This window comes from Saimiri boliviensis, chromosome 5 (genome assembly GCF_048565385.1).
Source record: "Saimiri boliviensis isolate mSaiBol1 chromosome 5, mSaiBol1.pri, whole genome shotgun sequence".
Classification (NCBI taxonomy): Eukaryota; Metazoa; Chordata; class Mammalia; order Primates; family Cebidae; genus Saimiri; species Saimiri boliviensis.
In genome coordinates this window covers 147,734,133-148,282,269 of record NC_133453.1, presented here as the reverse complement: position 1 = coordinate 148,282,269, position 548,137 = coordinate 147,734,133, and the positions used below count along the sequence as shown (strand labels likewise).

The following is a 548,137-nucleotide window of genomic DNA, read 5'->3' as shown; positions in this document are numbered from 1 at the left end:
TTGCTTTGCTGTTGTGGAATATATTGCAGGTGTACTCTTTAGGAATGCAAGATAAGCTTACTCAAAGATTTCTTATATTGGACGCTTATTTATATTCCAAATTTCACCTTTTGTCTGGACTCAAGAGTTACAAATGACCATCACCATAAGGACGCTTTCTGACTGAGCTCTGCTCTACTCTGAATAGGGTAGGGATCCTAATACTTAGTAATATAATCACCCCTGATCACCATGAAGAAGTTACAGAAGATGGATCTTCGTTCCTCTGCAGCCCTTAGGATTAACGGTTCTCTTGTAAAAGGGAGGAGGAAACATGTCAGAGACATTTGAACCAGAGTGACTTCCTCTTAATAAGGGATGGGAAAAATGAGGCTGGGACTTGCTGGGCTGCATTCCCAGATTAGGCATTTTTGCCTCAAGTTTTTTATGGTTAAGGGAACTGACTAATAATGTTTACTGAACAGACCTAGGACTTAACAGACCCAGGAATGTCCTGGTATACTGAGAACAAAAGCATCCTACTTTTAGAAGAAGTTTTGCTTTAAAGATAATACCAAATCTTACCAAATATAATAATTATGAAAATTAATCCTTTATCATAAACCCTTGTAGTAGAAGACATCTCATAATTTTTTTTTTTTTGAGATAGAGTCTTTCTCTGTCACTCAGGCTCATGTGCATGGAGTGCAGTGGTGCAACCTCAACTCACTGCAATCTCCGCCTCCCAGCTAATTTTTATGTATTTTTCAGTAGAGATGGAGTTTTGCCATGTTGGTCAGGCTGGTCTCAAACTCCTGGCCTCAAGTTATCCGTCCACCTTGGCCTCCAAAGTGCTAGAATTACTGCATGAGCCACCACACATGACCCTCCTCATGATTTATTTTTTTTTATATATCAACAAGTATTGTACCTAGGATGAGCCAGTTTCTCTTTTTACTACCAAGGAACACCATACTCTGTAAGACAGCTATTTTTTCACTCTTTTACTTTCTTAATAAACTTGCTCTCACTTTGCACTGTGGACTTGGCCCAAATTCTTTCTTGTGTGAGATTCAAGAACCCTCTCTTGGGGTCTGGATCTGGACCTCTTTCCGGTAACACTAATATCTAATTATGTGTCTTCTTAGAAGTTCCCGGAGTTAATAATGAGACAGAAAGACCAAGCCCAGTGACCCAGCACAAAATTCCAGAGAATATGTCAAGGTGTCTAGTCAATCTGGTCATTGTTAATATGATGCCAGTCAGTGCTCCAGGGAGAGTGAGGCCAAAGCAAGACACATAAACCTTGTATTTGATACAACTCCTGCATGCCTCCATACCAAGTCCCCCCTTTTTAAACCCTTGCCTTCTCCCAAGAAATTTGACGTGCTCACTTTGGACTGGAAATCTGGCCACTTGCCTGTTACTAGTTTTTGTTTGTAAAGTCACTTTCTTTTTTACCAGATCTCACTCTTGCTGGTTGAACTCTATAAATAGCAAGCAACTAGACTTGTGTTTGGTTACAACCTGTGGTCCATGTAGAAAATAGTGTGGGCTCTGGGGGCCTGAGTCTGTCAGTCTGGTTTCTATGAGGTAAAGCATAGTGTCACCTGTTTGTTAGAGCTGCTCATGGCTACTGATTTTTTGGCTAGAATGTTAGGGAGTTTCCCTGTAGTTGCTAAGACGTTGAGTCTTGGGGAGTCTCTCTTTCTCTTCCTGCTGTGGTAACTTTTGCCTTCAATGCTTCACTGATGCAAAGAGAATTATCTTTAGAGAAGCCAGAAAACATTCACACGTTGAAACTGAGTGAGAGAATCTGATTGCACCTGAACACTCTCTGTCTCTTTGGGGGTGTCATGGAGCTTTGCTCTACTTGGTGTTGAGTGCTAGTGACAACATTAAAAAACTTTATGCATTTCTTTTGTATTTGTGGCACCCCTGGGGCTTTGCTCAGTTCAGACTTAGTTCCCTTGGTGGGGGACATTTGAAACTAAGGGATTTGGGACTCTACCCAGCCCCTCAACTGGGGAAATGTTTGGGGAATGTGTCATTTGTTGGTATGTGCAAACGTGCAACCTTTATATGTGGGTCTTGGTTTCTTTGTGTCTCTCTCCTTCCTTCAACTTCATCCTCCTGATTTATCTCAGGAGCCAGCATACCTTTATCCTCTTAGCCAAAAGCATGCAAAAAAAGTGCCTGTAAACAGTTCATTTTGACAGGTGACTTGTGGAGGTGGGAAGGATTTGTCCCAAACTGTGAAGGTCTGGGGTGCTGAAACTCTCCCTGACAAAAAACGAATTAGAGGAGAGAGTATACCCACTCTGCACCATGCAGTGGCTGGACGGCTCATACGCTTCCCTTTCTTCCTTCCTCTTTCCTCTTCCCTTCTGTGAAATCTGACTCCATTTCTACCCTCCATTCTTTTCTCTTTCTTTTTCTTTTTTTAAAAAAATTTCCAAGGATCCACCTCTGAAGGGGAAACACAGTTTTCAACATCCTGGCCCCTAAGTTGGTCATCTTCTTTGGGACACAAACTGGTTACATATTACGGCAAGTTTGTGTACACATTTTAAACTGATAGGCAAATTACATATAAAAAATTAGAGCTTAAGAAGTTAACTGACAATAATACAGTTAAGTAGAGTCTTCCAATGCTCTCTATGTTCCTTACTTTTTCCTTCTGTATGCTTTAAATTTTCTGTTATTAAGCTGCTGGTGCTAAGATCGAACTCATTATTTACAGTCTAACCAGAATGTAAACATTGAGAATTCATTTGAAGTTAAAGAAAAGAAAGGATAAAATAGGTTTTTAAATCAAAGCGTTATTAAGACTGCTTTACCCTAATTTTGGTTCATAGCTTTCCTTGAACTACCTATTAGGGCAGACAAAATTTAGCCATGTGAACAGGTTTTATTTTGCCAAGAAAACCCCCAAAACTTGGATCCAGCTGCTTTATTTTAGGTCAGTGAGTTTGTGATTTTGTCTCATGACTAGAGGTCCAAGGCAAAAGCTATGGAACCTTTGTGTATTTATGTATAGACTTTTAGATATTTGTATGCAATACACAAGTATCATGTTCTGTTTTATGTCTAACATGCTACCAAACTGGCTTATAAGTAAATGAGCAGTAGTAAATAAAGTGCAAATGTTTTTTGAGTTCATATGAGTCTTTGGTAACTAAAGCTAGTTTAAAAATTATTTGTAAAAAAACACATTTGTGTCTGGGTAAATTTTATATTTCTCTCCACTAAATGTTGAAGGTGTCGAGAGTTTGGCACACAAGTTGTAAGACTATAAACTCAGCCAAAAATAGAGTAATCTTTGTGAGATTTTTTTGACAAATGAGACTAATTTAAGATTGTTGGTTCAATAAAAACAGCTAACTCTCCTGAATTACGGATAAAATACATTTTACATTAAGATTCTTACTTAGGTGCTCACCTAATGTTGAGACATTAAAAATCATGAACATAAATAACTTTAAATAATAACTAGCTTTGTATAATATCTGTTTTCAAAAATACTATACATAAAGCATTAACACTTAGAATAATAATATAAATGCCTCTAAGTATACTTTTTATATAATCTATAATATTTAAATTACTTTAATCAATATTCTTGGAATGTCTGGGTCATTTTCAATTTAAAAAAAGATTATGATATAAGAAAACATGTTTCTAAAACTGTAAAACGGTTTTGTCTATATAATGCTAACAGCAGACAAACAGTTTACAATTTCTTGCTTCCTACGGTTGCATGAAACTTAAAGTTACCGTGAATGGAAATTCTAATCAATGTACAATTCTGTAAATTTTATTCTTATTACAAAAACAATTTTATGTAATTTTGGAGGTTATTTTGAAGTCATTTATAAAAAAAGGCAAACAACGGAAACAGTGAGTCAGGGAAAGTGATGTGAACAAACTTACAGATATGAAGATGTATTTTTGGTAAGAAATGTTACAAAGAAAAAATTAATTTTACATAATAAAAAATATGGTAGTATTTCTTCCTAGAGTACAATAACTGATTTTTTAGCCTAGGGAAAAATTTAGGACAAGTCAGAAAGATTAAGAGTATTGCAGATGGTCTATGTAAGTCTTGATAAGGTTGTTTAAAAGGAGAATTTAAAAGTTACAGGGCTTTAACTTCTGGGTACACGTATTTAAAAAGGCACTGACTACTGCAAGTATCTAACACTAAAACGAATTTTGTATGTAATTAAGTTAGTGATAATCAAGAGAGTTGTTTATAATAGTCTTTCTAAGAATGATCCCCTCTGTTACAACAAAGTTTTCAGAAGGCACTGACTTGCTCTTAATTAAAGTATAAGTGTTAGGTTGTAAAGGGAAGGCAAGGGGTAAAGAAGGACATACATATACAGAAAGAGGGTGGCTTGACCGAAAATGCAGGATTTATGTCCAGCATAAAACCTACAGAAGTGGGAGACCAGCCTAATATCAGAGCCCCCACCACCAGGAGTCTGGGCCATATGGCTTTCTGCCGAGCGGGATATTCATAAGATGTTCCCATGATGAGGTAGTTCTGGCCCTTGTTCTGGTGGGATGTCATCGTGTTGTTCCTTGAACCTTTGCCCAGCAAGATATAATGGGGATGTTTCTTTAGTTGGGCCTTTGTCTGCCTTGTGGTCAGGTGGTTAGGCAGGATGTTTTTCATGGCCCAAAACCCTTTGAAATGTTTCACTCTGACCAAGATCTGCGAAATAGCAGTGAGCTTACAAAAGAGTGCAGTTTAGACTAATAACAAGCAATATTACTTCTAATTTTATAACCTGTTGCTTTTAAAAACGTCTCAAAATAGTATCTCAGAAATTCAACTATTATATTACATGTCATTGCTTTCACCTTTTTCTCTCCTTGTAAAGGCCCTGAATGATTATTCCCTCCTTCAGCTTTTTGATCAGCTCCTATAACTTTTTTCCTCCAGTTCTAACTATTATTGTGTTTCAATGCTAAATGGTTTCATCATAAAAGTCTAGAAAAGTCATGTTTTACTCCAGTAAAACCTAATTACATATGTTTGGTTTTTCTGGATATGTCTATCCTTTCAATTTAAACAGGAACTTCTCATGCACTTACTAAGAATTATGTATCCTGTTTTACTTATACCATTGAGCACACTATTTTTGGTCTGATTAAATTCAAGCACTTTTTCATGAGGTTTGACTTTCGGCTTATCTAAATGGGTTTCCCGTAACAAGAAACAGTCACACAGAAAGTTTTACTTTACCTTTCTGGTAACAGGCATCAGAAACTATTTTTTTTTTTGTTTTATCAAAAGTATTTCTTTACTGTTTTTAATATGTTTTTAATTGTTTAAAAAAAAAAACTAAGATCTAAAAGGGTTAAGAGTTTCATATCCATGTAAATGTCTTTATTGCCTTTAAAGTCTTTTGATTATCACTTTTGTTAAATGAGTAACCACTGCTTTACAATGACCTGTGATTTGGTTGTAATCAAATGTTTTGAAACTTTCAACATCTCTGCAACATCTCTAACAAATGTTTGCCAAGTAAAATACTAAAGTTATTCTCTAACTTATTGCTGTGGTTTTTCAAGGCTTTAAAAATTAATCATCAAGATTTTGGCACCAAGATGGCTGAGAGAAGGCAAAACTAGAATGCAGCTCCCAGTGAAGAAGATGCAGAGGGCAGCCGGGTGCGGTGGCTCATGCCTGTAATTCCAGCACTTTGGGAGCCTGAGGCAGGTGGATCACAAGGTCAAGAGATCGAGACCATCCTGGTCAACATGGTGAAACCCCGTCTCTCCTAAAAACACAAAAAATTAGCTGGGCATGGTGGCGCATGCCTGTAATCCCAGCTACGCAGGAGGCTGAGGCAGGAGAATTGCCTGAACCCAGGAGGCGGAGGTTGCAGTGAGCCAAGATCGCGCCATTGCACTCCAGCCTGGGTAACAAGAGCGAAACTCTGTCTCAAAAATAAATAAATAAATAAATAAATAAATAAAGAAGATTCAGAGGGCTAGAGGACTTCACAATTTCAAGCGAGGTGCTGGGTTCATTTCGATGGAACTGGTAGGACTCTGAAAATAGCCCCGGAAAGAAGCCAAAGCAGGGCAAGAGCCACCCAGGGAGGGCAAACCAAGACAGGGTGGGACACATCCTCACTTAGAATGTGTAGTCAGCTAGCAGGGTTGGAGACTTCAGCCCCTCTGTGTTCTAATTCGGATCCTGTGCTTACCTCATCCCTCCTGCAACCCACAGTTCACGAGAGCCCTGCCAGACTGAGGGGCACAGTGGGTTGTCAATGCAAATCTGAGCAACAGCTCCCATCTGGTACCACAAGTTGTTGGTACAGACCTGGGAGGACGTTTGGACTAATGCCAGTGGGACAGAACAACCCATCCCACAGAAAGAGGCAGAGTTGAAAACAGGGAAGTAGGCCATAAGGCCTGGCAGACCCTACCACAACAACACTCAAACTGAAGCCCGCACGCTACAGAGTTAATACTACCACACAGCCGCTTTGGCCTCTTCATACTTCTGATTCAACAGGCTAAGAAGGGAGTTGCAACACTGTTGTTGTAATTTATCCTAACTACCAGTGGGGAATTGTACTATATTCCACAATGGAGTTAAGAAAGATGATGTCTAGAATATAGGAAATCCCCTAGCATCTGTTTTGGTTGGTATATTTGTCTACTACCAAATCCATTTTAAAAATTAATCCTCAGTGTGGCAGTATAAAGAGGCAGAACTTTTAAGAGATGATTGGATCAATCAAGAATGCTCTGCCATTATACATGGATTCATCTCAGACAGATTAGGAATGGGATTCAGTTCCTGACCCCATGCCCCACTGTGGAACTCTACTGCAAACCGGTGGTGGGTGGCATGGCTTGTGGTGATCCTAACTAGCCCATACAGGCCTTGGACCATAAATATTGCTTAAGGTGCCATAATCACTGATTGTGGGACATTGAGAAAGCTAAAATATGCTGTTCTTACCATAAATATTACTAAATCTTAGTTTCTAGCAAAACCATCATTCATGGACTAAAAGAATGCCTATCAACTGTCATAGTATTGTGCACCACATTCCTTCTGATCAAGGAACTTACTTCAACTCAAAGAAATGTGGCAATGAGCTTATGCTCATAGATGTCACTGTTATTACTCTATTCCTCATAATCCTGACACAATTGGCTTCACTGACTGGTGGAATGACCCAGATAGGTCACAGTGCAGAACCAGGACAAGGTTCCACAGAAGGCTTTATATACTCTAAACTGTCATCCGATATATAATTCTGTTTTTCCCATAGCCAGATACACAGGTCCACAAAACAAAATTTGGATATGGGAATGATGCCACTCACCATTACCTTTTCTGACCTGCTAGCAAAATGTGTGACATCTGTTCTCATAACTTCAAGCTCTGTTGGCCTACAAGACTTAGTTCCAGAGGGAAGAACGTTGCCCCTAGGAGACACAACAATTATTCCATTAAACTGGATGTAAAGACTGCCTCCCAGCTACTGTGGGCTCCTCATGCTCCTGAATCAACAGGCTACGAAGTGAGTTAAGGTGCTGGCTAGAGTATTGGATCCATACTACTAATGGGAAATGGAACTAATGCACCACAATGGAGATAAGGAATACAGGTGACCATTTAGGGCATCTCTGAGTAGCAACATGTCCTGTGACTAAGATCAATGGAAGTTAGAGCAACCCAATCTGTGTACGACCATGAATGGCCTACACCCTTCAGAACTGAATGTTTACCTCACTTCACCTGAGGTGCCTGTGAAGGAAAAGTGACCACAGTATCAGAGTAGAAGGTAGCTATAAATACTGGCTACAATCATGTGACTGTTACAGAAATAAGGACTGTAACTGTCAGTGCTTCCTGATGATTTTGTTAAGAATACTTGTGTGTGTGTATACACACAAAACATATACATTTGTTTTTGTTTCTCTTTTGCTACTTTATCATATAAAATATATTGACTTTATATCAGTATTTAGGTATCATTAATTTCATGTAATACCACAGAGGTTATGAGATACAGGAGGAGAATATATGTTACCAAAGCACTTTACTTCCTCTTAAGGTAAATGAATCAGTGGGTTTCCAAATGTGTGCAGGAAAGTTGTATCATGTTAGGTGGAACTACTACCTTCTTATTGTCCTTATTTGGAGATTAAGTATGTATTAAGGATATACATGTGAGAGCCAAGTGATTAGGGGTAAATTTGTGATGGTTAATTTAGGTACTCAGTTGACTAAATTAAACATTACATAGAGAACTGGCAAAGCCACAATTCTGGGCATATTTATGAGAATGTTTCCAGAAGATATTGGCACATGAGTTAGTGGAATAAGTGGAAAAGATCCACTCTCTATGGGGACAGGCACCACCTAATCTCCTGGGGAATAAAATAGAATCAAAAGAAAAAAAAGGTTTTCCTCTCTAATTCCCCAGACCTTGACTTGGTGCCCACTTCTTCTAAGGAGGAAAAGGACTTTACCCAAGCAGAAGGGGGCCAAATAATTAAAGAGGGTTAGATCCGGCTGCCAGATGGAAAAGTAGTGATGCCATGGCTATTAGAGGTCGTGGTCATACAGGCCATACATGAAACCACTCATTTAGGCCAAGAGTCACTTGAGAATTTATTAGGCCAGTATTTCTACATGTCACACTTATCAGCCCTAACCAAAACTGTGGCACAGCGATGCACTATATGTCAGCAGCACGACGTGAAGCAAAGTCCAACTATTCCCTTGGCATTCAGGCTTATGGACCAGCTCTGTTTGAAGATCTCCAGGTAGATTTCACTGATACGCCCAAGTGTGGAGGACATAAGTATTTGTTGGTCCTGGTGCGCACATACCCTGGGTGGGTAGAGGCCTTTCTGACTAGGGCTGAAAAGGCCCATAAAGTAAACAGTGTGCTTCTTCAAGATCTCATCCACGGGTTTAGACTGCCGTTGTGCATCAGCTCAGACAAGAGACCAGCATTTTTGGCTCATTTGGTCCAAGAAACAGCAACGGCATTGGGTGTCACTTGGAAGCTGCACGCTGCCTACCAACTAGAGTTCTGAAAAGGTGGAGCAGATGAATCATACCATGAAAAGTAGCTTAGGGAAAAATGTGTCAGGAAACAGGATTAAAGTGGGTGCAGGCACTTCCTTTGGTGTTATTCAAAATTAGATGTACTCCCTGTAAGAAAACACGATATCCCCGCTATGAAGTCTCTCCCATACTGTGGGCACTCCTAGGAACTCCTTAGGAGTGAGGAAAAGATTGAGCTAGGACAACAGTTACAAGCTCTAGGAAAAATCACTCAGGGTATTTCAACCTGGGTAAATGAAAGATGCCCTGGAAGCTTCTTCTCCCCAGTTCACCCTTTCTCGCCAGGTGATCATGCGTGAATAAAGGACTGAAATGTAGTCTCTCTGAAGCCATGGTGGAAAGAACCCCAGACCGTGATTTTGACCACTTCCCACAGCCATAAAGGTAAAGGGAATCCCAGCTGGGATCCACCACAGCCACATAAAGCCTGCAGCAGCTGAAACTTGGGAAGCTAGACCAGACCCAGTGACTTCAGAATCAATTCGAGAAAAACAAGACTTGCTCCAGCCACATCCCAGAAGCTGGCTAGTACATGCATGGCCTAAGCATGAGGAAACTCTCTGTGGGACTTATTCTTCTTAAAATTTGAACTTATACAGTAAAGACATTAACTGATTTTGGAAAATGCTCTCAGCATGTGCACCAGGTTACTGAGGTAAGATGGAAAGTTACTGCCTGTCTTTTGCCCTACGGTTATTATAAATGTACAGGGACACAGAAGGGAACCTGCTTACATAATAACACACAGTATAAGGTATGTAACCCAGGGGATGGACAAACCAATGTCTGATACAATCCATCAGAACCCCCTATGCATACAACTTTTGAAATTAAACTCTTAACAGGGCGATGGAACAGCCCCACTAAGTTAATAGCTAAAACAGAGCAAAAGGAAAGCCCAAAACAGGTCACCCTAAGGTTTGATGCCTATGCAGCCATCAATGCCTATCATTCCGGTGAGGAGGGCTGTGGTTCTCTTGGAGATGGGAACAAAGTTATACCAAAAAGCATATCTACCAGAAAACCTACTGGTGCAGTGAAAGCACTTATTGGTCATGTGTCATCTGGGCCACTTGGAAAGATGATAAAAATAATCCTGTTTCGCTTTGTAAAAGGGAGGGACACCATTCCATGGGGTAATGTCCCCTGTGTCTTGGGACACTGTAACCCAGTAGAATTAATAATCACAAACCCCCAAGACCCCAAATGAGCAAAAGGTGAGAGTGTAATGTTAGGAATTAATGGGAAAGGACTTGATTCTAGAGTCAGTATCCAGATTCAGGGAAAAATCCAAAAGTGCCTGTCCCAGTCAGTGTACCAGACCTTCTATGATCTGTTAAAAGAGCCAGTGCTGGAGATTCTGAAAAAGGCAAAGAACTTGCTCCTCCAACTGCTGAAAAGGTAGCCCATTCCCTGAATGTCACTTCTTGCTATGTATGCGGAGGAACTACTATGGGTGATCGGTGGCCATGGGAAGCTCATGAGTTAGTACCCTCTGACCCTGGGCCTGACCCAACCTCAGTTCAAAGAATTCAAAACAACAGTTTTTGGGGTGTAAAGGTTTTAATTATTGGACAATATTGTTTGGACAGAGAAGGAAAAGACTTGATTGTTCCAGTAGGAAAGCTTAGCTGCTTAGAGCAACAATTGTATAATGGAAAAATGGACACTGTAACCTGGTGGAGTTCAAATCAAACAGAAAAAAAACCCTCCTAAAATTCCCAAAATTACAGGATGCTTGGATCCTGGGTATCAGAGACTGGACAGCCCCAGGTGGGTTGCACTAGGTATGCGGACATAGAGCCTATGTACAACTGCCTGAAAGATGGACAGGTAGCTGTGTCATAGGTACCATTAAGCCTTCTTTTTTCCTATTACCTGTTAAGACAGGTGAGCTGTTAGGATATACGGTCTACTCCACCTGGGAGAAAAGAAGTCTAAGATAGGCAAATAGAAAGATGATAGGTAGCAACCAGAGAGAATTACTGAGTATTATGGGCCAGCCACATGGGCAGAAGATGGCATATGGGGATATCAGACTTCTATTGACATGTTCAATCAGATCATCTGGTTGCAGACTGTCTTGGAAATACTAATGAAATGGGCAAAGCTCTGTCCATTTTGGCCCTACAAGACACTCAAATGAAAAATGCGATTTATCAGAACCAGTAGGCCTTCAATTATTTGCTAGCAGCTGAAGGAGCAGTCTGTGGTAAATTCAATCTAACCAACTGCTGCCTACACACAGACAACCAGGGTCAAGTAGTTGAGGATACTGCAAGAGACATGACCAAACTGGCACACGTGCCTGTGCAGGCATGGCACAAATTTAACCCTGAGTCTCCCTGTTTGGAGGTTGGTTCTCATCCTTGAGAGGATTCAAGACTCTCATTATAAATGTTGTAATAATCACAGGCGTTTGCTTGCTATTCCCTTGTTTGCTCCCCTTGTTCCTTCAGATGATGAGAGGATTTACCACTGATGCCGTTAACCAGAGAACCACATCGCAAGTATATTATATGAATCATTATCAATTAGTTTCTTTAGAGGATCAGGAAAATGAAAATGAGAGAGTGAGAACTCCCACTAATTATAGGTGAGGTTCTCAAAGGGGGCAGTGAGGAAGGAGATGAGATCCCTTCCTCTTAAGCTTCTAAGACCACTTCCCCTTATCTTTCTACATTGCATTTCAAAAGGATAAGTAAAAGTTGAAAATAGAAGGCACAAGGTCAGTGGAGGAGAGAAAACCAGTGCCACTAGCTGGATCTGGAGGTTAAAGATCAAACGCCCCACCCTAGTTCCTATTCTGTCTATAGATCACAGGCATGGTATGGAGGAATCTTCCCCAGAAGGTATTATTCTTGCTTAATCACGATTACACCTCCATCTAAGTCATGTACCCCTTACTTACCTCATCAATCATGACCCTCTCACATGTACCCTCTAATACTGTGAGCTTTTAAAAGAGGCCAAGATTTGCTAGTAGGGAGCTTGGTTCCTGAGATGTGAGTCTGCTGAGACTCCTTGCCAAATAAAAAGCCATTTCCTTCACAAACCTGGTGCCTGAGAGGTCTTGTCTGCGGTGTGTCCTGCTACAACAGGACTCTGTGCAGATAACCCCCAGTACCAGCCCAGAGCCCACTAGACTTGCTGGGTGGCAAGATCCAGAACAGAGATAACAATCACTACAGCTTGGCTCTCAGGAAGCCACTTCTCTAGGAGAAGCAGGAGAGCACTACAACAAGGGAACACCCCATGGGACAAAATAATCTTAACAGCCTTGAGTCTTAGTTCTTTCCTCTGATGGAATCTACCCAAACGAGACGGACCCACAAAACCAACTCTGGTAATATGACAAAACAAGGTTCTTTAACATCCTCTTAAAAAAAAATCACACTGCCGGGCGCGGTGGCTCAAGCCTGTAATCCCAGCACTTTGGGAGGCCGAGGCGGGTGGATCACGAGGTCAAGAGATCGAGACCATCCTGGTCAACACGGTGAAACCCCGTCTCTACTAAAAATACAAAAAAAAACTAGCTGGGCATGGTGGCGCGTGCCTGTAATCCCAGCCACTCAGGAGGCTGAGGCAGGAGAATTGCCTGAACCCAGGAGGCGGAGGTTGTGGTGAGCCGAGATCTCGCCATTGCACTCCAGCCTGGGTAACAAAGAGCGAAACTCCATCTCAAAAAAAAAAAAATCAAGCTAACTCTCCAGCAATGGATCCAAACCAAGAAGAAATCTCTGATCTACTTGAAAAAAGAATTCAGAAGATTATTTATTAAGCTAATCAGGGAAGCATCAGAAAAATGTGAAGCCCAATGAAAGGAAACAGTAATAATAATAAAAAAGATACAAGAAGTGAAGGGAGAAATATTCAATCAAATAGATAGTATAAATAAAAACAAAATCAAAACCAAGGGACACACATAAATGTGATACACCACATAAACATAATCAAAACCAAAAATCACACAATCATCTCAATAGATGTAGAAAAAGTATTTCACAAATTCCCGCATCCTTTGTGATTGAAACTCTCAGCAAAATTGGCATACAAGAGACATGCCTCAATGTAATAAAAGTGATCTACAACAAACCCACAGCCAACACAATACTGAATGAAAAAAGTTGAAAGCATTCCCTGTGAGAACGGGTGCAAGACAAGGTTTATGCCGACTGTCACCACTTCTCTTCAACATAGTACTGGAAGTCGCAGCCAGAGCAATCACCAAGAGAAATAAATAAAGGGCATGCAAATTGGAAAAGAGGAAGTCAAACTGTTTGCTGATGATATGATTGTTTATATAGAAAACCCTGAAGACTCCTCCAGAAAGCTCCTAGAACTGATAATTCAGTGAAGTTTCCAGACACAAAATTAATGTACACAAATCAGTAGCTCTTCTATACACCAACAGTGACAAAGCTGAGAATGAAATCAAGAACTCAACCCCTTTTACAATAGCTGAAAAAAATTAAAATACTTAGGAATATACCTAAGGAGGTGAAAGTCCTCTACAAGTACAACTACATAACGCTGCTGAAATAAATCATAGACAACACAAACAAATGGAAACACATCCCATTCTCACTGATAGGTAGAATCAACACTGTGAAAATGACCAAACTGCCAAAAGCAATCTACAAATTCATCACAATTCCCATAAAAATAGCATGATCATTCTTCATAGAATTAGAAAAAAACAATCCTAAAATTCATGTGGAACCAAATTAGAGCCTGCATAGCCAAAACAAGACTAAGCAAAAAGGACAAATGTGGAGGCATCACATTACCTGATTTCAAACTATACTATAAGGATATAGTTATTCAAAAAGAATGGCACTGGCATAAAAACAGGCATGTAGATCAATGGAACAGAATAGAGGACCCAGAAATAAACCTAATACTTAGAGCCAACTGACCTTGGACAAAGCAAACAAAAACATAAAGTGGAGAAAGGACACCTATTCAACAAATGGTGCTGGGATAATTGGCAAACCACATGTAGGAGAATTAAATTGGATCCTCATCTCTCACCTTATATAAAAATTAACTGAAGATGGGTCACGGACTTAAATCTAAGGCATGAAACTATAAAAATTCTAGACAATAACATTGGAAAAACCCTTCCAGACTTTGGCTTAGGCAAGGATTTCTTGACAAAGAACTCAAAAGCAAATGCAATAAAAACAAAGATAAATAGCTGTGCTTAATTATACTAAAGAGCTGTTGCATGGCAAAAGGAACAGTCAGCAGAGTAAACAGACAACCCACAGAGTGGGAGAATGTCTTCATAATCTATACCTCTAACAAAGGACTAATACCCAGAATCTACAACAAACTCAAACAAATTACCAGAAAAAAAATCCCATCAAAAAGTGGGCTAAGGACATGAATAGATAATTCTCAAAAGAAGATATATAAATGACCAACAAACATATTAAAAAATGCTCAATAGAGCTGGGCGCGGTGGCTCATGCCTGTAATCCCAGCACTTTGGGAGGCCGAGGCGGGTGGATCATGAGGTCAAGAGATGGAGACCATCCTGGTCGACATGGTGAAACCCCGTCTCTACTAAAAATACAAAACATTAGCTGGGCATGGTGGCGCGTGCCTGTAATCCCAGCTACTCAGGAGGCTGAGGCGGGAGAACTGCCTGAACCCAGGAGACGGAGGTTGCGGTGAGCCAAGATCGCACCATTGCACTCCACCCTGGGTAACAAGAGCGAAACTCCATCTCCAAAAAAAAAAAAAAAAAAAAAATGCTCAATATCACTAACGATCAGGGAGATACAAATCAAAACTGCAATGTGATACCATCTTAGTTTTGCAAGAATGCCCATAATCAAAATTAATTGATGCTGGCATGAATGCAGTGAATAGGGAAAACTTCTAAACTCCTGGTGGGAATGTAAACTAGCACAGCCATTATGGAAAACAGTGTGGAGGTTCCTTAAAGAACTAAAAGTAGAACCTCCATTTGATCCAGCAATGACACTACTGGGTAACTACCTAGAAGAAAAGAAATCATTATATAAAGATACTTGCACATGTATGTTTATAGCAGCACAATCTGCAATTGCAAAAATGAGGAACCTACCCAAATGCCCATCGGTTAAAAAGTGGATAAAGAAACTATGGTACATATAAATGATGGAATACTACTCAGCCAGAAAAAGGAATGAATTAATGGCACTTGCAGCAACCTGGATGAGTCTGGAGACTATTATTCTAAATGAAGTAAGCCAGGAATGGAAAACCAAACATCGTATGTTCTCACTCAAAAGTGGGAGTTAAGCTATGAGGATACAATAGCCTAAGAATGACACAATAAACTTTGGGGACTCAGGGCAAAAGAATGGGAAGGGGATTAGGTATAAAAGACTACAAACAGGATGCACTGTATACTGCTTGGTTGATGGGTGCACCAAAATCTCAAAAATCACCAATAAAGAACTTACTCATGTAACCAAACACCACCTGTTCCCCAATAATCCAAACAAATAATTTTAAAAATGAACAAAAAAATCCAGGTTCAGGAATCTTTCAACATAATGAATGAAAATTACATTCCTATATGATAGCAATAAACCTAAAAATAAAACAAAAAATCAAAATTTTATGAAAAGGAGTATGTTTAGAAGTAAATTTAACATAAATGAAAGATATTTACCATAAAACCCATAAAATATAGTAAAATAAATCCTGCAAATATAAAAATTATCTGCTTATTGATCAGAAGGCTTAATATGTTCAAAATGTCAATAATTTCCAAATGGATCTACAGAATCCATACAATTCCTATGAGCATCTTAGCTGACATCTTTTTGTTATTTTCTGCATTAATTGGCAAGCTGATGAAAAAATTCACATGGAAATGCCAATTCTTGAGATCAGCTAAAAAATATCTTAAAAATAAAAACAAATTTGGAGTACCAGACATAATTCTGGATTTCAAAACTTTCTATAAAGTGATAATAATCAAGATGTAGTGCTGGTATAAGGATAGATATATATGTAAATGGAATAGAGTTGAGTATCCAAAATTAATCCTTATAGTATGGCAAAGTGATTTTTACAAGCTTGTCAAGTTAATTCCAATGAGAACACACTTTTTGTTAATCTTCTGGGTCAGCTGGATATTTACATGCAAGTTGCCTGCTCCCTCAAACCAATCCAAAACTGACATAAATAAATCATAGACCTAAATGTAAAACTAAAATGACTAATCTCACTGAATAGAAATAGGCATATATTTTCATCACCTTGGGTGAAATAATTGTTTCTAACATATAACACTAATATAAGCAACGGGAAAAAATAATTAATCGAATTTAACCAGAATCAAATACTTCTGTGATTCAAAGTACATCATCATGATAACTGAAGAAATGAGAGAAATGGCAGCAAACTATATAGATGATGGAGTATACATTCCAGGCTATATAAAACATTCTTACAACTCAAAAATACAAAGGGACATTCCTTAAAGTGGATCTATTGTGTGAATAGACATTTCCAAAAAGAAGTTACGCAAATGTCAATAGCACTGAATATATCCTCAATACCTTTAGCCTTTAGTAACATGCAAATTTAAAGGACTAAGAGATAAATTTCTCCAATCTTAAAGTCACATTGTTAAGTGAAAGAAGCCAGGTTGAAAAGAGGACATACATGTGTAATTTCATCTACAGTACATTATAGAAAAGAGGAAATTAAGAGATAAGAAAAACATTACTTTGGGAGTCTGAGGCAGCTGGATTGTTTGAGTCCAGGAGTTCTAGACCGGCCTGGGTACCATGATGAGACTTCATCTCTATTAAAAATACAAAAATTAGCTGGGCATGGTGGTGTGAACCAGTAGTCCCAGCTACTCAAGAGGCTGAGGTGGGAGGATAAATTGAGCACAGGACGCAATGGTTGAGCTGAGCCAAGATTGTGCTACTGCACTCCAACCTGGGTGACAGAGTGAGATCCTATCTCTATTTTAAAAAAAGGAAGGTGGGGCAAGGTGGTTCATGCCTGTAATCCCAGCACTTTGGAAGGCTGAGGCAGGCAGATCACGAGGTCAAGAGATAGAGACCATCCTGGCCAACATGGTGAAACCCCATCTCTACTAAAAATGCAAAAATTAGCTGGGCCTGGTGGCCTGTGCCTGTAGTCCCACGGGCTTGGGAGGCTGAGGCAGGAGAATTGCTTGAACCGGGAGGCGGAGGTTGCAGTAAGCTGAGATTACATCACTACACTCCAGCTTGGTGCCTGGAGACAGAGCAAGATTCTGTCTCAAAAAAAAAAAAAAAAAAAAGAAAAACATAAATGGTCACTAAGGGCTTGATAGGGAAAGGTGGATTAGCTGAAGTTCAGGGAACTTTTTTAGAAACACGAAATTATTCAACAAGATACTGCAATTGTGGTTAAGTGATACTATTTTTCAATTGCTATGGGATATACTAACATAAAGAGGAACCTTAATTCATGCAAATTTAAGACATTATATAACAGATGGGGAAATCACAGAAAACAATGCAGAAAAAATAATGTAAATACGTAACAAATTTTGAAGAATCCTCAGGAAAGGGAGTTGAGAAAGGAGGCTGACCTAAGTGCCTTACCGCAGAGGGGAAGATTCTAAATTCTGAAGTAGTTGTCCATGGCTTTGTAGCTTACTTGGTACGGATATTTGGGAGATATGGGTTCCCAATGCTGAAACCAGTGTTCATGTAATTTAGGACCCACTGATTACATAAAGGAGGGGAACTGTCTCACTGTTAGACTGGGAGGTTACATTGCAGTAGTGTGAATGGGTGAAGAGATACATATTTACTAGATTAGATTCATGTGGTATTGTAGCCATGAGTAGGAAGTCATGCTAAACTTTACACAGATGTATATGGATAATATGGTTTGGCTGTGTCCTCACCCAACTCTCATCTTGAACTGTAGTTCCCATAATCCCTACATGTCATGGGAGGGACCCTGTGAGAGGTAACTGAATCATGGGGGCGGTTTCTCCATGCTGTTCTCATAATAATGAGTGAGTCTCATGAGATCTGATGGTTTTATAAGCATCTGGCATTTCTGCCTGTTGGCACTTCTTCTCTCTCCTGCCACCCTGTGAAGAGGTGCCTTCTGCCATGATTGTAAGTTTCCTGATGTTTCCCACCCATGACTCACAAGTTGAACTGTGAATCAATTAAACCTCCATCTGGAGTACCTTGTTGTGCCAGTGAGTAAAATAATGCTAAACACCACCACAAACCAACCATACAAAATCAGACAGCAACAGTGTGGGTATTTTAAAATGATGCTGTAACCAACTGAAATATCTTCCAGTGACCAACATGGAAATGAATTTAGAACAAAATAAACCAACAGAAGTACAGAGTAAAATAAACGCGTATGATATGACATAATAATCCATGTTATGAATAATTGATTAAACATACTATTTGATGGAGAAAGATAAATTGTCCATGGTAAATAAATAAAAAGTGTATTTCTATAAAATCTGCCTATAAGCAGGTAGAACATAATGCCCCACTTCTGAAGTATGTGCTGTGCATAGTGACTATTTTTCAAAAAGCACAACACAAAGGGGAAAATAAATAATTTTATGGAGAAACCCGACCTAAACTACCTCATCTGGGTGATTAAATTAAGAGTGATAAAGCATGCTGGTAATATACACCTTTGGTATATTATCATGGAAATATAACTTACTCTGGGGTCTTAATCCCCAAAGCCCACAATGCCAGCCTAATTATGACAAAAAATGTCAGAGATAGCCCAGGTGAGAGATCCCAATGTCACCAAAACAAATTAAGTATGAGAAACTGGCAAAAGAACCCTAAGGAGAAAGAACAGCTAAATATGATCTGGGAGCCTGGATGGGAACCCAGAACATAAAATGGACATTAAGTGAAAAAGAGGACCTTTGATTAATTATGGATATTGGTGAATGATAATGTGTAATATTGGTCCATTAATTGTGATAGTGTCCCAACCAATGTAATGGTTTGATCAGAGGGACATTGTGTGTTGAGTATATATTAACTCTCCGTGCTTCTAACTATTTTGTGAATCCAAAACCATTCTTTAAAAAAAAAGTTTACTTTTTAAAATTTGCTGTTGAACTTAATATGACAAATATTGTCAACACTGTTGATGCCCCATGTCTGAATCACTTTTTTACCCTGGTAAAGTTTATTATTATTTTCAATTTTCTTTTTGCTATTCCCAAATTTTTCCTTATTAGTGTTTTTCTATAAATTTGCATTTGTAAATATCTTATTCAGTGTTTCTTGCTTTCATACTTAGATAATTCTATGTTTATATCTATATGTCTCATCAAATTATAATAAACTTCCAGACAAATAAAGAATGTGATATATCCTACAAAATATGTTCCATGCTTTCTTCACAAAGGCCAAGGTCATGCAAAATGAGTGAAGCCTGGGAAAGTGTTGCAGATTGGACAGGACCTAATGTGACTGGTAGATTCCAAGATGGTGGGCAATGTTCCTCCCATCTTTGTGCACACATCTTATATTCTAGCCCTTTCTCTGTGTGAGTAGTCAGATACTCTGGTTGCTTTGATAGACTATTACAAGGTGATGGGATGTCATTTGAGGGATTATGCTGCATATAACTGTGATTTCTGTCTTGCTGCAAACTCTCTGCCTTAGTGGTTTTGATAAAGCCTTCTGCCACGAGGGAGACGCCAGCATGCGTAGAAATTGAGTGAAGTCTGAGTCTAACAGTGAGCAAGGAACTGAGGCCCTTCATCCAACTGCCTGGCCTAGACTTTGCAATTTACAATTACAACTAATCCAAGTCTCCTTTTAAATAACAGTATATCACGTTTGAGGTAATGTGACTACCTTATAATAACAAAATAATGATGATTATTTCCTCTTGCTTCTTGCATCTTTTCTGTCATTCATTCCACAAATACAGCACACATTACCCATATTCATGTATCTCCAACTTGCAAGCAACCTACCCTGGGACTTCTTAACCTCTGTAATCATGTGAGCCAATCCCCTAACAAGTCTTCTTTTCTCTCTATATATATTCTTCTCTATCCATCTATCTATATTGTATTCATTCTATCGCTCTAGAAAACCATGGTTAATATATTAATAAATGCTTCAGCTCACTGGTTGCTCATTCTGCTGCTCTCTTTGCCCCACCTGCTGGATGTGAATGTGTGTAGGACAGCTCTACACTTCTCAGTGGCTCGCTGAAGAATGCTGCTCTCTTCTTGCTGGGATCTGTGAATAATGAACTGCTTCTGTTATTTCATGAATTTTGTTGAGTTGCCTTCTCTGTGTCTTTCCTGACCAACATACCTGAACCTAACTTTCCCATTCAGAGTTATCCTAGAAGTGGTTCTCTTGGTAGGAATAAACTGGATATATGTCAGACAAAAGCCACAAGGGCATCTGGTAATAAAAAAAATATGTGAGAAGGAAACCTGGTCACAAGTCAAATACTGAGGCATTAGGCCATTGCCAGTACAGAGAAATACACCATGGAAAGAACTTTGTAAATATCCTGGGGAGAAATCCCTGAAGGTCCATTGGACAGGGCTGTTTTGTAATCGCTGGCAGAGAGGGATGTCAAAAGCATACAGTCAAGAGTCATATGAAAGTGTGCACTGGAGTGGTAGCTCTCTAAAGACACAGAAATCTGTTATCTTGATAATCCCTGCCCTAATGGTCCCTAGTGAATTCCATTCTCCTGCCTCAGCTTCCCAAGTAGTTGGGACTACAGGCACATACCACCATGTCCAGCTAATATTTGTATTTTTAGTAGAGACAGGTTTTCACCACGTTGGCCAGGATGGTCTTGATCTCCTGACCTTGTGATCCAGCCACATTGGCCTCCCAAAGTGCTGGGATTACAGGTGTAAGCCATTGTGCCTGGCCAATCCAGAACATTTTAATATTGCCTTTCCTTCTTAATCATTCTTCTTTTTAATCGTTTGGGTAATTACCATACAAATCACTTTATGATTAGTCACTGCAGATGGAGATGCATCTAGGTTTTATAAAATGTTTTGCTGGCCGGGCGCGGTGGCTCATGCTTGTAATCCCAGCACTTTGGGAGGCCGAGGCGGGTGGATCATGAGGTCAACAGATCGAGACCATCCTGGTCAACGTGGTGAAACCCTGTCTCTACTAAAAATACAAAAAATTAGCTGGGCATGGTGGTGTGTGCCTGTAATCCCAGCTGCTCAGGAGGCTGAGGCAGGAGAATTGCCTGAACCCAGGAGGCGGAGGTTGCGGTGAGCCGCGATCGCGCCATTGCACTCCAGCCTGGGTAACAAGAGCGAAACTCCGTCTCAAAAAAAAAAAAAAAAGTTTTGCTCTGCTCAGTTGTTTCTTTGGTCAAGTATATTTTGAAGTACTTGGAAGAAAAATTAATGGGCTTTGGTGTTCCCCAAAGAACACAGTGAATAAAGAAACTCATCTAATTTATAATTTGAAATGTTGAGAGGATTTCTACCCAGAATTTCAGATTCCAGGGACACTAACTTAAGGTAACAGTAAGTCTTTGCTTTGCCCTTTCCAGGTAGTAGCCTAGGCAGGCAGGCAGATAGATACAAGTCCTGATCTAAAGCATATGAGCAGTGTCTCCGCTGAACTCCATCCCATTTTCAGGATGCAGTGTGGAGATAGGGGAGTGAGTTCTTGCCTCATGATGTGGTCTAAGACTATGGGATGTTTGCTGTAAGTCTTTCAGAGCACTCTGGTGACCAGGCCAACCTGTCTAAAATCTCCTCATAGGTAGTTTAGGTAGTTTGCCAGGTTTTGGGAAATCTTATCTCCCATGCTATCAGAGAGTGTGCTTGGGGAAGCACTGCTCGGCACTGTGACTAATATCCTGTGACATCATGTCACACAGTTTTGAGTCTGTCACCTGCTACCTCTCAACCAGAGGACTCAGAGTTCACTGATCTTCAATTTGCACTATGAAAAAGGACCCTCCTTGTCTACATCCACTTCTGTCTCCAACATGGCCTGAAACTCTACCTCATTTCCCCTGAATATTTGGGTGAAGAATGCTATTTGTGAGTACATCATGATAACTACAATTTATGCATTGAAACGAAATGAAAAAAGGTTTAATAAGTAACTTAGCATATAATCACTCTTGTTATAATGAATTGATCTGAATAACCTGTTATTTTTAAATAACAAATTTATATTAGACCACCCTTTTTCATGGAGTACAATGTGATCTTCAAGGGATGAGTCTCTTGAATTACAAATGCCCAGAATAACAGCAACTAATTTCTGCTATCCTAATCTCAAAGATAAGAAATGTGGCCAGGTCAGTTGCATCTCTCACTCCAGGTCTCTAGGCTGCAGGAACTAGTTTCCTCATGGAAGCACTGAAGCCATGCATGTAAACAGAGGATATACCCCACCACTATGGACCATAAAAGCGAGAGTCTTAACTTTGTGGATGTCTATTGTATGCTTATAGGCTGGGTTGTTTATAGGCTGGGTTCCTATAAACAACCATGCTGTTAACTGGCAGAGTGCTGTGTCTTGTGCAGGGAGCTGGGTGGCATGTTAAGTGGACAGTCCTCTCTGTTGTGGGATTCCTTGTTTATCCAACATACACGGAGAGTCATCATTCAGCCTCTGTCCAATTTTCTTATCTTAGCAAGGTGGGTTATAGAGATGTTATATCATGTTGTTACTTTGCTGTTTTTAGCAGGTACTCTCTAGCTCTGTTCTTCACATTTCAAATCAAATATATGCCTTTACCTTTAAAAATCTGCTTACTAAAATTCCATTTCTAGGTCTGTGTAAGCAAGGGCTGGCCTAAATATATATGTTGATAAACTTTTTTTTTGTACCACACTAACCTGGTATCATGAAGGTAACTATTCTGTGGCTTTGGGGCTTAATAATTGATAATACAATTTCGAGGTAATTGTCCACAGAATATAAGGTACCAAAGAATTCATGATGGTGTCTGGGCAATGAGTATGACTTAGTTACCCGTGAGATTTTCAAAACCTTGAAGGAATGTATGTCTTTTCAAAATGTGGAAAGTGAAACTCTGTATGCTCTATACCATTCATAAGCTCTTGAAAAGCAAAAATATGATTTATATTTCCTGGCACTGACATCTGTCAATCTTGGCTGGTAATTTTCAGAAGGCATATACTCCAAAAAAGCTTTGTTGGGGTTATCAGAAACATTGCCAAATGGTATCAAATGGGGCTTTCTGAAACAGGTGAAGCAGAAATGGGCATAAGTTTAAAGGCATGGCTACTGACAGTGAATCTGGTGACTGGGTAATGGAGTGTGTGACGGGAAGAAGAGAATTCCTGGAGCTTGATCGTGCCCTCCTGAAGCAGGTGCTCCTGCACTGAAGTTGGGGACTATAAGGGAAGCTGCTTTGCCTTTCTCTCCCCACACATTCATTCATCCTTTGAAGTTAAGGTTTTAAAAAAATGTCTGTGTTGTTTTTATAATAGCAAGATAATGATGTTTTAAAATTACATTCAATTATTTTAGATGTATTGAAAGTGGCAAAGATAATTCATACCTGAAGTATAGGCTTGTTCAGATTTTACCAGGTTTCCACTAATGTCATTTATTCCATGACCTAATCCAGGATTTCACATGACACTTACTACTAGGTTTATTCCTTATTTCTTGCTAAACAACAAATTACTTCATAGCTTTGTAGCCAAAGCAATGCACACATTACTCACAGTCTCTCTGGATCAGGAACACAATGTAGATGATGCCTAAGGCAAAGGTCTTACTTACAGGGTCATCTGTGGCAGGACCCAGGTCCAGGCTCCTGTTGGTTACTGGATGTCCAGTTCAAGGTTTCTTCATTGGTAAGTTACTTCAGGCCTTTAAGAAATAATAACAATCCTTCATAAATCTCTTGTCCAAGATACTAAAAATGACAGAAGAGATCACTGCTCAATTTATTCCATCAGGCATTTTACTCAGATCCCATAACTAGACAAACACATTTTAGGAAAGAATTATAGACTATTGTGGCTTATGATTACGGAGGGGAAAATCCTCAATAAAATAATATGAAAACAAGTCAACAACATAAAACAGGACTACAGACTAGAACTGAGGACATTTATCTCAACATCAAAAGTTTGGTAAAACACATTAAAACAATGAGTAAAATATACTATATTAATGGAATAAAGAGCAAAAACACTCCAGCAGCATCACTTCCAAAGTTACAGAAAAAGCATTTGACCAGCCTCACTACTTCTTGCTTACTTCCCAATAAATTCCTTTCCTCTCTCAATCTGAAGAGAATTTGAACTTTAAAACCAATGGGTTTTTTTTTTTGCTCTCTTTTATTCTCAGGACAGGATGTGAACTCTGACTTTTCCCTCAGCCTCTTTTCCTGCCTCACATTCTCAAATCTTTGAAAAATCATCTCATGGACCCTGCTGCTTCTGCCTCCTCTGTGATACTTTTGTCATTCTATTATAGATGGTTTCATCCTCTTAAACTAAAAAGAAAATCTTGCTCAGCATGTTTCAGGCCTGTTAATATGGCTCCTTTGATAAAAATTTCCAAATATTTATTTACTGTACTCCATGGCTGCATAATATTCCTTTATAGGTTCACGTCCTTTATTTACTGTATTTCACACATTTTAAAATGTTTCAAGTTTTATCACAGTCATTGTAAACCATGAGAAAGTACAATATGGCTTTAACTGTCTACACATAGAGGCAACATATCTTGAAATCTGCTATCACATTCTGCTAAGATCATCTGAATCAAAATAGAATGGGTGTCAATAGGAAACGTGAAGATCACAGTCAATGGTGCAGCCTTTTATTAAATGCTCCATTGCATAAGTCTTCATGCAATAGAGTGATGTTAATGTATCTATGACTCTGGGTCAAAATCTAATTCAGGAAAATCAAACATAATATCAAGATATACATGAATCAGTCTATGAATTAATATTGATATTGTTTTCATTTTATGTAAATAAAACTTATGCTTTCAAAATCCCAAAAGGCTTTATAAGTATCAATAAGTTTATTATGTGTATAATAGTTAATTGACAGAGATATTACCCTTTCTTTAAAATCCTTCTTAAATCTTTGATTCATTGACATATAATGGATTCCCCACCACAAGACTTCTACAGACACTGTGCACTGGCCAATTGTGATCTTCCATTTAGTGACACCAAAAGAAAATTCATGTGTTTGTCTTTTTCTGTGTTAGACTAATTTTTTTTCTTATTCACCTTAATATTGTTAACTAGAACCATATGGACCCGAAACCGTAATGATTGAGCAATGGCAGGATAAGTGAAACAAGATGCTATCAAAAAAAACCTTGTATTGGATAGTATATTGGGATAAGACACTCAAACCATCCTTTTTATTTGCTCTTATATCACCACAGTAACAACCATCAATGCAAAAGGCTTCTGTGAATACTTGTGTGGGACTTCCTATCCACTTCCAAAAGAGCAACTAATTCTGCAGCTGATACCAACTAGATGTCCTCCAAATGAATTCCAGCACTACCTACCTGGATATAGTACATGATTCCACAGGTTGATAGGGCAGTCCATAAAACTGTCCCATGCCTTCAGACACCAGTCACAAGTCTGAGACTCATGAACTTCTGATCAACTGGCTTCAAGTTGGGGTTCCCATAACCTATTCTGTAGGTTTGATTAATTTTCTTGGGCAGCTCACAAAACTCAGAGAAACACTTATATTTAACAATTTATTATAAAGGATATAGCAAAAGATACAGATGAAGAGATTCATAGGGAATGGTAGGGGATAGCAAGCATGGAGCTCTTTGCTCCTTCTGTTTGCACCACCTTCCAGGAACCTCCATGTATTCGGTTCTCCAGAAGCTCCCTGAATCCAGTCCTCATGAATTTTTATGGAAGTTTCATGACATCAGCATTTATTACCTAGAGTAAGAGGTGGTACCACTCTGGAATGAGGGTCTTATGACTTATGAACAGAAAGGCAAGCTAAGACAAGAATTCTGCTTTGGAGAAGGTGAAAGGAATGCATGAGAAGGTCAGAGAGATTTTGTTTCCTGATGTCTGATTCTGAGCCCTAACACATCTAACATTATAATACAATGCTGTAACAAGGGCTATGGCATCAAAAGCCAGGAAATGTGAATGAAAATCAAAATATGACTTTATTTATTTATGTATATATATCACAGGTTATCACATGGAAAAACAAAAAAATGAAGAAGTATGAAACAATTGCTTCCAAGACAATGAACATGAAGCAATGAAGGACAGTGATACCTGAGAGATGTAAAACACTGATGTGAAGGTTACTATTGCCACAGGCTTTGCTTTGGGAGAGTTTCCAGGGTGTGGTGCAGTACAAATTTTGGAAGAGCCCTGAGTTGAGAAGATGGAACTGAGAGTCTAGAGAACAAGGTGGCTAAATTTCATGAAGCCATTCTCCACATTCAGTGATAAGAACAGAAAAGAATATTCTTGCCAACACTCATGCAGGCTGAGCAGTGTTGCTGTCATTACTCCACTGAGAGGTGGGTCACAGAAGTACAGGAACCATACAGAAACAATGGTATTACACAAAGAGAAGCCATTTGAATGAACTTGTTTTTCAATCCTTTCACTGTATTCCTGCCTGCAAAAAGAAGCCTTTACGTAACACAACCATCTTGTAATAAGCCCTAGGATGACAGGATATGCCAAATAATGAAGAGATGAAGTAAATGCCACGTATAAGTAAGTGTAGCTACCCTATGTGAATGGCAACCTGCTTTTCCTCAGTTATCTTGTCACTTGTATCTACTATATTATACAATAACGTAGGTAGATCTTTCTACTTATAAAAGTAGAACACAGTTATCAACACAAGAATGAGAAACCAATAAAGACATTCACCTCTATTTGCTTCCATAAACACCCTCAGTTCCTTTAAACTTGGCAAGTGATTTGTTTCTCCTCTTCTCTACATAAATGTCACAGTCTAAATAGTTGGCATGGAAGATAGGATTACTCTTTGCATGCAGAGAAATTAAGGTAAACAGTGCCAGGTTCTAATTCAGTAAATGAGAAGATTTTTTTAAACCTACAGTTGGCATTGACATTCTCTATGTACAGTACTAAAGACCAAAGACCCTGGCTCTAGCTATACCTGGCAAAACCAATGCTCACCTATTAATTTGACATAAGTAACCATAAATATAATGGTTTTGCACTGTGGTTGTATGAAAAAAAAATTTCGTGGGCCCCTTCAAGCTGGGAACTGCTCATGGCAAATATGCCTCCCATTCTATTCAGTCATTCCTGTGCTCAGAGATAGATGCATATTCCAATGGCCTCATTTGGAAAGATTTATGAGAAACTCAAAAGAATGCAAACATGTGTCTCTCACCAACCTGTGACCTAGAAGCCCCTGATGGGAGTGGGGTGGGGCTTGCTTTGCATTGTCCCCACCTTTCTGGATGGAACCAATGTACTTCTTACATATATTGATTGATGTCTCATGTCTCCCTAAAATGTATAAAATTAAGCTGTGCCCCAATCACCTTGGGCACATGTTGTCAGAACTTCTGAGGTTATGTCATGGGAGTGTCCTCAACCTTGACAAAATAAAGTTTCTAAATTAACTGAGACCTGTCTCAGATTTTCTGGGTTCACATTTTGGTATCCACAGAGCGATTCTGAGTGGAGATGCCATGATCTTTGACTAATCTCCTATCAGTGCTCAGTGATCACACTGTTGGGTTTTTTGGTCGTCGTTTGTTCCCATGTGAAGCTGTGTTTAAGGACCCTAATTCTAGTTTGGATATGCATTCTAAAGGGTCTTCTCTATTGCGTTTCCTCCCAAATTTAATCTTAGTTTGGGCTGTGTGCAATTTTGTGAAGAACTAAATTGTTGTTTTCAAATGTTAATGAGAGACTGAGTTTTCTCAGCTCCAAAGAAAAAGGGTATTTTTCCTCCTCCCAGCTGCAAGGTGCCCCTAGGTAAGTGAGGGCCTCATAGGAGTGTCTGGGGGGGGGTACCCCCTTTCACATGCTCTGAAGCTGCCCTGCAGGAAAATCCCCATCAAAACTTAATTTTAACAACAGCTTGTCCAGGAAACACATCTAATGGCTGATCATCCAGTGTTTTGGGCCCTCTCTGATGTCATAGACCTCAGGAGAGAGAAATTGAGACATGTAAAAGGCTAGGAACAACATCAGTGGTGACACACTGTGGAGTACTACCCACAAACAGCACATATTGATGCACCACATAAAAACCCTAGATCACAGCTGTTCCACCTTTTAAGAAAAAAAGAAGTGGGGAAAAATATAAGAGTGAGAAGAAAACAAAGAGAATGACCTCCCTTTGGGCACTCGGTAGGTTTTATGGCACCTCTACCTGCCAAAGTTTATGTAAAATGAAAATAATATGGTGTTTGTGCACATTTAGAATAAGGAAAAAGAGCCATAAGGCCAACTTGCAAACTAGAGTTCTGAAGTCTTCTTTTTCTCTATTTTTTAAAACTATAGAGTACCTAAGTCCCTAAGTCATCTTATTCTCTATTTTTTCTTTTCTGCCTGCTCTAACTTAGCTGTTATTTTTCTATTAAGAAAAAAACCACTGTTTCAATCCAACAAGTTCTTTTTACAAGCCAGTAAATTTGTATTTATCTCACGGCCAGTAGTTCTGAAGTAAAAGCTATAGGATTTGTGTGTTTGTGTGTGCATGTTTATGCATGTGTATGTATTTGAAAGACCTTTATAATTTCTACAATCCAAACTTTTTCTCTCCACAATGTATAACGTAAATCTTCCTATTTGACTTTCACCTGAGTTGCTTCCTTAAATATGAAAATTTAAGGCTATTTTGCTAACAACTGCCCATGATTGTAAAACAGCTTATCATGAATCTAAAATTCTAAGATAGGGAAAAAAAGGTTTTCATGAGGTCGAGTGCACTGGCTCACACCTGTAATCCCAGCACTTTGGGAGGCCAAGGTGGGTGGATCACGAGGTCAAGAGATGGAGACCATCATGGCCAACATGGTGAAACCCCGTCTATATCAAAAATACAAAAAATTAGCTGGGTGTGGTGGCATGTGCCTGTGGTTCCAGCTACTTAGGGGGCTGAGGCAGAAGAATCACTTGAACCTAGGAGGTGGAGATTGCAGTGAGCTGAGATTGCACCACTGCACTCCAGCCTGGTGACAGAGCAAGACTCCGTCTCAAAAAAAAAAAAAAAAGGTTTTATGAATTTATAAAATGTACTTCTATCAGCATGCCTAATACCTCCACATATTTATGTGTTACATACACAATGTTTCATTACTAGGAATATATATAAAAGAGTTGTAATTAATCAGCTTAAAAAATAAAAGCACTTAGATACTGAAAAATAAAATACTGGTCAAATGTTTTATCAAGTTTATGTAACTTAAGTAAAATCTTTAATAAATAAGCTAGCTTTAAAATTATTGGTAATTATTAGAAATATCTTAAGAATTTCCAGAATACATTTTTGTTTGCATTTATTAATCAAGCAATGTCATACTTATCACTGTCAAATACTATAAGGTGTCAACATTTGGCACAGGGTTACAAAACTATAAATTCAGTCCAAAAAGGATTGCTCTTTGCTTTTATCATTTTTAATAAATAAAGACATTGATATTGGTTTAATGAAAAGAGTTCCACCTTAAATTTAGTAAAATTACCATAACTTCTAATCTTGTGGCTCTAGACCCTCTAGTCCACAGGGAATAAGGAGGTTTGTTTTGGAAAAGGATTGCTGTTGTCTTTATTTCAAAGCTAAACTATAAACCAAGTTCCTCCCTAAGTTAGTATGGGATCTGTCCAGGAATGACAAGAACAGCTTCGAGGTTAAGAGCAAGATGGAGTCAATTAGCTCAAAACTTTTTTCACTGTCTCAGTTATAATTTTGCAATGGCAGTTTCATAACTTTAAATCATGACTATCACAGTTTTCATAAATAAACTAGGTAAACAATTAACATAATTGGGTAAATGTAATGGAATAAATACTTGTAGACAAACTGGTCATAATTTAGAATATAAAGTTATGTAAAATTAAATAATAGGTATTTCATTATTTGGGTATTTTCCAATAAATACATATTGGAGGAAAACATTACTGTTAAAAATAATGGGAGTGTCCTTGTTTTTCTTTTTTAAAAAAAGATGAACAAGTTTTGTCTAATTCAAAGCTTATTTAAAAGTTATGTATAAAACAAGGCAAAAGGAACTAGAAAATAAAAAGAGATGTAAAAAAAGTTATAAAAATAACGAGATATTTTATAGTGGTCAGAAAGCTTAAAGAGAAATAATTTTATATTAAAAAGATTCTGGTATGGAAAATTTAGTCTTAAAATAAAATGACTGGTTGTTCAAGAAGGATGATATTCAGGAAAAACCAGAAAGTTTAAGCGTTCATGAATGGTCAATGTAAGTCACAATAAGAGGATTTAAAAAAAACTTTAATATTATCAAGTTATCATATGATTACTAAGTTTTGGTTTGCTTAGAAAAAAACTAAGATAAGTATTTTTAAAATTAAGGTTATTACATCCATGTATCTTCCTATATGTGCTTTTAAAGTTCTTGTGACATTGAGTTAGAACAGCGCTTTGACTCTTGCATCTAAAATGGACAAGTCTTGTTAAATATTGGTTTAAAAATTGTTCAACACTGACAGCAATTAAAGCCTCATCCTTAGGCTCTGTAGAAGATGACAATCAAAATAACTGCATTACTGAGACACAGAGAGAGAAATGAAAGCTATTCAACTCCTCAAGGCCTAGGGACTATAGCGACTATAGCGGAAGGAGTGGGTACATACATTTAAGGGTCAATTTTGGAAAATAAAATAAGTTCAGTTTCTCTATAAATTAATCATTAATGTCAAAGGCACACTGATGCAAGACAATAATATAGGCTCCTGTGTGAGATGAATGAGGTTTTCTTGAAGCATTAATCAACATCTTATTAAAGATTATAAAAGGCTTACAGACACGATTAAAATTTTACAGATTGTTTATAAAATTTTGAAAGACAAATTTAATTGACTTCATGCTATTTTTATTAGGGCTTATTGTTTGGAAAATTAAGTCTTCTCTCTTGAATAATAAAAGTTTTCACCTTTCAAAAAAATCCTGGAGTAATCACTTTAGTTACATGAATGACTTACTTTGCAATAACCTGTAATCCTGTTTTGTGGTATCGAGTGTTTAAAACATTTGATATTTAGGCCAGGTGCGGTGGCTCAGGCCTGTAATTCCAGCACTCTGGGAGGCCGAGGCGGGTGGATCACGAGGTCAAGAGATCGAGACCATTCTGGTCAACATGGTGAAACTCTGTCTCTGCTAAAAATACAAAAATTAGCTGGGCATGGTGGCACACGCCTGTAGTCCCAGCTACTTGGGAGGCTGAGGCAGGAGACTTGCTTGAACCCAGGAGGCGGAGGTTGCGGTGAGCCGAGATCGTGCCATTGCACTCCAGCCTGGGTAACGAGAGCGAAATTCTGTCTCAAAAAAAAAAAAAAAATTGCTATTTGACAAAATTTCCAAAATCAAATATAAATCATGTGTTTTCCTGACCTCATTAATTCTTTAAGATAGTAGGTTCACTGAAGTTGAAAAAATAATGTAACTTGGCTTATTTGGTATAAAAATCATATAGGAAACACTGTCAAATATGAAATGATGTTGGGTTTTCATTAGGTTATATTTGTATCAATATGTTATTTGTATATGTTCCAAAATTATGGGAAGCTCCTATAATTCTGATATAACTTACTGTATATTATCAGCAATAATCATAAGTGTTATGTTAAAATGTTTGTGTGCCACAGAGGTAACAAATTTCCTTGTCAATCGTGTCTTTGACAATGGCTGCCCTAAAACTTTTTGTCATCCACAATTGTTTTTTGTTTTGGTCCTCTTTATAGGGGTGGTTTTATAATCAAATTACAGCTCATTATAAAACCACCCCTATAATTTTATAGCTGATTATAAAACAACCCCTATAAAGTTATCAGAAATGTAGGTTTCTGATAACTTTGGAGATTGATATCAGAAGAGAGGAAAAACATTCAGGACTCATGGAAAACTAAAATGTTCATTACTCTCAAGCAGAACAGGAAATAACTGCATGGACTGAACTAATCTTTTTGACTTTTTGCTTAAAATATTTGCTGATCCTCCATTTTATTTTTCAGAGTCTTAAAACTTTTCTTTTGACCTACTAACAGTTTTCAACAATTTAGTATACTCCTATAAACAAAATTTGGAGCATATTTGTTTCTCTCTATCTGATTTATCCAGAATTTGGAAACTTTGTATTTCTAACTTATGACAATACAGTTATTTGCATAAGTGCAATACAAACCTGCTTTCCTTTGCAATAGGACACAATTGCAGAAACTGGTTATTTTACCAAGGCTTTAACTGGAATGGAGCGCTTTCCTTTAGGGAATCAGACTTGACGTACGGAGCCAGTAAAGCTCTTGGAAAAACTGGCTTCATATTTTGTTTACACAGTCTATGTATAGGGTTTCTGACCTGCGGTAAGTAAAGATTGTCACTTTCTGACAGGTCCAGAAGCCCAAGTTTATCCTGGAACCTCAAAAGGAGACAAAATTCACCCAACTCATAGTATCTGATGGTAAAGCCTTGGCTGGGATCAGCTTTAAAAAGTCTTTTCTGACATTCCTCCTATGGAAAAAGTTCCATCAAAACCAATTCAAAAGCCTATGTAAGAAAACTATTCTTGCTGCACTGTATACAAATAATTAAGCCAAGTATAATAAGGCAAATCAGTCCTACCATGATTTGTCTTTAGTAAAAATGGGAAACTGGAGAGAAAAATATGTTTCAAACTATATTACATCTGTTGTTAGATTCTATGTTGCCTAATGCCTTTTTCAATTTTCATTATTTTTTACAGTTTGAAGCAAATTCCAATTTTTTGGCTACAAGTCTTCAAAATGATATTTCCTACTTTTTAAATTTGTTTCAGTTTTTCCTAACTTGGAGTCACTGAAAACTAAGCTGTGTATTCTTAAATCCTTGCGAACTAAAGCCAGGCAACTTAACATTTCACAAGAAAATAACAGCAATCTATTTAAATACATAAGCCACTTCCATACCTACCTACTAATATTTTGTCTTCAGAGTAATATAGATTTTTATATTATATATAAATATTTTATATATGATTTTAGATCCTATATAGATTTTTCCTGGATTGTTCTTTTTTTGTTTGTTTGTTTTTCTGCCTCTCTCCCCTCATTTTCTCTTCAAAGAACATGAAACTTTAAAACCTGTTAAATATGAGCTTTTGGAACATACCCATCTAGGAATAAACTGTTCTAACCATGAGAGATCAGATGAAATGTGAGAACAGAGACTCACTTTATCCTAAAATGCTTTCTCCAAAAGATTTTAAAAAAGAAAAGTAGGGAAATGTGAAAGGAAAATATCTTGGTTCCCTTCAAGCTGGGGACCACTCAGGGCAAATCTGCCTCCCATTCTATTCAAAGTCATTGCTCTGCTCAAAGAGATAGATGCATATTCTGATAGCCTCCTTTGGAAAGACTTACTGGAAACCCAAGAGAATATAGCCACTTTTCTCTCACCTACCTGTGACCTGGAAAACCTCAGAGTGGTGGGGACAGGGAGGGCTTTGCATTGTTCCTGCCTTTCTGGACATAACTAATGCACTTCTTACATATATTGATTTATGTCTCATGTCTCCCTAAAATACGTAAAACCAAACTGTGCCCGAACTACCTTGGGCACAAGTTGTCAGGACTTCCTAAGGCTGTGTCATGGGCACATCCTTAACCTTGGCAAAATAAACTTTCTAAATTATCTGAGACCTGTCTCAGAGTTTCTGGGTTCAGTTGCTCACATTTCATAAATACTGAACAGATTTCCCATATTCTTCCATAACAGTTATTAGACCATTCAACTGAAGACTTTCTTACATGTAAATATATGATATTAAGTCTCAGAGATACATCCTGTAGGAATGCTTCCTTCACAATGTAACATGTTTCTTTCAACACTTTCATTTGGCACATTGCAGGCCTGTTGTCAAAACAACCTTGTGTACATTTGCCAGGTGCAGTAAGACTAGATATCCATAATGAAGTTTCAATCAATCAATCAGTAGATAAATAAATTTAAATAAATCAATTAGTAAACAGCATTTATTGAAGGGCACCAAGTAAAGAGAGTCAGGCAGCTAATAATTAAGACCAAAACTACCAGATGGCTTACGCTAAGGGTTTTTAAGACTGAAAGGCAGAGAGTACACACAAATTTGTAAATCAATAAATGAATATATTGAGGTGCCATATTGGTTTTGGCCTAAGAGAATGGCATCACTTGCAGAAGGGACTTACAAGTCATGGAAGGATTCAAAGATTTTCTGATTTGTGATTAAGGAAGTGAAACTTTTTCTGAAAATTTGTGATCAATAGAAAATAATGCTCAATCTGGCTTGCAGATATAACCTCCTACAGACCCCTCAGGAAGAAACACAGAATAAAAAATGGTGGTCAGAGTCCATTCCATAGTTCTTCCTTACCTGAGGTCTATATGCCACTCAATTTGGTAGAAATCCTGGTTTCTGAGAAACAATTCAGGGTCGTATGTTAAGCTTTGATTTTTAGTTTCTATAAGGAACCCCATGTTTTCATGACTCAATTCCTTGCTATTCTTTTAACCTACTATTACCTTGCTGCTTATCAAGTTGTTCATTTACTTCTCATAGCTAGAGAGGTACCTGAAATTTCTGTGAAAGAATTCAATATTTTCCTTTATTTCCATGGTTGTGGTGGTCCACAGGCTCATATGAGGTGTCCCTGTACCATCTCAAACCCTAAATAAATCCTTGTCCGCTTGTGGGTCTCCTAAATTTTTTTTTCTATTTTTCTCTTGCTTTTGTGTCACTTGCTGCTTTCAGGTGCGAATATTCCTACTCAACCTTGGCTGATGAATCCCATTTTCACTGGCCAAGACATTCGGATTACTATTTATATATAAAACATGTCAGAGGTGCCAAAGGTTCAGTATAAAATAATACACATCAGTTGATCTGTTATTATTTAATAGGAAGGTGGGTAAATTACTATGTCAACAAAAACGAGTATCTAAAAGACTTGCTAAAAGAAAAGTCTTTAAAACATTAAGCTGAGTGAGAAAAGGATAAAAGATTTTAACATTTTCTCCAAGAAATTGTTAAAGATATATGTGTGGACTAAAGCAAAAGTATGTACACATTTTTAAATTGGATTTTTAAAAATTTATCACTGAGAACTGAAAACAATTTGAATGATTACTCCTCCAAGAATATAAAGAGCATACTTATCTATAGTATGGGTAATCTGTACAAAGAAATGTCATGTAGACATTTATGGATTGAGGTGGACAGAATAATGGTTTACAGCCAATGTTTGCAGCTACTGGGTAAAGGGAAAAATCAAACAATGTAATGAAGTTCACATGGAAACAGTAACAAAGTGGCTGGCTCTACATTCAGAGTAAGTGCTAGTGTTTTGCATACAGAAATTAATGATGTTTTGTGAACTTTTTGTGAATAGTGCAAACTTAGCCATAAAATACAAACTTTCATATCTCTTTCTAAGAATGACACTCAGCAAATTTTACCTTGCAGCTCCCAGAAGAATCTCTGTACTTCTTGTCCTATTGAACTAGTAGCATTTCAGGGAACATTCTAGAAAATGATAAAACAGAGAATATGTGACATCTGTCTTTTCTAATAAAAGTCAAATTCCCATTTGATTTAGGAAAAAGTGACCTGTAAAAAGATTTAAATAATTAAAATGTCTATTTGATATTATAAATTCATTTTGTAACAAAAAATCAAAGTCTTAATACACAATTCAAGAAATAGATTATACACTATGCTTATGTAATCAAAATCAAGAAATTTAACCAAGTGCTAAGGATATTTACACACCAAAACCAGAAACCAGTGAGAAATATTACAAGAAAATGACCTGGTGATGTGTCTTTTGGTCACAAATGATGGTGGAACAAACATATTCTTATATATAAGAAGGGAATTTCCAGCCCCACCAAAAGCAAAGCAGGGAGCTGCTTTCCTTGGGCATGTAGAATTCACCATGAGGCTCTGAGCTCACAGGCTCCCTTTGTGGCTCAGCTCTTGGTAGGGGTGGTCTAGAGGAGAGGCCTATGTCCACAGGGTCCTCTACAGCAGTGAAAAATACAACCAGGGCATTCCTCACAACTGCCTGTTGTTCAAGATATGGAATACATATAGTGGGGAATGGTGATAATGGGAATTATTTGAGATTGACACGGATATTGGAGACAACAGCAATATACTAGGGGTTCTCAATATTTAGCTTCTTTCAATGTGCAGCGAGGGATACTGGTGTAATTTCCATGTATAGTAGTCAGTACAGAACATGGAGTAGGCACCATTGGATGAATATCCTGGATTACTTTATTGCTGGCTCTCAGGTTTTGAACAAATTGATATTTGCTGAAGCATGGCTTCTTTACAAGCAGGAAAGGGGTATTGCATGGTTATCTTCAACGATGGATCAGTTCACTTTTCAGAAATTTCTGCAATACATGCTGTACTCTGTTTAAAGCTTCCTTTATTAATGGGTACTAGTTGTTTTCAGGTTTTTAAAATTTGTTCAGTTTTCTCTCCCCAGGCATGGTAGCTCCTTCTTTTATTTCTATATGCACTGCCTGTGCATTCTTTGCCTTTCCTGGGATCCCACCTGCCCATTCACAATTACTCATTCTCTCACAGATTTCTGGGAAAAAGAGAGCTTAATCTTACTTCTTAGGTGAAGTGAGTAACATCTGTAGTGGCATTGCTTGCTCTAGAAGGACCTCAAAACATAGCTGTTTCTCTCAGGAGAAAGTTACATCAGCATTTAATTTGCATAACAGGTCTTCTCCCAGCAAAGAGACTGGGCATTTTGGCTTAAGGAGAAACCTACACCCTAGTTCCAGATTTCCTGATTTGCATTCCAAAGGTTGTAGAAAAGCCTTTTGTTGCATTCCTCTTGCAACTCCTATCACAGGTAATATTATTTTGGTTCAACAATGCAATGAAGAAACTGTATCAACTAATGGGCAAAACAACCAGTCAGTAACAAATGGCAGGATCAAATTTACGCATAACAATATTAACATTAAATGTAAACAGCCTAAATGCTCCAATCAAAAGACACAGACTGGCAAATTGGATAAAAAGTCAAGACACACTGGTGTGCTATATTCAGGAGACCCATCTCACATGCAAAGACACACACAGACTCAAAGTAAAGGGATGGAAGATTTACCAAGCAAATGGAGGGGGGAAAAAAAAGCAGGGTTGCAATCCTAGTCTCTGATAAAACAGACTTAAAACCAACACAGATCAAAAGAGACAAAGAAGGGCATTACATAATGGTAAAAAGATCAATGCAACAAGAAGAGCTAACTATCCTAAATATATATGCATCCAATACAGGAGCACCCAGATACCCAGTAACAGGATTGCTGGGTTAAATGGAATTTCTATTTCTAGATCCTTGAGGAATTGCCATACTGTCTTCCACATGGTTGAAATAATTTACACTCCCACCAGCAATGTAAAAGCATTCCTATTTCTCCACATCCTCTCCAGCATCTGTTGTCTCCAGATTTTTAAATGATCGCCATTCTAACTGGCGTGAGATGATATCTCAATGTGGTTTTGATTTTCATCTCTCTAATCACCAGTGCTGATGAGAATTTGTTGGCCTCATAAATGTCTTCTTTAGAAAATTGCCTGTTCATGTCCTTCACCCCTTTATTTCTTTTTGTTGCCTAATTGCTCAGGCTAGAACTTCTAATACTGTATTGAATAAGAATGGTGAGAGAGGGCATCCATATCTAGTGCCACTTTTCAAAGGGAATGCTTCCGGTTTTTGCCCATTCGGTATGATATTGGCTGTGGGTTTGTCATAAATAGCTTGTATTATTTTGAGATATGTTTCACTGATACCTAGTTTATTGAGGGTTTTTAGCATGAAGAGCTGTTGAATTTTGTCGAAGGCCTTCTCTGCATCTATTGAGATAATCATGTGGTTTTTGTCTTTGGTTCTGTTTATGTGGTGGATTACATTCATAGATTTGTGTATGTTGAACCAGCCTTGCACCCCTGGGATGAACTCTAATAATGAGAAAAACATCAAAGAAATTCCAGATGTAGGCATAAGTATCGTGAAAAAAAAAAAACAAGGAAAATCTGAGAACTTGGCACAGTGGAAAAGCGCGCAAGGAGACATGATGTCTAAATATGATGTGGTGTCCTGGTTGGAATCCTGGAACAGAAAACTGACATTAAGGCAAAAATATACAATTAATGTGTACTTGTTACATGAATGAAAATGTGTAACAGTGGTGTGATAGTTGTGAAAAATATGCTACACAGTAATGTAAGAAGTTAATAATAAAGAAAACCCTGTGTTGGATGGACATACATACACTCTCTGTAGTGACTTCCAATAGACTAAGTAGATTAAAATAGAAAAGTTACATTTTTTTCTGAATCCACTGTCAAGATTAATAACTGAATATTATCTATATTGCCACATATGCACCACATATGTTCCATCCTCTCTTTTATCCTGGTGAACGTTACTATAATATTTAATTTGCTTTTTGTCATTCTCTCACTCTTCTTTATTTTCTATTTTTGTATTTCTAAATAATATACTTTTCAGTATTTTTCTTCAAAGTTAGATAAATATGTGTATAAGTTAATGTGTAATGTTAGTTAAATTATAAGAAAATATAACAAATCCATATTGTGTGATACAATCTAAAAAAATACCTGACAAGTTCTTTTCACAAGGGCCTAGATCAACAAAATAAGTAAAGACGGAGAAACTGATACAGATCAGACAGGACCCGATGTGGCAGGTAGGTTCTAAGATGCTTCCCAATGATCCACAACTCTCGATAATGCAAAACCCTACTCTAATACTCCCCCTCTGAGGATCAGACATGCTATACCACATGTATAAACAAACAAAAAAGGGGCAAAATACGTGGAACAATGGCTTGTAAGATAATGTCAAACAAGGACAGTGATATCTGAGACATACAAGACAGTGGCATGAGCCCTACCACTGCCTCAAGATACTGCTTGGAAAGTTTCCACCCTGAAGCGAGTCATGGGCTTTTGAAGATATTCTGAGTTTTGAAGTTAAGAAGATGGAACTGAGAGTTGAGAACAGATTGGCTGAATTTCATGAAGCCATTCTCCACATCCAGTGGTAAGAATGGAAGAGAGCACTCAAGCCAGCATCCAGGCTAGGCTATTATGCAGGCTAGACTATCTATTTATGCATAATAAATTATAACATATTAGATGGCTCAAAACCACACACACATTACAATTTCTCTGGATCATGAATCCAGATGTAGATCATGGCCAAGGATGAGGTCTGAAGTGATGGTTCATCTGGGGAACTAAGATGAAGCTCATGTGATTGTTGTTAGGAGTTGAGGCTCTGTGCTAGTTGAGATGACTTCATTGGCGAACTATTCAATCCTGAAAATAATTAATAACAATCTATTACAAATTCTTCAAGAAAACTTAAAAAACAATGACAAAATTGGAGAAGAGATCACTTTCCAATGTATACTTTTAGTAAGTTTTTATGATACTAAAACTAAAGTAAGACATTGCAAGGAAGAAAAATTAAGATCCATATGTTTTATAACTATTGAAACAATTATTCTCAAGGAAGTGTCAGCAAAAGAAGTCAGCAAATGTAAAAAGAATTATACACCATCACTAAGGGTATTTGGGTCAGAAATGCAAATTTGGTTCAACATACAAAATAATTAGTGTAATGTCCAAATACAAAAGCCATGATCATTTCAAAAGATGCAAAAAATTCACTTGAAAAATTCAAAATCCATTTATGATAACAATACAAAGCAAATTAAGCCTATAAGAAAACATTCTTTATTTTAAAGGGCATTCATGAAAACCTCAGATATCATCATAATTTATCTGAAAGTCTCTATTTTTTCCACAAGATTAGAAACAAGACAAAGATGTCTACTCTTGACACTTGTTTTCAACATTGTACAGGAGGATGTAAACAGGGTAAATAGTCAATAAAAAGTCAACAAGGCTAGGGATGGCCTGGTAATCCCAGCACTTTGGGAGGCTGAGGGGGGCGGATCACAAGGTCAGGAGTTCAAGATCAGACTAACCACTATGGTGAAACCCTGTCTCTACTAAAAATACAAAAATTAACCAGGCATGGTAGTGGGGGCCTGTAATCCCAGCTACTCAGGAGGCTGAGGTGGGAGAACTGCTTAAATCTGGGAGGAGGAGGTTGCAGTGTGCCAAGATCCCACCACTGCACTCCAGCTTGGGCAACAGAGTGAGACTCCATCTCAAAAAACAAACGAACCAACCACACACAAGATTTAATATTGCTACGTGGCAATATTTTTCAAATTCTATAATTTATAATTTACATCTATATGTAATGCAATCTCTTTAAAAATAGAAGGTGACTTTTTTTTTCCAACTTGGCAAGCTGATTCTAAAATTAATGGAAAATGCAGTACCACCAGAAAATTTTGAAATGAAAAGCAGAGTTCACAAAATAGACTCATGTGTTCCAATTTCAAAAGTTACTACAAAGAAATCATAATCAAGATTTGTGTTACTAGTATAAACATAGACTTACAGACAAAAAAAAATAGAACTGAATTTCAAAAATTAACCTTTTCTTTTGTGGTCAAATGATATTACAAGATTGCTAACTCAATTCAATATGGAAAACACGTTTCCATCAAATGTTGCTTAGGACAACTGAGTATCTACAATCAAGCTGAACTTCTCTCACATAGCATGTACACACTGGGATCAAAATGATCATATATCCAAATATAGGAGCTAAATAGAACAAACCCACAGAAGATAATATGTGAATACATATTTGTTGTCTAAAGTTAAGCAATAATTTCTATATTTCTAAGATATGACAGCTAAAGTCCAAGAATGATCAAGTAATAAACATGGGCTGGACATGGGGGCTCATGCCTGTAATCCCAGAACATTGGGAGGCCAAAGCAGGTGGATCACCTGAGGTCACAAGTTTTAGACCAGCCTGGCCAATGTGGTGAAACCCCGTCTCTACTAAAAATACAAAAATTAGCCAGGTGTCGTGGTGGGTGCCTGTAATCCCAGCAACTTATTAGGCTGAGGCAGGAGAATCACTTGAATCCAGGAGGCAAAGGTTGCAGTGAGCCAAAATCACAACACTGCACTCCATCCTGGGTGACAAAGTGAGACTGTCTCAAAACAAAGAAACAAACAAAAAAACATGAATATATTTAACTTCATAGAATTAAAATCTTTTGGAATTCAGAGTACTTCACTAAAAGTAAAAAGATAACAAAAAGTATAGAAGAAAACCTTTGCAGTCACAGCAGAAAAGGGTCTATTATCTACAAAATATAAAAGTATTTTACAGCTAAAAAATAGTAAGACAAATATCACAATCAAATTGGTAAATTATTTGAATAGATATTTCTCCAAAGATACTACTGTCATGTCTAATTACCATATGATGTAAGGCCTAAGTCTTTTCCATTAGGAAAATGCAAATCTAAACAGCCATGAGATAGATACACTTTACAAATCTAAAGGACATAATGAAAAAAAGAAAAGCAAAATACAAAAATGCGAAATACTGTGGGTAATTCTAGTTCTGTGACACTCTGGAAAGTGAAAAAGCATAGAGACAATAAAATGTTTGGCGTTTACCAGGGGCATGCAAGAGAGGCAGGTCAAATTGGTGAGGCACAGCAGATTTCCTCTGGGAAGTGAAATTACTGTAGTATCATGCTGTAATGATAAATATATGATTATATTTTACAAATCCTAAATAACTTTATAATACAAATAAACAAATTAAAAATCTTATACAGTAGGTAGGAGATAGCATGGGACTATGCACATAATATAACTGTGTAACACATCAGTGAAATAACCTCACTGAAGGAAGGGGGGTGGAAACCAGCTGACCCAAGTAACTTAGCAAATAAGTGGATTTTCTGAGTCTACAGTAAAGACTTATCCTTAAGTACTTTAGTTGGTCAAGTTGTTTTCTCAAGGGGGTATACATTTTCAATTCTGAAACCACTATAAATGTCTTTTGGATTATGTGATTAAATAACAGAACCATTTTATCACTGTTAGAGTGGTAGGCTACATACAAGTAAGCAAGAATAGATGCACTGATTCATGTGGTACTGGATTACATCATGCAGTGCTGGAGCATTATACAGGATTCATGTTTCACTTACTAAAGATACATACAGAAACATGGTAAAATATTTATACATATGTGTATATGTGTGTGCATATATATAAACATACATATGTGTGTGCATATACATATATACATACGTATATATATGAATCAGTATACACAGATTTATTTGCTCTGTCAGCAGGCAAGATCATGAATATAGATGCTACAGGAGCGATCCAGCCTCATGTCTCCATTTGTAACTCAACATTCCAATAAAAAGAACTAGTGTTCTGTGGAAAAAAAAAGAAAAAAAGTTAGTACTAGGCTTGTGGGGGAATCAGTACAATTAGCCTGAGCCCTAGTAATGCCAGAAAAAAATAAAATGCCAAACAATGATGCAAACAACTAAACAACCACATAGCAACATCAAAGCTTAATGATGGTGGTATGTCAAAATTGACAGAGCATCCAATAGCCAACACTGCAACAATTTAAACAATCAAATAAATGAAGTAATAGAAGTAAGGAGTAAAATAAATATCCATGTTTGGTTCTGACATAAAAATGACTGAATAAATACAACAATTATTAAAGGAGAACAGATACATGTTCATGGTGAAAGTTCCAAAAACTTTTGTAGAAATTCTACCCATAATGTTTTGTTTTTGGATTTTGTTTCAAGATGGAAGATTGGAGGCTTTGTAAGTGCACCTCCCTGCTCGGAACCAGAAAAATCATGTGTAGATTTACACTGTAAATTTGTATCTAACAAACACAGGAACTCAAAAGAAAAAGTGAAAGAAAGTTGGGATAATTTGAAAGGAGCAGCAGGCAGCAACTTGCACTGTGTGTCAGATGGGAAACTGAGTCTTCAGAGTGCAAAAGCAGGAGACTATCTCCTGACACACACTCCCACTGGGGAGCCAGGCGATTCAGGCCATGGGGAAGTGCCTTAACCCCACCCAGTGCTGGAGCTGACTTAGAGAGGTGGGGAGCATGAAAGAAGGAGTGGCACCTGGATGTGCTGTGTGTGTACTCCCAGACCCCAGCAGGGACAGAAGGACGGTATTTCTGACACTAATTCATAGGAGAACCTTGTAGAGGCAGTGATCACACACTGAAAGATGCTCCCAAGTGAGACATGAAATCCAATATGGAACAGGGATGAACCCTATGACCAGAACCAAAGAGCAAGCATCAAGTGTTCTTTTGCCAGGGTTATAGGAGCTGGGTACTCCCACTTCACATGCCAAATCAAGGGGTGTGCAGCCTCAGAGCTACTGTGTCAGTTTCAGTCTCCAGTGGTAAGTCTTGTGGTTTGTTTTCTGAGCCTGGACTGCCTGTACCTAGCTGGCTGTTGTGGCTTTTTGTCATCAAAGTCTGCATGTATGAGACCTGCTGTGTCAAGGTCGTGGGAACTGACCTGCCACTTGCTACCCATCCCTTCATGTACAGACTCTCATGAAGCAGAGGGTGATCTCCTCTGTGGAACGTTATCATAGACCAGTGGCCATGAAACTATAAACCGACCTCCACTGGGGCTGCTGCATGTGCCCACACTCGGGGAGCTAGAGTATGGACTTCCCTGACTTCCCTCCCAGCTTTCCCCCTCTACCTACCCTAGTAGCAGAACAGAAACAGGGACGTTTATGAGTTCCATGTCCCTGCTCATCATCACCTGAGTACTTCCCCTTGGTAACAAAGGCTAAGCATAAATCCCACCACTGTGAGTGCAGCTGGCTCTTTCCTGCAAGCACTGCATCCTGGCCCGAGGTCAAGAAACACAGTCCATTACAACATCTGCTGGCACACTAACATGGCACTGGTATAAACAGAGACATAGAGACAAATGGAACAGAATAGAGACCCCAGAAATGAAGCCAAATACTTAGAATCAACTGATATTCAACAGAGCAGACAAAAACATACACTGAGGAACAAACACCTATTCAATAAAAGGTTCTGGGAAAATAAGATAGCCACATGAAAAAGAATGAAATTGGATCCTTATCTCTCACCATATACAAAAAATTAACTCAAGATAGATTAAAGACTCAAATGTGAGACGTGAAACCAGAAAATCCTAGAACAAAAACTACAAAAAAAAATTGTCTGGACATTGGCATGGGCAAAGAATGTGTTTCACTATAACTCCAAAAGTAATTGCAACGTTAAGAAAATAAATAAATGGGACTTAATTAAACTGAAAGGTTACTTCATAGCAAAAGAAATAACAGAGTAAAAAGACAACCTACAGAATGGGAGAAAATATTTAAAAACTATACATCCAACAAAGGACTAATCAAGAATCTACAAAAAACACAAACAAATCAGCAAGAAAAAAATGAATAATCCCATTAAAAAGTGAGAAAATGACATGAACAGATAGTTTTCAAAGTATGTACAAATGGCCAAACAACACAGGAAGACAGTTCTACATGAATAAGCAACTAGGATGCAAATGAAAACCACAATGAGATCTCACCCTACCTACTCAGAATGGCCATTATTAAAAAGTCAATAAATGATAAGATATTGGTGTGGATAAGGTGAAAAGGGAATGCTTATACACCTTTAGGTGGGGAATGTAAATTAGTACAAGCTGTATGGAAAACAGTGTGGAGATTTCTCAATGAACTAAAAGCAGGTCAAACATTCAGTCCAGCAATCCCACTACTGGGTATTGACCCAAATGAAAAGAAGTCATTCAATCAAAAATACATCTGTACTTCTAGGTTTACAAATTGCAAAAATATGAAAAATTATGAAATAAGTTGGAGTGCCCATCAACTACTTAGTGGATAAAGAAAATGTGGTATTTATACCACAGAATACTACTCACTCATAGAAAAGAACAAAATAAGTCTTTTGTAGCAATTTTGTTGAAACTGGAGGTCATTATCGTAAGTGAAGTAACTCAGGAACAGAAAACCAAATAATGCATGTTCCCACTTATAAGTGGGAGGTAAGCAATGGCTATGCAGGGACATAACAAAGTACAATCAAGAACATTAAACATTCAGAAAGGAGGAAGACTGAAAGAGGGCAAGGGATGAAAAATTACCTGTGAGGTAAAATTTAGATTATTCATGTGATGGGTACACTAAAATCCCAAACTTCACCACTATGCCAATCATGCATGTAACCAAAAACCACTTCAAACTATAAAGCTATTGAAAATTTTAGTAATCTACCCAAAAAAAGCAGTGCAGCATGATTAACTACTTTTTAATTATGTGTTATATATGATGACTGTTTTGTCCCTATACATAAAACATGAAAAAAGGGAAAAATTATATTTAAAATTAAAGAAGAAATCTGTTAGAAACTACTTCATCCAGGTGATCAAATTAATATTGACACTGATAAAGTCTGTTGATAGACTGTGCCTTGGATATTATGGGATGAGAATGGCACTTTTCATCTGTGATATTCCTCCCCTAAACCCACAAATTCAGTCTCATCATGAGAGAAACACCAGAGAAATCCCAAATTAGAAATGTCAATGATATCAAAAACAAGGAAACTCTGAGAAACTTAAAGACATGATATCTAAATGTGATAGTGTGCCCTGGATGAAATTCTAAAACATAAACAATATTAAGTGAAAACTAAGAAACCTGAAGAAAGTGTATATAGTACTTAATGATAATACATGATATTTGTTGGTTAATTTTGACAAATGTCCTACATTAATGTACAACGTAAATAATAAGGGATGCTGTGAGTGGAGTATATGGAAACTCTTTACTATATTTGTAATTATTCTGCAAATGTAAAACTATTCTTTAAAAAAATGTGTTTATTTTTTAAGACAGGGTCTCACTCTGTCACACAGGCTGGAGTGTAGTGGCATGATCTTGGCTCACTGCAACTTCTCCCTCTTTTCAAGTTACTCTCTGCCTCAGCCTCCCAAGTATTTGGGACTACAGGAATGTACCACTATGGCCAGCTATTATTTGTATGTTTATTAGAGATGGGGTTTCACCATATTGGCCAGGCTGGTCTCTAACTCCTGACCTCAAGTGATCTGCCCACCTCAGCCTCCCAAAGTACCGGAATTACAGGCACGAGCCACCATGCCCAGCCTAAAAATGTCACTTGCAAGCTTAAGAAAACTGATGATTAGCAAAATTGTTGATACCTCCTTTGTGTATCTCCTTAACTTCATAGTTTCCCTTAACCACCAAACTTAACTATATTGTGAATTCTTTGCCATTCCATATTTTTAAAAATTATTTTTCTTCTTGAGTTTTTATTTATAAATATTACTTTTTAGGTCTTTTTTGGTCTTCAAATTTAGGTGACTGTGTTTAATTCATTGATATGCCTAGCATAAGCACATTCTATAAAACATCTGACCAGTACTTTTCAAAAGGGTTAAGGTCACAAAAAACAAGTGAGACAAAGAGAGTACCTGATTCATACAGGAGAATACCTGATGTGTCAAGCAGACATTAAGTTGGTGTCCAACTGTTATCCCCACCTTCTCCTATCTATTCTAATCTCACTCCAGTGAGTATAAGCAGGAAATGTCACTTGCTTTGAAACAATATAGTAATACAAAGATGTGGAAATGTCACTTAGATTCATACATTAAATACATTACATATGATTATGATATTCTTGCCAGGAATCTCTTTCCCTTGATGGATTTTATGAATCATTTTGCCATGTAAGAAAAGCCCACTTGGCAAGGCACTTTATTCACTCTATTGTCAGCAGTCAGGAAGGAAGGGTTGTTTGGTGCAGCAGACTGTCCTACAGTTGGAAATATTATATTTAAAATTCACCCAAGTCACTTTTCAAATACAATTATATTGCTTCACAGGTATTATGAAAATCTTATAACAGCAACATAATCTTAATTCTATTCTATTTTCCTTTATCTTATTGCTAGCATCTATTTCATACACACACACACACACACACACACACACACGAAAATGTGCATGTCTGTACATATATACATATAAATAAAAATAAGATATATAGACACATATAATCTAATAAGTTTTCCTATTTTTCCAAGAAATTATTTTCTCATAATAAATTAAGGATATAAAATATTGAACCAATAAAGTTAAAATCATACATAACTAATATAAAAAATGAAAAATAGAATAAGATAAAATGCTCAGTGAAAACCACAAAAGGCAGAAAATGAATGGAAGATGAAGCAGGATGAAATAACAAGGGCAACAAGTAGAAAACAGTCAAAAATATGGTAAATATTAATCCAACAATATCAATTATCACTTTGAATGCCCATGGTCTAACTGCACTAATTAAAGACACAGCTTGACAAAGTGAACTAAAAAAAGACACAAGATATGTTACCTATAAGAAACCCAACTTAGAGAGAAATAAAAGTAAATGAACAAAATATACGATGTTAACTCTAATCAAAGTAAATGAGGAGCTATATTAATTACAGGCAGAGCAGACTTCAAAGCAAGGAAAGCCATCAGGAATAAAGACGGGCATTACATAGAGATGAAGAGTCGCTCTTCCAACAAAATGTCGTAATTCTTTTTTTTTTTTTAAGGTATCAAATATCTTTATTGAAATTTAAGAATTCAACTCCATCAAAGCAATTGATTAGATCTGTCCTTGGTTCTGGTCTAAGTTCATAGCCTCATTAGAAGCTTAGCTGTTGTCTGGGACACACTGACAGGTGACACTGACAAACTGACATTTTTTTTGTTTTGTTTTGCACCAAAGCACACTTTAAACATTTTTTGTAAAAGCAACTAATGAGTGAGTAAATATATTGCTCATTAGCATCCAGTGATTAAATTTTCACACTACCATCTATTTCTTTTTTTTTTTTTATGTTCTCACTCATAGGTGGGTGTTGAACAATGAGAACACATGGACACAGGGAGGGGAGCACTACACACTGGGGTCCATTGTGGGGAAATGGGGGAGGGACGGGTGTGGGGAGGTGGGAAGAGACAGCATGGGGAGAAATGACAGATATAGGTGAGGGGGAGGAAGGCAGCAAATCACACTGCCATGTGTGTACCTATGCAACAATCTTGCATGTTCTTCACATGTACCCCAAAACCTAAAATGCAATTAAAAAAAAAAGTCATAATTCTTAAAGCCGAAGAGCCTGACAACAGAAGGTAAACTAAATGGGGCAGAAATCAACAGAACAACAAGGAAAAAGATGAATTCAGCAATTCAGCTTTATAGCTGGAAACATTAACACCCTTCATCAGATACAGAGAGGCAGGAGAGAAAAGCTGAACTCAACAGCACCAACAAGCAACTGGGCATAACTGATACCTACAATCTACTTATCTCAACTACTGCAGATGACACATTCTTTTTAAGCTCACATGGAATATTCAGCAAAACGTACCACATTCAGGGACATACATACCCTATCAATTTAAAAAAATGGAAATCATGCAATGTCAGCTCTCACACAACAGTGGATTTAACAGAAATCAAAGGATAACTGGAATAACTGAATATCCCAAAATGCATAGAAATTAAACAAGACAGCCCCAGAGAAATTTTTAAACATTTTTTCAACGAAATAAAAATAAAAACAATTTATCAAAATTTGTGGAATGAAAGGCTAACAGAACATATACGGAAACGTATAGCATTGGATGCATACATAGGAAATGATGAAAGATCAAAAATCTGTCAACTGTGATTCCACCTTTGGAATCTAGAAAAAGAATATATTAAATCAAAGTCAGTGAAAGAAAAGCTATAACCTTGTTAGAAGAGAAAACAAAGTAAAAGTTAGAGTAACTGGATTTTTCAAACATATTATCTTAATAGTTCTTAGAACACAGAAGCATACAAAATTAACAGGGCAAACGAAGCATCCCAAACACCCCCCTTGCTTAAGGGCATGCAGCAATGGCGCCCTCACAAATGGGAACCCTCCCGCCTTCAGAAATGATAAGTCTCGAGCTACTGAGGCCAGGCAGTTTCATTTGCTCTGATATCACGCTATACATTTTAGAATTGCTAAATAATAGATTTTTAATGTTGGTCTGCTGGTGAGCTGATGCATGTGTTAATTAGCTTGATTTGAATATTCCACAATGAATACAAGAACCAAAACATCACATTGTAATCCATAAATACACTCAGTGTCCATTAAAAATAAACGGGTTGGTACATTGAATTATTCACAAATAGAAAATTTAGGAAAAATGCTATGTACGTAATACAAAAGGGCACATGTGAGAGAGAGAAAAAGCATAAAAATTTACGTTACAGTCTGGAAAACACGGGAACATCCTGAGGCTTGTAGAATAAACACGGATGACGGCCCCGGAACCTGCGTGCGTTCGCGGAGAAGCGACCGTGAAACCAAACGCGGGCCCTGCAGACCGCCACGCTCACTCCCGGGCCGTCCCGCGCTCCGCCTGCGGCCCTCCGCCCCCGCGCGCGCGGCCCCCGCCCCTCGGCCCCGCTCGCGCAGCAGCCTTGGGTCCTCTCACTGCGCAGCTGCGACCCCCGCACCCGCACTTCCGGCCAGGCCGCTCCCAGCCTCCGAGATGCGGGAGCCGGGTGGAGAGGAGCCGGCAGCTGTGAGTTTGCTGGTCCGTGGGTCCCACCCACACCTGCAAAAGGACGGAGGGATCGAAAACCTATACTGGCGGGGAAGTGAGGGTCGCAGCCACGCTGTAAAGAAGGCGAACAAGGGCATCCAAGCTCCATGAGCTCTCCAGCCGTCCTCTCTGCCCTTCTCCACGCTCCTTTCTCCCAGACCCCATGCCCCACTGGTAGAGCCCAGGAGCCTCCCTGGAGGACAGGGCCCACTCACTCCTCATCCTCCCCACAGGCTGAGCTCAGGGGCTGGGGTAACATCTCAGGGAACCAGACCCAGACATTCAAATCCCTACTCACAGAATGCAGTCTTCAGGAAGCGACCCTCTCTGCCTCCCCTGCCCAGTCCCTCCATGCTCTGCCCTTCCTGCTCCATCTCCTCACCTATTACTCACCCCTGCAGTCCTTTCAACCCACTGCCCTCTTGTCATGCTCAACACATTCTTTCCTCTCCCCTTCTCTCGCCTGTCTGCTGGACTCACTGTCCCTCACTCTCCAGCACCTTCTCCATTGCTCCTCCTCCTGGAGGCTTCCCATATCTGTCTCATCCCAGGCCTGAAACCTGTCCTCTGAGTTCCCAAGGGGAGCTCTTCCACATTATAGTCTAATTTCTGTCAAGTTTTCTGAAACCGCACTGGGCATAAGCATCATAGAACATGGCAACTTCATGTTGCTCTTTGAGCTCCACACACATAGTAGACAAAAAGCAACTCTGAAGATTTTCTGGCAATCTAAAAAGGCACAAACATAAATCACTTTCAAAAGATTATCTGATAAAAGAAAATAAATGTAAGTTGCAACTTTTCTACAGACCAAAATCTGAAAATATTTGCTGTGTGAAGTTGTATGTGCAAATTTTTAAAGCAGCTTTCCTTTTTTTAACTGAAAAAGCAATTTTAGTATTTACTCATTAAAGAGTAAGAGAAGAATACATACTTATAACAAGCCATTAGTACAAGGAAATGCCATGCAGATGTTTACAAAAACTATGTAGAAGGAATCAGAGATTCAAGCCAATGTATATAAATTTCGGAAAGGAAAATATGCTGAAGTTTATTCATGCATATTAAAGAAATAACTGGACTTTGTGTCCTGGAAGGGAGTCTTGATGTTCCAGCTATTCAAATTAATGCTTTGTGAACTTTGCAAATTAGAACAAACTAAGCATATACAGAACTCCCCCCCCCCCTTTTTTTTTTGATACAGAGTTTTGCTCTTGTTACCCAGGCTGGAGTGCAATGGCGCGATCTCGGCTCACCGCAACCTCCGCCTCCTGGGTTCAGGCAGTTCTCCTGCCTCAGCCTCCTGAGTAGCTGGGATTACAGGCACGTGCCACCATGCCCAGCTAATTTTTTGTATTTTTAGTAGAGATGGGGTTTCACCATGTTGACCAGGATGGTCTCAATCTCTTGACCTCGTGATCCACCCGCCTCGGCCTCCCAAAGTGCTGGGATTACAGGCTTGAGCCACCGCGCCCGGCCTCAGAACCCTTTTTAAGTGTTAGTCTCTAGCAAATTTTGTCTTGTGGTTCCCAGCAAACTTTCTGCTCCTCTTTTCAACTAGAAATATCTCAGAGGAAATTTCTGGAAAACACTTTATAGAATATGGGTAACATTTCCATTTGGTTTAATAGTGATTCATTAAAATATATAAATAACTGAAGGATATTTTGAAAAAATGATTATGAATGATTAAATAAAGGCACTAATAATATAATAATTCAAATTTAATTCTTCATGTTTATGTGATGATAACAATGTTCATTTATAACACAAATGTCAAAAGCCTTTCCACACTAAAACAAACATGGAACAAATATTGCAAGACAAGGCATGATGTGGTTGTTTGTTTTTTGACAGCAAACAGAATAATTCTTTGATACACTTGAGATCTTTTTTTCTAGCAACATTTTGCATCACATTGTATGTATTTATTTTTATTAAAAATACTTTAAGTTCTGGGGTACATGTGCAGAATGTGCAGGTTTGTTACATAGCTAGGTATACACGTGCCATGGTGGTTTGCTGCACATATCAACCCATCATCTACATTAAGTATTTCTCCTAATGCTAAACCTCCCCTAGCCCCCTATCTCCTGACAGATCCTGGTGTGTGATGTTCCCCTCCTGGTGTCCATGTGTTTTCATTGTTCAACTCCCACTTATGAGTGAGAACATGTGGTATCTGGTTTTCCGTTCCTGTGTTAGCTTGCTAAGAATTATGGTTTCCATATTCATACATGTCCCCGCAAAGGACATAAACTCATCCTTTTAATGGCTGCACAGTATTCCATGGTATATATGTGCCATATTTTCTTTATCCAGTCTATCATTGATGGGCATTTGGGTTGGTTCCAAGTCTTTGCTACTGTGAACAGTACTCCAATAAACATACATGTGCATGTGTCTTTATAGTAGAATGATTTATAACCTTTTGGATGTATACCTAGTAATGGGATTGCTGAGTCAAATGGTATTTCTTGTTCTAGATCCTTGAGACACACTTGATCTTTCTAAGACATAACTGAATTCCCCAACCAGCACCAGAAATAGGGCAAGGAAATGCTGGTGTTTCCCAAGCAGACACCACAGAGATGGGCTCACCTCTCCTGTATCTGCTTATGCACTGCCTTTAATGGCTGTAGTCTGAAGGAGGTAAACATTGTGTGGTAGCAGCCTGTGTTTGTGCAGGAGGCACTCACCAATATCTGTACCGGGTCCTTCCCTTCTCCCTGTTGCTGCTGGCGTAGAAAGTTCCCCAGGCTGCAGAAAGCAAGAAAGAAAATGAGAAGGCATGAGACTGAAGCAAATTCACTGAGAATATACTAAATTAAAACAATAGAGAGTGGTGTGGGGCAACTGTCTGCCTCACCATATGCAAATAATTCATAAGAAAATATTTTTGGAGGATTTTCAAGAACTATTTCAGGATATTGAGTATCCATAAGAGGAAAACATATCTACCTATAAATACACATTACACACAAAAACAGTTCTACATATATCACAAACCTAAGTATAAAATATTCAACGCGAAATTTAAAACCTTAGGGAAGTGATGTCATGAACATGAGGTAGGGTAAGAATTCCTAAACTACACCAAGAAAGTATTTGTCCTATAAGATAAAGGTATTGTAGCAGAGTTGATGTGTGTGAAGACACTGGAGACAGACTGAATCAAGATGAAGGTTATTCTATTCCTTTTCTGTCGGGCTTTAGCTCAGATTCAGAACTAAACCATGGAAGAGGTAATAGTGCCCACTGCTTAAGTTGTGAGGATTGAATGAACTAAAAATACATAAAGTATTTAGACTAATAGTAGATATTTAACAAACACTGTCAGTATTTACTAATACAGCCTTCTCTAAGTAATGCAAGCAGTATTATTTGAAGCAACTGAAAAATGCCTCTTATTTTACGTCACTACGAAAGCAAATCTATTGAAAAACGATAACTTCCTATCACTTATTTTTATTTCATATTAAAATAATTGAAAACATTGAATTAAAAACATACTGATAATTATTAAAAATGTACAAATGTTGATATTTGTTTTATATTAGTCCTATGATTCATGTAGATTCTTGTTTTATATTACACATATGATTATAAGAGATGGGAAATACAAGCAATACACATTAACGTGAGTATCCTAAAATTTTTCTCAGTCAGACCAAACTCTTCTGAATCACTTCTCAATACATCTTAACCAGCATTTTTCTTACATTATCAACATCTCTGCTAATCAGAAGCTTTGTTGATGTGCATTTCTTAAAGAGTATCCTGTGCTACTCATGTCCGATTATTTTTCCAGCCTGCTCATGGCCCCTTTGCAAGTTTTCAGGCTGACAGTATCACTAGAATGTGACTATGGAAGGTTTTTACACTAAGTTCACGTGTGTGCCAAAAAGGGCAATCACAATTTGACTGCTGTCTGGCCAGCAGTGCTTTTGGAGTATCGAGTTCTTTATGCATTCTATTTGAAAGATGTGAAAATGTGGGCTCACACCTGTAATCCCAGCACTTTGGGAGGCCAAAGTGGGCAGATCACTTGAGGTCAGGAGTTAGAGACCAGCCTGGCCAATATGGCGAAACCCCATCTCTACCAAAAATGTAGAAATAAGCTGTATGTGAAGGCACATGCCTGTAAAAAAAGAAAACACAGTTGAAAAATAGACATATATATACATAATCAAATATTTTATAAGTCAGTGAAAGGGAATAGATGAATTTTTATAAAAATGTCTTAGAAAATAGAATATCCTTTTTTTTTTTTTTTTTTTGACACAGAGTTTCACTCTTGTTACCCAGGCTGGAGTGCAATGGCACGATCTTGGCTCACCGCAACCTCCGCCTCCTGGGTTCGGGCAATTCTTTTGCCTCAGCCTCCTAAGTAGCTGGGATTACAGGCACGCGCCACCATGCCCAGATAATTTTTTGTATTTTTCTAGTAGGGACGGGGTTTCACTATATTGACCAGGATGGTCTCAATCTCTTGACCTCGTGATCCACCCAGCTCGGCTTCCCAAAGTGCTGGAATTACAGGCGTGAGCCATCGCGCCTGGCAGAATATCCTTTTACGGAAATTGAAACCTGACATTTGGCATCACGTTACACATGAAGTTAATTCCAGGTGGATCATAGGTCAAAATCTAAAAATATTTAATGCAGTCTATAGAAAACAATTTAGGAAAATATCTTAGGGACCATAAAGCAGGGTAAGAGTCCTGCAACAAACCCTAGAAAGTATTTAACATGTAGGAAAATACACATTGGAACATGGCACATACGAGCTAGGCCTCTGGACAAAGACTGAGTCAAGCTCAGATTCCTCTACATCTGCCCTTCAGAGTGTTTGGATCAAATGCAGTGTTGGACTATGGGAATGGTAATAGCGCCTATTTCTTGAATGTTGGCCGGATTGTATGAACTAGTAACATTTTTGGCACATCGTGTAAGTTAACTAGTATGACAGCTTTTTCTAATTGTGAGATGTATCCCTGAATCAACTCAAAGATAAGATTGTCAGAGTGGGTGAAAAAGCAAGGCACAACTGTATGTTATCATAAGAAATCCACTTTAAATATTATCATACATATGATTTTAAAGTAAATGAATGCAATAAAATATATCCTGCTAACACTAATTATAAAAATAGCTGGGATAACAATATTAATATCAGACACAGTAGATTCTGAATCAAGGAAGGTTATCAGGGATAATAAGCTGCTGCCCAGTCCATGGTGGGAGTGGTTTAGAGGGGAAGGCCATGCTCACTGTGTTAACTGAGCTTATCGTGAGGCATGCAGGGATGTTTCTACAGGTTCTTTCCCTCAGGGACCGTTGAAGGTAGACTACAAAGTCCCTTTTGGGGGAATTCTTTGCTCCAGAAATCAAGAAAGAAAAGGAAGAGGCATGGCAGTGAGTGAAATTCCCTAAGAATAAGGTAAAAAAATACAGGAAGTGATATTGAGGGTATTGCCCAATATCTGAAAAAGAGGCTGACACAAGTAATTTAGGAAATAAGGAGAGATTCTAGCCTAAAGAGCAAGTGATTTGTATGAGCGTCTTACTCATTTGGTGTAGTAATTATCCGCTACCAATTCTGAAACTACTATGCAAGTATTTTGGAACTCAATGATTACACAAAGAAGACAAACTGTCTCACTATGAAATTAGGAATGAGAGCACACGCTACCCAAATCTTTGTTTCTCATACCATTCACCAAAACAAGCAACTAAGATTCCATGAAAAATGCTTAATACGTGGATTGGGCAAAAAACCAACACAATAAGCCTGGAACACCTTAAAATTCTAGCAAGTAAAATAATGTTAAAGAACAATAAAACCAAAGAAACAAACAAAATCAAACAGCATGATTTAATTTCAAACTTTACAGGAGCCAAGGGAAAGACTTCCAATGACCAATACTGAAACCATGAGCAACAAAATATATAAATTAGTATAGCATACAATAAATTATATAATTTTACATAATATCCTATATGATTCAAATGATTAAATAGATACGTAATGCATTATGGAGAACAGAAAAATTGCCCGTGGAAAATAAACATGCTTACTAGTACTGCCATAAAAAGTTGAAGTATAATTTCCACTTGTTAAGTATGTTTTATATTTAGTGACTTTAAAAAAAAAGTGCAACATGGTAAAGGGAAAACAGATTATTGTTATTATTATTTGAGAAGTAATCTTGCTCTGTCGCCCAGGCTCAAGTGCAGTGGCATGATCTAGGCTCACTGCAACCTCTGCCTTCCAGGTTCAAACAATTCTCTGCCTCAGCCTCCCAAGTAGCTGGGATTACAGGTGCCTGTCACCACGCCCTGCCAATTTTTGTGTTTTTAGTAGAGATGGGATTTCACTATCTTGGCCAGGCTGGTCTTGAACTCCTGACCTTGTGATCTGCCCACCTTGGCCTTCCAAAGTGCTGGGGTTACATGTGTGAGCCACCATACCTGACCAAAAAATAGATTAATTGTATATTGGGAAAAACACCTAAACTACCTCACACAGGTGATCAACCTAAAGTCACTAATTTCAAAGCATGTCAATACTACTTCCCCTTGGTGTGGAAATTACCATCTGTGGTCTTCCTTACCTAAACCTACATCAGTCTTATCATGAGAAAAACATAAATAATGAATCCCAAATGTGGATAAATATCACGAAAAACAAAAAGTCCTGAGAAACTGCCATAGTTAAAAGGAGCACAAAAAGGCATGATACCTAAATGTGATATAGTATCCTGGATACGATTCTGGAACAGAAAATGGATACTCAATTTAATGTTAAATCAGTGAACAATTAATGTACAGTTGTTAGTGAATGAAACTGCATAATATGGGTGTGATAATTGTGAAAAATATCCCACACTAATGCAAGAAGTGAACAAGAAGGAAAATCGTGTGTTGGATATGCGTGTGTATGTGTATATATAAACTCTCTGTACTGACTTCCAAGTGTTCTATAAACTTAAAATTATTCTAGAATGGAAAAATTATTTTCTGTTTTTCTTAATCTTCTCAGAAGATGAGGGATGTTCTCCATGCTGTTGATGAATCAATATGCCATGTAATACCTCCCCCGTTCCATTCTCTCCGTTACCCTGGTGAATGTTACTAAGATGTTGAATTCCCTTTTTCATCATGACGACATTCTTATCATTTTCTAAATGTGTATTGCTAAATAACATATTGTTTAGGGTTTTTTTCTTCAAAGTTAAATATGCATATATATCAATGAATAATGTCAGTCAAATTATGAAAAATAGAACAAATCCATATTGTGATACATTCTGCAAAATACCCAACAAGTTCTTTTCACAAGGGTCGAGGTCAGCAAAATAAGTAAAAACTGAGAAAATGATGCAGATTGGACAGAATCTGATACGGCAGTCAAGTCCTAAGATGCGTCCCAACAATCCCCATCTCTAGATATGCAAAACCCTATCCTAATACCCTCCCCCTGAGGACTAAATACGCCATACCACATGCATAAATAAATTTACAAAGGGGCAAAGTGTATAGAATAATGGTTTATAAGACAGATTTTATCAAACAATGTAGGACAATGATACCTGAGACACAGAGACAGTAACACGAACCCCAATTTGCCTGAAGACAGTGCTTTGGAAGAATTTCCAGGCTGTGGTGTGGCATGGACTTTGGAAGACACTCTGAGTTGAGAAGATGGAACTGAGAGATGAGAACAGATGGGCTAAATTTTTAAAGCCATTCTCCACATCCAGTGGTAAGAATGGGAGACAACATCCATGCCAGTATCCATACAGGCAGAACTGCTGTTGCCAACATTACTCACTGAAATATGGATCACAAAAGTACAGGAGCAATTCAGAAACAAAGGCGAAGCACAGAGAAAAGTCATTTGAATGAATATTTAATATTGCATGGAGACTGAGGCCTTTAAATCTTGCACCAAAACCAAGGCTAAGAAATAAGCATCAGAGGTGAAGCAAATAATGTGTATGAGGTGAATAAACAACCCGTGTTGACACAAAACTACCTTTCCTATATTATTTTCATACATGTGGCTGATAAACTCACTCTATTTTAAAAATATGAAAGTAGAGCTTTCAATTTAAAAGAGCAGAACAAAATTATCTTTAAAGTAAGAATTAAACAAAAATATTTTACCTCTATTTGTTTCCCTGTAAAACCTCCAGTTTCCTTTAAATTTGGCAAAAGTTTGTCTTTGTTCTTCACTATACTAATTCCACTGTTCACTTTGCATGGAGTATAGAGTTGGTCTTCATATACAGTGAAATGAAGTTAAATGGTGTCAAGCCGCAATATAATAGATGAAGAGTTGTTACTGTTGTTACCAAAATCTGTCATTGAAATTCTTTGTGTACAGCACTGAAGCCCAGAGACCCTGACTGCAGCCCTAACAGGCAAATCAAATGCCCATCTACTGATTTAGAGTACTTGTAATTGGTTGCTCACATCTCATAAATCTTTAACAAATGTCCCTCATGTCCCCCCCAAAATTTTAGATTCTAATAATTGTTACCTTACTTGTACAGTAGACACATGTTATTGAGTCTCAGCAACTTATACTGTATGAATGCTTCATTCACAAGAGGATGCGCTGTTCTCATCATGGTCATGTTGGCATTAAGGCACTCCTGACTGCAAGCTCTGAATAAATTCTAGTCTATTTGTTTGAGTCCTGCTAAATGATTATCTGGAAATGAGGCTTTCTGAGATATTTGAGGCATGAACACCTATCTTTCAAAAACTGGTTACTGATGTTAAACTGGTGACTGAAAAATCTGAAATATGATGAGGAAGATGAAAGAGACTGAGAGTCCCTGGGGACTTGAAGGAATCTTCCTGAAGCAGAAGGATTATACCTGTGTTCAAGTTGGTATATAGATATGCAAAGATGCGGCTGGGCACGGCGGCCCATACCTGTAATCCTGCACTGTGGGAGACCAAGGCGGGTGGATCACGAGGTCAGGAATTCAAAACCAGCTTGGCAAAGATGGTGAAACCCTGTCTCTATTAAAAATACAAAAATCAGCTGGCCATGGTGGTAGGCTCCTATAATCCCAGCTACTTGTGAGGCTGAGGCAGAGAACTGCTTGAACCTGGGAGGCAGAGGTTGCAGTGAGCCAAGATCGCGCCACTGCACTCCAGCCTGGGCAACAGAGTGAGGCTTCATCTAAAAAAAAAAAAAAAAAAAAAAAAGGCCGGGCATGGTGGCTCACGCCTGTAATCCCAGCACTTCGGGAGGCCGAGGCAGGTGGATCACGAGGTAAAGAGATCGAGACCATTCTGGTCAACATGGTGAAACCCTGTCTCTACAAAAAATACAAAAAAAAAATTAGCTGGCCATGGTGGCACATGCCTGTAGTCCCAGCTACTTGGGAGACGGAGGCAGTAGAATTGCTTGAACCCAGGAGGTGGAGGTTGCAGTGAGCTGAGATTGTGTCACTGCACTCCAGCGTGGGTAACAAGAGCGAAACTCCGTCTCAAAAAAAAAAAAAAAGAGAAAAGAAAGATGCTTTGCTTTGCTATTCTCTCTTTACATGCCCTTTCATCTTCTGAGCCAAAGGTATTCTGTTCATGTTTTAGAATTTTTTGGAATCAAAGTGATACTTTTGACCAGGTGTGGTGACTCATGCCTGTAATCCCAGCACTTTGGGATGGTGTGACGGGCAGATTATGAGGTCAGGAGACCAAGACCATCCTGGTCAACATGGTGAAACCCCGTTTCTACTAAAAATACCCAAAAAATTGGCTGGGCGTGGTGGTACGCACCTGTAGTCCCAGCTACTCGGGAAGCTGAGGCAGGAGAATCGCTTGAACCCAGGAGGTGATGGTTGCGATGAATCGAGACTGCACCATTGTACTCCACCCTGGGCAACAAGAGTGAAACTCCATCTAAAAAAAAAAAAGTGATACTTTTTTTAAGAATATTTTTCCATGAAATAGTTTCAAGTACACAAATAGATGCACACACAGTACAAAGAGTTCTGTATATCCTTGAATTACCAGCAGTGTAACATCTTATATAACCATGAATCTAGTAAAATATGGGAAAAAAAATCTATGCTTCAATAGTTTTGTACCAATTATTTCTATCAATATAAATATAAAAAGTCTATGCTTCAATAGTTTTCTACCATTTATTTATAAAATTATTTTTTATATATTTATAAAATTATTTTAAATAAATAATTTGTACAAAACTATTTATTGAAGCATAGACTTCTTCCATATTTGACTAGGCTTTGCAGTAATGTCATTTTTCTGTAGAGGATATACTGCATTTACTGTCAGGTATATTATTTATTGTTGTGTAATAAATTGTCACACACTAAGTGGCTCTAAACCACACACACATTACTCACAGTATCTCTGAATCATGAATCCAGATAGAGATGATGGCCAAGGATGAGATCTCAAGTGGAGGTTCAGCTGGGGAAGGATCCTCTTCCAACCTCATATGATTGTTGGTAGGGGTCAATGCCCTGTTTTAGTTGAGATGACTTCATTGGTGAATTATTCCCAACCTTTAAATAATTAATAACAATCGATCACAAATTCTTCATACAACTTAAACAACTACAAAATAAGTGGAGCGATCACTTCTTAATGTATACTCAATCAGTTTATAGTAATACTACAACTAAAGCAAGTCACTTCAAGGAAAAAAAAAAGACCAATATGTTTTGTAAATGTAAAAGCAAACATCCTCAAGAAAATGCTAGCAAAGCAAATTAGCAAATGTAAAAAGAATTATACACCATCACCAAACGTATTTGTCTCAGGAATGCAAATTTGGTTCAACATATAAAATAATTAGTGTCATGCCCTATATTAATAAACTAAAAAATGAAAGGCACATGATCATCTAAAAGATGCAGAAAAAGCACTTGACAAGTCAAAAATCTATTCACGACAACAATACAGAGCAAATATGCCAATAAGGAAACTTTCTTTAAAGTACATCCATGTCATCATATGTTATATACTCACATGTCATCATAATTTATCTAAAAGGCTCAATACTTTCTCCAAGGCTATAAACAAGACAAGGATGTTCACTCTTCACACTTGCTTTCAACATTGTAGTGGAGGATGTAGATAGGTTAATTAGCCTAGAAAAGTAAACACAAATTTAATATTACTAAGTGTCAATATTTTCCAAATTGACATACAGATATATTACCCTCCCTATTATAATGTGAGGTAACATTTTTTTCCTAACTGGCAAGCTGATTTTAAAATTCAGGTGTAATGCAATACAATATAATGCAAAGCAGCCAAAAGAAATTTCAAACGAAAAGCAGAGTTGACAATATAGATTCATATATCGTAATTTCAATAGGATATATGAATATCCGATTTGACTGCAAAGCAGTCAACATAAAGATCTGTGGTACTAGTATAAACACAGGCATACAGATTGATATGGTTTTGCTCTGTGTCCCCACCCAAATCTCATCTCAAACTGTAATACCTTTGTGTCAGGGGAGGGACTTGATGGGAGGTAACTGAATCATGGGAGTGAACTTCCCCCTTGCTGTTCTCATGACAGTGAGTTCTCACAAGATCTGATGGTTTAAAGTGTGTGGCAGTTCCTCACTAGCTTTTTCTCTTCTGCCACCATGTTAGATGTGCTTTGCTTCCCCTTCATCTTCTGCCATGATTTTAAGTTTCCTGAGGCCTGCCCAAGTATGTGGAACTGTGAGTCAAACAAATCTTTTTTTAAATTACCCAGTCTCAGGAAGTTATTGATAGCAGAGTGAAAACAAATTAATACACAAATCAAAGGAATACAATGGAACTGAATGTCCAAAAATTAACCTTTACCTTTATAATCAAAAATTTTACAAGGTCGCCAAGTCAATTCAACATGGAAAATATTTTCACACCAAATGTTGTTAGGGCAATTGATTATCCACAAGCAAGTTGAACTTCTCTCTCATAACATACACATAATTGGCTCAACATGATCATGTACCCAAATACAAGAGCTAAAGAGACCAAATCTAGAATATAGAAATACAGAAATACATGTTTGTGTTCTTAGGTTAAACAACAGAATATAGAAATATAGAATATAGAAATATGGAATATGTATAGAATATAGAAATACATATTTGTGTTCTTAGGTTAAACCATAATTTCTCTTATTTCTACAATATTACAGCTAAAGTAGAAGAAAATATTCACAATCATATAGCATAAAAGGGTCTATTATACACAAAATACACAAAAAAATTTACAACTCAAAGATAAAAAGGCAAATATCACAATCAACTTGGTAAATTATTTGAATAGACATTTCCCCAAAGATGCTATAGTCATGTCCACTAAGCACAGGATGCGAGGCCTAAAGTCTTGTCATAAGGAAATGAAAATCTTAACAACCATGAGATACATTTTACAAATCTAAAGGGTGGACATACTGCAGGAAAAAAAGCAAATTAAAAAAGGTAAAATACTGTGTATGATTATAGTTATGTGACACCCTGGAAAGTGAAAAAATATAGAGACAAATATTTGGTATTTACTGGGGGCTCAGAAGAGAGGCAGTTCAAACTGGTGAGGTACTGCAGATTTCCTCTGGGAAGTGAAATCCTACTGGTATCATACTGTAATGATAGACACATAACTATATCTTACAAACGTTAAATAACTTGATAATATAAATAAGCAAATTAAAAACCTTATACAGTAGGGAGGAGACAGCATGGGACAACGGACGTAATAAAACTGTACACTTCAGTGAAATAACCTCACAGAAGGGAGTGGGGAAATAGCAACTGACCCAAGTAACTTATCAAATAAGTGGATATTCTGAATCTAAAGAGTGAAGATTCATCCATAAGTACTTTAGTTGGTAGAGTTCTTTCTCAGGGCAGTGTACATTTCCAATTCTGAAACCACTATACATGTCTTTTGGATTCAGTGATTAAGTAACAGAACCATCTTTATCACTGGAAACGTGGTAGGTTACATACAAATAAGTGGTAACAGGTGCACTGATTCGGATAGTACTGGATTAGATCCAATGCTGGAGCTGCAGCATTATTAGGAATTCATGTTTAATAAAGATATGTACAGATACATGATAAATATTTATACATATATGTGTATCTGTGTGTATATACACACAAACACATACACACATATATGAATATGTATATCCCCATACATGGGGAGCAGGAGTGTGGACTTTACTCTGTCAGCAGACAAGTTCAGGACTCAATAGAGATGCCCCAGGAGCACTGAATACACCCAGGTCCAAGATCTCCATTTCTAATTAAATTTTCCAATAGAAATAACTAGGACTCTGAAAAAAACGGCTAATACTAGGCTTGCAAGGGAATTAACACAATTAGGCTGAGTACCTAGTAGTTCAGAAGACAATAAAATGCAAACAACTAACCACACACATAACAATATCAAAACTTGATGGTGGTGTTTCAAAATGACAGAGGATCCAAAGAAAAGACCTTCCCATAGCCAACAGTGGAAAAATTTGAACAATCAAATAAATGAAGTAGTAGATGTAAAGAGTAAAGTAAATATTCATGCTTGTGCACTGACATAAAAATGACTGCACAAAATAACTATAATTGGAGAAGAACAGGCACATGTTCAGGGTGACAGTTCCAAAAACTTTGGTAGACACTCCACTCATAAAGTGGAGCATGTTTTGTTTTTTTCCCCCAAGATGGCAGATTGGAGGCTTTGTGAGTGTGCCCCACATGCTTGGAAACAGCAAAATAGTATGTGGAGATTTACACTGTGAATTTTTACCCAACACAGGAAATCAACAGAAAAACTGAAAGGAGAGACAAGCTGCAATTTGCCCCAAGTATCAGATGGGGAATGGAGTCTTCAGAATGTGAAAGGGAGAGACTATCTTCACTCTACCCAACACTGGAGCTGACTCAGACAGGAGGGGAGCATGAAAGGAGTGCTACCTGGATGTGCTGTGTGTGCATTCCCAGACCCCAACAGGGAAACAAGGAAGATATTCTAAATCCTAATTCATAGGCGACCTTGCAGAAACCAGCCAGGCAATCTAGGCGGTGGTCACATGTTGGGAGAAGCTCCCAACTGAGAAATGCAATTTAATATTGAGTGGAGTATGAGTCCTCCGGTTCCAAAACCAAAGGACAAGCAGGAAGCATTCTCTTGCCAGGACCATAGGAGCTGGTTACTCTGCTCCACATGCCAAATCAAGAGGGGTGTGGCCTGAGAGCCACTATGTCATTTTCAGTCTCCACTTAAAAGACTTGTGACCTGGAGTGGGTCTGTGTTCTGAACATGGATTGTCTGGGACCTGGCTGACTATTGTGGCTTTTCATCAGGAGAAATCTGCACGGATGAAACCTGCTGTGTAAAGGCCATGGGGAGCTGGGCCAGTCTATCTGCCATCTATTGCCTGGCCCTGTCTCCCCATGGGGACTCTTTGGAAGCACAGGAGGTCCTGCTTCTCACTGGAACTATCCCAGTGGCCAGAGAATTGTCCACCAACCCCTATTGAAACTGCTGCTTGTACCCACACACGGGGAGCAGATGTATGGACTTTCTTGACCTAGCTTTGCCCCTCTACCTGCCCTGGTAGCAAAACAGGAACAGGGACTTTTAGGTGATAGGTCTCTGACCATCATCTGATTGCTTGCTCTGGGTAACAACGGCTCAGCACAAATCCCAGTACCGTGAATGCAGCTGGCTCTCTCCTGCATGTGCCATCTCCTAGCCTGAGATCAACCAACACAATTACAGTCATTACAAAATCTGTTGGCACAGTAGCACAGTGCTTGAGAAGGAGAAAACTTTTCATGACCTCAGCTAATACCATTGCTCACACAACCCTGGCTATAAGGGGACCTTGTACCTGCTCATGTACTCAGTAGATTACTACGACAGCTGACAGTTGAGAATCTTACAGTGTCTACACCAGTCCTCTGCCAACCCCATCAGAGCTGGTGCTTGCACCTGCCGCTAGAGACAAAAGGAAAGGTCAGCCTACTCCAGCTCTACCCAACATTACCTACTCTGGAGCTCAGAATGAAGCCTAAGCCACTGTACGTCCCATGGACCAGTCCATGCCCTAAGGCAGGCGTCCCCAAACTTTTTACACAGGGGGCCAGTTCACTGTCCCTCAGACCGTTGGAGGGCCGCCACATACTGTGCTGCTCTCACTGACCACCAATGAAAGAGGTGCCCCTTCCTGAAGGGCGGCGGGGGGCCGGATAATCGGCCTCAGGGGGCCGCATGCGGCCCACGGGCCGTAGTTTGGGGACGCCTGCCATAAGGCATTAGAGAGCTTCTCCAGATGCCCAACTAGAGATGTCACTCATCAATTCTCAGAATGAAAACCAACATTACAAATGAATAATCATAGATCAAATGTACTAGAGCCTATCACAAAGTTCCCTGGAGGAATCCATGACACAAAAAAAGAAAGAAATGAAAAGCTGGCAGAGATCACACCCTGAGAGAATGAGTCTTCTGTGGAAAGGGTAAGTGCTTTCAGCCTCTCCAGTCCTAGCAGCAGACTTTTCGTATCTGAACTCAAGGAGAGCTTCTTTGCCCTCGTGGGCCCAAATACTGGAGTGGGCTCCAGTTTGAGGGCTTTTCCAGGGTATTACACTGAGCTACCAGCTCACATAGGGTCCCTTCCTTTCTCCCCCGGAACTTAGCTGTAGTAGTGGACACCATACTGGGTACGCACTCACTGTGGGACTTTGTTCTGCTCAGGGACCTCCAACCCTTGTGTCTTTAACATCACTGGATCCCTTGCAGACATTCCTTGATATGGTGACATCACATCAAATATCTTCTCAGGCTACAGTGAAACAAAACTAGAAATTAATTCCAAGAAGAAGTCCCAAAAGGATACGAATACATGGAAATTAGGCAACCTGATGGAAATTTTATTTTTTCAATTAATTATTACAGTGACACAAAACATCTGGGATACAACAAAAGCAGTACTGAGAGGGAAGTTTATAGTGCTAAACGTCTACGTCAGAAGGTCATACAGGTCATAAAATGACATTAACATCACAAGTCAAAGAACTATAAAACAAGAACGAACCAAATCCAAAACTATCACAAGGAAAGTAATAACAAAGATCAGAGCAGAATTAATAAAATTGAAGCCCCCAAAATAATACCAAAGATCAATGAAATAAAAAGCTGGTGATTTGAAAAGATAAACAACTTTGACAGACCACTAGTTAGATTAACTGAGAAAAGACAGATGATTCAAATAAGCTCAATGAGAAATGAAAATGGAGACACTACAGTTGATACCACAGAAATACAAAATATCATCTGAGACTACTATTGATACCTCTATGCACACAAAGTAGAATATTTAGAAGAAATAAACAAATTCCTAAAAACATACAACCACCCTGCCAAGGTTAAATCAGAAGAAATCATATCCTGAAGAAACCACCAACCAGTAGTGATATGAAATCAATAATAAGTAATTCTCCAACAAAAAAGCCCGGGACCAGACAGAGACACAGACAAATGCTACCAGATGTTTAAGGAAGAACTGATATCAATTCTACCGAAAGTATCCTAAAAGATGAAGAGGGAGTGAATCATCTCCAGATCATTTTTTTTTTTTTTGAGACAGAGTCTTGCTCTGTTGCCAGGCTGGAGTGCAGTGGCACAATCTTGGCTCACTGCAACTTCCGCCTTCTGTGTTCAAGTGATCCTCCTGCCTCAGCCTCCCAAACAGCTAGGAAGGGCCCAGCTAATTTCTTGTATTTTCAGTAGAAATGGGGTTTCAGTATGTTGGCCACGATGATCTTGATCTCTTAACACCATGATTTACCTGCCTTGGCCTCCCAAAGTCCTGGGATTTCAGGCATGAGCCACTGCACCGAGCCCCAAATTATTCTTCATACAGAGTATCACCCTGATACCAAAGGCAGAAAAGAACAAAACAAAAAAAGAAAATTACAGGCCAATGCCTCTGATGACCACAGATGCTAAAATCCTTAACAAAATACCAGCAAACCAAATCCAACAGCACGTCTACAAGATAATTCATCACAATCAAGTGGGTTTCATCCAGGGATGCAAGGATGGTTCAGCATTTGTGTCAATAAATGCAATTAACCATATAAACAGAGCACTGATGCATTAGGTTTTCTCCTTGCCTTGGCTACTTGGAAGTCTTGGGCCCCCGATCTTCAAGACACATGATTTACCTGACCCTATCCCTGTTTACTATCACCTCACCCTACCTTCCCTGCCCACTGCTTTGTACTCAGTAAAAGTCAGTGTCCAGGTACTCGGGGCCACTGCAGGTCTCCACACTTTGGTTGGCAGTGGACCCCTGAGCCTAAACACTCTTTTCTCTGTCTCTGTCTGTGTCTTTTATTTCTACAGTTTCTCATCTTTGCACCAGCAGGGAGGGGCTCACAGAACCCTATAGGGCTGGGCCCTATAGCAGCCAAGATAATTTAGTATGGAAAATATTTTCTTTTTTTTTTCTTTTTTTTTTTTTGAGATGGAGCCTTGCTCTGTCACTAGGCTGGAGTGCAGTGCCACAATATCTACTCACTGCAATCTCCATCTGCCAGGTTCAAGAGATTCTCCTGCCTCAGCCTCCCAAATAGCTGGGATTACAGGCACCTGCTACCATGCCCAGCTATATTTTTGTATTTTTAGTACAGATGGGGTTTCACTATGTTGGCCAGGCTTGTCTTGAACTCCTGACCTCATGAGCCACCCGCCTTGGCCTCCCAAAGTGCTAAGATTACAGTCGTGAGCCACCACGCCCAGATGGGAAAATATTTTCTATAAAATTACTGGAACAAGTGGATACTGGCGTGAAAGTTCACTCCTCCCTTACACAATATATTTAACTGACTCAAAATAGACCATAGACTCATATGTATAAGCTGGAACTACAAATCCCATAGAACATAGAAATAAATCTTTGTGGCTTAGGTGAAACAATGGATTATAAGCTATGACATCAAAATACAAGTCAATAAGAAAAAAAGTAGATAAATTGAACTTCATTGGATTTTAAAACTTCTGTGATTCTAAGTTTGGGTCACAAGGATAACCCAAACGTAGGAGAAACGTTTGCAAATCATAGAGCTGATTGGGGTCTCCTGTTGAGAATATACAAAACATTCTTACAAAACAAAGAAGATAACTAAATGTGAGTAAATTGTATGAACAGACATTTCTCCAAAGAAGCTATACAAATGGCCAAAAAGCACATGAAAATATAATCAACCTTTCGTACTTATTAAAATTCAAATCTATGTTATCAAGAGATACATTTCACAAATCTGTTTTTTTTTTCTTGAGACGGAGTTTTGCTCTTGCTGCCCAGGCTGGAGTACAATGGCTCAATCTCAGTTCACTGCGACCTATGCCTCCCGGATTCAAGCAGCTCTCCTGCTTCAGCCTTCTGAGTAGCTGGGATGACAGACATGCGCCACCACACACAGTTAATTTTGTATTTTTAATAGAAACTGTGGTTTCTCCATGTTGGGCAGGCTGGGCTTGAACTACTGAACTTGGGTGATCTGCCCGCCCTCAGCCTCCCAAAATGCTGAGATTACAGCCGTGAGCCACTGTGCCTGGCCCACAAATCTTAAAAGCATATTCTTAAGTGAAAGAAGTCAGTTTGAAGAAAGTACATACTGTGTAATTAATTACACTTATATGTCATTTGGACAAGGTATAATTATAATGGTAGGAAAAAGGTAAGTGGTTAAAGGGGCTTGAGTTGGGTGCCATGGCTCACGCCTGTAATCCCAGCACTTTGGGAGGCTGAGGCAGGCGGATCACCTGAGGTCAGGAGATCAAGACCAGCCTGGTCAACATGGTGAAACCCCATCCCTACCAAAAATACAAAAATTATCGAAGCATGGTGGCGGGCACCTCTAATCCCAGCTACTCGGGAGGCTGAGGCAGGAGAATTGCTTGAACCCAGGAGGCAGGGGTTGAAGATCACGCCATTGCACTCCAGCCTGGGCAACAAGAGCAAAACTCTATCTCAGAAAAAGGGGGCTTGAGAGAGGAAGGCTAAATAGGTGAAATAGAAACCTTTTGTATGTGTGCAGTGAAATAATTTTCTGTGATACTGCAATGGTATCTTACTTTTGCTATTTTACAAACCCTGTAGAATTTTACATCACAAAGTGTCAACCTACATAGATGTGAATTTTGAATGTCATTAAATAGTTTGGGAGATCCCCTGGAGGAATGCAGTCAAAATAATATCACTGCATAAAAAGAAATGAAATAATCTCAGGAAGTGGGAGAAAGGTGACCTCCGCTTAAGAAATTTAGAAAAACAGAAGTTCTTAGGCTCAATGTCAAAGCATTTGGATATAAATACTCTATTGTAGTTGGAAATATTCTTTCCCGTGGGGGTATGAATTACCAATTCTACAACCACTCTGCATGTATTTTGGACTCACCGATTACATAAAGGGGCCCAACCATCCCACTGTTAACATGGGAGGTCACGTACACGTAGCGGGAATGGGGAGACTGATTCATGTGGTACTGAATTAGATCATGGGTGCTAGAAATATTAGGAAGAATTCATGCTTAACTTTACATAGATACATATGGGGAAAGTAGAAAAACACATATATATCTGAGTATGAGTAACATACACACATACTTTGTTAGATGACAGAGCACAAAAGTAATAGATCCCTAGTAGAAACGAGAACACCACTGCTCAGAGCTTTGTCTCTAATGCCACCCAGCAAAAGAAGAACTAGGGATTTTTGGAGAAATGGTTAATGGTAGGGTTGGGCAGGAAATCAACACTATTAAGTTTAAGCACCTTATAGTGCCAGAAAGTAAGAAAAAGTTAAAACAACACAACCAAACAACCAAGTACACAAACAAAATCAAACAGCAGTAATGTGGGTACTTCAAAGTGGTAAAGCAGTTGACTGAAAGACCTTCCAATGAACCATACGAGAGCAATCTGAGCAATATAAGAAACTAGTTTAATTATAGTGGAAATAAATATTTACTATTTGTGTAATATTCCATATATTCCAATGAAATAAATACAAAATACATGCTGGAGAATAGGTAAATTGCCTATAGTAACGAAACACAAATTATATTTGTAGATGTCCTACCCCAAAGGAGGTAGAGCATAATTCTCCACTTGTGACGTATGTGCTGTGCATAGTAACATCTTCTTCAAAATATATGGCATGGAAACGAGGGAGAAAAGAGTGGAGTGGAGAAAGTGACGTAAACTCCCTAATCTAGATGATTAAATTAGTATCAATAGTGATACAGCATTCTGATACAATGTCACCAGTATTACACTAATTCCAGTGGTCTTCCCCACCAAAACCCACAATTCCTGTCTGACTATAAGAAAAAATAATCATAGAAATCACAAATAGAGGATGTCAATGTCATCAAAAACAAGGAAATTCAGAGAAACGGACACAGACAAAGAAAGCCTAAGGAGACACGATATCAAAATGTGATATGCTGGCCGAGTCCAGTGGCTTGTACCTGCAATCCCAACACTTTGGGAGGCTGAGGTGGGCAGATCATGAGGTAAGGAGATCAAGACCATCCTGGCCAACATAGTGAAACCCCGTGTCAACTAAAATACAAAAAATTAGCCAGGTGTGTTAGCAGGTGCCTGTAGCTACTCAGGAGGCTGAGGCAGGAGAATCACTTGAACTCGGTGGGAAAGGTTGCCGTGAGCTGAGATCACACTCCAGCCTGGTGACAGGCAGAGACTCCATCTCAAAAAAAAAAAAAAAAAAAAAAAAAAAAAAAAAAAGAAAGAAAGAAAGAAAGAAAGAAAAAAAAGAAAAGAAAAGAAAAAAAATTAGTACGTTATTCTGGAAGAGTTCCTGGAACAGAAAATGGACGTTAAATAAAAAAAAAGAAAAAATAAATCTGGTAAATATGTGCATATCGCTGAATGAGAATGCGTATTACTGGTGTGTTAATTATGAAAAATGCCCCCTGCTAATTAAGAGGTTAACAATAATAGAAACTCTGTGTTAGCTATATATTAACTCTCTGGATTGACTATGCAACTGTTCTTTAAATCCAGAGCTAATGCAAAACAGAAAGGTTTTCTCTCTCTTTAAAAATTCTCTGCCAAGCTTGAAAAACAGAATATTATCAATATTCTTGAACCTCAAGTGTTCAGCTCCCCAATTCCACAGTCTTTTTTACCCCCATGAAGGTTACAATTATTTTCAATTTCCTTTCTGTCATTCCTCACTTTTTTCTATATTATTTTTATGGCTAAGTTTGTATTTCTAAATAATATATTGTTCCGTTTTTATTGTCTTCCAATTTAAATAAAGGTGTTCCAATTGATCTATAGTTCTCTTCAAATAATGAGAAGCCATCAGATGAATCCACATTGTTTTGCATCCTACAAAATATCTGACCAGTTCTTTTATGAAAAATAACTGAATACTGGGAAACTGTTGCACATCAGACAGGACCTGATAGTGCAGATACCCTAAGACAGTACCCAATGATCCCCACCTGTTGACTAACACGATCCTGTATTGTAATCATCTCCTTATGAGTTTGGGCACAAAATGTGATTTGCTTTGATACAGCAGAATAATACAAGGAGATGAGATATCACATGGGTGATGTTACATCAAAGTGTGATTTCTTTTTGCTAGCAAGCTCCCTGCCTTGATGGCTTTGATGTCTCATTCTGCCATGAGGCAGAAGCCAATATGGGAAGGAACTGAATGCAGCCTCTGCTCAACAGCAAGGAACTGAGGCTCTTGGACCAACAGCCTGCCCTAGAGTTTGCAATTTACACTTCAAAATAATGCAAGCCCCCTTTCAAATAACAGTCTATCACTTACCAGGTAGTGTGAACATCTTATAATAACAGAATAATCCTAATTATTTTCTCTTATCCCTTGTAGCATTGCAGTCATTCATTTCACTTACATGGTAGAATACACACACGTCTCTCTCTCTCTCTCTCTCTCTCTCTCTCTCTCTCTCTCTATATATATATATATATATATATATATATACATAATATTATTTATTTATTTATGACACATACTTAAGCATATTTGGATACATTGGTACCACTATTGTTTTTAACAGACTGTGCTTTGTTAGATCAATTAAGAATATGAAAAATAAAATTCTTTTGTCTAGGTTAACCACTAAAAATGTTTTTAAAAATGTATGGCTGAGATGCTAAGAAAGGAGAGAAGATAAATTCATATAAAAGGCTCATCTAAAACAACAAAAGGTAGAAAATGAGGGAAATACAAAAAAAATAGAAATAAGGAAAATAAACACCTAGAAGATAGTGAAAAACTTGGTAGATTTTTAATCCAATTATATCAATAATGACTTTGAATGTCAATGTTCTAAATGCACTAGTGAAAAGACTGAGTGAATCAAAGACCCAAATATATGTTGTCTATATGAAATCTGCTTTAAATATGAAGATCTATATGACCTAAAAGTGAGTGGGTACAATAAATATAATATGATTACAAAAAGCAAAGGTAGCATGTGTACCTATATTAGTTTCCAAAGTCAAATGTACATGGGTAATTTCATTTGTTTACTAAGAGAGCAAATCGTTTAGGTACAAATAATCTACCAGTAAAAAGCTTCCGCAGGAAACAATCAGTATAAATATAATTTAAAAGGGGACATATGATATAAAGAATGAATTTATGTAACATGTCACAATCTGAGAGACACAAAACTATCATGAGGAAATGCAGACACAGGCATGTGAGCATGTGTACGCCCAAGGAGAAAGGTCTCTCCTGGATCATTACCCCACCCTTCCACGGTCTGCCCCTCCTGCTCCTGCCTCCTCATGTATTACTCGTCCCAGCAGTCCTTCCAATTCACTGTCCTTTTCTTATGGCCTGGCCTGTGCCACGGACACACTTTCCTCTTCCCTTTCCCTCCCCTGTCTTCTGGACTCACTACTCCTCACTCTCCAAAATCACCTCCAATGTTCCTCCCCCTGGAGGCCTGCCTTGCCCACCCCATCCCAGGCCTGAAACTTGTCCTTTGGGCTCCCAGGGTCAGCCCTTTCACCCACAGTTTAGTTTTTGTTAAGTTTTCTCAATGCCCACTGAACCGAAATACTAGAGAAGAGGGAAACTTAGTCTATGTTGTTCTCCTATGAGCCCCACACATAAAATAGAGCAACACAAAGATTCTGCTTTATATTGAATTCCACAAATAAATTAAAAAATCTCTCTAATTCCTTGCCTATATTCTTGTCTACTTCCCAATACCTTTCAACTCTCTTTCCATGAAAAGAATTTGAACTTGAAGATAAAGCTGTTTTTTTTTTTTGTTGTTGTTGTGGTGGTGGTGGTTGTTATTTTTCTCCCTTCTGTTCTCAGGACAGAATCTGAATCCTAATTCCCCCTTATGCTCTTAGGCTCCCCTCAGCCTCCCCAACCTCAGTCCACTGCAGAGCCCTTCATGGACCAGGCTGCTTCTACCTCATCAGCTTGCTCCTCTGTCCTTTCGACAGTTGTGACCTCTTAGACCAAGAAAAATCTTGTTCACCAAGAGTTAGCTCTATCAATATGGGTCCTTTGATAAATATTTCCAAATTTTATTAATGACTACATTTCACCAATTCTTAACTTCTCGTTAATGTTACAAATGCCAGGTCCCCTGTCTGCGTTCCTCACTGTGCTGGACTCACATTTGTCATCACTCACCTTCACATGGGGAAGAATAATATATGAGGAATTCCAGGAAAAGTGAAACAACTAACAGAGATTAGACATGGCTTGCCAAATGTAAAATTAGCAAAAAGTGCTGGATGAATTACATCTGAAAATGAATTTCAGACATTGCAGCTCTATCAGTGAAGGGCAGTGAGAAATATGAAAAATGGTCTGAGCCCTACTATTAAGTTAGAATACTGCTTTAGGAGTTTCCAGGCTGTGCTGTAGCATAAATTTTAGAAAACACACTGAGTTGGGAAGGGGAACCTTAAGAGTCTGGAGAATAAAGTGGCTGAATTTTGTCAAGCCATTTTCCACATCTAATGGTAAAGTTGGGAGAGAGTCCAGCACTTTGGGAGGCCAAGATGGGCGGATTACCGGAGGACAGGAGTTTGAGACCAGCGTGGCCAATGTGGTGAAACAGTGCCTCTACTAAAAATACAAGAACACCCACCCCGAGTTAAGCAGGAATGATAGGAGGAGAGTGATGGTGAAAAAACTAATCCACCTGTTGAGTATTATGCTGATACCTTGGTGATGAAATCATTTGTACAACACACTCCAGTGACATGCAATTTCTTCAGGTAGCAAACTGCACATGTATTCCTGAAACTAAAATAAAAGCTAAAGAAAAAAAAGACTTAGAAAAGGCTTTATTTTGATAATTCCTGCCTTAATTTTAGAAATATGAGTAACGGTCTTTGTAAGCTTCATTCTAAACTCAGTTTCCCATCATATAATATTTATGTGTATCTCCATATCCTCATTTCTATTTATGTTTTAAATCATGAGGCTGATGAACTTACAAGTCACCTCATGATGAGCCACTGCACATATGGATGCATTGCGGTCCTCATAAAACATTTTGCTATGCTCCCTTGCCACTTTGTTGAACTCTACTTTTAGGTACTTGGATATAGGAATTGGTTTTCCCATTTCCTTTTGAACATATTGAGTAAAGAAGAAACACAGTTCATGATTCAGTATTATGACGAAAAATTCACCCATCGTTTTAGGCTCCAGGAAGAACTCTGACTTCTAATCAGGCTAGGGTGTGCAGTGTGTTGGGGACTTGCCTCACGATGAGACGTAAGAGTTTGGCTTGTTTGCAATTACATATTTTTGAAAACTGCTATGGCCAGGCCCATCTGTGTGAAATCTCGTGGTTTCGTATACTGTGGGAAATCACATCTTCCAAGCTTTTGGAGGTTTTTTGGGGGGACTTGGTGCACCACACTGTGTCATGTAGCATCATGTCAGTACAATTTTGTGTCTACTGGCTTTTTTTCTGTTAAGTCTGAGCTCTCAGACCTGATTGATTTTGATTTGCCAGTTTGAGGGGCCACTCCTTGTCCAGATGTCTTGTTCCTCATTTATGGCCTGCCACTCTGGTCTTTTCTTTGGTGATCCATAGTTTGGTAAGGTAGACTATTCCAGTATACATTCTGACAGATTTTTATAGGGATACCAAAGTGAAGAAAAAAGGAGATTTCCCAAGTCATTTAAGTATTAACATGTCTCCATTGAAAATAAGTAAAATCACTCTCCATGTGTTAAGATGTGGAAAACAAATGAGGCTCTTCATGTCTCAGAGAGAAGGTAGATGAGTGTGGAAAAGTTAAGGGTTCCCATATGGTCAAATAACAGCACCAAAATCACCGTTATTTTGATCTCAGACATGAGAAGCATGGCCCAGGTCAGCTGTATTTCTCACTCCAGACTCTAAGTGTAAACTAGTTTTCTCACGGAAGCTTTTGGTTCCATGTGGAGAAAATACCATATGATTGCAGACTTTAAAAGGAATCATGCTGATTTTGTGGAGCTCTATGGATTGCAGGATGCATTCACATGACTCTGTGGGCTTTTAAAGTATGTTTCCTGGACACTACCCTGGTGCTGTCCATCAGATTGCTGTGGTCTGTGAAGTGCCACCTGTTGGCGGCAGGTTGGGGACAGTCCTCCCTGCAGTGGGATTCTTTCTTTAGCCAACACATACGCACAATCCTCATTCAGCCCATGTCCATCTCTTAGATCATGGCATGGAGGGTTTAACATATGTTTTCTATGGCTTATCTTTCTGTTTTTTCTATCTAGTTTTCACCACCTGTAAACAACATATACGTATTAGTCTGTTTTCAAACTGCTATAAAGACGTATCTGAGACTAGGCAACTTAAAAGAGATTTAACAGACTCACAGTTCCACACGGCTGGGAAGGCCTCCAGAAACTTGCAATCATGGTGGAAGGGGAAACAGGCCCATCTTACATGGCAGCAGATGAGTGAGTGAGGGAAGGAGGGAAGGAGACACAGAGAGAGAGAGACAGAGTGGGTGGAGGCGGGGAGGGGAGGGAGTGAGAGAGCCCACAACCAAGATTGTGTCAGCAAAGGGAAAACTACCATTTATAAAACCATCAGATCTCTTGAGAATTCACTATCATGAGAACAGCATGGAGGAACTGTCCCCGTAATCCAATCACTTCCCACTGGGTCTCCACCTAAACACCTGAGGATTACCATTCAAGGTGAGACTTGGGTAAGGACACAAAGCCTAACCATATCAACATATTATTTCACCTGCCAAAAACCTTGTGTCTTTGTAAGCAGGGACTGGCCTCAATTAGCATATTTTGAAACTTTTTTTTTTTTTTTTGTAGCCAGTTCGCCTGCGACCATGATGATACTGACTTTGCATCTTTTGGGTTTGGCAAGGGACAATATAATCCTATGATATCAATGTCAACAGGCTACAGGGTTCAAAGTAATTCATGATTCACTCTGTAGAGTGAAAATAATAATTTTCACAGTTTTCTCAAAGACTTGAAGGTATATCTGCCTTTTGAGCATGTAAAACAAGAAATACTTGCATATAGAAAACACCCTCCTGAATGCAGAAATACAGTTTATATTTCCTGTCACTGACTTTTTACAAATTGTACTTTAGGTAAAAAGGATATCATCACTGATTCCACAGAAATACAAACTATCATCAGAGATTACTACAAACAGCTCTATGAATATAAACTAGTAAACCAGGAAGAAATGGCTAAATTCCTGGACATTGGTACTCTACCAAGACTAAACCAGGAGGAAGTTGAAACACTGAATAGACATTTCTTAATATTGGATTCTGATATCCTGCAGTCATGGCTTTCAGTAAGTTTTCAGTCGATCCTACAGATTCACTTCAAAATAGAGTCTGAAACTGTAGCTTTCTGGAATAGGAGGCACGAGCACCTATCTTTGAAGATGTGGTTACTAACACTCCAATTGGTGAGTGGGGAGTGTGCAGCCTGATGGCAATGATAAAAGATGACTAGAGACCCTGGAGCTCAGTGTTGTCTTCCTGAAGCAGGTGCACCAGTGTTCACAATGATGGGATGCTCTTTCCTCCTTACACATCCATTCATTTCCTGTACATGAGGTTATTGCCTATGGTTTGTTTTCTGTGTGCCAAAATAATGTCTACACATATTACTATTTAAACAACTTTAGATATACAGAAATATTCATAGATAATAGAGAGAGTTTTATACCTCTTTCAGATATCTGGAATGTTAACATCTAATATAACCATAGTATCATTAGGAAAACAAAGAAGTTGTACGTGGTGCAAAAATTTTAACTGAAGTACAGATTTCTAACATATTTACTAGGCTTTGCAGTAATGTCCTCCTTTGGTTCTAGGATCCAATCCAGGATGCCACATTACATTTACTATCTGGTGTACTACTTACTAGTTTCTGCATTACCACATACTTAGTGCCTCAAAAGCACACACATTACTCACAGTTTCTCTGGGCTGGGAATCCATATTAAATGATGGCCAGGGCTGGGCTCTCAAGTGAAGGTTCAGTTGGAAAAGGATCCCCTTCCAAGTTCATGTGTTTGTTGCTAGGATTCACTGGTGCATACATTCAAACCTTTTAAAAAATTAATACCAATGTATTACCAATAGTTCAAAAATTTAAAAATGACACAAAGTGGAGAAGACAGAACTTCCCAGTGCATGAGACAAATTTACCCTGATCTCAAATAGAAATTTAATAAGAGTATTTGAAGAACAGATTATAAATTGATGTGTATTACGAATATAGATATTAAATCTTTAAAAGACATGAGCAAAACAAATCAGTAACATGTAAAAAGAATTATATAGTATGACCAAGGGTATTTACATCAGTAACACAAATTTGGTTGAACATACAAAAGAAATTAGTATTCATGCACTATATTAATAAAATAAAGGACAAAATCCACATGATCATCTCAAAAATGAAGAATAAACACTTGCTTAATGCAACATCAACTTATCATAAAAATATATAGCAAGTTAGATGTAGACAGTAACTTTCTTGACCTTAAAGACAATCAAATAATTCACATATCATAACTTACTTGAAAGTTGTCCACTCTTGCCACTTTTATTTATTTATTTATTTATTTATTTATTTATTTTTATTTTTATTTTTTTTGAGACGGAGTTTTCGCTCTTGTTACCCAGGCTGGAGTGCAATGGCGTGATTTCGGCTCACCGCAAGCTCCGCCTCCTGGGTTCAGGCAATTCTCCTGCCTCAGCCTCCTGAGTAGCTGGGATTACAGGCATGCACCACCATGCCCAGCTAATTTTTTTTGTACTTTTAGTAGAGGCAGGGTTTCACCATGTTGACCAGGATGGTCTCGATCTCTCGACCTCGTGATCCACCCGCCTCGGCCTCCCAAAGTGCTGGGATTACAGGCTTGAGCCACCGTGCCCGGCCTGCCACTTTTATTTTTAACATTTTACTAGAGGGTGTAATTAGGAAAAATAGGCTACAAAAATAAATTTGAAGAATGTAAATTAGAAAGAAAGTCAACTATGCAAATTACATGGTCTTGGGTATGGATAATTCTAAGAGTTCCAACAAAATATAATTAGAAATAAAAAATGAGTTCATCAAGGTTGCAGTAAACATGGTCAGTATAGAGAAATCAATTTTATTTATACACATTAGCAATTGTTAGATATGTACATTGAAAACTATAAAACTCATTGAACAAACATAATTAAATTCTAAATAAATGAAAAGACATTTTATATTCACTGACTGAAAGGCTTAATATTGCCAAGATGGCACTATTTTCCAAATGGATCTACAGACTTAATGCAGTCCCCGTCAAAATTCTAGATGAATTTTTTGCCCAAATTTTCATGTTGATTCTAAAATTGATATATAAATGAAATAGATCCAGAAAAAATACATTAATCTTGACAAAGAACAACAAAGTCTGCATAGTAAATGCACACTTTATGATTGTAAAATAATTACAAGGCAACAGTAATAAAATGTTAGTGGTACTATCTGGGTGCAGTGGTTTATGCTTTTTAATCACAGCTACTTAGGAGGCTGAGGCGAGAGGATTGCTTGAGGTTAAGAGTTTGAGACCAGCCTGTGCAATACAGCGAGATCCTTTTCTACAGAAAAGTTTTTGGCGGGTGCAGTGGCTTACGCCTGTAATCCCAACACTTTGGGAGGCTCAGGAGGCCAGATAACTTGAGGTCAGGAGTTTGATACCAGCCCAACCAACATGGTGAAACACCATCTCTACTAAAAATACAAAATTAGCTGGATGTGGTGGTGCATGCCTGTAATCCCAGCTACTTGGGAGGCTGAGGCAGGAGAATCGCTTGAACCCAGCAGGTGGAGGTTGCAGTGAGCGGAGGTCACACCACTGCACTCCAGCCTGGGTGACAGAGTGAAACTGTCTGAAAAACCAAAAAGTTTTTAAAAAATGAGCCAGGTGGCTGGACACGGTGGTTCACACCCATAATCCCAGCACTTTGGGAGGCTGAGGTGGGCAGGTGGATCATGAAGTGAGGAGACTGAGATCATCCTGGCCAATATGGTGAAACCCCATCTCTACCAAAACTAGCTGAGTGTGGTGGAGCATGCCTGTAATCTCAACTACTTGGGAGACTGAGGCACAAGAATCACTTGAACCCAGGAGACAAAGGCACAGTGAGCTGAGATTGCACCAATGCACTTCAACCTGGCTACAGAGCGAGACAAAAATAAGTATTTTTTAACAAATGTTGCTGGGACAAGTAAATATCTATATGCAAGTTGGACTCCTCTCTCATACCATATACATGATTGACCCAAATTAATTATATATCTTAATGTAAGTTCTAGATGGGCCCAAACCATAGAAGATAACACAGAAACCTATTTTCATGACATTAGATTATTAAACAATGTTTTCTAACGTGTAACACATAATGTATAAGTGAAAGAATAAAAAATAGATAAATTGGTCTTCATCAGAATTAAAATCTTCTGTGATTCAAAGTATATCATCAAAAAGTAAAAAGACAAAGCAATGAACAGGAGAAAATATTTCCTCGCCACATAAGGGTCTATTATTCAGTATATATAAAAATAGGTTTTAACTCAATAATGTCAAATATCTAAATTAAAAATGGCTAATTACTGAAATGTACATTTCTCCAAAAATGCTATAATTATATCCAAGAAACACATGAAGATTAGCTCAAGTCCTTTGTTATTAGGGTAATGAATATTTAAACAATGATGGAGTTATATTTCGCCCATATAAAATGTGTATTGTTAAGTGAAAAAAGCAAGTTGGAAACGGCAAAATACTCTGTAATTCCATTTACAGAACACTCCGGAAAACACAAATGTATAAAGGTAGTAAAAAGATTGGTGGTTACAAGGGGCTTGGCAGAGAGGAAGGGTGAATATGAATTACAGGGGTTTTCTATGGGGCGGTGTAATTATTCTGTGTGACATTACAGCGATGGATACATAATGGGCAGATAAAATCTGAATACATTGTAACCCATAAATATTCACAATTATTATATGTGAATGAAAACAACTATGCAAATGTTTTATCAATAATCAGACAATACAAAATTTAGTTAATTGTAGATACAGGATGGAAAGAGGCAAATGTGACAGAAAGAATGATGTTAAAATATGTGTCACGGTCTTAGAAAATCATTAGGTTTGTATGAGAACATCAAAGAACATGGAGGAGGACATCCAGACAGAAATAGGTAAACATGCTCATGTCTACCAAGAAACGTCTGTAAAGGCAGCCCACCGCCCACCACTCACCTCCTCGTGCCAGAACCTCAGGCCTCTTATTGGCCTTCCCTGTGCATCTGGCCTCAGACTAGCTCTCTGAGCAGCTCTGAGAACCCCTCATCAGCACGTGTTGTGGGGCTGCTTTCTGCCTTCCATATTTGTGTGAGGCACATATGAAAACTTGAGCGTAAGTGAGCCACACTGAATATTCTGACCACCTATACCTGCAAAATGACTGAAGGGACAGAAACCTGTACTTGGGGTGAGGTGGGAGGTCTGCGCAATGGCGGCACAGAAGAGCATGAGGTTCCTGAGCAGGCCAGTCATCTGGCCTGGGGATCCTCTCTGTCACTCTCAATCATCCCTCCTCCTGAGACCCAATCCTCCTGCTAATACCCAAGGATCTCCCAGTGGGCAGGGGCCATCATCATTCATTCAGTCTTCCTAAGAAGCGTACTTCATGGACTGCGAAACATTTCTAAAAAGAAACGGAGGTATTCCATTCTTCCCCCAAGAAGCAGCTCTTCTACCTCCAGTTGAGAATTGCTAAATAACAGCAGTCCACAGGGAGCAGTCCTCCCTTCCTTGGACAGTCCCTCCATCGTTGGCCCTTCCTTCCTGTTCTTGCCTCCTCATGTAGGCAAGAACAGATACTTTACAAAAGAAGACATACAGGAGGCCAACAAACATATGAAAAATGCTCATCATCACTGGTCATCAGAGAAATGCAAGTCAAAACCACATTGAGATACCATCTCACACCAGTTAGAGTGGCGATCATTAAAAAATCGGGAAACAACAGATGCTGGAGAGGATGTGGAGAAATAGGAACACTTTTACACTGTTGGTGGGAATGTAAATTAATTCAACCATTGTGGAAGACAGTGTGGCGATTCCTCAAGGACCTAAAAATAGAAATCCCATTTGACCCAGCAATCCCATTACTGGGTATATATCCAAAGGATTATAAATCATTCTATTACAAGTACACGTGCACACGAATATTCATTGCAGCACTGTTTACAATAGCAAAGACCTGGAACCAACCCAAATGCCCAACGATGATAGACTGGATAGGAAAAATGTGGTACATATACACCATGGAATATTATGCAGCCATCAAAAACGATGAGTTCACGTCCTTTGTAGGGACATGGATGAACCTGGAAACCATCATTCTCAGCAAACTGACACAAGAGCAGAAAATCAAACACCGTATATTCTCGCTCATACGCGGGTGTTGAACAATGAGAACACATGGACACAGGGAGGGGAGCACTACACACTGGGGTCCGTTGGGGGGAAATGGGGGAGGGGCGGGGGGGTGGGGAGGTGGGAAGAGATAGCATGGGGAGAAATGACAGATACAGGTGAGAAGACGAAAGGCAGCAAAGCACACTGCCATGTGTGTACCTATGCAACAATCTTGCATGTTCGTCACATGTACCCCAAAACCTAAAATGCAATAAAAAAAAATGCATTGTTAAAAGTAGGATGAAAGGCACAATACAAAATACATAACACAAGAACATGTTTGGTTGTAGATGATGCCAAAAAAATAAATCTATACATAAATGTTAAAAGCCTTTGCATGTCAAAACAAAAAACAAGAAATTATAACAAGCAAGGTTTGTAGTCATTGTGTCATTGGTCAGCAAGCAGAATGACTGCTGAACTAACTCGATCTTTGTATAAAAGAACTGGATTCGGCCGGGCACGGTGGCTCAAGCTTGTAATCCCTGCACTTTGGGAGGCCGAGGCGGGCGGATCACGCGGTCGAGAGATCTAGACCATCCTGGTCAACATGGTGAAACCCCGTCTCTACTTAAAATACAAAACATTAGCTGGGCATGGTGGTGGGTGCCTGTAATACCAGCTACTCAGGAGGCTGAGGCAGGAGAATTGCCTGAACCCAGGAGGCGGAGGTTGCGGTGAGCCGAGATCACGCCATTGCACTCCAGCCTGGGTAACAAGAGCAAAACTCCGTCTCAAAAAAAAAAAAAAAAAAAAAAGAACTGGATTCTCCAATGGGCCCCAGAGGGAAGATTGGTAGCTGCTAGCCAGGCAGACCCAAAAAAGAGGCTCTGAACTCAGCAGTGCCTGCTGTGTTCCCAGGTTTGATGGGACAGTCTGGAGGAAGTGACCACAGTCACTGGGCAGTCTGTACTTGTGCAAGAGGCACACAGGGATGTCTATGCAGGCTCCTGATCTGCTCCCTGTTGCTGCGGGAGCACAAAGTTCCCGAGGCTTTGTAAAGCAAAGAAAGAAAATGAGGGGGCATGAGTAAACTCCAGATGACAAAATACAACATATGTGGAAAGGTAACTGTGTAGTAGACTATGGTTCAAAATGTCCATTGAGAAGGAAGATAGAGATGGCAAAGAGATATTTCAAGGTTTTAACTTGAGTGAAATTCCCTGAAGACAGAAACATCTGTATCTCAGAAATGTATACCCTAATCTTAGACGTATGAGAAATACAATCAGCCGCACTGCACATATAATTCTTCCATCCAGAACAATTATATATTTATATTTTCCTTCTTTTCCGGTTGTGTTTGTTTATTCTCACATTGCTATAAAAAATGCAAAAAAACATTGCCCAAAAAATTCATGATTGTGTCTGCAGAAGAAAAAGATTAATTAACGCAGGTGTTTCTCAAAGGCTTAAAGGTACATTATTCTTTTAAAACCTGACACAAGAACAGACAACCAAACACCGTATGTTATCACTCATAGGCGGGTGTTGAACAATTAGAACACGTGGACACAGGGAGGGGAGCATCACACACTGCCGTGAGCAGTGGGGGCCTAGGGGAGGGACAACTGGGTAGGGAGGGATAATGAGGGGAGAAATACCAGATATAGGTGATGGGGGCATGAAGACAGCAAACCACCTTGCCATGTATGTACCTATGCAAAAATCCTGCATGATCTGCACATGTACCCCAGAACCTAAATTACAATAATAATAAAAAAGGAATCCCTGTACCAAGAAGACACCCTTGAATGCAGAATTGTGATATACATTCCCAGTCACTTATACATCTCAATATTGTGACAGCTTCTCAAGTTTGAAAGCCATGTCTTTCAAAAAGTCTTCAGTGGATCCAACAGACACACTGCCAATGTCTGAAAATGGGGCTCTATGAGGCGTGGGAGGCACAGGCCACCATCTTTAAAGAAGTGGTTAGTGACACACAAAATGGTGACTTTGTAATGGGGAGTTTTACAGGAAGGGAGAAAATTGAGGGGAGTCCCTAGTGACTGTGGGAGTCTTCTTGAAGTAGGTGCATCTGGGTTTGGAACGGTGGATGGCAGACAAACTGCTTTGCCATTTTCTCCCGACATCTCTGTTAATCCTCTGTCAAAGGTTTTAGTTTTTGTTGTTTGTTTTGCATTGTACCTGTCTGTTTTTTGGCACAAACAAGTACTTTTAAAACATGTTTTTATTTTGAAATAATTTTAGATGTATAGAAAAATGCAGCCACGTAGAGTGGCTCACACTGTAATCCCAGCACTTTGGGAGGCCGAGGTGGGTGAATCACTTGAGGTCAGGAGTTCGAGACTATCCTGACCAACATGGTGTAACCCCATCTCTACTAAAGATACAAAATTAGCCAGATGTGGTGGCGCACATCTATAATCTCAGCTACACAGGAAGCTGAAACAGGAGAATTACTTGAACTTGGGAGGCACAGGTTGCAGTGAGCTGAGATTGTGCCATTCCACTCCAGCCTGGGCAAGAAGAGAGAAACTCTGTTGCAAAAAAAAAGAAATGCACTTTAAATAAAACACACATATAAATTAATAGATTCCCTATTTACCCTGACATGATTAATATATTGCATACCTGTATCAAAATATCTCATGTAACCAATAAATATATACACTATGTACCACAAAAATTAAACATTTAAAGTGTCAAAAGTAAATGCATAAAACAAAATATATAATGCTACCACTATTTGTAAGAATGCAGGAATAGCAATATTAACGTCAGAGACAACAGATTTTGAAGCAAGGAAGACTATCAATGATACCCAAGTGCTCCCCAGTTCTTGACATACCTTGTCTGGAGAAGGAAGGCCATGTCACTGCATCACCTGAGCTTGTGCAGAAGCCACCCAGGGATGTTTGTGAAGGTTCCCATCTCCATAAGCTGCGGACAGTGAAAAGAGTGAAAAATAAAGTCCCTAAGGCTCCAGAAAGCAAGAGAAGAAAAAGGACATACCAAATAATACTAAGAATGTACTAAAAAATGATGCCACAAGTGATGATGTGAATACTGACTTAAGACTCACCAAACAATGGAGACAGCAGTGCAATACCAATGTTCTAATGTTCTAAACATACCTGTTTATTCAAAGTTAAGCTGGGAGCTGGGCATGGTGACTCACACCTATAATTCTTAGCACTTTGGGAAGCCAAGATAGGAGAAGCACTTAAGCCCAAGAGCTCAAGATCAGCCTGGCCAACACAGTGAGACCTCATCTGTACAATATTTTTTTAAAAATTATCTGGGTGTGGTGCCACACACCTGTAGTCTGAGCTACCTGGAAGGTTGAGATGGGACAATCACTCGAGCCCACGAAGTCAAGGCTGCATTGAGCCACGATCGTGCCACTGCACTCCAACCTGTGCAAAACAAAACAAAAAGGTAAGCTGGGCATAACTGTTGTAGGTAGAAAGCATAAAGATTTTTAACTTCTCTCATGAATTATTACAGGATAGCCAAGTGGTTCAGAGAAAAGGCACTAGAATAAAACTTCTTGGGTTCAATGAAGTCTCTTACTAAGACAGTGTGGTGTTTGCACAAAGAGAAATGAATGAAGAAAGAAAAGAGAGCTCAAAACAAATGAACGCATATGTAAGTAAATCATTTATAAGAACGATCAATGGGGAAAGGACGGATTTTTCTGTAAATATTCTAAGAAATTGAATATACATTGCTACTGAATAAAAATCTGTTTTTTGAGCTCACATTAATATTACTCAAAATATCAATTCTAGGTGTATCACAGATAGAAATAAAAAAGTAATTCAATGTAATATTTAGAATCTAATTTAAGACAATACTTTCACAATATGGGGCAGGGTATTACTTCTGAAACTAGACTTAGAATACATCTTCCATGAAGGAGAAAAAACACATTCTAATATCTGGTGAGCAAGGACTCCAGAGACAGACTGAATCAAACCCAGGACCTTCTATTAATATTTCTTGGCCGGGCGTGGTGGCTCACGCCTGTAATCCCAGCACTTTGGGAGGCCGAGGTGGGTGGATCACGAGGTCAAGAGATCGAGACCATTCTGGTCAACATGGTGAAACCCCGTCTCTACTAAAAATAGAAAAAATGAGCTGGGCATGGTGGCGCATGCCTGTAATCCCAGCTACTCGCGAGGCCGAGGCAGGAGAATTGCCTGAACCCAGGAGGCGGAGGTTGCGGTGAGCCGAGATCGCGCCATTGCACTCCAGCCTGGGTAACAAGAGCAAACCTATGTCTCAAAAAAAAAAAAAAATTTCTTGGCTACCTGGGAGCTGTGGTTCACACCTGTAATCCCCACACTTTGGGAGGCCAAGGTGGGTGGATTATCTGAGGTCAGGAGTTCTCAACCCGTCTGGCCAACACAGTGAAACCTCGTCCCTACTTTAAAAAAAAAAAACAAACAAGGCCCGGGAGTGGTGGCTTACACCTGTAATCCCAGCACTTTCGGAGGCTGAGACATGCAGATCACGAAGTCAAGAGATCGACACCATCCTGGCCAACATGGTGAAACCCCGTCTCTACTAAAAATACAAAAATAAGGCAGACATGGTGGCATATGCCTGCAGTTGCACCTACCCAGGAGGCTGAGATGGAAGAACTGCTTGAACCCGGGAGGTGGAGGTTACAGTGAGCCGATTGCGCCACTGCACTTCAGCCTGGTGACAGAGCAAAACTCAGTCTCAAAAACAAACAAAAGAACCAACAAAGAAAAATTAGCCTGGCAAGGTGGTGGGCACTTGTAATCCCAGCTACTCAGGAGGCTGAGGCAGGAGAATCACTTAAACTCGGTGGGAAAGCTTGCCGTGAGCTGAGATCACACTGCAGCCTGGTGACAGGCAGAGACTCCATCTCAAAAAAAAAAAAAAAAAAAAAAAAAAAAAAAAGAGAAAGAAAGAAAGAAAGAAAGAAAAAAAAGAAAAGAAAAGAAAAAAAATTAGTACGTTATTCTGGAAGAGTTCCTGGAACAGAAAATGGACGTTAAATAAAAAAAAAGATAAAATAAATCTGGTAAATATGTGCATATCACTGAATGAGAATGCATATTACTGGTGTGTTAATTATGAAAAATGCCCCCTGCTAATTAAGAGGTTAACAATAATAGAAACTCTGTGTTAGCTATATATTAACTCTCTGGATTGACTATGCAACTGTTCTTTAAATCCAGAGCTAATGCAAAACAGAAAGGTTTTCTCTCTTTTTAAAAATTTTCTGCCAAGCTTGATCAACAGAATATTATCAATATTCTTGATACCTCAAGTGTTCAGCTCCCCAATTCCACAGTCTTTTTTACCCCCATGAAGGTTACAATTATTTTCAATTCCCTTTCTGTCATTCCTCACTTTTTTCTATATTATTTTTATGGCTAAGTTTGTATTTCTAAGTAATATATTGTTCCGTTTTTATTGTCTTCCAATTTAAATAAAGGTGTTCCAATTGATCTATAGTTCTCTTGAAATAATGAGAAGCCATCAGATGAATCCACATTTTTATGCATCCTACAAAATATCTGACCAGTTCTTTTATGAAAAATAACTGAATACTGGGAAACTGTTGCACATCAGACAGGACCTGATAGCACAAATACCCTAAGACAGTACCCAATGATCCCCACCTGTTGAGTAACACGATCCTGTATTGTAATCATCTCCTTGTGAGTTTGGGCACAAAATGTGATTTGCTTTGATATGGCAGAATAATACAAGGAGATGAGATATCACATGGGTGATGTTACATCAAAGTGTGACTTCTTTTTGCTAGCAAGCTCCCTGCCTTGATGGCTTTGATGTCTCATTCTGCCATGAGGCAGAAGCCAATATGGGAAGGAACTGAATGCAGCCTCTGCTCAACAGCAAGAAACTGAGGCACTTGGACCAACAGCCTGCCCTAGAGTTTGCAATTTACACTTCAAAATAATGCAAGCCCCCTTTCAAATACCAGTGTATCGCTTACCAGGTAGTGTGAACATCTTATAATAACAGAATAATCCTAATTATTTTCTCTTATCCCTTGTAGCATTGCAGTCATTCATTTCACTTACATGGTAGAATACACACACGTCTCTCTCTCTCTCTCTCTCTCTCTCTCTCTCTCTCTGTGTATATATATACACATAATATTATTTATTTATTTATGACACATACTTAAGCATATTTGGATACATTGGTACCACTATTGTTTTTAACTGACTGTGTTTTGTTAGATCAATTAAGAATATGAAAAATAAAATTTTTTTGTCTAGGTTAACCACTAAAATTGTTTTTAAAAATGTATGGCTGAGATGCTAAGAAAGGAGAGAAGATAAATTCATATAAAAGGCTCACCTAAAACAACAAAAGGTAGAAAATGAGTGAAATACAAAAAAAATAGGAATCAGGAAAATAAACAAATAGAAGATAGTGAAAAACTTGGTAGATTTTTAATCCAATTATATCAATAATGACTTTGAATGTCAATGTTCTAAATGCACTATTGAAAAGACTGAGTGAATCAAAGACCCAAATATATGTTGTCTATATGAAATCTGCTTAAAATATGAAGATCTATATGACCTAAAAGTGAGTGGGTACAATAAATATAATATGATTACAAAAACCAAAGGAAGCATGTGTACCTATATTAGTTTCCAAAGTCAAATGTACATGGGTAATTTCATTTGTTTACTAAGAAAGCAAATCGTTAAGGTACCAATAATCTACCAGTAAAAAGCTTCCGCAGGAAACAATCAGTATAAATATAATTTAAAAGGGGACATATGATATAAAGAATGAATTTATGTAACATGTCACAATCTGAGAGACACAAAACTATCATGAGGAAATGCAGACACAGGCATGTGAACATGTGTATGCCCAAGGAGAAAGGTCTCTCCTGGATCATTACCCCACCCTTCCACGGTCTGCCCTTCCTGCTCCTGCCTCCTCATGTATTACTCGTCCCAGCAGTCCTTCCAAGTCACTGTCCTTTTCTTATGGCCTGGCCTGTGCCACGGACACACTTTCCTCTTCCCTTTCCCTCCCCTGTCTTCTGGACTCACTACTCCTCACTCTCCAAAATCACCTCCAATGTTCCTCCCCCTGGAGGCCTGCCTTGCCCACCCCATCCCAGGCCTGAAACTTGTCCTTTGGGCTCCCAGGGTCAGCCCTTTCACCCACAGTTTAGTTTTTGTTAAGTTTTCTCAATGCCCACTGAACCGAAATACTAGAGAAGAGGGAAACTTAGTCTATGTTGTTCTCCTATGAGCCCCACACATAAAATAGGGCAACACAAAGATTCTGCTTTATATTGAATTCCACAAATAAATTAACAAATCTCTCTAATTCCTTGCCTATATTCTTGTCTATTTCCCAATACATTTCAACTCTCTTTCCATGAAAAGGATTTGAACTTGAAGATAAAGCTGGTTTTTTTGTTGTGGTGGTGGTGGTGGTGGTTGTTATTTTTCTCCCATCTGTTCTCAGGACAGAATCTGAATCCTAATTCCCCCTTATGCTCTTAGGCTCCCCTCAGACTCCCCAACCTCAATCCACTGCAGAGCCCTTCATGGACCAGGCTGCTTCTACCTCATCAGCTTGCTCCTCTGTCCTTTCGACAGTTGTGACCTCTTAGACCAAGAAAAATCTTGTTCACCAAGAGTTAGCTCTATCAATATGGGTCCTTTGATAAATATTTCCAAGTCTTTATTAATGACTACATTTCACCAATTCTTAACTTCTCTTTAATGTTACAAATGCCAGGTCCCCTGTCTGCGTTCCTCACTGTGCTGGACTCACATTTGTCATCACTCACCTTCACGTGGGGAAGTAGAACCACCTAACTGGGGAAGAATAATGTAGGAGTAATTCCAGGAAAAGGGAAACAACTAACAGAGATTAGACATGGCTTGCCACACGTAAAATTAGCAAAAAATGCTGGATGAATTACATCTGAAAATGAATTTCAGACGCTGCAGCTCTATCAGTGAAGGGCAGCGAGAAATATGAAAAATGGTCTCAGCCCTACTATTAAGTTAGAATACTGCTTTAGGAGTTTCCAGGCTGTGCTGTAGCATAAATTTTGGAAAACACACTGAGTTGGGAAGAGGAACCTTAAGAGTCTGGAGAATAAAGTGGCTGAATTTTGTCAAGCCATTTTCCACATCTAATGGTAAAGATGGGAGAGAGTCCAGCACTTTGGGAGGCCAAGATGGGTGGATTACCTGAGGTCAGGAGTTTGACACCAGCCTGGCCAATGTGGTGAAACACTGCCTATACTAAAAATACAAAAATTAGCCGGGCATTGTGGCACATGCCTGTAATCCCAGCTGCTTGGAAGGCTGGGGCAGGAGTATTGCTTGAGCCCAGGAGACAGGGGTTGCAGTGAGCCAAGATAGCCACTGCACTCCAGACTGGCCAACAGAGTGACATGCCATCTCAAAATAAAAAAAAAAAATGGTGGGAGAAAGCCAGCATCCACACGGACAGGGCTGTGATGTCGCTACTCCATAAAAACCTGGTGAATAGAACTACAGGAACAGCACAGAAACAAAAGGCAAAGGCACAACCAAGTAACTTGAATGAACTTGGCCTTGACCCTTTCATCTTATTCCTGAATGGAAAACAACATGTTGTTCTTGAGAGTGATCTTCCACCAAGCTTGAGGATGAAGCGATTGCCTGGTTTTAGAAATAAAGAAAATGATGTGTTTAAGTAGATGAGCTACCGCATGTGAACACTAACCTGCCTTTTCTATGTTATCCTGTTAGCTGTGGCTGATAAACTCATTACATTATGAAATAACTAAAGTAGAAGCAAGGTATGGTGGTCACATCTTGAACCCCAGGGCTTTGGGGGAGTACCACTTGCATCCAGGAGTTCAAGACCAGTATGGGAAACAAGGTAAGACCCCATCTCTACAAAACAACAAAAATTAGTTAGGTGTCATAGTGTGCAGCTGTAGTCCGAGCTACTCAGAAGCCTGAGGCAGCAGGACTGCTTGAGTACTGGGAGGTTGAGACTGCAGTGAACGGTGGTCATGCCACTGAACTCAGCCTGGGTAACAGAATGAGACCCTGTCTCAAAAAGAAAAAACAAAAAAGAAACAAAACCAGTAAACCTTTCTATGTAAAAGAGCAGAACTAAATTATCGCCAAAACAAGAAACCAGTGAAACTTTTTACCTCGATTTGTTTCCCTAGAAATTCTTGTTTTCTTTTTTTTTTTTTTTTGAGACGGAGTTTCGCTCTTGTTACCCAGGCTTGAGTGCAATGGTGCGATCTCGGCTCACCGCAACCTCCGCCTCCTGGGTTCAGGCAATTCTCCTGCCTCAGCCTCCTGAGTAGCTGAGATTACAGGCACGTGCCACCATGCCCAGCTAATTTTTTGTATTTTTTTAGTAGAGACGGGGTTTCACCATGTTGACCAGGATGGTCTCGATCTCTCGACCTCGTGATCCACCCGCCTCGGCCTCCCAAAGTGCTGGGATTACAGGCTTGAGCCACCGCGCCCGGCCTCTTGTTTTTTTATTTTTTATTTTCCTTTAAGTTCTGGGGTAGATGTGTAGATCTTGCAGAATTGTTACATAGTATACACGTGCCATGGTGGTTTGCTGCCTCCACTCCCCCATCACCTACATTAGGTATTTCTCCTAATGCTATCCTTGCCCAATCTCCCCACCCACTGCTATCCCTCCACTAGCCCCCATTTGAGAAACATTTCTCCTCTCTTCTTCACTACATAAATGCCACTATCTAGTTTGTGTGAAATATAGGGCTGTTCTTTATAAGAAGTGAAATTAAGTCAAATGATGACACACTATAATAAATAAGTACTTCTTTTTACAAAAATTGGTCACTGAAATTATCTGTGTAGACTGTTAAACTCAAAGACTGCTGTAATAGCTGAGAAAATAAATGTCCATCTACCAATTTGGAAGAAAAGTACCCATAAAATAGCATTCTTATTGCTTTGAGGGTTGCTCACATCTAGAATATCCTTATCAAATGATCCTAATCCTCCCACATACATATGAACTAAACTTTTCAAAAAGAGCTCAACTCTTTTCAACTTCTACACATGTGTATATTCGTCTGATATAATTCTTACGATTTCATGAGATGAAACATAGGTAAAATACAAGGGCAAGTATTTTTTTCTCCTAAACTTTCTCCCACTGAGGCAAACTCATCGTGCCAATAATTGACCCCATATCATCATCATCTGCCCAATCAAAAATACTGGTGATGCTGCATTTCCGATGGGATTCCTATGCTACTCTCTGTGAGGTTATCTTTCCAACCTCCTGACATCCCTTCTGCAGGTTTTGATGATGATGCTATCACCTGAAGATGTCCATGGGAGGTTTTTAGACCAAGTTTATGTCAGTGTACATGAGGACAACCTCATTAGGACTCTCTTGTGGCCAACAGGGTCAGATTCAAGATGCCTCTCTGAGAAAAGTCATGACTGTGTGCACTAGAGCATGAATGGAATACGCTAGTTTTCTCCGTGACTGCCCACTTCTCAGTATTGAATCATCATGGCTGTGTTCCTGCCTGTTTTAAGTGTAAAGAAGTTTTAAAAAATCCATTAAGGAGGAAGATACAATTATAAAGAGCTACTGGAAGCTTTCCTTGAAGTGTTAGATTTTAAAGACTTACTGAGTACACATGGTTCAAGGATGGGAACAACAGACACCCACCCCGAGTTGAGCAGGGATGATAGGAGGAGGGTGATGGTCAAAAAACTAATCTACCTGTTGAGTACTATGCTGATACCTTGGTGATGAAATCATTTGTACAACACACCCCAGTGACATGCAATTTCTTCAGGTAGCAAACTGCACATGTATTCCTGAAACTAAAATAAAAGCTAAAGAAAAAAAGAGACTTAGAAAAAGCTTTATATTGATAATTCCTGCCTTAATTTAGAAATATGAGTAACGGTCTTTGTAAGCTTCATTCTAAACTCAGTTTCCCATCATATAATATTTATATGTATCTCCATATCCTCATTTCTATTTATGTTTTAAATCATGAGGCTGAAGAACTTACAAGTCACCTAATGACGAGCCACTGCACATATGGATGCATTGCGGTCCTCATAAAACATTTTGCTATGCTCCCTTGCTACTTTGTTGAACTCTACTTTTAGGTACTTGGATGTAGGAATTGGTTTACCCATTTCCTTTTGAATATATTGAGTAAAGAAGAAACACAGTTCATGATTCAGAATTATGACGAAAAATTCACCCATCGTTTTAGGCTCCAGGAAGAACTCTGACTTCTAATCAGGCTAGGGTGTGCAGTGTGTTGGGGACTTGCCTCACGATGTGATGTAAGAGTTTGGCTTGTTTGCAATTACATATTTTTGAAAACTGCTATGGCCAGGCCCATCTGTGTGAAATCTCGTGGTTTCGTATACTGTGGGAAATCACATCTTCCATGCTTTTGGAGGTTTTTTTGGGGGACTTGGTGCACCACACTGTGTCATGTAGCATCATGTCAGTACAATTTTGTGTCTACTGGCTTTTTTCTGTTAAGTCTGAGCTCTCAGACCTGATTGATTTTGATTTGCCAGTTTGAGGGGCCACTCCTTGTCCAGATCTCTTGTTCCTCATTTATGGCCTGCCACTCTGGTCTTTTCTTTGGTGATCCATAGTTTGGTAAGGTAGACTATTCCAGTATACATCCTGACAGATTTTTATAGGCATACCAAAGGGAAGAAAAAAGGAGATTTCCCAAGTCATTTAAGTATTAACATGTCTCCATTTAAAATAAATAAAATCACTCTGCATGTGTTAAGATGTGGAACACAAATGAGGCTCTTCATGTCTCAGAGAGAAGGTAGATGAGTGTGGAAAAGTTAAGGGTTCCCATATGGTCCAATAACAGCAACAAAATCACCGTTATTTTGATCTCAGACATGAGAAGCATGGCCGAGGTCAGCTGTATTTCTCACTCCAGACTCTAAGTGTAAACTAGTTTTCTCACGGAAGCTTTTGGTTTCATGTGGAGAAAATACCATATGATTGCAGAATTTAAAAGGAATCATGCTGATTTTGTGGAGCTCTATGGATTGCAGGATGCATTCACATGACTCTGTGGGCTTTTAAAGTATGTTTCCTGGACACTACCCTGGTGCTGTCCATCAGATTGCTGTGGTCTGTGAAGTGCCACCTGTTGGTGGCAGGTTGGGGACAGTCCTCCCTGCAGTGGGATTCTTTCTTTAGCCAACACATATGCACAATCCTCATTCAGCCCATGTCCATCTCTTAGATCATGGCATGGAGGGTTTAACATATGTTTTCTATGGCTTATCTTTTTGTTTTTTCTATCTAGTTTTCACCACCTGTATACAACATATACGTATTAGTCTGTTTTCAAACTGCTATAAAGACGTATCTGAGACTAGGCAACTTAAAAGAGATTTAACGGACTCACAGTTCCACACGGCTGGGAAGGCCTCCAGAAACTTGCAATCATGGTGGAAGGGGAAACAGGCCCATCTTACATGGCAGCAGATGAGTGAGTGAGGGAAGGAGGGAAGGAGACAGAGAGAGAGAGACAGAGTGGGTGGAGGCGGGGAGGGGAGGGAGTGAGAGAGCCCACAACCAAGAGTGTGTCAGCAAAGAGAAAACTACCATTTATAAAACCATCAGATCTCTTGAGAATTCACTATCATGAGAACAGCATGGAGGAACTGTCCCCATAATCCAATCACTTCCCACTGGGTCTCCACCTAAACACCTGAGGATTACCATTCAAGGTGAGACTTGGGTAAGGACACAAAGCCTAACCATATCAACATATTATTTCACCTGCCAAAAACCTTGTGACTTTTTAAGCAGGGACTGGCCTCAATTAGCATATTTTGAAACCTTTTTTTTTTTTTTTTGTAGCCAGTTCACCTGCGACCATGATGATATTGACTTTTCAGCTTTTGGGTTTGGCAAGGGACAATATAATCCTATGATATCAATGTCAACAGGCTACAGGGTTCCAAGTAATTCATGATTCACTCTGTAGAGCGAAAATAATAATTTTCACAGTTTTCTCAAAGACTTGAAGGTATATCTGCCTTTTGAGCATGTAAAACAAGAAATAGTTGCATATAGAAAACACCCTCCTGAATGCAGAAATACAATTTATATTTCCTGTCACTGACTTTTTACAAATTGTACTTTAGGTAAAGGGGATATCATCACTGATTCTACAGAAATACAAACTATCATCAGAGATTACTACAAACAGCTCTATGAACATAAACCAGTAAACCAGGAAGAAATGGCTAAATTCCTGGACATTGGTACTCTACCAAGACTAAACCAGGAGGAAGTTGAAACACTGAATAGACATTTCTTAATATTGGATTCTGATATCCAGCAGTCATGGCTTTCAGTAAGTTTTTAGTCGATCCTACAGATTCACTTCAAAATAGAGTCTGAAACTGTGGCTTTCTGGAATATGAGGCACGAGCAGCTATCTTTGAAGATGTGGTTACTAACACTCCAATTGGTGAGTGGGGAGTGTGCAGCCTGATGGCAATGATAAAAGATGACTAGAGACCCTGGAGCTCAGTGTTGTCTTCCTGAAGCAGGTGCACCAGTGTTCACAATGATAGGATGCTCTTTCTTCCTTACACATCCATTCATTTCCTGTACATGAGGTTATTGCCTATGCTTTGTTTTTTCTTGTGCCAAAATAACGTCTACACATTTTATTATTTGAAACAACTTTAGATATACAGAAATATTCTTAGATAGGACAGAGAGTTTTCTACCTCTTTCAGATATCTGGAGTGTTAACTTCTAATATAACCATAGTATCATTAGGAAAACAAAGAAGTTGTATGTGGTGCAAAAATTTTAACTGAAGTACAGATTTCTATCATATTTACTAGGCTTTGCAGTAATGTCCTCCTTTGGTTCTGGGATCCAATCCAGGATGCCACATTACATTTACTATCTGGTGTACTACTTACTAGTTTCTGCATTACCACATACTTAGTGCCTCAAAAGCACACACATTACTCACAGTTTCTCTGGGCTGGGAATCCATATTAGATGATGGCCATGGCTGGGCCCTCAAGTGAAGGTTCAGTTGGAAAAGGATCCCCTTCCAAGTTCATGTGTTTGTTGCTAGGATTCACTGGTGCATACAATCAAACCTTTTAAAAAATTAATACCAATCTATTACCAATAGTTCAAAAAAAATTAAAAATGACACAAAGTGGAGACGACAGCACTTCCCAGTGCATGAGACAAATTTACCCTGATCTCAAATAGAAATTTAATAGGGATATTTGAAGAACAGATTATAAATTGATGTGTATTATGAATATAGATATTAAAATCTTTAAAAAACATGAACAAAACAAATCAGTAACATGTAAAAAGAATTATATAGTATGACCAAGGATATTTACATCAGTAACACAAATTTGGTTGAACATACAAAAGAAATTAGTATTCATGCAGTATATTAATAAAATAAAGGACAAAATCCACACAATCAACTCAAAAATGAAGAATAAGGACTTGCTTAATGCAAAATCAACTTATCATAAAAATATATAGCAAGTTAGATGTAGACAGTAACTTTCTTCACCTTAAAGACAATCAAGTAATTCACATATCATAACTTACTTGAAAGTTATCCACACTTGCTACTTTTATTTATTTATTTATTCATTTATTTATTTATTTATTTATTTTTATTATTATTATTTTTTCAGACGGAGTTTTCGCTCTTGTTACCGAGGCTGGAGAGCAATGGCGCGATCTCGGCTCACTGCAACCTCCGCCTCCTGGGTTCAGGCAATTCTCCTACCTCAGCCTCCTGAGTAGCTGGGATTACAGGCATGGAACACCATGCACAGCTAATTTTTTTTTTTACTTTTAATAGAGGCAGGGTTTCACCATGTTGACCAGGATGGTCTCGATCTCTCGACCTCGTGATCCACCCGCCTCGGCCTCCCAAAGTGCTGGGATTACAGGCTTGAGTCACCGTGCCCGGCCTGCCACTTTTATTTTTAACATTTTACTAGAGGGTGTAATTAGGAAAAATAGGCTAGAAAAATAAATTTGAAGAATCTGAATTAGAAAGAAAGTCAACTATGCAAATTACATGGTCTTGGGTATGGATAATTCTAAGAGTTCTAACAAAATATAGTTAGAAATAAAAAATGATTCATCAAGGTTGCAGTAAACATCGTCAGTACAGAGAAATCAATTTTATTTATACACATTAGCAATTGTTAGATATGTACATTGAAAACTATAAAACTCATTGAACAAACATAATTAAATTCTAAATAAATGAAAAGACATTTTATATTCACTGACTGAGAGGCTTAATATTGCCAAGATGGCACTATTTTCCAAATGGATCTACAGACTTAATGCAGTCCCCATCAAAATTCTAGATGAATTTTTTGCCAAAATTTGCATGTTGATTCTAAAATTGATATGTAAGTGAAAAAGATCCAGAAAAAACAAATTAATCTTGACAAAGAACAACAAAGTCTGCATTGTAAATGCACACTTTATGATTGTAAAATAATTACAAGGCAACAGTAATAACATGTTAGTGGTACTATCTGGGTGCAGTGGTTTGTGCTTTTAATCAGAGCTACTAAGGAGGCTGAGGCGAGAGGATTGATTGAGGTTAAGAGTTTGAGACCAGCCTGTGCAATACAGCGAGATCCTTCTCTACAGAAAAGTTTTTGGCGGGTGCAGTGGCTTACGCCTGTAATCCCAACACTTTGGGAGGCTCAGGAGGCCAGATAACTTGAGGTCAGGAGTTTGATACCAGCCCAACGAACATGGTGAAACACCATCTCTACTAAAAATACAAAATTAGGCTGGACGAGGTGGCTCAAGCCTGTAATCCCAGCACTTTGGGAGGCCGAGGCGGGTGGATCACGAGGTCGAGAGATCGAGACCATCCTGGTCAACATGGTGAAACCCCGTCTCTACTAAAAATACAAAAAATTAGCTGGGCATGGTGGCACGTGCCTGTAATCCCAGCTACTCAGGAGGCTGAGGCAGGAGAATTGCCTGAACCCGGGAGGCGGAGGTTGCGGTGAGCCGAGACGGCACCATTGCACTCCAGCCTGGGTAACAAGAGCGAAACTCCGTCTTAAAAAAAAAAAAAAAAATACAAAATTAGCTGGATGTGGTGGTGCATGCCTGTAATCCCAGCTACTTGGGAGGCTGAGGCATGAGAATCGCTTGAACCCAGCAGGTGGAGGTTGCAGTGGGCGGAGGTCTCACCGCTGCACTCCAGCCTGGGTGACAGAGTGAAACTGTCTCAAAAACCAAAAAGTTTTTAAAAAATGAGCCAGGTGGCTGGACACGGTGGTTCACACCCATCATCCCAGCACTTTGGGAGGCTGAGGTGGGCAGGTGGATCATGAAGTGAGGAGACTGAGATCATCCTGGCCAATATGGTGAAACCCCATCTCTACGAAAACTACCTGAGTGTGGTGGAGCATGCCTGTAATCCCAACTACTTGGAAGACTGGGGCACAAGAATCACTTGAACACAGGAGACAAAGGCACAGTGAGCTGAGATTGCACCAATGCACTTCAACCTGGCTACAGAGCGAGACCCTGTCTCAAAAAAGAAAAAAATTACCCAGGTTTGGTGGCACACACTTGTAGTTCCTCATACTCAGGAAGCTGATGTGGGAGGATCTCTTGAGTCCAGGAGTTGGAGGCTGCAGTGAGACATGATCATGCCACTGTACTCTTGCCTGGGTGAGAGAGTAAGACCTTCTTGCAAAACAAAAAGAAAAAAGGAAAAGAAAAAAATGAGGTTTGTGGCACTAGTATAAAGATAGACATATACATCAATACAATAAAATTGAGTGTCCAAAAATTAACACCTTCATGAGCAACTGATTTTCAAGTTTGCAAAGTCATTTCAATGAGACAAAAATAAGTATTTTTTAACAAATGTTGCTGGGACAAGTAAATATCTATATGCATGTTGGACTCCTCTCTCATACCATATATATGATTGACCCAAATTAATTGTATATCTTAATGTAAGTTCTAGATGGGCCCAAACCATAGAGAATAACATAGAAACCTATTTTCATGACATTAGATTATTAAACAATGTTTTCTAACGTGTGACACATAATGTATAAGTGACAGAATAAAAAATTGATGAATTGGTCATCAGAATTAAAATCTTCTGTGATTCAAAGTATATTATCAAAAATAGAAAAACAGCAATGTTCTGAAGATCTAAGCCCTTTCTTTATTGAGGGTACAACTTGGAATATTGTTGCAGGTGCAAGGCATTGAGACTTTTAATCCTGTCTTCATTACAAAAAAGCGCAGAAGTTAATGGAATGGGCACCAGAGGAGAAATTCTTGTGTTAAAGGAACACTCCTAATAACAAGACAGTGTGGTATTTGTAGAGAGATAGCGAGATGAACAAATGAAAAGAGAGCTGAAAACTGATCCACACACACACACAGACACACACGCACACACACACACACACACACACACACGTGCACATGCATGCACACATACATATATGGAAATAATTCATAAGGAAATATTTTTGGAGGATTTTCAAGAACTATTTCAGGATATTGAGTATCCATAAGAGGAAAAGATACCTATAAATACACATTACACACAAAAACAGTTCTACATAGATCACAAACCTAAGTATAAAATATTCAAGACGAAATTTAAAACCTTAGGGAAATGATGTCATGACCATGAGGTAGGGTAAGAATTCCTAAACTAACCAAGAAAGTATTTGTCCTATAAGATAAAGGTATTGTAGCAGAGTTGACATGTGTGAAGACTCTGAAGACAGACTGAATCAAGATGAAGGTTATTCTATTCCTTTTCTGTCGGGCTTTAGCTCAGATTCAGAACTAAACCATGGAAGAGGTAATAGTGCCCACTGCTTAAGTTGTGAGGATTGAATGAACTAATAATACATAAAGTATTAAGACTAATAGTAGGTCTTTAACAAACACTGTCAGTATTTACTAACACAGCTTTCTCTAAGTAATGCAAGCAGTATTATTTGAAGCAACTGAAAAATGCCTCTTATTTTACGTCACTACGAAAGCAAATCTATTGAAAAACGATAACTTCCTATCACTTATTTTTATTTCATATTAAAATAATTGAAAACATTGAATTAAAAACATACTGAAAATTATTACAAATTTATAAACGTTGATATTTGTTTTATATTAGTCCTATGATTAACGTAGATACTTGTTTTATATTACAGATATGATTATATGAGATGGGAAATACAAGCAAAACACATTAACTTGAGTACCCTAAAATTTTTCTCAGTCAAACCAAACTCTTCTGAATCACTTCTCAATACATCTTAACCAGCATTTTTCTTAACATTATCAACATCTCTGCTAATCAGAAGCTTTGTTGATGTGCATTTCTTAAAGAGTATCCTGTGCTACTCATGTCCGATTATTTTTCCAGCCTGCTCATGGCCCCTTTGCAAGTTTTCAGGCTGGCAGTATCACTAGAATGTGACTATGGAAGGTTTTTACACTAAGTTCACGTGTGTGCCAAAAAGGGCAATCACAATTTGACTGCTGTCTGGCCAGCAGTGCTTTTGGAGTATCAAGTTCTTTATGCATTCTATTTGAAAGATGTGAAAATGTGGGCTCACACCTGTAATCCCAGCACTTTGGGAGGCCAAAGTGGGCAGATCACTTGAGGTTAGGCATTAGAGAGCAACCTGGCCAATATGGCGAAACCGCATCTCTACCAAAAATGTAGAAATAAGCTGTATGTGACGGCACAGGCCTCTAAGAAAAGAAAACACAGTTGAAAAATAGACATATGTATACATAATCAAATATTTTATAAGTCAGTGAAAGGGAATAGATGAATTTTTATAAAAATGTCTTAGAAAATAGAATATCCTTTTTTTTTTTTTTTTTTTTTTTTTTAACACAGAGTTTCACTCTTGTTACCCAGGCTGGAATGCAATGGCGCGATCTCGGCTCACCGCAACCACCGCCTCCTGGGTTCAGGCAATTCTTCTGCCTCAGTCTCCTGAGTAGCTGGGATTACAGGCACGCGCCACCATGCCCAGCTAATTTTTTGTATTTTTCTAGTAGAGACGGGGTTTCACTATATTGACCAGGATGGTCTCAATCACTTGACCTCGTGATCCACCCAGCTCGGCCTCCCAAAGTGTTGGAATTACAGGCGTGAGCCACCGTGCCTGGCAGAATATCCTTTTAGGGAAATTAAAACCTGACATTTGGCCTCACGTTACACATGAAGTTAATTCCAGATGGATCATAGGCCAAAATATAAAAATATTTAATGCAGTCTATAGAAAACAATTTAGGAAAATATCTTCAGGACCATAAAGCAGGGTAAGAGTCCTGCAACTAACCCTAGAAAGTATTTAACATGTATGAGAATACACACTGGAACACGGCACATACGAGCTAGGCCTCTGGATAAAGACTGAGTCAAGGTCAGATTCCTCTACATCTGTCCTTCAGAGTGTTTGGAGCAAATGCAGTGTTGGACTATGGGAATGGTAATAGCGCCTACTTCTTGAATGTTGGCCGGACTGTATGAACTAGTAACATTTTTAGCACATCGTGTAAGTTAACTAGTATGACAGCTTTTTCTAACTGTAAGATGTATCACTGAATCAACTCAAAGACAAGATTGTCAGAGTGGGTGAAAAAGCAAGGCACAACTGTATGTTGTCATAAGAAATCCACTTTAAATATTATCATACATATGATTTTAAAGTAAATGAATGCAATAAAATATATCCTGCTAACACTAATTATAAAAATAGCTGGGATAACAGTATTAATATCAGACACAGTAGATTCTGAATCAAGGAAAGTTATTAGGGATAATAAGCTGCTGCCCAGTCGATGGTGGGAGTGGTTTAGAGGGGAAGGCCATGTTCACTGTGTTAACTGAGCTTATCGTGAGGCATGCAGGGATGTTTCTACAGGTTCTTTCCATCAGGGACCGTTGAAGGTAGACTACAAAGTCCCTTTTGGGGGAATTCATTGCTCCAGAAGTCAAGAAAGAAAAGGAAGAGGCATGGCAGTGCGTGAAATTCCCTAAGATTAAGGTAAAAAAATACAGGAAGTGATATTGAGGGTATTGCCCAATATCTGAAAAAGAGGCTGACCCAAGTAATTTAGGAAATAAGGAGAGATTCTAGCCTAAAGAACAACTGATCTGTATAAGCATCTTACTCAGTTGGTGTAGTCATTATCCGCTACGAATTCTGAAACTACTATGCAAGTAGTTTGGAACTCAAAGATTACACAAAGAAGACAAACTGTCTCACTATGAAATTAAGAATGAGAGCACACGCTACCCAAATCTTTGTTTCTCATACCATTCACCAAAACAAGCAACTAAGATTCCATGAAAAATGCTTAATACGTGGATTGGGCAAAAAACCGACACAATAAGCCTGGAACACCTTAAAATTCTAGCAAGTAAAATAATGTTAAAGAACAATAAAACCAAAGAAACAAACAAAATCAAACAGTATGATGTAATTTCAAATTTTACAGGAGCCAAGGGAAAGACCTTCCAATGACCAACACTGAAACCATGAGCAAAAAAATATATAAATTAGTATAGCATACAATAAATTATATAATTTTATATAATATCCTATATGATTCAAATGATTAAATAGATATGTAATGCATTATGGAGAACAGAAAAATTGCCCGTGGAAAATAAACATGCTTACTAGTACTGCCATAAAAAGTTGAAGTATAATTTCCATTTGTTAAGTATGTTTTATATTTAGTGACTTTAAAAAAAAGGGCAACATGGTAAAGGGAAAACAGATTATTGTTGTTATTATTTGAGAAGCAATCTTGCTCTGTCGCCCAGGCTCAAGTGCAGTGGCATGATCTAGGCTCACTGCAACCTCTGCCTTCCAGGTTCAAACAATTCTCTGCCTCAGCCTCCCAAGTAGCTGGGATTACAGGTGCCTGTCACCACGCCCTGCCAATTTTTGTGTTTTTAGTAGAGATGGGATTTCGCTATCTTGGCCAGGCTGGTCTTGAACTCCTGACCTTGTGATCTACCCACCTTGGCCTTCCAAAGTGCTGGGGTTACATGTGTGAGCCACCATACCTGACCAAAAAATAGATTAATTGTATATTGGGAGAAAGACCTAAACTACCTCACACAGGTGATCAACCTAAAGTCACTAACTTCAAAGCATGTCAATACTACTTCCCCTTGGTGTGGAACTTACCATCTGTGGTCTTCCTTACCTAAACCTACATCAGTCTTATCATGAGAAAAACATAAATAATGAATCCCAAATGTGGATAAATATCACGAAAAACAAAAAGTCCTGAGACACTGGCATAGTTAAAAAAAGGAGCACAAAAAGGCATGATACCTAAATGTGATATAGTATCCTGGATACGATTCTGGAACAGAAAATGGATACTCAATTAAATGTTAAATCAGTGAACAATTAATGTACAGTTGTTAGTGAATGAAACTGCATAATATTGGTGTGATAATTGTGAAAAATATCCCACACTAATGCAAGAAGTGAACAAGAAGGAAAATCGTGTGTTGGATATGCGTGTGTATGTGTATATATAAACTCTCTGTACTGACTTCCAAAGGTTCTATAAACTTAAAATTATTCTAGAATGGAAAAATTATTTCCTGTTTTTCTTAATCTTCTCAGAAGATGAGGGATGTTATCCATGCTGTTGATGAATCAATATGCCATGTAATACCTCCCCCGTTCCATTCTCTCCTTTACTCTGGTGAATGTTACTAAGATGTTGAATTCCCTTTTTCATCATGACGACATTCTTATCATTTTCTAAATGTGCATTGCTAAATAACATATTGTTTAGGGTTTTTTTCTTCAAAGTTAAATATGCATATATATCAATGAATAATGTGAGTCAAATAATGAAAAATTTAACAAATCCATATTGTGATACATTCTGCAAAATACCCAACAAGTTCTTTTCACAAGGGTCGAGGTCAGCAAAATAAGTAAAAACTAAGAAAATGATGCAGATTGGACAGAATCTGATACGGCTGTCAAGTCCTAAGATGCGTCCCAACAATCCCCATCTCTAGATATGCAAAACCCTATTCTAATACCCTCCCCCTGAGGACTAAATACGCCATACCACATGCATAAATAAATTTAAAAAGGGGCAAAGTTTATAGAATAATGGTTTATAAGACAGATTTTATCAAACAATGTAGGACAATGATACCTGAGACACAGAGACAGTAACACGAACCCCAATTTGCCTGAAGACAGTGCTTTGGAAGAATTTCCAGGCTGTGGTGTGGCATGGACTTTGGAAGACACTCTGAGTTGAGAAGATGGAACTGAGAGATGAGAACAGATGGGCTAAATTTTTAAAGCCATTCTCCACATCCAGTGGTAAGAATGGGAGACAACATCCATGCCAGTATCCATACAGGCAGAACTGCTGTTGCCAACATTACTCACTGAAATATGGATCACAAAAGTACAGGAGCAATTCAGAAACAAAGGCGAAGCACAGAGAAAAGTCATTTGAATGAATATTTAATATTGCATGGAGACTGAGGCCTTTAAATCTTGCACCAAAACCAAGGCTAAGAAATAAGCATCAGAGGTGAAGCAAATAATGTGTATGAGGTGAATAAACAACCCGTGTTGACACAAAACTACCTTTCCTATATTATTTTCATACATGTGGCTGATAAACTCACTCTATTTTAAAAATATGAAAGTAGAGCTTTCAATTTAAAAGAGCAGAACAAAATTATCTTTAAAGTAAGAATTAAACAAAAATATTTTACCTCTATTTGTTTCCCTGTAAAACCTCCAGTTTCCTTTAAATTTGGCAAAAGTTTGTCTTTGTTCTTCACTATACTAATTCCACTGTTCAGTTTGCATGGAGTATAGAGTTGGTCTTCATATACAGTGAAATGAAGTTAAATGGTGTCAAGCCGCAATATAATAGATGAAGAGTTGTTACTGTTGTTACCAAAATCTGTCATTGAAATTCTTTGTGTACAGCACTGAAGCCCAGAGACCCTGACTGCAGCCCTAACAGGCAAATCAAATGCCCATCTACTGATTTAGAGTACTTGTAATTGGTTGCTCACATCTCATAAATCTTTAACAAATGTCCCTCATGTCCCCCCAAAAATTTTAGATTCTAGTAATTGCTACCTTACTTGTACAGTAGACACATGTTATTGAGTCTCAGCAACTTATACTGTATGAATGCTTCATTCACAAGAGGATGCGCTGTTCTCATCATGGTCATGTTGGCATTAAGGCACTCCTGACTGCAAGCTCTGAATAAATTCTAGTCTATTTGTTTGAGTCCTGCTAAATGATTATCTGGAAATGAGGCTTTCTGAGATATTTGAGGCATGAACACCTATCTTTCAAAAACTGGTTACTGATGTTAAACTGGTGACTGAAAAATCTGAAATATGATGAGGAAGATGAAAGAGAATGAGAGTCCCTGGGGACTTGAAGGAATCTTCCTGAAGCAGAAGGATTATACCTGTGTTCAAGTTGGTATATAGATATGCAAAGATGCGGCTGGGCACGGCGGCCCATACCTGTAATCCTGCACTGTGGGAGACCAAGGCGGGTGGATCACGAGGTCAGGAATTCCAAACCAGCTTGGCAAAGATGGTGAAACCCTGTCTCTATTAAAAATACAAAAATCAGCTGGCCATGGTGGTAGGCTCCTATAATCCCAGCTACTTGTGAGGCTGAGGCAGAGAACTGCTTGAACCTGGGAGGCAGAGGTTGCAGTGAGCCAAGATCGCGCCACTGCACTCCAGCCTGGGCAACAGAGTGAGGCTTCATCTAAAAAAAAAAAAAAAAAAAAAAAAGGCCAGGCGTGGTGGCTCACGCCTGTAATCCCAGCACTTTGGGAGGCCGAGGCAGGTGGATCACGAGGTAAAGAGATCGAGACCATTCTGGTCAACATGGTGAAACCCTGTCTCTACATAAAATACAAAAAAAAAAATTAGCTGGCCATGGTGGCACATGCCTGTAGTCCCAGCTACTTGGGAGGCGGAGGCAGTAGAATTGCTGGAACCCAGGAGGTGGAGGTTGCAGTGAGCTGAGATTGTGTCACTGCACTCCAGCCTGGGTAACAAGAGCGAAACTCCGTCTCAAAAAAAAAAAAAGAGAGAAAAGAAAGATGCTTTGCTTTGCTATTCTCTCTTTACATGCCCTTTCATCTTCTGAGCCAAAGGTATTCTGTTCATGTTTTAGAATTTTTTGGAATCAAAGTGATACTTTTGGCCAGGTGTGGTGACTCATGCCTGTAATCCCAGCACTTTGGGATGGTGTGACGGGCAGATTATGAGGTCAGGAGACCAAGACCATCCTGGTCAACATGGTGAAACCCCGTTTCTACTAAAAATACACACAAAAAATTGGCTGGGCGTGGTGGTGCGCACCTGTAGTCCCAGCTACTCGGGAAGCTGAGGCAGGAGAATCGCTTGAACCCAGGAGGTGATGGTTGCGGTGAACCGAGACTGCACCATTGTACTCCAGCCTGGGCAACAAGAGCGAAACTCCATCTAAAAAAAAAAAGTGATACTTTTTTAAGAATATTTTTCCATGAAATAGTTTCAAGTACACAAATAGATGCACACACAGTACAAAGAGTTCTGTATATCCTTGAGTTACCAGCAGTGTAACATCTTATATAACCATGAATCTAGTAAAATATGGGAAAAAAATCTATGCTTCAATAGTTTTGTACCAATTATTTCTATAAATATAAATATAAAAAGTCTATGCTTCAATAGTTTGCTACCATTTATTTATAAAATTATTTTTTATATATTTATAAAATTATTTTAAATAAATAATTTGTACAAAACTATTTATTGAAGCATAGACTTCTTCCATATTTGACTAGGCTTTGCAGTAATGTCATTTTTCTGTAGAGCATATACTGCATTTACTGTCAGGTATATTATTTATTGTTGTTTAATAAATTATCACACACTAAGTGGCTCTAAACCACACACACATTACTCACAGTATCTCTGAATCATGAATCCAGATAGAGATGATGGCCAAGGATGAGATCTCAAGCGGAGGTTCAGCTGGGGAAGGATCCTCTTCCAACCTCATATGATTGTTGGTAGGGGTCAATGCCCTGTTTTAGTTGAGATGACTTCATTGGTGAATTATTCCCAACCTTTAAATAATTAATAACAATCGATCACAAATTCTTCATACAACTTAAACAACTACAAAATAAGTGGAGCGATCACTTCTTAATGTATACTCAATCAGTTTATAGTAATACTACAACTAAAGCAAGTCACTTCAAGGAAAAAAAAAAGACCAGTATGTTTTGTAAATGTAAAAGCAAACATCCTCAAGAAAATGCTAGCAAAACAAATTAGCAAATATAAAAAGAATTATACACCATCACCAAACGTATTTGTCTCAGGAATGCAAATTTGGTTCAACATATAAAATAATTAGTGTCATGCCCTATATTAATAAACTAAAAAATGAAAGGCACATGATCATCTAAAAGATGCAGAAAAAGCACTTGACAAGTCAAAAATCTATTCACGACAACAATACAGAGCAAATATGCCAATAAGGAAACTTTCTTTAAAGTACATCCATGTCATCATATGTTATATACTCACATGTCATCATAATTTATCTAAAAGGCTCAATACTTTCTCCAAGGCTATAAACAAGACAAGGATGTTCACTCTTCACACTTGCTTTCAACATTGTAGTGGAGGATGTAGATAGGTTAATTAGCCTAGAAAAGTAAACACAAATTTAATATTACTAAGTGTCAATATTTTCCAAATTGACATACAGATATATTACCCTCCCTATTATAATGTGAGGTAACATTTTTTTTCTAACTGGCAAGCTGATTTTAAAATTCAGGTGTAATGCAATACAATGTAATGCAAAGCAGCCAAAAGAAATTTCAAATGAAAAGCAGAGTTCACAATATAGATTCATATATCGTAATTTCCATAGGATATATGAATATCCGCTTTGACTACAAAGCAGTCAACATAAAGATCTGTGGTACTAGTATAAACACAGGCATACAGATTGATATGGTTTTGCTCTGTGTCCCTACCCAAATCTCATCTCAAACTATAATACCTTTGTGTCAGGGGAGGGACTTGATGGGAGGTAACTGAATCATGGGAGTGAACTTCCCCCTTGCTGTTCTCATGACAGTGAGTTCTCACAAGATCTGATGGTTTAAAGTGTGTGGCAGTTCCTCACTAGCTTTTTCTCTTCTGCCACCATGTAAGATGTGCTTTGCTTCCCCTTCATCTTCTGCCATGATTTTAAGTTTCCTGAGGCCTGCCCAAGTATGTGGAACTGTGAGTCAAACAAATCTTTTTTTAAATTACCTGGTCTCAGGTAGTTATTGATAGCAGAGTGAAAACAAATTAATACACAAATCAAAGGAATACAATGGAACTGAATGTCCAAAAATTAACCTTTACCTTTATAATCAAAAATTTCACAAGGTCGCCAAGTCAATTCAACATGGAAAATACTTTCACACCAAATGTTGTTAGGGCAATTGAATATCCACAAGCAAGTTGAACTTCTCTCTCATAACATACACATAATTGGCTAAAATGATCATGTACCCAAATACAAGAGCTAAAGAGACCAAATCTAGAATATAGAAATGCAGAAATACATGTTTGTGTTCTTAGGTTAAACAACAGAATATAGAAATATAGAATATAGAAATACAGAATATGTATAGAATATAGAAATACATATTTGTGTTCTTAGGTTAAACCATAATTTCTCTTATTTCTACAATATTACAGCTAAAGTAGAAGAAAATATTCACAATCATATAGCATAAAAGGGTCTATTATACACAAAATACACAAAAAAATTTACAACTCAAAGATAAAAAGGCAAATATCACAATCAACTTGGTAAATTATTTGAATAGACATTTCCCCAAAGATGCTACAGTCAGGTCCACTAAGCACAGGATGCGAGGCCTAAAGTTTTGTCATAAGGAAATGAAAATCTAAACAACCATGAGATACATTTTACAAATCTAAAGGGTGGACATACTGCAGGAAAAAAAGCAAATTAAAAAAGGTAAAATACTGTGTATGATTATAGTTATGTGACACCCTGGAAAGTGAAAAAATATAGAGACAAATATTTGGTATTTACTGGGGGCTCAGAAGAGAGGCAGTTCAAACTGGTGAGGTACTGCAGATTTCCTCTGGGAAGTGAAATCATACTGGTATCATACTGTAATGATAGACACATAATTATATCTTACAAACGTTAAATAACTTGATAATATAAATAAGCAAATTAAAAACCTTATACAGTAGGGAGGAGACAGCATGGGACAACGGATGTAATACAACTGTACACTTCAGTGAAATAACCTCACAGAAGGGAGTGGGGAAATAGCAACTGACCCAAGTAACTTATCAAATAAGTGGATATTCTGAATCTAAAGAGTGAAGATTCATCCATAAGTACTTTAGTTGGTAGAGTTCTTTCTCAAGGCAGTGTACATTTCCAATTCTGGAACCACTATACATGTCTTTTGGATTCAGTGATTAAGTAACAGAACCATCGTTATCACTGGAAACGTGGTAGGCTACATACAAATAAGTGGTAACAGGTGCACTGATTCGGATAGTACTGGATTAGATCCAATGCTGGAGCTGCAGCATTATTAGGAACTCATGTTTAATAAAGATATGTACAGATACATGATAAATATTTATACATATATGTGTATCTGTGTGTATATACACACAAACACATACACACATATATGAATATGTATATCCCCATCCATGGGGAGCAGGAGTGTGGACTTTACTCTGTCAGCAGACAAGTTCAGGACTCAGTAGAGATGCCCCAGGAGCACTGAATACACCCAGGTCCAAGATCTCCATTTCTAATTAAATTTTCCAATAGAAATAACTAGGACTCTAAAAAAAACGGCTAATACTAGGCTTGCAAGGGAATTAACACAACTAGGCTGAGTACCTAGTAGTTCAGAAGACAATAAAATGCAAACAACTAACCAAACACATAACAATATCAAAATTTAACGATGGTCGTGTTTCAAAATGACAGAGGATCCAAAGAAAAGACCTTCCCATAGCCAACAGTGGAAAAATTTGAACAATCAAATAAATGAAGTAGTAGATGTAAAGAGTAAAATAAACATTCATGCTTGTGCACTGACATAAAAATGACTGCACAAAATAACTATAATTGGAGAAGAACAGGCACATGTTCAGGGTGACAGTTCCAAAAACTTTGGTAGACACTCTACTCATAAAGTGGAGCATGTTTTGTTTTTTCCCCCCACGATGGCAGATTGGAGGCTTTGTGAGTGTGCCCCACATGCTTGGAAACAGCAAAATAGTATGTGGAGATTTACACTGTGAATTTTTACCCAACACAGGAACTCAACAGAAAAAATGAAAGGAGAGACAAGCTGCAATTTGCCCCAAGTATCAGATGGGGAATGGAGTCTTCAGAATGTGAAAGGGAGAGACTATCTTCACTCTACCCAACACTGGAGCTGACTCAGACAGGAGGGGAGCATGAAAGGAGTGCTACCTGGATGTGCTGTGTGTGCATTCCCAGACCCCAACAGGGAAACAAGGAAGATATTCTAAATCCTAATTCATAGGCGACCTTGCAGAAATCAGCCAGGCAATCTAGGCGGTGGTCACATGTTGGGAGAAGCTCCCAACTGAGAAATGCAATTTAATATTGAGTGGAGTATGAGTCCTCCGGTTCCAAAACCAAAGGACAAGCAGGAAGCATTCTCTTGCCAGGACCATAGGAGCTGGTTACTCTGCTCCACATGCCAAATCAAGAGGGGTGTGGCCTGAGAGCCACTATTTCATTTTCAGTCTCCACTTAAAAGACTTGTGACCTGGAGTGGGTCTGTGTTCTGAACATGGATTGTCTGGGACCTAGCTGACTATTGTGGCTTTTCATCAGGAGAAATCTGCACGGATGAAACCTGCTGTGTAAAGGCCATGGGGAGCTGGGCCAGTCTATCTGCCATTTATTGCCTGGCCCTGTCTCCCCATGGGGACTCTTTGGAAGCACAGGAGGTCCTGCTTCTCACTGGAACTATCCCAGTGGCCAGAGAATTGTCCACCAACCCCTATTGAAACTGCTGCTTGTACCCACACACGGGGAGCAGATGTATGGACTTTCTTGACCTAGCTTTGCCCCTCTACCTGCCCTGGTAGCAAAACAGGAACAGGGACTTTTAGGTGATAGGTCTCTGACCATCATCTGATTGCTTGCTCTGGGTAACAACGGCTCAGCACAAATCCCAGTACCGTGACTGCAGCTGGCTCTCTCCTGCATGTGCCATCTCCTAGCCGGAGATCAACCAACACAATTACAGCCATTACAAAATCTGTTGGCACAGTAGCACAGTGCTGGAGAAGGAGAAAACTTTTCATGACCTCAGCTAATACCATTGCTCACACAACCCTGGCTATAAGGGGACCTTGTACCTGCTCATGTACTCAGTAGATTACTACGACAGCTGACAGTTGAGAATCTTACAGTGTCTACGCCAGTCCTCTGCCAACCCCATCAGAGCTGGTGCTTGCACCTGCCGCTAGAGACAAAAGGAAAGGTCAGCCTACTCCAGCTCTACCCAACATTACCTACTCTGGAGCTCAGAATGAAACCTAAGCCACTGTACGTCCCATGGACCAGTCCATGCCCTAAGGCAGGCGTCCCCAAACTTTTTACACAGGGGGCCAGTTCACTGTCCCTCAGACCATTGGAGGGCCGCCACATACTGTGCTGCTCTCACTGACCACCAATGAAAGAGGTGCCCCTTCCTGAAGGGCGGCAGGGGGCCGGATAATCGGCCTCAGGGGGCCGCATGCGGCCCACGGGCCGTAGTTTGGGGACGCCTGCCCTAAGGCATTAGAGAGCTTCTCCAGATGCCCAACTAGAGATGTCACTCATCAATTCTCAGAATGAAAACCAACATTACAAATGAATAATCATAGATCAAATGTACTAGAGCCTATCACAAAGTTCCCTGGAGGAATCCATGACACAAAAAAAGAAAGAAATGAAAAGCTGGCAGAGATCACACCCTGAGAGAATGAGTCTTCTGTGGAAAGGGTAAGTGCTTTCAGCCTCTCCAGTCCTAGCAGCAGAATTTTGGTATCTGAACTCAAGGAGAGCTTCTTTGCCCTCGTGGGCCCAAATGCTGGAGTGGGCTGCAGTTTGAGGGCTTTTCCAGGGTATTACACTGAGCTACCAGCTCACATAGGGTCCCTTCCTTTCTCCCCCGGAACTTAGCTGTAGTAGTGGACACCATACTGGGTACGCACTCACTGTGGGACTTTGTTCTGCTCAGGGACCTCCAACCCTTGTGTCTTTAACATCACTGGATCCCTTGCAGACATTCCTTGATATGGTGACATCACATCAAATATCTTCTCAGGCTACAGTGAAACAAAACTAGAAATTAATTCCAAGAAGAACTCCCAAAAGGATACGAATACATGGAAATTAGGCAACCTGATGGAAATTTTATTTTTTCAATTAATTATTACAGTGACACAAAACATCTGGGATACAACAAAAGCAGTACTGAGAGGGAAGTTTATAGTGCTAAACGTCTACGTCAGAAGGTCATACAGGTCATAAAATGACATTAACATCACAAGTCAAAGAACTATAAAACAAGAACGAACCAAATCCAAAACTATCACAAGGAAAGTAATAACAAAGATCAGAGCAGAATTAATAAAATTGAAGCCCCCAAAATAATACCAAAGATCAATGAAATAAAAAGCTGGTGATTTGAAAAGATAAACAACTTTGACAGACCACTAGTTAGATTAACTGAGAAAAGACAGATGATTCAAATAAGCTCAATGAGAAATGAAAATGGAGACACTACAGTTGATACCACAGAAATACAAAATATCATCGGAGACTAGTATTGATACCTCTATGCACACAAAGTAGAATATTTAGAAGAAATAAACAAATTCCTAAAAACATACAACCACCCTGCCAAGGTTAAATCAGGAAGAAATCATATCCTGAAGAAACCACCAATCAGTAGTGATATGAAATCAATAATAAGTAATTGTCCAACAAAAAAGCCCGGGACCAGACAGAGACACAGACAAATGCTACCAGATGTTTAAGGAAGAACTGATATCAATTCTACCGAAAGTATCCTAAAAGATGAAGAGGGAGTGAATCATCTCCAGATCATTTTCTTTTTTTTTGAGACAGAGTCTTGCTCTGTTGCCAGGCTGGAGTGCAGTGGCACAATCTTGGCTCACTGCAACTTCCGCCTTCTGTGTTCAAGTGATCCTCCTGCCTCAGCCTCCCAAACAGCTAGGAAGGGCCCAGCTAATTTCTTGTATTTTCAGTAGAAATGTGGTTTCAGTATGTTGACCACCATGATCTTGATCTCTTAACACCATGATTTACCTGCCTTGGCCTCCCAAAGTTCTGGGATTTCAGGCATGAGCCACTGCACCGAGCCCCAAATTATTAATCATAGTGCGTATCACCCTGATACCAAAGGCAGAAAAGAACAAAACAAAAAAAGAAAATTACAGGCCAATGCCTCTGATGACCACAGATGCTAAAATCCTTAACAAAATAGCAGCAAACCAAATCCAACAGCACGTCTACCAGATAATTCATCACAATCAAGTGGGTTTCATCCAGGGATGCAAGGATGGTTCAGCATTTGTGTCAATAAATGCAATTAACCATATAAACAGAGCACTGATGCATTAGGTTTTCTCCTTGCCTTGGCTACTTGGAAGTCTTGGGCCCCCGATCTTCAAGACAGATGATTTACCTGACCCTATCCCTGTTTACTATCACCTCACCCTACCTTCCCTGCCCACTGCTTTGTACTCAGTAAAAGTCAGTGTCCAGGTACTCGGGGCCACTGCAGGTCTCCACACTTTGGTTGGCAGTGGACCCCTGAGCCTAAACTCTCTTTTCTCTGTCTCTGTCTGTGTCTTTTATTTCTACAGTTTCTCATCTTTGCACCAGCAGGGAGGGGCTCACAGAACCCTATAGGGCTGGGCCCTATAGCTGCCAAGATAATTTAGTATGGAAAATATTTTCTTTTTTTTTTTTTTTGAGATGGAGCCTTGCTCTGTCACTAGGCTGGAGTGCAGTGCCACAATCTCTACTCACTGCAATCTCCATCTGCCAGGTTCAAGAGATTCTCCTGCCTCAGCCTCCCAAATAGCTGGGATTACAGGCACCTGCTACCATGCCCAGCTATATTTTTGTATTTTTAGTAGAGATGGGGTTTCACTATGTTGGCCAGGCTTGTCTTGAACTCCTGACCTCATGAGACACCCGCCTTGGCCTCCCAAAGTGCTAAGATTACAGTCGTGAGCCACCACGCCCAGATGGGAAAATATTTTCTATAAAATTACTGGAACAAGTGGATACTGGCGTGAAAGTTCACTCCTCCCTTACACAATATATTTAACTGACTCAAAATAGACCATAGACTCATATGTATAAGCTGGAACTACAAATCCCATAGAACATAGAAATAAATCTTTCTGGCTTAGGTGAAACAATGGATTATAAGCTATGACATCAAAATACAAGTCAATAAGAAAAAAAGTAGATAAATTGAACTTCATTGGATTTTAAAACTTCTGTGATTCTAAGTTTGGGTCACAAGGATAACCCAAACGTAGGAGAAACGTTTGCAAATCATAGAGCTGATTGGGGTCTCTTGTGGAGAATATACAAAACATTCTTACAAAACAAAGAAGAAAACTAAATGTGAGTAAATTGTATGAACAGACATTTCTCCAAAAAAGCTATACAAATGGCCAAAAAGCACATGAAAATATAATCAACCTTTAGTACTTATTAAAATTCAAATCTATGTTATCAAGAGATACATTTCACAAATCTTTTTTTTTTTTTCTTGAGACGGAGTTTTGCTCTTGCTGCCCAGGCTGGAGTGCAATGGCTCAATCTCAGTTCACTGCGACCTATGCCTCCCGGATTCAAGCAGCTCTCCTGCTTCAGCCTTCTGAGTAGCTGGGATGACAGACATGCGCCACCACACACAGTTAATTTTGTATTTTTAATAGAAACTGTGGTTTCTCCATGTTGGGCAGGCTGGGCTTGAACTACTGAACTTGGGTGATCTGCCCACCCTCAGCCTCCCAAAATGCTGAGATTACAGCCGTGAGCCACTGTGCCTGGCCCACAAATCTTAAAAGCATATTCTTAAGTGAAAGAAGTCAGTTTGAAGAAAGTACATACTGTGTAATTAATTACACTTATATGTCATTGTGGACAAGGTATAATTATAATGGTAGGAAAAAGGTAAGTGGTTAAAGGGGCTTGAGTTGGGTGCCATGGCTAACGTCTGTAATCCCAGCACTTTGGGAGGCTGAGGCAGGTGGATCACCTGAGGTCAGGAGATCAAGACCAGCCTGGTCAACATGGTGAAACCCCATCCCTACCAAAAATACAAAAATTATCGAAGCATGGTGGCGGGCACCTCTAATCCCAGCTACTCGGGAGGCTGAGGCAGGAGAATTGCTTGAACCCAGGAGGCAGGTGTTGAAGATCACGCCATTGCACTCCAGCCTGGGCAACAAGAGTGAAACTCTATCTCAGAAAAAGGGGGCTTGAGAGAGGAAGGCTGAATAGGTGAAATAGAAACCTTTTGTATGTGTGCAGTGAAATAATTTTCTGTGATACTGCAATGGTATCTTACTTTTGCTATTTTACAAACCCTGTAGAATTTTACATCACAAAGTGTCAACCTACACAGATGTGAATTTTGAATGTCATTAAATAGTTTGGGAGATCCCCTGGAGGAATGCAGTCAAAATAATATCACTGCATAACAAAGAAATGAAATAATCTCGGGAAGTGGGAGAAAGGGGACCTCAGCTTAAGAAATTTAGAAAAACAGAAGTTCTTAGGCTCAATGTCAAAGCATTTGGATATAAATACTCTATTGTAGTTGGAAATATTCTTTCCCGTGGGGGTATGAATTACCAATTCTACAACCACTCTGCATGTATTTTGGACTCACCGATTACATAAAGGGGCCCAACCATCTCACTGTTAACATGGGAGGTCACGTACACGTAGCGGGAATGGGGAGACTGATTCATGTGGTACTGAATTAGATCATGGGTGCAGAAATATTAGGAAGAATTCATGCTTAACGTTACATAGATACATATGGGGAAAGTAGAAAAACACATATATATCTGAGTATGAGTAACATACACACATACTTTGTTAGATGACAGAGCACAAAAGTAATAGATCCCTAGTAGAAACGAGAACATCTAATGCCACTCAGCAAAAGAAGAACTAGGGATTTTAGGAGAAATGGTTAATGGTAGAGTTGGGCAGGAAATCAACACTATTAAATTTAAGCACCTTATAGTGCCAGAAAGTAAGAAAAAGTTAAAACAACACAACCAAACAACCAACTACACAAACAAAATCAAACAGCAGTAATGTGGGTACTTCAAAGTGGTAAAGCAGCTGACTGAAAGACCTTCCAATGAACAACACGAGAGCAATGTGAGCAATATAATAAACTAGTTTAATTATAGTGGAAATAAATATTTACTATTTGCATAATATTCCATATGTTCCAATGAAATAAATACAAAATAAATGCTGGAGAATAGGTAAATTGCCTATAGCAACGAAACACAAATTATATTTGTAGATGTCCTACCCCAAAGGAGGTAGAGCATAATTCTCCACTTGTGACATATGTGCTGTGCATAGTAACATCTTCTTCAAAATATATGGCATGGAAACGGGGTAAAAAGAGTGGAGTGGAGAAAGTGACGTAAACTCCCTAATCTAGATGATTAAATTAGTATCAATAGCGATACAGCATTCTGATACAATGTCACCAGTATTACACTAATTCCTGTGGTCTTCCCCTCCAAAACCCACAATTCCTGTCTGACTATAAGAAAAAATAATCATAGAAATCACAAATAGAGGATGTCAATGTCATCAAAAACAAGGAAATTCAGAGAAACGGACACAGACAAAGAAAGCCTAAGGAGACACGATATCAAAATGTGATATGCTGGCCGAGTCCAGTGGCTTCTACCTGCAATCCCAACACTTTGGGAGGCTGAGGTGGGCAGATCATGAGGTAAGGAGATCAAGACCATCCTGGCCAACATAGTGAAACCCCGCCTCAACTAAAATACAAAAAATTAGCCAGGTGTGTTAGCAGGTGCCTGTAGGTACTCAGGAGGCTGAGGCAGGAGAATCACTTGAACTCGGTGGGAAAGGTTGCCGTGAGCTGAGATCACACTGCAGCCTGGTGACAGGCAGAGACTCAATCTCAAAAAAAAAAAAAAAAAAAAAAAAAAAAAGAAAGAAAGAAAGAAAGAAAAGAAAAGAAAAGAAAAAAAATTAGTATGTTATTCTGGAAGAGTTCCTGGAACAGAAAATGGACGTTAAATTAAAAAAAAGACAAAAAAAATCTGGTAAACATGTGCATATCGCTGAATTAGAATGCGTATTACTGGTGTGTAAATTATGAAAAATGCCCCCTGCTAATTAAGAGGTTAACAATAATAGAAACTCTGTGTTAGCTATATATTAATTCTCTGGATTGACTATGCAACTGTTCTTTAAATCCAGAGCTAATGCAAGACAGAAAGGTTTTCTCTCTTTTTAAAAATTCTCTGCCAAGCTTGATCAACAGAATATTATCAATATTCTTGATACCTCAAGTGTTCAGCTCCCCAATTCCACAGTCTTTTTTACCCCCATGAAGGTTACAATTATTTTCAATTTCCTTTCTGTCATTCCTCACTTTGTTCTATATTATTTTTATGGCTAAGTTTGTATTTCTAAATAATATATTGTTCCGTTTTTATTGTCTTCCAATTTAAATAAAAGTGTTCCAATTGATCTATAGTTCTCTTCAAATAATGAGAAGCCATCAGATGAATCCACATTGTTATGCATCCTACAAAATATCTGACCAGTTCTTTTATGAAAAATAACTGAATACTGGGAAACTGTTGCACATCAGACAGGACCTGATAGCGCAGATACCCTAAGACAGTACCCAATGATCCCCACCTGTTGACTAACACGATCCTGTATTGTAATCATCTCCTTGTGAGTTTGGGCACAAAATGTGATTTGCTTTGATACAGCAGAATAATACAAGGAGATGAGATATCACATGGGTGATGTGACATCAAAGTGTGATTTCTTTTTGCTAGCAAGCTCCCTGCCTTGATGGCTTTGATGTCTCATTCTGCCATGAGGCAGAAGCCAATATGGGAAGGAACTGAATGCAGCCTCTGCTCAACAGCAAGGAACTGAGGCTCTTGGACAAACAGCCTGCCCTAGAGTTTGCAATTTACACTTCAAAATAATGCAAGCCACCTTTCAAATCCCAGTCTATCACTTACCAGGTAGTGTGAACATCTTATAATAACAGAATAATCCTAATTATTTTCTCTTATCCGTTGTAGCATTGCAGTCATTCATTTCACTTACATGGTAGAATACACACACGTCTCTCTCTCTCTCTCTCTCTCTCTCTTTATATATATATATATATATATATATATATATATATATATATATACACACACATATATATATCCATAATATTATTTAATTATTTATGACACATACTTAAGCATATTTGGATACATTGGTACCACTATTGTTTTTAACAGACTGTGTTTTGTTAGATCAATTAAGAATATGAAAAATAAAATTTTTTGGTCTAGGTTAACCACTAAAAATGTTTTTAAAAATGTATGGCTGAGATGCTAAGAAAGGAGAGAAGATAAATTCATATAAAAGGCTCATCTAAAACAACAAAAGGTAGAAAATGAGTGAAATACAAAAAAAATAGGAATCAGGAAAATAAACAACTAGAAGATAGTGAAAAACTTGGTAGATTTTTAATCCAATTATATCAATAATGACTTTGAATGTCAATGTTCTAAATGCCCTAGTGAAAAGAGTGAGTGAATCAAAGACCCAAATATATGTTGTCTATATGAAATCTGCTTTAAATATGAAGATCTATATGACCTAAAAGTGAGTGGGTACAATAAATATAATATGATGACAAAAACCAAAGGAAGCATGTGTACCTATATTAGTTTCCAAAGTCAAATGTACATGGGTAATTTCATTTGTTTACTAAGAGAGCGAATCGTTTAGGTACAAATAATCTACCAGTAAAAAGCTTCTGCAGGAAACAATCAGTATAAATATAATTTAAAAGGGGACATATGATATAAAGAATGAATTTATGTAACATGTCACAATCTGAGAGACACAAAACTATCATGAGGAAATGCAGACACAGGCATGTGAACATGTGTATGCCCAAGGAGAAAGGTCTCTCCTGGATCATTACCCCACCCTTCCACGGTCTGCCCCTCCTGCTCCTGCCTCCTCATGTATTACTCGTCCCAGCAGTCCTTCCAATTCACTGTCCTTTTCTTATGGCCTGGCCTGTGCCACGGACACACTTTCCTCTTCCCTTTCCCTCCCCTGTCTTCTGGACTCAGTACTCCTCACTCTCCAAAATCACCTCCAATGTTCCTCCCCCTGGAGGCCTGCCTTGCCCACCCCATCCCAGGCCTGAAACTTGTCCTTTGGGCTCCCAGGGTCAGCCCTTTCACCCACAGTTTAGTTTTTGTTAAGTTTTCTCAATGCCCACTGAACCGAAATACTAGAGAAGAGGGAAACTTAGTCTATGTTGTTCTCCTATGAGCCCCACACATAAAATAGAGCAACACAAAGATTCTGCTTTATATTGAATTCCACAAATAAATTTAAAAATCTCTCTAATTCCTTGCCTATATTCTTGTCTACTTCCCAATACATTTCAACTCTCTTTCCATGAAAAGGATTTGAACTTGAAGATAAAGCTGGTTTTTTTGTTGTGGTGGTGGTGGTGGTGGTTGTTATTTTTCTCCCTTCTGTTCTCAGGACAGAATCTGAATCCTAATTCCCCCTTATGCTCTTAGGCTCCCCTCAGCCTCCCCAACCTCAATCCACTGCAGAGCCCTTCATGGACCAGGCTGCTTCTACCTCATCAGCTTGCTCCTCTTCTGTCCTTTCCACACTTGTGCCGTCTTAGACCAAGAAAAATCTTGTTCACCAAGAGTTAGCTCTATTAATATGGGTCCTTTGATAAATATTTCCAAATCTTTATTAATGACTACATTTCACCAATTCTTAACTTCTCTTTAATGTTACAAATGCCAGGTCCCCTGTCTGCCTTCCTCACTGTGCTGGACTCACATTTGTCATCACTCACCTTCACGTGGGGAAGAATAATGTATGAGGAATTCCAGGAAAAGTGAAACAACTAACAGAGGTTAGACATGGCTTGCCACATGTAAAATTAGCAAAAAATGCTGGATGAATTACATCTGAAAATGAATTTCAGACACTGCACCTCTATCAGTGAAGGGCAGTGAGAAATATGGAAAATGGTCGGAGCCCTACTATTAAGTTATAATACCATATGATTGCAGACTTTAAAAGGAATCATGCTGATTTTGTGGAGCTCTATGGATTGCAGGATGCATTCACATGACTTTGTGGGCTTTTAAAGTATGTTTCCTGGACACTACCCTGGTGCTGTCCATCAGATTGCTGTGGTCTGTGAAGTGCCACCTGTTGGCGGCAGGTTGGGGATGGTCCTCCCTGCAGTGGGATTCTTTCTTTAGCCAACACATATGCACAATCCTCATTCAGCCCATGTCCATCTCTTAGATCATGGCATGGAGGGTTTAACATATGTTTTCTATGGCTTATCTTTTTGTTTTTTCTATCTAGTTTTCACCACCTGTATACAACATATATGTATTAGTCTGTTTTCAAACTGCTATAAAGACGTATCTGAGACTAGGCAACTTCAAAGAGATTTAACGGACTCACTGTTCCACACGGCTGGGAAGGCCTCCAGAAACTTGCAATCATGGTGGAAGGGGAAACAGGCCCATCTTACATGGCAGCAGATGAGTGAGTGAGGGAAGGAGGGAAGGAGACAGAGAGAGAGAGACAGAGTGGGTGGAGGCGGGGAGGGCAGGGCGTTGAGAGAGCTCACAACCAAGAGTGTGTCAGCAAAGGGAAAACTACCATTTATAAAACCATCAGATCTCTTGAGAATTCACTATCATGAGAACAGCATGGAGGAACTGTCCCCATAATCCAATCACTTCCCACTGGGTCTCCACCTAGACACCTGAGGATTACCATTCAAGGTGAGACTTGGGTAAGGACACAAAGCCTAAACATATCAACATATTATTTCACCTGCCAAAAACCTTGTGTCTTGGTAAGCAGGAACTGGCCTCATTTAGCATATTTTGAAACTTTTTCTTTTTTTTGTAGCCAGTTCACCTGCGACCATGATGATATTGACTTTGCAGCTTTTGGGTTTGGCAAGGGACAATATAATCCTATGATATCAATGTCAACAGGCTACAGGGTTCCAAGTAATTCATGATTCACTCTGTAGAGTGAAAACAATAATTTTCACCGTTTTCTCAAAGACTTGAAGGTATATCTGCCATTTGAGCATGTAAAACAAGAAATAGTTGCATATAGAAAACACCCTCCTGAATGCAGAAATAAAGTTTATATGTCCTGTCACTGACTTTTTACAAATTGTACTTTAGGTAAAGGGGATATCATCACTGATTCCACAGAAATACAAACTATCATCAGAGATTACTACAAACAGCTCTATGAACATAAACCAGTAAACCAGGAAGAAATGGCTAAATTCCTGGACATTGGTACTCTACCAAGACTAAACCAGGAGGAAGTTGAAACACTGAATAGACATTTCTTACTATTGGATTCTGATATCCTGCGGTCATGGCTTTCAGTAAGTTTTTAGTCGATCCTACAGATTCACTTCAAAATAGAGTCTGAAACTGTGGCTTTCTGGAATATGAGGCACGAGCACCTATCTTTAAAGATGTGGTTACTAACACTCCAATTGGTGAGTGGGGAGTGTGCAGCCTGATGGCAATGATAAAAGATGACTAGAGACCCTGGAGCTCAGTGTTGTCTTCCTGAAGCAGGTGCGCCTGTGTTCACAATGATGGGATGCTCTTTCCTCCTTACACATCCATTAATTTCCTGTACATGAGGCTATTGCCTATGCTTTGTTTTTTTTGTGCCAAAATAACATCTACACATTTTACTATTTGAAACAACTTCAGATATACAGAAATATTCATAGATAGTAGAGAGAGTTTTCTACCTCTTTCAGATATCTGGAATGTTAACATCTAATAGAACCATACTATCATTAGGAAAACAAAGAAGTTGTATGTGGTGCAAAAATTTTAACTGACGTACAGATTTCTAACACATTTTACTAGGCTTTGCAGTAATGTCCTCCTTTGGTTCTAGGATCCAATCCAGGATGCCACATTACATTTACTATCTGGTGTACTACTTACTAGTTTCTGCATTACCACATACTTAGTGCCTCAAAACCATACACATTACTCACAGTTTCTCTGGGCTGGGAATCCATATTAGATGATGGCCAGGGCTGGGCTCTCAAGTGAAGGTTCAGTTGGAAAAGGATCCCCTTCCAAGTTCATGTGTTTGTTGCTAGGATTCACTGGTGCATACAATCAAACCTTTTAAAAAATTAATACCAATCTATTACCAAGAGTTCAAAAAAATTAAAAATGACACAAAGTGGAGAAGACAGCACTTCCCAGTGCATGAGACAAATTTACCCTGATCTCAAATAGAAATTTAATAGGGATCTTTGAAGAACAGAATATTATAAATTGATGTGTATTATGAATACAGATATTAAAATCTTTAAAAAACATGAGCAAAACAAATCAGTAACATGTAAAAAGAATTATACAGTATGACCAAGGATGTTTACATCAGTAACACAAATTTGGTTGAACATACAAAAGAAATTAGTATTCATGCACTATATTAATAAAATAAAGGACGAAATCCACATGATCATCTCAAAAATGAAGAATAAACACTTCCTTAATGCAAAATCAACTTATCATAAAAATATATAGCAAGTTAGATGTAGACAGTAACTTTCTTCACCTTAAAGACAATCAAATAATTCACATATCATAACTTACTTGAAAGTTGTCCACTCTTGCCACTTTTATTTATTTATTTATTTATTTATTTATTTTTATTTTTATTTTTTTTGAGACGGAGTTTTCGCTCTTGTTACCCAGGCTGGAGTGCAATGGCGTGATTTCGGCTCACCGCAAGCTCCGCCTCCTGGGTTCAGGCAATTCTCCTGCCTCAGCCTCCTGAGTAGCTGGGATTACAGGCATGCACCACCATGCCCAGCTAATTTTTTTGGACTTTTAGTAGAGGCAGGGTTTCACCATGTTGACCAGGATGGTCTCGATCTCTCGACCTCGTGATCCACCCTCCTCGGCCTTCCAAAGTGCTGGGATTACAGGCTTGAGCCACCGTGCCCGGCCTGCCACTTTTATTTTTAACATTTTACTAGAGGGTGTTATTAGGAATAATAGGCTAGAAAAATAAATTTGAAGAATCTGAATTAGAAAGAAAGTCAACTATGCAAATTACATGGTCTTGGGTATGGGTAATTCTAAGAGTTCTAACAAAATATAGTTAGAAATAAAAAATGAGTTCATCAAGGTTGCAGTAAACATCGTCAGTATAGAGAAATCAATTTTATTTATACACATTAGCAATTGTTAGATATGTACATTGAAAACTATAAAACTCATTGAACTAACATAATTAAATTCTAAATAAATGAAAAGACATTTTATATTCACTGACTGAAAGGCTTAATATTGCCAAGATGGCACTATTTTCCAAATGGATCTACAGATTTAATGCAGTCCCCATCAAAATTCTAGATGAATTTTTTGCCTAAATTTGCATGTTGATTCTAAAATTGATATGTAAATGAAATAGATCCAGAAAAAATACATTAATCTTGACAAAGAACAACAAAGTCTGCATAGTAAATGCACACTTTATGATTGTAAAATAATTACAAGGCAACAGTAATAAAATGTTAGTGGTACTATCTGGGTGCAGTGGTTTGTGCTTTCAATCAGAGCTACTTAGGAGGCTGAGGCGAGAGGATTGCTTGAGGTTAAGAGTTTGAGACCGGCCTGTGCAATACAGCGAGATCCTTTTCTACAGAAAAGTTTTTGGCGCGTGCAGTGGCTTACGCCTGTAATCTCAACACTTTGGGAGGCTCAGGAGGCCAGATAACTTGAGGTAAGGAATTTGATACCAGCCAAACCAACATGGTGAAACACCATCTCTACTAAAAATACAAAATTAGGCCGGGCGCGGTGGCTCAAGCCTGTAATCCCAGCACTTTGGGAGGCCGAGGCGGGTGGATCACGAGGTCGAGAGATCGAGACCATCCTGGTCAACATGGTGAAACCCCGTATCTACTAAAAATACAAAAAAACTAGCTGGGTATGGTGGCGCGTGCCTGTAATCCCAGCTACTCAGGAGGCTGAGGCAGGAGAATTGCCTGAACCCGGGAGGCGGAGGTTGCGGTGAGCCGAGATCGCGCCATTGCACTCCAGCCTGGGTAACAAGAGCGAAACTCCGTCTTAAAAAAAAAAAAAAAAAAAAATTAGCTGGATGTGGTGGTGCATGCCTGTAATCCCAGCTACATGGGAGGCTGAGGCATGAGAATCGCTTGAACCCAGCAGGTGGAGGTTGCAGTGGGCGGAGGTCTCACCGCTGCACTCCAGCCTGGGTTACAGAGTGAAACTGTCTCAAAAACCAAAAAGTTTTTAAAAAATGAGCCAGGTGGCTGGACACGGTGCTTCACACCCATAATCCCAGCACTTTGGGAGGCTGAGGTGGGCAGGTGGATCATGAAGTGAGGAGACTGAGATCATCCTGGCCAATTTGGTGAAACCCCATCTCTACCAAAGCTAGCTGAGTGTGGTGGAGCACGCCTGTAATCCCAACTGCTTGGGAGACTGAGGCACAAGAATCACTTGAACCCAGGAGACAAAGGCACAGTGAGCCGAGATTGTACCAATGCACTTCAACCTGCCTACAGAGCGAGACCCTGTCTCAAAAAAGAAAAAATTACCCAGGCTTGGTGGCACACACTTGTAGTTCCTCATACTTAGGGAGCTGATGTGGGAGGATCTCTTGAGTCCAGGAGTTGGAGGCTGCGGTGAGGCATCATCATGCCACTGTACTCTTGCCTGGGTGAGAGAGTAAGACCTTCTTGCAAAACAAAAAGAAAAAAGGAAAAGAAAAAAATGAGGTTTGTGGCACTAGTATAAAGATAGACATATACATCAATACAATAAAATTGAGTGTCCAAAAATTAACACCTTCATGAGCAACTGATTTTCAAGTTTGGCAAGTCATTTCAATGAGACAAAAATAAGTATTTTTTAACAAATGTTGCTGGGACAAGTAAATATCTATATGCAAGTTGGACTCCTCTCTCATACCATATACATGATTGACCCAAATTAATTATATATCTTAATGTAAGTTCTAGATGGGCCCAAACCATTGACGATAACAAAGAAACCTATTTTCATGACATTAGATTATTAAACAAAGTTTTTTAACATGTGACACATAATGTATAAGTGACAGAATAAAAAATAGATAAATTGGTCTTCATCAGAATTAAAATCTTCTGTGATTCAAAGTATATCATCAAAAAGTAAAAAGACAAAGCAATGAACAGGAGAAAAACTTTCCTCGCCACATAAGGATCTATTATTCAGTATATATAAAAATAGGTTTTAACTCAATAATGTCAAATATCTAAATTAAAAATGGCTAATTACTTAAATGTACATTTCTTCAAAAATGCTATAATTATATCCAAGAAACACATGAAGATTAGCTCAACACCTTTGTTATTAGGGTAATGAATATTTAAAAAATGACGGAGTTATATTTCGCCCATATAAAATGTGTATTGTTAAGTGAAAAAAGCAAGTTGGAAACGGCAAAATACTGTGTAATTCCATTTACAGAACACTCCGGAAAACACTAATGTATAAAGGTAGTAAAAAGATTGGTGGTTACAAGGGGCTTGGCAGAGAGGAAGGGTGAATATGAATTACAGGGGTTTTCTATTGGGCGGTATAATTATTCTGTGTGACATTACAGCGATGGATACATAATGGGCAGATAAAATCTGAATACATTGTAAGCCATAAATATTCACAATTATTATATGTGAATTAAAACAACTATGCAAATGTTTTATCAATAATCTGACAATACAAAATTTAGTTAATTGTAGATACAGGATGGAAAGAGGCAAATGTGACAGAAAGAGTGACATTAAAATGTCTGTCACGGTCTTAGAAAATCATTAGGTTTGTATGAGAACATCAAAGAACATGGAGGAGGACATCCAGACAGAAATAGGTAAACATGCTCATGTCTACCAAGAAACGTCTGTAAAGGCAGCCCACCGCCCACCACTCACCTCCTCGTGCCAGAACCTCAGGCCTCTTATTGGCCTTCCCTGTGCATCTGGCCTCAGACTAGCTCTCTGAGCAGCTTTGAGAACCCCTCATCAGCACGTGCTGTGGGGCTGCTTTCTGCCTCCCATATTTGGGTGAGGCACATATGAAAACTTGAGCGTAAGTGAGCCACACTGAATATTCTGACCACCTATACCTGCAAAATGACTGAAGGGACAGAAACCTGTACTTGGGGTGAGGTGGGAGGTCTGCGCAATGGCGGCACAGAAGAGTATGAGGTCCCTGAGCAGGCCAGTCATCCGGCCTGGGGATCCTCTCTGTCCCTCTCAATCCTCCCTCCTCCTGAGACCCAATCCTCCTGCTAATACCCAAGGATCTCCCAGTGGGCAGGGACCATCATCATTCATTCAGTCTTCCTAAGAAGCGTACTTCATGGACTGCGAAACGTTTCTAAAAAGAAACGGAGGTATTCCATTCTTCCCCCAAGAAGCAGCTCTTCTACCTCCAGTTGAGAATTGCTAAATAACAGCAGTCCACAGGGAGCAGTCCTCCCTTCCTTGGACAGTCCCTCCATCGCTGGCCCTTCCTTCCTGTTCTTGCCTCCTCATGTAGTTTTCATCCCAGTGGTCCTTCCAATCCACCACTCTTCTCATGCCCTGGCCTGTGCCACGGACACACTGTTTCCTCTTCTCTTTCCCTCCCCTGCTTCCTGGACTCACTGCTTCTCACTCTCCAGCATCTCCTCACACGTTCCTCCTCCTGGAGGCCTCCCTCGTCCATGCCATTCTAGGCCCGATGCCTGTCCCCTGAGTTCCCAAGGGCAGCTCTTCTACCTACAGTTTAATTCTGGTTACCTTTTCTGAATCTCCTTTGAACCAAAGCATCAGAAAATATGAAGACTTGTCTGTGCTGTACTCCTGTGACCCCCATGCATATAGTGGTTTAAGAGTCATACAAAAGGTTCTGATCATCTAAAAGTCATATGTACAAAAAGCTTTTAAAAAATATTTATAGCGGATAAAATAAACATGTTTCAACTCCCTTTTTATCATACCATTTTTACTATATATTCTAATATATCTTATCCTCTATAAAATTATGTGTTGCCTAACATATATGTACAAATCTTGTGAGTGGTGTTTGAAAATTGAAAACTAAAGATGCTTTTAATATTCAGTTATGAAAGAATAGGAAAATAATACATACCTATATTATAAGCCATCTGTACAGAGATATGTCATAAATACTTTTAGAAGAACTTCTTGGAATGAATCAGAAAGTCCAGCCAATGTTTCTAACTTTGGGGTAAGAGAAAAACAAACATACATATTAACAAAATGCCTATCCAGAAAAATGGTCTCTCAATGTTGTGTCTATAAAAATTAATAATTTTTAACATTTCCAAACCAGAACAAACTAAATTATATAGTAGTAATACTCACATCTCTTTTTCTTCATATTTTCAGCATATTTTGTCTTGTGGTTCCCAGAAAAATCTCTGTTCTCTTCTTTTCAACTAGAGCTATTTTAGAGAACTTTTCTGGAAAATGATAAAATAGAGAATGTGTAACATCTGTCTTTCCCAATAAAAGTGAAATTCTCATTTAATTTAATAAAGAGTAACAAAGGAAAAGGTGAAAATAATTGAAAAGATACGCTGAAAAATGATTATAAATGCATTGTTAAAAGTAGGATGAAAGGCACAATAGAAAATACATAATACAAAAACATGTTTGGTTGTAGATGATGCCAAAAAAATAAATCTATACATAAATGTTAAAAGCCTTTGCATGTCAAAACAAAAAACAAGAAATTATAACAAGCAAGGTTTGTAGTCATTGTGTCATCGGTCAGCAAGCAGAATGACTGCTGAACTAACTCGAACTTTGTACAAAAGTACAGGATTCTCCAATGGGCCCCAGAGGGAAGATTGGTAGCTGCTAGCCAGGCAGACCCAAAAAAGAGTCTCTGAACTCAGCAGTGCCTGCTGTGTTCCCAGGTTTGATGGGACAGTCTGGAGGAAGTGACCACAGTCACTGGGCAGTCTGTACTTGTGCAAGAGGCACACAGGGATGTCTATGCAGGCTCCTGATCTGCTCCCTGTTGCTGCTGGAGCACAAAGTTCCCGAGGCTTTGTAAAGCAAAGAAAGAAAATGAGGGGGCATGAGTAAACTCCAGATAACAAAATACAACATATGTGGAAAGGTAACTGTGTAGTAGACTATGGTTGAAAATGTCCATTGAGAAGGAAGATAGAGATGGCAGAGTTATTTCAAGGTTTTCACTTGAGTGAAATTCCCTCAAGACAGAAACATCTGTATCTCAGAAATGTATACCCTAATCTTAGACGTATGAGCAATACAATCAGCCACACTGCACATATAATTCTTCCATCCAGAACAATTATATATTTATATTTTCCTTCTTTTCCGTTTGTGTTTGTTTATTCTCACATTGCTATAAAAAATGCTTGGGATCATGCAATTTATAAAGGAAAGAGGTGTAATTGGCTCATAATTCTGTAGGATGCACAGGAAGCATGATGCTGGTATCTCCTCAGCTGCTGGGTAGGCTTCAAAACACAATCACGATTGAAGGTGAAGGAGGAACAGGCACAACACACAGTCAGAGCAGGAGCAAGAGAGAGGCTGGGAACTGCCACACACCTTTAAACAACAAGACCTCATGTTGTTGTTATTAGGTATGTATTCTACTCACCTGTACCACAATGATACGTAATCTGTGGCTTTTGGACTTGGCAATGTTCAATATAAATCCGTAAGTTAAGTGTCAACATAGTGTACGGTCCCAAAAAATTCATGATTGTGTCTGCAGAAGAAAAAGATTAATTAACGCAGGTGTTTCTCAAAGGCTTAAAGGTACATTTTTCTTTTAAAACCTGACACAAGAACAGACAACCAAACACCGTATGTTATCACTCATAGGCGGGTGTTGAACAATTAGAACACGTGGACACAGGGAGGGGAGCATCACACACTGCCGTGAGTAGTGGGGGACTAGGGGAGGGACAACTGGGTAGGGAGGGATAATGAGGGAGAAATACCAGATATAGGTGATGGGGGCATGAAGACAGCAAACCACCTTGCCATGTATGTACCTAAGCAATAATCCTTCATGATCTGCACATGTACCCCAGAACCTAAATTACAATAATAATAAAAAAGGAATCCCTGTACCAAGAAGACACCTTGAATGCAGAATTGTGATATACATTCCCAGTCCCTTATACATCTCAATATTGTGACAGCTTCTCAAGTTTGAAAGCCAGGTCTTTCAAAAAGTCTTCAGTGGATCCAACAGACACACTGCCAATGTCTGAAAATGGGGATCTATGAGGCGTGGGAGGCACAGGCCACCATCTTTAAAGAAGTAGTTAGTGACACACAAAACGGTGACTGTGTAATGGGGAGTTTTACAGGAAGGGAGAAAATTGAGGGGAGTCCCTAGTGACTGTGGGAGTCTTCTTGAAGTAGGTGCATCTGGGTTTGGAACGGTGGATGGCAGACTAACTGCTTTGCCATTTTCTCCCGACATCTCCGTTCATTCTCTGTCAAAGGTTTTAGTTTTTGTTGTTTGTTTTGCATTGTACCTGTCTGTTTTTTGGCACAAACAAGTACTTTTAAAACATGTTTTTATTTTGAAATAATTTTAGATGTATAGAAAAATGCAGCCACGTAGAGTGGCTCACACTGTAATCCCAGCACTTTGGGAGGCCGAGGTGGGTGAATCACTTGAGGTCATGAGTTCGAGACTATCCTGACCAACACGGTGTAACCCCATCTCTACCAAAAATACAAAATTAGCCAGATGTGGTGGCGCACATCTATAATCTCAGCTACACAGGAAGCTGAAACAGGAGAATTACTTGAACTTGGGAGGCACAGGTTGTAGTGAGCTGAGATTGTGCCATTCCACTCCAGCCTGGGGAAGAATCGAGAAACTCCGTTGCAAAAAACAGAAATGCACTTTAAATAAAACACACATATAAATTAATAGATTCCCTATTTACCCTGACATGATTAATATATTGCATACCTGTATCAAAATATCTCATGTAACCAATAAATATATACACTATGTACCCACAAAAATTAAACATTTAAAGTGTCAAAAGTAAATGCATAAAACAAAATATATAATGCTACCACTATTTGTAAGAATGCAGGAATAGCAATATTAACGTCAGAGACAACAGATTTTGAAGCAAGGAAGACTATCAATGATACCCAAGTGCTCCCCATGTCTTGACATACCTTGTCTGGAGAAGGAAGACCATGTCACTGCATCACCTGAGCTTGTGCAGAATACACCCAGGGATGTTCGTGAAGGTTCCCATCTCCATAAGCTGCGGACAGTGAAAACAGTGAAAAATAAAGTCCCTAAGGCTCCAGAAAGCAAGAGAATAAAAAGGACATACCAAATAATACTAAGAATGTACTAAAAAATGATGCCACATGTGATGATGTGAATACTGACTTAAGACTCACAAAACAATGGAGACAGCAGTGCAATACCAATGTTCTAATGTTCTAAATATACCTGTTTATTCAAAGTTAAGCTGGGAGCTAGGCATGGTGGCTCATACCTATAATTCTTAGCACTTTGGGAAGCCAAGATAGGAGAAGCACTTAAGCCCAGGAGCTCAAGATCAGCCTGGCCAACACAGTGAGACCTCATCTGTACAATATATTTTTTTTTAAATTAGCTGGGTGTGGTGCAACACACCTGTAGTCTGAGCTACCTGGAAGGCTGAGATGGGACAATCACTTGAGCCCACGAAGTCAAGGCTGCATTGAGCCACGATCGTGCCACTGCACTCCAACCTGTGCAAAACAAAACAAAAAGTTAAGCTGGGCACAACTGTTGTAGGTAGAAAGCAAAAAGATTTTTAACTTCTCTCATGAATTATTACAGGATAGCCAAGTGGTTCAGAGAAAAGGCACTAGAATAAAACTTCTTGGGTTCAATGAAGTCTCTTACTAAGACAGTGTGGTGTTTGTACAAAGAGAAATGAATGAAGGAAGAAAAGAGAGCTCAAAACAAATGAACGCATATGTAAGTAAATAATTTATAAGAACGATCAATGGGGAAAGGATGGATTTTTCTGTAAATATTCTAAGAAATTGAATATACATTGCTGCTGAATAAAAATCTGTTTTTTCAGCTCACATTACTATTACTCAAAATATCAATTCCACGTGTATCACAGATAGAAATATAAAAGTAATTCAATATAATATTTAGAATCTAATTTAAGACAATACTTTCACAATATGGGGCAGGGTATTACTTCTGAAACTAGACTTAGAATGCATCTTCCATGAAGGAGAAAAAACACATTCTAATATCTGGTGAGCAAGGACTCCAGAGACAGACTGAATCAAACCCAGGACCTTCTATTAATATTTCTTGGCCGGGCGTGGTGGCTCACGCCTGTAATCCCAGCACTTTGGGAGGCCGAGGTGGGTGGATCACGAGGTCAAGAGATCGAGGCCATCCTGGTCAACATGGTGAAACCCCGTCTCTACTAAAAATACAAAAAATTAGCTGGGCATGGTGGCGCATGCCTGTAATCCCAGCTACTCAGGAGGCTGAGGCAGGAGAATTGCCTGAACCCAGGAGGCGGAGGTTGCGGTGAGCCGAGATCGCGCCGTTGCACTGCAGCCTGGTTAACAAGAGCAAACCTCTGTCTCAAAAAAAAAAAAAAAAAATTTCTTGGCTACCTGGGAGCTGTGGTTCACACCTGTAATCCCCACACTTTGGGAGGCCAAGGTGGGTGGATTATCTGAGGTCAGGAGTTCTCAACCCGTCTGGCCAACACAGTGAAACGTCGTCCCTACTTTAAAAAAAAAAAAACAAACACGGCCCGGGAGTGGTGGCTTACACCTGTAATCCCAGAACTTTCGGAGGCTGAGACATAGCGGATCACGAGGTCAAGAGATCGAGACCATCCTGGCCAACATGGTGAAACCCCGTCTCTACTAAAAATACAAAAATAAGGCAGGCATGGTGGCATATGCCTGCAGTTGCACCTACCCAGGAGGCTGAGATGGAAGAACTGCTTGAACCCAGGAGGTGGAGGTTACAGTGAGCCGATTGCGCCACTGCACTTCAGCCTGGTGACAGAGCAAAACTCAGTCTCAAAAACAAACAAACGAACCAACAAAGAAGAATTAGCCCGGCAAGGTGGTGGGCACTTGTAATCCCAGCTACTCAGGAGGCTGACGCAGGAGAATCACTTGAACTCGGTGGGAAAGGTTCCCGTGAGCTGAGATCACACTCCAGCCTGGTGACAGGCAGAGACTCCATCTCAAAAAAAAAAAAAAAAAAAAAAAAAAAAAAAAAAAAACAAAGAAAGAAAAGAAAAAAAATTAGTATGTCATTATGGAAGAGTTCCTGGAACAGAAAATGGACGTTAAAGAAAAAAAAAAGAAAAAATAAATCTGGTAAATATGTGCATATCGCTGAATGAGAATGCGTATTACTGGTGTGTTAATTATGAAAAATGCCCCCTGCTAATTAAGAGGTTAACAATAATAGAAACTCTCTGTTAGCTATATATTAACTCTCTGGATTGACTATGCAACTGTTCTTTAAATCCAGAGCTAATGCAAAACAGAAAGGTTTTCTCTCTTTTTAAAAATTCTCTGCCAAGCTTGATCAACAGAATATTATCAATATTCTTGATACCTCAAGTGTTCACCGCCCCAATTCCACAGTCTTTTTTACCCCCATGAAGGTTACAATTATTTTCAATTTCCTTTCTGTCATTCCTCACTTTTTTCTATATTATTTTTATGGCTAAGTTTGTATTTCTAAATAATATATTGTGCCGCTTTTATTGTCTTCCAATTTAAATAAAGGTGTTCCAATTGATCTATAGTTCTCTTCAAATAATGAGAAGCCATCAGATGAATCCCCATTGTTATGCATCCTACAAAATATCTGACCAGTTCTTTTATGAAAAATAACTGAATACTGGGAAACTGTGCACATCAGACAGGACCTGATAGCGCAGATACCCTAAGACAGTACCCAATGATCCCCACCTGTTGACTAACACGATCCTGGTATTGTAATCATCTCCTTGTGAGTTTCGGCACAAAATGTGATTCGCTTTGATACAGCAGAATAATACAAGGAGATGAGATATCACATGGGTGATGTCACATCAAAGTGTGATTTCTTTTTGCTAGCAAGCTCCCTGCCTTGATGGCTTTGATGTCTCATTCTGCCATGAGGCAGAAGCCAATATGGGAAGGAACTGAATGCAGCCTCTGCTCAACAGCAAGGAACTGAGGCTTTTGGACCAACAGCCTGCCCTAGAGATTGCAATTTACACTTCAAAATAATGCAAGCCCCCTTTCAAATAACAGTCTATCACTTACCAGGTAGTGTGAACATCTTATAATAACAGAAAAATCCTAATTAATTTCTGTTATCCCTTGTAGCATTGCAGTCATTCATTTCACTTACATGGTAGAATACACACTTGTGTCTCTGTCTCTCTCTCTCTCTCTCTCTCTCTCACTTTCTCTCTCTCTCTCTCTGTGTATATATATATATATACATATATATATATACATATTATTTATTAATTTATGACACATACTTAAGCATATTTGGATACATTGGTACCACCATTGTTTTTAACAGACTGTGTTTTGTTAGATCAATTAAGAATATGAAAAATAAAATTCTTTTGTTTAGGTTAACCACTAAAAATGTTTTTAAAAATGTATGGCTGAGATGCTAAGAAAGGAGAGAAGATAAATTCATATAAAAGGCTCATCTAAACCAAGGGTCAGCCCTTTCACCTACAGTTTAGTTTCTGTTAAGTTTTCTCAATGCCCACTGAACCGAAATACTAGAGAAGAGGGAAACTTAGTCTATGTTGTTCTCCTATGAGCCCCACACATAAAATAGAGCAACACAAAGATTCTGCTTTATATTGAATTCCAGAAATAAATTTAAAAATCTCTCTAATTCCTTGCCTATATTCTTGTCTACTTCCCAATACATTTCAACTCTCTTTCCATGAAAAGGATTTGAACTTGAAGATAAAGCTGGTTTTTTTGTTGTTGTGGTGGTGGTGGTTGTTATTTTTCTCCCTTCTGTTCTCAGGACAGAATCTGAATCCTAATTCCCCCTTATGCTCTTAGGCTCCCCTCAGCCTCCCCAACCTCAATCCACTGCAGAGCCCTTCATGGACCAGGCTGCTTCTACCTCATCAGCTTGCTCCTCTTCTGTCCTTTCCACACTTGTGCCGTCTTAGACCAAGAAAAATCTTGTTCACCAGGAGTTAGCTCTATTAATATGGGGCCTTTGATAAATATTTCCAAATCTTTATTAATGACTACATTTCACCAATTCTTAACTTCTCTTTAATGTTACAAATGCCAGGTCCCCTGTCTGCCTTCCTCACTGTGCTGGACTCACATTTGTCATCACTCAGCTTCACGTGGGGAAGTAGAACCACTTAACTGGGGAAGAATAATGTAGGAGGAATTCCAGGAAAAGGGAAACAACTAACAGAGATTAGACATGGCTTGCCACATGTAAAATTAGCAAAAAATGCTGGATGAATTACATCTGAAAATTAATTTCAGACACTGCACCTCTATCACTGAAGGGCAGTGAGAAATATGGAAAATGGTCTGAGCCCTACTATTAAGTTAGAATACTGCTTTAGGAGTTTCCACGCTGTGCTGTAGCATAAATTTTGGAAAACACACTGAGTTGGGAAGAGGAAACTTACGACTCTGGAGAATAAAGAGGCTGAATTTTGTCAAGCCATTTTCCACATCTAATGGTAAAGATGGGAGAGAGTCCAGCACTTTGGGAGGCCAAGATGGGTGGATTACCTGAGGTCAGGAATTTGAGACCAGCCTGGCCAATGTGGTGAAACACTGCCTATACTAAAAGTACAAAAACTAGCCGGGCATGGTGGCACATGCCTGTAATCCCAGCTGCTTGGGAGGCTGGGGCAGGAGAATTGCTTGAGCCCAGGAGACAGGGGTTGCAGTGAGCCAAGATAGCCACTGCACTCCAGACTGGCCAACAGAGTGACATGCCATCTCAAAAAAAAAAAAAAAAATGGTGGGAGAAAGCCAGCATCCACACGGACAGAGCTGTGATGTCACTACTCCATAAAAACCTGGTGAACAGAACTACAGGAACAGCACATAAACAAAAGGCAAAGGCACAACCAAGTAACTTGAATGAACTTGGCCTTGACCCTTTCATCTTATTTTGAATGGAAAACAACACGATGTTCATGAGAGTGATCTTCCACCAAGCTTGAGGATGAAGGGATGGCCTGCTTTTAGAAATGAAGAAAATGATGTGTTTAAGTAGATGACCTACTGCATGTGAACACTAACCTGCCTTTTCTATGTTATCCTGTTAGTTGTGGCTGATAAACTCATTACATTATGAAATAACTAAAGTAGAAGCAAGGTATGGTGGTCACATCTATAACCCCAGGACTTTTGGGGAGTACAACTTGCATCCAGGAGTTCAAGACCAGTATGGGAAACAAGGTAAGACCCCATCTCTACAAAACAACAAAAATTAGTTAGGTGTCATAGTGTGCAGCTGTAGTCCGAGCTACTCAGAAGCCTGAGGCAGCAGGACTGCTTGAGTACTGGGAGGTTGAGACTGCAGTGAACTGTGGTCATGCCACTGAACTCAGCCTGGGTAACAGAATGAGACCCTGTCTCAAAAAGAAAAAACAAAAAAGAAACAAAACCAGTAAACCTTTCTATGTAAAGGAGCAGAACAAAATTATCACCAAAACAAGAAACCAGTGAAACTTTTTACCTCGATTTGTTTCCCTAGAAATTCTTGTTTTTTTATTTTTTATTTTCCTTTAAATTCTGGGGTAGATGTGTAGATCTTGCAGAATTGTTACATAGTATACACGTGCCATGGTGGTTTGCTGCCTCCACTCCCCCATCACCTACATTAGGTATTTCTCCTAATGCTATCCTTCCCCAATCTCCCCACCCACTGCTATCCCTCCACTAGCCGCCATTTGAGAAACATTTCTCCTCTCTTCTTCACTACATAAATGCCACTATCTAGTTTGTGTGAAATATAGGGCTGTTCTTTATATGAAGTGAAATTAAGTCAAATGATGACACACTGTAATAAAGTAAAGAAGTACTTCTTTTTACAAAAACTGGTCACTGAAATTATCTGTGTAGACTGTTAAACTCAAAGACTGACTGCTATAATAGCTGAGAAAATAAATGTCCATATACCAATTTCGAAGAAAAGTACCCATAAAATAGCATTCTTCATGCTTTGAGGGTTGCTCACATCTAGAATATCCTTATCAAATGATCCTAATTCTCCCATATACATATAAACAGAACTTTTCAAAAAGAGCTCAACTCTTTTCAATTTCTACACATGTGTATTTGTCTGATATAATTCTTATGATTTCATGAGATGAAACATAGGTAAAATACAAGGGCAAATTTTTTTTTCCTAAAAGAGATTTAACGGATTCACAGTTCCACACGGCTTGGAAGGCCTTTAGAAACTTGCAATCATGGTGGAAGGGAAAACAGGCCCATCTTACGTGACAGCAGATGAGTGAGTGAGGGAAGGAGGGAAGGAGACAGAGAGAGAGAGACAGAGTGGGTGGAGGCGGGGAGGGGAGGGAGTGAGAGAGCCCACAACCAAGAGTGTGTCAGCAAAGGGAAAACTACCATTTATAAAACCATCAGATCTCTTGAGAATTCACTATCATGAGAACAGCATGGAGGAACTGTCCCCATAATCCAATCACTTCCCACTGGGTCTCCACCTAAACACCTGAGGATTACCATTCAAGGTGAGACTTGGGTAAGGACACAAAGCCTAACCATATCAACATATTATTTCACCTGCCAAAAACCTTGTGTCTTTGTAAGCAGGGACTGGCCTGAATTAACATATTTTGAAATTTTTTTTTTTTTGTAGCCAGTTCACCTGCGACCATGATGATATTGACTTTGCATCTTTTGGGTTTGGCAAGGGACAATATAATCCTATGATATCAATGTCAACAGGCTACAGGGTTCCAAGTAATTCATGATTTACTCTGTAGAGCGAAAATAATAATTTTCACAGTTTTCTCAAAGACTTGAAGGTATATCTGCCTTTTGAGCATGTAAAACAAGTTGCATATAGAAAACAAAATCCTGAATGCAGAAATACAGTTTATATTTCCTGTCACTGACTTTTTAAAATTTTACTTTAGGTAAAGGGGATATCATCACTGATTCCACAGAAATACAAACTATCATCAGACATTACTACAAACAGCTCTATGAACATAAATCAGTAAACCAGGAAGAAATGGCTAAATTCCTGGACATTGGTACTCTACCAAGACTAAACCAGGAGGAAGTTGAAACACTGAATAGACATTTCTTACTATTGGATTCTGATATCCTGCAGTCATGGTTTTCAGTAAGTTTTTAGTCGATCCTACAGATTCACTTCAAAATAGAGTCTGAAACTGTGGCTTTCTGGAATAGGAGTCCAGAGCACCTATCTTTCAAGATGTGGTTACTAACACTGAAATTGTTTAGTGGGGAGTGTGCAGCCTGATGGCAATGATAAAAGATGACTAGAGACCCTGGAGCTCAGTGTTGTCTTCCTGAAGCAGGTGCACCAGTGTTAACAATGATGGGATGCTCTTTCTTCCTTACACATCCATTCATTTCCTGTACATGAGGTTATTGCCTATGCTTTGTTTTTTCTTGTGCCAAAATAACGTCTACACATTTTACTATTTGAAACAACTTTAGATATACAGAAATATTCATAGATAGTAGAGAGAGTTTTATACCTCTTTCAGATATCTGGAATGTTAACATCTAATAGAACCATACTATCATTAGGAAAACAAAGAAGTTATATGCGGTGCAAAAATTTTAACTAAAGTACAGATTTCTAACACATTTTACTAGGCTTTGCAGTAATGTCCTCCTTTGGTTCTAGGATCCAATCCAGGATGCCACATTACATTTACTATCTGGTGTACTACTTACTAGTTTCTGCATTACCACATACTTAGTGCCTCAAAACCACACACATTACTCACAGTTTCTCTGGGTTGCGAATCCATATTAGATGATGGCCAGGGCTGGGCTCTCAAGTGAAGGTTCAGTTGGAAAAGGATCCCCTTTCAAGTTCATGTGTTTGTTGCTAGGATTCACTGGTGCATACAATCAAACCTTTTAAAAAATTAATACCAATCTATTACCAATAGTTCAAAAAAATTAAAAATGACACAAAGTGGAGAAGACAGCACTTCCCAGTGCATGAGACAAATTTACCCTGATATCAAATAGAAATTTAATAAGGATATTTGAAGAACAGATTATAAATTGATGTGAATTATGAATATAGATATTAGAATCTTTAAAAAACATGAACAAAACAAATCAGTAACATGTAAAAAGAATTATATAGTATGACCAGGGATATTTATATCAGTAACAAAAATTTGGTTGAACATACAAAAGAAATTAGTATTCATGCACTATATTAATAAAATAAAGGACAAAATCCACATGATCATCTCAAAAATGAAGAATAAACACTTCCGTAACGCAAAATCAACTTATCATCAAAATATATAGCAAGTTAGATGTAGATAGTAACTTTCTTGACCTTAAAGACAATCAAATAATTCACATATGATAACTTACTTGAAAGTTGTCCACTCTTGCCACTTTTATTTATTTATTTATTTATTTATTTATTTTTATTATTATTATTTTTTGAGACGGAGTTTTCGCTCTTGTTACTGAGGCTGGAGTGCAATGGCGCGATCTTGGCTCACCGCAACCTCCGCCTCCTGGGTTCAGGCAATTCTGCTGCCTCAGCCTCCTGAGTAGCTGGGATTACAGGCATGCACCACCATGCCCAGCTAATTTTTTTTTTGTACTTTTAGTGGAGGCAGGGTTTCACCATGCTGACCAGGATGGTCTCGATCTCTCGACCTCATGATCCACCCGCCTCGGCCTCCCAAAGTGCTGGGATTACAGGCTTGAGCCACCGCGCCCGTCCTGCCACTTTTATTTTTAACATTTTACTAGAGGGTGTAATTAGGAAAAATAGGCTAGAACAATAAATTTGAAGAATCTGAATTAGAAAGAAAGTCAACTATGCAAATTACATGGTCTTGGTTATGGCTAATTCTAAGAGTTCTAACAAAATATAGTTAGAAATAAAAAATGAGTTCATCAAGGTTGCAGTAAACATGGTCAGTATAGAGAAATCTATTTTATTTATACACATTAGCAATTGTTAGATATGTACATTGAAAACTATAAAACTCATTGAACAAACATAATTAAATTCTAAATAATGAAAAGACATTTTATATTCACTGACTGAAAGGCTTAATATTGCCAAGATGGCACTATTTTCCAAATGGATCTACAGACTTAATGCAGTCCCCATCAAAATTCAAGATGAATTTTTGCCTAAATTTGCAAGTTGATTCTAAAATTGATATGTAAATGAAAAAGATCCAGAAAAAACAAATTAATCTTGACAAAGAACAACAAAGTCTGCATAGTAAATGCACATTTTATGATTGTAAAATAATTACAAGGCAACAGTAATAACATGTTAGTGGCACTATCTGGGTGCAGTGGTTTGTGCTTTTACTCACAGCTACTAAGGAGGCTGAGGCAAGAGGATTGCTTGAGGTTAAGAGTTTGAGACCAGCCTGTGCAATACCGTGAGATCCTTTTCTACAGAAAAGATTTTGGCGGGTGCAGTGGCTTACGCCTGTAATCCCAACACTTTGGGAGGCTCAGGAGGCCAGATAACTTGAGGTCAGGAGTTTGATACCAGCCCAACCAACATGGTGAAACACCATCTCTACTAAAAATACAAAATTAGGCCGGGCGCGGTGGCTCAAGCCTGTAATCCCCGCACTTTGGGAGGCCGAGGCGGGTGGATCACGAGGTCGAGAGATTGAGACCATCCTGGTCAACATGGTGAAACCCCGTCTCTACTAAAAATACAAAAAAATTAGCTGGGCATGGTGGCAGGTGCCTGTAATCCCAGCTACTCAGGAGGCTGAGGCAGGAGAATTGCCTGAACCCGGGAGACGGAGGTTGCGGTGAGCCGAGATGGCGCCATTGCACTCCAGCCTGGGTAACAAAAGCGAAACTCCGTCTTAAAAAAAAAAAATACAAAATTAGCTGGATGTGGTGGTGCATGCCAGTAATCACAGCTACTAGGGAGGCTGAGGCATGAGAATCTCTTGAACCCAGCAGGTGGAGGTTGCAGTGAGCGGAGGTCACACCGCTGCACTCCAGCCTGGGTGACAGAGTGAAACTGTCTCAAAAACCAAAAAGTTTTTTAAAAATGAGCCAGGTGGCTGGACACGGTGGTTCACACCCACAATCCCAGCACTTTGGGAGGCTGAGGTGGGCAGGTGGATCATGAAGTGAGGAGACTTAAGATCATCCTGGCCAATATGGTGAAATCCCATCTCTACCAAAACTAGCTTAGTGTGGTGGAGCTTGCCTGTAATCCCAACTACTTGGGAGACTGGGGCACAAGAATCACTTGAACCCAGGAGACAAAGGCACAGTGAGCCGAGATTGTACCAATGCACTTCAACCTGGCTACAGAGCGAGACCCTGTCTCAAAAAAGAAAAAATTACCCAGGCTTGGTGGCACACACTTGTAGTTCCTCATACTCAGGAAGCTGATGTGGGAGGATCTCTTGAGTCTAGGAGCTGTAGGCTGCAGTGAGGCATGATCATGCCACTGTACTCTTGCCTGGGTGAGAGAGTAAGACCTTCTTGCAAAACAAAAAGAAAAAACTAAAAGAAAAAAATGAGGTTTGTGGCACTAGTATAAAGATAGACATATACATCAATTCAATAAAATTGAGTGTCCAAAAATTAACACCTTCATGAGTAACTGATTTTCAAGATTGCAAAGTCATTTCAATGAGACAGAAATCAGTATTTTTTAACAAATGTTGCTGGGACAAGTAAATATGTATATGCAAGTTGGACTCCTCTCTCATACCATATACATGATTGACCCAAATTAATTATATATCTTAATGTAAGTTCTAGATGGGCCGAAACCATAGAACATAACATAGAAACCTATTTTCATGACATTAGATTATTAAACAATGTTTTCTAACGTGTGACACGTAATGTATAAGTGACAGAATAAAAAATAGATAAATTGGTCTTCATCAGAATTAAAATCTTCTGTGATTCAAAGTATATCATGAATAACAGAAAAACAGCAATGTTCTAAAGATCTCAGCCCTTTCTTTATTGAGGGTACAACTTGGAATATTGGTGCAGGTGCAAGGCATTGAGGCTTTTAATCCTGTCTTCATTACAAAAAAGCACAGAAGTTAATGGAATGGGCACCAGAGGAGAAATTCTTGTGTTAAAGGAACACTCCTAATTAACAAGACAGTGTGGTATTTGTATAGAGATAGAGAGATGAACAAATGAAAAGAGAGCTGAAAATTGATACACACACACACACATATACACACACGTGCACATGCATGCACACATACATATATGCAAATAATTCATAAGAAAATATTTTTTGAGGATTTTCAAGAACTATTTCAGGATATTGAGTATCTATAAGAGGAAAAGATACCTATAAATACACATTACACACAAAAACAGTTCTACATAGATCACAAACCTAAGTATAAAATATTCAATGCGAAATTTAAAACCTTAGGGAAATGATGTCATGACCATGAGGTAGGGTAAGAATTCCTAAACTACACCAAGAAAGTATTTGTCCTATAAGATAAAGGTACTGTAGCAGAGTTGATGTGTGTGAAGACTCTGGAGACAGACTGAATCAAGATGAAGGTTATTCTATTCCTTTTCTGTCGGGCTTTAGCTCAGATTCAGAACTAAACCATGGAAGAGGTAATAGTGCCCACTGCTTAAGTTGTGAGGATTGAATGAACTAATAATACATAAAGTATTTAGACTAATAGTAGGTCTTTAACAAACACTGTCAGTATTTACTAATACAGCTTTCTCTAAGTAATGCAAGCAGTATTATTTGAAGCAACTGAAAAATGCCTCTTATTTTACGTCACTACGAAAGCAAATCTATTGAAAAACGATAACTTCCTATCACTTATTTTTATTTCATATTAACATAATTGAAAACATTGAATTAAAAACATACTGAAAATTATTACAAATGTATAAACGTTGATATTTGTTTTATATTAGCCCTATGATTAACGTAGATACTTGTTTTATATTACACATATGATTATATGAGATGGGAAATACAAGCAAAACCCATTAACTTGAGTACCCTAAAATTTTTCTCAGTCAGACGAAACTCTTCTGAATCACTTCTCAATACATCTTAACCAGCATTTTTCTTAACATTATCAACATCTCTGCTAATCAGAAGCTTTGTTGATGTGCATTTCTTAAAGAGTATCCTGTGCTACACATGTCCGATTATTTTTCCAGCCTGCTCATGGCCCCTTTGCAAGTTTTCAGGCTGACAGTATCACTAGAATGTGACTATGGAAGGTTTTATACTAAGTTCACGTGTGTGCCAAAAAGGGCAATCACAATTTGACTGCTGTCTGGCCAGCAGTGCTTTTGGAGTATCAAGTTCTTTATGCATTCTATTTGAAAGATGTGAAAATGTGGGCTCACACCTGTAATCCCAGCACTTTGGGAGGCCAAAGTGGGCAGATCACTTCAGTTCAGGAGTCAGAGAGCAGCCTGGCCAATATGGTGAAACCCCATATCTACCAAAAATGTAGAAATAAGCTGTATGTGACGGCACATGCCTGTAAAAAAAGAAAACACAGTTGAAAAATAGACATATGTATACATAATCAAATATTTTATAAGTCAGTGAAAGGGAATAGATGAATTTTTATAAAAATGTCTTAGAAAATAGAATATCCTTTTTTTTTTTTTTTTTAACACAGAGTTTCACTCTTGTTACCCAGGCTGGAGTGCAATGGCGCGATCTCGGCTCACCGCAACCTCCGCCTCCTGGGTTCAGGCAATTCTTCTGCCTCAGCCTCCCGAGTAGCTGGGATTACAGGCACGCGCCACCATGCCCACCTAATTTTTTGTATTTTTCTAGTAGAGACGGGGTTTCACTATATTGACCAGGATGGTCTCAATCTCTTGACCTCGTGATCCACCCAGCTCGGCCTCCCAAAGTGTTGGAATTACAGGCGTGAGCCACCACGCCTGGTAGAATATCCTTTTAGGGAAATTAAAACCTGACATTTGGCCTCACGTTACACATGAAGTTAATTCCAGATGGATCATAGGCCACAATATAAAAATATTTAATGCAGTATATAGAAAACAATTTAGGAAAATATCTTCAGGACCATAAAGCAGGGTAAGAGTCCTGCAACTAACCCTAGAAAGTATTTAACATGTATGAGAATACACATTGGAACACAGCACATACGAGCTATGCCTCTGGACAAAGACTGAGTCAAGCTCAGATTCCTCTACATCTGTCCTTCAGAGTGTTTGGAGCAAATGCAGTGTTGGACTATGGGAATGGTAATAGCGCCTACTTCTTGAATGTTGGCCGGACTGTATGAACTAGTAACATTTTTAGCACATCGTGTAAGTTAACTAGTATGACAGTTTTTCTAATTGTGAGATGTATCACTGAATCAACTCAAAGACAAGATTGTCAGAGTGGGTGAAAAAGCAAGGCACAACTGTATGTTGTCATAAGAAATCCACTTTAAATATTATCATACATATGATTTTAAAGTAAATGAATGCAATAAAATATATCCTGCTAACACTAATTATAAAAATAGCTGGGATAACAATATTAATATCAGACACAGTGGATTCTGAATCAAGGAAGGTTATCAGGGATAATAAGCTGCTGCCCAGTCCATGGTGGGAGTGGTTTAGAGGGGAGGCCATGCTCACTGTGTTAACTGAGCTTATGGTGAGGCATGCAGGAATGTTTCTACAGGTTCTTTCCATCAGGGACCGTTGAAGGTAGACTACAAAGTCCCTTTCGGGGGAATTCTTTGCTCCAGAAGTCAAGAAAGAAAAGGAAGAGGCATGGCAGTGAGTGAAATTCCCTAAGATTAAGGTAAAAACATACAGGAAGTGATATTGAGGGTATTGCCCAATATCTGAAAAAGAGGCTGACCCAAGTAATTTGGGAAATAAGGAGAGATTCTAGCCTAAAGAGCAAGTGATCTGTATGAGCATCTTACTCAGTTGGTGTAGTCATTATCCGCTACCAATTCTGAAACTACTATGCAAGTATTTTGGAACTCAATGATTACACAAAGAAGACAAACTGTCTCACTATGAAATTAAGAATGAGAGCACACGCTACCCAAATCTTTGTTTCTCATACCATTCACCAAAACAAGCAACTAAGATTCCATGAAAAATGCTTAATACGTGGATTGGGTAAAAAACCAACACAATAAGCCTGGAACACCTTAAAATTCTAGCAAGTAAAATAATGTTAAAGAACAATAAAACCAAAGAAACAAACAAAATCAAACAGCATGATGTAATTTCAAATTTTACAGGAGCCAAGGGAAAGACCTTCCAATGACCACCACTGAAACCATGAGCAAAAAAATATATAAATTAGTATAGCATACAATAAATTATAGAATTTTACATAATATCCTATATGATTCAAATGATTAAATAGATATGTAATGCATTATGGAGAACAGAAAAATTGCCCGTGGAAAATAAACATGCTTACTAGTACTGCCATAAAAAGTTGAAGTATAATTTCCACTTGTTAAGTATGTTTTATATTTAGTGACTTTAAAAAAAGGGCAACATGGTAAAGGGAAAACAGATTATTGTTGCTATTATTTGAAAAGCAATCTTGCTCTGTCGCCCAGGCTCAAGTGCAGTGGCATGATCTAGGCTCACTGCAACCTCTGCCTTCCAGGTTCAAACAATTCTCTGCCTCAGCCTCCCAAGTAGCTGGGATTACAGGTGCCTGTCACCATGCCCTGCCAATTTTTGTGTTTTTAGTAGAGATGGGATTTCGCTATCTTGGCCAGGCTGGTCTTGAACTCCTGACCTTGTGATCTACCCACCTTGGCCTTCCAAAGTGCTGGGGTTACATGTGTGAGCCACCATACCTGACCAAAAAATAGATTAATTGTATATTGGGAGAAAGACCTAAACTACCTCACACAGGTGATCAACCTAAAGTCACTAATTTCAAAGCATGTCAATAGTACTTCCCCTTGGTGTGGAACTTACCATCTGTGGTCTTCCTTACCTAAACCTACATCAGTCTTATCATGAGAAAAACATAAATAATGAATCCCCAATGTGGATAAATATCACGAAAAACAAAAAGTCCTGAGAAACTGGCATAGTTAAAAAAAGGAGCACAAAAAGGCATGATACCTAAATGTGATATAGTATCCTGGATACGATTCTGGAACAGAAAATGGATACTCAATTAAATGTTAAATCAGTGAACAATTAATGTACAGTTGTTAGTGAATGAAACTGCATAATATTGGTGTGTTAATTGTGAAAAATATCCCACACTAATGCAAGAAGTGAACAAGAAGGAAAATCGTGTGTTGGATATGCGTGTGTATGTGTATATATAAACTCTCTGTACTGACTTCCAAGTGTTCTATAAACTTAAAATTATTCTAGAATGGAACTTCTCAGAAGATGAGAGCTGTTATCCATACTGTTGATAAATCAATATGCCATGTAATACCTCCCCCGTTCCATTCTCTCCTTTACCCTGGTGAATGTTACTAAGATGTTGAATTCCCTTTTTCATCATGACGACATTCTTATCATTTTCTAAATGTGTATTGCTAAATAACATATTGTTTAGGGTTTTTTTTTCTTCAAAGTTAAATATGCATATATATCAATGAATAATGTCAGTCAAATTATGAAAAATAGAACAAATCCATATTGTGATACATTCTGCAAAATACCCAACAAGTTCTTTTCACAAGGGTCGAGGTCAGCAAAATAAGTAAAAACTGAGAAAATGATGCAGATTGGACAGAATCTGATACGGCAGTCAGGTCCTAAGATGCGTCCCAACAATCCCCATCTCTAGATATGCAAAACCCTATTCTAATACCCTCCCCCTGAGGACTAAATACGCCATACCACATGCATAAATAAATTTACAAAGGGGCAAAGTGTATAGAATAATGGTTTATAAGACAGATTTTTATCAAACAATGTAGGACAATGATACCTGAGACACAGAGACAGCAACATGAACCCCACTTTTGCCTGAAGACAGTGCTTTCGAAGAATTTCCAGGCTGTGGTGTGGCATGGACTTTGGAAGACACTCTGAGTTGAGAAGATGGAACTGAGAGATGAGAACAGATGGGCTAAAGTTTTAAAGCCATTCTCCACATCCAGTGGTAAGAATGGGAGACAACATCTATGCCAGTATCCATACAGGCAGAACTGCTGTTACCAACATTACTCACTGAAACATAAATCACAAAAATACAGGAGCAATTCAGAAACAAAGGTGAAGCACAGAGAAAAGTCATTTGAATGAATATTTCATATTGCATGGAGACTGAGGCCTTTAAATCTTGCACCAAAACCAAGGCTATGAAATAAGCATCAGAGGTGAAGCAAATAATGTGTATAAGGTGAATAAACAATCCGTGTTGACACAAAACTACCTTTCCTATATTATTTTCATACATGTGGCTGATAAACTCACTATATTATAAAATAATGAAAGTAGAGCTTTCAATTTAAAAGAGCAGAACAAAATTACCTTTAAAGTAAGAATTAAACAAAAATATTTTACCTCTATTTGTTTCCCTGTAAAACCTCCAGTTTCCTTTAAATTTGGAAAAAAGTTTGTCTTTGTTCTTCACTATACTAATTCCACTGTTCGGTTTGCATGGAGTATAGAGTTGGTCTTCATATGCAGTGAAATGAAGTTAACTGGTGTCAAGCCGCAATATAATAGATGAAGAGTTGTTACTGTTGTTACCAAAATCTGTCATTGAAATTCTTTGTGTACAGCACTGAAGCCCAGAGACCCTGACTGCAGCCCTAACAGGCAAATCAAATGCCCATCTACTGATTTAGAGTACTTGTAATTGGTTGCTCACATCGCATAAATCTTTAACAAATGTCCCTCATGTCCCCCCAAAATTTTAGATTCTAGTAATTGTTACCTTACTTGTACAGTAGACACATGTTATTGAGTCTCAGCAACTTATTCTGTATGAATGCTTCATTCACAAGAGGATGCGCTGTTCTCAGCATGGTCATGTTGGCATTAAGGCACTCCTGACTGCAAGCTCTGAATAAATTCTAGTCTATTTGTTTGAGTCCTGCTAAATGATTATCTGGAAATGAGGCTTTCTGAGATATTTGAGGCATGAACACCTATCTTTCAAAAACTGGTTACTGATGTTAAACTGGTGACTGAAAAATCTGAAATATGATGAGGAAGATGAAAGAGAATGAGAGTCCCTGGGAACTTGAAGGAATCTTCCTGAAGCAGAAGGATTATACCTGTGTTCAAGTTGGTATATAGATATGGAAAGATGCGGCTGGGCACGGCGGCCCATACCTGTAATCCTGCACTGTGGGAGACCAAGGCAGGTGGATCACGAGGTCAGGAATTCAAGACCAGCTTGGCAAAGATGGTGAAACCCTGTCTCTATTAAAAATACAAAAATCAGCTGGCCATGGTGGTAGGCTCCTATAATCCCAGCTACTTGTGAGGCTGAGGCAGAGAACTGCTTGAACATGGGAGGCAGAGGTTACAGTGAGCCAAGATCGCGCCACTGCACTCCAGCCTGGGCAACAGAGTGAGGCTTCATCTTAAAAAAAAAAGAAAAAAAAAAAGGCCGGGCGTGGTGGCTCACGCCTGTAATCCCAGCACTTTGGGAGGCCGAGGCGGGTGGATCACGAGGTCAAGAGATCGAGACCATTCTGGTCAACATGGTGAAACCCTGTCGCTACAAAAAATACAAAAAAAAAATTAGCTGGACCTGGTGGTGCACGCCTGTAGTCCCAGGTACTTGGGAGGCTGAGGCAGTAGAATTGCTTGAACCCAGGAGGTGGAGGTTGCAGTGAGCTGAGATTGTGTCACTGCACTCCAGCCTGGGTAACAAGAGCGAAACTCCGTCTCAAAAAAAAAAAAAAAAAAAAAAAAAAAAAGAGAAAAGAAAGATGCTTTGCTTTGCTATTCTCTCTTTACATGCCCTTTCATCTTCTGAGCCAAAGGTATTCTTTCACGTTTTGGAATATTTTGGATCAAATGATACTTCTGGCCAGGTGTGGTGACTCATGCCTGTAATCCCAGCACTTTAGGAGGCTGTGATGGGCAGATTATGAGGTCAGGAGACCAAGAACATCCTGGTCAACATGGTGAAACCCCGTTTCTACTAAAAATACACACAAAAAATTGGCTGGGCGTGGTGGTGCACACCTGTAGTCCCAGCTACTCGGGAAGCTGAGGCAGGAGAATCGCTTGAACCCAGGAGGTGATGGTTGCGGTGAACTGAGACGGCACCATTATACTCCAGCCTGGGCAACAAGAGTGAAACTCCATCTAAAAAAAAAAAAGTGATACTTTTCTTAAGAATATTTTTCCATGAAATAGTTTCAAGTATACAAATAGATGCACACACAGTACAAAGAGTTCTGTATATCCTTGAGTTACCAGCAGCGTAACATCTTATATAACCATGAATCTAGTAAAATATGGGAAAAAAATCTATGCTTCAATAGTTTTGTACCAATTATTTCTATCAATATAAATATAAAAAGTCTATGCTTCAATAGTTTGCTACCATTTATTTATAAAATTATTTTTTATATATTTATAAAATTATTTTAAATAAATAATTTGTACAAAACTATTTATTGAAGCATAGACTTCTTCCATATTTGACTAGGCTTTGCAGTAATGTCATTTTTCTGTAGAGGATATACTGCATTTACTGTCAGGTATATTATTTATTGTTGTGTAATAAATTATCACACACTAAGTGGCTCTAAACCACACACACATTACTCACAGTATCTCTGAATCATGAATCCAGATAGAGATGATGGCCAAGGATGAGATCTCAAGTGGAGGTTCAGCTGGGGAAGGATCCTCTTCCAACCTCATTTGATTGTTGGTAGGGGTCAATGCCCTGTTTTAGTTGAGATGACTTCATTGGTGAATTATTCCCAACCTTTAAATAATTAATAACAATCGATCACAAATTCTTCATACAACTTAAACAACTACAAAATAAGTGGAGCGATCACTTCTTAATGTATACTCAATCAGTTTATAGTAATACTACAACTAAAGCAAGTCACTTCAAGGAAAAAAAAAAAGACCAATATGTTTTGTAAATGTAAAAGCAAACATCCTCAAGAAAATGCTAGCAAAACAAATTAGCAAATGTAAAAAGAATTATACACCATCACCAAACGTATTTGTCTCAGGAATGCAAATTTTGTTCAACATATAAAATAATTATTGTCATGCCCTATATTAATAAATTCAAAAATGAATGGCACATGATCATCTAAAAGATGCAGAAAAAGCACTTGACAAGTCAAAAATCTATTCATGACAACAATACAGAGCAAATATGCAAATAAGGAATCTTTCTTTAGAGTACATCCATGTCATCATACGTTATATACTCACATGTCATCATAATTTATCTAAAAGGCTCAATACTTTCTCCAAGGCTATAAACAAGACAAGGATGTTCACTCTTCACACTTGCTTTCAACATTGTAGTGGAGGATGTAGATAGGTTAATTAGCCTAGAAAAGTAAACACAAATTTACTATTACAAAGTGTCAAAATTTTCCAAATTGACATACAGATATATTACCCTCCCTATTAAAATGTGAGGTAACATTTTTTTTTCTAACTGGCAAGCTGATTTTAAAATTCAGGTGTAATGCAATACAATATAATGCAAAGCAGCCAAAAGAAATTTCAAACGAAAAGCAGAGTTCACAATATAGATTCATATATCCTAATTTCAATAGAATATATGAATATCCGATTTGACTACAAAGCAGTCAAAATAAAGATCTGTGGTACTAGTATAAACACAGACATACAGATTGATATGATTTTGCTCTGTGTTCCTACCCAAATCTCATCTCAAACTGTAATACCTTTGTGTCAGGGGAGGGACTTGATGGGAGGTAACTGAATCATGGGAGTGAACTTCCCCCTTGCTGTTCTCATGACAGTGAGTTCTCACAAGATCTGATGGTTTAAAGTGTGTGGCTGTTCCTCACTAGCTTTTTCTCTTCTGCCACCATGTAAGATGTGCTTTGCTTCCCCTTCATCTTCTGCCATGATTTTAAGTTTCCTGAGGCCTGCCCAAGTATGTGGAACTGTGAGACAAAGAAATCTTTTTTTAAATTACCCAGTCTCAGGTAGTTATTGATAGCAGAGTGAAAACAAATTAATACACAAATCAAAGGAATACAATGGAACTGAATGTCCAAAAATTAACCTTTACCCTTATAATCAAAAATTTTACAAGGTTGCCAAGTCAATTCAACATGGAAAATATTTTCACACCAAATGTTGTTAGGGCAATTGAATATCCACAAGCAAGTTGAACTTCTCTCTCATAACATACACATAATTGGCTCAAAATGATCATGTACCCAAATACAAGAGCTAAAGAGACCAAATCTAGAATATAGAAATACAGAAATACATGTTTGTGTTCTTAGGTTAAACAATAGAATATAGAAATATAGAATATAGAAATACAGAATATGTATAGAATATAGAAATACATATTTGTGTTCTTAGGTTAAACCATAATTTCTCTTATTTCTACAATATTACAGCTAAAGTAGAAGAAAATATTCACAATCATATAGCATAAAAGGGTCTATTATTCACAAAATACACACAAAAAGTTTACAACTCAAAGATAAAAAGGCAAATATCACAATCAACTTGGTAACTTATTTGAATAGACATTTCCCCAAAGATGCTATAGTCAGGTCCACTAAGCACAGGATGCGAGGCCTAAAGTCTTGTCATAAGGAAATGAAAATCTAAACAACCATGAGATATATTATACAAATCTAAAGGGTGGACATACTGCAGGAAAAAAAGCAAATTAAAAAAGGTAAAATACTGTGTATGATTATAGTTATGTGACACCCTGGAAAGTGAAAAAATATAGAGACAAATATTTGGTATTTACTGGGGGCTCAGAAGAGAGGCAGTTCAAACTGGTGAGGTACTGCAGATTTCCTCTGGGAAGTGAAATCATACTGGTATCATACTGTAATGATAGACACATAATTATATCTTACAAATGTTAAATAACTTGATAATATAAATAAGCAAATTAAAAACCTTATACAGTAGGTAGGAGACACCGCATGTGACAACGGATGTAAGAAAACTGTACACTTCAGTGAAATAACCTCACAGAAGGGAGTGGGGAAATAGCAACTGACCCAAGTAACTTATCAAATAAGTGGATATTCTGAATCTAAAGAGTGAAGATTCATCCATAAGTACTTTAGTTGGTAGAGTTCTTTCTCAGGGCAGTGTACATTTCCAATTCTGAAACCACTATACATGTCTTTTGGATTCAGTGATTAAGTAACAGAACCATGTTTATCACTGGAAACGTGGTAGGCTACATACAAATAAGTGGTAACAGGTGCACTGATTCGTATAGTACTGGATTAGATCTAATGCGGGAGCTGCAGCATTATTAGGAATTCATGTTTAATAAAGATATGTACAGATACATGATAAATATTTATACATATATGTGTATCTGTGTGTATATACACACAAACACATATACACATATATGAATATGTATATCCCCATACATGGGGAGCAGGAGTGTGGACTTTACTCTGTCAGCAGACAAGTTCAGGACTCAATAGAGATGCCCCAGGAGCACTGAATACACCCAGGTCCAAGATCTCCATTTCTAATTAAATTTTCCAATAGAAATAACTAGGACTCTGAAAAAAACGGCTAATACTAGGCTTGCAAGGGAATTACCACAATTAGGCTGAGTACCTAGTAGTTCAGAAGACAATAAAATGCAAACAACTAACCAAACACATAACAATATCAAAACTTAATAATGGTGGTGTTTCAAAATGACAGAGGATCCAAAGAAAAGACCTTCCCATAGCCAACAGTGGAAAAATTTGAACAATCAAATAAATGAAGTAGTAGATGTAAAGAGTAAAATAAATATTCATGCTTGTGCACTGACATAAAAATGACTGCACAAAATAACTATAATTGGAGAAGAACAGGCACATGTTCAGGGTGACAGTTCCAAAAACTTTGGTAGACACTCTACTCATAAAGTGGAGCATGTTTTGTTTTTTCCCCCCAAGATGGCAGATTGGAGGCTTTGTGAGTGTGCCCCACATGCTTGGAAACAGCAAAATAGTATGTGGAGATTTACACTGTGAATTTTTACCCAACACAGGAACTCAACAGAAAAACTGAAAGGAGAGACAAGCTGCAATTTGCCCCAAGTATCAGATGGGGAATGGAGTCTTCAGAATGTGAAAGGGAGAGACTATCTTCACTCTACCCAACACTGGAGCTGACTCAGACAGGAGGGGAGCATGAAAGGAGTGGTACCTGGATGTGCTGTGTGTGCATTCCCAGACCCCAACAGGGAAACAAGGAAGATATTCTAAATCCTAATTCATAGGCGACCTTGCAGAAATCAGCCAGGCAATCTAGGCGGTGGTCACATGTTGAAAGAAGCTCCCAACTGAGAAATGCAATTTAATATTGAGTGGAGTATGAGTCCACCGGTTCCAAAACCAAAGGACAAGCAGGAAGCATTCTCTTGCCAGGACCATAGGAGCTGGTTACTCCTGCTCCACATGCCAAATCAAGAGGGGTGTGGCCTGAGAGCCACTATTTCATTTTCAGTCTCCACTTAAAAGTCTTGTGACCTGGAGTGGGTTTGTGTTCTGAACATGGATTGTCTGGGACCCAGCTGACTATTGTGGCTTTTCATCAGGAGAAATCTGCATGGATGAAACCTGCTGTGTAAAGGCCATGGGGAGCAGGGCCAGTCTATCTGCCATCTATTGCCTGGCCCTGTCTCCCCATGGGGACTCTTTGGAAGCACAGGCGGTCTTGCTTCTCACAGGAACTATCCCAGTGGCCAGAGAACTGTCCACCAACCCCTATTGAAACTGCTGCTTGTGCCCGCACATGGGGAGCAGATGTATAGACTTTCCTGACGTAGCTTTGCCCGTCTACCTGCCCTGGTAGCAAAACAGGAACAGGGACTTTTAGGTGATAGGTCTCTGACCATCACCTGATTGCTTGTTCTGGGTAACAACGGCTCAGCATAAATCCCAGTACCGTGACTGCAGCTGGCTCTCTCCTGCAAGTGCCATCTTCTAGCCGGAGATCGACCAACACAATTACAGCCATTACAAAATCTGTTGGCACAGTAGCACAGTGCTTGAGAAGGAGAAAACTTTTCATGACCTCAGCTAGTACCATTGCTCACACAACCCTGGCTATAAGGGGACCTTGTACCTACTCATGTACTCAGTAGATTACTACGACAGCTGACAGTTGAGAATCTTACAGGGTATACGCCAGTCCTCTGCCAACCCCATCAGAGCTGGCGCTTGCACCTGCCACTAGAGACAAAAGGAAAGGTCAGCCTACTCCAGCTCTACCCAACATTCCCTACTCTGGAGCTCAGAATGAAGCCTAAGCCACTGTACGTCCCATGAACCAGTCCATGCCCTAAGGCAGGCGTCCCCAAACTTTTTACACAGGAGGCCAGTTCACTGTCCCTCAGACCGTTGGAGGGCCGCCACATACTGCGCTCCTCTCACTGACCACCAGTGAAAGAGGTGCCCCTTCCTGAAGGGCGGCGGGGGGCCTGATAAACGGCCTCGGGGGACCGCATGCGGCCCACGGGCCGTAGTTTGGGGACGCCTGCCCTAAGGCATTAGAGAGCTTCTCCAGATGCCCAACTAGAGATGTCAGTCATCAATTCTCCTCAGAACGAAAACCAACATTACAAATGAATAATCATAGATCAAATGTACTAGAGCCCATCACAAAGTTCCATGGAGGAATCCATGACACAAAAAAAGAAAGAAATGAAAAGCTGGCAGAGATGACACCCTGAGAGAATGAGCCTTCTGTGGAAAGGGTAAGTGCTTTCAGCCTCTCCAGTCCTTGCAGCAAACTTTTGGTATCTGAACTCAAGGAGAGCTTCTTTGCCCTCGTGGGCCCAAATACTGGAGTGGGCTGCAGTTTGAGGGCTTTTCCAGGGTATTACACTGAGCTACCAGCTCACATAGGGTCCCTTCCTTTCTCCCCCGGAACTTAGCTGTAGTAGTGGACACCATACTGGGTACGCACCCACTGTGGGACTTTGTTCTGCTCAGGGACCTCCAACCCTTGTGTCTTTAACATCACTGGATCCCTTGCAGACATTCCTTGATATGGTGACATCACATCAAATATCTTCTCAGGCTACAGTGAAACAAAACTAGAAATTAATTCCGAGAAGAACTCCCAAAACTATACGAATACATGGAAATTAGGCAACCTGATGGAAATTTTATTTTTTCAATTAATTATTACAGTGACACAAAACATCTGGGATACAACAAACGCAGTACTGAGAGGGAAGTTTATAGTGCTAAATGTCTACGTCAGAAGGTCATACAGGTCATAAAATGACATTAACATCACAAGTCAAAGAACTATAAAACAAGAACGAACCAAATCCAAAACTATCACAAGGAAAGTAATAACAAAGATCAGAGCAGAAATAATAAAATTGAAGCCCCCAAAATAATACCAAAGATCAATGAAATAAAAAGCTGGTGATTTGAAAAGATAAACAACTTTGACAGACCACTAGTTAGATTAACTGAGAAAAGACAGATGATTCAAATAAGCTCAATGAGAAATGAAAATGGAGACATTACAGTTGATACCACAGAAATACAAAATATCATCGGAGACTAGTATTGATACCTCTATGCACACAAAGTAGAATATTTAGAAGAAATAAACAAATTCGTAAAAACATACAACCACCCTGCTAAGGTTAAATCAGGAAGAAATCATATCCTGAAGAAACCACCAATCAGTAGTGATATGAAATCAATAATAAGTAATCATCCAACAAAAAAGCCCAGGACCAGACAGAGACACAGACAAATGCTGCCAGATGTTTAAGGAAGAACTGATATCAATTCTACCGAAAGTATTCTAAAAGATGAAGAGGGAGTGAATCATCTCCAGATCTTTTTATTCTTTTTCTTTTTTTTTTTTTTTTAAGACAGAGTCTTGTTCTGTTGCCAGGCTGGAGTGCAGTGGCACAATCTTGGCTCACTGCAACTTCCGCCTTCCGGGTTCAAGTGATTCTCCTGCCTCAGCCTCCCAAATAGCTAGGAAGGGCCCAGCTAATTTCTTGTATTTTCAGTAGAAATGGGGTTTCAGTATGTTGGCCACGATGATCTTGATCTCTTAACCCCATGATTTACCTGCCTTGGCCTCCCAAAGTCCTGGGATTTCAGGCATGAGCCACTGCACCCAGCCCCAAATCATTCTTCATAGTGAGTATCACCCTGATACCAAAGGCAGAAAAGTACAAAACAAAAAAAGAAAATTACAGGCCAATGCCTCTGATGACCACAGATGCTAAAATCCTTAACAAAATACCAGCAAACCAAATCCCACAGCACGTCTACAAGATAATTCATCACAATCAAGTGGTTTTCATCCAGGGATGCAAGGATGGTTCAGCATTTGTGTCAATAAATGCAATTAACCATATAAACAGAGCACTGATGCATTAGGTTTTCTCCTTGCCTTGGCTACTTGAAAGTCTTGGGCCCCCGATCTTCAAGACACATGATTTACCTGTCCCTATCACTGTTTACTATCACCTCACCCTACCTTCCCTGTCCACTGCTTTGTACTCAGTAAAAGTCAGTGTCCAGGCACTCGGTGCCACTGCAGGTCTCCACACTTTGGTTGGCAGTGGACCCCTGAGCCTAAACTCTCTTTTCTCTGTCTCTGTCTGTGTCTTTAATTTCAACAGTTTCTCATCTTTGCACCCGCAGGGAGGGGCTCACAGAACCCAATAGGGCTGGGCCCTATAGGTGCCAAGATAATTTAGTATGGAAAATATTTTCTTTTTTTTATTTTTTGAGATGGAGCCTTGCTCTGTCACTAGGCTGGAGTGCAGTGCCACAATCTCTACTCACTGCAATCTCCATCTGCCAGGTTCAAGAGATTCTCCTGCCTCAGCCTCCTAAATAGCTGGGATTACAGGCACCTGCTACCATGCCCAACTATATTTTTGTATTTTTAGTAGAGATGGGGTTTCACTATGTTGGCCAGGCTTGTCTTGAACTCCTGACCTCATGAGCCACCCGCCTTGGCCTCCCAAAGTGCTAAGATTACAGTCGTGAGCCACCATGCCCAGATGGGAAAATATTTTCTATAAAATTACTGGAACAAGTGGATACTGGCGTGAAAGTTCACTCCTCCCTTACACAATATATTTAACTGACTCAAAATAGACCATAGACTCATATGTATAAGCTGGAACTACAAATCACATAGAACATAGAAATAAATCTTTGTGGCTTTGGTGAAACAATGGATTATAAGCTATGACACCAAAATACAAGTCACTAAAGAAAAAAAGTAGATAAATTGAACTTCATTGGATTTTAAAACTTCTGTGATTCTAAGTTTGGGTCACAAGGATAACCCAAACATAAGACAAACGTTTGCAAATCATAGAGCTGATTGGGGTCTCTTGTTGAGAATATACAAAACATTCTTACAAAACAAAGAAGATAACTAAATGTGAGTAAATTGTATGAACAGACATTTCTCCAAAGAAGCTATACAAATGTCCAAAAAGCACATGAAAATTTAATCAACCTTTAGTACTTATTAAAATTCAAATCTATGTTATCAAGAGATACATTTCACAAATCTGTTCTTTTTTTTTTTTTGAGACGGAGTTTTGCTCTTGCTGCCCAGGCTGGAGTGCAATGGCCCAATCTCAGTTCACCGCGACCTATGCCTCCCGGATTGTAGCAGCTCTCCTGCTTCAGCCTTCTGAGTAGCTGGGATGACAGACATGTGCCACCACACACAGTTAATTTTGTATTTTTAATAGAAACTGTGGTTTTTCCATGTTGGGCAGGCTGGGATTGAACTACTGAACTTGGGTGATCTGCCCGCCCTCAGCCTCCCAAAATGCTGAGATTACAGCCGTGAGCCACTGTGCCTGGCCCACAAATCTCAAATCGAAATTTAATAAGGATATTTGAAGAACAGAATATTATAAATTGATGTGTATTATGAATACAGATATTAAAATCTTTAAAAAACATGAGCAAAACAAATCAGTAACATGTAAAAAGAATTATACAGTATGACCAAGGATGTTTACAACAGTAACACAAATTTGGTTGAACATACAAAAGAAATTAGTATTCATGCACTATATTAATAAAATAAAGGACGAAATCCACATGATCATCTCAAAAATGAAGAATAAGCACTTGCTTAATGCAAAATCAACTTATGATAAAAAACATATAGCAAGTTAGATGTAGACAGTAACTTTCTTCACCTTAAAGACAATCAAATAATTTACATATCATAACTTACTTGAAAGTTGTCCACCCTTGCCACTTTTATTTTTAACATTTTACTAGAGGGTGTAATTAGAAAAAATAGGCTAGAAAAATAAATATGAAGAATCTGAATTGGAAAGAAAGTCAACTATGCAAATTACATGGTCTTGGGTATGGATAATTCTAAGAGTTCTAACAAAATATAGTTAGAAATAAAAAATGAGTTCATCAAGGTTGAAGTAAACATGGTCAGTATAGAGAAATCAATTTTATTTATACACATTAGCAATTGTTAGATATGTACATTGAAAACTATAAAACTCATTGAACAAACATAATTAAATTCTAAATAAATGAAAAGACATTTTATATTCACTGACTGAAAGGCTTAATATTGCCAAGATGGCACTATTTTCCAAATGGATCTACAGACTTAATGCAGTCCCCATCAAAATTCTAGATGAATTTTTGCCTAAATTTGCATGTTGATTATAAAATTAATATGTAAATGAAATAGATCCAGAAAAAATACATTAATCTTGACAAAGAACAACAAAGTCTGCATAGTGAATGCACACTTTATGATTGTAAAATAATTACAAGACAACAGTAATAACATGTTAGTGGTACTATCTGGGTGCAGTGGTTTGTGCTTTTTAATCACAGCTACTTAGGAGGCTGAGGCGAGAGGATTGCTTGAGGTTAAGAGTTTGAGACCAGCCTGTGCAATACAGCGAGATCATTTTCTACAGAAAAGTTTTTGGCGGGTGCAGTGGAATACGCCTGTAATCCCAACACGTTGGGAGGCTCAGGAGGCCATATAACTTGAGGTCAGGAGTTTGATACCAGCCCAACAAACATGGTGAAACACCATCTCTACTAAAAATACAAAATTAGGCTGGGCGCGGTGGCTCAAGCCTGTAATCCCAGCACTTTGGGAGGCCGAGGTGGGTGGATCACGAGGTCGAGAGATCGAGACCATCCCGGTCAACACGGTGAAACCCCGTCTCTACTAAAAATACAAAAAAACTAGCTGGGCATGGTGGCGCGTGCCTGTAATCCCAGCTACTACGGAGGCTGAGGCAGGAGAATTGCCTGAACCCGGGAGGCGGAGGTTGCGGTGAGCCGAGATAGCGCCATTGCACTCCAGCCTGGGTAACGAGAGCGAAACTCCGTCTTAAAAAAAAAAAAAATACAAAATTAGCTGGATGTGGTGGTGCATGCCTGTAATCCCAGCTACTTGGGAGGCTGAGGCATGAGAATCGCTTGAACCCAGCAAGTGGAGGTTGCAGTGAGCGGAGGTCACACCGCTGCACTCCAGCCTGGGTGACAGAGTGAAACTGTCTCCAAAACCAAAAAGTTTTTAAAAAATGAGCCAGGTGGCTGGACACGGTGGTTCACACCCACAATCCCAGCACTTTGGGAGGCTGAGGTGGGCAGGTGGATCATGAAGTGAGGAGACTGAGATCATCCTGGCCAATATGGTGAAACCCCATCTCTGCCAAAACTAGCTGAGTGTGGTGGAGCATGCCTGTAATCCCAACTACTTGGGAAACTGAGGCACAAGAATCACTTGAACCCAGGAGACAAAGGCACAGTGAGCCGAGATTGTACCAGTGCACTTCAACCTGGCTATAGAGCGAGACCCTGTCTCAAAAAAGAAAAAATTACCCAGGCTTGGTGACACACACTTGTAGTTCCTCATACTCAGGAAGCTGATGTGGGAAGATCTCTTGAGTCCAGGAGTTGGAGGCTGCAGTGAGGCATCATCATGCCACTGTACTCTTGCCTGGGTGAGAGAGTAAGACCTTCTTGCAAAACAAAAAGTAAAAAGGAAAAGAAAAAAATGAGGTTTGTGGCACTAGTATAAAGATAGACATATACATCAATACAATAAAATTGAGTGTCCAAAAATTAACACCTTCATGAGCAACTGATTTTCAAGTTTGCCAAGTCATTTCAATGAGACAAAAATCAGTATTTTTTAACAAATGTTGCTGGGACAAGTAAATATCTATATGCAAGTTGGACTCCTCTCTCATACCATATACATGATTGACCCAAATTAATTATATATCTTAATGTAAGTTCTAGATGGGCCCAAACCATAGAAGATAACACAGAAACCTATTTTCATGACATTAGATTACTAAACAATGTTTTCTAACATGTGACACATAATGTATAAGTGACAGAATAAAAAATAGATAAATTGGTCTTCATCAGAATTAAAATCTTCTGTGATTCCAAGTATATCATCAAAAAGTAAAAAGACAAAGCAACGAGCAGGAGAAAATCTTTCCTCGCCACATAAGGATCTATTATTCAGTATATAAAAAAAATAGGTTTTAACTCAATAATGTCAAATATCTAAATTAAAAATGGCTAATTACTTAAATGTACATTTCTTCAAAAATGCTATAATTATATCCAAGAAACACATGAAGATTAGCTCAACTCCTTTGTTATTAGGGTGATGAATATTTAAACAATGACGGAGTTATATTTCGCCCATATAAAATGTGTATTGTTAAGTGAAAAAAGCAAGTTGGAAACGGCAAAATACTGTGTAATTCCATTTACAGAACACTCCGGAAAACACAAATGTATAAAGGTAGTAAAAAGATTGGTGGTTACAAGGGGCTTGGCAGAGAGGAAGGTTGAATATGAATTAAAGGGGTTTTCTATGGGGCGGTGTAATTATTCTGTGTGACATTACAGCGATGGATACATAATGGGCAGATAAAATCTGAATACATTGTAACCCATAAATATTCACAATTATTATATGTGAATGAAAACACCTATGCAAAAGTTTTATCAATAATCTGACAATACAAAATTTAGTTAATTGTAGATACAGGATGGAAAGAGGCAAATGTGACAGAAAGAATGACGTTAAAATGTCTGTCACGGTCTTAGGAAAATCATTAGGTTTGTATGAGAACATCAAAGAACATGGAGGAGGACATCCAGACAGAAATAGGTAAACATGCTCATGTCTACCAAGAAACGTCTGTAAAGGCAGCCCACCGCCCACCACTCACCTCCTCGTGCCAGAACCTCAGGCCTCTTATTGGCCTTCCCTGTGCATCTGGCCTCAGACTAGCTCTCTGAGCAGCTCTGAGAACCCCTCATGCCACTCTGGTCTTTGGTTATGCATAGTTTGGTAAGGTAGACTATTCCAGTATACACCCTGACAGATTTTTATAGGCATACCAAAGGGAAGAAAAAAGGAGATTTCCCAAGTCATTTAAGTATTAACATGTCTCCATTTAAAATAAATAAAATCACTCTCCATGTGTTAAGATGTGGAACACAAATGAGGCTCTTCATGTCTCAGAGAGAAGGTAGATGAGTGTGGAAAAGTTAAGGGTTCCCATATGGTCAAATAACAGCACCAAAATCACCGTTATTTTGATCTCAGACATGAGAAGCATGGCCCAGGTGAGCTGTATCCCTCACTCCAGACTCTAAGTGTAAACTAGTTTTCTCACGGAAGCTTTTGGTTTCATGTGGAGAAAATACCATATGATTGCGGACTTTAAAAGGAATCATGCTGATTTTGTGGAGCTCTATGGATTGCAGTATGCATTCACATGACTGTGTGGGCTTTTAAAGTATGTTTCCTGGACACTACCCTGGTGCTGTCCATCAGATTGCTGTGGTCTATGAAGTGCCACCTGTTGGTGGCAGGTTGGGGACAGTCCTCCCTGCAGTGGGATTCTTTCTTTAGCCAACACACATGCACAATCCTCATTCAGCCCATGTCCATCTCTTAGATCATGGCATGGAGGGCTTAACATATGTTTTCTATGGTTTATCTTTTTGTTTGTTCTACCTAGTTTTCACCACCTGTATACAACATATACGTATTAGTCTGTTTTCAAACTGCTATAAAGACGTATCTGAGACTAGGCAACTTAAAAGAGATTTAACGGACTCACAGTTCCACACGGCTGGGAAGGCCTCCAGAAACTTGCAATCATGGTGGAAGGGGAAACAGGCCCATCTTACATGGCAGCAGATGAGTGAGTGAGGGAAGGAGGGAAGGAGACAGAGAGAGAGAGACAGAGTGGGTGGAGGCGGGGAGGGGAGTGAGTGAGAGAGCCCACAACCAAGATTGTGTCAGCAAAGAGAAAACTACCATTTATAAAACCATCAGATCTCTTGAGAATTCACTATCATGAGAACAGCATGGACGAACTGTCCCCATAATTCAATCACTTCCCACTGGGTCTCTACCTAAACACCTGAGGATTACCATTCAAGGCGAGACTTGGGTAAGGACACAAAGCCTAACCATATCAACATATTATTTCACTTGCCAAAAACCTGGTGTCTTTGTAAGCAGGGACTGGCCTCAATTAGCATATTTTGAAACTTTTTTTTTTTTTTTTTGTAGCCAGTTCACCTGCGACCATGATGATATTGACTTTGCAGCTTTTGGTTTTGGCAAGGGACAATATAATCCTATGATATCAATGTCAACAGGCTACAGGGTTCCAAGTAATTCATGATTCACTCTGTAGAGCGAAAATAATAATTTTCACAGTTTTCTCAAAGACTTGAAGGTATATCTGCCTTTTGAGCATGTAAAACAAGAAATAGTTGCATATAGAAAACACCCTCCTGAATGCAGAAATATAGTTTATATTTCCTGTCACTGACTTTTTACAAATTGTACTTTAGGTAAAGGGGATATCATAACTGATTCCACAGAAATACAAACTATCATCAGAGATTACTACAAACAGCTCTATGAACATAAACCAGTAAACCAGGAAGAAATGGCTAAATTCCTGGACATTGGTACTCTACCAAGACTAAACCAGGAGGAAGTTGAAACACTGAATATACATTTCTTAATATTGGATTCTGATATCCTGCAGTCATGGCTTTCAGTAAGTTTTTAGTCGATCCTACAGATTCACTTCAAAATAGAGTCTGAAACTGTGGCTTTCTGGAATAGGAGGTACAAGCACCTATCTTTGAAGATGTGGTTACTAACACTCCAATTGGTGAGTGGGGAGTGCGCAGCCTGATGGCAATGATAAAAGATGACTAGAGACCCTGGAGCTCAGTGTCGTCTTCTGAAGTAGGTGCATCAGTGTTCACAATGATGGGATGCTCTTTCTTCCTTACACAACCATTCATTTCCTGTACATGAGGTTATTGCCTATGGTTTGTTTTTTTTTCTGCCAAAATAACGTCTACACATTTTACTATTTGAAACAACTTTAGATATACAGAAATATTCATAGATAGTAGAGAGAGTTTTATACATCTGTCAGATATCTGGAATGTTAACATCTAATATAACCATACTATCATTAGGAAAACAAAGAAGTTGTATGTGGTGCAAAAATTTTAACTGAAGTACAGATTTCTAACATATTTACTAGGCTTTGCAGTAATGTCCTCCTTTGGTTCAAGGATCCAATCCAGGATGCCACATTACATTTACTACCTGGTGTACTACTTACTAGTTTCTGCATTACCACATACTTAGTGCCTCAAAAGCACACACATTACTCACAGTTTCTCTGGGCTGGGAATCCATATTAGATGATGGCCAGGGCTGGGCTCTCAAGTGAAGGTTCAGTTGGAAAAGGATCCCCTTCCAAGTTCATGTGTTTGTTGCTAGGATTCACTGGTGCATACAATCAAACCTTTTAAAAAATTAATACCAATGTATTACCAATAGTTCAAAAAAATTAAAAATGACACAAAGTGGAGAAGACAGCACTTCCTAGTGCATGAGACAAATTTACCCTGATCTCAAATAGAAATTGAATAGGGATATTTGAACAACAGATTATAAATTGATGTGTATTATGAATATAGATATTAAAATCTTTAAAAAACATGAACAAAACAAATCAGTAACATGTAAAAAGAATTATATAGTATGACCAAGGATATTTACATCAGTACCACAAATTTGGTTGAACATACAAAAGAAATTAGTATTCATGCACTCTATTAATAAAATAAAGGACTAAATACACATGATCATCTCAAAAATGACGAATAAACACTTGCGTAATGCAAAATCAACTTATCATAAAAATATATAGCAAGTTAGATGTAGAGAATAACTTTCTTCACCATAAAGATAATCAAATAATTCACATATCATAACTTACTTGAACGTTGTCCACTCCTGCCACTTTTATTTATTTATTTATTTATTTATTTATTTATTTATTTTTAATATTATTATTTTTTGAGACGGAGTTTTCGCTCTTGTTACCCAGGCTGGAGTGCAATGGCGCGATCTCGGCTGACCGCAATCTCCGCCTCCTGGGTTCAGGCAATTCTCCTGCCTCAGCCTCCTGAGTAGCTGGGATTACAGGCATGCACCACCATGCCCAGCTAATTTTCTTTTGTACTTTTAGTAGAGGCAGGGTTTCACCATGTTGACCAGGATGGTCTCGATCTCTCGACCTCGTGATCCACCCGCCTTGGCCTACCAAAGTGCTGGGATTACAGGCTTGAGCCACTGTGCCTGGCCTGCGACTTTTATTTTTAACATTTTACTAGAGGGTGTAATTAGGAAAAATAGGCTAGAAAAATAAATTTGAAGAATCTGAATTAGAAAGAGAGTCAACTATGCAAATTACATGGTCTTGGGTATGGATAATTCTAAGAGTTCTAACAAAATATAGTTAGAAATAAAAAATGAGTTCATCAAGGTTGCAGTAAACATGGTCAATATAGAGAAATCAATTTTATTTATACACATTAGCAATTGTTAGATATGTACATTGAAAACTATAAAACTCATTGAACAAACATAATTAAATTCTAAATAAATGAAAAGACATTTTATATTCACTGACTGATAGGCTTAATATTGCCAAGATGGCACTATTTTCCAAATGGATCTACAGACTTAATGCAGTCCCCATCAAAATTCTAGATGAATTTTTTGCCTAAATTTGCATGTTGATTCTAAAATTGATATGTAAATGAAAAAGATCCAGAAAAAAGAAATTAATCTTGACAAAGAACAACAAAGTCTGCATAGTAAATGCACACTTTATGATTGTAAAATAATTACAAGGCAACAGTAATAACATGTTAGTGGTACTATCTGGGTGCAGTGGTTTGTGCTTTTGGTGCAGTGGTTTGTGCTTTTAATCAGAGCTACTAAGGAGGCTGAGGCGAGAGGATTGCTTGAGGTTAAGAGTTTCAGACCAGCCTGTGCAATACAGCGAGATCCTTTTCTACAGAAATGTTTTTGGCGGGTGCAGTGGAATACGCCTGTAATCCCAACATTTTGGAAGGCTCAGGAGGCCAGATAACTTGAGGTCAGGAGTTTGATACCAGCCCAACCAAAATGGTGAAACACCATCTCTACTAAAAATACAAAATTAGGCCGGGCGCGGTGGCTCAAGCCTGTAATCCCAGCACTTTGGGAGGCCGAGTCGGGTGGATCATGAGGTCGAGAGATCGAGACCATCCTGGTCAACATGGTGAAACCCCGTCTCTACTAAAAATACAAAAAATTAGCTGGGCATGGTGGCACGTGCCTGTAATCCCAGCTACTCAGGAGGCTGAGGCAGGAGAATTGCCTGAACCCGGGAGGCGGAGGTTGCGGTGAACCGAGACGGCGCCATTGCACTCCAGCCTGGGTAACAAGAGCGAAACTACGTCTTAAAAAAAAAAAAAAATTAGCTGGATGTGGTGGTGCATGCCTTTAATCCCAGCTACTTGGGAGGCTGAGGCATGAGAATCGCTTGAACCCAGCAGGTGGAGGTTGCAGTGAGCGGAGGTCACACCGCTGCACTCCAGCCTGGGTGACAGAGTGAAACTGTCTCAAAAACCAAAAAGTTTTTAAAAAATGAGCCAGGTGGCTGGACACGGTGGTTCACACCCATAATCCCAGCACTTTGGGAGGCTGAGGTGGGCAGGTGGATCATGAAGTGAGGAGACTGAGATCATCCTCGCCAATATGGTGAAACCCCATCTCTACCAAAACTACCTGAGTGTGGTGGAGCATGCCTGTAATCCCAACTACTTGGGAAACTGAGGCACAAGAATCACTTGAACCCAGGCAACAAAGGCACAGTGAGCTGAGATTGCACCAATGCACTTCAACCTGGCTACACAGCGAGACCCTGTCTCAAAAAAGAAAAAATTACCCAGGCTTGGTGGCACACACTTGTAGTTCCTCATACTCAGGAAGCTGATGTGGGAGGATCTCTTGAGTCCAGGAGTTGGAGGCTGCAGTGAGGCATGATCATGCCACTGTACTCTTGCCTGGGTGAGACAGTAAGACCTTCTTGCAAAACAAAAAGAAAAAAGGAAAAGAAAAAAATGAGGTTTGTGGCACTAGTATAAAGACAGACATATACATCAATACAATAAAATTGAGTGTCCAAAAATTAACACCTTCATGAGCAACTGATTTTCAAGTTTGCCAAGTCATTTCAATGAGACAAAAGTAAGTATTTTTTAACAAATGTTGCTGGGACAAGTAAATATATATATGCAAATTGGACTCCTCTCTCATACCATATACATGATTGACCCAAATTAATTATATAACTTAATGTAAGTTCTAGATGGGCCCGAACCATAGAAGATAACATAGAAACCTATTTTCATGACATTAGATTATTAAACAATGTTTTCTAACGTGTGACACATAATGTATAAGTGACAGAATAAAAAATTGATAAATTGGTCTTTATCGAATTAAAATCTTCTGAGATTCAAAGTATATCATCAAAAACAGAAAAACAGCAATGTTCTAAAGATCTCAGCCCTTTCTTTATTGAGGGTACAACTTGGAATATTGGTGCAGGTGCAAGGCATTGAGGCTTTTAATCCTGTCTTCATTACAAAAAAGCACAGAAGTTAATGGAATGGGCACCAGAGGAGAAATTCTTGTGTTAAAGGAACACTCCTAATAACAAGACAGTGTGGTATTTGTATAGAGATAGTGAGATGAACAAATGAAAAGAGAGCTGAAAACTGATACACACACACACACACACACACACATATACACACACGTGCACATGCATGCACACATACATATATGCAAATAATTCATTAGAAAATATTTTTGGAGGATTTTCAAGAACTATTTCAGGATATTGAGTATCCATAAGAGGAAAAGATACCTATAAATACACATTACACACAAAAAGAGTTCTACATGGATCACAAACCTAAGTATAAAATATTCAAGGCGAAATTTAAAACCTTAGGGAAATGATGTCATGACCATGAGGTAGGGTAAGAATTCCTAAACTACACCAAGAAAGTATTTGTCCTATAAGATAAAGGTATTGTAGCAGAGTTGATGTGTGTGAAGACTCTGGAGACACACTGAATCAAGATGAAGGTTATTCTATTCCTTTTCTGTCAGGCTTTAGCTCAGATTCAGAACTATACCATGGAAGAGGTAATAGTGCCCACTGCTTAAGTTGTGAGGATTGAATGAACTAATAATACATAAAGTATTTAGACTAATAGTAGGTCTTTAACAAACACTGTCAGTATTTACTAACACAGCTTTCTCTAAGTAATGCAAGCAGTATTATTTGAAGCAACTGAAAAATGCCTCTTATTTTACGTCACTACGAAAGCAAATCTATTGAAAAACGATAACTTCCTATCACTTATTTTTATTTCATATTAAAATAATTGAAAACATTGAATTAAAAACATACTGAAAATTATTACAAATGTACAAACGTTGATATTTGTTTTATATTAGTCCTACGATTAATGAAGATACTTGTTTTATATTATACATCTGATTATATGAGATGGGAAATACAAGCAAAACACATTAACTTGAGTACCCTAAAATTTTTCTCAGTCAGACCAAACTCTTCTGAATCACTTCTCAATACATCTTAACCAGCATTTTTCTTAACGTTATCAACATCTCTGCTAATCAGAAGCTTTGTTGATGTGCATTTCTTAAAGAGTATCCTGTGCTACTCATGTCCAATTATTTTTCCAGCCTGCTCATGGCCCCTTTGCAAGTTTTCAGGCTGGCAGTATCACTAGAATGTGACTATGGAAGGTTTTTACACTAAGTTCACGTGTGTGCCAAGAAGGGCAATCACAATTTGACCGCTGTATGGACAGCAGTGCTTTTGGAGTATCAATTCTTTATGCATTCTATTTGAAAGATGTGAAAATGTGGGCTCACACCTGTAATCCCAGCACTTTGGGAGGCCAAAGTGGGCAGATCACTTGAGGTTAGGCATTAGAGAGCAACCTGGCCAATATGGCGAAACCGCATCTCTACCAAAAATGTAGAAATAAGCTGTATGTGACGGCAGAGGCATGTAAAAAAAGAAAACACAGTTGAAAAATAGACATATGTATACATAATCAAATATTTTATAAGTCAGTGAAAGGGAATAGATGAATTTTTATAAAAATGTCTTAGAAAATAGAATATCCCTTTTTTTTTTTTTTTTTTTTTTTTTGACACAGAGTTTCACTCTTGTTACCCAGGCTGGAGTGCAATGGCGCGATCTCGGCTCACCGCAACCTCCGCCTCCTGGGTTTAGGCAATTCTCCTGCCTCAGCCTCCTGAGTAGCTGGGATTACAGGCACGCACCTCCACGCACAACTAATTTTTTTTATTTTTCCAGTAGAGACAGGGTTTCACTATATTGACCATGATGGTCTCAATCTCTTGACCTCGTGATCCACCCAGCTCGGCCTCCCAAAGTGCTGGAATTACAGGCGTGAGCCACCGCGCCTGGCAGAATATCCTTTTAGGGAAATTAAAACCTGACATTTGGCCTCATGTTACACATGAAGTTAATTCCAGATGGATCATAGGCCAAAATATAAAAATATTTAATGCAGTCTATAGAAAACAATTTAGGAAAATATCTTCAGGACCATAAAGCAGGGTAAGAGTCCTGCAACTAACCCTAGAAAGTATTTAACATGTATGAGAATACACATTGGAACATAGCAAATACGAGCTAGGCCTCTGGACAAAGACTGAGTCAAGCTCAGATTCCTCTACATCTGCCCTTCACAGTGTTTGGATCAAATGCAGTGTTGGACTATGGGAATGGTAATAGCGCCTACTTCTTGAATGTTGGCCGGATTGTATGAACTAGTAACATTTTTAGCACATCGTGTAAGTTAACGAGTATGACAGCTTTTTCTAATTGTGAGATGTATTCCTGAATCAACTCAAAGATAAGATTGTTCAGAGCGGGTGAAAAAGCAAGGCACAACTGTATGTTGTCATAAGAAATCCACTTTAAATATTATCATACATATGATTTTAAAGGAAATGAATGCAATAAAATATATCCTGCTAACACTAATTATAAAAATAGCTGGGATAACAATATTAATATCAGACACAGTAGATTCTGAATCAAGGAAGGTTATCAGGGATAATAAGCTGCTGCCCAGTCGATGGTGGGAGTGGTTTAGAGGGGAAGGCCATGCTCACTGTGTTAACTGAGCTTATCGTGAGGCAAGCAGGGATGTTTCTACAGGTTCTTTCCATCAGGGACCGTTGAAGGTAGACTACAAAGTCCCTTTCGGGGGAATTCTTTGCTCCAGAAATCAAGAAAGAAAAGGAAGAGGCATGGCAGTGAGAGAAATTCCCTAAGAATAAGGTAAGAAAATACAGGAAGTGATATTGAGGGTATTGCCCAATATCTGAAAAAGAGGCTGACCCAAGTAATTTAGGAAATAAGGAGAGATTCTAGCCTAAAGAGCAAGTGATTTGTATGAGCGTCTTACTCATTTGGTGTAGTCATTATCCGCTACCAATTCTGAAACTACTATGCAAGTATTTTGGAACTCAATGATTACACAAAGAAGACAAACTGTCTCACTATGAAATTAAGAATGAGAGCACACGCTACCCAAATCTTTGTTTCTCATACCATTCACCAAAACAAGCAACTAAGATTCCATGAAAAATGCTTAATACGTGGATTGGGCAAAAAACCGACACAATAAGCCTGGAACACCTTAAAATTCTAGCAAGTAAAATAATGTTAAAGAACAATAAAACCAGAGAAACAAACAAAATCAAACAGCATGATGTAATTTCAAATTTTACAGGAGCCAAGGGAAAGACCTTCCAATGACCAATACTGAAACCATGAGCAACAAAATATATAAATTACTATAGCATACAATAAATTATACAATTTTATATAATATCCTATATGATTCAAATGATTAAATAGATATGTAATGCATTATGGAGAACATAAAAATTGCCCGTGGAAAATAAACATGCCTACTAGTACTGCCATAAAAAGTTGAAGTATAATTTCCACTTGTTAAGTATGTTTTATATTTAGTGACTTTAAAAAAAAAGCGCAACATGTTAAAGGGAAAAAAGATTATTGTTATTATTATTTGAGAAGCAACCTTGCTCTGTCGCCCAGGCTCAAGTGCAGTGGCATGATCTAGGCTCACTGCAACCTCTGCCTTCCAGGTTCAAACAATTCTCTGCCTCAGCCTCCCAAGTAGCTGGGATTACAGGTGCCTGTCACCACGCTCTGCCAATTTTTGTGTTTTTAGTAGAGATGGGATTTCACTATCTTGGCCAGGCTGGTCTTGAACTCCTGACCTTGTGATCTACCCACCTTGGCCTTCCAAAGTGCTGGGGTTACATGTGTGAGCCACCATACCTGACCAAAAAATAGATTAATTGTATATTGGGAAAAAGACCTAAACTACCTCACACAGGTGATCAACCTAAAGTCACTAATTTCAAAGCATGTCAATAGTACTTTCCCTTGGTGTGGATCTTACCATCTGTGGTCTTCCTTACCTAAACCTACATCAGTCTTATCATGAGAAAAACATAAATAATGAATCCCAAATGTGGATAAATATCACGAAAACAAAAAGTCCTGAGAAACTGGAATAGTTAAAAGGAGCACAAAAAGGCATGATACCTAAATGTGATATAGTATCCTGGATACGATTCTGGAACAGAAAATGGATACTCAATTAAATGTTAAATCAGTGAACAATTAATGTACAGTTGTTAGTGAATGAAACTGCATAATATTGGTGTGATAATTGTGAAAAATATCCCACACTAATGCAAGAAGTGAACAAGAAGGAAAATCGTGTGTTGGATATGCGTGTGTATGTGTATATATAAACTCTCTGTACTGACTTCCAAGTGTTCTATAAACTTAAAATTATTCTAGAATGGAACTTCTCAGAAGATGAGAGCTGTTATCCATACTGTTGATAAATCAATATGCCATGTAATACCTCCCCCGTTCCATTCTCTCCTTTACCCTGGTGAATGTTACTAAGATGTTGAATTCCCTTTTTCATCATGACGACATTCTTATCATTTTCTAAATGTGTATTGCTAAATAACATATTGTTTAGGGTTTTTTTTCTTCAAAGTTAAATATGCATATATATCAATGAATAATGTCAGTCAAATTATGAAAAATAGAACAAATCCATATTGTGATACATTCTGCAAAATACCCAACAAGTTCTTTTCACAAGGGTCGAGGTCAGCAAAATAAGTAAAAACTGAGAAAATGATGCAGATTGGACAGAATCTGATACGGCAGTCAGGTCCTAAGATGCGTCCCAACAATCCCCATCTCTAGATATGCAAAACCCTATTCTAATACCCTCCCCCTGAGGACTAAATACGCCATACCACATGCATAAATAAATTTACAAAGGGGCAAAGTGTATAGAATAATGGTTTATAAGACAGATTTTTATCAAACAATGTAGGACAATGATACCTGAGACACAGAGACAGCAACATGAACCCCACTTTTGCCTGAAGACAGTGCTTTCGAAGAATTTCCAGGCTGTGGTGTGGCATGGACTTTGGAAGACACTCTGAGTTGAGAAGATGGAACTGAGAGATGAGAACAGATGGGCTAAATTTTTAAAGCCATTCTCCACATCCAGCGGTAAGAATGGGAGACAACATCTATGCCAGTATCCATACAGGCAGAACTGCTGTTACCAACATTACTCACTGAAACATAAATCACAAAAATACAGGAGCAATTCAGAAACAAAGGTGAAGCACAGAGAAAAGTCATTTGAATGAATATTTCATATTGCATGGAGACTGAGGCCTTTAAATCTTGCACCAAAACCAAGGCTATGAAATAAGCATCAGAGGTGAAGCAAATAATGTGTATAAGGTGAATAAACAATCCGTGTTGACACAAAACTACCTTTCCTATATTATTTTCATACATGTGGCTGATAAACTCACTATATTATAAAATAATGAAAGTAGAGCTTTCAATATAAAAGAGCAGAACAAAATTATCTTTAAAGTAAGAATTAAACAAAAATATTTTACCTCTATTTGTTTCCCTGTAAAACCTCCAGTTTCCTTTAAATTTGGAAAAAAGTTTGTCTTTGTTCTTCACTATACTAATTCCACTGTTCGGTTTGCATGGAGTATAGAGTTGGTCTTCATATGCAGTGAAATGAAGTTAAATGGTGTCAAGCCGCAATATAATAGATGAAGAGTTGTTACTGTTGTTACCAAAATCTGTCATTGAAATTCTTTGTGTACAGCACTGAAGCCCAGAGACCCTGACTGCAGCCCTAACAGGCAAATCAAATGCCCATCTACTGATTTAGAGTACTTGTAATTGGTTGCTCACATCGCATAAATCTTTAACAAATGTCCCTCATGTCCCCCCAAAATTTTAGATTCTAGTAAGTGTTACCTTACTTGTACAGTAGACACATGTTATTGAGTCTCAGCAACTTATTCTGTATGAATGCTTCATTCACAAGAGGATGCGCTGTTCTCAGCATGGTCATGTTGGCATTAAGGCACTCCTCACTGCAAGCTCTGAATAAATTCTAGTCTGTTTGTTTGAGTCCTGCTAAATGATTATCTGGAAATGAGGCTTTCTGAGATATTTGAGGCATGAACACCTATCTTTCAAAAACTGGTTACTGATGTTAAACTGGTGACTGAAAAATCTGAAATATGATGAGGAAGATGAAAGAGAATGAGAGTCCCTGGGAACTTGAAGGAATCTTCCTGAAGCAGAAGGATTATACCTGTGTTCAAGTTGGTATAAAGATATGGAAAGATGCTGCTGGGCACGGCGGCCCATACCTGTAATCCTGCACTGTGGGAGACCAAGGCAGGTGGATCATGACGTGAGGAACTCAAGACCAGCTTGGCAAAGACGGTGAAACCCTGTCCCTATTAAAAATACAAAAATCAGCTGGCCATGGTGGTAGGCTCCTATAATCCCAGCTACTTGTGAGGCTGAGGCAGAGAACTGCTTAAACCTGGGAGGCAGAGGTTACAGTGAGCCAAGATCGCGCCACTGCACTCCAGCCTGGGCAACAGAGTGAGGCTTCATCTAAAAAAAAAAAAAAAAAAAGGCCGGGCGTGGTGGCTCACGCCTGTAATCCCAGCACTTTGGGAGGCCGAGGCAGGTGGATCACGAGGTAAAGAGATCGAGACCATTCTGGTCAACATGGTGAAACCCTGTCTCTACAAAAAATACAAAAAAAAAATTAGCTGGCCATGGTGGCACATGCCTGTAGTCCCAGCTACTTGGGAGGCTGAGGCAGTAGAATTGCTTGAACCCAGGAGGTGGAGGTTGCAGTGAGCTGAGATTGTGTCACTGCACTCCAGCCTGGGTAACAAGAGCGAAACTCCGTCTCAAAAAAAAAAAAAAAAAAAAGAGAAAAGAAAGATGCTTTGCTTTGCTATTCTCTCTTTACATGCCCTTTCATCTTCTGAGCCAAAGGTATTCTGTTCATGTTTTAGAATTTTTTTGTATCAAAGTGATACTTTTGGCCAGGTGTGGTGACTCATGCCTGTAATCCCAGCACTTTGGGAGGCTGTGACGGGCAGATTATGAGGTCAGGAGACCAAAACCATCCTGGTCAACAGGGTGAAACCCCGTTTCTATAAAAATACACACAAAAAATTGTCTGGGCGTGGTGGTGCGCACCTGTAGTCCCAGCTACTCGGGAAGCTGAGGCAGGAGAATCGCTTGAACCCAGGAGGTGATGGTTGCGGTGACCCGAGCACCACTGTACTCCAGCCTGGGCAACAAGAGCGAAACTCCATCTAAAAAAAAAAAAGTGATACTTTTTTTAAGAATATTTTTCCATGAAATAGTTTCAAGTACACAAATAGATGCACACACAGTACAAAGAGTTCTGTATATCCTTGGGTTACCAGCAGCGTAACATCTTATATAACCATGAATCTAGTAAAATATGGGAAAAATATCTATGCTTCAATAGTTTTGTACCAATTATTTCTATCAATATAAATATAAAAAGTCTATGCTTCAATAGTTTGCTACCATTTATTTATAAAATTATTTTTTATATATTTATAAAATTATTTTAAATAAATAATTTGTACAAAACTATTTATTGAAGCATAGACTTCTTCCATATTTGACTAGGCTTTGCAGTAATGTCATTTTTCTGTAGAGGATAATACTGCATTTACTGTCAGGTATATTATTTATTGTTGTGTAATAAATTATCACACACTAAGTGGCTCTAAACCACACACACATTACTCACAGTATCTCTGAATCATGAATCCAGATAGAGATGATGGCCAAGGATGAGATCTCAAGTGGAGGTTCAGCTGGGGAAGGATCCTCTTCCAACCTCATATGATTGTTGGTAGGGGTCAATGCCCTGTTTTAGTTGAGATGACTTCATTGGTGAATTATTCCCAACCTTTAAATAATTAATAACAAGCGATCACAAATTCTTCATACAACTTAAACAACTACAAAATAAGTGGAGCGATCACTTCTTAATGTATACTCAATCAGTTTATAGTAATACTACAACTAAAGCAAGTCACTTCAAGGAAAAAAAAGAAAGACCAATATGTCTTGTAAATGTAAAAGCAAACATCCTCAAGAAAATGCTAGCAAAGCAAATTAGCAAATGTAAAAAGAATTATACACCATCACCAAACGTATTTGTCTCAGGAATGCAAATTTGGCTCAACATATAAAATAATTAGTGTCATGCCCTATATTAATAAACTCAAAAATGAAAGGCACATGATCATCTAAAATATGCAGAAAAAGCACTTGACAAGTCAAAAATCTATTCATGACAACAATACAGAGCAAATATGCCAATAAGGAAACTTTCTTTAAAGTACATCCATGTCATCATATGTTATATACTCACATGTCATCATAATTTATCTAAAAGTCTCAATACTTTCTCCAAGGCTATAAACAAGACAAGGATGTTCACTCTTCACACTTGCTTTCAACATTGTAGTGGAGGATGTAGATAGGTTAATTAGCCTAGAAAAGTAAACACAAATTTAATATTACTAAGTGTCAATATTTTCCAAATTGACATATAGATATATTATCCTCCCTATTAAAATGTGAGGTAACATTTTTTTTCTAACTGGCAAGCTGATTTTAAAATTCAGGTGTAATGCAATACAATGTAATGCAAAGCAGCCAAAAGAAATTTCAAACGAAAAGCAGAGTTCACAATATAGATTCATATATCGTAATTTCAATAGGATATATGAATATCCGATTTGACTACAAAGCAGTCAAAATAAAGATCTGTGGTACTAGTATAAACACAGACATACAGATTGATATGGTTTTGCTCTGTGTCCCCACCCAAATCTCATCTCAAACTGTAATACCTTTGTGTCAGGGGAGGGACTTGATGGGAGGTAACTGAATCATGGGAGTGAACTTCCCCCTTGCTGTTCTCAAGACAGTGAGTTCTCACAAGATCTGATGGTTTAAAGTGTGTGGCAGTTCCTCACTACCTTTTTCTCTTCTGCCACCATGTAAGATGTGCTTTGCTTCCCCTTCATCTTCTGCCATGATTTTAAGTTTCCTGAGGCCTGCCCAAGTATGTGGAACTGTGAGTCAAACAAATCTTTTTTTAAATTACCCAGTCTCAGGTAGTTATTGATAGCAGAGTGAAAACAAATTAATACACAAATCAAAGGAATACAATGGAACTGAATGTCCAAAAATTAACCTTTACCTTTATAATCAAAAATTTTACAAGGTTGCCAGGTCAATTCAACATGGAAAATATTTTCACACCAAATGTTGTTAGGGCAATTGAATATCCACAAGCAAGTTGAACTTCTCTCTCATAACATACACATAATTGGCTCAAAATGATCACGTACCCAAATACAAGAGCTAAAGAGACCAAATCTAGAATATAGAAATACAGAAATACATGTTTGTGTTCTTAGGTTAAACAATAGAATATAGAAATATAGAATAAAGAAATACAGAATATGTATAGAATATAGAAATACATATTTGTGTTCTTAGGTTAAACCATAATTTCTCTTATTTCTACAATATTACAGCTAAAGTAGAAGAAAATATTCACAATCATATAGCATAAAAGGGTCTATTATTCACAAAATACACACAAAAAATTTACAACTCAAAGATAAAAAGGCAAATATCACAATCAACTTGGTAAATTATTTGAATAGACATTTCCCCAAAGATGCTACAGTCAGGTCCACTAAGCACAGGATGCGAGGCCTAAAGTCTTGTCATAAGGAAATGAAAATCTAAACAACCATGAGATACATTTTACAAATCTAAAGGGTGGACATACTGCAGGAAAAAAAGCAAATTAAAAAAGGTAAAATACTGTGTATGATTATAGTTATGTGACACCCTGGAAAGTGAAAAAATATAGAGACAAATATTTGGTATTTACTGGGGGCTCAGAAGAGAGGCAGTTCAAACTGGTGAGGTACTGCAGATTTCCTCTAGGAAGTGAAATCATACTGGTATCATACTGTAATGATAGACACATAATTATATCTTACAAATGTTAAATAACTTGATAATATAAATAAGCAAATTAGAAACCTTATACAGTAGGTAGGAGACAGCATGGGACAACGGACGTAATAAAACTGTACACTTCAGTGAAATAACCTCACAGAAGGGAGTGGGGAAATAGCAACTGACCCAAGTAACTTATCAAATAAGTGGATATTCTGAATCTAAAGAGTGAAGATTCATCCATAAGTACTTTAGTTGGTAGAGTTCTTTCTCAGGGCAGTGTCCATTTCCAATTCTGAAACCACTATACATGTCTTTTGGATTCAGTGATTAAGTAACAGAACCATCTTTGTCACTGGAAAAGTGGCAGGCTACATACAAATAAGTGGTAACAGGTGCACTGATTCGTATAGTACTGGATTAGATCCAATGCTGGAGCTGCAGCATTATTAGGAATTCATGTTTAATAAAGATATGTACAGATACATGATAAATATTTATACATATATGTGTATCTGTGTGTATATACACACAAACACATACACACATATATGAATATGTATATCCCCATACATGGGGAGCAGGAGTGTGGACTTTACTCTGTCAGCAGACAAGTTCAGGACTCAGTAGAGATGCCCCAGGAGCACTGAATACACCCAGGTCCAAGATCTCCATTTCTAATTAAATTTTCCAATAGAAATAACTAGGACTCTGAAAAAAACGGCTAATACTAGGCTTGCAAGGGAATTAACACAACTAGGCTGAGTACCTAGTAGTTCCGAAGACAATAAAATGCAAACAACTAACCAAACACATAACAATATCAAAATTTAACGATGGTGGTGTTTCAAAATGACAGAGGATCCAAAGAAAAGACCTTCCCATAGCCAACAGTGGAAAAATTTGAACAATCAAATAAATGAAGTAGTAGATGTAAAGAGTAAAATAAATATTCATGCTTGTGCACGGACATAAAAATGACTGCACAAAATAACTATAATTGGAGAAGAACAGGCACATGTTCAGGGTGACAGTTCCAAAAACTTTGGTAGACACTGTACTCATAAAGTGGAGCATGTTTTGTTTTTCCCCCACAAGATGGCAGATTGGAGGCTTTGTGAGTGTGCCCCACATGCTTGGAAAGAGCAAAATAGTATGTGGAGATTTACACTGTGAATGTTTACCCAACACAGGAACTCAACAGAAAAACTGAAAGGAGAGACAAGCTGCAATTTGCCCCAAGTATTAGATGAGGAATGGAGTCTTCAGAATGTGAAAGGGAGAGACTATCTTCACTCTACCCAACACTGGAGCTGACTCAGACAGGAGGGGAGCATGAAAGGAGTGGTACCTGGATGTGCTGTGTGTGCATTCCCAGACCCCAACAGGGAAACAAGGAAGATATTCTAAATCCTAATTCATAGGCGACCTTGCAGAAATCAGCCAGGCAATCTAGGCAGTGGTCACATGTTGGGAGAAGCTCCCAACTGAGAAATGCAATTTAATATTGAGTGGAGTATGAGTCCTCCGGTTCCAAAACCAAAGGACAAGCAGGAAGCATTCTCTTGCCAGGACCATAGGAGCTGGTTACTCCTGCTCCACATGCCAAATCAAGAGGGGTGTGGCCTGAGAGCCACTATTTCATTTTCAGTCTCCACTTAAAAGTCTTGTGACCTGGAGTGGGTTTGTGTTCTGAACATGGATTGTCTGGGACCTGGCTGACTATTGTGGCTTTTCATCAGGAGTAATCTGCATGGATGAAAACTGCTGTGTAAAGGCCATGGGGAGCAGGGCCAGTCTATCTGCCATCTATTGCCTGGCCCTGTCTCCCCATGGGGACTCTTTGGAAGCACAGGAGGTCTTGCTTCTCACGGGAACTATCCCAGTGGCCAGAGAACTGTCCACCAACCCCTATTGAAACTGCTGCTTGTGCCCGCACATGGGGAGCAGATGTATGGACTTTCCTGACCTAGCTTTGCCCGTCTACCTGCCCTGGTAGCAAAACAGGAACAGGGACCTTTAGGTGATAGGTCTCTGCCCATCACCTGATTGCTTGCTCTGGGTAACAACGGCTCAGCATAAATCCCAGTACCGTGACTGCAGCTGGCTCTCTCCTGCAAGTGCCATCTCCTAGCCGGAGATCGACCAACACAATTACAGCCATTACAAAATCTGTTGGCACAGTAGCACAGTGCTGGAGAAGGAGAAAACTTTTCATGACCTCAGCTAGTACCATTGCTCAGACAACCCTTGCTATAAGGGGACCTTGTACCTGCTCATGTACTCAGTAGATTACTACGACAGCTGACAGTTGAGAATCTTACAGTGTCTACACCAGTCCTCTGCCAACCCCATCAGAGCTGGTGCTTGCACCTGCCGCTAGAGACAAAAGGAAAGGTCAGCCTACTCCAGCTCTACCCAACATTCCCTACTCTGGAGCTCAGAATGAAGCCTAAGCCACTGTACGTCCCATGGACCAGTCCATGCCCTAAGGCAGGCGTCCCCAAACTTTTTACACAGGGGGGCCAGTTCACTGTCCCTCAGACCGTTGGAGGGCCGCCACATACTGCGCTCCTCTCACTGACCACCAAGGAAAGAGGTGCCCCTTCCTGAAGTGCGGCGGGGGGCCTGATAAACGGCCTCGGGGGGCCGCATGCGGCCCACGGGCCGTAGTTTGGGCACGCCTGCCCTAAGGCATTAGAGAGCTTCTCCAGATGCCCAACTAGAGATGTCAGTCGTCAATTCTCCTCAGAACGAAAACCAACATTACAAATGAATAATCATAGATCAAATGTACTAGAGCCTATCACAAAGTTCCCTGGAGGAATCCATGACACAAAAAAAGAAAGAAATGAAAAGCTGGCAGAGATCACACCCTGAGAGAATGAGCCTTCTGTGGAAAGGGTAAGTGCTTTCAGCCTCTCCAGTCCTTGCAGCAGACTTTTGGTATCTGAACTCTAGGAGAGCTTCTTTGCCCTCGTGGGCCCAAATACTGGAGTGGGCTGCAGTTTGAGGGCTTTTCCAGGGTATTACACTGAGCTACCAGCTCACATAGGGTCCCTTCCTTTCTCCCCCGGAACTTAGCTGTAGTAGTGGACACCATACTGGGTACGCACCCACTGTGGGACTTTGTTCTGCTCAGGGACCTCCAACCCTTGTGTCTTTAACATCACTGGATCCCTTGCAGACATTCCTTGATATGGTGACATCACATCAAATATCTTCTCAGGCTACAGTGAAACAAAACTAGAAATTAATTCCAAGAAGAACTCCCAAAAGTATATGAATACATGGAAATAAATCAACCTGATGGAAATTTTATTTTTTCAATTAATTATTACAGTGACACAAAACATCTGGGAAACAACGAACGCAGTACTGAGAGGGAAGTTTATAGTGCTAAATGTCTACGTCAGAAGGTCATACAGGTCATAAAATGACATTAACATCCCAAGTCAAAGAACTATAAAACAAGAACGAACCAAATCCAAAACTATCACAAGGAAAGTAATGACAAAGATCAGAGCAGAATTAATAAAATTGAAGCCCCAAAAATAATACCAAAGATCAATGAAATAAAAAGCTGGTGATTTGAAAAGATAAACAACTTTGACAGAGAACTAGTTAGATTAACTGAGAAAGGACAGATGATTCGAATAAGCTCAATGAGAAATGAAAATGGAGACATTACAGTTGATACCACAGAAATACAAAATATCATCGGAGACTAGTATTGATACCTCTATGCACGCAAAGTAGAATATTTAGAAGAAATAAACAAATTCCTAAAAACATACAACCACCCTGCCAAGGTTAAATCAGGAAGAAATCATATCCTGAAGAAACCAAAAATCAGTAGTGATATGAAATCAATAATAAGTAATCGTCCAACAAAAAAGCCCATTGCACTCCAGTCTGGGCAACAAGAGTGAAACTCTATCTCAGAAAAAGGGGGCTTGAGAGAGGAAGGCTGAATAGGTGAAATAGAAACCTTTTGTATGTGTGCAGTGAAATAATTTTCTGTGATACTGCAATGGTACGTTACTTTTGCTATTTTACAAACCCTGTAGAATTTTACTTCACAAAGTGTCAACCTACATAAATGTGAATTTTGAATGTCATTTAATAGTTTGGGAGATCCCCTGGAGGAATGCAGTCAAAATAATATCACTGCATAACAAAGAAATGAAATAATCTCAGGAAGTGGGAGAAAGGGGACCTCAGCTTAAGAAATTTAGAAAAACAGAAGTTCTTAGGCTCAATGTCAAAGCATTTGGATATAAATACTCTTTTGTAGTTGGAAATATTCTTTCCCGTGCGGGTATGAATTACCAATTCTACAACCACTCTGCATGTTTTTTGGACTCACCGATTACATAAAGGGGCCCAACCATCCCACTGTTAACATGGGAGGTTACACACACGTAGCGGGAATGGGGAGACTGAGTCATGTGGTACGGAATTAGATCATGGGTCCTAGACATATTAGGAAGAATTCATGCTTAACTTTACGTAGATACATATGGGGAAGGTAGAAAAACACATATATATCTGAGTATGAGTAACATACACACATACTTTGTTAGATGACAGAGCACAAAAGTAATAGATCCCTAGTAGAAACGAGAACATCACTGCTCAGAGCTTTGTTTCTAATGCCACTCAGCAAAAGAACAACAAGGGATTTTTGGAGAAATGGTTAATGGTAGGGTTGGGCAGGAAATCAACACTATTAAGTTTAAGCACCTTATAGTGCCAGAAAGTAAGAAAAAGTTAAAACAACACAACCAAACAACCAACTACACAAACAAAATCAAACAGCAGTAATGTGGGTACTTCAAAGTGGTAAAGCAGCTGACTGAAAGACCTTCCAATGAACAACACGAGAGCAATTTGAGCAATATAATAAACTAGTTTAATTATAGTGGAAATAAATATTTACTATTTGCATAATATTCCATATGTTCCAATGAAATAAATACAAAATAAATGCTGGAGAATCGGTAAATTGCCTATAGTAACGAAACACAAATTATATTTGTAGATGTCCTACCTCAAAGGAGGTAGAGCATAATTCTCCACTTGTGACGTATGTGCTGTGCATAGTAACATTTTCTTCAAAATATATGGCATCGAAACGGGGAAGAAAAGAGTGGAGTGGAGAAAGTGACGTAAACTCCCTAATCTAGATGATTAAATTAGTATCAATAGTGATACAGCATTCTGATACAATGTCACCAGTATTACACTAATTCCTGTGGTCTTCCCCTCCAAAACCCACAATTCCTGTCTGACTATAAGAAAAAATAATCATAGAAATCACAAATAGAGGATGTCAATGTCATCAAAAACAAGGAAATTCAGAGAAACGGACACAAACAAAGAAAGCCTAAGGAGACACGATATCAAAATGTGATATGCTGGCCGAGTCCAGTGGCTTGTACCTGCAATCCCAACACTTTGGGAGGCTGAGGTGGGCAGATCATCAGGTAAGGAGATCAAGACCATCCTGGCCAACATAGTGAAACCCCGTGTCAACTAAAATACAAAAAATTAGCCAGGTGTGTTAGCAGGTGCCTGTAGCTACTCAGGAGGCTGAGGCAGGAGAATCACTTGAACTCGGTGGGAAAGGTTGCCATGAGCTGAGATCACACTCCACCCTGGTGACAGGCAGAGACTCCATCTCAAAAAAACAGAAAAAAAAAAAAAAGAAAGAAAGAAAGAAAGAAAGAAAAGAAAAGAAAAAAAATTAGTATGTTATTCTGGAAGAGTTCAGAAAATGGACGTTAAATAAAAAAAAAGAAAAAATAAATCTGGTAAATATGTGCATATCGCTGAATGAGAATGCGTATTACTGGTGTGTTAATTATGAAAAATGCCCCCTGATAATTAAGAGGTTAGCAATAATAGAAACTCTGTGTTAGCTATATATTAACTCTCTGGATTGACTATGCAACTGTTCTTTAAATCCAGAGCTAATGCAAAACAGAAAGGTTTTCTCTCTTTTTAAAAATTCTCTGACAAGCTTGATCAACAGAATATTATCAATATTCTTGATACCTCAAGTGTTCACCGCCCCAATTCCACAGTCTTTTTTAGCCCCATGAAGATTACAATTATTTTCAATTTCCTTTCTGTCATTCCTCACTTTTTTCTACATTATTTTTATGGCTAAGTTTGTATTTCTAAATAATATATTGCTCCGTTTTTATTGTCTTCCAATTTAAATAAAGGTGTTCCAATTGATCTATAGTTCTCTTGAAATAATGAGAAGCCATCAGATGTATCCACATTGCTATGCATCCTAAAAATACCTGACCAGTTCTTTTATGAAAAATAACTGAATACTGGGAAACTGTTGCACATCAGACAGGACCTGATAGCGCAGATACCCTAAGACAGTACCCAATGATCACCAAGAGTTAGCTCTATTAATATGGGTCCTTTGATAAATATTTCCAAGTCTTTATTAATGACTACATTTCACCAATTCTTAACTTCTCTTTAATGTTACAAATGCCAGCTTCCCTGTCTGCCTTCCTCACTGTGCTGGACTCACATTTGTCATCACTCAGCTTCACGTGGGGAAGTAGAACCACTTAACTGGGGAAGAATAGTGTAGGAGTAATTCCAGGAAAAGGGAAACAACTAACAGAGATTAGACATGGCTTGCCACATGTAAGATTAGCAAAAAATGCTGGATGAATTACATCTGAAAATGAATTTCAGACACTGCACCTCTATCGGTGAAGGGCAGTGAGAAATATGAAAAATGGTCTGAGCCCTACTATTAAGTTAGAATACTGCTTTAGGAGTTTCCAGTCTGTGCTGTAGCATAAATTTTAGAAAACACACTGAGTTGGGAAGAGGAAACTTAAGAGTCTGGAGAATAAAGTGGCTGCATTTTGTCAAGCCATTTTCCACATCTAATGGTAAAGATGGGAGAGAGTCCAGCACTTTGGGAGGCCAAGATGGGCGGATTACCTGAGGTCAGGAGTTTGAGACCAGCGTGGCCAATGTGGTGAAACACTGCCTCTACTAAAAATACAAAAATTAGCCGGGCATGGTGGCACATACCTGCAATCCCAGCTGCTTGGGAGGCTGGGGCAGGAGAATTGCTTGAGCCCAGGAGACAGGGGTTGCAGTGAGCCAAGATAGCCACTGCACTCCAGACTGGCCAACAGAGTGATGTGCCATCACAACGAAAAAAAAAAAAAATGGTGGGAGAAAGCCAGCATCCATACTGACAGGGCTGTGATGTCACTACTCCATAAAAACCTGGTGAACAGAACTACAGGAACAGCACATAAACAAAAGGCAAAGGCACAACCAAGTAACATGAATGAACTTGGCCTTGACCCTTTCATCTTATTCCTGAATGGAAAACAACAGGTTGTTCATGGAGTGATCTTGCACCAAGCTTGAGGATGAAGGGATGGCCTGGTTTTAGAAATAAAGAAAATGATGTGTTTAAGTAGATGACCTACTGCATGTGAACACTAACCTGCCTTTTCTATGTTATCCTGTTAGTTGTGGCTGATAAACTCATTACATTATGAAATAACTAAAGTAGAAGCAAGGTATGGTGGTCACATCTATAACCCCAGGACTTTGGGGGAGTACCACTTGCATCCAGGAGTTCAAGACCAGTATGGGAAACAAGGTAAGACCCCATCTCTACAAAACAACAAAAATCAGTTAGGTGTCATAGTGTGCAGCTGTAGTCCGAGCTACTCAGAAGCCTGGGGCAGCAGGACTGCTTGAGTACTGGGAGGTTGAGACTGCAGTGAACGGTGGTCATGCCACTGAACTCAGCCTGGGTAACAGAATGAGACCCTGTCTCAAAAAGAAAAAACAAAAAAGAAACAAAACCAGTAAACCTTTCTATGTAAAAGAGCAGAACAAAATTATCACAAAAACAAGAAACCAGTGAAACTTTTTATCTCGATTTGTTTTCCTAGAAATTCTTGTTTTTTTATTTTTTATTTTCCTTTAAGTTCTGGGGTAGATGTGTAGATCTTGCAGAATTGTTACATAGTATACACGTGCCATGGTGGTTTGCTGCCTCCACTACACCATCACCTACATTAGGTATATCTCCTAATGCTATCCTTCCCCAATCTCCCCACCCACTGCTATCCCTCCACTAGCCCCCATTTGAGAAACATTTCTCCTCTCTTCTTCACTACGTAAATGCCACTATCTAGCTTGTGTGAAATATAGGGCTGTTCTTTATATGAAGTGAAATTAAGTCAAATGATGACACACTATCATAAAGTAAATAAGTACTTCTTTTTACAAAAATTGGTCACTGAAATTATCTGTGTAGACTCTTAAAATCAAAGACTGACTGCTGTAATAGCTGAGAAAATAAACGTCCACCCATCAATTTGGAAGAAAAGTACCCATAAAATAGCATTCTTCTTGCTTTGAGGGTTGCTCACATCTAGAATATCCTTATCAAATGATCCTAATCCTCCCACATACATATAAACTGAACTTTTCAAAAAGAGCTCAACTCTTTTCAACTTCTACACATGTGTATATTTGTCTGATATAATTCTTACGATTTCGTGAGATGAAACATAGGTAAAATACAAGGGCAAATATTTTTTTTCCTAAAATTTGTCCCACAGAGGCAAACTCATCGTTCCAATAATTGACCCCATATCATCATCATCTGTGCCAATTAAAAGCACTGGTGATGCTGCATTTCTGATGGGATTCCTATGCTACTTTCTGTGAGGTTATCTTTCCAACCTCCTGACATCCCTTCTGCAGGTTTTGATGATGATGCTATCACCTGAAGATGTCCATGGGAGGTTTTTAGACCAAGTTTATGTCAGTGTCCATGAGGACAACCTCATTAGGACTCTCTTGTGGCCAACAGTGTCAGATTCAAGATGCCTCTCTGAGAAAAGTCATGACTGTGTGCATTAAAGCATGAATGGAATACGCTAGTTTTCTCCGTGACTGCCCACTTCTCAGTGTTCAATCATCATGGCTGTGTTCCTGTCTGTTTTAAGTGTAAAGAAGTTTTAAAAAATCCATTAAGGAGGAAGATACAATTATAAAGAGCTACTGGAAGCTTTCCTTGAAGTGTTAGATTTTAAAGACTTATTGAGTACACATGGCTCAAGGATGGGAACAACAGACACCCACCCCCGAGTTAAGCAGGGATGATAGGAGGAGGGTGATGTTCAAAAAACTAATCTACCTGTTGAGTATTATGCTGATACCTTGGTGATGAAATCATTTGTACAACACACCCCAGTGACATGCAATTTCTTCCGGTAGCAAACTGCACATGTATTCCCGAAACTAAAATAAAAGCTAAAGAAAAAAAAGACTTAGAAAAGGCTTTATATTGATAATTCCTGCCTTAATTTTAGAAATATGAGTAATGGTCTTTGTAAGCTTCATTCTAAACTCAGTTTCCCATCATATAATATTTATGTGTATCTCCATATCCTCATTTCTATTTATGTTTTAAATCATGAGGCTGATGAACTTACAAGTCACCTCATGATGAGCCACTGCACATATGGATGCATTGCGGTCCTCATAAAACATTTTGCTATGCTCCCTTGCCACTTTGTTGAACTCTACTTTTAGGTACTTGGATGTAGGAATTGGTTTTCCCATTTCCTTTTGAATATATTGAGTAAAGAAGAAACACAGTTCATGATTCAGAATTATGACGAAAAATTCACCCATAGTTTTAGGCTCCAGGAAGAACTCTGACTTCTAATTAGGCTAGGGTGTGCAGTGTGTTGGGGACTTGCCTCACGATGAGATGTAAGAGTTTGGCTTGTTTGCAATTACATATTTTTGAAAACTGCTATGGCCAGGCCCATCTGTGTGAAATCTCCTGGTTTCGTATACTGTGGGGAATCACATCTTCTAAGCTTTTGGAGGTTTTCTTTGGGGACTTGGTGCACCACACTGTGTCATGTAGCATCATGTCAGTACAATTTTGTGTCTACTGGCTTTTTTCTGTTAAGTCTGAGCTCTCAGACCTGATTGATTTTGATTTGCCAGTTTGAGGGGCCACTCCTTGTCCAGATGTCTTGTTCCTCATTTATGGCCTGCCACTCTGGTCTTTTCTTTGGTGATCCATAGTTTGGGAAGGTAGACTATTCCAGTATACACCCTGACAGATTTTTATAGGCATACCAAAGTGAAGAAAAAAGGAGATTTCCCAAGTCATTTAAGTATTAACATGTCTCCATTTAAAATAAGTAAAATCACTCTCCATGTGTTAAGATGCGCAACACAAATGAGGCTCTTCATGTCTCAGAGAGAAGGTAGATGAGTGTGGAAAAGATAAGGGTTCCCATATGGTCAAATAACAGCACCAAAATCACCGTTATTTTGATCTCAGACATGAGAAGCATGGCCCAGGTCAGCTGTATCTCTCACTCCAGACTCTAAGTGTAAACCAGTTTTCTCACGGAAGCTTTTGGTTCCATGTGGAGAAAATACCATATGATTGCAGACTTTAAAAGGAATCATGCTGATTTTGTGGAGCTCTATGGATTGCAGGATGCATTCACATGACTCTGTGGGCTTTTAAAGTATGTTTCCTGGACACTACCCTGGTGCTGTCCATCAGATTGCTGTGGTCTGTGAAGTGCCACCTGTTGGTGGCAGGTTGGGGACAGTCCTCCCTGCAGTGGGATTCTTTCTTTAGCCAACACATATGCACAATCCACATTCAGCCCATGTCCATCTCTTAGATCATGGCATGGAGGGTTTAACATATGTTTTCTATGGCTTATCTTTTTGTTTTTTCTATCTAGTTTTCACCACCTGTAAACAACATATACGTATTAGTCTGTTTTCAAACTGCTATAAAGACGTATCCGAGACTAGGCAACTTAAAAGAGATTTAACGGACTCACAGTTCCACACGGCTGGGAAGGCCTCCAGAAACTTGCAATCATGGTGGAAGGGGAAACAGGCCCATCTTACATGGCAGCAGATGAGTGAGTGAGGGAAGGAGGGAAGGAGACAGAGAGAGAGAGACAGAGTGGGTGGAGGCGGGGAGGGGAGGGCGTGAGGGAGCCCACAACCAAGAGTGTGTCAGCAAAGAGAAAACTACCATTTATAAAACCGTCAGATCTCTTGAGAATTCACTATCATGAGAATAGCATGGAGGAACCGTCCCCATAATCCAATCACTTCCCACTGGGTCTCTACCTAAACACCTGAGGATTACCATTCAAGGTGAGACTTGGGTAAGGACACAAAGCTTAACCATATCAACATATTATTTCACCTGCCAAAAACCTTGTGTCTTTGTAAGCAGGGACTGGCCTCAATTAGCATATTCTGAAACTTTTTTTTTTTTTTTGTAGCCAGTTCACCTGCGACCATGATGATATTGACTTTTAAGCTTTTGGGTTTGGCAAGGGACAATATAATACTATGATATCAATGTCAACAGGCTACAGGGTTCAAAGTAATTCATGATTCACTCTGTAGAGTGAAAATAATAATTTTCACAGTTTTCTCAAAGACTTGAAGGTATATCTGCCTTTTGAGCATGTAAAACAAAAAATACTTGCATATAGAAAACACCCTCCTGAATGCAGAAATACAGTTTATATTTCCTGTCACTGACTTTTTACAAATTGTACTTTAGGTAAAGGGGATATCATCACTGATTCCATAGAAATACAAACTATCATCAGAGATTACTACAAACAGCTCTATGAATATAAACCAGTAAACCAGGAAGAAATGGCTAAATTCCTGGACATTGGTACTCTACCAAGACTAAACCAGGAGGAAGTTGAAACACTGAATAGACATTTCTTAATATTGGATTCTGATATCCTGCAGTCATGGCTTTCAGTAAGTTTTCAGTCGATCCTACAGATTCACTTCAAAATAGAGTCTGAAACTGTAGCTTTCTGGAATAGGAGGACGATCACCTATCTTTGAAGATGTTGTTACTAACACTCAAATTGGTGAGTGCGGAGTGTGCAGCCTGATGGCTATGATAAAAGATGACTAGAGACCCTGGAGCTCAGTGTTGTCTTCCTGAAGCAGGTGGACCAGTGTTCACTATGATGGGATGCTCTTTCCTCCTTACACATCCATTCATTTCCTGTACATGAGGTTATTGCCTATGCTTTCTGTGTGCCAAAATAACGTCTACACATTTTACTATTTGAAACAACTTTAGATATACAGAAATATTCATAGATAGTAGAGAGAGTTTTAGACCTCTTTCAGATATCTGGAATGTTAACATCTAATATAACCATACTATCATTAGGAAAACAAAGAAGTTGTATGTGGTGCAAAAATTTTAACTGAAGTACAGATTTCTAACACATTTTAGTAGGCTTTGCTGTAATGTCCTCCTTTGGTTCTAGGATCCAATCCAGGATGCCACATTACATTTACTATCTGGTGTACTACTTACTAGTTTCTGCATTACCACATACTTAGTGCCTCAAAAGCACACACATTACTCACAGTTTCTCTGGGCTGGAAATCCATATTAGATGATGGCCAGGGCTGGGCTCTCAAGTGAAGGTTCAGTTGGAAAAGGATCCCCTTCCAAGTTCATGTGTTTGTTGCTAGGATTCACTGGTGCATACAATCAAACCTTTTAAAAAATTAATACCAATGTATTACCAATAGTTCAAAAAAATTAAATATGACACAAAGTGGAGAAGACAGCACTTCCCAGTGTATGAGACAAATTTACCCTGATCTCAAATAGAAATTAAATAAGGATATTTGAAGAACAGATTATAAATTGATGTGTATTACGAATATAGATATTAAATCTTTAAAAAACATGAGCAAAACAAATCAGTAACATGTAAAAAGAATTATATAGTATGACCAAGGGTATTTACATCAGTAACACACCTTTGTTGAATATACAAAAGAAATTAGTATTCATGCACTATATTAATAAAATAAAGGACAAAATCCACATGATCATCTCAAAAATGAAGAATAAACACTTGCGTAACACAAAATCAACTTATCATAAAAATATATAGCAAGTTAGATGTAGACAGTAACTTTCTTCACCTTAAAGACTATCAAATAATTTACATATCATAACTTACTTGAAAGTTGTCCACTCTTGCCACTTTTATTTATTTATTTATTTATTTTTATTTTTTTTGAGACAGAGTTTTCGCTCTTGTTAACCAGGCTGGAGTGCAATGGCGTGATTTCGGCTCACCGCAAGCTCCGCCTCCTGGGTTCAGGCAATTCTCCTGCCTCAGCCTCCTGAGTAGCTGGGATTACAGGCATGCACCACCATGCCCAGCTAATTTTTTTTGTACTTTTAGTAGAGGCAGGGTTTCACCATGTTGACCAGGATGGTCTCGATCTCTCGACCTCGTGATCCACCCGCCTCGGCCTCCCAAAGTGCTGGGATTACAGGCTTGAGCCACCGTGCCCGGCCTGCCACTTTTATTTTTAACATTTTACTAGAGGGTGTAATTAGGAAAAATAGGCTACAAAAATAAATTTGAAGAATGTAAATTAGAAAGAAATTCAACTATGCAAATTACATGGTCTTGGGTATGGATAATTCTAAGATTTCCAACAAAATATAGTTAGAAATAAAAAATGAGTTCATCAAGGTTGCAGTAAACATGGTCAGTATAGAGAAATCAATTTTATTTATACACATTAGCAATTGTTAGATATGTACATTGAAAACTATAAAACTCATTGAACAAACATAATTAAATTCTAAATAAATGAAAAGACATTTTATATTCACTGACTGAAAGGCTTAATATTGCCAAGATGGCACTATTTTCCAAATGGATCTACAGACTTAATGCAGTCCCCGTCAAAATTCTAGATGAATTTTTTGCCCAAATTTTCATGTTGATTCTAAAATTGATATGTAAATGAAATAGATCCAGAAAAAACAAATTAATCTTGACAAAGAACAAAGTCTGCATAGTAAATGCACATTTTGTGATTGTAAAATAATTACAAGGCAACAGTAATAAAATGTTAGTGGTACTATCTGGGTGCAGTGGTTTGTGCTTTTTAATCACAGATACTTAGGAGGCTGAGGCGAGAGGATTGCTTGAGGTTAAGAGTTTGAGACCAGCCTGTGCAATACAGCGAGATCCTTTTCTACAGAAAAGTTTTTGGGGGGTGCAGTGGCTTACGCCTGTAATCCCAACACTTTTGGAGGCTCAGCAGGCCAGATAACTTGAGGTCAGGAGTTTGATACCAGCCCAACCAACATGGTGAAACACCACCCTACTAAAAATACAAAATTAGCTGGATGTGGTGGTGCATGCCTGTAATCCCAGCTACTTGGGAGGCTGAGGCATGAGAATCGCTTGAACCCAGCAGGTGGAGGTTGCAGTGAGCGGAGGTCACACCACTGCACTCCAGCCTGGGTGACAGAGTGAAACTGTCTCAAAAACCAAAAAGTTTTTAAAAAATGAGCCAGGTGGCTGGACACGGTGGTTCACACCCATAATCCCAGGACTTTGGGAGGCTGAGGTGGGCAGGTGGATCATGAAGTGAGGAGACTGAGATCATCCTGGCCAATATGGTGAAACCCCATCTCTACCAAAACTAGCTGAGTGTGGTGGAGCATGCCTGTAATCTCAACTACTTGGGAGACTGAGGCACAAGAATCACTTGAACCCAGGAGACAAAGGCACAGTGAGCTGAGATTGCACCAATGCACTTCAACCTGGCTACAGAGCGAGACAAAAATAAGTATTTTTTAACAAATGTTGCTGGGACAAGTAAATATCTATATGCAAGTTGGACTCCTCTCTCATACCATATACATGATTGACCCAAAGTAATTATATATCTTAATGTAAGTTCTAGATGGGCCCAAACCATAGAAGATAACACAGAAACCTATTTTCATGACATTACATTATTAAACAATGTTTTCTAACGTGTGACACATAATGTATAAGTGAAAGAATAAAAAATAGATAAATTGGTCTTCATCAGAATTAAAATCTTCTGTGATTCAAAGTATATCATCAAAAAGTAAAAAGACAAAGCAATGAACAGGAGAAAATATTTCCTCGCCACATAAGGGTCTATTATTCAGTATATATAAAAATAGGTTTTAACTCAATAATGTCAAATATCTAAATTAAAAACGGCTAATTACTGAAATGTACATTTCTCCAAAAATGCTATAATTATATCCAAGAAACACATGAAGATTAGCTCAAGTCCTTTGTTATTAGGGTAATGAATATTTAAACAATGATGGAGTTATATTTCGCCCATATAAAATGTGTACTGTTAAGTGAAAAAAGCAAGTTGGAAACGGCAAAATACTCTGTAATTCCATTTACAGAACACTCCGGAAAACACAAATGTATAAAGGTAGTAAAAAGATTGGTGGTTACAAGGGGCTTGGCAGAGAGGAAGGGTGAATATGAATTACAGGGGTTTTCTATGGGGTGGTGTAATTATTCTGTGTGACATTACAGCGATGGATACATAATGGGCAGATAAAATCTGAATACATTGTAACCCATAAATATTCACAATTATTATATGTGAATGAAAACAACTATGCAAATGTTTTATCAATAATCTGACAATACAAAATTTAGTTAATTGTAGATACAGGATGGAAAGAGGCAAATGTGACAGAAAGAATGATGTTAAAATATCTGTCACGGTCTTAGAAAATCATTAGGTTTGTATGAGAACATCAAAGAACATGGAGGAGGACATCCAGACAGAAATAGGTAAACATGCTCATGTCTACCAAGAAACGTCTGTAAAGGCAGCCCACCGCCCACCACTCACCTCCTCGTGCCAGAACCTCAGGCCTCTTATTGGCCTTCCCTGTGCATCTGGCCTCAGGCTAGCTCTCTGAGCAGCTTTGAGAACCCCTCATCAGCACGTGTTGTGGGGCTGCTTTCTGCCTTCCATATTTGGGTGAGGCACATATGAAAACTTGAGCGTAAGTGAGCCACACTGAATATTCTGACCACCTATACCTGCAAAATGACTGAAGGGACAGAAACCTGTACTTGGGGTGAGGTGGGAGGTCTGCGCAATGGCGGCACAGAAGAGCATGAGGTCCCTGAGCAGGCCAGTCATCTGGCCTGGGGATCCTCTCTGTCCCTCTCAATCCTCCCTCCTCCTGAGACCCAATCCTCCTGCTAATACCCAAGGATCTCCCAGTGGGCAGGGGCCATCATCATTCATTCAGTCTTCCTAAGAAGCGTACTTCATGGACGGCGAAACATTTCTAAAAAGAAACGGAGGTATTCCATTCTTCCCCCAAGAAGCAGCTCTTCTACCTCCAGTTGAGAATTGCTAAATAACAGCAGTCCACAGGGAGCAGTCCTCCCTTCCTTGGACAGTCCCTCCATCGTTGGCCCTTCCTTCCTGTTCTTGCCTCCTCTTGTAGGCAAGAACAGATACTTTACAAAAGAAGACATACAGGAGGCCAACAAACATATGAAAAATGCTCATCATCACTGGTCATCAGAGAAATGCAAGTCAAAACCACACTGAGATACCATCTCACACCAGTTAGAGTGGTGATCATTAAAAAATCGGGAAACAACAGATGCTGGAGAGGATGTGGAGAAATAGGAACACTTTTACACTGTTGGTGGGAATGTAAATTAATTCAACCATTGTGGAAGACAGTGTGGCAATTCCTCAAGGACCTAAAAACAGAAATCCCATTTGACCCAGCAATCCCATTACTGGGTATATATCCAAAGGATTATAAATCATTCTACTACAAGGACACGTGCACACGAATGTTCATTGCAGCACTGTTTACAATAGCAAAGACCTGGAACCAACCCAAATGCCCAACGATGATAGACTGGATAGGAAAAATGTGGTACATATACACCATGGAATATTATGCAGCCATCAAAAACGATGAGTTCACGTCCTTTGTAGGGACCTGGATGAACCTGGAAACCATCATTCTCAGCAAACTGACACAAGAGCAGAAAATCAAACACCGTATATTCTCGCTCATAGGCAGGTGTTGAACAATGAGAACACATGGACACAGGGAGGGGAGCACTACACACTGGGGTCCGTTGGGGGGAAATGGGGGAGGGGCGGGGGGGTGGGGGTGTGGGAAGAGATAGCATGGGGAGAAATGACAGATACAGGTGAGGGGACGGAAGGCAGCAAAGCACACTGCCATGTGTGTACCTATGCAACAATCTTGGATGTTCGTCACATGTACCCCAAAACCTAAAATGCAATAAAAAAAAATGCATTGTTAAAAGTACGATGAAAGGCACAATACAAAATACATAACACAAAAACATGTTTGGTTGTAAATGATGCCAAAAAAATAAATCTATACATAAATGTTAAAAGCCTTTGCATGTCAAAACAAAAAACAAGAAATTATAACAAGCAAGGTTTGTAGTCATTGTGTCATTGGTCAGCAAGCAGAATGACTGCTGAACTAACTCGATCTTTGTATAAAAGAACTGGATTCGGCCGGGAACGGTGGCTCAAGCTTGTAATCCCAGCACTTTGGGAGGCCGAGGCGGGCGGATCACGCGGTCGAGAGATCTAGACCATCCTGGTCAACATGGTGAAACCCCGTCTCTACTTAAAATACAAAAAATTAGCTGGGCATGGTGGTGGGTGCCTGTAATCCCAGCTACTCAGGAGGCTGAGGCAGGAGAATTGCCTGAACCCAGGAGGCGGAGGTTGCGGTGAGCCGAGATCACGCCATTGCATTCCAGCCTGGGTAACAAGAGCAAAACTCCGTCTCAAAAAAAAAAAAAAAAAAAAGAACTGGATTCTCCAATGGGCCCCAGAGGGAAGATTAGTAGCTGCTAGCCAGGCAGACCCAAAAAAGAGGCTCTGAACTCAGCAGTGCCTGCTGTGTTCCCATGTTTGATGGGACAGTCTGGAGGAAGTGACCACAGTCACTGGGCAGTCTGTACTTGTGCAAGAGGCACACAGGGATGTCTATGCAGGCTCCTGATCTGCTCCCTGTTGCTGCTGGAGCACAAAGTTCCCCAGGCTTTCTAAAGCAAAGAAAGAAAATGAGGGGGCATGAGTAAACTCCAGATAACAAAATACAACATATGTGGAAAGGTAACTGTGTAGTAGACTATGGTTCAAAATGTCCATTGAGAAGGAAGATAGAGATGGCAAAGAGTTGTTTCAAGGTTTTAACTTGAGTGAAATTCCCTCAAGACAGAAACATCTGTATATCAGAAATGTATACCCTAATCTTAGACGTATGAGCAATGCAATCAGCCGCACTGCAAATATAATTTTTCCATCCAGAACAATTATATATTTATATTTTCCTTCTTTTCCGGTTGTGTTTGTTTATTCTCACATTGCTATAAAAAATGCTTGGGATCATGCAATTTATAAAGGAAAGAGGTGTAATTGGCTCATAATTCTGTAGGCTGCACAGGAAGCATGATGCTGGTATCTCCTCAGCTGCTGGGTAGGCTTCAAAACACAATTACGATTGAAGGTGAAGGAGGAACAGGCACAACACACAGTCAGAGGAGGAGCAAGAGAGAGGCTGGGAACTGCCACACACCTGTAAACAACAAGACCTCATGTTGTTGTTATTAGGTATGTATTCTACTCACCTGTACCACAATGACATGTAATCTGTGGCTTTTGGACTTGGCAATGTTCAATATAAATCCATAAGTTAAGGGTCAACGTAGTGTACAGTCCCAAAAAATTCATGATTGTGTCTGCAGAAGAGAAAGATTAATTAACGCAGGTGTTTCTCAAAGGCTTAAAGGTACATTTTTCTTTTAAAACCTGACACAAGAACAGACAACCAAACACCGTATGTTATCACTCATAGGCGGGTGTTGAACAATTAGAACACGTGGACACAGGGAGGGGAGCATCACACACTGCCGTGAGCAGTGGGGGACTAGGGGAGGGACAACTGGGTAGGGAGGGATAATGAGGGAGAAATACCAGATATAGGTGATGGGGGCAGGAAGACAGCAAACCACCTTGCCATGTATGTACCTATGCAAAAATCCTGCATGATCTGCACATGTACCCCAGAACCTAAATTAAAATAATAATAAAAAAGGAATCCCTGTACCAAGAAGACACCCTTGAATGCAGAATTGTGATATACATTCCCAGTCACTTATACATCTCAATATTGTGACAGCTTCTCAAGTTTGAAAGCCATGTCTTTCAAAAAGTCTTCAGTGGATCCAACAGACACACTGCCAATGTCTGAAAATGGGGCTCTATGAGGCGTGGGAGGCACAGGCCACCATCTTTAAAGAAGTAGTTAGTGACACACAAAATGGTGACTGTGTAATGGGGAGTTTTACAGGAAGGGAGAAAATTGAGGGGAGTCCCTAGTGACTGTGGGAGTCTTCTTGAAGTAGGTGCATCTGGGTTTGGAACGGTGGATGGCAGACAAACTGCTTTGCCATTTTCTCCCGACATCTCTGTTAATCCTCTGTCAAAGGTTTTAGTTTTTGTTGTTTGTTTTGCATTGTACCTGTCTGTTTTTTGGCACAAACAAGTACTTTTAAAACATGTTTTTATTTTGAAATAATTTTAGATGTATAGAAAAATGCAGCCACGTAGAGTGGCTCACACTGTAATCCCAGCACTTTGGGAGGCCGAGGTGGGTGAATCACTTGAGGTCAGGAGTTCGAGACTATCCTGACCAACACGGTGTAACCCCATCTCTACCAAAAATACAAAATTAGCCAGATGTGGTGGCGCACATCTATACTCTCAGCTACACAGGAAGCTGAAACAGGAGAATTACTTGAACTTGGGAGGCACAGGTTGCAGTGAGCTGAGATTGTGCCATTCCACTCCAGCCTGGGCAAGAAGAGAGAAACTCTGTTGCAAAAAAAAAGAAATGCACTTTAAATAAAACACACATATAAATTAATAGATTCCCTATTTACCCTGACATGATTAATATATTGCATACCTGTATCAAAATATCTCATGTAACCAATAAATATATACACTATGTACCCACAAAAATTAAACATTTAAAGTGTCAAAAGTAAATGCATAAAACAAAATATATAATGCTACCACTATTTGTAAGAATGCAGGAATAGCAATATTAATGTCAGAGACAACAGATTTTGAAGCAAGGAAGACTATCAATGATACCCAAGTGCTCCCCAGTTCTTGACATACCTTGTCTGGAGAAGGAAGGCCATGTCACTGCATCACCTGAGCTTCTGCAGAAGCCACCCAGGGATGTTTGTGAAGGTTCCCATCTCCATAAGCTGCGGACAGTGAAAACAGTGAAAAATAAAGTCCCTAAGGCTCCAGAAAGCAAGAGAAGAAAAAGGACATACCAAATAATACTAAGAATGTACTAAAAAATGATGCCACAAGTGATGATGTGAATACTGACTTAAGACTCACCAAACAATGGAGACAGCAGTGCAATCCCAATGTTCTAATGTTCTAAACATACCTGTTTATTCAAAGTTAAGCTGGGAGCTGGGCATGGTGGCTCATACCTATAATTCTTAGCACTTTGGGAAGCCAAGATAGGAGAAGCACTTAAGCCCAAGAGCTCAAGTTCAGCCTGGCCAACACAGTGAGACCTCATCTGTACAATATTTTTTTAAAAATTAGCTGGGTGTGGTGCCACACACCTGTAGTCTGAGCTACCTGCAAGGCTGAGACGGGACAATCACTTGAGCCCACGAAGTCAAGGCTGCATTGAGCCACGATCGTGCCACTGCACTCCAACCTGTGCAAAACAAAACAAAAAGGTAAGCTGGGCATAACTGTTGTAGGTAGAAAGCATAAAGATTTTTAACTTCTCTCATGAATTATTACAGGATAGCCAAGTGGTTCAGAGAAAAGGCACTAGAATAAAACTTCTTGGGTTCAATGAAGTCTCTTACTAAGACAGTGTGGTGTTTGCACAAAGAGAAATGAATGAAGAAAGAAAGGAGAGCTCAAAACAAATGAACGCATATGTAAGTAAATCATTTATAAGAACGATCAATGGGGAAAGGATGGATTTTTCTGCAAATATTCTAAGAAATTGAATATATATTGCTGCTGAATAAAAATCTGTTTTTTGAGCTCACATTAATATTACTCAAAATATCAATTCTAGGTGTATCACAGATAGAAATATAAAAGTAATTCAATGTAATATTTAGAATCTAATTTAAGACAATACTTTCACAATATGGGGCAGGGTATTACTTCTGAAACTAGACTTAGAATGCATCTTCCATGAAGGAGAAAAAACACATTCTAATATCTGGTGAGCAAGGACTCCAGAGACAGACTGAATCAAACCCAGGACCTTCTATTAATATTTCTTGGCCGGGCGTGGTGGCTCACACCTGTAATCCCAGCACTTTGGGAGGCCGAGGTGGGTGGATCACGAGGTCAAGAGATCGAGACCATTCTGGTCAACATGGTGAAACTCCGTCTCTACTAAAAATAGAAAAAATTAGCTGGGCATGGTGGCGCATGCCTGTAATCCCAGCTACTCGCGAGGCTGAGGCAGGAGAATTGCCTGAACCCAGGAGGCGGAGGTTGCGGTGAGCCGAGATCGCGCCATTGCACTCCAGCCTGGGTAACAAGAGCAAACCTCTGTCTCAAAAAAAAAAAAAAATTTCTTGGCTACCTGGGAGCTGTGGTTCACACCTGTAATCCCCACACTTTGGGAGGCCAAGGTGGGTGGATTATCTGAGGTCAGGAGTTCTCAACCCGTCTGGCCAACACAGTGAAACCTCATCCCTACTTAAAAAAAAAAAAACAAACAAGGCCCGGGAGTGGTGGCTTACACGTGTAATCCCAGCACTTTCGGAGGCTGAGACATGCAGATCACGAAGTCAAGAGATCGACACCATCCTGGCCAACATGGTGAAACCCCGTCTCTACTAAAAATACAAAAATAAGGCAGACATGGTGGCATATGCCTGCAGTTGCACCTACCCAGGAGGCTGAGATGGAAGAATTGCTTGAACCCGGGAGGCGGAGGTTACAGTGAGCCGATTGCGCCACTGCACTTCAGCCTGGTGACAGAGCAAAACTCAGTCTCAAAAACAAACAAACGAACCAACAAAGAAAAATTAGCCCGGCAAGGTGGTGGGCACTTGTAATCCCAGCTACTCAGGAGGCTGAGGCAGGAGAATCACTTGAACTCGGTGGGAAAGCTTGCCGTGAGCTGAGATCACATCCAGCCTGGTGACAGGCAGAGACTCCATCTCAAAAAAAAAAAAAAAAAAAAAAAAAAAAAAGAGAAAGAAAGAAAGAAAGAAAGAAAAAAAAGAAAAGAAAAGAAAAAAAATTAGTATGTTATTCTGGAAGAGATCCTGGAACAGAAAATGGACGTTAAATAAAAAAAAAGATAAAATAAATCTGGTAAATATGTGCATATCGCTGAATGAGAATGCATATTACTGATGTGTTAATAGAAACTCTGTGTTAGCTATATATTAACTCTCTGGATTGACTATGCAACTGTTCTTTAAATCGAGAGCTAATGCAAAACAGAAAGGTTTTCTCTCTTTTAAAAAATTCTCTGCCAAGATTGATCAACAGAATATTATCAATATTCTTGATACCTCAAGTGTTCAGCTCCCCAATTCCACAGTCTTTTTTACCCCCATGAAGGTTACAATTATTTTCAATTCCCTTTCTGTCATTCCTCACTTTTTTCTATATTATTTTTATGGCTAAGTTTGTATTTCTAAATAATATATTGTTCCGTTTTTATTGTCTTCCAATTTAAATAAAGGTGTTCCAATTGATCTATAGTTCTCTTGAAATAATGAGAAGCCATCAGATGAATCCACATTGTTATGCATCCTACAAAATATCTGACCAGTTCTTTTATGAAACATAACTGAATACTGGGAAACTGTTGCACATCAGACAGGACCTGATAGCACAGATACCCTAAGACAGTACCCAATGATCCCCACCTGTTGACTAACACGATCCTGTATTGTAATCATCTCCTTGTGAGTTTGGGCACAAAATGTGATTTGCTTTGATATGGCAGAATAATACAAGGAGATGAGATATCACATGGGTGATGTTACATCAAAGTGTGACTTCTTTTTGCTAGCAAGCTCCCTGCCTTGATGGCTTTGATGTCTCATTCTGCCATGAGGCAGAAGCCAATAGGGGAAGGAACTGAATGCAGCCTCTGCTCAACAGCAAGAAACTGAGGCACTTGGACCAACAGCCTGCCCTAGAGTTTGCAATTTACACTTCAAAATAATGCAAGCCCCCTTTCAAATACCAGTGTATCGCTTACCAGGTAGTGTGAACATCTTATAATAACAGAATAATCCTAATTATTTTCTCTTATCCCTTGTAGCATTGCAGTCATTCATTTCACTTACATGGTAGAATACACACACGTCTCTCTCTCTCTCTCTCTCTCTCTCTCTCTCTCTGTGTGTATATATATACACATAATACTTTTTATTTATTTATGACACATACTTAAGCATATTTGGATACATTGATACCACTATTGTTTTTAACTGACTGTGTTTTGTTAGATCAATTAAGAATATGAAAAATAAAATTTTTTTGTCTAGGTGAACCACTAAAATTGTTTTTAAAAATGTATGGCTGAGATGCTAAGAAAGGAGAGAAGATAAATTCATATAAAAGGCTCATCTAAAACAACAAAAGGTAGAAAATGAGTGAAATACAAAAAAAATAGGAATCAGGAAAATAAACAACTAGAAGATAGTGAAAAACTTGGTAGATTTTTAATCCAATTATATCAATAATGACTTTGAATGTCAATGTTCTAAATGCACTAGTGAAAAGACTGAGTGAATCAAAGACCCAAATATATGTTGTCTATATGAAATCTGCTTTAAATATGAAGATCTATATGACCTAAAAGTGAGTGGGTACAATAAATATAATATGATTACAAAAACCAAAGGAAGCATGTGTACCTATATTAGTTTCCAAAGTCAAATGTACATGGGTAATTTCATTTGTTTACTAAGAGAGCAAATCGTTAAGGTACAAATAATCTACCAGTAAAAATCTTCCGCAGGAAACAATCAGTATAAATATAATTTAAAAGGGGACATATGATATAAAGAATGAATTTATGTAACATGTCACAATCTGAGAGACACAAAACTATCATGAGGAAATGCAGACACAGGCATGTGAACATGTGTATGCCCAAGGAGAAAGGTCTCTCCTGGATCATTACCCCACCCTTCCACGGTCTGCCCTTCCTGCTCCTGCCTCCTCATGTATTACTCGTTCCAGCAGTCCTTCCAAGTCACTGTCCTTTCCTTATGGCCTGGCCTGTGCCACGGACACACTTTCCTCTTCCCTTTCCCTCCCCTGTCTTCTGGACTCACTACTCCTCACTGTCCAAAATCAACTCCAAGGTTCCTCCCCCTGGAGGCCTGCCTTGCCCACCCCATCCCAGGCCTGAAACTTGTCCTTTGGGCTCCCAGGGTCAGCCCTTTCACCTACAGTTTAGTTTCTGTTAAGTTTTCTCAATGCCCACTGAACCGAAATACTAGAGAAGAGGGAAACTTAGTCTATGTTGTTCTCCTATGAGCCCCACACATAAAATACGGCAACACAAAGATTCTGCTTTATATTGAATTCCACAAATAAATTAAAAAATCTCTCTAATTCCTTGCCTGTATTCTTGTCTATTTCCCAATACATTTCAACTCTCTTTCCATGAAAAGGATTTGACTTGAAGATAAAGCTGGTTTTTTTGTTGTGGTGGTGGTGGTGGTTGTTATTTTACTCCCTTCTGTTCTCAGGACAGAAGCTGAATCCTAATTCCCCCTTATGCTCTTAGGCTCCCCTCAGCCTCCCAACCTCAATCCACTGCAGAGCCCTTCATGGACCAGGCTGCTTCTACCTCATCAGCTTGCTCCTCTGTCCTTTCGACAGTTGTGACCTCTTAGACCAAGAAAAATCTTGTTCACCAAGAGTTAGTTCTATCAATATGGGTCCTTTGATAAATATTTCCAAGTCTTTATTAATGACTACATTTCACCAATTCTTAACTTCTCTTTAATGTTACAAATGCCAGGTCCCCTGTCTGCGTTCCTCACTGTGCTGGACTCACATTTGTCATTACTCACCTTCACGTGGGGAAGTAGAACCACTTAACTGGGGAAGAATAATGTAGGAGTAATTCCAGGAAAAGGGAAACAACTAACAGAGATTAGACATGGCTTGCCACATGTAAAATTAGCAAAAAATGCTGGATGAATTACATCTGAAAATGAATTTCAGACATTGCAGCTCTATCAGTGAAGGGTAGCGAGAAATATGGAAAATGGTCTGAGCCCTACTATTAAGTTAGAATACTGCTTTAGGAGTTTCCAGTCTGTGCTGTAGCATAAATTTTGGAAAACACACTGAGTTGGGAAGAGGAACCTTAAGAGTCTGGAGAATAAAGTGGCTGAATTTTGTCAAGCCATTTTCCACATCTAATGGTAAAGATGGGAGAGAGTCCAGCACTTTGGGAGGCCAAGATGGGTGGATTACCTGAGGTCAGGAGTTTGACACCAGCCTGGCCAATGTGGTGAAACACTGCCTCTACTAAAAATACAAAAATTAGCCGGGCATTGTGGCACATGCCTGTAATCCCAGCTGCTTGGAAGGCTGGGGCAGGAGTATTGCTTGAGCCCAGGGGACAGGGGTTGCAGTGAGCCAAGATAGCCACTGCACTCCAGACTGGCCAACAGAGTGACATGCCATCTCAAAATAAAAAAAAAAAAAAATGGTGGGAGAAAGCCAGCATCCATTCGGACAGGGCTGTGACGTCAGTACTCCATAAAAACCTGGTGAACAGAACTACAGGAACAGCACAGAAACAAAAGGCAAAGGCACAACCAAGTAACTTGAATGAACTTGGCCTTGACCCTTTCATCTTATTCCTGAATGGAAAACAACATGTTGTTCTTGAGAGTGATCTTCCACCAAGCTTGAGGATGAAGCGATTGCCTGGTTTTAGAAATAAAGAAAATGATGTGTTTAAGTAGATGAGCTACCGCATGTGTACACTAACCTGCCTTTTCTATGTTATCCTGTTAGTTGTGGCTGATAAACTCATTACATTATGAAATAACTAAAGTAGAAGCAAGGTATGGTGGTCACATGTATAACCCCAGGACTTTGGGGGAGTACCACTTGCATCCAGGAGTTCAAGACCAGTATGGGAAACAAAGTAAGACCCCATCTCTACAAAACAACAAAAATTAGTTAGGTGTCATAGTGTGCAGCTGTAGTCCGAGCTACTCAGAAGCCTGAGGCAGCAGGACTGCTTGAGTACTGGGAGGTTGAGACTGCAGTGAACTGTGGTCATGCCACTGAACTCAGCCTGGGTAACAGAATGAGACCCCGTCTCAAAAAGAAAAAACAAAAAAGAAACAAAACCAGTAAACCTTTCTATGTAAAAGAGCAGAACAATATTATCGCCAAAACAAGAAACCAGTGAAACTTTTCACCTCGATTTGTTTCCCTAGAAATTCTTGTTTTTTTATTTTTTATTTTCCTTTAAGTTCTGGGGTAGATGTGTAGATCTTGCAGAATTGTTACATAGTATACACGTGCCATGGTGGTTTGCTGCCTCCACTCCCCCGTCACCTACATTAGGTATTTCTCCTAATGTTATCCTTCCCCAATCTCCCCACCCACTGCTATCCCTCCACTAGCCCCCATTTGAGAAACATTTCTCCTCTCTTCTTCACTATGTAAATGCCACTATCTAGTTTGTGTGAAATATAGGGCTATTCTTTATATGAAGTGAAATTAAGTCAAATGATGACACACTATAATAAAGTAAAGAAGTACTTCTTTTTACAAAAATTGGTCACTGAAATTATCTGTGTAGACTCTTAAAATCAAAGACTGACTGCTGTAATAGCTGAGAAAATAAATGTCCATCTACCAATTTGGAAGAAAAGTACCCATAAAATAGCATTCTTCTTGCTTTGAGGGTTGCTCACATCTAGAATATCCTTATCAAATGATCCTAATCCTCTCACATACATATAAACTGCACTTTTCAAAAAGAGCTCAACTCTTTTAAACTTCTACACATGTGTATATTTGTCTGATATAATTCTTACGATTTCATGAGATGAAACATAGGTAAAATACAAGGGCAAACATTTTTTCTCCTAAAATTTCTCCCACTGAGGCAAACTCATCATGCCAATAATTGACCCCATATCATCATCATCTGTACCAATCAAAAGCACTGGTGATGCTGCATTTCTGATGGGATTCCTATGCTACTCTCTGTGAGATTATCTTTCCAACATCCTGACATCCCTTCTGCAGGTTTTGATGATGATGCTATCAGCTCAAGATGTCCATGGGAGGTTTTTAGACCAAGTTTATGTCAGTGTCCATGAGGACAACCTCATTAGGACTCTCTTGTGGCCAACAGTGTCAGATTCAAGATGCCTCTCTGAGAAAAGACATGACTGTGTGCACTAGAGCATGAATGGAATATGCTAGTTTTCTCCGTGACTGTCCACTTCTGTGTTGAATCTTCATGGCTGTGTTCCTGTCTGTTTTAAGTGTAAAGAAGTTTTTAAAAATCCATTAAGGAGGAAGATACAATTATAAAGAGCTACTGGAAGCTTTCCTTGAAGTGTTAGATTTTAAAGACTTACTGAGTACACATGGCTCAAGGATGGGAACAACAGACACCCACCCCGAGTTAAGCAGGGATGATAGGAGGAGTGTGATGGTGAAAGAACTAATCCAGCTGTTGAGTATTATGCTGATACCTTGGTGATGAAATCATTTGTAAAACACCCCAGTGACATGCAATTTCTTCAGGTAGCAAACTGCACATGTATTCCTGAAACTAAAATAAATGCTAAAGAAAAAAAAAGACTTAGAAAAAGCTTTATATTGATAATTCCTGCCTTAATTTTAGAAATATGAGTAACGGTCTTTGTAAGCTTCATTCTAAACTCAGTTTCCCATCATATAATATTTATGTGTATCTCCATATCCTCATTTCTATTTATGTTTTAAATCATGAGGCTGATGAACTTACAAGTCACCTCACGATGAGCCACTGCACATATGGATGCATTGCGGTCCTCATAAAACATTTTGCTATGCTCCCTTGCTACATTGTTGAACTCTACTTTTAGGTACTTGGATGTAGGAATTGGTTTTCCCATTTCCTTTTGAATATATTGAGTAAAGAAGAAACACAGTTCATGATTCAGAATTATGACGAAAAATTCACCCATAGTTTTAGGCTCCAGGAAGAACTCTGACTTCTAATCAGGCTAGGGTGTGCAGTGCATTGGGGACTTGCCTCACGATGTGATGTAAGAGTTTGGCTTGTTTGCAATTACATATTTTTGAAAACTGCTATGGCCAGGCCCATCTGTGTGAAATCTCGTGGTTTCGTATACTGTGGGAAATCACATCTTCCAAGCTTTTGGAGGTTTTGTTGGGGGACTTGGTGCACCACACTGTGTCATGTAGCATCATGTCAGTACAATTTTGTGTCTACTGGCTTTTTTCTGTTAAGTCTGAGCTCTCAGACCTGATTGATTTTGATTTTCCAGTTTGAGGGGCCAATCCTTGTCCAGATCTCTTGTTCCTCATTTATGGCCTGCCACTCTGGTCTTTTCTTTGGTGATCCATTCTTTGGTAAGGTAGACTATTCCAGTATACATCCTGACAGATTTTTATAGGCATACCAAAGTGAAGAAAAAAGGAGATTTCCCAAGTCATTTAACTATTAACATGTCTCCATTTAAAATAAATAAAATCACTCTCCATGTGTTAAGATGTGGAACACAAATGAGGCTCTTCATGTCTCAGAGAGAAGGTAGATGAGTGTGGAAAAGTTAGGGGTTCCCATATGGTCAAATAACAGCACCAAAATCACCGTTATTTTGATCTCAGACATGAGAAGCATGGCCCAGGTCAGCTGTATCCCTCACTCCAGACTCTAAGTGTAAACTAGTTTTCTCACGGAAGCTTTTGGTTCCATGTGGAGAAAATACCATATGATTGCAGACTTTAAAAGGAATCATGCTGATTTTGTGGAGCTCTATGGATTGCAGGATGCATTCACATGACTCTGTGGGCTTTTAAAGTATGTTTCCTGGACACTACCCTGGTGCTGTCCATCAGATTGCTGTGGTCTGTGAAGTGCCACCTGTTGGTGGCAGGTTGGGGACAGTTCTCCCTGCAGTGGGATTCTTTCTTTAGCCAACACGTACGCACAATCCTCATTCAGCCCATGTCCATCTCTTAGATCATGGCATGGAGGGCATAACATATGTTTTCTATGGTTTACCTTTTTGTTTGTTCTACCTAGTTTTCACCACCTGTATACAACATATACGTATTAGTCTGTTTTCAAACTGCTATAAAGACGTATCTGAGACTAGGCAACTTAAAAGAGATTTAACGGACTCACAGTTCCACACGGCTGGGAAGGCCTCCAGAAACTTGCAATCATGGTGGAAGGGGAAACAGGCCCATCTTACATGGCAGCAGATGAGTGAGTGAGGGAAGGAGGGAAGGAGACAGAGAGAGAGAGAGACAGAGTGGGTGGAGGCGGGGAGGGGAGGGAGTGAGAGAGCCCACAACCAAGAGTGTGTCAGCAAAGAGAAAACTACCATTTATAAAACCATCAGATCTCTTGAGAATTCACTATCATGAGAACAGCATGGAGGAACTGTCCCCATAATCCAATCACTTCCCACTGGGTCTCTACCTAAACACCTGAGGATTACCATTCAAGGTGAGACTTGGGTAAGGACACAAAGCTTAACCATATCAACATATTATTTCACCTGCCAAAAACCTTGTGTCTTTGTAAGCAGGGACTGGCCTCAATTAGCATATTTTGAAACTTTTTTTTTTTTTTTTTTGTAGCCAGTTCACCTGCGACCATGATGATACTGACTTTGCAGCTTTTGGGTTTGGCAAGGGACAATATAATCCTATGATATCAATGTCAACAGGCTACAGGGTTCCAAGTAATTCATGATTCACTCTGTAGAGCGAAAATAATAATTTTCACAGTTTTCTCAAAGACTTGAAGGTATATCTGCCTTTTGAGCATGTAAAACAAGAAATAGTTGCATATAGAAAACACCCTCCTGAATGCAGAAATACAGTTTATATTTCCTGTCACTGACTTTTTACAAATTGTACTTTAGGGAAAGGGGATATCATCACTGATTCCACAGAAATACAAACTATCATCAGAGATTACTACAAACAGCTCTATGAACATAAACCAGTAAACCAGGAAGAATTGGCTAAATTCCTGGACATTGGTACTCTACCAAGACTAAACCAGGAGGAAGTTGAAACACTGAATAGACATTTCTTAATATTGGATTCTGATATCCTGCAGTCATGGCTTTCAGTAAGTTTTTAGTCGATCCTACAGATTCACTTCAAAATAGAGTCTGAAACTGTGGCTTTCTGGAATAGGAGGTACAAGCACCTATCTTTGAAGATGTGGTTACTAACACTCCAATTGGTGAGTGGGGAGTGTGCAGCCTGATGGCAATGATAAAAGATGACTAGAGACCCTGGAGCTCAGTGTCGTCTTCTGAAGTAGGTGCACCAGTGTTCACAATGATGGGATGCTCTTTCTTCCTTACACATCCATTCATTTCCTGTACATGAGGTTATTGCCTAGGGTTTGTTTTTTTTTCTGCCAAAATAACGTCTACATATTTTACTATTTGAAACAACTTTAGATATACAGAAATATTCATAGATAGGACAGAGAGTTTTATACATCTTTCAGATATCTGGAATGTTAACATCTAATATAACCATAGTATCATTAGGAAAACAAAGAAGTTGTATGTGGTGCAAAAATTTTAACTGAAGTACAGATTTCTAACATATTTACTAGGCTTTGCAGTAATGTCCTCCTTTGGTTCAAGGATCCAATCCAGGATGCCACATTACATTTACTACCTGGTGTACTACATACTAGTTTCTGCATTACCACATACTTAGTGACTCAAAAGCAAACACATTACTCACAGTTTCTCTGGGCTGGGAATCCATATTAGATGATGGCCAGGGCTGGGCTCTCAAGTGAAGGTTCAGTTGGAAAAGGATCCCCTTCCAAGTTCATGTGTTTGTTGCTAGGATTCACTGGTGCATACAATCAAACCTTTTAAAAAATTAATACCAATCTATTACCAATAGTTCAAAAAAATTAAAAATGACACAAAGTGGAGAAGACAGCCCTTTCCAGTGTATGAGACAAATTTACCCTGATCTCAAATAGAAATTTAATAAGGATATTTGAACAACAGATTATAAATTGATGTGTATTATGAATATAGATATTAAAATCTTTAAAAAACATGAACAAAACAAATCAGTAACATGTAAAAAGAATTATATAGTATGACCAAGGATATTTACATCAGTACCACAAATTTGGTTGAACATACAAAAGAAATTAGTATTCATGCACTCTATTAATAAAATAAAGGACAAAATCCACATGATCATCCCAAAAATGAAGAATAAACACTTGCGTAACACAAAATCAACTTATCATAAAAATATATAGCAAGTTAGATGTAGAGAATAACTTTCTTCACCTTAAAGACAATCAAATAATTCACATATCATAACTTACTTGAACGTTGTCCACTCCTGCCACTTTTATTTATTTATTTATTTATTTATTTTTAATATTATTATTTTTTGAGACGGAGTTATCACTCTTGTTACCCAGGCTGGAGTGCAATGGCGCGATCTCGGCTCACCGCAACCTCCGCCTCCTGGGTTCAGGTAATTCTCCTGCCTCAGCCTCCTGAGTAGCTGGGATTACAGGCATGCACCACCATGCCCAGCTAATTTTCTTTTGTACTTTTAGTAGAGGCAGGGTTTCACCATGTTGACCAGGATGGTCTCGATCTCTCGACCTCGTGATCCACCCGCCTTGGCCTACCAAAGTGCTGGGATTACAGGCTTGAGCCACTGTGCCTGGCCTGCGACTTTTATTTTTAACATTTTACTAGAGGGTGTAATTAGGAAAAATAGGCTAGAAAAATAAATTTGAAGAATCTGAATTAGAAAGAAAGTCAACTATGCAAATTACATGGTCTTGGGTATGGATAATTCTAAGAGTTCTAACAAAATATAGTTAGAAATAAAAAATGAGTTCATCAAGGTTGCAGTAAACATGGTCAGTATAGAGAAATCAATTTTATTTATACACATTAGCAATTGTTAGATATGTACATTGAAAACTATAAAACTCATTGAACAAACATAATTAAATTCTAAATAAATGAAAAGACATTTTATATTCACTGACTGATAGGCTTAATATTGCCAAGATGGCACTATTTTCCAAATGGATCTACAGACTTAATGCAGTCCCCATCAAAATTCTAGATGAATTTTTTGCCAAAATTTGCATGTTGATTATAAAATTGATATGTAAATGAAAAAGATCCAGAAAAAAGAAATTAATCTTGACAAAGAACAACAAAGTCTGCATAGTAAATGCACACTTTATGATTGTAAAATAATTACAAGGCAACAGTAATAACATGTTAGTGGTACTATCTGGGTGCAGTGGTTTGTGCTTTTGGTGCAGTGGTTTGTGCTTTTAATCAGAGCTACTAAGGAGGCTGAGGCGAGAGGATTGCTTGAGGTTAAGAGTTTCAGACCAGCCTGTGCAATACCGCGAGATCCTTTTCTACAGAAATGTTTTTGGCGGGTGCAGTGGAATACGCCTGTAATCCCAACACTTTGGGAGGCTCAGGAGGCCAGATAACTTGAGGTCAGGAGTTTGATACCAGCCCAACCAACATGGTGAAACACCATCTCTACTAAAAATACAAAATTAGGCCGGGCGCGGTGGCTCAAGCCTGTAATCCCAGCACTTTGGGAGGCCGAGTCGGGTGGATCACGAGGTCGAGAGATCGAGACCATCCTGGTCAACATGGTGAAACCCCGTCTCTACTAAAAATACAAAAAACTAGCTGGGCATGGTGGCACGTGCCTGTAATCCCAGCTACGCAGGAGGCTGAGGCAGGAGAATTGCCTGAACCCGGGAGGCGGAGGTTGCGGTGAGCCTAGACGGCGCCATTGCACTCCAGCCTGGGTAACAAGAGCGAAACTCCGTCTTAAAAAAAAAAAAAAATTAGCTGGATGTGGTGGTGCATGCCTGTAATCCCAGCTACTTGGGAGGCTGAGGCATGAGAATCGCTTGAACCCAGCAGGTGGAGGTTGCAGTGAGCGGAGGTCACACCGCTGCACTCCAGCCTGGGTGACAGAGTGAAACTGTCTCAAAAACCAAAAAGTTTTTAAAAAATGAGCCAGGTGGCTGGACACGGTGGTTCACACCCATAATCCCAGCACTTTGGGAGGCTGAGGTGGGCAGGTGGATCATGAAGTGAGGAGACTGAGATCATCCTGGCCAATATGGTGAAACCCCATCTCTACCAAAACTAGCTGAGTGTGGTGGAGCATGCCTGTAATCCCAACTACTTGGGAAACTGAGGCACAAGAATCACTTGAACCCAGGAGACAAAGGCACAGTGAGCCGAGATTGTACCAATGCACTTCAACCTGGCTACAGAGCGAGACCCTGTCTCAAAAAAGAAAAAATTACCCAGGCTTCGTGACACACACTTGTAGTTCCTCATACTCAGGAAGCTGATGTGGGAGGATCTCTTGAGTCCAGGAGTTGGAGGCTGCAGTGAGGCATGATCATGCCACTGTACTCTTTCCTGGGTGAGACAGTAAGACCTTCTTGCAAAACAAATAGAAAAAAGGAAAAGAAAAAAATGAGGTTTGTGGCACTAGTATAAAGATAGACATATACATCAATACAATAAAATTGAGTGTCCAAAAATTAACACCTTCATGAGCAACTGATTTTCAAGTTTGCCAAGTCATTTCAATGAGACAAAAGTAAGTATTTTTTAACAAATGTTGCTGGGACAAGTAAATATATATATGCAAATTGGACTCCGCTCTCATACCATATACATGATTGACCCAAATTAATTATATATCTTAATGTAAGTTCTAGATGGGCCCGAACCATAGAAGATAACATAGAAACCTATTTTCATGACATTAGATTATTAAACAATGTTTTCTAACGTGTGACACATAATGTATAAGTGACACAATAAAAAATAGATAAATTGGTCTTCATCAGAATTAAAATCTTCTGAGATTCAAAGTATATCATCAAAAACAGAAAAACAGCAATGTTCTAAAGATCTAAGCCCTTTCTTTATTGAGGGTACAACTTGGAATATTGGTGCAGGTGCAAGGCATTGAGGCTTTTAATCCTGTCTTCATTACAAAAAAGCACAGAAGTTAATGGAATGGGCACCAGAGGAGAAATTCTTGTGTTAAAGGAACACTCCTAATAACAAGACAGTGTGGTATTCGTATAGAGATAGTGAGATGAACAAATGAAAAGAGAGCTGAAAACTGATACACACACACACACACACACATATACACACACGTGCACATGCATGCACACATACATATATGCAAATAATTCATTATAAAATATTCTTGGAGGATTTTCAAGAACTATTTCAGGATATTGAGTATCCATAAGAGGAAAAGATACCTATAAATACACATTACACACAAAAACAGTTCTACATGGATCACAAACGTAAGTATAAAATATTCAAGGCGAAATTTAAAACCTTAGGGAAATGATGTCATGACCATGAGGTAGGGTAAGAATTCCTAAACTACACCAAGAAAGTATTTGTCCTATAAGATAAAGGTATTGTAGCATAGTTGATGTGTGTGAAGACTCTGGAGACACACTGAATCAAGATGAAGGTTATTCTATTCCTTTTCTGTCAGGCTTTAGCTCAGATTCAGAACTAAACCATGGAAGAGGTAATAGTGCCCACTGCTTAAGTTGTGAGGATTGAATGAACTAATAATACATAAAGTATTTAGACTAATAGTAGGTCTTTAACAAACACTGTCAGTATTTACTAATACAGCTTTCTCTAAGTAATGCAAGCAGTATTATTTGAAGCAACTGAAAAATGCCTCTTATTTTACGTCACTACGAAAGCAAATCTATTGAAAAACGATAACTTCCTATCACTTATTTTTATTTCATATTAAAATAATTGAAAACATTGAATTAAAAACATACTGAAAATTATTACAAATGTACAAACGTTGATATTTGTTTTATATTAGTCCTATGATTAATGTAGATACTTGTTTTATATTACACATATGATTATATGAGATGGGAAATATAAGCAAAACCCATTAACTTGAGTACCCTAAAATTTTTCTCAGTCAGACCAAACTCTTCTGAATCACTTCTCAATACATCTTAACCAGCATTTTTCTTAACGTTATCAACATCTCTGCTAATCAGAAGCTTTGTTGATGTGCATTTCTTAAAGAGTATCCTGTGCTACTCATGTCCGATTATTTTTCCAGCCTGCTCATGGCGCCTTTGCAAGTTTTCAGGCAGGCAGGATCACTAGAATGTGACTATGGAAGGTTTTTACACTAAGTTCACGTGTGTGCCAAGAAGGGCAATCACAATTTGACCGCTGTCTGGACAGCAGTGCTTTTGGAGTATCAATTCTTTATGCATTCTATTTGAAAGATGTGAAAATGTGGGCTCACACCTGTAATCCCAGCACTTTGGGAGGCCAAAGTGGGCAGATCACTTGAGGTTAGGCATTAGAGAGCAACCTGGCCAATATGGCGAAACCGCATCTCTACCAAAAATGTAGAAATAAGCTGTATGTGACGGCAGAGGCATGTAAAAAAAGAAAACACAGTTGAAAAATAGACATATGTATACATAATCAAATATTTTATAAGTCAGTGAAAGGGAATAGATGAATTTTTATAAAAATGTCTTAGAAAATAGAATATCCCTTTTTTTTTTTTTTTTTTTTTTTTTTTTTTTGACACAGAGTTTCACTCTTGTTACCCAGGCTGGAGTGCAATGGCCCGATCTCGGCTCACCGCAACCTCCGCCTCCTGGGTTCAGGCAATTCTCCTGCCTCAGCCTCCTGAGTAGCTGGGATTACAGGCACGCACCTCCACGCACAACTAATTTTTTTTATTTTTCCAGTAGAGACAGGGTTTCACTATATTGACCATGATGGTCTCAATCTCTTGACCTCGTGATCCACCCAGCTCGGCCTCCCAAAGTGCTGGAATTACAGGCGTGAGCCACCGCGCCTGGCAGAATATCCTTTTAGGGAAATTAAAACCTGACATTTGGCCTCACGTTACACATGAAGTTAATTCCAGATGGATCATAGGCCAAAATATAAAAATATTTAATGCAGTCTATAGAAAACAATTTAGGAAAATATCTTCAGGACCATAAAGCAGGGTAAGAGTCCTGCAACTAACCCTAGAAAGTATTTAACATGCATGAGAATACACATTGGAACATAGCAAATACGAGCTAGGCCTGTGGACAAAGACTGAGTCAAGCTCAGATTCCTCTACATCTGCCCTTCAGAGTGTTTGGATCAAATGCAGTGTTGGACTATGGGAATGGTAATAGCGCCTACTTCTTGAATGTTGGCCGGATTGTATGAACTAGTAACATTTTTAGCACATCGTGTAAGTTAACGAGTATGACAGCTTTTTCTAATTGTGAGATGTATTCCTGAATCAACTCAAAGATAAGATTGTTCAGAGCGGGTGAAAAAGCAAGGCACAACTGTATGTTGTCATAATAAATCCACTTTAAATATTATCATACATATGATTTTAAAGGAAATGAATGCAATAAAATATATCCTGCTAACACTAATTATAAAAATAGCTGGGATAACAATATTAATATCAGACACAGTAGATTCTGAATCAAGGAAGGTTATCAGGGATAATAAGCTGCTGCCCAGTCGATGGTGGGAGTGGTTTAGAGGGGAAGGCCATGCTCACTGTGTTAACTGAGCTTATCGTGAGGCAAGCAGGGATGTTTCTACAGGTTCTTTCCATCAGGGACAGTTGAAGGTAGACTACAAAGTCCCTTTCGGGGGAATTCTTTGCTCCAGAAATCAAGAAAGAAAAGGAAGAGGCATGGCAGTGAGTGAAATTCCCTAAGAATAAGGTAAGAAAATACAGGAAGTGATATTGAGGGTATTGCCCAATATCTGAAAAAGAGGCTGACCCAAGTAATTTAGGAAATAAGGAGAGATTCTAGCCTAAAGAGCAAGTGATTTGTATGAGCGTCTTACTCATTTGGTGTAGTCATTATCCGCTACCAATTCTGAAACTACTATGCAAGTATTTTGGAACTCAATGATTACACAAAGAAGACAAACTGTCTCACTATGAAATTAAGAATGAGAGCACACGCTACCCAAATCTTTGTTTCTCATACCATTCACCAAAACAAGCAACTAAGATTCCATGAAAAATGCTTAATACGTGGATTGGGCAAAAAACCGACACAATAAGCCTGGAACACCTTAAAATTCTAGCAAGTAAAATAATGTTAAAGAACAATAAAACCAGAGAAACAAACAAAATCAAACAGCATGATGTAATTTCAAATTTTACAGGAGCCAAGGGAAAGACCTTCCAATGACCAATACTGAAACCATGAGCAACAAAATATATAAATTACTATAGCATACAATAAATTATAGAATTTTATATAATATCCTATATGATTCAAATGATTAAATAGATATGTAATGCATTATGGAGAACAAAAAAATTGCCCGTGGAAAATAAACATGCCTACTAGTACTGCCATAAAAAGTTGAAGTATAATTTCCACTTGTTAAGTATGTTTTATATTTAGTGACTTTAAAAAAAAAAGCGCAACATGTTAAAGGGAAAAAAGATTATTGTTATTATTATTTGAGAAGCAACCTTGCTCTGTCGCCCAGGCTCAAGTGCAGTGGCATGATCTAGGCTCACTGCAACCTCTGCCTTCCAGGTTCAAACAATTCTCTGCCTCAGCCTCCCAAGTAGCTGGGATTACAGGTGCCTGTCACCACGCCCTGCCAATTTTTGTGTTTTTAGTAGAGATGGGATTTCACCATCTTGGCCAGGCTGGTCTTGAACTCCTGACCTTGTGATCTATCCACCTTGGCCTTCCAAAGTGCTGGGGTTACATGTGTGAGCCACCATACCTGACCAAAAAATAGATTAATTGTATATTGGGAAAAAGACCTAAACTACCTCACACAGGTGATCAACCTAAAGTCACTAATTTCAAAGCATGTCAATAGTACTTTCCCTTGGTGTGGATCTTACCATCTGTGGTCTTCCTTACCTAAACCTACATCAGTCTTATCATGAGAAAAACATAAATAATGAATCCCAAATGTGGATAAATATCACGAAAACAAAAAGTCCTGAGAAACTGGAATAGTTAAAAGGAGCACAAAAAGGCATGATACCTAAATGTGATATAGTATCCTTGATACGATTCTGGAACAGAAAATGGATACTCAATTAAATGTTAAATCAGTGAACAATTAATGTACAGTTGTTAGTGAATGAAACTGCATAATATTGGTGTGATAATTGTGAAAAATATCCCACACTAATGCAAGAAGTGAACAAGAAGGAAAATCGTGTGTTGGATATACGTGAGTATGTGTATATATAAACTCTCTGTACTGACTTCCAAGTGTTCTATAAACTTAAAATTATTCTAGAATGGAACTTCTCAGAAGATGAGAGCTGTTATTCATACTGTTGATAAATCAATATGCCATGTAATACCTCCCCCGTTCCATTCTCTCCTTTACCCTGGTGAATGTTACTAAGATGTTGAATTCCCTTTTTCATCATGACGACATTCTTATCATTTTCTAAATGTGTATTGCTAAATAACATATTGTTTAGGGTTTTTTTTCTTCAAAGTTAAATATGCATATATATCAATGAATAATGTCAGTCAAATTATGAAAAATAGAACAAATCCATATTGTGATACATTCTGCAAAATACCCAACAAGTTCTTTTCACAAGGGTCGAGGTCAGCAAAATAAGTAAAAACTGAGAAAATGATGCAGATTGGACAGAATCTGATACGGCAGTCAGGTCCTAAGATGCGTCCCAACAATCCCCATCTCTAGATATGCAAAACCCTATTCTAATACCCTCCCCCTGAGGACTAAATACGCCATACCACATGCATAAATAAATTTACAAAGGGGCAAAGTGTATAGAATAATGGTTTATAAGACAGATTTTTATCAAACAATGTAGGACAATGATACCTGAGACACAGAGACAGCAACATGAACCCCACTTTTGCCTGAAGACAGTGCTTTCGAAGAATTTCCAGGCTGTGGTGTGGCATGGACTTTGGAAGACACTCTGAGTTGAGAAGATGGAACTGAGAGATGAGAACAGATGGGCTAAATTTTTAAAGCCATTCTCCACATCCAGTGGTAAGAATGGGAGACAACATCTATGCCAGTATCCATACAGGCAGAACTGCTGTTACCAACATTACTCACTGAAACATAAATCACAAAAATACAGGAGCAATTCAGAAACAAAGGTGAAGCACAGAGAAAAGTCATTTGAATGAATATTTCATATTGCATGGAGACTGAGGCCTTTAAATCTTGCACCAAAACCAAGGCTATGAAATAAGCATCAGAGGTGAAGCAAATAATGTGTATAAGGTGAATAAACAATCCGTGTTGACACAAAACTACCTTTCCTATATTATTTTCATACATGTGGCTGATAAACTCACTATATTATAAAATAATGAAAGTAGAGCTTTCAATATAAAAGAGCAGAACAAAATTATCTTTAAAGTAAGAATTAAACAAAAATATTTTACCTCTATTTGTTTCCCTGTAAAACCTCCAGTTTCCTTTAAATTTGGAAAAAAGTTTGTCTTTGTTCTTCACTATACTAATTCCACTGTTCGGTTTGCATGGAGTATAGAGTTGGTCTTCATATGCAGTGAAATGAAGTTAAATGGTGTCAAGCCGCAATATAATAGATGAAGAGTTGTTACTGTTGTTACCAAAATCTGTCATTGAAATTCTTTGTGTACAGCACTGAAGCCCAGAGACCCTGACTGCAGCCCTAACAGGCAAATCAAATGCCCATCTACTGATTTAGAGTACTTGTAATTGGTTGCTCACATCGCATAAATCTTTAACAAATGTCCCTCATGTCCCCCCAAAATTTTAGATTCTAGTAATTGTTACCTTACTTGTACAGTAGACACATGTTATTGAGTCTCAGCAACTTATTCTGTATGAATGCTTCATTCACAAGAGGATGCGCTGTTCTCAGCATGGTCATGTTGGCATTAAGGCACTCCTCACTGCAAGCTCTGAATAAATTCTAGTCTGTTTGTTTGAGTCCTGCTAAATGATTATCTGGAAATGAGGCTTTCTGAGATATTTGAGGCATGAACACCTATCTTTCAAAAACTGGTTACTGATGTTAAACTGGTGACTGAAAAATCTGAAATATGATGAGGAAGATGAAAGAGAATGAGAGTCCCTGGGAACTTGAAGGAATCTTCCTGAAGCAGAAGGATTATACCTGTGTTCAAGTTGGTATAAAGATATGGAAAGATGCTGCTGGGCACGGCGGCCCATACCTGTAATCCTGCACTGTGGGAGACCAAGGCAGGTGGATCATGACGTGAGGAACTCAAGACCAGCTTGGCAAAGACGGTGAAACCCTGTCCCTATTAAAAATACAAAAATCAGCTGGCCATGGTGGTAGGCTCCTATAATCCCAGCTACTTGTGAGGCTGAGGCAGAGAACTGCTTAAACCTGGGAGGCAGAGGTTACAGTGAGCCAAGATCGCGCCACTGCACTCCAGCCTGGGCAACAGAGTGAGGCTTCATCTAAAAAAAAAAAAAAAAAAAGGCCGGGCGTGGTGGCTCACGCCTGTAATCCCAGCACTTTGGGAGGCCGAGGCAGGTGGATCACGAGGTAAAGAGATCGAGACCATTCTGGTCAACATGGTGAAACCCTGTCTCTACAAAAAATACAAAAAAAAAATTAGCTGGCCATGGTGGCACATGCCTGTAGTCCCAGCTACTTGGGAGGCTGAGGCAGTAGAATTGCTTGAACCCAGGAGGTGGAGGTTGCAGTGAGCTGAGATTGTGTCACTGCACTCCAGCCTGGGTAACAAGAGCGAAACTCCGTCTCAAAAAAAAAAAAAAAAAGAGAGAAAAGAAAGATGCTTTGCTTTGCTATTCTCTCTTTACATGCCCTTTCATCTTCTGAGCCAAAGGTATTCTGTTCATGTTTTAGAATTTTTTTGTATCAAAGTGATACTTTTGGCCAGGTGTGGTGACTCATGCCTGTAATCCCAGCACTTTGGGAGGCTGTGACGGGCAGATTATGAGGTCAGGAGACCAAAACCATCCTGGTCAACAGGGTGAAACCCCGTTTCTATAAAAATACACACAAAAAATTGTCTGGGCGTGGTGGTGCGCACCTGTAGTCCCAGCTACTCGGGAAGCTGAGGCAGGAGAATCGCTTGAACCCAGGAGGTGATGGTTGCGGTGACCCGAGCACCACTGTACTCCAGCCTGGGCAACAAGAGCGAAACTCCATCTAAAAAAAAAAAAGTGATACTTTTTTTAAGAATATTTTTCCATGAAATAGTTTCAAGTACACAAATAGATGCACACACAGTACAAAGAGTTCTGTATATCCTTGAGTTACCAGCAGCGTAACATTTTATATAACGATGAATCTAGTAAAATATGGGAAAAAAATCTATGCTTCAATAGTTTTGTACCAATTATTTCTATCAATATAAATATAAAAAGTCTATGCTTCAATAGTTTGCTACCATTTATTTATAAAATTATTTTTTATATATTTATAAAATTATTTTAAATAAATAATTTGTACAAAACTATTTATTGAAGCATAGACTTCTTCCATATTTGACTAGGCTTTGCAGTAATGTCATTTTTCTGTAGAGGATAATACTGCATTTACTGTCAGGTATATTATTTATTGTTGTGTAATAAATTATCACACACTAAGTGGCTCTAAACCACACACACATTACTCACAGTATCTCTGAATCATGAATCCAGATAGAGATGATGGCCAAGGATGAGATCTCAAGTGGAGGTTCAGCTGGGGAAGGATCCTCTTCCAACCTCATATGATTGTTGGTAGGGGTCAATGCCCTGTTTTAGTTGAGATGACTTCATTGGTGAATTATTCCCAACCTTTAAATAATTAATACCAAGCGATCACAAATTCTTCATACAACTTAAACAACTACAAAATAAGTGGAGCGATCACTTCTTAATGTATACTCAATCAGTTTATATTAATACTACAACTAAAGCAAGTCACTTCAAGGAAAAAAAAAAAAAGACCAATATGTCTTGTAAATGTAAAAGCAAACATCCTCAAGAAAATGCTAGCAAAGCAAATTAGCAAATGTAAAAAGAATTATACACCATCACCAAACGTATTTGTCTCAGGAATGCAAATTTGGTTCAACATATAAAATAATTAGTGTCATGCCCTATATTAATAAACTCAAAAATGAAAGGCACATGATCATCTAAAATATGCAGAAAAAGCACTTGACAAGTCAAAAATCTATTCATGACAACAATACAGAGCAAATATGCCAATAAGGAAACTTTCTTTAAAGTACATCCATGTCATCATATGTTATATACTCACATGTCATCATAATTTATCTAAAAGTCTCAATACTTTCTCCAAGGCTATAAACAAGACAAGGATGTTCACTCTTCACACTTGCTTTCAACATTGTAGTGGAGGATGTAGATAGGTTAATTAGCCTAGAAAAGTAAACACAAATTTAATATTACTAAGTGTCAATATTTTCCAAATTGACATATAGATATATTATCCTCCCTATTAAAATGTGAGATAACATTTTTTTTCTAACTGGCAAGCTGATTTTAAAATTCAGGTGTAATGCAATACAATGTAATGCAAAGCAGCCAAAAGAAATTTCAAACGAAAAGCAGAGTTCACAATATAGATTCATATATCGTAATTTCAATAGGATATATGAATATCCGATTTGACTACAAAGCAGTCAAAATAAAGATCTGTGGTACTAGTATAAACACAGACATACAGATTGATATGGTTTTGCTCTGTGTCCCCACCCAAATCTCATCTCAAACTGTAATACCTTTGTGTCAGGGGAGGGACTTGATGGGAGGTAACTGAATCATGGGAGTGAACTTCCCCCTTGCTGTTCTCATGACAGTGAGTTCTCACAAGATCTGATGGTTTAAAGTGTGTGGCAGTTCCTCACTACCTTTTTCTCTTCTGCCACCATGTAAGATGTGCTTTGCTTCCCCTTCATCTTCTGCCATGATTTTAAGTTTCCTGAGGCCTGCCCAAATATGTGGAACTGTGAGTCAAACAAATCTTTTTTTAAATTACCCAGTCTCAGGTAGTTATTGATAGCAGAGTGAAAACAAATTAATACACAAATCAAAGGAATATAATGGAACTGAATGTCCAAAAATTAACCTTTACCTTTATAATCAAAAATTTTACAAGGTTGCCAGGTCAATTCAACATGGAAAATATTTTCACACCAAATGTTGTTAGGGCAATTGAATATCCACAAGCAAGTTGAACTTCTCTCTCATAACATACACATAATTGGCTCAACATGATCATGTACCCAAATACAACAGCTAAAGAGACCAAATCTAGAATATAGAAATACAGAAATACATGTTTGTGTTCTTAGGTTAAACAATAGAATATAGAAATATAGAATATAGAAATACAGAATATGTATAGAATATAGAAATACATATTTGTGTTCTTAGGTTAAACCATAATTTCTCTTATTTCTACAATATTACAGCTAAAGTAGAAGAAAATATTCACAATCATATAGCATAAAACGGTCTATTATTCACAAAATACACACAAAAAATTTACAACTCAAAGATAAAAAGGCAAATATCACAATCAACTTGGTAAATTATTTGAATAGACATTTCCCCAAAGATGCTACAGTCAGGTCCACTAAGCACAGGATGCGAGGCCTAAAGTCTTGTCATAAGGAAATGAAAATCTAAACAACCATGAGATACATTTTACAAATCTAAAGGGTGGACATACTGCAGGAAAAAAAGCAAATTAAAAAAGGTAAAATACTGTGTATGATTATAGTTATGTGACACCCTGGAAAGTGAAAAAATATAGAGACAAATATTTGGTATTTACTGGGGGCTCAGAAGAGAGGCAGTTCAAACTGGTGAGGTACTGCAGATTTCCTCTAGGAAGTGAAATCATACTGGTATCATACTGTAATGATAGACACATAATTATATCTTACAAATGTTAAATAACTTGATAATATAAATAAGCAAATTAGAAACCTTATACAGTAGGTAGGAGACAGCATGGGACAACGGACGTAATAAAACTGTACACTTCAGTGAAATAACCTCACAGAAGGGAGTGGGGAAATAGCAACTGACCCAAGTAACTTATCAAATAAGTGGATATTCTGAATCTAAAGAGTGAAGATTCATCCATAAGTACTTTAGTTGGTAGAGTTCTTTCTCAGGGCAGTGTCCATTTCCAATTCTGAAACCACTATACATGTCTTTTGGATTCAGTGATTAAGTAACAGAACCATCTTTGTCACTGGAAAAGTGGCAGGCTACATACAAATAAGTGGTAACAGGTGCACTGATTCGTATAGTACTGGATTAGATCCAATGCTGGAGCTGCAGCATTATTAGGAATTCATGTTTAATAAAGATATGTACAGATACATGATAAATATTTATACATATATGTGTATCTGTGTGTATATACACACAAACACATACACACATATATGAATATGTATATCCCCATACATGGGGAGCAGGAGTGTGGACTTTACTCTGTCAGCAGACAAGTTCAGGACTCAGTAGAGATGCCCCAGGAGCACTGAATACACCCAGGTCCAAGATCTCCATTTCTAATTAAATTTTCCAATAGAAATAACTAGGACTCTGAAAAAAACGGCTAATACTAGGCTTGCAAGGGAATTAACACAACTAGGCTGAGTACCTAGTAGTTCCGAAGACAATAAAATGCAAACAACTAACCAAACACATAACAATATCAAAATTTAACGATGGTGGTGTTTCAAAATGACAGAGGATCCAAAGAAAAGACCTTCCCATAGCCAACAGTGGAAAAATTTGAACAATCAAATAAATGAAGTAGTAGATGTAAAGAGTAAAATAAATATTCATGCTTGTGCACGGACATAAAAATGACTGCACAAAATAACTATAATTGGAGAAGAACAGGCACATGTTCAGGGTGACAGTTCCAAAAACTTTGGTAGACACTCTACTCATAAAGTGGAGCATGTTTTGTTTTTCCCCCACAAGATGGCAGATTGGAGGCTTTGTGAGTGTGCCCCACATGCTTGGAAAGAGCAAAATAGTATGTGGAGATTTACACTGTGAATGTTTACCCAACACAGGAACTCAACAGAAAAACTGAAAGGAGAGACAAGCTGCAATTTGCCCCAAGTATTAGATGAGGAATGGAGTCTTCAGAATGTGAAAGGGAGAAACTATCTTCACTCTACCCAACACTGGAGCTGACTCAGACAGGAGGGGAGCATGAAAGGAGTGGTACCTGGATGTGCTGTGTGTGCATTCCCAGACCCCAACAGGGAAACAAGGAAGATATTCTAAATCCTAATTCATAGGCGACCTTGCAGAAATCAGCCAGGCAATCTAGGCAGTGGTCACATGTTGGGAGAAGCTCCCAACTGAGAAATGCAATTTAATATTGAGTGGAGTATGAGTCCTCCGGTTCCAAAACCAAAGGACAAGCAGGAAGCATTCTCTTGCCAGGACCATAGGAGCTGGTTACTCCTGCTCCACATGCCAAATCAAGAGGGGTGTGGCCTGAGAGCCACTATTTCATTTTCAGTCTCCACTTAAAAGTCTTGTGACCTGGAGTGGGTTTGTGTTCTGAACATGGATTGTCTGGGACCTGGCTGACTATTGTGGCTTTTCATCAGGAGAAATCTGCATGGATGAAACCTGCTGTGTAAAGGCCATGGGGAGCAGGGCCAGTCTATCTGCCATCTATTGCCTGGCCCTGTCTCCCCATGGGGACTCTTTGGAAGCACAGGAGGTCTTGCTTCTCACGGGAACTATCCCAGTGGCCAGAGAACTGTCCACCAACCCCTATTGAAACTGCTGCTTGTGCCCGCACATGGGGAGCAGATGTATGGACTTTCCTGACCTAGCTTTGCCCGTCTACCTGCCCTGGTAGCAAAACAGGAACAGGGACCTTTAGGTGATAGGTCTCTGCCCATCACCTGATTGCTTGCTCTGGGTAACAACGGCTCAGCATAAATCCCAGTACCGTGACTGCAGCTGGCTCTCTCCTGCAAGTGCCATCTCCTAGCTGGAGATCGACCAACACAATTACAGCCATTACAAAATCTGTTGGCACAGTAGCACAGTGCTGGAGAAGGAGAAAACTTTTCATGACCTCAGCTAGTACCATTGCTCAGACAACCCTTGCTATAAGGGGACCTTGTACCTGCTCATGTACTCAGTAGATTACTACGACAGCTGACAGTTGAGAATCTTACAGTGTCTACACCAGTCCTCTGCCAACCCCATCAGAGCTGGTGCTTGCACCTGCCGCTAGAGACAAAAGGAAAGGTCAGCCTACTCCAGCTCTACCCAACATTCCCTACTCTGGAGCTCAGAATGAAGCCTAAGCCACTGTACGTCCCATGGACCAGTCCATGCCCTAAGGCAGGCGTCCCCAAACTTTTTACACAGGGGGGCCAGTTCACTGTCCCTCAGACCGTTGGAGGGCCGCCACATACTGCGCTCCTCTCACTGACCACCAAGGAAAGAGGTGCCCCTTCCTGAAGTGTGGCGGGGGGCCTGATAAACGGCCTCGGGGGGCCGCATGCGGCCCACGGGCCATAGTTTGGGGACGCCTGCCCTAAGGCATTAGAGAGCTTCTCCAGATGCCCAACTAGAGATGTCAGTCGTCAATTCTCCTCAGAACGAAAACCAACATTACAAATGAATAATCATAGATCAAATGTACTAGAGCCTATCACAAAGTTCCCTGGAGGAATCCATGACACAAAAAAAGAAAGAAATGAAAAGCTGGCAGAGATCACACCCTGAGAGAATGAGCCTTCTGTGGAAAGGGTAAGTGCTTTCAGCCTCTCCAGTCCTTGCAGCAGACTTTTGGTATATGAACTCTAGGAGAGCTTCTTTGCCCTCGTGGGCCCAAATACTGGAGTGGGCTGCAGTTTGAGGGCTTTTCCAGGGTATTACACTGAGCTACCAGCTCACATAGGGTCCCTTCCTTTCTCCCCCGGAACTTAGCTGTAGTAGTGGACACCATACTGGGTACGCACTCACTGTGGGACTTTGTTCTGCTCAGGGACCTCCAACCCTTGTGTCTTTAACATCACTGGATCCCTTGCAGACATTCCTTGATATGGTGACATCACATCAAATATCTTCTCAGGCTACAGTGAAACAAAACTAGAAATTAATTCCAAGAAGAACTCCCAAAAGTATATGAATACATGGAAATAAATCAACCTGATGGAAATTTTATTTTTTCAATTAATTATTACAGTGACACAAAACATCTGGGATACAACAAACACAATACTGAGAGGGAAGTTTATAGTGCTAAATGTCTACGTCAGAAGGTCATACAGGTCATAAAATGACATTAACATCCCAAGTCAAAGAACTATAAAACAAGAACGAACCAAATCCAAAACTATCACAAGGAAAGTAATGACAAAGATCAGAGCAGAATTAATAAAATTGAAGCCCCAAAAATAATACCAAAGATCAATGAAATAAAAAGCTGGTGATTTGAAAAGATAAACAACTTTGACAGAGAACTAGTTAGATTAACTGAGAAAGGACAGATGATTCGAATAAGCTCAATGAGAAATGAAAATGGAGACATTACAGTTGATACCACAGAAATACAAAATATCATCAGAGACTAGTATTGATACCTCTATGCACGCAAAGTAGAATATTTAGAAGAAATAAACAAATTCCTAAAAACATACAACCACCCTGCCAAGGTTAAATCAGGAAGAAATCATATCCTGAAGAAACCAAAAATCAGTAGTGATATGAAATCAATAATAAGTAATCGTCCAACAAAAAAGCCCAGGACCAGACAGAGACACAGACAAATGCTGCCAGATGTTTAAGGAAGAACTGATATCAATTCTACCGAAAGTATTCTAAAAGATGAAGAGGGAGTGAATCATCTCCAGATCATTTTTTTTTTTTTTTGAGACAGAGTCTTGCTCTGTTGCCAGGCTGGAGTGCAGTGGCACAATCTTGGCTCACTGCACCTTCTGCCTTCTGGGTTCAAGTGATTCTCCTGCCTCAGCCTCCCAAATAGCTAGGAAGGGCCCAGCTAATTTCTTGTATTTTCAGTAGAAATGGGGTTTCAGTATGTTGGCCACGATGATCTTGATCTCTTAACACCATGATTTACTTGCCTTGGCCTCCCAAAGTCCTGGGATTTCAGGCATGAGCCACTGCACCCAGCCCCAAATCATTCTTCATAGTGAGTATCACCCTGATACCAAAGGCAGAAAAGAACAAAACAAAAAAAGAAAATTACAGGCCAATGCCTCTGATGACCACAGATGCTAAAATCCTTAACAAAATACCAGCAAACAAAATCCCACAGCACGTCTACAAGATAATTCATCACAATCAAGTGGGTTTCATCCAGGGATGCAAGGATGGTTCAGCATTTGTGTCAATAAATGCAATTAACCATATAAACAGAGCACTGATGCATTAGGTTTTCTCCTTGCCTTGGCTACTTGAAAGTCTTGGGCCCCCGATCTTCAAGACACATGATTTACCTGACCCTATCCCTGTTTACTATCACCTCACCCTACCTTCCCTGCCCACTGCTTTGTACTCAGTAAAAGTCAGTGTCCAGGCACTCGGGGCCACTGCAGGTCTCCACACTTTCGTTGGCAGTGGACCCCGGAGCCTAAACTCTCTTTTCTCTGTCTCTGTCTGTGTCTTTTATTTCTACAGTTTCTCATCTTTGCACCAGCAGGGAGGGGCTCACAGAACCCTACAGGGCTGGGCCCTATAGCTGCCAAGATAATTTAGTATGGAAAATATTTTCTTTGTTTCTTTTTTTTTTTTTTTTTTGAGATGGAGCCTTGCTCTGTCACTAGGCTGGAGTGCAGTGCCACAATCTCTACTCACTGCAATCTCCATCTGCCAGGTTCAGGAGATTCTCCTGCCTCTGCCTCCCAAATAGCAGGGATTACAGGCACCTGCTACCATGCCCAGCTATATTTTTGTATTTTTAGTAGAGATGGGGTTTCACTATGTTGGCCAGGCTTGTCTTGAACTCCTGACCTCATGAGACACCCGCCTTGGCCTTCCAAAGTGCTAAGATTACAGTCGTGAGCCACCACGCCCAGATGGGAAAATATTTTCTATAAAATTACTGGAACAAGAGGATACTGGTGTGAAAGTTCACAACTCCCTTACACAATATATTTAACTGACTCAAAATAGACCATAGACTCATATGTATAAGCTGGAACTACAAATCCCATAGAACATAGAAATAAATCTTTCTGGCTTAGGTGAAACAATGGATTATAAGCTATGACACCAAAATACAAGTCACTAAAGAAAAAAAGTAGATAAATTGAACTTCATTCGATTTTAAAACTTCTGTGATTCTACGTTTGGGTCACAAGGATAACCCAAACATAGGAGAAACGTTTGCAAATCATAGAGCTGATTGGGGTCTCTTGTTGAGAATATACAAAACATTCTTACAAAACAAAGAAGATAACTAAATGTGAGTAAATTGTATGAACAGACATTTCTCCAAAGAAGCTATACAAATGTCTAAAAAGCACATGAAAATATAATCAACCTTTTGTACTTATTAAAATTCAAATCTATGTTATCAAGAGATACATTTCACAAATCTGGTTTTTTTTTTTTCTGAGACGCAGTTTTGCTCTTGCTGCCCAGGCTGGAGTGCAATGGCCCAATCTCAGTTCAGCACGACCTATGCCTCCCGGATTCAAGCAGCTCTCCTGTTTCAGCCTTCTGAGTAGCTGGGATGACAAACATGCACCACCACACACAGTTAATTTTGTATTTTTAATAGAAACTGTGGTTTTTCCATGTTGGGCAGGCTGGGCTTGAACTACTGAACTTGGGTGATCTGCCCACCCTCAGCCTCCCAAAATGCTGAGATTACAGCCGTGAGCCACTGTGCTTGGCCCACAAATCTTAAAAGCATATTCTTAAGTGAAAGAAGCCAGTTTGAAGAAAGTACATACTGTGTAATTAATTACACTTATATGTCATTGTGGACAAGGTATATTTATAATGGTAGGAAAAAGGTAAGTGGTTAAAGGGGCTTGAGTTGGCTGCCATGGCTCACGCCTGTAATCCCAGCACTTTGGGAGGCTGAGGCAGGCGGATCACCTGAGGTCAGGAGATCAAGACCAGCCTGGTCAACATGGTGAAACCCCATCCCTACCAAAAATACTAAAATTATCGAAGCATGGTGGCGGGCACCTCTAATCCCAGCTACTCGGGAGGCTGAGGCAGGAGAATTGCTTGAACCCAGGAGGCAGGGGTTGAAGATCACGCCATTGCACTCCAGCCTGGGCAACAAGAGTGAAACTCTATCTCAGAAAAAGGGGGCTTGAGAGAGGAAGGCTGACTAGGTGAAATAGAAACCTTTTGTATGTGTGCAGTGAAATAATTTTCTGTGATACTGCAATGGTATGTTACTTTTGCTATTTTACAAACCCTGTAGAATTTTACATCACAAAGTGTCAACCTACATAAATGTGAGTTTTGAATGTCATTAAATAGTTTGGGAGATCCCCTGGAGGAATGCAGTCAAAATAATATCACTGCATAACAAAGAAATGAAATAATCTCAGGAAGTGGGAGAAAGGGGACCTCAGCTTAAGAAATTTAGAAAAACAGAAGTTCTTAGGCTCAATGTCAAAGCATTTGGATATAAATACTCTATTGTAGTTGGAAATATTCTTTCCCGTGGGGGTATGAATTACCAATTCTACAACCACTCTGCATGTATTTTGGACTCACCGATTACATAAAGAGGCCCAACCATCTCACTGTTAACATGGGAGGTCACGTACACGTAGCGGGAATGGGGAGACTGAGTCATGTGGTACTGAATTAGATCATGGGTGCTAGAAATATTAGGAAGAATTCATGCTTAACTTTACATAGATACATATGGGGAAAGTAGAAAAACACATATATGAGTATGAGTAACATACACACGAACTTTGTTAGATGACACAGCACAAAAGTAATAGATCCCTAGTAGAAACGAGAACATCACTGCTCAGAGCTTTGTCTCTAATGCCACTCACCAAAAGAAGAACTAGGGATTTTTGGAGAAATGGTTAATGGTAGGGTTGGGCAGGAAATCAACACTATTAAGTTTAAGCACCTTATAGTGCCAGAAAGTAAGAAAAAGTTAAAACAACACAACCAAACAACCAACTACACAAACAAAATCAAACAGCAGTAATGTGGGTACTTCAAAGTGGTAAAGCAGCTGACTGAAAGACCTTCCAATGAACAACACGAGAGCAATCTGAGCAATATAATAAACTAGTTTAATTATAGTGGAAATAAATATTTACTATTTGCATAATATTCCATATGTTCCAATGAAATAAATACAAAATAAATGCTGGAGAATAGGTAAATTGCCTATAGTAACGAAACACAAATTATATTTGTAGATGTCCTACCTCAAAGGAGGCAGAGCATAATTCTCCACTTGTGACGTATGTGCTGTGCATAGTAACATCTTCTTCAAAATATACGGCATGGAAATGGGGTAAAAAGAGTGGAGTGGAGAAAGTGACGTAAACTCCCTAATCTAGATGATTAAATTAGTATCAATAGTGATACAGCATTCTGATACAATGTCACCAGTATTACACTAATTCCTGTGGTCTTCCCCCCCAAAACCCACAATTCCTGTCTGACTATAAGAAAAAATAATCATAGAAATCACAAATAGAGGATGTCAATGTCATCAAAAACAAGGAAATTCAGAGAAACGGACACAGACAAAGAAAGCCTAAGGAGACTCGATATCAAAATGTGATATGTTGGCCGAGTCCAGTGGCTTGTACTTCCAATCCCAACACTCTGGGAGGCTGAGGTGGGCAGATCATGAGGTAAGGAGATCAAGACCATCCTGGCCAACATAGTGAAACCCCGTGTCAACTAAAATACAAAAAATTAGCCAGGTGTGTTAGCAGGTGCCTGTAGCTACTCAGGAGGCTGAGGCAGGAGAATCACTTGAACTCGGTGGGAAAGGTTGCCGTGAGCTGAGATCACACTCCACCCTTGTGACAGGCAGAGACTTAATTTCAAAAAAAAAAAGAAAGAAAGAAAAAAAAGAAAAGAAAAGAAAAAAAATTAGTACGTTATTCTGGAATAGATCCTGGAACAGAATTTGGACGTTAAATTAAAAAAAAGAAAAAATAAATCTGGTAAATATGTGCATATCGCTGAATGAGAATGCGTATTACTGGTGTGTTAATTATGAAAAATGCCCCCTGCTAATTAAGAAGTTAACAATAATAGAAACTCTGTGTTAGCTATATATTAACTCTCTGGATTGACTATGCAACTGTTCTTTAAATCCGGGCATGGTGGCACATGCCTGTAATCCCAGCTGCTTGGGAGGCTGGGGCAGGAGAATTGCTTGAGCCCAGGAGACAGGGGTTGCAGTGAGCCAAGATAGCCACTGCACTCCAGACTGGCCAACAGAGTGACATGCCATCTCAAAAAAAAAAAAAAAAAAAAAAATGGTGGGAGAAAGCCAGCATCCACACGGACAGGGCTGTGATGTCACTACTCCATAAAAACCTGGTGAACAGAACTACAGGAACAGCACATAAACAAAAGGCAAAGGCACAACCAAGTAACTTGAATGAACTTGGCCTTGACCCTTTCATCTTATTCCTGAATGGAAAACAACAGGTTGTTCATGAGAGTGATCTTGCACCAAGCTTGAGGATGAAGGGATGGCCTGCTTTTAGAAATGAAGAAAATGATGTGTTTAAGTAGATGACCTACCGCATGTGAACACTAACCTGCCTTTTCTATGTTATCCTGTTAGTTGTGGCTGATAAACTCATTACATTATGAAATAACTAAAGTAGAAGCAAGGTATGGGGGTCACATCTATAACCCCACGACTTTGGGGGAGTACCACTTGCATCCAGGAGTTCAAGACCAGTATGGGAAACAAGGTAAGACCCCATCTCTACAAAACAACAAAAATTAGTTAGGTGTCATAGTGTGCAGCTGTAGTCCGAGCTACTCAGAAGCCTGGGGCAGCAGGACTGCTTGAGTACTGGGACGTTGAGACTGCAGTGAACTGTGGTCATGCCACTGAACTCAGCCTGGGTAACAGAATGAGACCCTGTCTCAAAAAGAAAAAACAAAAAAGAAACAAAACCAGTAAACCTTTCTATGTAAAAGAGCAGAACAAAATTATCACCAAAACAAGAAACCAGTGAAACTTTTTACCTCGATTTGTTTCCCTAGAAATTCTTGTTTTTTTATTTTTTATTTTCCTTTAAGTTCTGGGGTAGATGTGTAGATCTTGCAGAATTGTTACATAGTATACACGTGCCATGGTGGTTTGCTGCCTCCACTCCCCCGTCACCTACATTAGGTATTTCTCCTAATGCTATCCTTCCCCAATCTCCCCACCCACTGCTATCCCTCCACTAGCCGCCATTTGAGAAACATTTCTCCTCTCTTCTTCACTACTTAAACGCCACTATCTAGTTTGTGTGAAATATAGGGCTGTTCTTTATATGAAGTGAAATTAAGTCAAATGATGACACACTGTAATAAAGTAAATAAGTACTTCTTTTTACAAAAATTGGTCACTGAAATTATCTCTGTAGACTGTTAAACTCAAAGACTGACTGCTGTAATAACTGAGAAAATAAATGTCCACCTACCAATTTGGAAGAAAAGTACCCATAAAATAGCATTCTTCTTGCTTTGAGGGTTGCTGACATCTAGAATATCCTTATCAAATGATCCTAATCCTCCCACATACATATAAACTGAACTTTTCAAAAAGAGCTGAACTCTTCAACATCTACACATGTGTATATTTGTCTGATATAATTCTTACGATTTCATGAGATGAAACATAGGTAAAATACAAGGGCAAATATTTTTTTTCCTAAAATTTCTCCCACTGAGGCAAACTCATCTTGCCAATAATTGACCCTATATCATCATCATCTGTACCAATCAATAGCACTGGTGATGCTGCATTTCCGATGGGATTCCTATGCTAGTCTCTGTGAGGTTATCTTTCCAACCTCCTGACATCCCTTCTGCAGGTTTTGATGATGATGCTATCAGCTGAAGATGTCCATGGGAGGTTTTTAGACCAAGTTTATGTCATTGTACATGAGGACAACCTCATTAGGACTCTCTTGTGGCCAACAGTGTCAGATTCAAGATGCCTCTCTGAGAAAAGACATGACTGTGTGCACAAGAGCATGAATGGAATACGCTAGTTTTCTCCGTGACTGCCCACTTCTCAGTGTTCAATCATCATGGCTGTGTTCCTGTCTGTTTTAAGTGTAAAGAAGTTTTTAAAAATCCATTAAGGAGGAAGATACAATTATAAAGAGCTACTGGAAGCTTTCCTTGAAGTGTTAGATTTTAAAGACTTATTGAGTACACATGGCTCAAGGATGGGAACAACAGACACCCACCCCCGAGTTAAGCAGGGATGATAGGAGGAGGGTGATGGTCAAAAAACTAATCCAGCTGTTGAGTATTATGCTGATAGCTTGGTGATGAAATCATTTGTACAACACACCCCAGTGACATGCAATTTCTTCAGGTAGCAAACTGCACATGTATTCCTGAAACTAAAATAAAAGCTAAAGAAAAAAAAAGACTTAGAAAAAGCTTTATATTGATAATTCCTGCCATAATTTTAGAAATATGAGTAACGGTCTTTGTAAGCTTCATTCTAAACTCAGTTTCCCATCATATAATATTTATGTGTATCTCCATATCCTCATTTCTATTTATGTTTTAAATCATGAGGCTGATGAACTTACAAGTCACCTCATGATGAGCCACTGCACATATGGATGCATTGCGGTCCTCATAAAACATTTTGCTGTGCCCCCTTGCTACTTTGTTGAACTCTACTTTTAGGTACTTGGATGTAGGAATTGGTTTTCCCATTTCCTTTTGAATATATTGAGTAAAGAAGAAACACAGTTGATGATTCAGAATTATGATGAAAAATTCACCCATAGTTTTAGGCTCCAGGAAGAACTCTAACTTCTAATCAGGCTACGGTGTGCAGTGTGTTGGGGACTTGCCTCACGATGTGATGTAAGAGTTTGGCTTCGCCGGGTGCGGTGGCTCAAGCCTGTAATCCCAGCACTTTGGGAGGCTGAGGCGGGTGGATCACGAGGTCAAGAGATCAAGACCATCCTGGTCAACATGGTGAAACCCTGTGTCTACTAAAAATACAAAAAAAGTGCTGGGCATGGTGGCACGTGCCTGTAATCCGAGCTACTCAGGAGGCTGAGGCAGGAGAATTGCCTGAACCCAGGAGGCGGAGGTTGCGGTGAGCCGAGATTGCGCCATTGCACTCCAGCCTGGGTAACAAGAGCGAAATTCCGTCTCAAAAAAAAAAAAAAGAAGAAAGAAAAAAAAAAGAGTTTGGCTTGTTTGCAATTACATATTTTTAAAAACTGCTACGGCCAGGCCGATCTGTGTGAAATCTCGTGGTTTCGTATACTGTGGGAAATCACATCTTCCAAGCTCTTGGAGGTTTTTTGGGGGGACTTGGTGCACCACACTGTGTCATGTAGCATCATGTCAGTACAATTTTGTGTCTACTGGCTTTTTTCTGTTAAGTCTGAGCTCTCAGACCTGATTGATTTTGATTTGCCAGTTTGAGGGGCCACTCCTTGTCCAGATGTCTTGTTCCTCATTTATGGCCTGCCACTCTGGTCTTTTCTTTGGTGATCCATAGTTTGGTAAGGTAGACTATTCCAGTATACATCCTGACAGATTTTTATAGGCATACCAAAGGGAAGAAAAAAGGAGATTTCCCAAGTCATTTAAGTATTAACATGTCTCCATTTAAAACAGATAAAATCACTCTCCATGTGTTAAGATGTGGAACACAAATGAGGCTCTTCATGTCTCGGAGAGAAGGTAGATGAGTGTGGAAAAGTTAAGGGTTCCCATATGGTCAAATAACAGCACCAAAATCACCGTTATTTTGATCTCAGACATGAGAAGCATGGCCCAGGTCAGCTGTACCTCTCACTCCAGACTCTAAGTGTAAACTAGTTTTCTCACAGAAACTTTTGGTTTCATGTGGAGAAAATACCATATGATTGCAGACTTTAAAAGGAATCATGCTGATTTTGTGGAGCTCTATGGATTGGAGGATGCATTCACATGACTCTGTGGGCTTTTAAAGTATGTTTCCTGGACACTACCCTGGTGCTGTCCATCAGATTGCTGTGGTCTGTGAAGTGCCACCTGTTGGTGGCAGGTTGGGGATGGTCCTGCCTGCAGTGGGATTCTTTCTTTAGCCAACACATATGCACAATCCTCATTCAGCCCATGTCCATCTCTTAGATCATGGCATGGAGGGTTTAACATATGTTTTCTATGGCTTACCTTTTTGTTTTTTCTATCTAGTTTTCACCACCTGTATACAACATACACGTATTAGTCTGTTTTCAAACTGCTATAAAGACGTATCTGAGACTAGGCAACTTAAAAGAGATTTAACGGACTCACAGTTCCACACGGCTGGGAAGGCCTCCAGAAACTTGCAATCATGGTGGAAGGGAAAACAGGCACATCTTACATGGCAGCAGATCAGTGAGTGAGGGAAGGAGGGAAGGAGACAGAGAGAGAGAGAGAGTGGGTGGAGGTGGGGAGGGGAGGGCGTGAGGGAGCCCACAACCAAGAGTGTGTCAGCAAAGGGAAAACCATTTATAAAACCATCAGATCTCTTGAGAATTCACTATCATGAGAACAGCATGGACGAACTGTCCCCACAATCCAATCACTTCCCACTGGGTCTCTACCTAAACACCTGAGGATTACCATTCAAGGTGAGACTTGGGTAAGGACACAAAGCCTAACCATATCAACATATTATTTCACCTGCCAAAAACCTTGTGTCTTTGTAAGCAGGGACTGGCCTCAATTAGCATATTTTGAAACTTTTTTTTTTGTAGCCAGTTCACCTGCGACCATGATGATATTGACTTCGCAGCTTTTGGGTTTGGCAAGGGACAATATAATCCTATGATATCAATGTCAACAGGCTACAGGGTTCCAAGTAATTCATGATTCACTCTGTAGAGTGAAAATAATAATTTTCACAGTTTTCTCAAAGACTTGAAGGTATATCTGCCTTTTGAGCATGTAAAACAAGAAATAGTTGCATATAGAAAACACCCTCCTGAATGCAGAAATACAGTTTATATTTCCTGTCACTGACTTTTTACAAATTGTACTTTAGGTAAAGGGGATATCATTACTGATTCCACAGAAATACAAACTATCATCAGAGATTACTACAAACAGCTCTATGAACATAAACCAGTAAACCAGGAAGAAATGGCTAAATTCCTGGACATTGGTACTCTACCAAGACTAAACCAGGAGGAAGTTGAAACACTGAGTAGACATTTCTTAATATTGGATTCTGATATCCTGCAGTCATGGCTTTCAGTAAGTTTTTAGTCTATCCTACAGATTCACTTCAAAATAGAGTCTGAAACTGTGGCTGTCTGGAATATGAGGCACGAGCACCTATCTTTGAAGATGTGGTTACTAACACTCCAGTTGGTGAGTGGGGAGTGTGCAGCCTGATGGCAATGATAAAATATGACTAGAGACCCTGGAGCTCAGGGTTGTCTTGCTGAAGCAGGTGCGCCTGTGTTCACAATGATGGGATGCTCTTTCCTCCTTACACAACCATTCATTTCCTGTACATGTGGTTATTGCCTATGCTTTGTTTTTTTTGTGCCAAAATAACGTCTACACATTTTACTATTTGAAACAACTTTAGATATACAGAAATACTCACAGATAGTACAGAGAATTTTATACCTCTCTCAGATATCTGGAATGTTAACATCTAATATAACCATAGTATCATTAGGAAAACAAAGAAGTTGTATGTGGTGCAAAAATGTTAACTGAAGTACAGATTTCTAACACATTGTACTAGGCTTTGCAGTAATGTGCTCCTTTGGTTCTAGGATCCAATCCAGGATGCCACATTACATTTACTATCTGGTGTACTACTTACTAGTTTCTGCATTACCACATACTTAGTGCCTCAAAACCACACACATTACTCACAGTTTCTCTGGGCTGGGAATCCATAATAGATGATGGCCAGGGCTGGGCTCTCAAGTGAAGGTTCAGTTGGAAAAGGATCCCCTTCCAAGTTCATGTGTTTGTTGCTAGGATTCACTGGTGCATACAATCAAACCTTTTAAAAAATTACATACCAATCTATTACCAACAGTTCAAAAAAATTAAAAATGACACAAATTGGAGAAGACAGCACTTCTCAGTGTATGAGACAAATTTACCCTGATCTCAAATAGAAATTTAATAAGGATATTTGAAGAACAGATTATAAATTGATGTGTATTATGAATATAGATATTAAAATCTTTAAAAAACATGAGTAAAACAAATCAGTAACATGTAAAAAGAATTATACAGTATGACCAAGGATATTTACATAAGTAACACAAATTTGGTTGAACATACAAAAGAAATTAGTATTCATGCACTATATTAATAAAATAAAGGACGAAATCCACAAGATAATCTCAAAAAAGAAGAATAAACACTTGCTTAATGCAAAATCAACTTATCATAAAAATATATAGCAAGTTAGATGTAGACAGTAACTTTCTTCACCTTAAAGACAATCAAATAATTCACATATCATAACTTACTTGAAAGTTGTCCACTCTTGCCACTTTTATTTATTTATTTATATCTGTCTTTATTTATTTATTTCTGTCTTTATTTATTTTTTTTATTATTTTGTTTTGAGACGGAGTTTTCGCTCTTGTTACCCAGGCTGGAGTGCAATGGCGTGATCTCGGCTCACCGCAACCTCCGCCTCCTGGGTTCAGGCAATTCTCCTTCCTCAGCCTCCTGAGTAGCTGGGATTACAGGCATGCACCACCATGCCCAGCTAATTTTCTTTTGTACTTTTAGTAGAGGCAGGGTTTCACCATGTTGACCAGGATGGTCTCGATCTCTCGACCTCGTGATCCACCCGCCTCGGCCTCCCAATGTGCTGGGATTACAGGCTTGAGCCACCGCGCCCGGCCTGCCACTTTTATTTTTAACATTTTACTAGAGGGTGTAATTAGGAAAAATAGGCTAGAAAAATAAATTTGAAGAATCTGAATTAGAAAGAAAGTTAAGTATGCAAATTACATGGTCTTGGGCATGGATAATTCTAAGAGTTCTAACAAAATATAGTTAGAAATAAAAAATGAGTTCATCAAGGTTGCAGTAAACATGGTCAGTATAGAGAAATCAATTTTATTTATACACATTAGCAATTGTTAGATATGTACATTGAAAACTATAAAACTCATTGAACAAACATAATTAAATTCTAAATAAATGAAAAGACATTTTATATTCACTGACTGAAAGGCTTAATATTGCCAAGATGGCACTATTTTCCAAATGGATCTACAGACTTAATGCAGTCCCTATCAAAATTCTAAATGAATTTTTTGCCTCAATTTGCATGTTGATTCTAAAATTGATATGTAAATGAAATAGATTCAGAAAAAATACATTAATCTTGACAAAGAACAACAAAGTCTGCATAGTAAATGCACACTTTATGATTGTAAAATAATTACAAGGCAACAGTAATAACATGTTAGTGGTACTATCTGGGTGCAGTGGTTTGTGCTTTTAATCAGAGCTACTCAGGAGGCTGAAGCGAGAGGATTGCTTGAGGTTAAGAGTTTGAGACCAGCCTGTGCAATACAGCGAGATCCTTTTCTACAGAAAAGTTTTTGGCGGGTGCAGTGGCTTACGCCTGTAATCCCAACACTTTGGGAGGCTCAGGAGGCCAGATAACTTGAGGTCAGGAGTTTGATACCAGCCCAACCAACTTGGTGAAACACCATCTCTACTAAAAATACAAAATTAGGCTGGGCGCGGTGGCTCAAGCCTGTAATCACAGCACTTTGGGAGGCCGAGGCGGGTGGATCACGAGATCGACAGATCGAGACCATCCTGGTCAACATGGTGAAACCGCGTCTCTACTAAAAATACAAAAAAACTAGCTGGGCATGGTGGCGCGTGCCTGTAATCCCAGCTACTCAGGAGGCTGAGGCAGGAGAACTGCCTGAACACGGGAGGCGGAGGTTGCGGTGAGCCGAGATCGCATCATTGCACTCCAGCCTGGGTAAAAAGAGCGAAACTCCGTCTTAAAAAAAAGAAAAAAAACAAAATTAGCTGGATGTGGTGGTGCATGCCTGTAATCCCAGCTACTTGGGAGGTTGAGGCATGAGAATCGCTTGAACCCAGCAGGTGGAGGTTGCAGTGAGCGGAGGTCACACCGCTGCACTCCAGCCTGGGTGACAGAGTGAAACTGTCTCAAAAACCAAAAAGTTTTTAAAAATGAGCCAGGTGGCTGGACACGGTGGTTCACACCCATAATCCTAGCACTTTGGGAGGCTGAGGTGGGCAGGTGGATCATGAAGTGAGGAGACTGAGATCATCCTGGCCAATATGGTGAAATCCCATCTCTACCAAAACTAGCTGAGTGTGGTGGAACATGCCTGTAATCCCAACTACTTGGGAGACTGAGGCACAAGAATCACTTGAACCCAGGAGACAAAGTACAGTGAGCCGAGATTGCACCAATGCACTTCAACCTGGCTACAGAACGAGACCCTGTCTCAAAAAAGAAAAAATTACCCAGGCTTGGTGACACACACTTGTAGTTCCTCATACTCAGGAAGCTGATCTGGGAGGATCTCTTGAGTCCAGGAGTTGGAGGCTGCGGTGAGGCATCATCATGCCACTGTACTCTTGCCTGGGTGAGAAAGTAAGGCCTTCTTGCAAAACAAAAAGAAAAAAGTAAAAGAAAAATATGAGGTTTGTGGCACTAGTATAAAGATAGACATATACATCAATACAATAAAATTGAGTGTCCAAAAATTAACACCTTCATGAGCAACTGATTTTCAAGTTTGCCACGTCATTTCAATGAGACAAAATTAAGTATTTTTTAACAAATGTTGCTGGGACAAGTAAATATCTATATTCCAGTTGGACTCCTCTCTCATACCAAATACATGATTGACCCAAATTAATTATATATCTTAATGTAAGTTCTAGATGGGCCTGAACCATAGAAGATAACACAGAAACCTATTTTCATGACATTAGATTATTAAACAATGTTTTCTAACATGTGACACATAATGTATAAGGGACAGAATAATAAATAGATAAATTGATCTTCATCAGAATAAAAATCTTCTGTGATTCAAAGTATATCATCAAAAAGTAAAAAGACAAAGCAATGAACAGGAGAAAATCTTTCCTCGCCACATAAGGATCTATTATTCAGTATATATAAAAATAGGTTTAACTCAGTAATGTCAAATATCTAAATTAAAAATGGCTAATTACTTAAATGTACATTTCTCCAAAAATGCTATAATTATATCCAAGAAACACATGAAGATTAGCTCAACTCCTTTGTTTTTAGGGTAATGAATACTTAAACAATGATGGAGTTATATTTCGCCCATATAAAATGTGTATTGTTAAGTGAAAAAAGCAAGTTGGAAACGGCAAAATACTCTGGAATTCCATTTACAGAACACTCCAGAAAACACAAATGTATAAAGGTAGTAAAAAGATTGGTGGTTACAAGGGGCTTGGCAGAGAGGAAGGGTGAATATGAATTATAGGGGTTTTCTATGGGGCGGTGTAATTATTCTGTGTGACATTATAGCGATGGATACATAATGGGCAGATAAAATCTGAATACATTGTAACCCATAAATATTCACAATTATTATATGTGAATGAAAACAACTATGCAAATGTTTTATCAATAATCTGACAATACAAAATTTAGTTAATTGTAGATACAGGATGGAAAGAGGCAAATGTGACAGAAAGAATGATGTTAAAATATCTGTCACGGTCTTAGAAAATCATTAGGTTTGTATGAGAACATCAAAGAACATGGAGGAGGACATCCAGACAGAAATAGGTAAACATGCTCATGTCTACCAAGAAACGTCTGTAAAGGCAGCCCACCGCCCACCACTCACCTCCTCGTGCCAGAACCTCAGGCCTCTTATTGGCCTTCCCTGTGCATCTGGCCTCAGGCTAGCTCTCTGAGCAGCTTTGAGAACCCCTCATCAGCACGTGCTGTGGGGCTACTTTCTGCCTCCCATATTTGGGTGAGGCACATATGAAAACTTGAGCGTAAGTGAGCCACACTGAATATTCTGACCACCTATACCTGCAAAATGACTGAAGGGACAGAAACCTGTACTTGGGGTGAGGTGGGAGGTCTGCGCAATGGCGGCACAGAAGAGCATGAGGTCCCTGAGCAGGCCAGTCATCTGGCCTGGGGATCCTCTCTGTCCCTCTCAATCCTCCCTCCTCCTGAGACCCAATCCTCCTGCTAATACCCAAGGATCTCCCAGTGGGCAGGGGCCATCATCATTCATTCAGTCTTCCTAAGAAGCGTACTTCATGGACTGCGAAACATTTCTAAAAAGAAACGGAGGTATTCCATTCTTCCCCCAAGAAGCAGCTCTTCTACCTCCAGTTGAGAATTGCTAAATAACAGCAGTCCACAGGGAGCAGTCCTCCCTTCCTTGGACAGTCCCTCCATCGCTGGCCCTTCCTTCCTGTTCTTGCCTCCTCATGTAGTTTTCATCCCAGTGGTCCTTCCAATCCACCACTCTTCTCATGCCCTGGCCTGTGCCACGGACACACTGTTTCCTCTTCTCTTTCCCTCCCCTGCTTCCTGGACTCACTGCTTCTCACTCTCCAGCATCTCCTCACACGTTCCTCCTCCTGGAGGCCTCCCTCGTCCATGCCATTCTAGGCCCGATGCCTGTCCCCTGAGTTCCCAAGGGCAGCTCTTCTACCTACATTTAATTTTGGTTATCTTTTCTGAATCTCCTTTGAAAGAAAGCATCAGAAAATATGAAGACTTGTCTGTGCTGTACTCCTGTGACCCCCATGCATATAGTGGTTTAAGAGTAATACAAAAGGTTCTGATCATCTAAAAGTCATATGCACAAAAAGCTTTTAAAAAATATTTATAGCGGATAAAATAAACATGTTTCAACTCCCTTTCTACCACACCATTTTTACTAGATATTCTAATATATTTTATCCTCTATAAAATTATGTGCTGCCTAACATATATGTACACATCTTCTGAGTGGTGTTTGAAAATTGAAAACTAAAGATGCTTTTAATATTCAGTTATCAAAGAGTAGGAAAATAATACACACCTATATTATAAGCCATCTGTACAGAGATATGTCATGAATACTTTTAGAAGAACTACTTGGAATGGATCAGAAAGTCCAGCCAATGTTTCTAACTTTGGGGTAAGAGAAAAACAAACATACATACTAACAAAATGCCTATCCAGAAAAATGGTCTCTCAATGTTGTGTCTATAAAAATTAATAATTTTTAACATTTCCAAACCAGAACAAACTAAATTATATAGTAGTAATACTCACATCTCTTTTTCATCATATTTTCAGCATATTTTGTCTTGTGGTTTCCAGAAAAATCTCTGTTCACTTCTTTTCAACTAGAGCTATTTTAGAGAACTTTTCTGGAAAATGATAAAATAGAGAATGTGTAATATCTGTCTTTCCTAATAAAAGTGAAATTCTCATTTAATTTAATAAAGAGTAACGAATGAAAAGGTGAAAATAATTGAAAAGATACGCTGAAAAATGATTATAAATGGATTGTTAAAAGTAGGATGAAAGGCACAATAGAAAATACATAATACAAAAACATGTTTGGTTGTAGATGATGCCAAAAAAATAAATCTATACATAAATGTTAAAAGCCTTTGCATGCCAAAACAAAAAACAAGAAGGAATTATAACAAGCAAGGTTTGTAGTCATTGTGTCATTGGTCAGCAAGCAGAATGACTGCTGAACTAACTCGATCTTTGTACAAAAGAACTGGATTCTCCAATGGGCCCCAGAGGGAAGATTGGTAGCTGCTAGCCAGGCAGACCCAAAAAAGAGGCTCTGAACTCAGCAGTGCCTGCTGTGTTCCCAGGTTTGATGGGACAGTCTGGAGGAAGTGACCACAGTCACTGGGCAGTCTGTACTTGTGCAAGAGGCACACAGGGATGTCTATGCAGGCTCCTGATCTGCTCCCTGTTGCTGCTGGAGCACAAAGTTCCCCAGGCTTTGTAAAGCAAAGAAAGAAAATGAGGGGGCATGAGTAAACTCCAGATAACAAAATACAACATATGTGGAAAGGTAACTGTGTAGACTATGGTTCTAAATGTCCATTGAGAAGGAAGATAGAGATGGCAAAGAGTTATTTCAAGGTTTTCACTTGAGTGAAATTCCCTGAAGACAGAAACATCTGTATCTCAGAAATGTATACCCTAATCTTAGACGTATGAGCAATGCAATCAGCCGCACTGCAAATATAATTCTTCCATCCAGAACAATTATGTATTTATATTTTCCTTCTTTACCATTTGTGTTTGTCTATTCTCACATTTCTATAAAAATGCGTGGGATCATGCAATGTATAAAGGAAAGATGTGTAATTGGCTCATAATTCTGTAGGCTGCACAGGAAGCATGATGCTGGTATCTCCTCAGCTGCTGGGTAGGCTTTAAAACACAATCACGATTGAAGGTGAAGGAGGAACAGGCACAACACACAGTCAGAGCAGGAGCAAGAGAGAGGCTGGGAACTGCCACACACCTTTAAACAACAAGACCTCATGTTGTTGTTATTATGTATGTATTCTACTCACCTGTACCACAATGACATGTAATCTGTGGCTTTTGGACTTGGCAATGTTCAATATAAATCCGTAAGTTAAGTGTCAACATAGTGTACGGTCCCAAAAAATTCATGATCGTGTCTGCAGAAGAGAAAGATTAATTAACGCAGGTGTTTCTCAAAGGCTTAAAGGTACATTTTTCTTTTAAAACCTGACACAAGAACAGACAACCAAACACCGTATGTTATCACTCATAGGCGGGTGTTGAACAATTAGAACACGTGGATACAGGGAGGGGAGCATCACACACTGCCGTGAGCAGTGGGGGCCTAGGGGAGGGACAACTGGGTCGGGAGGGATAATGAGGGGAGAAATACCAGATATAGGTGATGGGGGCATGAAGACAGCAAACCACCTTGCCATGTATGTACCTATGCAAAAATCCTGCATGATCTGCACATGTACCCCAGAACCTAAATTACAATAATAATAAAAATGGAATCCCTGTACCAAGAAGACACCCTTGAATGCAGAATTGTGATATACATTCCCAGTCACATATACATCTCAATATTGTGACAGCTTCTCAAGTTTGAAAGCCATGTCTTTCAAAAAGTCTTCAGTGGATCCAACAGACACACTGCCAATGTCTGAAAATGGGGCTCTATGAGGCGTGGGAGGCACAGGCCACAATCTTTGAAGAAGTGGTTAGTGACACACAAAATGGTGACTGTGTAATGGGGAGTTTTACAGGAAGGGAGAAAATTGAGGGGAGTCCCTAGTGACTGTGGGAGTCTTCTTGAAGTAGGTGCATCTGGGTTTGGAACGGTGGATGGCTGACAAACTGCTTTGCCATTTTCTCCCGACATCTCTGTTCATTCTCTGTCAAAGGTTTTAGTTTTTGTTGTTTGTTTTGCATTGTACCTGTCTGTTTTTTGGCACAAACAAGTACTTTTAAAATATGTTTTTGTTTTGAAATAATTTAAGATGTATAGAAAAATGCAGCCAGGTAGAGTGGCTCACACTGTAATCCCAGCACTTTGGGAGGCCGAGGTGGGTGAATCACTTGAGGTCAGGAGTTCGAGACTATCCTGACCAACACGGTGTAACCCCATCTCTACCAAAAATACAAAATTAGCCAGATGTGGTGGTGCACATCTATAATCTTAGCTAAACGGGAAGCTGAAACAGGAGAATTACTTGAACTTGGGAGGCAGAGGTTGCAGTGAGGTGAGACTGTGCCATTCCACTCCAGCCTGGGCAAGAAGAGAGAAACTCTGTTGCAAAAAAAAGAAATGCACTTTAAGTAAAACACATATAAATTAATAGATTCCCTATTTACCCTGACATGATTAATATATTGCATACCTGTATCAAAATATCTCATGTAACCAATAAATATATACACTATGTACCCACAAAAATTAAACATTTAAAGTGTCAAAAGTAAATGCATAAAACAAAATATATAATGCTACCACTATTTGTAAGAATGCAGGAATAGCAATATTAACGTCAGAGACAACAGATTTTGAAGCAAGGAAGACTATCAATGATACCCAAGTGCTCCCCAGTTCTTGACATACCTTGTCTGGAGAAGGAAGGCCATGTCACTGCATCACCTGAGCTTGTGCAGAAGCCACCCAGGGATGTTTGTGAAGGTTCCCATCTCCATAAGCTGCGTACAGTGAAAACAGTGAAAAATAAAGTCCCTAGGGCTCCAGAAAGCAAGAAAAGAAAAAGGACATACCAAATAATACTAAGAATGTACTAAAAAATGATGCCACAAGTGATGATGTGAATACTGACTTAAGACTCACAAAACAATGGAGACAGCAGTGCAATACCAATGTTCTAATGTTCTAAACATACCTGTTTATTCAAAGTTAAGCTGGGAGCTGGGCATGGTGGCTCATACCTATAATTCTTAGCACTTTGGGAAGCCAAGATAGGAGAAGCACTTAAGCCCAGGAGCTCAAGATCAGCCTAGCCAACACAGTGAGACCTCATCTGTACAATATTTTTTAAAAAGTAGCTGGGTGTGGTGCCACACACCTGTAGTCTGAGCTACCTGGAAGGCTGAGATGGGACAATCACTTGAGCCCACGAAGTCAACGCTGCAATGAGCCACGATCATGCCACTGCACTCCAACCTGTGCAAAACAAAACAAAAAGTTAAGCTGGGCATAACTGTTGTAGGTAGAAAGCATAAAGATTTTTAACTTCTCTCATGAATTATTAAAGGATAGCCAAGTGGTTCAGAGAAAAGGCACTAGAACAAAACTGCTTGGGTTCAATGAAGTCTCTTACTAAGACTGTGGTGTTTGCACAAAGAGAAATGAATGAAGAAAGAAAAGAGAGCTCAAAACAATTGAACGCATATGTAAGTAAATAATTTATAAGAACGATCAATGGGGAAAGGATGGATTTTTCTGTAAATATTCTAAGAAATTGAATATACATTGCTGCTGAATAAAAATCTGTTTTTTGAGCTCACATTACTATTACTCAAAATATCAATTCCAGGTGTATCACAGATAGAAATATAAAAGTAATTCAATATAATATTTAGAATCTAATTTAGGACAATACTTTCACAATATTGGGCAGGGTATTACTTCTGAAACTAGACTTAGAATGCATCTTCCATGAAGGAGAAAAAACACATTCTAATATCTGGTGAGCAAGGACTCCAGAGACAGACTGAATCAAACCCAGGACCTTCCATTAATATTTCTTGGCCAGGCTTGGTGGCTCACGCCTGTAAACCCAGCACTTTGGGAGGCCGAGGTGTGTGGATCATGAGGTCAAGAGATCGAGACCATTCTGGTCAACATGGTGAAACCCCGTCTCTACTAAAAATACAAAAAATGAGCTGGGCATGGTGGCGTGTGCCTGTAATCCCAGCTACTCAGGAGGCTGAGGCAGTAGAATTGCCTGAACCCAGGAGGCGGAGGTTGCGGTGAGCCGAGATCGTGCCATTACACTCCAGCCTGGGTAACAAGAGCAAACCTCGGTCTCAAAAAAAATAAAAAATTTCTTGGCTACCTGGGAGCTGTGGTTCACACCTGTAATCCCCACACTTTGGGAGGCCAAGGTGGGTGGATCATCTGAGGTAAGGAGTTCTCAACCCCTCTGGCCAACATAGTGAAACCTCATCCCTACTTAAAAAAAAAAAAAAAAAAAAAAAAAAACAAGGCCCGGGAGTGGTGGCTTACACCTGTAATCCCAGCACTTTGGGAGGCTGAGACATGCGGATCACGAGGTCAAGAGATCGAGACCATCCTGGCCAACATGGTGAAACCCCTTCTCTACTAAAAATACAAAAATAAGGCAGGCATGGTGGCATATGCCTGCAGCTGCACCTACCCAGGAGGCTGAGATGGAAGAATTGCTTGAACCCGGGAGGCGGAGGTTACAGTGAGCCGATTGCGCCACTGCACTTCAGCCTGGGGACAGAGCAAAACTCAGTCTCAAAAACAAACAAATGAACCAACAAAGAAAAATTAGCCCGGCAAGGTGGTGGGCACTTGTAATCCCAGCTACTCAGGAGGCTGAGGCAGGAGAATCACTTGAACTTGTTGGGAAAGGTTGCCGTGAGCTGAGATCACACTCCAGCCTGGTGACAGGCAGAGACTCCATCTCAAAAACAAAAAAAACAAAAACAAAAACAAAAAAAAACAAAGAAAGAAAAAAAAGAAAAGAAAAGAAAAAAATTAGTATGTTATTCTGGAAGAGTTCCTGGAACAGAAAATGGACGTTAAATAAAAAAAAGAAAAACTAAATCTGGTAAATATGTGCATATCGCTGAATGAGAATGCATATTACTGGTGTGTTAATTATGAAAAATGCCCCCTGCTAATTAGGAGGTTAACAATAATAGAAACTCTGTGTTAGCTATATATTAACTCTCTGGATTGACTATGCAACTGTTCTTTAAATCCAGAGCTAATGCAAAACAGAAAGGTTTTCTCTCTTTTTAAAAATTCTCTGCCAAGCTTGATCAACAGAATATTATCAATATTCTTGATACCTCAAGTGTTCACCGCCCCAATTCCACAGTCTTTTTTACCCCCATGAAGGTTACAATTATTTTCAATTTCCTTTCTGTCATTCCTCACTTTTTTCTATATTATTTTTATGGCTAAGTTTGTATTTCTAAATAATATATTGTTCCGTTTTTATTGTCTTCCAATTTAAATAAAGGTGTTCCAATTGATCTATAGTTCTCTTCAAATAATGAGAAGCCATCAGATGAATCCACATTGTTATGCATCCTACAAAATATCTGACCAGTTCTTTTATGAAACATAACTGAATACTGGGAAACTGTTGCACATCAGACAGGACCTGATAGCGCAGATACCCTAAGACAGTACCCAATGATCCCCACCTGTTGACTAACACGATCCTGTATTGTAATCATCTCCTTGTGAGTTTGGGCACAAAATGTGATTTGCTTTGATACAGCAGAATAATACAAGGAGATGAGATATCACATGGGTGATGTCACATCAAAGTGTGATTTCTTTTTGCTAGCAAGCTCCCTGCCTTGATGGCTTTGATGTCTCATTCTGCCATGAGGCAGAAGCCAATATGGGAAGGAACTGAATGCTGCCTCTGCTTAACGGCAAGGAACTGAGGCTCTTGGACCAACAGCCTGCCCTAGAGTTTGCAATTTACACTTCAAAATAATGCAAGCCCCCTTTCAAATAACAGTCTATCACTTACCAGGTAGTGTGAACATCTTATAATAACAGAATAATCCTAATTATTTTCTCTTATCCCTTGTAGCATTGCAGTCATTCATTTCACTTACATGGTAGAATACACACGTCTCTCTCTCTCTCTCTCTCTCTCTCTCTCTCTCTCTCCCTATCTATCTATCTATCTATCTATCTATCTATACAGAATATTATTTATTTATTTATGACACATACTTAAGCATATTTGGATACATTGCTACCACTATTGTTTTTAACGGACTGTGCTTTGTTAGATCAATTAAGAATATGAAAAATAAAATTTTTTGTCTAGGTTAACTACTAAAAATGTTTTTAAAAATGTATGGCTGCGATGCTAAGAAAGGAGGGAAGATAAATTCATATAAAAGGCTCATCTAAAACAACAAAAGGTAGAAAATGAGTGAAACACAAAAAAAACAGGAATGAGGAAAATAAACAACTAGAAGATAGTGAAAAACTTGGTAGATTTTTAATCCAATTATATCAATAATGACTTTGAATGTCAATGTTCTAAATGCACTAGTGAAAAGACTGAGTGAATCAAAGACCCAAATATATGTTGTCTATATGAAATCTGCTTTAAATATGAAGATCTATATGACCTATAAGTGAGTGGGTACAATAAATATAATATGATTACAAAAACCAAAGGAAGCATGTGTACCTATATTAGTTTCCAAAGTCAAATGTACATGGGTAATTTCATTTGTTTACTAAGAGAGCAAATCGTTTAGGTACAAATAATCTACCAGCAAAAAGCTTCCGCAGGAAACAATCAGTATAAATATAATTTAAAAGGGGACATATGATATAAAGAATGAATTTATGTAACATGTCACAATCTGAGAGACACAAAACTATCATGAGGAAATGCAGACACAGGCATGTGAGCATGTGTATGCCCAAGGAGAAAGGTCTCTCCTGGATCATTACCCCACCCTTCCACGGTCTGCCCCTCCTGCTCCTGCCTCCTCATTTATTACTCGTCCCAGCAGTCCTTCCAATTCACTGTCCTTTTCTTATGGCCCGGCCTGTGCCACGGACACACTTTCCTCTTCCCTTTCCCTCCCCTGTCTTCTGGACTCACTACTCCTCACTCTCCAAAATCACCTCCAATGTTCCTCCCCCTGGAGGCCTGCCTTGCCCACCCCATCCCAGGCCTGAAACTTGTCCTTTGGGCTCCCAGGGTCAGCCCTTTCACCCACAGTTTAGTTTTCGTTAAGTTTTCTCAATGCCCACTGAACCGAAATACTAGAGAAGAGGGAAACTTAGTCTATGTTGTTCTCCTATGAGCCCCACACATAAAATAGAGCAACACAAAGATTCTGCTTTATATTGAATTCCACAAATAAATTAAAAAATCTCTCTAATTCCTTGCCTATATTCTTGTCTACTTCCCAATACATTTCAACTCTCTTTCCATGAAAAGGATTTGAACGTGAAGAAAAAGCTGGTTTTTTTGTTGTTGTGGTGGTGCTGGTGGTTGTTATTTTTCTCCCTTCTGTTCTCAGGACAGAATCTGAATCCTAATTCCCCCTTACGCTCTTAGGCTCCCCTCAGCCTCCCCAACCTCAATCCACTGCAGAGCCCTTCATGGACCAGGCTGCTTCTACCTCATCAGCTTGCTCCTCTTCTGTCCTTTCCACACTTGTGCCCTCTTAGACCAAGAAAAATCTTGTTCACCAAGAGTTAGCTCTATTAATATGGGGCCTTTGATAAATATTTCCAAATCTTTATTAATGACTACATTTCACCAATTCTTAACTTCTCTTTAATGTTACAAATGCCAGGTTCCCTGTCTGCCTTCCTCACTGTGCTGGACTCACATTTGTCATCACTCACCTTCACGTGGGGAAGTAGAACCACTTAACTGGGGAAGAATAATGTAGGAGTAATTCCAGGAAAAGGGAAACAACTAACAGAGATTAGACATGGCTTGCCACATGTAAAATTAGCAAAAAATGCTGGATGAATTACATCTGAAAATGAATTTCAGACACTGCACCTCTATCAGTGAAGGGCAGTGAGAAATATGGAAAATGGTCTGAGTCCTACTATTAAGTTAAAATACTGCTTTAGGAGTTTCCAGTCTGTGCTGTAGCATAAATTTTGGAAACCACACTGAGTTGGGAAGAGGAAACGTACGAGTCTGGAGAATAAAGTGGCTGAATTTTGTCAAGCCATTTTCCACATCTAATGGTAAAGATGGGAGAGAGTCCAGCACTTTGGGAGGCCAAGATGGGTGTATTACCTGAGGTCAGGAGTTTGAGACCAGCCTGGCCAAAGTGGTGAAACACTGCCTCTACTAAAAATACAAAAATTAGCCGGGCATGGTGGCACATGCCTGTAATCCCAGCTGCTTGGGAGGCTCGGGCAGGAGAATTGCTTGAGCCCAGGAGACAGGGGTTGCAGTGAGCCAAGATAGCCACTGCACTCCAGACTGGCCAACAGAGTGACATGCCATCTCAAAAAAAAAAAAAATGGTGGGAGAAAGCCAGCATCCACACGGACAGGGCTGTGATGTCACTACTCCATAAAAACCTGGTGAACAGAACTACAGGAACAGCACATAAACAAAAGGCAAAGGCACAACCAAGTAACTTGAATGAACTTGGCCTTGACCCTTTCATCTTATTCCTGAATGGAAAACAACAGGTTCTTCATGAGAGTGATCTTGCACCAAGCTTGAGGATGAAGCGATGGCCTTGTTTTAGAAATAAAGAAAATGATGTGTTTAAGTAGATGAGCTACCGCATGTGAACACTAACCTGCCTTTTCTATGTTATCCTGTTAGTTGTGGCTGATAAACTCATTACATTATGAAATAATGAAAGTAGAAGCAAGGTATGGTGGTCACATCTATAACCCCACGAATTTGGGGGTGTACCACTTGCATCCAGGAGTTCTAGACCAATATGGGAAACAAGGTAAGACCCCATCTCTACAAAACAACAAAAATTAGTTAGGTGTCATAGTGTGCAGCTGTAGTCCGAGCTACTCAGAAGGCTGAGGCAGCAGGACTGCTTGAGTACTGGGACGTTGAGACTGCAGTGAACTGTGGTCATGCCACTGAATTCAGCCTGGGTAACAGAATGAGACCCTGTCTCAAAAAGAAAAAACAAAAAAGAAACAAAACCAGTAAACCTTTCTATGTAAAGGAGCAGAACAAAATTATCACCAAAACAAGAAACCAGTGAAACTTTTTACCTCGATTTGTTTCCCTAGAAATTCTTGTTTTTTTTATTTTTTATTTTCCTTTAAGTTCTGGGGTAGATGTGTAGATCTTGCAGAATTGTTACATAGTATACACGTGCCATGGTGGTTTGCTGCCTCCACTCCCCCGTCACCTACATTAGGTATTTCTCCTAATGCTATCCTTCCCCAATCTCCCCACCCACTGCTATCCCTCCACTAGCCCCCATTTGAGAAACATTTCTCCTCTCTTCTTCACTACATAAATGCCACTATCTAGTTTGTGTGAAATATAGGGCTGTTCTTTATATGAAGTGAAATTAAGTCAAATGATGACACACTGTAATAAAGTAAATAAGTACTTCTTTTTACAAAAACTGGTCACTGAAATTATCTGTGTAGACTGTTAAACTCAGAGACTGACTGCTGTAATAGCTGAGAAAATAAATGTCCATCTACCAATTTGGAAGAAAAGTACCCATAAAATAGCATTCTTCTTGCTTTGAGGGTTGCTCACATCTAGAATATCCTTATCAAATGATTCTAATCCTCCCATATACATATAAACTGAACTATTCAAAAAGAGCTCAACTCTTTTCAACTTCTACACATGTGTATTTGTCTGATATAATTCTTATGATTTCATGAGATGAAACATAGGTAAAATAAAAGGGCAAATTTTTTTTTCCTAAAAGAGATTTAACGGACTCACAGTTCCACACGGCTGGGAAGGCCTCCAGAAACTTGCAATCATGGTGGAAGGGAAAACAGGCCCATCATACATGGCAGCAGATGAGTGAGTGAGGGAAGGAGGGAAGGAGACAGAGAGAGAGAGACAGAGTGGGTGGAGGCGGGGAGGGGAGCGAGTGAGAGAGCCCACAACCAAGAGTGTGTCAGCAAAGGGAAAACTACCATTTATAAAACCATCAGATCTCTTGAGAATTCACTATCATGAGAACAGCATGGAGGAACTGTCCCCATAATCCAATCACTTCCCACTGGGTCTCCACCTAAACACCTGAGGATTACCATTCAAGGTGAGACTTGGGTAAGGACACAAAGCCTAACCATATCAACATATTATTTCACCTGACAAAAACCTTGTGTCTTTGTAAGCAGGGACTGGCCTCAATTAGCATATTTTGAAACTTTTTTTTTTGTAGCCAGTTCACCTGCGACCATGATGATATTGACTTTGCAGCTTTTGGGTTTGGCAAGGGACAATATAATCCTATGATATCAATGTCAACAGGCTACAGGGTTCCAAGTAATTCATGATTCACTTTGTATTGCGAAATTAATAATTTTCACAGTTTTCTCAAAGACTTGAATGTATATCTGCCTTTTGAGCATGTAAAACAAGAAATCCTTGCATATAGAAAACACCATCCTGAATGCAGAAATACAGTTTATATTTCCTGTCACTGACTTTTTAAAATTTTACTTTAGGGAAAGGGGATATCATCACTGATTCCACAGAAATACAAACTATCATCAGAGATTACTACAAACAGCTCTATGAACATAAATCAGTAAACCAGGAAGAAATGGCTAAATTCCTGGACATTGGTACACTACCAAGACTAAACAAGGAGGAAGTTGAAACACTGAATAGACATTTCTTAATATTGGATTCTGATATCCTGCAGTCATGGCTTTCAGTAAGTTAACATCTAATATAACCATAGTATTATTAGGAAAACAAAGAAGTTGTATGTGGTGCAAAAATTTTAACTGAAGTACAGATTTCTAACACATTGTACTAGGCTTTGCAGTAATATCCTCCTTTGGTTCTAGGATCCAATCCAGGATGCCACATTACATATACTATCTGGTGTACTACTTACTAGTTTCTGCATTACCGCATACTTAGTGCCTCAAAACCACACACATTACTCACAGTTTCTCTGGTTAGGAATCCATATTAGATGATGGCCAGGGCTGGGCTCTCAAGTGAAGGTTCAGTTGGAGAAGGATTCCCTTCAAAGTTCATGTGTTTGTTGCTAGGATTCACTGGTGCATACAGTAAAACCTTTTAAAAAATTAATACCAATCTATTACCAATAGTTCAAAAAAATTAAAAATGACACAAAGTGGAGAAGACAGCACTTCCCAGTGCATGAGACAAATTTACCCTGATCTCAAATAAAAATTTAATAAGGATATTTGAAGAACAGATTATAAATTGATGTGCATTATGAATATAGATATTAGAATCTTTAAAAAACATGAACAAAACAAATCAGTAACATGTAAAAAGAATTATATAGTATGACCAAGGATATTTATATCAGTAACATAAATTTGGTTGAACATACAAAAGAAATTAGTATTCATGCACTATATTAATAAAATAAAGGACAAAATCCACATGATCATCTCAAAAATGAAGAATAAACACTTGCGTAACACAAAATCAACTTATCATAAAAATATATAGTAAGTTAGATGTAGACAGTAAATTTCTTGACCTTAAAGACAATCAAATAATTCACATATGATAACTTACTTGAAAGTTGTCCACTCTTGCCACTTTTATTTATTTATTTATTTATGTATTTATTTTTATTATTATTATTTTTTGAGACGGAGTTTTCGCTCTTGTTACCGAGGCTGGAGTGCAATGGCGCGATCTTGGCTCACCGCAACCTCCACCGCCTGGGTTCCGGCAATTCTCCTGCCTCAGCCTCCTGAGTAGCTGGGATTCCAGGGATGCACCACCATGTCCAGCTAATTTTTTTTTGTACTTTTAGTAGAGGCAGGGTTTCACCATGCTGACCAGGGTGGTCTCGATCTCTCGACCTCGTGATCTACCCGCCTCGGCCTCCCAAAGTGCTGGGATTACAGGCATGAGCCACCGCGCCCGTCCTGCCACTTTTATTTTTAACATTTTACTAGAGGGTGTAATTAGGAAAAATAGGCTAGAAAAATAAATTTGAAGAATCTGAATTAGAAAGAAAGTCAACTATGCAAATTACATGGTCCTGGGTATGGATAATTCTAAGAGTTCTAACAAAACATAGTTAGAAATAAAAAATGAGTTCATCAAGGTTGCAGTAAACATGGTCAGTATAGAGAAATCTATTTTATTTATACACATTAGCAATTGTTAGATATGTACATTGAAAACTATAAAACTCATTGAACAAACATAATTAAATTCTAAATAAATGAAAAGACATTTTATATTCACTGACTGAAAGGCTTAATATTGCCAGGATGGCACTATTTTCCAAATGGATCTACAGACTTAATGCAGTCCCCATCAAAATTCTAGATGAATTTTTTGCCTAAATTTGCATGTTGATTATAAAATTGATATGTAAATGAAAAAGGTCCAGAAAAAACAAGTTAATCTTGACAAAGAACAACAAAGTCTGCATAGTAAATGCACATTTTATGATTGTAAAATAAATACAAGGCAACAGTAATAACATGTTAGTGGTACTATCTGGGTGCAGTGGTTTGTGCTTTTACTCACAGCTACTTAGGAGGCTGAGGCGAGAGGATTGCTTGAGGTTAAGAGTTTGAGACCAGCCTGTACAATACCACGAGATCCTTTTCTACAGAAAAGTTTTTGGCGGGTGCAGTGGCTTACGCCTGTAATCCCAACACTTTGGGAGGCTCAGGAGGCCAGATAACTTGAGGTCAGGAGTTTGATACCAGCCCAACCAACATAGTGAAACCCCATCTCTACTAAAAATACAAAATTAGGCTGGGCGCGGTGGCTCAAGCCTGTAATCACAGCACTTTGGGAGGCCGAGGCGGGTGGATCACGAGGTCGAGAAATCGAGACCATCCTGGTCAACATGGTGAAACCCCGTCTGTACTAAAAATACAAAAAAATTAGCTGGGTATGGTGGCACGTGCCTGTAATCCCAGCTACTCAGGAGGCTGAGGCAGGAGAATTGCCTGAACCCGGGAGGCGGAGGTTGCGGTGAGCCGAGACGGCGCCATTGCAGTCTAGCCTGGGTAACAAGAGCGAAACTCCGTCTTAAAAAAAAAAAAACAACACAAAATTAGCTGGATGTGGTGGTGCATGCCTGTAATCCCAGCTATTTGGGAGCCTGAGGCATGAGAATCTCTTGAACCCAGCAGGTGGAGGTTGCAGTGAGCGGAGGTCACACCGCTGCACTCCAGCCTGGGTGACAGAGTGAAACTGTCTCCAAAACCAAAAAGTTTTTAAAAAATGAGCCAGGTGGCTGGACACGGTGGTTCACACCCATAATCCCAGCACTTTGGGAGGCTGAGGTGGGCAGGTGGATCATGAAGTGAGGAGACTTGAGATCATCCTGGCCAATATGGTGAAACCCCATCTCTACCAAAACTAGTTGAGTGTGGTGGAGCTTGCCTGTAATCCCAACTACTTGGGAGACTGGGGCACAAGAATCACTTGAACCCAGGAGACAAAGGCACAGTGAGCCGAGATTGCACCAATGCACTTCAACCTGGCTACAGAGCGAGACCCTGTCTCAAAAAAGAAAAAATTACCCAGGCTTGGTGGTACACACTTGTAGTTCCTCATACTCAGGAAGCTGATGTGGGAGGATATCTTGAGTCCAGGAGCTGGAGCCTGCAGTGACGCATGATCATGCCACTGTACTCTTGCCTGGGTGAGAGAGTAAGACCTTCTTGCAAAATAAAAAGAAAAACGTAAAAGAAAAAAATGAGGTTTGTGGCACTAGTATAAAGATAGACATATACATCAATTCAATAAAATTGAGTGTCCAAAAATTAACACCTTCATGAGCAACTGATTTTCAAGTTTGCCAAGTCATTTCAATGAAACAAAAATAAGTATTTTTTTACAAATGTTGCTTGGACAAGTAAATATCTATATGCAAGTTGGACTCCTCTCTCATCCCATATACATGATTGACCCAAATTAATTATATATCTTAATGTAAGTTCTAGATGGGCCCAAACCATAGAAGATAACATAGAAACCTATTTGCATGACATTAGATTATTAAACAATGTTTTCTAACGTGTGACACATAATGTATAAGTGACACAATAAAAAATAGATAAATTGGTCTTCATCAGAATTAAAATCTTCTGTGATTTCAAGTATATCATCAAAAACAGAAAAACAGCAATGTTCTAAAGATCTCAGCCCTTTCTTTATTGAGGGTACAACTTGGAATATTGGTGCAGGTGCAAGGCATTGAGGCTTTTAATCCTGTCTTCATTACAAAAAAGCACAGAAGTTAACGGAATGGGCACCAGACGAGAAATTCTTGTGTTAAAGGAACACTCCTAATAACAAGACAGTGTGGTATTTGTATAGAGATAGCGAGATAAACAAATGAAAAGAGAGCTGAAAATTGATACACACACACACACATACACACACGTGCACATGCATGCACACATACATATATGCAAATAATTCATAAGAAAATATTTTTGGAGGATTTTCAAGAACTATTTCAGGATATTGAGTATCCATAAGAGGAAAAGATACCTATAAATACACATTAAACACAAAAACAGTTCTACATAGATCACAAACCTAAGTATAAAATATTCAATGCGAAATTTAAAACCTTAGGGAAATGATGTCATGACCATGAGGTAGGGTAAGAATTCCTAAACTACACCAAGAAAGTATTTGTCCTATAAGATAAAGGTATTGTAGCAGAGTGGATGTATATGAAGACTCTGGAGACAGACTGAATCAAGATGAAGGTTATTCTATTCCTTTTCTGTCAGGCTTTAGCTCAGATTCAGAACTAAACCATGGAAGAGGTAATAGTGCCCACTGCTTAAGTTGTGAGGATTGAATGAACTAATAATACATACAGTATTTAGACTAATAGTAGGTCTTTAACAAACACTGTCAGTATTTACTAATACAGCTTTCTCTAAGTAATGCAAGCAGTATTATTTGAAGCAACTGAAAAATGCCTCTTATTTTACGTCACTACAAAAGCAAATCTATTGAAAAACGATAACTTCCTATCACTTATTTTTATTTCATATTAAAATAATTGAAAACATTGAATTAAAAACATACTGAAAATTATTACAAATGTATAAACGTTGATATTTGTTTTATATCAGTTCTATGATTCATGTAGATACTTGTTTTATATTACACATATGATTATATGAGATGGGAAATAGAAGCAAAACCCATTAACTTGAGTACCCTAAAATTTTTCTCAGTCAGACCAAACTCCTCTGAATCACTTCTCAATACATCTTAACCAGCATTTTTCTTAACACTATCAACATCTCTGCTAATCAGAAGCTTTGTTGATGTGCATTTCTTAAAGAGTATCCTGTGCTACTCATGTCTGATTATTTTTCCAGCCTGCTCATGGCCCCTTTGCAAGTTTTCAGGCTGACAGTATCACTAGAATGTGACTATGGAAGGTTTTTACACTAAGTTCACGTGTATGCCAAAAAGGGCAATCACAATTTGACTGCTGTCTGGACAGTAGTGCTTTTGGAGTATCAAGTTCTTTAGGCATTCTATTTGAAAGATGTGAAAATGTGGGCTCACACCTGTAATCCCAGCACTTTGGGAGGCCAAAGTGGGCAGATCACTTGAGGTCAGGCGTTAGAGAGCAACCTGGCCAATATGGTGAAACCGCATCTCTACCAAAAATGTAGAAATAAGCTGTATGTGACGGCACAGGCTTGTAAAAAACGAAAACACAGTTGAAAAATAGACATATGTATACATAATCAAATATTTTATAAGTCAGTGAAAGGGAATAGATGAATTTTTATAAAAATGTCTTAGAAAATAGAATATCCTTTTTTTTTTTTTTTTTTTGACACAGAGTTTCACTCTTGTTACCCAGGCTGGAGTGCAATGGCGTGATCTCGGCTCACCGCAACCTCCGCCTCCTGGGTTCAGGCAATTCTTCTGCCTCAGCCTCTTGAGTAGCTGGGATTACAGGCATGCGCCACCATGCCCAGCCAAATTTTTGTATTTTTCTAGTAGAGACGGGGTTTCACTATATTGACCAGGATGGTCTCAATCTCTTGACCTCGTGATCCACCCAGCTCGGTCTCCCAAAGTGCTGGAATTACAGGCGTGAGCCACCGCGCCTGGCAGAATATCCTTTTAGGGAAATTAAAACCTGACATTTGGCCTCACGTTACACATGAAGTTAATTCCAGGTGGATCATCGGCCAAAATCTAGAAATATTTAATGCAGTCTATAGAAAACAATTTAGGAAAATATCTTCGGGACCATAAAGCAGGGTAAGAGTCCTGCAACTAACGCTAGAAAGTATTTAACATGTAGGAGAATACACATTGGAACATGGCACATACGAGCTAGGCCTCTGGACAAAGACTGAGTCAAGCTGAGATTCCTCTACATCTGCCCTTCAGAGTGTTTGGATCAAATGCAGTGTTGGACTATGGGAATGGTAATAGCGCCTACTTCTTGAATGTTGGCCGGACTGTATGAACTAGTAACATTTTTAGCACATCGTGTAAGTTAACTAGTATGACAGCTTTTTCTAATTGTGAGATGTATCACTGAATCAACTCAAAGACAAGATTGTCAGAGTGGGTGAAAAAGCAAGGTACAACTGTATGTTGTCATAAGAAATCCACTTTAAATATTATCATACATATGATTTTAAAGTAAATGAATGCAATAAAATATATCCTGCTAACACTAATTATAAAAATAGCTGGGATAACAATATTAATATCAGACACAGTAGATTCTGAATCAAGGAAGGTTATCAGGGATAATAAGCTGCTGCCCAGTCCATGGTGGGAGTGGTTTAGAGGGGAAGGCCATGCTCACTGTGTTAACTGAGCTTATCGTGAGGCATGCAGGGATGTTTCTACAGGTACTTTCCCTCAGGGACCGTTGAAGGTAGACTACAAAGTCCCTTTTGGGGGAATTCTTTGCTCCAGAAATCAAGAAAGAAAAGGAAGAGGCATGGCAGTGAGTGAAATTCCCTAAGAATAAGGTAAAAAAATACGGGAAGTGATATTGAGGGTATTGCCCAATATCTGAAAAAGAGGCTGACCCAAGTAATTTAGGAAATAAGAGGAGATTCTAGCCTAAAGAGCAAGTGATCTGTATGAGCATCTTACTCAGTTGGTGTAGTCATTATCCGCTACCAATTCTGAAACTACTATGCAAGTATTTTGGAACTCAATGATTACACAAAGAAGACAAACTGTCTCACTATGAAATTAGGAATGAGAGCACACGCTACCCAAATCTTTGTTTCTCATACCATTCACCAAAACAAGCAACTAAGATTCCATGAAAAATGCTTAATACGTGGATTGGGCAAAAAACCAACACAGTAAGCCTGGAACACCTTAAAATTCTAGCAAGTAAAATAATGTTAAAGAACAATAAAACCAAAGAAACAAACAAAATCAAACAGCATGATGTAATTTCAAATTTTACAGGAGCCAAGGGAAAGAACTTCCAATGACCTACACTGAAACCATGAGCAACAAAATATATAAATTAGTATAGCATACAATAAATTATAGAATTTTATATAATATCCTATATGATTCAAATGATTAAATAGATATGTAATGCATTATGGAGAACAGAAATTTACCCGTGGAAAATAAACATGCCTAAGAGTACTGCCATAAAAAGTTGAAGTATAATTTCCACTTGTTAAGTATGTTTTATATTTAATGACTTTAAAAAAAGGGCAACATGTTAAAGGGAAAAAAGATTATTGTTATTATTATTTGAGAAGCAATCTTGCTCTGTCGCCCAGGCTCAAGTGCAGTGGCATGATCTAGGCTCACTGCAACCTCTGCCTTCCAGGTTCAAACAATTCTCTGCCTCAGCCTCCCAAGTAGCTGGGATTACAGGTGCCTGTCACCACGCCCTGCCAATTTTTGTGTTTTTAGTAGAGATGGGATTTCGCTATCTTGGCCAGGCTGGTCTTGAACTCCTGACCTTGTGATCTACCCACCTTGGCCTTCCAAAGTGCTGGGGTTACATGTGTGAGCCACCATACCTGACCAAAAAATAGATTAATTGTATATTGGGAAAAAGACCTAAACTACCTCACACAGGTGATCAACCTAAAGTCACTAATTTCAAAGCATGTCAATACTACTTCCCCTTGGTGTGGAACTTACCATCTGTGGTCTTCCTTACCTAAACCTACATCAGTCTTATCATGAGAAAAACATAAATAATGAATCCCAAATGTGGATAAATATCACGAAAAACAAAAAGTCCTGAGACACTGGCATAGTTAAAAGGAGCACAAAAAGGCATGATACCTAAATGTGATATAGTATCCTGGATACGATTCTGGAACAGAAAATGGATACTCAATTAAATGTTAAATCAGTGAACAATTAATGTACAGTTGTTAGTGAATGAAACTGCATAATATTGGTGTGATAACTGTGAAAAATATCCCACACTAATGTAAGAAGTGAACAAGAAGGAAAATCGTGTGTTGGATATGCGTGTGTATGTGTATATATAAACTCTCTGTACTGACTTCCAAGTGTTCTATAAACTTAAAATTATTCTAGAATGGAAACATTATTTTCTGTTTTTCTTAATCTTCTCAGAAGATGAGGGATGTTCTCCATGCTGTTGATGAATCAATATGCCATGTAATACCTCCCCCGTTCCATTCTCTCCTTTACCCTGGTGAATGTTATTAAGATGCTGAATTCCCTTTTTCATCATGACGACATTCTCATCATTTTCTAAACGTGTATTGCTAAATAACATATTGTTTAGGGTTTTTTTCTTCAAAGTTAAATATGCATATGTATCAATGAATAATGTCAGTCAAATTATGAAAAATAGAACAAATCCATATTGTGATACATTCTGCAAAATACCCAACAAGTTCTTTTCACAAGGGTCGAGGTCAGCAAAATAAGTAAAAACTGAGAAAATGATGCAGATTGGACAGAATCTGATACGGCAGTCAGGTCCTAAGATGCGTCACAACAATCCCCATCTCTAGATATGCAAAACCCTATTCTAATACCCTCCCCCTGAGGACTAAATACGCCATCCCACATGCATAAATAAATTTACAAAGGGGCAAAGTGTATAGAATAATGGTTTATAAGACAGATTTTATCAAACAATGTAGGACAATGATACCTGAGACACAGAGACAGCAACATGAACCCCACTGTTGCCTGAAGACACTGCTTTGGAAGAATTTCCAGGCTGTGGTGTGGCATGGACTTTGGAAGACACTCTGAGTTGAGAAGATGGAACTGAGAGATGAGAACAGATGGGCTAAATTTTTAAAGCCATTCTCCACATCCAGTGGTAAGAATGGGAGACAACATCCATGCCAGTATCCATACAGGCAGAACTGCTGTTGCCAACATTACTCACTGAAATATAAATCACAAAAATACAGGAGCAATTCAGAAACAAAGGTGAAGCACAGAGAAAAGTCATTTGAATGAATATTTCATATTGCATGGAGACTGAGGCCTTTAAATCTTGCACCAAAACCAAGGCTAAAAAATAAGCATTAGCGGTGAAGCAAATAATGTGTATAAGGAGAATAAACAACCCGTGTTGACACAAAACTACCTTTCCTATATTATTTTCATACATGTGGCTGATAAACTCACTCTATTTTAAAATAATGAAAGTAGAGCTTTCAATTTAAAAGAGTAGAACAAAATTATCTTTAAAGTAAGAATTAAACAAAAATATTTTACCTCTATTTGTTTCCCTGTAAAACCTCCAGTTTCCTTTAAATTTGGAAAAATTTCGTCTTTGTTCTTCACTATACTAATTCCACTGTTTGGTTTGCATGGAGTATAGAGTTGGTCTTTATATGCAGTGAAATGAAGTTAAATGGTGTCAAGCCGCAATATAATAGATGAAGAGTTGTTACTGTTGTTACCAAAATCTGTCATTGAAATTCTTTGTGTACAGCACTGAAGCCCAGAGACCCTGACTGCAGCCCTAACAGGCAAATCAAATGCCCATCTACTGATTTAGAGTACTTGTAATTGGTTGCTCACATCTCATAAATCTTTAACAAATGTCCCTCATGTCCCCAACAAAATTTTAGATTCTAGTAATTGTTACCTTACTTGTACAGTAGACACATGTTATTGAGTCTCAGCAACTTATTCTTTATGAATGCTTCATTCACAAGAGGATGCGCTGTTCTCAGTATGGTCATGTTGGCATTAAGGCACTCCTGACTGCAAGCTCTGAATAAATTCTAGTCTATTTGTTTGAGTCCTGCTAAATGATTATCTGGAAATGAGGCTTTCTGAGATATTTGAGGCATGAACACCTATCTTTCAAAAACTGGTTACTGATGTTAAACTGGTGACTGAAAAATCTGAAACATGATGAGGAAGATGAAAGAGAATGAGAGTCCCTGGGAACTTGAAGGAATCTTCCTGAAGCAGAAGGATTATACCTGTGTTCAAGTTGGTATATAGATATGGAAAGATGCGGCTGGGCACGGCGGCCCATACCTGTAATCCTGCACTGTGGGAGACCAAGGCAGGTGGATCACGAGGTCAGGAATTCAAAACCAGCTTGGCAAAGATGGTGAAACCCTGTCTCTATTAAAAATACAAAAATCAGCTGGCCATGGTGGTAGGCTCCTATAATCCCAGCTACTTGTGAGGCTGAGGCAGAGAACTGCTTGAACCTGGGAGGCAGAGGTTGCAGTGAGCCAAGATCACGCCACTGCAGTCCAGCCTGGGCAGGAGAGTGAGGCTTCATCTAAAAAAAAAAAAAAAAAAAGGCCGGGCATGGTGGCTCACGCCTGTAATCCCAGCATTTTGGGAGGCCGAGGCGGGTGGATCACAAGGTCAAGAGATCGAGACCATTCTGGTTAACATGGTGAAACCCTGTCTCTACAAAAAATAAAAAAAAAAAATTAGCTGGACATGGTGTTGCACGCCTGTAGTCCCAGCTACTTGGGAGGCTGAGGCAGTAGAATTGCTTGAACCCAGGAGGTGGAGGTTGCAGTGAGCTGAGATTGTGCCACTGCACTCCAGCCCGGGTAACAAGAGCGAAACTCCGTCTCAAAAAAAAAAAAAAAAAAAAAAAAAGAGAAAAGAAAGATGCTTTGCTTTGCTATTCTCTCTTTACATGCCCTTTCATCTTCTGAGCCAAAGGTATTCTGTTCATGTTTTGGAATTTTTTTGTATCAAAGTGATACTTTTGGCCAGGTGTGGTGACTCATGCCTGTAATCCCAGCACTTTGAGAGGCTGTGATGGGCAGATTATGAGGTCAGGAGACCAAGACCATCCTGGTCAACATGGTGAAACCCCGTTTCTATAAAAATACACACAAAAAATTGGCTGGACGTGGTGGTGCACACCTGTAGTCCCAGCTACTCGGGAAGCTGAGGCAGGAGAATCGCTTGAACCCAGGAGGTGATGGTTGCGGTGAACCGAGACTGCACCATTATACTCCAGCCTGGGCAACAAGAGCGAAACTCCATCGAAAAAAAAAAAAGTGATACTTTTTTAAAGAATATTTTTCCATGAAATAGTTTCAAGTATACAAATACATGCACAGACAGTACGAAGAGTTCTGTATATCCTTGAGTTACTAGCAGCGTAACATCTTATATAACCATGAATCTAGTAAAATATGGGAAAAAAAATCTATGCTTCAATAGTTTTGTACCAATTATTTCTATAAATATAAATATAAAAAGTCTATGCTTCAATAGTTTTCTACCATTTATTTTTAAAATTATTTTTATATATTTATAAAATTATTTTAAATAAATAATTTGTACAAAACTATTTATTGAAGCATAGACTTCTTCCGTATTTGACTAGGCTTTGCAGTAAAGTCATTTTTCTGTAGAGGATATACTGCATTTACTGTCAGGTATATTATTTATTGTTGTGTAATAAATTATCACACACTAAGTGGCTCTAAACCACACACACATTACTCACAGTAACTCTGAATCTTGAATCCATATAGAGATGACGGCCAAGGATGAGATCTCAAGTGGAGGTTCAGCTGGGGAAGGATCCTCTTCCAACCTCATATGATTGTTGGTAGGGGTCAATGCCCTGTTTTCGTTAAGATGACTTCATTGGTGAATTATTCCCAACCTTTAAATAATTAATAACAATCGATCACGAATTCTTCATACAACTTAACTACAAAATAAGTGGAGCGATCACTTCTTAATGTATACTCAATCAGTTTATATTAATACTACAACTAAAGCAAGTCACTTCAAGGAATGTCCAAAAATTAACCTTTACCTTTATAATAAAAAATTTTACAAGGTTGCCAAGTCAATTCAATATGGAAAATATTTTCACACCAAATGTTGTTAGGGCAATTGAATATCCACAAGCAAGTTGAACTTCTCTCTCATAACATACACATAATTGGCTCAAAATGATCATGTACCCAAATACAAGAGCTAAAGTTAAGACCAAATCTAGAATATAGAAATACAGAAATACATGTTTGTGTTCTTAGGTTAAATAATAGAATATGGAAATATAGAATATAGAAATACAGAATATGCATAGAATATAGAAATACATATTTGTGTTCTTAGGTTAAACCATAATTTCTCTTATTTCTACAATATTACAGCTAAAGTAGAAGAAAATATTCACAATCATATAGCATAAAACGGTCTATTATTCACAAAATACACACAAAAAATTTACAACTCAAAGATAAAAAGGCAAATATCACAATCAACTTGGTAAATTATTTGAATAGACATTTCCCCAAAGATGCTACAGTCAGGTCCACTAAGCACAGGATGCGAGGCCTAAAGTCTTGTCATAAGGAAATGAAAATCTAAACAACCATGAGATACATTTTACAAATCTAAAGGGTGGACATACTGCAGGAAAAAAAGCAAATTAAAAAAGGTAAAATACTGTGTATGATTACAGTTATGTGATACCCTGGAAAGTGAAAAAATATAGAGACAAATATTTGGTATTTACTGGGGGCTCAGAAGAGAGGCAGTTCAAACTGGTGAGGTACTACAGATTTCCTCTGGGAAGTGAAATCATACTGGTATCATACTGTAATGATAGACACATAATTATATCTTACAAACGTTAAATAACTTGATAATATAAATAAGCAAATTAAAAACCTTATACAGTAGGTAGGAGACACAGCATGGGACAACGGACGTAATAAAACTGTACACTTCAGTGAAATAACCTCACAGAAGGGAGTGGGGAAATAGCAACTGACCCAAGTAACTTATCAAATAAGTGGATATTCTGAATCTAAAGAGTGAAGATTCATCCATAAGTACTTTAGTTGGTAGAGTTCTTTCTCAGGGCAGTGTCCATTTCCAATTCTGAAACCACTATACATGTCTTTTGGATTCAGTGATTAAGTAACAGAACCATCTTTGTCACTGGAAAAGTGGCAGGCTACATCCAAATAAGTGGTAACAGGTGCACTGATTCGTATAGTACTGGATTAGATCCAATGCTGGAGCTGCAGCATTATTAGGAATTCATGTTTAATAAAGATATGTACAGATACATGATAAATATTTATACATATATGTGTATCTGTGTGTATATACACACAAACACATACACACATATATGAATATGTATATCCCCATACATGGGGAGCAGGAGTGTGGACTTTACTCTGTCAGCAGACAAGTTCAGGACTCAGTAGAGATGCCCCAGGAGCACTGAATACACCCAGGTCCAAGATCTCCATTTCTAATTAAATTTTCCAATAGAAATAACTAGGACTCTGAAAAAAACGGCTAATACTAGGCTTGCAAGGGAATTAACACAACTAGGCTGAGTACCTAGTAGTTCCGAAGACAATAAAATGCAAACAACTAACCAAACACATAACAATATCAAAATTTAACGATGGTGGTGTTTCAAAATGACAGAGGATCCAAAGAAAAGACCTTCCCATAGCCAACAGTGGAAAAATTTGAACAATCAAATAAATGAAGTAGTAGATGTAAAGAGTAAAATAAACATTCATGCTTGTGCACTGACATAAAAATGACTGCACAAAATAACTATAATTGGAGAAGAACAGGCACATGTTCAGGGTGACAGTTCCAAAAACTTTGGTAGACACTGTACTCATAAAGTGGAGCATGTTTTGTTTTTTCCCCCCAAGATGGCAGATTGGAGGCTTTGTGAGTGTGCCCCACATGCTTGGAAACAGCAAAATAGTATGTGGAGATTTACACTGTGAATTTTTACCCAACACAGGAACTCAACAGAAAAACTGAAAGGAGAGACAAGCTGCAATTTGCCCCAAGTATCAGATGGGCAATGGAGTCTTCAGAATGTGAAAGGGAGAGACTATCTTCACTCTACCCAACACTGGAGCTGACTCAGACAGGAGGGGAGCATGAATGGAGTGGTACCTGGATGTGCTGTGTGTGCATTCCCAGACCCCAACAGGGAAACAAGGAAGATATTCTAAATCCTAATTCATAGGCGACCTTGCAGAAATCAGCCAGGCAATCTAGGCGGTGGTCACATGTTGGGAGAAGCTCCCAACTGAGAAATGCAATTTAATATTGAGTGGAGTATGAGTCCTCCGGTTCCAAAACCAAAGGACAAGCAGGAAGCATTCTCTTGCCAGGACCATAGGAGCTGGTTACTCCTGCTCCACATGCCAAATCAAGAGGGGTGTGGCCTGAGAGCCACTATGTCATTTTCAGTCTCCACTTAAAAGTCTTGTGACCTGGAGTGGGTTTGTGTTCTGAACATGGATTATCTGGGACCTAGCTGACTATTGTGGCTTTTCATCAGGAGAAATCTGCATAGATAAAACCTGCTGTGTAAAGGCCATGGGGAGCTGGGCCAGTCTATCTGCCATCTATTGCCTGGCCGTGTCTCCCCATGGGGACTCTTTGGAAGCACAGGAGGTCCTGCTTCTCACTGGAACTATCCCAGTGGCCAGAGAACTGTCCACTAACCCCTATTGAAACTGCTGCTTGTGCCCACACATGGGGAGCAGATGTATGGACTTTCCTGACCTAGCTTTGCCCCTCTACCTGCCCTGGTAGCAAAATAGGAACAGGGACTTTTAGGTGATAGGTCTCTGCCCATCACCTGATTGCTTGCTCTGGGTAACAACGGCTCAGCATAAATCCCAGTACCGTGACTGCAGCTGGCTCTCTCCTGCAAGTGCCATCTCCTAGCCGGAGATCGACCAACACAATTACAGCCATTACAAAATCTGTTGGCACAGTAGCACAGTGCTGGAGAAGGAGAAAACTTTTCATGACCTCAGCTAGTACCATTGCTCACACAACCCTGGCTATAAGGGGACCTTGTACCTGCTCATGTACTCAGTAGATTACTACGACAGCTGACAGTTGAGAATCTTACAGTGTCTACGCCAGTCCTCTGCCAACCCCATCAGAGCTGGTGCTTGCACCTGCCGCTAGAGACAAAAGGAAAGGTCAGCCTACTCCAGCTCTACCCAACATTCCCTACTCTGGAGCTCAGAATGAAGCCTAAGCCACTGTACGTCCCATGGACCAGTCCATGCCCTAAGGCAGGCGTCCCCAAACTTTTTACACAGGGGGACAGTTCACTGTCCCTTAGACCGTTGGAGGGCCGCCACATACTGCGCTCCTCTCACTGACCACCAATGAAAGAGGTGCCCCTTTCTGAAGTGCGGCGGGGGGCCGGATAAACGGCCTCAGGGGGCCGCATGCGGCCCACGGGCCGTAGTTTGGGGACGCCTGCCCTAAGGCATTAGAGAGCTTCTCCAGATGCCCAACTAGAGATGTCTGTCATCAATTCTCCTCAGAACGAAAACCAACATTACAAATTAATAATCATAGATCAAATGTAGTAGAGCCTATCACAAAGTTCCTGGAGGAATCCATGACACATAAAAAGAAAGAAATGAAAAGCGGGAATGCTGGGAAGATGGCCGCCTAAGAACAGCGCAGGACTTCAACTCCCAGTGAAAGTGCAGAGGGTGAGTGGACGCCGCATTTCCAGACGAACTGTTGTTGCCCACAGACCAGGAGATACCCAGGCAGAGGGGTCGCCAGCGTCGCAGTCCCAGCCTGTGCGGCTGTTTTGGCCCCCGCGGGGCTGATTCCGTCCGTGTGGCTGCTGTGACCACGCCCTGTTGCTGTGGTTCTCAGTACAAAAGCCACTGGTCTGGGAGCCCTCTTAGCTGGCGAGCAGAGCCCTGAGAGGGCAGAGTTGCCCACTCATCTGAAATAGCGAGTCAGGCCAGGAGATTCCTAGGCAAAAAATCCGCCAGGAGCCGGCGCCGCAGTTCGAGCCGACTCCGTGAGTCGCAGCACAGGAGGTCCCGGTGCCTTTTCAACAAGCGACCGGAACACGGGGTCTTTCAACTTAAAAGAAAAGACTCTGAGTCAGGGAGCCAGGTGATCAGGCTCAGTTGGTCCCACCCCTCCACCCCCAACAACAACGAAAACAAAAACAGTAATTGGAAACCCTCTGGGTTGAGCCCTTGAAACCAAGCACAGCTGAACCGGGAGGGTCCGGCTCCCTGGGGGAGGGGCTTCCGCCATTACTGAGACTCTCCACCTCTACGGAGGCAGGCTGCCGTTGCCGAGGCAACCTGCCACAATAGAGAGAGTCCGCCATAACAGAGGCGGGGCCACCATTGTGGAGACAGTTCTAACTATGCCCATATAAAAAGGACTACAGGGAAGAGCTCAGGGCAGCTGGGCGGAGCCCACAGCAGCTCAGCAAAGCCCCTGAGGGCAGGCAGTGGCTAGGTGTGCTGCTAGCTGGGCGGGTCAGACCTGAAAGAAAAATCAAAAAAGGCAGTAGTGCAACGGAAACTCATAAAGCTACAACTCCCTGGGACAGAGACAGACAACAGGTGGATAAACCCACAAAAATGGGAAGAAACCAGCGCAAAAAGGATGAAAACTCCTGAAACCAGAACACCTCTCCTCCTAAAAGGGATCACAACTCCTCACCAGCAAGGGAACCAGACCGGATGGAGAAGGAGGGTGATGAAATGACAGAATCAGACTTCAGAAGGTGGGTAGTAAGAAACTACAGTGAGCTAAAAGAACATGTTCTAACCGAACGCAAAGAAAACAGGAACCCTGAAAAAAGATTGGACGAACTGCTGACGAGAATGGACGGCATAGAGAGGAGTATAAGTGAATTGATGGAGCTGAAAAACGCAACACGAGAACTTCGTGAAGCATGCACAAGCTTCAACAGCCGAATTGACGAAGCAGAAGAAAGGATATCAGAGGTCGAAGATCAACTCAATGAAATAAAAAGAGAAGGCAAGAACAGAGAAAAAAAGCACAAAAAGGAATGAACAAAATCTTCAAGAAATGTGGGACTATGTGAAGAGACCTAATCTATGTCTGATAGGTATACCTGAATGTGATGAAGAGAATGAATCCAAGCTGGAAAATACTCTTCAGGATATTATCCAGGAAAACTTCCCCAACCTAGCAAGGCAGACCAATATTCAAATCCAGGAAATACAGAGAACACCACAAAGATATTCCTCAAGAAGAGCAACCCCAAGGTACATAATCGTTGGATTCACTAGGGTTGAAATGAAAGAGAAAATGCTAAGGGCAGCCAGAGAGAAAGGTCGGGTTACCCACAAAGGGAAGCCCATTAGACTCACAGCAGATCTCTCAGCAGAAACCCTACAAGCCAGAAGAGATTGGGAGCCAATATTCAACATCCTTAAAGAAAAGAACTTTCAACCCAGAAGCTCCTATCCAGCCAAACTAAGCTTCATAAGTGAAGGAAAAATAAAATCCTTTGTGAACAAGCAAGCACTCAGAGATTTCATCACCACCAAACCTGCGCTACAAGAACTCCTGGAAGAGGCTCTACACATATAAAGGAACAACCAGTGCCAGCCACTCCAAAAACACACCAAATGGTAAAAGAGCATCAACACAATCAAGAATCTGCATCAACTAACCAACAAAACAGCCAGGTAGCATCAAAATGACAGTATCAAATTCACACATAACAATACTATCCCTAAATGTCAATGGACTAAATGCCCCAATCAAAAGACACAGACTGGCAAACTGGATAAAAAGCCAAAACCCATCAGTGTGCTGTATCCAGGAAACCCATCTTACATGCAAGGATACACAAAGGCTCAAAATAAAGGGATGGAGGAAGATCTACCAAGCAAATGGAGAGCAAAAAAAGGCAGGAGTTGCAACTCTCATCTCGGATAAAATAGACTTTAAAGCAACAAAGATCAAAAGAGACAAAGAAGGACATTACATAATGGTAAAAGGATCACTGCAACAAGAAGAGCTAACGATCCTAAATATATATGCACCCAATACAGGAGCACCCAGATACATAAGGCAAGTTCTTAATGACTTACAAAGAGACTTAGACTCCCGCACAATAATAGTGGGAGACTTTAACACCCCATTGTCAATATTAGACAGATCATCCAGACAGAAAATCAACAAGGATATCCAGGACCTGAATACAGACCTGGAACAAGCAAACCTAATAGACATTTACAGAACTCTCCACCCCAAATCCACAGAATATACATTCTTCTCAGCACCACATCACACCTACTCTAAAATTGACCACTTAATTGGCAATAAATCACTCCTCAGCAAATGCAAAAGAACAGAAATCATAACAAACGGTCTCTCAGACCACAGTGCAATCGAGTTAGAACTCAGAATGCAGAAACTAACTCAGAACCGCACAGCTTCATGGAAACTGAACAACTTGCTCTTGAATGTTGACTGGATAAACAATGAAACGAAGGCAGAAATAAAGATGTTCTTCGAAACCAATGAGAACGAAGACACAACATACCAGAATCTCTGGGACACATTTAAAGCAGTCTCTAGAGGAAAATATATAGCAATGAGTGCCCACAAGAGAAGAAAGGAGAGATCTAAAATTGACACCCTATCATCAAAATTAAAAGAGCTAGAGGAGCAAGATCAAAAAAACTCAAAACCTAGCAGAAGACAGGAAATAACTAAGATCAGAGCAGAACTGAAGGAAATAGAGACACAAAAAACTCTTCAAAAAATCAATAAATCCAGGAGCTGGTTTTTTGAAAAGATCAACAAAATAGACAGACCACTAGCCAGATTAATAAAAAAGAAAAGAGAGAATAACCAAATTGATGCAATAAAAAACGATAAAGGGGATATCACCACAGATTCCACAGAAATCCAAACCATCATCAGAGATTATTACAAACAACTCTATGCACATAAACTAGTAAAGCTGGAAAAAATGGATAAATTCCTGGACACCTGCATCCTCCCAAGCCTAAACCTGGAAGAAGCCGAAACCCTGAATAGACCAATAACATGGTCTGAAGTCGAGGCAGCAATAAAGAGCCTACCACCCAAAAAAAGCCCAGGTCCAGATGGGTTCACAGCTGAATTCTACCAGACATACAAAGAGGAGCTGATACCATTCCTTCTGAAACTATTCCAGACAATCCAAAAAGAGGGAATCCTTCCCAAATCATTTTACGAGACAAACATCATCCTGATACCAAAACCCGGCAGAGACTCAACAAGAAAAGAAAATTTCAGGCCAATATCCATGATGAACATAGATGCAAAAATCTTCAATAAAATACTGGCAAACCGATTGCAACAGCATATCAAAAAGCTCATCCACCATGATCAAGTAGGATTCATCCCGGGGATGCAAGGCTGGTTCAACATATGCAAGTCCATAAACGTAATTCACCACATAAACAGAACCAAAGACAAAAACCACATGATTATCTCGATTGATGCAGAGAAGGCTTTTGACAAAATTCAACAACCCTTTATGCTAAAAACCCTCAATAAACTAGGTATTGACGGAACGTATCTCAAAACAATAAAAGCTATTTACGACAAACCAACAGCCAATATCATACTGAATGGGCAAAAACTGGAAGCATTCCCTTTGAAATCTGGCACTAGACAAGGGTTCCCTCTCTCACCACTCCTATTCAATATAGTACTGGAAGTTCTAGCCAGAACAATCAGGCAAGAAAAAGAAATAAAGGGTATCCAAATTGGAAAGGAGGAAATCAAATTGTCTCTATTTGTAGATGACATGATTGTATATCTGGAAGACCCCATCATCTCAGCCCAAAATCTCCTGAAACTGATAAACAACTTCAGCAAAGTCTCAGGATACAAAATCAACGTGCAAAAATCACAAGCATTCCTATACACCAGTAATAGACTTCAAGAGAGCCAAATCAAGAACGAACTGCCATTCACAATTGCTACAAAGAGAATAAAGTACCTAGGAATACAACTAACAAGAAACGTAAAGGACATCTTCAAGGAGAACTACAAGCCATTGCTCAACGAAATAAGAGAGGATACAAACAGATGGAGAAACATTCCATCTTCATGGTTAGGAAGAACCAACATCGTGAAAATGGCCATACTGCCCAAAGTAATTTACAGATTCAACGCTATTCCCATCAAGCTACCAATGACCTTCTTCACAGAACTGGAAAAAAAACACCTTAAACTTCATATGGAACCAAAAGAGAGCCCGCATAGCCAAGTCAATTCTAAGCAAAAAGAACAAAGCAGGAGGCATCACACTACTGGACTTCAAACTATACTACAAGGCTACAGTAATCAAAACAGCATGGTACTGGTACCAAAACAGAGATATAGACCAATGGAATAGAACAGAGGTCTCAGAGGAAATACAACATACCCACAACCATCTGATCTTCGACAAACCTGACAAAAACAAGCAATGGAGAAAGGACTCCCTGTTTAATAAATGGTGTTGGGAAAACTGGCTAGCCATGTGCAGAAAGCAGAAACAGGACCCCTTCCTGACACCTTACACCAAAATTAACTCCAGATGGATTAAAGACTTAAACATCAGACCTAATACCATAAAAACCTTAGAAGAAAATCTAGGCAAAACCATTCAGGACATAGGTGTAGGCAAGGACTTCATGACCAAAACGCCAAAAGCAATGGCAACAAAAGCCAAAATAGACAAATGGGACCTAATCAAACTCCACAGCTTCTGCACGGCAAAAGAAACAGTCAGTAGAGTGAATCGGCAACCAACAGAATGGGAAAAAATTTTTGCAGCCTACCCATCTGACAAGGGGCTGATATCCAGAATTTACAAAGAACTAAAGCAGATCTACAAGAAAAAAACAAAGAAGCCTATCCAAAAATGGGCGAAGGATATGAACAGATACTTTACAAAAGAAGACATACAGGAGGCTAACAAACATATGAAAAGATGCTCATCATCAATGGTCATCAGAGAAATGCAAATCAAAACCACATTGAGATACCGTCTCACACCAATTAGAATGGCGATCATTAAAAAATCGGGAAACAACAGATGCTGGAGAGGATGTGGAGAAATAGGAACACTTTTACACTGTTGGTGGGAATGTAAATTAATTCAACCATTGTGGAAGACAGTGTGGCGATTCCTCAAGGACCTAAAAATAGAAATCCCATTTGACCCAGCAATCCCATTACTGGGTATATATCCAAAGGATTATAAATCATTCTACTACAAGGACACGTGCACACGAATGTTCACTGCAGCACTGTTTACAAAAGCAAAGACCTGGAGCCAACCCAAATGCCCAACAATCATAGACTGGATAGGGAAAATGTGGTACATATACACCATGGAATATTACGCAGCCATCAAAAACGATGAGTTCACGTCCTTTGTAGGGAAATGGATGAACCTGGAAACCATCATTCTCAGCAAACTGACACAAGAGCAGAAAATCAAACACCGTATATTCTCACTCATAGGTGGGTGTTGAACAATGAGAACACATGGACACAGGGAGGGGAGCACCACACACTGGGGTCCGTTGGGGGGAAATGGGGGAGGGGCGGGGGGGTGGGGAGGTGGGAAGAGATAGCATGGGGAGAAATGACAGATACAAGTGAGGGGACGGAAGGCAGCAAACCACACTGCCAAGTGTGTACCTATGCAACAATCTTGCATGTTCATCACATGTACCCCAAAACATAAGATGCAATAAAAAAAAAATTCTCTGCCAAGCTTGATAAACAGAATATTAACAATATTCTTGATACCTCAAGTGTTCACCTCCCCAATTCCACAGACTTTTTTACCCCCATGAAGGTTACAATTATTTTCAATTTCCTTTCTGTCATTCCTCACTTTTTTCTATATTATTTTTATGGCTAAGTTTGTATTTCTAAATAATATATTGTTCCGTTTTTATTGTCTTCCAATTTAAATAAAGGTGTTCCAATTGATCTATAGTTCTCTTCAAATAATGAGAAGCCATCAGATGAATCCACATTGTTATGCATCCTACAAAATATCTGACCAGTTCTTTTATGAAAATAACTGAATACTGGGAAACTGTTGCACATCAGACAGGACCTGATAGCGCAGATACCCTAAGACAGTACCCAATGATCCCCACCTGTTGACTAACACGATCCTGTATTGTAATCATCTCCTTGTGAGTTTGGGCACAAAATGTGATTTGCTTTGATACGGCAGAATAATACAAGGAGATGAGATATCACATGGGTGATGTTACATCAAAGTGTGATTTCTTTTTGCTAGCAAGCTCCCTGCCTTGATGGCTTTGATGTCTCATTCTGCCATGAGGCAGAAGCCAATATGGGAAGGAACTGAATGCAGCCTCTGCTCAACAGCAAGGAACTGAGGCTCTTGGACCAACAGCCTGCCCTAGTGTTTGCAATTTACACTTCAAAATAATGCAAGCCCCCTTTCAAATACCAGTCTATCACTTACCAGGTAGTGTGAACATCTTATAATAACAGAATAATCCTAATTATTTTCTCTTATCCCTTGTAGCATTGCAGTCATTCATTTCACTTACATGGAAGAATACACACACGTCTCTCTCTCTCACTCTCTCTCTCTCTCTCTCTCTCTCTCTCTCTCTATATATATATATATATATATATATATTTATTTATATACACATAATATTATTTATTTATTTATGACACATACTTAAGCATATTTGGATACATTGGTACCACTATTGTTTTTAACGGACTGTGTTTTATTAGATCAATTAAGTATATGAAAAATAAAATTTTTTTGTCTAGGTTAACCACTAAAAATGTTTTTAAAAATGTATGGCTGAGATGCTAAGAAAGGAGAGAAGATAAATTCATATAAAAGGCTCATCTAAAACAACAAAAGGTAGAAAATGAGTGAAATACAAAAAATAGGAATAAGGAAAATAAACAACTAGAAGATAGTGAAAAACTTGGTAGATTTTTAATCCAATTATATCAATAATGACTTTGAATGTCAATGTTCTAAATGCACTAGTGAAAAGCCTGAGTGAATCAAAGACCCAAATATATGTTGTCTATATGAAATCTGCTTTAAATATGAAGATCTATATGACCTAAAAGTGAGTGGGTACAATAAATATAATATGATTACAAAAAGCAAAAGAAGCATGTGTACCTATACTAGTTTCCAAAGTCAAATGTACATGGGTAATTTCATTTGTTTACTAAGAGAGCAAATCGTTTAGGTACAAATAATCTACCAGTAAAAAGCTTCCGCAGGAAACAATCAGTATAAATATAATTTAAAAGGGGACATTTGATATAAAGAATGAATTTATGTAACATGTCACAATCTGAGAGACACAAAACTATCATGAGGAAATGCAGACACAGGCATGTGAACATGTGTATGCCCAAGGAGAAAGGTCTCTCCTGGATCATTACCCCACCCTTCCACGGTCTGCCCCTCCTGCTCCTGCCTCCTCATGTATTACTCGTCCCAGCAGTCCTTCCAATTCACTGTCCTTTCCTTATGGCCTGGCCTGTGCCACGGACACACTTTCCTCTTCCCTTTCCCTCCCCTGTCTTCTGGACTCACTACTCCTCACTCTCCAAAATCACCTCCAATGTTCCTCCCCCTGGAGGCCTGCCTTGCCCACCCCATCCCAGGCCTGAAACTTGTCCTTTGGGCTCCCAGGGTCACCCTTTCACCTACAGTTCAGTTTTTGTTAAGTTTTCTCAATGCCCACTGAACCGAAATACTAGAGAAGAGGGAAACTTAGTCGATGTTGTTCTCCTATGAGCCTCACACATAAAATAGAGCAACACAAAGATTCTGCTTTATATTGAATTCCACAAATAAATTAAAAAATCTCTCTAATTCCTTGCCTATATTCTTCTCTACTTCCCAATACATTTCAACTCTCTTTCCATGAAAAGGATTTGAACTTGAAGATAAAGCTGGTTTTTTTGTTGTGGTGGTGGTGGTGGTTGTTATTTTTCTCCCTTCCGTTCTCAGGACAGAATCTGAATCCTAATTCCCCCTTATGCTCTTAGGCTCCCCTCAGCCTCCCCAACCTCAATCCACTGCAGAGCCCTTCATGGACCAGGCTGCTTCTACCTCATCAGCTTGCTCCTCTGTCCTTTCGACAGTTGTGACCTCTTAGACCAAGAAAAATCTTGTTCACCAAGAGTTAGCTCTATCAATATGGGTCCACTGATAAATATTTCCAAGTCTTTATTAATGACTACATTTCACCAATTCTTAACTTCTCTTTAATGTTACAAATGCCAGGTCCCCTGTCTGCCTTCCTCACTGTGATGGACTCACATTTGTCATCACTCACCTTCATGTGGGGAAGTAGAATCACTTAACTGGGGAAGGATAATGTAGGAGTAATTCCAGGAAAAGAGAAACAACTAAAAGAGATTAGACATGGCTTGCCACATGTAAAATTAGCAAAAAATGCTGGATGAATTACATCTGACAATGAATTTCAGACACTGCACCTCTATCGGTGAAGGGCAGTGAGAAATATGAAAAATGGTCTGAGCCCTACTATTAAGTTAGAATACTGCTTTAGGAGTTTCCAGGCTGTGCTGTAGCATAAATTTTAGAAAACACACTGAGTTGGGAAGCGGAACCTTAAGAGTCTGGAGAATAAAGTGGCTGAATTTTGTCAAGCCATTTTCCACATCTAATGGTAAAGATGGGAGAGAGTCCAGCACTTTGGGAGGCCAAGATGGGCGGATTACCTGAGGTCAAGAGTTTGAGACCAGCCTGGCCAATGTGGTAAAACACTGCCTCTACTAAAAATACAAAAATTAGCCGGGCATGGTGGCACATGCCTGTAATCCCAGCTGCTTGGGAGGCTGGGGCAGGAGAATTGCTTGAGCCCAGGAGACAGGGGTTGCAGTGAGCCAAGATAGCCACTGCACTCCAGACTGGCCAACAGAGTGACATGCCATCTCAAAAAAAAAAAAAAAAAAATGGTGGGAGAAAGCCAGCATCCATCCATACGGACAGGGCTGTGATGTCACTACTCCATAAAAACCTGGTGAACAGAACTACAGGAACAGCACATAAACAAAAGGCAAAGGCACAACCAAGTAACTTGAATGAACTTGGCCTTGACCCTTTCATCTTATTCCTGAATGGAAAACAACAGGTTGTTCATGAGAGTGATCTTGCACCAAGCTTGAGGATGAAGGGATGGCCTGCTTTTAGAAATAAAGAAAATGATGTGTTTAAGTAGATGACCTACTGCATGTGAACACTAACCTGCCTTTTCTATGTTATTCTGTTGGTTGTGGCTGATAAACTCATTACATTATGAAATAACTAAAGTAGAAGCAAGGTATGGTGGTCACATTTATAACCCCAGGACTTTTGGGGAGTACCACTTGCATTCAGGAGTTCAAGACCAGTATGGGAAACAAGGTAAGATGCCATCTCTACAAAACAACAAACATTAGTTAGGTGTCATAGTGTGCAGCTGTAGTCCGAGCTACTCAGAAGCCTGGGGCAGCAGGACTGCTTGAGTACTGGGAGGTTGAGACTGCAGTGAACTGTGGTCATGCCACTGAACTCAGCCTGGGTAACAGAATGAGACCCTGTCTCAAAAAGAAAAAACAAAAAAGAAACAAAACCAGTAAACCTTTCTATGTAAAAGAGCAGAACAAAATTATCACCAAAACAAGAAACCAGTGAAACTTTTTACCTCGATTTCTTTCCCTAGAAATTCTTGTTTTTTTATTTTTTATTTTCCTTTAAATTCTGGGGTAGATGTGTAGATCTTGCAGAATTGTTACATAGTATACATGTGCCATGGTGGTTTGCTGCCTCCACTCCCCCGTCACCTACATTAGGTATTTCTCCTAATGTTATCCTTCCCCAATCTCCCCACCCACTGCTATCCCTCCACTAGCCCCCATTTGAGAAACATTTCTCCTCTCTTCTTCACTACGTAAATGCCACTATCTAGTTTGTGTGAAATATAGGGCTGTTCTTTATATGAAGTGAAATTAAGTCAAATGATGACACACTGTAATAAAGTAAATAAGTACTTCTTTTTACAAAAATTGGTCACTGAAATTATCTGTGTAGACTGTTAAACTCAAAGACTGACTGCTGTAATAGCTGAGAAAATAAACGTCCATCTACCAATTTGGAAGAAAAGGACCTATAAAATAGCATTCTTCTTGCTTTGAGGGTTGCTCACATCTAGAATATCCTTATCAAATGATCCTAATCCTCTCACATACATATAAACTGAACTTTTCAAAAAGAGCTCAACTCTTTTCAACTTCTACACATGTGTATATTTGTCTGATAAAATTCTTACGAATTCATGAGATGAAACATAGATAAAATACAAGGGCAAATATTTTTTTTCCTAATATTTCTCCCACTGAGGCAAACTCATCGTGCCAATAATTGACCCCATATCATCATCATCTGTACCAATCAAAAGCACTGGTGATGCTGCATTTCTGATGGGATTCCTATGCTACTCTCTGTGAGGTTATCTTTCCAACCTCCTGACATCCCTTCTGCAGGTTTTGATGATGATGCTATCAGCTGAAGATGTCCATGGGAGGTTTTTAGACCAAGTTTATGTCAGTGTCCATGAGGACAACCTCATTAGGACTCTCTTGTGGCCAACAGTGTCAGATTCAAGATGCCTCTCTGAGAAAAGACATGACTGTGTGCACTAGAGCATGAATGGAATACGCTAGTTTTCTCCGTGACTGCCCACTTCTCAGTGTTGAATCATCATGGCTGTGTTCCTGTCTGTTTTAAGTGTAAAGAAGTTTTTAAAAATACATTAAGGAGGAAGATACAATTATAAAGAGCTACTGGAAGCTTTCCTTGAAATGTTAGATTTTAAAGACTTATTGAGTACACATGGTTCAAGGATGGGAAAAACAGACACCCACCCCAAGTTAAGCAGGGATGACAGGAGGAGGGTGATGGTCAAAAAATTAATCTACCTGTTGAGTATTATGCTGATACCTTGGTGATGAAATCATTTGTACAACACAACCCAGGGACATGCAATTTCTTCAGGTAGCAAACTGCACATGTATTCCTGAAACTAAAATAAAAGCTAAAGAAAAAAAAAGACTTAGGAAAAGCTTTATATTGATAATTCCTGCCATAATTTTAGAAATATGAGTAACGGTCTTTGTAAGCTTCATTCTAAACTCAGTTTCCCATCATATAATATTTATGTGTATCTCCATATCCTCATTTCTATTTATGTTTTAAATCATGAGGCTGATGAACTTACAAGTCACCTCACGATGAGCCACTGCACATATGGATGCATTGCGGTCCTCATAAAACATTTTGCTGTGCCCCCTTGCTACTTTGTTGAACTCTACTTTTAGGTACTTGGATGTAGGAATTGGTTTTCCCATTTCCTTTTGAATATATTGAGTAAAGAAGAAACACAGTTCATGATTCAGAATTATGACGAAAAATTCACCCATAGTTTTAGGCTCCAGGAAGAACTCTGACTTCTAATCAGGCTAGGGTGCGCAGTGTGTTGGGGACTTGCCTCACGATGTGATTTAAGAGTCTGGCTTGTTTGCAGTTACATATTTTTGAAAACTGCTATGGCCAGGCCCATCTGTGTGAAATCTCGTGGTTTCGTATACTGTGGGAAATCACATCTTCCAAGCTTTTGGAGGTTTTGTTGGGGGACTTGGTGCACCACACTGTGTCATGTAGCATCATGTCAGTACAATTTTGTGTCTACTGGCTTTTTTCTGTTAAGTCTGAGCTCTCAGACCTGATTGATTTTGATTTGCCAGTTTGAGAAGCGACTCCTTGTCCAGATCTCTTGTTCCTCATTTATGGCCTGCCACTCTGGTCTTTTCTTTGGTGATCCATAGTTTGGTAAGGTAGACTATTCCAGTATACATCCTGACAGATTTTTATAGGCATACCAAAGTGAAGAAAAAAGGAGATTTCCCAAGTCATTTAAGTATTAACATGTCTCCATTTAAAATAAATAAAATCACTCTCCATGTGTTAAGATGCGGAACACAAATGAGGCTCTTCATGTCTCGGAGAGAAGGTAGATGAGTGTGGAAAAGTTAAGGGTTCCCATATGGTCAAATAACAGCACCAAAATCACCGTTATTTTGATCTCAGACATGAGAAGCATGGCCCAGGTCAGCTGTATGTCTCACTCCAGACTCTAAATGTAAACTAGTTTTCTCACGGAAGCTTTTGGTTCCATGTGGAGAAAATACCATATGATTGCAGACTTTAAAAGGAATCATGCTGATTTTGTGGAGCTCTATGGATTGCAGGATGCATTCACATGACTTTGTGGGCTTTTAAAGTATGTTTCCTGGACACTACCCTGGTGCTGTCCATCAGATTGCTGTGGTCTGTGAAGTGCCACCTGTTGGCGGCAGGTTGGGGACAGTCCTCCCTGCAGTGGGATTCTTTCTTTAGCCAACACATATGCACAATCCTCATTCAGCCCATGTCCATCTCTTAGATCATGGCATGGAGGGCTTAACATATGTTTTCTATGGCTTATCTTTTTGTTTTTTCTATCTAGTTTTCACCACCTGTATACAACATATACGTATTAGTCTGTTTTCAAACTGCTATAAAGACGTATCTGAGACTAGGCAACTTAAAAGAGATTTAACGGACTCACAGTTCCACACGGCTGGGAAGGCCTCCAGAAACTTGCAATCATGGTGGAAGGGGAAACAGGCCCATCTTACATGGCAGCAGATGAGTGAGTGAGGGAAGGAGGGAAGGAGACAGAGAGAGAGAGACAGACTGGGTGGAGGTGGGAAGGGGAGGGAGTGAGAGAGCCCACAACCGAGAGTGTGTCAGCAAAGGGAAAACTACCATTTATAAAACCATCAGATCTCTTGAGAATTCACTATCATGAGAACAGCATGGAGGAACTGTCCCCATAATCCAATCACTTCCCACTGGGTCTCCACCTAAACACCTGAGGATTACCATTCAAGGTGAGACTTGGGTAAGGACACAAAGCTTAACCATATCAACATATTATTTCACCTGCCAAAAACCTTGTGACTTTGTAAGCAGGGACTGGCCTCAATTAGCATATTTTGAACCTTTTTTTTTTTGTAGCAAGTTCACCTGTGACCATGATGATATTGACTTTGCAGCTTTCGGGTTTGGCAAGGGACAATATAATCCTATGATATCAATGTCAACAGGCTACAGGGTTCCAAGTAATTCATGATGTACTCTGTAGAGCAAAAATAATAATTTTGACAGTTTTCTCAAAGACTTGAAGGTATATCTGCCTTTTGAGCATGTAAAACAAGAAGTAGTTGCATATAGAAAACAACATCCTGAATGCAGAAATACAGTTTATATTTCCTGTCACTGACTTTTTAAAATTTTACTTTAGGTAAAGGGGATATCATCACTGATTCCACAGAAATACAAACTATCATCAGACATTACTACAAACAGCTCTATGAACATAAATCAGTAAACCAGGAAGAAATGGCTAAATTCCTGGACATTGGTACTCTACCAAGACTAAACCAGGAGGAAGTTGAAACACTGAATAGACATTTCTTACTATTGGATTCTGATATCCTGCAGTCATGGTTTTCAGTAAGTTTTTAGTCGATCCTACAGATTCACTTCAAAATAGAGTCTGAAACTGTGGCTTTCTGGAATAGGAGTCCAGAGCACCTATCTTTCATGATGTGGTTACTAACACTGAAATTGTTTAGTGGGGAGTGTGCAGCCTGATGGCAATGATAAAAAATGAGTAGAGACCCTGGAGCTCAGTGTTGTCTTACTGAAGCAGGTGCGCCTGTGTTCACAATGATGCGATGCTCTTTTCTCCTTACACATCCATTCATTTCCTGTACATGAGGTTATTGCCTATGCTTTGTTTTTTTTGTGCCAAAATAACAGCTACACATTTTACTATTTGAAACAACTTTAGATATACAGAAATATTCATAGATAGGACAGAGAGTTTTCTACCTCTTTCAGATATCTGGACTGTTAACATCTAATATAACCATAGTATCATTAGGAAAACAAAGAAGTTGTATGTGGTGCAAAAATGTTAACTGAAGTACAGATTTCTAACATATTTTACTAGGCTTTGCAGTAATGTCCTCCTTTGGTTCTAGGATCCAATCCAGGATGCCACATTACATTTACTATCTGGTGTACTACTTACTAGTTTCTGCATTACCACATACTTAGTGCCTCAAAACCACACACATTACTCACAGTTTCTCTGGGCTGGGAATCCATATTAGATGATGGCCAGGGCTGGGCTCTCAAGTGAAGGTTCAGTTGGAAAAGGATCCCCTTCCAAGTTCATGTGTTTGTTGCTAGGATTCACTGGTGCATACAATCAAACCTTTTAAAAAATTAATACCAATCTATTACCAACAGTTCAAAAAAATTAATAATGACACAAAGTGGAGAAGACCGCACTTCCCAGTGTATGAGACAAATTTACCCTGACCTCAAATAGAAATTTAATAAGGATATTTGAAGAACAGAATATTATAAATTGATGTGTATTATGAATACAGATATTAAAATCTTTAAAAAACATGAGGAAAACAAATCAGTAACATGTAAAAAGAATTATACAGTATGACCAAGGATGTTTACATCAGTAACACAAATTTGGTTGAACATACAAAAGAAATTAGTATTCATGCACTATATTAATAAAATAAAGGACGAAATCCACATGATCGTCTCAAAAAAGAAGAATAAACACTTGCTTAATGCAAAATCAACTTATCATAAAAATATATAGCAAGTTAGATGTAGACAGTAACTTTCTTCACCTTAAAGACAATCACATAATTCACATATCATAACTTACTTGAAAGTTGTCCACTCTTGCCACTTTTATTTATTTATTTATTTATTTATTTATTTATATTTATTATTATTTTGTTTTGAGACGGAGTTTTCGCTCTTGTTACCCAGGCTGGAGAGCAATGGCGTGATCTCGGCTCACTGCAATCTCCGCCTTCTGGGTTCAGGCAATTCTCCTGCCTCAGCCTCCTGTGTAGCTGGGATTACAGGCATGCACCACCATGCCCAGCTAATTTTTTTTTGTACTTTTAGTAGAGGCAGAGTTTCACCATGTTGACCAGGATGGTCTCGATCTCTCGACCTCGTGATCCACCCGCCTCGGCCTCCCAAAGTGCTGGGATTACAGGCTTGAGCCACCGTGCCCGGCCTGCCACTTTTATTTTTAACATTTTACTAGAGGGTGTAATTAGGAAAAATAGGCTAGAAAAATAAATTTGAAGAATCTGAATTACAAAGAAAGTCAACTATGCAAATTACATGGTCTTGGGTATGGCTAATTCTAAGAGTTCTAACAAAATATAGTTAGAAATAAAAAATGAGTTCATCAAGGTTGCAGAAACATGGTCAGTATAGAGAAATCAATTTTATTTATACACATTAGCTATTGTAAGATATGTACATTGAAAACTATAAAACTCATTGAACAAACATAATTAAATTCTAAATAAATGAAAAGACATTTTATATTCACTGACTGAAAGGCTTAATATTGCCAAGATGGCACTATTTTAAAAATGGATCTACAGACTTAATGCAGTCCCCATCAAAATTCTAGATGAATTTTTTGCCTAAATTTGCATGTTGATTCTAAAATTGATATGTAAATGAAATAGATCCAGAAAAAATACATTAATCTTGACAAAGAACAACAAAGTCTGCATAGTAAATGACCACTTTATGATTGTAAAATAATTAAAAGGCAACAGTAATAACATGTTAGTGGTACTATCTGGGTGCAGAGGTTTGTGCTTTTAATCACAGATACTTAGGAGGCGGAGGCGCGAGGATTGCTTGAGGTTAAGAGTTTGAGACCAGCCTGTGCAATACAGCGAGATCCTTTTCTACAGAAAAGTTTTTGGCGGGTGCAGTGGCTTACGCCTGTAATCCCAACACTTTGGGAGGCTCAGGAGGCCAGATAACTTGAGGTCAGGAGTTTGATACCAGCCCAACCAACATGGTGAAACACCATCTCTATTAAAAATACAAAATTAGGCCGGGCGCGGTGGCTCAAGCCTGTAATCACAGCACTTTGGGAGGCCGAGGCGGGTGGATCATGAGGTCGAGAGATCGAGACCATCCTGGTCAATATGGTGAAACCCCGTCTCTACTAAATATACAAAAATACTAGCTGGGCATGGTGGTACGTGCCTGTAATCCCAACTACTCAGGAGGCTGAGGCAGGAGAATTGCTTGAACCTGGGAGGCGGAGGTTGCCGTGAGCCGAGATCGCGCCATTTTACTCCTGCCAGGGTAACAAGAGCGAAACTCCGTCTAAAAAAAAAAAAAAATTAGCTGGATGTGGTGGTGCATGCCTGTCATCCCAGCTACTTGGGAGGCTGAGGCATGAGAATCGCTTGAACCCAGCAGGTGGAGGTTGTAGTGAGCAGAGGTCACACCGCTGCACTCCAGCCTGGGTGACAGAGTGAAACTGTCTCAAAAACCAAAAAGTTTTTAAAAAATGAGCCAGGTGGCTGGACACGGTGGTTCACACCCATCATCCCAGCACTTTGGGAGGCTGAGGTGGGCAGGTGGATCATGAAGTGAGGAGACTGAGATCATCCTGGCCAATATGGTGAAACCCTATGTCTACCAAAACTAGCTGAGTGTGGCGGAGCATGCCTGTAATCCCAACTACTTGGGAGACTGAGGCACAAGAATCACTTGAACCCAGGCGACAAAGGCACAGTGAGCTGAGATTGCACCAATGCACTTCAACCTGGCTACAGAGCGAGACCCCGTCTCAAAAAAGAAAAAATTACCCAGGCTTGGTGGCACACACTTGTAGTTCCTCATACTCAGGAAGCTGATGTGGGAGGATCTCTTGAGTCCAGGAGTTGGAGGCTGCAGTGAGGCATCATCATGCCACTGTACTCTTGCCTGGGTGATAGAGTAAGACCTTCTTGCAAAACAAAAAGAAAAAAGGAAAAGAAAAAAATGAGGTTTGTGGCACTAGTATAAAGACAGACATATACATCAATACAATAAAACTGAGTGTCCAAAAATTAACACCTTCATGAGCAACTGATTTTCAAATTTGCCAAGTCATTTCAATGAGACAAAAATAAGTATTTTTTAACAAATATTGCTGGGACAAGTAAATATCTATATGCAAGTTGGACTCCTCTCTCATACCATATACATGATTGACTCAAATTAATTATATATCTTAATATAAGTTCTAGATGGGCCCAAACAATAGAAGATAACATAGAAACCTATTTTCATGACATTAGATTATTAAACAATGTTTTCTAACGTGTGACACATAATGTATAAGTGACAGAATAAAAAATAGATAAATTGGTCTTCGTCAGAATTAAAATCTTCTGTGATTCCAAGTATATCATCAAAAAGTAAAAAGACAAACAATGAACAGGAGAAAATCTTCCCTCACCACATAAGGATCTATTATTCAGTATATATAAAAATAGGTTTTAACTCAATAATGTCAAATATCTAAATTAAAAATGGCTAATTACTTAAATGTACATTTCTCCAAAAATGCTATAATTATATCCAAGGAACACATGAAGATTAGCTCAACACCTTTGTTATTAGGGTCAGGAATATTTAAAAAAGGACGGAGTTATATTTCGCCCATATAAAATGTGTATTGTTAAGTGAAAAAAGCAAGTTGGAAACGGCAAAATACTCTGTAATTCCATTTACAGAACACTCCGGAAAACACAAATGTATAAAGGTAGTAAAAAGATTGGTGGTTACAAGGGGCTTGGCAGAGAGGAAGGGTGAATATGAATTACAGGGGTTTTCTATGGGGCGGTGTAATTATTCTGTGTGACATTACAGCGATGGATACATAATGGGCAGATAAAATCTGAATACATTGTAACCCATAAATATTCACAATTATTATATGTGAATTAAAACAACTATGCAAATGTTTTATCAATAATCTGACAATACAAAATTTAGTTAATTGTAGATACAGGATGGAAAGAGGCAAATGTGACAGAAAGAATGACGTTAAAATGTCTGTCATGGTGTTAGAAAATCATTAGGTTTGTATGAGAACATCAAAGAACATGGAGGAGGACATCCAGACAGAAATAGGTAAACATGCTCATGTCTACCAAGAAACGTCTGTAAAGGCAGCCCACCGCCCACCACTCACCTCCTCGTGCCAGAACCTCAGGCCTCTTATTGGCCTTCCCTGTGCATCTGGCCTCAGACTAGCTCTCTGAGCAGCTCTGAGAACCCCTCATCAGCACGTGCTGTGGGGCTGCTTTCTGCCTCCCATATTTGGGTGAGGCACATATGAAAACTTGAGCGTAAGTGAGCCACACTGAATATTCTGACCACCTATACCTGCAAAATGACTGAAGGGACAGAAACCTGTACTTGGGGTGAGGTGGGAGGTCTGCGCAATGGTGGCACAGAAGAGCATGAGGTCCCTGAGCAGGCCAGTCATCTGGCCTGGGGATCCTCTCTGTCCCTCTCAATCCTCCCTCCTCCTGAGACCCAATCCTCCTGCTAATACCCAAGGCTCTCCCAGTGGGCAGGGGCCATCATCATTCATTCAGTCTTCCTAAGAAGCGTACTTCATGGACTGCGAAACATTTCTAAAAAGAAACGGAGGTATTCCATTCTTCCCCCAAGAAGCAGCTCTTCTACCTCCAGTTGAGAATTGCTAAATAACAGCAGTCCACAGGGAGCAGTCCTCCCTTCCTTGGACAGTCCCTCCATCGCTGGCCCTTCCTTCCTGTTCTTGCCTCCTCATGTAGTTTTCATCCCAGTGGTCCTTCCAATCCACCACTCTTCTCATGCCCTGGCCTGTGCCACGGACACACTGTTTCCTCTTCTCTTTCCCTCCCCTGCTTCCTGGACTCACTGCTTCTCACTCTCCAGCATCTCCTCACACGTTCCTCCTCCTGGAGGCCTCCCTCGTCCATGCCATTCTAGGCCCGATGCCTGTCCCCTGAGTTCCCAAGGGCAGCTCTTCTACCTACAGTTTAATTCTGGTTACCTTTTCTGAATCTCCTTTGAACCAAAGCATCAGAAAATATGAAGACTTGTCTGTGCTGTACTCCTGTGACCCCCATGCATATAGTGGTTTAAGAGTCATACAAAAGGTTCTGATCATCTAAAAGTCATATGCACAAAAAGCTTTTAAAAAATATTTATAGCGGATAAAATAAACATGTTTCAACTCCCTTTCTACCACACCATTTTTACTATATATTCTAATATATTTTATCCTCTATAAAATTATGTGCTGCCTAACATATATGTACACATCTTCTGAGTGGTGTTTGAAAATTGAAAACTAAAGATGCTTTTAATATTCAGTTATGACAGAATAGGAAAATAATACATACCTATAGTACAAGCCATCTGTACAGAGATATGTCATGAATACTTTTAGAAGAACTTCTTGGAATGAATCAGAAAGTCCAGCCAATGTTTCTAACTTTGGGGTAAGAGAAAAACAAACATACATATTAACAAAATGCCTATCCAGAAAAATGGTCTCTCAATGTTGTGTCTATAAAAATTAATAATTTTTAACATTTCCAAACCAGAACAAACTAAATTATATAGTAGTAATACTCACATCTCTTTTTCATCATATTTTCAGCATATTTTGCCTTGTGGTTCCCAGAAAAATCTCTGTTCTCTTCTTTTCAACTAGAGCTATTTTAGAGAACTTTTCTGGAAAATGATAAAATAGAGAATGTGTAACATCTGTCTTTCCCAATAAAAGTGAAATTCACACTGCACATATAATTCTTCCATCCAGAACAATTATATATTTATATTTTCCTTCTTTTCCGTTTGTGTTTGTTTATTCTCACATTGCTATAAAACATGCTTGGGATCATGCAATTTATAAAGGAAAGAGGTGTAATTGGCTCATAATTCTGTAGGATGCACAGGAAGCATGATGCTGGTATCTTCTCAGCTGCTGGGTAGGCTTTAAAACACAATCACGATTGAAGGTGAAGGAGGAACAGGCACAACACACAGTCAGAGCAGGAGCAAGAGAGAGGCTGGGAACTGCCACACACCTTTAAACAACAAGACCTCATGTTGTTGTTATTAGGTATGTATTCTACTCACCTGTACCACAATGATACGTAATCTGTGGCTTTTGGACTTGGCAATGTTCAATATAAATCCGTAAGGTAAGTGTCAACATAGTGTACGGTCCCAAAAAATTCATGATTGTGTCTGCAGAAGAAAAAGATTAATTAACGCAGGTGTTTCTCAAAGGCTTAAAGGTACATTTTTCTTTTAAAACCTGACACAAGAACAGACAACCAAACACCGTATGTTATCACTCATAGGCGGGTGTTGAACAATTAGAACACGTGGACACAGGGAGGGGAGCATCACACACTGCCGTGAGCAGTAAGGGACTAGGGGAGGGACAACTGGGTAGGGAGGGATAATGAGGGAGAAATACCAGATACAGGTGATGGGGGCATGAAGACAGCAAACCACCTTGCCATGTATGTACCTAAGCAATAATCCTTCATGATCTGCACATGTACCCCAGAACCTAAATTACAATAATAATAAAAAAGGAATCCCTGTACCAAGAAGACACCTTGAATGCAGAATTGTGATATACATTCCCAGTCCCTTATACATCTCAATATTGTGACAGCCTCTCAAGTTTGAAAGCCATGTCTTTCAAAAAGTCTTCAGTGGATCCAACAGACACACTGCCAATGTCTGAAAATGGGGCTCTATGAGGCGTGGGAGGCACAGGCCACCATCTTTAAAGAAGTAGTTAGTGACACACAAAACGGTGACTGTGTAATGGGGAGTTTTACAGGAAGGGAGAAAATTGAGGGGAGTCCCTAGTGACTGTGGGAGTCTTCTTGAAGTAGGTGCATCTGGGTTTGGAACGGTGGATGTCAGACAAACTGCTTTGCCATTTTCTCCCGACATCTCTGTTAATCCTCTGTCAAAGGTTTTAGTTTTTGTTGTTTGTTTTGCATTGTACCTGTCTGTTTTTTGGCACAAACAAGTACTTTTAAAACATGTTTTTATTTTGAAATAATTTTAGATGTATAGAAAAATGCAGCCAGGTAGAGTGGCTCACACTGTAATCCCAGCACTTTGGGAGGCCGAGGTGGGTGAATCACTTGAGGTCATGAGTTCGAGACTATCCTGACCAACACGGTGTAACACCATCTCTACCAAAAATACAAAATTAGCCAGATGTGGTGGCGCACATCTATAATCTCAGCTACACAGGAACCTGAAACAGGAGAATTACTTGAACTTGGGAGGCAGAGGTTGTAGTGAGCTGAGATTGTGCCATTCCACTCCAGCCTGGGGAAGAATCGAGAAACTCCGTTGCAAAAAACAGAAATGCACTTTAAATAAAACACACATATAAATTAATAGATTCCCTATTTACCCTGACATGATTAATATATTGCATACCTGTATCAAAATATCTCATGTAACCAATAAATATATACACTATGTACCACAAAAATTAAACATTTAAAGTGTCAAAAGTAAATGCATAAAACAAAATATATAATGCTACCACTATTTGTAAGAATGCAGGAATAGCAATATTAACGTCAGAGACAACAGATTTTGAAGCAAGGAAGACTATCAATGATACCCAAGTGCTCCCCAGTTCTTGACATACCTTGTCTGGAGAAGGAAGGCCATGTCACTGCATCACCTGAGCTTGTGCAGAATACACCCAGGGATGTTCGTGAAGGTTCCCATCTCCATAAGCTGCGGACAGTGAAAACAGTGAAAAATAAAGTCCCTAAGGCTCCAGAAAGCAAGAGAAGAAAAAGGACATACCAAATAATACTAAGAATGTACTAAAAAATGATGCCACAAGTGATGATGTGAATACTGACTTAAGACTCACAAAACAATGGAGACAGCAGTGCAATACCAATCTTCTAATGTTCTAAATATACCTGTTTATTCAAAGTTAAGCTGGGAGCTGGGCATGGTGGCTCATACCTATAATTCTTAGCACTTTGGGAAGCCAAGATAGGAGAAGCACTTAAGCCCAGGAGCTCAAGATCAGCCTGGCCAACACAGTGAGACCTCATCTGTACAATATTTTTTTTTTTTAAATTAGCTGGGTGTGGTGCAACACACCTGTAGTCTGAGCTACCTGGAAGGCTGAGATGGGACAATCACTTGAGCCCACGAAGTCAAGGCTGCATTGAGCCACGATCGTGCCACTGCACTCCAACCTGTGCAAAACAAAACAAAAAGGTAAGCTGGGCATAACTGTTGTAGGTAGAAAGCATAAAGATTTTTAACTTCTCTCATGAATTATTACAGGATAGCCAAGTGGTTCAGAGAAAAGGCACTAGAATAAAACTTCTTGGGTTCAATGAAGTCTCTTACTAAGACAGTGTGGTGTTTGTACAAAGAGAAATGAATGAAGGAAGAAAAGAGAGCTCAAAACAAATGAACGCATATGTAAGTAAATAATTTATAAGAACGATCAATGGGGAAAGGATGGATTTTTCTGTAAATATTCTAAGAAATTGAATATACATTGCTGCTGAATAAAAATCTGTTTTTTCAGCTCACATTACTATTACTCAAAATATCAATTCCACGTGTATCACAGATAGAAATATAAAAGTAATTCAATATAATATTTAGAATCTAATTTAAGACAATACTTTCACAATATGGGGCAGGGTATTACTTCTGAAACTAGACTTAGAATGCATCTTCCATGAAGGAGAAAAAACACATTCTAATATCTGGTGAGCAAGGACTCCAGAGACAGACTGAATCAAACCCAGGACCTTCTATTAATATTTCTTGGCCGGGCGTGGTGGCTCACGCCTGTAATCACAGCACTTTGGGAGGCCGAGGTGGGTGGATCACGAGGTCAAGAGATCGAGGCCATCCTGGTCAACATGGTGAAACCCCGTCTCTACTAAAAATACAAAAAATTAGCTGGGCATGGTGGCGCATGCCTGTAATCCCAGCTACTCAGGAGGCTGAGGCAGGAGAATTGCCTGAACCCAGGAGGCGGAGGTTGCGGTGAGCCGAGATCGCGCCATTGCACTGCAGCCTGGGTAACAAGAGCAAACCTCTGTCTCAAAAAAAAAAAAAAATTTCTTGGCTACCTGGGAGCTGTGGTTCACACCTGTAATCCCCACACTTTGGGAGGCCAAGGTGGGTGGATTATCTGAGGTCAGGAGTTCTCAACCCGTCTGGCCAACACAGTGAAACGTCGTCCCTACTTTTAAAAAAAAAAAACAAACAAGGCCCGGGAGTGGTGGCTTACACCTGTAATCCCAGCACTTTCGGAGGCTGAGACATGCGGATCACGAGGTCAAGAGATCGAGACCATCCTGGCCAACATGGTGAAACCCCGTCTCTACTAAAAATACAAAAATAAGGCAGGCATGGTGGCATATGCCTGCAGTTGCACCTACCCAGGAGGCTGAGATGGAAGAACTGCTTGAACCCAGGAGGTGGAGGTTACAGTGAGCCGATTGCGCCACTGCACTTCAGCCTGGTGACAGAGCAAAACTCAGTCTCAAAAACAAACAAACGAACCAACAAAGAAGAATTAGCCCGGCAAGGTGGTGGGCACTTGTAATCCCAGCTACTCAGGAGGCTGACGCAGGAGAATCACTTGAACTCGGTGGGAAAGGTTCCCGTGAGCTGAGATCACACTCCAGCCTGGTGACAGGCAGAGACTCCATCTCAAAAAAAAAAAAAAAAAACAAAAAAAACAAAGAAAGAAAAGAAAAAAAATTAGTATGTCATTATGGAAGAGTTCCTGGAACAGAAAATGGACGTTAAAGAAAAAAAAAAGAAAAAATAAATCTGGTAAATATGTGCATATCGCTGAATGAGAATGCGTATTACTGGTGTGTTAATTATGAAAAATGCCCCCTGCTAATTAAGAGGTTAACAATAATAGAAACTCTCTGTTAGCTATATATTAACTCTCTGGATTGACTATGCAACTGTTCTTTAAATCCAGAGCTAATGCAAAACAGAAAGGTTTTCTCTCTTTTTAAAAATTCTCTGACAAGCTTGATCAACAGAATATTATCAATATTCTTGATACCTCAAGTGTTCACCGCCCCAATTCCACAGTCTTTTTTACCCCCATGAAGGTTACAATTATTTTCAATTTCCTTTCTGTCATTCCTCACTTTTTTCTATATTATTTTTATGGCTAAGTTTGTATTTCTAAATAATATATTGTGCCGCTTTTATTGTCTTCCAATTTAAATAAAGGTGTTCCAATTGATCTATAGTTCTCTTCAAATAATGAGAAGCCATCAGATGAATCCCCATTGTTATGCATCCTACAAAATATCTGACCAGTTCTTTTATGAAAAATAACTGAATACTGGGAAACTGTGCACATCAGACAGGACCTGATAGCGCAGATACCCTAAGACAGTACCCAATGATCCCCACCTGTTGACTAACACGATCCTGGTATTGTAATCATCTCCTTGTGAGTTTCGGCACAAAATGTGATTCGCTTTGATACAGCAGAATAATACAAGGAGATGAGATATCACATGGGTGATGTCACATCAAAGTGTGATTTCTTTCTGCTAGAAAGCTCCCTGCCTTGATGGCTTTGATGTCTCATTCTGCCATGAGGCAGAAGCCAATATGGGAAGGAACTGAATGCAGCCTCTGCTCAACAGCAAGGAACTGAGGCTTTTGGACCAACAGCCTGCTCTAGAGATTGCAATTTACACTTCAAAATAATGCAAGCCCCCTTTCAAATAACAGTCTATCACTTACCAGGTAGTGTGAACATCATATAATGTCAGAAAAATCCTAATTAATTTCTGTTATCCCTTGTAGCATTGCAGTCATTCATTTCACTTACATGGTAGAATACACACATGTGTCTCTGTCTCTCTCACTCTCTCTCTCTCTCACTTTCTCTCTCTCTCTCTCTGTGTATATATATATATATACATATATATATACATATTATTTATTAATTTATGACACATACTTAAGCATATTTGGATACATTGGTACCACTATTGTTTTTAACAGACTGTGTTTTGTTAGATCAATTAAGAATATGAAAAATAAAATTCTTTTGTTTAGGTTAACCACTAAAAATGTTTCTAAAAATGTATGGCTGAGATGCTAAGAAAGGAGAGAAGATAAATTCATATAAAAGGCTCATCTAAAACAACAAAAGGTAGAAAATGAGTGAAATACAAAAAAAATAGGAATCAGGAAAATAAACAACTAGAAGATAGTGAAAAACTTGGTAGATTTTTAATCCAATTACATCAATAATGACTTTGAATGTCAATGTTCTAAATGCACTAGTGAAAAGACTGAGTGAATCAAAGACCCAAATATATGTTGTCTATATGAAATCTGCTTTAAATATGAAGATCTATATGACCTATAAGTGAGTGGGTACAATAAATATAATATGATTACAAAAACCAAAGGAAGCATGTGTACCTATATTAGTTTCCAAAGTCAAATGTACATGGGTAATTTCATTTGTTTACTAAGAGAGCAAATCGTTTAGGTACAAATAATCTACCAGTAAACAGCTTCCGCAGGAAACAATCAGTATAAATATAATTTAAAAGGGGACATATGATACAAAGAATGAATTTATGTAACATGTCACAATCTGAGAGACACAAAACTATCATGAGGAAATGCAGACACAGGCATGTGAACATGTGTATGCCCAAGGAGAAAGGTCTCTCCTGGATCATTACTCCACTCTTCCATGGTCTGCCCTTCCTGCTCCTGCCTCGTCACGTATTACTCGTCCCAGCAGTCCTTCCAATTCACTGTCCTTTTCTTATGGCCTGGCCTTTGCCACGGACACACTTTCCTCTTCCCTTTCCCTCCCCTGTCTTCTGGACTCACTACTCCTCACTCTCCAAAATCACCTCCAAGGTTCCTCCCCCTGGAGACCTGCCTTGCCCACCCCATCCCAGGCCTGAAACTTGTCCTTTGGGCTCCTAGGGTCAGCCCTTTCACCTACAGTTTAGTTTCTGTTAAGTTTTCTCAATGCCCACTGAACCGAAATACTAGAGAAGAGGGAAACTTAGTCTATGTTGTTCTCCTATGAGCCCCACACATAAAATAGAGCAACACAAAAATTCTGCTTTATATTGAATTCCAGAAATAAATTTAAAAATCTCTCTAATTCCTTGCCTATATTCTTGTCTACTTCCCAATACATTTCAACTCTCTTTCCATGAAAAGGATTTGAACTTGAAGATAAAGCTGGTTTTTTTGTTGTTGTGGTGGTGGTGGTTGTTATTTTTCTCCCTTCTGTTCTCAGGACAGAATCTGAATCCTAATTCCCCCTTATGCTCTTAGGCTCCCCTCAGCCTCCCCAACCTCAATCCACTGCAGAGCCCTTCATGGACCAGGCTGCTTCTACCTCATCAGCTTGCTCCTCTTCTGTCCTTTCCACACTTGTGCCCTCTTAGACCAAGAAAAATCTTGTTCACCAGGAGTTAGCTCTATTAATATGGGTCCTTTGATAAATATTTCCAAATCTTTATTAATGACTACATTTCACCAATTCTTAACTTCTCTTTAATGTTACAAATGCCAGGTCCCCTGTCTGTCTTCCTCACTGTGCTGGACTCACATTTGTCATCACTCACCTTTACGTGGGGAAGTAGAACCACTTAAATGGGGAAGAATAATGTAGGAGTAATTCCAGGAAAAGTGAAACAACTAACAGAGATTAGACATGGCTTGCCACATGTAAAATTAGCAAAAAATGCTGGATGAATTACATCTGAAAATGAATTTCAGACACTGCACCTCTATCACTGAAGGGCAGTGAGAAATATGGAAAATGGTCTGAGCCCTACTATTAAGTTAGAATACTGCTTTAGGAGTTTCCACGCTGTGCTGTAGCATAAATTTTGGAAAACACACTGAGTTGGGAAGAGGAAACTTACGACTCTGGAGAATAAAGAGGCTGAATTTTGTCAAGCCATTTTCCACATCTAATGGTAAAGATGGGAGAGAGTCCAGCACTTTGGGAGGCCAAGATGGGTGGATTACCTGAGGTCAGGAATTTGAGACCAGCCTGGCCAATGTGGTGAAACACTGCCTATACTAAAAGTACAAAAACTAGCCGGGCATGGTGGCACATGCCTGTAATCCCAGCTGCTTGGGAGGCTGGGGCAGGAGAATTGCTTGAGCCCAGGAGACAGGGGTTGCAGTGAGCCAAGATAGCCACTGCACTCCAGACTGGCCAACAGAGTGACATGCCATCTCAAAAAAAAAAAAAAAATGGTGGGAGAAAGCCAGCATCCACACGGACAGAGCTGTGATGTCACTACTCCATAAAAACCTGGTGAACAGAACTACAGGAACAGCACATAAACAAAAGGCAAAGGCACAACCAAGTAACTTGAATGAACTTGGCCTTGACCCTTTCATCTTATTTTGAATGGAAAACAACACGATGTTCATGAGAGTGATCTTCCACCAAGCTTGAGGATGAAGGGATGGCCTGCTTTTAGAAATGAAGAAAATGATGTGTTTAAGTAGATGACCTACTGCATGTGAACACTAACCTGCCTTTTCTATGTTATCCTGTTAGTTGTGGCTGATAAACTCATTACATTATGAAATAACTAAAGTAGAAGCAAGGTATGGTGGTCACATCTATAACCCCAGGACTTTTGGGGAGTACCACTTGCATCCAGGAGTTCAAGACCAGTATGGGAAACAAGGTAAGACCCCATCTCTACAAAACAACAAAAATTAGTTAGGTGTCATAGTGTGCAGCTGTAGTCCGAGCTACTCAGAAGCCTGAGGCAGCAGGACTGCTTGAGTACTGGGAGGTTGAGACTGCAGTGAACTGTGGTCATGCCACTGAACTCAGCCTGGGTAACAGAATGAGACCCTGTCTCAAAAAGAAAAAACAAAAAAGAAACAAAACCAGTAAACCTTTCTATGTAAAAGAGCAGAACAAAATTATCACCAAAACAAGAAACCAGTGAAACTTTTTACCTCGATTTGTTTCCCTAGAAATTCTTGTTTTTTTATTTTTTATTTTCCTTTAAGTTCTGGGGTAGATGTGTAGATCTTGCAGAATTGTTACATAGTATACACGTGCAATGGTGGTTTGCTGCCTCCACTCCCCCATCACCTACATTAGGTATTTCTCCTAATGCTATCCTTCCCCAATCTCCCCACCCACTGCTATCCCTCCACTAGCCGCCATTTGAGAAACATTTCTCCTCTCTTCTTCACTACATAAATGCCACTATCTAGTTTGTGTGAAATATAGGGCTGTTCTTTATATGAAGTGAAATTAAGTCAAATGATGACACACTGTAATAAAGTAAAGAAGTACTTCTTTTTACAAAAACTGGTCACTGAAATTACCTGTGTAGACTGTTAAACTCAAAGACTGACTGCTATAATACCTGAGAAAATAAATGTCCATATACCAATTTCGAAGAAAAGTACCCATAAAATAGCATTCTTCATGCTTTGAGGGTTGCTCACATCTAGAATATCCTTATCAAATGATCCTAATTCTCCCATATACATATAAACAGAACTTTTCAAAAAGAGCTCAACTCTTTTCAATTTCGACACATGTGTATTTGTCTGATATAATTCTTATGATTTCATGAGATGAAACATAGGTAAAATACAAGGGCAAATTTTTTTTTCCTAAAAGAGATTTAACGGATTCACAGTTCCACACGGCTTGGAAGGCCTTTAGAAACGTGCAATCATGGTGGAAGGGAAAACAGGCCCATCTTACGTGGCAGCAGATGAGTGAGTGAGGGAAGGAGGGAAGGAGACAGAGAGAGAGAGATAGAGTGGGTGGAGGCGGGGAGGGGAGGGAGTGAGAGAGCCCACAACCAAGAGTGTGTCAGCAAAGGGAAAACTACCATTTATAAAACCATCAGATCTCTTGAGAATTCACTATCATGAGAATAGCATGGAGGAACCGTCCCCATAATCCAATCACTTCCCACTGGGTCTCTACCTAAACACCTGAGGATTACCATTCAAGGTGAGACTTGGGTAAGGACACAAAGCCTAACCATATCAACATATTATTTCACCTGCCAAAAACCTTGTGTCTTTGTAAGCAGGGACTGGCCTGAATTAACATATTTTGAAATTTTTTTTTTTTTGTAGCCAGTTCACCTGCGACCATGATGATATTGACTTTGCAGCTTTTGGGTTTGGCAAGGGACAATATAATCCTATGATATCAATGTCAACAGGCTACAGGGTTCCAAGTAATTCATGATTTACTCTGTAGAGCGAAAATAATAATTTTCACAGTTTTCTCAAAGACTTGAAGGTATATCTGCCTTTTGAGCATGTAAAACAAGAAGTAGTTGCATATAGAAAACAAAATCCTGAATGCAGAAATACAGTTTATATTTCCTGTCACTGACTTTTTAAAATTTTACTTTAGGTAAAGGGGATATCATCACTGATTCCACAGAAATACAAACTATCATCAGACATTACTACAAACAGCTCTATGAACATAAATCAGTAAACCAGGAAGAAATGGCTAAATTCCTGGACATTGGTACTCTACCAAGACTAAACCAGGAGGAAGTTGAAACACTGAATAGACATTTCTTACTATTGGATTCTGATATCCTGCAGTCATGGTTTTCAGTAAGTTTTTAGTCGATCCTACAGATTCACTTCAAAATAGAGTCTGAAACTGTGGCTTTCTGGAATAGGAGTCCAGAGCACCTATCTTTCAAGATGTGGTTACTAACACTGAAATTGTTTAGTGGGGAGTGTGCAGCCTGATGGCAATGATAAAAGATGACTAGAGACCCTGGAGCTCAGTGTTGTCTTCCTGAAGCAGGTGCACCAGTGTTAACAATGATGGGATGCTCTTTCTTCCTTACACATCCATTCATTTCCTGTACATGAGGTTATTGCCTATGCTTTGTTTTTTCTTGTGCCAAAATAACGTCTACACATTTTACTATTTGAAACAACTTTAGATATACAGAAATATTCATAGATAGTAGAGAGAGTTTTATACCTCTTTCAGATATCTGGAATGTTAACATCTAATAGAACCATACCATCATTAGGAAAACAAAGAAGTTATATGCGGTGCAAAAATTTTAACTAAAGTACAGATTTCTAACACATTTTACTAGGCTTTGCAGTAATGTCCTCCTTTGGTTCTAGGATCCAATCCAGGATGCCACATTACATTTACTATCTGGTGTACTACTTACTAGTTTCTGCATTACCACATACTTAGTGCCTCAAAACCACACACATTACTCACAGTTTCTCTGGGCTGGGAATCCATATTAGATGATGGCCAGGGCTGGGCTCTCAAGTGAAGGTTCAGTTGGAAAAGGATCCCCTTCCAAGTTCATGTGTTTGTTGCTAGGATTCACTGGTGCATACAATCAAACCTTTTAAAAAATTAATACCAATGTATTACCAATAGTTCAAAAAAATTAAAAATGACACAAAGTGGAGAAGACAGCACTTCCCAGTGTATGAGACAAATTTACCCTGATCTCAAATAGAAATTAAATAAGGATATTTGAAGAACAGATTATAAATTGATGTGTATTACGAATATAGATATTAAATCTTTAAAAAACATGAGCAAAACAAATCAGTAACATGTAAAAAGAATTATATAGTATGACCAAGGGTATTTACATCAGTAACACAAATTTGGTTGAATATACAAAAGAAATTAGTATTCATGCACTATATTAATAAAATAAAGGACAAAATCCACATGATCATCTCAAAAATGAAGAATAAACACTTGCGTAACACAAAATCAACTTATCATAAAAATATATAGCAAGTTAGATGTAGACAGTAACTTTCTTCACCTTAAAGACTATCAAATAATTTACATATCATAACTTACTTGAAAGTTGTCCACTCTTGCCACTTTTATTTATTTATTTATTTATTTTTATTTTTATTTTTTTTGAGACAGAGTTTTCGCTCTTGTTAACCAGGCTGGAGTGCAATGGCGTGATTTCGGCTCACCGCAAGCTCCGCCTCCTGGGTTCAGGCAATTCTCCTGCCTCAGCCTCCTGAGTAGCTGGGATTACAGGCATGCACCACCATGCCCAGCTAATTTTTTTTGTACTTTTAGTAGAGGCAGGGTTTCACCATGTTGACCAGGATGGTCTGGATCTCTCGACCTCGTGATCCACCCGCCTCGGCCTCCCAAAGTGCTGGGATTACAGGCTTGAGCCACCGTGCCCGGCCTGCCACTTTTATTTTTAACATTTTACTAGAGGGTGTAATTAGGAAAAATAGGCTACAAAAATAAATTTGAAGAATGTAAACTAGAAAGAAATTCAACTATGCAAATTACATGGTCTTGGGTATGGATAATTCTAAGAGTTCCAACAAAATATAGTTAGAAATAAAAAATGAGTTCATCAAGATTGCAGTAAACATGGTCAGTATAGAGAAATCAATTTTATTTATACACATTAGCAATTGTTAGATATGTACATTGAAAACTATAAAACTCATTGAACAAACATAATTAAATTCTAAATAAATGAAAAGACATTTTATATTCACTGACTGAAAGGCTTAATATTGCCAAGATGGCACTATTTTCCAAATGGATCTACAGACTTAATGCAGTCCCCGTCAAAATTCTAGATGAAGTTTTTGCCCTAATTTTCATGTTGATTCTAAAATTGATATGTAAAGGAAATAGATCCAGAAAAAACATTAATCTTGACAAAGAACAACAAAGTCTGCATAGTAAATGCACACTTTATGATTGTAAAATAATTACAAGGCAACAGTAATAAAATGTTAGTGGTACTATCTGGGTGCAGTGGTTTGTGCTTTTTAATCACAGGTACTTAGGAGGCTGAGGCGAGAGGATTGCTTGAGGTTAAGAGTTTGAGACCAGCCTGTGCAATACAGCGAGATCCTTTTCTACAGAAAAGTTTTTGGGGGGTGCAGTGGCTTACGCCTGTAATCACAACACTTTGGGAGGCTCAGCAGGCCAGATAACTTGAGGTCAGGAGTTTGATACCAGCCCAACCAACATGGTGAAACACCACCCTACTAAAAATACAAAATTAGCTGGATGTGGTGGTGCATGCCTGTAATCCCAGCTACTTGGGAGGCTGAGGCATGAGAATCGCTTGAACCCAGCAGGTGGAGGTTGCAGTGAGCGGAGGTCACACCACTGCACTCCAGCCTGGGTGACAGAGTGAAACTGTCTCAAAAACCAAAAAGTTTTTAAAAAATGAGCCAGGTGGCTGGACACGGTGGTTCACACCCATAATCCCAGGACTTTGGGAGGCTGAGGTGGGCAGGTGGATCATGAAGTGAGGAGACTGAGGTCATCCTGGCCAATATGGTGAAACCCCATCTCTACCAAAACTAGCTGAGTGTGGTGGAGCATGCCTGTAATCACAACTACTTGGGAGACTGAGGCACAAGAATCACTTGAACCCAGGAGACAAAGGCACAGTGAGCTGAGATTGCACCAATGCACTTCAACCTGGCTACAGAGCGAGACAAAAATAAGTATTTTTTAACAAATGTTGCTGGGACAAGTAAATATCTATATGCAAGTTGGACTCCTCTCTCATACCATATACATGATTGACCCAAATTAATTATATATCTTAATGTAAGTTCTAGATGGGCCCAAACCATAGAAGATAACACAGAAACCTATTTTCATGACATTAGATTATTAAACAATGTTTTCTAACGTGTGACACATAATGTATAAGTGAAAGAATAAAAAATAGATAAATTGGTCTTCATCAGAATTAAAATCTTCTGTGATTCAAAGTATATCATCAAAAAGTAAAAAGACAAAGCAATGAACAGGAGAAAATCTTTCCTCGCCACATAAGGGTCTATTATTCAGTATATATAAAAATAGGTTTTAACTCAATAATGTCAAATATCTAAATTAAAAATGGCTAATTACTGAAATGTACATTTCTCCAAAAATGCTATAATTATATCCAAGAAACACATGAAGATTAGCTCAAGTCCTTTGTTATTAGGGTAATGAATATTTAAACAATGATGGAGTTATATTTCGCCCATATAAAATGTGTATTGTTAAGTGAAAAAAGCAAGTTGGAAACGGCAAAATACTCTGTAATTCCATTTACAGAACACTCCGGAAAACACAAATGTACAAAGGTAGTAAAAAGATTGGTGGTTACAAGGGGCTTGGCAGAGAGGAAGGGTGAATATGAATTACAGGGGTTTTCTAAGGGGTGGTGTAATTATTCTGTGTGACATTACAGCGATGGATACATAAAGGGCAGATAAAATCTGAATACATTGTAACCCATAAATATTCACAATTATTATATGTGAATGAAAACAACTATGCAAATGTTTTATCAATAATCTGACAATACAAAATTTAGTTAATTGTAGATACAGGATGGAAAGAGGCAAATGTGACAGAAAGAATGATGTTAAAATATCTGTCACGGTCTTAGAAAATCATTAGGTTTGTATGAGAACATCAAAGAACATGGAGGAGGACATCCAGACAGAAATAGGTAAACATGCTCATGTCTACCAAGAAACGTCTGTAAAGGCAGCCCACCGCCCACCACTCACCTCCTCGTGCCAGAACCTCAGGCCTCTTATTGGCCTTCCCTGTGAATCTGGCTTCAGACTAGCTCTCTGAGCAGTTCTGAAAACCCCTCATCAGCACGTGTTGTGGGGCTGCTTTCTGCCTTCCATATTTGGGTGAGGCACATATGAAAACTTGAGCGTAAGTGAGCCACAGTGAATATTCTGACCACCTATACCTGCAAAATGACTGAAGGGACAGAAACCTGTACTTAGGGTGAGGTGGGAGGTCTGCGCAATGGCGGCTCAGAAGAGCATGAGGTCCCTGAGCAGGCCAGTCATCTGGCCTGGGGATCCTCTCTGTCCCTCTCAATCCTCCCTCCTCCTGAGACCCAATCCTCCTGCTAATACCCAAGGATCTCCCAGTGGGCAGGGACCATCATCATTCATTCAGTCTTCCTAAGAAGCGTACTTCATGGACGGCGAAACATTTCTAAAAAGAAACGGAGGTATTCCATTCTTCCCCCAAGAAGCAGCTCTTCTACCTCCAGTTGAGAATTGCTAAATAACAGCAGTCCACAGGGAGCAGTCCTCCCTTCCTTGGACAGTCCCTCCATCGTTGGCCCTTCCTTCCTGTTCTTGCCTCCTCATGTAGGCAAGAACAGATACTTTACAAAAGAAGACATACAGGAGGCCAACAAACATATGAAAAATGCTCATCATCACTGGTCATCAGAGAAATGCAAGTCAAAACCACACTGAGATACCATCTCACACCAGTTAGAGTGGCGATCATTAAAAAATCGGGAAACAACAGATGCTGGAGAGGATGTGGAGAAATAGGAACACTTTTACACTGTTGGTGGGAATGTAAATTAATTCAACCATTGTGGAAGACAGTGTGGCGATTCCTCAAGGACCTAAAAACAGAAATCCCATTTGACCCAGCAATCCCATTACTGGGTATATATCCAAAGGATTATAAATCATTCTACTACAAGGACACGTGCACACGAATGTTCATTGCAGCACTGTTTACAATAGCAAAGACCTGGAACCAACCCAAATGCCCAACGATGATAGACTGGATAGGGAAAATGTGGTACATATACACCATGGAATATTATGCAGCCATCAAAAACGATGAGTTCACGTCCTTTGTAGGGACATGGATGAACCTGGAAACCATCATTCTCAGCAAACTGACACAAGAGCAGAAAATCAAACACCGTATATTCTCGCTCATAGGCGGGTGTTGAACAATGAGAACACATGGACACAGGGAGGGGAGCACTACACACTGGGGTCCGTTGGGGGGAAATGGGGGAGGGGCGGGGGGGTGGGGAGGTGGGAAGAGATAGCATGGGGAGAAATGACAGATACAGGTGAGGGGACGGAAGGCAGCAAAGCACACTGCCATGTGTGTACCTATGCAACAATCTTGCATGTTCGTCACATGTACCCCAAAACCTAAAATGCAAAAAAAAAAAATGCATTGTTAAAAGTAGGATGAAAGGCACAATACAAAATACATAACACAAAAACATGTTTGGTTGTAGATGATGCCAAAAAAATAAATCTATACATAAATGTTAAAAGCCTTTGCATGTCAAAACAAAAAACAAGAAATTATAACAAGCAAGGTTTGTAGTCATTGTGTCATTGGTCAGCAAGCAGAATGACTGCTGAACTAACTCGATCTTTGTATAAAAGAACTGGATTCGGCCGGGCACGGTGGCTCAAGCTTGTAATCCCAGCACTTTGGGAGGCCGAGGCGGGCGGATCACGCGGTCGAGAGATCTAGACCATCCTGGTCAACATGGTGAAACCCCGTCTCTACTTAAAATACAAAAAATTAGCTGGGCATGGTGGCGTGTGCCTGTAATCCCAGCTACTCAGGAGGCTGAGGCAGGAGAATTGCCTGAACCCAGGAGGCGGAGGTTGCGGTGAGCCGAGATCACGCCATTGCACTCCAGCCTGGGTAACAAGAGCAAAACTCCGTCTGAAAAAAAAAAAAACAAAAAAGAACTGGATTCTCCAATGGGCCCCAGAGGGAAGATTGGTAGCTGCTAGCCAGGCAGACCCAAAAAAGAGGCTCTGAACTCAGCAGTGCCTGCTGTGTTCCCATGTTTGTTGGGACAGTCTGGAGGAAGTGACCACAGTCACTGGGCAGTCTGTACTTGTGCAAGAGGCACACAGGGATGCCTATGCAGGCTCCTGATCTGCTCCCTGTTGCTGCTGGAGCACAAAGTTCCCCAGGCTTTCTAAAGCAAAGAAAGAAAATGAGGGGGCATGAGTAAACTCCAGATAACAAAATACAACATATGTGGAAAGGTAACTGTGTAGTAGACTATGGTTCAAAATGTCCATTGAGAAGGAAGATAGAGATGGCAAAGAGTTGTTTCAAGGTTTTAACTTGAGTGAAATTCCCTCAAGACAGAAACATCTGTATCTCAGAAATGTATACCCTAATCTTAGACGTATGAGCAATACAATCAGCCACACTGCACATATAATTCTTCCATCCAGAACAATTATATATTTATATGTTCCTTCTTTTCTGGTTGTGTTTGTTTATTCTCACATTGCTATAAAAAATGCTTGGGATCATGCAATTTATAAAGGAAAGAGGTGTAATTGGCTCATAATTCTGTAGGCTGCACAGGAAGCATGATGCTGGTATCTCCTCAGCTGCTGGGTAGGCTTCAAAACACAATCACGATTGAAGGTGAAGGAGGAACAGGCACAACACACAGTCAGAGCAGGATCAAGAGAGAGGCTGGGAACTGCCACACACCTGTAAACAACAAGACCTCATGTTGTTGTTATTAGGTATGTATTCTACTCACCTGTACCACAATGATACGTAATCTGTGGCTTTTGGACTTGGCAATGTTCAATATAAATCAATAAGTTAAGGGTCAACGTAGTGTACAGTCCCAAAAAATTCATGATTGTGTCTGCAGAAGAAAAAGATTAATTAACGCAGGTGTTTCTCAAAGGCTTAAAGGTACATTTTTCTTTTAAAACCTGACACAAGAACAGACAACCAAACACTGTATGTTATCACTCATAGGCGGGTGTTGAACAATTAGAACACGTGGACACAGGGAGGGGAGCATCACACACTGCCGTGAGCAGTGGGGGACTAGGGGAGGGACAACTGGGTAGGGAGGGATAATGAGGGAGAAATACCAGATATAGGTGATGGGGGCATGAAGACAGCAAACCACCTTGCCATGTATGTACCTATGCAAAAATCCTGCATGATCTGCACATGTACCCCAGAACCTAAATTACAATAATAATAAAAAAGGAATCCCTGTACCAAGAAGACACCCTTGAATGCAGAATTGTGATATACATTCCCAGTCACTTATACATCTCAATATTGTGACAGCTTCGCAAGTTTGAAAGCCATGTCTTTCAAAAAGTCTTCAGTGGATCCAACAGACACACTGCCAATGTCTGAAAATGGGGCTCTATGAGGCGTGGGAGGCACAGGCCACCATCTTTAAAGAAGTGGTTAGTGACACACAAAATGGTGACTGTGTAATGGGGAGTTTTACAGGAAGGGAGAAAATTGAGGGGAGTCCCTAGTGACTGTGGGAGTCTTCTTGAAGTAGGTGCATCTGGGTTTGGAATGGTGGATGGCAGACTAACTGCTTTGCCATTTTCTCCCGACATCTCTGTTAATCCTCTGTCAAAGGTTTTAGTTTTTGTTGTTTGTTTTGCATTGTACCTGTCTGTTTTTTGGCACAAACAAGTACTTTTAAAACATGTTTTTATTTTGAAATAATTTTAGATGTATAGAAAAATGCAGCCACGTAGAGTGGCTCACACTGTAATCCCAGCACTTTGGGAGGTCGAGGTGGGTGAATCACTTGAGGTCAGGAGTTCGAGACTATCCTGACCAACATGGTGTAACCCCATCTCTACGAAAAATACAAAATTAGCCAGATGTGGTGGCGCACATCTATACTCTCAGCTACACAGGAAGCTGAAACAGGAGAATTACTTGAACTTGGGAGGCACAGGTTGCAGTGAGCTGAGATTGTGCCATTCCACTCCAGCCTGGGCAAGAAGAGAGAAACTCTGTTGCAAAAAAAAGAAATGCACTTTAAATAAAACACACATATAAATTAATAGATTCCCTATTTACCCTGACATGATTAATATATTGCATACCTGTATCAAAATATCTCATGTAACCAATAACTATATACACTATGTACCCACAAAAATTAAACATTTAAAGTGTCAAAAGTAAATGCATAAAACAAAATATATAATGCTACCACTATTTGTAAGAATGCAGGAATAGCAATATTAATGTGAGAGACAACAGATTTTGAAGCAAGGAAGACTATCAATGATACCCAAGTGCTCCCCAGTTCTTGACATACCTTGTCTGGAGAAGGAAGGCCATGTCACTGCATCACCTGAGCTTCTGCAGAAGCCACCCAGGGATGTTTGTGAAGGTTCCCATCTCCATAAGCTGCGGACAGTGAAAACAGTGAAAAATAAAGTCCCTAAGGCTCCAGAAAGCAAGAGAAGAAAAAGGACATAACAAATAATACTAAGAATGTACTAAAAAATGATGCCACAAGTGATGATGTGAATACTAACTTAAGACTCACCAAACAATGGAGACAGCAGTGCAATACCAATGTTCTAATGTTCTAAACATACCTGTTTATTCAAAGTTAAGCTGGGAGCTGGGCATGGTGGCTCATACCTATAATTCTTAGCACTTTGGGAAGCCAAGATAGGAGAAGCACTTAAGCCCAAGAGCTCAAGTTCAGCCTGGCCAACACAGTGAGACCTCATCTGTACAATATTTTTTTAAAAATTAGCTGGGTGTGGTGCCACACACCTGTACTCTGAGCTACCTGGAAGGTTGAGACGGGACAATCACTTGAGCCCACGAAGTCAAGGCTGCATTGAGCCACGATCGTGCCACTGCACTCCAACCTGTGCAAAACAAAACAAAAAGTTAAGCTGGGCATAACTGTTGTAGGTAGAAAGCATAAAGATTTTTAACTTCTCTCATGAATTATTACAGGATAGCCAAGTGGTTCAGAGAAAAGGGACTAGAATAAAACTTCTTGGGTTCAATGAAGTCTCTTACTAAGACAGTGTGGTGTTTGCACAAAGAGAAATGAATGAAGAAAAATAGGAGAGCTCAAAACAAATGAACGCATATGTAAGTAAATCATTTATAAGAACGATCAATGGGGAAAGGATGGATTTTTCTGTAAATATTCTAAGAAATTGAATATACATTGCTGAATAAAAATCTGTTTTTTGAGCTCACATTAATATTACTCAAAATATCAATTCTAGGTGTATCACAGATAGAAATATAAAAGTAATTCAATGTAATATTTAGAATCTAATTTAAGACAATACTTTCACAATATGGGGCAGGGTATTACTTCTGAAACTAGACTTAGAATGCATCTTCCATGAAGGAGAAAAAACACATTCTAATATCTGGTGAGCAAGGACTCCAGAGACAGACTGAATCAAACCCAGGACCTTCTATTAATATTTCTTGGCCGGGCGTGGTGGCTCACACCTGTAATCCCAGCACTTTGGGAGGCCGAGGTGGGTGGATCACGAGGTCAAGAGATCGAGACCATTCTGGTCAACATGGTGAAACTCCATCTCTACTAAAAATAGAAAAAATTAGCTGGGCATGGTGGCGCATGCCTGTAATCCCAGCTACTCGCGAGGCTGAGGCAGGAGAATTGCCTGAACCCAGGAGGCGGAGGTTGCGGTGAGCCGAGATCGCGCCATTGCACTCCAGCCTGGGTAACAAGAGCAAACCTCTGTCTCAAAAAAAAAAAAAATTTCTTGGCTACCTGGGAGCTGTGGTTCACACCTGTAATCCCCACACTTTGGGAGGCCAAGGTGGGTGGATTATCTGAGGTCAGGAGTTCTCAACCCGTCTGGCCAACACAGTGAAACCTCGTCCCTACTTTAAAAAAAAAAAAACAAACAAGGCCCGGGAGTGGTGGCTTACACCTGTAATCCCAGCACTTTCGGAGGCTGAGACATGCAGATCACGAAGTCAAGACATCGACACCATCCTGGCCAACATGGTGAAACCCCGTCTCTACTAAAAATACAAAAATAAGGCAGGCATGGTGGCATGCCTGCAGTTGCACCTACCCAGGAGGCTGAGATGGAAGAATTGCTTGAACCCGGGAGGCGGAGGTTACAGTGAGCCGATTGCGCCACTGCACTTCAGCCTGGTGACAGAGCAAAACTCAGTCTCAAAAACAAACAAACGAACCAACAAAGAAAAATTAGCCCGGCAAGGTGGTGGGCACTTGTAATCCCAGCTACTCAGGAGGCTGAGGCAGGAGAATCACTTGAACTCGATGGGAAAGCTTGCCGTGAGCTGAGATCACATTCAGCCTGGTGACAAGCAGAGACTCCATCTCAAAAAAAAAAAAAAAAAAAAGAGAAAGAAAGAAAGAAAGAAAGAAAAAAAAGAAAAGAAAAGAAAAAAAATTAGTATGTTATTCTGGAAGAGTTCCTGGAACAGAAAATGGACGTTAAATAAAAAAAAAGATAAAATAAATCTGGTAAATATGTGCATATCGCTGAATGAGAATGCATATTACTGATGTGTTAATAGAAACTCTGTGTTAGCTATATATTAACTCTCTGGATTGACTATGCAACTGTTCTTTAAATCGAGAGCTAATGCAAAACAGAAAGGTTTTCTCTCTTTTTAAAAATTCTCTGCTAAGCTTGATCAACAGAATATTATCAATATTCTTGATACCTCAAGTGTTCAGCTCCCCAATTCCACAGTCTTTTTTACCCCCATGAAGGTTACAATTATTTTCAATTCCCTTTCTGTCATTCCTCACTTTTTTCTATATTATTTTTATGGCTAAGTTTGTATTTCTAAATAATATATTGTTCCGTTTTTATTGTCTTCCAATTTAAATAAAGGTGTTCCAATAGATCTATAGTTCTCTTCAAATAATGAGAAGCCATCAGATGAATCCACATTGTTATGCATCCTACAAAATATCTGACCAGTTCTTTTATGAAAAATAACTGAATACTGGGAAACTGTTGCACATCAGACAGGACCTGATAGCACAGATATCCTAAGACAGTACCCAATGATCCCCACCTGTTGACTAACACGATCCTGTATTGTAATCATCTCCTTGTGAGTTTGGGCACAAAATGTGATTTGCTTTGATATGGCAGAATAATACAAGGAGATGAGATATCACATGGGTGATGTTACATCAAAGTGTGACTTCTTTTTGCTAGCAAGCTCCCTGCCTTGATGGCTTTGATGTCTCATTCTGCCATGAGGCAGAAGCCAATATGGGAAGGAACTGAATGCAGCCTCTGCTCAACAGCAAGAAACTGAGGCACTTGGACCAACAGCCTGCCCTAGAGTTTGCAATTTACACTTCAAAATAATGCAAGCCCCCTTTCAAATAACAGTGTATCGCTTACCAGGTAGTGTGAACATCTTATAATAACAGAATAATCCTAATTATTTTCTCTTATCCCTTGTAGCATTGCAGTCATTCATTTCACTTACATGGTAGAATACACACACGTCTCTCTCTCTCTCTCTCTCTCTCTCTCTCTCTCTCTCTCTCTCTGTGTATATATATATACACATAATATTATTTATTTATTTATGACACATACTTAAGCATATTTGGATACATTGGTACCACTATTGTTTTTAACAGACTGTGTTTTGTTAGATCAATTAAGAATATGAAAAATACACCTTAAACTTCATATGGAACCAAAAGAGAGCCCGCATAGCCAAGTCAATTCTAAGCAAAAAGAACAAAGCGGGAGGCATCACACTACCGGACTTCAAACAATACTACAAGGCTACAGTAATCAAAACAGCATGGTACTGGTACCAAAACAGAGATATAGACCAATGGAACAGAACAGAGGCCTTACAGGAAATACAACATACCCACAACCATCTGATCTTCGACAAACCTGACAAAAACAAGCAATGGGGAAAGGACTCCCTGTTTAATAAATGGTGTTGGGAAAACTGGCTAGCCATGTGCAGAAAGCAGAAACAGGACCCCTTCCTGACACCTTACACCAAAATTAACTCCAGATGGATTAAAGACTTAAACATCAGACCTAATACCATAAAAACCTTAGAAGAAAATCTAGGCAAAACCATTCAGGACATAGGTGTAGGCAAGGACTTCATGACCAAAACGCCAAAAGCAATGGCAACAAAAGCCAAAATAGACAAATGGGACCTAATCAAACTCCATAGCTTCTGCACGGCAAAAGAAACAGTCAGTAGAGTGAATCGGCAACCAACAGAATGGGAAAAAATTTTTGCAGCCTACCCATCTGACAAGGGGCTGATATCCAGAATTTACAAAGAACTAAAGCAGATCTACAAGAAAAAAACAAACAAGCCCATTCAAAAATGGGCAAAGGATATGAACAGATACTTTACAAAAGAAGACATACAGGAGGCCAACAAACATATGAAAAAATGCTCATCATCACTGGTCATCAGAGAAATGCAAATCAAAACCACATTGAGATACCATCTCACACCAGTTAGAATGGCGATCATTAAAAAATCGGGAAACAACAGATGCTGGAGAGGATGTGGAGAAATAGGAACACTTTTACACTGTTGGTGGGAATGTAAATTAATTCAACCATTGTGGAAGACAGTGTGGCGATTCCTCAAGGACCTAAAAATAGAAATCCCATTTGACCCAGCAATCCCATTACTGGGTATATATCCAAAGGATTATAAATCATTCTACTACAAGGACACGTGCACACGAATGTTCATTGCAGCACTGTTTACAATAGCAAAGACCTGGAACCAACCCAAATGCCCAACGATGATAGACTGGATAGGGAAAATGTGGTACATATACACCATGGAATATTATGCAGCCATCAAAAACGATGAGTTCACGTCCTTTATAGGGACATGGATGAACCTGGAAACCATCATTCTCAGCAAACTGACACAAGAGCAGAAAATCAAACACCGTATATTCTCACTCATAGGCGGGTGTTGAACAATGAGAACACATGAACACAGGGAGGGGAGCACTAAACACTGGGGTCCGTTGGGGGGAAATGGGGGAGGGGCGGGGGGGTGGGGAGGTGGGAAGAGATAACATGGGGAGAAATGACAGATACAGGTGAGGGGACGGAAGGCAGCAAAGCACACTGCCATGTGTGTACATATGCAACAATCTTGCATGTTTATCACATGTACCCCAAAACCTAAAATGCAATAAAAAAAAAAAGAAAATTAAAAAAAAAAAAAAAAAAGAATATGAAAAATAAAATTTTTTTGTCTAGGTTAACCACTAAAATTGTTTTTAAAAATATGTGGCTGAGATGCTAAGAAAGGAGAGAAGATAAATTCATATAAAAGGCTCTTCGAAAACAACAAAAGGTAGAAAATGAGTGAAATACAAAAAAAATAGGAATCAGGAAAATAAACAACTAGAAGATAGTGAAAAACTTGGTAGATTTTTAATCCAATTATATCAATAATGACTTTGAATGTCAATGTTCTAAATGCACTAGTGAAAAGACTGAGTGAATCAAAGACCCAAATATATGTTGTCTATATGAAATCCGCTTTAAATATGAAGATCTATATGACCTAAAAGTGAGTGGGTACAATAAATATAATATGATTACAAAAAGCAAAGGAAGCATGTGTACCTATATTAGTTTCCAAAGTCAAATGTACATGGGTAATTTCATTTGTTTACTAAGAGAGCAAATCGTTAAGGTACAAATAATCTATCAGTAAAAAGCTTCCGCAGGAAACAATCAGTATAAATATAATTTAAAAGGGGACATATGATATAAAGAATGAATTTATGTAACATGTCACAATCTGAGAGACACAAAACTATCATGAGGAAATGCAGACACAGGCATGTGAACATGTGTATGCCCAAGGAGAAAGGTCTCTCCTGGATCATTACCCCACCCTTCCACGGTCTGCCCTTCCTGCTCCTGCCTCCTCATGTATTACTCGTCCCAGCAGTCCTTCCAATTCACTGTCCTTTTCTTATGGCCTGGCCTGTGCCACGGACACACTTTCCTCTTCCCTTTCCCTCCCCTGTCTTCTGGACTCACTACTCCTCACTCTCCAAAATCACCTCCAAGGTTCCTCCCCCTGGAGGCCTGCCTTGCCCACCCCATCCCAGGCCTGAAACTTGTCCTTTGGGCTCCCAGGGTCAGCCCTTTCACCTACAGTTTAGTTTTTGTTAAGTTTTCTCAATGCCCACTGAACCGAAATACTAGAGAAGAGGGAAACTTAGTCTATGTTGTTCTCCTATGAGCCCCACACATAAAATAGGGCAACACAAAGATTCTGCTTTATATTGAATTCCACAAATACATTTCAACTCTCCTTCCATGAAAAGGATTTGAACTTGAAGATAAAGCTGGTTTTTTTGTTGTGGTGGTGGTGGTGGTGGTTGTTATTTTTCTCCCTTCTGTTCTCAGGATAGAATCTGAATCTTAATTCCCCCTTACGCTCTTAGGCTCCCCTCAGCCTCCCCAACCTCAATCCACTGCAGAGCCCTTCATGGACCAGGCTGCTTCTACCTCATCAGCTTGCTCCTCTGTCCTTTCGACAGTTGTGACCTCTTAGACCAAGAAAAATCTTGTTCACCAAGAGTTAGCTCTATCAATATGGGTCCTTTGATAAGTATTTCCAAGTCTTTATTAATGACTACATTTCACCAATTCTTAACTTCTCTTTAATGTTACAAATGCCAGGTCCCCTGTCTGCCTTCCTCACTGTGCTGGACTCACATTTGTCATCACTCACCTTCACGTGGGGAAGTAGAACCACTTAACTGGAGAAGAATAATGTAGGAGTAATTCCAGGAAAAGGGAAACAACTAACCGAGATTAGACATGGCTTGCCACATGTAAAATTAGCAAAAAATGCTGGATGAATTACATCTGAAAATGAATTTCAGACACTGCAGCTCTATCAGTGAAGGGCAGCGAGAAATATGGAAAATGGTCTGAGCCCTACTATTAAGTTAGAATACTGCTTTAGGAGTTTCCATGTTGTGTTGTAGCATAAATTTTGGAAAACACACTGAGTTGGGAAGAGGAACCTTAAGAGTCTGGAGAATAAAGTGGCTGAATTTTGTCAAGCCATTTTCGACATCTAATGGTAAAGATGGGAGAGAGTCCAGCACTTTGGGAGGCCAAGATGGGTGGATTACCTGAGGTCTGGAGTTTGACACCAGCCTGGCCAATGTGGTGAAACACTGCCTCTACTAAAAATACAAAAATTAGCCGGGCATTGTGGCACATGCCTGTAATCCCAGCTGCTTGGAAGGCTGGGGCAGGAGTATTGCTTGAGCCCAGGAGACAGGGGTTGCAGTGAGCCAAGATAGCCACTGCACTCCAGACTGGCCAACAGAGTGACATGTCATCTCAAAATAAAAAAAAAAAATGGTGGGAGAAAGCCAGCATCCATTCGGACAAGGCTGTGATGTCAGTACTCCATAAAAACCTGGTGAACAGAACTACAGCAACAGCAAAGAAACAAAAGGCAAAGGCACAACCAAGTAACTTGAATGAACTTGGCCTTGACCCTTTCATCTTATTCCTGAATGGAAAACAACATGTTGTTCTTGAGAGTGATCTTCCACCAAGCTTGAGGATGAAGCGATGGCCTGGTTTTAGAAATAAAGAAAATGATGTGTTTAAGTAGATGAGCTACCGCATGTGAACACTAACCTGCCTTTTCTATGTTATCCTGTTAGTTGTGGCTGATAAACTCATTACATTATGAAATAACTAAAGTAGAAGCAAGGTATGGTGGTCACATGTATAACCCCAGGACTTTGGGGGAGTACCACTTGCATCCAGGAGTTCAAGACCAGTATGGGAAACAAGGTAAGACCCCATCTCTACAAAACAACAAAAATTAGTTAGGTGTCATAGTGTGCAGCTGTAGTCTGAGCTACTCAGAAGCCTGGGGCAGCAGGACTGCTTGAGTACTGGGAGGTTGAGACTGCAGTGAACTGTGGTCATGCCACTGAACTCAGCCTGGGTAACAGAATGAGACCCTGTCTCAAAAAGAAAAAACAAAAAAGAAACAAAACCAGTAAACCTTTCTATGTAAAAGAGCAGAACAAAATTATCGCCAAAACAAGAAACCAGTGAAACTTTTTACCTCGATTTGTTTCCCTAGAAATTCTTGTTTTTTTATTTTTTATTTTCCTTTAAGTTCTGGGGTAGATGTGTAGATCTTGCAGAATTGTTACATAGTATACACGTGCCATGGTGGTCTGCTGCCTCCACTCCCCCATCACCTACATTAGGTATTTCTCCTAATGTTATCCTTCCCGAATCTCCCCACCCCCTGCTATCCCTCCACTAGCCCCCATTTGAGAAACATTTCTCCTCTCTTCCTCACTATGTAAATGCCACTATCTAGTTTGTGTGAAATATAGGGCTATTCTTTATATGAAGTGAAATTAAGTCAAATGATGACACACTATAATAAAGTAAATAAGTACTTCTTTTTACAAAAATTGGTCACTGAAATTATCTGTGTAGACTGTTAAACTCAAAGACTGACTTCTGTAATAGCTGAGAAAATAAATGTCCATCTACCAATTTGGAAGAAAAGTACCCATAAAATAGCATTCTTCTTGCTTTGAGGGTTGCTCACATCTAGAATATCCTTATCAAATGATCCTAATCCTCTCACATACATATAAACTGCACTTTTCAAAAAGAGCTCAACTCTTTTCAACTTCTACACATGTGTATATTTGTCTGATATAATTCTTACGATTTCATGAGATGAAACATAGGTAAAATACAAGGGCAAATATTTTTTCTCCTAAAATTTCTCCCACTGAGGCAAACTCATCGTGCCAATAATTGACCCCATATCATCATCATCTGTACCAATCAAAAGCACTGGTGATGCTGCATTTCTGATGGGATTCCTATGCTACTCTCTGTGAGATTATCTTTCCAACCTCCTGACATCCCTTCTGCAGGTTTTGATGATGATGCTATCAGCTGAAGATGTCCATGGGAGGTTTTTAGACCAAGTTTATGTCAGTGTCCATGAGGACAACCTCATTAGGACTCTCTTGTGGCCAACAGTGTCAGATTCAAGATGCCTCTCTGAGAAAAGACATGACTGTGTGCACTAGAGCATGAATGGAATACGCTAGTTTTCTCCCTGACTGCCCACTTCTGTGTTGAATCTTCATGGCTGTGTTCCTGTCTGTTTTAAGTGTAAAGAAGTTTTTAAAAATCCATTAAGGAGGAAGATACAATTATAAAGAGCTACTGGAAGCTTTCCTTGAAGTGTTAGATTTTAAACACTTACTGAGTACACATGGCTCAAGGATGGGAACAACAGACACCCACCCCGAGTTAAGCAGGGATGATAGGAGGAGGGTGATGGTGAAAAAACTAATCCAGCTGTTGAGTATTATGCTGATACCTTGGTGATGAAATCATTTCTAAAACACACCCCAGTGACATGCAATTTCTTCAGGTAGCAAACTGCACATGTATTCCTGAAACTAAAATAAATGCTAAAGAAAAAAAAAAGACTTAGAAAAAGCTTTATATTGATAATTCCTGACTTAATTTTAGAAATATGAGTAACGGTCTTTGTAAGCTTCATTCTAAACTCAGTTTCCCATCATATAATATTTATGTGTATCTCCGTATCCTCATTTCTATTTATGTTTTAAATCATGAGGCTGATGAACTTACAAGTCACCTCACGATGAGCCACTGCACATATGGATGCATTGCGGTCCTCATAAAACATTTTGCTATGCTCCCTTGCTACTTTGTTGAACTCTACTTTTAGGTACTTGGATGTAGGAATTGGTTTTCCCATTTCCTTTTGAATATATTGAGTAAAGAAGAAACACAGTTCATGATTCAGAATTATGACGAAAAATTCACCCATAGTTTTAGGCTCCACGAAGAACTCTGACTTCTAATCAGGCTAGGGTGTGCAGTGCATTGGGGACTTGCCTCACGATGTGATGTAAGAGTTTGGCTTGTTTGCAATTACATATTTTTGAAAACTCCTATGGCCAGGCCCATCTGTGTGAAATCTCGTGGTTTCGTATACTGTGGGAAATCACATCTTCCAAGCTTTTGGAGGTTTTGTTTGGGGACTTGGTGCACCACACTGTGTCATGTAGCATCATGTCAGTACAATTTTGTGTCTACTGGCTTTTTTCTGTTTCGTCTGAGCTCTCAGACCTGATTGATTTTGATTTGCCAGTTTGAGGGGCCACTCCTTGTCCAGATCTCTTGTTCCTCATTTATGGCCTGCCACTCTGGTCTTTTCTTTGGTGATCCATAGTTTGGTAAGATAGACTATTCCAGCATACATCCTGACAGATTTTTATAGGCATAGCAAAGTGAAGAAAAAAGGAGATTTCCCAAGTCATTTAAGTATTAACATGTCTCCATTTAAAATAAATAAAATCACTCTCCATGTGTTAAGATGTGGAACACAAATGAGGCTCTTCATGTCTCAGAGAGAAGGTAGATGAGTGTGGAAAAGTTAAGGGTTCCCATATGGTCCAATAACAGCACCAAAATCACCGTTATTTTGATCTCAGACATGAGAAGCATGGCCCAGGTCAGCTGTATCCCTCACTCCAGACTCTAAGTGTAAACTAGTTTTCTCACAGAAGCTTTTGGTTTCATGTGGAGAAAATACCATATGATTGCAGACTTTAAAAGGAATCATGCTGATTTTGTGGAGCTCTATGGATTGCAGTATGCATTCACATGACTCTGTGGGCTTTTAAAGTATGTTTCCTGGACACTACCCTGGTGCTGTCCATCAGATTGCTGTGGTCTGTGAAGTGCCACCTGTTGGCGGCAGGTTGGGGACAGTCTTCCCTGCAGTGGGATTCTTTCTTTAGCCAACACACATGCACAATCCTCATTCAGCCCATGTCCATCTCTTAGATCATGGCATGGAGGGCATAACATATGTTTTCTATGGTTTATCTTTTTGTTTGTTCTATCTAGTTTTCACCACCTGTATACAACATATACGTATTAGTCTGTTTTCAAACTGCTATAAAGACGTATCTGAGACTAGGCAACTTAAAAGAGATTTAACGGACTCACAGTTCCACACGGCTGGGAAGGCCTCCAGAAACTTGCAATCATGGTGGAAGGGGAAACAGGCCCATCTTACATGGCAGCAGATGAGTGAGTGAGGGAAGGAGGGAAAGAGACAGAGAGAGAGAGACAGAGTGGGTGGAGGCGGGGAGGGGAGGGCGTGAGAGAGCCCACAACCAAGAGTGTGTCAGCAAAGGAAAAACTACCATTTATAAAACCATCAGATCTCTTGAGAATTCACTATCATGAGAGCAGCATGGAGGAACTGTCCCCATAATCCAATCACTTCCCACTGGGTCTCCACCTAAACACCTGAGGATTACCATTCAAGGTGAGACTTGGGTAAGGACACAAAGCTTAACCATATCAACATATTATTTCACCTGCCAAAAACCTTGTGTCTTTGTAAGCAGGGACTGGCCTCAATTAGCATATTTTGAAACTTTTTTTTTTTTTTTTTTTTTGTAGCCAGTTCACCTGCGACCATGATGATATTGACTTTGCATCTTTTGGGTTTGGCAAGGGACAATATAATCCTATGATATCAATGTCAACAGGCTACCGGGTTCCAAGTAATTCATGATTCACTCTGTAGAGCGAAAATAATAATTTTCACAGTTTTCTCAAAGACTTGAAGGTATATCTGCCTTTTGAGCATGTAAAACAAGAAATAGTTGCATATAGAAAACACCCTCCTGAATGCAGAAGTACAGTTTATATTTCCTGTCACTGACTTTTTACAAATCGTACTTTAGGTAAAGGGGATATCATCACTGATTCCACAGAAATACAAACTATCATCAGACATTACTACAAACAGCTCTATGAACATAAACCAGTAAACCAGAAGAAATGGCTAAATTCCTGGACATTGGTACTCTACCAAGACTAAACCAGGAGGAAGTTGAAACACTGAAAAGACATTTCTTAATATTGGATTCTGATATCCTGCAGTCATGGCTTTCAGTAAGTTTTTAGTCGATCCTACAGATTCACTTCAAAATAGAGTCTGAAACTGTGGCTTTCTGGAATAGGAGGTACAAGCACCTATCTTTGAAGATGTGGTTACTAACACTCCAATTGGTGAGTGGGGAGTGTGCAGCCTGATGGCAATGATAAAAGATGACTAGAGACCCTGGAGCTCAGTGTCGTCTTCTGAAGCAGGTGCACCAGTGTTCACAATGATGGGATGCTCTTTCTTCCTTACACATCCATTCATTTCCTGTACATGAGGTTATTGCCTATGCTTTGTTTTTTTTTTCTGCCAAAATAACGTCTACACATTTTACTATTTGAAACAACTTTAGATATACAGAAATATTCATAGATAGGACAGAGAGTTTTATACATCTTTCAGATATCTGGAATGTTAACATCTAATATAACCATAGTATCATTAGGAAAACAAAGAAGTTGTATTTGGTGCAAAAATTGTAACTGAAGTACAGATTTCTAACATATTTACTAGGCTTTGCAGTAATGTCCTCCTTTGGTTCAAGGATCGAATCCAGGATGCCACATTACATTTACTACCTGGCGTACTACATACTAGTTTCTGCATTACCACATACTTAGTGCCTCAAAAGCACACACATTACTCACAGTTTCTCTGGGCTGGGAATCCATATTAGATGATGGCCAGGGCTGGGCTCTCAAGTGAAGGTTCAGTTGGAAAAGGATCCCCTTCCAAGTTCATGTGTTTGTTGCTAGGATTCACTGGTGCATACAATCAAACCTTTTAAAAAATTAATACCAATCTATTACCAATAGTTCAAAAAAATTAAAAATGACACAAAGTGGAGAAGACAGCCCTTTCCAGTGCATGAGACAAATTTACCCTGATCTCAAATAGAAATTTAATAAGGATATTTGAACAACAGATTATAAATTGATGTGTATTATGAATATAGATATTAAAATCTTTAAAAAACATGAATAAAACAAATCAGTAACATGTAAAAAAAATTATATAGTATGACCAAGGATATTTATATCAGTAACACAAATTTGGTTGAACATACAAAAGAAATTAGTATTCATGCACTATATTAATAAAATAAAGGACAAAATCCACATGATCATCTAAAAAATGAAGAATAAACAGTTGCGTAACGCAAAATCAACTTATCATAAAAATATATAGCAAGTTAGATGTAGAGAATAACTTTCTTCACCTTTAAGACAATCAAATAATTCACATATCATAACTTACTTGAACGTTGTCCACTCCTGCCACTTTTATTTATTTATTTATTTATTTTTAATATTATTATTTTTTGAGACGGAGTTTTCACTCTTGTTACCCAGGCTGGAGTGCAATGGCGCGATCTCAGCTGACCGCAACCTCCGCCTCCTGGGTTCAGGCAATTCTCCTGCCTCAGCCTCCTGAGTAGCTGGGATTACAGGCATGCACCACCATGCCCAGCTAATTTTCTTCTGTACATTTAGTAGAGGCAGGGTTTCACCATGTTGAGCAGGATGGTCTCGATCTCTCGACCTCGTGATCCACCCGCCTCGGCCTCCCAAAGTGCTGGGATTACAGGCTTGAGCCACCTCGCCCATCCTGCCACTTTTATTTTTAACATTTTACTAGAGGGTGTAATTAGGAAAAATAGGCTAGAAAAATAAATTTGAAGAATCTGAATTAGAAAGAAAGTCAACTATGCAAATTACATGGTCTTGGGTATGGATAATTCTAAGAGTTCTAACAAAATATAGTTAGAAATAAAAAATGAGTTCATCAAGGTTGCAGTAAACATGGTCAGTATAGAGAAATCAATTTTATTTATACACATTAGCAATTGTTAGATATGTACATTGAAAACTATAAAACTCATTGAACAAACATAATTAAATTCTAAATAAATGAAAAGACATTTTATATTCACTGACTGATAGGCTTAATATTGTCAAGATGGCACTATTTTCCAAATGGATCTACAGACTTAATGCAGTCCCCATCAAAATTCTAGATGAATTTTTTGCCAAAATTTGCATGTTGATTATAAAATTGATATGTAAATGAAAAAGATCCAGAAAAAAGAAATTAATCTTGACAAAGAACAACAAAGTCTGCATAGTAAATGCACACTTTATGATTGTAAAATATTTACAAGGCAACAGTAATAACATGTTAGTGGTACTATCTGGGTGCAGTGGTTTGTGCTTCTGGTGCAGTGGTTTGTGCTTTTAATCAGAGCTACTAAGGAGGCTGAGGTGAGAGGATTGCTTGAGGTTAAGAGTTTGAGACCAGCCTGTGCAATACAGCGAGATCCTTTTCTACAGAAATGTTTTTGGCGGGTGCAGTGGAATACGCCTGTAATCCCAACATTTTGGGAGGCTCAGGAGGCCAGATAACTTGAGGTCAGGAGTTTGATACCAGCCCAACCAACATGGTGAAACACCATCTCTACTAAAAATACAAAATTAGGCCGGGCGCGGTGGCTCAAGCCTGTAATCCCAGCACTTTGGGAGGCCGAGTCGGGTGGATCACGAGGTCGAGAGATCGAGACCATCCTGGTCAACATGGTGAAACCCCGTCTCTACTAAAAATACAAAAAATTAGCTGGGCATGGTGGCACGTGCCTGTAATCCCAGCTACTCAGGAGGCTGAGGCAGGAGAATTGCCTGAACCCGGGAGGCGGAGGTTGCGGTGAGCCGAGACGGCGCCATTGCACTCCAGCCTGGGTAACAAGAGCGAAACTCCGTCTTAAAAAACAAAAAAAATTAGCTGGATGTGGTGGTGCATGCCTTTAATCCCAGCTACTTGGGAGGCTGAGGCATGAGAATCCCTTGAACCCAGCAGGTGGAGGTTACAGTGAGCGGAGGTCACACCGCTGCACTCCAGCCTGGGAGACAGAGTGAAACTGTCTCAAAAACCAAAAAGTTTTTAAAAAATGAGCCAGGTGGCTGGACACGGTGGTTCACACCCATAATCCCAGCACTTTGGGAGGCTGAGGTGGGCAGGTGGATCATGAAGTGAGGAGACTGAGATCATCCTGGCCAATATGGTGAAACCCCATCTCTACCAAAACTACCTGAGTGTGGTGGAGCATGCCTGTAATCCCAACTACTTGGGAAACTGAGGCACAAGAATCACTTGAACCCAGGCAACAAAGGCACAGTGAGCTGAGATTGCACCAATGCACTTCAACCTGGCTACAGAGCGAGACCCTGTCTCAAAAAAGAAAAAATTACCCAGGCTTGGTGGCACACACTTGTAGTTCCTCATACTCAGGAAGCTGATGTGGGAGGATCTCTTGAGTCCAGGAGTTGGAGGCTGCAGTGAGGCATGATCATGCCATTGTACTCTTCCCTGGGTGAGACAGTAAGACCTTCTTGCAAAACAAATAGAAAAAAGGAAAAGAAAAAAAATGAGGTTTGTGGCACTAGTATAAAGATAGACATATACATCAATTCAATAAAATTGAGTGTCCAAAAATTAACACCTTCATGAGCAACTGATTTTCAAGTTTGCCAAGTCATTTCAATGAAACAAAAACAAGTATTTTTTAACAAATGTTGCTGGGACAAGTAAATATCTATATGCAAATTGGACTCCTCTCTCATACCATATACATGATTGACCCAAATTAATTATATATCTTAATGTAACTTCTAGATGGGCCCGAACCATAGAAGATAACATAGAAACCTATTTTCATGACATTAGATTATTAAACAATGTTTTCTAACGTGTGACACATAATGTATAAGTGACACAATAAAAAATAGATAAATTGGTCTTCATCAGAATTAAAATCTTCTGAGATTCAAAGTATATCATCAAAAACAGAAAAACAGCAATGTTCTAAAGATCTAAGCCCTTTCTTTATTGAGGGTACAACTTGGAATATTGGTGAAGGTGCAAGGCATTGAGGCTTTTAATCCTGTCTTCATTACAAAAAAGCGCAGAAGTTAATGGAATGGTCACCAGAGGAGAAATTCTTGTGTTAAAGGAACACTCCTAATAACAAGACAGTGTGGTATTCGTATAGAGATAGTGAGATGAACAAATGAAAAGAGAGCTGAAAACTGATAAACACACACACACACACACATATACACACACGTGCACATTCATGCACACATACATATATGCAAATAATTCATTAGAAAATATTTTTGGAGGATTTTCAAGAACTATTTCAGGATATTGAGTATCCATAAGAGGAAAAGATACCTATAAATACACATTACACACAAAAAGAGTTCTACATGGATCACAAACCTAAGTATAAAATATTCAAGGCGAAATTTAAAACCTTAGGGAAATGATGTCATGACCATGAGGTAGGGTAAGAATTCCTAAACTACACCAAGAAAGTATTTGTCCTATAAGATAAAGGTATTGTAGCAGAGTTGATGTGTGTGAAGACTCTGGAGACACACTGAATCAAGATGAAGGTTATTCTATTCCTTTTCTGTCAGGCTTTAGCTCAGATTCAGAACTAAACCATGGAAGAGGTAATAGTGCCCACTGCTTAAGTTGTGAGGATTGAATGAACTAATAATACATAAAGTATTTAGACTAATAGTAGGTCTTTAACAAACACTGTTAGTATTTACTAACACAGCTTTCTCTAAGTAATGCAAGCAGTATTATTTGAAGCAACTGAAAAATGCCTCTTATTTTACGTCACTACGAAAGCAAATCTATTGAAAAACGATAACTTCCTTCACTTATTTTTATTTCATATGAAAATAATTGAAAACATTGAATTAAAAACATACTGAAAATTATTACAAATGTACAAACGTTGATATTTGTTTTATATTAGTCCTATGATTAATGTAGATACTTGTTTTATATTACACATATGATTATATGAGACGGGAAATACAAGCAAAACACATTAACTTGAGTATCCTAAAATTTTTCTCAGTCAGACCAAACTCTTCTGAATCACTTCTCAATACATCTTAACCAGCATTTTTCTTAACGTTATCAACATCTCTGCTCATCAGAAGCTTTGTTGATGTGCATTTCTTAAAGAGTATCCTGTGCTCCTCATGTCCGATTATTTTTCTAGCCTGCTCATGGCCCCTTTGCAAGTTTTCAGGCTGACAGCATCACTAGAATGTGACTATGGAAGGTTTTTACACTAAGTTCACGTGTGTGCCAAAAAGGGCAATCACAATTTGACTGTTGTCTGGCTAGCTTTTGGAGTATCAAGTTCTTTATGCATTCTATTTGAAAGATGTGAAAATGTGCGCTCACACCTGTAATCCCAGCACTTTTAGAGGCCAAAGTGGGCAGATCACTTGAGGTCAGGAGTTAGAGACCAGCCTGGCCAACATGGTGAAACCCCATCTCTACCAAAAATGTAGAAATAAGCTGTATGTGACGGCACAGGCCTGTAATAAAAGAAAACACAGTTGAAAAATAGACATATATATACATAATCAAATATTTTATAAGTCAGTGAAAGGGAATAGATGAATTTTTATAAAAATGTCTTAGAAAATAGAATATCCTTTTTTTTTTTTTTTTTTTTTTTTTTTTGACACAGAGTTTCACTCGTTACCCAGGCTGGAGTGCAATGGCACGATCTCGGCTCACCGCAACCTCTGCCTCCTGGGTTCAGGCAATTCTTCTGCCTCAGCCTCCTGAGTAGCTGGGATTACAGGCACGCGCCACCATGCCCAGCTAATTTTTTGTATTTTTCTATTAGAGACGGGGTTTCACTATATTGACCAGGATGGTCTCAATCTCTTGACCTCGTGATTCACCCAGCTCAGCCTCCCAAAGTGCTGGAATTACAGGTGTCAGCCATCGCGCCTGGCAGAATATCCTTTTACGGAAATTGAAACCTGACATTTGGCCTCACGTTACACATGAAGTTAATTCCAGGTGGATCATCGGCCAAAATCTAAAAATATTTAATGCAGTCTATAGAAAACAATTTAGGAAAATATCTTCAGGACCATAAAGCAGGGTAAGAGTCCTGCAACTAACCCTAGAAAGGATTTAACATGGATGAGAATACACATTGGAACACAGTACATACGAGCTAGGCCGATGGACAAAGACTGAGTCAAGCTGAGATTCCTCTACATCTGTCCTTCAGAGTGTTTGGATCAAATGCAGTGTAGGACTATGGGAATGATAATAGCGCCTACTTCTTGAATGTTGGCCGGATTGTATGAACTAGTAACATTTTTAGCACATCGTGTAAATTAAAGAGTATGACAGCTTTTTCTAATTGTGAGATGTATCACTGAATCAACTCAAAGACAAGATTGTCAGAGCGGGTTAAAAAGCAAGGCACAACTGTATGTTGTCATAAGAAATCCACTTTAAATACTATCATACATATGATTTTAAAGTAAATAAATGCAATAAAATATATCCTGCTAACACTAATTATAAAAATAGCTGGGATAACAATATTAATATCAGACACAGTAGATTCTGAATCAAGGAAGGTTATCAGGGATAATAAGCTGCTGCCCAGTCCATGGTGGGAGTGGTTTAGAGGGGAAGGCCATGCTCACTGTGTTAACTGAGCTTATCGTGAGGCATGCAGGGATGTTTCCACAGGTTCTTTCCATCATGGACCGTTGAAGGTAGACTATAAAGTCCCTTTCGGGGGAATTCTTTGCTCCAGAAATCAAGAAAGAAAAGGAAGAGGCATGGCAGTGAGTGAAATTCCCTAAGAATAAGGTAAAAAAATACAGGAAGTGATATTGAGGGTATTGCCCAATATCTGAAAAAGAGGCTGACCCAAGTAATTTAGGAAATAAGGAGAGATTCTAGCCTAAAGAGCAAGTGATTTGTATGAGCGTCTTACTCGTTTGGTGTAGTAATTATCCGCTACCAATTCTGAAACTACCATGCAAGTATTTTGGAACTCAATGATTACACAAAGAAGACAAACTGTCTCACTATGAAATTAGGAATGAGAGCACACGCTACCCAAATCTTTGCTTCTCATACCATTCACCAAAACAAGCAACTAAGATTCCATGAAAAATGCTTAATACGTGGATTCGGCAAAAAACCGACACAATAAGCCTGGAACACCTTAAAATTCTAGCAAGTAAAATAATGTTAAAGAACAATAAAACCACAGAAACAAACAAAATGAAACAGTATGATGTAATTTCAAATTTTACAGGAGCCAAGGGAAAGACCTTCCAATGACCACCACTGAAACCATGAGCAACAAAATATATAAATTAGTATAGCATACAATAAATTATATAATTTTATATAATATCCTATATGATTCAAATGATTAAATAGATATGTAATGCATTATGGAGAACAGAAAAATTGCCCGTGGAAAATAAACATGCTTACTAGTACTGCCATAAAAAGTTGAAGTATAATTTCCACTTGTTAAGTATGTTTTATACTTAGTGACTTTAAGAAAAAGGGCAACATGGTAAAGGGAAAACAGATTATTGTTGTTATCATTTGAGAAGCAATCTTGCTCTGTCGCCCAGGCTCAAGTGCAGTGGCATGATCTAGGCTCACTGCAACCTCTGCCTTCCAGGTTCAAACAATTCTCTGCCTCAGCCTCCCAAGTAGCTGGGATTACAGGTGCCTGTCACCACGCCCTGCCAATTTTTGTGTTTTTAGTAGAGATGGGATTTCGCTATCTTGGCCAGGCTGTTCTTGAACTCCTGACCTTGTGATCTACCCACCTTGGCCTTCCAAAGTGCTGGGGTTACATGTGTGAGCCACCATACCTGACCAAAAAATAGATTAATTGTATATTGGGAAAAAGACCTAAACTACCTCACACAGGTGATCATCCTAAAGTCACTAATTTCAAAGCATGTCAATACTACTTCCCCTTGGTGTGGAACTTACCATCTGTGGTCTTCCTTACCTAAACCTACATCAGTCTTATCATGAGAAAAACATAAATAATGAATCCCAAATGTGGATAAATATCACGAACAACAAAAAGTCCTGAGAAACTGGCATAGTTAAAAGGAGCACAAAAAGGCATGATACCTAAATGTGATATAGTATCCTGGATACGATTCTGGAACAGAAAATGGATACTCAATTAAATGTTAAATCAGTGAACAATTAATGTACAGTTGTTAGTGAATGAAACTGCATAATATTGGTGTGATAACTGTGAAAAATATCCCACACTAATGTAAGAAGTGAACAAGAAGGAAAATCGTGTGTCGGATATGCGTGTGTATGTGTATATATAAACTCTCTGTACTGACTTCCAAGTGTTGTATAAACTTAAAATTATTCTAGAATGGAAAAATTATTTCCTGTTTTTCTTAATCTTCTCAGAAGATGACGGATGTTCTCCATGCTGTTGATAAATCAATATGCCATGTAATACCTCCCCCGTTCCATTCTCTCCTTTACCCTGGTGAATGTTAGTAAGATGTTGAATTCCCTTTTTCATCATGACAACATTCTTATCATTTTCTAAATGTGTATTGCTAAATAACATATTGTTTAGGGTTTTTTTCTTCAAAGTTAAATATGCATATATATCAATGAATAATGTCAGTCAAATTATGAAAAATTTAACAAATCCATATTGTGATACATTCTGCAAAATACCCAACAAGTTCTTCTCACAAGGGTCGAGGTCAGCAAAATAAGTAAAAACTGAGAAAATGATGCAGATTGGACAGAATCTGATACGGCAGTCAGGTCCTAAGATGCGTCACAACAATCCCCATCTCTAGATATGCAAAACCCTATTCTAATACCCTCCCCCTGAGGACTAAATACGCCATCCCACATGCATAAATAAATTTACAAAGGGGCAAAGTGTATAGAATAATGGTTTATAAGACAGATTTTATCAAACAATGTAGGACAATGATACCTGAGACACAGAGACAGTGACATAAACCCCAAATTGCCTGAAGACAGTGCTTTGGAAGAATTTCCAGGCTGTGGTGTGGCATGGACTTTTGAAGACACTCTGAGTTGAGAAGATGGAACTGAGAGATGAGAACAGATGGGCTAAATTTTTAAAGCCATTCTCCACATCCAGTGGTAAGAATGGGAGACAACATCCATGCCAGTATCCATACAGGCAGAACTGCTGTTGCCAACATTACTCACTGAAATATGGATCACAAAAGTAAAGGAGCAATTCAGAAACAAAGGCGAAGCACAGAGAAAAGTCATTTGAATGAATATTTAATATTGCATGGAGACTGAGGCCTTTAAATCTTGCACCAAAACCAAGGCTAAGAAATAAGCATCAGAGGTGAAGCAAATAATGTGTATGAGGTGAATAAACAACCCGTGTTGACACAAAACTACCTTTCCTATATTATTTTCATACATGTGGCTGATAAACTCACTCTATTTTAAAATAATGAAAGTAGAGCTTTCAATATAAAAGAGCAGAACAAAATTATCTTTAAAGTAAGAATTAAACAAAAATATTTTACCTCTGTTTCCCTGTAAAACCTCCAGTTTCCTTTAAATTTGGCAAAAGTTTGTCTTTGTTTTTCACTATACTAATTCCACTGTTCAGTTTGCATGGAGTATAGAGTTGGTCTTCATATGCAGTGAAATGAAGTTAAATGGTGTCAAGCCGCAATATAATAGATGAAGAGTTGTTACTGTTGTTACCAAAATCTGTCATTGAAATTCTTTGTGTACAGCACTGAAGCCCAGAGACCCTGACTGCAGCCCTAACAGGCAAATCAAATGCCCATCTACTGATTTAGAGTACTTGTAATTGGTTGCTCACATCTCATAAATCTTTAACAAATGTCCCTCATGTCCCCCCCAAAATTTTAGATTCTATTAATTGTTACCTTACTTGTACAGTAGACACATGTTATTGAGTCTCAGCAACTTATAATGTATGAATGCTTCATTCACAAGAGGATGCGCTGTTCTCAGCATGGTCATGTTGGCATTAAGGCACTCCTGACTGCAAGCTCTGAATAAATTCTAGTCTATTTGTTTGAGTCCTGCTAAATGATTATCTGGAAATGAGGCTTTCTGAGATATTTGAGGCATGAACACCTATCTTTCAAAAACTGGTTACTGATGTTAAACTGGTGACTGAAAAATCTGAAATATGATGAGGAAGATGAAAGAGAATGAGAGTCCCTGGGGACTTGAAGGAATCTTCCTGAAGCAGAAGGATTATACCTGTGTTCAAGTTGGTATATAGATATGCAAAGATGCGGCTGGGCACGGCGGCCCATACCTGTAATCCTGCACTGTGGGAGACCAAGGCAGGTGGATCACGAGTCAGGAATTCAACACCAGCTTGGCAAAGATGGTGAAACCCTGTCTCTATTAAAAATACAAAAATCAGCTGGCCATGGTGGTAGGCTCCTATAATCCCAGCTACTTGTGAGGCTGAGGCAGAGAACTGCTTGAACCTGGGAGGCAGAGGTTGCAGTGAGCCAAGAAAGCGCCACTGCACTCCAGCCTGGGCAACAGAGTGAGGCTTCATCTAAAAAAAAAAAAAAAGGGCGGGCGTGGTGGCTCACGCCTGTAATCCCAGCACTTTGGGAGGCCGAGGCAGGTGGATCACGAGGTAAAGAGATCGAGACCATTCTGGTCAACATGGTGAAACCCTGTCTGTACAAAAAATACAAAAAAAAAAATTAGCTGGCCATGGTGGCGCATGCCTGTAGTCCCAGCTACTTGGGAGGCTGAGGCAGTAGAATTGCTTGAACCCAGGAGGTGGAGGTTGCAGTGAGCTGAGATTGTGTCACTGCACTCCAGCCTGGGTAACAAGAGCGAAACTCCGTCTCAAAAAAAAAAAAAAAGAGAAAAGAAAGATGCTTTGCTTTGCTATTCTCTCTTTACATGCCCTTTCATTTTCTGAGCCAAAGGTATTCTGTTCATGTTTTAGAATTTTTTTGTATCAAAGTGATACTTTTGGCCAGGTGTGGTGACTCATGCCTGTAATCCCAGCACTTTGGGAGGCTGTGACGGGCAGATTATGAGGTCAGGAGACCAAGACCATCCTGGTCAACATGGTGAAACCCCGTTTCTACTAAAAATGCACACAAAAAATTGGCTGGGCGTGGTGGTGCACACCTGTAGTCCCAGCTACTCGGGAAGCTGAGGCAGGAGAATCGCTTGAACCCAGGAGGTGATGGTTGCGGTGAACCGAGACTGCACCATTGTACTCCAGCCTGGGAAACAAGAGCGAAACTCCATCTAAAAAAAAAAAAGTGATACTTTTTTAAAGAATATTTTTCCATGAAATAGTTTCAAGTATACAAATAGATGCACACACAGTACAAAGAGTTCTGTATATCCTTGAGTTACCAGCAGCGTAACATCTTATATAACCATGAATCTAGTAAAATATGGGGAAAAAAATATATGCTTCAATAGTTTTGTACCAATTATTTCTATAAATATAAATATAAAAAGTCTATGCTTCAATAGTTTGCTACCATATATTTATAAAATTATTTTTTATATATTTATAAAATTATTTTAAATAAATAATTTGTACAAAACTATTTATTGAAGCATAGACTTCTTCCATATTTGACTAGGCTTTGCAGTAATGTCATTTTTCTGTAGAGGATATACTGCATTTACTGTCAGGTATATTATTTATTGTTGTGTAATAAATTATCACACACTAAGTGGCTCTAAACCACATACACATTACTCACAGTATCTCTGAATCATGAATCTAGAGAGAGATGATGGCCAAGGATGAGATCTCAAGTGGAGTTTCAGCTGGGGAAGGATCCTCTTCCAACCTCATATGATTGTTGGTAGGGGTCAACGCCCTGTTTTAGTTGAGATGACTTCATTGGTGAATTATTCCCAACCTTTAAATAATTAATAACAATCGATCACAAATTCTTCATACAACTAAAACAACTACAAAATAAGTGGAGCGATCACTTCTTAATGTATACTCAATCAGTTTATATTAATACTACAACTAAAGCAAGTCACTTCAAGGAAAAAAAAAAAGACCAATATGTCTTGTAAATGTAAAAGCAAACATCCTCAAGAAAATGGTAGCAAAACTAATTAGCAAATGTAAAAAGAATTATACACCATCACCAAACATACTTGTCTCAGGAAAGCAAATTTGGTTCAACATATAAAATAATTAGTGTCATGCCCTATATTAATAAACTCAAAAATGAAAGGCACATGATCACCTAAAAGATGCAGAAAAAGCACTTGACAAGTCAAAAATCTATTCATGACAACAATACAGAGCAAATATGCCAATAAGGAAACTTTCTTTAAAGTACATCCATGTCATCATATGTTATATACTCACATGTCATCATAATTTATCTAAAAGGCTCAATACTTTCTCCAAGGCTATAAACAAGACAAGGATGTTCACTCTTCACACTTACTTTCAACATTGTAGTGGAGGATGTAGATAGGTTAATTAGCCTAGAAAAGTAAACACAAATTTAATATTACTAAGTGTCAATATTTTCCAAATTGACATACAGATATATTATCCTCCCTATTAAAATGTGAGGTAACATTTTTTTTCTAACTGGCAAGCTGATTTTAAAATTCAGGTGTAATGCAATACAATGTAATGCAAAGCAGCCAAAAGAAATTTCAAACGAAAAGCAGAGTTCACAATATAGATTCATGTATCCTAATTTGAATAGGATATATGAATATCCGATTTGACTGCAAAGCAGTCAAAATAAAGATTTGTGGTACTAGTATAAACACAGACATACAGATTGATATGGTTTTGCTCTGTGTCCCCACCCAAATCTCATCTCAAACTGTAATACCTTTGTGTCAGGGGAGGGACTTGATGGGAGGTAACTGAATCATGGGAGTGAACTTCCCCCTTGCTGTTCTCATGACAGTGAGTTCTCACAAGATCTGATGGTTTAAAGTGTGTGGCAGTTCCTCACTAGCTTTTTCTCTTCTGCCACCATGTAAGATGTGCTTTGCTTCCCCTTCATCTTCTGCCATGATTTTAAGTTTCCTGAGGCCTGCCCAAGTATGTGGAACTGTGAGTCAAACAAATCTTTTTTTAAATTACCCAGTCTCAGGTAGTTATTGATAGCAGAGTGAAAACAAATTAATACACAAATCAAAGGAATACAATGGAATTGAATGTCCAAAAATTAACCTTTACCTTTATAATCAAAAATTTTACAAGGTTGCCAGGTCAATTCAACATGGAAAATATTTTCACACCAAATGTTGTTAGGGCAATTGAATATCCACAAGCAAGTTGAACTTCTCTCTCATAACATACACATAATTGGCTCAAAATGATCATGTACCCAAATACAACAGCTAAAGAGACCAAATCTAGAATATAGAAATACAGAAATACATGTTTGTGTTCTTAGGTTAAACAATAGAATATAGAAATATAGAATATAGAAATACAGAATATGTATAGAATATAGAAATACATATTTGTGTTCTTAGGTTAAACCATAATTTCTCTTATTTCTACAATATTACAGCTAAAGTAGAAGAAAATATTCACAATCATATAGCATAAAAGGGTCTATTATTCACAAAATACACACAAAAAATTTACAACTCAAAGATAAAAAGGCAAATATCACAATCAACTTGGTAAATTATTTGAATAGACATTTCCCCAAAGATGCTATAGTCATGTCCACTAAGCACAGGATGCGAGGCCTAAAGTCTTGTCATAAGGAAATGAAAATCTAAACAACCATGACATACATTTTACAAATCTAAAGGGTGGACATACTGCAGGAAAAAAAGCAAATTAAAAAAGGTAAAATACTGTGTATGATTATAGTTATGTGACACCCTGGAAAGTGAAAAAATATAGAGACAAATATTTGGTATTTACTGGGGGCTCAGAAGGGAGGCAGTTCAAACTGGTGAGGTACTGCAGATTTCCTCTGGGAAGTGAAATCATACTGGTATCATACTGTAATGGTAGACACATAATTATATCTTACAAATGTTAAATAACTTGAGAATATAAATAAGCAAATTAAAAACCTTATACAGTAGGGAGGAGACAGCATGGGACAACGGACGTAATAAAACTGTACACTTCAGTGAAATAACCTCACAGAAGGGAGTGGGGAAATAGCAACTGACCCAAGTAACTTATCAAATAAGTGGATATTCTGAATCTAAAGAGTGAAGATTCATCCATAAGTACTTTAGTTGGTAGAGTTCTTTCTCAGGGCAGTGTACATTTCCAATTCTGAAACCACTATACATGTCTTTTGGATTCAGTGATTAAGTAACAGAACCATCTTTATCACTGGAAAAGTGGCAGGCTACATACAAATAAGTGGTAACAGGTGCACTGATTCGTATAGTACTGGATTAGATCCAATGCTGGAGCTGCAGCATTATTAGGAATTCATGTTTAATAAAGATATGTACAGATACATGATAAATATTTATACATATATGTGTATCTGTGTGTATATACACACAAACACATACACACATATATGAATATGTATATCCCCATACATGGGGAGCAGGAGTGTGGACTTTACTCTGTCAGCAGACAAGTTCAGGACTCAATAGAGATGCCCCAGGAGCACTGAATACACCCAGGTCCAAGATCTCCATTTCTAATTAAATTTTCCAATAGAAATAACTAGGACTCTGTAAAAAACGGCTAATACTAGGCTTGCAAGGGAATTAACACAATTAGGCTGAGTACCTAGTAGTTCAGAAGACAATAAAATGCAAACAACTAACCAAACACATAACAATATCAAAACTTATTAATGGTGGTGTTTCAAAACGACAGAGGATCCAAAGAAAAGACCTTCCAATAGCCAACAGTGGAAAAATTTGAACAATCAAATAAATGAAGTAGTAGATGTAAGGAGTAAAATAAATATTCATGCTTGTGCACTGACATAAAAATGACTGCACAAAATAACTATAATTGGAGAAGAACAGGCACATGTTCAGGGTGACAATTCCAAAAACTTTGGTAGACACTCTACTCATAAAGTGTAGCATGTTTTGTTTTTTCCCCCCAAGATGGCAGATTGGAGGCTTTGTGAGTGTGCCCCACATGCTTGGAAACAGCAAAATAGTATGTGGAGATTTACACTGTGAATTTTTACCCAACACAGGAACTCAACAGAAAAACTGAAAGGAGAGACAAGCTGCAATTTGCCCCAAGTATCAGATGGGGAATGGAGTCTTCAGAATGTGAAAGGGAGAGACTATCTTCACTCTACCCAACACTGGAGCTGACTCACACAGGAGGGGAGCATGAAAGGAGTGCTACCTGGATGTGCTGTGTGTGCATTCCCAGACCCCAACAGGGAAACAAGGAAGATATTCTAAATCCTAATTCATAGGCGACCTTGCAGAAACCAGCCAGGCAATCTAGGCGGTGGTCACATGTTGGGAGAAGCTCCCAACTGAGAAATGCAATTTAATATTGAGTGGAGTATGAGTCCTCCAGTTCCAAAACCAAAAAACAAGCAGGAAGCATTCTCTTGCCAGGACCATAGGAGCTGGTTACTCCTGCTCCACATGCCAAATCAAGAGGGGTGTGGCCTGAGAGCCACTATTTCATTTTCAGTCTCCACTTAAAAGTCTTGTGACCTGGAGTGGGTTTGTGTTCTGAACATGGAGTGTCTGGGACCTAGCTGACTATTGTGGCTTTTCATCAGGAGAAATCTGCATGGATGAAACCTGCTGTGTAAAGGCCATGGGGAGCAGGGCCAGTCTATCTGCCATCTATTGCCTGGCCCTGTCTCCCCATGGGGACTCTTTGGAAGCACAGGAGGTCTTGCTTCTCACGGGAACTATCCCAGTGGCCAGAGAACTGTCCACCAACCCCTATTGAAACTGCTGCTTGTGCCCGCACATGGGGAGCAGATGTATGGACTTTCCTGACCTAGCTTTGCCCGTCTACATGCCCTGGTAGCAAAACAGGAACAGGGACTTTTAGGTGATAGGTCTCTGCCCATCACCTGATTGCTTGCTCTGGGTAACAACGGCTCAGCATAAATCCCAGTACCGTGATTGCAGCTGGCTCTCTCCTGCAAGTGCCATCTCCTAGACGGAGATCGACCAACAGAATTACAGCCATTAAAAAATCTGTTGGCACAGTAGCACAGTGCATGAGAAGGAGAAAACTTTTCATGACCTCAGCTACTACCATTGCTCACACAACCCTGGCTATAAGGGGACCTTGTACCTGCTCATGTACTCAGTAGATTACTACGACAGCTGACAGTTGAGAATCTTACAGTGTTTACGCCAGTCCTCTGCGAACCCCATCAGAGCTGGTGCTTGCACCTGCCGCTAGAGACAAAAGGAATGGTCAGCCTACTCCAGCTCTACCCAACGTTACCTACTCTGGAGCTCAAAATGAAGCCTAAGCCACTGTACGTCCCATGGACCAGTCCATGCCCTAAGGCCGGCGTCCCCAAACTTTTTACACAGGAGGCCAGTTCACTGTCCCTCAGACAGTTGGAGGGCCGCCACATACTGCGCTCCTCTCACTGACCACCAATGAAAGAGGTGCCCCTTCCTGAAGTGCGGCAGGGGGCCGGATAAACGGCCTCGGGGGGCCGCATGCGGCCCACGGGCCGTAGATTGGGGACACCTGCCCTAAGGCATTAGAGAGCTTCTCCAGATGCCCAACTAGAGATGTCAGTCATCAATTCTCCTCAGAACGAAAACCAACATTACAAATGAATAATCATAGATCAAATGTATTAGAGCCCATCACAAAGTTCCCTGGAGGAATCCATGACACAAAAAAGAAAGAAATGAAAAGCTGGCAGAGATCACACCCTGAGAGAATGAGTCTTCCGTGGAAAGGGTAAGTGCTTTCAGCCTCTCCAGTCCTTGCAGCAGACTTTTGGTATCTGAACTCAAGGAGCGCTTCTTTGCCCTCGTGGGCCCAAATACTGGAGTGGGCTGCAGTTTGAGGGCTTTTCCAGGGTATTACACTGAGCTACCAGCTCACATAGGGTCCCTTCCTTTCTCCCCCGGAACTTAGCTGTAGTAGTGGACACCATACTGGGTACGCACTCACTGTGGGACTTTGTTCTGCTCAGGGACCTCCAACCCTTGTGTTTTTAACATCACTGGATCCCTTGCAGACATTCCTTGATATGGTGAGACCACATCAAATACCTTCTCAGGCTACAGTGAAACAAAACTAGAAATTAATTCCAAGAAGAACTCCCAAAACTATACGAATACATGGAAATTAGGCAACCTGATCGAAATTTTATTTTTTCAATTAATTATTACAGTGACACAAAACATCTGGGATACAACAAACGCAGTACTGAGAGGGAAGTTTATAGGGCTAAATGTCTACATCAGAAGGTCATACAGGTCATAAAATGACATTAACATCGCAAGTCAAAGAACTATAAAACAAGAACGAACCAAATCCAAAACTATCACAAGGAAAGTAATAACAAAGATCAGAGCAGAATTAAAAAAATTGAAGCCCCCAAAATAAAACCAAAGATCAATGAAATAAAAAGCTGGGTGTTTGAAAAGATAAACAACTTTGACAGACCACTAGTTAGATTAACTGAGAAAAGACAGATGATTCAAATAAGCTCAATGAGAAATGAAAATGGAGACACTACAGTTGATACCACAGAAATACAAAATATCATCTGAGACTACTATTGATACCTGTATGCACACAAAGTAGAATATTTAGAAGAAATAAACAAATTCCTAAAAACATACAACCACCCTGCCAAGGTTAAATCAGGAAGAAATCATATCCTGAAGAAACCACCAATCAGTAGTGATATGAAATCAATAATAAGTAATTGTCCAACAAAAAAGCCCAGGACCAGACAGAGACACAGACAAATGCTACCAGAAGTTTAAGGAAGAACTGATATCAATTCTACCGAAAGTATTCTAAAAGATGAAGAGGGAGTGAATCATCTCCAGATCATTTTTTTTTTTTTTTTGAGACAGAGTCTTGCTCTGTTGCCAGGCTGGAGTGCAGTGGCACAATCTTGGCTCACTGCAGCTTCCGCCTTCTGGGTTCAAGTGATCCTCCTGCCTCAGCCTCCCAAATAGCTAGGAAGGGCCCAGCTAATTTCTTGTATTTTCAGTAGAAATGGGGTTTCAGTATGTTGGCCACGATGATCTTGATCTCTTAACCCCATGATTTACCTGCCTTGGCCTCCCAAAGTCCTGGGATTTCAGGCATGAGCCACTGCATCCAGCCCCAAATCATTCTTCATAGTGAGTATCACCCTGATACCAAAGGCAGAAAAGAACAAAACAAAAAAAGAAAATTACAGGCCAATGCCTCTGATGACCACAGATGCTAAAATCCTTAACAAAATACCAGCAAACCAAATCCAACAGCACGTCTACAAAGTGGGTTTCATCCAGGGATGCAAGGATGGTTCAGCATTTGTGTCAATAAATGCAATTAACCATATAAACAGAGCACTGATGCATTAGGTTTTCTCCTTGCCTTGGCGACTTGAAAGTCTTGGGCCCCCTATCTTCAAGACACGTGATTTACCTGACCCTATCGCTGTTTACTATCACCTCACCCTACCTTCCCTGCCCACTGCTTTGTACTCAGTAAAAGTCAGTATCCAGGCACTCGGGGCCACTGCAGGTCTCCACACTTTGGTTGGCAGTGGACCCCTGAGCCTAAACTCTCTTTTCTCTGTCTCTGTCTGTGTCTTTTATTTCTACAGTTTCTCATCTTTGCACCAGCAGGGAGGGGCTCACAGAACCCTATAGGGCTGGGCCCTATAGCTGCCAAGATAATTTAGTATGGAAAATATTTTCTTTTTTTTTTTTTTTTGAGATGGAGCCTTGCTCTGTCACTAGGCTGGAGTGCAGTGCCACAATCTCTACTCACTGCAATCTCCACTGCCAGGTTCAAGAGATTCTCCTGCCTCCGCCTCCCAAATAGCTGGGATTACAGGCACCTGCAACCATGCCCAGCTATATTTTTGTATTTTTAGTAGAGATGGGGTTTCACTATGTTGGCCAGGCTTGTCTTGAACTCCTGACCTCATGAGCCACCCGCGTTGGCCTCCCAAAGTGCTAAGATTACAGTCGTGAGCCACCATGCCCAGATGGGAAAATATTTTCTATAAAATTACTGGAACAAGTGGATACTGGCGTGAAAGTTCACTCCTCCCTTACACAATATATTTAACTGACTCAAAATAGACCATAGACTCATATGTATAAGATGGAACTACAAATCCCATAGAACATAGAAATAAATCTTGGTGGCTTAGGTAAAACAATGGATTATACGCTATGACACCAAAATACAAGTCACTAAAGAAAAAAAGTAGATAAATTGAACTTCATTCGATTTTAAAACTTCTGTGATTCTAAGTTTGGGTCACAAGGATAACCCAAACGTAGGAGAAACTTTTGCAAATCATAGAGCTGATTGGGGTCTCTTGTTGAGAATATACAAAACATTCTTACAAAACAAAGAAGATAAGTAAATGTGAGTAAATTGTATGAACAGACATTTCTCCAAAGAATCTATACAAATGTCCAAAGAGCACATGAAAATATAATCAACCTTTAGTACTTATTAAAATTCAAATCTATGTTATCAAGAGATACATTTCACAAATCTGTTTTTTTTTTTTTGAGACGGAGATTTGCTCTTGCTGCCCAGGCTGGAGTGCAATGGCCCAATCTCAGTTCACTGCGACCTATGCCTCCCGGATTCAAGCAGCTCTCCTGCTTCAGCCCTCTGAGTAGCTGGGATGACAGACATGCGCCACCACACACAGTTAACTTTGTATTTTTAATAGAAACTGTGGTTTCTCCATGTTGGGCAGGCTGGGCTTGAACTACTAAACTTGGGTGATCTGCCCACCCTCAGCCTCCCAAAATACTGAGATTACAGCCGTGAGCCACTGTGCCTGCCCCACAAATCTTAAAAGCATATTCTTAAGTGAAAGAAGCCAGTTTGAAGAAAGTATATACTGTGTAATTAATTACACTTATATGTCATTGTGGACAAGGTATAATTATAATGGTAGGAAAAAGGTAAGTGGTTAAAGGGGCTTGAGTTGGGTGCCATGGCTCATGCCTGTAATCCCAGCACTTTGGGAGGCTGAGGCAGGCGGATCACCTGAGGTCAGGAGGTCAAGACCAGCCTGGTCAACATGGTGAAACCCCATCCCTACCAAAAATACAAAAATTATCGAAGCATGGTGGCGGGCACCTCTAATCCCAGCTACTCGGGAGGCTGAGGCAGGAGTATTGCTTGAACCCAGGAGGCAGGGGTTGAAGATCACGCCATTGCACTCCAGCCTGGGCAACAAGAGTGAAACTCTATCTCAGAAAAAGGGGGCTTGAGAGAGGAAGGCTGAATAGGTGAAATAGAAACCTTTTGTATGTGTGCAGTGAAATAATTTTCTGTGATACTGCAATGGTATGTTACTTTTGCTATTTTACAAACCCTGTAGAATTTTACATCACAAAGTGTCAACCTACATAAATGTGAATTTTGAATGTCATTTAATAGTTTGGGAGATCCCCTGGAGGAATGCAGTCAAAATAATACCACTGCATAACAAAGAAATGAAATAATCTCAGGAAGTGGGAGAAAGGGGACCTCAGCTTAAGAAATTTAGAAAAACAGAAGTTCTTAGGCTCAATGTCAAAGCATTTGGATATAAATACTCTATTGTAGTTGGAAATATTCTTTCCCGTGGGGGTATGAATTACCAATTCTACAACCACTCTGCATGTATTTTGGACTCACCGATTACATAAAGGGGCCCAACCATCTCACTGTTAACATGGGAGGTCACGTACACGTAGCGGGAATGGGGAGACTGATTCATGTGGTACTGAATTAGATCATGGGTGCTAGAAATATTAGGAAGAATTCATGCTTAACTTTACATAGATACATATGGGGAAAGTAGAAAAACACATATATATCTGAGTATGAGTAACATACACACATACTTTGTTAGATGACACAGCACAAAAGTAATAGATCCCTAGTAGAAACGAGAACATCACTGCTCAGAGCTTTGTCTCTAATGCCACTCACCAAAAGAAGAACTAGGGATTTTTGGAGAAATGGTTAATGGTAGGGTTGGGCAGGAAATCAACACTATTAAGTTTAAGCACCTTATAGTGCCAGAAAGTAAGAAAAAGTTAAAACAACACAACCAAACAACCAACTACACAAACAAAATCAAACAGCAGTAATGTGGGTACTTCAAAGTGGTAAAGCAGCTGACTGAAAGACCTTCCAATGAACAACACGAGAGCAATCTGAGCAATATAAGAAACTAGTTTAATTATAGTGGAAATACATATTTACTATTTGCATAATATTCCATATGTTCCAATGAAATAAATACAAAATAAATGCTGGAGAATAGGTAAATTGCCTATAGTAACGAAACACAAATTATATTTGTAGATGTCCTACCTCAAAGGAGGTAGAGCACAATTCTCCACTTGTGACGTATGTGCTGTGCATAGTAACATCTTCTTCAAAATATACGGCATGGAAATGGGGTAAAAAGAGTGGAGTGGAGAAAGTGACGTAAACTCCCTAATCTAGATGATTAAATTAGTATCAATAGTGATACAGCATTCTGATACAATGTCACCAGTATTACACTAATTCCTGTGGTCTTCCCCACCAAAACCCACAATTCCTGTCTGACTATAAGAAAAAATAATCATAGAAATCACAAATAGAGGATGTCAATGTCATCAAAAACAAGGAAATTCAGAGAAACGGACACAGACAAAGAAAGCCTAAGGAGACTCGATATCAAAATGTGATATGTTGGCCGAGTCCAGTGGCTTGTACTTCCAATCCCAACACTCTGGGAGGCTGAGGTGGGCAGATCATGAGGTAAGGAGATCAAGACCATCCTGGCCAACATAGTGAAACCCCGTGTCAACTAAAATACAAAAAATTAGCCAGGTGTGTTAGCAGGTGCCTGTAGGTACTCAGGAGGCTGAGGCAGGAGAATCACTTGAACTCGGTGGGAAAGGTTGCCGTGAGCTGAGATCACACTCCACCCTGGTGACAGGCAGAGACTTAATCTCAAAAAAAAAAAGAAAGAAAGAAAGAAAAAAAAGAAAAGAAAAGAAAAAAAATTAGTACGTTATTCTGGAATAGATCCTGGAACAGAAAATGTACGTTACATTAAAAAAAAGAAAAAATAAATCTGGTAAATATGTGCATATCGCTGAATGAGAATGCGTATTACTGGTGTGTTAATTATGAAAAATGCCCCCTGTTAATTAAGAAGTTAACAATAATAGAAACTCTGTGTTAGCTATATATTAACTCTCTGGATTGACTATGCAACTGTTCTTTAAATCCGGGCATGGTGGCACATGCCTGTAATCCCAGCTGCTTGGGAGGCTGGGGCAGGAGAATTGCTTGAGCCCAGGAGACAGGGGTTGCAGTGAGCCAAGATAGCCACTGCACTCCAGACTGGCCAACAGAGTGACATGCCATCTCAAAAAAAAAAAAAAAAAAAAATGGTGGGAGAAAGCCAGCATCCACACGGACAGGGCTGTGATGTCACTACTCCATAAAAACCTGGTGAACAGAACTACAGGAACAGCACATAAACAAAAGGCAAAGGCACAACCAAGTAACTTGAATGAACTTGGCCTTGACCCTTTCATCTTATTCCTGAATGGAAAACAACAGGTTGTTCATGAGAGTGATCTTGCACCAAGCTTGAGGATGAAGGGATGGCCTGCTTTTAGAAATAAAGAAAATGATGTGTTTAAGTAGATGACCTACCGCATGTGAACACTAACCTGCCTTTTCTATGTTATCCTGTTAGTTGTGGCTGATAAACTCATTACATTATGAAATAACTAAAGTAGAAGCAAGGTATGGGGGTCACATCTATAACCCCACGACTTTGGGGGAGTACCACTTGCATCCAGGAGTTCAAGACCAGTATGGGAAACAAGGTAAGACCCCATCTCTACAAAACAACAAAAATTAGTTAGGTGTCATAGTGTGCAGCTGTAGTCCGAGCTACTCAGAAGCCTGGGGCAGCAGGACTGCTTGAGTACTGGGAGGTTGAGACTGCAGTGAACTGTGGTCATGCCACTGAACTCAACCTGGGTAACAGAATGAGACCCTGTCTCAAAAAGAAAAAACAAAAAAGAAACAAAACCAGTAAACCTTTCTATGTAAAAGAGCAGAACAAAATTATCACAAAAACAAGAAACCAGTGAAACTTTTTACCTCGATTTGTTTCCCTAGAAATTCTTGTTTTTTTATTTTTTATTTTCCTTTAAGTTCTGGGGTAGATGTGTAGATCTTGCAGAATTCTTACATAGTATACACGTGCCATGGTGGTTTGCTGCCTCCACTCTCCCGTCACCTACATTAGGTATTTCTCCTAATGTTATCCTTCCCCAATCTCCCCACCCACTGCTATCCCTCCACTAGCCGCCATTTGAGAAACATTTCTCCTCCCTTCTTCACTACATAAACGCCACTATCTAGTTTGTGTGAAATATAGGGCTGTTCTTTATATGAAGTGAAATTAAGTCAAATGATGACACACTGTAATAAAGTAAATAAGTACTTCTTTTTACAAAAATTGGTCACTGAAATTATCTCTGTAGACCGTTAAACTCAAAGACTGACTGCTGTAATAACTGAGAAAATAAACGTCCATCTACCAATTTGGAAGAAAAGTACCCATAAAATAGCATTCTTCTTGCCTTGAGGGTTGCTGACATCTAGAATATCCTTATCAAATGATCCTAATCCTCCCACATACATATAAACTGAACTTTTCAAAAAGAGCTCAACTCTTTTCAACTTCTACACATGTGTATATTTGTCTGATATAATTCTTACGATTTCATGAGATGAAACATAGGTAAAATACAAGGGCAAATATTTTTTTTCCTAAAATTTCTCCCACTGAGGCAAACTCATCTTGCCAATAATTGACCCTATATCATCATCATCTGTACCAATCAATAGCACTGGTGATGCTGCATTTCCGATGGGATTCCTATGCTACTCTCTGTGAGGTTATCTTTCCAACCTCCTGACATCCCTTCTGCAGGTTTTGATGATGATGCTATCAGCTGAAGATGTCCATGGGAGGTTTTTAGACCAAGTTTATGTCATTGTACATGAGGACAACCTCATTAGGACTCTCTTGTGGCCAACAGTGTCAGATTCAAGATGCCTCTCTGAGAAAAGACATGACTGTGTGCACAAGAGCATGAATGGAATACGCTAGTTTTCTCCGTGACTGCCCACTTCTCAGTGTTCAATCATCATGGCTGTGTTCCTGTCTGTTTTAAGTGTAAAGAAGTTTTTAAAAATCCATTAAGGAGGAAGATACAATTATAAAGAGCTACTGGAAGCTTTCCTTGAAGTGTTAGATTTTAAAGACTTATTGAGTACACATGGCTCAAGGATGGGAACAACAGACACCCACCCCCGAGTTAAGCAGGGATGATAGGAGGAGGGTGATAGTCAAAAAACTAATCCAGCTGTTGAGTATTATGCTGATACCTTGGTGATGAAATCATTTCTAAAACACACCCCAGTGACATGCAATTTCTTCAGGTAGCAAACTGCACATGTATTCCTGAAACTAAAATAAAAGCTAAAGAAAAAAAATACTTAGAAAAAGCTTTATATTGATAATTCCTGCCATAATTTTAGAAATATGAGTAACGGTCTTTGTAAGCTTCATTCTAAACTCAGTTTCCCATCATATAATATTTATGTGTATCTCCATATCCTCATTTCTATTTATGTTTTAAATCATGAGGCTGATGAACTTACAAGTCACCTCAAGATGAGCCACTGCACATATGGATGCATTGCGGTCCTCATAAAACATTTTGCTGTGCCCCCTTGCTACTTTGTTGAACTCTACTTTTAGGTACTTGGATGTAGGAATTGGTTTTCCCATTTCCTTTTGAATATATTGAGTAAAGAAGAAACATAGTTGATGATTCAGAATTATGATGAAAAATTCACCCATAGTTTTAGGCTCCAGGAAGAACTCTAACTTCTAATCAGGCTACGGTGTGCAGTGTGTTGGGGACTTGCCTCACGATGTGATGTAAGAGTTTGGCTTCGCCGGGTGCGGTGGCTCAAGCCTGTAATCCCAGCACTTTGGGAGGCTGAGGCGGGTGGATCACGAGGTCAAGAGATCAAGACCATCCTGGTCAACATGGTGAAACCCTGTGTCTACTAAAAATACAAAAAAAGTGCTGGGCATGGTGGCACGTGCCTGTAATCCGAGCTACTCAGGAGGCTGAGGCAGGAGAACTGCCTGAACCCAGGAGGCGGAGGTTGCGGTGAGCCGAGATTGCGCCATTGCACTCCAGCCTGGGTAACAAGAGCGAAATTCCGTCTCAAAAAAAAAAAGAAAGAAAGAAAAAAAAAAGAGTTTGGCTTGTTTGCAATTACATATTTTTGAAAACTGCTACGGCCAGGCCGATCTGTGTGAAATCTCGTGGTTTCGTATACTGTGGGAAATCACATCTTCCAAGCTTTTGGAGGTTTTTTGGGGGGACTTGGTGCACCACACTGTGTCATGTAGCATCATGTCAGTACAATTTTGTGTCTACTGGCTTTTTTCTGTTAAGTCTGAGCTCTCAGACCTGATTGATTTTGATTTGCCAGTTTGAGGGGCCACTCCTTGTCCAGATCTCTTGTTCCTCATTTATGGCCTGCCACTCTGGTCTTTTCTTTGGTGATCCATAGTTTGGTAAGGTAGACTATTCCAGTATACATCCTGACAGATTTTTATAGGCATACCAAAGGGAAGAAAAAAGGAGATTTCCCAAGTCATTTAAGTATTAACATGTCTCCATTTAAAATAAATAAAATCACTCTCCATGTGTTAAGATGTGGAACACAAATGAGGCTCTTCATGTCTCAGAGAGAAGGTAGATGAGTGTGGAAAAGTTAAGGGTTCCCATATGGTCAAATAACAGCACCAAAATCACTGTTATTTTGATCTCAGACATGAGAAGCATGGCCCAGGTCAGCTGTATCTCTCACTCCAGACTCTAAGTGTAAACTAGTTTTCTCACAGAAGCTTTTGGATTCATGTGGAGAAAATACCATATGATTGCAGACTTTAAAAGGAATCATGCTGATTTTGTGGAGCTCTATGGATTGCAGGATGCATTCACATGACTCTGTGGGCTTTTAAAGTATGTTTCCTGGACACTACCCTGGTGCTGTCCATCAGATTGCTGTGGTCTGTGAAGTGCCACCTGTTGGCGGCAGGTTGGGGACAGTCCTCCCTGCAGTGGGATTCTTTCTTTAGCCAACACATATGCACAATCCTCATTCAGCCCATGTCCATCTCTTAGATCATGGCATGGAGGGCTTAACATATGTTTTAAATGGCTTATCTTTTTGTTTTTTCTATCTAGTTTTCACCACCTGTATACAACATATACGTATTAGTCTGTTTTCAAACTGCTATAAAGACATATCTGAGACTAGGCAACTTAAAAGAGATTTAACGGACTCACAGTTCCACACGGCTGGGAAGGCCTCCAGAAACTTGCAATCATGGTGGAAGGGGAAACAGGCCCATCTTACATGGCAGAAGATGAGTGAGTGAGGGAAGGAGGGAAGGAGACAGAGAGAGAGAGACAGAGTGTGTGGAGGCGGGGAGGGGAGGGCGTGAGAGAGCCCACAACCGAGAGTGTGTCAGCAAAGGGAAAACTACCATTTATAAAACCATCAGATCTCTTGAGAATTCACTATCATGAGAACAGCATGGAGGAACTGTCCCCGTAATCCAATCACTTCCCACTGGGTCTCCACCTAAACACCTGAGGATTACCATTCAAGGTGAGACTTGGGTAAGGACACAAAGCTTAACCATATCAACATATTATTTCACCTGCCAAAAAACTTGTGTCTTTGTAAGCAGGCACTGGCCTCAATTAGCATATTTTTAAACTTTTTTTTTTTTTTGTAGCCAGTTCACCTGCGACCATGATGATACTGACTTTGCAGCTTTTGGGTTTGGCAAGGGACAATATAATCCTATGCTATCAATGTCAACAGGCTACAGGGTTCCAAGTAATTCATGATTCACTCTGTAGAGTGAAAATAATAATTTTCACAGTTTTCTCAAAGACTTGAAGGTATATCTGCCTTTTGAGCATGTAAAACAAGAAATCCTTGCGTATAGAAAACACCCTCCTGAATGCAAAAATGCAGTTTATATTTCCTGTCACTGACGTTTTAAAAATTTTACTTTAGGTAAAGGGGATATCATCACTGATTCCACAGAAATACAAACTATCATCAGAGATTACTACAAACAGCTCTATGAACATAAACCAGTAAACCAGGAAGAAATGGCTAAATTCCTGGACATTGGTACTCTACCAAGACTAAACCAGGAGGAAGTTGAAACAGTGAATAGGCATTTCTTAATACTGGATTCTGACATCCTGCAGTCATGGCTTTCAGTAAGTCTTTAGTCGATCCTATAGATTCACTTCAAAATAGAGTCTGAAACTGTGGCTCTCTGGAATATGAGGCATGAGCACCTATCTTTGAAGATGTGGTTACTAACACTCCAATTGGTGAGTGGGGAGTGTGCAGCCTGATGGCAATGATAAAAGATGACTAGAGACCCTGAAGCTCAGTGTTGTCTTCCTGAAGCAGGTGCGCCTGTGTTCACAATGATGGGATGCTCTTTCCTCCTTACACATCCATTCATTTCCTGTACATGAGGTTATTGCCTATGCTTTGTTTTTTGTGTGCCAAAATAACGTCTACACATTTTACTATTAGAAATAACTTTAGATATACAGAAATATTCATAGATAGTACAGAGAGTTTTATACCTCTTTCAGATATCTGGAATGTTAACATCTAATATAACCATAGTATCATTAGGAAAACAAAGAAGTTGTATGTGGTGCAAAAATTTTAACTGAAGTACAGGTTTCTAACATATTTTACTAGGCTTTGCAGTAATGTCCTCCTTTGGTTCTAGGATCCAATCCAGGATGCCACATTACATTTACTATCTGGTGTACTACTTACTAGTTTCTGCATTACCACATACTTAGTGCCTCAAAATCATACACATTACTCACAGTTTCTCTGGGCTGGAAATCCATATTAGATGATGGCCAGGGCTGGGCTCTCAAGTGAAGGTTCAGTTGGAAAAGGATCCCCTTCCAAGTTCATGTGTTTGTTGCTAGGATTCACTGGTGCATACAATCAAACCTTTAAAAAAATTAATAACAATCTATTACTAACAGTTCAAAAAAATTAAAAATGACACAAAGTGGAGAAGACAGTACTTGCCAATGCATGAGACAAATTTACCCTGATCTCAAATTGAAATTTAATAAGGATATTTGAAGAACAGAATATTATAAATTGATGTGTATTATGAATATAGATACTAAAATCTTTAAAAAACATGAGCAAAACAAATCAGTGACATGTAAAAAGAATTATACAGTATGACCAAGGATGTTTACATCAGTAACACAAAATTGGTTGAACATACAAAAGAAATTAGTATTCATGCACTATATTAATAAAATAAAGGACAAAATCCACATGATCATCTCAAAAATGAAGAATAAACACTTGCTTAATGCAAAATCAACTTATGATAAAAACATATAGCAAGTTAGATGTAGACAGTAACTTTCTTCACCTTAAAGACAATCAAATAATTCACATATCATAACTTACTTGAAAGTTGTCCACTCTTGCCACTTTTATTTTTAACATTTTAATAGAGGGTGTAATTAGGAAAAATAGGCTAGAGAAATAAATCTGAAGAATCTGAATTGGAAAGAAAGTCAACTATGCAAATTACATGGTCTTGGGTATGGATAATTCTAAGAGTTCTAACAAAATATAGTTAGACATAAGAAATGAGTTCATCAAGGTTTCAGTAAACATGGTCAGTATAGAGAAATCTATTTTATATATACACATTAGCAATTGTTAGATATGCACATTGAAAACTATAAAACTCATTGAACAAACATAATTAAATTCTAAATAAATGAAAGGACATTTTATATTCACTGACTGAAAGGCTTAATATTGCCAAGATGGCACTATTTTCCAAATGGATCTACAGACTTAATGCAGTCCCCATCAAAATTCTAGATGAATTTTTTGCCTAAATTTGCATGTTGATTATAAAATTGATATGTAAATGACATAGATCCAGAAAAAATACATTAATCTTCACAAAGAACAACAAAGTCTGCATAGTAAATGCACACTTTATGATTGTAAAATAAATAGAAGGCAACAGTAATAAGATGTTAGTGGTACTATCTGGGTGCAGTGGTTTGTGCTTTTAATCACAGCTACTTAAGGAGGCTAAGGCAAGAGGATTGCTTGAGGTTAAGACTTTGAGACCAGCCTGTGCAATACACCGAGATCCTTTTCTACAGAAAAGGTATTGGCGGGTGCAGTGGCTTACGCCTGTAATCCCAACACTTTGGGAGGCTCAGGAGGCCAGATAACTTGAGGTCAGGAGTTTGATACCAGCCCAACCAACATGATGAAACACCATCTCTACTAAAAATACAAAATTAGCTGGATGTGGTGGTGCATGCCTGTAATCCCAGCTACTTGGGAGGCTGAGGCATGAGAACCGCTTGAACCCAGCAGGTTGAGGTTGCAGTGAGCGGAGGTCACACCGCTGCACTCCAGCCTGGGTGACAAAGTGAAACTGTCCCAAAAACCAAAAAGTTTTTAAAAAATGAGCCAGGTGGCTGGACACGGTGGTTCACACCCATAATCCCAGCACTTTGGGAGGCTGAGGTGGGCAGGTGGATCATGAAGTGAGGAGACTGAGATCATCCTGGCCAATATGGTGAAACCCCATCTCTACCAAAACTAGCTGAGTGTGGCGGAGCATGCCTGTAATCCCAACTACTTGGGAGACTGAGGAACAAGAATCACTTGAACCCAGGAGACAAAGGCACAGTGAGCTTAGATTGCACCAATGCACTTCAACCTGGCTACAGAGCGAGACCCTGTCTCAAAAAAGAAAAAATTACCCAGGCTTGGTGGCACACACTTGTAGTTCCTCATACTTAGGAAGCTGATGTGGGAGGATCTCTTGAGTCCAGGAGTTGGAGGCTGCAGTGAGGCATCATCATGCCACTGTACTCTTGCCTGGGCGAGAGAGTAAGACCTTCTTGCAAAACAAAAAGAAAAAAGGAAAAGAAAAAAATGAGGTTTGTGGCACTAGTATAAAGATAGACATATACATCAATACAATAAAATTGTGTGTCCAAAAATTAACACCTTCATGAACAACTGATTTTCAAGTTTGCCAAGTCATTTCAATGAGACAAAAATAAATATTTTTTAACAAATGTTGCTGGGACAAGTAAATATCTATATTCAAGTTGGACTCCTCTCTCATACCATATACATGATTGACTCAAATTAATTATATATATTAATGTAAGTTCTAGATGGGCCCAAACCATAGAAGATAACATAGAAACCTATTTTCATGACATTAGATTATTTAACAATGTTTTCTAACGTGTGACACATAATGTATAAGTGACAGAATAAAAAAATAAATAAATTGGTCTTCATCAGAATTAAAATCTTCTGTGATTCAAAGTATATCATCAAAAAGTAAAAAGACAAAGCAATGAACAGGAGAAAATCTTTCCTCGCCACATAAGGATCTATTATTCTGTATATATAAAAATAGATTTTAACTCAATAATGTCAAATATCTAAATTAAAAATGGCTAATTACTTAAATGTACATTTCTCCAAAAATGCTATAATTACATCCAAGAAACACATGAAGATTAGCTCAACCCCTTTGTTATTAGGGTAATGAATATTTAAACAATGATGGAGTTATATTTCGCCCATATAAAATGTGTATTGTTAAGTGAAAAAAGCAAGTTGGAAACAGCAAAATACTGTGTAATTCCATTTACAGAACACTCCGGAAAACACTAATGTATAAAGTTAGTAAAAAGATTGGTGGTTACAAGGGGCTTGGCAGAGAGGAAGGGTGAATATGAATTACAGGGGTGTTCTATGGGGCGGTGTAATTATTCTGTGTGACATTACAGCGATGGATACATAATGGGCAGATAAAGTCTGAATACATTGTAACTGATAAATATTGACAATTATTGTATGTGAATTAAAACAACTATGCAAATGTTTTATCAATAATCTGACAATACAAAATTTAGTTAATTGTAGATACAGGATGGAAAGAGGCAAATGTGACAGAAAGAATGATGTTAAAATATCTGTCACGGTCTTAGAAAATCATTAGGTTTGTATGAGAACATCAAAGAACATGGAGGAGGACATCCAGACAGAAATAGGTAAACATGCTCATGTCTACCAAGAAACGTCTGTAAAGGCAGCCCACCGCCCACCACTCACCTCCTCGTGCCAGAACCTCAGGCCTCTTATTGGCCTTCCCTGTGCATCTGGCCTCAGACTAGCTCTCTGAGCAGCTTTGAGAACCCCTCATCAGCATGTGCTGTGGGGCTGCTTTCTGCCTCCCATATTTGGGTGAGGTACATATGAAAACTTGAGCGTAAGTGAGCCACACTGAATATTCTGACCACCTATACCTGCAAAATGACTGAAGGGACAGAAACCTGTACTTGGGGTGAGGTGCGAGGTCTGCGCAATGGCGGCACAGAAGAGCATGAGGTCCCTGAGCAGGCCAGTCATCTGGCCTGGGGATCCTCTCTGTCCCTCTCAATCCTCCCTCCTCCTGAGACCCAATCCTCCTGCTAATACCCAAGGATCTCCCAGTGGGCAGGGACCGTCATCATTCATTCAGTCTTCCTAAGAAGCGTACTTCATGGACTGCGTAACGTTTCTAAAAAGAAACGGAGGTATTCCATTCTGCCCTCAAGAAGCAGCTCTTCTACCTCCAGTTGAGAATTGCTAAATAACAGCAGTCCACAGGGAGCAGTCCTCCCTTCCTTGGACAGTCCCTCCATCGTTGGCCCTTCCTTCCTGTTCTTGCCTCCTCATGTAGTTTTCATCCCAGTGGTCCTTCCAATCCACTACTCTTCTCATGCCCTGGCCTGTGCCACGGACACACTGTTTCCTCTTCTCTTTCCCTCCCGTGCTTCCTGGACTCACTGCTTCTCACTCTCCAGCATCTCCTCAAACGTTCCTCCTCATGGAGGCCTCCCTCGTCCATGCCATTCTAGGCCCGATGCCTGTCCCCTGAGTTCCCAAGGGCAGCTCTTCTACCTACAGTTTAATTTTGGTTACCTTTTCTGAATCTCCTTTGAACCAAAGCATCAGAAAATATGAAGACTTGTCTGTGCTGTACTCCTGTGAACCCCATGCATATAGTGGTTTAAGAGTCATACAAAAGGTTCTGATCAGCTAAAAATCATATGCACAAAAAGCTTTTAAAAAATATTTATGGCCGGGCGCGGTGGCTGAAGCCTGTAATCCCAGCACTTTGGGAGGCCGAGCTGGGTGGATCACGAGGTCAAGAGATCGAGACCATCCTGGTCAACATGATGAAACCCCGTCTCTACTAAAAACACAAAAAATTAGCTGGGCATGGTGGTGCGTGCTTGTAATCTCAGCTACTCAGGAGGCTGAGGCAGGAGAATTGCCTGAACCCAGGAGGCGGAGGTTGCGGTGAGCCGAGATCGCGCCATTGCACTCCAGCCTGGGTAACAAGAGCGAAACTCCGTCTCAAAAAAAAAAAAAAAAAAAAAAATATTTATAGCGGATAAAATAAACATGTTTCAACTCCCTTTCTATCATACCATTTTTACTATATATTCTAATATATTTTACCCTCTATAAAATTATGTGCTGCCTAACATATATGTACACATCTTCTGAGTGGTGTTTGAAAATTGAAAACTAAAGATGCTTTTAATATTCAGTTATCAAAGAGTAGGAAAATAATACATACCTATATTATAAGCCATCTGTACAGAGATATGTCATGAATACTTTTAGAAGAACTTCTTGGAATGGATCAGAAAGTCCAGCCAATGCTTCTAACTTTGGGGTAAGAGAAAAACAAACATACATATTAACAAAATGCCTATCCAGAAAAATGGTCTCTCAATGTTGTGTCTAGAAAAATTAATAATTTTTAACATTTCCAAACCAGAACAAACTAAATTATATAGTAGTAATACTCACATCTCTTTTTCATCATATTTTCAGCATATTTTGTCTTGTGGTTTCCAGAAAAATCTCTGTTCTCTTCTTTTCAACTAGAGCTATTTTAGAGAACTTTTCTGGAAAATGATAAAATAGAGAATGTGTAATATCTGTCTTTCCTAATAAAAGTGAAATTCTCATTTAATTTAATAAAGAGTAACGAATGAAAAGGTGAAAATAATTGAAAAGATACGCTGAAAAATGATTATAAATGCATTGTTAAAATAGGATGTAAGGCACAATACAAAATACATAATACAAAAACATGTTTGGTTGTAGATGATGCCAAAAAAATAAATCTATACATAAATGTTAAAAGCCTTTGCATGCCAAAACGAAAAACAAGAAGGAATTATAACAAGCAAGGTTTGTAGTCACTGTGTCATTGGTCAGCAAGCAGAATGACTGCTGAAATAACTCGATCTTTGTACAAAAGAACTGGATTCTCCAATGGGCCCCAGAGGGAAGATTGGTAGCTGCTAGCCAGGCAGACCCAAAAAAGAGAATCTGAACTCAGCAGTGCCTGCTGTGTTCCCATGTTTGATGGGACAGTCTGGAGGAAGTGACCACAGTCACTGGGCAGTCTGTACTTGTGCAAGAGGCACACAGGGATGTCTATGCAGGCTCCTGATCTGCTCCCTGTTGCTGCTGGAGCACAAAGTTCCCCAGGCTTTGTAAAGCAAAGAAAGAAAATGAGGGGGCATGAGTAAACTCCAGATAACAAAATACAACATATGTGGAAAGGTAACTGTGTAGTAGACTATGGTTCAAAATGTCCATTGAGAAGGAAGATAGAGATGGCAAAGAGATATTTCAAGGTTTTCACTTGAGTGAAATTCCCTGAAGACAGAAACATCTGTATCTCAGAAATGTGTACCCTAATCTTAGACGTATGAGCAATACAATCAGCCGCACTGCAAATATTATTCTTCCATCCAGAACAATTATGTATTTATATTTTCCTTCTTTTCCATTTGTGTTTGTCTATTCTCACATTGCTATAAAAAAAGCGTGGGGTCATGCAATGTATAAAGGAAAGAGGTGTAATTGGCTCATAATTCTGTAGGCTGCACAGGAAGCATGATGCTGGTATCTCCTCAGCTGCTGGGTAGGCTTCAAAACACAATCACGATTGAAGGTGAAGGAGGAACAGGCACAACACACAGTCAGAGCAGGAGCAAGAGAGAGGCTGGGAACTGCCACACACCTTTAAACAACAAGACCTCATGTTGTTGTTATTAGGTATGTATTCTACTCACCTGTACCACAATGATATGTAATCTGTGGCTTTTGGACTTGGCAATGTTCAATATAAATCCATAAGTTAAGGGTCAACATAGTGTACGGTCCCAAAAAATTCATGATTGTGTCTGCAGAAGAAAAAGATTAATCAATGCAGGTGTTTCTCAAAGGCTTAAAGGTACATTTTTCTTTTAAAACCTGACACAAGAACAGACAACCAAACACCGTATGTTATCACTCATAGGCGGGTGTTGAACAATTAGAACACGTGGACACAGGGAGGGGAGCATCACACACTGCCGTGAGCAGTGGGGGACTAGGGGAGGGACAACTGGGTAGGGAGGGATAATGAGGGGAGAAATACCAGATACAGGTGATGGGGGCATGAAGACAGCAAACCACCTTGCCATGTATGTACCTATGCAAAAATCCTGCATGATCTGCACATGTACCCCAGAACCTAAATTACAATAATAATAAAAAAGGAATCCCTGTACCAAGAAGACACCCTTGAATGCAGAATTGTGATATACATTCCCAGTCACTTATACATCTCAATATTGTGACAGCTTCTCAAGTTTGAAAGCCATGTCTTTCAAAAAGTCTTCAGTGGATCCAACAGACACACTGCCAATGTCTGAAAATGGGGCTCTATGAGGCGTGGGAGGCACAGGCCACAATCTTTGAAGAAGTAGTTAGTGACACACAAAACGGTGACTGTGTAATGGGGAGTTTTACAGGAAGGGAGAAAATTGAGGGGAGTCCCTAGTGACTGTGGGAGTCTTCTTGAAGTAGGTGCATCTGGGTTTGGAACGGTGGATGGCAGACAAATTGCTTTGCCATTTTCTCCCGACATCTCTGTTCATCGTCTGTCAAAGGTTTTAGTTTTTGTTGTTTGTTTTGCATTGTACCTGTCTGTTTTTTGGCACAAACAAGTACTTTTAAAATATGTTTTTGTTTTGAAATAATTTAAGATGTATAGAAAAATGCAGCCAGGTAGAGTGGCTCACACTGTAATCCCAGCAATTTGGGAGGCCGAGGTGGGTGAATCACTTAAGGTCAGGAATTCGAGACTATCCTGACCAATATGGTGTAACCCCATCTCTACCAAAAATACAAAATTAGCCAGATGTGGTGGCGCACATCTATAATCTTAGCTAAACGGGAAGCTGAAACAGGAGAATTACTTGAACTTGGGAGGCAGAGGTTGCAGTGAGGTGAGATTGTGCCATTCCACTCCAGCCTGGGCAAGAAGAGAGAAACTCTGTTGCAAAAAAAAAGAAATGCACTTTAAATAAAACACATATAAATTAATAGATTCCCTATCTACCCTGACATGATTAATATATTGCATACCTGTATCAAAATATCTCATGTAACCAATAAATATATACACTATGTACCCACAAAAATTAAACATTTAAAGTTTCAAAAGTAAATGCATAAAACAAAATATATAATGCTACCACTGTTTGTAAGAATGCAGAAATAGCAATATTAACGTCAGAGACAACAGATTTTGAAGCAAGGAAGACTATCAATGATACCCAAGTGCTCCCCAGTTCTTGACATACCTTGTCTGGAGAAGGAAGGCCATGTCACTGCATCACCTGAGCTTGTGCAGAAGCCACCCAGGGATGTTTGTGAAGGTTCCCATCTCCATAAGCTGTGGACAGTGAAAACAGTGAAAAATAAAGTCCCTAAGGCTCCAGAAAGCAAGAGAAGAAAAAGGACATACCAAATAATACTAAGAATGTACTAAAAAATGATGCCACAAGTGATGATGTGAATACTGACTTAAGACTCACAAAACAATGGAGACAGCAGTGCAATACCAATGTTCTAATGTTCTAAATATACCTGTTTATTCAAAGTTAAGCTGGGAGCTGGGCATGGTGGCTCATACCTATAATTCTTAGCACTTTGGGAAGCCAAGATAGGAGAAGCACTTAAGCCCAGGAGCTCGAGATCAGCCTGGCCAACACAGTGAGACCTCATCTGTACAATATTTTTTAAAAAATTAGCTGGGTGTGGTGCCACACACCTGTAGTCTGAGCTTCCTGGAAGGCTGAGATGGGACAATCACTTGAGCCCACGAAGTCAACGCTGCAATGAGCCACAATCATGCCACTGCACTCCAACCTGTGCAAAACAAAACAAAAAGTTAAGTTGGGCATAACTGTTGTAGGTAGAAAGGATAAAGATTTTTAACTTCTCTCATGAATTATTAAAGGATAGCCAAGTGGTTCAGAGAAAAGGCACTAGAATAAAACTGCTTGGGTTCAATGAAGTCTCTTACTAAGACTGTGGTGTTTGCACAAAGAGAAATGAATGAAGAAAGAAAAGAGAGCTCAAAACAAATGAACGCATATGTAAGTAAATAATTTATAAGAACGATCAATGGGGAAAGGATGGATTTTTCTGTAAATATTCTAAGAAATTGAATATACATTGCTGCTGAATAAAAATCTGTTTTTTGAGCTCACATTACTATTACTCAAAATATCAATTCCAGGTGTATCACAGATAGAAATATAAAAGTAATTCAATATAATATTTAGAATCCAATTTAAGACAATACTTTCACAATATGGGGCAGGGTATTACTTCTGAAACTAGACTTAGAATGCATCTTCCATGAAGGAGAAAAAACACATTCTAATATCTGGTGAGCAAGGACTCCAGAGACAGACTGAATCAAACCCAGGACCTTTTATTAATATTTCTTGGCCAGGCATGGTGGTTCACGCCTGTAAACCCAGCACTTTGGGAGGCCGAGGTGTGTGGATCATGAGGTCAAGAGATCGAGACCATTCTGGTCAACATGGTGAAACCCTGTCTCTACAAAAAATACAAAAAAAAAAATTAGCTGGCCATGGTGGCACATGCCTGTAGTCCCAGCTACTTGGGAGGCTGAGGCAGTAGAATTGCTTGAACCCAGGAGGTGGAGGTTGCAGTGAGCTGAGATTGTGTCACTGCACTCCAGCGTGGGTGACAAGAGCGAAACTCCGTCTCAAAAAAAAAAAAAGAGAAAAGAAAGATGCTTTGCTTTGCTATTCTCTCTTTACATGCCCTTTCATTTTCTGAGCCAAAGGTATTCTGTTCATGTTTTAGAATTTTTTTGTATCAAAGTGATACTTTTGGCCAGGTGTGGTGACTCATGCCTGTAATCCCAGCACTTTGGGAGGCTGTGACGGGCAGATTATGAGGTCAGGAGACCAAGACCATCCTGGTCAACATGGTGAAACCCCGTTTCTACTAAAAATACACACAAAAAATTGGCTGGGCGTGGTGGTGCGCACCTGTAGTCCCAGCTACTCGGGAAGCTGAGGCAGGAGAATCGCTTGAACCCAGGAGGTGATGGTTGCGGTGAACCGAGACTGCACCATTGTACTCCAGCCTGGGCAACAAGAGCGAAACTCCATCTAAAAAAAAAAAAGTGATACTTTTTTTAAGAATATTTTTCCATGAAATAGTTTCAAGTATACAAATAGATGCACACACAGTACAAAGAGTTCTGTATATCCTTGAGTTACCAGCAGCGTAACATCTTATATAACCATGAATCTAGTAAAATATGGGGAAAAAAATCTATGCTTCAATAGTTTTGTACCAATTATTTCTATAAATATAAATATAAAAAGTCTATGCTTCAATAGTTTTCTACCATTTATTTATAAAATTATTTTTTATATATTTATAAAATTATTTTAAATAAATAATTTGTACAAAACTATTTATTGAAGCATAGACTTCTTCCATATATGACTAGGCTTTGCAGTAATGTCATTTTTCTGTAGAGGATATACGGCATTTACTGTCAGGTATATTATTTATTGTTGTGTAATAAATTATCACACACTAAGTGGCTCTAAACCACATACACATTACTCACAGTATCTCTGAATCATGAATCTAGATAGAGATGATGGCCAAGGATGAGATCTCAAGTGGAGTTTCAGCTGGGGAAGGATCCTCTTCCAACCTCATATGATTGTTGGTAGGGGTCAATGCCCTGTTTTAGTTGAGATGACTTCATTGGTGAATTATTCCCAACCTTTAAATAATTAATAACAAGCGATCACAAATTCTTCATACAACTAAAACAATTACAAAATAAGTGGAGCAATCACTTCTTAATATATACTCAATAAGTTTATATTAATACTACAACTAAAGCAAGTCACTTCAAGGAAAAAAAAAAAAGACCAATATGTCTTGTAAATGTAAAAGCAAACATCCTCAAGAAAATGCTAGCAAAACAAATTAGCAAATGTAAAAAGAATTATACACCATCACCAAACGTATTTGTCTCAGGAATGCAAATTTGGTTCAACATATAAAATAATTAGTGTCATGCCCTATATTAATAAACTCAAAAATGAAAGGCACATGATCATCTAAAAGATGCAGAAAAAGCACTTGACAAGTCAAAAATCTATTCATGACAACAATACAGAGCAAATATGCCAATAAGGAAACTTTCTTTAAAGTACATCCATGTCATCATATGTTATATACTCACATGTCATCATAATTTATCTAAAAGGCTCAATACTTTCTCCAAGGCTATAAACAAGACAAGGATGTTCACTCTTCACACTTGCTTTCAACATTGTAGTGGAGGATGTAGATAGGTTAATTAGCCTAGAAAAGTAAACACAAATTCAATATTACTAAGTGTCAATATTTTCCAAATTGACATACAGATATATTATCCTCCCTATTAAAATGTGAGGTAACATTTTTTTTCTAACTGGAAAGCTGATTTTAAAATTCAGGTGTAATGCAATACAATGTAATGCAAAGCAGCCAAAAGAAATTTCAAACGAAAAGCAGAGTTCAAAATATAGATTCATATATCGTAATTTCAATAGGATATATGAATATCCGATTTGACTACAAAGCAGTCAAAATAAAGATCTGTGGTACTAGTATAAACACAGACATACAGATTGATATGGTTTTGCTCTGTGTCCCCACCCAAATCTCATCTCAAACTGTAATACCTTTGTGTCAGGGGAGGGACTTGATGGGAGGTAACTGAATCATGGGAGTGAACTTCCCCCTTGCTGTTCTCATGACAGTGAGTTCTCACAAGATCTGATGGTTTAAAGTGTGTGGCAGTTCCTCACTAGCTTTTTCTCTTCTGCCACCATGTAAGATGTGCTTTGCTTCCCCTTCATCTTCTGCCATGATTTTAAGTTTCCTGAGGCCTGCCCAAGTATGTGGAACTGTGAGTCAAACAAATCTTTTTTTAAATTACCCAGTCTCAGGTAGTTATTGATAGCAGAGTGAAAACAAATTAATACACAAATCAAAGGAATACAATGGAACTGAATGTCCAAAAATTAACCTTTACCTTTATAATCAAAAATTTTACAAGGTTGCCAGGTCAATTCAACATGGAAAATATTTTCACACCAAATGTTGTTAGGGCAATTGAATATCCACAAGCAAGTTGAACTTCTCTCTCATAACATACACATAATTGGCTCAAAATGATCATGTACCCAAATACAACAGCTAAAGAGACCAAATCTAGAATATAGAAATACAGAAATACATGTTTGTGTTCTTAGGTTAAACAATAGAATATAGAAATATAGAATATAGAAATACAGAATATGTATAGAATATAGAAATACATATTTGTGTTCTTAGGTTAAACCATAATTTCTCTTATTTCTACAATATTACAGCTAAAGTAGAAGAAAATATTCACAATCATATAGCATAAAAGGGTCTATTATTCACAAAATACACACAAAAAATTTACAACTCAAAGATAAAAAGGCAAATATCACAATCAACTTGGTAAATTATTTGAATAGACATTTCCCCAAAGATGCTACAGTCAGGTCCACTAACCACAGGATGCGAGGCCTAAAGTCTTGTCATAAGGAAATGAAAATCTAAACAACCATGAGATACATTTTACAAATCTAAAGGGTGGACATACTGCAGGAAAAAAAGCAAATTAAAAAAGATAAAATACTGTGTATGATTATAGTTATGTGACACCCTGGAAAGTGAAAAAATATAGAGACAAAGATTTGGTATTTACTGGGGGCTCAGAAGAGAGGCAGTTCAAACTGGTGAGGTACTGCAGATTTCCTCTGGGAAGTGAAATCATACTGGTATCATACTGTAATGATAGACACATAATTATATCTTACAAATGTTAAATAACTTGAGAATATAAATAAGCAAATTAGAAACCTTATACAGTAGGTAGGAGACAGCATGGGACAACGGACGTAATAAAACTGTACACTTCAGTGAAATAACCTCACAGAAGGGAGTGGGGAAATAGCAACTGACCCAAGTAACTTATCAAATAAGTGGATATTCTGAATCTAAAGAGTGAAGATTCATCCATAAGTACTTTAGTTGGTAGAGTTCTTTCTCAGGGCAGTGTACATTTCCAATTCTGAAACCACTATACATGTCTTTTGGATTCAGTGATTAAGTAACAGAACCATCTTTATCACTGGAAAAGTGGCAGGCTACATACAAATAAGTGGTAACAGGTGCACTGATTCGTATAGTACTGGATTAGATCCAATGCTGGAGCTGCAGCATTATTAGGAATTCATGTTTAATAAAGATATGTACAGATACATGATAAATATTTATACATATATGTGTATCTGTGTGTATATACACACAAACACATACACACATATATGAATATGTATATCCCCATACATGGGGAGCAGGAGTGTGGACTTTATTCTGTCAGCAGACAAGTTCAGGACTCAATAGAGATGCCCCAGGAGCACTGAATACACCCAGGTCCAAGATCTCCATTTCTAATTAAATTTTCCAATAGAAATAACTAGGACTCTGTAAAAAACGGCTAATACTAGGCTTGCAAGGGAATTAACACAATTAGGCTGAGTACCTAGTAGTTCAGAAGACAATAAAATGCAAACAACTAACCACACACATAACAATATCAAAACTTGATGGTGGTGTTTCAAAAGGACAGAGGATCCAAAGAAAAGACCTTCCCATAGCCAACAGTGGAAAAATTTGAACAATCAAATAAATGAAGTAGTAGATGTAAAGAGTAAAATAAATATTCATGCTTGTGCACTGACATAAAAATGACTGCACAAAATAACTATAATTGGAGAAGAACAGGCACATGTTCAGGGTGACAATTCGAAAAACTTTGGTAGACACTCTACTCATAAAGTGGAGCATGTTTTGTTTTTCCCCCCAAGATGGCAGATTGGAGGCTTTGTGAGTGTGCCCCACATGCTTGGAAACAGCAAAATAGTATGTGGAGATTTACACTGTGAATTTTTACCCAACACAGGAACTCAACAGAAAAACTGAAAGGAGAGACAAGCTGCAATTTGCCCCAAGTATCAGATGGGGAATGGAGTCTTCAGAATGTGAAAGGGAGAGACTATCTTCACTCTACCCAACACTGGAGCTGACTCACACAGGAGGGGAGCATGAAAGGAGTGCTACCTGGATGTGCTGTGTGTGCATTCCCAGACCCCAACAGGGAAACAAGGAAGATATTCTAAATCCTAATTCATAGGCGACCTTGCAGAAATCAGCCAGGCAATCTAGGCGGTGGACACAGGTTGGGAGAAGCTCCCAACTGAGAAATGCAATTTAATATTGAGTGGAGTATGAGTCCTCCGGTTCCAAAACCAAAGGACAAGCAGGAAGCATTCTCTTGCCAGGACCATAGGAGCTGGTTACTCCTGCTCCACATGCCAAATCAAGAGGGGTGTGGCCTGAGAGCCACTATGTCATTTTCAGTCTCCACTTAAAAGTCTTGTGACCTGGAGTGGGTTTGTGTTCTGAACATGGATTGTCTGGGACCTAGCTGACTATTGTGGCTTTTCATCAGGAGAAATCTGCACGGATGAAAACTGCTGTGTAAAGGCCATGGGGAGCAGGGCCAGTCTATCTGCCATCTATTGCCTGGCCCTGTCTCCCCATGGGGACTCTTTGGAAGCACAGGAGGTCTTGCTTCTCACGGGAACTATCCCAGTGGCCAGAGAACTGTCCACCAACCCCTATTGAAACTGCTGCTTGTGCCCGCACATGGGGAGCAGATGTATGGACTTTCCTGACCTAGCTTTGCCCCTCTACCTGCCCTGGTAGCAAAACAGGAACAGGGACTTTTAGGTGATAGGTCTCTGCCCATCACCTGATTGCTTGCTCTGGGTAACAACGGCTCAGCATAAATCCCAGTACCGTGATTGCAGCTGGCTCTCTCCTGCAAGTGCCATCTCCTAGACGGAGATCGACCAACACAATTACAGCCATTAAAATATCTGTTGGCACAGTAGCACAGTGCTTGCGAAGGAGAAAACTTTTCATGACCTCAGCTAATACCATTGCTCACACAACCCTGGCTATAAGGGGACCTTGTACCTGCTCATGTACTCAGTAGATTACTACGACAGCTGACAGTTGAGAATCTTACAGTGTCTACGCCAGTCCTCTGCCAACCCCATCAGAGCTGGTGCTTGCACCTGCCGCTAGAGACAAAAGGAAAGGTCAGCCTACTCCAGCTCTACCCAACATTACCTACTCTGGAGCTCAAAATGAAGCCTAAGCCACTGTACGTCCCATAGACCAGTCCATGCCCTAAGGCCGGCGTCCCCAAACTTTTTACACAGGGGGACAGTTCACTGTCCCTCAGACAGTTGGAGGGCCACCACATACTGCGCTCCTCTCAATGACCACCAATGAAAGAGGTGCCCCTTCCTGAAGTGCGGCAGGGGGCCGGATAAACGGCCTCGGGGGGCCGCATGCGGCCCACGGGCCGTAGTTTGGGGACGCCTGCCCTAAGGCATTAGAGAGCTTCTCCAGATGCCCAACTAGAGATGTCAGTCATCAATTCTCCTCAGAACGAAAACCAACATTACAAATGAATAATCATAGATCAAATGCATTAGAGCCCATCACAAAGTTCCCTGGAGGAATCCATGACACAAAAAAAGAAAGAAATGAAAAGCTGGCAGAGATCACACCCTGAGAGAATGAGTCTTCCGTGGAAAGGGTAAGTGCTTTCAGCCTCTCCAGTCCTTGCAGCAGACTTTTGATTTCTGAACTCAAGGAGAGCTTCTTTGCCCTCGTGGGCCCAAATACTGGAGTGGGCTGCAGTTTGAGGGCTTTTCCAGGGTATTACACTGAGCTACCAGCTCACATAGGGTCCCTTCCTTTCTCCCCCGGAACTTAGCTGTAGTAGTGGACACCATACTGGGTACGCACTCACTGTGGGACTTTGTTCTGCTCAGGGACCTCCAACCCTTGTGTCTTTAACATCACTGGATCCCTTGCAGACATTCCTTGATATGGTGAGACCACATCAAATACCTTCTCAGGCTACAGTGAAACAAAACTAGAAATTAATTCCAAGAAGAACTCCCAAAAGTATACGAATTTATGGAAATTAGGCAACCTGATGGAAATTTTATTTTTTCAATTAATTATTACAGTGACACAAAACATCTGGGATACAACAAACGCAGTACTGAGAGGGAAGTTTATAGGGCTAAATGTCTACGTCAGAAGGTCATACAGGTCATAAAATGACATTAACATCACAAGTCAAAGAACTACAAAACAAGAACGAACCAAATCCAAAACTATCACAAGGAAAGTAATAACAAAGATCAGAGCAGAATTAATAAAATTGAAGCCCCCAAAGTAATACCAAAGATGAATGAAATAAAAAGCTGGTTGTTTGAAAAGATAAACAACTTTGACAGACCACTAGTTAGATTAACTGAGAAAAGACAGATGATTCAAATAAGCTCAATGAGAAATGAAAATGGAGACATTACAGTTGATACCACAGAAATACAAAATATCATCTGAGACTAGTATTGATACCTCTATGCACACAAAGTAGAATATTTAGAAGAAATAAACAAATTCCTAAAAACATACAACCACCCTGCCAAGGTTAAATCAGGAAGAAATCATATCCTGAAGAAACCACCAATCAGTAGTGATATGAAATCAATAATAAGTAATTGTCCAAAAAAAAAGCCCGGGACCAGACAGAGACACAGACAAATGCTACCAGATGTTTAAGGAAGAACTGATATCAATTCTACCGAAAGTATTCTAAAAGATGAAGAGGGAGTGAATCATCTCCAGATCATTTTTTTTTTTTTTTTTTGAGACAGAGTCTTGCTCTGTTGCCAGGCTGGAGTGCAGTCGCACAATCTTGGCTCACTGCAACTTCCACCTTCTGGGTTCAAGTGATTCTCCTGCCTCAGCCTCTCAAATAGCTAGGAAGGGCCCAGTAATTTCTTGTATTTTCAGTAGAAATGGGGTGTCAGTATGTTGGCCACGATGATCTTGATCTCTTAACCCCATGATTTACCTGCCTTGGCCTCCCAAAGTCCTGGGATTTCAGGCATGAGCCACTGCACCCAGCCCCAAATCATTCTTCATAGTGAGTATCACCCTGATACCAAAGGCAGAAAAGAACAAAACAAAAAAAGAAAATTACAGGCCAATGCCTCTGATGACCACAGATGCTAAAATCCTTAACAAAATACCAGCAAACCAAATCCAACAGCACGTCTACAAGATAATTCATCACAATCAAGTGGGTTTCATCCAGGGATGCAAGGATGGTTCAGCATTTGTGTCAATAAATGCAATTAACCATATAAACAGAGCACTGATGCATTAGGTTTTCTCCTTGCCTTGGCTACTTGAAAGTCTTGGGCCCCCGATCTTCAAGACACATGATTTACCTGACCCTATCCCTGTTTACTATCACCTCACCCTACCTTCCCTGCCCACTGCTTTGTACTCAGTAAAAGTCAGTGTCCAAGCACTCGGGGCCACTGCAGGTCTCCACACTTTCGTTGGCAGTGGACCCCTGAGCCTAAACTCTCTTTTCTCTGTCTCTGTCTGTGTCTTTTATTTCTACAGTTTCTCAACTTTGCATCAGCAGGGAGGGGCTCACAGAACTCTATATGGCTGGGCCCTATAGCTGCCAAGATAATTTAGTATGGAAAATATTTTTTTTTTTTTTTTGAGATGGAGCCTTGCTCTGTCACTAGGCTGGAGTGCAGTGCCACAATCTCTACTCACTGCAATCTCCACTGCCAGGTTCAAGAGATTCTCCTGCCTCCGCCTCCCAAATAGCTGGGATTACAGGCACCTGTAACCATGCCCAGCTATATTTTTGTATTTTTAGTAGAGATGGGGTTTCACTATGTTGGCCAGGCTTGTCTTGAACTCCTGACCTCATGAGCCACCCGCGTTGGCCTCCCAAAGTGCTAAGATTACAGTCGTGAGCCACCATGCCCAGATGGGAAAATATTTTCTATAAAATTACTGGAACAAGTGGATACTGGCGTGAAAGTTCACTCCTCCCTTACACAATATATTTAACTGACTCAAAATAGACCATAGACTCATATGTATAAGATGGAACTACAAATCCCATAGAACATAGAAATAAATCTTGGTGGCTTAGGTAAAACAATGGATTATACGCTATGACACCAAAATACAAGTCACTAAAGAAAAAAAGTAGATAAATTGAACTTCATTCGATTTTAAAACTTCTGTGATTCTAAGTTTGGGTCACAAGGATAACCCAAACGTAGGAGAAACTTTTGCAAATCATAGAGCTGATTGGGGTCTCTTGTTGAGAATATACAAAACATTCTTACAAAACAAAGAAGATAACAAAATGTGAGTAAATTGTATGAACAGACATTTCTCCAAAGAAGCTATACAAATGTCCAAAGAACAAATGAAAATATAATCAACCTTTAGTACTTATTAAAATTCAAATCTATGTTATCAAGAGATACATTTCACAAATCTGTTTTTTTTTTTTGAGACGGAGATTTGCTCTTGCTGCCCAGGCTGGAGTGCAATGGCCCAATCTCAGTTCACCGCGACCTACGCCTCCCGGATTCAAGCAGCTCTCCTGCTTCAGCCAGCCTTCTGAGTAGCTGGGATGACAGACATGCGCCAGCACACACAGTTAATTTTGTATTTTTAATAGAAACTGTGGTTTCTCCATGTTGGGCAGGCTGGGCTTGAACTACTGAACTTGGGTGATCTGCCCGCCCTCAGCCTCCCAAAATGCTGAGATTACAGCCGTGAGCCACTGTGCCAGGCCCATAAATCTTAAAAGCATATTCTTAAGTGAAAGAAGCCAGTTTGAAGAAAGTACATACTGTGTAATTAATTACACTTATATGTCATTGTGGACAAGGTATAATTAAAATGGTAGGAAAAAGGTAAGTGGTTAAAGGGGCTTGAGTTGGGTGCCATGGCTCACGCCTGTAATCCCAGCACTTTGGGAGGCTGAGGCAGGCGGATCACCTGAGGTCAGGAGATCAAGACCAGCCTGGTCAACACGGTGAAACCCCATCCCTACTAAAAATACAAAGATTACCGAAGCATGGTGGTGGGCACCTCTAATCCCAGCTACTCGGGAGGCTGAGGCAAGAGAATTGCTTGAACTCAGGAGGCAGGTGTTGAAGATCACGCCATTGCACTCCAGCCTGGGCAACAAGAGTGAAACTCTATCTCAGAAAAAGGGGGCTTGAGAGAGGAAGGCTGAATAGGTGAAATAGAAACCTTTTGTATGTGTGCAGTGAAATAATTTTCTGTGATACTGCAATGGTACGTTACTTTTGCTATTTTACAAACCCTGTAGAATTTTACATCACAAAGTGTCAACCTACTTAGATGTGAATTTTGAATGTCATTTAATAGTTTGAGAGATCCCCTGGAGGAATGCAGTCAAAATAATATCACTGCATAACAAAGAAATGAAATAATCTCAGGAAGTGGGAGAAAGGGGACCTCAGCTTAAGAAATTTAGAAAAACAGAAGTTCTTAGGCTCAATGTCAAAGCATTTGGATATAAATACTCTATTGTAGTTGGAAATATTCTTTCCCGTGGGGGTATGAATTACCAATTCTACAACCACTCTGCATGTATTTTGGACTCACCGATTACATAAAGGGGCCCAACCATCCCACTGTTATCATGGGAGGTCACGTACACGTAGCGCGAATGGGGAGACTGATTCATGTGGTACTGAATTAGATCATGGGTGCTAGAAATATTAGGAAGAATTCATGCTTAACTTTACATAGATACATATGGGGAAAGTAGAAAAACACATATATATCTGAGTATGAGTAACATACACACATACTTTGTTAGATGACAGAGCACAAAAGTAATAGATCCCTAGTAGAAACGAGAACACCACTGCTCAGAGCTTTGTCTCTAATGCCACCCAGCAAAAGAAGAACTAGGGATTTTTGGAGAAATGGTTAATGGTAGGGTTGGGCAGGAAATCAACACTATTAAGTTTAAGCACCTTATAGTGCCAAAAAGTAAGAAAAAGTTAAAACAACACAACCAAACAACCAACTACACAAACAAAATCAAACAGCAGTAATGTGGGTACTTCAAAGTGGTAAAGCAGCTGACTGAAAGACCTTCCAATGAACCATACGAGAGCAATCTGAGCAATATAAGAAACTAGTTTAATTATAGTGGAAATAAATATTTACTATTTGTGTAATATTCCATATATTCCAATGAAATAAATACAAAATACATGCTGGAGAATAGGTAAATTGCCTATAGTAACGAAACACAAATTATATTTGTAGATGTGCTTCCCCAAAGGAGGTAGAGCATAATTCTCCACTTGTGACGTATGTGCTATGCATAGTAACATCTTCTTCAAAATATATGGCATGGAAACGAGGGAGAAAAGAGTGGAGTGGAGAAAGTGACGTAAACTCCCTAATCTAGATGATTAAATTAGTATCAATAGTGATACAGCATTCTGATACAATGTCACCAGTATTACACTAATTCCTGTGGTCTTCCCCACCAAAACCCACAATTCCTGTCTGACTATAAGAAAAAATAATCATAGAAATCACAAATAGAGGATGTCAATGTCATCAAAAACAAGGAAATTCAGAGAAACGGACACAGACAAAGAAAGCCTAAGGAGACACGATATCAAAATGTGATATGCTGGCCGAGACCAGTGGCTTGCACCTGCAATCCCAACACTTTGGGAGGCTGAGGTGGGCAGATCATGAGGTAAGGAGATCAAGACCATCCTGGCCAACATAGTGAAACCCCGCCTCAACTAAAATACAAAAAATTAGCCAGGTGTGTTAGCAGGTGCCTGTAGCTACTCAGGAGGCTGAGGCAGGAGAATCACTTGAACTCGGTGGGAAAGGTTGCCGTGAGCTGAGATCACACTCCAGCCTGGTGACAGGCAGAGACTCCATCTCAAAAAAAAAAAAAAAAAAAAAAAAGAAAGAAAGAAAGAAAGAAAGAAAAAAAAGAAAAGAAAAGAAAAAAAATTAGTACGTTATTCTGGAAGAGTTCCTGGAACAGAAAATGGACGTTAAATAAAAAAAAAGAAAAAATAAATCTGGTAAATATGTGCATATCGCTGAATGAGAATGCGTATTACTGGTGTGTTAATTATGAAAAATGCCCCCTGGTAATTAAGAGGTTAACAATAATAGAAACTCTGTGTTAGCTATATATTAACTCTCTGGATTGACTATGCAACTGTTCTTTAAATCCAGAGCTAATGCAAAACAGAAAGGTTTTCTCTCTTTTTAAAAATTCTCTGCCAAGCTTGAAAAACAGAATATTATCAATATTCTTGATACCTCAAGTGTTCACCGCCCCAATTCCACAGTCTTCTTTACCCCCATGAAGGTTACAATTATTTTCAATTTCCTTTCTGTCATTCCTCACTTTTTTCTATATTATTTTTATGGCTAAGTTTGTATTTCTAAATAATATATTGTTCCGTTTTTATTATCTTCCAATTTAAATAAAGGTGTTCCAATTGATCTATAGTTCTCTTCAAATAATGAGAAGCCATCAGATGAATCCACATTGTTATGCATCCTACAAAATATCTGACCAGTTCTTTTATGAAAAATAACTGAATACTGGGAAACTGTTGCACATCAGACAGGACCTGATAGCGCAGATACCCTAAGACAGTACCCAATGATCCCCACCTGTTGACTAACACGATCCTGTATTGTAATCATCTCCTTGTGAGTTTGGGCACAAAATGTGATTTGCTTTGATACGGCAGAATAATACAAGGAGATGAGATATCACATGGTTGATGTTCCATCAGAGTGTGATTTCTTTTTGCTAGCAAGCTCTCTGCCTTGATGGCTTTGATGTCTCATTCTGCCATGAGGCAGAAGCCAATATGGGAAGGAACTGAATGCAGCCTCTGCTCAACAGCAAGGAACTGAGGCTCTTGGACCAACAGCCTGCCCTAGAGTTTGCAATTTACACTTCAAAATAATGCAAGCCCCCTTTCAAATAACAGTCTATCGCTTACCAGGTAGTGTGAATATCTTATAATAACAGAATAATCCTAATTATTTTCTCTTAACCCTTGTAGCATTGCAGTCATTCATTTCACTTACATGGTAGAATACACACACGTGTCTCTATCTCTCTCTCTCTCTCTATATATATATATATATATACACACATAATATTATTTATTTATTTATGACACATACTTAAGCATATTTGGATACATTGGTACCACTATTGTTTTTAACAGACTGTGCTTTGTTAGATCAATTAAGAATATGAAAAATAAAATTTTTTTGTCTAGGTTAACCACTAAAAATGTTTTTAAAAATGTATGGCTGAGATGCTAAGAAAGGAGAGAAGATAAATTCATATAAAAGGCTCATCTAAAACAACAAAAGGTAGAAAATGAGTGAAATACAAAAAAAATAGAAATAAGGAAAATAAACAACTAGAAGATAGTGAAAAACTTGGTAGATTTTTAATCCAATTATATCAATAATGACTTTGAATGTCAATGTTCTAAATGCACTAGTGAAAAGACTGAGTGAATCAAAGACCCAAATATATGTTGTCTATATGAAATCTGCTTTAAATATGAAGATCTATATGACATAAAAGTGAGTGGGTACAATAAATATAATATGATTACAAAAAACAAAGAAAGCATGTGTACCTATATTAGTTTCCAAAGTCAAATGTACATGGATAATTGCATTGGTTTACTAAGAGAGCAAATCGTTTAGGTACAAATAATCGACCAGTAAACAGCTTCCGCAGGAAACAATCAGTATAAATATAATTTAAAAGGGGACATATGATATAAAGAATGAATTTATGTAACATGTCACAATCTGAGAGACACAAAACTATCATGAGGAAATGCAGACACAGGCATGTGAACATGTGTACGCCCAAGGAGAAAGGTCTCTCCTGGATCATTACCCCACCCTTCCACGGTCTGCCCTTCCTGCTCCTGCCTCCTCATGTATTACTCGTCCCAGCAGTCCTTCCAATTCACTGTCCTTTTCTTATGGCCTGGCCTGTGCCACGGACACACTTTCCTCTTCCCTTTCCCTCCCCTGTCTTCTGGACTCACTACTCCTCACTTTCCAAAATCACCTCCAATGTTCCTCCCCCTGGAGGCCTGCCTTGCCCACCCCATCCCAGGCCTGAAACTTGTCCTTTGGGCTCCCAGGGTCAGCCCTTTCACCCACAGTTTAGTTTTTGTTAAGTTTTCTCAATGCCCACTGAACCGAAATACTAGAGAAGAGGGAAACTTAGTATATGTTGTTCTCCTATGAGCCCCACACATAAAATAGAGCAACACAAAGATTGTGCTTTATATTGAATTCCACAAATAAATTTAAAAATCTCTCTAATTCCTTGCCTATATTCTTGTCTACTTCCCAATACCTTTCAACTCTGTTTCCATGAAAAGGATTTGAACTTGAAGATAAAGCTGGTTTTTTTGTTGTTGTTGTGGTGCTGGTGGTTGCTATTTTTCTCCCTTCTGTTCTCAGGATAGAATCTGAATCTTAATTCCCCCTTACGCTCTTAGGCTCCCCTCAGCCTCCCCAACCTCAATCCACTGCAGAGCCCTTCATGGACCAGGCTGCTTCTACCTCATCAGCTTGCTCCTCTGTCCTTTCGACAGTTGTGACCTCTTAGACCAAGAAAAATCTTGTTCACCAAGAGTTAGCTCTATCAATATGGGTCCTTTGATAAATATTTCCAAATTTTATTAATGACTACATTTCACCAATTCTTAACTTCTCTTTAATGTTACAAATGCCAGGTCCCCTGTCTGCCTTCCTCACTGTGCTGGACTCACATTTGTCATCACTCACCTTCACGTGGGGAAGAATAATGTATAAGGAATTCCAGGAAAAGTGAAACAACTAACAGAGATTAGACATGGCTTGCCACATGTAAAATTAGCAAAAAATGCTGGATGAATTACATCTGACAATGAATTTCAGACACTGCAGCTCTATCAGTGAAGGGCAGTGAGAAATATGAAAAATGGTCTGAGCCCTACTATTAAGTTAGAATACTGCTTTAGGAGTTTCCAGGCTGTGCTGTAGCATAAATTTTAGAAAACACACTGAGTTGGGAAGAGGAACCTTAAGAGTCTGGAGAATAAAGTGGCTGAATTTTGTCAAGCCATTTTCCACATCTAATGGTAAAGTTGGGAGAGAGTCCAGCACTTTGGGAGGCCAAGATGGGCGGATTACCTGAGGTCAGGAGTTTGAGACCAGCGTGGCCAATGTGGTGAAACACTGCCTCTACTAAAAATACAAAAATTAGCTGGGCATGGTGGCACATGCCTGTAATCCCAGCTGCTTGGGAGGCTGGGGCAGGAAAATTGTTTGAGCCCAGGAGACAGGGGTTGCAGTGAGCCAAGATAGCCACTGCACTCCAGACTGGCCAACAGAGTGACATGCCATCTCAAAAAAAAAAAAAAAAATGGTGGGAGAAAGCCAGCATCCACACGGACGGACAGGGCTGTGATGTCACTACTCCATAAAAACCTGGTGAACAGAACTACAGGAACAGCACAGAAACAAAAGGCAAAGGCACAGCCAAGTAACTTGAATGAACTTGGCCTTGACCCTTTCATCTTATTCCTGAATGGAAAACAACAGGTTGTTCATGAGAGTGATCTTGCACCAAGCTTGAGGATGAAGGGATGGCCTGGTTTTAGAAATAAAGAAAATGATGTGTTTAAGTAGATGACCTACCGCATGTGAACACTAACCTGCCTCTTCTATGTTATCCTGTTGGTTGTGGCTGATAAACTCATTACATTATGAAATAACTAAAGTAGAAGCAAGGTATGGTGGTCACATCTATAACCCCAGGACTTTGGGGGAGTACCACTTGCATCCAGGAGTTCAAGACCAGTATGGGAAACAAGGTAAGACCCCATCTCTACAAAACAACAAAAATTAGTTAGGTGTCATAGTGTGCAGCTGTAGTCCGAGCTACTCAGAAGCCTGAGGCAGCAGGACTGCTTGAGTACTGGGAGGTTGAGACTGCAGTGAACTGTGGTCATGCCACTGAACTCAGCCTGGGTAACAGAATGAGACCCTGTCTCAAAAAGAAAAAACAAAAAAGAAACAAAACCAGTAAACCTTTCTATGTAAAAGAGCAGAACAAAATTATCACCAAAACAAGAAACCAGTGAAACTTTTTATCTCAATTTGTTTCCCTAGAAATTCTTGGTTTTTTTATATTTTATTTTCCTTTAAGTTCTGGGGTAGATGTGTAGATCTTGCAGAATTGTTACATAGTATACACGTGCCATGGTGGTTTGCTGCCTCCACTCCCCCGTCACCTACATTAGGTATTTCTCCTAATGTTATCCTTCCCCAATCTCCCCACCCACTGCTATCCCTCCACTAGCCCCATTTGAGAAACATTTCTCCTCTCTTCTTCACTACATAAACGCCACTATCTAGTTTGTGTGAAATATAGGGCTGTTCTTTATATGAAGTGAAATTAAGTCAAATGATGACACACTATAATAAAGTAAATAAGTACTTCTTTTTACAAAAATTGGTCACTGAAATTATCTGTGTAGACTGTTAAACTCAAAGACTGACTGCTGTAATAGCTGAGAAAATAAACGTCCATCTACCAATTTGGAAGAAAAGTACCCAAAAAATAGCATTTTTCTTGCTTTGAGGGTTGCTCACATCTAGAATATCCTTATCAAATGATCCTAATCCTCCCACATACAGATGAACTGCACTTTTCAAAAAGAGCTCAACTCTTTTCAACTTCTACACATGTGTATATTTGTCTGATATAATTCTTACGATTTCATGAGATGAAACATAGGTAAAATACAAGGGCAAATATTTTTTCTCCTAAAATTTCTCCCACTGAGGCAAACTCATCGTGCCAATAATTGACCCCATATCATCATCATCTGTACCAATCAAAAGCACTGGTGATGCTGCATTTCTGATGGGATTCCTATGCTACTCTCTGTGAGGTTATCTTTCCAACCTCCTGACATCCCTTCTGCAGGTTTTGATGATGATGCTATCAGCTGAAGATGTCCATGGGAGGTTTTTAGACCAAGTTTATGTCAGTGTCCATGAGGACAACCTCATTAGGACTCTCTTGTGGCCAACAGTGTCAGATTCAAGATGCCTCTCTGAGAAAAGACATGACTGTGTGCACTAGAGCATGAATGGAATATGCTAGTTTTCTCCCTGACTGCCCACTTCTGTGTTGAATCATCATGGCTGTGTTCCTATCTGTTTTAAGTGTAAAGAAGTTTTTAAAAATCCATTAAGGAGGAAGATACAATTATAAAGAGCTACTGGAAGCTTTCCTTGAAGTGTTAGATTTTAAAGACTTACTGAGTACACATGGCTCAAGGATGGGAACAACAGACACCCACCCCCGAGTTAAGCAGGGATGATAGGAGGAGGGTGATGGTCAAAAAACTAATCCAGCTGTTGAGTATTATGCTGATACCTTGGTGATGAAATCATTTGTACAACACACCGCAGTGACATGCAATTTCTTCAGGTAGCAAACTGCACATGTATTCCTGAAACTAAAATAAAAGCAAAAGAAAAAAAAGAGACTTAGAAAAAGCTTTATATTGATAATTCCTGCCTTAATTTAGAAATATGAGTAACGGTCTTTGTAAGCTTCATTCTAAACTCAGTTTCCCATCATATAATATTTATGTGTATCTCCATATCCTCATTTCTATTTATGTTTTAAATCATGAGGCTGATGAACTTACAAGTCACCTAATGATGAGCCACTGCACATATGGATGCATTGCGGTCCTCAAAAAACATTTTGCTATGCTCCCTTGCTACTTTGTTGAAATCTACTTCCAGGTACTTGGATGTAGGAATTGGTTTTCCCATTTCCTTTTGACTATATTGAGTAAAGAAGAAACACAGTTCATGATTCAGAATTATGACGAAAAATTCACCCATAGTTTTAGGCTCCAGGAAGAACTCTGACTTCTAATCAGGCTAGGGTGTGCAGTGTGTTGGGGACTTGCCTCACGATGAGATGTAAGAGTTTGGCTTGTTTGCAATTACATATTTTTGAAAACCGCTATGGCCAGGTCCATCTGTGTGAAATCTCGTGGTTTCGTATACTGTGGGAAATCACATCTTCCAAGCTTTTGGAGGTTTTTTGGGGGGACTTGGTGCACCACACTGTGTCATGTAGCATCATGTCAGTACAATTTTGTGTCTACTGGCTTTTTTCTATTAAGTCTGAGCTCTCAGACCTGATTGATTTTGATTTGCCAGTTTGAGGGGCCACTCCTTGTCCAGATCTCTTGTTCCTCATTTATGGCCTGCCACTCTGGTCTTTTCTTTGGTGATCCATAGTTTGGTAAGGTAGACTATTCCAGTATACATTCTGACAGATTTTTATAGGCATACCAAAGTGAAGAAAAAAAGAGATTTCCCAAGTCATTTAAGTATTAACATGTCTCCATTTAAAATAAGTAAAATCACTCTCCATGTGTTAAGATGTGGAAAACAAATGAGGCTCTTCATGTCTCAGAGAGAAGGTAGATGAGTGTGGAAAAGTTAAGGGTTCCCATATGGTCAAATAACAGCACCAAAATCACCGTTATTTTGATCTCAGACATGAGAAGCATGGCCCAGGTCAGCTGTATCTCTCACTCCAGACTCTAAGTGTAAACTAGTTTTCTCACGGAAGCTTTTGGTTCCATGTGGAGAAAATACCATATGATTGCAGACTTTAAAAGGAATCATGCTGATTTTGTGGAGCTCTATGGATTGCAGGATGCATTCACATGACTCTGTGGGCTTTTAAAGTATGTTTCCTGGACACTACCCTGGTGCTGTCCATCAGATTGCTGTGGTCTGTGAAGTGCCACCTGTTGGCGGCAGGTTGGGGACAGTCCTCCCTGCAGTGGGATTCTTTCTTTAGCCAACACATACGCACAATCCTCATTCAGCCCATGTCCATCTCTTAGATCATGGCATGGAGGGTTTAACATATGTTTTCTAAGGCTTATCTTTTTGTTTTTTCTATCTAGTTTTCACCACCTGTATACAACATATACGTATTAGTCTGTTTTCAAACTGCTATAAAGACGTATCTGAGACTAGGCAACTTAAAAGAGATTTAACGGACTCACAGTTCCACACGGCTGGGAAGGCCTCCAGAAACTTGCAATCATGGTGGAAGGGGAAACAGGCCCATCTTACATGGCAGCAGATGAGTGAGTGAGGGAAGGAGGGAAGGAGACAGAGAGAGAGAGACAGAGTGGGCGGAGGCGGGGAGGGGAGGGCGTGAGAGAGCCCACAACCAAGAGTGTGTCACCAAAGAGAAAACTACCATTTATAAAACCGTCAGATCTCTTGAGAATTCACTATCATGAGAACAGCATGGAGGAACTGTCCCCATAATCCAATCACTTCCCACTGGGTCTCTACCTAAACACCTGAGGATTACCATTCAAGGTGAGACTTGGGTAAGGACACAAAGCTTAACCATATCAACATATTATTTCACCTGACAAAAACCTTGTGTCTTGGTAAGCAGGGACTGGCCTCAATTAGCATATTCTGAAACTTTTTTTTTTTTTTTGTAGCCAGTTCACCTGCGACCATGATGATATTGACTTTTAAGCTTTTGGGTTTGGCAAGGGACAATATAATCCTATGATATCAATGTCAACAGGCTACAGGGTTCCAAGTAATTCATGATTCACTCTGTAGACTGAAAATAATAATTTTCACAGTTTTGTCAAAGACTTGAAGGTATATCTGCCTTTTGAGCATGTAAAACAAAAAATACTTGCATATAGAAAACACCCTCCTGAATGCAGAAATACAGTTTATATTTCCTGTCACTGACTTTTTACAAATTGTACTTTAGGTAAAGGGGATATCATCACTGATTCCATACAAATACAAACTATCATCAGAGATTACTACAAACAGCTCTATGAATATAAACCAGTAAACCAGGAAGAAATGGCTAAATTCCTGGACATTGGTACTCTACCAAGACTAAACCAGGAGGAAGTTGAAACACTGAATAGACATTTCTTAATATTGGATTCTGATATCCTGCAGTCATGGCTTTCAGTAAGTTTTCAGTCGATCCTACAGATTCACTTCAAAATAGAGTCTGAAACTGCAGCTTTCTGGAATAGGAGGCACGATCACCTATCTTTGAAGATGTGGTTACTAACACTCAAATTGGTGAGTGCAGAGTGTGCAGCCTGATGGCTATGATAAAAGATGACTAGAGACCCTGGAGCTCAGTGTTGTCTTCCTGAAGCAGGTGCACCAGTGTTCACAATGATGGGATGCTCTTTCCTCCTTACACATCCATTCATTTCCTGTACATGAGGTTATTGCCTATGCTTTCTGTGTGCCAAAATAACGTCTACACATTTTACTATTTGAAACAACTTTAGATATACAGAAATATTCATAGATAGTAGAGAGAGTTTTAGACCTCTTTCAGATATCTGGAATGTTAACATCTAATATAACCATACCATCATTAGGAAAACAAAGAAGTTGTATGTGGTGCAAAAATTTTAACTGAAGTACAGATTTCTAACACATTTTAGTAGGCTTTGCTGTAATGTCCTCCTTTGGTTCTAGGATCCAATCCAGGATGCCACATTACATTTACTATCTGGTGTACTACTTACTAGTTTCTGCATTACCACATACTTAGTGCCTCAAAACCACACACATTACTCACAGTTTCTCTGGGCTGGGAATCCATATTAGATGATGGCCAGGGCTGGGCTCTCAAGTGAAGGTTCAGTTGGAAAAGGATCCCCTTCCAAGTTCATGTGTTTGTTGCTAGGATTCACTGGTGCATACAATCAAACCTTTTAAAAAATTAATACCAATGTATTACCAATAGTTCAAAAAAATTAAAAATGACACAAAGTGGAGAAGACAGCACTTCCCAGTGTATGAGACAAATTTACCCTGATCTCAAATAGAAATTAAATAAGGATATTTGAAGAACAGATTATAAATTGATGTGTATTACGAATATAGATATTAAATCTTTAAAAAACATGAGCAAAACAAATCAGTAACATGTAAAAAGAATTATATAGTATGACCAAGGGTATTTACATCAGTAACACAAATTTGGTTGAATATACAAAAGAAATTAGTATTCATGCACTATATTAATAAAATAAAGGACAAAATCCACATGATCATCTCAAAAATGAAGAATAAACACTTGCGTAACACAAAATCAACTTATCATAAAAATATATAGCAAGTTAGATGTAGACAGTAACTTTCTTCACCTTAAAGACTATCAAATAATTTACATATCATAACTTACTTGAAAGTTGTCCACTCTTGCCACTTTTATTTATTTATTTATTTATTTTTATTTTTATTTTTTTTGAGACAGAGTTTTCGCTCTTGTTAACCAGGCTGGAGTGCAATGGCGTGATTTCGGCTCACCGCAAGCTCCGCCTCCTGGGTTCAGGCAATTCTCCTGCCTCAGCCTCCTGAGTAGCTGGGATTACAGGCATGCACCACCATGCCCAGCTAATTTTTTTTGTACTTTTAGTAGAGGCAGGGTTTCACCATGTTGACCAGGATGGTCTGGATCTCTCGACCTCGTGATCCACCCGCCTCGGCCTCCCAAAGTGCTGGGATTACAGGCTTGAGCCACCGTGCCCGGCCTGCCACTTTTATTTTTAACATTTTACTAGAGGGTGTAATTAGGAAAAATAGGCTACAAAAATAAATTTGAAGAATGTAAACTAGAAAGAAATTCAACTATGCAAATTACATGGTCTTGGGTATGGATAATTCTAAGAGTTCCAACAAAATATAGTTAGAAATAAAAAATGAGTTCATCAAGATTGCAGTAAACATGGTCAGTATAGAGAAATCAATTTTATTTATACACATTAGCAATTGTTAGATATGTACATTGAAAACTATAAAACTCATTGAACAAACATAATTAAATTCTAAATAAATGAAAAGACATTTTATATTCACTGACTGAAAGGCTTAATATTGCCAAGATGGCACTATTTTCCAAATGGATCTACAGACTTAATGCAGTCCCCGTCAAAATTCTAGATGAAGTTTTTGCCCTAATTTTCATGTTGATTCTAAAATTGATATGTAAAGGAAATAGATCCAGAAAAAACATTAATCTTGACAAAGAACAACAAAGTCTGCATAGTAAATGCACACTTTATGATTGTAAAATAATTACAAGGCAACAGTAATAAAATGTTAGTGGTACTATCTGGGTGCAGTGGTTTGTGCTTTTTAATCACAGGTACTTAGGAGGCTGAGGCGAGAGGATTGCTTGAGGTTAAGAGTTTGAGACCAGCCTGTGCAATACAGCGAGATCCTTTTCTACAGAAAAGTTTTTGGGGGGTGCAGTGGCTTACGCCTGTAATCACAACACTTTGGGAGGCTCAGCAGGCCAGATAACTTGAGGTCAGGAGTTTGATACCAGCCCAACCAACATGGTGAAACACCACCCTACTAAAAATACAAAATTAGCTGGATGTGGTGGTGCATGCCTGTAATCCCAGCTACTTGGGAGGCTGAGGCATGAGAATCGCTTGAACCCAGCAGGTGGAGGTTGCAGTGAGCGGAGGTCACACCACTGCACTCCAGCCTGGGTGACAGAGTGAAACTGTCTCAAAAACCAAAAAGTTTTTAAAAAATGAGCCAGGTGGCTGGACACGGTGGTTCACACCCATAATCCCAGGACTTTGGGAGGCTGAGGTGGGCAGGTGGATCATGAAGTGAGGAGACTGAGGTCATCCTGGCCAATATGGTGAAACCCCATCTCTACCAAAACTAGCTGAGTGTGGTGGAGCATGCCTGTAATCACAACTACTTGGGAGACTGAGGCACAAGAATCACTTGAACCCAGGAGACAAAGGCACAGTGAGCTGAGATTGCACCAATGCACTTCAACCTGGCTACAGAGCGAGACAAAAATAAGTATTTTTTAACAAATGTTGCTGGGACAAGTAAATATCTATATGCAAGTTGGACTCCTCTCTCATACCATATACATGATTGACCGAAATTAATTATATATCTTAATGTAAGTTCTAGATGGGCCCAAACCATATAAGATAACACAGAAACCTATTTTCATGACATTAGATTATTAAACAATGTTTTCTAACGTGTGACACATAATGTATAAGTGAAAGAATAAAAAATAGATAAATTGGTCTTCATCAGAATTAAAATCTTCTGTGATTCAAAGTATATCATCAAAAAGTAAAAAGACAAAGCAATGAACAGGAGAAAATCTTTCCTCGCCACATAAGGGTCTATTATTCAGTATATATAAAAATAGGTTTTAACTCAATAATGTCAAATATCTAAATTAAAAATGGCTAATTACTGAAATGTACATTTCTCCAAAAATGCTATAATTATATCCAAGAAACACATGAAGATTAGCTCAAGTCCTTTGTTATTAGGGTAATGAATATTTAAACAATGATGGAGTTATATTTCGCCCATATAAAATGTGTATTGTTAAGTGAAAAAAGCAAGTTGGAAACGGCAAAATACTCTGTAATTCCATTTACAGAACACTCCGGAAAACACAAATGTACAAAGGTAGTAAAAAGATTGGTGGTTACAAGGGGCTTGGCAGAGAGGAAGGGTGAATATGAATTACAGGGGTTTTCTAAGGGGTGGTGTAATTATTCTGTGTGACATTACAGCGATGGATACATAAAGGGCAGATAAAATCTGAATACATTGTAACCCATAAATATTCACAATTATTATATGTGAATGAAAACAACTATGCAAATGTTTTATCAATAATCTGACAATACAAAATTTAGTTAATTGTAGATACAGGATGGAAAGAGGCAAATGTGACAGAAAGAATGATGTTAAAATATCTGTCACGGTCTTAGAAAATCATTAGGTTTGTATGAGAACATCAAAGAACATGGAGGAGGACATCCAGACAGAAATAGGTAAACATGCTCATGTCTACCAAGAAACGTCTGTAAAGGCAGCCCACCGCCCACCACTCACCTCCTCGTGCCAGAACCTCAGGCCTCTTATTGGCCTTCCCTGTGAATCTGGCTTCAGACTAGCTCTCTGAGCAGTTCTGAAAACCCCTCATCAGCACGTGTTGTGGGGCTGCTTTCTGCCTTCCATATTTGGGTGAGGCACATATGAAAACTTGAGCGTAAGTGAGCCACAGTGAATATTCTGACCACCTATACCTGCAAAATGACTGAAGGGACAGAAACCTGTACTTAGGGTGAGGTGGGAGGTCTGCGCAATGGCGGCTCAGAAGAGCATGAGGTCCCTGAGCAGGCCAGTCATCTGGCCTGGGGATCCTCTCTGTCCCTCTCAATCCTCCCTCCTCCTGAGACCCAATCCTCCTGCTAATACCCAAGGATCTCCCAGTGGGCAGGGACCATCATCATTCATTCAGTCTTCCTAAGAAGCGTACTTCATGGACGGCGAAACATTTCTAAAAAGAAACGGAGGTATTCCATTCTTCCCCCAAGAAGCAGCTCTTCTACCTCCAGTTGAGAATTGCTAAATAACAGCAGTCCACAGGGAGCAGTCCTCCCTTCCTTGGACAGTCCCTCCATCGTTGGCCCTTCCTTCCTGTTCTTGCCTCCTCATGTAGGCAAGAACAGATACTTTACAAAAGAAGACATACAGGAGGCCAACAAACATATGAAAAATGCTCATCATCACTGGTCATCAGAGAAATGCAAGTCAAAACCACACTGAGATACCATCTCACACCAGTTAGAGTGGCGATCATTAAAAAATCGGGAAACAACAGATGCTGGAGAGGATGTGGAGAAATAGGAACACTTTTACACTGTTGGTGGGAATGTAAATTAATTCAACCATTGTGGAAGACAGTGTGGCGATTCCTCAAGGACCTAAAAACAGAAATCCCATTTGACCCAGCAATCCCATTACTGGGTATATATCCAAAGGATTATAAATCATTCTACTACAAGGACACGTGCACACGAATGTTCATTGCAGCACTGTTTACAATAGCAAAGACCTGGAACCAACCCAAATGCCCAACGATGATAGACTGGATAGGGAAAATGTGGTACATATACACCATGGAATATTATGCAGCCATCAAAAACGATGAGTTCACGTCCTTTGTAGGGACATGGATGAACCTGGAAACCATCATTCTCAGCAAACTGACACAAGAGCAGAAAATCAAACACCGTATATTCTCGCTCATAGGCGGGTGTTGAACAATGAGAACACATGGACACAGGGAGGGGAGCACTACACACTGGGGTCCGTTGGGGGGAAATGGGGGAGGGGCGGGGGGGTGGGGAGGTGGGAAGAGATAGCATGGGGAGAAATGACAGATACAGGTGAGGGGACGGAAGGCAGCAAAGCACACTGCCATGTGTGTACCTATGCAACAATCTTGCATGTTCGTCACATGTACCCCAAAACCTAAAATGCAAAAAAAAAAAATGCATTGTTAAAAGTAGGATGAAAGGCACAATACAAAATACATAACACAAAAACATGTTTGGTTGTAGATGATGCCAAAAAAATAAATCTATACATAAATGTTAAAAGCCTTTGCATGTCAAAACAAAAAACAAGAAATTATAACAAGCAAGGTTTGTAGTCATTGTGTCATTGGTCAGCAAGCAGAATGACTGCTGAACTAACTCGATCTTTGTATAAAAGAACTGGATTCGGCCGGGCACGGTGGCTCAAGCTTGTAATCCCAGCACTTTGGGAGGCCGAGGCGGGCGGATCACGCGGTCGAGAGATCTAGACCATCCTGGTCAACATGGTGAAACCCCGTCTCTACTTAAAATACAAAAAATTAGCTGGGCATGGTGGCGTGTGCCTGTAATCCCAGCTACTCAGGAGGCTGAGGCAGGAGAATTGCCTGAACCCAGGAGGCGGAGGTTGCGGTGAGCCGAGATCACGCCATTGCACTCCAGCCTGGGTAACAAGAGCAAAACTCCGTCTGAAAAAAAAAAAAACAAAAAAGAACTGGATTCTCCAATGGGCCCCAGAGGGAAGATTGGTAGCTGCTAGCCAGGCAGACCCAAAAAAGAGGCTCTGAACTCAGCAGTGCCTGCTGTGTTCCCATGTTTGTTGGGACAGTCTGGAGGAAGTGACCACAGTCACTGGGCAGTCTGTACTTGTGCAAGAGGCACACAGGGATGCCTATGCAGGCTCCTGATCTGCTCCCTGTTGCTGCTGGAGCACAAAGTTCCCCAGGCTTTCTAAAGCAAAGAAAGAAAATGAGGGGGCATGAGTAAACTCCAGATAACAAAATACAACATATGTGGAAAGGTAACTGTGTAGTAGACTATGGTTCAAAATGTCCATTGAGAAGGAAGATAGAGATGGCAAAGAGTTGTTTCAAGGTTTTAACTTGAGTGAAATTCCCTCAAGACAGAAACATCTGTATCTCAGAAATGTATACCCTAATCTTAGACGTATGAGCAATACAATCAGCCACACTGCACATATAATTCTTCCATCCAGAACAATTATATATTTATATGTTCCTTCTTTTCTGGTTGTGTTTGTTTATTCTCACATTGCTATAAAAAATGCTTGGGATCATGCAATTTATAAAGGAAAGAGGTGTAATTGGCTCATAATTCTGTAGGCTGCACAGGAAGCATGATGCTGGTATCTCCTCAGCTGCTGGGTAGGCTTCAAAACACAATCACGATTGAAGGTGAAGGAGGAACAGGCACAACACACAGTCAGAGCAGGATCAAGAGAGAGGCTGGGAACTGCCACACACCTGTAAACAACAAGACCTCATGTTGTTGTTATTAGGTATGTATTCTACTCACCTGTACCACAATGATACGTAATCTGTGGCTTTTGGACTTGGCAATGTTCAATATAAATCAATAAGTTAAGGGTCAACGTAGTGTACAGTCCCAAAAAATTCATGATTGTGTCTGCAGAAGAAAAAGATTAATTAACGCAGGTGTTTCTCAAAGGCTTAAAGGTACATTTTTCTTTTAAAACCTGACACAAGAACAGACAACCAAACACTGTATGTTATCACTCATAGGCGGGTGTTGAACAATTAGAACACGTGGACACAGGGAGGGGAGCATCACACACTGCCGTGAGCAGTGGGGGACTAGGGGAGGGACAACTGGGTAGGGAGGGATAATGAGGGAGAAATACCAGATATAGGTGATGGGGGCATGAAGACAGCAAACCACCTTGCCATGTATGTACCTATGCAAAAATCCTGCATGATCTGCACATGTACCCCAGAACCTAAATTACAATAATAATAAAAAAGGAATCCCTGTACCAAGAAGACACCCTTGAATGCAGAATTGTGATATACATTCCCAGTCACTTATACATCTCAATATTGTGACAGCTTCGCAAGTTTGAAAGCCATGTCTTTCAAAAAGTCTTCAGTGGATCCAACAGACACACTGCCAATGTCTGAAAATGGGGCTCTATGAGGCGTGGGAGGCACAGGCCACCATCTTTAAAGAAGTGGTTAGTGACACACAAAATGGTGACTGTGTAATGGGGAGTTTTACAGGAAGGGAGAAAATTGAGGGGAGTCCCTAGTGACTGTGGGAGTCTTCTTGAAGTAGGTGCATCTGGGTTTGGAATGGTGGATGGCAGACTAACTGCTTTGCCATTTTCTCCCGACATCTCTGTTAATCCTCTGTCAAAGGTTTTAGTTTTTGTTGTTTGTTTTGCATTGTACCTGTCTGTTTTTTGGCACAAACAAGTACTTTTAAAACATGTTTTTATTTTGAAATAATTTTAGATGTATAGAAAAATGCAGCCACGTAGAGTGGCTCACACTGTAATCCCAGCACTTTGGGAGGTCGAGGTGGGTGAATCACTTGAGGTCAGGAGTTCGAGACTATCCTGACCAACATGGTGTAACCCCATCTCTACGAAAAATACAAAATTAGCCAGATGTGGTGGCGCACATCTATACTCTCAGCTACACAGGAAGCTGAAACAGGAGAATTACTTGAACTTGGGAGGCACAGGTTGCAGTGAGCTGAGATTGTGCCATTCCACTCCAGCCTGGGCAAGAAGAGAGAAACTCTGTTGCAAAAAAAAGAAATGCACTTTAAATAAAACACACATATAAATTAATAGATTCCCTATTTACCCTGACATGATTAATATATTGCATACCTGTATCAAAATATCTCATGTAACCAATAACTATATACACTATGTACCCACAAAAATTAAACATTTAAAGTGTCAAAAGTAAATGCATAAAACAAAATATATAATGCTACCACTATTTGTAAGAATGCAGGAATAGCAATATTAATGTGAGAGACAACAGATTTTGAAGCAAGGAAGACTATCAATGATACCCAAGTGCTCCCCAGTTCTTGACATACCTTGTCTGGAGAAGGAAGGCCATGTCACTGCATCACCTGAGCTTCTGCAGAAGCCACCCAGGGATGTTTGTGAAGGTTCCCATCTCCATAAGCTGCGGACAGTGAAAACAGTGAAAAATAAAGTCCCTAAGGCTCCAGAAAGCAAGAGAAGAAAAAGGACATAACAAATAATACTAAGAATGTACTAAAAAATGATGCCACAAGTGATGATGTGAATACTAACTTAAGACTCACCAAACAATGGAGACAGCAGTGCAATACCAATGTTCTAATGTTCTAAACATACCTGTTTATTCAAAGTTAAGCTGGGAGCTGGGCATGGTGGCTCATACCTATAATTCTTAGCACTTTGGGAAGCCAAGATAGGAGAAGCACTTAAGCCCAAGAGCTCAAGTTCAGCCTGGCCAACACAGTGAGACCTCATCTGTACAATATTTTTTTAAAAATTAGCTGGGTGTGGTGCCACACACCTGTACTCTGAGCTACCTGGAAGGTTGAGACGGGACAATCACTTGAGCCCACGAAGTCAAGGCTGCATTGAGCCACGATCGTGCCACTGCACTCCAACCTGTGCAAAACAAAACAAAAAGTTAAGCTGGGCATAACTGTTGTAGGTAGAAAGCATAAAGATTTTTAACTTCTCTCATGAATTATTACAGGATAGCCAAGTGGTTCAGAGAAAAGGGACTAGAATAAAACTTCTTGGGTTCAATGAAGTCTCTTACTAAGACAGTGTGGTGTTTGCACAAAGAGAAATGAATGAAGAAAAATAGGAGAGCTCAAAACAAATGAACGCATATGTAAGTAAATCATTTATAAGAACGATCAATGGGGAAAGGATGGATTTTTCTGTAAATATTCTAAGAAATTGAATATACATTGCTGAATAAAAATCTGTTTTTTGAGCTCACATTAATATTACTCAAAATATCAATTCTAGGTGTATCACAGATAGAAATATAAAAGTAATTCAATGTAATATTTAGAATCTAATTTAAGACAATACTTTCACAATATGGGGCAGGGTATTACTTCTGAAACTAGACTTAGAATGCATCTTCCATGAAGGAGAAAAAACACATTCTAATATCTGGTGAGCAAGGACTCCAGAGACAGACTGAATCAAACCCAGGACCTTCTATTAATATTTCTTGGCCGGGCGTGGTGGCTCACACCTGTAATCCCAGCACTTTGGGAGGCCGAGGTGGGTGGATCACGAGGTCAAGAGATCGAGACCATTCTGGTCAACATGGTGAAACTCCATCTCTACTAAAAATAGAAAAAATTAGCTGGGCATGGTGGCGCATGCCTGTAATCCCAGCTACTCGCGAGGCTGAGGCAGGAGAATTGCCTGAACCCAGGAGGCGGAGGTTGCGGTGAGCCGAGATCGCGCCATTGCACTCCAGCCTGGGTAACAAGAGCAAACCTCTGTCTCAAAAAAAAAAAAAATTTCTTGGCTACCTGGGAGCTGTGGTTCACACCTGTAATCCCCACACTTTGGGAGGCCAAGGTGGGTGGATTATCTGAGGTCAGGAGTTCTCAACCCGTCTGGCCAACACAGTGAAACCTCGTCCCTACTTTAAAAAAAAAAAAACAAACAAGGCCCGGGAGTGGTGGCTTACACCTGTAATCCCAGCACTTTCGGAGGCTGAGACATGCAGATCACGAAGTCAAGACATCGACACCATCCTGGCCAACATGGTGAAACCCCGTCTCTACTAAAAATACAAAAATAAGGCAGGCATGGTGGCATGCCTGCAGTTGCACCTACCCAGGAGGCTGAGATGGAAGAATTGCTTGAACCCGGGAGGCGGAGGTTACAGTGAGCCGATTGCGCCACTGCACTTCAGCCTGGTGACAGAGCAAAACTCAGTCTCAAAAACAAACAAACGAACCAACAAAGAAAAATTAGCCCGGCAAGGTGGTGGGCACTTGTAATCCCAGCTACTCAGGAGGCTGAGGCAGGAGAATCACTTGAACTCGATGGGAAAGCTTGCCGTGAGCTGAGATCACATTCAGCCTGGTGACAAGCAGAGACTCCATCTCAAAAAAAAAAAAAAAAAAAAGAGAAAGAAAGAAAGAAAGAAAGAAAAAAAAGAAAAGAAAAGAAAAAAAATTAGTATGTTATTCTGGAAGAGTTCCTGGAACAGAAAATGGACGTTAAATAAAAAAAAAGATAAAATAAATCTGGTAAATATGTGCATATCGCTGAATGAGAATGCATATTACTGATGTGTTAATAGAAACTCTGTGTTAGCTATATATTAACTCTCTGGATTGACTATGCAACTGTTCTTTAAATCGAGAGCTAATGCAAAACAGAAAGGTTTTCTCTCTTTTTAAAAATTCTCTGCTAAGCTTGATCAACAGAATATTATCAATATTCTTGATACCTCAAGTGTTCAGCTCCCCAATTCCACAGTCTTTTTTACCCCCATGAAGGTTACAATTATTTTCAATTCCCTTTCTGTCATTCCTCACTTTTTTCTATATTATTTTTATGGCTAAGTTTGTATTTCTAAATAATATATTGTTCCGTTTTTATTGTCTTCCAATTTAAATAAAGGTGTTCCAATAGATCTATAGTTCTCTTCAAATAATGAGAAGCCATCAGATGAATCCACATTGTTATGCATCCTACAAAATATCTGACCAGTTCTTTTATGAAAAATAACTGAATACTGGGAAACTGTTGCACATCAGACAGGACCTGATAGCACAGATATCCTAAGACAGTACCCAATGATCCCCACCTGTTGACTAACACGATCCTGTATTGTAATCATCTCCTTGTGAGTTTGGGCACAAAATGTGATTTGCTTTGATATGGCAGAATAATACAAGGAGATGAGATATCACATGGGTGATGTTACATCAAAGTGTGACTTCTTTTTGCTAGCAAGCTCCCTGCCTTGATGGCTTTGATGTCTCATTCTGCCATGAGGCAGAAGCCAATATGGGAAGGAACTGAATGCAGCCTCTGCTCAACAGCAAGAAACTGAGGCACTTGGACCAACAGCCTGCCCTAGAGTTTGCAATTTACACTTCAAAATAATGCAAGCCCCCTTTCAAATAACAGTGTATCGCTTACCAGGTAGTGTGAACATCTTATAATAACAGAATAATCCTAATTATTTTCTCTTATCCCTTGTAGCATTGCAGTCATTCATTTCACTTACATGGTAGAATACACACACGTCTCTCTCTCTCTCTCTCTCTCTCTCTCTCTCTCTCTCTCTCTCTGTGTATATATATATACACATAATATTATTTATTTATTTATGACACATACTTAAGCATATTTGGATACATTGGTACCACTATTGTTTTTAACAGACTGTGTTTTGTTAGATCAATTAAGAATATGAAAAATACACCTTAAACTTCATATGGAACCAAAAGAGAGCCCGCATAGCCAAGTCAATTCTAAGCAAAAAGAACAAAGCGGGAGGCATCACACTACCGGACTTCAAACAATACTACAAGGCTACAGTAATCAAAACAGCATGGTACTGGTACCAAAACAGAGATATAGACCAATGGAACAGAACAGAGGCCTTACAGGAAATACAACATACCCACAACCATCTGATCTTCGACAAACCTGACAAAAACAAGCAATGGGGAAAGGACTCCCTGTTTAATAAATGGTGTTGGGAAAACTGGCTAGCCATGTGCAGAAAGCAGAAACAGGACCCCTTCCTGACACCTTACACCAAAATTAACTCCAGATGGATTAAAGACTTAAACATCAGACCTAATACCATAAAAACCTTAGAAGAAAATCTAGGCAAAACCATTCAGGACATAGGTGTAGGCAAGGACTTCATGACCAAAACGCCAAAAGCAATGGCAACAAAAGCCAAAATAGACAAATGGGACCTAATCAAACTCCATAGCTTCTGCACGGCAAAAGAAACAGTCAGTAGAGTGAATCGGCAACCAACAGAATGGGAAAAAATTTTTGCAGCCTACCCATCTGACAAGGGGCTGATATCCAGAATTTACAAAGAACTAAAGCAGATCTACAAGAAAAAAACAAACAAGCCCATTCAAAAATGGGCAAAGGATATGAACAGATACTTTACAAAAGAAGACATACAGGAGGCCAACAAACATATGAAAAAATGCTCATCATCACTGGTCATCAGAGAAATGCAAATCAAAACCACATTGAGATACCATCTCACACCAGTTAGAATGGCGATCATTAAAAAATCGGGAAACAACAGATGCTGGAGAGGATGTGGAGAAATAGGAACACTTTTACACTGTTGGTGGGAATGTAAATTAATTCAACCATTGTGGAAGACAGTGTGGCGATTCCTCAAGGACCTAAAAATAGAAATCCCATTTGACCCAGCAATCCCATTACTGGGTATATATCCAAAGGATTATAAATCATTCTACTACAAGGACACGTGCACACGAATGTTCATTGCAGCACTGTTTACAATAGCAAAGACCTGGAACCAACCCAAATGCCCAACGATGATAGACTGGATAGGGAAAATGTGGTACATATACACCATGGAATATTATGCAGCCATCAAAAACGATGAGTTCACGTCCTTTATAGGGACATGGATGAACCTGGAAACCATCATTCTCAGCAAACTGACACAAGAGCAGAAAATCAAACACCGTATATTCTCACTCATAGGCGGGTGTTGAACAATGAGAACACATGAACACAGGGAGGGGAGCACTAAACACTGGGGTCCGTTGGGGGGAAATGGGGGAGGGGCGGGGGGGTGGGGAGGTGGGAAGAGATAACATGGGGAGAAATGACAGATACAGGTGAGGGGACGGAAGGCAGCAAAGCACACTGCCATGTGTGTACATATGCAACAATCTTGCATGTTTATCACATGTACCCCAAAACCTAAAATGCAATAAAAAAAAAAAGAAAATTAAAAAAAAAAAAAAAAAAGAATATGAAAAATAAAATTTTTTTGTCTAGGTTAACCACTAAAATTGTTTTTAAAAATATGTGGCTGAGATGCTAAGAAAGGAGAGAAGATAAATTCATATAAAAGGCTCTTCGAAAACAACAAAAGGTAGAAAATGAGTGAAATACAAAAAAAATAGGAATCAGGAAAATAAACAACTAGAAGATAGTGAAAAACTTGGTAGATTTTTAATCCAATTATATCAATAATGACTTTGAATGTCAATGTTCTAAATGCACTAGTGAAAAGACTGAGTGAATCAAAGACCCAAATATATGTTGTCTATATGAAATCCGCTTTAAATATGAAGATCTATATGACCTAAAAGTGAGTGGGTACAATAAATATAATATGATTACAAAAAGCAAAGGAAGCATGTGTACCTATATTAGTTTCCAAAGTCAAATGTACATGGGTAATTTCATTTGTTTACTAAGAGAGCAAATCGTTAAGGTACAAATAATCTATCAGTAAAAAGCTTCCGCAGGAAACAATCAGTATAAATATAATTTAAAAGGGGACATATGATATAAAGAATGAATTTATGTAACATGTCACAATCTGAGAGACACAAAACTATCATGAGGAAATGCAGACACAGGCATGTGAACATGTGTATGCCCAAGGAGAAAGGTCTCTCCTGGATCATTACCCCACCCTTCCACGGTCTGCCCTTCCTGCTCCTGCCTCCTCATGTATTACTCGTCCCAGCAGTCCTTCCAATTCACTGTCCTTTTCTTATGGCCTGGCCTGTGCCACGGACACACTTTCCTCTTCCCTTTCCCTCCCCTGTCTTCTGGACTCACTACTCCTCACTCTCCAAAATCACCTCCAAGGTTCCTCCCCCTGGAGGCCTGCCTTGCCCACCCCATCCCAGGCCTGAAACTTGTCCTTTGGGCTCCCAGGGTCAGCCCTTTCACCTACAGTTTAGTTTTTGTTAAGTTTTCTCAATGCCCACTGAACCGAAATACTAGAGAAGAGGGAAACTTAGTCTATGTTGTTCTCCTATGAGCCCCACACATAAAATAGGGCAACACAAAGATTCTGCTTTATATTGAATTCCACAAATACATTTCAACTCTCCTTCCATGAAAAGGATTTGAACTTGAAGATAAAGCTGGTTTTTTTGTTGTGGTGGTGGTGGTGGTGGTTGTTATTTTTCTCCCTTCTGTTCTCAGGATAGAATCTGAATCTTAATTCCCCCTTACGCTCTTAGGCTCCCCTCAGCCTCCCCAACCTCAATCCACTGCAGAGCCCTTCATGGACCAGGCTGCTTCTACCTCATCAGCTTGCTCCTCTGTCCTTTCGACAGTTGTGACCTCTTAGACCAAGAAAAATCTTGTTCACCAAGAGTTAGCTCTATCAATATGGGTCCTTTGATAAGTATTTCCAAGTCTTTATTAATGACTACATTTCACCAATTCTTAACTTCTCTTTAATGTTACAAATGCCAGGTCCCCTGTCTGCCTTCCTCACTGTGCTGGACTCACATTTGTCATCACTCACCTTCACGTGGGGAAGTAGAACCACTTAACTGGAGAAGAATAATGTAGGAGTAATTCCAGGAAAAGGGAAACAACTAACCGAGATTAGACATGGCTTGCCACATGTAAAATTAGCAAAAAATGCTGGATGAATTACATCTGAAAATGAATTTCAGACACTGCAGCTCTATCAGTGAAGGGCAGCGAGAAATATGGAAAATGGTCTGAGCCCTACTATTAAGTTAGAATACTGCTTTAGGAGTTTCCATGTTGTGTTGTAGCATAAATTTTGGAAAACACACTGAGTTGGGAAGAGGAACCTTAAGAGTCTGGAGAATAAAGTGGCTGAATTTTGTCAAGCCATTTTCGACATCTAATGGTAAAGATGGGAGAGAGTCCAGCACTTTGGGAGGCCAAGATGGGTGGATTACCTGAGGTCTGGAGTTTGACACCAGCCTGGCCAATGTGGTGAAACACTGCCTCTACTAAAAATACAAAAATTAGCCGGGCATTGTGGCACATGCCTGTAATCCCAGCTGCTTGGAAGGCTGGGGCAGGAGTATTGCTTGAGCCCAGGAGACAGGGGTTGCAGTGAGCCAAGATAGCCACTGCACTCCAGACTGGCCAACAGAGTGACATGTCATCTCAAAATAAAAAAAAAAAATGGTGGGAGAAAGCCAGCATCCATTCGGACAAGGCTGTGATGTCAGTACTCCATAAAAACCTGGTGAACAGAACTACAGCAACAGCAAAGAAACAAAAGGCAAAGGCACAACCAAGTAACTTGAATGAACTTGGCCTTGACCCTTTCATCTTATTCCTGAATGGAAAACAACATGTTGTTCTTGAGAGTGATCTTCCACCAAGCTTGAGGATGAAGCGATGGCCTGGTTTTAGAAATAAAGAAAATGATGTGTTTAAGTAGATGAGCTACCGCATGTGAACACTAACCTGCCTTTTCTATGTTATCCTGTTAGTTGTGGCTGATAAACTCATTACATTATGAAATAACTAAAGTAGAAGCAAGGTATGGTGGTCACATGTATAACCCCAGGACTTTGGGGGAGTACCACTTGCATCCAGGAGTTCAAGACCAGTATGGGAAACAAGGTAAGACCCCATCTCTACAAAACAACAAAAATTAGTTAGGTGTCATAGTGTGCAGCTGTAGTCTGAGCTACTCAGAAGCCTGGGGCAGCAGGACTGCTTGAGTACTGGGAGGTTGAGACTGCAGTGAACTGTGGTCATGCCACTGAACTCAGCCTGGGTAACAGAATGAGACCCTGTCTCAAAAAGAAAAAACAAAAAAGAAACAAAACCAGTAAACCTTTCTATGTAAAAGAGCAGAACAAAATTATCGCCAAAACAAGAAACCAGTGAAACTTTTTACCTCGATTTGTTTCCCTAGAAATTCTTGTTTTTTTATTTTTTATTTTCCTTTAAGTTCTGGGGTAGATGTGTAGATCTTGCAGAATTGTTACATAGTATACACGTGCCATGGTGGTCTGCTGCCTCCACTCCCCCATCACCTACATTAGGTATTTCTCCTAATGTTATCCTTCCCGAATCTCCCCACCCCCTGCTATCCCTCCACTAGCCCCCATTTGAGAAACATTTCTCCTCTCTTCCTCACTATGTAAATGCCACTATCTAGTTTGTGTGAAATATAGGGCTATTCTTTATATGAAGTGAAATTAAGTCAAATGATGACACACTATAATAAAGTAAATAAGTACTTCTTTTTACAAAAATTGGTCACTGAAATTATCTGTGTAGACTGTTAAACTCAAAGACTGACTTCTGTAATAGCTGAGAAAATAAATGTCCATCTACCAATTTGGAAGAAAAGTACCCATAAAATAGCATTCTTCTTGCTTTGAGGGTTGCTCACATCTAGAATATCCTTATCAAATGATCCTAATCCTCTCACATACATATAAACTGCACTTTTCAAAAAGAGCTCAACTCTTTTCAACTTCTACACATGTGTATATTTGTCTGATATAATTCTTACGATTTCATGAGATGAAACATAGGTAAAATACAAGGGCAAATATTTTTTCTCCTAAAATTTCTCCCACTGAGGCAAACTCATCGTGCCAATAATTGACCCCATATCATCATCATCTGTACCAATCAAAAGCACTGGTGATGCTGCATTTCTGATGGGATTCCTATGCTACTCTCTGTGAGATTATCTTTCCAACCTCCTGACATCCCTTCTGCAGGTTTTGATGATGATGCTATCAGCTGAAGATGTCCATGGGAGGTTTTTAGACCAAGTTTATGTCAGTGTCCATGAGGACAACCTCATTAGGACTCTCTTGTGGCCAACAGTGTCAGATTCAAGATGCCTCTCTGAGAAAAGACATGACTGTGTGCACTAGAGCATGAATGGAATACGCTAGTTTTCTCCCTGACTGCCCACTTCTGTGTTGAATCTTCATGGCTGTGTTCCTGTCTGTTTTAAGTGTAAAGAAGTTTTTAAAAATCCATTAAGGAGGAAGATACAATTATAAAGAGCTACTGGAAGCTTTCCTTGAAGTGTTAGATTTTAAACACTTACTGAGTACACATGGCTCAAGGATGGGAACAACAGACACCCACCCCGAGTTAAGCAGGGATGATAGGAGGAGGGTGATGGTGAAAAAACTAATCCAGCTGTTGAGTATTATGCTGATACCTTGGTGATGAAATCATTTCTAAAACACACCCCAGTGACATGCAATTTCTTCAGGTAGCAAACTGCACATGTATTCCTGAAACTAAAATAAATGCTAAAGAAAAAAAAAAGACTTAGAAAAAGCTTTATATTGATAATTCCTGACTTAATTTTAGAAATATGAGTAACGGTCTTTGTAAGCTTCATTCTAAACTCAGTTTCCCATCATATAATATTTATGTGTATCTCCGTATCCTCATTTCTATTTATGTTTTAAATCATGAGGCTGATGAACTTACAAGTCACCTCACGATGAGCCACTGCACATATGGATGCATTGCGGTCCTCATAAAACATTTTGCTATGCTCCCTTGCTACTTTGTTGAACTCTACTTTTAGGTACTTGGATGTAGGAATTGGTTTTCCCATTTCCTTTTGAATATATTGAGTAAAGAAGAAACACAGTTCATGATTCAGAATTATGACGAAAAATTCACCCATAGTTTTAGGCTCCACGAAGAACTCTGACTTCTAATCAGGCTAGGGTGTGCAGTGCATTGGGGACTTGCCTCACGATGTGATGTAAGAGTTTGGCTTGTTTGCAATTACATATTTTTGAAAACTCCTATGGCCAGGCCCATCTGTGTGAAATCTCGTGGTTTCGTATACTGTGGGAAATCACATCTTCCAAGCTTTTGGAGGTTTTGTTTGGGGACTTGGTGCACCACACTGTGTCATGTAGCATCATGTCAGTACAATTTTGTGTCTACTGGCTTTTTTCTGTTTCGTCTGAGCTCTCAGACCTGATTGATTTTGATTTGCCAGTTTGAGGGGCCACTCCTTGTCCAGATCTCTTGTTCCTCATTTATGGCCTGCCACTCTGGTCTTTTCTTTGGTGATCCATAGTTTGGTAAGATAGACTATTCCAGCATACATCCTGACAGATTTTTATAGGCATAGCAAAGTGAAGAAAAAAGGAGATTTCCCAAGTCATTTAAGTATTAACATGTCTCCATTTAAAATAAATAAAATCACTCTCCATGTGTTAAGATGTGGAACACAAATGAGGCTCTTCATGTCTCAGAGAGAAGGTAGATGAGTGTGGAAAAGTTAAGGGTTCCCATATGGTCCAATAACAGCACCAAAATCACCGTTATTTTGATCTCAGACATGAGAAGCATGGCCCAGGTCAGCTGTATCCCTCACTCCAGACTCTAAGTGTAAACTAGTTTTCTCACAGAAGCTTTTGGTTTCATGTGGAGAAAATACCATATGATTGCAGACTTTAAAAGGAATCATGCTGATTTTGTGGAGCTCTATGGATTGCAGTATGCATTCACATGACTCTGTGGGCTTTTAAAGTATGTTTCCTGGACACTACCCTGGTGCTGTCCATCAGATTGCTGTGGTCTGTGAAGTGCCACCTGTTGGCGGCAGGTTGGGGACAGTCTTCCCTGCAGTGGGATTCTTTCTTTAGCCAACACACATGCACAATCCTCATTCAGCCCATGTCCATCTCTTAGATCATGGCATGGAGGGCATAACATATGTTTTCTATGGTTTATCTTTTTGTTTGTTCTATCTAGTTTTCACCACCTGTATACAACATATACGTATTAGTCTGTTTTCAAACTGCTATAAAGACGTATCTGAGACTAGGCAACTTAAAAGAGATTTAACGGACTCACAGTTCCACACGGCTGGGAAGGCCTCCAGAAACTTGCAATCATGGTGGAAGGGGAAACAGGCCCATCTTACATGGCAGCAGATGAGTGAGTGAGGGAAGGAGGGAAAGAGACAGAGAGAGAGAGACAGAGTGGGTGGAGGCGGGGAGGGGAGGGCGTGAGAGAGCCCACAACCAAGAGTGTGTCAGCAAAGGAAAAACTACCATTTATAAAACCATCAGATCTCTTGAGAATTCACTATCATGAGAGCAGCATGGAGGAACTGTCCCCATAATCCAATCACTTCCCACTGGGTCTCCACCTAAACACCTGAGGATTACCATTCAAGGTGAGACTTGGGTAAGGACACAAAGCTTAACCATATCAACATATTATTTCACCTGCCAAAAACCTTGTGTCTTTGTAAGCAGGGACTGGCCTCAATTAGCATATTTTGAAACTTTTTTTTTTTTTTTTTTTTTGTAGCCAGTTCACCTGCGACCATGATGATATTGACTTTGCATCTTTTGGGTTTGGCAAGGGACAATATAATCCTATGATATCAATGTCAACAGGCTACCGGGTTCCAAGTAATTCATGATTCACTCTGTAGAGCGAAAATAATAATTTTCACAGTTTTCTCAAAGACTTGAAGGTATATCTGCCTTTTGAGCATGTAAAACAAGAAATAGTTGCATATAGAAAACACCCTCCTGAATGCAGAAGTACAGTTTATATTTCCTGTCACTGACTTTTTACAAATCGTACTTTAGGTAAAGGGGATATCATCACTGATTCCACAGAAATACAAACTATCATCAGACATTACTACAAACAGCTCTATGAACATAAACCAGTAAACCAGAAGAAATGGCTAAATTCCTGGACATTGGTACTCTACCAAGACTAAACCAGGAGGAAGTTGAAACACTGAAAAGACATTTCTTAATATTGGATTCTGATATCCTGCAGTCATGGCTTTCAGTAAGTTTTTAGTCGATCCTACAGATTCACTTCAAAATAGAGTCTGAAACTGTGGCTTTCTGGAATAGGAGGTACAAGCACCTATCTTTGAAGATGTGGTTACTAACACTCCAATTGGTGAGTGGGGAGTGTGCAGCCTGATGGCAATGATAAAAGATGACTAGAGACCCTGGAGCTCAGTGTCGTCTTCTGAAGCAGGTGCACCAGTGTTCACAATGATGGGATGCTCTTTCTTCCTTACACATCCATTCATTTCCTGTACATGAGGTTATTGCCTATGCTTTGTTTTTTTTTTCTGCCAAAATAACGTCTACACATTTTACTATTTGAAACAACTTTAGATATACAGAAATATTCATAGATAGGACAGAGAGTTTTATACATCTTTCAGATATCTGGAATGTTAACATCTAATATAACCATAGTATCATTAGGAAAACAAAGAAGTTGTATTTGGTGCAAAAATTGTAACTGAAGTACAGATTTCTAACATATTTACTAGGCTTTGCAGTAATGTCCTCCTTTGGTTCAAGGATCGAATCCAGGATGCCACATTACATTTACTACCTGGCGTACTACATACTAGTTTCTGCATTACCACATACTTAGTGCCTCAAAAGCACACACATTACTCACAGTTTCTCTGGGCTGGGAATCCATATTAGATGATGGCCAGGGCTGGGCTCTCAAGTGAAGGTTCAGTTGGAAAAGGATCCCCTTCCAAGTTCATGTGTTTGTTGCTAGGATTCACTGGTGCATACAATCAAACCTTTTAAAAAATTAATACCAATCTATTACCAATAGTTCAAAAAAATTAAAAATGACACAAAGTGGAGAAGACAGCCCTTTCCAGTGCATGAGACAAATTTACCCTGATCTCAAATAGAAATTTAATAAGGATATTTGAACAACAGATTATAAATTGATGTGTATTATGAATATAGATATTAAAATCTTTAAAAAACATGAATAAAACAAATCAGTAACATGTAAAAAAAATTATATAGTATGACCAAGGATATTTATATCAGTAACACAAATTTGGTTGAACATACAAAAGAAATTAGTATTCATGCACTATATTAATAAAATAAAGGACAAAATCCACATGATCATCTAAAAAATGAAGAATAAACAGTTGCGTAACGCAAAATCAACTTATCATAAAAATATATAGCAAGTTAGATGTAGAGAATAACTTTCTTCACCTTTAAGACAATCAAATAATTCACATATCATAACTTACTTGAACGTTGTCCACTCCTGCCACTTTTATTTATTTATTTATTTATTTTTAATATTATTATTTTTTGAGACGGAGTTTTCACTCTTGTTACCCAGGCTGGAGTGCAATGGCGCGATCTCAGCTGACCGCAACCTCCGCCTCCTGGGTTCAGGCAATTCTCCTGCCTCAGCCTCCTGAGTAGCTGGGATTACAGGCATGCACCACCATGCCCAGCTAATTTTCTTCTGTACATTTAGTAGAGGCAGGGTTTCACCATGTTGAGCAGGATGGTCTCGATCTCTCGACCTCGTGATCCACCCGCCTCGGCCTCCCAAAGTGCTGGGATTACAGGCTTGAGCCACCTCGCCCATCCTGCCACTTTTATTTTTAACATTTTACTAGAGGGTGTAATTAGGAAAAATAGGCTAGAAAAATAAATTTGAAGAATCTGAATTAGAAAGAAAGTCAACTATGCAAATTACATGGTCTTGGGTATGGATAATTCTAAGAGTTCTAACAAAATATAGTTAGAAATAAAAAATGAGTTCATCAAGGTTGCAGTAAACATGGTCAGTATAGAGAAATCAATTTTATTTATACACATTAGCAATTGTTAGATATGTACATTGAAAACTATAAAACTCATTGAACAAACATAATTAAATTCTAAATAAATGAAAAGACATTTTATATTCACTGACTGATAGGCTTAATATTGTCAAGATGGCACTATTTTCCAAATGGATCTACAGACTTAATGCAGTCCCCATCAAAATTCTAGATGAATTTTTTGCCAAAATTTGCATGTTGATTATAAAATTGATATGTAAATGAAAAAGATCCAGAAAAAAGAAATTAATCTTGACAAAGAACAACAAAGTCTGCATAGTAAATGCACACTTTATGATTGTAAAATATTTACAAGGCAACAGTAATAACATGTTAGTGGTACTATCTGGGTGCAGTGGTTTGTGCTTCTGGTGCAGTGGTTTGTGCTTTTAATCAGAGCTACTAAGGAGGCTGAGGTGAGAGGATTGCTTGAGGTTAAGAGTTTGAGACCAGCCTGTGCAATACAGCGAGATCCTTTTCTACAGAAATGTTTTTGGCGGGTGCAGTGGAATACGCCTGTAATCCCAACATTTTGGGAGGCTCAGGAGGCCAGATAACTTGAGGTCAGGAGTTTGATACCAGCCCAACCAACATGGTGAAACACCATCTCTACTAAAAATACAAAATTAGGCCGGGCGCGGTGGCTCAAGCCTGTAATCCCAGCACTTTGGGAGGCCGAGTCGGGTGGATCACGAGGTCGAGAGATCGAGACCATCCTGGTCAACATGGTGAAACCCCGTCTCTACTAAAAATACAAAAAATTAGCTGGGCATGGTGGCACGTGCCTGTAATCCCAGCTACTCAGGAGGCTGAGGCAGGAGAATTGCCTGAACCCGGGAGGCGGAGGTTGCGGTGAGCCGAGACGGCGCCATTGCACTCCAGCCTGGGTAACAAGAGCGAAACTCCGTCTTAAAAAACAAAAAAAATTAGCTGGATGTGGTGGTGCATGCCTTTAATCCCAGCTACTTGGGAGGCTGAGGCATGAGAATCCCTTGAACCCAGCAGGTGGAGGTTACAGTGAGCGGAGGTCACACCGCTGCACTCCAGCCTGGGAGACAGAGTGAAACTGTCTCAAAAACCAAAAAGTTTTTAAAAAATGAGCCAGGTGGCTGGACACGGTGGTTCACACCCATAATCCCAGCACTTTGGGAGGCTGAGGTGGGCAGGTGGATCATGAAGTGAGGAGACTGAGATCATCCTGGCCAATATGGTGAAACCCCATCTCTACCAAAACTACCTGAGTGTGGTGGAGCATGCCTGTAATCCCAACTACTTGGGAAACTGAGGCACAAGAATCACTTGAACCCAGGCAACAAAGGCACAGTGAGCTGAGATTGCACCAATGCACTTCAACCTGGCTACAGAGCGAGACCCTGTCTCAAAAAAGAAAAAATTACCCAGGCTTGGTGGCACACACTTGTAGTTCCTCATACTCAGGAAGCTGATGTGGGAGGATCTCTTGAGTCCAGGAGTTGGAGGCTGCAGTGAGGCATGATCATGCCATTGTACTCTTCCCTGGGTGAGACAGTAAGACCTTCTTGCAAAACAAATAGAAAAAAGGAAAAGAAAAAAAATGAGGTTTGTGGCACTAGTATAAAGATAGACATATACATCAATTCAATAAAATTGAGTGTCCAAAAATTAACACCTTCATGAGCAACTGATTTTCAAGTTTGCCAAGTCATTTCAATGAAACAAAAACAAGTATTTTTTAACAAATGTTGCTGGGACAAGTAAATATCTATATGCAAATTGGACTCCTCTCTCATACCATATACATGATTGACCCAAATTAATTATATATCTTAATGTAACTTCTAGATGGGCCCGAACCATAGAAGATAACATAGAAACCTATTTTCATGACATTAGATTATTAAACAATGTTTTCTAACGTGTGACACATAATGTATAAGTGACACAATAAAAAATAGATAAATTGGTCTTCATCAGAATTAAAATCTTCTGAGATTCAAAGTATATCATCAAAAACAGAAAAACAGCAATGTTCTAAAGATCTAAGCCCTTTCTTTATTGAGGGTACAACTTGGAATATTGGTGAAGGTGCAAGGCATTGAGGCTTTTAATCCTGTCTTCATTACAAAAAAGCGCAGAAGTTAATGGAATGGTCACCAGAGGAGAAATTCTTGTGTTAAAGGAACACTCCTAATAACAAGACAGTGTGGTATTCGTATAGAGATAGTGAGATGAACAAATGAAAAGAGAGCTGAAAACTGATAAACACACACACACACACACATATACACACACGTGCACATTCATGCACACATACATATATGCAAATAATTCATTAGAAAATATTTTTGGAGGATTTTCAAGAACTATTTCAGGATATTGAGTATCCATAAGAGGAAAAGATACCTATAAATACACATTACACACAAAAAGAGTTCTACATGGATCACAAACCTAAGTATAAAATATTCAAGGCGAAATTTAAAACCTTAGGGAAATGATGTCATGACCATGAGGTAGGGTAAGAATTCCTAAACTACACCAAGAAAGTATTTGTCCTATAAGATAAAGGTATTGTAGCAGAGTTGATGTGTGTGAAGACTCTGGAGACACACTGAATCAAGATGAAGGTTATTCTATTCCTTTTCTGTCAGGCTTTAGCTCAGATTCAGAACTAAACCATGGAAGAGGTAATAGTGCCCACTGCTTAAGTTGTGAGGATTGAATGAACTAATAATACATAAAGTATTTAGACTAATAGTAGGTCTTTAACAAACACTGTTAGTATTTACTAACACAGCTTTCTCTAAGTAATGCAAGCAGTATTATTTGAAGCAACTGAAAAATGCCTCTTATTTTACGTCACTACGAAAGCAAATCTATTGAAAAACGATAACTTCCTTCACTTATTTTTATTTCATATGAAAATAATTGAAAACATTGAATTAAAAACATACTGAAAATTATTACAAATGTACAAACGTTGATATTTGTTTTATATTAGTCCTATGATTAATGTAGATACTTGTTTTATATTACACATATGATTATATGAGACGGGAAATACAAGCAAAACACATTAACTTGAGTATCCTAAAATTTTTCTCAGTCAGACCAAACTCTTCTGAATCACTTCTCAATACATCTTAACCAGCATTTTTCTTAACGTTATCAACATCTCTGCTCATCAGAAGCTTTGTTGATGTGCATTTCTTAAAGAGTATCCTGTGCTCCTCATGTCCGATTATTTTTCTAGCCTGCTCATGGCCCCTTTGCAAGTTTTCAGGCTGACAGCATCACTAGAATGTGACTATGGAAGGTTTTTACACTAAGTTCACGTGTGTGCCAAAAAGGGCAATCACAATTTGACTGTTGTCTGGCTAGCTTTTGGAGTATCAAGTTCTTTATGCATTCTATTTGAAAGATGTGAAAATGTGCGCTCACACCTGTAATCCCAGCACTTTTAGAGGCCAAAGTGGGCAGATCACTTGAGGTCAGGAGTTAGAGACCAGCCTGGCCAACATGGTGAAACCCCATCTCTACCAAAAATGTAGAAATAAGCTGTATGTGACGGCACAGGCCTGTAATAAAAGAAAACACAGTTGAAAAATAGACATATATATACATAATCAAATATTTTATAAGTCAGTGAAAGGGAATAGATGAATTTTTATAAAAATGTCTTAGAAAATAGAATATCCTTTTTTTTTTTTTTTTTTTTTTTTTTTTGACACAGAGTTTCACTCGTTACCCAGGCTGGAGTGCAATGGCACGATCTCGGCTCACCGCAACCTCTGCCTCCTGGGTTCAGGCAATTCTTCTGCCTCAGCCTCCTGAGTAGCTGGGATTACAGGCACGCGCCACCATGCCCAGCTAATTTTTTGTATTTTTCTATTAGAGACGGGGTTTCACTATATTGACCAGGATGGTCTCAATCTCTTGACCTCGTGATTCACCCAGCTCAGCCTCCCAAAGTGCTGGAATTACAGGTGTCAGCCATCGCGCCTGGCAGAATATCCTTTTACGGAAATTGAAACCTGACATTTGGCCTCACGTTACACATGAAGTTAATTCCAGGTGGATCATCGGCCAAAATCTAAAAATATTTAATGCAGTCTATAGAAAACAATTTAGGAAAATATCTTCAGGACCATAAAGCAGGGTAAGAGTCCTGCAACTAACCCTAGAAAGGATTTAACATGGATGAGAATACACATTGGAACACAGTACATACGAGCTAGGCCGATGGACAAAGACTGAGTCAAGCTGAGATTCCTCTACATCTGTCCTTCAGAGTGTTTGGATCAAATGCAGTGTAGGACTATGGGAATGATAATAGCGCCTACTTCTTGAATGTTGGCCGGATTGTATGAACTAGTAACATTTTTAGCACATCGTGTAAATTAAAGAGTATGACAGCTTTTTCTAATTGTGAGATGTATCACTGAATCAACTCAAAGACAAGATTGTCAGAGCGGGTTAAAAAGCAAGGCACAACTGTATGTTGTCATAAGAAATCCACTTTAAATACTATCATACATATGATTTTAAAGTAAATAAATGCAATAAAATATATCCTGCTAACACTAATTATAAAAATAGCTGGGATAACAATATTAATATCAGACACAGTAGATTCTGAATCAAGGAAGGTTATCAGGGATAATAAGCTGCTGCCCAGTCCATGGTGGGAGTGGTTTAGAGGGGAAGGCCATGCTCACTGTGTTAACTGAGCTTATCGTGAGGCATGCAGGGATGTTTCCACAGGTTCTTTCCATCATGGACCGTTGAAGGTAGACTATAAAGTCCCTTTCGGGGGAATTCTTTGCTCCAGAAATCAAGAAAGAAAAGGAAGAGGCATGGCAGTGAGTGAAATTCCCTAAGAATAAGGTAAAAAAATACAGGAAGTGATATTGAGGGTATTGCCCAATATCTGAAAAAGAGGCTGACCCAAGTAATTTAGGAAATAAGGAGAGATTCTAGCCTAAAGAGCAAGTGATTTGTATGAGCGTCTTACTCGTTTGGTGTAGTAATTATCCGCTACCAATTCTGAAACTACCATGCAAGTATTTTGGAACTCAATGATTACACAAAGAAGACAAACTGTCTCACTATGAAATTAGGAATGAGAGCACACGCTACCCAAATCTTTGCTTCTCATACCATTCACCAAAACAAGCAACTAAGATTCCATGAAAAATGCTTAATACGTGGATTCGGCAAAAAACCGACACAATAAGCCTGGAACACCTTAAAATTCTAGCAAGTAAAATAATGTTAAAGAACAATAAAACCACAGAAACAAACAAAATGAAACAGTATGATGTAATTTCAAATTTTACAGGAGCCAAGGGAAAGACCTTCCAATGACCACCACTGAAACCATGAGCAACAAAATATATAAATTAGTATAGCATACAATAAATTATATAATTTTATATAATATCCTATATGATTCAAATGATTAAATAGATATGTAATGCATTATGGAGAACAGAAAAATTGCCCGTGGAAAATAAACATGCTTACTAGTACTGCCATAAAAAGTTGAAGTATAATTTCCACTTGTTAAGTATGTTTTATACTTAGTGACTTTAAGAAAAAGGGCAACATGGTAAAGGGAAAACAGATTATTGTTGTTATCATTTGAGAAGCAATCTTGCTCTGTCGCCCAGGCTCAAGTGCAGTGGCATGATCTAGGCTCACTGCAACCTCTGCCTTCCAGGTTCAAACAATTCTCTGCCTCAGCCTCCCAAGTAGCTGGGATTACAGGTGCCTGTCACCACGCCCTGCCAATTTTTGTGTTTTTAGTAGAGATGGGATTTCGCTATCTTGGCCAGGCTGTTCTTGAACTCCTGACCTTGTGATCTACCCACTTTGGCCTTCCAAAGTGCTGGGGTTACATGTGTGAGCCACCATACCTGACCAAAAAATAGATTAATTGTATATTGGGAAAAAGACCTAAACTACCTCACACAGGTGATCATCCTAAAGTCACTAATTTCAAAGCATGTCAATACTACTTCCCCTTGGTGTGGAACTTACCATCTGTGGTCTTCCTTACCTAAACCTACATCAGTCTTATCATGAGAAAAACATAAATAATGAATCCCAAATGTGGATAAATATCACGAACAACAAAAAGTCCTGAGAAACTGGCATAGTTAAAAGGAGCACAAAAAGGCATGATACCTAAATGTGATATAGTATCCTGGATACGATTCTGGAACAGAAAATGGATACTCAATTAAATGTTAAATCAGTGAACAATTAATGTACAGTTGTTAGTGAATGAAACTGCATAATATTGGTGTGATAACTGTGAAAAATATCCCACACTAATGTAAGAAGTGAACAAGAAGGAAAATCGTGTGTCGGATATGCGTGTGTATGTGTATATATAAACTCTCTGTACTGACTTCCAAGTGTTGTATAAACTTAAAATTATTCTAGAATGGAAAAATTATTTCCTGTTTTTCTTAATCTTCTCAGAAGATGACGGATGTTCTCCATGCTGTTGATAAATCAATATGCCATGTAATACCTCCCCCGTTCCATTCTCTCCTTTACCCTGGTGAATGTTAGTAAGATGTTGAATTCCCTTTTTCATCATGACAACATTCTTATCATTTTCTAAATGTGTATTGCTAAATAACATATTGTTTAGGGTTTTTTTCTTCAAAGTTAAATATGCATATATATCAATGAATAATGTCAGTCAAATTATGAAAAATTTAACAAATCCATATTGTGATACATTCTGCAAAATACCCAACAAGTTCTTCTCACAAGGGTCGAGGTCAGCAAAATAAGTAAAAACTGAGAAAATGATGCAGATTGGACAGAATCTGATACGGCAGTCAGGTCCTAAGATGCGTCACAACAATCCCCATCTCTAGATATGCAAAACCCTATTCTAATACCCTCCCCCTGAGGACTAAATACGCCATCCCACATGCATAAATAAATTTACAAAGGGGCAAAGTGTATAGAATAATGGTTTATAAGACAGATTTTATCAAACAATGTAGGACAATGATACCTGAGACACAGAGACAGTGACATAAACCCCAAATTGCCTGAAGACAGTGCTTTGGAAGAATTTCCAGGCTGTGGTGTGGCATGGACTTTTGAAGACACTCTGAGTTGAGAAGATGGAACTGAGAGATGAGAACAGATGGGCTAAATTTTTAAAGCCATTCTCCACATCCAGTGGTAAGAATGGGAGACAACATCCATGCCAGTATCCATACAGGCAGAACTGCTGTTGCCAACATTACTCACTGAAATATGGATCACAAAAGTAAAGGAGCAATTCAGAAACAAAGGCGAAGCACAGAGAAAAGTCATTTGAATGAATATTTAATATTGCATGGAGACTGAGGCCTTTAAATCTTGCACCAAAACCAAGGCTAAGAAATAAGCATCAGAGGTGAAGCAAATAATGTGTATGAGGTGAATAAACAACCCGTGTTGACACAAAACTACCTTTCCTATATTATTTTCATACATGTGGCTGATAAACTCACTCTATTTTAAAATAATGAAAGTAGAGCTTTCAATATAAAAGAGCAGAACAAAATTATCTTTAAAGTAAGAATTAAACAAAAATATTTTACCTCTGTTTCCCTGTAAAACCTCCAGTTTCCTTTAAATTTGGCAAAAGTTTGTCTTTGTTTTTCACTATACTAATTCCACTGTTCAGTTTGCATGGAGTATAGAGTTGGTCTTCATATGCAGTGAAATGAAGTTAAATGGTGTCAAGCCGCAATATAATAGATGAAGAGTTGTTACTGTTGTTACCAAAATCTGTCATTGAAATTCTTTGTGTACAGCACTGAAGCCCAGAGACCCTGACTGCAGCCCTAACAGGCAAATCAAATGCCCATCTACTGATTTAGAGTACTTGTAATTGGTTGCTCACATCTCATAAATCTTTAACAAATGTCCCTCATGTCCCCCCCAAAATTTTAGATTCTATTAATTGTTACCTTACTTGTACAGTAGACACATGTTATTGAGTCTCAGCAACTTATAATGTATGAATGCTTCATTCACAAGAGGATGCGCTGTTCTCAGCATGGTCATGTTGGCATTAAGGCACTCCTGACTGCAAGCTCTGAATAAATTCTAGTCTATTTGTTTGAGTCCTGCTAAATGATTATCTGGAAATGAGGCTTTCTGAGATATTTGAGGCATGAACACCTATCTTTCAAAAACTGGTTACTGATGTTAAACTGGTGACTGAAAAATCTGAAATATGATGAGGAAGATGAAAGAGAATGAGAGTCCCTGGGGACTTGAAGGAATCTTCCTGAAGCAGAAGGATTATACCTGTGTTCAAGTTGGTATATAGATATGCAAAGATGCGGCTGGGCACGGCGGCCCATACCTGTAATCCTGCACTGTGGGAGACCAAGGCAGGTGGATCACGAGTCAGGAATTCAACACCAGCTTGGCAAAGATGGTGAAACCCTGTCTCTATTAAAAATACAAAAATCAGCTGGCCATGGTGGTAGGCTCCTATAATCCCAGCTACTTGTGAGGCTGAGGCAGAGAACTGCTTGAACCTGGGAGGCAGAGGTTGCAGTGAGCCAAGAAAGCGCCACTGCACTCCAGCCTGGGCAACAGAGTGAGGCTTCATCTAAAAAAAAAAAAAAAGGGCGGGCGTGGTGGCTCACGCCTGTAATCCCAGCACTTTGGGAGGCCGAGGCAGGTGGATCACGAGGTAAAGAGATCGAGACCATTCTGGTCAACATGGTGAAACCCTGTCTGTACAAAAAATACAAAAAAAAAAATTAGCTGGCCATGGTGGCGCATGCCTGTAGTCCCAGCTACTTGGGAGGCTGAGGCAGTAGAATTGCTTGAACCCAGGAGGTGGAGGTTGCAGTGAGCTGAGATTGTGTCACTGCACTCCAGCGTGGGTAACAAGAGCGAAACTCCGTCTCAAAAAAAAAAAAAAAGAGAAAAGAAAGATGCTTTGCTTTGCTATTCTCTCTTTACATGCCCTTTCATTTTCTGAGCCAAAGGTATTCTGTTCATGTTTTAGAATTTTTTTGTATCAAAGTGATACTTTTGGCCAGGTGTGGTGACTCATGCCTGTAATCCCAGCACTTTGGGAGGCTGTGACGGGCAGATTATGAGGTCAGGAGACCAAGACCATCCTGGTCAACATGGTGAAACCCCGTTTCTACTAAAAATGCACACAAAAAATTGGCTGGGCGTGGTGGTGCACACCTGTAGTCCCAGCTACTCGGGAAGCTGAGGCAGGAGAATCGCTTGAACCCAGGAGGTGATGGTTGCGGTGAACCGAGACTGCACCATTGTACTCCAGCCTGGGAAACAAGAGCGAAACTCCATCTAAAAAAAAAAAAGTGATACTTTTTTAAAGAATATTTTTCCATGAAATAGTTTCAAGTATACAAATAGATGCACACACAGTACAAAGAGTTCTGTATATCCTTGAGTTACCAGCAGCGTAACATCTTATATAACCATGAATCTAGTAAAATATGGGGAAAAAAATATATGCTTCAATAGTTTTGTACCAATTATTTCTATAAATATAAATATAAAAAGTCTATGCTTCAATAGTTTGCTACCATATATTTATAAAATTATTTTTTATATATTTATAAAATTATTTTAAATAAATAATTTGTACAAAACTATTTATTGAAGCATAGACTTCTTCCATATTTGACTAGGCTTTGCAGTAATGTCATTTTTCTGTAGAGGATATACTGCATTTACTGTCAGGTATATTATTTATTGTTGTGTAATAAATTATCACACACTAAGTGGCTCTAAACCACATACACATTACTCACAGTATCTCTGAATCATGAATCTAGAGAGAGATGATGGCCAAGGATGAGATCTCAAGTGGAGTTTCAGCTGGGGAAGGATCCTCTTCCAACCTCATATGATTGTTGGTAGGGGTCAACGCCCTGTTTTAGTTGAGATGACTTCATTGGTGAATTATTCCCAACCTTTAAATAATTAATAACAATCGATCACAAATTCTTCATACAACTAAAACAACTACAAAATAAGTGGAGCGATCACTTCTTAATGTATACTCAATCAGTTTATATTAATACTACAACTAAAGCAAGTCACTTCAAGGAAAAAAAAAAAGACCAATATGTCTTGTAAATGTAAAAGCAAACATCCTCAAGAAAATGGTAGCAAAACTAATTAGCAAATGTAAAAAGAATTATACACCATCACCAAACATACTTGTCTCAGGAAAGCAAATTTGGTTCAACATATAAAATAATTAGTGTCATGCCCTATATTAATAAACTCAAAAATGAAAGGCACATGATCACCTAAAAGATGCAGAAAAAGCACTTGACAAGTCAAAAATCTATTCATGACAACAATACAGAGCAAATATGCCAATAAGGAAACTTTCTTTAAAGTACATCCATGTCATCATATGTTATATACTCACATGTCATCATAATTTATCTAAAAGGCTCAATACTTTCTCCAAGGCTATAAACAAGACAAGGATGTTCACTCTTCACACTTACTTTCAACATTGTAGTGGAGGATGTAGATAGGTTAATTAGCCTAGAAAAGTAAACACAAATTTAATATTACTAAGTGTCAATATTTTCCAAATTGACATACAGATATATTATCCTCCCTATTAAAATGTGAGGTAACATTTTTTTTCTAACTGGCAAGCTGATTTTAAAATTCAGGTGTAATGCAATACAATGTAATGCAAAGCAGCCAAAAGAAATTTCAAACGAAAAGCAGAGTTCACAATATAGATTCATGTATCCTAATTTGAATAGGATATATGAATATCCGATTTGACTGCAAAGCAGTCAAAATAAAGATTTGTGGTACTAGTATAAACACAGACATACAGATTGATATGGTTTTGCTCTGTGTCCCCACCCAAATCTCATCTCAAACTGTAATACCTTTGTGTCAGGGGAGGGACTTGATGGGAGGTAACTGAATCATGGGAGTGAACTTCCCCCTTGCTGTTCTCATGACAGTGAGTTCTCACAAGATCTGATGGTTTAAAGTGTGTGGCAGTTCCTCACTAGCTTTTTCTCTTCTGCCACCATGTAAGATGTGCTTTGCTTCCCCTTCATCTTCTGCCATGATTTTAAGTTTCCTGAGGCCTGCCCAAGTATGTGGAACTGTGAGTCAAACAAATCTTTTTTTAAATTACCCAGTCTCAGGTAGTTATTGATAGCAGAGTGAAAACAAATTAATACACAAATCAAAGGAATACAATGGAATTGAATGTCCAAAAATTAACCTTTACCTTTATAATCAAAAATTTTACAAGCTTGCCAGGTCAATTCAACATGGAAAATATTTTCACACCAAATGTTGTTAGGGCAATTGAATATCCACAAGCAAGTTGAACTTCTCTCTCATAACATACACATAATTGGCTCAAAATGATCATGTACCCAAATACAACAGCTAAAGAGACCAAATCTAGAATATAGAAATACAGAAATACATGTTTGTGTTCTTAGGTTAAACAATAGAATATAGAAATATAGAATATAGAAATACAGAATATGTATAGAATATAGAAATACATATTTGTGTTCTTAGGTTAAACCATAATTTCTCTTATTTCTACAATATTACAGCTAAAGTAGAAGAAAATATTCACAATCATATAGCATAAAAGGGTCTATTATTCACAAAATACACACAAAAAATTTACAACTCAAAGATAAAAAGGCAAATATCACAATCAACTTGGTAAATTATTTGAATAGACATTTCCCCAAAGATGCTATAGTCATGTCCACTAAGCACAGGATGCGAGGCCTAAAGTCTTGTCATAAGGAAATGAAAATCTAAACAACCATGACATACATTTTACAAATCTAAAGGGTGGACATACTGCAGGAAAAAAAGCAAATTAAAAAAGGTAAAATACTGTGTATGATTATAGTTATGTGACACCCTGGAAAGTGAAAAAATATAGAGACAAATATTTGGTATTTACTGGGGGCTCAGAAGGGAGGCAGTTCAAACTGGTGAGGTACTGCAGATTTCCTCTGGGAAGTGAAATCATACTGGTATCATACTGTAATGGTAGACACATAATTATATCTTACAAATGTTAAATAACTTGAGAATATAAATAAGCAAATTAAAAACCTTATACAGTAGGGAGGAGACAGCATGGGACAACGGACGTAATAAAACTGTACACTTCAGTGAAATAACCTCACAGAAGGGAGTGGGGAAATAGCAACTGACCCAAGTAACTTATCAAATAAGTGGATATTCTGAATCTAAAGAGTGAAGATTCATCCATAAGTACTTTAGTTGGTAGAGTTCTTTCTCAGGGCAGTGTACATTTCCAATTCTGAAACCACTATACATGTCTTTTGGATTCAGTGATTAAGTAACAGAACCATCTTTATCACTGGAAAAGTGGCAGGCTACATACAAATAAGTGGTAACAGGTGCACTGATTCGTATAGTACTGGATTAGATCCAATGCTGGAGCTGCAGCATTATTAGGAATTCATGTTTAATAAAGATATGTACAGATACATGATAAATATTTATACATATATGTGTATCTGTGTGTATATACACACAAACACATACACACATATATGAATATGTATATCCCCATACATGGGGAGCAGGAGTGTGGACTTTACTCTGTCAGCAGACAAGTTCAGGACTCAATAGAGATGCCCCAGGAGCACTGAATACACCCAGGTCCAAGATCTCCATTTCTAATTAAATTTTCCAATAGAAATAACTAGGACTCTGTAAAAAACGGCTAATACTAGGCTTGCAAGGGAATTAACACAATTAGGCTGAGTACCTAGTAGTTCAGAAGACAATAAAATGCAAACAACTAACCAAACACATAACAATATCAAAACTTATTAATGGTGGTGTTTCAAAACGACAGAGGATCCAAAGAAAAGACCTTCCAATAGCCAACAGTGGAAAAATTTGAACAATCAAATAAATGAAGTAGTAGATGTAAGGAGTAAAATAAATATTCATGCTTGTGCACTGACATAAAAATGACTGCACAAAATAACTATAATTGGAGAAGAACAGGCACATGTTCAGGGTGACAATTCCAAAAACTTTGGTAGACACTCTACTCATAAAGTGTAGCATGTTTTGTTTTTTCCCCCCAAGATGGCAGATTGGAGGCTTTGTGAGTGTGCCCCACATGCTTGGAAACAGCAAAATAGTATGTGGAGATTTACACTGTGAATTTTTACCCAACACAGGAACTCAACAGAAAAACTGAAAGGAGAGACAAGCTGCAATTTGCCCCAAGTATCAGATGGGGAATGGAGTCTTCAGAATGTGAAAGGGAGAGACTATCTTCACTCTACCCAACACTGGAGCTGACTCACACAGGAGGGGAGCATGAAAGGAGTGCTACCTGGATGTGCTGTGTGTGCATTCCCAGACCCCAACAGGGAAACAAGGAAGATATTCTAAATCCTAATTCATAGGCGACCTTGCAGAAACCAGCCAGGCAATCTAGGCGGTGGTCACATGTTGGGAGAAGCTCCCAACTGAGAAATGCAATTTAATATTGAGTGGAGTATGAGTCCTCCAGTTCCAAAACCAAAAAACAAGCAGGAAGCATTCTCTTGCCAGGACCATAGGAGCTGGTTACTCCTGCTCCACATGCCAAATCAAGAGGGGTGTGGCCTGAGAGCCACTATTTCATTTTCAGTCTCCACTTAAAAGTCTTGTGACCTGGAGTGGGTTTGTGTTCTGAACATGGAGTGTCTGGGACCTAGCTGACTATTGTGGCTTTTCATCAGGAGAAATCTGCATGGATGAAACCTGCTGTGTAAAGGCCATGGGGAGCAGGGCCAGTCTATCTGCCATCTATTGCCTGGCCCTGTCTCCCCATGGGGACTCTTTGGAAGCACAGGAGGTCTTGCTTCTCACGGGAACTATCCCAGTGGCCAGAGAACTGTCCACCAACCCCTATTGAAACTGCTGCTTGTGCCCGCACATGGGGAGCAGATGTATGGACTTTCCTGACCTAGCTTTGCCCGTCTACATGCCCTGGTAGCAAAACAGGAACAGGGACTTTTAGGTGATAGGTCTCTGCCCATCACCTGATTGCTTGCTCTGGGTAACAACGGCTCAGCATAAATCCCAGTACCGTGATTGCAGCTGGCTCTCTCCTGCAAGTGCCATCTCCTAGACGGAGATCGACCAACAGAATTACAGCCATTAAAAAATCTGTTGGCACAGTAGCACAGTGCATGAGAAGGAGAAAACTTTTCATGACCTCAGCTACTACCATTGCTCACACAACCCTGGCTATAAGGGGACCTTGTACCTGCTCATGTACTCAGTAGATTACTACGACAGCTGACAGTTGAGAATCTTACAGTGTTTACGCCAGTCCTCTGCGAACCCCATCAGAGCTGGTGCTTGCACCTGCCGCTAGAGACAAAAGGAATGGTCAGCCTACTCCAGCTCTACCCAACGTTACCTACTCTGGAGCTCAAAATGAAGCCTAAGCCACTGTACGTCCCATGGACCAGTCCATGCCCTAAGGCCGGCGTCCCCAAACTTTTTACACAGGAGGCCAGTTCACTGTCCCTCAGACAGTTGGAGGGCCGCCACATACTGCGCTCCTCTCACTGACCACCAATGAAAGAGGTGCCCCTTCCTGAAGTGCGGCAGGGGGCCGGATAAACGGCCTCGGGGGGCCGCATGCGGCCCACGGGCCGTAGATTGGGGACACCTGCCCTAAGGCATTAGAGAGCTTCTCCAGATGCCCAACTAGAGATGTCAGTCATCAATTCTCCTCAGAACGAAAACCAACATTACAAATGAATAATCATAGATCAAATGTATTAGAGCCCATCACAAAGTTCCCTGGAGGAATCCATGACACAAAAAAGAAAGAAATGAAAAGCTGGCAGAGATCACACCCTGAGAGAATGAGTCTTCCGTGGAAAGGGTAAGTGCTTTCAGCCTCTCCAGTCCTTGCAGCAGACTTTTGGTATCTGAACTCAAGGAGAGCTTCTTTGCCCTCGTGGGCCCAAATACTGGAGTGGGCTGCAGTTTGAGGGCTTTTCCAGGGTATTACACTGAGCTACCAGCTCACATAGGGTCCCTTCCTTTCTCCCCCGGAACTTAGCTGTAGTAGTGGACACCATACTGGGTACGCACTCACTGTGGGACTTTGTTCTGCTCAGGGACCTCCAACCCTTGTGTTTTTAACATCACTGGATCCCTTGCAGACATTCCTTGATATGGTGAGACCACATCAAATACCTTCTCAGGCTACAGTGAAACAAAACTAGAAATTAATTCCAAGAAGAACTCCCAAAACTATACGAATACATGGAAATTAGGCAACCTGATCGAAATTTTATTTTTTCAATTAATTATTACAGTGACACAAAACATCTGGGATACAACAAACGCAGTACTGAGAGGGAAGTTTATAGGGCTAAATGTCTACATCAGAAGGTCATACAGGTCATAAAATGACATTAACATCGCAAGTCAAAGAACTATAAAACAAGAACGAACCAAATCCAAAACTATCACAAGGAAAGTAATAACAAAGATCAGAGCAGAATTAAAAAAATTGAAGCCCCCAAAATAAAACCAAAGATCAATGAAATAAAAAGCTGGGTGTTTGAAAAGATAAACAACTTTGACAGACCACTAGTTAGATTAACTGAGAAAAGACAGATGATTCAAATAAGCTCAATGAGAAATGAAAATGGAGACACTACAGTTGATACCACAGAAATACAAAATATCATCTGAGACTACTATTGATACCTGTATGCACACAAAGTAGAATATTTAGAAGAAATAAACAAATTCCTAAAAACATACAACCACCCTGCCAAGGTTAAATCAGGAAGAAATCATATCCTGAAGAAACCACCAATCAGTAGTGATATGAAATCAATAATAAGTAATTGTCCAACAAAAAAGCCCAGGACCAGACAGAGACACAGACAAATGCTACCAGAAGTTTAAGGAAGAACTGATATCAATTCTACCGAAAGTATTCTAAAAGATGAAGAGGGAGTGAATCATCTCCAGATCATTTTTTTTTTTTTTTTGAGACAGAGTCTTGCTCTGTTGCCAGGCTGGAGTGCAGTGGCACAATCTTGGCTCACTGCAGCTTCCGCCTTCTGGGTTCAAGTGATCCTCCTGCCTCAGCCTCCCAAATAGCTAGGAAGGGCCCAGCTAATTTCTTGTATTTTCAGTAGAAATGGGGTTTCAGTATGTTGGCCACGATGATCTTGATCTCTTAACCCCATGATTTACCTGCCTTGGCCTCCCAAAGTCCTGGGATTTCAGGCATGAGCCACTGCATCCAGCCCCAAATCATTCTTCATAGTGAGTATCACCCTGATACCAAAGGCAGAAAAGAACAAAACAAAAAAAGAAAATTACAGGCCAATGCCTCTGATGACCACAGATGCTAAAATCCTTAACAAAATACCAGCAAACCAAATCCAACAGCACGTCTACAAAGTGGGTTTCATCCAGGGATGCAAGGATGGTTCAGCATTTGTGTCAATAAATGCAATTAACCATATAAACAGAGCACTGATGCATTAGGTTTTCTCCTTGCCTTGGCGACTTGAAAGTCTTGGGCCCCCTATCTTCAAGACACGTGATTTACCTGACCCTATCGCTGTTTACTATCACCTCACCCTACCTTCCCTGCCCACTGCTTTGTACTCAGTAAAAGTCAGTATCCAGGCACTCGGGGCCACTGCAGGTCTCCACACTTTGGTTGGCAGTGGACCCCTGAGCCTAAACTCTCTTTTCTCTGTCTCTGTCTGTGTCTTTTATTTCTACAGTTTCTCATCTTTGCACCAGCAGGGAGGGGCTCACAGAACCCTATAGGGCTGGGCCCTATAGCTGCCAAGATAATTTAGTATGGAAAATATTTTCTTTTTTTTTTTTTTTTGAGATGGAGCCTTGCTCTGTCACTAGGCTGGAGTGCAGTGCCACAATCTCTACTCACTGCAATCTCCACTGCCAGGTTCAAGAGATTCTCCTGCCTCCGCCTCCCAAATAGCTGGGATTACAGGCACCTGCAACCATGCCCAGCTATATTTTTGTATTTTTAGTAGAGATGGGGTTTCACTATGTTGGCCAGGCTTGTCTTGAACTCCTGACCTCATGAGCCACCCGCGTTGGCCTCCCAAAGTGCTAAGATTACAGTCGTGAGCCACCATGCCCAGATGGGAAAATATTTTCTATAAAATTACTGGAACAAGTGGATACTGGCGTGAAAGTTCACTCCTCCCTTACACAATATATTTAACTGACTCAAAATAGACCATAGACTCATATGTATAAGATGGAACTACAAATCCCATAGAACATAGAAATAAATCTTGGTGGCTTAGGTAAAACAATGGATTATACGCTATGACACCAAAATACAAGTCACTAAAGAAAAAAAGTAGATAAATTGAACTTCATTCGATTTTAAAACTTCTGTGATTCTAAGTTTGGGTCACAAGGATAACCCAAACGTAGGAGAAACTTTTGCAAATCATAGAGCTGATTGGGGTCTCTTGTTGAGAATATACAAAACATTCTTACAAAACAAAGAAGATAAGTAAATGTGAGTAAATTGTATGAACAGACATTTCTCCAAAGAATCTATACAAATGTCCAAAGAGCACATGAAAATATAATCAACCTTTAGTACTTATTAAAATTCAAATCTATGTTATCAAGAGATACATTTCACAAATCTGTTTTTTTTTTTTTGAGACGGAGATTTGCTCTTGCTGCCCAGGCTGGAGTGCAATGGCCCAATCTCAGTTCACTGCGACCTATGCCTCCCGGATTCAAGCAGCTCTCCTGCTTCAGCCCTCTGAGTAGCTGGGATGACAGACATGCGCCACCACACACAGTTAACTTTGTATTTTTAATAGAAACTGTGGTTTCTCCATGTTGGGCAGGCTGGGCTTGAACTACTAAACTTGGGTGATCTGCCCACCCTCAGCCTCCCAAAATACTGAGATTACAGCCGTGAGCCACTGTGCCTGCCCCACAAATCTTAAAAGCATATTCTTAAGTGAAAGAAGCCAGTTTGAAGAAAGTATATACTGTGTAATTAATTACACTTATATGTCATTGTGGACAAGGTATAATTATAATGGTAGGAAAAAGGTAAGTGGTTAAAGGGGCTTGAGTTGGGTGCCATGGCTCATGCCTGTAATCCCAGCACTTTGGGAGGCTGAGGCAGGCGGATCACCTGAGGTCAGGAGGTCAAGACCAGCCTGGTCAACATGGTGAAACCCCATCCCTACCAAAAATACAAAAATTATCGAAGCATGGTGGCGGGCACCTCTAATCCCAGCTACTCGGGAGGCTGAGGCAGGAGTATTGCTTGAACCCAGGAGGCAGGGGTTGAAGATCACGCCATTGCACTCCAGCCTGGGCAACAAGAGTGAAACTCTATCTCAGAAAAAGGGGGCTTGAGAGAGGAAGGCTGAATAGGTGAAATAGAAACCTTTTGTATGTGTGCAGTGAAATAATTTTCTGTGATACTGCAATGGTATGTTACTTTTGCTATTTTACAAACCCTGTAGAATTTTACATCACAAAGTGTCAACCTACATAAATGTGAATTTTGAATGTCATTTAATAGTTTGGGAGATCCCCTGGAGGAATGCAGTCAAAATAATACCACTGCATAACAAAGAAATGAAATAATCTCAGGAAGTGGGAGAAAGGGGACCTCAGCTTAAGAAATTTAGAAAAACAGAAGTTCTTAGGCTCAATGTCAAAGCATTTGGATATAAATACTCTATTGTAGTTGGAAATATTCTTTCCCGTGGGGGTATGAATTACCAATTCTACAACCACTCTGCATGTATTTTGGACTCACCGATTACATAAAGGGGCCCAACCATCTCACTGTTAACATGGGAGGTCACGTACACGTAGCGGGAATGGGGAGACTGATTCATGTGGTACTGAATTAGATCATGGGTGCTAGAAATATTAGGAAGAATTCATGCTTAACTTTACATAGATACATATGGGGAAAGTAGAAAAACACATATATATCTGAGTATGAGTAACATACACACATACTTTGTTAGATGACACAGCACAAAAGTAATAGATCCCTAGTAGAAACGAGAACATCACTGCTCAGAGCTTTGTCTCTAATGCCACTCACCAAAAGAAGAACTAGGGATTTTTGGAGAAATGGTTAATGGTAGGGTTGGGCAGGAAATCAACACTATTAAGTTTAAGCACCTTATAGTGCCAGAAAGTAAGAAAAAGTTAAAACAACACAACCAAACAACCAACTACACAAACAAAATCAAACAGCAGTAATGTGGGTACTTCAAAGTGGTAAAGCAGCTGACTGAAAGACCTTCCAATGAACAACACGAGAGCAATCTGAGCAATATAAGAAACTAGTTTAATTATAGTGGAAATACATATTTACTATTTGCATAATATTCCATATGTTCCAATGAAATAAATACAAAATAAATGCTGGAGAATAGGTAAATTGCCTATAGTAACGAAACACAAATTATATTTGTAGATGTCCTACCTCAAAGGAGGTAGAGCACAATTCTCCACTTGTGACGTATGTGCTGTGCATAGTAACATCTTCTTCAAAATATACGGCATGGAAATGGGGTAAAAAGAGTGGAGTGGAGAAAGTGACGTAAACTCCCTAATCTAGATGATTAAATTAGTATCAATAGTGATACAGCATTCTGATACAATGTCACCAGTATTACACTAATTCCTGTGGTCTTCCCCACCAAAACCCACAATTCCTGTCTGACTATAAGAAAAAATAATCATAGAAATCACAAATAGAGGATGTCAATGTCATCAAAAACAAGGAAATTCAGAGAAACGGACACAGACAAAGAAAGCCTAAGGAGACTCGATATCAAAATGTGATATGTTGGCCGAGTCCAGTGGCTTGTACTTCCAATCCCAACACTCTGGGAGGCTGAGGTGGGCAGATCATGAGGTAAGGAGATCAAGACCATCCTGGCCAACATAGTGAAACCCCGTGTCAACTAAAATACAAAAAATTAGCCAGGTGTGTTAGCAGGTGCCTGTAGGTACTCAGGAGGCTGAGGCAGGAGAATCACTTGAACTCGGTGGGAAAGGTTGCCGTGAGCTGAGATCACACTCCACCCTGGTGACAGGCAGAGACTTAATCTCAAAAAAAAAAAGAAAGAAAGAAAGAAAAAAAAGAAAAGAAAAGAAAAAAAATTAGTACGTTATTCTGGAATAGATCCTGGAACAGAAAATGTACGTTACATTAAAAAAAAGAAAAAATAAATCTGGTAAATATGTGCATATCGCTGAATGAGAATGCGTATTACTGGTGTGTTAATTATGAAAAATGCCCCCTGTTAATTAAGAAGTTAACAATAATAGAAACTCTGTGTTAGCTATATATTAACTCTCTGGATTGACTATGCAACTGTTCTTTAAATCCGGGCATGGTGGCACATGCCTGTAATCCCAGCTGCTTGGGAGGCTGGGGCAGGAGAATTGCTTGAGCCCAGGAGACAGGGGTTGCAGTGAGCCAAGATAGCCACTGCACTCCAGACTGGCCAACAGAGTGACATGCCATCTCAAAAAAAAAAAAAAAAAAAAATGGTGGGAGAAAGCCAGCATCCACACGGACAGGGCTGTGATGTCACTACTCCATAAAAACCTGGTGAACAGAACTACAGGAACAGCACATAAACAAAAGGCAAAGGCACAACCAAGTAACTTGAATGAACTTGGCCTTGACCCTTTCATCTTATTCCTGAATGGAAAACAACAGGTTGTTCATGAGAGTGATCTTGCACCAAGCTTGAGGATGAAGGGATGGCCTGCTTTTAGAAATAAAGAAAATGATGTGTTTAAGTAGATGACCTACCGCATGTGAACACTAACCTGCCTTTTCTATGTTATCCTGTTAGTTGTGGCTGATAAACTCATTACATTATGAAATAACTAAAGTAGAAGCAAGGTATGGGGGTCACATCTATAACCCCACGACTTTGGGGGAGTACCACTTGCATCCAGGAGTTCAAGACCAGTATGGGAAACAAGGTAAGACCCCATCTCTACAAAACAACAAAAATTAGTTAGGTGTCATAGTGTGCAGCTGTAGTCCGAGCTACTCAGAAGCCTGGGGCAGCAGGACTGCTTGAGTACTGGGAGGTTGAGACTGCAGTGAACTGTGGTCATGCCACTGAACTCAACCTGGGTAACAGAATGAGACCCTGTCTCAAAAAGAAAAAACAAAAAAGAAACAAAACCAGTAAACCTTTCTATGTAAAAGAGCAGAACAAAATTATCACAAAAACAAGAAACCAGTGAAACTTTTTACCTCGATTTGTTTCCCTAGAAATTCTTGTTTTTTTATTTTTTATTTTCCTTTAAGTTCTGGGGTAGATGTGTAGATCTTGCAGAATTCTTACATAGTATACACGTGCCATGGTGGTTTGCTGCCTCCACTCTCCCGTCACCTACATTAGGTATTTCTCCTAATGTTATCCTTCCCCAATCTCCCCACCCACTGCTATCCCTCCACTAGCCGCCATTTGAGAAACATTTCTCCTCCCTTCTTCACTACATAAACGCCACTATCTAGTTTGTGTGAAATATAGGGCTGTTCTTTATATGAAGTGAAATTAAGTCAAATGATGACACACTGTAATAAAGTAAATAAGTACTTCTTTTTACAAAAATTGGTCACTGAAATTATCTCTGTAGACCGTTAAACTCAAAGACTGACTGCTGTAATAACTGAGAAAATAAACGTCCATCTACCAATTTGGAAGAAAAGTACCCATAAAATAGCATTCTTCTTGCCTTGAGGGTTGCTGACATCTAGAATATCCTTATCAAATGATCCTAATCCTCCCACATACATATAAACTGAACTTTTCAAAAAGAGCTCAACTCTTTTCAACTTCTACACATGTGTATATTTGTCTGATATAATTCTTACGATTTCATGAGATGAAACATAGGTAAAATACAAGGGCAAATATTTTTTTTCCTAAAATTTCTCCCACTGAGGCAAACTCATCTTGCCAATAATTGACCCTATATCATCATCATCTGTACCAATCAATAGCACTGGTGATGCTGCATTTCCGATGGGATTCCTATGCTACTCTCTGTGAGGTTATCTTTCCAACCTCCTGACATCCCTTCTGCAGGTTTTGATGATGATGCTATCAGCTGAAGATGTCCATGGGAGGTTTTTAGACCAAGTTTATGTCATTGTACATGAGGACAACCTCATTAGGACTCTCTTGTGGCCAACAGTGTCAGATTCAAGATGCCTCTCTGAGAAAAGACATGACTGTGTGCACAAGAGCATGAATGGAATACGCTAGTTTTCTCCGTGACTGCCCACTTCTCAGTGTTCAATCATCATGGCTGTGTTCCTGTCTGTTTTAAGTGTAAAGAAGTTTTTAAAAATCCATTAAGGAGGAAGATACAATTATAAAGAGCTACTGGAAGCTTTCCTTGAAGTGTTAGATTTTAAAGACTTATTGAGTACACATGGCTCAAGGATGGGAACAACAGACACCCACCCCCGAGTTAAGCAGGGATGATAGGAGGAGGGTGATAGTCAAAAAACTAATCCAGCTGTTGAGTATTATGCTGATACCTTGGTGATGAAATCATTTCTAAAACACACCCCAGTGACATGCAATTTCTTCAGGTAGCAAACTGCACATGTATTCCTGAAACTAAAATAAAAGCTAAAGAAAAAAAATACTTAGAAAAAGCTTTATATTGATAATTCCTGCCATAATTTTAGAAATATGAGTAACGGTCTTTGTAAGCTTCATTCTAAACTCAGTTTCCCATCATATAATATTTATGTGTATCTCCATATCCTCATTTCTATTTATGTTTTAAATCATGAGGCTGATGAACTTACAAGTCACCTCAAGATGAGCCACTGCACATATGGATGCATTGCGGTCCTCATAAAACATTTTGCTGTGCCCCCTTGCTACTTTGTTGAACTCTACTTTTAGGTACTTGGATGTAGGAATTGGTTTTCCCATTTCCTTTTGAATATATTGAGTAAAGAAGAAACATAGTTGATGATTCAGAATTATGATGAAAAATTCACCCATAGTTTTAGGCTCCAGGAAGAACTCTAACTTCTAATCAGGCTACGGTGTGCAGTGTGTTGGGGACTTGCCTCACGATGTGATGTAAGAGTTTGGCTTCGCCGGGTGCGGTGGCTCAAGCCTGTAATCCCAGCACTTTGGGAGGCTGAGGCGGGTGGATCACGAGGTCAAGAGATCAAGACCATCCTGGTCAACATGGTGAAACCCTGTGTCTACTAAAAATACAAAAAAAGTGCTGGGCATGGTGGCACGTGCCTGTAATCCGAGCTACTCAGGAGGCTGAGGCAGGAGAACTGCCTGAACCCAGGAGGCGGAGGTTGCGGTGAGCCGAGATTGCGCCATTGCACTCCAGCCTGGGTAACAAGAGCGAAATTCCGTCTCAAAAAAAAAAAGAAAGAAAGAAAAAAAAAAGAGTTTGGCTTGTTTGCAATTACATATTTTTGAAAACTGCTACGGCCAGGCCGATCTGTGTGAAATCTCGTGGTTTCGTATACTGTGGGAAATCACATCTTCCAAGCTTTTGGAGGTTTTTTGGGGGGACTTGGTGCACCACACTGTGTCATGTAGCATCATGTCAGTACAATTTTGTGTCTACTGGCTTTTTTCTGTTAAGTCTGAGCTCTCAGACCTGATTGATTTTGATTTGCCAGTTTGAGGGGCCACTCCTTGTCCAGATCTCTTGTTCCTCATTTATGGCCTGCCACTCTGGTCTTTTCTTTGGTGATCCATAGTTTGGTAAGGTAGACTATTCCAGTATACATCCTGACAGATTTTTATAGGCATACCAAAGGGAAGAAAAAAGGAGATTTCCCAAGTCATTTAAGTATTAACATGTCTCCATTTAAAATAAATAAAATCACTCTCCATGTGTTAAGATGTGGAACACAAATGAGGCTCTTCATGTCTCAGAGAGAAGGTAGATGAGTGTGGAAAAGTTAAGGGTTCCCATATGGTCAAATAACAGCACCAAAATCACTGTTATTTTGATCTCAGACATGAGAAGCATGGCCCAGGTCAGCTGTATCTCTCACTCCAGACTCTAAGTGTAAACTAGTTTTCTCACAGAAGCTTTTGGATTCATGTGGAGAAAATACCATATGATTGCAGACTTTAAAAGGAATCATGCTGATTTTGTGGAGCTCTATGGATTGCAGGATGCATTCACATGACTCTGTGGGCTTTTAAAGTATGTTTCCTGGACACTACCCTGGTGCTGTCCATCAGATTGCTGTGGTCTGTGAAGTGCCACCTGTTGGCGGCAGGTTGGGGACAGTCCTCCCTGCAGTGGGATTCTTTCTTTAGCCAACACATATGCACAATCCTCATTCAGCCCATGTCCATCTCTTAGATCATGGCATGGAGGGCTTAACATATGTTTTAAATGGCTTATCTTTTTGTTTTTTCTATCTAGTTTTCACCACCTGTATACAACATATACGTATTAGTCTGTTTTCAAACTGCTATAAAGACATATCTGAGACTAGGCAACTTAAAAGAGATTTAACGGACTCACAGTTCCACACGGCTGGGAAGGCCTCCAGAAACTTGCAATCATGGTGGAAGGGGAAACAGGCCCATCTTACATGGCAGAAGATGAGTGAGTGAGGGAAGGAGGGAAGGAGACAGAGAGAGAGAGACAGAGTGTGTGGAGGCGGGGAGGGGAGGGCGTGAGAGAGCCCACAACCGAGAGTGTGTCAGCAAAGGGAAAACTACCATTTATAAAACCATCAGATCTCTTGAGAATTCACTATCATGAGAACAGCATGGAGGAACTGTCCCCGTAATCCAATCACTTCCCACTGGGTCTCTACCTAAACACCTGAGGATTACCATTCAAGGTGAGACTTGGGTAAGGACACAAAGCCTAACCATATCAACATATTATTTCACCTGCCAAAAACCTTGTGTCTTTGTAAGCAGGCACTGGCCTCAATTAGCATATTTTTAAACTTTTTTTTTTTTTTGTAGCCAGTTCACCTGCGACCATGATGATATTGACTTTGCATCTTTTGGGTTTGGCAAGGGACAATATAATCCTATGATATCAATGTCAACAGGCTACCGGGTTCCAAGTAATTCATGATTCAATCTGTAGAGCGAAAATAATAATTTTCACAGTTTTCTCAAAGACTTGAAGGTATATCTGCCTTTTGAGCATGTAAAACAAGAAATAGTTGCATATAGAAAACACCCTCCTGAATGCAAAAGTACAGTTTATATTTCCTGTCACTGACTTTTTAAAAATTGTACTTTAGGTAAAGGGGATATCATCACTGATTCCACAGAAATACAAACTATCATCAGAGATTACTACAAACAGCTCTGTGAACATAAACCAGTAAACCAGGAAGAAATGGCTAAATTCCTGGACATTGGTACTCTACCAAGACTAAACCAGGAGGAAGTTGAAACACTGAATAGACATTTCTTAATATTGCATTCTGATATCCTGCAGTCATGGCTTTCAGTAAGTTTTTAGTCGATCCTACAGATTCACTTCAAAATAGAGTCTGAAACTGTGGCTCTCTGGAATAGGAGGTACAATCACCTATCTTTGAAGATGTGGTTACTAACACTCCAATTGGTGAGTGGGGAGTGTGCAGCCTGATGGCAATGATAAAAGATGACTAGAGACCCTGGAGCTCAGTGTCGTCTTCTGAAGCAGGTGCACCAGTGTTCACAATGATGGGATGCTCTTTCTTCCTTACACATCCATTCATTTCCTGTACATGAGGTTATTGCCTATGCTTTGTTTTTTTTTCTGCCAAAATAACGTCTACACATTTTACTATTTGAAACAACTTTAGATATACAGAAATATTCATAGATAGGACAGAGAGTTTTATACATCTTTCAGATATCTGGAATGTTAACATCTAATATAACCATAGTATCATTAGGAAAACAAAGAAGTTGTATGTGGTGCAAAAATTTTAACTGAAGTACAGATTTCTAACATATTTACTAGGCTTTGCAGTAATGTCCTCCTTTGGTTCAAGGATCGAATCCAGGATGCCACATTACATTTACTACCTGGCGTACTACATACTAGTTTCTGCATTACCACATACTTAGTGCCTCAAAAGCACACACATTACTCACAGTTTCTCTGGGCTGGGAATCCATATTAGATGATGGCCAGGGCTGGGCTCTCAAGTGAAGGTTCAGTTGGAAAAGGATCCCCTTCCAAGTTCATGTGTTTGTTGCTAGGATTCACTGGTGCATACAATCAAACCTTTTAAAAAATATCAGAGGCCTCACAGGAAATACAAAATACCCACAACCATCTGATCTTCGACAAACCTGACAAAAACAAGCAATGGGGAAAGGACTCCCTGTTTAATAAATGGTGTTGAGAAAACTGGCTAGCCATGTGCAGAAAGCAGAAACAGGACCCCTTCCTGACACCTTACACCAAAATTAACTCCAGATGGATTAAAGACTTAAACATCAGACCTAATACCATAAAAACCTTAGAAGAAAATCTAGGCAAAACCATTCAGGACATAGGTGTAGGCAAGGACTTCATGACCAAAACGCCAAAAGCAATGGCAACAAAAGCCAAAATAGACAAATGGGACCTAATCAAACTCCACAGCTTCTGCACGGCAAAAGAAACAGTCAGTAGAGTGAATCGGCAACCAACAGAATGGGAAAAAATTTTTGCAGCCTACCCATCTGACAAGGGGCTGATATCCAGAATTTACAAAGAACTAAAGCAGATCTACAAGAAAAAAACAAACAAGCCCATTCAAAAATGGGCAAAGGATATGAACACATACTTTACAAAAGAAGACATACAGGAGGCCAACAAACATATGAAAAAATGCTCATCATCACTGGTCATCAGAGAAATGCAAATCAAAACCACATTGAGATACCATCTCACACCAGTTAGAATGGCGATCATTAAAAAATCGGGAAACAACAGATGCTGGAGAGGATGTGGAGAAATAGGAACACTTTTACACTGTTGGTGGGAATGTAAATTAATTCAACCATTGTGGAAGACAGTGTGGCGATTCCTCAAGGACCTAAAAATAGAAATCCCATTTGACCCAGCAATCCCATTACTGGGTATATATCCAAAGGATTATAAATCATTCTACTACAAGGACACGTGCACACGAATATTCATTGAAGCACTGTTTACAATAGCAAAGACCTGGAACCAACCCAAATGCCCAACGATGATAGACTGGATAGGGAAAATGTGGTACATATACACCATGGAATATTATGCAGCCATCAAAAACGATGAGTTCACGTCCTTTATAGGGACATGGATGAACCTGGAAACCATCATTCTCAGCAAACTGACACAAGAGCAGAAAATCAAACACCGTATATTCTCGCTCATAGGCGGGTGTTGAACAATGAGAACACATGGACACAGGGAGGGGAGCACTACACACTGGGGTCTGTTGGGGGGAAATGGGGGAGGGGCGGGGGGGTGGGGAGGTGGGAAGAGATAGCATGGGGAGAAATGACAGATACAGGTGAGGGGACGGAAGGCAGCAAAGCACACTGCCATGTGTGTACCTATGCAACAATCTTGCATGTTCATCACATGTACCCCAAAACCTAAAATGCAATAAAAAAAAAAGAAAAAAAAAATTAATACCAATCTATTACCAATAGTTCAAAAAAATTAAAAATGACACAAAGTGGAGAAGACAGCACTTCCCAGTGCATGAGACAAATTTACCCTGATCTCAAATAGAAATTTAATAAGGATATTTGAACAACAGATTATAAATTGATGTGTATTATGAATATAGATATTAAAACCTTTAAAAAACATGAACAAAACAAATCAGTAACATGTAAAAAGAATTATATAGTATGACCAAGGATATTTATATCAGTAACACAAATTTGGTTGAACATACAAAAGAAATTAGTATTCATGGACTATATTAATAAAATAAAGGACAAAATCCACATGATCATCTCAAAAATGAAGAATAAACACTTGCGTAACGCAAAATCAACTTATCATAAAAATATATAGCAAGTTAGATGTAGAGAATAACTTTCTTCACCTTTAAGACAATCAAATAATTCACATATCATAACTTACTTGAACGTTGTCCACTCCTGCCACTTTTATTTATTTATTTATTTATTTTTAATATTATTATTTTTTGAGACGGAGTTTTCACTCTTGTTACCCAGGCTGGAGTGCAATGGCGCGATCTCCGCTGACCGCAACCTCCGCCTCCTGGGTTCAGGCAATTCTCCTGCCTCAGCCTCCTGAGTAGCTGGGATTACAGGCATGCACCACCATGCCCAGCTAATTTTCTTTTGTACATTTAGTAGAGGCAGGGTTTCACCATGTTGAGCAGGATGGTCTCGATCTCTCGACCTCGTGATCCACCCGCCTCGGCCTCCCAAAGTGCTGGGATTACAGGCTTGAGCCGCTGTGCCTGGACTGCGACTTTTATTTTTAACATTTTACTAGAGGGTGTAATTAGGAAAAATAGGCTAGAAAAATAAATTTGAAGAATCTGAATTAGAAAGAAAGTCAACTATGCAAATTACATGGTCTTGGGTATGGATAATTCTAAGAGTTCTAACAAAATATAGTTAGAAATAAAAAATGAGTTCATCAAGGTTGCAGTAAACATGGTCAGTATAGAGAAATCAATTTTATTTATACACATTAGCAATTGTTAGATATGTACATTGAAAACTATAAAACTCATTGAACAAACATAATTAAATTCTAAATAAATGAAAAGACATTTTATATTCACTGACTGATAGGCTTAATATTGCCAAGATGGCACTATTTTCCAAATGGATCTACAGACTTAATGCAGTCCCCATCAAAATTCTAGATGAATTTTTTGCCAAAATTTGCATGTTGATTATAAAATTGATATGTAAATGAAAAAGATCCAGAAAAAAGAAATTAATCTTGACAAAGAACAACAAAGTCTGCATAGTAAATGCACACTTTATGATTGTAAAATATTTACAAGGCAACAGTAATAACATGTTAGTGGTACTATCTGGGTGCAGTGGTTTGTGCTTCTGGTGCAGTGGTTTGTGCTTTTAATCAGAGCTACTAAGGAGGCTGAGGCGAGAGGATTGCTTGAGGTTAAGAGTTTGAGACCAGCCTGTGCAATACAGCGAGATCCTTTTCTACAGAAATGTTTTTGGCGGGTGCAGTGGAATACGCCTGTAATCCCAACACTTTGGGAGGCTCAGGAGGCCAGATAACTTGAGGTCAGGAGTTTGATACCAGCCCAACCAACATGGTGAAACACCATCTCTACTAAAAATACAAAATTAGGCCGGGCGCGGTGGCTCAAGCCTGTAATCCCAGCACTTTGGGAGGCCGAGTCGGGTGGATCACGAGATCGAGAGATCGAGACCATCCTGGTCAACATGGTGAAACCCCGTCTCTACTAAAAATACAAAAAATTAGCTGGGCATGGTGGCACGTGCCTGTAATCCCAGCTACTCAGGAGGCTGAGGCAGGAGAATTGCCTGAACCCGGGAGGCGGAGGTTGCGGTGAGCCGAGACGGCGCCATTGCACTCCAGCCTGGGTAACAAGAGCGAAACTCCGTCTTAAAAAAAAAAAAAAAATTAGCTGGATGTGGTGGTGCATGCCTTTAATCCCAGCTACTTGGGAGGCTGAGGCATGAGAATCGCTTGAACCCAGCAGGTGGAGGTTGCAGTGAGCGGAAGTCACACCGCTGCACTCCAGCCTGGGTGACAGAGTGAAACTGTCTCAAAAACCAAAAAGTTTTTAAAAAATGAGCCAGGTGGCTGGACACGGTGGTTCACACCCATAATCCCAGCACTTTGGGAGGCTGAGGTGGGCAGGTGGATCATGAAGTGAGGAGACTGAGATCATCCTGGCCAATATGGTGAAACCCCATCTCTACCAAAACTACCTGAGTGTGGTGGAGCATGCCTGTAATCCCAACTACTTGGGAAACTGAGGCACAAGAATCACTTGAACCCAGGCAACAAAGGCACAGTGAGCTGAGATTGCACCAATGCACTTCAACCTGGCTACAGAGCGAGACCCTGTCTCAAAAAAGAAAAAATTACCCAGGCTTGGTGGCACACACTTGTAGTTCCTCATACTCAGGAAGCTGATGTGGGAGGATCTCTTGAGTCCAGGAGTTGGAGGCTGCAGTGAGGCATGATCATGCCATTGTACTCTTCCCTGGGTGAGACAGTAAGACCTTCTTGCAAAACAAATAGAAAAAAGGAAAAGAAAAAGATGAGGTTTGTGGCACTAGTATAAAGATAGACATATACGTCAATAGAATAAAATTGAGTGTCCAAAAATTAACACCTTCATGAGCAACTGATTTTCAAGTTTGGCAAGTCATTTCAATGAGACAAAAATAAGTATTTTTTAACAAATGTTGCTGGGACAAGTAAATATCTATATGCAAATTGGACTCCTCTCTCATACCATATACATGATTGACCCAAATTAATTATATATCTTAATGTAAGTTCTAGATGGGCCCGAACCATAGAAGATAACATAGAAACCTATTTTCATGACATTAGATTATTAAACAATGTTTTCTAACGTGTGACACGTAATGTATAAGTGACACAATAAAAAATAGATAAATTGGTCTTCATCAGAATTAAAATCTTCTGAGATTCAAAGTATATCATCAAAAACAGAAAAACAGCAATGTTCTAAAGATCTAAGCCCTTTCTTTATTGAGGGTACAACTTGGAATATTGGTGCAGGTGCAAGGCATTGAGGCTTTTAATCCTGTCTTCATTACAAAAAAGCACAGAAGTTAATGGAATGGTCACCAGAGGAGAAATTCTTGTGTTAAAGGAACACTCCTAATAATAAGACAGTGTGGTATTCGTATAGAGATAGTGAGATGAACAAATGAAAAGAGAGCTGAAAACTGATAAACACACACACACACACACACATATACACACACGTGCACATGCATGCACACATACATATATGCAAATAATTCATTAGAAAATATTTTTGGAGGATTTTCAAGAACTATTTCAGGATATTGAGTATCCATAAGAGGAAAAGATACCTATAAATACACATTACACACAAAAAGAGTTCTACATGGATCACAAACCTAAGTATAAAATATTCAAGGCGAAATTTAAAACCTTAGGGAAATGATGTCATGACCATGAGGTAGGGTAAGAATTCCTAAACTACACCAAGAAAGTATTTGTCCTATAAGATAAAGGTATTGTAGCAGAGTTGATGTGTGTGAAGACTCTGGAGACACACTGAATCAAGATGAAGGTTATTCTATTCCTTTTCTGTCAGGCTTTAGCTCAGATTCAGAACTAAACCATGGAAGAGGTAATAGTGCCCACTGCTTAAGTTGTGAGGATTGAATGAACTAATAATACATAAAGTATTTAGACTAATAGTAGGTCTTTAACAAACACTGTCAGTATTTACTAACACAGCTTTCTCTAAGTAATGCAAGCAGTATTATTTGAAGCAACTGAAAAATGCCTCTTATTTTACGTCACTACGAAAGCAAATCTATTGAAAAACGATAACTTCCTATCACTTATTTTTATTTCATATGAAAATAATTGAAAACATTGAATTAAAAACATACTGAAAATTATTACAAATGTACAAACGTTGATATTTGTTTTATATTAGTCCTATGATTAATGTAGATACTTGTTTTATATTACACATATGATTATATGAGACGGGAAATACAAGCAAAACACATTAACTTGAGTATCCTAAAATTTTTCTCAGTCAGACCAAACTCTTCTGAATCACTTCTCAATACATCTTAACCAGCATTTTTCTTAACGTTATCAACATCTCTGCTAATCAGAAGCTTTGTTGATGTGCATTTCTTAAAGAGTATCCTGTGCTCCTCATGTCCGATTATTTTTCCAGCCTGCTCATGGCCCCTTTGCAAGTTTTCAGGCTGGCAGTATCACTAGAATGTGACTATGGAAGGTTTTTACACTAAGTTCACGTGTGTGCCAAAAAAGGCAATCACAATTTGACTGTTGTCTGGCTACCTTTTGGAGTATCAAGTTCTTTATGCATTCTATTTGAAAGATGTGAAAATGTGCGCTCACACCTGTAATCCCAGCACCTTTAGAGGCCAAAGTGGGCAGATCACTTGAGGTCAGGAGTTAGAGACCAGCCTGGGCAACATGGTGAAACCCCATCTCTACCAAAAATGTAGAAATAAGCTGTATGTGACGGCACAGGCCTGTAATAAAAGAAAACACAGTTGAAAAATAGACATATATATACATAATCAAATATTTTATAAGTCAGTGAAAGGGAATAGATGAATTTTTATAAAAATGTCTTAGAAAATAGAATATCCTTTTTTTTTTTTTTTTTTTTTTTTTTTTTTTTTTTTTTTTTGACACAGAGTTTCATTCGTTACCCAGGCTGGAGTGCAATGGCACGATCTCGGCTCACCGCAACCTCTGCCTCCTGGGTTCAGGCAATTCTTCTGCCTCAGCCTCCTGAGTAGCTGGGATTACAGGCACGCGCCACCATGCCCAGCTAATTTTTTGTATTTTTCTATTAGAGACGGGGTTTCACTATATTGACCAGGATGGTCTCAATCTCTTGACCTCGTGATTCACCCAGCTCAGCCTCCCAAAGTGCTGGAATTACAGGTGTCAGCCATCGCGCCTGGCAGAATATCCTTTTACGGAAATTGAAACCTGACATTTGGCCTCACGTTACACATGAAGTTAATTCCAGGTGGATCATCGGCCAAAATCTAAAAATATTTAATGCAGTCTATAGAAAACAATTTAGGAAAATATCTTCAGGACCATAAAGCAGGGTAAGAGTCCTGCAACTAACCCTAGAAAGGATTTAACATGGATGAGAATACACATTGGAACACAGTACATACGAGCTAGGCCGATGGACAAAGACTGAGTCAAGCTGAGATTCCTCTACATCTGTCCTTCAGAGTGTTTGGATCAAATGCAGTGTAGGACTATGGGAATGATAATAGCGCCTACTTCTTGAATGTTGGCCAGATTGTATGAACTAGTAACATTTTTAGCACATCGTGTAAATTAAAGAGTATGACAGCTTTTTCTAATTGTGAGATGTATCACTGAATCAACTCAAAGACAAGATTGTCAGAGCGGGTTAAAAAGCAAGGCACAACTGTATGTTGTCATAAGAAATCCACTTTAAATACTATCATACATATGATTTTAAAGTAAATAAATGCAATAAAATATATCCTGCTAACACTAATTATAAAAATAGCTGGGATAACAATATTAATATCAGACACAGTAGATTCTGAATCAAGGAAGGTTATCAGGGATAATAAGCTGCTGCCCAGTCCATGGTGGGAGTGGTTTAGAGGGGAAGGCCATGCTCACTGTGTTAACTGAGCTTATCGTGAGGCATGCAGGGATGTTTCTACAGGTTCTTTCCATCAGGGACCGTTGAACGTAGACTATAAAGTCCCTTTCGGGGGAATTCTTTGCTCCAGAAATCAAGAAAGAAAAGGAAGAGGCATGGCAGTGAGTGAAATTCCCTAAGAATAAGGTAAAAAAATACAGGAAGTGATATTGAGGGTATTGCCCAATATCTGAAAAAGAGGCTGACCCAAGTAATTTAGGAAATAAGGAGAGATTCTAGCCTAAAGAGCAAGTGATTTGTATGAGCGTCTTACTCGTTTGGTGTAGTAATTATCCGCTACCAATTCTGAAACTACCATGCAAGTATTTTGGAACTCAATGATTACACAAAGAAGACAAACTGTCTCACTATGAAATTAGGAATGAGAGCACACGCTACCCAAATCTTTGTTTCTCATACCATTCACCAAAACAAGCAACTAAGATTCCATGAAAAATGCTTAATACGTGGATTGGGCAAAAAACCGACACAATAAGCCTGGAACACCTTAAAATTCTAGCAAGTAAAATAATGTTAAAGAACAATAAAACCAAAGAAACAAACAAAATCAAACAGCATGATGTAATTTCAAATTTTACAGGAGCCAAGGGAAAGACCTTCCAATGACCACCACTGAAACCATGAGCAACAAAATATATAAATTAGTATAGCATACAATAAATTATAGAATTTTATATAATATCCTATATGATTCAAATGATTAAATAGATATGTAATGCATTATGGAGAACAGAAAAATTGCCCGTGGAAAATAAACATGCTTACTAGTACTGCCATAAAAAGTTGAAGTATAATTTCCACTTGTTAAGTATGTTTTATACTTAGTGACTTTAAGAAAAAGGGCAACATGGTAAAGGGAAAACAGATTATTGTTGTTATCATTTGAGAAGCAATCTTGCTCTGTCGCCCAGGCTCAAGTGCAGTGGCATGATCTAGGCTCACTGCAACCTCTGCCTTCCAGGTTCAAACAATTCTCTGCCTCAGCCTCCCAAGTAGCTGGGATTACAGGTGCCTGTCACCACGCCCTGCCAATTTTTGTGTTTTTAGTAGAGATGGGATTTCGCTATCTTAGCCAGGCTGGTCTTGAACTCCTGACCTTGTGATCTACCCACCTTGGCCTTCCAAAGTGCTGGGGTTACATGTGTGAGCCACCATACCTGACCAAAAAATAGATTAATTGTATATTGGGAACAAGACCTAAACTACCTCACACAGGTGATCATCCTAAAGTCACTAATTTCAAAGCATGTCAATACTACTTCCCCTTGGTGTGGAACTTACCATCTGTGGTCTTCCTTACCTAAACCTACATCAGTCTTATCATGAGAAAAACATAAATAATGAATCCCAAATGTGGATAAATATCACGAACAACAAAAAGTCCTGAGAAACTGGCATAGTTAAAAGGAGCACAAAAAGGCATGATACCTAAATGTGATATAGTATCCTGGATACGATTCTGGAACAGAAAATGGATACTCAATTAAATGTTAAATCAGTGAACAATTAATGTACAGTTGTTAGTGAATGAAACTGCATAATATTGGTGTGATAATTGTGAAAAATATCCCACACTAATGTAAGAAGTGAACAAGAAGGAAAATCGTGTGTTGGATATGCGTGTGTATGTGTATATATAAACTCTCTGTACTGACTTCCAAGTGTTCTATAAACTTAAAATTATTCTAGAATGGAAAAATTATTTTCTGTTTTTCTTAATCTTCTCAGAATATGAGAGATGTTATCCATGCTGTTGATGAATCAATATGCCATGTAATACCTCCCCCGTTCCATTCTCTCCTTTACCCTGGTGAATGTTACTAAGATGTTGAATTCCCTTTTTCATCATGACAACATTCTTATCATTTTCTAAATGTGTATTGCTAAATAACATATTGTTTAGGGTTTTTTTCTTCAAAGTTAAATATGCATATATATCAATGAATAATGTGAGTCAAATAATGAAAAATTTAACAAATCCATATTGTGATACATTCTGCAAAATACCCAACAAGTTCTTTTCACAAGGGTCGAGGTCAGCAAAATAAGTAAAAACTGAGAAAATGATGCAGATTGGACAGAATCTGATACGGCTGTCAAGTCCTAAGATGCGTCCCAACAATCCCCATCTCTAGATATGCAAAACCCTTCCCCTGAGGACTAAATACGCCATACCACATGCATAAATAAATTTACAAAGGGGCAAAGTGTATAGAATAATGGTTTATAAGACAGATTTTATCAAACAATGTAGGACAATGATACCTGAGACACAGAGACAGTAACACGAACCCCAATTTGCCTGAAGACAGTGCTTTGGAAGAATTTCCAGGCTGTGGTGTGGCATGGACTTTGGAAGACACTCTGAGTTGAGAAGATGGAACTGAGAGATGAGAACAGATGGGCTAAATTTTTAAAGCCATTCTCCACATCCAGTGGTAAGAATGGGAGACAACATCCATGCCAGTATCCATACAGGCAGAACTGCTGTTGCCAACATTACTCACTGAAATATGGATCACAAAAGTACAGGAGCAATTCAGAAACAAAGGCGAAGCACAGAGAAAAGTCATTTGAATGAATATTTAATATTGCATGGAGACTGAGGCCTTTAAATCTTGCACCAAAACCAAGGCTAAGAAATAAGCATCAGAGGTGAAGCAAATAATGTGTATGAGGTGAATAAACAACCCGTGTTGACACAAAACTACCTTTCCTATATTATTTTCATACATGTGGCTGATAAACTCACTATATTATAAAATAATGAAAGTAGAGCTTTCAATTTAAAAGAGGAGAACAAAATTATCTTTAAAGTAAGAATTAAACAAAAATATTTTACCTCTATTTGTTTCCCTGTAAAACCTCCAGTTTCCTTTAAATTTGGCAAAAGTTTGTCTTTGTTCTTCACTATACTAATTCCACTGTTCAGTTTGCATGGAGTATAGAGTTGGTCTTCATATACAGTGAAATGAAGTTAAATGGTGTCAAGCCGCAATATAATAGATGAAGAGTTGTTACTGTTGTTACCAAAATCTGTCATTGAAATTCTTTGTGTACAGCACTGAAGCCCAGAGACCCTGACTGCAGCCCTAACAGGCAAATCAAATGCCCATCTACTGATTTAGAGTACTTGTAATTGGTTGCTCACATCTCATAAATCTTTAACAAATGTCCCTCATGTCCCCAACAAAATTTTAGATTCTAGTAATTGTTACCTTACTTGTACAGTAGACACATGTTATTGAGTCTCAGCAACTTATACTGTATGAATGCTTCATTCACAAGAGGATGCGCTGTTCTCATCATGGTCATGTTGGCATTAAGGCACTCCTCACTGCAAGCTCTGAATAAATTCTAATCTATTTGTTTGAGTCCTGCTAAATGATTATCTGGAAATGAGGCTTTCTGAGATATTTGAGGCATGAACACCTATCTTTCAAAAACTGGTTACTGATGTTAAACTGGTGACTGAAAAATCTGAAATATGATGAGGAAGATGAAAGAGAATGAGAGTCCCTGGGGACTTGAAGGAATCTTCCTGAAGCAGAAGGATTATACCTGTGTTCAAGTTGGTATATAGATATGCAAAGATGCGGCTGGGCACGGCGGCCGATACCTGTAATCCTGCACTGTGGGAGACCAAGGCGGGTGGATCACGAGGTCAGGAATTCCAAACCAGCTTGGCAAAGATGGTGAAACCCTGTCTCTATTAAAAATACAAAAATCAGCTGGCCATGGTGGTAGGCTCCTATAATCCCAGCTACTTGTGAGGCTGAGGCAGAGAACTGCTTGAACCTGGGAGGCAGAGGTTGCAGTGAGCCAAGATCGCGCCACTGCACTCCAGCCTGGGCAACAGAGTGAGGCTTCATCTAAAAAAAAAAAAAAAAAAAAAAGGCCGGGCGTGGTGGCTCACGCCTGTAATCCCAGCACTTTGGGAGGCCGAGGCAGGTGGATCACGAGGTAAAGAGATCGAGACCATTCTGGTCAACATGGTGAAACCCTGTCTCTACATAAAATACAAAAAAAAAATTAGCTGGCCATGGTGGCACATGCCTGTAGTCCCAGCTACTTGGGAGGCGGAGGCAGTAGAATTGCTGGAACCCAGGAGGTGGAGGTTGCAGTGAGCTGAGATTGTGTCACTGCACTCCAGCCTGGGTAACAAGAGCGAAACTCCGTCTCAAAAAAAAAAAAAAAAAGAGAAAAGAAAGATGCTTTGCTTTGCTATTCTCTCTTTACATGCCCTTTCATCTTCTGAGCCAAAGGTATTCTGTTCATGTTTTAGAATTTTTTGGAATCAAAGTGATACTTTTGGCCAGGTGTGGTGACTCATGCCTGTAATCCCAGCACTTTGGGATGGTGTGACGGGCAGATTATGAGGTCAGGAGACCAAGACCATCCTGGTCAACATGGTGAAACCCCGTTTCTACTAAAAATACACACAAAAAATTGGCTGGGCGTGGTGGTGCGCACCTGTAGTCCCAGCTACTCGGGAAGCTGAGGCAGGAGAATCGCTTGAACCCAGGAGGTGATGGTTGCGGTGAACCGAGACTGCACCATTGTACTCCAGCCTGGGCAACAAGAGCGAAACTCCATCTAAAAAAAAAACAGTGATACTTTTTTAAGAATATTTTTCCATGAAATAGTTTCAAGTACACAAACAGATGCACACACAGTACAAAGAGTTCTGTATATCCTTGAGTTACCAGCAGTGTAACATCTTATATAACCATGAATCTAGTAAAATATGGGAAAAAAATCTATGCTTCAATAGTTTTGTACCAATTATTTCTATAAATATAAATATAAAAAGTCTATGCTTCAATAGTTTGCTACCATTTATTTATAAAATTATTTTTTATATATTTATAAAATTATTTTAAATAAATAATTTGTACAAAACTATTTATTGAAGCATAGACTTCTTCCATATTTGACTAGGCTTTGTAGTAATGTCATTTTTCTGTAGAGCATATACTGCATTTACTGTCAGGTATATTATTTATTGTTGTGTAATAAATTATCACACACTAAGTGGCTCTAAACCACACACACATTACTCACAGTATCTCTGAATCATGAATCCAGATAGAGATGATGGCCAAGGATGAGATCTCAAGTGGAGGTTCAGCTGGGGAAGGATCCTCTTCCAACCTCATATGATTGTTGGTAGGGGTCAATGCCCTGTTTTAGTTGAGATGACTTCATTGGTGAATTATTCCCAACCTTTAAATAATTAATAACAATCGATCACAAATTCTTCATACAACTTAAACAACTACAAAATAAGTGGAGCGATCACTTCTTAATGTATACTCAATCAGTTTATAGTAATACTACAACTAAAGCAAGTCACTTCAAGGAAAAAAAAAAGACCAGTATGTTTTGTAAATGTAAAAGGAAACATCCTCAAGAAAATGCTAGCAAAACAAATTAGCAAATGTAAAAAGAATTATACACCATCACCAAACGTATTTGTCTCAGGAATGCAAATTTGGTTCAACATATAAAATAATTAGTGTCATGCCCTATATTAATAAACTAAAAAATGAAAGGCACATGATCATCTAAAAGATGCAGAAAAAGCACTTGACAAGTCAAAAATCTATTCACGACAACAATACAGAGCAAATATGCCAATAAGGAAACTTTCTTTAAAGTACATCCATGTCATCATATGTTATATACTCACATGTCATCATAATTTATCTAAAAGGCTCAATACTTTCTCCAAGGCTATAAACAAGACAAGGATGTTCACTCTTCACACTTGCTTTCAACATTGTAGTGGAGGATGTAGATAGGTTAATTAGCCTAGAAAAGTAAACACAAATTTAATATTACTAAGTGTCAATAGTTTCCAAATTGACATACAGATATATTACCCTCCCTATTATAATGTGAGGTAACATTTTTTTTCTAACTGGCAAGCTGATTTTAAAATTCAGGTGTAATGCAATACAATGTAATGCAAAGCAGCCAAAAGAAATTTCAAACGAAAAGCAGAGTTCACAATATAGATTCATATATCGTAATTTCCATAGGATATATGAATATCCGCTTTGACTACAAAGCAGTCAACATAAAGATCTGTGGTACTAGTATAAACACAGGCATACAGATTGATATGGTTTTGCTCTGTGTCCCTACCCAAATCTCATCTCAAACTATAATACCTTTGTGTCAGGGGAGGGACTTGATGGGAGGTAACTGAATCATGGGAGTGAACTTCCCCCTTGCTGTTCTCATGACAGTGAGTTCTCACAAGATCTGATGGTTTAAAGTGTGTGGCAGTTCCTCACTAGCTTTTTCTCTTCTGCCACCATGTAAGATGTGCTTTGCTTCCCCTTCATCTTCTGCCATGATTTTAAGTTTCCTGAGGCCTGCCCAAGTATGTGGAACTGTGAGTCAAACAAATCTTTTTTTAAATTACCTGGTCTCAGGTAGTTATTGATAGCAGAGTGAAAACAAATTAATACACAAATCAAAGGAATACAATGGAACTGAATGTCCAAAAATTAACCTTTACCTTTATAATCAAAAATTTCACAAGGTCGCCAAGTCAATTCAACATGGAAAATATTTTCACACCAAATGTTGTTAGGGCAATTGAATATCCACAAGCAAGTTGAACTTCTCTCTCATAACATACACATAATTGGCTAAAATGATCATGTACCCAAATACAAGAGCTAAAGAGACCAAATCTAGAATATAGAAATGCAGAAATACATGTTTGTGTTCTTAGGTTAAACAACAGAATATAGAAATATAGAATATAGAAATACAGAATATGTATAGAATATAGAAATACATATTTGTGTTCTTAGGTTAAACCATAATTTCTCTTATTTCTACAATATTACAGCTAAAGTAGAAGAAAATATTCACAATCATATAGCATAAAAGGGTCTATTATACACAAAATACACACAAAAAATTTACAACTCAAAGATAAAAAGGCAAATATCACAATCAACTTGGTAAATTATTTGAATAGACATTTCCCCAAAGATGCTATAGTCAGGTCCACTAAGCACAGGATGCGAGGCCTAAAGTCTTGTCATAAGGAAATGAAAATCTAAACAACCATGAGATACATTTTACAAATCTAAAGGGTGGACATACTGCAGGAAAAAAAGCAAATTAAAAAAGGTAAAATACTGTGTATGATTATAGTTATGTGACACCCTGGAAAGTGAAAAAATATAGAGACAAATATTTGGTATTTACTGGGGGCTCAGAAGAGAGGCAGTTCAAACTGGTGAGGTACTGCAGATTTCCTCTGGGAAGTGAAATCATACTGGTATCATACTGTAATGATAGACACATAATTATATCTTACAAACGTTAAATAACTTGATAATATAAATAAGCAAATTAAAAACCTTATACAGTAGGGAGGAGACAGCATGGGACAACGGACGTAATACAACTGTACACTTCAGTGAAATAACCTCACAGAAGGGAGTGGGGAAATAGCAACTGACCCAAGTAACTTATCAAATAAGTGGATATTCTGAATCTAAAGAGTGAAGATTCATCCATAAGTACTTTAGTTGGTAGAGTTCTTTCTCAAGGCAGTGTACATTTCCAATTCTGGAACCACTATACATGTCTTTTGGATTCAGTGATTAAGTAACAGAACCATGTTTATCACTGGAAACGTGGTAGGCTACATACAAATAAGTGGTAACAGGTGCACTGATTCGGATAGTACTGGATTAGATCCAATGCTGGAGCTGCAGCATTATTAGGAACTCATGTTTAATAAAGATATGTACAGATACATGATAAATATTTATACATATATGTGTATCTGTGTGTATATACACACAAACACATACACACATATATGAATATGTATATCCCCATACATGGGGAGCAGGAGTGTGGACTTTACTCTGTCAGCAGACAAGTTCAGGACTCAATAGAGATGCCCCAGGAGCACTGAATACACCCAGGTCCAAGATCTCCATTTCTAATTAAATTTTCCAATAGAAATAACTAGGACTCTAAAAAAAAGGCTAATACTAGGCTTGCAAGGGAATTAACACAATTAGGCTGAGTACCTAGTAGTTCAGAAGACAATAAAATGCAAACAACTAACCACACACATAACAATATCAAAACTTGATGGTGGTGTTTCAAAATGACAGAGGATCCAAAGAAAAGACCTTCCAATAGCCAACAGTGGAAAAATTTGAACAATCAAATAAATGAAGTAGTAGATGTAAAGAGTAAAATAAATATTCATGCTTGTGCACTGACATAAAAATGACTGCACAAAATAACTATAATTGGAGAAGAACAGGCACATGTTCAGGGTGACAGTTCCAAAAACTTTGGTAGACACTCTACTCATAAAGTGGAGCATGTTTTGTTTTTTCCCCCCAAGATGGCAGATTGGAGGCTTTGTGAGTGTGCCCCACATGCTTGGAAACAGCAAAATAGTATGTGGAGATTTACACTGTGAATTTTTACCCAACACAGGAACTCAACAGAAAAACTGAAAGGAGAGACAAGCTGCAATTTGACCCAAGTATCAGATGAGGAATGGAGTCTTCAGAATGTGAAAGGGAGAGACTATCTTCACTCTACCCAACAGTGGAGCTGACTCAGACAGGAGGGGAGCATGAAAGGAGTGGTACCTGGATGTGCTGTGTGTGCATTCCCAGACCCCAACAGGGAAACAAGGAAGATATTCTAAATCCTAATTCATAGGCGACCTTGCAGAAACCAGCCAGGCAATCTAGGCGGTGGTCACATGTTGGGAGAAGCTCCCAACTGAGAAATGCAATTTAATATTGAGTGGAGTATGAGTCCTCCGGTTCCAAAACCAAAGGACAAGCAGGAAGCATTCTCTTGCCAGGACCATAGGAGCTGGTTACTCTGCTCCACATGCCAAATCAAGAGGGGTGTGGCCTGAGAGCCACTATTTCATTTTCAGTCTCCACTTAAAAGTCTTGTGACCTGGAGTGGGTTTGTGTTCTGAACATGGATTGTCTGGGACCTGGCTGACTATTGTGGCTTTTCATCAGGAGAAATCTGCATGGATGAAACCTGCTGTGTAAAGGCCATGGGGAGCTGGGCCAGTCTATCTGCCATCTATTGCCTGGCCCTGTCTCCCCATGGAGACTCTTTGGAAGCACAGGAGGTCCTGCTTCTCACTGGAACTATCCCAGTGGCCAGAGAACTGTCCACCAACCCCTATTGAAACTGCTGCTTGTACCCACACACGGGGAGCAGATGTATGGAGTTTCTTGACCTAGCTTTGCCCCTCTACCTGCCCTGGTAGCAAAACAGGAACAGGGACTTTTAGGTGATAGGTCTCTGCCCATCACCTGATTGCTTGCTCTGGGTAACAACGGCTCAGCACAAATCCCAGTACCGTGACTGCAGCTGGCTCTCTCCTGCAAGTGCCATCTCCTAGCCGGAGATCGACCAACACAATTACAGCCATTACAAAATCTGTTGGCACAGTAGCACAGTGCTGGAGAAGGAGAAAACTTTTCATGACCTCAGCTAATACCATTGCTCACACAACCCTGGCTATAAGGGGACCTTGTACCTGCTCATGTACTCAGTAGATTACTACGACAGCTGACAGTTGAGAATCTTACAGTGTCTACGCCAGTCCTCTGCCAACCCCATCAGAGCTGGTGCTTGCACCTGCCGCTAGAGACAAAAGGAAAGGTCAGCCTACTCCAGCTCTACCCAACATTCCCTACTCTGGAGCTCAGAATGAAGCCTAAGCCACTGTACGTCCCATGGACCAGTCCATGCCCTAAGGCCGGCGTCCCCAAACTTTTTACACAGGAGGCCAGTTCACTGTCCCTCAGACCGTTGGAGGGCCGCCACATACTGTGCTGCTCTCACTGACCACCAATGAAAGAGGTGCCCCTTCCTGAAGTGTGGCGGGGGGCCGGATAAACAGCCTCGCGGGGCCGCAGTTTGGGGACGCCTGCCCTAAGGCATTAGAGAGCTTCTCCAGATGCCCAACTAGAGATGTCACTCATCAATTCTCAGAATGAAAACCAACATTACAAATGAATAATCATAGATCAAATGTACTAGAGCCTATCACAAAGTTCCCTGGAGGAATCCATGACACAAAAAAAGAAAGAAATGAAAAGCTGGCAGAGATCACACCCTGAGAGAATGAGTCTTCTGTGGAAAGGGTAAGTGCTTTCAGCCTCTCCAGTCCTAGCAGCAGACTTTTGGTATCTGAACTCAAGGAGAGCTTCTTTGCCCTCGTGGGCCCAAATGCTGGAGTGGGCTGCAGTTTGAGGGCTTTTCCAGGGTATTACACTGAGCTACCAGCTCACATAGGGTCCCTTCCTTTCTCCCCCGGAACTTAGCTGTAGTAGTGGACACCATACTGGGTACGCACTCACTGTGGGACTTTGTTCTGCTCAGGGACCTCCAACATCACTGGATCCCTTGCAGACATTCCTTGATATGGTGAGATCACATCAAATATCTTCTCAGGCTACAGTGAAACAAAACTAGAAATTAATTCCAAGAAGAACTCCCAAAACTATACGAATACATGGAAATTAGGCAACCTGATGGAAATTTTATTTTTTCAATTAATTATTACAGTGACACAAAACATCTGGGATACAACAAAAGCAGTACTGAGAGGGAAGTTTATAGTGCTAAATGTCTACGTCAGAAGGTCATACAGGTCATAAAATGACATTAACATCACAAGTCAAAGAACTATAAAACAAGAACGAACCAAATCCAAAACTATCACAAGGAAAGTAATAACAAAGATCAGAGCAGAATTAATAAAATTGAAGCCCCCAAAATAATACCAAAGATCAATGAAATAAAAAGCTGGTGATTTGAAAAGATAAACAACTTTGACAGACCACTAGTTAGATTAACTGAGAAAAGACAGATGATTCAAATAAGCTCAATGAGAAATGAAAATGGAGACACTACAGTTGATACCACAGAAATACAAAATATCATCTGAGACTACTATTGATACCTCTATGCATACAAAGTAGAATATTTAGAAGAAATAAACAAATTCCTAAAAACATACAACCACCCTGCCAAGGTTAAATCAGGAAGAAATCATATCCTGAAGAAACCACCAATCAGTAGTGATATGAAATCAATAATAAGTAATTGTCCAACAAAAAAGCCCGGGACCAGACAGAGACACAGACAAATGCTACCAGATGTTTAAGGAAGAACTGATATCAATTCTACCGAAAGTATCCTAAAAGATGAAGAGGGAGTGAATCATCTCCAGATCATTTTCTTTTTTTTTGAGACAGAGTCTTGCTCTGTTGCCAGGCTGGAGTGCAGTGGCACAATCTTGGCTCACTGCAACTTCTGCCTTCTGTGTTCAAGTGATCCTCCTGCCTCAGCCTCCCAAACAGCTAGGAAGGGCCCAGCTAATTTCTTGTATTTTCAGTAGAAATGTGGTTTCAGTATGTTGACCACGATGATCTTGATCTCTTAACACCATGATTTACCTGCCTTGGCCTCCCAAAGTTCTGGGATTTCAGGCATGAGCCACTGCACCCAGCCCCAAATTATTCTTCATAGTGAGTATCACCCTGATACCAAAGGCAGAAAAGAACAAAACAAAAAAAGAAAATTACAGGCCAATGCCTCTGATGACCACAGATGCTAAAATCCTTAACAAAATAGCAGCAAACCAAATCCAACAGCACGTCTACAAGATAATTCATCACAATCAAGTGGGTTTCATCCAGGGATGCAAGGATGGTTCAGCATTTGTGTCAATAAATGCAATTAACCATATAAACAGAGCACTGATGCATTAGGTTTTCTCCTTGCCTTGGCTACTTGGAAGTCTTGGGCCCCCGATCTTCAAGACACATGATTTACCTGACCCTATCCCTGTTTACTATCACCTCACCCTACCTTCCCTGCCCACTGCTTTGTACTCAGTAAAAGTCAGTGTCCAGGTACTCGGGGCCACTGCAGGTCTCTACACTTTGGTTGGCAGTGGACCCCTGAGCCTAAACTCTCTTTTCTCTGTCTCTGTCTGTGTCTTTTATTTCTACAGTTTCTCATCTTTGCACCAGCAGGGAGGGGCTCACAGAACCCTATAGGGCTGGGCCCTATAGCTGCCAAGATAATTTAGTATGGAAAATATTTTCTTTTTTTTTTTTTGAGATGGAGCCTTGCTCTGTCACTAGGCTGGAGTGCAGTGCCACAATCTCTACTCACTGCAATCTCCATCTGCCAGATTCAAGAGATTCTCCTGCCTCAGCCTCCCAAATAGCTGGGATTACAGGCACCTGCTACCATGTCCAGCTATATTTTTGTATTTTTAGTAGAGATGGGGTTTCACTATGTTGGCCAGGCTTGTCTTGAACTCCTGACCTCATGAGCCACCCGCCTTGGCCTCCCAAAGTGCTAAGATTACAGTCGTGAGCCACCACGCCCAGATGGGAAAATATTTTCTATAAAATTACTGGAACAAGTGGATACTGGCGTGAAAGTTCACTCCTCCCTTACACAATATATTTAACTGACTCAAAATAGACCATAGACTCATATGTATAAGCTGGAACTACAAATCCCATAGAACATAGAAATAAATCTTTCTGGCTTAGGTGAAACAATGGATTATAAGCTATGACATCAAAATACAAGTCAATAAGAAAAAAAGTAGATAAATTGAACTTCATTGGATTTTAAAACTTCTGTGATTCTAAGTTTGGGTCACAAGGATAACCCAAACATAGGAGAAACGTTTGCAAATCATAGAGGTGATTGGGGTCTCTTGTGGAGAATATACAAAACATTCTTACAAAACAAAGAAGATAACTAAATGTGAGTAAATTGTATGAACAGACATTTCTCCAAAGAAGCTATACAAATGGCCAAAAAGCACATGAAAATATAATCAACCTTTAGTACTTATTAAAATTCAAATCTATGTTATCAAGAGATACATTTCACAAATCTTTTTTTTTTTTTTCTTGAGACGGAGTTTTGCTCTTGCTGCACAGGCTGGAGTGCAATGGCCCAATCTCAGTTCACTGCGACCTATGCCTCCCGGATTCAAGCAGCTCTCGTACTTCAGCCTTCTGAGTAGCTGGGATGACAGACATGCGCCACCACACACAGTTAATTTTGTATTTTTAATAGAAACTGTGGTTTCTCCATGTTGGGCAGGCTGGGCTTGAACTACTGAACTTGGGTGATCTGCCCACCCTCAGCCTCCCAAAATGCTGAGATTACAGCCGTGAGCCACTGTGCCTGGCCCACAAACCGTAAAAGCATATTCTTAAGTGAAAGAAGTCAGTTTGAAGAAAGTACATACTGTGTAATTAATTACACTTATATGTCATTGTGGACAAGGTATAATTATAATGGTAGGAAAAAGGTAAGTGGTTAAAGGGGCTTGAGTTGGGTGCCATGGCTAACGCCTGTAATCCCAGCACTTTGGGAGGCTGTGGCAGGTGGATCACCTGAGGTCAGGAGATCAAGACCAGCCTGGTCAACATGGTGAAACCCCATCCCTACCAAAAATACAAAAATTATCGAAGCATGGTGGCGGGCACCTCTAATCCCAGCTACTCGGGAAGCTGAGGCAGGAGAATTGCTTGAACCCAGGAGGCAGGTGTTGAAGATCACGCCATTGCACTCCAGCCTGGGCAACAAGAGTGAAACTCTATCTCAGAAAAAGGGGGCTTGAGAGAGGAAGGCTGAATAGGTGAAATAGAAACCTTTTGTATGTGTGCAGTGAAATAATTTTCTGTGATACTGCAATGGTATCTTACTTTTGCTATTTTACAAACCCTGTAGAATTTTACATCACAAAGTGTCAACCTACATAGATGTGAATTTTGAATGTCATTTAATAGTTTCGGAGATCCCCTGGAGGAATGCAGTCAAAATAATATCACTGCATAACAAAAAATGAAATAATCTCAGGAAGTGGGAGAAAGGGGACCTCAGCTTAAGAAATTTAGAAAAACAGAAATTCTTAGGCTCAATGTCAAAGCATTTGGATATAAATACTCTATTGTAGTTGGAAATATTCTTTCCCGTGGGGGTATGAATTACCAATTCTACAACCACTCTGCATGTATTTTGGACTCACCGATTACATAAAGGGGCCCAACCATCCCACTGTTAACATGGGAGGTCATGTACACGTAGCGGGAATGGGGAGACTGATTCATGTGGTACTGAATTAGATCATGGGTGCTAGAAATATTAGGAAGAATTCATGCTTAACTTTACATAGATACACATGGGGAAAGTAGAAAAACACATATATATCTGAGTATGAGTAACATACACACATACTTTGTTAGATGACAGAGCACAAAAGTAATAGATCCCTAGTAGAAACGAGAACATCTAATGCCACTCAGCAAAAGAAGAACTAGGGATTTTAGGAGAAATGGTTAATGGTAGAGTTGGGCACGAAATCAACACTATTAAATTTAAGCACCTTATAGTGCCAGAAAGTAAGAAAAAGTTAAAACAACACAACCAAACAACCAACTACACAAACAAAATCAAACAGCAGTAATGTGGGTACTTCAAAGTGGTAAAGCAGCTGACTGAAAGACCTTCCAATGAACAACACGAGAGCAATGTGAGCAATATAATAAACTAGTTTAATTATAGTGGAAATAAATATTTACTATTTGCATAATATTCCATATGTTCCAATGAAATAAATACAAAATAAATGCTGGAGAATAGGTAAATTGCCTATAGCAACGAAACACAAATTATATTTGTAGATGTCCTACCCCAAAGGAGGTAGAGCATAATTCTCCACTTGTGACGTATGTGCTGTGCATAGTAACATTTTCTTCAAAATATATGGCATGGAAACGGGGTAAAAAGAGTGGAGTGGAGAAAGTGACGTAAACTCCCTAATCTAGATGATGAAATTAGTATCAATAGCGATACAGCATTCTGATACAATGTCACCAGTATTACACTAATTCCTGTGGTCTTCCCCACCAAAACCCACAATTCCTGTCTGACTATAAGAAAAAATAATCATAGAAATCACAAATAGAGGATGTCAATGTCATCAAAAACAAGGAAATTCAGAGAAACGGACACAGACAAAGAAAGCCTAAGGAGACACGATATCAAAATGTGATATGCTGGCCGAGTCCAGTGGCTTCTACCTGCAATCCCAACACTTTGGGAGGCTGAGGTGGGCAGATCATGAGGTAAGGAGATCAAGACCATCCTGGCCAACATAGTGAAACCCCGCCTCAACTAAAATACAAAAAATTAGCCAGGTGTGTTAGCAGGTGCCTGTAGGTACTCAGGAGGCTGAGGCAGGAGAATCACTTGAACTCGGTGGGAAAGGTTGCCGTGAGATGAGATCACACTCCAGCCTGGTGACAGGCAGAGACTCAATCTCAAAAAAAAAAAAAAAAAAAAAAAAAAAGAAAGAAAGAAAGAAAGAAAAGAAAAGAAAAAAAAAATTAGTATGTTATTCTGGAAGAGTTCCTGGAACAGAAAATGGACGTTAAATTAAAAAAAAGAAAAAAAAACTGGTAAACATGTGCATATCGCTGAATTAGAATGCGTATTACTGGTGTGTAAATTATGAAAAATGCCCCCTGCTAATTAAGAGGTTAACAATAATAGAAACTCTGTGTTAGCTATATATTAATTCTCTGGATTGACTATGCAACTGTTCTTTAAATCCAGAGCTAATGCAAGACAGAAAGGTTTTCTCTCTTTTTAAAAATTCTCTGCCAAGCTTGATAAACAGAATATTATCAATATTCTTGAACCTCAAGTGTTCACCTCCCCAATTCCACAGTCTTTTTTACCCCCATGAAGGTTACAATTATTTTCAATTTCCTTTCTGTCATTCCTCACTTTGTTCTATATTATTTTTATGGCTAAGTTTGTATTTTTAAATAATATATTGTTCCGTTTTTATTGTCTTCCAATTTAAATAAAAGTGTTCCAATTGATCTATAGTTCTCTTCAAATAATGAGAAGCCATCAGATGAATCCACATTGTTATGCATCCTACAAAATATCTGACCAGTTCTTTTATGAAAAATAACTGAATACTGGGAAACTGTTGCACATCAGACAGGACCTGATAGCGCAGATACCCTAAGACAGTACCCAATGATCCCCACCTGTTGACTAACACGATCCTGTATTGTAATCATCTCCTTGTGAGTTTGGGCACAAAATGTGATTTGCTTTGATACAGCAGAATAATACAAGGAGATGAGATATCACATGGGTGATGTGACATCAAAGTGTGATTTCTTTTTGCTAGCAAGCTCCCTGCCTTGATGGCTTTGATGTCTCATTCTGCCATGAGGCAGAAGCCAATATGGGAAGGAACTGAATGCAGCCTCTGCTCAACAGCAAGGAACTGAGGCTCTTGGACAAACAGCCTGCCCTAGAGTTTGCAATTTACACTTCAAAATAATGCAAGCCCCCTTTCAAATCCCAGTCTATCACTTACCAGGTAGTGTGAACATCTTATAATAACAGAATAATCCTAATTATTTTCTCTTATCCGTTGTAGCATTGCAGTCATTCATTTCACTTACATGGTAGAATACACACACGTCTCTCTCTCTCTCTCTCTCTCTCTCTCTCTCTCTCTCTATATATATATATATATATATATATATATATATATACATATATATATCCATAATATTATTTAATTATTTATGACACATAGTTAAGCATATTTGGATACATTGGTACCACTATTGTTTTTAACAGACTGTGTTTTGTTAGATCAATTAAGAATATGAAAAATAAAATTTTTTGGTCTAGGTTAACCACTAAAAATGTTTTTAAAAATGTATGGCTGAGATGCTAAGAAAGGAGAGAAGATAAATTCATATAAAATGCTCATCTAAAACAACAAAAGGTAGAAAATGAGTGAAATACAAAAAAAATAGGAATCAGGAAAATAAACAACTAGAAGATAGTGAAAAACTTGGTAGATTTTTAATCCAATTATATCAATAATGACTTTGAATGTCAATGTTCTAAATGCACTAGTGAAAAGACTGAGTGAATCAAAGACCCAAATATATGTTGTCTATATGAAATCTGCTTTAAATATGAAGATCTATATGACCTAAAAGTGAGTGGGTACAATAAATATAATATGATGACAAAAACCAAAGGAAGCATGTGTACCTATATTAGTTTCCAAAGTCAAATGTACATGGGTAATTTCATTTGTTTACTAAGAGAGCGAATCGTTTAGGTACAAATAATCTACCAGTAAAAAGCTTCTGCAGGAAACAATCAGTATAAATATAATTTAAAAGGGGACATATGATATAAAGAATGAATTTATGTAACATGTCACAATCTGAGAGACACAAAACTATCATGAGGAAATGCAGACACAGGCATGTGAACATGTGTATGCCCAAGGAGAAAGGTCTCTCCTGGATCATTACCCCACCCTTCCACGGTCTGCCCCTCCTGCTCCTGCCTCCTCATGTATTACTCGTCCCAGCAGTCCTTCCAATTCACTGTCCTTTTCTTATGGCCTGGCCTGTGCCACGGACACACTTTCCTCTTCCCTTTCCCTCCCCTGTCTTCTGGACTCACTACTCCTCACTCTCCAAAATCACCTCCAATGTTCCTCCCCCTGGAGGCCTGCCTTGCCCACCCCATCCCAGGCCTGAAACTTGTCCTTTGGGCTCCCAGGGTCAGCCCTTTCACCCACAGTTTAGTTTTTGTTAAGTTTTCTCAATGCCCACTGAACCGAAATACTAGAGAAGAGGGAAACTTAGTCTATGTTGTTCTCCTATGAGCCCCACACATAAAATAGAGCAACACAAAGATTCTGCTTTATATTGAATTCCACAAATAAATTTAAAAATCTCTCTAATTCCTTGCCTATATTCTTGTCTACTTCCCAATACATTTCAACTCTCTTTCCATGAAAAGGATTTGAACGTGAAGAAAAAGCTGGTTTTTTTGTTGTTGTGGTGGTGCTGGTGGTTGTTATTTTTCTCCCTTCTGTTCTCAGGACAGAATCTGAATCCTAATTCCCCCTTATGCTCTTAGGCTCCCCTCAGCCTCCCCAACCTCAATCCACTGCAGAGCCCTTCATGGACCAGGCTGCTTCTACCTCATCAGCTTGCTCCTCTTCTGTCCTTTCCACACTTGTGCCCTCTTAGACCAAGAAAAATCTTGTTCACCAAGAGTTAGCTCTATTAATATGGGTCCTTTGAAAAAGATTTCCAAATCTTTATTAATGACTACATTTCACCAATTCTTAACTTCTCTTTAATGTTACAAATGCCAGGTCCCCTGTCTGCCTTCCTCACTGTGCTGGACTCACATTTGTCATCACTCACCTTCACGTGGGGAAGAATAATGTATGAGGAATTCCAGGAAAAGTGAAACAACTAACAGAGGTTAGACATGGCTTGCCACATGTAAAATTAGCAAAAAATGCTGGATGAATTACATCTGAAAATGAATTTCAGACACTGCAACTCTATCAGTGAAGGGCAGTGAGAAATATGGAAAATGGTCGGAGCCCTACTATTAAGTTATAATACCATATGATTGCAGACTTTAAAAGGAATCATGCTGATTTTGTGGAGCTCTATGGATTGCAGGATGCATTCACATGACTTTGTGGGCTTTTAAAGTATGTTTCCTGGACACTACCCTGGTGCTGTCCATCAGATTGCTGTGGTCTGTGAAGTGCCACCTGTTGGCGGCAGGTTGGGGACAGTCCTCCCTGCAGTGGGATTCTTTCTTTAGCCAACACATATGCACAATCCTCATTCAGCCCATGTCCATCTCTTAGATCATGGCATGGAGGGTTTAACATATGTTTTCTATGGCTTATCTTTTTGTTTTTTCTATCTAGTTTTCACCACCTGTATACAACATATATGTATTAGTCTGTTTTCAAACTGCTATAAAGACGTATCTGAGACTAGGCAACTTAAAAGAGATTTAACGGACTCACAGTTCCACACGGCTGGGAAGGCCTCCAGAAACTTGCAATCATGGTGGAAGGGGAAACAGGCCCATCTTACATGGCAGCAGATGAGTGAGTGAGGGAAGGAGGGAAGGAGACAGAGAGAGAGAGACAGAGTGGGTGGAGGCGGGGAGGGCAGGGCGTTGAGAGAGCTCACAACCAAGAGTGTGTCAGCAAAGGGAAAACTACCATTTATAAAACCATCAGATCTCTTGAGAATTCACTATCATGAGAACAGCATGGAGGAACTGTCCCCATAATCCAATCACTTCCCACTGGGTCTCTACCTAAACACCTGAGGATTACCATTCAAGGTGAGACTTGGGTAAGGACACAAAGCCTAACCATATCAACATATTATTTCACCTGCCAAAAACCTTGTGTCTTTGTAAGCAGGAACTGGCCTCATTTAGCATATTTTGAAACTTTTTCTTTTTTTTGTAGCCAGTTCACCTGCGACCATGATGATATTGACTTTGCAGCTTTTGGGTTTGGCAAGGGACAATATAATCCTATGATATCAATGTCAACAGGCTACAGGGTTCCAAGTAATTCATGATTCACTCTGTAGAGTGAAAACAATAATTTTCACAGTTTTCTCAAAGACTTGAAGGTATATCTGCCATTTGAGCATGTAAAACAAGAAATAGTTGCATATAGAAAACACCCTCCTGAATGCAGAAATACAGTTTATATGTCCTGTCACTGACTTTTTACAAATTGTACTTTAGGTAAAGGGGATATCATCACTGATTCCACAGAAATACAAACTATCATCAGAGATTACTACAAACAGCTCTATGAACATAAACCAGTAAACCAGGAAGAAATGGCTAAATTCCTGGACATTGGTACTCTACCAAGACTAAACCAGGAGGAACTTGAAACACTGAATAGACATTTCTTAATATTGGATTCTGATATCCTGCAGTCATGGCTTTCAGTAAGTTTTTAGTCGATCCTACAGATTCACTTCAAAATAGAGTCTGAAACTGTGGCTTTCTGGAATATGAGGCACGAGCACCTATCTTTGAAGATGTGGTTACTAACACTCAAATTTGTGAGTGGGGAGTGTGCAGCCGGATGGCAATGATAAAAGATGACTAGAGACCCTGGAGCTCAGTGTTGTCTTCCTGAAGCAGGTGCGCCTGTGTTCACAATGATGGGATGCTCTTTCCTCCTTACACATCCATTCATTTCCTGTACATGAGGCTATTGCCTATGCTTTGTTTTTTTTGTGCCAAAATAACGTCTACACATTTTACTATTTGAAACAACTTCAGATATACAGAAATATTCATAGATAGTAGAGAGAGTTTTATACCTCTTTGAGATATCTGGAATGTTAACATCTAATAGAACCATACTATCATTAGGAAAACAAAGAAGTTGTATGTGGTGCAAAAATTTTAACTGACGTACAGATTTCTAACACATTTTACTAGGCTTTGCAGTAATGTCCTCCTTTGGTTCTAGGATCCAATCCAGGATGCCACATTACATTTACTATCTGGTGTACTACTTACTAGTTTCTGCATTACCACATACTTAGTGCCTCAAAACCATACACATTACTCACAGTTTCTCTGGGCTGGGAATCCATATTAGATGATGGCCAGGGCTGGGCTCTCAAGTGAAGGTTCAGTTGGAAAAGGATCCCCTTCCGAGTTCATGTGTTTGTTGCTAGGATTCACTGGTGCATACAATCAAACCTTTTAAAAAATTAATACCAATCTATTACCAACAGTTCAAAAAAATTAAAAATGACACAAAGTGTAGAAGACAGCACTTCCCAGTGAATGAGACAAATTTACCCTGATCTCTAATAGAAATTTAATAAGGATCTTTGAAAAACAGAATATTATAAATTGATGTGTATTATGAATACAGATATTAAAATCTTTAAAAAACATGAGCAAAACAAATCAGTAACATGTAAAAAGAATTATACAGTATGACCAAGGATGTTTACATCAGTAACACAAATTTGGTTGAACATACAAAAGAAATTAGTATTCATGCACTATATTAATAAAATAAAGGACGAAATCCACATGATCATCTCAAAAATGAAGAATAAACACTTCCTTAATGCAAAATCAACTTATCATAAAAATATATAGCAAGTTAGATGTAGACAGTAATTTTCTTCACCTTAAAGACAATCAAATAATTCACATATCATAACTTACTTGAAAGTTGTCCACTCTTGCCATTTTTATTTATTTATTTATTTATTTATTTATTTATTTTTATTATTATTTTTTTTTTGAGATGGAGTTTTCGCTCTTGTTACCCAGGCTGGAGTGCAATGGCGTGATCTCGGCTCACCGCAACCTCCGCCTCCTGGGTTCAGGCAATTCTCCTGCCTCAGCCTCCTGAGTAGCTGGGATTACAGGCATGCACCACCATGCCCAGCTAATTTTTTTTTGTACTTTTAGTAGAGGCAGGGTTTCACCATGTTGACCAGGATGGTCTGGATCTCTCGACCTCGTGATCCACCCTCCTCGGCCTCCCAAAGTGCTGGGATTACAGGCTTGAGCCACCGTGCCCGGCCTGCCACTTTTATTTTTAACATTTTACTAGAGGGTGTAATTAGGAATAATAGGCTAGAAAAATAAATTTGAAGAATCTGAATTAGAAAGAAAGTCAACTATGCAAATTACATGGTCTTGGGTATGGGTAATTCTAAGAGTTCTAACAAAATATAGTTAGAAATAAAAAATGAGTTCATCAAGGTTGCAGTAAACATCGTCAGTACAGAGAAATCAATTTTATTTATACACATTAGCAATTGTTAGATATGTACATTGAAAACTATAAAACTCATTGAACTAACATAATTAAATTCTAAATAAATGAAAAGACATTTTATATTCACTGACTGAAAGGCTTAATATTGCCAAGATGGTACTATTTTCCAAATGGATCTACAGACTTAATGCAGTCCCCATCAAAATTCTAGATGAATTTTTTGCCTAAATTTGCATGTTGATTCTAAAATTGATATGTAAATGAAATAGATCCAGAAAAAATACATTAATCTTGACAAAGAACAACAAAGTCTGCATAGTAAATGCACACTTTATGATTGTAAAATAATTACAAGGCAACAGTAATAAAATGTTAGTGGTACTATCTGGGTGCAGTGGTTTGTGCTTTCAATCAGAGCTACTTAGGAGGCTGAGGCGAGAGGATTGCTTGAGGTTAAGAGTTTGAGACCGGCCTGTGCAATACAGCAAGATCCTTTTCTACAGAAAAGTTTTTGGCGCGTGCAGTGGCTTACGCCTGTAATCTCAACACTTTGGGAGGTTCAGGAGGCCAGATAACTTGAGGTCAGGAATTTGATACCAGCCAAACCAACATGGTGAAACACCATCTCTACTAAAAATACAAAATTAGGCCGGGCGCGGTGGCTCAAGCCTGTAATCCCAGCACTTTGGGAGGCCGAGGCGGGTGGATCAAGAGGTCGAGAGATCGAGACCATCCTGGTCAACATGGTGAAACCCCGTCTCTACTAAAAATACAAAAAAACTAGCTGGGTATGGTGGCGCGTGCCTGTAATCCCAGCTACTCAGGAGGCTGAGGCAGGAGAATTGCCTGAACCCGGGAGGCGGAGGTTGCGGTGAGCCGAGATCGCGCCATTGCACTCCAGCCTGGGTAACAAGAGCGAAACTCCGTCTTAAAAAAAAAAAAAAAAAAAATTAGCTGGATGTGGTGGTGCATGCCTGTAATCCCAGCTACATGGGAGGCTGAGGCATGAGAATCGCTTGAACCCAGCAGGTGGAGGTTGCAGTGGGCGGAGGTCTCACCGCTGCACTCCAGCCTGGGTTACAGAGTGAAACTGTCTCAAAAACCAAAAAGTTTTTAAAAAATGAGCCAGGTGGCTGGACACGGTGGTTCACACCCATAATCCCAGCACTTTGGGAGGCTGAGGTGGGCAGGTGGATCATGAAGTGAGGAGACTGAGATCATCCTGACCAATTTGGTGAAACCCCATCTCTACCAAAACTAGCTGAGTGTGGTGGAGCACGCCTGTAATCCCAACTGCTTGGGAGACTGAGGAACAAGAATCACTTGAACCCAGGAGACAAAGGCACAGTGAGCCGAGATTGCACCAATGCACTTCAACCTGCCTACAGAGCGAGACCCTGTCTCAAAAAAGAAAAAATTACCCAGGCTTGGTGGCACACACTTGTAGTTCCTCATACTTAGGGAGCTGATGTGGGAGGATCTCTTGAGTCCAGGAGTTGGAGGCTGCGGTGAGGCATCATCATGCCACTGTACTCTTGCCTGGGTGAGAAAGTAAGACCTTCTTGCAAAACAAAAAGAAAAAAGGAAAAGAAAAAAATGAGGTTTGTGGCACTAGTATAAAGATAGACATATACATCAATACAATAAAATTGAGTGTCCAAAAATTAACACCTTCATGAGCAACTGATTTTCAAGTTTGCCAAGTCATTTCAATGAGACAAAAATAAGTATTTTTTAACAAATGTTGCTGGGACAAGTAAATATCTATATGCAAGTTGGACTCCTCTCTCATACCATATACATGATTGACCCAAATTAATTATATATCTTAATGTAAGTTCTAGATGGGCCCAAACCATTGACGATAACAAAGAAACCTATTTTCATGACATTAGATTATTAAACAAAGTTTTTTAACATGTGACACATAATGTATAAGTGACAGAATAAAAAATAGATAAATTGGTCTTCATCAGAATTAAAATCTTCTGTGATTCAAAGTATATCATCAAAAAGTAAAAAGACAAAGCAATGAACAGGAGAAAAACTTTCCTCGCCACATAAGGATCTATTATTCAGTATATATAAAAATAGGTTTTAACTCAATAATGTCAAATATCTAAATTAAAAATGGCTAATTACTTAAATGTACATTTCTTCAAAAATGCTATAATTATATCCAAGAAACACACGAAGATTAGCTCAACACCTTTGTTATTAGGGTAATGAATATTTAAAAAATGACGGAGTTATATTTCGCCATATAAAATGTGTATTGTTAAGTGAAAAAAGCAAGTTGGAAACGGCAAAATACTGTGTAATTCCATTTACAGAACACTCCGGAAAACACTAATGTATAAAGGCAGTAAAAAGATTGGTGGTTACAAGGGGCTTGGCAGAGAGGAAGGGTGAATATGAATTACAGAGGTTTTCTATGGGGCGGTGTATTTATTCTGTGTGACATTACAGCGATGGATACATAATGGGCAGATAAAATCTGAATACATTGTAAGCCATAAATATTCACAATTATTATATGTGAATTAAAACAACTATGCAAATGTTTTATCAATAATCTGACAATACAAAATTTAGTTAATTGTAGATACAGGATGGAAAGACGCAAATGTGACAGAAAGAGTGACATTAAAATGTCTGTCACGGTCTTAGAAAATCATTAGGTTTGTATGAGAACATCAAAGAACATGGAGGAGGACATCCAGACAGAAATAGGTAAACATGCTCATGTCTACCAAGAAACGTCTGTAAAGGCAGCCCACCGCCCACCACTCACCTCCTCGTGCCAGAACCTCAGGCCTCTTATTGGCCTTCCCTGTGCATCTGGCCTCAGACTAGCTCTCTGAGCAGCTTTGAGAACCCCTCATCAGCACGTGCTGTGGGGCTGCTTTCTGCCTCCCATATTTGGGTGAGGCACATATGAAAACTTGAGCGTAAGTGAGCCACACTGAATATTCTGACCACCTATACCTGCAAAATGACTGAAGGGACAGAAACCTGTACTTGGGGTGAGGTGGGAGGTCTGCGCAATGGCGGCACAGAAGAGCATGCGGTCCCTGAGCAGGCCAGTCATCTGGCCTGGGGATCCTCTCTGTCCCTCTCAATCCTCCCTCCTCCTGAGACCCAATCCTCCTGCTAATACCCAAGGATCTCCCAGTGGGCAGGGACCGTCATCATTCATTCAGTCTTCCTAAGAAGCGTACTTCATGGACTGCGAAACATTTCTAAAAAGAAACGGAGGTATTCCATTCTTCCCCCAAGAAGCAGCTCTTCTACCTCCAGTTGAGAATTGCTAAATAACAGCAGTCCACAGGGAGCAGTGCTCCCTTCCTTGGACAGTCCCTCCATCGTTGGCCCTTCCTTCCTGTTCTTGCCTCCTCATGTAGTTTTCATCCCAGTGGTCCTTCCAATCCACCACTCTTCTCATGCCCTGGCCTGTGCCACGGACACACTGTTTCCTCTTCTCTTTCCCTCCCCTGCTTCCTGGACTCACTGCTTCTCACTCTCCAGCATCTCCTCACACGTTCCTCCTCCTGGAGGCCTCCCTCGTCCATGCCATTCTAGGCCCGATGCCTGTCCCCTGAGTTCCCAAGGGCAGCTCTTCTACCTACAGTTTAATTTTGGTTACCTTTTCTGAATCTCCTTTGAACCAAAGCATCAGAAAATATGAAGACTTGTCTGTGCTGTACTCCTGTGACCCCCATGCATATAGTGGTTTAAAAGTAATACAAAAGGTTCTGATCATCTAAAAGTCATATGCACAGAAAGCTTTTAAAAAATATTTATAGCTGATAAAATAAACATGTTTCAACTCCCTTTCTACCACACCATTTTTACTATATATTCTAATATATCTTATCCTCTATAAAATTATGTGTTGCCTAACATATATGTACAAATCTTGTGAGTGGTGTTTGAAAATTGAAAACTAAAGATGCTTTTAATATTCAGTTATGAAAGAGTAGGAAAATAATACACACCTATATTATAAGCCATCTGTACAGAGATATGTCATGAATACTTTTAGAAGAACTTCTTGGAATGAATCAGAAAGTCCAGCCAATGTTTCTAACTTTGGGGTAAGAGAAAAACAAACATACATATTAACATCATGCCACTGTACTCTTGCCTGGGTGAGAGAGTAAGACCTTCTTGCAAAACAAAAAGAAAAAAGGAAAAGAAAAAAATGAGGTTTGTGGCACTAGTATAAAGATAGACATATACATCAATACAATAAAATTGTGTGTCCAAAAATTAACACCTTCATGAACAACTGATTTTCAAGTTTGCCAAGTCATTTCAATGAGAAAAAAATAAATATTTTTTAACAAATGTTGCTGGGACAAGTAAATATCTATATTCAAGTTGGACTCCTCTCTCATACCATATACATGATTGACCCAAATTAATTATATATATTAATGTAAGTTCTAGATGGGCCCAAACCATAGAAGATAACACAGAAACCTATTTTCATGACATTAGATTATTTAACAATGTTTTCTAACGTGTGACACATAATGTATAAGTGACAGAATAAAAAAATAAATAAATTGGTCTTCATCAGAATTAAAATCTTCTGTGATTCAAAGTATATCATCAAAAAGTAAAAAGACAAAGCAATGAACAGGAGAAAATCTTTCCTCGCCACATAAGGATCTATTATTCTGTATATATAAAAATAGGTTTTAACTCAATAATGTCAAATATCTAAATTAAAAATGGCTAATTACTTAAATGTACATTTCTCCAAAAATGCTATAATTACATCCAAGAAACACATGAAGATTAGCTCAACCCCTTTGTTATTAGGGTAATGAATATTTAAACAATGATGGAGTTATATTTCGCCCATATAAAATGTGTATTGTTAAGTGAAAAAAGCAAGTTGGAAACAGCAAAATACTGTGTAATTCCATTTACAGAACACTCCGGAAAACACTAATGTATAAAGTTAGTAAAAAGATTGGTGGTTACAAGGGGCTTGGCAGAGAGGAAGGGTGAATATGAATTACAGGGGTGTTCTATGGGGCGGTGTAATTATTCTGTGTGACATTACAGCGATGTATACATAATGGGCAGATAAAATCTGAATACATTGTAACTGATAAATATTGACAATTATTGTATGTGAATTAAAACAACTATGCAAATGTTTTATCAATAATCTGACAATACAAAATTTAATTAATTGTAGATACAGGATGGAAAGAGGCAAATGTGACAGAAAGAATGATGTTACCTATTTCTGTCTGGAGGACATCCAGACAGAAATAGGTAAACATGCTCATGTCTACCAAGAAACGTCTGTAAAGGCAGCCCACCGCCCACCACTCACCTCCTCGTGCCAGAACCTCAGGCCTCTTATTGGCCTTCCCTGTGCATCTGGCCTCAGGCTAGCTCTCTGAGCAGCTTTGAGAACCCCTCATCAGCACGTGTTGTGGGGCTACTTTCTGCCTCCCATATTTGGGTGAGGCACATATGAAAACTTGAGCGTAAGTGAGCCACACTGAATATTCTGACCACCTATACCTGCAAAATGACTGAAGGGACAGAAACCTGTACTTGGGGTGAGGTGGGAGGTCTGCGCAATGGCGGCACAGAAGAGCATGAGGTCCCTGAGCAGGCCAGTCATCTGGCCTGGGGATCCTCTCTGTCCCTCTCAATCCTCCCTCCTCCTGAGACCCAATCCTCCTGCTAATACCCAAGGATCTCCCAGTGGGCAGGGACCGTCATCATTCATTCAGTCTTCCTAAGAAGCGTACTTCACGGACTGCGAAACATTTCTAAAAAGAAACGGAGGTATTCCATTCTTCCCCCAAGAAGCAGCTCTTCTACCTCCAGTTGAGAATTGCTAAATAACAGCAGTCCACAGGGAGCAGTGCTCCCTTCCTTGGACAGTCCCTCCATCGTTGGCCCTTCCTTCCTGTTCTTGCCTCCTCATGTAATTTTCATCCCAGTGGTCCTTCCAATCCACCACTCTTCTCATGCCCTGGCCTGTGCCACGGACACACTGTTTCCTCTTCTCTTTACCTCCCTGCTTCCTGGACTCACTGCTTCTCACTCTCCAGCATCTCCTCACACGTTCCTCCTCCTGGAGGCCTCCCTCGTCCATGCCATTCTAGGCCCGATGCCTGTCCCCTGAGTTCCCAAGGGCAGCTCTTCTACCTACAGTTTAATTCTGGTTACCTTTTCTGAATCTCCTTTGAACCAAAGCATCAGAAAATATGAAGACTTGTCTGTGCTGTACTCCTGTGACCCCCATGCATATAGTGGTTTAAGAGTCATACAAAAGGTTCTGATCATCTAAAAGTCATATGCACAAAAAGCTTTTAAAAAATATTTATAGCTGATAAAATAAACATGTTTCAACTCCCTTTCTACCACACCATTTTTACTATATATTCTAATATATTTTATCCTCTATAAAATTATGTGCTGCCTAACATATATGTACACATCTTCTGAGTGGTGTTTGAAAATTGAAAACTAAAGATGCTTTTAATATTCAGTTATCAAAGAGTAGGAAAATAATACATACCTATATTATAAGCCATCTGTACAGAGATATGTCATGAATACTTTTAGAAGAACTACTTGGAATGAATCAGAAAGTCCAGCCAATGTTTCTAACTTTCGGGTAAGAGAAAAACAAACATATATATTAACAAAATGCCTATCCAGAAAAATGGTCTCTCAATGTTGTGTCTATAAAAATTAATAATTTTTAACATTTCCAAACCAGAACAAACTAAATTATATAGTAGTAATACTCACATCTCTTTTTCATCATATTTTCAGCATATTTTGTCTTGTGGTTCCCAGAAAAATCTCTGTTCTCTTCTTTTCAACTAGAGCTATTTTAGAGAACTTTTCTGGAAAATGATAAAATAGAGAATGTGTAATATCTGTCTTTCCTAACAAAAGTGAAATTCTCATTTAATTTAATAAAGAGTAACGAATGAAAAGGTGAAAATAATTGAAAAGATACGCTGAAAAATGATTATAAATGCATTGTTAAAAGTAGGATGAAAGGCACAATAGAAAATACACAATACAAAAACATGTTTGGTTGTAGATGATGCCAAAAAAGTAAATCTATACATAAATGTTAAAAGCCTTTGCATGCCAAAACAAAAAACAAGAAATTATAACAAGCAAGGTTTGTTGTCATTGTGTCATTGGTCAGCAAGCAGAATGACTGCTGAACTAACTCGATCTTTGTATAAAAGAACTGGATTCTCCAATGGGCCCCAGAGGGAAGATTGGTAGCTGCTAGCCAGGCAGACCCAAAAAAGAGTCTCTGAACTCAGCAGTGCCTGCTGTGTTCCCAGGTTTGATGGGACAGTCTGGAGGAAGTGACCACAGTCACTGGGCAGTCTGTACTTGTGCAAGAGGCACACAGGGATGTCTACGCAGGCTCCTGATCTGCTCCCTGTTGCTGCTGGAGCACAAAGTTCCCCAGGCTTTGTAAAGCAAAGAAAGAAAATGAGGGGGCATGAGTAAACTCCAGATAACAAAATACAACATATGTGGAAAGGTAACTGTGTAGTAGACTATGGTTCAAAATGTCCATTGAGAAGGAAGATAGAGATGGCAAAGAGTTATTTCAAGGTTTTCACTTGAGTGAAATTTCCTGAAGACAGAAACATCTGTATCTCAGAAATGTATACCCTAATCTTAGACGTATGAGCAATACAATCAGCCACACTGCAAATATAATTCTTCCATCCAGAACAATTATGTATTTATATTTTACTTCTTTTCCATTTGCGTTTGTTTATTCTCACATTGCTATAAAAAATGCTTGGGATCATACAATTTATAAAGGAAAGAGGTGTAATTGGCTCATAATTCTGTAGGATGCACAGGAAGCATGATGCTGGTATCTCCTCAGCTGCTGGGTAGGCTTCAAAACACAATCACGATTGAAGGTGAAGGAGGAACAGGCACAACACACAGTCAGAGCAGGAGCAAGAGAGAGGCTGGGAACTGCCACACACCTTTAAACAACAAGACCTCATGTTGTTGTTATTAGGTATGTATTCTCCTCACCTGTACCACAATTATACGTAATCTGTGGCTTTTGGACTTGGCAATGTTCAATATAAATCCGTAAGTTAAGTGTCAACATAGTGTACAGTCCCAAAAAATTCATGATTGTGTCTGCAGAAGAAAAAGATTAATTAACGCAGGTGTTTCTCAAAGGCTTAAAGGTACATTTTTCTTTTAAAACCTGACACAAGAACAGACAACCAAACACCGTATGTTATCACTCATAGGTGGGTGTTGAACAATTAGAACACGTGGACACAGGGAGGGGAGCATCACACACTGCCGTGAGTAGTGGGGGACTAGGGGAGGGACAACTGGGTAGGGAGGGATAATGAGGGAGAAATACCAGATATAGGTGATGGGGGCATGAAGACAGCAAACCACCTTGCCATGTATGTACCTATGCAAAAATCCTTCATGATCTGCACATGTACCCCAGAACCTAAATTACAATAATAATAAAAAAGGAATCCCTGTACCAAGAAGACACCCTTGAATGCAGAATTGTGATATACATTCCCAGTCACTTATACATCTCAATATTGTGACAGCTTCTCAAGTTTGAAAGCCATGTCTTTCAAAAAGTCTTCAGTGGATCCAACAGACACACTGCCAATGTCTGAAAATGGGGCTCTATGAGGCGTGGGAGGCACAGGCCACCATCTTTAAAGAAGTAGTTAGTGACACACAAAACGGTGACTGTGTAATGGGGAGTTTTACAGGAAGGGAGAAAATTGAGGGGAGTCCCTAGGGACTGTGGGAGTCTTCTTGAAGTAGGTGCATCTGGGTTTGGAACGGTGGATGGCAGACAAACTGCTTTGCCATTTTCTCCTGACATCTCTGTTCATTCTCTGTCAAAGGTTTTAGTTTTTGTTGTTTGTTTTGCATTGTACCTGTCTGTTTTTTGGCACAAACAAGTACTTTTAAAACATGTTTTTATTTTGAAATAATTTTAGATGTATAGAAAAATGCAGCCACATAGAGTGGCTCACACTGTAATCCCAGCACTTTGGGAGGCCGAGGTGGGTGAATCACTTGAGGTCAGGAGTTCGAGACTATCCTGACCAACACGGCGTAACCCCATCTCTACCAAAAATACAAAATTAGCCAGATGTGGTGGCGCACATCTATAATCTCAGCTACACAGGAAGCTGAAACAGGAGAATTACTTGAACTTGGGAGGCAGAGGTTGCAGTGAGCTGAGATTGTGCCATTCCACTCCAGCCTGGGCAAGAATCGAGAAACTCCGTTGCAAAAAAAAGAAATGCACTTTAAATAAAACACACATATAAATTAATAGATTCCCTATTTACCCTGACATGATTAATATATTGCATACCTGTATCAAAATATCTCATGTAACCAATAAACGTATACACTATGTACCTACAAAAATTAAACATTTAAAGTTTAAAAAGTAAATGCATAAAACAAAATATATAATGCTACCACTATTTGTAAGAATGCAGGAATAGCAATATTAACGTCAGAGACAACAGATTTTGAAGCAAGGAAGACTATCAATGATACCCAAGTGCTCCCCAGTTCTTGACATACCTTGTCTGGAGAAGGAAGGCCATGTTACTGCATCACCTGAGCTTGTGCAGAAGCCACCCAGGGATGTTTGTGAAGGTTCCCATCTCCATAAGCTGCGGACAGTGAAAACAGTGAAAAACAAAGTCCCTAAGGCTCCAGAAAGCAAAAAAAGAAAAAGCACATACCAAATAATACTAAGAATATACTAAAAAATGATGCCACAAGTGATGATGTGAATACTGACTTAAGACTCACCAAACAATGGAGACAGCAGTGCAATACCAATGTTCTAATGTTCTAAACATACCTGTTTATTCAAAGTTAAGCTCGGAGCTGGGCATGGTGGCTCACACCTATAATTCTTAGCACTTTGGGAAGCCAAGATAGGAGAAGCACTTAAGCCCAGGAGCTCAAGATCAGCCTAGCCAACACAGTGAGACCTCATCTGTACAATATTTTTTTAAAAAGTAGCTGGGTGTGGTGCCACACACCTGTAGTCTGAGCTACCTGGAAGGCTGAGATGGGACAATCACTTGAGCCCACGAAGTCAAGGCTGTATTGAGCCACGATCGTGCCACTGCACTCCAACCTGTGCAAAACAAAACAAAAAGTTAAGCTGGGCATAACTGTTGTAGGTAGAAAGCATAAAGATTTTTAACTTCTCTCATGAATTATTACAGGATAGCCAAGTGGTTCAGAGAAAAGGCACTGGAATAAAACTTCTTGGGTTCAATGAAGTCTCTTACTAAGACAGTGTGGTATTTGCACAAAGAGAAATGAATGAAGAAAGAAAAGAGAGCTCAAAACAAATGAACGCATATGTAAGTAAATAATTTATAAGAACGATCAATGGGGAAAAGATGGATTTTTCTGTAAATATTCTAAGAAATTGAATATACATTGCTGCTGAATAAAAATCTGTTTTTTTAGCTCACATTACTATTACTCAAAATATCAATTCCAGGTGTATCACAGATAGAAATACAAAAGTAATTCAATATAATATTTAGAATCTAATTTAAGACAATACTTTCACAATATGGGGCAGGGTATTACTTCTGAAACTAGACTTAGAACGCATCTTCCATGAAGGAGAAAAAACACATTCTAATATCTGGTGAGCAAGGAATCCAGAGACAGACTGAATGAAACCCAGGACGTTCTATTAATATTTCTTGGCCGGGCATGGTGGCTCACACCTGTAATCCCAGCACTTTGGGAGGCCGAGGTGGGTGGATCACGAGGTCAAGAGATCGAGACCATCCTGATCAACATGGTGAAACCCCGTCTCTACTAAAAATACAAAAAATTAGCTGGGCATCGTGGCGCGTGCCTGTAATCCCAGCTACTCAGGAGGATGAGGCAGGAGAATTGCCTGAACCCAGGAGGCAGAGGTTGCGGTGAGCTGAGATCGCGCCATTGCACTCCAGCCTGGGTAACAAGAGCAAACTTCTGTCTCAAAAAAAAAAAAAAAAAATTTCTTGGCTACCTGGGAGCTGTGGCTCACACCTGTAATTCCCACACTTTGGGAGGCCAAGGTGGGCGGATTATCTGAGGCCAGGAGTTCTCAACCCATCTGGCCAAAATAGTGAAACCTCGTCCCTACTTTAAAAAAAAAAACAAAAAACAAAAAACAAAAAAAAAAAAAAAACAAGGCCTGGGAGTGCTGAGTGGTGGCTTACACCTGTAATCCCAGCACTTTGGGAGGCTGAGACATGCAGATCACGAGATCAAGAGATCGAGACCATCCTGGCCAACATGGTGAAACCCCGTCTCTACTAAAAATACAAAAATAAGCAAGGCATGGTGGCACATGCCTGCAGTTGCACCTACCCAGGAGGCTGAGATGGAAGAATTGCTTGAACCCGAGAGGCGGAGGTTACAGTGAGCCGATTCCGCCACTGCACTTCAGCCTGGTGACAGAGCAAAACTCAGTCTCAAAAACAAACAAACAAACCAACAAAGAAAAATTAGCCTGGCAAGGTGGTGGGCAGTTGTAATCCCAGCTACTCAGGAGGCTGAGGCAAGAAAATCCCTTGAACACGGGAGGCGGAGGTTGCAGTGAGCAGAGATTGTGCCACTGCACTCCAGTTAGGGCAACAAGAGTGAAACTCTGCCTCAAAAAAAAAAAAAAAAAAAAAATTCTTTCTTGTAGGGCTCCAGCTCAGATTCAGATTGGAATATGGGAGTGGTAATAGTTCCTGCCTCTTGAAAGGTTGAGAGGCTTGAATGAACCAATGATAAATAATGTCTACAGACTAATAGAAGGTCCAAGACAACTACTAGTTCAATATTTGTTAATATTGACACCTTTGTCTAAGTATTGCAAGATGCCTAATTTGTCAATTGTAATATGGGTTCTAACTTTACATATTACAGTGAAGAATAAAATCACTGACGAATTGTGACACAAGTCATTTTCATGTCTTAGAATTTTTGTTTTGTAATTATTGAACAAAATCAACTTATGTAAATGTGGATATTTGCCTGTCTCACTCCTATAATTATATAATATAAAAAAATAAGCAAATACATTAACAAAGCTATTCCTAAAATTTCTCCCATTCAGATCAAACTCATCTGAAACACTTTTCAAGTCCTCGTCCTTGAGTTTCCCTCAAATTATGATCCTCTGTCTTCATGAGAAGCTTTGCCATGCTACATTTCTTCAGAGTCCTCTTTGTGAGATTCTCTTTCCAATCTACCGACACTCCCTTTGCAAGGATTTCTGTTGATGATATCAAAAGAAGACGGCAATGGAAGGATTTTTTTTTTTTTTTTTTGAGATGGGGTGTTCCTCTGTCATCCAGGCTGGAGTGCAATGGCACAATCATGGCTCACTGCATCATCGACCTCCCAGGCCTAAACAATCCTCCAGCCTCCCAAGCAGCTGAGACTACAGGAGCACACCACCACACCTGGTTATTTATTTATTTATTTATATTTTTGTAGAGATGAGGTCTCACTATGCTGCCTAGGCTGGTCTTGAACTCCTGGCTCAAGTGGTCCTCTTGCCTTGGTCTTTCGAAGTGCTGGGATTACAGGCATGCACCACCACACCTGGCCAGAAGGATTTTTGACCAAGTTAATGAAAGTGCGTACGAGGCCAATGACACTGTGGCTGCCTTCTGACAACACTGTTTTTACAATATCAATTTTAAGATGCATCTCTGTTTGAAAGATGTGAAAAAATGCATGGCAGCATTAATGAAATACATTTTGTCTGTGACTGCCCACTTCTTAGTGTAAAATCATGGTGGCTTATGTGCTGTAGTTTGGTTTGTTACTGAAGAAACATAATTCAATATAGTTTCATATTAGACCAACTCCATGTGTTTTATATTTAGCCACGAATAGTAAGAGTTATTAGTGGAGCAGTGAAGTTCTTATTTTATATGTTGTGCATTCATACAAATTTATGTTACCTCAGGATCAAATTTGAATCAGATTTAACTTCCTTGTACTGGAAACAGGATATACTCACGCTTGACACAGTTCCTAGTTCTCTGCTTCCTACCAGTTCCTCAAAGTGGCTGACCCACATGTCTACCTAATAAAACTGCCTCCTGGTGACTATCTCCCTGTGGGACAGCTAGGTACAACAGCTGACTTGCTCCACTGAAGAATCAACAAACTTAATTATTAGATCACTAAAGAATATAAAAATAGGCTGGGCATGGTGGCTCATACCTGTAATCCCAGCACTTTGGGAGGCTGAGGTGCGCAGATCTTGAGTTCAAGAGATTGAGACCATCCTGGCCAACATAGTAAAACCCTGTCTCTACCAAAAATACAAAAAGTAGCTGGGCATGGTGGCATGCGCCTATAGTCCCAGCTACTCGGGAGGCTGAGGCAGGAGAATCACTTGAACCCGGGAGGTGGAAGTTCTGGTGTGCTGAGATCACACCATTGCACTCCAGCCTGGTGACAGAGCAAGATGCCAACTCAAAAAAAAAAAAAAAAAAAAAAAAAAAGAAAGAAAGAAAGAAAGAAAAAAAGAAAGAAAAAAGAAAATATAAAAATATGGTTTCTATTTCCTAGACCAACCACTATATAAGTTAAAAAAAGAAAAAGAGAAAATGAATCATATAAAATTCTCAATTAAAGCTACAAAAGGCAGAAAAGTAGTGAAAAAAAACAGGGACAATGAACAGGGCAACATGTACAAAAATACTAACAAACAAGGTAGATGTTTAACTACCTATACCAATAATCACTTTAAATGACTATGGCCTAAATACAACAAATAAATGACTGAGAATGTCATAATAAATACAGAAAGAAGACCCAACATGTTGTCTACAAGAAACTTATTTTAATTAACACATATAAATTAAATGTAAACCGATGAGACAAAATATACTATGCAAACACTAATGAAATAAAACAAGAGTGCCTATATTAATTTCAGGCAGAGAAGACTTCAAAGCAAGAAAGGTTATCAGGAATAAGCAAGGGCATTAAATAGAGATGAAATGCCACTGTTCCAACAAGATGTAACAATTCTTAAAGCATAGGAGCCTAAGAGGGCATAAACTATGTGAGGCAGAAATTGATAGAACTGCAAGGAAAAGAGATGAATCCACAATTACAGTTTGAACCTTTAACACCCAGTATCAAAAATGGACAGATCCAACCATCAGTAATTTACTGAATTACTGAATTAAGAAAACTTAAAGTCAGCACCATCAACCAAATGGATATAACTGACACCTACATAATACCTCCTAAAACAACTGCAGATTATGCATGCTTCTTGAACTCACATATTCACCAAGATAGACAGACAATATTATGGGACATAAAACATGCCATAATTTTTTTAAAATGGGAGTCATACAATGCCTGCTATCAGACCACAGTGGAATTTAATAAGAACTCAAAAGACAACTGGAATGATATCTGGAATATTCCAAAATGCATGAGAATTACACAATACACTTCTAAATAATATATGGGTCAATGAAGAAATTCCAGGGAAATTAAAAAATGTATGTTAAATAAAAATGAAAACATAATCTCAAAATTTGTGGGATTCAAGGAAAGTTATTGGGAATAGAAGCAGGGTAGTACATAATAATAAAGGGGTCAATTCCCCAAGAAAGTATAACAATACTTAATATGTATGCAGATGGTTGGGCGAAGTGGCTTACACCTGTAATCCCAGCACTTTGGGAGACCAAGGTGAACAGATCACAAGGTCAGGAGTTCAAGACCAGCCTGGCCAATACAGTGAAATCCTGTCTCTACTAAAAATACAAAAATTAGCTGGGCGTAGTGGGATACACCTGTAGTCCCAGCTACTCAAGAGGTTGAGGCAGGAGAATTGCTTGAATCCAGGAGGCAGAGGTTGCAGTAAACCAAGATGGTGCCACTGCACTCCAGCCTGGGCCACAGAGCAAGACTCCATCCCAAAATATACATACATACAGACATACATACATATGTATGCACATAACAAAAGTGGGTCAAACTAGGAAAGAACTGCAAGGAGAAATAGATGAATCCATTATTATTGCTAGAGACTTCAACACCTTCTATCAAAAATGGACAAATCCAGTCAGGTGGGACAACTCACGTTTGTAATCCCAGCACTTTGGGAGACGGAGGCGGGCTGATCATGAGGTCGGGAGTTCAACACCAGCCCAACCAATATGGTGAAATCTGTCTCTACTAAAAATACAAAAATTAGATGGGTGTGGTGGTGCCTGCCTGTAGTCCCAGCTACTCAGGAGGCTGAAGTAGGAAACTTGCTTGAACCTGGGAGGTGGAGGTTGCAGTGAGCTGAGAGCACACCACTGCATTCCAGCCTGGGTGACAGAGTGCAACTCCATCCAAAAATAAAATGGACAGATCCAGCAGGCAGAAAGCAAGTAAGTATACAGTTGAACTAAACAACACCATCAGTCAACTGGGTATAAATAACATCTTCTACAGACTACTTTGTCCAGCAAATGCAAATTACACATTCTTCTCAAGACCACATGGAATATTCACCAAGAGAGACCACATTCTTGGTCATAAAAGATACTTGAACAATTTTTTTTTTTTGAGACAGAATCTTGTTCTGTTGTCCAGGCTGGAGTGCAGTGGTGCTATCTCAGCTCACTGCAACCTCTGCCTCCAGGGTTCAAGCAATTCTCCTGCCTCAGCCTCCCAAGTAGCTGGAATTACAGGTGCCCACCACCACATCTGGCTATTTTTTTATATTTTTAGTAGAGACAGAGTTTCACCATGTTGGTCAGGCTGGTCTCAAACTCCTGACCTCAAGTGATCCAACTGCCTCACCCTCACAAAGTGTTGGGATTACAGGTGTGAGCCACCATGCCTGGCCTCAACAAATTTGAGAAAATAGAAATTATAAAACATCTACTGTCAGACTACAATTAATTTAAAGTTGAAATCAATACTGGGTGTCAACAGAGAAGTTGGAAATCACACAGACAATGGTGCTTCTTATATTAGGAAATGTTTCATTTGCATCACTCTTCATTTTACAGAGATGTTAAGATAGACATGACTCTGGATCAAGATCAGAATAGGAAAATTAGAATGTCATTGTATTCTTAGAAGTTCATTTACAAATTAATTTCAACATTGCTTTAATTTTTATGTGAATAAAAGTTACATCTTTTTTTTTTAACTTGAAAGGTCATTTTATTATCAAAAGTTAATCATCACTGGACATTCACAGACTATATATACTGTTCAAGACATTGGTTCTAAATTTTGTTCTGAGTGTATCTGGCATTCCAGTTTCATTTAAGGATGTCCAAGAGATTATAAAAGACAATGTCATTTGCTATCTTTAGTGTTTTTTCAAGAACAGTACAGTAAAAAAAGTTACATCTTATCAATGCTGAAGGGCTTTTTCAATGAGTAGAAAATAAGGCTATTATGTGTAGAATATTATAATGGACAGAGATAGTATCTTTTTAAAGAGATATTATCCATTTTAAATGTTTGATTCACTGACTTCTATTGGCTGTCCTCTACTGAAACTTGTACAGGTACTATACAGACCATTAGCATTACAAATGCCAATAAAATTATCTGTCTCTCTGTGACTTTAGCTGACATTGGTCTTTATTCTTCTTTACATTGTGAACAAGAAGCATATAACCAGGGATGGAGAAATCATTAAGAATTTGCAGGAGGAATGAATCAAGATGTTATGGAAAAACTAATAGAAACTGGACATGCCCTACCACATATAAACACAAAAATGGACAAAGAATATGAAACTTTTTAAAGGTACTATACACCAAACGATGGAGAACAATGATACCTGGAGATATGAAACAATGATGTGAGTGAAGCCTACTACTGCCCACGTTTACTGCTTTGAGAGAGTTTCCCAGCTGCGATGTTGTAAGGACGCTGGTAGCCTTTCCAAGTTGAGGAGATGGAACTGAGAGCATAGAAGAACATCGTGGCCCGACATCATCAAGCCACCATGTCCAGTGGTAAGAACAGAAGAGAGGGCAGAGGTTGCAGTGAGCTGAGATCGTGCCACTGCACTCCAGCCTGAGTGACAAAGCGAGACTCATCTCAAAACAAACAAACAAACAAACAAAACCAGAAGAGAGAAATCATACTTGTGCTATGAAGCAGGGTATCCATGTGTCATCATTACTTCACCAAAACATGGATCACAGAACTAAGGGAGCAGTCCAGAAGAAAAAGTGAGAAACAAGTAAAATTCATTTAAATAAACTTGGCCTTCAACCCTTTCATCTTATTCTTGACTTCAAAAAGAAATGACCGAGCCATGTTGCGACAAACCCAAGCAATAAAGGGAGAAACCCATTGGAGCTGAAGGAAATGATGCCTACAAGCAGGTTAAACTTCCCCACCTGGACCCTAACCTGCTTTTCCTATGATTTCTTGTTTGCTGATTAGATAACCATAATGAAATACCTCAAATAGAGCTTTCTATTTATAAGAGCAGACCACAATTATCATCAAAGGGAGAAACCAGTAAGGTTTATCTTCCCTACTTGTTTCCCCCGAACAATTCCAGTTTCCTTTAAATTGGGGTATCATCTTGTCTCCATTCTTCTCGAAATAAATGCCATAGTCAAAACAGTACGCATGAAATATAGGGTTCCTATTTATATTCAGTAAAATTAAAATTAATGATGTCAGGCTCTAATTCAATAATAAAGTGAAGATGATGGGCCTTTTTTCTTTAAACTAAGATCTGGACTTTAAATTATCTGGATACAGTACTAACCTCAAAGCCCCTGACTGAAGTCTTACCTAGCAAAGCAAATACCACCAATTACAATAATTTGGAGTAAAAGTAACTGTAAAGTATCAGTGTTCTTGCTCTGTAGGTTGTTAACACCTCATAAATCCTGAAAGAATCCTTCAAGAATAGTTTTTATAGCATTAGATGGAGGACTCACTCATTACTTGAATAGCAGACACATGCCATTGAGTCTCTAAGACACCCTTCCTCTGGGAATGCTCACTCACAAGAAAATGTGTTCCTTTCAACACAGTCTTGCTGACAGTAGAGACTTCCACACTGCAGACACTAAATACATACTATTCTACTTATTGGAGCCCTGAATTGTTTCTGTCCTCTGCTTGCTTTTCGCTTTTGTGTCTCTTCACAGCTTCAGGTTCAATAATCCCAACTTTAGTTACTAGTCAGAATACCCAGCTTTCTCTTCCTATGCAAACTACATTAGAGGAGAGCAAAAGCTTCAGACAAAAACAACAGACATCAAAAGATCAGATCAGAAACAGAAATGTGGGTAACTTACGGTCAATAAAAATGGTAATCTGAAAAAGTAACATGCATGAAAACCTCTTTGAAATATGCTATGTGATAAAAGAAAATAAATACTTACTGTAATTATATTTCTACAAGACCATAAAAATATCTGCTGCTTGGAGATGTATTTGCCAATTTTCTGAGTGCCATTTTTTATTTAACTGAAAACTGAAAACATTTTTAGCATTTACTCATCAAAGAGAATTTCTATCTGTCTTATGAGCCATCTGTTCAAGGAATTGCCAGGCACACATTTACAAAAATGAGGAGAAAGCAATTGAGCACTTTAGCCAATGTTTATAGTTTTTGGGTAAGGAGAAAGACTGACAATATGATTAAGTTCACGCTTACACGGTAACCATGTGGCGGGTCTGTGCATTCAGAAAGGTGGTCTCAGAGTTCATTCATTCAAATTAATGCCTTTGTAAGCATCTGACAATCATAGCAAATTCAGCCATGCGATAAAAACATTCAAAGCTCTTTTTAAGCAGGAGATTCAGCAGACTTTTCCTGTGACTCCCAGTAACGTCTCTCTCCCTTACCGTTTCGACCAGAGGTATTGCAGAGGAAATTTCTGCAAAACCCTCAGAGAATGTATAACATATATCTTTAAACTAGTAAAAGTGATATTTTCTTTTAATATAGGTAAAGAGTGATAGCTGAAAACACGGAAATAATTTAAACGATTATTTGAAACAATGAATAAATGAATGCATGCATTTTAAATCACAGGTATGAAAGACCTTAATACACAAAACAACAGATGGATTTGCTTGTAGATGATGTTTATGTGACAAATAAAATGAAAATTTATATTAAAGTTTTAAAACATTTGCAGAAATCTCATCGCTCACCTACCCCTCACCAACATCCCCCCCCAAAAAAAAAAAAAAAAAAGAAGCAAAAAACGCAAAAGCACAAATTACCAAGCAAGGCCCTAAGGGGTAACGAGTCCTGTCTTTGGTCATCAAGCAGAAGCATTGTTGAACAAACTTGTTCTTTATATGAAAGCAAGTTATTACCTCAACTGACGCCAGAGAAAAAGCAGGGAGCAGCTGCCCTTGCTGGGTGCAGACCCCACAGGGAGGATCTGAGCTCTGCTGTACCAGCTGCCGCCGGCATTGGTGGGCGTGGTCTGGAGGAAGCAACCCACCAGCCTTGGGGTGTCTGCGACTGCGCAGGAGGCACTCAGGGTTGTCTGTGCAGGTGCCTACCACCGCGGGCTGTTGCTAGGGGAGTAGAAAGTCACTAAGTATCCTAAAAGCAGAGAAAGAAAATCAGGAGTCACGACAGCCAATGTAATTCACTGAGATCATTAAACACACACACACACACACACAATAAAGCAGAAAGTATCTTGGGAGGATTGCCTAAAACTCACAAGGACATTAAGAGACCTTAGTGTCAACAGTAATATTGAAAGTTTCAACCTCCGCTTCATTCAAGACACAGCTGGGAATTCTGGTGTAGCTACAAGGTATGCAAATTTTCACCCTTCTTTACTTCATTATACAACAGTACAGTAGACAACAGAAAAGGCACTGGAGGAAAATTTTTGCGTCAAATGAAAGGACTAACTCAGAATTTGCACAATGATAGAAAAAACCAATGGAAAAATTAAAGAGAGCCCCAAAACGAACACATGCATATATAGGCACATAATATATGAGATAAATGAAGGGAGAAATAAATTTCCAATAAATATAGGGATATGAATATGCGCCATTGGAAATAAAATCTACCATTACATACATAACCCATTCCAAGTGGATCATAGACCTAAATACAAAAACAATTTAATACATTATTCAGAACTTAAAAAGATAGCTTCATGACTGTGGTAAAGGTAAGAATTCTTAAACTAAACCAATAAAGAATTTATCATATAAGATAAAAGATACTCTAACATATTTGATGTGAGCAAGCATTGTGTAAACAGAGTGAGTCAAGCTCAGGTTTTTCTTTCTTGTAGGGCTTGGGCTCAAAATTAAAGAGAGCCCCAAAACGAACACATGCATATATAGGCACATAATATATGAGATAAATGAAGGGAGAAATAAATTTCCAATAAATATAGGGATATGAATATGCGCCATTGGAAATAAAATCTCACATTACATACATAACCCATTCCAAGTGGATCATAGACCTAAATACAAAAACAATTTAATACATTATTCAGAACTTAAAAAGATAGCTTCATGACTGTGGTAAAGGTAAGAATTCTTAAACTAAACCAATAAAGAATTTATCATATAAGATAAAAGATACTCTAACATATTTGATGTGAGCAAGCATTGTGTAAACAGAGTGAGTCAAGCTCAGGTTTTTCTTTCTTGTAGGGCTTGGGCTCAGATTCAGAAATGGACCACGCGAGGAGTATTAGTGCCTCTTGAGACAGCTGTGAAGATTGAATTAACTAATAATACATCAAGGATGTAGAATAATACCAGGTGTGTACAAACCACTAAGTGATCATTTGTTAATACTGAAAGCATTTTCTAAAAATTGCATGATGTATCAATCACATCAATTGTAAAATACATCATTATTTTATTCATCACAAGAATAAAATCACTGACAAACTATGACATGGATAACACTTATCATTTATAAATATTGACAAAACATTTCATAATTTGTAAAAATGTAGATATTTACTTCAAATTACTTCCATAATTATGTGGGATGGAAAAAAAAGTTAAGTACATATATATCCACAAGGATATTTCTAAATTTCTCTCATTCCGGTCAAACTTTTCTGTGTAACTTTGCAGCTCATCCTCTCCATGACCTTCCCCATATTATCATTATCTGTGCTAATCAGCAGCTTTGGCTATGCCACAGTTCTTGTGAGATTCCTATGCCACTCTCCAGGAGATCATCTTTCCAACTTCCTGATAGCCACTCTGCAGGTTTTGAAGCTGCTGATAGCATCATAAGATATGAATGAAAGGTTTTTAGACGAAGTTCATGCATGTTCACATGAGGACAAACACATTCTGACTGCCTCCTGGCTAATGTTTTGACACTATATATATTTTAAGATGCATTTATACTTTAAAGATGTGAAAACATGCACTCTAGCATAAGTAGAATGCACTACTTTTCCCTCTTACTATACATTTCACAGTGTGAAATCATAGTGGTTCATCTACCATGTTCTGTTATTGAGGAAACATGCTTCAATATAAATTTCACGTAAGTTGACCAATTCCACTTACCTTCTACCTAGCTATTAGAATTAGTGGTTTTAAAGTTATTAGTGGACTACAAGAATTCCTATTTTACATGTTATATTGAATTATCAAAATTGTATACTGCCTCAGCATCCAGTTTGTCTGTAGGATTAACTTGCTCACAACAGAAGCAGGACTCGGTCACCTTTGACATAGCTTCCAGTTCTCTGCTTCCTCCCAGTTCCTTAATGTGGTCAGTTTGGATATCTATCATGCAGAGTCCACGGGACAGCTAGACACAGCCTACTTTATTTCATCCACGAATCCTCACACCCCATGTGGACTGCACAGATATGCCACAGGGGCCACCTCTTACACAGTATGACTCCATGGAACTCATGCCTGCTTGCTGTAAAGTGACCAGTTAATACTCCCTGTAGGAAACCTGCTTAGCAACATGCTTGACCCCAATAAAAGTTTTGTCCCGGCCGGGCACAGTGGCTCAGGCCTGCAATCGCAGCACTTTGGGAGGCCGAGGCTGGTGGATCACGAGGTCAAGAGATCGAGGCCATCCTGGTCAACATGGTGAAATCCCATTTCTACTAAAAATACAAAAAGTTAGCTGGGCATGGTGGCGCGTGCCTGTAATCCCAGCTACTCAGGAGGCTGAGGCAGGAGAATTGCATAAACCCAGGAGGCGGAGGTTGCAGTGAGCCGAGACCACACCATTGCACTCCAGCCTGGGTAACAAGAGCAAAACTCCATGTCAAAAAAAGAGGAAAAAAAAAAAAAAGTTTTGTCCCACAAGACCCTCTCTTTCCTTCTCTCTTTGCCCCTCACCTGCTGGTTGTAGGAGTGTGTCCAGGGCAGCTCCTTCCTTCTCATTTGCCCTCTGAGGCGTACTGCCTTCTCCTCTATGGGAACTAAAAGTCATACACTGCTTCTGTTATTTCATAGAGTGAGTTTCCTTCTTTGCATCTCACTTGACCAGCACACCAGAACCTAACTTCCGTTCCAGTCAGAGTCTCCTACACAGTGGCTATGTTGGAAGGAATAAACTTGACCTACGTAAGACAAAGGCCATGAGCATGTCTGCCAGTCCAAACCTTTCTTCTGATGGAACAACTATCAGGGGTCAGACAATAGGCCATCCACCAGAATAAAGAAGTATCCTGTGATAGGCACACTGTAAAAACCATGAGCACCTCCCTTGCAACTCTATTAGGGCTCAGCTAGAGTTTATAGACACCCTTAGAGAGAAGCCTCAATACCAAACAAATATGGAGAGTTTTTTTTTTTTTTTTTTTTTTTTTTTCTGAGACGTAGTTTCACTCTTGTCACCCAGGCCAGAGTGCAATGGCGCAATCTCAGCTCACTGCAACCTCTGCAGGTTCAAGCAATCCTCCTGCCTCAGCCCCCTAAGTAGCATGGAATAGAGGCACCTGCCACCATACTGGGATTTTTTTTGTATTTTTAGTAGAAATGGGGTTTCACCATTTTGGCCAGGCTAGTCTCGAACTCATGGCCTCAGATGGTGGTCTGCCCATCTCGGCCTCCCAAAGTGCAGGGATTAAAGGCATGAGCCACTACACCTGGATGAAGAGGTAATTTTCTAACATATAGCTCTAAAAGCTTCTGGAGGAGGAATATGGAAACACCAAAGGGTTCCATGAAAGTCTGCATAAGAGAGGTAACTCTAAATATTTAGAAAAAGCTGTATCTTGAGAAATCCTGTTCTAATCTTAAAAAATAAGAGCAATACTCCCTGTAAGTGGCACTCTAAGTCTAATTATTCAATCCATAGCATTAGTATATCTTTATTTTAGATACAGATTCACATCCATAGTAGTCCTTCTAATCACATGAGTGGGCAGCATACAAAAGGCTTTATGATCAATCAGTACAGAAGCAGATGTATTATGCTTTCCATATAATGTTTTACTCTTCCCCACTGCTACTATGAACAATCCTATTTTGGGGTAATTGATTATCTAATAGGCTTTCCTGTTCCCTGATGAAGATATTGAGTAAATAATAAATTGATATAATTAACGATTTAATGACTTAGGATGTTGAATGCATTTACACTTAGAGTTAGAGACTTCAAGAAGGCTGAATTAGGTTAACAGCAAGTCCTGATCTTCACTGGACTCTATCTTCTATTCAGGCTGCTGTGGAGACAGTGTGTAGTGTTCTTACTTCATGATGTGATGTGACTTTGGGATGTTTTCAATAGCATCTGAGAATTCTAGTGTCCAAGCCAGCTCTGTGAAATCGACTCTCAGTTGGTTTCGTGAGTTACGGAAAATGAAATCCTCTCCACTATCGGAGAGCATGTTTGGGCACCTGGTGCTCAGGACTGTTTCCTCTATGCCCGAAACACCATATTGGTGCAGTTTTCTGTCTATTACCTGCCATATCTTAACCTTTAGTACTCAGTGCTCGATGACCCCTCATTGGCCACGCTGAGGTGACTCCCTTCTTCTTCACATCTACTTGTGCATATTTATCTCCTGTAACTCTGCTCCTCCACCTTTTTTTTTTCTGAAGAGTTTGGTCAGGGAAAATATTCATAATCTTCATCATCATATATTTTAATGTATATATTAAAAGGAAAAGGAGATTTGACAAGTCACTTAGCTATTATGGAAGCTCCAGTTAAAATAAAATGAACTGAAGAACACTCCATGTTTTAAGATTAGGAATTTAAATAAATCTGTCTTTTCTGAAGGAATGGAGTATGATCTCAGAGGGGTGACAAGGTGTCTTAATTTATAAATGCCCAAAATATTTGCTATCCTAATCTCAGAAGTGACACATGATACAGGTTAGCTGCATCTCACATCCTAGGGTCTCAAGCCTCAGGAGCTAGCTTCATTCCTGAAGCTATGAATGTGTGTGGAGAATATACTCCATTATTACAGACAGTAAAAACAGGAGTCTTGACTTGGTAAATGTCCATGGTAGTGCATTCCCAAGTCATGGTAGGCTTTCTGCGCATGACTCCTGCACACAACCCTGGCAATACCCAGCAGAGTGCTATGGCCTGGAAAAGAAAGGGAGCTGCGTGGGGGATGAGGGGACAGTCCTCCCTGCTGTGGGGATCTTTGTTTAGCCAGCACACATGCAGTCACCATTCAGCCTGTGTCCATCTCTTAGACCACTGTATAGGGGGTTCAGGATATACTGTATGTGTGTTGTTCTTTTTTTTTTTTTTTTTTTTTTTTTTTTGAGATAGACTCTTGCCCCTGTCACCCAGGCTGGAGTACACTGGCACGATCTCAGCTCATTGCAACCTCTGCCTTCTGGGTTCAAGCCATTCTCCTGCCTTAGCCTCCTGAGTATCTGACACTACAAGTGTGTGCCACCACACCCAGCTAATTTTTGTATTTTTAGTAGAGACAGAGTTTCACCATGTTGGCCAGGCTGGTCTCCACCTCCCGATCTTGTGATCTGCCCACCTTGGCTTCCCAAAGTGCTAGGATTACAGGCATGAGCCACCATGCCCAGCCACAAGCTTTCTTTTTTAAAGCTAGCCTATTTGTTACCATGACGATATCTATTATGTGGGTTTGAGGCTTGACAATGAGTAATTTAATTCCATGATGAAAGTGTCAGTGAAATACCTGAAACCAGAAAATTCTAGAAAACTTTTACAATAAAGATAATTGAATTATTACAGGGTTTTATTATAGAGTTGAAAGTATGGTTGTCTTTTGAAAGCCTGAAGGAAACCCTGTCCCAGGGAAATACTCTCCTGAATTCAGATCTAAGATTTATGTTCCCCATAATTGAAATTTCTCACTATTAGCTTCTAATATCCAGAATTCATGTCTTCCAAAGAGGTTTTAGTGGGATCCTGCAGATTCACTTCTAGATGTTGTCTGAAAATGGGGTTTTCTGAGGTAGGTGAGGCATGGCCACCTCTCTTTGAAGAAATGGTTACTGACATGCAAACTGGTGACTGGGTATTGAGGAGTGTGATGGTAAGGGAAAAAAACTGATGACTCAAGAAATTTTTTTTCTCCTTGTCAATAGGTAAGAAGAGCTATTTTCCCCATTTTCTATCTGCATGCCTATTAATCAATCTCCTTAGCACAATGGGGTTTCTAAATATCTTTGTTTTTCTATACCAAAATATTTATTTTGAAATAATTTTAGGTTTAGAGCATGTTGCAAAAATAGTATAGACAGTTTCATATATGCTTCTGCTTCCTGTACGGTTAACATTGTATATAACCATAGTATATTTATGAAAACTGAGAAGTTGACTACGGTACAAAACTAGTAACTCAACCATGGAATTTCCTATATTTTGCCAGGTCTTCTACTAATGCTATTTCTCTGTTCCAGGATCCAATATGTGATACCATATTAAATGTACTGCCAGGTGTATTACCTATTTACTGCAGCATAACAAATTAGCTCATAACTTAGTGCATAAAACCTCACAGTTTCTCCAGGTCAGGAATCTAGATGTAGATTATGGCCAAGGCTGAGGTCTCAAATCAAGGCTCAAGTCATATGGATCCTCCTTGCTGTTCGCACAATTGCTGTTAGCATCCAAATCTTGTCCAGGTCAAGAATACTTTACTGATGAATTATTCCAAAAGTTTAAATAATTAATATCAAATCTTCAAAAAACTCTTACAAAGAAAACCAAAATACAGAAAAGAGCATTCCCCAAGTCATTTGTAAGGCCAGTTTACCCTTAGACTACAACCAGAAAAATTTATTACAAGAAAGGAAAATTAAAGACTAACATACTTTATGAACTCAGAGGCAAAATTTCTCAAGAAAACAAGCAAATTAAATCCTGTTGATACAGAACAGGGGAAGGGAAGTGCTGGGAAGGGAAGGATGTGGTTCCTGGCTTGGGATCCACTCCTCGGCCTGTGCCTATGGACCTAGGTGAGGACAGGCATTTTTGTTTTCCAGCCCAACGGTTGCATTTTCCAAAACCGTCCTGGTCTGCCATGTCCCCATCCTATGCCTATGAAAACCTGGAGACCCTAGCAGGCAGAGATAAAAGTGGCTGGACCTCAAGAGGACATTGAGCAGAGCATGCCAGCAGAAGAGCACACTAACGTTTGCCAGGCTTTCCACCAGCAGAAGGACAGAGTTTGGCTGGGGCAGTTGGAGAAGAGCCCCAGCTGCTGAGCAGCTGGACTCCAGGGGAAAACCACCTTCCCACTCCACCACTTTTCTGGCTCCCCATCTGTTAAGAGTTACTTCCACTCAATAAAACCCTGCACACATTCTCCAAGCCCGTGTGTCCTCCAATTCTCCCAGCCAGGATATAGAAAGCCCTCCGTCCTTGCAATAAGGCAGGGGATCTAAATGAGCTGACTAACCCAACCCACCTACAACTGCTAAACTAAAAGAGCACCCTGTAACACATGCCCATTGGGACCTCGGGAGCTGTAAACATTCACCCCTAGACACTGGTGTGGGGTAGGAGCCCAACAACTGGACCATCTGCATCTTTCCCCTAGGGGTTTGAGCAGCAGGGCACTAAAGAAGTGAGCCACTCCCACGTCGCACACCCTCAGAGGGGGATAAGGGAACTTTTTCCATTTCACTGTGACATAAGGGGATTTTCCAAAGCATGACATTTTCTACAATATACAAATAGGAGGGGAAAAAACCAACTAGGGCTGGGCACGGTGGCTCACATCTGTAAACTCAGCACTTTGGGAGGCCAAGGCAGGAGGATCACTTAAGATCAGATGTTTGAGGCTGCAGTGAGCTATGATCACACGACCGTACTCCATCCTAGGTGACAGAGTGAAACACCCATCTCTCACTAAATAATTTTTTAAAAGATAAGTGTGGAAAAATCCCATCTCTATTGTTCAGAAAGCTTGATATGGTTAAGATGACAATACTTACACAAATAGTTCAATGCAACTTTGCAGGTTCAATGCAAGTTCTCTCTCCAAAAATTGGTCAAAATCCCAGCTGCCTTATTGTTTGAAATAATTTACAAGCTGATTGTAAAATTCATATGGAAATGCAAGAGATCCAAAAAAGCCAAAAACAATCTAGGAAAAGAAATATATGCCAGTACTTTGGGAGGCCAAGGTGGGAGGATCATTTGAAATCAGGAGATTGAGATCAGCATGGGCTTACTATAAAGTGATAGTAATGAAGACAGTGTGATACTGCTTAGTACAAAGACAGACATACAGATCAACATAATAGAATTGAGTGCCCCAAAATTAACCCTTACATTTTTTTTTTTTTTGAAACGGAGTTTTGCTCTTGTTACCCAGGCTGGAGTGCAATGGCGAGATCTCGGCTCACCGCAACCTCCACCTCCTGGGTTCAAGCAATTCTCCTGCCTCAGCCTCCTGAGTAGCTGGGATTACAGGCATGTGCCACCATGCCCAGCTAATTTTTTGTATTTTTAGTAGAGACGGGGTTTCACCATGTTGACCAGGATGGTCTCGATCTGTCGACCTCGTGATCCACCCGCCTCGGCCTCCCAAAGTGCTGGGATTACAGGCTTGAGCCACTGCGCCCGGCCCTTAACCCTTACACTTATAGTCAACTGATTTTACAATGTTACCAAAACATTTCAACTTGCAAAAATATTTTTTCAACAAATGTTGCTGGCATAAATGGATATCTACATGCAAGTTAGATGCCTCCCCCACACCATATACTAAGTGATTAAAATGGATAATGGACATAAATAGATAAATGTAAGCATTAAAACTACAAAAACCAAATAGGATAACATAGGTAAAGATTTCTGTGGTCTTGGATTAAATAATACTTTTTAGAATATGACACCAAAAAACTGACAAAAAAAATAGATAAATTTACATGAAAAGTTGTTTAATGCCTTTAGTCATTAGGTGATATAGTTTGGATATTTGTCCCTTTCAAATTTCATGTTGAAATTTGGTCCCCAATGATGGAGTTGGGGCCTGGTGAAGGGGCCCATAGGGTGGATCTTTTATGAATGGCTTGGTGCCGTCTTTGTGGTAATGACTTAGGTCTCACTATATTAGTTACCAAAATATCTGACGGTTAAAAACAGCCTGGTGGCCAGGCATGGTGGCTCAAGCCTGTAATCCCAGCACTTTGGGAGGCCGAGGTGGGCAGATCACGAGGTCAAGAGATCGAAACCATCCTGGTCAACATGGTGAAACCCCGTGTCTACTAAAAAATACAAAAATTAGCGGGGCGTGGTGGCGCCCACCTATAGTCCCAGCTACTTGGGAGGCTGAGGCAGAAGAATTACTTGAACCCGGGAGGAGGAGGTTATAGTGAGCCGAGATTAGGCCACTGCACTCCAGCCTGGCACCTGGTGACAGAGTGAGACTCTGTCTCAAAAACAATAACAAAAAAATAGCCTGGCACCTCCCCTAATCTCTCTTGCTATCTCTCTTGTCATGTGACAAGGCTGCTTCCCCTTTGCCTTCTACCATGATTGGAAACTTCGTAAGGCCCTCACAGAACTTTATGACACAGGGAACCTAGAAATAAGCAAATTTAAAAACACTTAGTAAGTTGAGGGTTCCTAGGGAGAAATGCTAACAAAATGAAATAAGTATACTACACATGTATAAAATAATCTCACTGAAGGGAATGAGGGGAAAGGGGGACTTGCTTATAAGTACAGATTCTAAACCCAAAGGCTTAAAGACATATATAAACACTGTACTTATTTAGTAAAGTTGTTTCTCATGAGGATATGACTTACCGGTTCCGAAACAGCAACATATGTATTTTGGAATTGAATGATAAAGGAAATGGAGTCAGATTTCTCATGATTAGGGTACAAGGTTACATACAAGACAGTAATAGTGGGTAGATTTGTTCAGATTAGTTCACGTGTACTGGATTAGATCATGTGGTGCTAGAGACATTAGTTAGAAATCCATGTTTAATTTAATATAGATAATGTGGACACATGTAGAAATATTTGTAGAAATGAGTACGTGTGAGCTACTATATATACGAATATTTATTTGCTTTTTCACCTGACGAGGTCTGTGCCAAATTGTATACACTGTGTCCACATCTTCATTTCCAATACCATTTTCCAATAAATAAATCAGGTCTCTCTGAGGAAACAGGGAATGCTAGTCATGATCAGGGAATAAATACAATGACCCTGGAGCACAAAGTATTGCTAGAAACTAAGAAAAATTAAACAAAACCACAATAAGCAAGCAAAGAAACAAAATCAAACCACAATGATGTGTGTATTTCAAAATGAGAAAGGAGCCAACTGAAAGACCTGCCAATGAACAACGATGGAGAAATCTGAGCAACAAATAAATAAAACAGTGTAAGAGCCGGGCGCGGTGGCTCACACCTGTAATCCCAGCATTTTAGGAGGCCGAGGCGGGTGGATCACGAGGTCAGGAAATCGAGACCATCCTGGTCAACATGGTGAAACCCCGTCTCTACTAAAAATACAAAAAGTTAGCTGGGCATGGTGGCGCGTGCCTGTAATTTCAGCTATTCGGGAAGCTGAGGCAGGAGAATTGCCTGAACCCAGGAGGTGGAGGTTGCGGTGAGCCGAGATCGCACCAATGCACTCTAGCCTGGGTAACAAGAGTGAAACTCCGTCTCAAAACAAAAACAAAAACAAAAACAAAAACAAAAAACAGTATAAGAATAAATATCCATATAAATATAATTTTATTCACTCATGTATATTTCATACTCATATACATGAGCGACTAAATAAATAAAATGATGGAGAATAGATGAATTGTCAAAGCTAAATAAAATTCCAAATAGCTTTTGTAGCTAACTTGCCCATGAGAAAGTGGAGCATGACTCCCCTCTGCTCAGTATGAGCTGGCCACAGGGATTTTTTTCCACAACATATAACATAGAAAGGGGAATAAATGGTGATTATATATTGTATAAATATGACAAAACTCCTCCATCCAGATGATCAAATTAATATCAATCATGATAAAGCATATTACAGTACAGACCAACCTTGATATGGTATGAAGAGAATGTCACTTGTCTTCTGTGGTCTTCTTCCCCTTCACCCTTATCACCTGTTTAAACATGAGAAAAAAAGCAGACAAATCCCACATTAGCAATGCCAATGTCCTCACAAACAAGGAAAACCTGAGGAACTCTCACAGCCAAAAGGAGCCTAAAGAAACTTGACATCTAAAGGTGATGTATCCTGGATGGGATCTGGGAGAGCAAATTGACATTAAGTAAAATCTAAGGAAATAGGAATAATGTGTAGATGTTAGTGAATGATCATATATGATATAAGTACATTAATCATGGCAAATGTGCCTCACTAATGTAAGAGGTGAATTATAAGGGAATTTATGTGCTGGGTATGTGGAGACTATTTTGAAAACTGTTCTGTAAACATAAAACTATTCTAAATAAAAAATACAGTTCTCATTTTTAAAAAATTTCACTGTGAGTTTAGTAAACAAGTTATTAGAAATGTAGCTGATGCACCCAGAGTGCAGCTACCCAGCTCCATACTTTCCTTCCCCACTGAAGGTAACTATTGTTTTGAATTCTCTATTTCTTATTTCCTATTTTTCTATGTCTGTATTTGTAAGTAATATATATTCAATATTTGTTGTCTTCAAACTTAGATATATGCTAGTGTCTAAATTAATCCATATCCCTAGTCTAATTGTGAGAAACTATCAGACAAACACATATTGTGGGACGTTCTAAAAATGCCTGACCAATGTTTTCAAAAGGGTCAAATAAAAATATATAAATAAGCAAGGATTAAGAAACTGTTGCGTATTGCAGAAGACTTGATATGGAAGGTACACCCTATGATGGTGCCAAATGATCCCCTCCTCTTGGTGTGTACAACCTTATATTCAAATCCTTTACATTTGAGTGAAGTCAGAAAACGTGATTGCTTTTAAAAAATGGAATAGTGAAAGGTAAGGAAATATCACGTGAGTGATTACATTATATAAGATTGTGATTTCTGTCTTACTAGCAAGCTCTCTTCCTTGATGGCTATGGGGGTGTATTCTGTCATGTGGGAGAAGCAAACAAGGAATCGAACTGAAAACAGACTCTGGTCAATACCTGAGCAAGAAATTGAGGCCCTTGTTCCAACAGACTGCCTTTGTGTTCGCAATATACATTTACTATAACCCATGCTACCTTTCAAATAGCACTTCACAGGTAAGATGAGTACCATATCACACCAAAATAATCCCAATTCCTTCCCCCATTCATTGCATTATTGCTGTTATTATTGCTTGTGAATAATCACACATTTTACATACATACATACAAATCATATCAAGCATATAGATATAAATATATTTCAGGCATACATATGAGGCATAAAGAAGGGCATCACAAAATGAAAAATGGGTTAATTCTCGAAGACGATATAAAAATCCTTAACATGTATGCACCTAAAACTGAACATCAAACTATGTGAAGTAGATAGATCATGATGGAACCACAAGGAGAAATAGATGAATCCAATATTGCACCTGGATACTTCACCACTTGTCTATTAGAAATGGACAAATCCAGCAGGCAGAAAATCTATAAGGATATAGCTGAACTCAACAGCACTATCAATCAACTGTATATAATTATTATCTATCTACTATCTCATCCAACAATGAAAAAGTACACATTGTTTTTGAGGCCACATAGACCATTAACCAAGCTAGACAACGTTTTTGGCCATAAAATCCAACTAAACAAATTTAAAATAATAAATGCCATACAATGTGTGCTCTTGTGGTATTAAACTTGAAATCAACATGAGAATGAAAACTGAAAAATCACGAAATTTGTGGGTGATTAAACAGACTTCAAATAATACATAAGTTTTTAAAAAGAGATTTAAACATACTCTGAACTAAACAAAAACACATCACATCAGGATTTGTGGAATGGAATGAAAGCAAAGGTTAAATTTCGAGCCCTAACACATGTGTGAGGAAGAAAGATTCAACTCAAGTAAAAAATGAACACAGTTTCAACCATAGGGCATATAAAGGAGGAAAAAATTTCCAAAATTAGACAGATAAAAAGATATACAGTAAGGGAGTAAAAAGAAAATTATGGACAGTCACTGCATTTTAAAAAATGAATAATGGTAGCTTCATAATTTCCAGAACATAGAAGTACCCAAATTTAACAAGAAACACAGAACACTCCTTATGAGCATGCAGAAGTGCACCCCCATATGGGAAATAGTAATATTCAAAAATGATGGACCACACTTTGGAAGGCCGAGGCAGGCAGATCACCTGAGGTCAAGAGTTTGAGACCAGCCTGGCCAACATGTCCAAACCCCACCCATACTAAAAATACAAAAATCAGCTGGGTGTAGTGGCAGGAGAATTGCTTGAACCTGGGAGGCAGAGGTTCTAGTGGGCTGAGATCGCACCACTGGGCAGAGAGAGACTTTGTCTCAAAGCAAACACACAAAACCAAACCAAAAATAACCAATTAAAAGCATGCTAAGGCAGAGTAGTTTCATTTATGTAGTAAACTGGCAAATACATTAAATATAATCCACCAATAGAAAATTTAAGAAGCCAGGGGCCGTGGCTCACGCCTGTAATCCCAGCACTTTGGGAGGCAGAGGCGGGCAGATCACCTGAGGCCAGGAGCTCCAGACCAGCGTGGCCAACATGGTGACACCCCATTTCTACTAAAAAAGAAAAAAAAACACAAAAATTGGCCTGGTGGTGGGAGCCTGCAGTCCCAGCTACTCGGGGCGCTGAGGCAGGAGAACCCCTTGAACCCCGGAGGTGGAGGTTGCAGTGAGCTGAGGTGACACCCCTGCACTCCAGCCTGGGCGACAAAGTGAAACTCCGTCTGAAAGAAAAAAGAAAAGAAAAGAAAAGAAAAGAGAAAGAAAGAAAGAGACATTCATTTAGGTGAGAAAGTACAGATACATGCTCCTAAGAGGGAACAGGTGATAGCAGAGGAAACGGCAAGTATCTGTGAGGCTCAGAGGCACGCGAGGCAATGATGGGGTTTGAATGAAAATATCGAAGATTGAGGACACGCAAACACAAAGGGATGAACGTACGTTTGTCGGCAAAGCAGCGCCCCGGCACGCCCGCCCGCCCTCGGCCGCGGCCCGCGCCCCGCTTCCTGCGCCAGGTCCGCCTCGCCGGCGCCGCCTGCGGGGTCCGGTCTCCGCGCAGCTGCGCCGCTCTCGGCACTTCCGGTCAGGAGGCGCCCGGCCCACCGCGTGCGGGCGCCAGGTGGCGCGCTGAGCCTGCGTTTCCTCAGCGGAGCGGAGCCGCCTGGAGTTTCCTCAGCGGAGCGGAGCCGCCTGGAGTTTCCTCAGCGGAGCGGACCCGCCTGGAGATTCCTCAGCGGAGCGGAGCCGCCTGGAGTTTCCTCAGCGGAGCGGAGCCGCCTGGAGTTTCCTCAGCGGAGCGGAGCCGCCTGGAGTTTCCTCAGCGGAGCGGAGCCGCCTGGAGTTTCCTCAGCGGAGCGGAGCCGCCTGGAGTTTCCTCAGCGGAGCGGAGCCGCCTGGAGTTTCCTCAGCGGAGCGGAGCCGCCTGGAGTTTCCTCAGCGGAGCGGAGCCGCCTGGAGTTTCCTCAGCGGAGCGGAGCCGCCTGGAGATTCCTCAGCGGAGCGGAGCCGCCTGGAGTTTCCTCAGCGGAGCGGAGCCGCCTGGAGATTCCTCAGCGGAGCGGAGCCGCCTGGAGTTTCCTCAGCGGAGCGGAGCCGCCTGGAGTTTCCTCAGCGGAGCGGAGCCGCCTGGAGTTTCCTCAGCGGAGCGGAGCCGCCTGGAGTTTCCTCAGCGGAGCGGAGCCGCCTGGAGTTTCCTCAGCGGAGCGGACCAGCGTGCGTTTCCTGAGCTGCGGACCCCACGCACACCTGAGGACAGAGCCTCCGCTCCTGTGGGATGACGGGCTCTTAGGGCACGGGAGTTGGATGGTGTGTTCCGAGCGAAAGGGAGGAGGACGAGAGAATCCGGGGCCCCGGAGCCTGCCCGCCCGCCAGCCCAGGGACCCCGCCCCGCCTGCGGACGCGCGAAAGCCTCCTCTGTGAGCGGGGACCACCCTTGCTCATTCCGTTTTCTTGAGGCAGACCTCGTGGGGTACCACTGTAAGGAATAAGACCCAGACATGCAAATCCCTCCCCGCAGAACGCAGTCTGTGCGGGCCTCCCTTCCTCCCTCCCCTGCCCAGTCCTTTCAGGCTCTGCCCTTCCATCGTTGACATACAGGTGATATCCCCCAATGAGATTCCTGCGAAGACAGTGTATTGATCAATTCGGACCCCCTTTTCTTTTCTTTTCCTTTTTTTTTTTTTTTTTTTTTTTTTTTTTTTTTTTTTTTTTTTTTTTTTTTGAGATGGAGTCTCACTCTGTTGCCCAGGCTCGAGTTCAATGGCACGATCTCAGCTCACTGCAGCCTCCGTCTCCCAGGTTCAAGTGATTCTCCTGCCTCAGCCTCCCGAGTAGCTGGGATGACAGGCACCTGCCACCATACCCGGCTAATTTTTCTATTTTTAGTAGAGACGGGGTTTCACCGTGTTAGCCAGGCTGGTCTCCACCTCCTGACCACAGGTGATCCGCCCGCCTCGACCTCCCAAAGTGCTGGGATTACAGGCATGAGCTACCGTGCCCGGCCTGTCCTCCTAAGTGTTACGAATGACAGGTCACTTGTCCTTGTCTGTGTTTGTTCTCATTATTCCTTATGCACCTTAATATTGTCAATTCTAAGTGCACACCCAGAAGTATAGCAATGATTGAATAATTGTAGATGGAATAAATGAAAATGCTTTGGAAATACTGAGGGATTCAATTTGCCTCACTACATATAAAAATTAAAAATGGACAAGTATATTAAACCATGGTTTAAAAGATACTGTGTATCAAGCAATGAAGGACATTGAAACCTGAGAGATGTGAAACACTTATGTGAACCCTACTACTGCCTCAGCTTGATGCTCGCTCTGTCGCCAGGAACCAGGCTGGAGTGCAGTGGCCCGATCTCAGCCCACTGCAACCTCTGACTCCCGGGTTCAAGCAATTCTCCTGCCTCAGCCTCCCAAGTAGCTGGGTCTACAGGTGTGCACCACCACGCCCAGCTAATTTTTGTATTAGTAAATACGGGGTTTCATCATGTTGACCAGAATAGTCTCAATCTCTTGACCTCATTATCTGCCTGCCTCGGCCTCCCAAAGTGCTGAGATTACAGGCGTGAGCCACTGTGCCTGGCCAGCCTGATGCTTTAAGAAAGTTTCCTGGCTGTGGTATGGCAAGGATCTTGGATGAATTTCTGAATTTGGAAGATGGAACTGAGCGCCTAGAAGATCAATGTTGTCCAATTGCATCAAACCAGTCTCCACATTCTGTATCAAGAATGGAAGACAATAATCATGCTAGCTCTTATGAGACAGTGTTGCTATGTGCCATCATTATTCTATGAGATGTGGGTTACAGAACTATGGGAACAGTTCAGAAAAACAGAAAAAGCATACATCATTTAAAAGAAGTTGGCCTTCAACCCTTTCATCATACTCCTGTCTGAAAAAAAGACAGAAGCCTTTACATGACAAGGTCATCTAGGGCATATCAAGCCTAAGGATGGAGGGCGATCCATTACTGATGCAGGAAAAGATGTGTACAAGTAGGCTGAACCACCCCATGTGGATCCCACCTGGCATTTCTTATGATTTTTTGGTTATGTGTGGCTGATATTTAAAAGGACTATATTTAGTTATGTGTGGCTGTTGTAACTTTTGTCAAAAAATAGTAACATTTACCTTGTTACATCAAGGTAAATGGTGGCAGGCCTGAATTCAACCACAGAGTTGTCTCTAGGGCAAGAGGCTTGCCTCTAAAATTTTTTTTTAGTGCTGTTGCTCTGTTTGTTGCTAACACTTCATAAATCTTGTACAAATGTCTTCATTACCCCAGAATAATTTGAAGACCATTATATTGAGGATTTCATTACTTGAATAGCAGACATATGCTACTGAGTATCAGAGACCCACTTTGAAGGAATACTTCTTTCACAAGAGCATTGGTTCCACTCAACACTGTCATGTTGGCATTGGGGCACTCCATCTTGCAAGCCCTAAGTAAATCCTACTCTTCTGACTGGAGTTTTGAGTTGTTTCTGTCTTCTTGCTTTTGTGTGTCCTGGCATTTTCAGGTGAGAAATACCATCTTTAATAGCCAAGACCCTCAGCCATCTAGTCACATACAAACTTCATCAGAGTCACTCCATAAGTTTCAGGGTAAAAAAATGGACATCAGTGGACTCACTAAATAATAGGAAATTAGGGTAAATTATTGACTAAGTGAACAAAGACGATCATCTATAAGGGTCAAAAGCATGAAAACTTTTTAAAATAGTATGGTAGTAGATAAAAGAAAATAAATACAATATTTCAATTCCTTTATACCAGACCATAGTACAAAAATATGTGCTGCCTGGAGATATAGGTATGCATTATTGGAATGGATTTTTATTGTTTCATTTTGCTTTTTTATAAAAACTATTTTAGTGTTCACTCAATGAAAAGAAAAAATACATGTGTAAATGGGTCATCTGTACCAGTAACTATAATATTATGAAGACATTTACAAAAATGAGGTACAAGGAATCAAGTACTTCAGCCAATGTCGACAGCTTTTGGGAAGAAGAAAACCAAACAATGTGATAATATTCACACTTGCAAAGTGTCTGTTCTGCACATTCAGAAGGAGTTTCTAGAAAACACTGAGAATGTGCACCATCTGTCTTTACTAACAAAAGTGATCTTCTCTTTTAACTTAGGAAAAAGTGCTTGAAGAGATGAAAATATTTGAAAGAGTTTTTGAAAAAGTATTATAAATGCATTTATTTTTTAAGACAACGCCACTCTCTGTTGCCCAGGCTGGAGTGCAGTGGCACGATCTCAGCTCACTATAACCTCCACCTCCTGGGTTCAAGCGATTCTTCTGCCTCAACCACCTCAGTAGCTGGGATTACAGGCACACACCACCACATCCAGCTAATTTTTGCATTTTGCATAGAGACGGGGTTTCACCATGTTGGCCAGGCTGGTCTTGAAGTCCTGACCTCGAGTGATCCACCTACCTCGACCTCCCAAAACGTTGAGATTACAGGCACGAGCCACCGTGCCTGGCCATGAATGCATTTTTAAACACAGATATGAAAGGTATTAACATACAATATAAACATACAAATTCAGCTGTAGATAATGGATAATGTTATGTATGCCCCCCTAAATTATACATAAGTGTTAAATATGTGTGCATGCCAAAACAAATAGCAAGAACAAATATTTCAAGGCAAGGCCTGAATGGGCATGTGTTTGGGGTCAGCAACCAAGACGATTGTTGAACAAACTTGGTCTTTATGCAAAATTGCCCAATTGACCTCAGAGAGAAGGCAGGAGGCAGCTGGTTTTGCTCATACAGACCCCACAAGAAGTCTCAGCTCAGCTGCACAGGCTGTGGCCCCTTCCTTGGCAGGTGTGGTCCAGAGAAGGAGGAGGATGAACCCTCAGAGCATCTGTGCTTCCAAGGGAGACATGCAGAGGTGTCTGTGTATGTTCCTTCCCTGCTGGCTGCTGTCCTCAGAGTAGAAAGTTCCTATGGCTCCAGAAAGCAGGGAAAAGAAATGAGGAGGCGAGAGAATGAATGAAATTCAGTGAGAATGTACTGAAAAAAAACAAAGTTGGAAGTGGTGTGGGATGATTGCCTAAGATTCACAAGGGTGTTAGAGACTTAAACAATGATAGTAGTGTTGTAAAATTCTAAAATATCCTTATTTGAGGCACAGCTGGGGATACCAGCATAGGTACAAGGCATGGAGTTTTCACTCTTCTTTTTCTTTATGACACCATAACACAGTGGTTAAGAAAATGGGCTTTGAGGGAAAAATTATTCTCTCAAATGAACTTTCTTAGTAACAAGACAGTGTGGTATGTGCACAGAGATAGAAAAATAAATCAATGAATGAAATAAGAGCGTCAAAACACACACACATGCATATTTAAGCAATTTATAAAGGAGAAAACTGGGAAAAGACTGGCTAGCAATACTGTTCTAGGAAATGGAATATCCATAAGGGGGAAATACAGTCTGACCTTTGAGCTCACATTACACACAAAAAGCAATTCCAGGTGGATCACAAACCTCAAATATAAAAAAAATTTCCAGTAGTTGGGGCCTAATTTAGGAAAATAACTTTATTACCATGATGTAGAGCAATATTTCTTTTCTCTTCTCTTTTTTTGAGATTGAGTCTCGCTGAAGTGCAGTGGCACAATCTCAGCTCACTGTAACCTCTGCCTCCTGTGTTCAAGTGATTCTCCTGCCTCAGCCTCCCAAGTAGCTGGAATTACAGGTGTGCGCCACCATGTCCAGCTAATTTGTATTTTTATTAGAGACAGGGTTTTACCACATTGGCCAGGCTGGACTTGAACTCCTGACCTCAAGTGATCTGCCCACCTCGGCCCCTCCAAGTGCTGGGATTACAGGTATGAGTCACTGCACCTGGCCTAGAGCAATAATTCTTAAAGACCTAGAAAGTATGTTTCACATAAGGAAAAAGATATGCTACTATTGTTGATGTCAGCAAAGACTAGAGATAGGCAGAATAAAGCCCAAGTTTCTTTCATTCCTTTCTTGCAGATCTTTCAGAACTTCGGCTTCAGAACTGGAGCATGAGTGTGATAACAATCCCTACATCTTGGCATGCCGTGAGGATTACTAATAATACGCAAAGCCTGTGGATGAATAGAAGTTATATAATAACTACTAAATCAGTAGTTGATAGTACTGACAGCTTTTTCTAAGTAATTGCACTATGTATCATTTGTGCCAATTGAATGATGTATCATTACTTTATATATAACATTGAAATAAAGAAATTACTTACCAATATGCCACAGATAATTCTTATCACTTAAAATTTTCTCTTATAATTGTTAAAAAAACTATTTTCACCCTGTATAAATATGGACATTTGCCTTATATACATGTACGATTACATTAGATGGAAACCATAAGCAAAATACATTAACAAAGGGATGTCTAAAATAGCTCCCAAGAAGAGATAAAGTCTTCTGAAGCAGCTTTTAATTCATCCTCTCCATGATTTTTCCCATACAAACATAATTTGTCCTTATCAGAAGCTTTGGTGATGCTGCTTTTATTGTGAAGGTCATGTGCCAGTCTCCATGAGATTATTTTTCCAAAATATTTACAGCCCCTCTGCAAGTTTTGGTGTTGATGATCTCACGGGAATGTGTCAATGGAAGGTTTTCAGACCAAGTTCATGCATGTTCACATGAGGATGATCACATTATGACTGCCTCCTCACAGTGGTGTTTTCATAGTATCATTTTTGAGATGCAACCTCATTTGAGAAATGTGATACTATGTAAATATTATGATTAAAGTGGTATGAATTTAATAACCCTCCATATTTAAGGTTTAAATTTTAAATGAACCCTATCACTTCTCAAGGAGTAAAATATGAGCTTGTAGGGGTGAAAATGTTTTTTGTGAAAGTGCCTAAAAGAATAGCACCTAAATAATGTCTACCTTGATATCAGAAGTAAAAAATGTGGTCCAGGTCAGCTGTAGTTCTCACTCCGTCTCCAGCCTGCTGTTTCCATCAGTAAGGTTATGAATGTGATATGGGGGATATACTCCACGATTACAGATCATAAAAGCAAGAGTCTTGACTTTGTAGATATCCATGGATCACAGCATGCAGTCTCTTGACTTGGTATGCTTTGTAGGCATGGTTCCCAGAAACAACCTGGTGCTTTCCAACAGAGTGCTGGAGCTGTGCAGGGAGTGGGTGGACAGTCCTCCTTGCTGTGGGATTCTTTGTTCAGCCAGCACAAAAGCAGAGTCATCAATCAGCTTATGTCCATTTCTTAGACTGGTGCGAAGATTGTTGCATGCAGTCGTCCTATTCTGTGGCTTTGAGGCTTGAACATGTGTAATATAATTTCACAGAATACACGGCACCATGAAATCATTACAGAATCTGTGGAATAAAAAACTTAATTATAACAGGATTCTTCTCAAAGCTTTTATACAACTGTCTTTTAAAAACTTAATGAAGGAAATCCTCTACCAAGAAAACACTGTGTGGCATGCAGAAATTTGACTTATGTTCCCTATCACTTAAATTTCTCAATGTTGACTTTAAATGTCCAACAGTAGCATCTTAGGCTTGAGTAAGATCCTACATATAGACTGCCAGAGAGTGTGTGAAAATGGGAGTCTCTGATATATGGGAGGCAAATACACCTATCTTTGAAGAAATGGATACCGAACCTCTAACTAGTGACTGGGTAATGAGGAGTATAAAGGTAAAGAAGAAAGAGAAAGAGATTATCCAGTGCTTGTGGATGTTTTCCTGAAGCATGTGTATCTGAATTTTGGATATATAAGGGAAGGTGCTTTGTTGTGCTCTCTCAACATGTGCATTCATCTTCTGAACCCAAGGTTTCTTATTTATATATTTGGTTTGATTTTGCTCATTTTGGTACCAAGTTAATACCTTGTAAAAACAATTTTATTATGAAATAGTTTTAGATATAGAGAATGTTACAAGGATAGTATAAAAAGTTGTATATATCCTTTACTGTAATGTTAACATTTTATATAACCATAATAAATTTATGAAAACTGAGGACATGAGAGTGGTACAAAACCATTAACTGAACTCCTGAATTTCTGCCTACTTTACAAGGTTTCGATATAGTCAACTCTCTGTTCACGGACCAAGTCTATGGTACTACATTACATTCAGTTGTCAGGCATATTATTTATTTTTACATAAAAATAACCATGAAACTTAGTGGCTTAAAATCACACACATATTACTAACAGTTTCTCCAGGTCAGGACCCCAGATGTAGATAATACTCAAGGCTGAAGTCTCAACAGAGGCTCAGCTGGGTAAGGATCCACTTTCAATCTCATGTAATCATTAGAATTCAATTTCACACAAGAGTCCAAAGAACTTCACTTGTGAGTTGTTTCACATGTTTAACGAGTTAATATGAATGCTTCTCAAACTATTACCAAAAAAGCAAACAAAACAATAACAACAAATAACTAGAATAGAATAAATTGCTCTCCAGTTTATTCTGTAAAACCAGTTTATCCTCATACCAAAACTAGAAAAAAATAAGAGAGTAAGCCGGGCGCGGTGGCTCAAGCCTGTAATCCCAGCACTTTGGGAGGCTGAGGCAGGTGGATCACGAGGTCAAGAGATCGAGACCATCCTGGTCAACATGGTGAAACCCCGTCTCTACTAAAAATACAAAAAATTAGCTGGGCATGGTGGTACGTGCCTGTAATCCTAGCTACTCAGGAGGCGGAGGCAGGAGAATTGCTTGAACCCAGGAGGCGGAGGTTGCGGTGAGCCGAGATCGCGCCATTGCACTCCAGCCTGGGTAACAAGAGCGAAACTCCATCTCAAAAAAAAAAAAAAAAAAAAAATAAGAGTAAAATTACAGCCCATTATTCCTCATGACGATCACTATTTTGCTTTATGGCAAAAATATTGAAGGAAATATTAACAAAAACTAATTCCTGCAATATATAAATATAATTATATACCATGATCAAGGAAACATAATACAGAAATGTAAGTATAGTTAAATACTGGAAGATTAACTTCTATACCTACTTTTAAAATAATATTCTTCTATACCTAGAAGGAAACATTATTTAAAAGGACAACTACAAAAATCTTCCAGGGCTTCACATGTTCCTCTTGAAAGACTCACATTTTTTCCAAGATTAAACACAAGACAAGGATGTCCACTCTTCCCACTTTTATTCAACCACGTTTCTTCAATATTGCACTGGAGATTGCATCCAGGTCAATTAGGCCAGAAAAATAAATACGAAGCCTCCCAATTGGAAATAAAGTCAAATACCTGTATCTGCAAGAGAAATAATTTTCTATAAAGAAAATCCTAAAGAATCCATTGGCTAAAACTAAATACGTTCAGCAAAGTTGCAGAACACAAATATTCATATACGTGTTTAATGAATATTAAGCATTCAGTGTCATTTGTATACATTAATCCAATTAACAACATAAAAATAAAATTAGGAAAACAATTAATTTAAACAAGCATCAAGAAGAAAAAAATACTTACGAATAGTGTAGGATATGAACACTGAAAACTACATAAAGCATTGAGTTAAAATAAATAACTGAATAAATTGGAAGACACTACAGGTCCATTAATGAGAAGGCTTAATATTATTAAGACAGCAATAGTTTCCAATAGGATATATAGATTCAATGCAAGCCCTAGAAAAAGTCCAGCTGCCTTTTTTTGCAGTAATAAGCTGATGTAAAAATCTATATGGAAATGCAAGAGATTCGTAATAGCTAAAACAATCTGAAAACAAAAACAAAATTGGAGTACTCTACTCCTACATCCTAATTTCAAAACTTACTACAATGAAACAGTAACCAATACATTGTAATACTGGTGTAAGGGAAGACCTATAGATCAATGCAATAGAATCAAATGTATAAAAATTAACTCTTACATTTATGGTCAACTGATTTTACAGTATTACTAAGACAAATCAATGGGGAAAAATATTTTTTCAACAAATGTAGGACAAGGAGACACCCATATGAAAGTTAGACTCCTCTCTAGTATTATGTACATATTAGATTGAAAATGAATAATAGATAAAAATATAGGTGCTAAAACTACAAAACTCATGAAAGACAATATGTGAGTCAATCTTAGTGGTATGGGTTACACAATAGTTTCCATGACATGACACCAAAAATACAAGTGACAGAAGAAGTATATGGCTATACTGAACTTAACAGGATTTTAAAAATTATTATTCAAAATATACCACTAACAAGTAAAAATACAACTCAAAAATTGAATAAAAAATTTATAAACCATGTAGCTCATAAGTGTGTATGTTTTAGAACATATAAAATATTCTTACAGCTCAACAAATGCAAAAATAAAAATCACAAATAAAAATAGGTAAATTATTTGAATAGGCATTTCTCCAAAGGAGCTATACCAATGTCCAATAAACCTATGAAGACATGCTCAACACTTTTAGTCTTTAAGGAAACACAAATTTAAACCATCATGAGATGCATTGCACAAATCTGAAAGGCATATTACTAAGTAAAACAGAGTCGAGTTTGAAAAGACTACATACTTTGTCATTCCATTTATATGATACTCTCAAAAAAGTGAAATGACAGAGGTAATAAACAGATGAGTTGTTAGAAGGGGCTTGGGAGAGAGGAAGGTGAAGTATGCTGGGTTTCTACAGGGCAATGAAATTCTCTATGATACTGTAATGGTGGATATATGATCCTGTTTATAAAATCCGGCAGAATTTTTTTTTTTTTTTTAGATGAAGTCTTGCTCCGTTGCCAGGCTGGAGTGCAGTGGCGCCATCTCGGCTCACTGTAACCTCCACCTCCTGGGTTCAAGCAATTCTTCTGCCTGGGTCTCAGAAGTAGCTGGGACCACAGGTGCGTGCCACCCCGCCTGGCTAATTTTTGTATTTTTAGTAGAGACGGGGTTTCTCCATGTTGGCCAAGAAGGTCTCGATCTCTTGACCTTGTGATCTGCATGCCTCAGCCACCAAAAGTGCTGGGATTACAGGTGTGAACCACCGCGCCCGACCAGAATTTTTTTTTTTTTTTTTTTTTTTTGAGATGGAGCCTTGTTCTGTTGTCCAGGCTGGAGTGCAGGGGCATGATCTCAGCTCACTGCAACCTCTGCCTCTCAGGTTCAAGCGATTCTCCTGCCTCAGCCTCTGAGCAGCTGGGATTACAGGTGACCACCATCATGCCCGGCTAATTTTTGTATTTTTAGTAGAGATGGGGTTTCCCCATGTTGACCAGGCTGGTTTCAAACTCCTGACCTCAGGTGATCCGCCCACCTCGGCTTCCCAAAATACTGAGATTACAGGCCTGAGCCACCGCACCCAGCCGGATATTTATAACACAAATAATGAAACTAAATGTATACAAATTAAAAACAAAATATGTGCTAAGTTGGAAGGCTCCCAGGGCAGGACACAGGCAAAGTAATATAAATGTATTAAAGGGTATGAAATAACCTCACTGAAGAAAGCAGAGGAAATGGGGGCTCACTCAAGCCATTTAGGAAATAAGTCGTTCTTCAAAGTCCAAAGGACAAAGGAGTTGTATTTATATGCTATGCTTATTTGTAAAGTTGTTCCCCCTGGGGGTAAGAATTACCAATTGTGAAACCACTATATATCTACACTATTTAGGGATGGAAGGATTAAGCTAGTGGAGCCAACTGTCTCACTGTTACAGCTGAGGTTATATACAAGTATTGGGAATGAGTAGATTGATTTAATGTAGTGCTGGATTAGATCCTGTGGTGCTGGAGACATGAGTAGCAATTCATGTTTAATTTACTATAGATACATATGGACACATGTTGAAATATTTATAGACATGTGTATGAGCATAAATTAGCATACACACATATATTCTTTGCTCTGTTAGCTGACTAAGCCTTGAATTAACAGGCACCCAAAGAGCAATGAGTACATATGGTATCCAGATCTTCGTTTCTAATACCACTCTCCGGTAAAAGGAACTAAGGCTCCTTGAAGAAACAGTGGCTACCCATCTTGGGCATGAAATCTATAAAATTAACCAGGTAATTACATACACATATATAACTTACAGTACCAGAAAGTAAGAAGATGCTAAACAACAGAGCAACCAAGGAACCAATTTCAAAATGGTACAGGAGCCAAATGAAAGACCTTGCAATGGCCCAAGGAGAGTGTAAGATAAATATCCATGATCCTGTACTGATATAAATAAATAAGTTAATAAATATAAAATAAACATAGGAGAAGAGACAAATTGTCCATGGTGAAGGATTCCAAATAATATTTGTATTTTTTTCTGCACATAAGAAGGTAGATCATAACTCTCCACTTCTTAAGCATGTGCTATGTAGAGTGACTTCCATTCAAAAAGAGAATGGGAAAAACAATTTTACAGAGAAGAAATCTGGTAAAAACTACTTCATCCAGCTAATCAAATTAACTTGAACAGCGATAAAGCTTGTCGATGGTGTAAGTGCCCTTGGTATGCTGTAATGAGAATGGCCCTTCTTCTTCATGATCTTCCTCCCCTAACCATGCAAATCCAGTCTAAAGATTGAGTAAAATACCAGATACATCCCAAATGAGGGATACTAAAACAAGGAATGTCTGAGAAACTGTCACAGGAAAAAAAAGAAGCCTAAGGAGAAATACTGTCTAATATCTAAATGCGATGTAGCTTCTTGACTGGAATCCTGGAACAATAAATGGGCATTAAGTGAAAACTAAATTCATCCAAATAATGTGTGGATGTTAGTGAATGTTAATGTATTCTACCACATCATTAATTGTGACAAATGTTCCACAGTGATGTTAAGAAATCAATAATAAGGGAAACTGCTTGTGGAAAATGTTAGTTCTTTGTACTGTTTACAACTGTTCTGAAACTAAAACTATTCTAAAATAAAAACAAAATTGTGTGTTTTCTAAGTCACTGCTTAGCTTACCATTCAGGACATTATCAATACTGCCATTGCCTGCTGAGTGCATCTCCCCAACTCCAGCCTCTTTCTTACTCACTGCAGGTAATTATGATTTTAAATTCTCTACTGTCATGCCCTAATTCTTGATTATTTTTCTAAATTTATATTTCTAAATAATTGTTTGGTTATTCTTGCCTTCAAACTTAGATAAATGTAAGTGTCTAAAGGAATCCATATTCTTAATTTAATTTTGAGAAACTCTCAAACAAATCCATACTGTGGGACATTTAAGAAAAAAGCCTGATTAATGTTTTTCAGAAGGGTAAAATAAAAAAAAAAATAAGTGAAGACTGAGAAACTCTGGCAAACTGGAAAAGACCTGATGTGGCAGACAGAACCTAAAACGGTGCCCAATGGTGCCCAATGATGCCCACCTCTTGGTGCATAGAACCGTGTATTCTAATCCCCTCCCAGTGAGTGTGGTCAAGAACTGTGACTTGCTTGTAAACAACAGAATACTGAAAGGGTAATGGGATGTGATTTGGCTGATGATTTTATATCAGTTTATGATTTCTTTCTTGCTATCAAACTCTTTCTCTTTATGGCTTGAAGGAGCATTCCACAATATGGGAGAAATCAACATGAGAAGATCTGGATGCATCCTTTGGCCAACAGCCAGCAAGGATCTGAGGCTGTTGGTCTAACAGCCTGCCCCAGAAGTTGCAATATACATTTACAGTTAAAACTACATCATTTCACAAGTATTGTGAATATCTTATAGCAAGAAAACAATCCTAAATCCTCTGTCCTATATCTTCAAACATTATTCATTCATGTCACCTATATTGTAGCGTATACAAAAACATACATAAAAAGTGAATTGTTGCTATTATTTTCAATCATCTCTTACCTGTTTAACCAATTAACAAAAGGAAAAATGAAAGCTTTTATTCTCTAGAGCAATTACTTTAAAAAGGTTTCTTATTGTTGATATGCTAAGAAAGGAAAAGAATGGAAAAATATAAAATATTCAGTTGCAACCACAAAAGGCAGAAAGAGTAGAATACAAAAATATAAACAAAGAACAAGGACAGCAAATATAAAACAGTAAGATGGTGGCTACTATGGTGGCTATAAATGCAATTATATCAACAATCACTATGAATGTCTCTGGTCTAAGTGCACCAATTAAAACACACAGACAGCAAATCAAAAAACTATGTGTTGTCTACGAGACACCTATTTTTAATTTTAAAATGATACCTATAAATTAAATTAAAAGGATATGATAAAAATACTTCACATATCTTAAAAAAAATCTAAAACAATAATCTAAGTTTCCACCTTAGGATCCTAGAAAAGAAGCACAAATCAAATACAAAGTAAGAAGGAAAGAGATGAGATTGCAAAGACAGTAAAAGCAAAGTAAGACACATACCAACGGATTTTTTTCAAATGAATATTCATTACTTAACAGTTTCCAGAACACAGAAGTGTCCAAACTCAAGAAGGAAAACACAACACCCTAAATAGAATCTTTGCTTAAGGCATGCAGAAGTGACTCCCTCTTGAAATAAGAGAGTAATCTTCAGAAATGATCAACCAAAGGCATATTAAAGTAGATAATTTCATTTTTACATAGTTGGCAAATACTTTAAATACGAATAATCCACCAGTAAGAAATTTAAGTAAGCAACCATAGCTACATATATAATGAAAACGGGCACAGGTGACAAGACATCAAAAATACTTGTTACGCCCTGAGACACAGGAGAAAATCATGAGGTTTGCATGAGAATATCAAAGAACATGTCAGAGGCGACGCCGACACAGGTGAACCTGCGCATGCCTGCAAAGAAACGTCCGCCGCCGCACCTGCCGCATCTCCTGCAAGCCTCACCTGCGTCCTGGCGCCGGGCGCTTTCTCCGCGCAGCTGCGCAGCGTTTCATCCGCAGCTTCCTGAGGCTGAGCTCACTTCCGACGGATGGACGCCAGGGGGCGCAAGGAGACCGCCGCTCTCAAGTTCTGCACCTGCAAATTGCCCCAAGGGACGGCGGGCAGCGCTTGAGGTGTCCTGCGGGTTCCAAACGATGGAGAAACAGAGAACAGGAGCATCCAAGCACCCGAGGCTCCCTGTCCAAGAGCCTTGGGTCCTCTCTCTCCACCCTCCTTCCTCTCTAGACCTCTCCTGGTAAAGCCCAGGGACCACCTTGACTCATTCTGTCTTCCTACAGGGATACCTCATGGGCTGGGGCACCATTTTAAGAAACCAGAACCAGATATTCAAAGCCCTCCTCACAGACAGCAGTCCTCAGGGGCAGCCCTCCCTTCCCTGCCGAGTCCCTCCATGGTTGGCCCTTCCTTTCCCCTCCTGCCTCCTGACGTATTACTCGTCCCAGCCGTCCTTCCAATCCACTGCCCTCTTCTCATGCCCTGGCCTGTGCCACAGACACACTGTTTCCTCTTTTCTTACCTTCCCCTGTTTGCTGGACTCACTGCTCCTCACTCTCCAGAATCTCCAATGCTCCTCTTTCTGGAGGCCTACCTTGTCCATCCCAGTCCAGATCTGATGCCTGTCCCCCAAGTTAGCAAGAGCAGCTCTTACATCTACAGTCTGGTGTCTGTAAGTTTCCTGAATCCTCGCTGGACTTAAACATCAGAGAATTAAAAATTTTTTTTCTGTGCTCCTCTTCTGTGAGCCCCACACAGATAGTGGACAAAGAGCAACGCAGAAGATTCTTCTTTATATTTAATATCAAAAATGAATTAATCTCTCCAAATCCTGACCTGTAATCTTGTCCACTTCCCACTAAACTCCAAGTGTCTCAATAGGAAGAGGGTTTGCACTAGACGATAAGCATGTTTCTGTTTTGTTTTGTTTTCCCTCCCTTCTGTTCTCAGAGCAGGATGTGAGCCCTGACTTCCCCTCAGCCTCTTCTCCAGCCTCGCCATCCTCAATCCGCTGCAGAGCCCCTCTCTTGGGCCAGGCTTCTTCTAACTCATCTGCTTCTCTTCTGTCCTTTGGAACAATGTTACCCACTTAGACCATTTTAAATCTTCTATTCTAGATTCACATCTATTAATATAGGTCCCTTCATAAATATTTCAAATTCCTTATTATTTACCCTATTTCATGAATTGTATTATGCATGTTTTTGAATTTTTACCACATTTGCTGTTTGGCTAGTGTGAGTCAGGACATGGTTTTCATTATCTGCACTTGGATGAACTTTTTCTGGAGTTTTCTTCTGTCTCCTTCTGGTAGGGCCACCTGCATCCACACTGGCAGAATGGAAGGAGAGGTGCAAAAATTTTTTTTTGAGACAGAGTCTCACTCTGTCACCAGCTGGAGTGCAGTGGTGTGATCTCAGCTCACTGCAATCTCTGCCTCCTGAGTTCAAGCAACTCTCCTGCCTCAGCCTCTTGAGTAGCTGGGATTGTAGGTATACATCACCACGCCCAGCTAATTTTTGTATTTTTAGTAGAGATAGGGTTTCGCCATGTTGGCCAGCATGGTCTCAATCTCCTGACCTTGTGATCTGTCCGTCTCACCCTCCCATGACAGCTGTGAGCCACCTCGCCTGGCCGGAAACAATATCTTTTCTTAATCGGCATCAGCCAGAATGGTAAACCTCAAGATTCATAGGGCACTGGAAAGAAAGACACAAAAGGATCTTGTCTCAGTAGTAGAGAATAATTGGTCCTAGATTAAATACAGTATCTGGGTCCAAATAGCAAATATAAGAGGCAAGACTTCAAGGAGTAAAACTGTTCCCAAGAAATATCTCATAATAGTCATCAAGTGTATTTATTGAATTTTAAGTAGCCAACAAGCTAAAATGCAAAGAAATATAAAAATATGACCCAGAATGAGCAGATAATTTAATCATTTGAAACAGGCTCAGGAGTAACACAGCTGCTATATACTGTTAAAACAGTTACTGCTTTTCATACATACGTTTTTTGTCACTGCACTCTATACACAGAAAAGTTAACAGAAATGTGGTGGTGAAAATAAAGAAGACCCAGATAAAATTCTAGGGTGGAAAGCTATAATGCCAGTGATGCTTTAAAAGTACAGGGAATGGTCTTAACTGCAGATTAGACTTGCAGAAGAAAAGATTAGTAAGCTTGAAGATATGCAATGGAACCCATCTAAAATAAAGGAGACAAACATAATAAACATGAATGAAAACAGTATCAGTGAGCTGTGGGACAAGCAGCCTCACATATGTGTAACTGGAGTCCAAATCCATGCAAGTATAAACACACACATTCAAAAGCTCTGTGAGTTCCAAGCACAACAAACATGGATGTATCTATTTAAAACAGCACTTCATGACTAAGTGGCTCCAAAACAATGATAAAGAAAGTGTGTCGATAGAAGAAAGACATGTTGGTAGAAAAGAAGAGAAATCAGGATAACATTAGATTTCTCAATCAAAACAACACAGAAGTTACAGTGGGGTGATGTCGTTAAAGTAATGAAAGAAGAAGAAGTCAATCAGTCTTCTATACAAAGCAAAACCATTTTTGAAAAGCAAGAGAAAACAAAGACTGTTTCATGTATATGTAAGCTGAAATGATGCATCACTGGTAGACCCTCACTACAATACATGTTAAATTTCAGGTAGAAGGTAAACAATGCCAGGTGAAAATGTGAATCTACACAACAGCGAAGAATGCAGGGATGTGTATTTCCATAAGTAAGTAATAAGATGATTTTAGTATTGTTTAAATATGTTTGGGACATAACTTGTTATTTACACAAAAATTATTACAATGTACTAAGGGATTGCCAGTAAAAGAAAACTGTATGACAAATTTACAAAGGTCAGAAAGGGAGAAATGCATTGTACCATTTTAAGGCTCTTATACATTACATAAACTGGTAGGATATCACTTGAAAATAGACTCTGAAAAGTTAAATGTACACAGTACACCCTAAATCAACCACCAGAATAATAAAAGAGTTACAAATAATAATACAATAAAGGAAAGAGAACGGAAAGGAAAGAAAACATGTCATATTATTCCAAAATAATGTAGATAAAGAAGAAAAAAGAACCAAATGATTATTTTTATTGTTTATAGTCTACACAAACTCTAAGAAACTGTCAGATTGGACATAAAAGCAAAAGCCAACTATAAGTTCTCTGAAGAAATACACTTTAAGTACAAAGATATAGAGAGTGAAAAGGTACAAGAACAGACGAATATATGCCATCATACCAAATATCAAAACAAACCTTTAATGGTGATATTTTAAAAAATCAAACTAGATTTCATATCAAAATTATACAAGGAATAAAGAAGATAATTTCATAACAACATGTCAGTTTATCAAGAATCCACAGTAATCCCAATCTTTTATCACCAAGAAACAGATCTTTAAAATACATGAAGTGAAAACTGATAGAAATTCAAAGAGGAACAGATAAATTAAAAATTATAGGCCAGGTGCAGTCGCTCACGCCTGTAATCCCAGCACTTTGGGAGGCCAAAGTGGGCAGATCATGAGGTCAGGAGATCCAGAACATCCTGGCCAACATGGTGAAACCCGTGTCTACTAAAAGTAAACGTGGTGGCACGTGCCTGTAGTCCCAGCTACTCAGGAGGCTGAGGCAGGAAGATCACTTGCACTCAGCAGGCAGAGGCTGCAGTGAGCTGAGATCATGCCACTCCAGCCTGGGTGACAGAGTAAGACTCTTTCTCAAAAGAAAAAAATAAATAATAAATAAACAAAATAAAATTATAGTTGGAAATAATAAATACATAAAAATAAAAATTATAGTTGGAAATTCTAATACCCCTTTCTCAATGTTAAATAAGTCGAGCAAAAAATATCTGGAAAGATATAGAATATTGGGAAAATACTATTCTATAACTTGTTCTAACTGGCATTTATAGATTCATATGCTCCACCCAATAGCAGTAGAATACACTCACCTTTTGGGAGCACACTGAACATTTAGAAAGATAAACTATATTCTGGGACAAAAACCAGTCTAAATAAATGTAAAAATAATTCAAGGCATACAGTTGCCGGCATTCACTCTGGATAAAATATACTAGCAAATTTGGAATAGTCCAAAGTCCAGTGAAGTTAACTCCCTCAAGCTGAAAAACAATTTACTAAAATCTTACAGCAAACATCATACTTAACTGTAAGAGACTTACCGTTTTCCTTCAGGATTGGAAAAAGGCGAATATGTGCATTCTTACCGCTTCTTCAATATGCAACTTGGTACCCTAACTAGTGCAATCAGAAAAAAATAGAAAAGGAAAAAGAAAAAAGAAAAGCAATACAGATGGGAAAAAAGAAAAGAAACTATTTTGTAGATGACATGATATCTACGTAGACGATCTCAGGGGATCTACCATAGAACCCCAAGAACTAATAATTAAATGTAGCCAGATTAGAGGTATAAGATAACACAGAATGCGTGTGTGTGTGTGTGTGTGTGTGTGTGTGTGTGTGTGTGTGTATAAACTATTTTTTTTTAAGTCAGAACTGTGCTATCACCCAGGCTGGAGTACAGTGATGCAGTCTCAGCTCACTGCAACCTCTGCATCCAAGGTTTAACCAATTCTCAAGCCTCCGCCTCCCGAGTAGCTGGGATTACAGGTCCATGCCACCACACCTGACTAATTTTTGTATTTTTAGTAGAGATGGAGTTTCACCATGTTGGCCAGGCTGGTCTCAAATTCCTGACCACAAGCAATCCAGTTGCGTTGCTCTCCCAAGTGTTGGGGTTACAGGCGTGAGCCACCACACCTGGCCAAGAAACTATTTTAAAAATACTATAAAAATAACAAAAAAGGCATAAATATGACCAAATGTGCCTAATCTTTATGCTGAAAACTATAGACCATTAATAAAATAAATAAAACAAGACCTAAATAAGTAAAAAGATATACCTTGTTCATAGAATGGAAAACTAAAAATAGCAAAGATGTTAATTGTTCCCCCAATTAATATAGAGATATAAATAAATTCCTACCTAAATTCCAGCAAATTTTACTATAGACATTAGCAAAAATTCTAAAATTTACATGGAAAGATGAATGAACTAAAATAGCTATAACAGTTCTGAAAAAGAACAATTACATTGGAGGGATCATAGTACTTACACATAAGATACTGTGTATAGCTACAGTAGTTAAGACAGTGTGGAATTGTGAAGAGAGAGAGAGACATATCAGTGAAACAGAATAGAGTCTAGAAATAGACCCACAGAATAATAGACAAAACCTTTTTGACAGAGATGCAAAAGAAATTCAGTGAAATAAGATTTAAATAGAAGGTACTGGTTGCATATCCAACACCCGCAAATAAAATGAATGTCAACTTATGCTTTACACCTAAAGCAAATATCATCTCAATGGACTATTTATCTCAATCTAAAATGTGAAACTGTAAAAGTTGTGTACAAAGAAATGCAGGAGAAAATTTGTTAACCTCAGTTTGGAAGAGGACATCTTAGACATGACACCAAAAGCACAATTCATGAAAGAAAAACAATCAATAAATTAGACTTCCATCAGTGATAATGTTATGTGAATGAGAAGTGAAGGTGTAGAACGGATGGAAATATCTGTAAATCATACGACTGACAAAGGAAATACATTAAGAAAATGTAAGGAATTACCTAAACCAAACAGTAAGGAAAATAATCTATTTAAAATGGGAATGTCTTCAACAGACATTTTGCTAAAGATAATATATCGATGGCACACTATTATTTGTTAGAGAAATTCAAATTAAGGTCACCATGATATACCATCGTATCTACCAAAATCACTAAAATAATTAAAAATATGAAAACATCAAGTGATGTTGGGAATATATAATACTACAGTGTAAAACAGTTTGACAGTTTATTATAAAGTTAAAAAATGCACTTACCATATGATCTAGCAGTCCACCCTTGAACTTTTTTATCCTAGACAAATGAAAACTAATGTTGACACAAAAATCTGCACAATGTTCACAGCAGCGTCATTTGTACTGCCCAAATCAGGAAACAACCCAAATGTCTTTCAACCAGTGAGGAGTAAATAATGATACATTTATGCAACAGAATACTACTCAGAAATAAACACAAACACACTATTGATACATGCATCAATGTAGCTAGACTTCAAAGCATTAGACTCAGTGAAAAAACCAAATATCAAAAGATTACCTTCCATACATTTATAAATATTTTATACTTTATAATACATTCTTGAAATTATAAATTTATAGTCACGGGAAACAAATTCGTGGTGGTCAGGAGTAAGACTGAAGGTCTGCAGGAGGGTATTATTAACACAGGATAGCATGTGAGAATTTTTTTTTTTGCAGTGTTGGGAAAAATTCAATATCCTGAATGTAATGGTTCTTATACAAATGTATACATATGATAAAATTCAATATATTTGTATATATAAAGACAGCATATAAAAATTGGTATAAGGTGAAGAAGCTGTGTGGTTTAGTTAATAGTACTGTACCCATGTCAAGTTCTTGGTTTTGATAATTGTACAACAGTTATATAACACACTATCACCGGGGGCCAGCTAGGTGTGTCATGGGTAAACACGGCTCACAATTCTGTTATGCTAGCAGATTATCCGCAAGAAGCAACATCAACAGGATTGTTTTCTTACTTTAAGATCTCAACCAGCAATGTGGCCTTTGATAGCAAATTTTGCATCTTTTTTAAAAATTTTATTTGAGACAGAGTCTTGCTCTGTTGCCCAAGCTGGGGTGCAGTGAGGCGATCTCAGCCCACTGTAACCTCTGCCTCCCGGGTTCTAGCAATTCTCTTGCCTCAGCCTCCCGAATAGATGGGATTACAGGTGCACACCACCATGCCCAGCTAATTTTTCGTATTTTAGTAGAGATGGGGTTTCACCATGTTGCCCAGGCTGGTCTCAAACTCGTGAGCTTAGGCAATCCACCCGCCTCGGCCTCCCAAAGGACTAGGATTACAGGTGTGAGCCACTGTGCCTGGTCAAATTCTGCATCTTTGATTTGGCAAAACCAAGAATTCCTATTTTACTCTTGAGAAATTTGCATTCTAGTAAATACAGTATTGGGAATTAACTAATTCTGTAATCTGCTACACTCCATTTGTGACTATTAAGGAAAGTCCTAGATAAGGACTGTAGCCAGGTCCAGAGTTTTAGATCAAGGAAATATGTATGCATAGTATCCCACAAATGCATGGTTGCAGGAAGGGAAATGATACAGTAAGAAGCTAAGAATAGGGAGAAAAAGGAAAAAATGTATGCCAAATGCCTCATGATATCACTGCTGTTTAATGCTTAAAACTGAGTTTGGCTGGATGACATTGTTTCAATTAATATCATAGTCTTGTCAAAAGAGTGTGACCTTAAGAAATGCGTTTTCTCAGTCTTAGAGTGTTATATTTTTAAAATTGTTTTTTAAATGCTCATGTTTTCTATTTTTATCTTTAAGGCAAGATGTATAAATTCATGTGACGAACTATTAAGATAATGGCTAACAACCATTCAATTCATTTTGTGTGTCAAGAATTGTTCCATGTGTTTTCCATAAATCATGTCATGCCATGACTACTAACTGTTACAGGTCTGACTCAAGGTAAGGCAAGCCTCTCCATAAGAAAATGATAAGCCCCTGTAGTAAACCCACAGCTGAATTGTCAGGTGTTTAGTTTGAGCAAGTGTACAGTATTTCACAACTGGCCAAGTAATCCACATACATGCCATCTGTCAAGAGATGGAATGGTAGTCTCCATCACCTTCCTCAACTCATCCTCCAACATTGGAGGGATAAGAATGCCTACATGTTGAGGGTGGTAGAAAAAAAATCAGGTCAGGACTCAGGATATTCCTGAGCTTTCAGAACAGTCCAAGTTTGCTTACCATGATTTGAATATTTGATGTGATAAGAAATAAATCCTCATTGCGGGCTAGGTACAGTGGCTCACGCCTGTAATCCCAGCACATTGGGAAGCCAAGGGGGGCAGGTCACGAGGTTAGGAGTTTGAGACCAGTCTGACCAACATGGTGAAACCCCATCTCTACTAAAATTACAAAGATTAGCTGGGTGTGGTGGCGCGTACCTGTAATCCCAGCTACTGAGGAGGCTGAGGCAGGAGAATTGCCTGAACCCAGGAGGCGGAGGTTGCGGTGAGCCGAGATCGCGCCATTGCACTCCAGCCTGGGTATCAGAGTGAGACTATGTCAGAAGAAGAAGGGGAAGGAGGAGAAGGAGAAGGAGGAGAGGAAGAAGAGGAAGGAGGAGGAGGAGGAGAAGGAAGAGGAGAGGAGGAGGAAGAAAGAAGAAGGAGGAGGAGAAGGAGGAGGAAAAGGAGAAAATGAAGGAGAATAAGAGGAAGAAAAAGAAGGAGAAGAAGAAATAAATTCTTACTGCATCTTAAAGATACCAGATTAAGATTTTTCTTTTATACCAGAATTCCTAAAACATCGTCTTTAGGCTTAAATTACAAATAGGCAGCACTTACACCAAACCCCCACATGAAAGTTCCCCAGAATGCCTCTCAATATTTATTTTAAACAGTACCTTTGTCACTGGCTTTCTCTCTGCTCTTTCCTCTGGTTTATTACTGTCCATCTGTGATGAGTCCACCAATCAGGCCACTCGCAGAACACCTTACCAAAGGAATGTGAAAGGTTTAGCTGAAAGCAATAGAAAACTATTTAAATAGCTGCTAAATCGAAATGACTGAATTACGTATTCTAATTAGTAAATGAGAGGAAATGTACTTTTTCAATATGAAAACTGTTTCTCATATTATGTCATATACAACATAACTCAATAAGATGATGTATATTATAGTAAAAAGTAATATAGCTTGGCTAGCAATTTGCTACTATATAAGATTTCAGAGATGCACATGCTTTGACCCAGAATTTAAAATTCTATGAATATATTCTACAAAAATAATACACCTCTAGTGCAAACAAATGTACAGGGATGTATACTCCAGTATTGTTTCTTTTGCCAAGATATGAAAAGAAAACAAACTACTGTATATATCCATCAAAGAATAGTTGATAATTTGGTAAATGTACCATAACACACCCTTTCAACAGATTACCATACAAGCTTTATTCAGAAATTACAGTCAGTAATTTCTGAATATTTAACATATACACAGTAAAAGATTATGGAACAACAGAACAGAGAGATGATTTTTTTTTCCCTATACAGTGGTGAAGAGGATGGTAATGTGCAGAGAACCAGAATGATAGTGTTCTGATTACATCACTTAATGCCTTTGTAACCTTTCAGTAGTTACCCTATCACATTTTTAGTGTCCTCACTTATGCAGTGGGTGTAAGAAGACATACTATGTATTTTTTTGATTTACAATGTTCCAACCAATTAAAGGAACACCGATAACACCACATGACAATGCCATAACCTGATATATCTAGTTTAAATGAACACAATTACCACTGTACAGTCTATATACTGCACACAGGAAAAAACAAATGCATATATTTGTATTTTTATATATAGGTATTTGCAAGCATAGAGCTTAAAAAGCAGACACCCAAGTATGAATGTTGGTTACAAATTTCAGGATTCAGAAAGTAGATGACAGTCTTTTATTACGTAATTTTTTTCTAGATTTAAATTTTCATCAACAAATTATTTTCTTCCCTCAAAAATTAGAAAGTTAACACAGCAAGATAATTACTCACCTATAGTTCTGAATATTCCTCAAACAAAACTTCTAAGTCTGTAGGAAAAGAGCTGAATATCATACCTAAATGTCATATCAGGAATTTTGTTATTGGGACTTTTTTCCTGCTTCTGCTTCGCCCTTAACTTTGTCAATGTCCTTTTATAATACTTTTAGAATGCAGAAGAACATGGAGGTAAATTCCATATAACTTACCACACATAGCGAAAAAGGACCTACACTTACTTATTTTGTGCGAGGCGGCAGTGAAGAGATTTCTGCAACAAATTCTGAAGTCAGAGGAGATGCATAGAGAAGTGGTTAAAAAAATGAAGTTCAGTAGTTTGGCTATTAATCAAGTTAATACAGTTGTTTTAAGTGGAATGGAAATGAAACTTAAAAGATTGGGGGTAAAATCACAAACTTTTAAATAAGGTTTTGTATTTTTGTACTGGTAATAGTCACAGGATTTTAAAGATAATGTGTAAAACTATAGAAGAAATTTTGCTTCTGGAGCTTTTGGGGTAGATGAAAAAGTCTGAAGAATACAAACTAGAGAATCAGTATCCAAATCTAAAATCAAACTTGATATTGACTTCCCGTTAAACAAAAAACATCAATCTAAACTTTCGAAAAGAAGGCTTGCCAATGTAATTAAAGTAGAAATATAAAGCGCTAATAATACAAAGGAATACAATAAACGTTATTTGTCGATGTCACATGAACATAAAATCAACAGATAGTGAAAACAGACCTTTACGTTTAAAAAAAAAAAAAAAGCCAATCCCTTTATATGATAGGAAAAAAGAAATCTATGGGTCAGGGGGAGTTGAGGGATACTTTCCATCTCAATTTCCACGAGCAAACTACAGACGAGCAATTCCCAGAAAGCGCCCTGAACTGAGGGACCCGGCGGAGGCAGGGGTGCAGCGGCTCCACCTGCTGAGCGGCCGCTCCGGGCTCGAACCCCGCGCCGCCGTCCTCCCCGCCGCCCACGTGACCTTCCCACCGCGCACGGCGAGCGAGCCTGGGGTCCGAGCGGAGCTCCCGCGGCCGAGCCCCGCCAGGTGCGCCCATGACCGCCGTCCCGGGACGCCCTGGGCGTGCTCGGAGACCCGAGGCTCGCTGAGTGTTCTCTCTGGGCTGTTAAGAAGTTAAGAATTGAGTTTCCAAAACTCTCTGTCACTCCACGATCGATTTCTATAGGCTTGCTGTTTTTCAGCAGAGCACAAAGTAAGTGAAAAATAACTTTATTCTGGCGATGCTTCCAGGTCAAAGCATTTCGGGTTGCATGGAAAGAACATCCTATAGCTTATACATTTTGCAGCTGCATTCTTACAGGTGAGTCCTAAGAAGCTGCATCTGAAAGGTCAATAGCTTACAAAGTAGCGCGCACCCTAAAATACGTATTTAGACAAATGTACCCGTACCAACAAAACCACAAGAAGAAGAAAATACTCAAAAATGGTTTTAAAAAAATGGCATTGTTCAAGCTATTCACTCCTGTTACAATTTTTCACTGAATATATTTTACATATATCATAAAACTTGGCTTCATAAAAATCTACAATCCAGGGTGGATATTTAAAGATTATAGGATTTTCAGCCACACAGTAATAAAATAACCTTACATTCTCCACCTTTGACCATTCATATAAATTTCAGATGTCACAAAACACTATGCATCCTAAATGGAAATTGAACAGCAACAAAATATTTCCTAATATGAGTCCATGTGAAATCAGAAATATTTACATTTTGGCCATAAAATTATTAATATTTGTTTAAGCATACCACAGAAAGACTACAAATAATAGTCAAATATTTGTAATATATTTGCAGCGAAGGACTCAATATAATGCTGATAAAATATAATGACCTAAAATAAGTAATAAAAGCCAACCTCATTTTAAAAATAACATATTACGTGACATGAGCAGGCAGTTTTCCAGAAAAATACATCAATAACACAATAAACATGCTGTATCCTTCAAAACTAAAATAAAGCTAATTAGAGAAGCCATTTTAGCCTGATTGGAGAAAAAATGAATTACTAATACTTAGGCTTGAGAATTGCCTATGGAATTTATTACGTACACAATTTTTTTTTGAGACACAGTCTCACTCTTGGTGCCCAGGCTGCAGTGCGGTTGTGCAACTTTGGCTCACTGCAACCTCCATCTCCCGGTTCAAGTGACTGTCCTGCCTCAGGCTCCTGAGTAGTTGGGATTACAGGTGCCCACCAGTATGCCCAGCTAATTTTTGTATCTTTAGTAGAGACAGGGTTTCACCATGTTGGCCAGGTTGGTTGTGAACTCCCGATGTACTGGGATTACAGGTATAAGCCACCATGCCCGACCTATTACATACATAATTTAACGTAGAATGTGTATCGCTATATCCTTTCTTGATTCATTGATTGTATTATTACTGAAGTGTAAAGTTCATCAGAATGCTTTATGCAGCATTTTGTACAAAATTTAAAAATAAGAAATACAGTTAATTTTTATGAATGGACCATAGACAAATTGAAGAGTATATGTACATTTTGGAATACAAAGTGCTAACAAAAATACTGCAGTGGATATCTAATGATATGGAAGGAGCACTATGACATATTGCAAATAAAAGCCAACTTGGAAAATAAAATGTGAGTATCACATATATAGCTATATATGCATATATATAGCTAGATCTATTATATATAGAAATACATATACGTATGTAGATATAGATTTGGTTAAATGTCATTGAAAGCATTATGAAAAATCTATTATCCATATTTATAGTTGTATCTACATCTAAATTGCCATCTCTGTGTAGGTAGACATATATAAGTTCATTGGGATACATTGGTAGATATACTGGAAAATATGAACAGAAACACATTTAAAAATGGTATGCAGTTAAATGGAAAAAAGGATATATATCTTTTAATGTTTAATTTGTAATCTTCTGTACCTTTGAATATTCACAGTAAATTCTACGAGTACCTTTGAATATTCACAGTAAATTCTACGAATTGCATAATTTAAATTGAAGTCCATCAACAGTGGTTCCTTGGAATATTTTCTGTCTAGGACTCTGAACTTTGTCTCACAATCACCACTAGGCTGCAGCAGCTGCTGGAAGCCTGACTTCTCAGGAATTTTAGTTTGCTCTCCTTCTTCCGTTTCTGGATGATAGATGGCGCTGCAACATGTGTTTTTGACCGTTGCATAAATCTCTAACACTGACAACTCACATATAAATGAAGTGGATTTTAACTTTAAAAAAATGGAATTCTCAGGGCTCACACATTTCCTTCGAAGAGGAAATTTTCACAGGAAGAGTTTAAGGGCTTTAGCAACTGGGGAATACAGGGCACTCTCCCTGTGCTAAGAAAAGGCTGCAAAATAACCTTGTGACTTCTCACTCAAATGTCTAAGAGCAGTTCTTATATTTCAGTAATTTTTTCGGACATAGTATCTCTCCCCAAATGCAAAGTGACAGGAATATTAATTCAATAAAGAGTAAGCCTGGAGGAAAAAAATAATTGTGGTATATCTCAGTTGAAATATGCAGAAAATGGATAGAAGAGGTAGTGGAAAAGGTGCTGAAAAATCGTGGGTGATAACAAAAACAAAGGTATAAATTTAAACTGAAAGACTTTCACAGAGAAGATAGTCACTTCCCTCAAAACGTAGCACATTTCTGGGGGTTTATGGGCTTACAGAAAACCCTGCCGCATGATTTAACTAACGTATTTGTCACTTTTGGATGGTCAACAAGTGCTAGTAAAAAGGGATAATATAAAAATAGGATAAAATTGAAAGTAGCCCATGAGTATATGAAATAATATATTATAAATAAGATATTTCAAATCAGAAAAGGAAGAACTGAATAATTTATTTTTGAAGGAAAACAATGTTCCAGTAAGGAAGTGCTGGAAAAAAAAAAAAACATGGAAACATGTCAAAGTCTACAGAAGCCAGTACTGAAGGAGTCAGAATTCCAAATAATTTATTTAGATAATCCCCCCTTTAGGAGGTAGAGCATATCTTATGGCTTAGTGTGGGCTGCGCACAGTGACTTCCTTCTAAAGAGTACAGTATGGAAATGGAGAAACATCAATACTTTTACAGTGGAGAACCCTGAGAATCATTGTCCAAACTGGGTGTTAAAGGTCAATATCAACAATGATAATTCATATTGATAATATGTACCATTGATAGGATGTTATAAAACTGGTGCTTTATCTTGATGAATATTCTCCCTCAAAATTCATAGCACCAGCCCAATAATGAGGAAAACATAAAATAGATCTCAACTGAGGAGTGTTTTACAAAATTTTTGACTGGTAGTCTAAAAAGTGTCGAAGTTATCAAAAATAAGGGAAGGCTAAATAAGCCATTACAGTCTAGAGGAGCCTAAGGAAACATGACAGGGAAATGCAGTATGGAATTCTGATTGAGATCCTGCAATAGACAAAGCTCAGATTAGATGGACACCAGAGAAACCTGAGTAAGTATGCATTTTAGTTAATAACACACCAATATTTGTTCATTTACTGTAATAAATGTACGATACCTATGTAAAATGTCACTAATGGCAAAACTGTGTGTCAGATCCTCTGTACTCTATTAGAAAGAACTCTGAGTAGCTACATACGAAATTTCTTTACTACCTACCCATCTTTTCTGTAAATTTAGAACTGTGTTATAACAACTTTAATTTTTTTTTTTTTTTTTTTTGAGACGGAGTTTCGCTCTTGTTACCCAGGCTGGAGTGCAATGGCGCAATCTCCGCTCACCGCAACCTCCGCCTCCTGGGTTCAGGCAATTCTCCTGCCTCAGCCTCCTGAGTAGCTGGGATTACAGGCACGTGCCACCATGCCCAGCTAATTTTTTGTATTTTTGGTAGAGACGGGGTTTCACCATGTTGACCAGGATGGTCTCGATCTCTTGACCTCGTGATCCACCCGCCTCGGCCTCCCAGTGCTGGGAGTACAGGCTTGAGCCACCGTGCCCGGCTTAATTTTTAAAAATAGATAAAGGTAGTAAGGGATTTTTTTTTTTTTTTGAGACAGAGTCTCGCTCTGTCACCAGGTGCCAGGCTGGAGTGCAGTGGCACACTGCAACGTCTGCCTCCTGCGTTCATGCAATTTTCCTGCCTTAGCCTCCCAAGTAGCTGGGACTACAGGCGCATGCCACCATGCCCAGCTAAGTTTTGTATTTTAGTAGAGACAGGGTTTTACCATGTTGGCCAGGATGGTCTCGATCTCTTGACCTCATGATCCGCCCACCTCGGCATCCCAAAGTGCTGAGATTACAGGCGTGAGCCACCACGCCCAGCAGGTAGTAAGGGATTTAACTCAGTGATCAAAAAGAGAATTATGAGTCCAAACGAGTATGAACCAATGAATGGATGGATGAATGAATGAATGAATGAATGAATGAAGGTGAAAGAAAAACTCTTCCAGACAGTAGGATACCAACTAATAACTAAAGGATAAATGATAAAGGAATTAGAAAGTTACGAATTTCTGCTAAAACAATAAGTTAAAAGGTGATTATGTATCTTCCCACAGATTGCCTTTATTAAACACAAAATGGAAATGTTAATTATGGAGAAATCTGTCCTAATCAATTGCCAAGGTTGATATCACCAATATTGGTAAAAATCAACATCATCTACCTCTTGAAAAGATGCTCTAAGAAGGAATCAGCAGCCCTTCGATAACATTCTCATGAAAGCTGCAAAACATAAATCTAATAATGGAACAACATTAGACAAACAGAAATTGAGGAATAATTCACAAAATAAGTGACAACACACATTAAAAACCTAAAAGTCATAATTCCCAAATAAATATTGCAGAATTATTCCAGAGAAAAGGTGTCAAAAGAAAGAGTTAAATGGAACACATTACCCTTGATTCTAAACTAATGACTGTAAAGGACATAATTGTGACAAATGACAACACTTGAATATAGACTGTGAATTAGATAATAGCATTTAATCAATCCTAAACTTCCAGAATCATGGTTATGTAACATGATGTCAGTGTTACGGGAAACGTACTCTATTTAGGATTAAAAGAACATTCTTTATCTAATTTATTAACAAATGATTTGGAAAATGTATTTGGGGAAGGTAGTGGAAGTGACATGTTTACACAAACCTATAAATCTGTGTATCCATGTCTATAGAGAAAGACAGTGATAAAAACAATAAATCAAATGGAGCAAAAGTGAAGCATTTAAACAAAATACAAATAATGAATCTGGGAAAATAAAGTATAACAGTCCCTTGTCCTATTCTTGCAACTTTTTTTTTTTCTAATTTAAGATCACAGAAACAAAGTTACAATAAATAACTTTGGGGATAAATTTACTATTTCACTAATCTAGAAAACAACATCGCTATATTCACAAAGGTCAGTTTAACATAAAAACTCTAAAAATAATGAGGAAGCAATCTACTGGGAAGAGATCTTTGTAACAAGTGTAACTGACAAAAGGTTGGTCTCTAGGCTATATAAAACACTTCTATAAATGATTAGGAATAACAACCCATCCAATGAAGAAAAATGAGCAATTTATTTCTAACAGGCAATTTCTACAAATTTCGAAGGAATAATTGAAAATACGCTTAATCTTATTTAGGAATTAGGAAAATAATTTGAAACTATACTGTATTTTACCCATTGTAATGGCAATTCAAAAACAGTTGTTTTACATTGTATATGAAAAATATACATAGGAGGGGAAAACGGATGCAATGTTGATAGAGTGTAAATGTACTGAGTTTCAATATTGTGCATAATGGGTATGTTAACTACTACTGGAATTCTGGAATCAAATAATGAAAGTATCCTATCATGTACTGGAAATAAATGATTAATTTTCCATACTTTGATTTATTCTATATTATTTAAATATTTTGCTTTACAAAATTATAAGCATTTGAAAGCAATGTTAGAAAAATGTTGGAAATAACGTCAATGTGAATGATAAAATAAGTTATGACTGTTATTAACTAGTATGGCTAATTCCATTTATGCCTGATTGAAATATTTGTGAAATGAAAGACTACTGCAAATAGAATGTTTTGGAGTATTCTGGAAACCAGATAAATTCCTGAATTTCAACTGAAAGGAGTCAATAAACAAGTTGTATTTTTATTTATAATTTCCTCTTTGTCTTCAATGCCTCCAATCATTAACAAAATTACAAAAAAAAAAATGCCTTGAAGGATCAGCATATACTTCATGGCTTTCCCACTCTAAACATAGATATCTACCTCAGGTGCTTGTGCTGGGGCTTTCAGCTGGTCCCATCCATCTACCAACTGCATCACAGGATTCCAGCCAAGACAGGAATAGAGCCTGGCATGTCTTTTAAAGCCATAGAAATATATTGGAGATTATCATGTGCTTTCTGACTGCCATGAATCAAGAATAGATGCTGTGATTATTTTTCATGTGGTGGAAATATTTGGGATGATTTTGAGTTAGAATTAAAAAAAATCCTTGTCCCATACAGGAAAGTCTATCTATGCATAATGAACAATAATGGGTCACCCTACAGACACTACCTATTTGCATCTCCGTATCCATGCCTCTCTGGGTGTGTTTTCCCCTCACTCCATCGAAATAAATCTTTCAAACATCACTGTGAACCTTCATGCTGTTAAATCTGATGGACACTTCTCAGTGTTTGTCTTACTTGTCCACTCATCTGCATTCAAGTATTTCTGAGCCTCCTCTTTCTTTAAGTAGCCTCCTTTCTGTTTCTAAGCCTCCATTCTCCTTGTTATTCACTGAACTCTGACTTGTCTAACTCAATTTTGTTTACTGATTTTTCCTCCTCTGTTCATAATTCTATCCAGGACTTGAACTCAGACCCAGAAGAGGTAAACTTAATAAACATTTATAGAACTCTCCACCCCAAATCCACAAAACATACATTCTTATCAGTACCACATCACACCTACTTTAAAAGTGACTACATAATTGGAAGTAAATCACTCCTCAGTAATTGCATAGCATTTCACAGGTTTAAATGAAATACTGGTTGGCTGCTTGTTATTTTCTTCCCTTATAAAAAAAGAACGTAATTCTAAAATGTTGGAATACTCAGTATGGTAATAGCCCCTACATGAATCCATTTCCATGCATGCAAAGGTGACAGCAATAATTCCACTCCCTGTATCCAATCCACTGGGTTGTTTTCTCCCACACTGACTCTGAGCCTGGCCAACTTCATTGCTTTGGTCAGTTAATTGCTTTGGTCAGTTAATTGCAAATGTGACCCATCCATAGATGAAGAAAAAAAAATGTTTACACTTTTGGGCTTGCCTTCTCCTGCCACGTTTGAACTCTGAGGTTATATAAAGGAGTCTGGGCAAGCCTGGTGAATGATAAAAGACATAATGTCAAATCATCCCTGTTGCCTAAGCTGCCACCAAGCCAGACTTCACATATGTGAAGCCATCCTAGATAAACCAGGTCCAGATGAGATGGCCCAGATTAGAAGAACCACTAAGTCAACCCACAGGATCATTAGACATGTAACTGTTGTTTTAAATCACTAATTTTGGGAGATAAATTGATATGCGCCACACACCTATCTGACAAATACATAGATACCTAGAAGTGGGGCACTAGTGTAAAAAAAATCTATATCTATAATATACATATATATATCGTATATATATAATATATATAATGCTTGTGGCACTGGCTCTGAGATGCAGCAGCTGGTATAAATTGAAAGGACAGTGAGGAATCTGTCAGGAAAAACTGGAAAAAGGTGAGCAAACATCCTATGGGCATAGGCTGGAAAATGGAAAATTGGTAAAACAAAAAGGTTAGCAAACCTCCTGCAGGCATGGGCTATAAAATGGAAAACTGGTAAAGCTATCACCAGTTGAAGGATCTACCTTTGATTTTGTGGACCTTGGCAAGATGATTTTCAGGTACAATGTTGAAAGCATCAATTGACTTTAGTTAATCATAAGATACAGTAACAACAAAAAATGATGAGCTAAAGAAATAGTTGCTGAGGACATAGGCAAAATTTAGAGGAAACACAGAGGAACCAGAATGTGCTGGTGGAAAATAATACTATTTCTCATGCACAGCCTCAAGCAAACACAGAAAATTTAAATAATACATTCTTAATAATTTAAGCCACTAAGTTTGGGGATAGGGAGAAGTAACACATACATCATGGCTTTAAATATGTCAGCTATGTGAATAACTATCATGTTTTTGACATCTAGTCCGGACATCTTCTGAGCTTCACATGTACAAATCTTACAGCTAACTTTGAATTTTCGCAGATTTCTTTCATACATCAACAGTCAGAAATGAAACTCCGATTTTTCCTTCTTGAAAGGTACTCCCACTTCACCATTCTGCATCTCAATACATGGCATTGCCTTTAGAACAGGCGTCGTAGGTCCAACACCTAGTTTATTCTCCATACTTCTGAATAACCCACTCCCTCCACCTACTCTCCTATTTCAAATTCCATCTACCTTGAAAAGTATAACAAATTATGCGCTTTTCATCACTAAAGTAATTCAAGCAACTATCATCTCTTGCCTGGGCGAATGCAAAAACCTACCCAATGATGTAGCAGGAACATACTTGGGGATATGACTTTATTTTATTCCACCTCGTATTTTTTCTCTTAATTTCTCCCATTCAAGGACACAGTCACATCTCTGCTCATTAAGTTACTGGGGGCTTCAGTAAGGTTACATCTGCAATGTGCTTGAGTCTTCCCAGTTTCTGTTTTTGAAAACTACATCTTAGATGAGAGAGAAGGCACAATAGTAAAGCAAAATGCCACAGTGAGAGCAGGGAGGAATGAGCAGAACAGAACAGAACAAGCAGCTAGTGAGAGGCCCTCAGAAACGCATCGCTTCTTCCTAAGCTCCCTCCGAATCTCCACTTTGGATACAGCCACGATGGGCACAGGCACAGAGGTTTCCTAACGCAGCCGCAGCACCCAGGCTGCAGACTGGCAGACTGTCCCTCTCCTGCCACCATTCCCTCTCCGAAGTCGCAGGAGTTCAGCCAGGCTGGGAGGAGAGACACTTCAGAGATCCTAGACATGAAAAGTTTCTAGTTTTCTTTGGGCTGCCTCCACCGCCAGCTCTCCCCCCGTCCCAGGGTCAGCACCCGCCCCAGCGCGGGCATCGAAATCACTCGCAGGGCTTGTTGGGGTGCACTCCCGGCATTTCTGACCGACAGGCAGGGGCGCACTAGGAATCGGGTTTCCAGCGGGTTCAGTCAGCCCCGGCCACTCGGGACGGAGCCCCCGGAGGCGGGCGGGCGGCGGGCGCGGGGCTCGGGGGCGGAGGGGAGGCTTCCGCGGGAGGGCTCGCCGGCAGCCCGCCGCGCGCCCGCCTGGCCCTCGTGCACCTGCTCTCTTTCCAAAATTAGGGCCCGTTATCGGACTCCAGTGCTCCTTCGGTGACCTGCACCGCCCATTTCCAAGTCCTAACAAACTTCCCCGTTAGACGTTGTCAGAGAACGCAACGGGGGCCATCGCCTGTGTGGTTTGGGGGCCGCCTGCCGGCGCAGTAACAGATCGGGAAAAGAACACTTGTGGCTCCTGCGCTCCCGCGCAGGGAGGAGCTGGAGGAGAGAAGGACAGGCCAACACCCCCTCCCGATCCCCGCTCCCAGCCCTCGAGCTTTCTGGAAGGTGCCAAACTGGCGCAGCCGCACACTGGACCCTGCAATGCTGTAAGACCAGTGCGCAGGCGCCGGGAAGCCCCCTCCTCGAGCAAAGGAGCCCCTGCAGCGCATCAAGAGTGCGCATGCGCGGAGAAACCCCTTCCCTCCTGAAGCCGACCCCTGCAGTGCGGTGCAGAGAGTGCGCCTGCGCCAGAAGGCCCCCCCTGCCTCAAGGCTGTTAGGTGTTCTCCACCCATTCCCTCCCACCTCTCTTTCCAGGTGATTGACACGAGCTGGGGCCTGGTGGATGAAGGCCTGGAAAATGGTGGCCCTGTGAGACCCGTTTCCCTACGCAAATGTGGCTTAAACGTCCTGTGCTGCTGAGACATCACCTAAGCACCTGTACCCATCCCCAGATGGGCAGATCTTAGAACGAGAAAGTGTGCTGACACTAGGCCGAGGTCAGATGGGCTCAGATGTCTTGAATCGGGGCTCTCTTGGGTTGTGATTCTCTTTTCACTCTGAATTCTTCAAAGCTCCTTACTCTTCCTGCCTTCAGACGTCATCTTAGGGGCCTGAAACTGGCTTTGCCTTTTCTGCTTCCTAGGTCATGTGTTACCAGTGTTTCTTTTCTTGTCTTTAGAGACAAGGTGGCTCTGTCGCCCAGGCTGGAGTGTGGTAGTGAGCCTCCCTACAGCCTTGAACTCCCAGACTCACGAGATCCTCCCACCTGGTCCTGCCAAGTAGCTGGGACTACAGGCAGCTGAACTGTGCCCAACGAATTGCTTTTATCTGTGTAAAGAAGGGGTCCTTGCTATTTTGCTCAGGCTGGTCTTGAACTCGTGGCCTCAAGCCATTCTCTCGTCTCAGCCTCCCAAAGGGCTGGAATTACAGGTGCACCTGGCCACTGTTACCAGTTCTTAAACTTTACACGCCTGCAGCCATGAGGCACTGAGCTTATTCCGAATTTCAACATCTCACAGATATCAGATGTCAGGACAGGATTTAACATCTCACAGATATCAGAAGGCAGAAGGCCGAGTTACTTTTGAAGGGAATCCTGTTGAAGGGAGAAGACTCAGTTCGGAAGCAGTTTTGGAGCAAGAAAGGGAGGGGCAGAAAGCACAACTGTCCCTTCTGGTCCCCTCCTTGCTTCCATGTCTGCTGTTCCCTAACTCTTCTCAGGTTAAGAACCACATTTCCCCACTAGGCTCATGTTTAAACAGTCTGGTTTCAAACTGGCTGTGTTATAAAGCACACCGTCATCATCCTGTCTCAGAGCCCCAGCTAAACAAGACTTCCCTGGGAAGCACAGATCTGGGAGAATACAGCAAAGCTCCTATTTCTCACATCGGTTCAATACTTCTTAAGGCATTGCGTTTTTTCTTACTCAGACGGTATGGAAAGCTTCCCTAGATTGCTTCTTCACACCTTTATCAGGAACACATAACCACACAGTTTCATCAGACTAAATGGCAGCAAGACGGAATCTGACGCAGGTGGAATCTGACGCAGGTGAAACCTGATCGGAGCCCCATCATCTCTCCCTGTTGCTTCAGAAAATGCCTCCCAGCTTCCATCCCTGCCCCTCCCTTTAGCCCATATCATTCATACAGCGGCGCTGGAATGAGACCATGTCCAACCTCTCTCTTCAAACCCTGCAATGGCTACGTATTCTGCTCAGAGTAGAAGCCAGATTCCTCAGCATGCCCTGTGCATTAAGAATGACCCTCCGAGGTCAGCTGTACTCCAGCCATGCTGACCTTTTTGAAGTCCCCTTGAAAAATGAACTCTCTAGCAGGGCTTTTGCCCTCCCTAGGACACACTTCACTCTAGATGTGTTGATTAACCCTTTCATTTCCTTCAAGTTTTTGCTCAAAGCTCAATTCAACTCAATCCTGTCTTGGTCACCCTCTTTACTTTTGAAACCTGAGGCATCAAGTGCTCTGTAGTCATCTTACCTTCATATACTTTGTTCACCACTCTCATTTCCTTCTTACCCTCCATATAATTTAATATACATAAAATACAAATGCATAGTAATATGAATTCTGATTGTAAATGCCACGAGATCAGGTAGCTTTATTTTGCACACTAACATATTCCAAGTTCCTGGGACATTGCTTCGTATACAGTGGGTATTTGAGAAATCTTTTTAAGTAAGTGAATACTTAGGTCTCAGGGTTAAGAAACTTAACAGGAAATGACAGTTTAGGAAGTGTAAGTCGATTGGGAGAAACAGCAAAAGAAAAAAAAAGTGGCACAGCAAAATTCTTAGACGCAGAAACAATCTTCCTAAACTATTTTTTTGGGGTTTGCACAAAGAGGGTAATGCCTTTACAATGAAGACTTTGTAAAGAATAATGCAATCTGTGCAGACACCAGAAAGACAACTCCAGAAGATGGAGGTGCAGGCCTGCTGCCACTCTCCTCTTCCTGCCTCGGGAAGCCACCCTCCTACATGATGTCCTCCAAGCTTGCTTCCCCGGATCCAAATGTGTACACATTTGGGCATGAACTTGTTTTTCCTAGAAGGCCTTGATTTCACAATTCGTGGCCTGAGTTTTAATATTTTGGTCTCTACATGTCTGAATCACACAGCCTGTCCTCAGAAGTCCACCGCTGTCCCACAGCCAGAGAAGGCTTCGAGGGATTAGCTGCCTAGAATGAGCAACAGAGCCTGGCAGGAGCTGTAGTTCCCTTTTTGAGATGAGGGCAAGGCAATCGGGATCCTTGGTTTTGTTCGTGTGATGTGAGAGAAGCCTCTGCTGGGAGAGATATTTTTAACAGCTTGTAATATGTAAAATATGCCTACACTTAGACCTAACTATTTTATTTTTCTATAAAAATTTTTTTAAAGAGAGAGAAAATATGAATGTCTGCTGCAGCATTGTTTGTGATAGTGGAAAAAGTGGCCATGATTTAATTATCTGTAAATGGATGGCTGACAACAAAATACGGTATGTGTGATATACTGCATATCATAGAGGTGAAAAAAGAATGCAAGATCTATAATGCTGATATAAAAAGGTGATCTGATATTTTACAAAGAACAATTTGAAATTTCACAAATAATTTAAAAACAGCCTGTTCTATAGTCACTTTTGATTATGTTTGTAGAGGCATGAAAACCTTTGTGGATGCTGATCAGCTTGTAAAAAGGTTCACAACTTTTAAGTTAAATGAAGAAGAGGAGTTAACCAGGGGACACTCATTAATGACTTTTAAACAACACTGGATTGTCTGACTATTTGCAAACAATGGGAAGATCATGGGCCAGCTTTAGATTCCTGTTCCACTGATGTCCATCATCACCCTGGCTTCAGACCCTCGGCTTCAGCTCCGCTGTACCTATCCTGAGCCCGGCCTGCCTGACCTCTCTACCCAGCTGCTCCAGCTCAGCACCTCTTTCCCCAGCAGCTCCCCGGGCATTTCTGAAGCAGTTCACTTCTCACCCAGAACTCCCAGTTTTGAATGCTAGATGGCGCCCTAACCTGATTGGAAAAAGACTGTCCCAAGAAAGATAATTCAAACGGGAATGAAAATCATTTTAAAGCGGTCCATTAGGATGTATTTGGGATTCACTCCTCTCCTTCAAGGAAGACATGTTAGTGCCACTGTTAGATGTGTCTGTTGATGTTAGATGATTCCACTGATGAGAAGGGCAGAGCTCCTTCCTGGGGCTGGCCACAGCAAAGAACTGGATGCTGAGGTGCTCTCCCTGAACTCACCATTTCTCCAGACCCAGAATCTCAGCCAGCAGTCAGTCTTGGGGAAATAATCTTAATGCACAGTATGTCTGATATAAAAACTTTTCGTGGGGACCTGCCATGTTGGAATCTCCATAAATAAGCCAGATAAAGCAGCCTGAGAAAGATTTACTTAAATGAATAATATAAAATGGCTAAAATTTTGCATTAGAGAAAAACACTTTACATGATAAACATGATCAATCAGAAAAATACTCTCTCAAAATTTAATTATCCTGAATTTAGCTGTTGTTACACTATGAGAATAATCTGCCAAAAGTGATTTCCTTGGAAGAATTTTTGATTGCTGATACCTACAAAGATTCTGCTTTACAGATTTTCTAGTCAATTACTTCTGGTGAAACTATAAATATAAATGATAAGATAAAACGTAGATTTGTGTCTCATCCAAGTGTACATCAAAAGTTATTCAAGCAATTTGGAACCTTCTAAATAGCGTAAAGTCAAAATATTGAAAATACTCTGTTGCAACATTTGGCTAATGAACATTTGAAGAAAATTATAGCTAAATTCCTATCTTAAATCATTTCTAAAGTAAATCCCAGTGGTATAAAATCAGCAAAAGGTAGGGTAAAAAAATAGTGAAAAGGAAAGCCAGCTTGCTGATGATATTTGCAACTTTTACAACTAGATTACTTAAGGGACCTCTGTGAATTGGTAAGAGAAAACTGTCGTAAGCCAGGAGAGATGAACAAATTATATGAAAAACTAAGGCAACATGGGAAAGGATTAAACGTGTTTACTGGCAACTTGTATTTCCACGTTGTTGTTCTACAACAATGCACACAAGTACACATTGCTGCCTGCGGCCACCAAGGACATTTGCCAGAGGCCAGGGAAGCTGACATTTTAGAAGTAAACAACGTTAAAGGACAGTAAGCAAATCATTTGATTCTCCAAACATTTAATTGTTTTGTATGATTGTGAATATATTTTATGCTTTAAGACTTCCTTAGATAAAGCACTGTGGGAAAAATTTTAAATGACAGATAAATGAAAAAATTTTAGTTACCTTTATCTGCCAGAAGGCAGCCACAAGTTATATATATTGAAATATTGGTGAAATAAATATTTTGAAACAAAATGTTATAGATTTTTCAGATCATATATCAAGAGTATATGCAGAAAAACACGAGAAGCATTATTTCACAGTAAAAATGGAGATGCATATATTTTTCCAAAACAGAACAGTTTTATATTCATCCTCACCAAATAACTCTTAACCAAATATTTAATGAATATGAATTTTAGGGTCATCTTATCATGCGTTCTCTTATGTCTCTGTCCCACCCAAACATAGAAATGTCTACCCTAGAGCCTAGGTCCTACTCAGGCATCCAGCTGGACCTATCCATCCACAAAGCCCTTTCTGGGCTCCTGGCCAGGGCAGGAATAGAGCCTGGGATGGTCTCTCTTTCAGAGTCACTGAAATATGTCAGAGGTTGCCACGTGCTCCCTCAGGATTGCTGGGGGTCAGGAATAGAGCACGAGAATGTTTATTTGTGGTTTGTTAAGTTTCTTACAGGGGTCTGAATTGGAAACGGTACCTTCTGACCCTCCTCACAAGAGAGTGTTGCAAAAAAGAGATAAAGTGTCTCTTCTGTGGTCACAAAGCCTTCACTTTCGAGCCTGCTTTTAAGGGGTTTCCATTCTTATCCCTCCAACCAAAGACTCTTGCCTAGTCCTCTGCTTTCCTTCATGTTGTGATATCTAAGGGACATGTGTCACTGCTCATCTGAGTTGATCGCACAGCAACCCTTGGCTGCCAGCAAACCCTCTCCTGCCCACACCTCTGCATGTTCCTGGGCTTCAAGACAACTCTAGCCAGGCCCTTTCTGCCTCTTTTTCCTGTGCTCTTCAAGGCTCTGATGTCCTTAAATGAAGTCATATTCCCCGCTTTGAGCTCATCATTCACTTCTTGTCAAATCCCAGCCTCATTTTTGTGTCTCACTGCAAACCTTCACCAATTTTGTCCTCCCTGCACCAAGGGCAGGGGCCAGACAAGATCTGAAGGGGTGGGAGTGGTGGGGGAGAGAGTACTCTCCTCTCTGATCCCCTTGACAACCCTTTTCTCTGGATGCCTGGTGTGAGCTTTGCAGAAGGGGTGGGGAGTCTGCAGGAAAGTGGCTCTGAAAGCCACAGATTTCCTCAGCAGATGCAATTAGCACATCCTGGATTATGCCAGACCCAGTGTGATGCCCGCAGCACAGGCCCTCCCTCCTCCCCTCACCCCAGGTCCACGTCCCAGCCAATGGGGGCCTCTGGTGGTCACAGAGGAATGAAGATGACCAGGTGCACATACTGCATTTTTTTCCTTTTGTGCTGTTTACTCAGCCTTCCAGAATCTTCTTGTCACCCACCTTTCAATAACTCCCTCATGAAAAGAAGCAGCTGCCCTTCCTTTCCATGGTTATCTGGGTGCATTTTTTACCCTCTGTGAATGCAATATCTCTTCCAGGTTAGCATGATTAGGGTATCCACTAAATAGCTAGCCTATGACTCCTCTTTGGCTACAACAGTCTGTCTCTGCTAGTGGCACATCGATATACTTTATGGCAGGACAGTGCATGATCTGGGGAGGGACTCCAAGGAGAGAGCACAAGGGGCCTCCGGGCTGCTGGAGATGCTATTTTTCTGGACCCAGGTGTTGGATACACAAGTGTGTTTACCAAAATTCACTGTGTTTACCCTTAGAGTATTCAATTTTATGTAGTTTTCTTAAAAGAAAACCCATAAGCAAATGAATTAGCAAAAAATCATACACTAAAATATGAAACAAAGAAACAAAAAATTAGGAGCTTAAGCAGAGAAACGATCAGCAAAAAAACACATACAGACAGACACACACACACCCCTACGTACACACCGCCCCCCCAACACCATTACCAACTACTGCCCCAGCTTTACATATAAGGAGGCAGCCCAGGAAAGGGTGCAAGTAAGATCCTCAGAGTTGCATCAACAAAATGCATGCCTTCCTGCCCTCGATCCCTCCCAGCCCAGAAAGCTTGCTTGGTGCGTACTGCTGACCATGTGTCCTTACTTCTTGTTATTATCAGATACAGGCCTGGATGCTATTGTTTAAATACAGGCTCAATTTAAAACAGTCTGGTTTCTACCTGGTCACTTTATGCAGTATTATGTTTTAAGCATCTCATCAGAGACACCAGCTGGATAAAGCTTTTAGAAATCAAAAGCCTTTAATGAAAATTGAGGCTAAGGGCAGCAAAACTCACACTTTTGTACTCCATATCTTCATACTTGAAGTTACACTTTGTCTTTCAGGTTGCCTGAAGCCAATCTTTAAGCCTTTTGATTATTGCTTCAGAAATCAGCCTCCTATTCATTCCAAAGATCATATTCTCAGTCAGGTTTGCTGTGTCTCTGTTCATTGTCTTTGCTCTTAAGTGTGCATCACATTTTCCTGTTTATTCATACGTTGCATCATTTTGGATGAGGTCCCAGACAGCATGAATGAAATTTTATTAACAATCTTGATTATGACATGTTCTTCTGATTGTGATATATTCTTATATATGTGTGTATATAAGTATATATATACATGCATGCATATATTTTATACATATATATATATATATATATATATATATATATATATATATATATATAAACAGGCAGCTAACCTGGCTGAATAAAATCTGTAAACTCTGTCTCTCCTCCCCTGCACTAGTGGAAACTGAAGTCTTTGTTCAGTTTCAGGTGAATTGCTTAGAGTCTTCCCTGTGCGTATATTTCAGGGACAGCCAGAATTGGGCAGCATATATAAACAGGATTTAGGGCCCCCCTCTATGACTCTCTTCTTTCTGAGACTGCTCTCTTCCCCCATTTTGTAGCTCATGTGACTGTCGCAAACTCTATTCTCTGGTTTTTCATGCCAGTGAAGCTGCAGGTTTTTTCCATTGGAATTTAAGCTGTCCTTCATGGCAGGGACTTGGAACTTCCCCCAGGCTGAAAACCATAAAAGAATGGGAAACTCACCCAGTCCCATTTCCCCATAACCAAGTGTCTGTCTGCTTCTGACTGCTCCCTAATGACTTCAGAGAGTTGCTATTATAGTTTATCTTATATTTCTATTTAAATTATGTATAGTATTACCTTTAAATAATATATATTTAAAACATTTTAAATATTTATAATATTAATGTATTATTACATGATTGATATATCAATTACATGCATATTAATATGAAATAATACAATAATATGCTATTAATGTAAAATAGTTATTCATATTTAAGCATTTAAATATATAAAACTCAACCTACTGATTTAGTGTGTGTCACCTGCAGGAGGATTGCTCCAACAGAAGATACATGGCCATGACCTGAAGCAGAACCCCAAGTTGGTTGACTTGAAGCACACATGGAGAAGCCCATGAACAGCTCCAAAGCTCCAAGCATAATTAATTGTGTAGAGACAGTAGAGGAACATTTCCATAAATGCATGTCAGGGCCTCCCTCTACATAGAAATGGCAGAAAATTGTGTTTTCACATATCACAAGCATTGGTGTGGGGTATGGGGAGAAGGGTTGGTGGGGAGGTGCAAAGGCTGAGACAACATAGTCCCTTTCCATGCAGCTACCCAAAAGAAGGACATAGGAGAAAGAAATGCCCTGGAGAAGTCCATGAAGCAGATGTGGGCCCAGAACAGAGTGCCCCACAGAAGCTCGCCTGCTCACCGTCCTCGATCATCCCTCGTGCTGAGGAATGAAACTTCGGAGTCATATGACTGTTCACCCTTGTCAAGAGCATGAAATGCTGTTCTTTGTTTTCATAAACATAGCAAAACAAAACAGCTCATTCTCCAAATTCTATCCCAGGCTTTAGCCCTCTTCAGGGAGTTGGGGACCTGGATGGAGGAGAGCAGCAGACAGGAAACACAGCTCTGTTTTTCTTTTCTTTCTTTCTTTCTTTCCTCCCTTAGAGATTGCTGTTCTTTCCATTTAGCCTTCCTAAAGCATCTGGGCTCTCCAAATGCTGACCTCACCCCTCAGGAAAATGTAACATCAATTCTACTTGAGACTTAAATTGTGGAAAACTTTTTTTGTCTCATTTAGTATAGATTTTCTTTCCACAATACCGTATGGGCTTGTGATATTTCATCCCCCCTTTCATTAGCCACCCTTCATCACAATGCACAATGTGTTTTCCATTCCACTGGCACCTACCTTAAGGATGCCATTGGTCACTGGTGCCCTCAGTAGCCAACTGGCACTGAAGGACAGGCAAGAGAGTGGAAAGAATATGGTAGCTTAACGTGAAGCCATGCTTATTTTTTGATCAAAGAGTGATTAGACAGATGGAGACAGGATCAGTGAACGGGGCAGGTTCTCTGTGTCATGAGGGGTGAGGAGGTGGTCTCACAAAGGTCGCCAGGTGAGCACTGGAACAGCGGAAGACCCTATGGTGCACCAGCCTGTGTGCAGACTCTAGAGGCATCCTGGGGGCATACCAGAGCCCCACATGCCCCACATCACATAAAGCCACAATGTAATCATTTCCCCAAAATGGCAACTTCAAATCTAATCTCATCGCTTACCGCATATCTGGAATTAATAGCTGGGAATCTGGAGTAGACTCTCTCATTAGCAGTAATATCTGAGTTTAGAAGCCTGAAGAGAGAAATGTAGCCAGGAAGGTACACAGCTCATAGCAATATAATTCGATTTATCTGTTTCCAAAGTCATCCTAAAAAGCCTGAGAAACTTCGGATGTCATCTGAATCAACATCTTACAACATGAGTTGCTGATCACTCAATATCTGCATCAGGATCCCCCAATGCCCACGTCCAACCCTAAGACCCCAGAAGTTCATGTGGCCGGAGTTGCTGAGGGTTGAGTAGGATGGTTTCTGCAGAGTCCTATTAATTCAGTTCCTACAGCGACAGACCATAAACCAGCAGAAAAGCAGCCGAGAGGGAGCACTGCTCATATTTCTCAGATCTGGGCAAAGCTTCCTAGGATACATCTGTTTTCTTAATTCAGTCTTTATGAAGCCATTACTCACCTCCAAGGTCTTAACTCTTTGCCAAATTCCAGGCTCCTTTTCTCCCACTTCTCAAGTCATAAAATACTGGGGTTAAATTCAGACCCAAATCAAGGAAATATTCTCCCCAATAAAATAATAGTACCACATAATTAAATGTGTAAAAAGTAAAATAATTTGTGTGTGAAATGGGCCACATATATGAAACTATGTTAACTCTCATCTTGTATTTTTATATGGGAAATATGGTGAATCACAGACCATCAATCTGTATGGAGGAATAAGCTGGGAGGAAAGGAATGGTAGTGAAACTCCCCCACACTGCTCAATTCATCTCTCTCCCAACTGCCTGATGCAGCTTCCATCAACAGAGAGGTGCTGGAGCTAAGAAGGTGCCCCTCCTGCTTCACAAAGATGCACTTGATCCAGAATGATCCTTCCCAACTTATCTACCACCCCTATACTTGCTCCCCTTCCCAAATGCCTGACAACAGCTTTGGCCTCAGGAACACAAATTTGTAGGCCTGAAAGCCCCCGAACCAAAAATTCTATACATTCTATGGTCAATCATACTGTTGTACTCAGCACAAGAACCCATCCCTGGTTCTGGACTGGCATGGGTTGTGGGGATCAGAGACTCACATGTAGAAATGCAATTAGAAGGGAAAACAAAATATGCATCCCATGTCTGAACGGTGCCAGCAAAGCCAGACACTGCCCTTTTTTTTCATGCATTCCTGGTGAATCCTCTTTTTTTTCACTCATCACAGTCTGAGCTCAAATTCAATCTTTCACTTTTTATTTTACAGCATGGAATATCAATTAAATCTGAGATGACCATATTCCATTCTGGCACATCATACTTTTATATAGACACGGTGGCATATAGGCAGAACAACGGAGTTTACTCTTTGTGAAAATATTTCTAAGCCAGTAAGTTTTTGTTTTTTTTTTTTAAATAATTTCTGGTTAAGAAACCTAGGTATTTGTATGCATTTAGTTTCAACATATTGGCCATTAGCAAACGATCTGAAAAAGAACTGAAGAAAGCAATGCTATTTACAATACCTACCAAAAACTAAAATACTTAGAAATGTATTTAATGAAGGAGATGAAAGATCTTTACAATGAAAACTATAAATATTTATGAAAGAAGATGAAGAGGACACAAATAAATGAAAACATATTGAATTTTCTTGGAACCGCAAAAGACTCTGAATAGCCAAAGCAATCTTGAGGGGAAAAAAAGCTGAAGACACCATACTACCTGATTTCAAAATGTATTGGCTGGGCGCAGTGGCTCATGCCTGTAATCCCAGCACTTTGGGAGGATAAGGTGGGCAGATCACAAGGTCAAGAGATCGAGACCACCCTGGCCAACATGGTGAAACCCTGTCTCTACTAAAAAATACAAAAATTAGCTGGGTGTGGTGGTGATTGCCTGTAATTCCAACTACTTGGGAGGCTGAGGCAGGAGAATCGCTTGAACCAGGGAGTCGGAGATTGCAGTGGATATTGCAGAGAGCCAAGAATGCACCACTGAACTCCAGACTGCAACAGAGTGAGACTCTGTCTCAGAAAAAAAAAGTACTACAAAGCTATAGTAGCCAAAACAGCATAGTATTGGCATAAAAACACATGCACCAATGGAACAATATACAGAGCCCAAAATAAACCCACATATTATAGCCAACTGTTTTTGACAAGGTGCCAAGAACACAATGGAGAAAAAAACTGTCTCTTCACCAAATAGTGCTAGGAAAACTAGATATCCACATGCAAAATAAAGAAATTTGACTCATATCTCTCACTATATGCAAAATTCAACTCATACTAAAGTCTTAATGCGATACCTGAAACTATGAAACTACAGAAGAAAATACGGAGGAAATATTCATAGAGTAAATGAAACATAGAGGAAAGAGCTCAAGAGCATGAACAACAAAAGCAAAAAAAAAAAAAACCTGGCAAAAATCCAATCAAAAAGCTTCTGCACAGCAATGGGAACAACAGAGTGAAGACAGAAGCTATGTAATGGGAGAAAATATTTGCAAACTGTACATCTGACAAGGGGTTATCTAAGATTTGTAAGGAACTCAATTCAAAAGCAATAATCAAAATAGTTATGTAAAAAATGGGCAAAAGACATAAATAGAAAAGAAATACAGATAACCAACAGGCATATGAAAAGAAAGTTTAACATCACTAACTGTCAGGGAAATGCAAATTAAAATCACAGTGAGATATTACCTCACCCAAGTTAGGATGGCTATTATCAAAATGAGAAAAATAACAAATGCTGGCAAGCATGTGCAGAAAAAGGAACTGTTACACACTGTTGGTGGCAGTGTAAATTTGTATAGTGATGACAGAAAACACTATGGAGACCTCTCAAAAAAAATTAAAAATAGATCTACCCAGATGATCCCACTACTGGATATATACTCAAAGAAAATGAAAACATGTCAAAGAGACTTCTGCATCTGCATTCTCATGTTTATTGCAGCATGATTCTCAATAGCCAGGATATGGAATCAACCTAAGTGTCCATAAAGAGATAAACAGACAAATAAAATGTGGTATGTATACACAATGGAATACTATTCGGCCATAAAAAATCCTGCCATTTGAGACAAGAATGAACCTGGAGGACATTATGCTAAGTGAAATAAGCCAGACACAGGAAGACAAATATTGCCTGATCTCATTTCTATGTCAAATTTAAAAAATGATCTTATAAAAGTTGAGAATATAATAGTGACTATCAGAGACTGGGGAGAATAGAAGAGAGAAAGAAATGAGACAAGGTTAGTCCAGGGAAAATTGTTACAGTTAATAGGAGGACTAAGTTCTGGTCCTACATTTCACAGTAGGGTGATGACAGCCAACAACAATGCATTTTATATTTTGAGTAGCTGGAAGAAAGAATTTTTAATGTTCTCACAATACAGAAATGATAAATGTTAAGGTTATGGATATAATAATTACCATTGATAATTACACAACGTATACATGTATCTAAACATAACATTGTACCTCATAAATGTACAATTACTATGTGTCAATCAAAATTTAATTTAAAAAGAAACCTAGGTACATAAGGTGGGCATATTCATCAACTTCTTTTAAAACCGTGAACCTTATTATTATAACTTACATACAACAAAGTTAACCTATTTTAAGTGTACAGTTTAATGAGTCTTAAAAATTGATTTTGGCCTGGCACAGTGGCTCATGCCTGTAATCCCAGTACTTTGGAAGGCCAAGGCAGGCGGATCACAAGTTCAAGAGATCGAGACCATCCTGGCCAACATGGTGAAACCCCATCCCTACTAAATATACGAAAATTAGGTGGGCGTGGTGGTGAGCACCTGTAGTCCCAGCTACTCAGGAGGCTGAGGTAGGAGAATGACTTGAACCCAGGCGGCAGAGGCTGCAGTGAGCTGAGATCACGCCATGGCACTCTAGCCTGGTAATAGAGCAAGACTTCATCTCAAAAAACATTGATTTCATCTGTGTGCCCACAATAACAATCAAGACATAGAAATGTTCATTAGCCCCGTAAAATTTTATCCTCCCTTTTGCATTCAATCCCGAAGTTCCAGCCACAGGCAAGCAAATGATAGGATTTTTGTTACAAAAAATTGGTTTCAGAAATTCATATAAACTGTTCCTACGGTATAAAGTCTCACTCCTTTTACTTGCTTTTACTTTTTACTAGGCAAAAATAATTAGCAAATACTTTGGATGTTCATTCATGTTGTGTGTATCTTTAGTTTGTTCCTTTTCATAGCTGAGAAGTGTTCCATTTCGTGGATATAACATGATTATTATCCACTCAATTGTTGATTGAAATTTTGGTTGTTTTCTGTTTGGGGATATAATTCATACATATGGTAACTATACGTTTACTCTATAATACTTTGCCAAACTGTGTGCTAAAAAAGTTGTATCATTTTATGATCATAACAGCAATATATAATTTCATTTGTTTCACATCAGTGCCAACTGTTAGTATTGCCAACCTCTTAAATTTTAGCCATTCTGCCGGCTGTGCGATGCTATTTCATTGTGGTTTTCGTTTGCATTTCTCTGATGACTAGTTATGTTGAGCATCTTTGCAAAGTGTACTGGCCATTCTTTTTTTCTTTTCTTTTTTTTTTTTTTTAGAGGCCGAGTCTCACTCTGTCATACAGGCTGGAGTGTTGTGATGAGATGCCAGCTCATTGGGCCCTGACCTTTGTTTCCTCATATCAGAGCAATTCTACTGTTTCTTAGTATCCCAATTCCTCCGTTATAGTTTAAAAGGGCTTCAGGGACAAAAGTGGGGCGATTGTTTGTTTCTTTTCTCTCAGAGATGTAGTTCTATGCTGCCTCCTGTTAATGTTTAAAAATGATATTTCATATAGTTCTCCCAGTTTTCCAGTTGTTTATGACAGGAGAAAAAGTCCAGTCTAAGCTCTATTTAACGGTAAGAAATAGAAGTTCTACCACCCTTTTAATTCAGCTCTTCAATCTACCTGAGCTAAAATTAAGGACACCTGATGTTTGCTATAAACATGGCACAGAATCTAAAAAGATCCCTCAAAGTTCAGAGGGTGACACAATTTCTTGCTATCCCACCATAGACGTCATACCATGACTTTTACCAATTCAAGAATAAATCTCCAATTCGGCTCTAATTTTAATATTCTGTATTTTCTTATTGTATCACCTAGCATGGTCCAAGCAGTCTGTTTTGAATGTAGCAGTCTATTAGAGTTCTAGAATAAATAATATGAGTAACAGAGAGAAAAATTTATACTTCTTCTGCTATGGGAAACAGAGGTTCGTTTTTCACCAAATGGATAATCAATTGTTCTAGTACTTGTTAAAACACTGTATGGTAAGAAACAAAAGTTCTACCTTCTCTTAGGTAGAATTGACCTCTTTTCCTTTGGGTAGATACCAGCAGTAGGATTGCTGGACTATAGGGTAGTTCTACTTTTAGTTCTTTGAGAAATCTCCATACTGTTTTCTACAGAGGTTGTACTAATTTACATCCCCATCAACAATGTACAAATGTTCCTTTTTCTCTGCATCCTTTGCCAACATCTGTTATTTTTGACTTTTTAGTAATAGCTATTGTGACTGGTGTAATATTATCTCTCAGTTTGGTTTTAATTTACAGTTCTCAGAAACAGCATTTGAAACAATTCAGCATTCTTTTTATTATGATTATTACTTTTGTCATAGTAAAAATCCTCAACGAACTATGCATAGAAGCAACACACCTCAAAATAAAGAATATATATGATAAATCCATAGCTGAAATCATACTGAGTAGAGAAAAATTAAAAACAATGCCCCTAAGAACTGTAACAAGACAAGGAAAAGGATTCCACGTTTACCACACCTATCTAACATAATACTGAAAGTCCTAGTCAGAGCAATCAGATAAGAAAAAGAAAGGCACTCAGATTGGAAAATAGGAAGTCAAATTATTTCTATATGCTGACAATATGATCTTATGTCTAGAAAATCCCAAAGACAAAAGCTGGAGGCATCGCACTACCTGACTCCAAACTGTACTACAAGGCTACAGTAGCCAAAACAGCATGTTACTGGTACCAAAACAGACATATAGACCAATGGAACAGAATAGGGATCTCAGGAATAAGGCCACACATCTACAACCGGCTGATTTTCAACAAACCTGACAAAAACAAGCAATGGAGAAAGGATTTATTTAATAAATGGTGCTGGAAAAACTGGCTAAGCATATGCAGAAAATTGAAAATGGATCCCTTTGTTACACCTTGTACAAAAATTAACTCAAGGTGGATTAAAGACTTAAATGTAAAATCCAAAACCATAAAACCTAGGAAAAAATCTAGGAAATACCATTCAGGACATAGGCATGGGCAAAGATTTTATGCCGAAACCATGAAAAGCAATTGCAACAAAAGCTAAAATTGACAATTGGGATCTAACTAAACTAAAGAGCTTCTGCACAGAAAAAAAAAAAAAAAATGTAATCAGAGCTAACAAGCAATCTACAAGAATGGGAGAAAATTTTTGCAATCAACCCAACTGACAAAAGGTCTAGTACGCAGAATTTACAAGAAACTTTAAATTAAATATTCGAAGAAGACCTAGAGAAAACTTTTCTGGCCTTTGCTCTCTGCAAAGAATTCATGACTAAGATTTCAAAAGCACAAGCAGCAAAAGCAAAAATAGGCAAATGGGACTTATTAAACTAAAATGCTTTTGCATAGAAAAATAAATAATCAGCAGAGGGAACAGACAACCTGCAGAATGGAAGAAAGTATTTCCAAAGTATGCATCTAACAAGACACTGCTATTTAGAACTTACAAGAAACACAAAGTACTCAAAACAACAACAAAACAAATAAATCATAAAAAGTGAGCAAAGGGCATGAACAGACAGTTTCCTTTGTAAATTTATTTTTAAATTTTAGATTTGGGGGTACACATGCCTGTTTGCTACATGAGTATTACATGTATAACGATGGGGGTTATGCTTCTGTGTGTCTATTGCCCAAATATTGAACATTGTAATATGTAATTTAACATCCTCACCCCACCCCCAATTTCCCCTCTTTTGGAGTCTCTTATAGTCTATTCTTTCCATCTTTATTTCTATGTGTACCCATTGTTTAGCTCCCACTTACAAGCGAGATAATATACCATATCTGATTTTCTGCCTCTGAGTTAACTTGCTTAGGATAACAGCCTCCAGTTGATCCATGTAGCTGCAAAGGAGATTATTTCATTCATTTTTAGGGCTGCATAGTATTCCATGGTGTACATTTAACACATTTTCTTTATCCAGTCTACCAGTGATGGACACTTAGGTTGGTTTCATGACTTTGCTATTATAAATAGTGCCATGGTAAAGATACCAGTGCAGGTATCCTTTTTATACAATGATTTATTTTCCTTGGGGTATATGCCCAGCAGTGGGATTGCTCAAAGAAGACAGACACTCAAAGGAAGAAAGGGTCAAAGAGTGAAATATATGTGTGTGTGTTTGTGTGTGTGTGTGTGTGTGTATATACATATATATATATATATATATATATATATATATATATATATATTTTTTTTTTTTTTTCAAAGAAAAGGCCAGGCATGGTGGCTCATGCCTGTAATCCCAACACTGTGGAAGGCCAAGGTGAGCAGATCACCTGAGGTCAGGAGTTCAAGACTAACACGGCCAACATGGTGAAACACTCTCTCTACTAAAAATACAAAAATTGGCTAGGCATGATGGTGGGTGATTATAATCCTAGCTACTTAGGAGAGGTGGAGGTTGCAGTGAGCCAAGATTGCCCCACAGCACTCCAGCCTGGGCTACAGAGTGAGGCTCTTGTCTCAATGAAAAAAGAAAAGAAAAAAAAAGAACATATAATAATCCAACAAGATCCAGAGCCCAGAACGCAACTTCAACTACACAGATACACAGATATGACATGAACAGAGGTAAGTTGGTGAATTACACATGCAATTTTAAAAGACTTTTGCTTAGGTATGTGAGTGTGTGTGTGAGAGTGTGTGTGTGTGTGTGTGTGTGTGTGTGTGTGTGTGTGTGTATTACAGAAAAAACAGCCCGTTAGAAGCAAGTGCTTTCGATGGTGGGATGTGTGTTTGGGATAAATATGCAAAGAACAAATACAGAAGGTGGTGGTATATATTCGCTTGTTGTAAAAGATAGACCTATCCAGTAATACCAGAGGACCAAACATAAGTAAAGACTCCTGGGGGAAAAAAAAACGCGGAGAGAGGACCTTTTGGTACGGAGTGAGTCTCCTCATTCAATTCACTCGTGCCTGTCCCCATCCCCAGCCCATGTAAAACTTTGTGTAACTTTGTATAACAATGGGACATTCCCAGATATTTCACTGGAATCTATGACTTCTTGAGCATTTTTCCTGTCACTATAGTTTCTGACTTTGTCTTTTCTGCAGTTTCACAGAAGTGAAATCACAGAAATACTCTGATTCTTACTCTGTTCCCTGAGCACAGCACAGCACGTCCACAGTAGGAGCAGCACCTCCTTCCTACTGTCCAGCAGCACTTAGTTCTGTGGACACACATCATGTGCTTATTTATTCACCCGGTGAACAGCATTCGGTTGTATCTGGATTGCAGCTATGAGAAATAAAATGGCTCTGAATATTTGTGAACATGTATTTTGCAGACAAGTTTTCATTTGTGTTGGATCAGTAACTAGAATTAGATTGCTGATTCTTACTTGTAAGTGCATGTTTATAAGAAACCGACAAACTATTTCTCAAAACAACTGTATCCATTGTTTAAGACACAGTCGTTAACTCTCTTAAAAACTAAGTAGACTTCCCATTTATGTGCTTCTAATCAGGTCCACGTAGGAGCAGCCATGCCCACAATTACTTCTGAGAATTTTCCAATTATCTATTTATTTTTTGTCTCATTTCCATGCCTTTCTGTTTCAATTTAAAAGTGGGGAAAGAGGTACCTTTAATGTATTGGGAACTCAAAGAGAAAGGCTACAATGCTTTGGGATTTTTTATTAAAGTATGTTAATAAATTGCTAGATTTTAATGAGTATTTTATTTTAAAAGTCTTTTTTTTTTTTTGAGACAGAGTCTTGCTCTGTCGCCCAGGCTGGAGTGCAGTGGCACGATCTCTGCTCATTGCAACCCTTGCTTCCCAGATTAAGCAATTCTCCTGTCTCAGCCTCCCAAGTAGCTGGGACTACAGGTGTGCACCACCATGCCCAGGTAATTTTCGTATTTTTAGTAGAGATAGGGTTTCGCCATGTTGGCCAAGATGGTCTTGAAATCCTGACCTCAGGTGACCCATCCACCTTGGACTCCCAAAATGCTGGGATTACAGGCATAAGCCACCGTGCCCAGCCTAAAAAGTCACTTAAAATCTCGTTTTTCTGTACTTACTTCTCCTTACTTGCAAACTGGTCCCTTCTTTAGTTCACAAATTTCATTCTTGTGATACTTTACTGCTGCAGACAACAGCAACCAACTTCAAGACTGAGTCTGCTTCCTAAAGTCTTCTCAAGCTGCTGGCTCAGGAAACTTGGGGTTCACAATGTAAGTGAAGGCAGCAGAGTAACCCTATACTTTACCATTGTGAAAAAGAGATAGTCAGCTGGGCATGGTAGCTCATGCCTGTAATCCCAGCACTTTGGGAGGCTGAGGTGGGAGGATCATAAGGTCAGGAGTGTGAGACCAGTCTGACCAACATAGTGAAACCCCGTCTCTACTAGAAATACAAAAATTTACTTGGGTGTGGTAGTGTGCACCTGTAAATCCAGCACTTGGGAGGCTGAGGCAGGAGAATCATGTGAACCTGAGAGGCAGAGGTTGCAGTAAGCCGAAATTGCATCATTGCACTCTTGCCCAAGCAACAGTGAGAGACTTCATCTCAAAAAAAAAACACAAAAAAAAAACACAAAAAAAACAAAAAACAAAAAACTGAAGATAGATAGATGGCCATCCTTTTAGGCTCACATAACAGTGTCTATGTTGCCAGCCCCTCTACTGCTAATGTCACACGTTTTTAATTTCATGTAATTGTAGCATGCTAATTCTGTAGTGATTTCTGCATTAGATTAGACTAGGTTCTATTGTGGAAACAAACTTAACCGAAAGGGTCTGTGGCTTAACACAACATCAGTTCATTTCTTTCTCACATTACACACCCTACACATCTTGGTAGGGGCTTCTATGCTATATGATTTCTCAGGGACCCAGACTGCTAAATTTATGGCCTTCATAGTAACATTCTGGCTGTTTTATCCTCTCTTAACATTATTCTGCTTGAACCTCTGGTAAACGAGTCGTCTACTTTTTAAAACAAATTCCACCTAACATTATTTCAAACCATGGGGATGGATGAGCAGCGAAGATGACTGTGCATATGGCCTAGAGCCATCATTTTTAGAACTTTTAACAAAAAAGTCAGAGAATGAGGTCAGCATGCTCAGAAGTCTTCATGTCAAGAGAAAGAAAGTTCTCCCAACAATGGGATGACAAAAGGTCACAATCACAAAAGTCACACAGTACACAAAGCACAGAATACAGCCACAAGGAAACCCTGCTAAGCATGGATGACCGATTTTGATCTTGTCACAAAAAGACTGACTCAAACTACAGTATTCTCAAAACAAGTTCTAAAATCTCAAACATTCTTACATCATTTAGACCACAAAATAAAGTTAACTCCCCAGATCCTGTCTCTATCTTCCACAAGAAATGTCCTGTACAGAATCCATAATCACATGAGGTACAGTGGCTACCACCAAAATAACGGTTATTATATTAATTGTAGCATCCTGAACCTGCTCCCTTCTTCCAAATTCTTACTTAAATAATTTCTGCAAAAGTCAATTTTTGACAAAGGTGCCAAGAATACACGTTAGGGAAAGGATAATTTCTTCAATAAATGGTGCTGGAAAAATCAATAGCCACATGCAGAATAAGAAAACTAGACCTATGCCTCTTACTACATGCAAAAAATCAACTCAAAATGGATTAAAGACTTAAACGTATGACTTGAAACTATAAAACTACTAGATAAAAATATAGAGAAAAAAACTATACAACATTGGTTTGGGCAATAATTTTTTTTATTTGACCCCAAAATGCCCAGGCAACAAAAGCAAAAAAAAGACAAATGGGATTACATCAAACTAAAAAGCTTCTGCTCAGCAAAGGAAACAATCAGCAGAATGAAAAGACAACCTACAGATTGGCAGAAAATGTTTGCAAACTATACATATGACGTCAAGGGGTCACTATCCAAAGTATTTAAGGAACTCAAACAACTCCATACCAAAACCAAACAAATAAAAAACCTGCTTAAAAAAATGGGCAAACATCACGAATAGACATTTCTCAAAAGAAAGATATACAAACAGTGGACATGTATATTAAAAAGCTCAATATCAATAATTATCAGGGAAATGCAAATTAAAACCACAATGAGATATCACCTCACCCCAGTTAGAATGGCTAATATTAAAATGACAAAAAAAAAAAACAAACAAACGTTGTTAAGTATGTGTAGAAAAAGGAACTTTCACACAATCTCGGTGGTGATGTAAATTAGGACAGCCATTATGAAAAACACTATGAAGATTCCTCCAAAAATAAAAATTGAACTACTCTATGATCCAGCAATCTCATTACAGGGTATACACATTCAAAGGAAATAAAATCAGTATGTCTAAGACACATAGAATTCTCATATTTATTGCAGCACTATTCACAATAACCAAGCTCTGGAATCAATCTCAGTGTCCATTAGTAGATGCATGGATAAAGAAATGTGGTACATATACACAGTGGGATAATATTCAGCCATAAAAAAAGAAGAAATCCTGCCATTTGTGACAGCAAGGATGAACTTAGAGGAAACTATGGTAAGTGAACTAGAACTCACACAGAAAGACAAATATTTCATGACCTCACTCTTATCTGAAATCTAGTTGATTTCATAGAAGTAGAGATTACAATGGCGCTGACCAGAGTTTTGGAGGTAAATGGCAGGGGAGAATGGAAACAGGAGACTTGGGAGAGGGGAAAATGGGGAGATATTGGTCAAAGGATACATCATTACAGTTAGATGGGAGGAATAAGTTTCAAGACATCTATTGTACAGCAATGTTATGATAGTCAATGATAATATATTGTATGCTTAAAAATGTAAAGAAAGTAGATGTCATGTGCTTTCATCACAAAGTGACTATAAGAGGTAATGCATTTGTTAATTGGCGATCATTCCACAAGGTATATATACTTCATAGCAAAATGTTGTACACAATAAAAAACATAAAATATAATATGGCAACTGAATAATTGAATCATGGGGTCTATTTTTCCTTTGGTGTTCTTGCCATGGTGAATAAGTCTCTCGAGATCTGATTGTTTCAGAAAGGGCAGTTCCCCTGCACATGCTCTCTTGCCTGCCACCATGTAAGAAACACCTTTGTTCCTCCTTTGCCTTCTGCCATGATTGTGAGGTCTCCTTAGCCATGTGGAACTGTGAGTCCCCTAAACCTCATTTTCTTTATACATTATCAAGTCTTGGGTACTTCTTCATAGCAGTATGAAAATGGACTAATGCAAATGTGATACACTGCATAGGGAGAATTACTCAGTTTTCTCAGGTGAGAGAAGCTCTTCTAAAGATGCAAGTTTATCTTACTGTGGTTTGTAGGGTGCTTATATTTTCCAGGCTCTTGACTCACTTCTTGAAAAATTCAGGCTTTCTATTTACCCTACGTCTTAAACAATAGTAAAGTAGATTTCTATTTCCTCATTTAATTTAAATTGGCCCAATAAAACTGAAGCCCACTAGTCATTTGGTGGTGAATGGAGGATGGAGCCATGTTTACACTGACCACTAAAGAACGGATCAAGTAATGGCTTACAAAGCTTAGATGGAGAACATAGGCAGAAAGATGCTGCTATGGGAAAACCTTCCCTTACTCTATAAACTTAGCAACCATCACCCACCTACCTCCAAATTCCTTAAGAGTGTTCTACCTCACAGAAAGACAGACATTGGAAAGATCCCTGTAGTGTTTCGGGAACACTGCCCAGACTTTGTAAAGGCCTTCCAAACAGAAAGGGTGGTCTGCAGTCTCCCAATCTCTGTACTCCCTCTTCACCTGACTACTACCAAACTTGTTGCAGTGTGGGAGGGTGGAACGCAGAAATAAAAGCCTGGATAAAAATTTCCTCACAAAGGATGTAGCTAAAATATTCTTGCTTGGAGAATTCTACTTTGTTGAGTAGACTTGGTCCCCATCCTTGCCTCCAAAAATCTTTCAAAGAAGAAAGAATCCATCAGGTAGTGAAACTCAGTTTTACGCAATCAGGCAAATTGTAGTTATTATATTTATCATGATTCACATTTCCTTACATCTTGTCACCGTCATAGGTCTTTAGTCATTCACTTGAAATTTTAGCTGTAACTAATTGCCTACGTTGATTCAGACACTTCTAGGACCTTATCCTTTATGCTGTATCTATGCCATAGACTGTATCTACACTATAATTTCAATTATTTGGGAGTATATATCCATCTTTTGGGAGATGTCGATTCAGGTCCTTTGTTCATTTTCAATGTGTTTTGTTTGTGTGCCTATTTTGTCCCAGGGCTGTTCAATGGCTGCTCATATAACTCTCATTTCAGATAATTTTTCAGCAAACCTTCACAGGTATGGCTATTCTTAGAATGAAATAACCACAGAAATGATACACATTGAAAATGGACAAAGGACCCAAAGATAATATTAAAGGACCCAAAGATGATATTAAAATGGTCAATAAGCACATGGAAAAGATGCTCAACACCACTAATTATTAGGGAAATGCAAACAAAAACCATTATGAGATACCATCTCCTACAAATTATAGAAAATAATAAGTTGGTGAGGATGTGGAGAAATTAGAAATTTTGTACATTGTTGATGAGAATGTAAAATGAGGAAGATACTCTAAAAATCAGTCTAGTGATTCTTCAAAATATTAAAACTAGAATTATCATATGATCCAGAAATTCCACTTCTGGATATATACCCCCAAATAATTGAAATAATAGTCAGTGTTATATTTGTATAGTCATGATCATAGCAGCATTATGCACAATGGCCAAAAGGTGGGAGTAACCCAAATCTCCACTGACGAATTAACAGGTAAACAAGATACGGTACATATATTGGAATAATATTGGAATAATATTCAGCTGTATAATGGGAAGAAATACTGACACATGCTACAACATGGATGAGTTCTAAAGACATGTTGCTAAGTGAAATAAGCCAGTTACAAAAAAGATAAATATTGTATGATTTGACTTCTACAAGGTTCCTAAAGTAGTCATATTCATAGATGTAAAGTGGGATGGAAGGGGCAGGGTGCTGTGGCTCAGGTCTATAATCCCAGCACTTTTGGAGGCCAAGGTGGGAGGATCACTTGAGCCCAGGAGTTAAAGACCAGACTAGGCAATATAGCAAGACTTCACCTCTACTAAAAAAATTAAAAATAAATTATCTGGGTGTGGTAGTGTGGGCCTATAGTCTCAGTGACTTCAGAGGCTGAGGCAGGAGGATCACTGAAGCCCAGGAGATTGAGGCAGCAGTGAGCTATGACCTGGCCACTGTACTACAGCCTGGGTGAAAGAGTGAGACCCTGCCTCAAAAAAAAAAAAAAAAAAAAAAATAGGAAGAAACAAAGTAGGATAGCAGTTGCCAGGGGCTGGAGAAAAGGGATTAGACTTATTGTTTAGTGGATAGTGTTTCAGTTTTGCAAGATAAAAAGAGTTCTGGAGACGGACGCCAGTGATGGCTGCATAATAAATTGTGAAATTAAAAATGGTTAAGATGGTAAGCTTTATATTATGAGTATTTTACCATAATTAAAAAAAACAACAGTAGGCACAGCATGGGCAAAGAAATCAAGCTAGGAATAAACATGATGTATTATGGGGACAGTAAAGAGCCTAACTTCTCAAAACATGTGACTGTGCTTCAGAACAAGGGGAGATATCATAGACAGAAAACTCAAGGAAAAAGAGGCTAATTTCATATAAATAAGGTAAGAAATCAGATAGGAAGGAGTATTGGCGAGAGTGTGGAGAAACTGGAATTCTTGTACATTGGTGGGCTGTAAAATTGCACAGACATTTTGGAAAAACGTTTGGCAGTTCCACAAGAAGTTAAATACTGAATTATCATCTGACTCAGCAATTCCACTCTGATATATAGACCCAAGAGAAATGAAAACATGACCACATCAAAACTTGTATATAAATTTTCATAGCTATATTATATATTTGTGATAGTCAAAAAGTGGAACAAACTCAAATGTCCATAAACTGGATGAACAAATAAGTAGAAAGTAGTAAATACATACAACAGAATATTATTTGGCTATTAAAAGAATAAAGACTGGGTGCAGTGGTTGATGCTTGTAATCCCAACACTTTAGGAGACCAAGTTAGGAGGACCGCTTGAGGCCAGGACAGGAACTCAAGATCAGCCTGGTCAACATAGTGAAACTTTGTCTCTACCAAAATAATTTATTTATTTGTATTTATTTATATATTTTTTGAGACAGAGTCTTGCTCTGTCACTGAGGCTGGAGTGCAGTGGCATGATCACAGCTCACTGAAACCTCCGCCTCCTGGGTTCAAGTGGTTCTCCTGCTTCAGCCTCCCAAGTAGCTGGGATTACAGGCACCTGCCACCATGCCCAGCTAATTTTTCTGTATTTTTAGTAGAGACGGGGTTTCACCGTGTTAGCCAGGATAGTTTCGATCATCTGACCTTGTGATCCACTCGCCTCTGCCTCCCAAAGTGCTGGGACTACAGGCATGAGCCACCTTGCCTGACCAATAATTTATTTTAATTAGCTGGACATAGTGGCACACACCTGTATCATGTGGAGACTCAGTTGCTGAGGAGGCTGAGGTGGGAAAATCACTTGAGCTCAAGAGGTAGAGGATGCAGTGAGCTATTGTTACATCCCTGCACTCCAGCCTGGGCAACAGGGTGAGACCCTCTCTCAAAAAGGAAAAAAAGTACTGACATGTTATACACCATGGATGAAACTGAAAAACACATTTTGAATGGAAGAAGACACTCACAAGAGGCCAGATATTTAATGATTCCATTTACATGAAATGTTGTGAAAAGGCAAATCCAGAGAGAAAAAAGTAGACTTGTTGCTTAAGGCTGGGAAGGATGGGGGAGTAGGGAATGATATTAAACGATAGGGGGTTTCTTTTTATTTGAAATGTTCTAAATTTGTTTTAAATTTGATTCTAACTTGAATATTGTGATTATTGCACAGTGCTGTGTATATACTCAAAATCACCATGTTTAAATGGCTAATTATATGGTACGTGAATTTAAATGTTAATTATATGATGTGAAAATTTAAATAGTTAATTGTATGATATGTAAATTTAAGTGGTTAATTATATGGCATGTGAATTTAAATGCTTAATTGTATGGTATGTGGATTTAAGTGGTTAATTGCATGTTATGTGAATTATATCTCAATAAAGCTATTACCCCTCCCCCACCCCCAAAATAAAAGAAAAAAAAAAGAAGAGCAGAGCCATGGGCTTAGACAGATGGAGGGGCAGGCAGAGGGAGAAAGCTTTGTGACAGCCTTCCGCGACCTGCAGGCAGAAAGAGGATTTACCCGGTTTCCCCCCAAAATATCTGCAGGCCTCAGGCAGCCTTTTCCAAGCCCTGCCATAAACATATTCTTTTTGGTCTCCACAACCCAGTCATGCTATCTTCTACCAAACACTACTTGTTACCGAGCTTATTCTCAGTAGCCAAAATTAGACTGTAAAGTGAGTTTTCACCAGAGACACTGATTTATTTGATGATCACCACATGTTGAAAGTTTATCCTGTATTATGATAAACTACATGGCGTGTCTCCAGCAGCTTGCCTCAGCCCTTAGCACAAAGAGGCTTCCAGCAAACAGCAGCCAGTCCTTGAATGTGAGGCTGTCCTGGTGCAGCTCAGGCCTAGGTCCCCCATTAGGCTTCATGGGCTCCAGCGATCCTATTCATGGGCTGTCCTTGGCTATCATTGCTTGCCAGTGACAATCTTCATTTCAGGGCACATGGGAGGTCATTTGTCATTAAGTGTGTACGTTCATGCCACTGTCACATCTACAGGAGAACCCAGTGACCCTCAACCAAAAGGAAAATGTGGAAAGAGAAAGAAGTGGACATGGTACATGGTTTTATGTCAGGCTATGTGCTGTTCATTCCCAAAGCGACCAAGAGAGACCAGCCTAGGGAGAAGCATGAGTTCAGACTGGGGGTGAGGAGGAAAGCCAGGAGGGTCATTACCTGCATGAATCCACTGGAGGGGATGCATACCATGAGGTTACAAAGGTTCACAAACCCTTTCCAAGTTGTCAGCCCACTTGATGACTATTTCCACTTTTGCTCTCAAAAAGGAAATCTACATGAACATTTCCCCAGAAAGTTCAGTTTCCACACTTAGAAAGTAGGTGCCCCTAGCCAGGCACAGTGGCTCATGCCTGTAATCCCAGCACTTTGGGAGACAAAGGCGGGCAGACTGCTTGAAGTCAGGATTTTGAGACCAGCCAGATGGTGAAACCCCATCTCTACTAAAAATACAAAAATTAGCCAGGCATAGTGGCACATTGCCTGTAATCCCAGCTTCCTGGGAGGCTGAGGCAGGAGAATCACTTGAACCCAGGAGCTAGAGGTTGCAGTGAGCTGTGATCATGCCATTGCACTCTAGCCTGGGCAACAAGAGTAAGACTTTGTCTCAAAAAAAAAAAAAAAAAAGAAAAAGAAAAAGAAAAAGAAAATGGGTACCCCAATAACATGCATATACTAGCATTTACTGGAGTTCTACCACAACAATATTCCTGGGGACAGAGGCTCAGATTATGAAAGTCACCACAAACATACTTGAGAATGGACCAAACAGCCTCTGTCCTGCTGCTTAGATATTTGCTGCTTTGTGGAGTATGTTTGTTCCTTTAAGTTCTCAATTCACCCTTTGCCAAGTTCCAATCTACTTTTAATTGTATATCTCTAAACAGATGATCAAGTCTGATGTTTCCTACAACCTTGTCCAACAATCCAGTATTCCAACCCAAGTCACGGTGGCTAAAAGCTAGACAGCAGTGGAAGATAAATGAAGGTGGATTTAAATGAGTCTGTGTGTACGTAAAGAAAAAACATGATGTCAAAAATCTTGAGCTCAGGAGTTTTGTTACCATCAAAGAAAGAAGTTATGAATAATCAAGGTGAAAGTCTAAAATGATTTCAGTCCTGAACTAGAGTTGTAGATATTAGCATAAATATGTTTATGTTTTAATCTATATATGCACATAAATTTAGACAGAAAAATAGATACAGATATATAGGCGTATATAAGTACACACATATTTCCTAGATTTTTTTGCTGAGAAGGCCTAGAAGTTGATACACTACTATATTAACAAGCATATCTAGTTTTGAAATGCCATTCTCTGATTAAAATGAAATGAAAACAAAAGACAGAGCCACTTGGAGAAATATTTCATTCTAGGGCTGAGACAGAAAAAAATGCAAGCTATCATTGAAGCATATCGCAGTGTCTATAAGGAAGTACTAAACCAACAAAAACGAAAAAGCAAACAAACCTCAATGAGTCTATAGTGATATAAAGAAGCAACTGAATAATCAAATAAATAAATAAAGGTGACACATAATAAATGTCCCAGAAATAAATCCACAGATACACAGTCTAAAGCTTCAACTAGGGTGCCAAGAATACACAATGGGAAAAAATATACAGTCTCTTCAACAAATGGTGTTAAGAAAATGTAATATCTACATGCAAAAAATAAAAAAATACAATTGGATT

General features: G+C 39.3%; 2 long non-coding RNA genes across 51 annotated transcripts; both read right to left on the bottom strand.

Annotated features, from left to right (window-relative positions):
* Window positions 1-104,230: 104,230 nt before the first annotated feature.
* On the bottom strand, window positions 104,231-181,126 carry LOC141584431 (uncharacterized). Its single transcript, XR_012517489.1, has 23 exons — window positions 177,176-181,126; window positions 176,471-176,649; window positions 175,634-175,755; window positions 175,004-175,165; window positions 172,207-172,448; window positions 166,600-166,739; window positions 163,989-164,121; window positions 150,465-150,586; window positions 149,836-149,997; window positions 147,025-147,266; window positions 141,435-143,593; window positions 138,848-138,980; window positions 131,489-131,570; window positions 131,001-131,092; window positions 129,445-129,555; window positions 128,169-128,266; window positions 127,933-128,024; window positions 125,355-125,494; window positions 122,766-122,898; window positions 112,565-112,674; window positions 109,379-109,459; window positions 107,211-107,372; window positions 104,231-104,652 (listed from the first exon to the last, which is right to left on the bottom strand). It is a non-coding gene; the product is annotated as an uncharacterized LOC141584431 (long non-coding RNA).
* Window positions 181,127-197,841: 16,715 nt separating this feature from the next.
* On the bottom strand, window positions 197,842-485,109 carry LOC141584675 (uncharacterized). Of its 50 annotated transcripts, XR_012517873.1 has the most exons (75): window positions 485,071-485,109; window positions 481,998-482,062; window positions 470,871-471,105; window positions 461,571-461,652; window positions 461,085-461,176; window positions 459,528-459,638; window positions 458,250-458,347; window positions 458,014-458,105; window positions 455,453-455,544; window positions 452,876-453,015; window positions 450,280-450,412; window positions 435,402-435,523; window positions 434,774-434,935; window positions 428,379-428,513; window positions 426,352-426,491; window positions 412,435-422,517; window positions 407,423-407,601; window positions 406,586-406,707; window positions 405,957-406,118; window positions 397,548-397,687; window positions 394,953-395,085; window positions 383,057-383,138; window positions 382,571-382,662; window positions 381,014-381,124; window positions 371,638-375,022; window positions 357,844-357,924; window positions 357,139-357,317; window positions 356,302-356,423; window positions 355,672-355,833; window positions 353,821-353,918; window positions 353,351-353,442; window positions 352,964-353,040; window positions 351,794-351,904; window positions 350,514-350,611; window positions 350,278-350,369; window positions 347,387-347,526; window positions 345,443-345,575; window positions 334,374-335,575; window positions 330,480-331,265; window positions 329,643-329,764; window positions 329,014-329,175; window positions 320,605-320,744; window positions 318,010-318,142; window positions 306,114-306,195; window positions 305,628-305,719; window positions 304,071-304,181; window positions 297,947-298,079; window positions 291,090-291,362; window positions 289,799-289,880; window positions 289,310-289,401; window positions 287,755-287,865; window positions 287,249-287,346; window positions 287,013-287,104; window positions 284,436-284,575; window positions 281,848-281,980; window positions 263,239-263,400; window positions 254,825-260,675; window positions 252,234-252,365; window positions 244,468-244,549; window positions 243,983-244,074; window positions 243,597-243,673; window positions 242,427-242,537; window positions 241,150-241,247; window positions 240,914-241,005; window positions 238,338-238,477; window positions 235,725-235,857; window positions 224,640-224,749; window positions 221,449-221,529; window positions 220,744-220,922; window positions 219,907-220,028; window positions 219,276-219,437; window positions 216,480-216,721; window positions 210,889-211,008; window positions 208,270-208,402; window positions 197,842-197,977 (listed from the first exon to the last, which is right to left on the bottom strand). It is a non-coding gene; the product is annotated as an uncharacterized LOC141584675 (long non-coding RNA). The 50 variants fall into 50 exon arrangements; XR_012517868.1 differs by lacking the exons at window positions 197,842-197,977; window positions 208,270-208,402; window positions 210,889-211,008 and adding an exon at window positions 384,342-384,613 and having other exon boundaries at window positions 214,026-216,721; XR_012517889.1 differs by lacking the exons at window positions 197,842-197,977; window positions 208,270-208,402; window positions 210,889-211,008 and adding an exon at window positions 356,786-357,010 and having other exon boundaries at window positions 214,026-216,721.
* Between the last annotated feature and the right edge of the window lie 63,028 nt (window positions 485,110-548,137).